This window comes from Capricornis sumatraensis, chromosome 4 (genome assembly GCF_032405125.1).
Source record: "Capricornis sumatraensis isolate serow.1 chromosome 4, serow.2, whole genome shotgun sequence".
NCBI classification, from domain to species: domain Eukaryota; kingdom Metazoa; phylum Chordata; class Mammalia; order Artiodactyla; family Bovidae; genus Capricornis; species Capricornis sumatraensis.
In genome coordinates this window covers 22,364,290-22,941,005 of record NC_091072.1, presented here as the reverse complement: position 1 = coordinate 22,941,005, position 576,716 = coordinate 22,364,290, and the positions used below count along the sequence as shown (strand labels likewise).

General features: G+C 36.7%; 1 protein-coding gene, 1 non-coding gene and 1 pseudogene across 3 annotated transcripts; 1 reads left to right on the top strand and 2 right to left on the bottom strand.

Annotated features, from left to right (window-relative positions):
• Window positions 1-111,764: 111,764 nt before the first annotated feature.
• Window positions 111,765-112,532, bottom strand: LOC138077826 (craniofacial development protein 2-like; annotated as a pseudogene).
• A 32,530-nt stretch (window positions 112,533-145,062) lies between these two features.
• Window positions 145,063-565,703, top strand: SGCZ (sarcoglycan zeta). 2 transcript variants are annotated; one of them, XM_068971225.1, is made up of 7 exons: window positions 145,063-145,257; window positions 376,937-377,038; window positions 449,043-449,130; window positions 510,123-510,245; window positions 542,385-542,457; window positions 558,209-558,332; window positions 565,509-565,703. In XM_068971225.1, exons 1-7 carry the CDS (start codon window positions 145,063-145,065, stop codon window positions 565,701-565,703), a joined length of 900 nt encoding a protein of 299 aa, XP_068827326.1. The 2 variants fall into 2 exon arrangements, with proteins under 2 accessions (XP_068827326.1, XP_068827327.1); XM_068971226.1 differs by lacking the exon at window positions 510,123-510,245.
• On the bottom strand, window positions 461,650-461,721 carry TRNAS-GGA (transfer RNA serine (anticodon GGA)). Its single transcript has one exon. It is a non-coding gene; the product is annotated as a tRNA-Ser (tRNA).
• Window positions 565,704-576,716: the final 11,013 nt, after the last annotated feature.

Genomic DNA, 576,716 nt, shown 5'->3' with positions numbered 1-576,716 from the left:
GATGTCTTACCTGTGAGAATTGTACCTATGTTTGCCAGAATTTAGCTTGGAGAATAATATTCAAAAGTTTTGTGAATGGAGGAATTAACATGTTTTTAAGATAAGTAATAGGGCTTCCCTGGTGGCTCAGGGGTAAGGAATCCACCTGCCATGCAGGAGATGCAGGTTCAATCCCTGGGTCGGGAAGATCCCCTGGAGAAGGAAATGGCAACCCACTTCAGTATTCTTGCAGGGAAAGTCCCATGGGCAGAGGAGTCTGGAGGGCCACAGTCCATGGGGTCACAAAATGAGTTGGAACTGACTAAGTGACCAAGCCTGAGCACAAAGGTAAGTAATATATTGAAAGAGTATTATTATGTGCCTAATCACTGGAAATGGTGACTGCTGCCATGAATTGAAAGATGCTTGCTCCTTGGAAGAAAACCTATGACAAACCTAGACAGCATATTAAAAAGCAGAGACATTACTTTACTGACAAAGGTCTCTATAGTCAAAACTATGATATTTCCAGTAGTCATGTATGGATGTAAGAGTTGGACCGTAAAGAAAGCTGAGCGCTGAAGAATTGATGCTTTTTGAACTGTGTTGTTGGAGAAGACTCTTGAGAGTCCCTTGGACAGCAAGAAGATCAAGCCAGTCCATCATAAAGGAAATCCGTTCTGAATATTCTTTGGAAGAACCGATGCTGAAACTGAACCTCCAATACTTTGGCCACCTGATACAAAGAACTGACTCACTGGAAAAGACCCTGATACTGGAGAAGATTGAAGGCATGAAGAGAAGGGGACAACAGAAGATGAGATGATTGGATAGTATCACCAACTTGATGGACATAAGTTTGAGAAATCTCCAGGAGCTGGTGATGGACAGGGAAGCCTGGTATGCTGCAGTCCATAGGGTTACGAAGAGTCCGACATGACTGAGTGACTGAACACAACTGTTTATTTACCTGACACCATGCTGATTGCTTTACCAGAACAGTCTCACTTAGTCCTCTCAACAACCCAATGAGTTAGGTGTGATTATTTTTGCCATTGTGCAGATAGGGGAACTGAGGCTTAGAAAGATTTTTCAACAGTCATTTCTACTGGTTAGTAAAGACAGAGTTTGAATCCAAGTGATCTGAATCCAGATCTTTTCTCCTAAGCAATGTTCTGGCCACTTTAAAAGCTGAATGAAATGAATCCATATCTATTACTTTACCCTCAGTATATAGTACTTTGTTATACCACAGAAAAGGAATGAGTTATGTTTTTCTGGATTTTAGTCTCTAGTACTGGTTATAGGGGGCTTCCCGGGTGGCACTAGTGGTAAAGCACCTGTCTGCCAATTCAGGAGACATAAGAGACACAGGATCGATCCGGGTCAGGAGGATCCCCTAGAGGCGAGCATGGCAACCCACTCTAGTATTCTTGCAGGAGAATCCCATAGGGTCACAAAGAGTTGGACACAACTGAAGTGACTTAGTACACACTGGTTATAGAACATTGGACAATTCTCTTAAATTCTGTAGGTTGGTATTTCTTCATGTCTAATGCTTCAACTTAAAAAAAAAATACACAATATGAGAGTTGCAAGTTAAGTTTTATTTGGGGCAAAATGAAGGCTCTAGCCCTGGAGACAACATTTCAGCTAGCTCTGAGAAACTGCTCCAAAGAGGCAGGAGGGAAAGTCAGTGTACACGTGATATTAGTGAAGGGGGAGTACACGCAATCAGGCACATATTCTTTGCAGAAGGTTTCTGCTAGTTATGAGGAACAGTTGTCACCATGAAGGATTTTAGTGCTTTTCTAGATATGAGGAGATACAAGAATTGGGCTCATAAAATTGGGTCCTGAAAGTATCTAACAGTCTAAAGACCTTTCCTGCCAGTTTTCTTGGAACACAGAGTTCCTCATTTCTTCTTCCCACCCTGAGCTCCCTTTAGTGGGTGTTGAAAATTAGCAGCTGTAGCAGCATATGATCTAATCCTCGATGGCAAGTGCCAATTTGTAGTAGACAAATGTAAAACTACCGTAAACTCAATTCTAGCTAATGTTTTAAGATTTTGTTTTTTTCACTGTATCAATATTAAATTTCCAAATTATTGTCTACTATAACAATCTGCGAAAAGCATATCTTTTTGATCTTCTGGACTTTAACATTGTATTCTAGGATTATGTCCAAAATATATCAGTGAATTCCATGTATCATTTGTGTTAGTGCCACTATGTAATATGCAAGATAAGATGGGACAACGGGACAACTCAAAAAAGCAAATTCACAATGCAGAAAAGTTAAGGCAAATGAGTCGGAGAGAGATTGAATAAAGAGAGTGTCATAGTAATAAATCTGAAAAATAAAACCATCAGAAAAGAAACCTGGAAATGAGTATTTTTAGAACTAATTTTGAATGTAACATGTAATTTTTTTCCTTTTATTACAAATGCAAAGCAGCATTCTTTTTGCTCTGTAATTATTTTTCCATGGATGTGTGAGAAGAGGCTTTGACATTCTTTAAGCTCAGGGAGGCTAATGCTTTAATGAACAGCTTGTTATCAGCTGGCTCTCGCTTTGCCTTGCTTGCAATTCCCAGCCTCATTCAGTCTGGGGAGAGTCTGCATTAAGTGTAAACATCTTTCATCCTGATACAGCCTCAATGTGTTAGTCCCTATAGTTCTCATATTTGGTATTTAATTATCTGTTAATTAAATCACACAGTTAAGAGGGGTTTTAGATTAAAGGAATATTAAATGTCTGATTCACTTTTACAAATGTGATACAGTGTCAACACTTATACAATGAACGCACTAATGGAAAATACATTTTAGAAAAATACAATATCCTATAACCTGAGAAAAGCAACCAGAATACAGCTGCTTTAATCAACTATTCCTATCAAACTGCTATTAATTGTCACATTAACTCTCTGTAGACGTAAGGTGAAACAAGTAAGGAAACTGATCCCTTAAAAATCTCCTCTGGTATAGTATTGCTGTAGCAGACAAATTGGGTTTAGCTTTTAATATTGATGTTCTCATCTTGGCTGCACAGATTTGAAGTACTCACGCTTCTCAATTTATTAACTATTTTCTTGATTGGTAATGCTGTCGTCTCATTCTATTATATGTCCCCATCTTTTCTAGGACTCCTCCCATTCCCATCATCTTCGTAGGTAACCATGTCTATATGAATCTGTGTCCTTAGATATGCATCTGTCTTTGAAAACTGTATAGTATTGGTTGTGTATGTATGTGTCTGATGTGCATAAATTATATTGTGTTATGTAGATTTCAGGCTATTTCTTACTTTTATCCTTAAAATCAAAATATCTACCCATGATGCTGTATATAAGTTAAGATCATTAAATCTGCTTGGTACAGAGGATGCCATCTAACCATGCATCATATTCTACTTATTTAATCTTTGGGTTGGAGAAGGAAGTGGCAATCCACTCCAGTATTCTTGCCTGGAGAATCCCATGGACAGGGGACCTGGTGGGCTACAGTCTATGGGGTCACAAAGAGTCAGACACGACTAAGTGACTAACACACACAGTCTTTGGGTGATGATACCCAGGCTGTGTCCTACTCCATGCAGCCCCGGCAAATGTCATGATACATGTCATCTTATGTGCTATTTTTAACATGAGATAAATTCTCTGTAATATTGCTGGTGATGCTTGTTTCATGTACATTTACTCATTTTTTTCTACTGTTTTACATAGTCATGATAAATTGTGTATTCCTTTAAGAGTTCATTTTCTAGCTTTCTTTATTGCTGTAGGTATTGCTTTGTGAAAAAAAGCTCTTCACAAGATAGTTGTACATACTCGGTAATGGCAAAATATCGTTAATATCATCACTACCACCATAAAAAAAAATCTGTGCTATTTGCTAATACCTTATTTTTACACCCAAATCAGCTCTAATTGACAGTTGTCTTTCTTGAAACATCTCTGGACATCAATTTTCTATAGCTATTAGCAACTTTGGTTTTTTCAGGCAAGACAAGTAATTTATTTTCCAAAGCACTGAAAGTCGCTTCTTTTTTTTAATCCTTGCCCCGGTTCATGTTGTGTTTGTTAAGTCCCTCCTGTAAGGTAACATTTTTGAAATAAAATAATCTTTGTTTTTTTCTCTTTACAGTAAATATTATATTTTGAATCTAAATTTGGAATGAATTTTGGAAAGGCAAACTAATTTTTTTTTCTGGAAGATATGAACAAATACTCAGCTAACCTAGCAATCTTCTTAAATGTGACTTTTAGATGCAAAAAGAATAATTTATAAGAATCACCTTAGATTTTTCATTTAGGTAAGCATACCACTGTAAGAAATTCTATATTAAAATGGCAGTGAAGTTTATTCAGCTAAAATTTATTGACTTGACACTCTGCTAAATGCTGGGGTGTATGTGTAAATAGGACAATCGCAGTCTTGTCCCCATGGAAATTAGAACCTATCAGGGCAGACTGGAGGTAGCAAGTCTTCAACTAGTTCATTGAGTTCTAGAACCAGATTTTCCATTCTGAAGACACAAATATCTATACTTATTAGGATTAAAAAGTGATCAAGTCCTGAGGGACTGATTCATGACAATCATAATGAACAAAGACTGAAGTCAACTCTAGAATGCTAATTAATTAATTAATCTTTTACATTAATTGTAAGGAGAATATGGATTTGCGAGATACCAAGATCAATAGATTTTCTCCATGTATTAAAGGACAGCCAACATTTTAAAGAGTATTTTTGGAACTATAAAGAAAAGAAAGCTTATACAATTTTGTAAGTTTCTTAGTTAAAATAGGTCTATCAAGATAGCCTTGCCCTTGGAATCAAAGTAATCAATATTGGCCAAAGTTTTTGTTTTCCCTCACTGTGCTGAATATGCACTAAGGGTTAAATCTACCATTTGCCTGTTTGTTTTTTTTTTCCTATGTATCATATTTCCTGAATTTTATGACACTTTCCCCAAATATTAGTATCTGTGGCTTTTTTCATAATCTTATAATTGCTGTCAGACAGATATCAGTCACAATATAGTTGTCATTGCCTACAAACCTGCAAATTTGGTCATAACTTTTCAATTCATAATGTGTGCTAATGGTACAATGTGATTAGAAATTAATTCCTATTTAAAATATGAAGACTCAAAAAAGATGAATACTGTGATTTCACATTAAAGCAAACAGAATATTGTGTACACAAAAAGGAAAAAAAAATAGAGCTGCATGATAGGATAAAAATCCATCTAAATTTTCCTTAAATAGCCCTTTTAACAAGTAGAAAATAAAGATTCAAAGCAGTAAGAATACACTGTGTCAGAGATCAACTGACTGCATTTTTGCTTTCTTGAGGAAACATAATGTCATGTGTTGCAATCAATACTGGCTGGGATTGGATGTAAACCTCAGAGTTTAACCTGTTGTGCAATCAGGATTTTTGCTTACAGTAGGTGTTTGAACAGGAGAAGGCAATGGCACCCCACTCCAGTACTCCTGCCTGGAAAATCCCATGGATGGAGGAGCCTGGTAGGCTGCGGTCCGTGGGGTCGCTAAGAGTCGGGCACAACTGAGCGACTTCACTTTCACTTTTCACTTTCCTGCATTGGAGAAGGAAATGGCAACCCACTCCAGTGTTCTTGCCTGGAGAATCTCAGGGACAGGGGAGCCTGGTGGGCTGCCATCTATGGGGTCACACAGAGTCAGACACGACTGAAGCAACTTAGCAGCAGCAGCAGCAGCAGCAGCAGCAGCAGCAGGTGTTTGAACTGATTCATTAGTTCAGGTCAGTCACTCAGTCGTGTCCGACTCTTTGCAACCCCATGAATCACAGCACGCCAGGCCTCCCTGTCCATCACCACCTCCCGGAGTTCATTCAGACTCGCGTCCATCGAGTCAGTGATGCCATGCAGCCATCTCATCCTCTGGCATCCCCTTCTCCTCCTGCCCCCAATCCCTCCCAGCATCAGAGTCTTTTCCAATGAGTCAACTCTTCACATGAGGTGGCCAAAGTACCGGAGTTTCATCTTCAGCATCATTCCTTCCAAAGAAACCCCAGGGTTGATCTCCTTCAGAATGGACTGGTTGGATCTCCTTGCAGTCCAAGGGACTCCCAAGAGTCTTCTCCAACACCACAGTTCAAAAGCATCAATTCTTTGGCACTCATCCTTCTTCACAGTCCAACTCTCACATCCATACAGACCACAGGAAAAACCATAGCCTTGACTAGACGGACCTTGGTCAGCAAAGTAATGTCTCTGCTTTTGAATATGCTATCTAGGTTGGTCATAAGTTTTCTTCCAAGGAGTAAGCGTCTTTTAATTTCATGGCTGCAGTCACCATCTGCAGTGATTTTGGAGTCCAAAAAAATAAAGTCTGACACTGTTTCCACTGTTTCCCCATCTATTTCCCATGAAGTAATGGGACCAGATGCCATGATCTTCATTTTCTGAATGTTGAGCTTTCAGCCAACTTTTTCACTCTCCTCTTTCACTTTCATCAAGAGGCTTTTTAGCTCCTCTTCACTTTCTGCCATAAGGGTGGTGTCATCTGCATATCTGAGGTTATTGATATTTCTCCCGGCAATCTTGATTCCAGCTTGTGTTTCTTCCAGTCCAGCATTTCTCACGATGTACTCTGCATCAGTTCAGTTCAGTTCAGTCGCTCAGTCATGTCTGACTCTTTGCCACCCCATGAATCACAGCACGCCAGGCCTCCCTGTTCATCACCATCTCCCAGAGTTCACTCAGACTCACGTCCATCGAGTCCGTGATGCCATCCCCCCATCTCATCCTCTGTCGTCCACTTCTCCTCCTGCCTGCAATCCCTGCCAGCATCAGAGTCTTTTCCAATGAGTCAACTCTTTTCATGAGGTGGCTTTAGCATCATTCCTTCCAAAGAAATCCCAGGGTTGATCTCCTTCAGAATGGACTGGTTGGATCTCCTTGCAGTCCAAGGGACTCTCAAGAGTCTTCTCCAACACCACAGTTCAAAAGCATCAATTCTTCAGTGCTCAGCCTTCTTCACAGTCCAACTCTGAAATAAGCAGAGTGACAATATACAGCCTTGATGTACTCCTTTTCCTATTTGGAACCATTCTGTTGTTTCATGTGCAGTTCTAGCTGTTGCTTCCTGACCTGCATACATATTTCTCAAGAGGTGAGTTAGGTGGTCTGGTATTCCCATCTCTTTCAGAATTTTCCACAGTTTATTGTAGGGAAGGATTTCTTGTAACTTCTGGAAGTGCAAGTAACACTTTGCATATACATATGTGCATACATCCTGTGAGGAGATAGTTGGGTCAGAGGTTTCATAAGATTCTCATAGTTAAGAACTTCAGACTTATAACCACATGCTGACTACTGTCATGGACGACTTTCATAAGTCTGTTGTTTACAGGTTATTGTTAGGGTGGTGTTTAGTGTTTCTGCTCATCTCCTCAGTTATCATGTCTCACCTCCTACAAGCGTTTAGTCTGAAACATCCTTTGTATACCCCTATATGCTGGTGGTATATATCTTCAAAATACTAAGATATTGAATTAATCTTTGTTCTTGTGATGAAAGTGTAAGTTTTACAGAATAAAATTATTGTAGGCATTGTAACATGTTAGAATATTCCGTCATTTGCTGTTTCAATTGTTTTGCCAGTTAGCATTCAAAGAAATTTTACACAGAAAACATGGAAATCACAATTGTCCCAGTTTAGGTAACCTTTACCACAATACCTGTGTCTGTTTAATTGTTTATAATCCATTTGACTGTGCTTGAATTGTATAAACAGAAAAACTCAGTTTTGGAACCACAATTGCAGCTTAACTGCCATGTTTTAAAGTTTTATAGGTAGTTCTGGGTATATTTTTAAATATCACTCCACGGTCACTTGTGGGTGAAAACTAATCATAGCAAATTCTCTTTCCATCAGGGTTGGGGATTATTATTTGTTTCTTGATCTGAGACCTCACATCCAGTGAGACCAGAAGATTGAAGACTTCCTGTACCAGGTGATACTCCTTTAGGGAATGAAACATTTGCCATAAGTTATTAACTTTAAACTCTGAAAGAAGGAATTTAGGTAATTTATGTCAAGAGAAGTAGAAGTATAAAATGATAATTTAGGCATAGTTTCGAAATAGTTTTAAAACAAGCTTTGTTCAGTTTGTCTTAAGTGATTATAAATCAAAGTTCAAATTCTCTGTATTAAATAGTAATATATATTTTTCCAAAAGCAATTAGTTTATTCATATGTGCTATAAAGACACTTGGTAAAGATAAGATGAAAACATGCCTGAAAAATGATTTAATATTAAAAAATAAGTTAAAATGAACTTCTCATATAGCTACTGTTGATGTGTATCTGAAGTGTGTGTATAAAATACATTTCCCTGACAATAGCCGTAGTCATAACAAAGGGACTATCTTAGCAAATATGTTAATTATAAACCCCATTTTTTCATAGATGCTTCATAAGTAATACCTATAACTCTGCTTTCCTCCCAGCTTATTTGATGATTTCCCATCCATGGTTTTATTTGAAGATATGTCATTAATTTTAATTATTTAAGTTTCTGAAATTCATAAAAATTGATCATTCTGCTATGACGTCAACTTAAGTGTATTGTTTAAGCATAATAAAAAAATCATTAGAGGCAGGCAGGATTCGTTGTTCTTAATCATACATTTTTATAAGAAATTCCTAAGTAAGAATTATAAGATGCATTGCTGATATTCCTAAGATATTTATCAATCAGATTAGAAATTAAGTTTTAAGCAAATTGGTGAAATAATGAGTAAATATCTTTCTATTATTTTATATATTTTTATGGAAATGTAATTAACAAAATATTTGACAAAACACAACAGCATTTGTGTAGAAACTAAATTAATGGTTTATTTTCTCACAAAATAATTTTAAAGGCCTATCTTAGGATAACATTTTTATTTTGTTTTCTTATGTTAAGTTGAACTTCTAGTTTTACTTCCTTTTTAATTATAATTGCAATTGAAACTATCCACATCCACATTTCAGTTTGTCCACTATTACTATTTAGTTCTATCTGTAGGCATGATTTTTAAGAATGCTGTTTCAATTGACTGACATAAACCATATGCTCTTTTATAGATTAAATTTTATTGGAGTATAGTTGATTTACAATGTTTTGTTAGTATCTGCTGTATAGCAAAGTGAATCAGTGATATATATATCTACTGTTTTTCTGAATTCTTTTACCATATGTGCTAGTCGCTCAGGTGTGTCCGACTCTGCGACCCCACGGACTGTAGTCTGCCAGCCTCGTCTGTCTATGGGATTTCCCAGGCAAGAATACAGGAGTGGGTTGCCATCTCCTTGTCCAATGCATATATCTACTCTTTTTAAAATTCTTTTACCATTTACATCATTACAGAGTATTGAGTAGAGTTTCCTGTGCTATACAGTAGGTCTTTGTTAGTTATCTATTTTATATATAGTATTGTGTATGTATAAATCCTAATCTCCCAAATGATAAAACTGTTTTCCCAGTAGGAGTCAAGTATTCCCCTTTTAGGTGATATTATTCATACCTGTGATATTTACATTTAGCTCACCCTTTCCAAGAGGCACTTGTGTTTATCAATGTATAAATATTTTGGTTCTGTTTGGAATTGCTATCTTCTGCAATCATGCAAATTGGATCACTAAGCATAAGAATTAAGCAACTCTCCCAGTTTTCCACATGGAATCATCCTCCTGTGTTTACTTTCTGTTTTATTTTATTTGCAACTCATTTGGCCATTTATTAACTGACATATATTTTATAGATTCTCTGCCACATACATATATTCATGAAAACTTTTAGCTGTTTTTAAACTAAGATAAATATTGCAACATTCTATTTAAAATACACACAACTACGTTAGTGTTTGTTTTTTCTGTATTTTTCAGATGAAGATCATTCAATCAGTCAGCAAATACTGAGTATCTCAAGCAGTATCATACATTCATTTAGATAGGGCTTATCCATCACTGAAGAAAAAGACATTCTATTAGGCAGGAACTTTAGTTTCATTGATGAGATAGACAATAAAAATAATAGATAGGTAAATGTATAGTATATTAAAAAGGGATACATATAATATAATATTATCTTCTTGATTCTTTTGCATATTTCTCATAAAATGTAGGAATTCCAAGCTTATGTTTACCTGGGCATATTGTCCATAATGCCTTCATAATCTGAAGTACTTTGAGTTTAGAGTTTATATTATGTACATGACTGTAAACCTTGCAACACAATGTCTGGACTATAAAATGCATATGATCACAAATGCACAAATCCATATGCCATGAATAATTGCCTGAAGGGACTTTTGAAATCATAGAACTATTCAAACAGGGAGGAGAAATTACTTCAAGGTAAGATGCATGAATACTTTTCAGACCATAACATAATCCTTCCTCTTATAACATTTAAGGCACTCAGTACAGCATCTTCCACACACGTTAGGTGGTCAGAAATAAGCTTTGTGGAAACTTATAGACTTAGAAGTCTTGGGTGTTTCCAGACTGCTTTTCTATTCTAAAATCTTCCTTTAAAAGTAAGTGAGTAAACACATGTAAGAATTAAAGATTTTAAAATTTAATAAAAAAAAAAAAAGAAAAAAAAAAAAAGTAAGTGAGTGCATGACTGCTGGTTTATGAAACTTTTTCTCTAACTTCGTTCTTTGATCACTGAGCTTTCTTGGGTAACTATTTCGGTTTCCTGTGTAGGAAATAGGTGATATAGTCATAACCATCCAGTCTGCTCCCATTCTTCTCTTTGGTGCCTTCTGCACCCACGTCACTCACTGTTAACGAATGCTAGAATAATACAGCAGATGGGGATTCTCTTTAATTGTGCTTCTGCTGTATTAATGGTTGTCTTCTGCCGAGATCTGAAAAAACTGACAGTGATTACACAGTTTCATGCTACAAATATGAGCAGGTGCAGCTGTAAATAGTCCCTGATTAACAATTTCATTTAAATATAACAGATTTCAGTACAGCAGATTACTCCCAGTGGTAAGGAGGCGTACTTTTGTATATAATTTACTAAATCTAGGGTTTAATTATGTTAGCAATAACAAAGCCCTGAGTGTGCTAAAAAAATTTCCAAATGTGTTGGCTCTTCTATCAAAATAACTAGCACAGAACTAATGAATTATCATTTGAAATGTTCCTTATGGAGTAAAATTATAAATTATCCTTCATAGTCCTATTTCTTGGGGGTCATGTGTATTGGTTAGTGTTAATGTTGTAAGAATAAAAATAATTGTTTTAATCTGAGTGTGTAATTTGTATTTTTTAATACTACCTTTAATTAGACATACTAAAGCTTCTAAATAAACTGAAACGTTTGAAGATTTTGAGAAATGTCATGTTTAAGACCTTTCAGTATCTGTTAGGAGCAAAATATGTTAAGATCTAAAAATAGCAGTACTCATGTTCTAAGTTTGTTGGATTGTAGATTAAAAATAAATTTGTAATTAAGTAAAAATGATTTTCACTTTACAAGATATGATTATTAACTATACAGATTCACAATTTATTCTTAGAATTGCAGACAACAGAAGAAAAGGTTTGATTTTTCTTTTCTCTCTTCAGTTATCTTATTTGTTTGTATATTGTGATCTCTTTACTACTGCTGCAAATTTAAGTTTTCAAAAAGTTTTCATCCTTTTAGAAACAGCCTTGTGGATTTTTTTTTTTTTTTTGGCATGCCACATTGCTTGTAGGATCTTAGTACCTCGATCCATCAAACCATTGTCCCTTGCAGTGGAAGTTCAGAGTCCTAATCACTGGATAGCCAGGAAATTCCTTGTGCATATTTAAATAAAATAAGCCAGTAGCAGAACAAATAGATAACAGTTTTTCTTTTTTAGTATTCATTTCAAAATTGGTCTTAAAAATTACCAATTATCTCCCTAGCAGTAATCAAATGTCATTTTATTATGTTAACATTAAAATAAACTATTGCAATAGCTTCAACAAATGCAACAAAGAAATGGACTCTGCTTGCTTTTTTTTTTAAATTATTTGATAAAATAGATTTTTCTATGTAAATAGAAAAAAGTCTTAGGAAAAAATGCTCAGTATTTCAAGTCTTAGTCTTGTAATCAAATTTTGGTTAAGATTTTAAAATTACATTCATAACCATTTCCAAGTAAAGTAAAATGTACAAATCTTGGAAGTAGACCTATTTTTTAAAAGTAGAGAATGCTGGGGGTGGAGTTACTATGTTTGCAATTGTGACCATATAAAGTATCATGTATATAATTGTGACTGTATCAAAAATAATTACTGAATATCTTGTGAGGTACATTATGAAAACAACTACAATTCATCAACTTGGTTTGAAAATGTTAATAATGGTATGCTGCCTTCTCCTTTCTGTTAGTGGTGCAATTCTCTTTTGCTCAGTCTTCTTGTTGGGCATCAGACATTGTTCATCTGTTTGCATTCAGCAGTGTTTATAATAACCAAACCCATGCATTAAAACATACGTTGCTATTCCAGACTTCCTTCTTGTTCTAGTCTACGCTATCATATACACGATCTCAGGCACCACAACATGCCTAAATCGGAACTTTCTATAGCAGCCCAGATCTTCTTCGTCTTCCAGGGGTATCTTCTCCGAGTTAATAGTCCAGGACTTTCAGAAACTGAAAATCTGATGCCATCTCATCTCCCTGCACCTCACTCCTCCCGTAATATGACTTACTGACTACATGTATTCATGACCAGATTTTCTCAATTCTACTTCAATAATACCTCTCCTATCAGGTCTCTTCTCTCTCACCCTAATGCTCCTGGTTTAGTTTCTGATTTTATTTTGTTTTATTTATTTTGTGTGTGTATGTATATTTAAAAATACATTTTATTCTTGAAGCAGGGAGCAATTGACCTCTGAAGAAAAATGAAATCACACTTAATAAGAAATGGGTACTTAACTAGATTTGTAAAATTCTATTGATAATCATTAGTTATCCTTCTAGTAATATACAGGATTCACTTCTACAGAAACACAACTGCCTTGGAGAAAGTGCCATCTGAGACTTTAGGTTGTAGTAAAAGTTTATGATTTTGTTTCAGGGCTTATGAGATGCATTTGAGATCGATTCAGTATTGACTGGCCTCTGTAGCTGAATACAAATGGAATGTGTCTTACCTGGATTACAGCAGTACCCTCTGAGTTTCTGATTTATTATCTCTCAACTGAATTTTTGATATAACCTTCTAATTGTTCTCTTTGTTTTTAGAGCCCTATAGCTTCTGCCTGTTCCTTGTAAACATTTCTTTACTGCTCCAAGCAGAGTTGATTTTCCTTTTATTTGTTGATCTGTTACATGTTGTATGTATCTCTATCATAGTGCTTGTAACATAATACAGCAAATATTTATTACTTAATCCTTCCTATAGCCTTAAAGCAGGAGTGAATTTGAAACTGCTTAATCAATTCTAAATATATAATATAAAATAATGCTCAATAAAATATCTGGAGGATAAGAATTATTTTCTGTATCAGTTGCCCAGGTGAGTTTTTGCACAGAGCTGCTAGGTCAGAGAAATGAAAGAAAGAAAGGTCAGCATCACAGTTAAAGTCTTGGTTGAGAAGAAATATCTAGTTTACAAGAAGTAATTGATCAAAATATAGGCTTTTGTAATTTCTCTTTTAGACTACCATAGTGAGATTGAACATCTATAAGATTAATTAGTGTAACAGCTAAACCCAAGGCATGCTGCCGTAAATTCTAGTACAGTGATTTTGGGAGGTAAACTAGGTAAATGCTTTTTACTTTAATGAATGCTCTGATAATGAATATTTTAATGAATATTCATTGCTAGTATCACTTTGTTAACTTGCCAGTTTCTTTCATTATTTTTATTGAAGGAGAGTTGATTTACAGTGTTGTGTTAATTTCTGCTGTACAGCAAAAAGACTTACACACATATATGCATTCTTTTCTTATATGTTTTTCCCTTATGGTTTATTCCAGGATATCGACTAGACTTCCCTGTGCTCTACAGTAGGATCTTGTTGTCTATCCATTCTGTATATAATAGTTAGTATCTACTAATCCCAAACACCCAGTGCCTTCCTCCCCCTCACCTGTAGCAATCACAAGTCTGTTCTCTGTGCTCTGATGTGAATCTGTTTTTGTTTTGCAGATAGGTTCTTTTGTGCCATATTTTAGATTCGACGTAAAAGTGATATCATATGGTATTTGTCTTTCTCTTTCCGACTTACTTCACTTAATATGATAATCTCTAGTTGCATCCATGTTGCTGAAAATGGCATTATTTCATTCTTTTTTATGGCCAAAATATATTCTATTGTATATAGATGCTGTCAATGGATATTTTAGGTTGTTTCCATGTCTGGACAGTTGTGAATGATGCTGCTGTGAACACAGGGATGCGTGTATCGTTTAAAATTATAGTTTTCACCGGATGCACCCAGGAGTGGCATTGCTGGATCACATGTCAACTCTTATTTTCAGTTTTCTGAGGAACCTGCATACTGTTTTGCATAGTAGCTACACCAACTTACAGTCCCAAAAACAATGTAAGAGGGTTCCCATTTCTCCACATCCTCTCCAGGATTGGTTATCTGTAGACTTTTCAATGATGGATGATGGCCATTCTTATTGGTGTGAGGTAGTACCTTATTGTAGCTTTTATAAGCTTTTCTCTGGTGATTGGTGATGTTGAGCATCTTTTCATGTGCCTATTGGCTATCTGTGTCTTCTTTGGAGACATGTCTGTTTAGGTCTTCTTCCCATTTTACTAGTGGGTTGTTTGTTTTGTTTGTTTGCTTGTCTTTGTTGTTATTGAGCTGTTTACATCTTTTGGAAATTAAGTCTTTGTCAGGTGCATAGTTTACAAATATTTTCTCTAATTCCATAGATTGTCTTTTAGTTTTGTTTATGGTTTCCTGTGCTGTGCAAAAGCTTCTGAGTTTGATTAGGTCCCATTTGTTTATTTTTGTTTTTATTTCTGTTGTTTGGGAGATTGACCTAAGAAAACATTGGTATGATTTATGTCAGAAAAGGTTTTGTTTTTTTCTAGGAGTTTTACAGTGTCATAGCTTATGTTTAAGTCTTTAATCTGTTTTGAGTCTATTTTTGTGCATAGTGTGAGAGTGTGTTCTAACTTCATTGATTTACATGCCACTGTCCAACTTTCCCAGCACCACTTGCTGAACAGTTGCCAGTCTTTAGAAAACACCTGTCTGCTAATCTGTAATATTTAAATAGATTTTATAAATTAATTCATCTTAATGTAAATAATACACTCACACATGTAATGAATACCCATATTAACATAAATATAAATGTAGATAGAAGTGATATCCAAAATATTTAACAACTCATATGATTCAGGAAGTGATTAATTGGAATAATACCTTTTTCTATCAGATAATGTCATTATGGCTGTGGTCTGAACTGAAGCATTACAGTGATTAGCATTTCTATTCAATACAGGTAAGGTTTACTCAAAGTATGTTCTAAGTTCAGGGCTTCCCTGATAGCTCTGTTAATTAGTAAAGAATCCCCCTGCAATGCACGAAACCCCAGGTTGGTTTCTGGGTTGGGAAGATCTGCTGAAGAAGGGATAGGCTACCCACTCCAGTATTCTTGAGCTTCCCTTGTGACTCAGCTCATAAAGAATCCACCTGCAATGCTAGAGAGAGACCTGGATTCGATCCCTCGGTTGGGAAGATCCCCTGGAGAACAAAAAGGCTACTCACTCCAGTATTCTGGCCTGGAGAATTCCATGGGCTCTGTATATCACAAAGAGTCAGGCATAACTGAGCGACTTTTCACTTTCACTTACTTTTTATATAGCAGAGTTCTCCCATAAGCTGTGAAACTGTGAAGATGAAAAGTTGCTAAAAAATTAACTGTCTTTTCATTTTTAGTTGTATTTTAAACGTGCCTAATAGCGCAAGCTGAACCTTCAACTGTGTCTAATTCTCAGTAGTATTTAAGAAATATTTTATTATCCTTCTTACTGTATACTTAGAAATGTCCTCAACAAACACCAGATAACAATTAGAAACTTTGCTTTATTTCATATACATTTATGAATTTTTCTAGGTACAAATAACTTTTTTTGGAGAATATTAATAAAGCGCAGGATATTTCAAGCTTTAGCTCTTCTCTCACAGTATCAATTTTATAATATTTGAACTTAATTTCAATTAACACAGTTCAAAGTTTCTAAAATAAATGAATCTCATGGTACAGTCAAGATGCTAAAGACCTGCCCCACAGATTTCAAATTAATGACTTAACAATTATAAATCATAATTCATTATGCATGCCAATACTTAGACAAAGTTTGGATGTACAATTAGAAATTTAATTACATTGGAAATGCCACTGCATGTTTAAACAGATGACCAGCCATTATAGCCTGAACAGATGACAGAATACTCTCCTCCACACATGTGTCTCATTGAACACTGCTGTCTATTGAAAAGACAAGGACCACCTGCCAACAGAGTATGAAGAGTTATTGGGCTGTGTTTCAAGAGAATACTTCTTTACAGAACTTCATACATGATGTTATTTGTTAACTTGATTTTTTAAAAAAACACAGTGTGAGAAAAAATTGCAACCTGGACCCCATTCTCAATCCATTGATTAAGCCCATGAACACAATGGGTTAATTTTGATATCAACTGCATTTTTGTTGCTTAGGAACTGTATCTGTCGATTCCACATTTATACTGATAACCATGAAACTTCATTATAACCTAAAATTAGATTTCATTAAAGAGGAAGTTTTTACAATTGTGATTGACCACCAAAATAAAGTTAAAGACTCATCACATGGGTTTTGCAAGCAGTTTAATAGCAACAACAAATAAATCACCTCATGCGTTTCTTGGAAGATTTAACCAAGTTACCACAGAAATATCTCCATGCTTGCAGAATGTGTGCTCTGAGAATCTTGGGTAGTAAACCTCCAGCAGTGCCAAGAGCATCAGCCAGTTACAAGGTCCCAAAGCTCATTTAGCCATCATCAGTGAGGGATACTGCAAAAATATTTGTTAAATTCTTTTAAGTTATATGATATGTGATTTAACAAACATGAATGTGTCTGTATGTTACTGTTACGCTGACTTTTTTAGACTTTATTTTTCAGAGAAATTTTAAGGTTAAAAAAAAAAAAAAGGAGTTACAGAGATTTCCCATAAAGCATTTGTCTCCTCCATGTGTTGCTTTCCCTATCCTCAACATTAGTCACTAGAATGGAACATTTTTATGAAGAGTGAACCTACACTGGCATATAATTATCACTCAAAGGCAATAATTTTCCTTAAGTTTAATTCTTGGTGTTGTTCATTCTGTGAGTTTGATAAACATTAAATGATATGTATCCATCATTATAATATCATACAGAGTATTTTCACTGCCCTAAAAACCCCCTCTGCCTGTTCATCTCTCCCCTACTGCCATTCCTGGCAACAACTGATATTTTTAGTGAATCTGTCAGTTCAGTTCAGTCACTCACTCATGTCTGACTCTTTGAGACTCCATGAACTACAGCACGCCAGGCTTCCCTGTCCATCACCAACTCCCGGAGCTGGCTCAAACTCAAATCCATCAAGTCAGTGATGCCATCCAGCCATCTCATCCTCTGTCATCCCTTTCTCCTCCTGCCTCCAATCTTTCCCAGCATCAGGGTCTTTTCCAATGAGTCAATTCTTCACGTCATGTGCCCAAAGTATTGGAGTTTCAGCTTCAGCATCAGTCCATCCAATGAATATTCAGGACTGATTTCCCTTAGGATTGACTGGTTGGATCTCCTTGCAGTTCAAAGGACTCTCAAGCATCTTTTCCAACACCATAGTTCAAAAGCATCAGTTCTTCAGTGCTTAGCTTTCTTTATGGCTCAACTTTCACATCCATACATAACTACTCGAGAAACCGTAGCTTTGAGTAGATGGACTTGCCATGAATTGATGGGACTAAATGTCATGATCTTCATTTTTTGAATGTTGAGTTTTAAGCTAGCTTTTTCACTCTCTTCTTTTACTTTCATCAAGAGGCTCTTTAGTTTTTCTTTGCTTTTGCCATAAGGATGGTGTTATCTGCGTATCTGAGGTCATTGATATTTCTCCCAGCAATCTTGATTCCAGCTTGTGCTTCATCCAGCCCAGCATTTCACATGATGTACTCTACATATAAGTTAAGTAAGTATATAAGTGTCTCTATAGTTTTGCCTTTTTTAGAATGCTGTATAGTTGGAATTATACGGCCTCTTCATGTCATCTTATTTCACTGGGAAATACACACTTAGGTTTCCCCCTGTCTTTTCATGACTTTGTAGCTTATTTCATTTTAAGGCTGAACAATATTTCATTGTCTGGATATACCAGGATTAATTCATTCACCTACTGAAGGACATCCTGGTAGCTTTCAGGTTTTGACAATTTTGAATACAAGTGTTTTAAATATCCCTCTGTAGGTTTTTGTGTGGATGTAAGTTTCCAGCTTAAATTAATACCAAGTACCATGAGTGTGTGCTAAGTCACTTCAGTTGTTTCTGACTCTTTGCAACTCTATGGACCATAGCCTTGCCAGGCTCCTCTCTCTGTTCATGGGATTCTCCAGGCAAGAATACTGGAATGCATTGCCATTCCCTTCACCACAAGGACCATGATCTCTTAGTTATATGGAAAGAATGGGTTTAGTTTTGTAAGTAACTGCCAAACTATCTTCTAAAATGGTTGCACCATTTTGCCTTCCCACCAGCAGTATGTAAGGGTTCCTGCTTCTCCTCTTCATCTCCACAGTGTGAGGTCAGTGTTCCAGATTTTGGTCATTCTAATATATGTGGAATGTTATCTCATTGTTTTAATTTGCATTTCCCTGATGACATGTGATGTGGAACATTTCTTCATTTGTCATCTGTATATCTCCTTTGGTGAGGTTTTTGGTAATATCTTTAACCTATTTTTTAATCAAGTTGATTTCTTGATGTTAAGTTTTAAGAGTTCTTTGTATATTTGGCGTGACTCTTCCTTATCAGATGTATCTTTGCAAATATTCACTGCCAGTGTCTTGTCTTCTAATTCTTTTGATGATGTCTTTCACAGAACAGAATTTTTTTAATTTTAATGAAGTCCAGAATGTCAACTATTTATAGTTTTTCATTTTACATTTAGGTCTATAATGCATTTTGTGTTACTTTTTGTGAGAGGTGTAAGGTCTGTGTTTAGCTTCCTTTTTGTTCTACGCAGATGTACAGTTGTTTCAGCACCATTTATTGAAGGGATTATTTTTCCTCCATTGTATTACTTTTCTTTGTCAAATGCCAGTTGACTTATGTTAAAGAAAAGTAAGATGAGTTAAATTTTAATATTACAGTAAGGACAAAGACTGACAGTTTTCTAACGCCACCACCATTTCTCTTGGAAGCAGAGATATATCAGCTATGTAAAATTATGTTCAAACAGCTAAAATGAAAAATCCTTGAGGGGAGAGAAAATAGTTGTTTGTATTCCAACATCCTGGTACAGAGCCTACATGGTACAGATGCTCAGAAAATGGGTGCTAAGTTGTTGACAACAAGATGACTATAGAACTCAACCAGTCATTTATATTTCACAACATCTTTTCTGTGGAAAACAACATGTGGAGGAACCCCTGGAGCAGTCCTTAAATTGAAGTATAGTTGATGTATAATATTGTGTTCATTTTAGATGTACAGCAAAGTGATTCAGATATACATATTTTTTTCTTTTTCAGATTCTCTTCTATTATAGGTGATCATGAGATAATTGATTTTATTAATGAGTCTGTCTCTGGGCTCTCTATTTTACTCCATTGACCTATTTTTTTCTATCCTTTGGCCAATAACACAGTGTCTTGATTACTGTCACTTTATATAAGTTTTGAAGTCCTCCAACTTTGCTCTTCAGTATTGTGTTGGATATTCTGGGACTTTTGCTTCTCGATGTAAACTTTCAAATCACTTTGCAGATAGCCATAAAGTAACTTAATGGGCTTTTTGTTGGAATTGAATTGACTCTAAAGATCAAGTTTTAAAGAACTGACATCTTCGCAATACTGAATCTTCCTCTCCATGAACATGGACTATCTCTCCATTTATTTAGATTTCCTTTGATTTCATTCATCAGGATTTTATAGTTTTTCTCATTAGATCTCATAAATATTTTGTCAGATTTACACCTGAGTATTTCATTTTGTTGTTAAATTACTAAGTCATGTCTGACTCTGCGACCCAATGAACTGCAGCATGCCAGGCTTCCCTGTCCTTCACTATCTCCCAGAGTTTGCTCAAACTCATGTCCATGGAGTCAGTGATGCCATCCAACCATCTCATCCTCTGCCACCCCTTCTTTTGCCCTCAATCTTTCCCAGCATCAGGGTCTTTTCCCATGAGTCAGCGCTCTGCATCAGGGGGCAAAAGTATTGAAGCTTCAGCATCAGACCGTCCAAAGAATATTCAGGGTTAATTTCCTTTAGGATTGACTGGTTGGATCTCCTTGCTGTCCAAGGGACTCTCAAGAGTCTTCCCTAGCACCACAGTTCGAAGACATCAATTCTTCAGGGCTCAGCCTTTTTTATGGTCCAACTCTCACATCCATACTGGAAAACCATAGCTTTGACTATATGGACCTTTGTCAGCAAAGTGATATCTCTGCTTTCTAATACACTGTCTAGGTTTCCAAGGAGCATCTTTTAATTTTATGGCTACATGTTTTAATTTCAAATTTATCTTGTTCATTGTTGATATGAAAAGGAGCATTTGATTCCACATATTAATTTTGTATCCTGAAAACTTGCTATAATTACTTCTGTGAGATTTTTTGTTGAACTTTTTGAGTTTTCTCCATAGACAATCATGATATCTGAGAACAAAGACAGCTTCATTTTTTCCTTTCCAATCTGTATAACTTTTGTTTCCTTTCTTTTCCTCATTGCATTGACAAGAGCTTCCAGTACAGTGTTGAAAAGGACTGTTGAGAGGACTATCCTTCTTTGTTTTTTATCTTAATGGGTAAAATTTTAATTTCTTCCCATTAAGTATGAAGGTATCAATAGAGTTTTTTGTGGATTCTTTATCAAGTTGAAGAAGTTCTCTCCTATTCCTAGTTTACTGAGGTTTTAATCATAGATGGATATTGGATTTAGGCAAAAACTTTTTTCTGCATCTATTAATATTATGTGATAGATCTTATTTAAGTGGTGGATATGATAGATTAGGGCTTCCCAAGTGGCACTAGTGGTAAAGAACCCGCCTGCCCATGCAGGAGATGTAAGAGACCTGGGTGTGATCCATGGGTCAGGAAGATCCCCGAGAGGAGGCATGGAAACCCACTCCAATACTCTTGCCTTAAGAATCCCATGGACAGAGGAGCCTGGTGGGCTACAGCCTGTAGGGTCACAAAGAGTTGGACACAACTGAAGTGACTTAGCACACACACATGCACAGTAGATTACATTATTATTATTAACATTTCTAATGTTGAACAAGCCTTGCATAGCTGGGAGAAATCCCACTTGGTTGTGGTATAAATTTTTTTCTACATTTTTGGTTTTATTTTCTAATATTTTGTTGAGGATTTTTGCATTATGAGAAATATTGGTCTGTACTTTTCATTTCTTATGCTATTTTTGTCTGTTTTGGTTGTTAGTATGATTGTTGTTGTTGTTCAGACACCCAGTTGTGTCCAACACTTTGTGACTCCATGGACTGCAGCATGCCAGGCTTCCCTGTCCCTCACCAGCTCCCGGAGTTTGCCCAAGGTGATGTCCATCAGTGATGCTGTCCAGCCATCTCATCCTCTGACACCCTCTTCTCCGTCTGCCCTTCATCTTTCCCAGCATCAGGGACTTTTCAAATGAGTCATCTGTGCACATCAGATGATCAAAAATACTGGAGCTTCAGCTTCAGCATCAGTCCTTCCAGTGGGTATTCAATTAGTGTGGTATCTGGCCTCATAAATTGAATTTGGAAGTATTCCTTCTGCTGCTGTATACTGAAAGAGACTCTAGAAAAATCAGTATTATTTCTTCTTTAAATGTTTGGTAGAAATGACCAGTGAACCCTATGGGCCAGGGGCTTTCTGTTTCGGAAGTTTAATAATTGTGATTTAATTTCCTTAATAGATAGAAACCGATTCAGGTTGACTATTTCCTCCATGTGTGAGTTTTGGCACCTAGTCTTTTTAAAAGGAATTTGTCCATTTCATCTAAGTTATCAAATTCATGGGAATTGTTCTTAACTTATCTTGACTATTTGTTTAAAGTCCATAGAATCTGAAGTGATGTCGCCTCTTTCACTTCTGGTATTAGTAATTTGTGTCTTCTCTCTTTTTTTCCTAATTAGTCTGGCTACAGTCTTATCAGTTTTATTGATTTTTTTGAAAAAACAAGCTTTTAGTTATCTTGATGTTCTCTGTTAATTCCTGCTTTCAGCTTCACTGATTTCTGCTCTTTTTATTATTTTTTTTCTTCTGCTTACTTTGGATTTAATTTTCTTTTTCTACATTCCTAAGGTAAAAGCTTATCTTATTATTTTAGATATACCATTTTTTTCCAATATATGCATTCACTTCTATAAATTTCCATCAAATCATTACTTTCTCCACCTTTCATAAATTTTGATGAGTTGTTTTATCATTTCATTTAGTTATAAACACTTAAAAATTTTCTTGTCTTTTAGGTCTGCTTGGTCTAAAGTATAGTTCAAGTGCAATATTTTCTTTGTGGTTTCCTGTCTGGGTGATCTTTCCATTGTAGAAAGTAGGGTATTGAATTTTTCTTCTATTTCTTCATTTTTATTATTATTTTACTAATATACTAGTATATTCGTATGCTAGTATGCATTAGTATATGTACCCAAAGTTGGGTACGTATATACCTACAGCTATTATTTCTAATTGCAGGCTTGACTTCTCTGTCATTATATAAGGATTTTCTTTTCCTTTATTATAGTCTTTATTTAAGTTCTATTTACTGTGATATTATTATAGCTGCATGCTGCTGTACTCAGTTGCTTTAGTCGTGTCTGACTCTTTGAGAACATACTGACCGTGGCTTGCCAGGCTCTTCTGTTCATGGGATTCTCCAGGCAAGAATACTGGAGGGGTTTGCCTTGCCCTCTTCCAGGGAATCTCTCTGACCCAGGGACTGAACCCACACCTCTTATGTCTCCTAGCTACCTCTTCTCTTTTTTGGTTTCCATTTGCATGGAATATCTTTTTCCAGCTCTTAATTTGGAGCCTTTATGTATCCTAAAAGCTGAAATTAATCTTTTGTAGGCAGCGTGCAGTTGAGTCTTCTTTTAAAATTCATTCATCCCTTCTATACTTTCTGATTGGAGAGTTTAATTCATTTATGTTAAAGTAATTATTGATAGGGCTTCCGTAGTAGTTCAGATGGTAAAGAATCTGCCTGCAATGCAAGAGACCTGGGTTTGATCCCTGCGTCGGGAAGATCCCCTGGAGAAGGAAATGGCAACCCACTCCAGTACTCTTGCCTGGAGAATTCCATGGACGGAGGAGCCTGGTGGGCTACAGTCCATGGGATTTCAAAGAGTCGGACATGACTAGAGAAGGTACTAACTATCAAGTACCAAGTATTGATAGAAGTACTAATGCCATCTCACTGTTTTCTTGTTTTATAATTTTCTTCTTTTTTCCCTTTCTTTATTTGTGAATTGATGATTTTCATTAGGTATATGCTTTGATCCTCTTTATCTTTTATGAATCTACTACAGGTTTTTGCTTTGTCTTTGCCATGAGACTTGCATAAAATATCTTAAAAATATAATAGTCTGGTTACAACTTAACTTCGACTACATACAAATATCGTACCCTTGTATATCTCCCATATTTTATGTTTTTGATGTCACAATTTATCTCTTTTTAAATTATATATTCTGGAGAAGGCAATGGCATGCCACTCCAGTACTCTTGTCTGGGAAATCCCATGGGTGGAGGACCCTGGTAGGCTGCAGTCCATGGAGTCGCTAAGAGTTGGACACGACTGAGTGACTTCTCTTTCACTTTTCACTTTCATGCATTGGAGAAGGAAATGGCAGCCCACTCCAGTGTTCTTGCCTGAAGAATCCCAGGGACAGGGAAGCCTGGTGGGCTGCCGTCTATGGCGTCACACAGAGTCGGACACGACTGAAGTGACTTAGCAGCAGCTGCAGCATATTATATATTCAGTAACAAAACATTGTAGCTGTAGTTATTCTTAATACATTGGTCCTTTAACTTTTATACTCAAGTTTCAATTAATGCACCACCGTATTACAGGCAGCAAGAGTCAGCCTGGTGCTGGGCAGGCCAGCGCTGGGGTCTGCAGTAAATTAGGGTATTCATTTCATTCTACTTCTCCAAGAGGGATGGTGTCTCTTTCAGTGTTGAGCTGCCTATGGTTTGAGAAGTGATCATGCAGGTAATGTGAATCTATCTTTCCTACTCTCATCATTGCATTCTTATTTATGTGCTTCACTGAGGTACTGAAATTCCTCATCTGGAATCTATAGCTCTTGTGAAAGTACTTTTGTATATGAATATTTCTTCAAATTTCTGGGAGGGGACAGGTGCTAGAAATTCCTGTACTACCATTTTACTGACATTACACTATATGGTTTCTATTCTTTTAAATTTGTTAAGGTTTTTACATGGCCAAGGAATCATTCTTTAATAGAGTAGCTCTTTACTGATGATGGTTGAATACATACATGAATGAATTAAAAAAAAAATAGTCACCAGCTTGCGATTCAATGCCTTATGAAGATTCTTGCAAGTTTATTCTTTAAATAGTGCACCTGAACAATCAACAGTTTGAAGGAAGTTGATCAAATATAGGGTATAGAGTGTTGGATGTTTAGAAGTTGCACATTGGTAATAACCTACCCCCTAAAAAGTTTAATGGTCTCATATGTTAAGTAGTTCAGTGAAATAGCTTACAAATGAGTTTATAATTAATGATAAATAAATGGTGTAGTTAGTGCAATACTTGTTCATGGAATTTAGAACACACAGAAAACTCCTGGGGCCTTTTAAACTTCCTACAACATTTCCTGTTTTCAGAGCTATTCTCCTATTTTCAAAAGAAAAAGAATAAAATAACTTCTGAGTCTTTATGTAAAATTTGTAATATTGATACCCAAACTGGAAAATAGTCTGTTTTCAATGAAAGCATGGTTGCAGCTTTTAGAAATGTTGTTTTACTAAGAAAAGCTGGCAAAAGACTCTAAGATAATTAATGATTCTTTATATTAGTATATTTATACTGGAAAAAGACCTCTTCTAGGATTAGGTTGTATGGGAGAAATGGCTTCCATTGTAATTAAGAAAAAATTAAACATTTATTTTAAGAAATTTTTTTTTCTGGTTTGTTGTTTTTGAAATTATTCATTTTATTATCCCTACCACTTCATGGGAAGAGTTGACTCATTGGAAAAGACTCTGATGCTGGGAGGGATTGGGGGCAGAAGAAGGAGACAACAGAGGATGAGATGGCTGGATGGCATCACCGACTCGATGGACATGAGTTTGAGTGAACTCCGGGAGTTGGTGATGGACAGGGAGGCCTGGCGTGCTGTGATTCGTGGGGTCGCAGTGTCGGACACGACTGAGTGACTGAACTGAACTGTTACCTGCAAATGTTTATCAGTAGTAATGTGGCTTAGACGTAAAAATGAAGGGTCTGAATATTAAGAATATAAACTACTCATGCTTAATTTATGAGTTTTCTTTTTTTCCTTTCTTAATTATATTCTTTCTAATCCTTGCCCTTATCTCAGCAGGACACTCTGAAGTGAATTTTGTAATGGAAAGTTACACAGTAAGTCCTTCTTGAGGAAATTTAATTTTGTTTGTGCTAGTCTATAATTATGCCTTTCCAAAGAATTGCAAGACTATCAGTAAAAATAGGTGGCACCGAATGTATAAAACCTTCAGTTGGTTTTTTCCCTTCCTGAGTAAAAATTAAAATCAAGTGATGTCATCCCTTCTGTTAAGAACAGGAATTATTTTTTTAATACATGATAAGGAACTTTTATTAAGTCAGATAGGTCCCCAAAGTTGAAGTCCAATTATGCAAAGCCAGAGCAGAGAATATGCAAGACACCATGTCATGATGCACCATTTTCAGATACCCTCACCTACGCATTTTCAAATATTTTGAGAAGTCACAGAAAACTTAGCTCTGTAGATGATGACTCAGTCCTTCCTGTCTCTGAATCTACAGTGCAGAGGACCTGTCACTTGTATAAACCCAAGGGAATTAAGAAGAGATAGAGGAATGCACACTGAACTCCTGCCAGGCATTGAGGAAACCTAAGGCCTAGAAAAAGGGCTTCTTTACACACATACAGACCAGCCCGTTGTTTCTCTTCAGCAAGTCTCTTTGCCTGTAACCTGTGCACTATCAGCTCTTTAGTGAAGTAGATTAAGGGCAGGAACTCTGTAATCAGGTTACTTGGATTTGATTAGCAGCTTTGCCACTTACTAGTTGTGTAAATGAGCAAGTTAATTATCCCCTTTGGACCTCAGTTCCCTCTTCTTTAAAATGAGGGACAAGAAGATCACCCTGTGCAAGGCTATTTAAGGAGTAAATGACTCAAAATATGTAAAGAAATTAGAATTGGGCTTGGAACCTTCACGATTTGTTTTTATTATTGTTGCTCTTATTATAGTACATGTCCCAATTCATATATGTGTTTTCCTCAGGTATGAACAATTTTAGTAGTTTATATCCATTGATGCTTTATTAATGTCAAATTCATCTAATTGATCACTTAAATCCTCATTGGAGATACTTGGGACATTAAAAGACTAAAAGATAGATGAAAATTAACTGTTATTGCACATTATCATTTACTTTACCAGGCTCACTGAAAGATACCAATTTGAGGAACTAGTGATAAGCTGGTAATAATAGTATGCATACAACAAAGGCACTTTAGATACAAATTAAAGTACAATTACTTTGTTCTGATTGGGGGGATTATCAATAACGATATATTCTACAAATTAATATATTCAAATCACCAAACACAATGGGTGCACTCTAGCTGCTATAGAAAACTTCACATTTGCAGTATATTTGGCAACACAGCCTCTCATTTATCCTAGTCTAAATCTTGGATTATGGGTAGGCTGGAGCAGTTCTTACAGATGCAAGAATATATTGTTACTACTTTAACACAACAGCGGAAGGCAAATGACTTTTACAATTCCTTCTTGAGTGGATGAACTGATAATTTCTTTTGACAAATTATTTCAGCTAACAAAAACGTAAGCTTTATTATTGCTTTCAAAATATCATAGGAAACTAGTATATGTTCTTTAATGAATAACAAGGGGAAGAATCTGTCCCCATACCTGGAGCTTCTCCTCTTTATTGCCTTGGTTTCTATGTGGATTGGAAAGAATGCACTGATAATGAGGCTACATGATGCTGGCATTTTCACTCACCTCCTTGTATAAATCCCTCTGCATTAGCTTCTTTGCTATTCTGTGACAAAATAGTGCATCTGTATTTCCTTACAATTTCAACCTTGGATCATATCAGAATTTATTGCTTTTGGACAAAGACTATTTTTGAGGTAGAGTAGTCAGAATTTAGAATTTAAAATAAGTTATGAAGTTTAAAATAGAGCTAAGAGTAGATTCCTGATTATAAATCTGGGTAGAATTTTGGGTTTTAAATTTTATCTAGGAAGTCCATAACTCAATTTATCATGTCCTTCTTCCCCCGCTTTTTTTAATGCCAGAGACTGAAACAACCTGAAGTCTTATTTTTAAAGTAACTAAACCAAGTACGGTTTAAAGTCAGGGGTGTGAATAAGCATTTCCTTGAAGAGGTATATGCAGCCTCTCTTTTTAGGTACCCTATGAGAACTGAGCTACTTATATGTAGGAAAACATTTTAACAATAATTTCTTCACTATTTTTCAAAATCTTTTCTTATGACCTGTCTCAGTTATTAGCGCTTTGATTCAAGAGGCTATGTTTTATTTATTCTGAAATAACAATAAAATACTCCAAGCATAATGAAAATCAACAAATGTTCAATAATAGCATTAATTCAAAATACTGAATTAGCTGAAACTCCAATACTTTGGCCACCTGATGTGAAGAACTGACTCATTGGAAAAGACTCTGATGCTGAGAAAGATTGAGGGCAGGAGGAGGAGGGGACGACAGAGAACGAGAGAGTTGGATGCCATCACTGACTCAATGGACGTGGGTTTGAGCAAGCTCTGGGAGCTGGTGATGGACAAGGAAGACTGGCGTGCTGCAGTCCATGGGGTTGCAAAGAGTCAGACATGACTTTGCGACTGAACTGAATTCAAAATATTGTGATTTTATAATTCCGTCGTAGATTTCTGTATATTTGTGTGGTCTGAACTGCATGTAAATGCACAGTATGCAATGCAGTGTCAGTAAAAGGAGGGTTACTAAATTCTGCTAGTGCTCAATACCAAACAAGGTGTGTTGTTACTGTTTAGTCACTAAGTCATGTCCATTTCTTTTGCAACCCCATGGACTGTAACCCGTCAGGCGAGAATACTGGAGTGGACTGCTGTTTCCTTCTCCAGGGGATCTTCCCTACCCAGGGATTGAATCTGCATTTCCTGTGGCTCCTGCATTGGTGCATAGATACTTTACCACATAAGCCACTAACACTCCCAACCCCTTCATGGGTCACAGACTTGTCTTGGCAAAGGGGCTTCCGTAACTCAGTGAAGCCATGCCAGGCATGGCCACCCAGGACACACAGGTCATAGTGAAGATTTCTGACAAAATATGGTCCACTGAAGGAGGGAATGGCAAACTACTCCAGTTCTTGCCATGAGACCCCATGAATGTATTAAATAAAAGGCAAAAAGATATGACACCGGAAGGGTAAGCCCTCTAGATCAGAAGGTGTTCAGTATGCTACTGGGGAAGAGTGGAGGGCAATTACTAAGAGCTCCAGAATGAATGAAGTGGATGGGCCAAAATGGAAACAGTGCTCAGTTGTGGATGTGTCTGGTGGTGAAAGTAAAATCTGATGCTATAAAGAATAATATCACATAGGAACATGAAATGTTAGGTCCATGAATCAAGGTAAATTGGACACGGTCAAGCAGGAGATAGCAAGAGTGAGCATCGACATCTTAGGAATCAGTGAACTAAAATTGACAGAAATGTGTGCATTTAACTCAGATGACCATTATGTCTACTACTGTAAGTAAGAATTACTTACAAGAAATGGAGTAGTCCTCATAGTTAATAAGAGAGACTGAAATGCAGTACTTCAGTGCAGTCTCAAAAATGACAGAATGATTTTGATTCATTTCCAAGGCAAACCGTTTAACATCACAGTGATACAAGTCTATGCCCCAACCACTAATATCCAGGAAGTTGAAGGTGAATGGTTTTATGAAGACCTATTAGATATTCTTGAACATACACCAAAAAAGGATGTCCTTTTCATCAGAGGGGATTGGAATGCAAAAGTAGGAAGTCAAGAGACACCTGGAGTAACAGGCAGGTTTGGCCTTGGAGTACAGAATGAAGTAGGGAAAAGTTCTGCATTGAGTTCTGTCAAAATAACACACTGATCAAAGCAAACACCCTCTTCCAACAACACAAGAGATGACTGTACACTTTGACATCACCAAATGCTCAAAACCAAAATCAGATTGATTGTGTTCTTTGCAGCCAAAGATGGAGAAGCTCTATAGAGTCAGGATAAACAAGACCTGGAGCTGACTGTGGCTCAGATCATCAGCTCCTTATTGCAAAATTCAGACTTAACTTGAAGAAAGTAGAGAAAACCACTAGGCCATTCAGGTATGACCTAAATCAAATCCCTTATGATTATTCAGTGAAGATGATGAATAGATTCAAAGGATTAGATCTGGTAGACAGAGTAGCTGAAGAACTATGAATGGAGGTACATAACATTGTACAGGATACAGTGAGCAAGACCATCCCAAAGAAACAGAAATACAGGAAGACCAAGTGGTTGTCTGAGGAGGCTTTAAATCAGCTGAGGAAAGAAGAAAAGCAAAAAGTAAAGGAGGAAGGGGTAGATATACCCAACCGAATTCAGAGTTCCAGAGAATAGCAAGGAGAGATAAGAAAGTCTTCTTAAGTGAACAATGCAAATAAATAGAGGAAAACAATAAAATGGGGAAGACTAGAGATCTCTTCAAGAAAACAGAAGATATCAAGGGAGCATTTCATACCGCAATAGGCACGATAAAGGACAGAAAATCTAAGGACCTAAAAGAAGCAGGAGAGATTAAGACAAGGTGGCAAGAATAAAAGAACTGTGCAAAAATGATCTTAATGACTTGGATAAGGACAATGGTGTGTCACTTAGCTAGAGCCAGACATCCTGGAGTATGAAGTCAAGTGGGCCTTATGAAACATTACTACAAACAAAGCTAGTAAATGTGATGGAATTCCAGCTGAGCTATTCAAAATACCAAAATATGATGCTGTTAAAGTGCTGTATTCAACATGTCAGTAAATTTGAAAAACTCAGCAGTGGCTGTATGTTGTTGCCCTGCTTATTTAGCTTCTGTGCAGAGTATACCATGCAAAATGCTGGGCTGGATGAATCACAAGCTGAAATCAAGATTTCTGGGGAAAATATCAACAACCTGAGATTGCAGATGATACCACTCTAATGGCAGAAAAAGAAGAGGAATGAAAAAAGCCTCTTGATGAGGGTGAAAGAGGACAGTGGAAAAGCTGGTTTAAAACTCAGCATTCAAAAAACTAAGATCGTGGCATCTGGTCCCATCACTTTATGGCAAATGAAGGGGAAACAATGACAGATTTTCTTTTCTTGGTCCCCAAAATCACTGCAGATGGTGAGTGTAGCCATGAAAGCTTTGGTAGGAAAGCTTTAACCAATCTAGATAGCTTATTAAAAAGCAGAGACATCACATTGCTAACAAAGGTCCATATAGTCAAATCTATGGTTTTTCCATTAGTCATGTACGGATGTGAGATTTGGCCAAAGAATTGATGCTTTTGAATTGTGGTGTTGGAGAAGACTCTTAAGAGTCCCTTGGACTGCAAGGAGATCAAACCAGTCAATCATAAGGATATCAACCATTAATATTCATTGCAAGGACTGATGCTGAAGTTGAAGCTCCAATATTTTGGCCACCTACTGTGAAGAGCTGACCCTTTGGAACAGACCATGATGCTGGGAAAGACTGAAGGCAGTGAGACGGGGATGGCAGAGGATGAGATAGATAGCATCACTGACTCAGTGCACGTGAATTTGAGCAGACTCTGGGAGGTAATGAAACATAGGGGAGATTGGCGTGCTATAGTCTATGGGATCACAAAGAGTCGGACACGATTTACTGCTTGAACAAATACTTCAAAATAGAATAAGACTAGTTTATTAGTATCTGTTTTTTTTTAATTTTTTTTTATTTAATTTTAAAATCTTTAATTCTTACATGTGTTCCCAAACATGAACCCCCCTCCCACCTCCCTCCCCATAACATCTCTGTGGGTCATCCCCATGCACCAGCCCCAAGCATGCTGTATCCTGCGTCAGACATGGACTGGTGATTCAATTCTTACATGATAGTATACATGATAGAATGCCATTCTCCCAAATCATCCCACCCTCTCCCTCTCCCTCTGAGTCCAAAAGTCCGTTATACACTGCTGTGTCTTTTTTCCTGTCTTGCATACAGGGTCATCATTGCCATCTTTCTAAATTCCATATATATGTGTTAGTATACTGTATTGGTGTTTTTCTTTCTGGCTTACTTCACTCTGTATAATCGGCTCCAGTTTCACCCATCTCATCAGAACTGATTCAAATGAATTCTTTTTAATGGCTGAGTAATACTCCATTGTGTACATGTACCAAAGCTTTCTTATCCATTCATCTGCTGATGGACATCTAGGTTGTTTCCATGTCCTGGCTATTATAAACAGTGCTGCGATGAACATTGGGGTACATGTGTCTTTTTCAATTCTGGGTTCCTCAGTGTGTATGCCCAGCAGTGGGATTGCTGGGTCATAAGGTAGTTCTATTTGCAATTTTTTAAGGAATCTCCACACTGTTCTCCATAGTGGCTGTACTAGTTTGCATTCCCACCAACAGTGTAGGAGGGTTCCCTTTTCTCCACACCCTCTCCAGCATTTATTGCTTGCAGATTTTTGGATCGCAGCCATTCTGACTGGTGTGAAGTGGTACCTCATTGTGGTTTTGATTTGCATTTCTGTGATAATGAGTGATGTTGGGCATCTTTTCATGTGTTTGTTAGCCATCCGTATGTCTTCTCTGGAGAAATGTCTATTTAGTTCTTTGGCCCATTTTTTTGATTGGGTCGTTTATTTTTCTGGAATTGAGCTGCATAAGTTGCTTGTATATTTTTGAGGTTAGTTGTTTGTCAGTTGCTTCATTTGCTATTATTTTCTCCCATTCAGAAGGCTTTCTTTTCACCTTGCTTATATTTTCCTTTGTTGTGCAGAAGCTTTTAAGTTTAATTAGATCCCATTTGTTTATTTTTGCTTTTATTTCCAGAATTCTGGGAGGTGGATCATAGAGGATCCTGCTGTGATTTATGTCTGAGGGTGTTTTGCCTATGTTCTCCTCTAGGAGTTTTATAGTTTCTGGTCTTACATTTAGATCTTTAATCCATTTTGAGTTTATTTTTGTGTGCGGTGTTAGAAAGTGATCTAGTTTCATTCTTTTACAAGTGGTTGACCAGTTTTCCCAGCACCACTTGTTAAAGAGATTGTCTTTACTCCATTGTATATTCTTGCCTCCTTTGTCAAAGATAAGGTGTCCATATGTGTGTGGATTTATCTCTGGGCTTTCTATTTTGTTCCATTGATCTATATGTCTGTCTTTGTGCCAGTACCATACTGTTTTGATGACTGTGGCTTTGTAGTAGAGCCTGAAGTCAGGCAAGTTGATCCCTCCAGTTCCATTCTTCTTTCTCAAGATTGCTTTGGCAATTCAACGTTTTTTGTATTTCCATACAAATCTTGAAATTATTTGTTCTAGTTCTGTGAAAAATATGGCTGGTAGCTTGATAGGGATTGCATTGAATTTGTAAATTGCTTTGGGTAGTATACTCATTTTCACTATATTGATTCTTCCGACCCATGAACATGGTATATTTCTCCATCTATTAGTGTCCTCTTTGATTTCTTTCATCAGTGTTTTATAGTTTTCTATATATAGGTCTTTAGTTTCTTTAGGTAGATATATTCCTAAGTATTTTATTCTTTTCGTTGCAATGGTGAATGGAATTGTTTCCTTAATTTCTTTTTCTGCTTTCTCATTATTAGTGTATAGGAATGCAAGGGATTTCTGTGTGTTGATTTTATATCCTGCAACTTTACTATATTCATTGATGAGCTCTAGTAATTTTCTGGTGGAGTCTTTAGGGTTTTCCATGTAGAGGATCATGTCGTCTGCAAACAGTGAGAGTTTTACTTCTTCTTTTCCAATTTGGATTCCTTTTATTTCTTTTTCTGCTCTGATTGCTGTGGCCAAAACTTCCAGAACTATGTTGAATAGTAGCGGTGAGGGTGGACACCCTTGTCTTGTTCCTGACTTTAGGGGAAATGCTTTCAATTTTTCACCATTGAGGATAATGTTTGCTGTGGGTTTGTCATATATAGCTTTTATTATGTTGAGGTATGTTCCTTCTATTCCTGCTTTCTGGAGAGTTTTTATCATAAATGGATGTTGAATTTTGTCAAAGGCCTTCTCTGCATCTATTGAGATAATCATATGGTTTTTATTTTTCAATTTGTTAATGTGGTGAATTACATTGATTGATTTGCAGATATTGAAGAATCCTTGCATCCCTGGGATAAAGCCCACTTGGTCATGGTGTATGATCTTTTTAATGTGTTGTTGGATTCTGATTGCTAGCATTTTGTTGAGGATTTTTGCATCTATGTTCATCAGTGATATTGGCCTGTAGTTTTCTTTTTTTGTGACATCTTTGTCAGGTTTTGGTATTAGGGTGATGGTGGCCTCATAGAATGAGTTTGGAAGTTTACCTTCCTCTGCAATTTTCTGGAAGAGTTTGAGTAGGATAGGTGTTAGCTCTTCTCTAAATTTTTGGTAGAATTCAGCTGTGAAGCCGTCTGGACCTGGGCTTTTGTTTGCTGGAAGATTTCTGATTACAGTTTCAATTTCCGTGCTTGTGATGGGTCTGTTAAGATTTTCTATTTCTTCCTGGTTCAGTTTTGGAAAATTGTACTTTTCTAGGAATTTGTCCATTTCTTCCACGTTGTCCATTTTATTGGCATACAACTGCTGATAGTAGTCTCTTATGATCCTTTGTATAGATCAATTAGACCTAATTGATATCTATAGGACATTTCACCCCAAAACAATGAATTTCACCTTTTTTTCAAGTGCTCATGGAACCTTCTCCAGGATAGATCACATCCTGGGCCATAAATCTAAACTTGATAAATTCAAGAAAATCGAAATCATTCCAAGCATCTTTTCTGACCATAATGCATTAAGATTAGATCTCAATTACAGGAGAAAAACTACTAAAAATTCCAACATATGGAGGTTGAACAACACACTTCTGAATAACCAACAAATCACAGAAGAAATCAAAAAGGGAATCAAAATATGCATAGAAACTAATGAAAATGAAAACACAACAACCCAAAACCTGTGGGACACTATAAAAGCAGTGCTAAGAGGAAAGTTCATAGCAATACAGGCATACCTCAAGAAACAAGAAAAAAGTCAAATAAATAACCTAACTCTACAACTAAAGCAACTAGAAAAGGAAGAATTGGAGAACCCCAGAGTTAGTAGAAGGAAAGAAATATTAAAAATTAGGGCAGAAATAAATGCTAAAGAAACAAAAGAGACCATAGCAAATATCAACAAGGCCAAAAGCTGGTTCTTTGAAAGGATAAATAAAATTGACAAACCATTAGCCAGACTCATCAAGAAGCAAAGAGAGAAAAATCAAATCAATAAAATTAGAAATGAAAATGGAGAGATCACAACAGACAACACAGAAATAGTATCTGTTTTTAAAATAACAATCCAAATATATTTCTCTGAACATTTCTCTGGTCTGGTTGCAAGAACTTCTATGACAAAATAAGGCCAGGGGCTGTGATCTTCCACATTGTTCACACTTGGTTCCTAACATGTCACATGATGCATCATGAAATGATTCTTTGAAAAGTATATTATATAAATACTTTATAATTATAGTTTGTAAATCCACATTTCTAGTGTTCAAAATTAAACATGCCAGAGGGATCATATGAGGTTGGTTTAGGAACTAGTGTCCTCCATTTAGATTACTCTCAGTTCTTCTTCTACTTCTTCCATTTTAAAATGATTTAAAAATAATATTGGAAACTTTCAAGTTTTCATTTATATCATACCTGCTTTTAGGCAAATTGAGTATTAAAGGTGATACTATAACATCTATGAGTATCTGTCTGATTATCCATCCATTTATCATCTTTATTTGTAGAATTTGTTCTTATAAAATATCTTAGTATTTTACTTAGATGGAAATACAAATAGCTCTGATTTTTTTTCTTTTTTTTAGCTTTTAATTTGTTTTGGAGTATATCCAGTTAACAATGTTGTGACAGTTTCAAGTGAACACTGAAGGGACTCAGCCATACATTTACATGTATCCATTCTCCCCCAGACTCCCCTCCCATCCAGGTTGTCACATAATATTGAGCATAGTTCCATATGAAAAGCTCTGTGTTTTAATAAGGCTGAAGTGTTACTACCCCACTATCAACAAACCATAGATGCAGACACAGATGTTATTTCTCTCAATGAGATAAAAAACAAACAAACAAAAAGAAACGATTAAATGTACCCCAAGTTTTATCTTTTTTCTTAGGAAGTTATATTTCACTTCTTTTTTGCAGGTCTTAGAGAGAAAAGATATGTCCTTGTCCCTCTATCAGGGTATTGAGAAAATAACTTGTGCTATCTTTCTCAGTTCCAAACTCTGATAAATCTGATTTGGTTAATCTATGGAAAAAGTCAAGCAAAATACTTGTGCATTTATCTGTGTGCTTATAGGATGTAATTGACATCTTATTTCTGATTTGCTTTTATAGCCTTCAACCCGCTGTTTGTTAAGCAGACAAAAGATTGTTAGGTTGAAAGGACACTAACATTTTTCCGATTCACTGGAACTGGTTACCAATTATGAGCATAAAATGAAATATATTAATTCATTTGCAAGACTTCTTTTTAAAGACCTTGCATGTGAGTTCTGTCATCCTATAAGCCCCCGATGGTGAGTAACTGATGAAAACGGCGCTGCGAAAATTACCTACAACAGACAGGGCATTTACTACTTCACATGCTGCCAGTATTTCTTTTATGCCCTACAAACATTTCACTAATGAGATGCTTCATGGGATTTGGATGCAATGGAAGTATTTGTTAGGACATTTCAAAGACAGGTGGATACTTGGCAGAAACATCAGAAGTCATGTGGTTACTGTAGACAAACAGAGATGTTATTTAAAAGCTGAGTGGGAACAAATTATTGTTCATTTGCCAGAATCAGTTTCTTGTCCAAGCATATGACCCAGGGACTAATCCTGCAAGTGTCACATGCTGCCCAGGAGGTAGGGCTGCTCTCCACCTCTTTTTCTCAAAGAACGTTGTGCAGAATTATTTACATTTGTGAAGCTTTAATTCACTAAAAATGGAAGTTTAACTTTTTCAATTCAAATAATCTATACCTATGACTTCATAAATGACTTTGTTTCATTTAATTTCAGAGTTAAAATAAGATTTTCATCATCTTTCAGTGGCAGTTGGTAAAGATATGTACGTTGGGATTAAGACAACAGAAGAAGGAAATACATTATCTTTCCTTGCTTGATTGCATTAGTACTATAAAGATGATTAATGAGATTTGGAAATTGATTTGATATGATATGAGTAAAACTACAAGGAAGACACTGCTATTTCAAAAACAGTAATACGGTAACTTTAATTTTTATCAAATGACAGATAAAGTTCTAAGAGCTTTAAATGCTAAGTCTCCTTTATCTCCCTCCTAAAAATGTTAATGGATTTTTACAGATAAGGTGGCTGAGATCACATAATGACAGAGAGTTTGGATGCACAACTAGGTGACCTGGTGCTGCATCTAGCTTCCTTAATCACAATCCATACCTTAGAACTTTGAAAGAATGTAAGATAATGAACAGCAAATGCTGCTTACTTTTCTTTTAATATGTTTCTCAGAATGTGTTTGTATTTTATGTACCTAGAATCCAAATTATTAATTGAAGTGATACAACAGTTGATATAAAATTTTTAAAGTCAACAATTTAATGAGAGTTAAGATAGCATATTGAAAAGCTGAGACATCACTTTGCCAACAAAGGTCCATCTAGTCAAGGCTATGGTCATGTATGGATGTGAGAGTTGGACTGTGAAGAAAGCTGAGTGCCGAAGAATTGATGCTTTTGAACTGTGGTGTTGGAGAAGACTCTTGAGAGTCCCTTGGACTGCAAGGAGATTCATCCAGTCCATCCTAAAGGAGATCATTCTTGGGTGTTCTTTGGAAGGACTGATGCTGAAGCTGAAACTCCAATACTTTGGCCACTTCATGCGAAGAGTTGACTCATTGGAAAAGACCCTGATTCTGGGAGGGATTCGGGGCAGGAAGAGAAGGGGATGACAGAGGAAGAGATGGCTGGATTGCATCATCGACTTGATGGACATGACTTTGAGTGAACTCCGGGAGTTGGTGATGGATGGGAGGCCTGGCGTGCTGTGATTCATGGGATCACAAAGAGTCGGACACGACTGAGTGACTGAACTGACTGAAGGTAAATCATGGGCTTCACTTGTGGTTCAGATGGTAAAGAATTCACAGCCAAAGCAGGATAGCTGGGTTTGATGCCTGAGTTGAGAAGATCCCCTGGAGGAGGGCATGGCAACCCACTCCAATATTCTTGCCTGGTGAATCCCCATAGAGAGAGGAGCCTGGCGTGTTATAGTCCATGGGGTCACGAACTGTACAAAAAAGATCTTCATGACCTAGAAAATCAGGATGGTGTGATCACTCACCTAGAGCCAGACAACCTGGAATGTGAAGTCAACAGGGTCTTAGGAAGCATCACTACCAATAAAACTACTGGAGGTGATGAAATTCCAGTTGAGCTATTTCAAATCCTAAAAGATGATGCTGTGAAAGTGCTGCACTCAATATGCCGGCAAATTTGGAAAACTCAGCAGTGGCCACAGGATTGGAAAAGGTTAGTTTTCATTCCAATCCTAAAGAAAGGTAATGTAAAAAATGCTCAAACTACCACAGAATTGCACTCATCTAACATACTAGTAAAATAATACTCAAAATTCTCCAAGCCAGGCTTCAAGTATATGAACCATAAAATTGCAGATGTTCAAGTCAGATTTAGAAAAGACAGAGGAATCAGGGATCACATTGCTAACATCTGTTGGATCATTGAAAAAGCAAGGGAGTTCTAGAAAAACATCTATTTCTGCTTTATTGACTGTGCCAAAGCCTTTGACTGTGTGGATCACAACAAACTCTGGAAAATTCTAAAAGAGTTGGGAATACCAGACCACCTGACCTGCCTCTTGAGAAATCTACATGCAGGTCAGGAAGCAACAGTTAGAACTGGACATGGAATAATAGGCTGATTCCAATTACGGAAAGGAGTATGTCAAGGATGAATATTGTCACCCTGCTTATTTAAACACTGGGCTGGATGAAGCACAAGCTGGAATCAAGATCACTGGGAGAAATGTCAATAACCTCATATATGTAGATAACACCACCTTTATGGCAGAGAGCAAAGAAGAACTAAAGAGCCTCTTGATAAAAGTGAAAGAGGAGGGGGAAAGGTGGCTTAAAACTCAACATTCAGAAAACAAAGATGATGGCATCCAGTCCCATCACTTCATGGAAAATAGATGGGGAAACAGTGGAAACAGTGTCAGACTTTATTTTTTGGGGCTCCAAACTCACTGCAGATGGTGATTGCAGCCATGAAATTAAAAGACGCTTACTCCTTGGAAGAAAAGTTATGAACAACCTATAAAGCGTATTAAAAAGCAGAGACATTACTATTTCAGCAAAGGTCCGTCTAGTCAAGGCTATGGTTTTTCCAGGAGTCATGTATGGATGTGAGAGTTGGACTATAAAGAAAGCTGAGCGCTGAAGAACTGATGATTTTGAACTGTGGTGTTGGAGAAGACTCTTGTGAGTCCCTTGGACTGCAAGGAGATCCAGCCAGTCCATCCTAAAGGAGATCAGTCCTGGGTGTTCATTTGAAAGACTGATGTTGAAGCTGAAATTCCAATACTTTGGCCACCTGATGTGAAGACCTGACTCATCTGAAAAGACCCTAATGCTGGGAAAGATTGATGCAGGTGGAGAAGGGGACGACAGAGGATGAGATGTGCAACTCAATGGACATGAGTTTGCATAGGCTCCAGGAGTTGGTGATAGACAGGGAGGCCTGGCGTGCTGTAGTTCATGGGGTCGCAAAGAGTCAGACACGACTGTGCTACTGAATTGAACTGAACTGAACTGAACTGAACATAGGGATACATGTATTTCAGAATTAGGGTTTGTTTGTTTGTTTGTTTTTCTGTATGTGTGTATATAAATATCCTGAATTGGAATTGCTGAATTGTATGGTAATTTTTTAAAATTGTCATGAATACCCATACTGTTTTCTGCAGTAAATATAACATTACACTAGAGTTCCCTTTTCTTCACATCCTAGCCAATACTTGTTATTTACTTATTTATATATATATGTGTGTGTGTATATATATATATATATATATATATATATATATTTTTTTTTTGCTGAAACCATTTTGACATGTATGGGGTGATATTTCATTCTCCTTTTATTTGCATTTCCTCCAGGATTAATGATGGGGAGAATCTTTTCATGTACCTGTTTTCTATCTGTATCTCTTTGGAGAAATGTCTATTCAAATCGTCTGCTCATTTTTTAATCAATTTTTTTCTTTTAATGTTGAGATATATTATTTCTTTGTATATATTGTATATTATCCCTTTGTTGGATATGTTATTTTGTTGTTGTTCAGTCTCTCCATTGTGTCCAACTTTTTGCTACCCCATGGACTGCAGCACACTAGGCTTCCCTGTCCTTCATCATCTCCCAAAGTTTGCTCAAACTCATGTCCATTGAGTCAACGATGCCATCCAACCATCTCATCCTCTGCCATCCTCTTTTTCTCCAGCATCAGGGTTCAAATGAGTCCGTTCTTCCCATCAGATGGCCAAAGTTTTGGAGTTTCAGCTTCAGCATCAGTTCTTCTTATGAATATGCAGAGTTCATTTCCTTTACGTTTGACTAGTTTGATCTTCTTGCAGTCCAAGGGACTCTCAAGAGTCTTCCAGCACCACAGTTCAAAGGCATCAATTCTTCAGGGCTCAGTTCTTTATGGTCCAACTCTCACATCCATACATGGCTTATAGAAAACCTATAGCTTTGATTGGACAGACCTTTGTCGACAAAGTAATGTCTCTGCTTTTAATATGCTATTAGGTTTGTCATAGATTTCTTTCCAAAGAGCAAGCGTATGTTAATTTCATGGCTGCAGTCACCATCTGCAGTGATTTTGGAGCCCAAGAAAAGACAAGCTTTCACTGTTTCCACCATTTCTCCATCTATTTGCCATGAAGTTATGGAACCAGATGCCATGATCTTCGTTTTTTGAATGTTGAGTTTTAAGTGAGCTTTTTCACTCTCCTTTCAGTTTCTCCAAGAGGCTCTTTAATTCCTCTTCAGTTTCTGCCATAAGAGTGGTGTCATCTACATATCTAAGGTTACTGATAGTTCTCCCAGCAGTCTTGATTCCAGATTGTGCTTCACCCAACCCGGCATTTTTCATGATGTATTCTGCATATAATTTATATAAACAGGGTAACAGTATACAGCCTTGACATGCTCCTTTTCCAGTTTTGAACCAGTCTGTTGTTCCGTGTCTGGTTCTAACTCTTGCTTCTTTACGTACATACAGGTTTCACAGGAGGCAGGTAGGATAGATGTATCATTTATAAGTATCTTTTCCCATTCAGTAGGTTGCCTTGCATTTTGTTAGTGGTTTCCTTCTCTGTGCTTTTTAGTTTGTTTGCTTTGCTTTGGTTGCCTTGTCTAAGGAGATGGATCCAAAAAATATTTCTAATATCACAGAATGTACTGCCTATCATCTGTTTCAAAAAGTTTTATGGTTTTAGGTCTTACATTTAACTCTTTAATCCATTTTGAGTTTATTTTTGCATGTAATGTAAGAAAATGGTTCAATTTCATTATTTTACATGTAGATATATTTCACTTATGTATGTGAAATCTAAAAACAAAACAAAACAAAATAACAACAGACAGATACAGAAAGCAAACTGGTGTTTGTCAGAGAGGTAGGGAATGGGTGGTTGGGCAAAAGAGATAAAACTGATTAAGAGGTACAAACTTCCAGTTATAAAATAAATGTTACAGGAGTGTAATATGTATATGAAATGTAGTTAATATAACTTTTAATTTTGTATGGTGACACTCAAATTATTTTAGTCACAATATTTAAATGTTGAATCACTGTGTTTTACATCTGAAATTAACATACTATTATGTAGTGCTTGAAGAACTGAGGCTTAAACACTTTAAAGGTTAGTATTTCTCATGTCCAATAATTCTGGAGGCATATCATCCAAAGTTTGTGCTATTGCTCAAGGATGATATCTCACTTACAAATTCCTTTCACTTACATTTAGCATGTTCCTTTCGTCTTCAGAGTCACACAAGGCTGTTGCAGCTCCAGTCGTTGAGTCTTAATTCCAGACTGGAAGAATTAATAATCAATAAATGGTGTTGGGAAAACTGGATATCCACATGGAGAAAAATGATACTGAACCCTTGTCTTACAACCATATGCAAAAATCAATGTAAAATAGTGTAAGTACTTAAATATAAGACCTGAACCCTTAAAATTCCTAGAAGAAAACACAGGGGAAGGCTTCTTGGCATTGGTCTTGGCAATTATTTTTTGTTAGGACACCATATCACAGGCAGCAAAGGCATAGTTTAAAAAAAAATCTGCACGGCAAAAGAGGCAATCAACAAAATAAAAGATAAAAGACAATCTACAGATTGGGAGAAAATATTTGCTAAACATATATCTGATAAAATTGTCTGAATTGAATCTATATTCGCTTTATCTGGAGACATACATATGTGTATGTGTGCATATACATATATATGTGTATATGTATACATGCACAAAGAAAGACTGAATTTTCTATAAGTGCACATCATATAATTACATTTCCTATAAGCATAGAGATTGATTGGCAACTGGTCATAGCATTAACCCAGGTCTCTAAATAAAATTAATCCAGGTCTCAATAAAACAATAAGCTTGTTCATCTTTAGATCTCATTTGTACCTTTTTATATTACATGTAGTATATTTATATAGTATAATAGTGCCTATTTCCTTTTTAACATTTTGATATCAGTAAAACAATGATGAAATTAAAAGATGCTTGCTCATTGGAAGGAAAGTTATGACAAACCTAGATAGCATATTAAAAAGCAGAGATACCACTTTACTGACAAAAGTTCATATAGTCAAAGCTATGGTTTTTCCAGTAGTCTGGACTATAGTCCCCCAGGCTTCTCTGATTCTCCAAGCAAGAATACTGTAGTGGATTGCCATTCCCTTCTCCAGGGGATCTTCCTGACCCAGGAATGAAACCCAGGTATCGTATGTATCCTTCATTAGCAGTCATGTTCTTTACCACTAGTGCCACCTGGGAAGCCCAATATATGTTTTGAATTGAAGAATGGATGGATATTGGATAAATTAATACTCAATACATGAATGAATAAAACAGTATTTTAATACATGATTTTTAAATAGGGTAAATTTTGTTTCCAAAGACTAACTTTCAGACAAAATATGTCTGTTTTTTAACAATAGTTTATAGAGTTTAGTAAACTATCTCTGTATGACGTTACTTTAATTTGTGCAGGATTCAGGGATTCTGAATTTCCAGTTTTGTTCATTTTTATGTAATCAAATTATGTGTAGTAAGATAACAGTTTGAAGAAAGCAAGATAATTGCAAGAAGTACTTTATTGAACATCTCAGTTTAATTGAGTTGATTAAGACAATGCTTCCGTAATGCAGAGAAAATGAAATTTGATTTAAATGTCTAAATTTTCCTGTATTTTCAATCATTATATTAGTTAATCATCGTGTATTATTTGTGGACCTACTGCAGAGAAGTTCACAGTATTGAAATTAAAGAAGATTGTGTATATGTGTGTATGTATGCATGTGTGTGTGTGTGTGTGAGTGTAGGTAAGTAGGATATAAGAAGGTAATTGAAACACCTGGAAAGGCCACCCCCAAAGCAGGGATCGTTTTTGATCTGATACTAGTTAGCAAAACTTAGAAAATATCAAAAATTTATTTTTATCTGTTTACTCATAACAGATTCAAACATATATAATCAATAATTTTGTAAGTGATCCTATGGAAATATGTACATAATTTCAATCAAAACTTCATACAAGTATAAATGAAAATTTTCTCTAGTTATATTTTAAATTACAAAGAAATTCATTATAATTTCTAAAGCATAGATATTTTTCACAATTAGAACATTATGAAAACTTAAACAACTTACGACTATTTTAGAAACATTTTTCACAGCCAAAAACATATAAGTTAAAAAACATTTAGGGTACTTTTTTAAATTTGGTAGCTCATGTGGGAGAAGGCGAGGGTGGGGTGATCTGAGAGAATAGCACTGAAACATGTATATAATTATATGTGAAACAGATCACCAGTCCAGGTTCAATGCATGAGACAGGGTGCTCAGATCTGGTGCACTGGGATGACCCAGAGGGATGGGATGGGGAGGGAAGTGGAAGGGGGGTTCAGGATGGGGAACACATGTAAACCCATGGCTGATTCATGTCAATATATGGCAAAAACCACTACAATATTGTAAAGTAATTAGCCTCCAACTAAAATAAATAAATTTTAAAAAATAAATAAATAAATTGCAATTTCAACAGCATTCAATACCTAAAAAATCAGTGGTTTTAAAACTTTAGGTAGCATAAGAATGCCCTGGGATGCTTGACAAAGACATAAATTTCTAAGTTCCTCCCACAAGATTTGATGTAGTAAGGTTCAGATGGTACCAAGGACCTGCCTTTTAACAGACACTTCTGGCAACTCTGATATGGATACTGTGTCTGGGCTGTAGGCCGTAGTCTACAAAATACTGTTTAGATGTTTTGTTTTGTTTTGTTTTTACTTATGTAACCATACAGTGACTTTACATATATGTCATGATGTTGGCATCTAAATCAGTGGGGAAGAGGTGACTGGTCTTCTTGATCAGCAGTTTATTTGACTAATTTCTTCCTTATATAAATCAAGCAGCTATTCAAATAAATCAGCACGTTCACTAAAGAAGTAAAACTAGGTCTTGTTATCTACCTAAGAAGCAAATTCTGATCTTGAATTTACCCTAACACCTGTAGATTTGCCTTGATTTTTGACTAATCCAATAGGATTTATGAAGCATAGAGGAATAAACTAAGTGTCCAATTAGGGCATCGTTTGAAGTAAGAGTTCAAGAACCATAGCCTCCCTGAACCAGTGCTCCTTGGTTTGCTAACTACTATATAACTCAGAGTTCTTCATGGATAGAGAACCAATAATAGCATATATGTGTCCTGTTATATGGGATTCTATTCTATGTTCTGTATGTGCATCTTATATGCCATGTATCTTCCTATGTCTTACTATATTAATATTCTAATATGAGGATATATATTTTGATATGTTTACATATAACATGCTAATACATGATATAAATATACAGGATATAATAAAAGGCTACATGTAGCATGGGATATATAACAAAATGTATAATAATAATAGGATAAAAAGGTAGGGAGAGAGAGAGAGGAGGAGAAGTCAGTGCACTGGCTCACCTATTTGTGAACATGGCAAATCTGGAAACACAGGTGAAAGTGGATGACGCAGTTGGAGACTGAATTCTGCCAGGCAGCAGCTTTTTTTCTGTTGTAGTCTTGATTCAACATTTCTTTAACTTTGGGGAGCTCCAGTCTTTGCTCTTAAGGTTTTCGACTGATTGGATAAGTTGCTTTACTCACAGTCAGTGAATTTAAATGTTAAATCTTATCTAAAACACAGAAACTTTCACAGCAACATCCAGACTATTGTTTGACCAAACAGTTGAGCACCATAGCCTAGCCAAATTGGAAGGTGCCATTAGCCATCCCAGTAACAAAGACAATGATACTGTGTGTTAGTATTAGTATTAATAATACTAATTAATAATACTAATATACAGTATTAGTAATACTCCTAAAATGGATTTTTATTTTTATTTCAACTTATCTTTGCTAAATCTTATATGTACAAACTACCAGATATCAGATCTATTTTTAAGGATTGTAAAAGTATTGATCTTTGCGTCATCATGCTGACTTCTAATAATTTTTTGTTAAACTGCTTTTTTAAATTTTAGCTGTCAGTTACTTACAACTCTGTCTCAATTTATCTGTTGGGTTCTGCTCTTAATAGCAGATCTCTGAGGCTCATGATAGAGGCAACCTTCAGTTTCAGGATATGACTGGTTTGAAGGAAATCAAATGAAAGCTCAACATAGTATGCAAGACAGCCTCGTATTGTCTTTCAGTGATTTCCATGCTTTGATTGTTCAATGTCTTCAGATGATTCTGTCATCAACACATAATAATACTGTTCCTGTTAAATATAATTTATCTATCAGTATTCTTTATGGGGAAGAAAGTTGGGGGCAGAGTCATTTTCACACAATTGCTGTCTTTCAGTGGATTAAGCTGCTCTTTTTTTTCAGATAATATTTTCATCTATCTCTCTGCTCTTTCCTGTTTCCCATCTGCTCACTTTATATGATTTATATTTATAAATCTCTACTACATCTAATTGTCTCAGCCACTAAATCTCTCTTACTCAGTCTTAAATTTGGAATAATTTACTGTACTTTGACTGTTGAGATATGCCCAACATAACATTTGTATTGCAAAATAATTTTGTGTGTGTGTGCTCAGTTGTATCTGACTAGTTGTGATCCCATGGACTGTAGCCCATCAGGATCCTCCATTCATGGAATTTTCCAGGCAAGAATATTGGAGAGGGTTACCATTTTATACTTTAGGAGATCTTCTCAAGGCAGGGATCAAACCCACATCTCTTGTGTCACCTGCATTGACAGATTCTTTACCACTGCTCCACGTTTTATATTACATTGCATTTGACTACCTTTTCAGTACTTGTATCTGCATCATAAATTCCAATATTCCCAATTTAACAGTGTTAATTGTTGAGAAAGTGAGAGCCCATCAGTTCAGTTCAGTTCAGTCACTCAGTCTTGTCTGACTCTTTGCGACCACATGAATCACAGCACGCCAGCCCTCCCTGTCCATCACCATCTCCCGGAGTTCACTCAGACTCACGTCCATCAAGTCCGTGATGCCATCCAGCCATCTCATGCTCGGTCGTCCCCTTCTCCTGCCCCTCAATCCCTCCCAGCTTCAGAGTCTTTTCCAATGAGTCAACTCTTTGCATGAGGTGGCCAAAGTACTGGAGCTTCAGCTTTAGCATCATTCCTTCCAAAGAAATCCCAGGGTTGATCTCCTTCAGAATGGACTGGTTGGATATCCTTGCAGTCCAAGGGACTCTCAGGAGTCTTCTCCAACACCACAGTTCAAAACCATCAATTCTTTGGCGCTCAGCCTTCTTCACAGTCCAACTCTCACATCCATACATGACCACTGAAAAAACCATAGCCTTGACTAGATGGACCTTAGTCAGCAAAGTAATGTCTCTGCTTTTGAATATGCTATCTAGGTTGGTCATAACTTTTCTTCCCAGGAGTAAGCATCTTTTAATTTCATGGCTGCACTCACCATCTGCAGTGATTTTGGAGCCCAAAAAGATGAAGTCTGACACTGTTTCCACTGTTTCCCCATCTATTTCCCCTGAAGTGATGGGACCGGATGCCATGATCTTCTTTTTCTGAATGTTGAGCTTTAAGCCAACTTTTTCGCTCTTCTCTTTCACTTTCATCAAGAGGCTTTTTAGCTTCTCTTCACTTTCTGCCATAAGGGTGGTGTCATCTGCATATCTGAGGTTATTGATATTTCTCCCGGCAGTCTTGATTCCAGCTTGTGTTTCTTCCAGTCCAGTGTTTCTCATGATGTACTCTGCATAGAAGTTGAATAAGCAGGGTGACAATATACAGCCTTGACGTGCTCCTTTTCCTGTTTGGAACCAGTCTGTTGTTCCATGTCCAGTTCTAAGTGTTGCTTCCTCACCTGCATACAGATTTCTCAAGAGGCAGGTCAGGTGGTCTGGTATTCCCATCTCTTTCCGAATTTTCCACAGTTGATTGTGATCCACACAGTCAAAGGCTTTGGCATAGTCAATAAAGCAGAAATAGATGTTTTTCTGGAACTCTCTTGCTTTTTCAATGATCCAGCGGATGTTGGCAATTTGATCTCTGGTTCCTCTGCCTTTTCTAAATCCATCTTGAACATCAGGGAGTTCACGGTTCATGTATTGCTGAAGCCTGGCTTGGAGAATTTTGAGCATTACTTTACTAGCGTGTGAGATGAGTGCAATTGTGTGGTAGTTTGAGCATTCTTTGGCATTGCCTTTCTTTGGGATTGGAATGAAAACTGACCTTTTCCAGTCCTGTGGCCACTGCTGAGTTTTGCAAATGTGCTGGCGTATTGAGTGCAGCACTTTCACAGCATCATCTTTCAGGATTTGAAACAGCTCAACTGGAATTCCATCACCTCCACTAGCTTTTGTTTGTAATGTTGCTTTCTAAGGCCCACTTGACTTCAAATTCCAAGATGTCTGGCTCTAGATTAGTGATCACATCATCAGGATTATCTGGGTCGTGAAGATCTTTTTTGTACAGTTCTTCTGTGTATTCTTGCCTCCTCTTCTTAATATCTTCTGCTTCTGTTAGGTCCAGACCATTTCTGTCCTTTATCAAGCCCATCTTTGCATGAAATGTTCCCTTGGTATCTCTAATTTTCTTCAAGAGATCTCTAGTCTTTCCCATTCTGTTGTTTTCCTCTATTTCTTTGCATTGATCGCTGAAGAAGGCTTTCTTATCTCTTCTTGCTATTCTTTGGAACTCTGCATTCAAATGCTTATATCTTTCCTTTTCTCCTTTGCTTTTCGCCTCTCTTCTTTGCACAGCTATTTGGAAGGCCTCCCCAGACAGCCATTTTGCTTTTTTGCATTTCTTTTCCATGGGGATGGTCTTGATCCCTGTCTCCTGTACAATGTCACGAACCTCATTCCATAGTTCATCAGGCACTCTATCTATCAGATCTAGTCTCTTAAATCTATTTCTCACTTCTACTGTATAATCATAAGGGATTTGATTTAGGTCATACCTGAATGGTCTAGCAGTTTTCCCTATTTTCTTCAATTTGAGTCTGAATTTGGTAATAAGGAGTTCATGATCTGAGCCACAGTCAGCTCCTGGTCTTGTTTTTGTTGACTGTATAGAGCTTCTCCATCTTTGGCTGCAAAGAATATAATCAATCTGATTTCGATGTTAACCCTCTGGTGATGTCCATGTGTAGAGTCTTCTCTTGTGTTGTTGGAAGAGGGTGTTTGCTATGACCAGTGCATTTTCTTGGCAAAACTCCATTAGTCTTTGCCCTGCATCATTCTGCATTCCAAGGCCAAATTTGCCTGTTAGCCCAGGTGTTTCTTGACTTCCTACTTTTGCATTCCAGTCCCCTAGAATGAAAAGGACATCTTTTTTGGGTGTTAGTTCTAAAAGGTCTTTGTGAGAGCCCATGCTCCTGTAAAAAAGAGTAAAAAACTATATGACATCATTAAAACTTATTCCAAACAGAGAATTAGATTTAAAGAGAGACTACTGCACTAAACATCTATGTGACTGAGGGAACCACAGATCTCTCTATTGTTTCCCCGTGTGTGTGTGTGTGTGTGTGTGTGTTTAAGAGAGAGACAGAGAAAAGAGATTGCACGAATTTTTATTAAATAGTCCTTCCATTGCAGATGTACCCTTTTTTCAGCTATGATGCAGTTAAGCCTGCAGTACCTGCTCATATCATGCACCTTTCAGACTGCCTGGTTCTGAGACAGTTCTGCCATTCTTGATGCTCCTTTGAAAGCAGAGAGTCAGTTGTGCTTCGGAGACAACACAGGGGTTAAAATGCCTCTCCCCTATCCACAATAATTTTGGAGTACAGAGCTGGTTATAGGGAATTTTTGAATGTTCATGATTCCCTCTCTCCCTTTGTGCTTTTCTATTTCCAGGAGTGTTTCCCATGATCTCATAATCCAACTTAACTCAGATTGCCTTGTATTCTTCTGACTGACTTCCTAACCAGGGTGTTCTGAAATCACCCATAATTTTCTTGGAAGAAAGCCTTTATCTACTTGGTTGGAATGATTGCAAATAAATTTTAAGAGCCAAGTAATCTAATTAAGCTTCTTTATTAATTATCCCTTAGCCGTCTAAGCTATTTGTATTTATGGTAGACATTCATGAATTGAAGTAAATTTCTGTTAGACAGCATTTCAGGTAGAGTGTCACAGTAAAAACTAATTACGTAATTTGATAAATTTGAGCGAGAATCACCACCTCTGAAATCAGACTGCCTAAGCTGACTCTTTTTAACTTCAGTTATACTAATAGGGAACAGTTTTCTTACTTTACTTTTTCTCTTAGTCTGTTTTGCTACTAATTTTCTGTTTAAATGTATTCTTTTTGAAGAAGAATGTAGAAGTAAAAGAGAATAAAGAGCACCGAGTAAAAACATATCAATTTAACAAATATTGAGCACTTCCTATGTGCAGGTCACTTTTTCAGGGGCTTGAGATATATCATTAGTGAAACAGAAATCTCTACCTATTTAGACTTACATTCAGCTGCTGCTACTGCTGTTCAGCAGCTATGTCATGTCTGACTCTTTGCAATGCCATGGACTATAGCTCACCAGGCTCATCTTGCCATGGGATTCTCTAGGCAGGAATACTGGAGTGGGTTGCCATTTCCTCCTCCAGGGGATCTTCCTGACCCAAGGATCAAACCCCATCTCCTGCTGAGCAGGCAGATTTTTTTACCGCTGAATCTCCAGGGAAGCCCAAGCTTACATTCTAGCGTATATTAAATAATTATATGTCAAAGCAATTTATTGTTCTAGACTTTACAAGACAGTAGAAATCCTCCTATGCTTCATTGAAATATGTGGTGTTTTTCTTAGCTACATTAAGTTTATATTTCCTTATAATCCATAAATTTTTCAACTTTTTAAATTTTCTCGCTAAGAAATTAACTATCTACATAAAGAAATAACCAGTTCTCCAATGTCTAAATTGGTTTTAAATAGTAATAGCATTGGAAATAAGAAAGGAAGCTATTGGTGAGTATAAACATAACAATTGGAAGAAAAATATTTGCTGTGTAGGGTTACAGGTCACAAATAGAACTTTCATCTGGTTGCAGTTTATGCTAAAGTATTAGATAGAGCACATCGGTGGCATAGCTAGTAAATTTCCATGATACTTTCTTACTTTGAAACAGAATCTTCCTAATTATCAAGGCAAGTGCTATGTAATAGATAATAAAATTAAGTATGGCTTTATTTTACATTTCACATTTCTTGAAAGGTAAGAGGAAGTAAAAACTGATTCTGATTTATCAAATAAATATACAGTATGCTTTCTTTATACTTGGATACTAGTTATATAAATACACTTAATAGAAATAAGAGTGATGGTGTTGCAAATTACTTTACCCACTTTGTAAATGATTTTCTCATAATTTTTCAATAAATTCCCATACAAACAGAGAGCAAAGAAATATTAATGTTTTCACTTTTTCATTGGCCATGACTCAGAATGGCTGAAAGGTTATACTCTGAGACTCCTGGTGCTTTTCCATTATTAAAATACTTCCAAGTGAGTTGGACAAACTGTAATGGTGATTATTATTTTTTATTTTGCTACTACTCATGAACCATTGATAAATGGCTTTACAATATGGCAGTAAGATTTTCCAAGGTCCTTTATCCCTAGAGAGATATACCATTAGGAAGTATCCCTAGAGAGATATACCATTAGGAAGTAGGTAGCTTTTGTTTCAGCATAACTCTGCCAGTCATTATCACCTTAGTTCATATAGCTTGCTTATTTTCACTACCAACAATTGCAAACAGTAGAATTATACTGTTTCTTATGTGATAACTATTATAGGAATGGGAAAAAAAATCAAGATTTTCCCTAGACCATAGTCCAATAAGTGCATTTGCAGTTTCTTAAAATTTAGCAGTAATTTCCACTTCCTTCAAGAATGAATAGGAAACAATGCATTTTTTAAAGAGGTATATTGTATTTTGAACACTGTGATTAAATGATTCCTGGGTACTGTTTAGGTATTACCTCAGGTACAATGCATTGTTTCTCTCTGTGTCTGAACAAAGGGCAAAGCAGAATGAAAACCTGCTGACTTGGAAACTCTAATATTGCTTTAAACATAAGGTTAGCCTTTAGGAGACATGTAGGTTCTAGAATTGCTTCTAAGGAATTACTGTCAGTTATTTCAAACTATTTGCTATATTCTGCTATTTCAAATTGTTAGTTTTCTTTACAAGAATAATGTTAAAACACTTTAAAATGTGATCTATATGAAAGGCAACTTGAATAATAAAGCCATTTAAAAATTTTATTTAGACATTATATGTGGTGTATACACACATTTGTACATATGTCTGTTCATGTGTGTTTTGAAGATTTGTTACTGTTAACTGATTTGAAGTCATGCTGTAAAAGTGTAAGCCTGGAACTAAAACATGATTGACAGCATGGTTGCCACCACAACTAAACCAAATTTGACACAAGTTGGGGAGAGGGACTTGAGAAGTCACCAAGGATTTCTACCTATGATTTTAAAGTTTCAGTTCAGTTTGAACTATGTCAGAAGATAGGACCAGATTATGCTTGCCTGCTTATAATTTCCTAAAGAACTTCTCAGATTCATACTGCATAGAGCAAGTTTTCATTCTAGTATTACCCTTTTATCAGGAATGAGGATCATATTTTAATGACTATTTGCCACATGTCTCCAGATTTTATCCTAGATATGGCATAGGTCCCAGTTGGTTGGAACTCTTTAGTCCATCACACCCACAGGATGTAAAAGTTGCAGGGTCTCTAATTAATAGTATAGGTGAGATATGCCTGTTTCTCTGGGCAGAGGATGAACTGTTTGAGGATTTTTCAGATTGGAACTGGCTTTGATCTTCAAGAAATTCTATAAGTAAATGTTAAAACTTAAGTGTAAAGCAATTTTCATTGCTTTTACTATTCTGCCCAATTTCCTATTTCTTGATATCTTGATTTAAATCTAATCTTCTATTCAAGTTAGGTAGCAAATGTAGGCTGTAAGTACTTAAGTTATATCACTAAATAAGAGCTTTTTTAAAGAAAAATTTTGATGTAATACATGAATATGTGTGGTTTATTCTCAGTGTGAATAAAGACTTGGGAATTTATCTTTTTCCTCTAAGTTAAGTATCCCCTGTCATTTTTGAGAGTATCTGAATTTCTCATGTTAGAACTCTAAGGAAAATAGCTTACCTAGTCTAGTCTAATAAAATCACATAAATCATATGAATTCACTTTTCTTAAAGTTCACTATATACTAAGAAGTAAAATAGCCTTTTTCATGAAGATAATTTATCTCATTATAAAATTCTTATATGTATTAATATAATATATTTCTAGATATTTTGTTAAAAAATAGTATTCAGGATAGTTTTCATACTTTTGGATTCAACAGTGGACAATGAGTAATTAAACATGGTTTATATAACATAATATTAAAACATGTAAAAATAGTGTATAGGTGAATATATTCATAAGCAGGCCTTCAATATTATCCAATAGTACTTTAATAATATTGCTGAGTCATTAGCTTTCTGTGTTACATTTTGAAATCTACTAATTTTCCTGAAAAAAAATACAGTAAGAGTGATTTGATTTATCCCCTTATTAAATAAGAGATTAGGTGATTCCTAATATCTTTAGGAAGTAAGTGGCTCCCTGTTTAAAGACTATGGCCCTTAAAAGCTTTTGCTTTTTGTCTTTATGAGCTCATTACTAATGGAAGAAGTTTGAAAAAAAGTCATTTTTAATGACAGTTCTAAGATGAGGAAGAATATATTCATGGTAAACTGTAATACAAGTGGAACCGAAATACAGGTGGATTGCTGTCTAACTTTACACAGAATTCTGACTACTGTAGTTTTTTTCCTACAGTGGGAAAGTCGGTCTTGCTGTTTTGAAGTAAGATTTATAAAGATACTTTATATGTATTCTATATCATTGTTTTACTTTTGGTATATTATTGTTGATGCAAGTGCATTATGAGATTTTTACAGGTGATATATTTATTCTTTCACTAGATCAAAATATGTGGAGTGCTTCACATGACTGTGACTTTTCTAAATGTGGAAGATAAAATAGTTTTTTTTAATATTTGCATAAAATTCACAATATACTTGTGAGTGATCACCATTAACTATCCACTACAATCTCTAGAAACACGAAAGAGGCAATGCTCACCTCTAAGTAGAAGAGCTGGGATAAGTGTTAGTGGAGATAACAATTTACTGAGTCTGAGGAGAAATAGGAGTTCAACAGAATAAGAGGAGAAGAGGTTGTCCAAGCTGGTAATGCTATAAACACACTTAAAAATTTAAATTTGTATTGCAGGAAGAAAGAAATATTGATTAGCTTTAAGAACATAATTGAACCCATTAAATATACACTTAAGAATTTAAATTTGTATTGCAGGAAGAAAAAAATATTGATTAGCTTTAAGAACGTAATTGAAACCATTAAATTAAATTTACAAACTTTATACCAAATAACATTTGGTAAATAAACATTTCCTGATTTGGTATCAGGAAACTATCAGCTTCCCTGATAGCTCAGTTGGTAAAGAATTCACCTGCAATGCAGGAGACCTGGGTTCGATTCCCAGGTCGGGAAGATTTGCAGGAGAAGAGATAGGCTACCCACTTCAGTATTCTTGGGCTTCCCTTGTGGCTCAGCTGGTAAAGAATCCACCTGCAATGCAGGAGACCTGCATTCAATCCCTGGGTTGGGAAGATTCCCCTGGGGAAGGGAAAGGCTACTACTCCAGTATTCTGGCCTAGAAAATTCCATGGACTGTATAGTCCTTGAGGTCACAAAGAGTCAGACACAACTAAGCAAGCTTCACTTTCACTTTGGATTCAATTTAAAGGCTGAGTTGGAGGAAGCAAAATTATTTATACTGGGGACTTATTGAGAATGCATTCCAATATGTAAGAAAAAATTAATAAGGAACACAAATTCAAGGGCAGAAGGATGAGAAATCATTCATTAAAAAAAATCATCTTTGGACACCTACTCTGGACCCAGCACTGTGATAATTGATGAAACAATGTAGTAGACTTAAAGACATGTGACATAGCAGAATAATCAGGATTTCCTTGCCGACTGAAGAGGAGAAGGGGGAGAAAGTGAGGAGTTTAGGCTATGCCTCAGGAATATACTTGATTAACTTGGCTAGTTAAGCAGAAATTATATCAGTGAAAATAAATAGAAAAGACAGGGGAGTTTGGAGGGAATAATAAACCGAAAAGCTAGCGTTTAGTTGAGAGGTTTAGTAGGCAGTTAGGTAGACAGGTCTACCTCAAAGGAGAGTTTTAGAGTAGAGGATGTGAAATTTAGAATTATCCACATATAGGTGAAACACACATTCAGAGAAGTGAGAAATGCTTCAAGAATGAGAGCAAAACATGGTAAGTGGAGAATATAAAAGAGAGAAGCCTGAGGATATATAGATAAATAAGTAGGAGTCTGCAAAGAAGCCAAGAAGCCAAGAAAGAAAACTAAAATAAAAATATTGTTTTGGAAGCCAGAAAATGAAACTATCTAAAACGTTAAATCCTACAGTATGTGAGATATATCTGGGTTTAAAAGGATGCAGTGGATTTAGTAATAAATTGTTTCCATAGGTCTTTTCATCTGAGTTTTCATTAGGACATTGTTTTTGTTCTAAGGTTTTGCTTTTTTGTTCTTTGATAAGTAAAGCTATGTATACTATATCAGCTGGAACTATTCTTAGAATTTATAGTCATCCGTTCTTTCAATCTTTCACTCAGTCTCATCCAATCTCATGGTTTAAGTTACTTTCCATGGGATAGTGATGCTCAAACTTGTTTCCAGGTATGCTCTCTCTTCTGAGCTTCTGTTACCTGCACCAGCTGTCAAGTAGACATTCCCAGAGGGGTGTCTAAGTCACAACTGAGAGTCACAGTACCCAAAATTGACCTGCCATCCACCATCCCCTACACACAAACTCTGCATGCTGAAATTCCATTTGTCAGACCAGAAATCTAGCACCAGTGTAAATTGTCCTGTCCCTCTTCCATTCACATCCATTTTATAACATTATCTTGAAATTGTTCTCTTCTTTCTCACAATCACTGTTCAACATTGCTTGTTGTTAGAGTTCAGTAAACTTCTACCTGGTTTTCCTTTTTTTCTGTTTGGAATTTCTCGATTCTGTTATTTATTCTGTAGTTAAAGTAATCTTTCTGAAGTGAAAATTGAATCATATCATTTTCCTGCTTATAACTCTTCATGATACCCTAGTTGTTCTTGAGAAATAGTTCATTCTCTTTTTTTAAACTTTTTATTTTAGATTGGGTTATAGCCGATTAACAGAAAATGTGATAGTTTCAGGTGAACAGCCAAGTGAGGGGCCCATATATACATACAGGTCATTCTAAGATCTCAGCAGGGTTCTCTGTAAGTAGGTTCTGCTAATGTCCCACCTTTGCTGTTGTTCAGTCACTCAGTCATGTCCAACTCTTTAAGACCCCATGGACTGCAGCACACCAGACCTCACTGTCATTCAACATCTCCTGGGACTTGCTCAAACTCATGTCCATTGAGTTGGTGATGCCATCCAACCATATCTTCCTCTGCCATCCCCTTCTCCTCCCGCCTTTAATCTTTCCCAGTATCAGGGTCTTTTTCAGTGAATCAGGTCTTTGCATCAGGTGTCCAAAATATTGAACTTCAGCTTCAGCATCAGTCTTTCCAATGAATATTCATCATTGATTTCCTTTAGGATTGACTGGGTTAAACTCCTTGAGGTCCAAGGGACTCTCAAGAGTCTTCTCCAACACCACAGTTCAAAAGCATGAATTCTTCGGTGCCCAGGCTTCATCATTCAGCTCTCACATCCATGAAAGACTACTGGAAAAACCATAGCTTTGGTTAAACAGACCGTTGTCAGCAAAGTAATGTCTCTACTTTTTATTTTTAGCCTATTTATTTATTTATTTATATAAATTTATTTATTTTAATTGGAGGCTAATTAATTTACAATATTGTATTGGTTTTGCCATACAGCAACATGAATCCACCACGGGTGTACATGTGTTCCCCATCCTGAACCCCCCTCCCACCTCCCTCCCGTACCATCCTTCTGGATCATCCCAGTGCACCAGCCCTGAGCATCCTCTATCATGCATCGAACCTGGACTGGTGATTCATTTCACATATGATATTATACATGTTTCAATGCCATTCTCCCAAATCATCCCACCCTCGCCCTCTCCCACAGAGTCCATAAGACTGTTCTGTACATCTGTGTCTGTTTTACTGTCTCGCATACAGGGTTATCGTTACCATCTTTCTAAATTCCATATATATGCATTGTATTGGTGTTTTTCTTTCTGGCTTACTTCACTCTGTATAATAGGCTCCAGTTTCATCCACCTCATTAGAATTGATTCAAATCTCTACTTTTTAATACACTGTCCAGGTTTGTCAAAGCTTTTCTTCCAAGGAGCAAGTGTATTTTAATTCCATGGCTATGGGCACTGACGCAGTGATTTTGGAGCCCAAGAAAATAAAGTCTGTCACTGTTTCTATTGTTTGCCCATCTATTTGCCATGAAGTGATGGGAATGATTGCCATGATCTTCTGTTTTTAAATGTTGAGTTTTAAGACAGCTTTTTCACTCTCTTCTTTCACCTTCATCAAGAGGCTCTTTAGTCCTCCTTGTTTTCTGCCATAAGGGTGGTGTCATCTGCATATCTGAGGTTATTGATTTTCTCCCAGCAATCTTGTTTACAACTTCTGTGTCATCCAGCCCAGCATTTTGCATGATGTACTCTGCATATGAGTTAAATAAGCAGGGTGACAATATACAGGCTTGACATACTCCTTTCCCAATTTTGAACAGGTCCACTGTTGCATGTCTGATTCTAATTGTTGTTTCTTGACCTGAATACAGTTTTGTCAGGATGCAGGTAAGGTGCTCTGGTATTCCCATCTCTTTAAGAATTTTCCACAATTTGATGTGAACCTCACAATCAAAGGCTTTAGCAGAGTCAATGAAGAAGAAGTAGGTTTTTTCTGGAATTCTCTTGCTTTTTCTATAATCCAACAGATGTTGGCAATTTGATATCTAGTTCCTCTGGGTTTTCTAAATCTGGCTTGTATTTCTGAAAGTATCAGTTCACATACTATTGAAGACTAGCTTGGAGAATTTTGCTAGCATGTGAAATCAGTATAATTTTGCTATAGTTTGAACATTCTTTGGCATTTCCCTTCTTTGGGATTGGAATGAAAACTGACTTTTTCTAGTCCTGTGGCCACTGCAGAGTTTTCCAAATTTGCTGGCATATTGGGTGCAGCACTTTAACAGCACCATCTTTTAGGATTTGAAATAGCTTAGCTGGACTTCCATCACCACCTCTAGCTTTGTTCATAGTGATGCTTCCTAAAGCCCACTTGACTTTATCCACCAGGATGTCTGGCTGTAGGTGAGTGATCAACCATCATGGTTATCCAGGTGATTAAGATCATTTTTGGATAGTTCTTTTGCATATCCTTGCTACCTCTTAATATCTTCTGCTTCTGTTAGGTTGGTACCATTTCTGTCCTTTCCTGTGCCCATCTTTGTATGAAATGCTCCTTTGGCATCTCTAATTTTCTTGAAAGATCTCTAGTCTTTCCCATTCTATTGTTTTCCTCTATTTCTTTGCATTTTTCACTTAGGAACTTTTTTTTTTTCCTCCTTGCTATTCTTCAGAACTCTTCATTCAGATGGTTAAATCTTTCCTTTTCTCCTTTGCCTTTCACTTCTCTTCTTTTCTCAGCTATTTGTGAGGCCTCCGCAGACAATTGTTTTACCTTTTTGCGTTTCTTTTTACTGGGGATAGTTTTGATCACTGCCTCCTGTACAGTGTTACAGACCTCTGTGTATAGTTCTTCAGGTACTCTGTGTATCAGATGTAATCCCTTGAATCTATTTGTCACTTCCACTGTATAATCATCAGGGTTTTGATTTAGGTCATAGCTGAATGGTCTAGTGGTTTTCCCTACTTCAATTTAACTCTGAATGTTTAAATAAGGTGTTCATGATCTTAGCCACAGTCAGCTCCCGGTCTTGTTTTTCCTGACTCTAAAGAGCCTCTCCATCATTGGCTGCAAAGAATATAATCAATCTGATTTTGGTATTGACCATCTAGTGATGTCCATGTGTAGAGTCTCCTCTTGTGTTGCTGGAAGAGGGTGTTTGCTATGACCAGTGTGTTCTCTTGGCAAAACTCTGCTAGCCTTTTTCCTTGCTTATTTTGTACTCCAAGGCCAAACTTGCCTGTTATTCCAGATATCTCTTAACTTACTACTTTTGCATTCTAGTCCCCTGTGATGAAAAGGACATATTTTTTTTTGGTGTTAGTTCCAGAAGGTCTTGTAAGCCTTCACAGAACAATTCAATTTCAGCTTCTTCAGCATTAGAGGTTGGGGCTTAGACTTTGATTACTATGATATTGAATGGTTTACCTTGGAAATGAACCAAGATCTTTCTGCTCTTTTTGAGATTGCATCCAAGTACTGCATTTTGGTCTCTTTTGTTGACTATGAGGGCTACTCCATTTCTTCTAAGCAGTTCTTGGCCATGGTAGTAGGTATAATGGTCATCTGAATTAAATTCTCCCATTCTGGTCCATTTTAGTTCACTGATTCCTAAAATGTCAGTGTTTACTCTTGCCATCTCCTGTTTGACCACTTCCAGTTTACCTTGATTCATGGACCTAATATTCCAGGTTCCTATGGAATATTGTCCTTTACAGCATGAGAATTTACTTGTACCACCAGACACTTCCACAACTGGGCATTGTTGCCACTTTGGCTCAGCCTTTTCATTTCTTCTGGTGCTATTTCTCTGCTCTCTCCAGTAACATATTGGGCACCTACTGACCAGGAGGGTTCATTTTTTAGAATATCTTTTTACCTTTTCATATTGTTCATGGGGTTCTCAAGGCAAGAAGGCTGAAGTAGTTTGCATTCCCTTCTCCACTGGACCACTTTTTGCAAGAATTCTCCAACATGACTCATTTTTCTTGGGTGGCCCTACATGGCATGGCTCATATTTTCATAGAGTTAGACAAGACTGTGATCCATGTGATCAGCTTGATTAGTTTCCTTTGGTTGTGGTTTTCATTCTGTCTGCCCTCTAATGGATGAGGATAATACACTGGGAAGCTTCCTGATGGGAGAAGCTGTCTGTGGGGAAAACTGGGTCTTGCTCTGGTGGGCAAGTCCATGCTCAGTAAATCTTTAATCCAATTTTCTGCTGATGCATGGGGCTGTGTTTCCTTACAGTTTTACCTGTCAGGATGTTTCCTTTCACCTTTACTTTACAGCCATGTAGAACTTATTTCATGCCCTCAAACATCTCAACCTTTTATTCACCTCTTCTTGTTGTTTAAAGGTTTAGTCATATCTGACTCTTTGCAATCCCATGGACTGCAGCATTCCAAGACTGTCTGTCCTTCACTGTCTCCCAGAATTTGCTCAGACTTAGGGCCACTGAGCTGGTATTGGTATCCAAACATTTCATCCTATTCCACCCCCTTATCTTCCTGCCCTTAATCTTCCCCAGCATCAGGGTTTTTTTTCCAGTAGTCAGCTCTTCGCAGTATTGGAGTGGCCAAAGTTGACTCATTGGAAAAGACTCTGATGCTGGGAGGGATTGGGGGCAGGAGGAGAAGGGGACGACAGAGGATGAGATGGCTGCATGGCATCACTGACTCGATGGACGTGAGTCTGAGTGAACTCCGGGAGTTGGTGATGGACAGGGAGGCCTGGCGTGCTGCGATTCATCGGGTTGCAAAGAGTTGGACACGACTGAGCGACTGAACTGAACTCAAAGTATTGGAGCTTCATAATCTTTCCAATGAATATTCTGAGTTGATATCCTTTAGGATTGACTAGTTTGATCTTCTTGCAGTCCAAGAGACTCTCAAGAGTCTTCTCTAACACAATTCAAACTCATCAATTCTTCAATGCTCAGCCTTCTTTATGGTCCAACTATCACATCCATACATGACTACTGGAAAAACCAAAATTTTGACTATATAGAACTTTGTCAGCAAAGTAATGTCCCTGCTTTTTAATATGCTGTCTAAGTCTGTTATAGTTTTCCTTCCAGGGATCAAGTGTTTTCTTTGTTTGTTTGTTTGCTTTGTTTTTAATTTCTTGGCTGCAGTCACTGTCCACAGTGATTTGGAGCCCACGAAAATAAAATCTGTCACTGTTTACACTTTTCCCTTTCTATTTGCCATGAGGTGATGGGACTGGATACCATGATCTAAATTTTTTTTTTAATATTGTTTGAGTTTTAAGCCAGCTTTTTCATTTTCCTCTTTCACTCTCATCAAGAGACTGTTTAGTTCCTCTTCAATTTCTACCATTAGAGTGGTATAATCTGTATATCTGAGGTTGTTGATATTTCTCCCAGCAATCTTGATTCCAGCTTGTGAATTATCCAGCCTGGCATTTTGCATGATGTGTTCTGCATAGAATTTAAATAAGCAGGGTGACAATATACAGCCTTGTCGTACTCCTCTCCCAATTTTGAACCAATCTGTTGTTTCATGTTCGGTTCTAACTGTTGCTTCTTGTGCTGCATACAAGTTTCTCATGTGACAGATAGGATGGTCTGGTGTTCCCATCTCTTTCAGAATTTTCCAGTTTGTTGTGATCCCTACAGTTAAAGGCTTTAGTATAGTCAATGAAGCATAAATAGAAATTTTGCTGGAATTCCCTTGCTTTCTCCATTATTTAGCAAATATTGGCCATTTCAGTGTTATTTAATATTTATAATTCAAATACTTAATATTCCAGTCTTCTCACTTGATTACTTATTTCTCAGTCTTCATGCCTAGTTTGGGCATCTTGTCTTCTGCAAGCCTTCATTGCCTGGTCTTTGTTGGGTGTCATTTATCAGCATTTAATTTATTTCTAAACTATCAAATTTAGCAATTCTTTCTTGATTTTGACATAGGCATTAGTTTCTTATTCTTAATAATGCCAGGAATGGTGTTTAGGATTTTATTTTTTTCAGCATTTATCTGAGAGTCATTCATTCCTGTCAGGTTTCCATTAATATCCATGGGGTATTTCAGTGAAATTGAAAACCTCAGTGGTTTAATTCCTTCAAGACATCTCTTTTTCACAGACTTTTCTCTTATAAATTACCTGTTTCTGCTCTGCTAAGTAAGGGTTCAATCTGACTTATTCAAAAGACTTTCAATAACATCTTAAAAGAAGGATTTTTTCCAAGTATTTTTTGCAATAATTGTTCACTATAGATTTATGAAATTTCAAATATTATTTGTAACTGGCCCAATATTTTAAATGTGTGACATTGAGTCTGGGTGGTTTAAAAAATCTAAAACAAATAAACAGAGAAATGAGATAGATATCCCTGTAATATTGACTGTCATTTTTTGTTCTCTTAAATAAACAATAGAGAATGTATTTCTCCTTCAACTCATAATTTCATTTGGTAAAGACACAAATGTATTCATTACAACTCATAAAATATCAGTATGTCAACCTGACAGAAATTAGAGGTAGGGATTAAAAATTTATTTAAGGCTTTCAAAAAACTTGCTGAAATGAAAACAAGTCTCAGAATGGCTGTTTTTCTTTATTAAAAAAAAAAGTCAAACTACCTGTCATCTTGATTTACTTAGATTCTGTCCTTTTTGTCAAAATTTCTATAAAATTCATTAGAATTAGTTATGCTGATATTCTTGGATCTCAGTCAAAAGCAAAAGGACTGTTAGTACTCATTTCTGCATTGCCACAATTGATCCTTATATCTAAAAACTAAGAATTTTTTTTTGTTTAATGTAAAATAAACAGAAATTTGCATTGGCAAATTGTCTGTGGGGCTAAAATAATGTTAATAAAACTGGCTATGTGAATTTAGCTTTCAGATTTAACTTTTAGCTTCAGAATTTTTTGAAAAATACAAAGCTGTATCTTTATACAAGCTCTGCTTTCCCTGGGGCTAAACTTTTTGCTTAAGCCAACAAAGTAAAACAGAGTTAACCAGAAATTAGAAGTAAATGAGCAAGACATAAGATTTGGAATGATTGCCCTAAGTAGATAAAACGGCTGTGTATTGTGGGTAATGCATTTTCCTGAACCCACAAAGATGTACACAACATACTTCCTATAATCATTTGCCAATATTTTTCTAGTTATGAAATTAAAAATAATGATAAATGTTTGTTTTTAAGATTGTATTTATTTCATTGTAATAACTTTTCTTTCATATTTGATAAATGTTAAGCAGTATTTTATTTTGTCAAACTATCTTGTGACATATTATATCTATTTTAGCTGAGAGAAAACTGTAAAGCCTAGAAGGGTAGCAGGTAACTTGCCTGAGGTCACAGAGCTAATATAGAGAGAGCCAGAATCACATCATCATTGTTTCTCATTTCAAAAATTATTAATTTCTTATGTAGTAAACAATACATAGAAAAAAGGAGAACAAGATAAATGGGATGTTGCCAGATGATAAATACAGATCATAAATGTTAAAGGATGTGGTTATTCATGACATTAATGCAATTTGAGTTAACAAACATACTGTGTTACAAATATTTTGTAAATGTTGTTAGGAAGGTTACAAGACAGGTCTGATGAGGGAACCATGCCATCTGACACCTTTTGCCCTTTTTTGGACCTAATTCTTTTAACAAAATTTCTTTTTAAAGAGTATTATATATAAAGAACTTAATGACAACTTAAAGCAAATGCAAGAAAATGTTTTCCTATAGTCTCAACAGTTTTGCCTCCTATTGAATTACTGTTTGCTTTCATATTAGTCATTTTTATATAATTTAAAGTACTTTATTGTTGTATTTTATTTACCTTTATTCATCATATTTCTATTTCCTCTTTGCAAAGTGCTAAATTATTGTAAAGCTTTTCTTCACAACTTACTCCAGTACAACCTCATCCTAACATAACTACATCTACTATGATCCTGTTTTCAAATATGTTCACATTCTAATGGGGTTAGTACTTCAACTGATGAATTGAGGGGAAGGGGACAAATACAATTCATAATAGCTAGGAACAAATGTTAAATCTAAGTCCATAGTTATCTAAAGCTAGGAGCAAGAGGAGAATATTTTATGAGGAACTTTGTGAATTTTAGGGGATGTTTGGAAGAGAAAGAGGAAGCAAAGAAGTAATACTCCTGAATTAAGTTAATCACTGACATTTTGGAGACTCACATTTAGCCTTTTAGAATATAAGTCAATATTTTTCAAAAACCTACTATACCAATAGTGTGCTACTACCCTTTTTTTGTTGTCAATGGACTTTCAGTTCAGTTCAGTTCAGTCGCTCAGTTCTGTCCGACTCTTTGTGACCCCATGAATCGCAGCATGCCAGGCCTCCCTGTCCATCACCAACTCCCGGAGTTCACTCAAACTCACGTCCATCGAGTCAATGATGCCATCCAGCCATCTCATCCTCTGTCATCCCCTTCTCCTCCTGCCCCCAATCCCTCCCAGCATCAGAGTCTTTTCCAATGAATCAACTCTTCTCATGAGGTGGCCAAAGTACTGGAGTTTCAGCTTCAGCATCATTCCTTCCAAAGAAGCCTTGGATAAAATTCTGCTGGTAACTTCATTTCTTTAGGACCTCAGTATCTTTTTCTAAGTAGTTCAGAATGTTGTGAATTCTTATTTGACCTTTCAAGGTGATGATAATTCTGCAACTTTTAATGTCATCTTCAAATATAATGAACCAACTAGGGTTTCATCTATATCATTAATGTGGAGGCTCTGTATTATGATCCCCACAATTGAAACTCAGGGAACTATTATAATACTATTTGCCTTCCAGCAATGGTCAGTTATTGATAGTTAAAGTATATTCTGGGAATAAGCTCCAGCTAGACTTGTGCCCACATGTAGTCTGCCTATGTCATGCTCAGACGATGATAAAAAAAAAAAAAAAAAACTATGCAGTAAAAACAAGAATAGCATCATACTACATGTATTCTGCAGGCATGATCATGAGTTTCAGAAAGGCAGAGGCTGTCTGCTTTCTTTCTGAGAAGCCTGTCCTCCGCACTAGGTGGCCATGCATCAAGGAGAAGCTGCTCCAGTTAATGTCACTGGATGATCCATGAAGAGAAAACAGTGATCAGTTATAAAGTCCTCAAAATATGCAATTTAATCAAGACATATTGTACTATGTTAAAAACACACTTCAATTCTACCGAAAGAACAATAACTTATCTTTAAATTATGGAGCACTTAACAAAGTGAGCAGATTTAAATAGAAATGCATAAAAACTGCAACAACAATATTAGTTTAAATGTCAGATAAGGTTGACAAAAGGTCCAATTTTCATGTTTCTTAAATGATAGTATAAAGCAAATTGTTTACACATTTAAAAAATTGATTAATAGGTAGAAGACACTTGTACACCAAATGAAAACACCTCTAAGTAAGAATTTTACATATAAAAGAAGGATGTGTCCCTTTTATGGAATCTCATTTTTAGAATTGATGTTAGGAATTTAATTGCTGCTTCCTTACAATTCTTTTTCTTTTATCATAGACCTGCATAGGAAACAGTACTGGCTTTATTTTTCTGTGTTTTCCATAAACACTATTATTTATCTCTGTGAACTCCTCTATTATTAATTTTATTTGCAGTCTACTGATTTTATTTTCTATACTGCCAAATAATTTGCAGCTATTTGGCACAACAGATACTAGAACCCTAAAAAAGTCACTTCTTTGGCTTTAAAAACATTTGTCATTAGAATATTTCTAAGGCTTCAACAGAGGTGAGCATTCAGTTAACTTTTACTTACTTCCCTAGTGAAATCTGATAGTGTAAGCTATTTAAGAAAATATATTTTTTATATATTCATATAAATATATTTTATATTGTACATCTTTATTGGCCTTTTCAGAAATTAAATATGCATATGTAAAGTTGTTCACAAGTTTGAGGACTCAGAGAGGCACACAGTAACCTGCCATGTAGTAAATATTTATTGAATATATATTGGAGAAAAAAAAAAAAGAAAAGAGGAATATACTTTATGTGCTAAAAACTATACTAGGGACTTCTCTGAAAATTGGTGAGGTTGCATGCCAAATTACAAAAGCAAAAGAACCCCAGATGCAGTGGCCAAATATAACGTTTATTTTTCACTCATAGTAAAGTCCAGAAGTGGGTGTTACATGCTGTCCACGGTGGGGAAATTGTTCTGTTCCTAAGACCATTCAGAACTCAGGTTCTTGTCTTCTTGAACTGCCATTCTTTAAATCATTGACATATTCAGCATGAAATCTGTCTGTAAACAAGATGACCACATCCCAACCCCAGCAGAGAAAGAACAAAGGGCAATCCGCCTCTTCATGGAAATGGGCTGAAAATTGTTAAACATCATTTCCATTCATAACCTCATTGCCACATTGGAGGTGCGAAGGAGCTGGCAAAAAGTGTAATCTCTAGCTGAGATTCTATAAAAAGGAAAGAGGAGCATATGTTTTGGGTGAAATTTTGAAATCTCTGTCTTTTTCTGTCTACGGTCCCCACGAGGTGTAATCATTGTTCCTATTGTCTCGAGAGAGACAGAGGTCAAAGGAATCTGTCGTCTTGGCTTGTTACACGCTCAACAGTGGGATGGCCACCTGCTTCTCGGGATGTTTTACCTCGTGCAAAGTAAAGATGTTCCTTTTAATTACAACAATATTCAGATACTCATTCTGTACTTTCTCTTTATTAATTGTGTTTGGTGCAGACTAAGGTGGTCTGAATGTTGCTTCCCAACAAATTAATTCACTTCTCAAGCTTGATTTGAATTTCTTTTTTCTTTGCCCTGGTGTTATATTCTTTGTGATGAGTTCGTTGGTTATTTTGCCTTCTTGTGTCTGCATTTTTTAAATTAAAATAATACTTTATGATAAGACATTGCTAAGTTCAAAGCAACTAAATTGAGTTCTAATAAGGAAGGCCCACGGAGGTAGTTTGAGTTTTGGTGTGACCCCAGAGAGAACTTCGTCCTCCGAGGTATCAGAAAATCAGGGCCTTTGGAGCATAGGCATAATCTTTCCTCCCTGCTACTGGGGAGATCAAGTAGATGCATGGGATTTGCTTGAACACAGGAGAAGGGTGAAGAATTAACTGCTTTTATTTTAGTAATAGACTTAGATAGCTAATGTAAACAATAAAATATTTTATTAATTAGCTTTGTTCAGATTTTTTAAAAATAATTGAAATCAGTAATAGGATAAGTAAGTGTAAGTGATTCCAGTGTATCACTGGCCCCGTTGGTCTTCTGGGATCCTGATGTACATCTTTTACACTCTTTTCGCATAACACTGTTTCTTCCTTAGGGTCACCCGAGGAACTTGCCACCTTTGGACAGTCCCTTTAATTATTTCCCCATCACTTTCCCACTGGCTTTTAGTGTTTTTTTTTTTTTTTTCTTTTTTTTAAGAGAGAACCATAAACAGAAACACATGCTCACGCAAAGCCTGATTATTGTTTCTAACTCTGTAAAATTTGTGTGGTCTCTATATTAGGATAGCGCTTTATGTAGACAATCAGATTTTGTGATGGAAAGAATAAAGCACGTGGGCTTTTCCAAGCTCTCTGCTAGATTATAGGGCAAAGAAATATTAATACATAAGAACATAGTCCAGTCCTCAGGAAACTGATGGGAGCGTGTCATGGTGTGAAGTCCAATGGCCAGTTGTCAGTGGGCATCAGCTGCATTTGATGGTGCTCTCTACCTTTCCTTGGTACGTTTTCTGTTTCTCTTGTCAGGACAACACATGCAGTGCTTTTTTTTTTTTCCTCCCAAATTCGCCTTTTAATCCATTTCAGTCACTTTTGCTAGTTTGTCTTCTTATAAATCTCTTCTCTTGGATGAGTTGAGAGTCCCCAGATTTCACTTCTCTTTCTATACAAACTCCTTCAATCACCTCATCTGCTCCTAGATTTCTAAACACCATCTGTGTGATGATTTGGTAGCTCAGAATTTATATCTAGAGACCATATTGTACTGTTGAATTCCAGATTCTTATATCCACATGGACATCTAAGAGACTAATGGGATTGGTACTATTTTCCACAAAATATGTTCTGACCCAGTCTTCTCCATTTCCATATATCCCTGCTCCATTATTTGATATTTCCAGGCCAAATGTTGAAATTATCTTTGACTCTTCTCTTTTGCTCATCATCCCCATTCAATTGGCTAAGACATCCTTTGGGTATATCTTAAAAATATGGTTTAGCACAACCTGTCCACTTCTCATGACTGCTGTGGTTATTACCCTGGGCGAACCTCCATCATCTTTTGTCTGAATTACTTCCTAAGCTTCTTAACGATCATGCTCCCCCACTTTCCAGATTCTGCAGTAGTTCCACTTTTTACTGAATAAAAGGTATCTTTAATGACTAGAAATCGCTTTATGAGCTGCATGCCCCATCCCCGCCCTTGTTACCCTTCCTTGCTGTTGCTGTAGTTTAGTCACTAAGTCGTGTCCAGCTATGTGCGGCCACTTGGACTGTAGCCTGTCAGGCTCTTCTGTCCATGGGATTACCCAGGAGTGGGCTGCCATTTCCTTCTCCAGAGGATCTTTCTGACCCAGGGATGGAACTGACATCTCCTGCACTGGCAGGCAGATTCTTCACTGCTGAGCCACCAGTGTTACCCTTCTGTCTCCTCCGAATATTATCTATCCTTGTTTGCACCATAACCACTTTGCCCTTCTTGTTATCCTTTGAATATGCCAGGAGAATTCATAATTTGGGGCCTCTGCATTGGCCCTTCTCCCTGCTGGAATTATCTTCCTTCAGATATATGAATGGGCTCCTCTCGGTAGGGAGGTTACTCTGACAAACCTATTTAAAAATGCAATGACCTTTTCAACATGTCTTTCAAACTGATGCCCTATTCCTGCTCCATTTCTTTCCTCTGAAGAATTTACATAATGCATCATACAATTTACTTTTTATTATACTTTTTATCTGTCTTCCATAATAAAAATGTAGGCTTTGCAAGGATAGATATTTAATCTGCTTTACTGTAAAATTATTTGAAGTACCCAGAACAGTGCCTATCATGTAGTAGCTGCTCTGTAAATATTTGTTGGGTATATGAAATGATATGAAGTTATAATTATTCCCATTTTACTGAAAGACCAGTGAAGTCCCAAAAAGGTCTTCTGCTTTTTTATTTGTTAAAGAGAAGCTATATTTTTTATTGGAATATAATTGCTTTACAATGCTGTCTTCATTTCTGCTATGTAACATAGTGAATCCGATGTAAGCATCTATCCCTTCCCACTTGAAGCTCCTCCCCACCCCGCCTCCCCCCATGCCACCCCTCTAGGTCATCGAAGCGCACAGGCTGAGCTCCCTGTGCTCTACAGCAGCTTCCCGCGAGCTGGTTCACACGTGGCGGTGTATGTATGCTAGTGCTACTCTCCCAATTCGTCCCCATCCTTCTCCCCCTGCCCTTGCATGTCCACAAGTCTCTTCTTTATGTCTCGATTCCTGTCCTGCAAATAAGTTCATCTGTAGCATTTTTCTAGATTCTGTATAAATATATTAATATATGATATTTTTCCCTATTTCTGACTTACCTCACTCTGCATGACATACTCGAGGTAATTCACATCACTACAAATGACCCAGTTTCCTTTCTTTTTATGCATGAGTAATATTCCACTGTATATATGTGCCACAACTTCCTTATCTGTTCATCTGTTGGGACATTCAGGTTGCTTCCATGTCCTGACATCATTCAAAAGGATGCATGTACCTCAAAGGGAAGTTCAGTTCAGTTCAGTCGCTCAGACGTGTCTGACTCTTTGAGACCCCATGGACTGCAGCATGCCAGGCCTCCCTGTCTATCACCAACTCCCAGAGTTCACCCAAACTCATGTTCATTGAGTCAGTGATACCATCTAACCATCTCATCCTCTGTCGTCCCCTTCTCCTCTCGATTCAATCTTTCCCAGCATCAGGGTATTTTCAAATGAGTCAGCTGTTCACATCAGGTGGCCAAAGTATTGGAGTTTCAGCTTCAATTTCAGTCCTTCCAATGAACACTCAGGATTGATTTCCTTTAGGATGGACTGGTTGGACCTCCTTGTAGTCCAAGGGACCCTCAGGAGTCTTCTCCAACACCGCAGTTCAAAAGCATCAATTCTTCAGCACTCAGCTTTCTTCATAGTTCAAATCTCACATCCATACATGACCACTGGAAAAACCGTAGCTTTGACTAGACAGATCTTTTTTGGCAAAGTAATGTCTCTGCTTTTGAATGTGCTGTATAGTTTGGTCATAGCTTTCCTTCCAAGGAGTAAGCGTCTTTTAATTTCATGGCTACAGTCACCATCTGCAGTGATTTTGGAGCCCAGAAAAATAAAGTCTGACACTGTTTCCACTGTTTGCCCATCTATTTGCCATGAAGTGATGGGACCGGATGCCATGATCTTAGTTTTCTGAATGTTGAGCTTTAAACCAACATTTTCACTCTCCTCTTTCACTTTCATCAAGAGGCTCTTTAGTTCTTCTTCACTTTCTGCCATAAGGGTGGTGTCATCTGCATAGCTGAGGTTACTGATAATTCTCCCAGCAATCTGGATTCCAGCTTGTTCTTCCTCCAGCTCAGCGTTTCTCATGATGTACTCTGCATAGAAGTTAAATAAGTAGGGGGATAATATACAGCACTGACATACTCCTTTCCCGATTTGGAACCAGTCTGTTGTTCCATGTCCACTTCTAACTGTTTCTTCCTGACCTGCATACAGATTTCTCAAGAGGCAGGTCAGGTGGTCTGGCATTCCTATCTCTTTCAGAATTTTCCACAGTTGATTGTGATCCACACAGTCAAAGGCTTTGGCATAGTCAATAAAGCAGAAGTAGATGTTTTTCTGGAACTCTCTTGCTTTTTTGATGATCCAGTGGATGTTGGCAATTTGATCTCTGGTTCCTCTGCCTTTTCTAAAACCAGCTTGAACATCTGGGAGTTCACGGTTCATGTACTGTTGAAGCCTAGCTTGGAGAATTTTGAGCATTAATTTGCTATCGTGTGAGATGAGTGCGATTTGAGCTAGTGTGGTAGTTTGAGCATTCTTTGGCATTTCCTTTCTTTGGGATTGGAATGAAAACTGACCTTTTCCAGTCCTGTGGCCACTGCTGAGTTTTCCAAATTTGCTGGCCTATTGAGTGCAGCACTTTCACAGCATCATCTTTTAGGATTTGAAATAGCTTAACTGGAATTCCATCGCCTCCAGTAGCTTTGTTCATAGTGATGTTTTCTAAGGCCCACTTGACTTCACATTGCAGAATGTCTGGCTGTAGGTGAGTGATCACACCATCGTGATTATGTGGGTCATGATGATATTTTTTGTATAGTTCTTCTGTTTATTCTTGCCACCTCTTCTTAATATCTTCTGCTTCTGTTAGGGAAGTTATGTCTGTTTTACTTACTGTCTAAGGTTTTCTGATTGCAAAGTAAGTTTTTGGACGTAACTTTTATATTTTGAAAGTCTCCACACAGGAAAATGAAATACACAAACTTCCTGTTGCTCATTTTCCAACATGAACTCCCTTTTCCAATCAGGAAGAGGCTTACACTTACACTATTTTGTTTCTGCTTACATTCTTCTATCTCTGTATCTTCTTTCTTACCTTATGACCCTTTGCTTTTCAGCCTAGCTAAATACTACTTTGTTTTGAAGGCTCAGTGAAAGCCATTTCTCTAACTGGAAGTCTTCCTTGGATAATCTACTTCACATTTATTCTTCTGTTCTCTAAAACTTCAAGTACATAATAGTTAGGACTGACTGAAAAGCTTAAAAAAGAAGCATCCCTGGAGTTTTGCCAAAATACATTTCTGGAAACTACATCATAAAGCTCATCATTTGAAAACTTAACATTCTAAAGATAGAATTCTCAGATCAGGATATGGCTTATATAAGTCAGAGCTATGACTGAGAGACATAATAAAAGTCTAGATAAAAGAGACATGAGGATTTAGAACAGTAAAATGATGCTCTAAATATTATTTGATGGTGAAAAATGTGTCATATTGATTTCCCCAAGGTCTCTAATGTTCTTTAGAGTTACAAATAATAACTTTACTGAATTATAAATCTGGTAAAAACAAATGTGATAAATATGAACACAACATTTAAAGATATAATTAATCCACTTTTTACTTTGTATTCTGAAAGGCTTTGGGGAATTAAAAACTGTCTATCAAAGGAAGTTAAAATTGATACCTTCTTTTCTTCCCTATTTTCTACCAACCAAAATTACTCTATAATTTTTAGAACTGTGCTCCAGTTTTGAATCCTTTCTTTCCATAAATATGCATTGCTCCTTTCTTTTTACTAAAAAGCATGAGAGTACATGAGAGTCTATTAAAGGCATATGAAAAGTGGGGAAAAAAGAGAAACAGATTGCTGGTTAAAGTAGAGGGGTATTAAAGAAAAAAAACTAAATATAATTGTTCTGTGCCTCTCATTAAATTTGTAAGTTCTTGAGGATGGAGCTGAAGCCATTTCATTGATTTAATTTATATTCTCTCCAGCTACTTCTCAGTGTCCCATGCCTCATATAGTGTGGGGCATGTGGTAATTCTGCTTGTTACTTATTGCATGATTATATAATAACTTTGCAGTATAAAAAAAAACTATGTGACTATTGGGAAGTTGCAATGTAACATATTATTTTAAATATTATTTCTCCTGTTGGTAAGTAATGAGGATCAAAATGGTTTAAGTAAAATTTAAATATCTACTCAATGCCCAAACCCTAAGAGCCAGACACCAGTATAGGGATGCTATTGTTGCAGAACTGCTCCAGCTAAAACCCATGTCAGGAAAGTTAGGTGGAACTCTGACTGGAAGGAGGCTAGAGGGTTGTGTGTGATGGGAGTGGAGATGAAGATAAGATATCTGCAATGGAATCATAGGAACAAAGGTTACCAAGCTGAGAGAATTAACACATGGGTATGGAATAATAAAGTGAAGTGAAGTAAGTGTTGCTCTGTCCTGTCTGATTCTTTGTGACCCCACGCACTGTAACCTACCAGGTTCTTCTGTCCATGGGATTTCCCAGGCAAGAACACTGGAGTGGGTTGCCATTTCCTTCTCCAAGGGATCTTCCTAACTCAGGGATCAAACCTGGGTCTCCTGCATTGCAGGCAGATTCTGTACCGTGTGAGCCACCAAGGAAGCCCATGGAATAATAAAGACAATGCGTAAAACCATGATCACCCAAACTCTCCCCTAATAACTATGGAAAAGGCTTATATGGTCAAAGGGAGCAGAACGACTTCCTTTTTTGTCAATTATCTAGAATAACAGAATCTGCTGGGGTTTTATTTGCTAGAGACAAAAGATAGGGCTCAGTTTTTCACCATCCCAAGACCCACAATATTTGAAGAGCCCAGTCTTCACCCTGAAAGGAAAAGGTTAAAATATTTAATAAGTGTCTGTGAAGGACAGTGTATAAATAGAGAATTATAGAGTTGTATGAATGTGAGAATTAATAAAATACCCCTTTCTTATTAAAAATTATCCTACCATGGTCTTTCTAAACTCTGTAAAACTTTTGCATTTTAAACCTTCAGACAATACCATTTGAGTTTTACTATTGTTGGACTTTAACAGCAGTGTCATTGATCAGTTCTCGCCAAAGTTTCTAAATTAAGATATGGTTATATTTAGAGTAAATTAAAGTTATCCTGCAAAACAATCAGTTGCTTTAAGTAGTAGTCGATTACCCGTTACTAAGGTTATTGAGAGACTGGACCCCATTTTGAAAGGAAGAATATTTTACACATTCTCATGAGTCTAAGTTTTGCCTTAGATGATTTCTAGGTCTTGGATAGGGCTTCCCTGCTGGCTCAATGATAAAGAACCCCCCTGCCAGTGAAGGAGACATGGGTTTGATCTCTGGGTCGAGTTGATACCTTGGAGAAGGAAATGACAACCCACTCCAGTATTCTTGCCTGGGAAATCCCATGGACAGAGGAAGCTCACAGGCTATAATCCATGGAATTCCAAAAGAGTCCAACATGATTTAGCAACTAAACAAGAACATCTTGTATAACACTAAATTTATATGATTTTTCAGACTAAAAATAAATATTAGTTCACTATCCAAACCTACTTGGTAAAATATAATAATAGACTGATGAAGCATGCATCTGGTAAGATTAGTTTTTAGAGAACTAGAGCAGAGATAATGTTGTCCTGTGATTTTTTTTTTTTAAATCTCTAGGGTTATTGTGATCAATTTGCTTTCATTTAATAGTGTTTTTGACACTGCAGTCCGGATCAGTTAGAGTCTTGTAATTGTTTTAATGGGTTGTTTCTAGAAATTATTTCAAACAAAATGAAATGAAGTAGAACAGGTAAGATAGAAGAGAGTAAGATAGAATGGGATGGGAGTTGAGTGGGAGAGAGAGAAATGTCATGCAGGAGAATGGAGCAGACACTTGCAGAAGCAGTAGTTTTAACTGCATATGTACATATGTAATACATGCTCACAGAGTCCTGATGGAAAATGCATTGCTTACTCCAAGTAGTGAAAAAATATTTGAAACTTTCACCTAGGTTGGAATAATTGTTGTTTTAAGTAAGAACAAGTTCCCCAAATTTGATGTATTAAATTTTCTGTTTGGAAAAGATCCAGGTAGCAGAGTTTACTGTTCTTTTCAAAAGTGATGTTGAAATCATGTCAGAATCTATTATTTATTAAAGAAAAAAGGAGATTTTCATTGTATTTTTCTTACTATTTTCTTCATTCAGTCCTTAGGAAAAAGTGCCCAAATATGTGTATCAGCACAATTCTTGTCCTCTATTGTCATAATGATATGTATTTTAAATGACTTTTTATATTGTGTTAACAATAATTTTCGCTAAATTTAATTGCTCTATTAAAATTTTATGATAAGCATTCCTTATACATATGAAATGATAAAAAGTTTGATTCCATCTGTAACATTGTAATGATGAACAACAGTAAATACAATTAATATGGTTTATATTTCTTCATATATTTTACTTTCATTTTCTATTCCTTTATTAGATGTCATAGATTTCAAATGTGTCCCAACTCCATATTTTTTCAACTCTCTTGTAAAATACTTAATAGCCTCTTTTTCTTTTATATCTATATGCTATCTTTCTACAGTAAAGTATTTCTCTTCTTCAAGCATTTTCTAACTACAAACCACCTGCCATACCAACTCAAAAGTGAAATAGAATAAAAAATATTTGAAGTAAGTTTGGAAGCTGAATTTTGTTGAGTCAAGCTGCCATTCACACCTACACACACACACACGATATATCAAATATCCCTTATTAATACATATTGAAAGACAAAAGCCACAGATGTCTTTTTGAATAAATTGATCAGTTCAGTTCAGTCACTCAGTCTGATTCTTTGTGACCCCATGGACTGCAGCACTCTAGGCTATCACCAACTTTCAGAGCTTGCTCAGACTCATTTCCATTGAGTTGATATCATTCAACCATCTTAACCTCTGTTGTTCCCCTCTCCTCCTGCCTTCAATCTTTTCCAGCACCAGGGTTTTTTCCAATGAGTCAGTTCTTTGCATCAAGTGGACAAAGTATTGGAGCGTCTATAGATAAACAGAAAAACATAACCGTATTTGCTATTTAATTTATATATAGACATTTATACATGTTATAAAACTTCCCTGATGGTTCAGACAGTAAAGCGTCTGCCTACAATGCAGTAGGCCTGGGTTGAGAAGATCCCTTGGAGAAGGAAATGGCAACCCACTCCAATACTCTTGCCTGGAAAATCCCATGGACAGAGGAGCCTGGTAGGCTACAGTCCATGGGGTCGCAAAGAGTCGGACATGACTGAGCGACTTCACTTTCATACATGTTATAAATTTTAGTTTACATTTTTTGAATGTTTTTCCTTGTGTGTTTATTGAAGAGGGGTGAGAATTATAAATTCTCTGACAAAGTGAATATAAAGATTATATTATTTTCAATATTCCAACTATATAGAGAAATATGTGTTTTCTATTTTCTATTTTTCATCTTTTGCTACCTAAAAGCACATTAGTTTTTCAAGGTTGTTTGAGAACATTTAATATTTTAAATTCATTAGATAGCTATAATTTATATGCTACTTTTCCTTTCACTTGGATATCTGCTGTATGATTGAGGCATTTTCTTCAATTCTTTTCTATGTTCTATTGTTTTCCCCTGAAGAATAACAGGAATCTCCATCTATAGATTCATTCATCACCTACTTGTTCTTTATTTTAACATATGCTCACTGTATTCCAAGTCTGTGCAAAATCTTTTACAGGGCTTTTGGGAGAAAAGCAAGGCATTGTGGAAGAATTGGGGGGTAACCAAAGGCAATATATTTATTATGCCCTAAAAATACTTGAAATATAATTAAAACATTTAGTAATTAGCATTGAGAGAGAACTTTATTGAAACAAAGCATAGATATTGAAATTCTTTTTAAAGACTCCAGGTATTTCACTGGGTAGTCCACCTTACATTGCATTTTTGACATTTACTCTTCTCAGTTAGTTTACCGGACATTGACCACGAAACATTTGATCTGCTTCAAGGACTTCTTTGTGTAATAGCATGATAGAGTCTTGGGTAAGGCAATGGCACCCCACTCCAGTACTCTTGCCTGGAAAAATCCCATGGATGGAGGTGCCTGGTGGGCTACAGTCCATGGGGTTGCTAAGAGTCGGACACGACTGAGCGACTTCACTTTCACTTTTCACTTTCATGCATTGGAGAAGGAAATGGCAACCCAGTCCAGTGTTCTTGCCTGGAGAATCCCAGGGACCGGGGAGCTTGGTGGGCTGCTGTCTGTGGGGTCGTACAGAGTCGGACACGACTGAAGTGACTTAGCAGCAGCATGATAGAGTCTGAGTTTGCTAAAGCATATTAAGAAACTTCACTAAAGAGAGAAATTTCGCCATAGAAACACTTGTCTCTAAACTGAGGTCTCCAAGTGCCTCTCACTGTTTCACACTTTTATATGCTTTTGCTTCACTCTGGATGGTCCTTTTGTCCTTTTGAACTTCTTCAAGACTCACTTTACAGGTGACCTCATTTGTGAAGTTTTCATTCAAGCGAAAGGGCAAGTTCTTGCACTCCCCTCTTTGTTCCTTCTATTTGCCTCTGCTATGAAACATTTTTGTTTCTGATTATTTGCCTCTCTGTCTGTCTTTTCTCATATACAATGAGGTCCTTAAAAGCAGGAATTTGGTCACCATCACCCGGCCTGGCAGAGTATCAGGCATGTGTCCAGTGTTCCAAAAATCTTTGTTCACTAGATGGACAGTCCTTTTCTAGATTGTCCATATTTCTGCCTGATTGCATCACTGACCATCCTGTTGACCCATTTCTCCACCCAAAATAAACAGGTTATTTTTACCAATTTGTAGACATTACATTTAATCTAGATGCAATGTTGTTAGGAAGTTGTACTTGACATAATTTGCTGTACTTTAATTGAAAGATCAAGCCTCGCTGTAAACAGAACTCACAATATGTTTTCAAATGAGGTTCAGTGAAGGACCTGTACTCACTGAAGGCAGTAGGTGAACTGACATTGTTTAAGCTATCAATGATTTTAGCTTGAAGATATCAAGCTGTTAATATCATCAACAAATCAGTTGTTTGGTGGCAAAAGAGCATTGCTTGATTCTGTCTTTTGCTTTCCACTTCTTTAATAGCTTCAGTCAATACCAAGGGAATAATGTGAATTGGTTGCCATTTTGATTTAGATTTTTCTCCCTGTTTGTGGATGGCCATGTTCACCAGACCCTCATAACTTACCCATGCCCCTTCTAAAGCATAAGCCCCCAAATCTTGGTAAATTGCAAAATGTTTCAAGCAGACTTTATCTTCAGTACCTGATAGCTAGTCTTTTTCACAGCCAATTGCACAGTAAAAGATTGTACTTTCATCTTCCTAATCTCTCTCTGTACTTGCCCTTTTTGAAGGATGCTGACTCTTTATATGTATTTGCTAGCTGGTTTAATATTAGGTCTTTTATTTCTTTATGTTAAGGGTAGTGGCTACTTTTGTTTTTCCCTAAGCCAAGTTTCATAATTAGAATTAGGTTTTAAATGAGTGATTTAAAAGTTTATTAAAGCTGTTGCTTTCTTACGTGTTTAATTACTCTAACCCATTCAAACTTTATCTTTGCCTTGGAAGGTAATTATTTGAAGTGTGGTGTGTATATTATTTATAAAAACTAATGGAGTATACTGTTGCTAATTCTGCATGCACTGTGATTTATAAGGATATGTTTTTAATGATTGGGGTTAGTAAGAAACTACTCACTAACTCCTGTTACACAAGTGACAAGCAAAATACTATTTACAGGAGCAATTCAATACATTTCAGTTTAAGCTACCTAAACTTCATGGTCCCAAAATAGCAGGCTTTATAAACTTTATCCAAAGAGACTCTAACATGCTATTTCAATATTTCTTCTGTCAGTGATCCATTTAAATATGGTTCCAATCAAAACTTATAAGCTTATTACTTTTATGTAGTTCAGTAAAATAGAAATGACTTATTATATTGTTATAAAAAAATCTCTAGAGCAGGGGTCCCCGATGTCCAAGCCGTGGACCAGTACCTCCTGTCTGATCACTGGTGGCATTAGATTAGAAATAAAGTCCACAATCAATGTAATATTCTTGAATCATCCCCAATCCATCCCTACTTACTGGTCTGTGGAAAATTGTCTTGCTTGAAACTAGTCCTGGTGCCATGAAGGTTGGGGACCACGCCTGTAGAGGCAACTAAATATACATGAAGTTCTATATTTACATTCTAGTTAAAGTATATTAAAAACTCCCCTGCTGCCTCTCAATAAGTAGTCTCTCTGCTGAGGGCATCCACTCAGAGGGCACTCTGGCAACAGAGTCACTCTGGGTACCAGGAAGGAGAGTGTGTAGACCCTTTCTACTTGACCGTGAACCTACATCCTATGAACAGATTCCTCTCCCCAGATCAAAAGCCTTTTAAAGAAGAATATCTTCCACCTGTCATCACAGAATTGCAGTCATAAAAATAAAACAACAACAACAACAAGAAAAAAAAAAAACGCTGAACTTTGTCAATTATATTATTGGAAAAAATTTCTAGGTTCTGCCTAATCCAAACTTGCTGGCTATAAATCCCAAATTTCCCTCATCTACCACAGGAAATTGAAAGACTTGTTCTTACATGTGAAAACACAAATTTTCATAACTATTAGTCTCAGAAATCCTAATTTGGAGAAAAAGCTTAACAATATTTTTTTCTCTTTGTTTTAATGACTTATTTTCTCCCTTGAAGAAATGATGATTTGATGTAGAGCAGAATGAATTACCAATTGTTTTATTAAAAAGTCCCAATGACTTTGATATATACATGCTAACACACCATATTTACATATATCTTACTTAATATATACACAATTGATATTTATCACATTGGCTTATGAGTGACATACTTTTGCATCATCTATTGTGTTGAGTTGCCATATTTTATTAAACCATTCGCTGAACATTGATTTGGACTTCTTCCAATCTTTTGGTAACACAAGTCATATTAGAACATTAGTTACATTTGAAATGCTTCTTGTGAATGATATTGCACTAATGAGTTTCACTGCCATTTTTTGGATTGGACGTTCTACTGAGAAAAAAAAATGTTCTCATTAGCATTTGAAGGAGTTTTATGCTAAAGATATTTTTCAGCAAAGAACAAAATCAACCTGAATCAATGCATGATTCTTCATTAATTCATGAAATTTCATTAATTTATGACATTATTAATGCAAAATCACTGCAGATGATGACTGCAACCATGAAATTAAAAGACACTTACTCCTTGGAAGAAAAGTTATGACCAACCTAGATAGTATGTTCAAAAGCAGACTTTGCCAACAAAGGTCCGTCTAGTTGAGGCTATGGTTTTTCCAGTGGTCATGTATGGATGTGAGAGTTGGACTGTGAAGAAAGCTGAGCACCAAAGAATTGATGCTTTTGAACTGTGGTGTTGGAGAAGACTCTTGAGAGTCCCTTGGACTGCAAGGAGATCCAACCAGTCCATTCTGAAGGAGATCAGCCCTGGGTGTTCTTTGGAAGGAATGATGCTAAAGCTGAAACTCCAGTACTTTGGTCACCTCATGCAAAGAGTTGACTCATTGGAAAAGATTCTGATGCTGGGAGGGATTGTGGGCAGGAGAAGAAGGGGACGACCGAGGGTGAGATGGCTGGATGGTATCACTGACTCGATGGACGCGGGTCTGAGTGAACTCCGGGAGTTGGTGATGGACAGGGAGGCCTGGTGTGCTGCGATTCATGGGGTCTCAAAGAGTCGGACATGACTGAGCAACTGAACTGAATTTGTATAAATTTTGACATAGAGACCAATGAAAATTCAAAAAATTCAATAGAGACCAATAAAATGTTTCTGGAATGTTTTATATTTCTGAAAATAATTTTTAAAATGTAGTATTAAAAATTTCCAGATTTTCCCAATCCATCTTATGCTTGCAAATAAACACAGATGCATACACATTCCTTTAACCTATTCCCCTGAGGGGGTGAAAATTCCTTCTCAAAATTAAAAATGATGGGCTTCTTAATGGTAAAGAATCAGCATTTAGATATTTCATAATAAGTATCACTTTTGAGCCAGAGGTTAAAAATGAAAAATTATTAAAGAAGCCAAATAAGCAATTTAGGTGACTTTAATCCCTGGATCACTGTCAAGCTGATGATCATTATCTGACTGTTTTGAAACAGAAGATCCCTTCCCTGAATTTTGCCTATATTTTTAATTATTAGATATGCATTTAAGTCTTTTGTGGTTGAGAATATCTAACAAATCAGTAAATTTAATTTTAAAAGAAAGAAATACCTTGACTTTTAAGTGTATATTGAAAGAACTACTGGTTTTCACTCCCATTAACATTATCTGAATATTTGATTATGATTATCTTACATCTTACATCTTATTGAGCTTGGAGGTTCAGTTTCTGAAGACACTGTCTATATGTTCATGTGTATATACTTTTGAGCACAAAACTCTCCTGTGAATTCCTACACATTTGAATCTTTACTCCCTTGCAGTAATGTCTTTTTATTATGAGATCTCATAACAGATACATCTGATCTTCTTCCTTTACTGAAGCATGTTTTCTGCTTTATATCATGGTCATCTCTCTGCATCCTCTATTTCCACTTAAAAGACTCGCCTCTAACCTGCAGTGAGAAACTTGTCTTATTCCTTGTGGATATCCAGTGAGACCTAAGTCAGTGCTTATAACTAGTAGATCTTCAAAATAAATCAATTGAATAAAAAATAGTAGCAATTGAAATCCTCACTAAGAGCATACTTATAGACACCAGTGCATCCTCTTTTCAATATTTTCTATTTAACTTGAGTTTATTTGCTGACTCATTAAAAAAAATCAGGGTAGTAAAAGCTGTAATACTCATTACTTTTCATATAAAGGAAGAAGAAGGAGAAATCTCTGCCTTCTTAGTTCCTCCTGATTAGTTCTTTTCTTGTACTACTTAGAGATGAAAAATTTATATGAATCAATGCTTTTTGAGAAAGCACACATTACTTACCTGTAAGAAAAACAAATTTATCCCAGGCTTCAGTTCTGGGTACCAGATTTGAAACTGATGTATTAAGAATACTGGTTTCTAAAGTGCTGAATAGCATGGCACCTATTTTGTTTCTAAACCTTATATAGTCTTTGAATGGATAAAATTTACCTCAGTGTATTCAATTAAACTTTACTTTTTTGTGTGTAGTACTTCAGATTATGCCAGAACACCTAATTAAAGATTTTCAAAGAAAATTATAATATTATTTACCTAACCTCTTCCTTCCAGTGATCTCAAAGTGACTAATAGACATCTGGTGGTAGATATTACCTCTTGGAAGCTTCTGTTCATGTAATTTGGTACTGTTCCAAAGTAATTTTCAACCTAGAAATGAATTCATTTTATTATAATCCCAGCACTGACATTGTATAATATTAAGATAAGGGAATACATAAGTAAATAAATAAAATAAGTATCACTACAGGCAAAAACCCTGTTTACTCTTAAATATTAATGAGCTCATTTCCATATCATTATAATCTCAAATAGAATCTATATTTAGCTACAAGAAGTCATTGAGCTCTTCAAATTATCTTTCCTAAAGGTAAAACAATACATAATTAACTGAAAGGTTTAAAAATAGTTCATAATAGAAACACACATCTGACCACTTTATTATACAAAACAAATGAAACAACCAGTAAAAAACCCTCGATCATTCATAAAGAAGTTTAAATATGAAATTGTTTGTTCTAATGTTTTTCCTCCTATTTAATTACTTGAGTTTATTTTCATCTAAATCGTCCAAAGAATTCTGTTAGTAACGTAGAGTACTAAATGATCTTGGAGGAGGTTGGATCTTCATTTTGTCATATTTCTTTAAAGCCCAAAACTTTAAAATGGTATGTTTCCATTTAGGATGCCTTCTAAAAGAAGCCTCAGATAAAGCTCTAATTTCAACTCTTAAGTTGAAATCAATTTCTAAAAAAGTGTATTTGTGGGTATTGTCATTACACCTTGAGGGGAATTTTGACACTTCATTTTTAAAAAGCAGTTCTTCAGAGTTTTTTTGTTTTTTGTATTGTAATTATCTTTCTGTTGTGCTCACAGTAATCAAGAGATGAAAGAGGAGGACAGGCTTTTCTTTCTGACAACAATCGATCACACTGCAGTCTTAGTCTTCGTTCGTCGGATCATATCCTGTCCTATCGTCTGTTGGAAACTTTCAGAAAGCTTTGTCTCTTACAGCATGAACATATATGCAAGTGGCCCAATCATATTTTTTACTGCAACTTTAAAGACGTTTTGGAATGATATTCTGAAATCTTTGTGCTAATATTGTGGAAATGTACTATACACGAGGCACACTTGTGTAGTTTTTGTATGTGCTTCTGTTTGTCAGTGTTAAGCGACAGATTGAGATAAGCCTAAAAAGCCTATTCTTTTGGACACTTTCCATTTTCCATTTCTCTTTTCTTCACTAAGTAGGCCTCACAAGTGGAGATCAATAATCCTTTCTAGCTATTTGATAATTGTCACTTTATTTCTGTGCATTTTTTCTGGGACTCACAGTTTGATAGTTAATTGAAATTGTTGTCAATTTGGGCAGCATTCAAAAGTGCATGTGTCTTATAACTGCTGCCAAATTTTCTTACATAAATGTTATGAAGAATCAATGTACCACAGTGTGAACAAAATGATGTCTGTTTGAAAATGGAGTATTTTTAAATCAGGACATAAACTATTATTGAATTATCAAATTGAATGAATTAATAGTATAGGAGGTGAAGTTTATCATGACTTTGAAAGAAAATGAGATTTCATAAAAGTTACACTTAAGCAATAATTATCATGTTGCAGAGGTGAAAAATATCAGTGCTGGATATTTCCAGTCTGAAGGACAGTTAACACTTTGGCAAACAAAGGACACCAAATGTGTGCTGATGATCATTGGAAAAGAAATGAGACAACTTTTATTCAATTTAGTTCTTATTATATGTTGTTACTTTATATGGAGATGTATATTTATTATTTTGGTCAATATCCAAAAAAGGTCCATTAGGTCGAGGTTATTATGCCCAATTTACAGACAGGAAACTGAAGAATAGACAGCCGGTACATAGAGGAGCCAAGGTTTAAATCCAGGCTTGTTGGACAACAGACCAATAATTTTCCCATTTCAGCAAGCTCCCTGAATACACAATGAATATGAAGACAGTATCAGGTACTATTAGAAACAGTGATAGTGGCTTTAGACACTGAATTATGTTCTACTTTCTCTACTTCTTTGATAATTTGCCTAATATTACTAATAATAGTCTCAACTATAAAAAATATAAGTAAGCCAACAGCCTACTATCAGTAATGATAGTCACATCACCATCAACAGCAGTAACCACAAAAATGCCATGTTAGAGAATTCTTTTTTATTCATTCTTTCCACAAATATGTATCTAGCACTTATATGTGAGGCATTTTGCTAGATATTGCATCTTTTTTAAGAATAAAATATTCTTTTTTTTGTAGTATCTTTGTCAGGTTTGGGTATTAGGGTGATGGTGGCCTCATAGAATGAGTTTGAAAGTTTACCTTCCTCTGCAATTTTCTGGAAGAGTTTGAGTAGGATAGGTGTTAGCTCTTCTCTAAATTTTTGGTAGAATTCAGCTGTGAAGCCGTCTGGACCTGGGCTTTTGTTTTCTGGAAGATTTCTGATTACAGTTTCAATTTCTGTGCTTTGATGGGTCTGTTAAGATTTTCTACTTCTTCCTGGTTCAGTTTTGGAAAATTGTACTTTTCTAAGAATTTGTCCATTTCTTCCACGTTGTCCATTTTATTGACATATAACTGCTAATAGTAGTCTCTTATGATCCTTTGTATTTCTGTGTTGTCTGTTGTGATCTCTCCATTTTCATTTCTAATTTTATTGATTTGATTTTTCTCTCTTTGCTTCTTGATGAGTCTGGCTAATGGTTTGTCAATTTTATTTATCCTTTCAAAGAACCAGCTTTTGGCTTTGTTGATTTTTGCTATGGTCTCTTTTGTTTCTTTTGCATTTATTTCTGCCCTAATTTTTAAGATTTCTTTCCTTCTGCTAACTCTGGGGTTCTCCAATTCTTCCTTTTCTAGTTGTTTTAGTTGTAGAGTTAGGTTATTTATTTGACTTTTTTATTGTTTCTTGAGGTATGCCTGTAGTGCTATGAACTTTCCTCTTAGCACTGCTTTTAGCACAGGTTTTGGGTGGTTGTGTTTTCATTTTCATTAGTTTCTATGCATAAAGAAAACTACAGGCCAATATCACTGATGAACATAGATGCAAAAATCCTCAACAAAATTCTAGCAATCAGAATCCAACAACACATTAAAAAGATCATACACCATGACCAAGTGGGCTTTATCCCAGGGATGCAAGGATTCTTCAATATCCGCAAATCAATCAATGTAATTCACCACATTAACAAATTGAAAAATAAAAGCCATATGATTATCTCAGTAGATGCAGAGAAGGCCTTTGACAAAATTCAACATCCATTTATGATAAAAACTCTCCAGAAAGCAGGAATAGAAGGAAAATACCTCCATAATAAAAGCTATATGTGACAAACCCACAGCAAACTTTATCCTCAATGGTGAAAAATTGAAAGCATTTCCCCTAAAGTCAGGAACAAGACAAGGGTGTCCACTTTCACCGCTACTATTCAACATAGTTCTGGAAGTTTTGGCCACAGCAATCAGAGCAGAAAAAGAAATAAAAGGAATCCAAATTGGAAAAGAAGAAGTAAAACTCTCACTGTTCGCAGATGACATGATCCTCTACGTAGAAAACCCTAAAGAATCCACCAGAAAATTACTAGAGCTAATCAATGAATATAGTAAAGTTGCAGGATATAAAATCAACACACAGAAATCCCTTGCATTCCTATACACTAATAATGAGAAAGTAGAAAAAGAATAGGAAACAATTCCATTCACCATTGCAAAGAAAAGAATAAAATACTTAGGAATATATCTACCTAAAGAAACTAAAGACCTATATATAGAAAACTATAAAACACTGATGAAAGAAATCAAAGAGGACACTAATAGATGGAGAAATATACCATGTTCATGGATTGGAAGAATCAATATAGTGAAAATGAGTATACTACCCAAAGCAATTTACAAATTCAATGCAATCCCTATCATGCTACCAGCCATATTTTTCACAGAACTAGAAGAAATAATTTCAAGATTTGTATGGAAATACAAAAAACCTCGAATAGTCAAAGCAATCTTGAGAAAGAAGAATGGAACTGGAGGAATCAACTTGCCTGACTTCAGGCTCTACTACAAAGCCACAGTCATCAAAACAGTATGGTACTGGCACAAAGACAGACATATAGATCAATGGAACAAAATAGAAAGCCCAGAGATAAATCCACACACCTATGGACACCTTATCTTTGACAAAGGAGGCAAGAATATACAATGGAGTAAAGACAATCTTTTTAACAAGTGGTGCTGGGAAAACCGGTCAACCACTTGTAAAAGAATGAAACTAGATCACTTTCTAACACTGCACACAAAAATAAACTCAAAATGGATTAAAGATCTAAATGTAAGACCAGAAACTATAAAACTCCTAGAGGAGAACATAGGCAAAACACTCTCTGACATAAATCACAGCAGGATCCTCTATGATCCACCTCCCAGAATTCTGGAAATAAAAGCAAAAATAAACAAATGGGATCTAATTAAACTTAAAAGCTTCTGCACAACAAAGGAAAATATAAGCAAGGTGAAAAGACAGCCTTCAGAATGGGAGAAAATAATAGCAAATGAAGCAACTGACAAACAACTAATCTCAAAAATATGCAAGCAACTTATGCAGCTCTATTCCAGAAAAATAAACGACCCAATCCAAAAATGGGCCAAAGAACTAAATAGACATTTCTCCAGAGAAGACATACGGATGGCTAACAAACACATGAAAAGATGCTCAACATCACTCATTATCACAGAAATGCAAATGAAAACCACAATGAGGTATCACTTCACACCAGTCAGAATGTCTGAGATCCAAAAATCTGCAAGCAATAAATGCTGGAGAGGGTGTGGAGAAAAGGGAACCCTCCTACACTGTTGGTGGGAATGCAAACTAGTACACCCACTATGGAGAACAGTGTGGAGATTCCTTAAAAAATTGCAAATAGAACTGCCTTATGACCCAGCAATCCCACTGCTGGGCATACACACCGAGGAAACCAGAATTGAAAGAGACACATGTACCCCAATGTTCATCGCAGCACTGTTTATAATAGCCAGGACATGGAAACAACCTAGATGTCCATCAGCAGATGAATGGATAAGAAAGCTTTGGTACATATACACAATGGAGTATTACTCAGCCATTAAAAAGAATATATTTGAATCAGTTCTGATGAGATGGATGAAACTGGAGCCGATTATACAGAGTGAAGTAAGTCAGAAAGAAAATACCAATACAGTATACTAACACATATATATGGAATTTAGAAAGATGGCAATGATGACCCTGTATGCAAGACAGCAAAAAGACACAGATGTGTATAACGGACTTTTGGACTCAGAGGGAGAGGGAGAGGGTGGGATGATTTGGGAGAATGGGATTGAAACATGTATACTATCATGTAAGAATCAAATCGCCAGTCTATGTCTGATGCAGGATACAGCATGCGTGGGGCTGGTGCACGGGGATGACCAGGAGAGATGTTATGGGGAGGGAGGTGGGAGGGGGGTTCATGTTTGGGAACACATGTACACCTGTGGTGGATTCATGTCAATGAATGGCAAAACCAATACAGAATTGTAAAATAAAGTAAAAATAAAAATATTTAAAAAATAATAATGAATAAAAAAATAAAATAAAATATTCTACACCCTTCCAATCAGAAGTGTAGTGGAGTAAGGAAAATATTAAGCAAAACAACACATTTTAATTGCAGTTGCTGGAAGGACTCTGACCCATTCAATAGACTGCTATGAGAAACAATGGGGGTTATTTAGTTGATATGGTCATAAAAGACAGCAAAGATAAGTTGATACCTGATGACCTACAAGGATAAGGTGGAACCAGAATGCTGAGAAATCAGGGCAAGAACATAACAGCTAGTGGATAATACAAACTAAATCCTCCAGGACAAAAGCTTTTTGTGGTGTTGAGGAACTGCAAGACTTTTGCAACTAGAACTTGTAGAGAAATGAGGGTGGTATCGGTTAAGGGATTTAGGAACCAAATAAGAGATCAATAAGAAGAGCACTGGTGGATATGAGGCAGGAAGTGGAAATAATCAAATATAAATATTGAAAGCAAGTTGAATTGGTAGATAAAAAATGGATTGAAGGTGATGAGGCCACATGTAAAAATGGCGACTGATAAATGGGCTATTTTAGTGCTTTCAGTTCAGTTTGGTCACTCAGTCATGTGCAACTCTTCACGGCCCATGGACCACAGCATGCCAGGCACCCTGTCCATCACCAGCTCCCAGAGTTTACTCCAACTCATGTCCATGGAGTCGGTGATGCCATCCAACCATCTCATCCTCTGTCGTCCCCTTCTTCTCGTACCTTCAATCTTTCCCAGCATGAGGGTCATTTCAGATGAGTCAGCTCTTCACATCAGGTGGCCAAAGTATTGGAGTTTCAGCTTCAGCATCAGTACTTCCAATGAACACTCAGGATTGATCTCGTTTAGGATGGACTGGCTGGATCTTCTTGCAGTCCAAGGGACTCTCAATAGTCTTCCCCAATACCATGGTTCAAAAGCATCAATTCTTTGGTGCTCAGCTTTTTTCATAGTCCAGCTCTCACATACATACTTGACTAGAGGGACCTTTGTTAGCAAGGTAATGTCTCTGCTTTTTAATATACTGTGTAGGTTGGTCATAACTTTTCTTCCAAGGAGTAAGCGTCTTTTAATTTGATGGCTACAGTCACCATTTGCAGTGATTTTGGAGCCCCCCAAAATAAAGCCTGCCACTGTTTCCACTGTTCTCTATCTATTTGCTGTGAAGCAATGGGACCAGATGCTATGATCTTTATTTTCTGAGTGTTGAACTTTAAGCCAACTTATTCACTTTCCTTTTTCACTTTCATCATTAGGCTCTTTAGTTCTTCACTTTCTGCCATAAGGGTGGTGTCATCTGCATATCTGAGGTTATTGATATTTCTCCCGGCAATCTTGATTCCGTCTTATGCTTCATCCAGCCCAGCTTTTCTCATGATGTACTCTGCATAGAAGTTAAATAAGCAAGGTGACAATATACAGCCTTGACGTACTCCTTTTCCTATTTGGACCCAGTCTCTTGTTCCATGCCAATTCTAACTGTTGCTTCCTGACCTGGGTACAGATTTCTCAAGAGGCAGGTCAGGTGGTCTGGTATTCCCATCTCTTTCAGAATTTTCCATAGTTTATTGTGATCCACACAGTCAAAGGCTTTGGCATAGTCAATAAAGCAGACATAGATGTTTTTTTGGAACTCTCTTGCTTTTTCCATGATCCAGCGGATGTTGGCAATTTGATCTCTGGTTCCTCTGCTTTTTCTAAAACCAGCTTGAACACCTGGAAATTCATGGTTTACATATTTCTGAAACCTGACTTGGAGAATTTTGATCATTATTTTACCAGTGTGTGAGATATATGCAATTATGTGGTACATTGAGCATTCTTTGTCATTGCCTTTCTTTGGGATTGGAATGAAAACTGACCTTTTCCAGTCCTGTTGCCACTGCTGTGTTTTCCAAATTTGCTGGCCTATTGAGTGCAGCACTTTCACAACATCATCTTTAGGATTTGAAATAGCTCAACTGGAATTCCATCACCTCCACTAGCTTTGTTCCTAGTGATGCTTCCTAAGGCCCACGTGACTTCACATTTCAGGATGTCTGGCTCTAGGTGAGTGATTACACCATCATGGTTAACTGAGTCATGAAGATATTTTTTGTATAGTTCTTCTGTGTAGTCTTACCACCTTTTCTTAATATCTTCTGCTTCTGATAGGTCCTTATCATTTCTGTCCTTTATTGAGCCCATCTTTGCATGAAATGTTCCCTTGGTATCTCTAATTTTCTGGAAGAGATATCTAGACTTTTCCATTCTATTGTTTTCCTCTATTTCTTTGCGCTGATCACTAAGGAAGGCTTTTTTATCTCTCTTTGCTATTCTTTGGAACTCTGCATTCAAATGGATATATCTTTCCTTTTCTCCTTTGCTTTAGGCTTCTCTTCTTTTCACAGCTATTTGTAAGGCCTCCTCAGACAGCCATTTTGATTTGTTGCATTTCTTTTTCATGGGGATGGAATTGATTCCTGTCTCCTGTACAGTGTCACGAACCTCCATCCATAGTTCATCAAGCACTCTGTCTATCAGATCTCGTCCCTTAAATCTATTGCTCACTTCCACTGTATAATCGTAAGTGATTTGATCTAGGTCATACCTGGAAGGTCTAGTGGTTTTCCCTACTTTCTTCAATATGTCATCTTAAGATATGCAGATGACACTACCCTTAAGGCAGAAAGTGAAGAAGAACTAAAGAGCCTCTTGATGAAATTGAAAGAGGGGAGTGAAAAAGTTTGCTTAAAGCTCAACATTCAGAAAACTAAGATCATGGCATCCAGTCCCATCACTTCATGGCAAATAGATGGGGAAACAGTGGAAACAATGGCTAACTTTATTTTTTGGGGCACCAAAATCACTGCAGATATTGACTGCAGCCATGAAATTTAAAGACACTTACTCCTTGGAAGAAAAGTTATGACCAACCTATATAGCATATTCAAAAGCAGAGACATTACTTTGCCAAAAAAGGTCCGTCTAGTCAAGGCTATGGTTTTTCCAGCAGTCATGTATGGATGGAAGAGTTGAACTATGAAGAAAGCTGAGCACCAAAGAATTGATGCTTTTGAACTGTGGTGTTGCAGAAGACTGTTGAGAGTCTTGGACTTCAAGAGAGATCCAACCAGTCCATCTTAAAGGAGATTAGTCCTGAGTGTTCATTGGAAGGACTGAGGTTGAAGCTGAAACTCCAATACTTTGGCCACCTGATGCAAAGAGCTGACTCATTTAAAAAGACCCTCATGCTGGGAAAGATTGAAGGTGGGAGGAGAAGGGGAAGACAGAGGATGAGATGGTTGGATGGCATCACCAACTCAATGGACATGAGTTTGGATAAACTCCAGGAGTTGGTGATGGACGGATATGCCTGGCGTACTGTGGTCCATGGGGTCGCAAAGAGTGAGACATGACTGAGCAACTGAACTCAACTGAGGGCTTGATGTTATTTTGCATCTTGGCAGTAGTAGGAAAATTAGAGAAAAATAAATTTATTAATGATATATTTTAAACGTGAAGTTGGCCAGAGTTGCTGATAAATTAGGGACGATGCTTATGCAGAGGGAGGTTAAATAATGAACGTGTTTTCTAACATATTATAAGAATTTACATAGAAATTGTAATTGTTTCATTATGTATAAGTAAAATAAACCGGAATTAAGAAGGAGAATTTTCTTCATTGCCTCATTTCAGCATACTCGCTTGTTTCATTTATTGATTATTTTCTAATCCTTATGTGAAATTTCAGTGTTTTTAATATGAGGGTGTTAGTCTTGCCTTACTGTTCTTCAAAACGATCATATTACAGAATCCCAGAGAAAAATTGCCAATATCTGCAAGTTAGAAATTAAGTCAAGTATCTCTATAATTGTTTTGTTTGATACTAAACTTGAATGAGTGAAATTCCAGAAGTTACCTAAATATTTTTGTACCCAATGTAGATACCATTTGCTCTTACTTATGGATTGTTGCATTTCCAGGAAGCATTCTTACAGGTAAGGGGATGAGTAGTCTTCTGAATCCTTTTGGGTTGTTATTGTGGCAAGAGTTTGGACCAAAATCAGGAGATTGAAAACAAGCACCAGGAAAGACAGAAAAAGAAACAGAAATCAGAGAACTGAAAGTAGTTTCAATATCACAGATCAAGATTGGGGATAGAAGAGATAATAAATAGTAAAACTAGCATTAATTAATATCCTTTGGGGACAAAGAGAGAAGTTTGACATTTATTACTGCTTAATTTGATCCCCAAAGTCATTGCTACCAAGTGATCTGTTTTTGCAGGTCAAAGCCAGATCTTGTTCTGAAATAAAGGGACAGTAGAAGGCTGTGGAGTTAAACAATTACCTCTCTGGATTTCTTTCTTTCTTTCTTTTCCTTTTTTTATTATCAGTAGACATATCTGAATACATTTAAGTAAAAATTACAAATATTCTTCCTGCAATTTTAAAAATTTATCTGGAAAACTAATATAACAGTCTATCCTTAGAAAGGAAATAATAGTATGAACTGTGACATTCTATTACTCTGACAGTAGTACCCTGGAAGAATGATGATCCTTTTAGAGGTCTATTATCACTTCATTGAAACATGTAGTAAACAAGGCTTCTAAAAGTCAGTGTACATTCTTAGAGTTTATTGTTCCTGTCATGACACTCAACTGGCGAGAATATGCCTATCTCTTAATAATTAAAATGACTACATATTTCAAGCTTTAGTGCACAGATAAGAAAGTTCATGGCTTATATATTGTCATCCACTCTCTCGTATGCCCATGGCAGACATCAATAATTGATCTTGGCATGCTTTCCTGCTGAACCTACACTAGCTTTCACAATTCCTCTCGAAAAAGAACACTCCAGGCAGCCACTGACAATTGATTAGGTTGGCAATGGAATGACGGTGCTTTGTCATTCCTCTTTTCTGGGAGTCCATGGGTACCTTGCTTAATATAGAAAGTGAATTTGTAACATTACATTAACATTTTTGATATATGCTTCATAGGTTAAAATAAAAGTAACAAATGAGAGTAGGATATTTTAAATGATAATAGTAGACAGTTGCTCACAGAATAAGCAGTGTGATTTCTGAGCTCTAGTTGGGTTGCCTTGTTAAGGAAATTGAATCATTTTTAGGAGATATATATACATATATATAACTATAGTTAAATATAATATATTTAACCATAAATATAATCATATTTAACCATAGTAACAATGTGAGAGTCACTGCTTTGCAGTCTTACATTGACAAGATCACCAGGTCATGTACAACTAAATCATTTCATCGTATAGTTTACTGAATGCTTAAAATGAAGTCAAAAATTGCCCTGTATTCTGAGAGGCTCTAAATAAAGATAGGTCTGGGGTCCTGACCTCAAGAAACTTAATCACCAAATAGAGTGGAATTTCTCATGAGAAAGCAGCAACTTCACTTTGTTTCAAAACCTGAAAACCTATGACAAACAAAAACCTGCTATCAGGGAAATAAGGTAAATTTGTACCTTACAGGTAACAAAACTGAAGTTTGTCAGTGGCAAGAAAAAATAATCAGTCGTATCTAAATTCCATTTGTGGATCTTTCTGTCTCGCAGCATTAAACTTAAATGAGGATTTAAATTTTACCTAATGTATGGCAAAACCAGTACAGTATTATAAAGTAAAATAAAGTATTTAAAAAATAATAAAATAAATAAATTTTACCTGAAAAACAAAAAACCCAAAATCTTTGTGATGACCTTGTTTAATAAATACAATTAATATTAAAATATTGTTCATTTAAAGCTTTTTGAAATAAGCCATTACTTTTATATTTTGGTTGTGTAACCTTCCTTACCAGTATTTTTATTTAAGTTAAAAGTTGTTTTTGAATGGCCATAACTAAAATATTTACATAGATAAAAGAATTTCTTTGGCATTTTAATTTAATGTGTGACCATACTCAAGTAATACAACTTATCATGTGCTCAGTATTTCTGGCTATAAAATGTACGGAGACTATATTCATTGGAAGGACTGATGCTGAAGCTGAAACCCCAATACTTTGGCCACCTGATGTGAAGAACTGGCTCATTGGTAAAGACCCTGACGCTGGGAAAGACTGAAGGCAGGAGAAGGGGATGGCAAAGGATGAGATGGTTGGATGGCATCACTGATTCAATGGACATGAGTTTGAGCGAGCTCTGGGAATTGGTGATGGACGGGGAAGCCTGGTGTGCTGCAGTCCATGGGGTCACAAAGAGTTGGACACGACTGAGCAACTGAACTGACTGACTGACTGACTGCATGAGTAGAAAATGATACTGTAGAAACAGAAGAAAAAAATCTCAGTGTATATATGGGGACTATCTTCTAAAAGAATTGGAATTTGTTTGGACACTTAAAACATAGCTATGATTTTAATATGCAAAATATGTATTAATTATTTATGTGTTATTAATTAAACCAACTTTACTAAGATGTCATCCATATAAGTCAACTTCATACCATGTTGTGAGATAAATTCGAGTTAGAATCCAGTTTTTTTCCCCCCATTTGTTAGCTATGTAACTTGGGGACAATTATTTCTTCATGGCAGAAAAATTGGTATATATTAACATTCTGAAGTTTTAATGATTAATTTTAAAAGTATTATGTAAATCTTCCAGCATAGGACTTGGAACATAAAGAAAGGCCCTTTTCTCCACATTCTTGTCTGATGCAGTACTACAGTGTATCTTTGCAGATTTTTTCAGATGTATTATTTTGAAACAAAATTCTGCAGTCAATGAGAAAAGTTAATCCCAGGGAAGGTCAGAAACAGCTTTCCTAAACAGTCAAATAGCAGGCACCACCCAGTATGTCCCACATATGGGACTGGATTTAGGGAAGAATAATAGCTTCTGCCTTCATGCATAAAAGTTATATGAACTGTCCAAAAAGTCACCTGTACAGACCTTCTTTTAACTACTTATTTTCACTCTATTTGACAAAACAGAGACAAATTCAAGAAACTAAGTGCTTAGTTCTACATATTTAGTTTTAATAATATTTAAAATGATGCTTCTTTAAGTTACACTCTTTAAGGAAGAATCTTAGAGAAAACCTCAAACATGCACAAAGAAGAATGGACTGGAATGTTTAATCAATTAATTTTTAAAATAAATAAAAACAATCTATGTGCCCATCAAAAGGTTATTGAATATATACATTGTGATATAACCATAAATAGGATTCACAGTGAGATGAATAAAGTATAGCCACACATAAAGCATGAATGAATCTTACAAATAATGTTAGCAGATAAATAATTTTTTAGAGAAATATAGTAGTTTATGCTTATAAAAATATGTTAATTTATATAAGTATAAACACATACATTTTATTGATCCTAAAGACATATGTAGTCAAAGTATGAAGAGTTCATTGAAAAGTTCATATTCAGGTCATAGTCTCAATTACTTTGAAGTTAAACTGATTAGTAAAAGGTCACCATAAGGCTTGACTCTATTTTAAAGTTTTGCTTCCTAAGTAAATTGTTGAGTTATTGTTGTTGTCCAACCCTAAATTGTGTCTGACTCATTGCAACCGTAAGGACTGCAGCATACCAGGCTCCTCTGTCCTCCATTGTCTTTTGGAGTATACTCAAATTCATGTCCATTGAGTCAGAGATGCTACCTAATCATCTCATCTTCTGCTGCCCGCTTCTTTTGCTTTCAATCTTTCCCAGCATCAGAATCTTTTCCATTGAGTCAGTTCTGTGCATCAGGTGGCCAAAGCATTGGAGCTTCAGCAACAGTCCCTTGAATGAAAATTCAGGGTTTAGGATTGACTGATTTCATCTTCTTGAAGTCTGAAGGACTCTTAAGAGTTTTCTCCAACACCACAGTTCAAAAGCATCAATTTTTCAGTGCTCAGCTTTCTTTATGGTCCAACTCTCACATCCATACATGACTACTGGAGAAGCCATAGCTTTGACTATACAGACCTTTGTTGGCAAAGTGATGTTTCTGCTTTTAATATTCTATCTAGGTTTGTCATAGCTTACCTTCCAAAGAGCAAGCGTCTTTTAATTTCATGGCTGCAGTCACCGACTGTGGGGGGTTTTGAGCCCAAGAAAATAAAATCTGTCATTATTTCTACTTTTTCCCCTTCTATTTGCCATGAAGTGAGGAACCAGATCATAGTTTTTTGAATGATGGGTTTCAAGGCAGCTGTTTCACTCTGTTCTTTCACTCTTATCAAGGAGATCCCTGGTAGCTCAGCTGGTAAAGAATCTGCCTGCAATGCAGAAGACCCTGGTTCAATTCCTGGGTTGGGTAGATCCGCTGGAGAAAGGAATGGCTGCCAGTCTTCTGGCCTGGAGAATTCCAAGGGCAGAAGGAACCTGGCAGGCTACACAGTCCATGGGATTGCAGAGAATTAGAATCAACTGAGCGACTTTCACTTTCAACTAGTTTCTCTTCCCTTTTTGCTACTAGAGTGGTATCATCTGTATATCTGAGCTTGTAGATATTTCTTCCAGCAATCTTGTTTCCAGCTTATGATTCATCTAGCCCAGCATTTCACATGATGTACTCTGTATAGAAGCTAAATAAGCAAGGTGACAATATACAGCCTTGACATGCTCCTTCCCAATTTGGAACGTCTGTTGTTCCATGTTTGGTTCTAACTGTCTTTGACCTACATACAAGTTTCTCAGGAGACAAATGATCTGGTGTTCCCATTTCTTTCAGAATTTTCCACACTTTGTTGTGATCCACAAAGTCAAAGGCTTTAATGTAGTCAACAAAGCAGATGTCTTTCTGGAATTCTCTTGCTTTCTGTATGATCCAGTGGATGTTGACAACTTGATCTCTGGTTCCTCTGCCTTTTCTAAACCCAGCTTGTGCATCTAAGTGTTCTTGATTCATGTACTGCTGAAGGCTAGCTTGAAGGATATTGAGTATAACCTAGCATTTGAAATGAGCACAATTGTGTGGTAGTTTGAACATTCTTTGGCATTACCCTTCTTTGGGACTGGAATGAAAACTCAACTTTTTCAGTCCTGTGACCACTGCTAAGTTTTCCAAATTTGCTGACATATTGGGTGCAGCACTTTAACAGCATCAAATTTAAGGATTTTAAATAGCACAGCTGGAATTCCATCACTTCCACTATCTTTCTTCATAGTAATACTTCCTAAGGCCTACTTGACCTCACACTCCAGGATGTCTGGCTCTTGGTGAGTGACCACACCTTCGTGGCTATCTGGATCATTAAGACATTTTTGTATAGTTCTTCTGTGTCGTCTTGCCACCTCTTCTTAATCTCTCCTGCTTCACTTAGGTCCTTTCTGTTTCTTACCTTTGTCATGCCCATCCTTGCATAAAGTCTTCCATTGATATATTCAGTTTTTTTGGAGAGATTTCTAGTCTTTTTCATTCGAATGTTTTTCTCAATTTATTGGCATTGTTCTTTTAAGAAGACTTTATTATCTCTCCTAGATTATTTTCTGGAACTCTGCATTCAGTTGAGTACATCTTTCCCTTTCTCCCTTGCCTTCGTTTCTTTTCTTTCCTCAGATATGTGTAAAGCCTCCTCAGACAACCACTTTGACTTCTTATATTTCTTTTTCTTTGGGATGGTTTTGATCGCTACTTCCTGTAAACCATTACAAACCTCTGTCCATAATACTTCAAGCACTGTGTCTAGCAGATCTAATCCCTTGAATCTATTTTTCACCTCCACTGTACAATCATAAGGGGTTTGATTTAGGTCATCTCTGACTGGTATAGTGGTTTCCCTACTTCTCCTATTTAAGCCTGAATTTTGCAATAAGGAGCTCATGAAGTTGAACCGAAGCTCTGCTTTTCAGGCTCTTTCATTGACTATGAAGGCTACTCCATTTCTTCTAAGGAATTTTTGCCCACAGTAATGGATATAATGATCATCTGCTCATGATCTGGCAGTCAGTGCCAGGTCTTGCTTTTGCTGACTGTGTAGAGTTAATCCATTTCAACTGCAAAGAATGTATTCAATCTGATTTCAGTATTGACCATCTGGTGATGTCCTTATGTAGTCATCTCTTGTGTTGTTGGAATAAGGTATTTGCTATGACCCATGTGTTCTCTTGAGAACACTCTGGTAGCCCTTGTCCTGCTTCATTTTGTACTCCAAGGCCAAACTTGCCTGTTTTTCCAGGTATCTCTTGACTTCCTTGGAAAAGGAAATGGCAACCCACTCCAGTATTCTTGTCTGGAGAATCCCATGGACAGAGGAGCCTGGCAGGCCATGGTCCATAGGGTTGCAGAGAGTTGGACACGACTGAAGCAACTAAGCATGCATACACGCACTTGACTTCCTACTTTTGCTTTCCAGTCACTTATGATGAAAAGGACAACTTTTTGGTGTTAATGCTAAAAGGTGTTGTAGGTCTTCACAGAACCATTCAACTTCAGCTTCTTTGGCATTAGTAGTTGGGACCTAGATTTGGATTACTGCGATAGTGAATGGCTTCCCTTGGAAATGAATTGAGATCATTCTGTTGTTTTTCAAATTGAACTGAAGTACTGCATTTCAGACTCTCTTGTTGACTATGAATGCTACTCCATTTCTTCTAAGGGATTTTTGCCCTCAGTAGTGGATATGATGGTCATCTCCATTCAATTTGTCCATTCTGTTCCATTTTAGTTCGCCAATTCCTAAGATGTCAATGCTCACTCTTGCCATCTCCTGCTTGACCATGTCCAATTTACCTTGATTCATGACCTAATATTCCAAGTTTCTATGCAATAGTGTTCTTTATAGCATCAGACTTTACTTTCACCACCAGACACATCCACAACTGGGCTTTGTTTCTGCTTTGGCCCAGCTGCACCATTCTTTCTAGAGCTATTAGTAACTACCCTCTGCTCTTCCCTTGTAGCATATTGGACATCTTCCAACCTGGAGGACTCATATCTTTTTGCCTTTTCATACTGCTTGTAAGGTTTTCTTGGCAGGAATACTGGAGTGGGTTGCCATTTCCCCCTCTAGTGGGTCACATTTTGTCAGAGCTCCTCAATGTGACCTGTCTGTCTTGGGTTGCCCTATGAGACATGGCTCATAGCTTCATTGAGTTATGCAAGCCCCTTCACCACAACAAGACTATGATCAATGAAGGGGTGCTAAGTTATATTACTCTCTTATTTTGTACATGTTTGATCTAATTTATACTTAAATAAAATTATGGAATTAATTTGACTCTTTTAAAAACTTTATACTTAATATAGTATAAAACCATCTATGAAAAGATATATACACATATGTTGTTGCTGTTGTTATTTAGTGGCTAAGTCGTATCTGCCTCTTTGCAACCCAATGAACCATAGCTTGTCAGGCTTTTCTGTCCATGGGATTTCCCAGACGAGTTGTTGCCTGGGAAAGCATGGGTGGCTGTTTCCTTCTCCATGTGATCTTCCCAATCCAAAGATCAAACCTGTGTCTCCTGCATTGGCAGTTGGCTTCTTTACCACTGAGCCTCTGGAAAGTCCTTATATACATATATTTAACTAAAAAAACCTTTTCAAATAGAAATGCATTTATTTAGTTAAATTCATGACATAGTTATCGCATCTTTATTCCAGACTACGGTAGGTGCTATGGTTGCCTTGCCGTGATACTTTTTACTAACTGATTTATCATCTCCCAGGTGTTGACTGCTATTGAATTATACTTGCACCTTCCTTTGGAAATGTGCACTTGGCTGACTTGCACCTGCCTATCAGGAAATGCCTGAGAAGTTTGAGTACCTCATGTTGGGAAGGCCCTCATAATGACTGACAGTCATCATAGGCTATACGATTCCAACCTTTCTCATTGGGGATAGATCCCGATGAAGATATTAAGTAGGCAATTTATCCCAGATTCCACATTCCAAAGGAATATATGGAGATTTATATTTCTGAGTCACTAGTACATATAGACGTGATTAGCAAATAGATCAGAGAAGGCAAGGGCGACCCACTCCAGTACTCTTGCCTGGAAAATCCCACGGGTGGAGAAGCCTGGTGGGCTGCAGTCCATGGGGTCACTGGGAGTCGGACACGACTGAGCAACTTCACTTTCATTCTTCACTTTCATGCATTGGAGAAGGGCATGGCAACCCACTCCAGTGTTCTTGCCTGGAGAATCCCAGGGACGAAGGAGCCTGGTGGGCTGCCATCTATGGGGTCGCACAGAGTTGGACACGACTGAAGCGATGTAGCAGCAGCAGCAGCAAATAGATGGAGAAACAAACAAGCCTGATTCCTCAGGCACTCAACAAATTGCCAGCGGGGTGAATTCAGAAAATCCAGCAACAAATAGGCAAGATGAGGCAGGGAGCAGAGTGAGAACCAGCAAAGAATAGTGCTCATGCTACTACTATATGTATAGGGTGAAAAGGCAATCTTGTAATCAATCACTGGTGACTGAATAGCTTTTTTCCACTAGTGAGGAAAATGTGAAGATGGCATCATTAAAAATACCAAGAATTACTATGGATAGGGGTGGAGAGAGACAGAGAATGTGAACATGATGCTTAAATCTTTGTCATAGGTGGGGGGTGAGGTAGGAGTTGTAGCCTGGAATTCCCTGGGTGATTGCAACAAGGGGAATCAGAGACTTACCAAATCTCTTTCAAGATACATAAGTGAAGTGATAATAGATTAGAAAAGACACCAGCGATTAGAAAAATACTTGAAACAACTGTGACAAAACCTTGATATACTTTGTGTATAGAGGGCATTTACAAAATAGCAAGAAAACTTTCAGTTCAGTTAGTAAGACTGCCAGATTTAAACTAGTCATTCAAAGAAGCAATACAAATTGCTAATAAACATATGAGAAAATCTTCTCATATAAAAAACATATGAGAAAACATATGAGAAAAATACTTCATCTGAAAACAGATACAATAAACTATTATTATAAAACTAAACACTTAATAATTATCATTTCCAAGTCCAATGAAATTGTCATCATTCTCTGAGACTGGCCATTTTTGAAAGTCAATTTCATAATATATAGCAAAATCTTGAATCTCTTCTTGACTTTTCTCCTTTCTCCAGTAATATCTCTTAAAAATCCCTGATTCAGACAAAAAATTATGTACATACATATGTTTCAAAAGATTACTTGAAATAGGAATAATTAAAAATAATGTAAATACTTAGAGATGGTTGTGCCAGAAGGAATTCTTGTTTTGTATATATGCTCTTTAGGCCACTTAAGTTAGAGAAAGCAAAATGTGATTGTGTACAGTTTTACTGTTATGCACCACACTGCTCCTAGTTGAATCAACCCTGAAGGAAAAAAAATGAAATGATAAAAAATGTAAATCACATTTTCCCAGTCCATTTTCCTGTGAAGAGCTTGTATCTCTGTAATCTATTGATTCAGTTGTTCATATCTGTTATACTATTGAAAACACTGAATATTAGCTTAATGATTTTCCTCTCCCAAACGCACTTTGAAGTGAAGTGATGTCACTCAGTCGTGCCCGACTCTTTGCGACCCCGTGGACTGTAGTTTACAAGGTTCCTGTGTCCATGAAATTGTCCAGGCAAGAGTACTGGAGTGGGTTGCCATTTCCTTCTCCAGGGGATCTTCCCGACCCAGGGATTGAACCCAGGTCTTCCGCATTGCGGGCAGATGCTTTACCGTCTGAGCCACCAGGGAGGCCCCAAACTCACTTTAAAATCAATGAACTTCTTTTATGTCATCCATGGGCCTATAGGACCCTGTACCAAAGGTTCCTTAAGCAATGCTTACTGAATGCCTTGCTTGGAGAAATCAAGCAGGAATCCTCTCATAAAGCCTGATATTGTTAGGGGAGTTCAAATTAAAATCTTTTAACACATTCTAAAAATAGTTGAAACTGTCTAAGAATGTGTGTAAGCAGTTCATAGCTGCTTACAGTTTAACTTTTGAAAATACTGTAATATTGGAAAATATGACACTACCTCAGGTATTTAAAGGCAACCATGAGTTGTTTTGAATTCTCTAATCTATTTCTATGACTTAGGTTTCAGCATTTCCAAAAGGTTGATGACAGTTTTTTTGAGGCTGTTTATTTTTAACTAAAGTGCATCAAAGATATTCTAGACCTATCACTTAATGTTATTGAAGTTGTTGCTGTTACTGCAGTCTCATGAAATTTTGGTTCAATTTTCAAAGAAAAAAAAAAGCAGGTATTTTTATTACCATGCACTTTCCGTAACCGTTATTATTTAAGCCATATAGAAATATCTACTTATTAATAATTAAAATTAAATGTACATTTGTCTATCACATGCTAATGACCCTAGTTAAAAGTTTGAGTTATTTGTTTATTATACAATTATCTTTCACCAGATATGCTTAGATGCAAGTGAATTTATCCCTTCTTTCACATTCACTCTGAAACATTCTCTATGGTAGTGTTATACCACATGCCAGGTAAAAGGTGGTTAATGCAAAATTTTCCCCTTCTGCCAAAAGTCCATGGTCTAATTGGGGAGGTTCTGAAAAATATTTTGCTGGAAGGTAGTCATAACGGGTTGCATCTGGGGCTATCAATCCATTAAGATGAAAGGCTTACAAACACTGCAGAGTATATTTTCACCTATCATTATGACAGATACCAAATGAGATAAAGACCACAGCCTGTCTGGAGGATTCAAAGTCCATCTGTCTGAAGGTGACAGGTTTTATCTCTCTCATTATTTAACACTGTAAACTGATTAGCTGGAGGGCCCAGAGCTGCCTGTTTCTATGGTGTCTTCTTGAACATGCATTTGCCATTCATTTTGAGGAGATTTGTTATTTTTCCTACCTACTAGACAACCTAAAATTTTTTCTCCCATCAAAGTGTTACAGAGTTCAGGACATCTGCTACCTTAACATGGCAGAGTCGCATTTTTGAAAATGGGAACATTATAAGAACAATTTAATTTTCTGCTCATTGAGGCTTCACTTCTGTTTTCTCCATAAGGTATTATAGAAAGGATTTTTTGCTTTATTAATTTTCTTGTGAAGGCATTCTACCAAAGCCAAATCATAGAATATTCAAGGTAGAAGGGTTTTAGAAGTCAAGAGTTGGGACCCTCATTGTTACGGAAAAGAAATGAAGCTGCAAACAGACCGAGATTTCCTCGAGGCCAGCCAGCTACTTACTGACGGAGCTCTGTGGGACCCTATAGCAGTCACCAGACTTCCAGCCCACAGTTATCTGTCAGACATGCTGTGTCGTTATAGTTCTACCTATGCAACAATTCCTTTTCCCTTTCCAGCGGCCTAGCAGTTCATGGTGTGTGTGTGTGCGTGTGTGTGTGTGTGTGTGTATGTTTGCACACATGATATATATTTATATTTGTTTGAGTACACACATAAATACACATTTTCTCAGATACTTATGTACTTGTTTTGATAGCTTCCAGGTATAGATGTACCTAGACTTTGAGAAAATATTTAGTATATTTTCTTAAGAAAAAAAAATCACTGTTGTTTTGAGATGACTTGTCTTTAATCTTGCCTGAAGGGCTTTAAATAAAGGGTAATGAATGACAGAGGTTCTCCAGCAGAGAATGGCCTAGTGGGACACAGGAAAGCATGGAAAGAATCCCAGTTTCATTCATCATAATTATTGATGTTAATCAAATTTCCAGGTGATAATAAATTAAGAAGCAAAGCACACACAAAGCCACTTATATGATATGAAACCCCCTAACATTAGATTAGGTATTATAATTTAGTACAGAAAAATTCTGAAATAAGAAAACAAATGTTTTACTAACTAGGATACATGAATATCTCCTTTTCTCCATGCCGAGTATCGACTGAGTTTTCAATAATGAACTGTGTACAGATACAGTGATGGTTCTATAATAGTAGGCACAAAAATAATTTTTAAGAAGGCTTAAATCAGAAATTTAAGTGTCTGATTCTCAAATAAGGAAAGAGTTCACATAATCATTATTCTGGCCTGGAGAATTCCATGGACTGTGTAGTCCATGGGGTCACCAAGAGTTGGACATGACTGAGCCAATTTCACTTCACAATCATTGTAGTACCCCGTACCCACATCCACATGCACAATATACATTCATACATATTTTCTTTTTAATCTGAAAAGTAACCTAATTACATACAGAGAGTATGGAAGATAGCAAGTAAGTACTTAATATGCCCTTTCACAGAAAGTTATGAAGAATATTAAATAATATTACCATTGGCATAAACTCCTGCCTTTTATTAATTATAGGCATTGTGTTTTTATAACTTTACATTTTTGTTAATTTTTATAAATAATACATTGTTTGATCATTCTAACAGAACTATAAGATGTTTGAGCAGAAAGGATGCTGAAAGTCATTGGAGTTAAGGGATTAGACAGCTGAAAAGTGGCAAATACATGAACCCAGGTTTTTTTTTTCATGTTTTTTCCACCATATTAAGGGTTCTTAAGGTCTGGTCTTAGACCAGCAGAATAAATATCCTCAAAAACCATTAAGATGCAAATTCTTAGACTCTCACCACAAACTCTGAGGTTGGGATCCAACCATCTGTGTCTTAGCAAGCTCTCCAGTTGATCCTGGCAAACTCAAGTCTGAAAACTGCTGTCTCATCAAATAATTAACCCTGGATCCAAATTCAGCCTATTCCCTTGAAGGAGCAGGTGTGATTCTGGGCATGAAATCCAACCTACTATAAGATGTTCCAGTGTGCAATAAGTTTCAATATAGGATAATTTTTCAGAAACAGTATGACTAATTTTTCATCATTTATCTTTCGTCGGTTTTAAGTTCATGTAAATGTCTTCTTAATACTTGAAAACACTTATCCTTTCATTGCTGTATCCATGCTTGGCAAATTAGAAATCAATTCATATAAATGTGAGATAAAATAAAGCACTTCATTTGGCAGTTTTTTGAAAAGTGAGTGTATTAGTTTCCAATTGCTACTGCAACAAATTAATATAATTTTAGTGGCTTAAACAACTCAGCGTCATTCTCTTCCCATCCTGGGAGTTCAGTGTCTAAAATCAGGATGCTCTTAATACTGTATTCCTACTGGTTGGATGAGGAGGGAATCCCTTTCCTTGTCTTTTTCAGTTTCTAAATGCTGTGTATGTTTCTTGGCTAGCATATATTTTTTCCCCTGCGTATATTTCTTTCCCTGAAATCACTTCAATCACTCACTTCTGTTATCGTATAACAGCATACATCCTACCACTAACTGATCCCTCTGCTTCCCTTTTGAATATAGAGTTTTGTGATAATGCAGAATGAGCTCCCCATCTCAGGACCCCTACTTGAATCCCCTCTGCTAACTCTTTTTACCATATAAGGTGATAAATTAGTAGATTTGAGGGACTGGGATATGGACATCTTTGGGAAGAAGGGGCATTATTCAATCTGACTTACCCAGGGCAGATGTAGTTGCTATTATTTATTTGACAAAGATCATTCAGTACTTATCTGAAGGCACTATGCCAGAGGCAACAGAAACAAACAAGCAAAAAAAAAATGCAGTGAATTTGCACATTATAGAATTCATGCTTGAGTTAAATACATCATTGGAATGCTTAATGATAAACGGTTTTGTATCACTGGGCAAGGGAGCCCAGAATGACATTTACTACACTATACTGTCATTACTTTTCTACTGGACTATCTGTCTTACTAAACTTAAAGCACATTAAAGAGAAAATTCCATTTCCCAAGGAGATCAGTCCTGGGTGTTCGTGAGCTGGAACTCCAATACTTTGGCCACCTGATGCGAAGAGCTGACTCATTTGAAAAGACCCTGATGCTGGGAAAGATTGAGGGCAGGAGGACAAGGGGACAATGGAGAATGAGATGGTTGGATGGCTTCACCAACTTGATGGACATGAGTTTGGGTGGACTCCGGGAGTTGGTGATGGACAGGGATGCCTGGCGTGCTGCAGTTCATGGGGTCACAGAGTCGGACACGACTGAGCGACTGAACTGAACTGAACTGAGCCCATGTCAGTGCCTGTCATATAGTAAGCACCCAGTAAAATTTAGTTGAATACCATCATAACATAAAATAAAAAATTTCCAGTAAATAGTCTTGAAATTCTGGGGTAAGAGAAATTTCATAACTGTTAATCTTTGTTTGAAAGCAATATTTATTTTATTAAACTTTGTTGCTTTTAGAATAAGGAAACTAGTGATATATTCCAGGTTTTTAAGACTCGATAAGGTGCATGAATAAGTTCCCTGTTGGCTCAAACAGTAAAACATTCACCTGCAAATGCAGCAGACCTGAGTTTGATCCTTGGTTCGGGAAGATCCCCTGGAGAAGGAAATGGCAACTCACTCCAGTACTCTTGCCTGGAGAATCCCATGGACAGAGGAGCCTAGTCGGCTACAGTCCATGGGGTCACAAAGAGTCAAACACAGCTGGGCAACTGTCACACACAATGTGCATGAGATATGTTGCACCAAGGCAGAAGGCAGAAAATAGAGCATAAAACTCAGAAGAAATAGACCTTGTATAATTAAGAAAGGCATCAATTAGTATGCCACTTAGAAGCAGAATTCTGAATATGAATCCTAACATATACAGTTTAAAGCTATGGTGGTAACAAAAAATACTGGACTGTATCAGGATAAGATGTAAACTTCAGTCATGAAACTGGTATTGTTATGAGCAAATAGCAGTCTAATGCAGAGGAGTATTTCATTACTCTTTATTTTTACACATTTACCTGAAGGCATTTCAGGCATCCATAAACCTCAGATTTCACACTCGTAATCTAAGGCCTTGGAGATGATATGCAATCTGGATTATGTCTAAGTGAATAAATGAGAAAGAACTGATTTGTAGTAACCTTCACAAGTCAACTAATGGTAAAAGCAAAATTTCTGTCATGTTAACATTTTTAAGCTTGGTGATCTTTTGTCAGATGATATAATGACATAACAATATTTAAGACAGCAGATTTTATTGTCCCTTTGCAGACCATTGCTCCAGTAACTGTTTAGTAGTGCCGGTATCACAGGAAGAAAATTGTATACCTCAGCTGCTGTCCTCCCTGTGGCTGTAATGAAGTCCCTGTAGTAATCTAATTGTATCGACTTAGCAGGAAAGTGGAATTATAATTGACAATATAAAGCCAGGCAAATTGCACTATCAGAACAGACATGCTGACTTAAGCCCCACTGACATGAATGTCAAAAGTACTTTTTTTAATGGCTAAATTTTCCTTTTTCTAAATTATTCAGCTTTCAAACATTAAAATTATGCTGGAAACTTAATGTTTTGAGTTAAAACTTCGAATTTTATTCCTCACTGCTGTACTCCCAGAATGAAATGATTTAGAAACAATGTTGATGGATGTTATCAACATTCATTTATGCTAACATCTTATAGCATATGAATTGCAAGATAAGAATTCAAGGATAAACAATAATTGTTGAAATACTTGCATTGCAGATTCCGATCCTTTTTGTATATCATTTATCTTTGAAGGATAACAAATTTTTCTATACTCTAAATCATCAATATATTTTCTATATATTTGTATTCGTTGCATTTTTGAGTTTATGCTTCTGTGCGCGGACACTTCAGTTGTGCTGACTCTTTGTGGTCCCATGGACTGTAGCCCACCAGGGTCCTCTGTCCATGGGATTCTCCAGGCAAGAATACTGGGGTGGGTTTTCATGGCTTCATCCAGGGGATCTTCCCGATCCAGGGATCGAACCTGCATCTCTTGCAACTGCAGGTGAATTCTTTACGGCTGAGACACTGTGGAAGCCCTTTTAAGATTATATACCTCAATTAATAGCTAGGCTGGAATACACAAAAGCATTGTGAACCAGCATTATGATATTAAACATAAGAATAATAATATATCAAGTGGTCTGCTTAAAGGGGAGCTGGATTACTAAATTGAGGAATCTCAGTAAAACAAAGTTTAGTTTGTAAAGAGACTTGGTTTGCTGGATTAGAGAAACAGTTGAGCTCTTTTAAAAAAAAATAGCACAGAGCTCCAATTTGGTTGGGAATTTATTTTATATTATTAAAATAATTGTACTATTTTGAATTATTTGGCCATTATTTATGATGGGAGATATTCTAATGCATTGAATACTGCATGAGATTTATCAGGTGATTGTGGCCTGTGGTTTCTTTCCCACATATACTATAGCACAAATTTGAACAAATCTCTTGGAATTTTGCTTGGTTCAGAAATAATGATATCAAAATATTTGTGAAGAGTAAAGTAATGTTAAATAAAGCACTCTGTGTATGTGTACTTATCTGTACAGATAGAGAACACACAACTCAGTAGGAGGGGTCAGTAGTTTTGCCATGCATTACATTTTTATAAAATAAGCTTTAAACCAAAATCTGAGCCACTAATTAAATTATGAAAATAATATAAATAGTAAAATAATAATTAGGATCTAATATTAATATGATATATCTGATTGAAATAATTTCTTGTTATTAATCATTCTTCATAATGTACAGTACAGTGTTGTTCATATAATGGGACACAGAAAACAAAATTTTTGACCAATTAAAATTTATTCTCTACATCTTTTAGGAAACACTTGCTGATTTTCCAAAATAGTAGTGACTTCTCCCTCTCTTTAACTCCTTTATCATTTTTTTAAATCGCCTATTTATATTTTAAGTGAAGTAAAAGTCCCTAGTTTGTGTCTGACTCTTTGCGACTCCCTGGACTATAGCCCAACAGGCTCCTCTGTCCATTGGGATTTTCCAGGCAAGAATACTGGAGTGGGTTGCCATGCCCTCCTCCAGGGCACCTTCCCAATCCAGGAGTCGAACGGGGGTCTCCTGCTTTGGAGGCAGATTCTTCACCATCTGAACCACCAGGGAAGCCCAAGAATACTGGCATGGGTAGCCTATCCCTTCTCCAGGGGATCTTCCCAGCCCAGGAATCAAGCGGAGTCTCCCACGTTGCCCGTCGTTCTTTACAAGTTGAGATACCAGGGAAGCCCCTTATATTTTAAGGACATTATTAATCTCCACTCTTTATTATTCTTGTTTATTTATTCATCTTCTTTATTATTCTTGTTTACTTATTCATCTTCTTGGTCCTACTAGATAGTAATTTAATACTAGTTCTTGTATTCAAGGTATGATAAGATTCATATTGAATAAAATAAAAACACACAACTCCTCGATTTTTGTTGAGTGGCAGTGCATTTTTACCAAAGTACGTTCTTCATATACTTGGGAAGACAGTTTTTCCTACATTACACACAAGATTTAGTGAGGCAGGATGAATCAGTTGAATAACTTCAATGATGAATGCTCACAACTGTACCCACCAGATTGCTCTTACATTTGGGTGAAAGCAGTTCTATGCTTCAGGAAAGAATATCAGAGTAGAACATTGGTGTCAAATTCTAACAGGACCAAATCCAATTGGGCAAACTGTGGAAGATTTCTTCTTGGCCTCAGTTTCCATATATGTAAAAAGAATAAATTGGATAATTTAGTTCAAAATTTTATCCATACATATTTCTAGTTGAATGGACTATGCTGCAAAGTTTGTCTTTCCCTCTAATCTTATGAATATTTAGTTATACTGTATTAAGTATACTTTATTGACTTCTCCTGTGGCTCAGACAGTAAAGAATCTGTCCATAATGTAGGAGACCCAGGTTCGATTCCTGGGTCAGGAAATCCCTGGAGAAGGGAATGGCAATCCACTCCAGCATTCTTGCCTGGAGAATCCCATGGACAGAGGAGTCTAGCAGGCTACAGTTCATAGGGACACAGAGTCAGACACACTTGAAGCAACTGAGCACCCACACATACAGGTAACCTTAATCCTATATATAAATACACAGTATTATCACCCACTTTTCTAAAAATCTCTGTTTAAAATCAGAAGCCACTAAGAAAGATGTGATCCATGAACTAGTTTACAAAATTAACAAGGGAACAGTGGATACCATTTTGAGTCTCTTACAAACTTAGTCAATAAATCTATTTATAAGAGAGCTCCTTTGTTAAATCCATAACAGCAAATCTACTCGCTGGATTATTTTTAATATTTGTTATTTGGGGCAGGTAAAAAAGAGGTTTTTTTCTTGATTCAATTTTTTTTAAAATTTATGTACTACATTTATAATTCAGCAGCATTTAAAAATCAGTGACATAAGACATTACCAAATTGATAAATAGAGATGAAGTATAAGAACTGCTTCCCATTGGATTGGGTGCATCTATTATATTGATGTCTGCAAAATCTAAGATACACTGTTATAAGATTTTCACTCTGTTAAAAATTTAATGGAAAATTTTGAACACGTTGAAGGCTTCTCTTAAGATGGAGTTGTCACAATGCCAAGTAACTAATAGACCTACTCTTATGGTGATTGTCAAAGTGTAACTGATGGAGTGCCTGTCTGATGGTTTGAAGGTTTTACCTTGAAGGATTTATAAACAGAACATGGATCACTTTGGCTCCCTCCTTACTGTTTGTTTTCGCTTTTTTAACTCCAATGCAAGTACGTGAAAGTCACTCAGTGGTGTCAGAATCTGTGACCCCATGGACTGTTCTCCAAGCAAGAATACTGAAGTGGGTAACCGTTCCCTTCTCCAGGGGATCTTCCCAAACCAGGGATCGAACCTAGGTCTCCCACATTGCAGGTGGATTCTTTACCATCTGAGCCACTAGGGAAGCAAATATAGGTATTTTATCATATCCAGTCATGTATTTTTTAATGTTTTCTATTGTTTTTCTTATGGTGAAGTTTTACTTTTTAAAGGCCATGAGATTTCACAGGAAATCTTGCTATACTCTCTGCCAAAATTTTTTGTGAACTCAATTATCATTTAGAAATGTTGTGAATCTCATTATGAAATGAGAAAGTTTTAAATGACACAAAATGAAATGTTTATTACAGATTGTATATATTGTCTTTAATGCTTATGCCTAACTTTAAAAATTATTTTCTCAAATTCAACATAAAATGAATAATAAAAATCAAAGTTTATCTCATTTCATTTAAGAACTAGGTAGGAATAATTTGCAAATATTTGGTATTCTAAATTATGTATTTTAATTTGTTCTACAGGGTATAAAGACATGACTTTGTATAATCTGTACTTTAAGCAGGTGATTACTATCCTCAAACAACATTTTTCTGTCTCATCTAAATTTTGCCTTTTCTGTTATCTTCTACCTTGATAGCATTTGAGAGAATTAGATTTCCAAGGAAATCTAAAAATAAATCATTTAGAAGTAATATTATATACAATATTTAAAATATAGATATTCAAAAAGAGCTTTCAATGATAAACTGTTTTTCTAATACAACTATAGTCATCCCTGGATATGCTTATTGATCAAAATAATTAGACTTTCTGAGATATTTCACTGAGTCACTTTGGTTTGCTTAATGACATCTTACTTTGCATTTATGAGGACTTATTTGGATTTTGTTCTTTGTGTAAGCAATTTGAAATAAAAGCAATCATGTGGTTAGTTTCACTATTGCATGGTTAGTCAAAGGTAATTCTTATAAAACTCATGGTTTGCCAGTATACAGAATTGACAATCACATGAAACCTTTGCTTTATTTTTAATAAATCCTCTTATCCATTTCTGACAGTAAATTTAATCAATCTTTGTGTATCAAAAATATCAAGAATGTATAAGCATTTCTTTGTTAAGTATTGAACTAGTCTTGTATCACTAATTTCAGTGGTAATTATATTTTCAAGGAATGCACCGTATATATATTTTTATAAATGAATGATCCTGGTATGGTGAGAGTAAAATTTACAGGTTACTAAAAGACTCTGAAGGTTTCTTTTTGTCCTGGATCCATGTCATCTCTCTTAACAATTACAGATATTAAAACCTTTGGGAGAATACAATCTTCATAATATGAAAGTCATAATTATTAGAATAGTTGAGTCAGTTCAGTCACTGAGTCATGTCGGACTCTTTGTGACCCCATGGACTGCAGCACACCAGGCTTCTCTGTCCATCACCAACTCCTGGGACTTACTTAAACTCATGACCATAGCATTGGTGAATCTGGCATATTGAGTGCAGCACTTGCACGGCATCATCTTTTAGGATTTGAAATCGCTCAATTGGAATTCTATGGCCTCCACTAGTTTTGTTCGTAGTGATGCTTCCTAAGGCTCACTTGACTTCACATTCCAAGCTGTCTGGCTCTACGTGAGTGATCACACCACCGTGGTTATCTGGGTCATGAAAATCTTTTTTGTATAGTTCTGTGGATTCTATAGTTCTATAGTTCTTCTTAATATCTTCTGCTTCTGTCAGGTCCATACCATTTCTGTCCTTTATTGAGCCCATCTTTGCCTGACATGTTCCCTTGGTATCTCTAAGTTTCTTGAAGAGATCTCTAGTCTTTCCCATTCTATTGTTTTCCTCTATTTTTTTTGCATTGATCACTGAGGAAGGCTTTCTTATCTCTCCTTGCTGTTCTTTGGAACTCTACACTCAAATGGGTATATCTTTCTTTTTCTCCTTTGCCTTTTGCTTCTCTTCCTTTCTCAGCTATTTGTGAGGCCTCCTCAGAAAACCATTTTGCCTTTTGCATTTCTTTTTCTTGGGGATGGTCTTGATCACTGCCTCCTGTACAATGTCATGAATCTCTACCACAGTTCTTCAGATCTAATCCCTTGAATCTGTTTGTCACTTAAACTGTATAATCATAAGGGATATTTGATTTAGGTCATACCTGAATGGTCTAGTGGTTTTCCCTACTTTCTTCAATTTAAGTCTGAATTTTGCAATAAGGAATTCATGATCTGAGCCACAGTCAGCTCCCAGTCTTGTTTTTGCTGACTGTAAACAGCTTCTCCATCTTTGGCTGCAAAGGTATAATCAATCTGACTTCTGAGTTGACCATCTGGTGATGTCCATGTGCAGAGTCTTCTCTTGTGTTGTTGGAAGAGGGTATTTGCTATGACCAGTGCGTTCTCTTGGCAAAACTCTATTAGCCTTTGCCTGCTTCATTCTGTACTTCTAGGCCAAATTTACTTGTTACTCCAGGTATTTCTTGACTTCCTACTTTTGCATTAGAGTCCGTGATGATGAAAAGGACATTTTATTTTGGTGTTAGTTCCAGAAGATCTTGTAGGTATTCATAGAACTGTTCAACTTCAGCTTCTTCAGCATTACTGGTTGGGGCATAGACTTGGATTACTGTGATATTGAATGGTTTGCCTTGGAAACTAACAGATTATTCTGAGATTGCATCCAAGTACTGCATTTTGGACTGTTTTGTTGACTATGATGACTACTCCATTTCTTCTAAAGGATTCTGGCCCACAGTAATAGATATAATGGTCATCTGAGTTAAATTCACCCATTTCAGTCCATTTTAGTTCACTGATTGCTAAAATGTCGAAGTTCACACTTGGCCATTTCCTGTTTGACCAGTTCTAACTTACCTTGATTCATGGATCTAACATTCCAGATTCCTATGCAATATTTTTCTTTACAGCATCGGACTTTACTTCCATCACCAGTCACATTCACAACTGGGTGCTCTTTTTGCTTTGGCTCCATCCCTTCATTCTTTCTGGAGTTAATTCTCCACTGTTCTCCAGGAGCATATTGGGTACCTACTGACCTGGGGAGTTCATCTTTCAGTGTCCTATCTTTTTACCTTTTCATACTGTTCATGGGATTCTCAAGGGAAGAATACTGAAGTGGTTTGCCATTCCCTTCTCCAGTGGACCATGGTTTGTCAGAACTCTCCACCATGACCCTTCTGTCTTTGGTGGCCCTACACTGCATGGCTCTTAGTTTCATTGAGTTAGACAAGGCTGTGGCCCATGTCATCAGTTTGATTAGTTTTCTGTGATTGTGGTTTTCATTCTGTCTGCCCTCTGAGGGATAAGGATAAGGGGCTTATGGAAGCTTCCTGATGGGAGAGACTGACTGAAGGGGAAATTGGGTCTTGTTCTGATGGGTGGGGCTTGCTCAGTAAATCTTTAATCCAGTTTTCTGTCGATGGGTGAGGCTGTGTTCCCTCTCTGTTGTTTGACCTGAGGCCAAACTGTGGTGGAGGTAATGAAGATGATGGGACCTTCTTCAAAAGGTCCAGTGCAAGCACTGCTGCACTCAGTGCCCCAGACCCCGTAGCAGGCCACGGCTGACCCACGCCTCTGCCAGAAACTCCTGGACACCCATGGGCAAGTCTGGGTCAGTCTCTTGTGGGGTCACTGCTCCTTTCTCCTGCATCCTGGTGCACACAAGGTTTGGTTTGTGCCCTCCAAGAGTCTGTTTCCCCAGTCCTGTGTATGTTCTGGCGGCTCTGGTGGGGTTAATGGTGACCTCCTCCAAGAAGGCTGTGCCATACCCAGGTCTACCGCATCCAGAGTCCATACTCCTGCAGCAGGCCACGGCTGACCCGTACCTCCGCAGGAGACACTCAGACACTCAACAGCAGGTCTGGCTCAGTCTCTGTGTGTTATCCTGGTGCTTACAGGGTTTCGTTTGAGCTCTCTGAGCATCTCTGGCCAGTATGGAGTTTAATTGTAAATGCAATTTTGCCCCTTCTTCCATCTTGGTGGGACTTCTCCTTTATCCTTGGACGTTGGACATCTTTTTGTGTGTGTGGAATCCAACATTTCCTGTTGATGGTTGTTCAGCAGGAAGTTATGATTTTGGAGCTCTTGCAGGAGAAGATGAGCACATGTCCTACTGCTCTGCCATCATGACCTCATCATAAACTCAAATAGTTGAGTAGCTCTAATAATAACATGAAAACATACCAAAGAGTCTAGGAATATTAACTCATCATTTTCAGGACTAAAAAGATAGAAAAACAGATATTATAAAATGTCATTCATTCAAAGTTTTCGTTAAATATTTGTGTAGCTACAGTTGAGGCTTCAAGATAAATTAACACAAACATGCAAACACTCCTTGAGATTTTTTGTATTTGAGTGGGGAAACTAAAAAACTAATGCTTATTAGCAGAGATTATTTAAATTCAAGGGGATGCTTAAATATTGACCTTTTCAGGATACTTTCATACTTATTTCATGACCTTTAAGGATCCTTACCTTATAACTCAAGTAATTTAGAATTTTTCTTAGTTTCCTGTAGCTCAATGAAGAGTATCTGGGCTCAAGATTTATGCAACCTTTTCAGTTATTAATTTAAGACATAATTTATCTGTTAAGTGATTCTGAATATGCTTTCTAATAACCTCATTTAGTCTGTCCTTTTAAGTGAAAACGGGCATCATAGAAATGATCTTCTAGGTTATTATAACAATATAGTGAATACTGAATGTGAAATTACCTAGCCCAGTAGTTACCCAGAACATGTATTTAATAACTGTTTTTCTGTCTGCCATTTTCCTGTCCTTTTTTATATATTATGGAATTCTGCTACATTCTAGACATTGTTCTCAGTATTGTGAATAAAATTGAATTTAGCCTGTCTTTGGCCTTAACCCATAACTCTTCTGATTTCACTTTTAATCTTCTCTGCTTGAAATCAGTATAGAAAATAACCTGATATTTTATAATAATCTTGTTTTCATATATGGCCATTTCTCACCAGTCTTCATTTCCTTTCCTTTTGTTAATATCCACAACACACTAATTACATCTATCTATTCACTAGCCCAAATTCTTCCAGTGTTCTTCACTACATATATTATTTAATTTTATCATAAAATTTGTTTTGTTTTTTTTTTTTGCCTAAAAATATAAGCCTTCCATGATCTAACCCAAGTTCATATTGTAAAAATGATTGTCAGCTTGCTTCCCTTACAACTGTTACCTGCATGGTCCAGCTTGCATCACTTTGTCATCTTGTCTGGGCTTTTGGCCTCTGGTGAATCATACCTTTTCTCCTGACAATTTATTCAGATTCTACTTATCTTTCAGTGCCCATTTTAAATCATCCCTTTCTCCTAGTCAAACACCTAATAATCATTCTTACTTCTGCCTCGTAAATACATGCATCATGTAGGCCTCATTGTGTGCTTAAATCTACACCTATATTAACATTTGAATGTACAAGTAGATTGTAAATGAGAAAAAGGATAAGATTTTAGAGTCTTGCATCCCTATTGGCTTCAGAAAAAATATGTTATTTAATACCCTATCTTGTTACAGAAATAATTTAGAAAATCTTACATAGATATGTACCTCGAAAGGGGAACATAAAAGATTTTAAAAGAATGAAAATGTGGGGTAGGTAGGGGACGGAGGCTCGAGAGAGATGAGATATATGTCTAATCATGGCTGGCTTGCATTGTCGTACAGCAGAAGCCAACACGACATTGTAAAGCAGTTTTCCTCCAATTAAAAAATAAATTTAAAGACAAATAAATATTTTAAAAAGAAGGAAAATGCCTATGTAAATTAGGAACTAAATCATTTATTATTAATATAAATTATGATTCATATTTTATAAGTATTTTAATATAAATTACCTAATTATTTTGCATATATATTATTTTAGAAAGAAAGCTAGAGAAACTGGGAAATGATAATTGAATATAGATGATAGGCATGGTTATTGATGAATAATTGAAATTTTCCTTCTCTCTGAAAAATATTAAAGACAAATTAATTGCAAAGATTTCTCATCTCTCTGGAATTATTAAAGATTATGGAGATTTCAGGAGAGTTTAATGTGAATAATGGACTCCAAAATATATGATTATATTATTATACATGTATATGTATCTATGTGCATATTTGCATATATATGCACACTTTTATAATAATATTTATGAAAAGCATTCAGACAATTAAAGGTTCTTCAGTAGCATACTCTCACTTTGCTTTTGTTCACTAATTTCTCTTAATTTGTTACCTTTATCTCAATATTCTCAACTCTTTTCAGAACTGAGTTATCTTGGCATAACTGATAGTTTGAAAAGTTGTAGGAAGTGCTTTGCTTTTTGTCTTAATGAAGAATAGTACCTCTTGGGGATGCTATCCAGACTCTGAAGCTACATTATACAAAACATGAGTGATGCTGTTTTGTCTCTGGAAAAACTAGTGTAGTTCACTCTCTCTTCCCCTGAGTCTGCTGCCTCATTCTGTGCACTTTGGAAGTTCATTATGGACTTGAACTCTAATATATTCCATCAGTAACGTACACTGAGCACTGTGAAAAATATAGTAACAAATTTATGAGACAACTCATTTCCCAGCCTTGGAATCTTACTGTTTTAGGAAAACATCTCATGGTTATGTGGGTCTATGTGATGCAGTGGATATAAATCTCAAAAAATGCATTTACTTTTGAAATTCCTTCTTCTTTGAAGGAAAGAAAGGATGGTAAATATGAGCAAAAATGCTGCACCAAGTTAGCGTACCATCGTAAATCAATCATTGCATTGCTTTCCCCAGAGTCTGGGAGAAACACTCTCCACCCATCTCTCCAAGCAGCTACCATAGAAATATCAGAATGGGCATGTATGCTATAACCAATTTGCCATCCCTATGTTAAATATCTCCTACAGATTGTTTAAGCCTTTTTTTTTTTTTTGGTTGTGTGAACCATAAAGATAATTATTTACTAAGAATTTTTTTCAAATGTTTTAAACTTCTATTTTTTTCTAGTCTGTGTGTGTCTGCTTAGTCACTCAGTCATGGCCAACTGTTTGCAACCCCAAGGACTGTCGCCTGCCAGGCACCTCTGTCCACATAATTTTCCAGGCATAAGTATTGGAGGGAGTTGCCATTTCCTAGTCCAGGGGATCTTCCCAACCCAGGGATCAAACCTGCCTCTCTTGTGTCTCCTGCATTGGCAGGAAGATTGTTTACCACTGTGCCACCTGGAAATTCCATTTATTGATAAAACGAAGCTTTGATTTCTGAGAAATCAATTTGTGCCATTCAATTTCTCAATATGTTCTCTGTAAAGATACGCTTTATTTCTACTACTATTTACTGCTTTGTCTGTTTATTTATTTAATTATTTCACTACCATTATCCTCTATATATGCTTATTAAATTTTTCTTCAGACAACTATTATAATAATAATACACTGAATAGGCTTATCATCTATTTATAGATTAGCTTTTAGTGTTTTTGAAGGTTTCTGTCATATTGGCTCAAGTGGCTCAGTCGTGTCTGACTCTTTGTGACCCCATGGATTATACAATCCGTGGAATTCTCCTGGCCAGAATACTGGAGAGGGTAGCCTTTCCCTTCTCCAAGGGGTTTTCCCAACCCCGGGATCAAACCCAGGTCTCCCACAGGGATTCTGTCATATTAGAGTAGTAATATTTTTTTCAACTTCCAAAACTGTTTTCTTTATAATTGTTCCTATGAGTAAAAATCATAATTGAAATTAGCCCTTAATTATATGACCTATTTTAGTACTGATATTCTGAAGTATTTTGATGGATGGGATAATAGTTTTATTTTTGAAAGTTGTGGCCCTGGACGTTCTTTTTCTAATACTTGCCGACTTTGCAGTTTGGCTGCTCTTGGCTTTGCCTTCCACAGCTTACGGAGTGTTCTGTATTTGTGATTTTTTTTTTTTTTTTTTGGCTCTATCCTTCTCCAGGACTTTTTCTTCACACTGTCTTTGTGTTGGGTAGCAGTTAAACAGGCTATGCACGAGTAAGTCATCAACCCAACAGACCTACCGTACTTTAGAACCACTCATGTTTAACTGCACCTTAAATCACTGCAGTAGACAGCCACTGTGTCAGTGGAACAAAAGCACTCACCTTAAACCATGTCACTCTCTGACATATATAACATCTGCTTAGACTCAGGGGAACTTTCATTGATTTTTTAGTCTATTTGTCTACTAGATGCAGAATTGTATTTAAACTAGATATACAAAAGAAAATCAAGAGAAAAAAATAAGCATGCATATACACATAAAGGGCTTCCCAGGTGGCGTTAGTAGCGAAGAATTCACCTGCCAATGCAGGAGACTCAAGAGACACAGGTTCAATCTCTGGGTCGGGAAGATCCCCTGGAGTAGCAAATGGCAACCTGCTCCAATTATCTTGCCTGGAAAATTCCATGGACAAGAGAGTCTGGTGGGCTACAGTCCATGGGGCTGCAAAGAGTCAGGCATGACTGAGCACTTATGCATAAAAATTATATATTTTTTTATTTTTCCATGCGCCACTCCCTAACTCCACCGTTTCCTATGTTCAGAATCCTCATTAATTATGTGTTTGTGTGTATGCTAAGTTGCCCAGTTGTGTCTGACTCTTTGCGGACCCCATGGATTGTAGCCTGCCAGGCTCCTCTGTAAAATGGAATTCTTTACCACTGCACCACCAGCAGATTCTTAACCACAGCACCAACCTGGGAAGCCCCTCATTAATTATACTGCCTCCAAAAGAGAGCAGATTGGGACAGTTTAACACAAGTGAATATATAGGATATAGTTTGCAAGTAAGTGATTGCTAGAAATCCAGTGTTCTGAAGAAATTGTGTCTTCTCATCTTGCCATACTTGATATGAGATCCCAAATGTTTAACTAATCTTAATGATGTAAAGAATCAGTGGATTAATTCGGTATATACTCAGTGCCGGATCTTTATACTACATCATTTGATTAAAAAAAAAAATTACAAGGCCTAGCATAGTGCCTGATAGAAAGTGTTAAGGGCAGAGAGACTGTATGGTTGGCTCACAATGGGGAAGGGAGGGAAGACTGAGAACTCATACTTCTTATTAGGGTCTCTATTTATATATTTGTTCATTTACAGTACCATTTTAGTTTTTATTTTCTAAAAGCTTAACCATACTCAACACATTCCCTCCTTCCTATTTCCATGGGTGGCTCATTTAGTGAAGCTCTCCACACTTGACATACTTTGGTGACGTTGGTTGTTGACATTTTAGCTAATAGTGTATAAATAAAAAATGACGAGATGACTTAAGTTTTAAATACTTTCCTTGCTCTTTCTGTTGCTGGAGAGCAAACAGAAATTAATTATTTAAACATTATCTGTGCATTTTCTATGTGCAAATAATGATATTGCTAGAGGTAGGGATGATGGCAAAATGTGTGTAATTTTGGATATTAAAAACCTAGATAATTTTTTCAAAATGTGGAGTATGTATCTTTTCTAGACCCTAAAATAAACAATAAGGTTAAAAATGATCCATTAAAAACACAAATTTTCAACAATAAAATTAATTATTAAACAGTGGTAAATTCACAAGTGGGATATTATTTAGCAAGAATTATGTTTTGCATATTTTATTTGCATTCAGAGAGATAAAATCTTAATGAATATGCCAGACCCTTATAGAACAGGATTTTTCTTTTACTGGCTAATGAATCAAAATTTTATTCCTTTATTCATGAATCATTTTGAAGAAATTTGCTGAAATTGGAAGTTAGTTGCCTCTTCATTCATTGCTGAATTTACTAAAATGGGTCTCACTGAATTTACTAAAATGGGGTAGAATTTATCAAACATTTAAACACTTATGCATATTGATTTTAACTCTTAATTCAATTATATTCACTTTTTCTAAATCTCCCAGAGAGGAGTGATGATACTGATATATCATCTTTGTTGCAGTGAAATTCTGCAAAAGTACTTCTGATTCCTTATTTAGTAACATGGGCAGAAAAAATGTGATTACCTTTAGCCAGTGACCAAACCCAAGAGGTCACTAGAAAAAGGTGAGGCAGAGGAGAGACCATCTCTGTAGCTGCCTGGTCTGCTGAAAATGTGTGTGTGTGAAATACCCTCTTCCTTCCTGGGAGAGGCTGTGGAGGCCAAGTTGTGAACAGGAAAAGGGTGCACACAGGTGGGTGCGAGGGAAAACTTGACACCTGTGTGAGTCACCTGAAAGTGAAAAAGTGAAAGTCCCTGAGTCGTGTCCCACTCTGTGTGACCCCATGGACTGTAGCCCGCTAGGCTCCTCTTTCCATGGAATTCTCCAGGCAAGAATACTGGAGTGGGTAGGCATTCCCTTCTCCAAGGGATCTTGCCGGCCCAGAGATCAAACCCAGGTTTCCTACACTGCAGGTGGGTTCTTTACCATCTGAGACACCAGGAAGCCCGTGAATCATCCAGTGATAATAAGTGAGTTCTATGTGTCATCAGATATGCAGATGATACCACCCTTATGGCAGAAAGTGAAGAGGAACTAAAAAGCCTCTTGATGAAAGTGAAAGTGGAGAGTGAAAAAGTTGGCTTAAAGATCAACATTCAGAAAATGAAGATCATGGCATCCGGTCCCATCACTTCATGGGAAATAGATGGGGAAACAGTGGAAACAGTGTCAGACTTTATTTTTTTGGGCTCCAAAATCACTGCAGATGGTGAGTGCAGCCATGAAACTAAAAGACACTTACTCCTTGGAAGAAGAGTTCTGACCAACCTAGATAGCATATTCAAAAGCAGAGACATTACTTTGCCAACTAAGATCTGTCTAGTCAAGGCTATGGTTTTTCCAGTGGTCATGTATGGATGTGAGAGTTGGACTGTGAAGAAAGCTGAGCACCAAAGAATTGATGCTTTTGAACTTGGTGTTAGAGAAGACTCTTGAGAGTCCCTTGGACTGCAAGGGGATCCAACCAGTCCATTCAGGAGGAGATCAACCCTAGGATTTCTTTGGAAGGAATGATGCTAAAGCTGAAACTCCAGTACTTTGGCCACCTCATGCGAAGAGTTGACTCATTGGAAAAAACTCTGATGCTGGGAGGGATTGGGGGCAGGAGGAGAAGGGGACGACCGAGGATGAGATGGCTGGATGGCATCACAGACTCAATGGACGTGAGTCTGAGTGAACTCTGGGAGTTGGTGATGGACAGGGAGGCCTCGCGTGCTGCGATTCATGGGGTCGCAAAGAGTCGGACACGACTGAGCGACTGAACTGAACTGATATGTCATCAGCTCTTTGTCTTCTATCACCAAAACTGCCTGTGTATTTCCAAAATTCCCCAAATTCCACACAAATTTAACTAAATAGATTTCAAAGTGGAGTGTAGGTAAGGGAATGTGTACAAGGACTGTGAAAGTCTGTTATAATTTCCCAGACCCCTTGAATACTGTTCACTGTACTCCAGTTCAGTTCAGTTCAGTCGCTCAGTCATGTCCGACTCTTTGCGACCCCATGAATCACAGCACGCCAGGCCTCCCTGTCCATCACCATCTCCCGGATTTCACGCAGACTCACGTCCATCGAGTCCGTGACGCCATCCAGCCTCATCCTCTGTCGTCCCCTTCTCCTCTTGCCCCCAATCCCTCCCAGCATCAGAGTCTTTTCCAATGAGTCAACTCTTCACATGAGATGTCCAAGGTAATGGAGTTTCAGCTTTAGCATCATTCCTTCCAAAGAAATCCCAGGGTTGATCTCCTTCAGAATAGACTGGTTGGATCTCCTTGCAGTCCAAGGGACCCTCAAGAGTCTTTTCCAACAGCACAGTTCAAACGCATCAATTCTTTGGTGCTCAGCCTTCTTCACAGTCCAACTCTCACATCCATACATGACCACTGGAAAAACCATAGCATTGACTAGACGGACCTTAGTCGGCAAAGTAATGTCTCTGCTTTTGAATATACTATCTAGGTTGGTCAGAACTTTTCTTCCAAGGAGTAAGTGTCTTTTAATTTCATGGCTGCACTCACCATCTGCAGTGATTTTGGAGCCCCAAAAATAAAGTTTGACTCTGTTTCCACTGTTTGCCCATCTATTTCCCATGAAGTGATGGGCCCGGATGCCATGATCTTTGTTTCCTGAATGTTGATTTTTAAGCCAACTTTTTCACTCTCCTCTTTCACTTTCATCAAGAGGCTTTTTTAGTTCCTCTTCACTTTCTTCCATAAGGGTTGTGTCATGTGCATATCTGAGGTTATTGATATTTCTCCTAGCAATCTTGATTCCAGCTTGTGTTTCTTCCAGTCCGGCGTTTCTCATGATGTACTCCGCATAGAAGTTAAATAAGCAGGGTGACAATATACAGCCTTGACGTACTCCTTTTCCTATTTGGAACCAGTCTGTTGTTCCATGTCCAGTTCTAACTGTTGCTTCCTGACCTTCATACAGATTTCTCAAGAGGCAGGTTAGGTGGTCTGGTATTCCCATCTCTAGGTCATTATGTTTAAAATAGAAACAGAAGAGTAAAAATTGAATGGCATTCTATCATGTATACTATCATGTAAGAATTGAATCGCCAGTCTATGTCTGACGCAGGATACAGCATGCTTGGGGCTGGTGCATGGGGATGACCCACAGAGATGTTATGGGGAGGGAGGTGAGAGGGGGGCTCATGTTTGGGAACACATGTAAGAATTAAAGATCTTAAAATTAGAAAAAAAAATAAATTAATTTAAAAAATAAAAAAATAAAAAATAAAAGCAGAAAGGGCAAAAGCGGTTGCCAGGAGCCAAAGGTAGGAGAAATAAAGAGTGGCTGGTTAAAGTCTCAGAAATTTTCAGCTGTAAGATCAATTAAGTCTGAGGAGCTCATGTAAACATGGTGGGTATCAATTGATCGCATTATTGTATAGTGAAATGTGCAAGAGAAAAGTCTTAAATATTATCACACACAAAAGACAAGTATATGAAGTGACAGATATATTAATTCACTAGATGGTAGGCAATCCTTTCACAATGTGCAGATAGATCACTAGGACAGACACTAAATATCTTACAATTTTGCATCAATTACATATCAGTAAAACTGAAATTTAAAAAAATCACCATCTTTCATTCTTTTCCACATTTTTTTAGTGATTATTTATTGTTTTAATGGGTCAGGCGTGGCTCAGTCTGGTAATAAATAAGTAGAGAGGATATGTTCAATTCTTATAATATGGCCTATTAACTACAAAGGAAACATAACATTTTACCCAATTTATGAAATTCAGATAAAATGTGGACATACTTCATTATTGGTGAGCAGATCAAAAGTTTGAACGTTGAATATCATTCTAATTTATTATTGAGAATGTTTTATTTCATTTCTTTCTTGTTCAAAAGTATACAAAACAATTAGTTATAAAGTATATTTGATAACATTGAAGATAAGTAGGATAGATTAAAATTGAAATAGCTAAGATATTTCTATATAATATGAAAAAATAGTGATAAGTTTTAGTGTTTTTTTATTGTACTCATATATAGCTCAATAGATTTATTTGTTCAATTAATGACTTTCTCAAATGCACTTAGCATAGTTTATAGGCTTTTATTATTAATTTAGTAATCCAGCCCTCATTTAAATATCTCTGGGAAATTAGAAATCTTTTTTAATAAATAAATGCACCATTTAGATTTGAAACTATTTTTTGCAGCATTACTTAAAGATTTTTAATATAGAAAATCTAAAGTATGTTAGTTTATAGCCTCTTGATGAAGGTGAAAGAGAAGAGAGAAAAAGTTGGCTTAAAATTCAACATTCAGAAACAAGGATTCATGGCATCCTGTCCCATCATTTCATGGCAAATAGATGGGGAAACAATGGAAACAGAGACAGACTTTATTTTCTTGGGCTCCAAAGTCACTGCAGATAGTGACTGCAACCACAAAATTAAAAGACACTTGCTCCTTGGAAGAAAAACTATGACCAACCTAGACAAAATATTAAAAAACAGACATTACTTTGGCAACAAATGTCCATCTAGTCTAAGCTATTGTTTTTCCAGTAGCCATGTATGGATGGGAGAGTTGGACCTTAAAGAAAGCTGAGCGCCAAAGAATTGATGCTTTTGAACTGTGGTGTTGTAGAAGACTCTTGAGAGTCCCTTGAGCTGCAAGGCGTTCCAACCAGTCCATCCTAAAGGAGATCCGTCCTGGGTGTTCACTGATAGGACTGATGCTGAAGCTGAAACTCCAGTACTTTGGCCACTTGATGAGAAGAACCTACTCATCTGAAAAGACCTTAATGCTGGGAAAGATTGAAGGCAGGAAGAGAAGGGGATGACAGAGGATGAGATGGTTGGATGGCATTACCAACTCAATGGACATGAGTTTGAGCAAGCTCCAGGAGCTGGTGATGGACAGGGAAGCCTGGCGTGCTGCAGTCCATGGGGTCACAAAGAGTCGGACATGACTGAGTGAATGAACTGAACTGAACTGAACTAAAAGTATGTTAAACCTTATTGGTGTCATGGAGTGCTTTCTGGGTGATGACATTTTTTAAAAAAAATTTAACTGAAGGATAATTGCTTTACAGAATTTTGTGTTTTTCTGTCATACATCAAGAATCAGCCATAGGTACACCCATGTCCACCCGCTCCCAGGCCTCCCTCCCATCTCCATCCCAACCCCATCCTTCAGTCTGTTGCAGCCCCGTTTGAGTTCCCTGAATCACACAGCAGATTCCCCTTGGCTCTCCATTTTACAGATGGTATTGTAAATTTCTATGTTACTGTCTCCATACATCTCCCCTTCTCCCTCCTCTCCTCAACAGTGTCCATATGTCTGTTCTGTGTGTCCATTGTTGCCCTGAAAATATGTTCATTAGTGCCATCTCTTCAGATTCCATATATATGTGTCAATATATGATATTTATATTTATAATTATTTATATGTATATCTCTCTTGCTGACTTACTTCACTCTGTATAATAGGCTCTAGTTTCATCCACATCATTAGAACAGATTTAAATGCATTCCTTTTTATGACTGAGTAGTATTCCATTGTTTATATGTACCACAGCCTCTTTATCCATTCATCTGTCAATGGACATCTAGGTAGCTTTCGTTTCTAGCTATTATAAATAGTGCTATAGTGAACATTGAGGTGCATGTGTCTTTTTCAGTTTTGACTTCCTCAAATTCAAAGGAGTGGAATTGCTGGTCATATGATGGTTTTATTCCTAGCTTTTTATTAACACTCTGGTGGGCAATCTAATGAATATGAATGATTCATCATTTTCCACCTTTCACATCTGACTTTACATTAAGAGAGTTGCAATGCTCTTTCATTTGTATCATTAAACTGAAATTTGGGGAATGATGGATTAACTATTGAGTAGCTACCATACTCTTGATGTGTGTCTTTGCCCATATTGTGTTTAGAGCATGAAACTTCTTCCACTGAAGTTGGATTCTATCCTGGTAATGCATTGATCTGTAGCATATTGCTGTCTAATCTGTTACATACAAAAAATTGTAAGGAACAGCTGCATGAGAGCATGCCTGTGGCTTTCAGCAAGTCACCTCAGGTCACTGCTTCCAGGAGAGTATCTGATGGAATCCATCTCAGGGGCATAAAATAAGCTCTTAGAATTTGATTTGAGCTCAGTGTGGCCATTTTTCTTATGTGTGGATAAATAATAAATGTTCCCTTCCTAAAAATTACCTTAACCACCTCTTAGTTAACTCTCAAACAAGGGAATGGCTGCCTACTCCAGTATTCTTGCCTGGAGAATTGCATGGGCAGACTGCATGGGGGAATTGCATGGCCAGCTACAGTCCATGGAGTTGCAAAGAGTAGGACATGACTGAGCAACTAACACCTCTCCTATATATTCCCTCTTTCCAGTACACTACACAGCTCCACTTGTTAGGCAGTAGATAGGTCCTCTCTTGCCTTGATTACAAATTTCAGGGTTTGTTTGTTGTCTTTTTCCTTTAGGAAGCTCAGCCCATGACAGACTTGCTTCTTGGAGCAATAGTAAACACATTTGAGCCCTCACCTTTTTTTTTTCCCATCCTGTTTGCATTTTAGATTTGTCTATATATTTGCAGTGTACACTTAAATACTAGACATATTTATCACTCTCATTTTGCAGGAAAGGTACATAGAGCACAAATATGTACAAGTTCACATGTAGAGAGAAGGGAGCTAGTAATTGTCCTGAAATGTTTATGTTTATGGATTATGCATATGGCATAACTGTGTGTGTAAACACATATGTGATTATATTGATATTGTTTGTTTTTGTCATTGAACATTGTATTAGCTGCTGTCTATGAATGTTAGTACATATACAACTAGTTTAGTTGACTTTTGAAATCATAGCTGGGTCAGTTAAGAATCTGTCTACAATGGAGACCGGGGTTCAATTCCTGGGTTGGGGAGATACCCTGGAGGCAGGAATGGCAACCCATTCCAGTATTCTTTCCTGGGGAATCCAATGGACAGCGGAGCCTGACAAGGTACAGTCCATGGGGTTGCAAGAGTCGGACAAGACTTAGTGACTAAACCACCACCATCACAATTCATTTTAACTCACTGGTGTTTTTCAACTCTTTAAGTATATCATATACATATATATATATATATATATATATTTCTATTTTAATGCACATTTAAATATGTTATATGCTTAGTCACTCAGTCATGTCTGACTCTGCAACCCCATGGACTGTAACCTGCCAGGCTCCGCTGTCCATTGGATTCCCCAGGAAAGAATACTGGAATGGGTTGCCATTCCTGCCTCCAGGGTATCTCCCCAACCCAGGAATTGAACCCCGGTCTTTGTCCAAGGGGATTCTCCAGGCAAGAAGACTGGAGTGGGTTTTCATGCCTTCCTCCAGGGGATTTTGCCAAACCCAGGTCTCCTGCATTCCAGGCTTATTCTTTACTGTCTAAGCCACCAGGGAGGCTTCTGTTTAAATATGTTTTATATATATATATATACATACATATATATATATGTGTGTATATATATATATTTAGTCATTCAGTTGTGTCCGACTCTGTGACCACATGAACAGTAGCCCACCAGGCCTCCTCTGTCCCTGGGATTCTCCAGGTGAGAATACTGGAGTGGGTTGCCATTTCTTTCTCCAGGAATATATATGTGTGTGTACACACACACACATACACATGTATATTAATGAGCATTTATATGATTTTTTCCCAATATTCCAGCATTGCAAAACATCTTTTGCACATGTTTTAAAAGTTTGGGACTTTCTATTGTATATATAAGGAAATTCTGGGGTATAGGGCATGTACAATTGCAACTTATCAGTTCAGTTCAGTCACTCAGTCATCTCTAACTCTTTGCAACCCCATGGATTGCAGCATGCCAGGCCTCCCTGTCCATTGCCAACTTCTGGAGTCTACTCAAACTCATGTCCATTGAGTCAGTGATGCCATCCAGCCATCTTATCCTCTGTCATCCCCTTCTCCACCTGCCTTCAATCTTATCTTAACAGGTATTTTCTTAATCTCTTTCCAAAATAAATTTCCGGGGCATTTTCCCACTAGCAGTTTTTAAGAATTCCTGTTTCTTCATATTTTTCCAACATTTTGTATTCCCCCAAACTTCAAATTAACCATTTATGTATGTCTATTTATGAAACTTCTGTTATGTTCCAGCAGTCTACTTTTCCACCCTTGAATCAGCACCACCTGGTTGAATATAGCTTTATAATAATTCTTTTGATATCTGGTAAGGGAAACACTGTGCTTACTCTTTCAAAAATTTTATTCTTTACCCTTCACTCATTAATATGAATTCATTTCCATTTATAAGCAGAAATGGTTTATCATAATTCAAATTTTAGTGTACAATAATATTCTGATGAAAAAAATTAATTCTATAAATATGACAGCAAACCATTCTCTTGTTTTTAAATAATCATATCTATTTCCATTTCTCTTCATGTTTTTGATAGGTTGATTCTTAAGAAGTTACTTTTATATTTTCTACACAGTCTGAGTTTCTTCAAATATAATTTACCAGTTTTGCATCCCTATTCTCTTGCTTTTTCTTTGCCCAAAATGCCACCACCCTGGCTTATTCTTAATTTATTAAAATCTTTAAAAGTAAAATGGGCCTTCCTTGGTGGCTCAGATGTTCAGGCATCTGCCTGCAATGTGGGAGACTGGGTTCGATCCCTGGGCTGGGAAGATCCCCTGGAGAAGGGAATGGCTACCCCTCCAGTATTCTTGTCCAGAGAATTCCATGGACAGAGGAGCCTGGCAGGTTACAGTCATGGGGCCTCAGAGTCAGACATTACAGAGCAACTAGCACTCCAGTCCTCTTGCCTAGAAAACCCCATGGACAGAGGAGCCTGGTGGGCTGCAGCCCATGGGTCGCAAGGAGTTGGATGCGACTGAGCGACTTCACTGTCAATTTTCACTTTCATGCACTGGAGAAGGAAATGGCAACCCACTCCAGTGTTCTTGCCTGGAGAATCCCAGGGACGGGGGAGCCTGGTGGGCTACCGTCTATGGGGTCGCACAGAGTCGGACACGACTGAAGCGACTTAGCAGCAGCAGCATTTTCACTTTACTTTCTAAAAGTTATATGCAACCTACTTCTCCAAAGCCACCTGGTATCCTATCCAGAGAGTGATTCTTAGACCCATCAAATTCCTAGGCGCTTACTACTCTCATGGAGTTTATCAGAAGCGCTTGGACTGCTGCTGTAGGAACCATAGCTCCCCGGAGCTTCAAGACCAAAGCACCTTTCTAGTCCTCCCATGGTGTAGCCTGGGGAGCACTGTGTAAATTTCCTTACAGGCATCCAGTGTCTACCCCGTTCCTGCATTTCTGGGGAGCCACCTTCCCACAGTTAGTCCATTCAATTTTCAGCCTAGTGAGAAAACCTTTTTCTTATTTCTGTTTTCCAAACATTAGTCACTTTCTATAAACGTCATGGCTTTCCACATATGTATATAACATGTATACTTACTTCTATGTAAATAAAGCTATTTTAAAGGAAATTTCAGACCAATATAGTAAACTGGAAATGCATCGCACCTGCCAAAAGACAGTATATTAAAAGATAAATCCAACAAAAACAAAGCAAGGTTATTATATCTTACCTACAGACATATTGTTTGACTGAAAACTCCACTAACAGCTCTTTCTCTGAAGGGATAGGCTAGAAATTAGTTAATGTGCTTATTTGTGTAGGAAGGACTTTCCACATGATGTGTTGAGAAAGCTTGGAAGCAAAGGTAAAAGAGGATAGATTTCTCTTTATGTGAATCAAAGATGTTTAATGTTGTGCTTATTAAAAAAGGTGATATAATAGCTTCTCATTCTAAGTGGTGGTTAGAATTAAATGAGTAACACTTGGACATTAGTGTCTAGTGCATGACAATCTCCATGAGATCATTTACCATTATTTTTGTTCCCTTTCTTTCCCTTGAATGAAGAATCAATAGTGTTAAACTGTGCAGTTCCTTTTTCACTGAAAAGGATTGTTTTTCATTTTTACTAGAAAATAATTTGGGCAAGTGCTAGGAAAATAAGCTAATTCATTTAGCTTTATTTTCAGATTAAATAGAAACAGTTAGCTTTCTAGTTTAGGAATATGACCAAACACAAGCTGGGCATAAATACGTCTAATAGGGAGCACTGACGTACTGTTAAAATGCAAATTCTGCAGATGGCCCTGGACCACACATTAGTGTAATTTCACCTTAATACTGTTGTTATTGTTGTTCAGTCACCAAGTCAGTCACGTCTGACTCTTTGTGACCCCATGGACTGCAGCAAGCCAGGTCTCCCTGTCACTCAACATCTCCTGGAGTTTGTCCAGCATGTCCATTGAATTGGTGATGCCATCCAACCATCTCATCCTCTGTTGCCCTCTTCTCCTTCCACCTCAATCTTTCTCAGCATCAAGGTCTTTTCCAGTGAGTCGGCTCTTCACATCAGGTGGCCAAAGTATTGGAGCTTCAGCTTCAGCATCAGTCCTTCCAATGAGTTTTCAGGGTCAGTTTCCTTAAGGATTGATTTGTTTGATCTTCTTGCTGTCCACTTAATACCATATCATGGAAATAATGTGATGAATGAGTACTTTGTAATTCATCCTTAAACTCATATAATGATTCAAATGAATTAAAGTATGTGAATTTTTGATCTTTTAAATTCGATTTTTGAGTATTTTAAACAGGTGACTTTATTATTGTTTCTTTTCCTATTCATTCCAACCTACCTTTTCCAAATTACTATGTGCAATAAGTAAATAATACAAATGTATTACAATATAAGTGTATTTATATAGAGATGTAAATTATATATACATGGACATAAGTGTATATTTATATGTATCAGTGTTCACCCTGGATACTGATATTTTCAGTCATTCCTAGAACCAGCAGTTGACATGCTTCTAAACATTTCTTTTTTATTCTTCTAGTCAAACTTTCAATCTGTACAGTTTCTTGATGGCAAGATGGGTATTTTTAAACTAGTTAAATGCAATTTACAAAGGTCACCAATTTATAATAGGGCCATGGCCTTTTCAGATCATCAGGTTAGACACCTAAATTAAGTATTGTGGCCTAAAACACAGCTCTTCAGATCTCTGGAGAAAATACAATTCTAAAATTTGAAAAAATAACATATAAAATGCAATCAGAAAACAAGTGGGAGAATATGGAGGTCCATCTCTATGCAAGCTTTGGAGGAAGCACTTTGGTCACTACACAGAGAATGCACAGAGGAGGTCAGGTGGGAACACAAACCACCGCTGTGTGCAGCCAGCTGGTGCCCTGTCCTGTGGCCAAGTGTTCATAGTGTAAGGGAGTAAAAATAGTTTTCTGTCTACACTTCTGAGTTCTTGGCTGGGACCCTAGTAATGAAGGACAGATTAGCAAGAGAAAACCAAGCCAATTATTAACATGTATCCCTCATGCTTGGGACTTCCCTGGTGACTCAGTGGTAGAGAATCCACCAGGCAAGCAGGATTTGATCCCTGGGTTGGGAAGATCACCCGGAGAAGGAAATGGCAACTCACTCCAGTACCCTTGCCTGGAGAATCTCATGAGCCTGGTGGGCTACCATGTGGTCACAAAGAGTCGGATACGACTTAGCAACTAAACAACAACATCCCCCAGGCATAGCTGGGAGATATCAGAGAAAAACAAATAACCCAAAGAAGTGGCTTAGAATTTAGGCTTAAATACCATCTTAATAGGGAAAGGGCAGTGGGTTGTAGACCTTTAGGGGGCTTCCCTGGTGGCTCAGAGGTTAAAGTGTCTGCCTCCAATGTGGGAGACTGGCGTTCGATCCCTGGGTCGAGAAGATCCCCTGGAGAAGGAAATGGCAATCCACTCCAGTATTCTTGCCTGGAGAATCCCATGGACGGAGAAGCCTAGTAGGTTACAGTCCACAGGGTCGCAAAGAATCGGACACGACTGAGCGACTTCACCTTACCTTACCACCTAAAGGTTTTAGGGAAGATGAACGAGCCCTTAGAAGAATGAATGGAAGTTGTGATAGTTTTGACAGTGTGTCTCAGTATAGTGTTTACTTCTAGTCTCCTCTCCAGTGACAAGAATCAATCTTCCCAGGCTGATGAAATTCCTGGGCAGGGGATATGTGACAAAAGAGTTGTTGCTTGTCCTCTTCATTGCTTCATCTCTAACCTTCCTGAAAGATGCCTTGTGAGTAGAATGTGCTAAACTGACTTTATTTAATATATGAATAAACATGATGACATTTATGCTCTGGGAATACATCTTGAGACTGAGCAATAGGGGCAAGAAATAAGTCAGAAGCTGGAAACCTTTAACATAATCTTGCTACGATAAATCCTAAAATAGAATGCTGACAATATGGACTGATACAGATATATGTGGAAAATATGAAAAATAAAGAGACATAGACCTGCATGCTCTGCATTCCAAAAAAGAAAGATAAAATCTAAGCATCAATAAAATTCTTCCTTTAAGTACAATGACTTGAAATATTGTATTATCAATAGAATCAGCTGAATAAATAACTCAATTTTATCTAATATATTAATTCGATTCAGAATATTCCAAATTTAGAGTGCTATAGATTCAGAACCGGTGCTTACATTTGAAGTTCAAATTTGAGATGCATATTTTAGGATCATTGTCACAAGAAGCCCCCACTACCATCCCCGACATATCATCTGACCCATTAAAGACATGAAAAAGCTGCATATAGCTTTTCCAGTTTACAAATGGAAAAATATGTCCATAATTGTATTATTTTGAATCACATACATTCCATTCACTCTCACCATGCTCCCTAATATGTTTTCAATTGCGTGAATTATATGCTTTCTAAATATATTTATCTATCCATAGAGTCAACAAATAATTTATTGAGTTATTTAATGATGCCTGCGGATGTAACAGTAATATACTAAATGGCACTATTATGATTCCTAAAGTGCCCCTTTTCTGAGTTAATATAAAAATCAATTCGATTTCAGCTGAATCAACAATAAAGCTACCAGCAGAATGCCTAGCAAGGAGCAGGTATTGAATAAAAGTGGGTATTAATCTCAATTTATCATTTATAGCATATCTGACTCTGTTTGGTGCTTGGATGACTATAAAAGAATTCTAAGCTAAGGGATTTATAATCTTATTCTGAGTGTAAAGGAGGAAAAATAATTTCTCCTCTACCCTTATGCATTCTTGGCTGAAAATCTTATAATAAAAAACAGATTAACCAGAGACAAAAACAAACAGAATTTTATTAAGATGTATCCCTCATATACCTAAGAGATGCCTAGGGAAATGTGAGTAATTCAAAGAGGTGGCTTAGAATTCAAGTTTAAACATCATCTTAATAGAGAAAGAGGAGGGGAATATAGGTTTCTTAGAGGAGAGTAAATGACGTTTAGGAAAGACAAATGGGTCCTTAGAAGAATAGATGGGAGGTGTGAATAGTTTGTGACAAAGTGGGTCTGGGTGTAATGTCATTTCTAGTCTCCTTTCCTGTGACATGAGTCAATTTTCCCTGGTTGATGCAACTCCTGGGGAGGGAATTTATGACAGCTGAGTTGCTTTTGCTAAATCCATCTATAGGCAGAGACTGGGAGTTCAGAGAAACTATCTCCCTGTATTTGCTGTTTTTCAAGTGCCGACAGCTCAAACTAATCAACGTGCCAAAGTGGCATGTTTCGTTGTGGCATATTCTGCTGCTCTTCATCAGCTAAGACAAGAAACAGCCATGAAACCACGGAATAAGCACATAGACCTTCACCTAAGCTCCTCAGCTGAGAAGAATAACCAGTGAATCTTATTTAAATTTCTAATACCAGCACTGAAAAAGCCTGATTTCTGGTATAAAAACCAAAACTAAAGTGTTACCAGTCCTTTTATCTTCCCACTTTTCACCTCTGGGGGAAAGACAGGTTATACTCATGATCTAGGTATGCCTGGCCAAGGGTAGTAGGAGTAATGATGGATGAAGTATTTGCCTCTTCTCCTGGTCCATGTTCTCCTGTGTGGCCCCTGCTGAGACGCAACAGAGAGACCGCCAGAGGATCCAGTCCTGGCCTCCAGGGGCATCTCTCCAGCACTGATGGAGAGAGCTGTCCACACTGGCCTCGCTTCATGACGGCTAATCAGGCTTCTCTCTGTACCTTCCTTCATGCCATCAACTGCTAAACTGGCATGCATTTCCCCTCTGCCACTAACTTGTTACATGAAAAGTGGACCTTACCTTTTCCCCCACTTATAACAAACTGAGAGATCTGAAATCTAATTATTGGCTCAGTGGCTTTATCTTCACCCAGATTGTTGTTCAGTTGCTCAGTCATGTCCACCTCTTTGAAACCCTATGGACAGGAGCATACCAGGCTTCCTTGTCCTTCACCATCTCCCAGAGTTTGCTCAAACTCATGTTCTTTGAGTAGGTGATGCCATCCAACCATCTCATCTTCAGTCAACCCTTTCTCCTCCTGCCCTCAGTCTTTCACATCAGAGTCTTTATCAAGGAGTCGCCTCTTTGCATCAGGTGAACAAAATTTTGGAGTTTCAGCTTCACCACCAGTCCTTCCAATGAATATCCAGGGTTGATTTCCTTTTGGATTCACAGGTGTGATCTCCTTGCTGTCCAAGGGACTCTCAAGAGTCTTCTCCAGCACCTTGAAATGTGTTTGCAAGGTTTTTCATAAACAATGGTGCTTTCCAATTAATCACCAGGGCTATGGAAGCCATGTTCTATCTTTCTTGTTCTTGGGAAGTTTTTCTGCTTGCTGTTAGAACAGAAGCCCATAAGACTTACTTTTCCCCCTATTCTTTTTCTTACATGTTTTCCTGTTGATCCTTGTTGCTTTAAATAGTGTGGGCTTTCCACTTTCTCAGTTAAGCTCTCCAGCCGTGTTTCTGGCAGATTTGTTTTTCCTTAACGATTTTTTCCCTTTTCTCCAGCTGTGCATGTGTAACAGTGCTTGCCAACCAGCTTCTCATGCTTGTGATCTTAGTGTGAATGCTGCTCACAGCCACCCATGTTGTTTTATCCCTCAATGATGACACAAGTATGAGTACGCAAAAGACTTTCCAGCTCCTTCAAAATCGCTTTAATGGCTAAGTTTTTCTGTTAATAGCGCATGAGGGGGTCTGAGAATTGAGTGACTTCAATATTAGGAGCCTAAATCCACATCTGTGACTAAATAAATGCCAAAAACTGTGATGGGGAGTTTGCATCCAATTAGCTACTGGAAAAGTATTTTCTCTATAAAAGCGCTTCCTTTTAGAGTGGATGAAGTATGTAAAATAAGCTCAGAACAACGACTGGGTCATTCTCTGTGAATGTCCACATTTTTCTAAAACTTCTATCCATCTGAGAATGTGTTGCCCTTTTAATGTCTATTTGGGTTTCTTTTTTACTGTCAGACTTGGCTAGAGTCCTCTTCTATTTCCTGTCTCAAGAGGCAGCACCATTTGACTGAGATATCTTTCATCATTCTTGAAATTCAGTTGCTAGGCTGCTTCTTTTCCAGGCTATAAAACCTGACTACAGCATTTTCCATAAACCAACTGGAAAAAAAGGACATTTTCTTAAATAGCAAAATTTGACTGTCATTGTGTTGAAATGTGCCTTTGAGAATTAAATATCACAGATAGGGAGAATTTCCGAGTGCCACGGTAAGTGGACTTTACGGGACTGTTTTCACTCTCTCTCAACATTAGTAGCTGTTTAGAGACTCATTTTCTGGGAACAGAATACAAAATGCCTTTCTACTGTGTAAAGTTTACACCATACAATTTGGACACTTCAAGCATCTTGTTTTTTTAATGATATTTCCAGCATGTCTTTTAAAATGAATTCCAATATAAATACTTAATACAGCACTGAAGGAGGGGACTGTTAGCTATCAGGTGGAAGATCAGTTTTTTTTTAAATGAGTCTTTTTACCATTTAAAAGAGAAGGAGAACTTTAGCATCCTACTTTTCTACTCCCACATTGTTCTTATGTAAGTCAATGTAATATTCATTTGAGAGCTGAGGAAACTGGGGCAGAGGAAGGCTGAGTGACTTGCCCTAGGAGGCACAGAATAGAATGGCCAGACTGGGATTACAACCTGGCACAAAAATCTGAGACTGCGCTTTACTTGCTGTGTCCATTCCTCATCTGAACAAATAACAGATAATTGTAGTGTTAAATCTAACATGATCAACAGTTAATGAGCAGGGACATCAACATGATTTACCATTTCTCCTGGAATCTAAGCTACTCCCAGTGAGGAAGTTAAGGGGTTTTGGAACTGAGATTCAATTTTTATGGTCACAAAGATGTTGCATATTGCTTCGTGAATGTGCCAAGTGCTAGCTTTGTAATCAGAAATTAAAAGCAATTTCCCAAATTATCTAGCTTATTTTCTGGAAGACACATGCTTCTCTTTTATATTCATATTTCCCATAACAGAAACACAGGGAGCAAGTCTGAACCGAAAAGAGATTCTTAATTTATATTTTAATTTTAAGGAATGAAATTGTGAGCTAAAAAATAATTTGCTCTTTCTTTCCAGTCTTTGTGCTTTTTCTTTTCAGATGTGCTATATAAATCTCTGTGTTATATCCAGTACTGATGTGTGTAGTATTATAAAAGTGTTTTATTAATAATATTATAAAACATTGTATTAGTAGCACTATAAAATGTGGTATTTTAAAAACAAATCAATTATATGACTTGAAATATAAAATTAAGTTTTTTTTACAACTTTATCATCTGATTGACAATTTAGTGATATAACCTAGACTGAAGAAAATAGGTTCTCAATACTTGGACTTGAACTAACTTTCTACTGTCCTCAAGCTTTGGGTAAAGTCTTAGAGTGCCTTTTCTCTTCCTGATAAAACTCAAATTTTGAAAAGTGACGATTTACAATCCACTTTCATACTTCTTAGTTCTCACCGCCACTTTCAAGTTGTTCAAACCCTCTCGATATTAGGGTCCTGAGGATACAAACGTATGACAGGGTCACTTGATCATCCTTTCACACAATATTTCTCCCATAAAACAGAGCATTTCATTTATAGCTTTTATTTTTACCCTTAATTTAGTCAATCGCAATTTCAAACATTTATCTCAGGCATTGTAATCTTCCCTCAGTCTCTTCTCTTCTTTCTTCTCACAAATATTAAGACATGTCAAATGATTTGTAGCTTTTCCTGCGAATTCAGAGAGAGGCCATATCTAATTTTATTCAAAAATGCCCTCGTTTCTCCAATCCCAATTTTAGAAAGTAAATAATAAAACCTTACTGAAAGTGAGGAAAGACTATGGGGTTGGAAAGGAGAAATGGTACTTATACCCATACACTGAAATTCAAATAAAGCAAGTTTGTGGTGACAGAGCCTCAGATTAAGTAGGCTGTGGAAGAGGGAATCTCAGAGCAAACTTTAACCACAGCACAGATAATTTCAGATTTCTGTACGCCGATGTGAGTCAGGATACTAGTACCTAACTAAGACGAAGAATTATTCTTGTTGAATTATGATCATTATAACCTGTCTGTTCCCCCCCCCACACACACACCCTTTATGGATCACAATCTTGTCTTATTGTTTGCCTTAATCAATCTATGAGCCATGCCACGCAGGGCCACCCAAAACAGACACACCATAGAGATATTTCCAACAGAACACAGTCTACTGGAGAAGAGGATGGCAACCTACTAGGTATTCTTGCATAGAGAACCCTATGGACAGTATGAAAAGGCAAAAAGATATGACATGGGAATATGAGCCCCCCTGGTCAGAAGCTGTCCAATATGTATTGGGCAAGAGTGAAGGGCAATTACTAATAGGTTGAGAAAGAATGATATGACTGGGTCAAAGCAGAGACAGTGTTCGGTTGTGGATGTGTCTGGTGGTGAAAGTAAAGTTTGGTGCTGGAAAGATTCATGTCAGTGTATGGCAAAGCGAATGCAATATTGTAAAGTAATTAGCCTCCAATTAAAATAAATAAATTTATATTAACAAACATTGCATAGGAACCTGGAATGTTAGGTCCATGAATCAGTATAAATTGGACATGGTCAAGCAGGAAGTGGCAAGATTGAACATAGATATCTTAGGAATAAGTGAACTAAAATGGATGGGAATGGGCAAATTTAATTCAGATAACTATCATATCTAGTACTGTGGGCAAGAATCCCTTAGAAGAAATGGAGTTGCCCTCATAGTCAACGAAAGAGTCTGAAATAGAGTACCTGGGTATAATCTCAAAACTGAGATGCTTTGGTTCCTTTCCAAGGCAAACCGTTCAACATCACAGTAATCCAAGTCTAGACACCATTCACTGATGCTAAAGAAGCTGACAAGTTTTATGAAGACCTACGACACCGTCTAGAACTATCACCAAAAAAGATACCCTTTTCATCATAAGGGATTGGAATGCAAAAGTAGAAGTCAAGGGCTATCTGGAGTAATAGGAAGGTTTGGCCTTGGAGTACAGAATGAAACAGGGCAAAGGCTATCAGGGTTTTGTCTAGAAAACACACCGGTCTTAGAAAACACCTTCTTCCAACAACACAAGAGATGACTCTACACATGGACATCACCAAGTGGTCAATATGGAAATCAGACTGACTCTGTTCTTAGCAGCCAAAGATGGAGAAGCCCTATACAATCAGCAGAAAAAGACCTGGAGCTGACCGTGGTTTCAGTCATGAGCTCCTCCTGCAAAATTCAGGCTTAAATTGAAGAAAGTAGGGAAAAGCACTAGGCCATTCAGGTATGCCCTAAATCAGAGCCCTTATGGATATACACTGGAGGTGATGAATAAATTCAAAAGATTACATCTGGTGGACAGAATGCCTGAAGAACTAAGGACAGAATCTGGTAACACTGTACAGGAGGCAGTGACCAAAACCATCCCAAAGGAAAAGAAATGCAAGAAGGCAAAGTGGTTATCTGAGGAGGCTTTACAAATAGCTGGGGAAAGAAGAAAAGTGAAAGGCAAGAGAGAAAGGGAAATATATACCCAACTGAATGCAGAGTTCCAGGGAATAGCAGAGATAAAAAGACTTCCTTAAATGAACAATACAAAGACAGAGAATAACAACAGAATGGAAAGAGTTGAGATCTCATCAAGAAAATTGGATATCTCAAGGGAGTATTTCATGCAAGGATGGGCACAGTAAAGGACAGCTTTAACTGGGCAACTGTAAGGATCTAACAGAAGCAGAAGAGATTAAGAAGAGGTGGCAAGAGTATACAAAAGAGCTATACCAGTTTCTAATGACTCAGAAAACCAAGACGGTGTGCTCATTCACCAAGAGCCAGACATCCTGGAGTATAAAGTCAAGTAGACCTTAGGAAGCATTGCTACAAATAAAGCTAGTGGGTGTGATGGAATTCTAGCTGAGATACTTAAGATCCTTAAAGATGATGTTGTTAAAGTGCTGCACTCAATACGTCAGCAAATTTGGAAAACTCAGCAGTGGCCACAGAACTGGAAAATGTTAGTTTTCATTGCAATCTCAAAGAAGGACAATGCCAAAAAGAATGTTCAAACTACCTTATAGTTACACTCGTCTCACATGATAGTAAGGTTTTGCCCTAAAATCTTCAAGCTAGGCTTCAGAAGTATGTAAAAACCAAGAACTTCCTGATGTACAAGCTGGGTTTCAAAGAGGCAGGGGAACCAGAGATCAAATTCCCAACTTTCACTGGATCATGGAGAAAGCAGGAGAGTTCCAGAAAAACATCTCTTTCTACTTCATCGACTGTGCTTAAGTCCTTGACTATGTGGATCACAACAAACTGTGGGAAATTCTTTAAGAGATGGGAGTCCCAGACCACCTTATGTGTCTCCTTAGAAACCTGTATGCGGATCAAGAAGCAACATTTAGAACTGAACATGGAAAACGTGACTGCTTCAAAATTGGGAAAAGAGTGTGACAAGGTTGTATATTGTCACTCTGCTTACTTAATTATATGCAGAGTACATCTCTGCATAGAAATGCTGGGCTGGAATCAAAATTGCTGGAAGAAATATCACAACCTCAGATATTGCTGGAAGAAATTCACAAAATTGCTGGAAGAAATATCACAACCTCAGATATTGCTGGAAGAAATTCACAAAATTGCTGGAAGAAATATCACAACCTCATGATACCACTCTAAATGGCAGAAAGTAAAGATGAACTAAAGAGCCTGTTGATGAGGGTGAAAGAGGAGAGTGAAAAAGTTGGCTTAAAACCCAACATAAAAGAACTAAGATCATGGTATCCAGTCCCATCACTTCACGGCACATAGAAGGGGAAAAAGTGGAAGTAATGACAGTTTTCCTTTTCTTGGGCTCCAAAATCACTAAGGACAGTGACTGAAGCCACGAAATTAAAAGAGATTTTCAAAGCAGTCATGTACAGATGTGAGAGTTGGACCGTAGAGAAAGCTGAGCACCAAAGAATTGAAGCTTTCAAACTGTGGTGATGGAGAAAACTCTTGAGAGTCCCTTGGACAGCAAGAGTATCAAACCGGTCAGTCTCAAAGGAAATCAACCCTGAATATTCATTGGAAGGACTGATGTTGAAGCTGAAGCTCCAGTACTTTGGCCATCTGATGTGAGGAGCTGACTCATTGGAAAAGACCCTGATGCTGGGAAAGATTGAGGACAAGAGGAGAAGGGATAGACAGAGGATGAGATGTTTGGACGGTATCAACTTGATGGACATGAGTTTGAGCAAACTCCGAGAGATGGTGAAGGACAGGAAAGCCTGGCATGCTTCTGTGAGTGGGGTCACAGAGTCAAACATGACTTAGCAACTAAACAACAACAAATGTATTCCCATCTTGTTGCCCCCAGTTGCCTGAAAGTGAAAGTTGATCAGTCATGTCCAACTATTTTCGACCCCATGGACTATACGGTCCATGGAATTTTCCAGGCCAGAATACTGGAGTGGGTAGCCTTTCCCTTCTCCAGGGGATCTTCCCAACCCAGGGATCAAAGCCAGGTCTCTCACATTGCAGGTGGATTCTTTACCAGCTGAGCCACAAGGGAAGCCCAAGAACACTGGAGTGGGTAACCTATTCTTCTCCAGTGGATGTTCCCGACCAAGGAATTAAACCAGGGTCTCCTGCACTGCAGGCAGATTCTTTACCAACTGAGCTATCAGGGAAGCTTTTTGCCTGGCTGATCTTTTGTCACTGACACTAGTTCCTTGTCCACCACATCTTTGAGAATGCACAACTCAGCTAGTATCCCAGGTTTGTCACCTCGACTATCGGCCCCAATTTAAGTACCCTCACTGCTTTTCCATTTTCTCTCTCATATCCTTCAGATGCTTCCCTGGTGGCGCAGATGGTAAAGCATCTGCCTGCAGTGTGGGAGACCTGGGTTCGATCCCTGGGTTGGGAAGATCCCCTGGAGAAGACAATGGCACCCCACTCCAGTACTCTTGCCTGGAAAATCCCATGGATGGAGGAGCCTGGTGGGCTACAGTCCATGGGCTCACAAAGAGTCAGACATGACTGAGCAACTTCACATCCTTCAGATAAACTCTTTCTGGTCCCTGATTTAATACTCTGACAACAGACTTCATATTCGCATCTGAAATCCCATTCTTTTGTTCTTCTCTACTCCTCAAAAAATGTCCATACTCTCCACTTCTTCATTTTTTTTTTCTAGTTAGGGTTTCAAATAGATCATCAAAGATCTTTTGAAATTTTCTGCATAGAAGATAGCCATCATTTTAGTTTCATCTTATCTGTTACATCCTTTGTGAGGCATTCTCCTTCTACTACTTTTAAAGTAGTTCCTCTCCTGTCCATTATAACACCATGCATATTATCTTCATAGCCTCTATCACTATTTAATATTTCATTACTTGTATAATGAATCCATTATACTGTTGTATTTTTCATCTTCAAAGAACATTACTATTTGATGTGCTATTTTATATATTTATATGTTATTTGTTTATTGTATTTTCCCTAACTATCTGAAATTCATGAGTGCTGCAAACTTGAACTCTACCTACACATATTTGTCACTAAAAAAATATTTTATCAAATAAAGGCCTACTTCTGCCTGGAGTCTCAAATTCTGTGCCCTGGCCTGAGTATATACAAAACAACTAAATAATAAGTCATGTAGATTAGAATATTTATATCATTCCCTTGGACTTAATGTTTTGGACTGTTATCCCCTTCTGTGAGGCAGGGGAATAATAGCCAATGGACTCTGATACTCTAATTTCTCTCCCATTCCATCCAGCTTAAGTAGATTTTACCAGAATTCTCCAGAGGTGAGTTATTAGTGATGAACTATGTTTAAGTCATTAGTGATTAATGATTAACTCATTCTCTTCTAGTCTTTATACATTAAGTTGTTAAAAATACTAAACAAAATAACCCTTTCTGAAAACCGTATTTTCCATGCCTTTCGAGAAAAAGCATGGAATTGAAAAATTCACAAGGTCTAGTTCTATTATGGAGAAGGAAATGGCAACCCACTCCAGTATTCTTGCCTAGAGAATCCCATGGACAGAGAAGCTTGGTGGGCTGCTGTTGATGGTGTCGCAGAGTCAGACACTGCTGAAGAGCCTTAGCAGCAACAGCAGCTGGTTCTATTGACCCATGCGTCTTTCATCTAACCTCATAACATCTTGCTGGAAATTGTACTCACGTTTTGAAAACCTGTTTCTTTGTAAAAACAAGAGCAAAGTCCAGGTTTAAATCATCCCTTCCCTGACCTGAGCTTTCCTGGTGGCTCAGATGGTAAGGAATCTGCCTGCAATGCAGGAGATCCAGGTTCGATCCCTGGGTTGGGAAGATTCCCTGGAGAAAGGCATGGCAACCCACTCCAGTATTCTTTTTTTTTTTCTTTTTTCTTACCTGGAGAATCCCTGTGGACAGAGGAGCCTGGCGGGCTGCAGTCCATGGGGTCACAAGAGTCAGACACAACTGAGTGACTAACACTTTCACATTCTTTCCCCAGAATTAAAGGAAAGTGAAAGTCGCTCAGTCAAGTTGGACTCTTTGCAACCCCATGGCCTATACAGTCCATGGAATTCACCAGGCCAGAATACTGGAGTGGTTAACCTTGCCCTTCTCCAGGAGATCTTCCCAACCTAGGGATTGAAGCCAGGTTTCCTGCATTGCAGGAGGATTCTTTACCATCTGAGCCACAAGAGAAGCCCTGAATTAAAGGGGACAGAAGTAAATGCATTTATCTTAATGTGAACACTGATAAACATTGGAATCCAAGAAGGCTGAAGACTTCCTTGACATTAACTAAGACTTGGTTATTTGATTCTAATGAATGCTATTAGACATAAAATCTGGTATGAAATAAACTGCAAAACTGTGATACTTTCTTAAGTAAAGTTAGAATTTCTCGAATTGATAAAAGTTTTAATTAACACATTTTTCATTCTCTTGACAACCTTTACTCTTGGCCTTTTGTATGCTATTTGCTTTTTCAAATTGTTAGAGACTTTTGATATGTATATATACTGAATTTCTGTTGTTTTCCCAAAAAATCAATTTTGTTACTGAAGGACTATTTTCTTTGTAATGTGTATTTGTTTTATTTCAGAGACTTATTAAGTTCTCATTTCTTTTATAACGAATGGTATTCTCACCTTCATGTCTAAATGGGATTTGTAGGAATAGAATATTCTAAAAAGGCAGTCTGCTGCATTGTGAGATTAAAGGCAATGGCTGGTCTGAATACTCATATTGTTTTACTCTGACTTCAGAGACCAGCTTCACAGGGGATGGTCTCTTGTCAGCTGGACACGATCAGACTTCTGGACTCTTCTGCTCCCCTGTCATGTCCGTGCTCCCTCTTTTCAAGAACAAGGCTCTTCCCTGGTCTTCCCTTTAACTGTGGCAGTCCCTAGTGTTCCCTTTATCCTCTTCCTAAGTTTTCTACTTTGTAATCATAACCATTATCAGAACTATAAAAGCTCCACCAACATCTTTAGGCAAAATGAATTACTGTGGTATGCTGTCACCTGTTATGTAGCTTTACATTTCGTAGCATTTTGTAAGTTAGACATCACCCCTCTAACTGGAATTAGGAAGTAAAGCTTTTTGGTACTTTCAAGGAAATGTTAAAGATTAACTCAAATAATAATAATGACAATAAAAAAGGTAATTTTTTATATTATGAAAGAGTTTGTTCTTAATCATTTAGTCACATTAGTTCTAATACATGTAAAGTTATAATTTAACATAAGAAGCCATTTTTATTATATTACTTAGAAGTGGAACAGTGGTAAAGAATCTGCCTGCAATGCAGGAGACCTGGGTTTGATCCCTGGGTTGGGAAAATCCCCTGGAGGAGGAAATGGCAACCCACTCCAGTATTCTTGCCTGAAGAATCCCATGGATGGAGGAGCCTGGCGGGCTACAGTCCACGGGGTCACAAAGAGTCAGACATGACTGAAGTGATTTATCAGCAGCAGCCTAATATATATCACTCATAAAACATTGGAAAGATAATACTTAACAGTGCATTAATGTAATTTGAAATTATAGCTCTAAAATAAAAAGAAAATGGGAAAAAGCCATATAACGTGGGGTTTCTGCATTTCTCAATATACAGTTCAACATTTTATTTAGTATAGGATTGATTCAATAAATATCATAAATTAATAATTTCACATTATATATTGGGACTAAACCAATAATTTTGATTCTTTATTAATGTGGTTTTTAATTGTTGTATGATTTATTCAGCAGTATTTCTGTTGATGTAGTCATTATTTATTGCATGCACAAGAAATCTGAGAAAAACCTAAAAAGAAAAAAATAAGCTGAGCAACTATTGTCCTATAGAAAATCATATTTTATAAAAATTAAAATTTCCATCCTCCAGGTGATGAATACATTGTTATGAAAATTGTACACCCAGTACATATGCATTAACATTTCTTATCCATTTATGTAGGTTGTATCAGACAGTAAATAATGTATTTGCTCTTCGAAAAAATTCATTTAACACCTAAATTTGTATACCACTAAAGAATATCATATCCTGTTTTCCAGAACTGACTTTTCCTAATATCAACATGTTATGTTACAGGATAGTGAATATGCAGAGATCAATTTTATACTGATATCTCATCAAAATGCAACCAAAATAAATAATCAACAAAGTTCTAAAAATATGTTTTAATTACATAGTTGCTTTCCAAGTGGCATTATTGGTAAAGAATCTGCCTGCCAATGCAGGAGACATAAGAGAGGTGGGTTTGATCCTCCCTGGGAAAATCTCCTGGAGGAGGAGTTGGCATCCCACTCCAATATTCTTGCCTGGAGAATCCCATGGACAGAGGAGCCTGGTGGGCTACAGTCCGTAGGTTAACAAAGAGTTAGACACAACTGAGCATCTGAGCACTGAGCACATCTATATAATTCTAAATAAAAGTGATTTTCTCTCCATAGGTTTTTCCAAACACACTGACTTTTTATTAAAGCACATAATAAAGCAGGATAATTATATCCTGCGTTTTTAGATAAAGTCCCCAAAATGCATTATGATACAGTTGGCCTGTCTACTACAAAAATGGTGAAACTTATTCCAAGAGTAGCACAGCTGATCATAAAGTTGCTGGGTTTTAGGCAAATGGAAGTAGAGCTGAGAATCTTCACAGATTCCTGAGAGAAAAGCTAGTGTTAAGATTGGGCAAATCCCACTGGAAATACTGTATCTTAGAGATATAGTATCTAAGAATGTTAAAAATCTTAGAATGTTGTATTTTAGAGATATAACAGGGAGTTAAATAACTCCAAAAATCAAAACCGATGATAAGAATTTGAAGGGTTTGCAACCTTGTAATGTTAATTAAACAAATTAATTAATTTTCATTACTCATCTTAATGAGGACCCACTGCCCATTATTCTTAGATATGTTGTGCCTTTTGATTTAACGAGTCATTGACTTTATCTTTGAATGCTTCTTTTCCTTTTTTCTCAGATGACGCGAGAACAATACATACTAGCAACACAACAGAATAACCTACCAAAGGCTGAGAACGCACAGCTTTACCCAGTGGGAATTTATGGATGGCGAAAGAGGTGCTTATACTTCTTTGTCCTTCTGCTGTTGGTTACCATGATAGTTAACTTAGCCATGACAATTTGGATTTTGAAAGTGATGAACTTCACTGTGGTAAGTACCACCATGATTTAATAACTATTGCTTTGGTTCAAGGAAGATATAGATTTATTAGTTTTTAATTGAAAGTTATTCATCTTAATCTTTACAAGTTTGTCTTGGAATTTTGAAGACTGTCATGTGATATTTTATGACTGCATTCAATGTAATTATAATACACGTATATTACTACCTGCCATTTGAGAGTGGAGGGTGTGGAGCAGGAGACAGCATAGTATATTGATTTATTAGGATGTTAGAAAACTTTTAATTGATCAGCATGAATTGCTTGCTAAACCTGGGAGTCTAAGAAATTAGTCTGCTTTTAGAAACAATATTTCACATTAAAACTAATATTGTAAATCATAAGTTCCTTGGAAATACTTTATATACCACTCTATATTTGCTTTTTAGATAATATACTGCATGGTCAAATCTAAACCTTGAAATTTTCCTGGGCTGCGTGGAACAATGTCTATAATTATCATCAGATGGGAATCTTACCTTATCAGAGAGCATGGTATCTTATTTTATCAGATACCATCTTTTATGGTAAATAAAAGATAAACTAGAAATTAAATTGCTATCTTATGAAAATTAATAATTAGCCAAACCATTATATAATCCATAGATGAATTTTGCCTGAGTCTTGACTATGAACAGTAAACCTCTGAGGATATCTTATCCATTCTGCAGATAAGACAAAATTAGCTGTTTCCACAAAATCTAGTTTAGCCCATTTCATGTTTACTGGCTAAATTCTTAAATTTCTCTACTCTGCCTTTAAACCATTTTGCCTTTGCTTAGAGACTTCAGATATCTTCACATCCAAGCAGGTATATTTCTTTGCTGACCAAATTGCTATTATTCTTTAGAACTCTGTATCCTCAGGGGTGCAGGTAAAGCTGGCTATTTAACTTCACTGATCTTCCTATGTGGGGCTGCCTTAAAGAAACAACAACAACAACAACAAAAAAAAAACAACTCTGCTGTGTATTGATTTAGCAAGAGTAGTTTCTTTCTGACTTCACTAATACCTAATTCTAACTAGAAATAGAATCTCAAAAGAGAAAATGAGTTCAGCATCTGTCCACAGTGTAGGGCACTGCGGTTGTGTGCAGTAGGAGCCTGGGGGGCAGGTGGCGTAAGCTTCCAAAGAGGAAACAGTAAAATTCTGCAAATCATGATAAAACAGCATATGCTCACGAAGAAAAAAGAGCTGAGCAAAGGTTTCCATTTTTTTCCAATACAGTGCACTTTTTGAAAGGTGCGCCTGCAAGAAAAGAAATGAAAGACAAAGAGGTGGGCAGGATTAATGTGTTTTAGGATTGGAGAAAATAAGTGCTTCCTAGACATGCATGCAAGTTCAGTGTTGCTGATCAAGGCCTGTGAGCCTGTGGATAGCTAGAAGTGGAGTTGGAGGCTGCTAGCAGAATGACAGCTTTATGAGGCTCTGGTAACACATTTGAACCATTATGGAGCTGTCTCAGGAGCTGCCTCATCCCCGTACCCACCCCCCTCCTCCGGGGGGAAAAAAACAACCTTGTGAGTATTTGACACTCACTAGCTCTACCTGTAGAGCTCTACCTGCCGGAGAAGGCAATGGCACCCACTCCAGTCCTCCTGCCTGGAAAATCCCACGGACAGAGGAGCCTGGTGGGCTGCAGTCCATGGGGTCGCTAAGAGTCGGACATGACTGAGCAACTTCACTTTCACTTTCACTTCCATGCAGTGGAGAAGGAAATGGCAACCCACTCCAGTGTTCTTGCCTGGAGAATCCTAGGGACGGGGGAGCCTGGTGGGCTGTCTATGGAGTCGCAGAGTCGGACACGACTGAAGCGACTTAGCAGTAGCAGCAGCAGCTCTACCTGTAGTCTTTTTGTTCTTCTGAGCTCTTCTCCTATGTTTACTTAATCATTATCTGGGCTTCATTTACAATTCATATATCACACAGTATGGACAATGTATACACCCCTGCAGATTTTTTTATGCTCTTTTTTTTAGTTTATTTTTTTATTGAAGGATGATTGCTTTACAGAATTTTGTTGTTTTCTGTCAAACCTCAACATGAATCAGCCATAGGTATACATATATCTCCTCCCTTTTGAAACTCCCTCCCATCTCCCGCCCCATCCCACCCCTCTAGATTGACACAGAGCCCTTGTTTGAGTTTCCTGGGCCATACAGCAAATTCCCCATTGGCTATCTATTTTACATATGATAATGTAAGTTTCCATGTTACACTTTCCGTACATCTCACCCTCTCCTCCCAGTTGCTAATAGCAACTTCTTCAACATCATTTTTCTTAAAAAACTGTTTGTTTTTTTTCCTTAGAGGAAGAGTAGAATTTTCTCCAAGTCTTAGAGTTTTTAACCATTATTTTTCTCCATTAAAAGACATCTTTTAAAAGTTCATGAAAAATAGGATCAACTTTCTCACCTTAGGGAGTCTTGATTCTATGCAGTGACCAGGCTGCAGGAATTTTGAGATGTACATTTCTGAAGCATGTTTAAATTAATTAAGGAAATAAACTTAAATGAGTGATTACATGGCTTCATGCATCAGCCTCCCAATACCTTGCCACATGCTGAGGCCAAAGCTGGTAAGCCAATCAAGGAAAATAATTGAAACAGTCATCTCTGTCCTCAGGATCCACACAGGCCGTCTCTGTTACCTATGGAGCTATTTAATTTGAACCCCAGCTGGCCAAAATGTAAATGTCAACATATTCCTTGGGATAATGAAAAGGAGTTTATTTCTATAGGAGTCTTGGCTTTTATTTGAGGCATATCTTTCTCTTCTTATTTCTTAAATCACGTTTTATTTTTTATAATCAAAACAGAAGGCTATCCTTCCTTTAGCTATGTAAGCTATTTATGCATATCTGAAACAAATGGAAATATAAGGTTGTAATTATTGTTTCAAGATAATTTTTGTAAAGTAACATACTCTATCCATGCAGTGACTCATAATGGTTTAGAAAAAATCCAAATTACTAAAGTATATGCAGATTTTAGCAGTCCTGAATACTATACATTAGATTAAGTTATATGTAGTTGAAAAGTGAAATAATTTGTAATCATCTTACATTAGATCAGTAAAAAAATAAAATCAATTTAATGTTTTCACTGGTACATTAGGAGTACATCTATTTCTAGCATGAATACCGAAAACCACTTGCCTTACTATAGTAAGAAATAGTAAATAGTGTGTAAGTTGTTTGGGGAGTGTTATTGATCTGCACAAAATGTATTTCACTTTCATTATAACTGTTGCCATCTAATACATGAAAATATGTGGCTGTTAACATCTTTTATTTGAGCAAACTGGGCATGCTATTGCTATCAAAATATTGTGTTTTCAGCACAGCAGGTGTAGCTGCCAACCTGTTTTATGGTGCATCTTGGAGTCCATCATTATGGCCAGTATTACACATGATCTCTATGGCTGATACGACCTTATTCTGTTTTTCATTTTGTGGAAAATAATATCACTTTGCTATTGAGATACCCAGCTGCAGAGAATCAAGACAAAGGAAATGACTTTATACTACAGGGTGAAAAACTGAGGAGAGATAGAAACAATCATTTCCTGGCTATGAGAGTTGATGAGTGTAGGCATGAGTTGAAGGGAGAGATTCTGAAACATCATTCTCTCAAGATCAGTATAACCCAATTATATGCTTTTGTTGTCGCTGTTTGGTTGTTTATTATCTTTGTGATTCAATATAATGGACTAATCCAGCAGACCTATCAAACCAGGCATTCTGCCCAGGCAATAGTCTTTTCTTGGTTCAAGTGTTCACAGTAAGTGAATTAGCGCTATATTTGAAAATTGAAAATGAATATAATAATGAAGTATCCTTTTTAGTCACGAGAGTACTAAGTAAAAGTTGGTGGCATCCAACTGCAACTTGATTTGATTAGACACATTAACTCACCAGCAAAAGAAAGCATGGGCATGTTAAGTGCCGTTTACGAGTGAAGATGAAGAGGAAAGTCACGAATGTTGTGACTGAAAAGTCAAGAGTACCCAGATGTGGAGAATAACTGAAACAATCAGTTAGTTGAATAAATTAGAAAAAAAAATTCTTAGGGACTTGTATGATGAGTGGGATGAATGTTGGATGAAAGAAAATCCCAGGAAAGGAGCTGGGACATTTTTAGTTCAACCACCCATATGTTTCTAGCATTCTCTCTACACCATTCCCTCCATTTGGTCACTCAGTATCTGCTCAAACCCTCATTTGGATGATAAGCAAACCATCCCATTAAATGACTGGATAGTTTTGTTGTTATTTGATATCTTGATATCTTGTTGCAATCTCCCTGTCTATAACTCCAATCACAGGATCCTAATTCCTTTCTTTGGATCTGACACTAATTTATCAATTAATTTATCAAGACCACAGTATGTTATAGTACACACACATAAATACACAAATAGACACACACACATATATCCACGAATACATGTATACAAACACACTTACACATATATACACTTATTTACATAGAGAGGGAAATGTCAACCCATTCCAGTATTCTTGCCTGGGAAATCCCATGGATAGAGGAGCCTGATGGCTACAGTCCGTGAGGTTGCAGTGAGTCAGACATGACTGAGCATGTAGTCACAGACACATATAAACATCAAGGATAGATAGATCCTGAGTCATATTGTATTTTAATGTCTAAAAATGCAGATATGTGAGAGACATTCTTATGCAATTCCTTTGGTTTCTTTAGTTGCCACATACTTTTTTTATTTCAAATATTTTCTTTATTATCTATTTAAAAGTATATATTTAGAAGATGATCAACCTTTTTATATCTTTCTGTTTATGGCTGTTGGCTGTGGAGTCACTATCTTTTATCATACTTTCTTTTCTTTTAGTGTGCCTTTCTATAGTTGATATTGCATACAATGATATATTTATTTTTTTTAAAACAAGCTAAAAAATAACAGTTTAATATAAACTATTTTCAAGGCACTGTCATTGAAACAGATGTAACTGATACACACTATTTATGAGGACTTTACACACTGCTTGAAAAATATACAGTAACTTTTAAAATGTTAATACAACAGAAAAGTATTTTTTATATTTCAATATGATTAAAAATTTAACAACAGCATTTTATGAATCAGGAAAATTATATGAAATTCAATTTCCTGTTTTTTTTTAAAGTTTATTTTATTGAAGGATATTTGATTTATAATGTTAATTTCTGCTGTACAGTGAAGTGATTCACTTATACATGTGTATATATATTCTTTTTCATATATTTTAAAATTTTAGTTTATTAAGGACAGATAGAATTTTTAATGTGTCATTCTGGATTATTTTTAATTTTTATTTTTACTTTATTTTGCTTTACAATACTGTATTGGTTTTGCCATACATTGACATGAATCCGCCACAGGTGTACATGAGTTCCCAATCCTGAACCGCCCTCCCACCTCCCACCCCATATCATCTCTCTGGATCATCCCCGTGCACCAGCCCCAAGCATCCTGCACAGGGATGATCCAGAGAGACAATGCTATATTTAAATTTCCACTTACTGACTTTTTTAAAGCTAAATATCTTTAATGACAATTTGGGGGAAATATGAAATACTGTATTTTTTCTGAGTCCTAAATCCTGTGCTCCTTCTAATACTTTAGTAAATGACACAGCACATAACCCCATCTCACCCTTGTGACCATTTTCTCATACTTTATCATCATCATTAACCAAGTGATATTTTCTCCATAGCCATTTGCAATCTACCTGAGATGGCTAAGGTATGTTGCAACATGCTGTCATTTGTTAGTGTGTCCATCTACAGACTTGCTACCCCCACAATTTTCTTCATTTCACTTTCTAATAGAACCATTACTTTGGAATGAATTTTTTCATCTCCATGTATCCAGCCAGTTCTTATATTTATAAAAGTTGTGTCCTCATCCTATATGCATTTTATTTCCTACCCTGAACCTATGGATATAGATAGACTTACATGAAGCTTGGGCTTCCCAGGTGGCACTAGTGGTAAAGAATCTACCCGCCAGTGCAGGAGACATAAGAGACGTGGGTTCCATCCCTGGGTTGGGAAAATCCCCTGGAGGAGGGCATGGCAACCAGTCCATAGAGTCGCAAAGAATCAACATGACTGAAGTGACTTAGCACACATGCATATGTGAAGCTTAAATATGAAATAGCCACATTTCATTCATTCTTAACTGCTTGTTTATCCTCATGTTAGTGTGTTTATTACCAAATGGTTTCTTTTTATATGACCTTGTTTACTGTCTGTTACCCTCTCCACAGATGGAATATAAGTTCCATGAGGCCTAGGGTTTTGATGCTTTTTTTCACTACTGTATTCCCAAGGCAGAGCATGATGCCTTCCAGATGATTAGCCCTTCATAAATGTTTGTGGGTAAATATCCATCTTTAATGTTACCTGCACTGAAAAACTACTAGCTCTTCATTTCACTAAGGTTTGTGCCTTTCCATAGGCCCAGCTTGAGCACAGGGAATGCTTCATAGTCCATGCAGTGATTTTTATTTACTTCTACATTGAAAAAGCAGTTTTGTATTCCGAATACCAAGTTTAATGATTCCTGGTAGCACCTGCACTTAAGACCTAACATATTCCAGGAAAGCAGGCCCAAACTTGATTACCTACATCAGTAGTACAGAGAGCTCCCATTATTAACACTTTTATTTATTTAATGTAAAATATATTCTTACCCCAAAAATATATACAATATGTATTTAAGGCTCAAATGGTAATATTGATAACAATAATAAATGTTGAAATGAACACCTGTGCCACATCCCTTAGTTGGAAAAATAAACTTTACCAATATCTCCTCAGTTCAGTTCACTTCAGTCACCCAGTAGTGTCTGACTCTTTGCAACCCCACGAATTGCAGCACACCAGGCCTCCCTGTCTATCACCAACTCCTGGAGTTCACTCAGACTCACGTCCATCGAGTCCGTGATGCCATCCAGCCATCTCATCCTCTGTCGTCCCCTTCTCCTCCTGCCCTAATCCCTCCCAGCATCAAAGTCTTTTCCAATGAGTCAACTCTTCGCATGAGGTGGCCAAAGTACTGGAGTTTCAGCTTTAGCATCATTCCTTCCAAAGAAATCCCAGGGCTGATCTCCTTGCAGTCCAAGGGACTTTCAAGAGTCTTCTCCAACACCACAGTTCAAAAGCATCAATTCTTCGGCGCTCAGCTTTTTTCACAGTCGAACTCTCACATCCATACATGACCACAGGAAAAACCATAGCCTTGACTAGATGGACCTTTGTTGCCAAAGTAATGTCTCTGCTTTTCAATATGTTATCTAGGTTGGTCATAACTTTTTTTCCAAGGAGTAAGCGTCTTTTAATTTCATGGCTGCAGTCACCATCTGCAGTGATTTTGGAGCCTAAAAAAATAAAGTCTGACACTGTTTCCACTGTTTCCCCATCTATTTCCCATGAAGTGATGGGACTAGATGCCATGATCTTCATTTCCTGAATGTTGATCTTTAAGCCAACTTTTTCACTCTCCTCTTTCCTAACTCTATCTATATAGGACCACATTTTTTATTGTTGTTGTTACTTTATTTAGTTCATGTGAGTGCATGTATATGTGTAAACCTCAAACACTATATTGTTTTTAAGTCAACAATCTATTTGTGAGGTTTATCCCTGTTAATGTTTATTCCCACAGTTTATTTACTGCTATAAATTTCATTATTAATATAACTGACTTATTTATCAATTTTCCTTGAGTTGCTTCATAAGTTTTTTTGTTGTTTAATTTGCTCTCACAAACAGTGATGCTAAGAACATTTTTGTATATTGATAAGTGTGATTGCACTTGTACAAGAGTTTTTCTAGGTTCTAGAGTTTAGAGTGGATCTCTAGAAATATTGGCTTTTAATGTCAAATTTTATCCCTAACGTGATGGGATCGGTTGATACCACACTAGCAACCTATAAGGGTTTCTTTTGTTCTCCTTTTTAAAAATTTTTTAACACCAATTTTGTATTGGGGTATAGCCGATTAACAATGTCGTGGTTCTTTTGTTCTCCTAAACAATAACAGAGAGCTGCCAGCTAAGCTAAACCCCTGCCTCTTAAGCCAGAAATCTGACAGCCAGCTATTTCATGTAGACCCTGTTTAATTAGTTGGTTTGTTTATTAATTTAGGTATCCCTTTCTGGCAGATCTATCCATACATGTATTTTTAGTCATATATGTTATCTCCGTGGTGTTGTTTTCATTATATAATTATGGTTCATCTAAATGGGTACTGTCTCCTCCACTGGCTTTCCCGAAGTCCCATAATGTGGGGATCCCTCAAGGAGCAGAATCGGGTCTTATTATCTCATTTATCCTGTTATCTTTTCCGGGCACATAGTGGGTAGTACATTTTGGTTGACCATTTATAATTCTTAAAGGTCTAGATTCACTTTCAGTAGAAAGTGAAGTCGCTCAGTCATGTCCGACTTTTTGTGACCCCATAGACTGTAGCCCACCAGGCTCTTCCGTCCATGGGATTTTCCAGGCAAGAGTACTGGAGTGGGTTGCCATTTCCTTCTCCAGAGGATCTTCCTGACCCAGGGATCCAACCCGGGTCTCCCGCATTGTAGGCAGACACTTTTACCATCTGAGCCACCAGGGAATGTCTTGATTTTTCCACTAGTTCTTTCTGTAAAACTGCTTCAGATGCTGATGAGTTTCGATTTTCATGTGCGGGCTTTTTTTTTTTTTTTTGCTGAAATTTCACCCTCACTTAGTACCAGAATGGCATTGCTTGAGTCCTTTCACGTCATTCAGTCAAGCTGATCAGCCTCTCCTGATAAGAAGACATGCAGAGCACACTTTCTCCCAGAGTCCCAAAGCACTTAGGTAGGATAGTTTTTCAGTGAAACGATAGTCCTTTGAAGTTCCAATTACTAGCTCTTACTGACTCCATCAGTAATAACTACAGTAAAATCTCAGTCTTTTTTATTTTCATGAAGAAGAAAGAAAAAGCTTGGTTTTTTTTTTAATGTAAAATGCTCACTTCTGCACTATCCTACTTCATCTTTCTTGAGGCAAGGTCTATTAGTAATTAAGGATGGACAGGGAGGCCTGGCATGCTGCGATTCATGGGGTTGCAAAGAGTCGGACACGACTGAGCCAATGAACTGAACTGAACTGAACTGAACTGAAGGCTGGCAAGTACTTGTAATTTACTTGTAATTTACCACCAAACCCCAGACCCTCTGTGCCATCACTTATTACAATCCCTCTAGAAAAAGTAATTGGAACCTCATGTGTGAGAATCAGATAACTGTGTTTCCTGACTTCCAGCCTCTCTTGGGAAAGTGCCTGCTGCTGTGAAGCCTCAGCCTGCCCACCACAATCGACACACCTTCCTTGAAAGTCTCTTCATTTAACAGTTGAAATCAAGGGCATATGGAGATTTTTCTAGAGAAATCTGTTGACCCAACTTGGTCTCATATTTAGGATATTAGTGATTTCCTGAATTTACTTTTATTTAAAAAATACAAGATACAGCACACAAAATAAGCCCCCAGTGATTATAAATTAGTCTCCAGTTACTGAAAAAAAATGAAAGGGATGGATAACAGGAGAAAGTAGAAAAGGGGAGGAATTTTATTCAAATGGTCCACAGGGCAAAAGCAGGGATGTGGGTTTTTATTTGCATTTCTCACAGAGTTGCTATAAAAAATAGACTCAGAATCAGACTTTAAAAACTTCTGAAGCTCATGCTCTTTATAGCCAAGCTTATTCCTTTCAAAAACCTACAGATATATCACCATCTGCTTTGTGTATGCAACAATTTAAGAACATAATATGAGTTCATTTCTATAATCACAATTATTATATAACCAGGGAAATACCTTGAGTCTTACCACACATTGGTAAGATATTTTCCCATAAAAAATTGGTGTCAATAGTACCTCAGATTGCTGGTATTTCCAAAAACACCTCTCATCATCCATCAAGCAATGGTTAATAGAATGAACTTGGGACCAGACCTTTGCATCCAAATCCTGATTTTGCCACTGATTAGCTATATTACAGTTAATACATTATTTAAATTGTGGCTCAGTTTCCTACCCTGTAGAATGAGTGCAATGTTATTTTTATTAGACTGTTGTAAATATCAAAACAATGAAAATAATGGAAGTTCTTCAGAAATGCCTGTCATATCCTAACAGCTAAGACTTCACCATTATTATAATTATAACTCATATTTCTGCTATTCTGACTTCAGTTATCCCATACATTATCTGAGTTAATGATTCTATTAACATTGAGCATAACACAGTACTAGAAGCATAAGAGGATCCAAAAACACAGGTATTAACAAATAAAGTGTTTATAATCTTGTTTTTACTAATGATATGCATAAAGGTAAGAGCATGAGCTCTGAGACAGCCTGATCCCATTCTAACTCTAGTACTACTGCTTAGAAGGATGGTCTTGTGTGAGTCACTTAACTTCTCTAACTCCAGTTTCTTCATCTGCAAAATGGTCAATTAGTGTTAACCCACAGAGATATTAGAAGTAGTGAGTGAACTCGTACAGAAGTGCTTAACATAGAGCCTCAGAGTAAGTACTCAGGGCCAGCTATGTACAATGACAAACATTATTTCCATGCCTTATTAGTTATTCATAATGAGCTTTTTTATAGTGTACATTTTATCAGAAAAAATGTTTTATTTCCTTGGCATGATGGAAAGATAATAAAGACTTCTTTTGATATTCTAATTTCATGCTGTTATGTAAAATCTTTACCCAAAACTTTTAAGAGGAACAGTTCAGCTGTTAAACATTATCATGATTTGGATGACACCAAGATGTTTAGATTGAAAACTAGCATTACCTGAAAGAAACCCTACTGTTCTGTCTGAATGAAGCGTTAGTCTCTCAGTCATGTCCAGCCCTTTGTGACCCCATGAACTATAGCCCACCAGGCTCATCTCTCCGTGGAATTTTCCAGCCAAGAATACTGGAGTGGGTTGCCATTCCCTTCTCCAAGGGATCTTCTTGACCCAGGGATAGAACCTGGGTCTCCTGCATTGCAGGCAGATTCTTTACTGTCTGAGCCACCAGGGAAGCCATGTCTGAATGAGGGAGCTCATTTTCCAGAGAGACCTAATTTCATTTTGAACCATTTTGACAATTAAAGCACTTAAAAACTGACTGGAAGATAGAGTAAGATTTCTGTTCTTGATCCTAAATGCTCTGAGTTTCTTTAATGTTCCGAGTTTTAAATGATTACTTGATTGATACTGCATTCTAAATTATCTTTGTAACACCCTGAATTATAACCCTTAGGCTATAATCTTTAGATCCGAGAGTGATGTTGGAGATGCCTTGCAGCCGTATTTATTTAGCATCTGATTTGTATTCAGCCAGATTATATGCTTTATAGACCAGACCTTATTGAATTTCACAACACTGCAAAGTAAATATTATATCCCCTTTGGCAGTTGAAGACCCAGAGGTAAATTTCCCAAGGTCACACTGATGAGCAAGGATAGAACCTGGGGTTCTGCAGTTTTAAAGTTCATTCTCTTTCTGTCACCATTCATTGCATTAATGTTTTAACAAAATTCAGTTAAAATTAAATTAATTCAAAATTCTTCATTTAATAATTTACTTTCCTGTCTACTTTAGTGCATTCACACAGTACCATTAGATGTATAGCTATGACATCATTGCTTTTTAAGTACATTTAAAATTTGTTAGACAAGAGATACTCGATCACCGCAACTATTTTAATTTAAGGGGGAAATGTACCTAATCTCTCATAGTCAGTAATTAGAACAGTGAAAACTCCTCTGTAAGTTCCAGACATGACTATACTTTTGAGTTAGGCAAAACAAGTGTTCATTTTAATTTCTGGATAGAGTGATGATGCTTATTAATGGCACCTTTATAAAAGGGACAATGATATTCATAAAGGTTATTTTATCCCTGTGACTCCAATCTAGTCTTTGCCCTCATTAAACTGTATTTTGCTGAGGAGTAACTAATTGCTCATGATGAAAGACCCATTCTAAAGGTGATTTAGGATCATAGCTTTTGTCCACTATTCTGAGCTTCCATTTCCATTTTCCCAATTAATTCCTCAGTATGTGAATCAAGGTGCTCACTCCAAGCCAAGGTGAAGTGGGGTGCATAATTTCTGTGGCATGACGACCACTCCATGGGGGAGTGCCCTCAGTGGGAGCATGCCTGCTGGAAAACTATCCAGTCTGTTCCACCCCTCAATGTGATGTGTGTGGATTTATTACAGAATTTATGAGAGTGAATGCTATAGTTAATGTTGCAAGACTGCTTCCATTATAACCCTCTGTTTGTACCTCCTCATAATTTTCTGACAAATTGTCCCTCTCAGATGAAATCTTTCATGCTTAGTCTTATCCTAGCGGTACATTTTCTTTCCTTGCCTTTATAAAGAAAAATGTAGCCACTTTTTTTTTAAAATCCAAGTTCAAACAAGTACCAAGCAGTCATTCCTTTTACCGAATTAAAATACAAAAACAGAGACATAAGGTAAACCATGAGTTTTACATAGCATTGCTAAATTAAATACAGTTACATTAGAATGATGCGAAGAGTTGACTCATTGGAAAAGACTCTGATGCTGGGAGGGATTGGGGGCAGGAGGAGAAGGGGACGACCCAGGATGAGATGGCTGGATGGCATCACGGACTCCATGGACGTGAGTCTGAGTGAACTCCGGGAGATGGTGATGGACAAGGAGGCCTGGTGTGCTGCGATTCATGGGGTCGCAAAGAGTCGGACACGACTGAGCGACTGAACTGAACTGAGAATGCCAGGTATTTTGCAGGAGAAAAGAAAGAATTGAGAAAATGAGTCATTGAATAAAAAGTTATAGAAGTACAGGCTTATTAGTTCCTATGTTTATTAGAGTGTATAATAGTATAGAAAGATGGAAAGAATTTCATTCAGTGCCTGTTTTATACTGAGAAGCTGGAAGTTCAGAGAGATAAAATCATTGCCCATGTGGGTGACTTGCAGCCAGACACTGAAATATGTTAGACCACATTGAACTTGAGGTAATAAGTGCAGTGTGCTTGTTTTCACAAACAGTAGCATATAGTATGACCTATGTAAGTTGACTAATTTAGTAGGAAATTCAGGGGAAATTTTAAGTTTTAAAATAAAACAGTGCTAATCATCGTAAGGGTTAACATTTTGCTATTTTGTAAGAAAGAAAGCAACCATTTGTTTTTCAAAAGCATAATTTTAACATCATATTTGTTATTTCCAAGCAAATATATTGTTTAAATAAAAGTCATCTTTTGGGCAGGAATTCATATGAATTTATTAATAATTTCACTATTGACCTTCCTGTTAGTTTATAAACTCATTCCCAGATCAAAAAAATGTTAGCACCGTGTAATAAATTAATATTACTGATACAACGTATTAGTACAATTTATTATAAGCAATTTAGTTTGCTAAATAGTTTGATACTTAGTTTTAAGTATTTCCAGAAATTCACCATTAAAGCACCTTTGCAAATAATTATACTGTTTCAGAAGCTGTTTGTATCGGCTAATGGCTATCACCTTTGGGCTAGCTGACTTCTTCCTTCACAAAGCATGCGTGATGGTTCATAATACAGCTTCAACAGTGTTTGACTGTATTTCAACTTGTCTTATAAGTTCTACTGAACAATGTCATTGAAGAATTACTGTATATATCTGTTCTCTTGCAAATCACATATTTCTGCTATTTTAAATTTTGTATATTTCTGAGTTTAAGAAACTTTGAAACAGGCTAAGCCTCTGTTATCTCTCATATCCCCTTTTTTATTCTTGATCTAGGGGTTAACTTAAACTAATCTAAAAAAGCACTGGACATTTGTTAAAAGTCTTCATATAAACTGACCAAGATTATGTCTTGATAATAGTTTTAGGTTTAGTTGGAGGAGGGAAGTGTGAAACCTAAATATCAGCATGACCCACATATTGTATGTGTATGTGCACTCATTATAAAGAAGTGTTTATTTTCAGTGTTCATTAGTGTCCAAAACATGTGATTACTAAGGAGCAATGCAAATTGCTCAAATGATGTTTGAAACCTGTGTATATCTCCACTACAGTATGCATTTTAATCTCACTTCTGGCGAGTTACAATTATATGAATTGAATTCTGTTTTTCTATTTTTTCTGATATGCTTCAGTCCTGACTGATGACTTAAAAGTGATATTAACATTTTACATTTCTCTAAGAGATCTGGTTAGTGAGCTGCAAAAACCTCAAAATATTCAGATTTGCACAAGAATAACTTATAAATTTATTCAAAATATGTAAATACGTAGGTACTTCAGTTGCTCATTGGGTTCTACTCTTTGCAACCCCACGCACTGCAGCACAACAGGCTTCCCTGTCCATCTCCAGCTCCTGAAGCTTGATCAACTTATGTCCATCAATTCAGTGATGCCATCCAACCATCTCACCCTCTGTCGTCCCATTCTCCTCCTGGCTTCAATCTTTCCCAGCATCGGAGTCTTTTCTAATTAGTCAGTTCTTCGCATCAATGGCCAAAGTATTGGAGTTTCAGCTTCAGCATCAGTCCTTCCAATGAATGAATATTCAGGACTGATTTCTTTTAGGATTGACTGGTTTGATCTCCTTGTAGTTCAAGGAACTCTCAAGAGTCTTCTCCAACACCAGTTCAAAAGCATCAGTTCTTCAGCACTGAGCTTTCTTTATAGTCCAACACTGACATCCATACATGACTACTGAAAAAGCATAGCTTTGACTAGACAGACAATGCCTCTGCTTTTCCATATGCTGTCTAGGTACTTAAAGAAACAGAAATTGGTATTAGTAAAGAAGGAAAGTATTCATGCCACAGTTTGTTAGGGTGCTTTGGTTTATCTTACATAATATGACACTCCTATGAAATTCATATTATTATCTCTACTTAAAAATAAAAAACTTTCCCCAAATTCATGTAATTAAAAAGTGACAGAGTAATATTTTAATGTTTGCTTATCTAATTCAGCAGACCAAATTTGCTCCAACTACTTATGAATCATTCTACTGTCAATGTTATTGACACATCAGTTTCAGTTCAGTTGCTCAGTCATGTCCAACTCTTTGCGACCCATGGACTGCAGCAAACCAGGCCTACCTGTCCATCACCAACTCCCCGAGCTCACTCAAACTCATGTCCATTGAATCAGTGATGCCATCCAACCATCTCATCCTCTGTTGTCCCATCTCCTCCCTCCTTCAATCTTTCCCAGCATCTGGGTCTTTTCAAATGAGTCAGACCTTCGCATGAGGTGGCCAAAGTATTGGAGTTTCAGCTTCAGCATCAGTCCTGCCAATGAACACCCAGGACTGATTTCCTTTAGAATGGACTGGTTGGACCTCCTCGCAGTCCAAGGGACTCTTAAGAGTCTTCTCCAACACCACAGTTCAAAAGCATCAATTCTTCAGCCTCAGCTTTCTTTATAGTCCAATTCTCACTTCCATAAGTGACCACTGGAAAAACCATAGCCTTGACTAGATGGACCTTTGTTGGCAAAGTAATGTCTCTGCTTTTTAACATGCTGTATAGGTTGGTCATAACTTTTCTTCCAAGGAGTAAATGTCTTTTAATTTCATGTCTGCAGTTCACCATCTGCAGTGATTTTGGAGCCCCAAAAAATAGTCAGCCACGGTTTCCACTGTTTTCCCCATCTATTTGCCATGAAGTGATGGGACCAGATCCCATGATCTTTGTTTTCTGAATGTTGAGCTTTAAGCAGACTTTTTCACTCTCCTCTTTCACTTTCATCAAGAGGCTCTTTAGTTCCTCTTCACTTTCTGCCATAATGGTGGTATCATTTGCATATCTGAGTTTATTGATATTTCTCCCAGCAATCTTGATTCCAGCTTGTGCTTCATCCAGCCCAGCATTTCTCGTGATGTATTCTGCATAAAAGTTGAATAAGCAGGGTGACAATATACAACCTTGATGTACTCCTTTTCCTATTTGGAACCAGTCTGTTGTTCCATGTCCAGTTCTAACTGTTGTCAGTGTAACCAAAATACAATTTTTCTATGTAAACAATATTCTATTACTTGACAATAATTTTATAAGTTCATATCTTCCCAACCCAGCAATCGAATCCACATCTCCTGTGTTTCCTGAATTGGCAGACAGATTTTTTACCTGCTGAGCCACCCGGGAAGCCCCTGTATCTATATATATCCGTATAGGGGCAAGAAATTGAATATTTTCTGCTTAATTTGAAATGGGTGAGGTTTCTGTTTAATGTCTGCTAATATTGGTTTATCTTTCATTGCTATATTTTTAATTCACTATCATATTCATAACATATTAATGTTAGCAAACTATAGAGTAATGATACTTGCTATAACTTTTCTGTTCCATTTCTACAAATAAAAAATGTGAGCCCTGTTTGAATTATAGGCATGCTCAGCATTTCATATACTGATAGGCATTTTAAACAAAGTCAATGCATTAATGACCTGTTGCCACAAGAATGTTACGTAGTGACACAAATCCCAGTAGTTTGAAATAATCAACGTTAATTTAACTCAGAAATCTGTGGATTAACCAGACAATTCCATCATCTAACGTTGCTATGGCTTCCTCATGGGTCTGCAGTCAACTATCCTAGTCAGCTTGTAGTTTGGATGGTTTAGGTTAACTCATCCCATACTTGACAGTCATTTCAGTTGGATCACATATCTTTCTTTCTCCAATAAACTAGCCATTTTTAAATAGGTTAGAAGTTCTGAGGAAGAGCGTAGATATAATCAAGACCTCTAGATGTCTAAGACCCAAACTCATTTACCGTCATCATTCTGGTCTGAGCCTTCTATTAGAAAGTCACATGTGCATCAAGATTCATATGATGAATGGGCTCCACTTCACTGCCATGTTAAATGCAATTAAAACAACAGCTAAACATCTGTTTTTAGAATTTCAATTAGGCTTGTTTTTTTAGACTACTTTTAGGTTCACAGCAAGTACAGAGTTACCACATGCCCTCTGACCCCACACATATACACCATCAACATCCCCACCACCTTGACTCATCGTGCGTGCATTCTAAGTTGCTTAGCATGTCCGACTCTTGGCAACACTATGGACTGCAGCCCACCAATCTCTTCTATCCATGGGATTCTCCAGGCCAGGATACTGGAGTGGGTTGCCATGCCCTTCTCCATGGGATCTTCCCGGCCCAGGGATCGAACCCTCATCTTTTACATCTCCTGCATTGGTAGGCAGGCTCTTTACCACTAGTGCCACCTGATACCTCATTATCACCCCAAATCCATTGTTTATAGTAGGGTTCACTTTTTTTTTTTTTGCTTTATTTTACTTTACAATACTGTATTGGTTTTGCCATACATCAACATGAATCTGCCACGGGTGTACACGTTTTCCCAATCCTGAACCCCCCTCCCACCTCCCTCCCCATACAATCTCTCTGGGTCATCCCAGTGTACCAGCCCCAAGCATCCAGTATCCTGCATGGAACCTAGACTGGCAGTTCATTTCTTATCTGATATTATACATGTTTCAATGCCATTCTCCCAAATCATCCCACCCTCTCCCTCTCCCACAGAGTCCAAAAGACTGTTCTATACATCTATACATCTGTGATGTATAGAACAGTAGGGTTCACTCTTGATGTTATACATTCTGGGGCTCTGGACAATTATATAATGACATGTATTCAACATTATAGTATCATACAAAGCAGTAATGACATGTATTCAACATTATAGTATCATACAGAGCAGTTTCACTGCTATGAAAATCCTCTAGGCTCCACCTATTCACTCACCTCCCCCCCACCACAAGGCCCATAGTCTCCAAACCTGGCAACCCTCCATAGTGTTATCTTCTCTAGAATGTCATGTAGTTGAAATTATACAGCATGTAGCCTTTTCAGCTTCTTTAACTTGGTTAAATGCATTTAAGTTCTCTCCATGCATTTCATAGCTTGATAACTTATTTATTTTTAGTGCTAAATAACTAAATTGTACCACCATTTATTTATACATTCACCTACTAAAGGACAGTTGGCTTGCTTCCAGATTTTGGCAATCATGAATAAAGCTCCTGTAAACATCCACATGCAGATTTTGCTGTGAACATAAGTTTTCAACACTTTCAGTTAAATATCAAAGAGCATGATTGTGTTATCACATGGAAGGAATGTTTCATTTGTGAGAAATGCCAAATAGTTATATGAAGTGGATGTACCATTTTGCATTTCCTCCAGCAATGAATGGGATTTTTTGTTGTTCCATGACTTCAAAAGCATTTGGTGTTGTCAATGTTTAACTACCATTTTCAAACTTGTCAAATTAGTATATGCTTATATTTTCTGTTAGTACTAGTTTAATCATAGAAATATTGCATATTCAACACATTTATATTAAATATATGTATGTATATATGTGTGTCTATATATATACACACATATGCATGTGCGTATGTGTATTTAGATACAAATACACGACACACTCTGGTGGCTCAGACGGTAAAGCGTCTGCCTGCAATGTGGGAGACCTGGGTTCGATTTCTGGGTCGAGAAGATCCCCTGGAGAAGGAAATGGCAATCCACTTCAGCACTCTTACCTAGAAAATCCCATGGACGGAGGAGCCTGATAGGCTACAGTCCATGGGGTTGCAAAGAGCTGGACATGACTGAGCGACCTCACTTCACTTCACACAACATACTTGGGCTTCCCTGATGGCTTGGATGGTTTAAAGAATCTGCCTGCAATGCGGGACACCCAAGATTGATCCCTGGGTCAGGAAGATCCCCTGAAAAAGGTAATGGCAACCTACTCCAGTACTGTTGCCTGGAGAATTCCATCGACAGGAAAGCCTGGCAGGCTACAGTTCATGGGATCACAAAGAGCTGGACATGACTGAGGAACTTTCACTTTTATTAAAAGAAATGACAATATAAAATTGTTGAATAACCATACTTGACAAGACAAATGTATTTTTTTCTTTCCTTTATAAAGAATAATTTGAAATTTATTCAATTTTTTTAGAATTCCAGGTCTTTAGAGTTATATAACATCAGATATGTAGACTAAAATCATAAAAGTGTAGAGAAAAATTTATGTCCAAATAGGAGCTCCTTCTGTATGTAAAAATGCAGCCTAAAGATTTAAACAAGAGAGAAAGTTAAGGTTATAGTAATAAACTTACACATGCAATATTGTTGTTCAATCACTAAGTGATGTCCAACACTTCACAACTGCATGGACTGTAGCCCGCCAGGCTCCTCTCTCTTCCACTATCTGCTCAAATTCATGTCCATTGAGTCTCTGGTGCTCTCTAACCATATCAAATCATATCAGTGATTTTGAAAAAAATTTATGATACAGCACCAAGTGAAAAAGACATTTAAACTAGCAAATGCAACACTGGTTCTGCCTTAGTTACTCAGTTGTGTCCAACTCTTTGCAACCCCATGGACTGCAGCCCTCAGGCTCCTCCGTGCATAGAACTTCCCAGGCAAGAATACTAGAGTGGGTTGTCATTTCCTTCTCCAGGGTATCTTCTTGACCCAGGGATTGAACCTTGATCTCCTGCATTGCAGGCAGATTCTTTACCAAATGAGCCAATATGCAGTATCATATCATCTCTAAAAAGAACTGCAAAGAAGCATATATTAAGTAAAAAGCCAAGGATTAAATATCAGTTATCTTTTAATGGTGCTCTTGTAAGTTTCTTTTACCAGTTTTCTTTTTGCACTTTTCAGTAAACATTATTTAGTGCCTATATATCTTATGATCAGAAGAAATTTATGTGAATCATAGTGAGTTTACTATGCTCAATATAGAATGGCTTATTTTCTTTTCTGAAATCAAATCCATCAGTATAGGTTATTAATGAAAATCTAAATATTTTAAGACCTTTTGAAATAATTCTTAATGGGAACTTTAAAATGGTACTACATCAATTGTCTTGTTTTACTTCAGAAAATACAGAAATAAGCATTCAATTTTCAGAGACAACAAGCTATTTTTTAGGATGAAATTAGACTTTTAAACCTGCCAAGATGGGCCCAATCCATATTTTACCAGATACACCTGATCCTAGATCAGTAAATTGTTTTGATGTCTGTCTTCTAAAAATAATATCAAGTGCATCAGAAAACTCTTATTGACCTGGAAAATCTATTTAGAAATCTAATCTTTAGTTATGAGCCATTGAATATTAGATCAAGAAAAATTTTAATTTTCCTCATCAATGATTTTTTTATGAAAGTGAATTTAGTCCCTAGGAAACCAGATTAAGCTGTGTAACAAAACTTTTGACCTCATTTTTCCTACCTTGGGGGAAGAAGACTAACCTGACTGCCCTGGTTATGTTTCCTTAATGATGAAAGTACTTGAATCTTCCTATCACTGACCAGGGCTGATTCCTATACCTGCAGTGTAAAATGTGCATATTTTAAAACAAGGTATTGCTTTCTCAATTGGTAGCTTCACTCAGTTGACTTGATAATTTTGCTATAAATATTCTTTGCTTTTGTTTAAATGCAAAATGGCTTCCCTTGTGGCTCAGCTGGTAAAGAATCTGTCTGCAATGTAGAAGACCTGGGTTTAACCCCTGGGTTGGGGAGATTCCCCTGGAGATGGGAACAGCTACACACTCCAGTATTCTGGCCTGGAGAAGTCCGTGGACTGTATGGTTGATGGGGTCGCAAAGAGTCGGACATGATAGCGACTTTCACTTTCACTTTCAAATTCAAAATATACTTGTAAGTCTTCTAAAATAGCAAATTTCATGTAGTTCTACCACAAACACTGTGTACACTACCTCCTTCATTTATTTTTCTGATATATTCTATCCAATCCAAGCTGGAATCAAGATTGCCAGGAGAAATACCAATAACCTCAAATATACAGAAGACACCACCCTTATGCCAGAAAGTGAAGGAGAATCTAAAGAGCTTCTTGATGAAAGTGAAAGTGGAGAGTGAAAAAGTTGGCTTAAAAATTAGCATTCAGAAAACTAAGATCATGGCATCCAGTCCCATCACTTCATGGCAAATAGATGGGGAAACAGTGAAACAGTGAGAGACTAGTTTTGGGGGCTCCAAAATCACTGCAGATGATGACTGCAGCCATGAAATTAAAGATGCTTGCTCCTTGGAAGAAAAGCTATGGCCAACCTAGACAGCATATTAAAAAGCAGAGACATTATTTTGTCAACAAAAGTCCATCTAGTAAAGCTATCACTTTTCCAGTGGTCATGTATGGATATGAGAGTTGGACCCTAAAGAAAGCTGAGGGCCAAAGAATTGATGCTTTTGAACTGTGTTGTTGGAGAAAACTCTTGAGAGTCCCTTGGACTGCAAGGAGATCCAACCAGTTCATCCTAAAGGAGGTCAGTCCTGAATAATCTTTGGAAGGACTGATGCTGAAGCTGAAACTCCAATACTTTGGCCACCTGATGGGAAGAACTGACTCATTGGAAAAGACCCTGATTGAAGGCAGAGGAGAAGGGGAGGACAGAGGATGGGATGGTTGGATGGCATCACTGACTCAATGAACATGAGTTTGAAAAACCTCTGGGAGTTGATGATGGACAGGGAAGCCTGGCGTGCTGCAGTACATGGGGTCGCAGAGAGTCGAACATGACTGAGTGACCGAACTAAACTGATCCAATCCAAACTCCTATTTAGAATTCAATCTATGTTGTGTATGAAAAGCTGTCTTCATGAGGCCAATAAACAATATACAATCATCAATGAATATATATATTCATTAAAACACATTTTAAATTAAAAATATAGAAATATATGTTCATCAATTCATCAATCAGATCTTCCTAAAAATCACATTTAAAGTAACAAATGTAATGTGCTAGTACTCTGAAGTAATTTTCTAATAGTAATCTTATTTTATATAAACTGGTTAAAGATAATAAATTATTAAGTAAACACTTTTATTTGTACTTTGTCCCTTCCAAAAAGTAAATGGCACTGGTCTGTTTTATTAAGACTGTGGATATGAATTCTCCCTGGGAATCATTTCTCTCCAGCTCTGTACAATTTCCTACTATTAATTTACCTAATACTTCAATAATTTTATATCTCATTAGCCTAAGTATTTTAAGTATCTCCCAAATGGAGGAATACTGAAATTAGAGGCAAACAAAAATTGCTGATGCCTTATATAATTTCACCAATCAAAGAAATCAGGCAAGTATAGAGTTTGGTTAATAATGTGTTAACAGAGGCTCATCGGTTGTGATAAATGCACCACTCTGGCTGGAAAGTTGATAATAGGGGCGGGGGTATATGAAAATCTCTGTATCTTTCATTACACTTTACTGTGAACCTAAAATGGCCATAAAAAAGAAAATAGATTAATGTCATATATACAATATAAATGTGTATACATTTAAAAAATCAAACAAAACCATATTCTTGTACTTATGAGAGCTCTGCTGTTCTAGTGCAGAATGCCTTGCTTAGTCATATCTAGAGTAAAGAATAAATATATTCCCTTGATTTCTTCACTAAACTATGAATCTTGAGTTCTTCCAGGAGCATTATACTGTTCCGGTCAATTCAACTATCTGTATTATTCCTTATAGACAACATAGACTGTAATTGGCTGATTTCTATATTTTTTAATTTAAAATGTGTTTTTAATGTTTTCAGTGACCTGTTGATACTTTGTATTTTGGTACGTCACCTTAGAGAAAAGATTATGTAAAAGTTAGAACTGTCTTCGTTATCATTCTCCATATTGAATATTGTCCCTGAAATTCTTCTCTATTCCTTCAATCCAAGTCTTTGTGATACAAGTCTATAACTGTAGAGATTTATTTTGAGATATGATAAGCTATAATTATACAATCCTAATTTTTCAAATTGTTGAAAGAAATTGACATGTGATTCATATTAGTTCTCTTTTCCTCCTGTAACAAGTATGGAGATGCTCAATTTCTTTTTTCATTTTAGAAAAATATAACTGCTACCATAGCATCTCTCTACCAAAGACAACTGACACTCTTAGTGTCAGCTGTAGTTCCTTACCCCCTTACCTGCACAAGGCTTTGATATTTCTGATCAATTATGTAACTATATTCTCAAAGAAATCCTATAATTCAGTTAGATATCCAACAAAAACTTTGATGAAAGTCATTTTACAATGTTTGTTTCATAAACTTTGTTTATGAATTTTGTTTCATAAAGCTTCTGTTTTGGAAAATGTTATTTATAAACAAATATAAAAATTATCAGTATAAAATTTAATCCATGACTCTGCATCACTTTGGTAGGGTATTGGTGATTAATTATTAAACATTACTTTCCATAATGCTGATAATTTGGTATTTGTTTAGCAAGATTATAATTGCAAATCACCTGTTCTTGAAGTCCAGCATAATTCTGGCAGCCTCTTTTTAAAAAAATGTCATTGGACCATAGTTGCTTTACAATGTTGTGTTAGTTTCTCTTGTACAGCAAAGTAAATCGGCTACACATATGCAAGTACCACCTCTTTCTTGGGTTTCCTTCCCATTTAGACCACTGTAGAGCACTGAGTAGTGCTATACAGTAGGTTCCTATTAGTTGTCTATTTTATACAGAGTGTGAGTAGTGTGTAGTAGTGGGCAGGTGGGCCAACTCCAGGAGATAGTGAGGGACAGGGAGGCCTGCTGTGCTACAGTGCATGGGGCACATGGTCACAGAGCTGGACATGACTTAGCACCTGAGCGACAAGTTTCCTTAGTATGTATATGACTGACAGCCTCTTGACTGCACAATCAGTGCACGCTCACAGTCACATTTTTGTACATAAACCAACACAAAAAGCAGAAAATAAAAACCTTCATTTTGAATGATTACAAAATTAAGTATTTCAAGCAAACCCACTATATTCCAAATAATAACCTGACTCTAAATTACTGAAACTCCAAGCTGAATGGAAGAGTGTCAGTTGGTGCAAACCTCTCCTGACCTTTTGTTCTTTGGTTTCTCAAATGAAGCCCAGGAACTAATTGGCCAGTGTTTGTGCCTGAGAGGAAGGAAGGAAAAGAGCAGCGTATGATGTGGATATTCTAAACTCCAGGTGCCTTAAGTCTTCCTTGAGTTTTTTTGCTTTTTCTGCTTATTCTTTGTAGATCAGAACCAGAATAGAAATTAGCCTTCAGATAAAGCTGAGTGTGTTAATAAAATTAGGTCAGGTACGTTTTTAATGTAAATTCAATAATTTACATTCCAGTAATTAGCAGAATTGGGAGTGGGAATTAGAGATGGTTGTTTTGGATTTATATTTAATACTTTAAGTTGTTTACTTTCTCTGGCCTCTAGCTAGTGTAACATGCCCTCCTTACAAATACAAAGAATTAGACTTTTCTAATCCTGATTGTTGAAGGATTAATTTCTCAGTCATGTCTTACTCTCTGCTATCCCATGGACTATACAGTCCTTGGAATTCTCCAGGCCAGAATACTGGAGTGGGTAGCCTTTCTCTTCTCCGGGGGATCTTCCCAACCCACCCAGAGATCGAACCGAGGTCTCCTGCATTGCAGGCAGATTCTTTACCATCAGAACCACCAGGGAAGCCTAATTGTTGAAAGATTTATTTCTCTAGAAGTCTAAGAGATATGTCTTGTTTGAGCTTTTTAGTAAAGTTAATAATGAGTGTAGCAAATTTGGAATTAAATATATGTAACAATGGACAGTTGCCATTAGCCATGAAAAGAAATTGTTTGCCAACTAAGCACAGACTGAGACATTCCCTGTTAATATAAATACATCCTTTAAAAAGAACAGTGAGCATTAATACTTAAATCTGTTTGCTTTCAAGGAAACTTTTACTTTTTATAATGGTAGCTTTAGTTACTCTGTTTTTATTTAATCACATAGTATCATAGATGGTCAAGATCATAGAATCCCAACCATAGTAAGTGGTAGGGATTATGTTTTTTTTTTTTTCCCAAGTGTCAGTATAGTCTTCAGTTTGGTGAATAACTATAATGAATAAATTACCTCATTGCAGTTATTGAGGAAACTATATTAAATAAAATGGATAATAATAAAATTATAAACAATAATTGTGCTAAGTCACTTCAGTCGTGTCTGACTCTTTGAGACACTATGGACTGTAGCTCCTCTGTCCATGAGATTCTCCAGGCAAGAATACTGGAGTGAGTTGCCATGCTCTCCTCCAGGTAATCTTCCTGACCCAAGGATCAAACCACTACTCATGTTTCCTATATTTGCAGGAGGATTCTTTACCACTAGCACCACCTGGGAATCTTCTCTGGTGGCTCAACTGGTAAAGAATCTGCCTGTAATGTGGGGGACCCAGGTTCAATCCCTGGGTTGGGAAGATCCTCTGCAGAAGGGAATGGCAACCCACTCCATATTCTTGCCTGGAGAATCCCATGGACAAGTGGGTCTGGTGGGCTACAGTCCATGGGTTTCCAAAGAGCTGGACACAACTGAGAGAATAAATCATAATAGCTACGTATTATTCACATATTAAGTCATTTCTCTATAGCAGAAGGTATTATTTTTATCCTCACAGGTTAAATTAACTTGTCCAAAACATGTGGCTAGTAAGCTGTGGAGCCAGAATTTTAACTCATTTCTAAGATGTTGTACTAAGGCTATAGTTATTGTTCTTCAGTCACTCAGTGCTGTCTAACAGTTTGACCGCAGGAACTGTAGCATGCCAAGCTCCTCTGTCCTTGACTATCTCCTGGAGTTTGCTGATATATATGTCCATTGAGTCAGTGATGTCATTTAACCATCTCTTCCTCTGCCATCTCCTTCTTGTGCCTTCAGTCTTTCCAGCATCAAGGTCTCTTCTAATGAGTCAGCTCTTTGCATCAGGTCGCCAAAGTATTGGAGCCTCAGCGTTAGTCCTTCCAATGAATCTTCAGGGTTGATTTATTTTAGAACGGAGTGGTTTGGTCTTCTTGTTGTCCAGAGGACTCTCAAGAGTCTTCTCCAGCACCACAGTTCAAAAGCATCAATTCTTCAGTGCTCAGCTTTCTTTATGGTACAGCTTTCACATCTATATTTGACTAGTGGAAAAACAATAGCTTTGATTGTATAGGCCTTTGGCAGCAAAGTGATGTCTCTGCTTTTGAATACGCTGTCTAGGTTCATCATAGTTTTCCTTCTGAGGAGCAAGCATGTTTTAATTTCATGGCTGCAGTCATAGTTTACAGTGATTTTGGAGCCCCAAAAAGAATCTATCACTGCTTCCACTTTTTCCCCTTATTTGCCATGGAGTGATGCAACCGGGTTCCTTGCTCTTAGTTTACTGAATGTTGCATTTCAAGCCAGCTTTTTCACTCTTCTCTTTCACTTTCATCAAGAGACTCTTTAGTTCCTCTTCACTTTCTGCCATTAGATATCATCTGCATATCTGAAGTCATTTATATTTCTCCCCACAGTTTTCATTCCAGCTTGTGATTCATCCAGACTTCTTTCTACAGGATGTACTCTGCATATAAGCTAAATAAGCAGGGTGACAATATGTAGCCTTGACATACTCCTTCCCCAGTTTGGAACCAGTCTGTTTTTCTATGTCCGGTTCTAACTGTTGCTTCCTGACCTGCGTACAGGTTTCTCAGGAGACAGCTAAAGTGGCCTTGTACTCTCATCTCTTTAAGAATTTTCCACAGTTTGTTGTGATCCACACAGTCAAAGGCTTTAGCTTAGTGAATGAAGCAGAAGTAGATGATTTCTAGAATTCCCTTGTATTCTCTATGATTCAATCGATGTTGGCAATTTGATCTCTGGTTCCCTTGCCTTTTCTAAATCCAGCATGTACAACTGGAAATTCTTAGTTCAGGTACTCCTGAAGCCTAGCTTGAGTATTTTGAGCATTATCTTTCTAGCTGGTGAAATGAACACTGTTGTACCGTAGTTTGAACATTCTTTGATATTGTTTTCCTGTAATGAAAATTGACCTTTTTCAGTTCTGTGGACTTTGTTGAGTTTTCCAAATTTGCTGACATATTGAGTACAGCACTTTAACAGCATCATCTTTTAGGATTAAAAACAACAACAACAACTTCTGGAATTCCACACCTCAACTAGCTTTGTTCATAGTAATGCTTTCTAAGACCCACTTGACTTCACACTCCAGGATATCTGGCTCTAGGTCAGAGACCACACCATCATTGTCCTCTGGTTCATTAAAACCTTTCTGTGGTTATTCTGTACATGCATGCAACCTCTTCTTTATCTCTTCTGATTCTGTTAGGTCCTTACCATTTGTGTCCTTTGTTATTACCATCCTTGCATGGAATGTTCCATTCATATCTCCAATTTTCTTGAAGTGATCTCTATTCTTTCCAATTCTATTGTTTTTCTCTATTTCTTTGTACTGTTTATTTAAAAAGGCCTTCTTCCTTCTTGTCTCTCCTTGCTATTCTCTGAAACTCTGCATTAAGTTGGATATATCGTTCCCTTGCTCCCTTGCTTTTCAACTCTCTCCTTTCTTCAGTTGTTTGTAAAGCCTCATAGACAACCACTTTGCCTTACATTTCTTTTTCTTTGGGATGGTTTTGGTCACTGCCTCCTCTACCATGTTACTAACCTCTGTCCTTGGTTCTTCAGGCACTCTGTCTACCAGATCTAATCCCTTGAATCTACTTATCAACTCCACTGTATAATAATAAGGGATTTGATTTAAGTCATACCTGAATGGCCTAGTGGTTTTCCCTACTTTCTTCAATTTAAGCCTGAGTTTTGCCATACAGAGCTCATGTTCTGAGCCACAGTCAACTCCAGGTCTTGTTTTTGCTGACTGTATAGATTTTATCTAGTTTTGGCTACAAAGAAAGTAATCACTCTTATTTCTATATTGACCATCCGGTGATGTCTGTGTGTAGAGCCTTCTCTTGTGTTGTTGGAAAAGCATGTTTGCTATGACTAGCATGTTCTCTCAACAAAACTCTGTTAGCCTTTGCTCTTGGAGCCCTTCTATTCCAAAGGCAAACTTGTGTCTTTTGCCAGATACCTCTTGACTTCCTACTTTTGGATTCCAGTCCCCTATGATGAAAAGGACATCTGTTTTTGGTGTTAGTTCTAGAAGTTGTTGAAGATCTTCACAGAACTGGTCAACCTCAACTTCTTTGGCATCAGTTGTTGGGGCATTGACTTGGATTACTGTAATGTTGAGTGGTTTGCTTTAGAAATAAACCAAGATCATTCTGTTATTTTTGAGGGTACACCCAAGTACTGCATCTCAGACTCTTTCGTTGACTATGATGGCTACTCCATTTCTTTTAAAGGATCTTGCCCACAGCAATAGATATATGGATAAACCATTTTAGTTCACTGATTCCTTAGATGTTGATGTTCAATCTTGCCATCTCCTATTTGACCGAAAACAATTTACCTTGATTCATGGACCTTAAATTCCAGATTTCTATGCAATATTGTTCTTTATAGCATCAGACTTAACTTTCACCACCAGACATGTCCACAAATGAGCATAATTTCCATTTTGGCCCAGCTGCTTCACTTTCTGGAGCTAATAGTAATTGCCCTTTGCTTTTCATCAGTAGCATGTTGGACACTTTCTGACCCAGGAAGATCATCTTCTGGTGTCAAATCTTTTTGTCTTTTCATACTGTCCACAGGGTTCTCACAGCAAGAATACTGGAGTAGGTTGCCATTTCCTCCTCCACTGGACCACATTTTGTCAGAAGTTTCCACTGTGACCTGTCCATCTTGGGTGGCCCCACACACCATGAATCATGGCTTCATTGGGTTATGTAAGCCCCTTCTCCTTGACAAGGCTGTGATCCATGAAAGGTGTCCTACTGTAGCCCTCAAGAATACTGGAATGTGCCATTTCCTTCTCCAAGGGATCTTCCCAACCCCGTGATTGAAACCTCGTCTCCTGGTTGACAGGCAGATTCTTCTCCACTGAGCCACTAGGGAAGCCCTGTACTACTGAGGTTTTTGTTTGTTACTTACTAGGTATATCCAAGATTATGTATTTATTTTTATATGGGTAATAATTTTAAAGGGCCTGCCTCACCAGTGCTATATCTCCAGTGTAGTAATGGTTCAGAGTTCTTAAAGAAGATAATCTTTTTTTTTTCTTTTTCCAAAAAGTTACCTTTTATAACGTATCAGGGTTTCCCTGATAGCTCAGCTGGTGAAGAATCCGCCTGCAATGCAGGAGACCCTAGTTTGATTCCTCGGTCAGGAAGATCCACTGGAGAAGGGATAGGCTACTTAGCCACTCCAGTATTCTTGGGCTTCCCTTGTGGCTCAACTGGTAAAGAATCTGCCTGCAATGTGGGAGACCTTGGTTCGGTTCCTAGGTTGGAACCTAGGAGAAGGGAAAGGCTACCCACTCCAGTATTTTGGCCTGGAGAATTCCATGGATTGTATAGTCCATGGGATTGCAAAGAGTCAGACAGGACTGAACAACTCTCACTTTCATAATATATCTAGATTAGGATCATGTAGGGAACTGATTTTGAGAAATGTCTATAGGCTCTCAATGGACATTTGAAACCAGTTAAAATTAACAGTTGAAAAGACTAAGTGTACTTAGTGACAAATGAGCAATAATAAGACCACCAATGACAACAAAATTCTGGGCCACAACCTCTGTAGTGATTATCCTAGAGGATACAGGACTTAATCGATGACTGCCTGCTTCCTTATCTTTTCTTTTCTATTTTATTTTTCAGTTTCCTTATCTTTTGCCTCAAGTTTGAACTCGAAACTTGAAAATCAAAGAGAAAATCAAAGCAATAACATAAAATTTCTCAAGGCTAGTTAATCCCCATTCAGTTTCCCCAAGTCAACAGTGTGAATTGAGAGCATATTTCTGTTTTCACTCCTAATACTTCTCACTTTGCTGTATGACTTTGAGAAGGTGAAAGTGTTAGTTGCTCAGTCATGTCCCCATGTAGCCCACCAGGCTCTCTGTCCATGGGATTTTTGAGGCAAGAATGCTGGAGTTGGTAGTCATTCTCTTCTCCAGGGGATCTCCCTGAGCCAGGAATCAAACCAGGGTCTCCCACATTGCAGGCAGATTCTCTACTGTTTGAGCCACCAGGAAAGCCCCTGTATGACTTTGAGGCTCCACCACACATACATGATCACATACGTGATAGTAACTGATTCCCTTTTTATTGCAAAATCTAAGTGAATAACTTCTATTTGCTCTCAGGGAAGTGACCTTCCTTTATTTCTGCATAGTGCTCATGGTTTTGATTTTCTGCTTTTTGTATACTTCCTACAATTTCCCAAGCACCTTTAAATTTTTTGAATTCAATTTTTAAAGTAAAATCAGTCTTAAATGATTTTTTAAAAAACATGTACTATGAAAGAACTCAAACCTTATGCAATCAATCATATCTATAAATCCTCTTTCCTTAAATTTAAGTGCTGGCAGCTTTGTGATTAGATGTACAGTGGTTGCTATGTGTATTTAAGTCATACTTCCCTTAAGCTGTATCAAGCCTGAAAGTTTATAGCTTTAACTGATTGATTACTATGGCATGTTGCAGTCTTTATTTTTTTATTTTTAACAGGGAAACGATTTTTTGTTCAATGCTTCATTTACACAAACCTAAGGTTTTGGTGGGTTTTTTTTTAACATATGGGATTCTTGGCCAAGCATACAACCCACATTTCCTCAAGTGGAAGTGTGGAGTCTTAATCACTGGACTGCCAAGGAAATCTCCTACATCATCCTCACTTTAAATGGACAGTCCTTGCTTTGGCAATTCTGTATTTCCCTGTGGTTCCTGGTTTAACAAAATGTGTATAACAAGAAGCTTTGCAGAACAAGCAAAGCCACTTCTCAGACATGGGCTAAAAAGGAGGGAATTGAAATACACAACAACATAAAAACAGGGCAGACTTTGTGGCCAGTGGTTTTGGAAAAGATCATATATTACTCAAAAAGGTGTGTTGGGAGGAGAGAACAAGATGGCGGAGGAGTAGGTGGTCGTGGAGTCCATCTCTCTCCACGGATACATCAGGAATACACCTTCAGACACAGAAGTGCATGCAGAACACCAGCTGAGAGCAGAAATGAGTATCTGACCAATGGAAAAGAACATATAGAACCATACAAAACTTGGTAGGACAAAGGAACTAGTGGGAAAAACAGGAGTGTAAGCAGGACTGGACCTGCCCGCGGTGAGTGGGGGAACTGAAGCAGGGGTCCGATCCCCACACTGGGGCAGTTGTCTGAGTCAGAGGAGAAACACTTAAGGCTGAGAGTGAAACAGCTGATCTGTGGCAGCCTAAATGGAATGAGAATCATACAGTCCTTGCTGCAGCCACATATACCCTGGACAGGGACTCAGGTCCTTTAGAAGGTGTAGCAGCTGCAAGCTGGAGTTTAGGGGTTGTGGAACAATACCAGAGCAACAGCTGCTGTTGACTGCAGAGAGATGGATCAAAGGGATGTGAGGGAGGAGATTATGGTGGGAAATGCCTGTGGAGGAAAGCCAGGCAGCCATGGAAGCAAGACAAAACTGCTGAGTCATGCATAGAGGGTGGAGCCATCACCATAGCCTCTCTCTCCCCACATGCCAGCATCGACAGCTGAGCAATAGACAGTCTGGCCTATCAAACACCTGATGCACTGAACTACAGAGTAGGACTCCACCCAGGGTGACCCTTTAAGTGACTGATGCGCCAATCTACAGAGAAGGACCCCAGGCAAAGGAGCCTTCTAAGTGCCTGAATAGGCAGAGGTATGGAGAAAGACTGACCAAAGAGGCCTTCTGATCGCCAGTTACCAGAAGCTCAAAAAAAAAAGACTCTGATAGGGCCATAACTCCTGCAGCAGAGGCAGTTCATGTCCCTGCACACTTGGCACCACAAGGGTCCCCGCAAGCCAAGCAACTGCATCAACTTCACGCTCAACCATCACTGGGACAGAGCTGCCACAGGTAAAAAAAAAAAAGTCTTGCATCTACTCACACAGGGTTGCTCTGGTCATATCCAACACTTTGCAACCCTGTGGACTGTGGCCTGCCAGGCTTCTCTGTCAGGGAGTTTCTCCAGGCAAGAATACTAGAGCATATTGGCCAGTACTGGTTGCCATACCCTTCTAGAGCACTATATTTCCTACTGCCCTACCCGCCAAGTCCCCTGACTACCTGCTGCTGCCAGAACCCCTGTGTCCAAAGCAGCTGCACCACCTCCACACCTGGCCCTCACTGGGACAGATCCAAGTCTCCCAGGGCAACCTCAGGAGCAAACCCCAGTGGACAATTCACATGTGGAAATAAAACCACAGTTGAAATCCAGGGGCAGTGTGGCTAAGGAAGAAGACCCAAATCCTTCCCACCAGCTATACAAGCTGCAGATTAAATCTACACCATCAACCAGACCAACTCTGTGTCTATGGAATATATAAAAGGACAGTGAGAGCTCTCACAAAAGAAAGTACACTAGTTCTGATAGCTGTGGACATTGGAGGCAAGAACACACAGGAAAGTAGGACAAGATTAGTATCTGAGCTGCCCCAGCATCACCTCCAGAGACCAGTACAGTGTTGGAGGGCATCCTAGGGAGCTGAGGTGGACTATGACTCCCAGCGAGGGAATGGACTCTGACCGCAGTGACTCAGAAAAACATTTATTATTCTTATATTTTGACTTGTTCTGTAGATTCTTTGGAATTTTTTTTTCTTTTCTTCTTTTTTCCCCCATCTGTTGCAGTTGTCCATTTTATTGGCACTATGAAATCTAATTAAGCATTTGATCTTTTTTTTTTCTCAGTCACATTTTTTATTGTTGCTATAAATCTCTGGCTCTACATTGGGCTTTTGCAGTTCTGTGGAGTTTTCTTTTTTTTTTTTTTTTCCTCTCTCTCTCTTTTTTTAATTTTAATTTCTAATTTTTAAACCTATTATTTTTTCTATATTTCTTTCTTTGCTTTTTCTACTGTTCTTTTCCCCATGCAGTTAATCTTTCATATATATAAATCTTCTTTAACTACCTCTATTTAACTTTTCATATATTCTTTCTTTCTTTTCTTTCTTTCCTTTCCTCTCAACATATTTGTTAGTTTTATTTTCATTGCTTTATTCCACACTTGGCACCTTGCTTTAGTTTTGTTTTCCAGTTTGTGCTTTAGTTAGTTTTGTTCTTAAATAGGAAATCTAATTTTTGATTTCCTTTGTTGGCTGGGTCAATTTACTGTACTTTATTTTTCTTGGACTGTTTTGATTTTGCTTATGGGTGTCTATATGCATATCCCATTATTTTAATTACTATTTGCCTGATTTTGTAACTCCTATTTGTCTGGGGTTCATCTTTGGTTTCTCTTTTTTGAGTATTTGTTTTAATCTCACTTAATGCCATAACAAACCACTTGTGGAATCTTTGTTCCTGACCAGAAATCAAGCAGAACCAACTCTAAAATGAAGTGAAGTCGCTCAGTTGTGTCTGACTCTCTGCGACCCCATGGACTGTAGCCCACCAGGCTCCTCCATCCATGGAATTTTCTAGGCAAGAGTACTGGAGTGGGTTGCCATTTCCTTCTCCAGGGGATCTTCCCTACCCAGGGATATAAGCCAGGTCTCCTGCATTATGGGCAGACACTTTACTGTCTGAGCCACCAGGGAATCCCTACACTAACTAACCCTAGGCAGTATCAAAAAGTGAGAACTCACACAAAGGAAATCACTTGAATGCAAGACCTGGCATCACCCAACTACCAGCAGCACCCTGTGCAGGATGCCTCATCTAAACAACAAACAAAACAAAAATGCAAACCCAATCATCAGCAGACAGGATTACCATCTCACTCAGCCTTGCCCATCAGAGGAAAAACAAAGAAACAAACAGAAACTAGCACAAATCTCACTCTGTAAGAAGCTTACACACACCACTGGACCAATCCTAGGAGGGCAGCAACCAAAAGGAAGAAAGAATTCAACCTTGAAGCCTGGGAAAAGGAGACCTCAAACACAATAAGTTAAAAAAATAATTAAAAGTCAGAGAAATACTACACAAATGAAGGAACAGACTAGAAACACTAGAAGTTAAAATAAATGAAGAGGAAATGGGCAAACTACCTGAAAAAGAATTCAGAATAATGACAGTAAAGATGATCAAAAACCTTGAAAACAAAATGGAGAAAATTCAAGAACCAATTAACAAAGATCTAGAAGAATTAAAGAATAAACAGTCAGAGACAAGCAACACAATTACTGAAATTAAAAATACTCTAGAAGGAATTAATAGCAAAATATCTGAATCAGAAGAATGAATCAGTGAGCTGGAAGATAAAATGGTGGAAATAACTTCTGAAGAGCAGAATAAAGTAAAAGAAATGAAAAGAACTGAGGATAGTATCAGACACTTCTGGGACAATATCAAACACCCCCTGTTTGAATTATAGGGGTCCCAGAATAAGAAGAGAAAAAGAAAGGGTATGAGAAAAATTTTGAAGAGATTATAGTTGAAAGTTTCCCCAACATGGAAAAGGAAATAATCAGTCAAGTTCAGGAGGTGCAAAGAGTCCCATACAGGATAAACCCAAGGAGAATCATGCCAAGACACATACTAATCAAACTAACAAAGACTAAACACAAAGAAATAATATTAAAAGCAGCAAGGGAAAAGCAACAAGTAACATACAAGGGAAACCCCATACGTTTAACAGCTGACCTTTCAACAGAAACTCTGCAGGCCAGAAGGGTATGGAAAAATATATTTAAAGAACTGAAATGGAAAAATCTACAACCAAGGTTACTGTACCTGGCAAGGATCTCATTCAAAATGGGTGGAGAAATAAAAAGCTTTTCAGACAAGCAAAAGTTGAGAGAATTCAGTACCACCACACCAGCTTTACAACAAATGTTAAAGGGACTTATATAGTTAAGAAATATAAGAGAAGAAAAATATCTACAAAATCAATCCCAAACAATTAAGAAAATGGCAATAGAAACATATATGTCAATAATTACTTTAAATGTAAACAGATTAAATGCTCCAACCAAAAGACACAGACTGGCTGAATGGATACAAAAACAAGACCCATATGTATGCTGTCTATAAGAAACCCACCTCAGACCTAAAGACACATATAGAGTGAAAGTGAGAGGATGAAAAAACATATTCCATGTAAATGGGAAGCAAAATAAAGCTAGAATAGCAATCCTCATATCAGACTAAATAGACCTTAACATAAAGAAGATTACAAGAGATAAGGAAGGACACTACATAATGATCAAGGGATCAAGCCAAGAGGAAGACATAACAATTGTAAACATCTATGCACCCAACATAGGAGCACCTCAATACATAAGACAAACACTAACAGACATAAAAGGAGAAATTAACAGTAACACAATAATAGTAGGAGACTTTAACAACCCACTCACCCCAATGGACAGATCATCAAAACAGAAAATTAATAAGGGAACACAAGTCTTAAAGGATACATTAGATAAGATGGATCTCATTGATATCTTCAGGACATTCCATCCAAATGCACAAGAATACACTTTTTCTCAAGTGTACATGGAACAATTTCGAGGTTAGACCACATCTTGGGTCACAAATCAAACTTTAGTAAATTTAAGAAAGTTGAAATGGTATCAAGCATCTTCTCCAACCACAATGCTATGAGGCTAGATATCAGTTACAAGAAAAAAAAAAAAAAAACGTATAAAACACAAACACATGGAGATTAAAAAATGCATTTCTAAATAATCAACAGGTGACTGAAGAAATCAAAAGGGAAATCAAAAAATTTCTAGAAACAAATGACAATGAAAACACAGCAACTCAAAACCTATGGGATGCAGCAAAAGCAGTTCTAAGAGGGAAGTTTATAGCAACACAGTCCTACAGCAAGAAACAAGAAAAACATCAAATAGACAACCTCACTTTATACCTAAGGCAACTGGGAAAAAACAGAACAACAACAACAAAAAATTCCAAAATTAGTAGAAGGAAAGAAATCATGAAGATTTGAGCAGCATAAAGATCAACCTAGAGGGGTGGAATGGGAAGGGAGACGGGAGGGAGGTTGGGAAGGGAGATGGGAGGGAGGTTCAAAAGGGAGGGGATATATGTATACCTATTGCTGATTCAGGTTGAGGTTTGACAGAAAATAACAAAATTCTGTAAAGCAATTATCCTTCAATTAAAAAAAATAAATTTATTTTTTAAAGTGTGTCAGGAAATATTATTAAATGAAGAATTTGAAGAAATGTTAAGAATATGAAAAAGGATCAGTCACAGGAAAGAGAAACTGATATGTAGTTTTAAAGTAGTGTTTCTAGGATAAATTGGAAAAATTACTTATTAGAGGAATATTTGCCATATTTGTATTTTTATCTGAATTATTATAGACTTTGCATCATAGCTGTATATATTTTTAGCTAAAATGGTCAAGTATGTGTTGTGATTTCTCACTTTTGGCCTATGAATATCTGCTGTTATCAAACCTAGTAGCATCAAGGTCAAGAAGATAAGTCAGTTTTGTCTCATTACACAATACTTTCCATGCTACTGTGACTTGTATGTAAACTGTATATTATAAATTATGTACCCAGGGTAATGACCTACACTCTATTTTTTACAGCTGTCTTTGAGTAATTCTTTTAACAAAGGGTGGAGGAGGTGTTAAGAATTCAGCAGAGACACAGAGAATACTAAGAATGTCCAAAGTGCAATTATTCTGTATGACAATTTTGATAGTCAAAAAATAGTAGAATAATTGAACAAGTTTCTAGGAATTTTAATATAACAAGTCTGAACATAAATCTATCTAATCAAAGTGAGTATAGGATTGGGAGCAAGAAATTAAGGCTTTCTGAAATACTAATATAATTTTAGTTTTGATTATATATAGAGTGATTATGGTATGTTTATACATATGAGAACTTCCCTGGTAGCTCAGCTCATAAAGAATCTGCCTGCAAAGTGGGAGACCCCAATTTGATTCCCAGATCAGAAAGATCCCCTTAAGAAGGAATAGGCTACCCTCTACAGTATTCTTGGGCTCCCCTGGTGGCTCAAATGGCAAAGAATCCGCCTGAAATGTAGGAGACCTGAGTTCGATTCCTGAGTTGGGAAGGTCCCCTGGAGGAGGGCATGGCAACCCACTCCAGTATTCATGCCTGGAAAATCCCCATGGACAGAGGAGCCTGGCAGGCTATACTTTATGTGTATACCCCACAAAGAGTCATATATATCTGAGCAACAAAGCACACACACATACACACACACACACATAGACATATGAAATGCAGATATTTTAATATAAAATCTACAAGCAGAATGGACATGTTAAAGGAAAACCATTCAATATAATAAAATGTGTAAGACCTCAGCATTTGGACTTAAACCTGTATTCAATCTCTGGTTTTTCCTCTTTCTAGTTAAATGAATTTGACAAGTATATGGGTCAGTCTCATTTTTTTGTTTTTAAAATAATGGTATTAATGGCTAATTTATTGGACATTTTGATGATTAAATGAAAAAATAAAGCCTTAAAAGAGATTTAATAATGACTGCTGTCCAAATTTTCAAAAAATTACTCATAAAACATACCAAAGAAATAATCCATAATATTGCAAATGAAAACATGTAAACCAAATACTTCAGATATTTATTTAGTTGTCCTAATTAATGGAGATATATGATGAAATAGCTTTTATAATCGTATGCTAGGAACACCCACTAGATTTAATAGAATCCTCAACGTGCTTCCTAAATTGCCCTAACTCAGAAACATGAAAAAGAACTTGTGTATAAAGAGACACAGTGCTCTCAGTGACAATCTGGACAACTCTCCTTTGTACTTTTAAGGCCAAATATTAGTGCAGGGTATAGAATTTTGGCTAAAGTATCTCTATAAAATTTTCATTAGTTTCTGTGACATAATATCCTAAAAATACATTAGTGCATAAAAGGGTTTTCATCTTTTTCCTTACTGAAGACTACTAATTTTCCAAAGGTGCCCTATACCCTTCATGATGACCAAATGAAAGAGGCAAATGTATCCCTGCATTACATGAGGTGTACACATGGGGGTTACACTGGATAGCATCTCTTAAGTATCTATCAGAGAACACTGACATTATTTAATTTTTGATATTACTGTGGACAGATGGAGTTAATAGCACCTAAACAATCTATTATAGCTCAGTTGGTAAAGAATCCGCCTGCAATTCAGGAGACCCTGGTTCAATTCCTGGGTCAGGAAGACCCCCTGGAGAAGAGATAGGCTACCCACTCCAGTGTTCTTGGGCTTCCCTTGTGGCTCAGCTGGTAGAGAATCCGCCTGCAATGTGGGAGACCTGGGTTTGATCCCTGGGTTGGGAAGATCCCCTGGAGAATGGAAAGGCTACCCACTCCAGTATTCTGGCCTATATAGTCCATGGGTTCACAAAGAGTCAGACACAACTGAGCAACTTTCACTTTCAAACAATCATAAATGGCAGCCAAGACCAGCCTAGGCATCTATGTAGATACCTCTGTTCATGGATGAGAAAAACCCAAAGCACAACATACGGCAGACAAAAACTTTATTTTGAAAGAGAAGAGCATTTTCCTACGTATTTGGATAGAATTTTTTTTAAGAGATAATACAATTAGGAAACAGAAGAATGTCTCACTATTGCTATTATTAATTTAAAATAATGAAAAGTAATTTTCTAGTGAATGAATGATCACCAAGATCAGAATGTTGTAAAATTAAACAATATAACCAATTAAACAGAAACTGAAAATGTATTCTTATTGAACATGACAAAAATTGTGTATTTTTATAGAAAAATCAAGTCAGTGAGACAGAGGACAAATCATGAAACAATCCCCCAGATACGGGGAAAAAATAGAAGAGGTATATAAAGATAGTAAAGAGAAATGTAATATAGACATAATAAAATAGACACTTTGTGCATAAATAATGAACTTTTCAAGCTAGAAATGAAGAGATCAAAGACAGATGAAAGTTTATAGTAGGAAGATAATATTCAGCCACAAAAAAAAACGTTCTCATAAGATGCTAATGCTCATGTAATGTAATGAAAAGAGATCCAACTCAAGACAGAAAATTTTAAAGAGAAAGATAGTAAATTGTGAAAACATAAGCAGAGGGAAAATCAGGAATTTTTTCCTAGACTAAAAAAGCATATCAGTCACACAAAATTTTCCTACTTGTGAATAAATCACAGGAGTGATTTCCCAGCTGAAGAGTCCCACTGATCTGCCTGCCGAATCCTCTCTCAGTCTCAGAGTTGTCTGGTTTCCTTGAAGACCTTTACAATTGTCTGTCCTGTCCCCTCTTTTGTTGGAGTCTCCAGAGAAACAGAATTTATTGGATATTTATAGAGGTAAAGAGAAAGAGGGAGAGGTTTAGTTTAAGGAACTGGCTCACACAATTTGGAGGCTGGCAAGTACAAACTCTGCAGGGCAGCCCAGCAGGTTGCAGACCCAAGGAAGAGTTGATGTTGTGATTCATGTCCAAAGACTGTTGGCTGGGAGATCCTGTTCCCCAGGAGAGGTCAATCTACTTTTCTTTGAAGACTTTTAAATGATTTGATGAGGCCTTAGGAAACAGCAACCATTCCGGTATTCTTGCCTGGAAAATCCCAAGGACAAAGGAGCTGACTAACATTTGGTGCAGCCAAATAAATAAATTTTTAAAAATCACCTCAATTAAACATGGAAATCAGATAGAAGAAACATGGCTTTAAACAAGATACCAAAAACAAATGTGGGATGGAGGAAAAGCTGATGTATTTAAATAATTAAACTTTTGTAACAAAAGAAAATGCTTATTTAAAAAGATATAGAAGATGGACCATCTTGACATACTTTTTAATTATATTTTGTCAGAGTGAAAGACGTCTAGATGGTCTAACCACTTTTTGGGAGTATCTCTCATGAACCATTTATAATGGAGAGGAGTACAGGAGTCAGATTGATGACTCACCTCATAACTCTATGAAAAAAAAACAACAATTGTGCTTGTTAATAGAGGTCTTTCTCTATTTTAATCTGCTCAATTTTATACTCCCTTTTTATCCTGATAAGGAAATATAATAGCTGCCCATATTATCCTCCTCCATAGCAACTATAACAGCTTTTTAGAGTTCACAAACACTTTTTCTGGTGTTATTATTTTCTGTCTGCAAGTCCGAGATGAATGAGGACATTCAATGACACAATTGAATATTTAGGTTCATATCAACATGTTTGTTTTCTCATATTTTGAAGTAACGGCTCTGTATGATCCCCAGTTTGCTGGTTCTTTTGATAGTAAGGCATAGTAAGAGAGAGGAGGGTAGGGAGGGACAAGAAGAAGGAGATTAAAAAGTTTTACCAGTTCATGAAGTACTCAAAAAGTGAAAGAAGTTACCTGGAGGAAATCAGATGCTAGGGCTCTTAAGCTTTTTATTTTTTAAATATATCTTTATTTCTCAAACTCTGAGCTTTATTTTGTCAAGTTCTGACAACTTTGTACTGAGGAGTGATTTCATCCGTATCACGTAACAAGGTCAGTGACCATTAGGCCACTGTCCCTCATAGGGGCAGTGTTACCCTCCTCTCACTATGCCTTATTACCCAAAGAACCAGTAAACTGGGGACATCAAAGAGGAAACCTCACACATCCTAAGAATCACTAAGAAATTACTATTTCAAAGGCTGTGCAAGTACGGAATAATGAAAAAGCTTCCAATTTAGTCTAAAGGATATCTCTTTGTTTATATTAAATTGGAAGTTAATAGCTAAAAATCATTAGTCTACCTCAAGCAGCTACTTTTAATCCATTAAGATAATAGACAATATGGCTTAAAGTTTTAAACCCCCACAAGTCCATATTCTTTTAAGGTCTTCCTCTTCATTAGATGGTCTTCTCACCTTTCTATGCAAACATACATGACAATTTGCACCAACTCTTACTAGCCCAGGAAAATCCCCTTGCATTTTCTTTCACTTATACTTAAACTATTAAGCAGTAAGTAGGTAAGATTTAGAACTTACACTCACAAAAGAAAAGTGTTTTGTTTCCAGATCCTCACTTGGAGGAAGAAAAAGAATAGACTATTGAAGCACCACTAAATTAACAAAATAGTTGACCACCAATTATATCTTGCCACTTCTTTGAATTGGTGGGAGCCTTACAGAGAGCCCTCACATTAATATGTGTTGTTAAAACATCGTGGAAATGTATTTTACATGTTTAGGCAGATAGATAGATAGATACCGTCTTAAATCCCACTCAACAACCATGTGATGCTGAAGAAATATAAGAGTTCTTGTAGGCTTCCAAGGGAATGGGTATTAGTATGTTAAGAGAACATATGACTTCCATTGGAATTCTGATGCCCTGAAGAATCCATGGGAGAACTGTACAAAAAACATCTTCATGACCCAGATAATCCTGATGATGTGATCACTAATCTAGAGCCAGACATCTTGGAATGTGAAGTCAAGTGGGCCTTAGAAAGCATCACTACGAACAAAGCTAGTGGAGGTGATGGAATTCCAGTTGAGCTGTTTCAAATCCTGAAAGATGATGCTGTGAAAGTGCTGCACTCAATATGCCAACAAATTTGGAAAGCTCAGCAATGGCCACAGGACTGGAAAAGGTCAGTTTTCATTCCAATTCCAAAGAAAGACAATGCCAAAGAATGCTCAGACTACCACACAATTGCACTCATCTCACATGCTAGTAAAGTAATGCTCAAAATTCTCCAAGCCAGGCTCCAGCAATACGTGAACCGTGAACTCCCTGATGTTCAAGCTGGTTTTAGAAAAGGCAGAGGAACCAGAGATCAAATTGCCAACATCCGCTGGATCATGGAAAAAGCAAGAGAGTTCCAAAAAAACATCTATTTCTGCTTTACTGACTATGCCAAAGCCTTTGGCTGTGTGGATCACAATAAACTGTGGAAAATTCTGAAAGAGATGGGAATACCAGACCACCTGACCTGCCTCTTGAGAAATCTGTATGCAGGTCAGGAAGCAACAGTTAGAACTGGACATGGAACAACAGACTGGTTCCAAATAGGAAAAGAAGGACATCAAGGCTGTATATTTTCATCCTGCTTATTTAACTTATATGCAGAATACATCATGAGAAACGCTGGACTGGAAGAAACACATGCTGGAATCAAGATTGCTGGGAGAAATATCAATAACCTCAGATATGCAGATGACACCACCCTTATGGCAGAAAGTGAAGAGGAGCTAAAAAGCCTCTTGATGAAAGTGAAAGAAGAGAGTGAAAAAGTTGGCTTAAAGCTCAACATTCAGAAAACGAAGATCATGGCATCCGGTCCCATCACTTCATGGGAAATAGATGGGGAAACAGTGGAAACAGTGTCAGACTTTATTTTGGGGGGCTCCAAAATCACTGCAGATGGTGAGTGCAGCTATGAAATTAAAAGACACTTACTCCTTGGAAGAAAAGTTATGACCAACCTAGATAGCATATTCAAAAGCAGAGACATTACTTTGCCAACTAAGGTCCATCTAATCAAGGGTATGGTTTTTCCAGTGGTCGTGTATGGATGTGAGAGTTGGACTGTGAAGAAGGCTGAGCGCCGAAGAATTGATGCGTTTGAACTCTGGTGTTGGAGAAGACTCTTGAGGGCCCCTTGGACTGCAAGGAGATCCAACCAGTCCATTCTGAAGGAGATCAACCCTGGGATTTCTTTGGAAGGAATGATGCTAAAGCTGAAGCTCCAGTCCTTTGGCCACCTCATGCGAAGAGTTGACTCATTGGAAAAGACTCTGATGCTGGGAGGGATTGGGGGCAGGAGAAGAAGGGGACGACCAAGGATGAGATGGCTGGATGGCATCACAGACTCGATGGACGTGAGTCTGACTGAACTCCGGGAGATGGTGATGGACAGGGCTGCCTGGCGTGCTGCGATTCATGGGGTCGCAAAGAGTCGGACACGACTGAGTGACTGAACTGAACTGAACTGAACTGAATATAGAGTAGACATTTTTAGCCAGGAGGTAGATCATGAATATGTCTGGGGACTCAGAAAGTCTGTGAGAGCCATTATAGGGTTATGCCAACAGCAAGAGTAATTGCAGTGCCTTAATGTTGCCAAAATCACAACTCACACAATTCACCAAGAGTGAAATATGGTCTGATGGCAGTAGAATGTCCAGAAACAAGGCAAGGCAATGGCCATAATTGTTATGAGCCAGAAAGTATTCTCAAACCTAAGAAAAAGATCCACATTGCATGACAAGCCCCCATACCCAACTTGATATAACTACTTAACCTTCCTTTAAGCTCACTGATCATCACAAGAAATGACTCTGATATAAATTTGGACTATGGCTTGGTTAACTATTGTCCTGATCACTTATGAAACTATTGACACTAAAAACTGAAGTAACTTTAATTGAAAATTATAGATTATTTACCCTTCCTCACTCTCCTACCCATAACCTCACCCATAGAAATTGACACACATAAAGAAGTTTAATCAGTTATGTAAAGTACAGAAAACCTAAATATCTATTTTTCATACTTTGTATTGTCCTTACTGTACTATTTTTTTTATCCTCACACTCTTAAAAAATGCTTTTGGAGTGTGATTCAGGTAAGTTAAAGTTGAAATTTTGAGTTAATTACTCCCTCTCTTATTGCATACCCAGAATATTTGAACAACTAAACTTCAAATGAGGTTATAGTCTACAAACTTCCAAATTCTTTCTTTTCTTTAATTCTGTAATGCTTGGCTTTTTATCTAATATCCTATTCTTTAACAAAGCATCTTTTTCAAAATGTCTTTTTTTCTCTGTTTTTTAAACACATTCCATTTACCGTTTATCCATTGTTTTCATTCCATTCAATCATCTTAATGCTTATTTAAATACATGTTCATAATTTTCATTTGCAGAAATGTATTTATATAAGCTGGTCCGTGTCTACCACTTCAGATAGCTGTTTGTTGTAAAGGTAATTTTTAGAAAACAAAGGAATGGGCCAATCCCCAGACCCTGCTGCGCTCCTTTTCATTTTTTCCAACTTACATACTAATGCTCACAGCGCATACTTTGTGTGGAATGCCAGTGTAGAAAAATGGCTGTTTCTGAAATTCAAAGACAAAAAAAAAAGAGCAAGAAAAGTTTAGAGTTTTGTGATAGTTCTTCTCATAAAGTTGCATTTAATGAACCACTTACATTTCAGTTAACAAACTGGCATGTGAAATTCTGACTAATTAATCAACTGAGTTGGAAAAGTTTGAGTGAAGTGTGATTACATTGTTGTGAGAAAAAGAGGTACTAGTACATTTTTCTGAATCATTATTAAGAAATAAAAAGACATAAAATGGATTCTTTGGAAGCATAGGAAGAGTACCACCATGCCTACATTTCCTGTCTGTAGGGAAGGTTAGTAGCTCTAGAATAGTTTTGCTTAGCCACTGTACACTCAGAACTATTCCATGTCTGAGGTTTTTGATGTTATGGCATCTGGTCCCATCACTTCATGGGAAATAGATGAGAAAATGGTGGAAACAGTGTCAGACTTTACTTTTTGGGGCTCCAAAATTACTGCAAATGGTGACTGCAGCCATGAAATCAAAAGACGCTTACTCCTTGGAAAAAAAGTTATGACCAACCTAGATAGTATATTCAAAAGCAGAGACATTACTTTGCCGACTAAGGTCTGTCTAGTCAAGGCTATGGTTTTTCCTGTGGTCATGTATGGACGTGAGAGTTGGACAGTGAAGAAGGCTGAGCACCGAAGAATTGATGCTTTTGAACTGTGGTGTTGGAGAAGACTCTTGAGAGTCCCTTGGACTGCAAGGAGATCCAACCAGTCCATTCTGAAGGAGATCAGCCCTGGGATTTCTTCGGAAGGAATGATGCTGAAGCTGAGACTCCAATACTTTGGCCACCTCATGCGAAGAGTTGACTCATTGGAAAAGACTCTGATGCTGGGAGGGATTGGGGGCAGGAGGAGAAGGGGATGACAGAAGATGAGATGGCTGGATGACATCACTGATTTGATGGACATGAGTCTGAGTGAACTCTGGGAGATGGTGATGGACAGGGAGGCCTGGCGTGCTGCTATTCATGGGGTCCCAAAGAGTCGGACACAACTGAACAACTGGACTGAAGTGAACCACTAGGACCACGGGTTCTCAGGTGGTGCCAGCCAATGCAAGAGACATAAGAGAGGTGCCGTCAATCCCTGGGTTGGGAAGATCCCCTGGAGGAGGGCACAGTAATCCACTCCAGTATTCTTGCCTGGAGAATCCCGTGAACAGAGGAGCCTGGTAGGCTAGTCTGTGGGCTTGAAAAGAGTCAGACATGACTGAGTGACTGAGCGCACAGGGCCACGTGTGCATAGGAGGGAAAGATACTCATTTCAAAATGTTGATGGAAAACATATACCGCTTCAAATTAGATAATTGGAAAAGTTACTCAGTGCTTAACACTGCAGATTCTACAATTATTTTTTACATATATCCCCTTTCATAAACTGAACTTTCAATATCTTCATATTCAAAAACATTTTACTAGGTTTATAAGCTCTACAGGTATAAAAAGCCACAGAGTTTATTCAGGAAAATAAATTGAAGAAGCATCAAATATGCAAGTGGTCTGAATTTGATGCACAACCAATAAAATTAATGAAGTGCCACACAATCAAAACCTCTCAATATGGAAAACAGGAGGTGAACGTCTAAAAAAGAACAGAGCAGCAGAGTAAGGAGGTAATTGGGAAGTAATTAGTAATGATTATATTTAACTGGATAGGCAATTTATATGTATAACTTTTCTCATTATAACATACTTTAGTGCTTAATAGCAAATGGAATTAGAAATAGAAAGATTTACAAAAAATGCTCTAAAATTATGAAGATGACTGCTAAATGTTTCTGCTTTTTAAGGTAATTTAAATGGATCATATTAAACTTGAATTCAGAGAATTCTTTATTCTTACTTTGGTAAGAAAATATACAGACCCTAAATATAATGCTCACTGATTAATAACTTCTGTCTAAATAATGAGCTAAGAGTGATAATCTTTCAGCTGCTTAGTGATAATAGAAATAAGAAATTATTGTAATTGCTTTCTTGTGTGCCTTATTGGAAAATTGTATAGGCATATAAACACAATAGCATTATATTTAAATCACTTTTAACCAAGTAATATGATTTTTTCAGATAAAATTAGAAGCTATTCATATATATTTATATTTAATGTTAAGATAATGAATTTAGAGGATTTGAAAAAGCATTTATATCATTAGTAGCAACAGTATGCCTTTTGTTATCTGGACATTGCTTACAAAATACATGTTTAATTATTAGCATTGATTATAAACCTAGATATTGAGGCAGAATGCTTTGTGGATTACTACTGTAGAAAAGTTACATGAAAAATAAAGCCAGGAATTCTCATATCCTTTGTAACATTGATATTATAGTGTGTGTATGTAAATACGGCTGTGTGTGCTGCATTTGCCTAGGGTAAATAAATGATACAAAATAGTATTTATTATTTCATGAATTTATCTCAGTTTACATTATAGCCTTCAGGTTCACAAGCTTGGAAAACTGACCATATTATCACACCTAAAGGTTGTCCATTACTCAATATTAAACTCACATTCACTGTCTTATAACCCTGATGCTTATACTCAGAAGGCAAACTTATCAATAAATTAAAAATATAACTGTCTTGGATACCAGAAGACTCAATGTCTACTGCTGTTTCTCCTAGTGGGCAGATATAGAAATCATACTCCAAATTTTCTATTATAGCCCTAAGAACAGAAGTAGAGTAAAATGAATTCACTCTGTAGGGTCAACAGGATGAAAATGCCAGAAACATTCACTGACCAAGGTTAATGCTCCTCTGTATGAGATGATACTGTCAGTTTACTTCTGGGCTTTCTTTTCTCTGAGTTTCCATACATAACAGGGCATGATACCTTCTGACTGATCCAGTCGTTTAGATAAATTAATTTGTTCAGTCTTTAAATCTTGGAAATTTCTGTCAACTGGTTAACAGAATGAGCCCTGAAGTCAGATGTTCTGAATTCATTACTGGCCTTGACATTTTTAAGATATTTGGCATGATACTAAAACTTTCTGAACCTTGGTTTCCTTTCATATAAGCTGGCTGCAGTATTAAGTGGCTAGGGGCAAATACATACTGAAGCAGAAAAAGAAGGAATTTATCAAAGGACTTAAATGCAATAAGAGAATTTGGGGTTAGTAAATTGCTATCCACTTCTTTACCCAAAGAGAATAAAATACCACTAATATTCTATGATTCTAAAGCAGAACTGCAAGAAAAATAGAACTTTGTTAATAAGCCTGTTCTGAAAAACTGTTACTTCTCTCTAAAGCCACTTAAATAGGGTTTAGCAACTGAACATGTTTCAAATATAGAGCTCTTTGATAATAAACTCAACTATTTTGCCTTTAAAAAAATCTGAGTTTTTGTGAACCTGTACAGCTACTTTATTGATATTTCTTCTTGAAGAGTATGGAAAATAAATTTTCTTGCTGACAAACTAATTATTTAAAATTTATGCATGTCTGCTATTTTTGCTTTTGGTATAGGTTATAACAATACCACCATGGCCAGAAAAGAAATGACATTTCCTGAGGATTGCTTTTATGCTTCCCAAGAATGAACATAAACACTAATGTTCATATGTATGTATAAAATGAATATCCAGATGCTATTAGATATTATGTGGAGGGTCAATACTTATTTATAACCATACTTTTTAAATAATGCTGCATCTTGGATTAAAATTTTCATAATTCACAAAAGCTAGAGATATTTTTACATTTACATCTTAAACATTTCTACTCACTATCTAATTTCTCAGTAATTACAGGTCATAATTTATAATGTGATATTGCTCATATATATAAGTACAGGGGAAAAATATCCATAAAGACCAAAAAAGTATTGATATGTAATATTAAATATGTACCTTAAAATATATATAAAACTTTATAGTTTGATACAGTTGGCATAATTTTTTTCATTAAGTATCCTTGGTTTTGCATATTAAGCTAGGTTGCTGCTGCTGCTGCTGCTGCTGCTGCTGCTAAGTCACATCAGTCCTGTATGACTCTGTGCGACCACATAGACGGCAGCCCACCAGGCTCCTCCACCTCTGGGATTCTCCAGGCAAGAACACTGGAGTGGTTGCCATTTCCTTCTTCAACGCATGAAAGCGAAAAGTAAAAGTGAAGTTGCTCAGTCGTGTCCGACTTAGTGACCCCGTGGACTGCAGCCTACCAGGCTCCTCCGTCCATGGGATTTTCCAGGCAAGAGTCCTGGAGTGGGGTGCCATTGCCTTCTCCGAAGCTAGGTTAAAGTACACACAAATGCACCAATCTCAAATCCATCTATAGATGTCATTTTTAAAAATCTAAGGTACAGGCTCAATAGCAATAACTTCTGAAATATATCTAATCCTCCAGTGTGTAATGAATTAGATCTCCAATATTCTGTGATGAAATTTTTCTTTTTCTTAAATATCCAATGCAAGTTCAGTCAAGGTAAGGTCAAGAGATTATCAAAGTGAATATGACTAGTTCTGACACTAAGGAGGGTTTGAGAGCACATCTGATGATCAGAAGTAATTTCAAGACCTGGTAAGACCCAAACTAAAGTCATCCAAGACTGCTAAAGATTTTTGTGATATTTTCTGTCTGCCTAGTTTATCTGGTACTTGTGTGCTAAGTCGCTCTAGTCATGGCCAACTCTTTGCAATCCTACTGACCACGCCCTGCCAGGCTCCTCTGTCCAAGAGATTCTCCAAGCAAGAATACTAGAGTGGGTTGCCATGCCCTCCTCTAGGGGATCTTCCCAACCCAGGGATCGAACCCAAGTCTCTTATATCTCCTGCACTGGCAGGCAGATTCTTTACCACTAGCACCACCTGGGAAGATGAGTTTATTGCATTACACTGCATTGTGTCTTATAGACTGAATGTTAGCTAATAACTAATGTTAGCTTCAGTCTATAAGACACAATATACAAGACAGCAAAAGAGACACAGATGTGTAGAGCAGACTCTTGAACTCAGAGGGAGAGGGAGAGGGTGGGATGATTTGGGGGAATGGCATTGAAACATGTACACTATCAAGTAAGAAACGAATCGCCAGTCTATGTCCAATGCAGGATACAGCATGCTTGGGGCTGGTGCACGGGGATGACCCAGAGAGATGTTATGGGGAGGGAGGTGGGAGGGGGGTTCATGTTTGGGAACGCATGTACACCCGTGGTGGATTCATGTCAATGTATGGCAAAACCAATACAGTATTGTAAAGTAAAATAAAGTAAAAATTAAAATTAAAAAAAAAAAGACACAGTAAAGCATAATACAATGCCTGGCAAAAAGTCATTACTCCATTAAAAGATAACATCCTTAGTGTAGGATATGAGTTCAGATTCAACAAACACTGGTTTAGCTCTGTGTTAATATTTTCTAATTCTTAAGTAAATTTTATTCCAGATCTTGGGACTAGCACTCCTGAAATATGCAATTGGGCCAATTACTTAGTATTTAGGCCTAGAGAATGTCATGGACTGTATAGTCCATGGGGTCACAAAGAGCAGGACACGACTGAGCAACTTTCACCTACTTAGTATTTGTCAGGGTTGTCAGATACTCCAGGTTTTTATTGTTCTTGCTGTTTTTTGAATGCTGCACCTACATGTTCTGGGCATAATCTGGGACACTGGAAAACCCTTTAATATCCTTCTTAAAATGTATATCTATTTTTTCCTACTACCTTATGAAGGGATTTTACAATTAACTCTTGGCCACTGAAACTTTTCCTAGGATTATGACATTGGGCACATATGTAATGGGCTGTACCCCATTTCTTATGAGTTACTGTATAATTGCAATAGATTTGGTTTCTTTGAAGCTTCTCTGATGGCTCAACTGGTGAAGAATACACCTGCAATGTGGGAGACATAGGTTCAATTCCTGGGTTGGGAAGATCCCCTGGAGAAGGGAACGGCTACCCACTCCAGTATTGTGGCCTGGAGAATTCCATGGATAATATAGTCCCTGGGGTTGCAAAGAGTCAGACATGACTGAATGACATTCACTTTCGCTTGGTTTCGTTGGCCACTCAGTTTCACTGTGCATTTGGAATTAAATAACTTTTCATCATTATATCCATTAATTGACAAGCCATTCTCAGCTATACTGCCCTGGTTACCAATTTACCCATAAAAGTGATCAATCCAAATATATGTATTCATTCGATTCATATAATTATCTCATTAATAATTTCAGAAAATAACAACACTATAAAATTATTTTTCCTGGCATTCAGTTCAGTTCAGTCACTCAGTCGTGTCCAACTCTTTGTGACCCCATGAACTGCAGCATCCCAGGCCTCTCAGTCCATTACCAACTCCCGGAGTTCACCCAAACCCATGTCCACTGAGTCAGTGATGCCATCCAACCATCTCATCCTCTGTCGTCCCCTTCTCCTAACACCCTTAATCCTTCCCAATATCAGGGTCTTTTCAAATGAGTCAGCACTTTGCATCAAGTGGCCAAAGTATTGGAGTTTCAGCTTCAACATCAGTCCTTTCAATGAATATTCAGGACTGATTTCCTTTAGGATGGACTGGTTGGATCTCCTTGCAGGCCAGGGGACTTGCAAGAGATTTCTCCAACACCACAGTTCAAAACCATCAATTCTTTGTTGCTCAGCTTTCTTTATAGTCCAACTCTCACATCCATACATGACCACCGGAAAAACCATAGGCTTGACTAGATGGACCTTTGTTGACAAAGTAATGTCTGGTTTTTAATATGCTGTCTAGGTTGGTCAAAACTTCCCTTCTAAGGAGTAAGCATCTTTTAATTTCATGGCTGCAATCACCATCTGCACTGATTTTGGAGCCCAGAAAAATAAACTCAGCCACTGTTTTCACTATTTCCCCATCTATTTGCCATGAAGTGATAAGACCGGATGCCATGATCATAGTTTTCTGGATGTTGAGCTTTAAGCCAACTTTTTCACTCTTCTCCTTCATTTCATCAAGAGACTCTTTAGTTCTTCTTCACTTTCTGCCGTAAGGGTAGTGTCATCTGCATATCTGAGGTTATTGATATTTCTCCCAGCAATCTTGATTCCAGCCTGTGCTTCCTCCAGCCCAGCTTTTCTCATGATGTACTCTGCATATAAGTTAAATAAGCAGGATGACAATATACAGACTTGACACACTTCTTTTCCTATTTGAAGCCAGTCTGTTGTTACATGTCCAGTTCTAACTATTGCTTCCTGACCTGCATACAGGTTTCTCAAGAGGTAGATCTGGTATTCCCATCTCTTTCAGAATTTTCCACAGTTTATTGTGATCCACACAGTCAAAGGCTTTGGCATAGTCAATAAAGCAGAAGTACTGGAATTCTCTTGGTTTTTCGATGATCCAACGGTTGTTGGCAATTTGATATCTGGTTCCTCTGCTTTTTCTAAAATCAACTTGAACATCTGAAAGTTCATGGTTTACATATCACTGAAGCCTGGCTTGGAGAATTTTAAGCATTATTTTACTAGCGTGTGAGATGAGTTCAATTGTGTGGTAGTCTGAGCATTCTTTGGCATTGTCTTTCTTTGGGATTGGAATGAAAACTGACCTTTTCCAGTCCTGTGGCCATTCCTGAGTCTTCCAGGTTTGCTGACATATTAAGTGCAGCACTTTCACAGCATCATCTTTCAGGATTTGAAATAGCTCAACTGGAATTCCATTACCTCCACTAGCTTTGTTCATAGTGATGCTTCCTAAGGCACATTTGACTTCACATTCCGCGATGTCCGGCTCAAAGTGAGTGATCACACCATCGTGATTATCTGGGTCATGAAGATCTTTTTTGTACAGTTCTGTATATTCTTGCCACCTCTTCTTAATATCTTTTGCTTCAGATAGGGCCCCACCATTTCTGTCGTTTATTGAGTCCATCTTTGCATGAAATGTTTCCTTGGTATCTCTAATTTTCTTGAAGAGATCTCTAGTTTTTCCCATTCTATTGTTCTCCTCTATTTCTTCGCGTTGATCGCTGAAGAAGGCTGTCTTATCTCTCCCTGCTATTATTTGGAACTGCATCCAAATGGGTATAGTTTTCCTTTTCTCCTTTGCTTTTTGCTTCTCTTTTTTTTCACAGCTATTTGTAAAGCCTCCTCAGACAGCCATTTTGCTTTTTTGCATTTCTTTTTCTTGGGGATGGTCTTAATCCCTGTCCCCTGTATAATGTCACGAACCTCCATCCATAGTTCATCAGGCACTCTGTCTATCAGATCTAGTCCCTTAGATCTATATCTCACTTCCACTGTATAGTCATAAGGGATTTGATTTAGGTCATATTTGAATGGTCTAGTTCTTTTCTCCACTTTCTTCCATTTCAGTCTGAATTTGGCAATAAGGAGTTCATGATCAGAGCCACAGTCTGTTCCTGGTCTTGTTTTTGCTGACTTTATAGAGCTTCTCCATCTTTGGCTGCAAAGAATATAATCAATCTGATTTCGGTGTTGACCATCTGGTGATGTCCATGTGTAGAGTCTTCTCTTGTGTAGTTGGAAGAGGATGTTTGCTATGACCAGTGCATTCTCTTGGCAGAACTCTATTAGCCTTTGCCCTGCTTCATTCTGTACCCCAAGGCCAAATTTTCCTGTTACTCCAGGTGTTTCTTGATTTCCTACTTTTGCATTCCAGTCCCCTATAATGAACAGGCGGAGAAGGCAATGGCACCCCACTCCAGTACTCTTGCCTGGAAAATCCCATGGATGGAGGAGTCTGGTAGGCTGCAGTCCATGGGGTCTCGAAGAGTTGGACACGACTGAGCAACTTCCCTTTCTCTTTTCCCTTTCATGCACTGGAGAAGGAAATGGCAACCCACTCCAGTGTTCTTGCCTGGAGAATCCCAGGGATGGGGGAGCCTGGTGGGCTGCCGTCTATGGGGTCACACAGAATTGGAAATGACTGAAGCCACTTAGCAGCAGCAGCAGCATAATGAACAGGACATCTTTTGTGGTGTTAGTTCTAGAAGGTCTTGTAGGTCTTCATAGAACTGTTCAGCTTCAGCTTCTTCAGCTTTACTGGTAGGAGCATAGACTTGGATTAACGTGATATTGAATGGTTTGCCTTGGAAACTAACAGAGATCATTCTGTCGTTTTTGAGATTGCATCCAAGTACTGCATTTCAGAATCTTTTGTTGACTATGATGGCTACTCCATTTCTTCTAAGGGATTCCTGCCCACAGTAGTAGATACAATGGTCATCTGAGTTAAATTCACCCATTCCAGTCCATCTTAGTTCACTGATTCCTAGAATGTCGATGTTCACTCTTGTTTGACCACTTCCAGTTTGCCTTGATTCATAGACCTAACATTCCAGGTTCCTATGCAATATTGCTCTTTACAGCATCGAACCTTGCTTCTATCACCAGTCCCATCCACAACTGGGTGTTGTTTTTGCTTTGGCTCCATCCCTTCATATTTACTGAACATTTACTGGCATAATGTTCTTCAATTTAGACTCCTATGGAAATCTGTAATCAAGCTAGAGTTACTATGAAAGTGAAAAGTGAAGTTGAAAGTGGCTCATTCATGTCTGATCTTTGCCACCCCATGGGCTGTCCATGGAATTCTCCAGGCCAGAATACTGGAGTGGGTAGCTTTTCCCTTTTCCAAGGGATCTTCCCAATGCAGGGGTCAAACCCAGGTCTCCCACATTGCAGGCGGATACTTTACCAGCTGAGCCACAAGGAAAGAGTTAGTATATTTTTAGTTTAATCAATATTAACACATTCTGGTTTTAAACTGACTACTGATTAAATCAGATGCTTAGCAATTCACAAATCAAACAAAGACTATATGAAATGAATTTTAAAGTCTTATGATATATTCATTACTTGTTATTTTGGAATAAAAAATATTGATAAAGTTTATATTGATTTTCATACTTCATATAATTTGATTGGACCATCCAAGGGTATCCAGGGAGGGAAAATCTTGATGGCAAATTATCAACATTAGTCTGATAAAATCAACCTAAAAGTCATTTAAAACTATATATACAGTATTGATACTATGTATGGAGTAGATAACTAATGAGAACCTTCTGTATAGCACAGGGATCTCTACTCAGTGCTCTTTGGTGAGTTCAATGGGAAGGAAATCCAAAAAAGAGGGATTACATGTATAGCCAATTCAGTATACTGTGCAATAGAAACTAACACAACATTGTAAAGCAACTGTACTCCAATGAAAGTGAAGAAAAACAATCAGCAAAAAGATACATATTATTATTCTCAGTAAATGAATTTATAGTTAGTAATGGCACCCCACTCCAGTACTCTTGCCTGGAAAATCCCATGGATGGAGGAGTCTGGTGGGCTGAGGTCCATGGGGTCGCAAAGAGTCAGATACGACTGAGCGACTTCACTTTCACTTTTCACTTTCATGCATTGGAAAAGGAAATGGCAACCCACTCCAGTATTCTTGCCTGGAGAATCCCAGTGACGGGGGAGCCTGGTGGGCTGCCGTCGATGGGGTCACACAGAGTCGGACATGACTGAAGTGACTTAGCAGCAGCAGCAGCAGCAGCAACAAACTGCTAGAAGTTTTCAGTCCTTGAATTATATACAGATCATTTCAAAAATATTTTACATGCCATTCTGTGGGTGTTGCATATCATTTTATTCCATAGTTATATAGTTTCATTCCTTGTTAAGTATAAATAAATATTCTGTTCTTGGCAGAAAGTATGAAATGCAGGATACTTGTGTTTAGTAATCAGTGAGAGTGGATTCCAGTTTCTGTGGCCTAAATTTAATTTAGACTGATGGTAGCAGAATCTTGAAGAGTCTCCCACTCATATTCTCTTAGTTATTCATTCAGTTATTTGCTTTCTCTAGATGAGTATTTTTTATCCAATTCTAATGAGCATAAAAGCAATGATTAAAGCCTCTGGGTACAGTTTTTTGTTGCAAAATGGGATATTGAAAAAGAAAGCCAGTAACCAAAGGCCAAGGAAGCCAGAGCCTTAAAGTTAACGACTGACAGACAAAGAGTCTTCCTTACAGCCTGTGAGCTGAAGTTGTCCATGCTCATCACCACATAAATCCTCATCATGTTTAGAGGATCGAAATGAGTACTTACAGTTTTTCTGATGTAATAGTTTCTCCAGGATATCTTTTTTAAGGCATTCTTTACTTCAAAATGCTTTGGCAGGTAGTTGCTTTAGAGTCTGGACCTATAAGAAACAGACCTGAGTTCAAATTTTGTTTTAACAACAAATGACAAGTGTGACCATAAGCAGATTAGTTCACCTCTGTAAGTCTCAGTTGTCTCTTCTGTTAAACGTTAAATAACTAATAGAATTGTTGTGAATATTGCATGAAAGCTAAATGAAATACCGCTCGAAAGCGTTTCTTCCAGTGCTTGGCAAATAGCAGATACAGAGTAAGTTTAATTAAGCTTTAGTTAGTGATACCTAAGGAACTGTAGTATTCTTGCCTGGAGAATTCCATGGTCAGAGGAGCCTGGTGAGTTATAATGCATGGGGTCACAAAGAGTCGGACACGATTGAGAGACTAAGTCTTTCACTTCTCACTTTCACCTAAGGAACTGATATGCATTATAACTAATCATTTCCCCCAAAAAATGCTTCTATTGTTTAGGAAGGTTACTGCCTACTTTTACAGTACAAAAGGGTTGTTCTGAATTTCCTTTTATCGGATTTTGGCTTACGACCTACATAATAATTTTTATAGCTTCCTATATTATAAGTGAAATGCTGTATAAGTGTCACTCTGCTGGGCAGTGAAAACCGAGGGACAGTAAAAAGCATTGCTCCTGTTTTCTTGCAGCACTTGTATCTTGTCAGTAACTGATGATGAGTTTGAGCCTGAATGGGAGAAGTACTGAAAGTCCTTGATTTGTTAAAATGTGCATTATGACCTCCTGTACACACACACACACACACATACAATATTTTGGGCATAGATGAAGATCAAAGGCATGTTATTTAAATGCTTCCATTTCCCATAATAATGATTTGCTCAAAGAAAAAGCCCAATTCAAATTCTTTAGAAAGCTTCCACATCTGATATTATGGAAATGATTTTTCTAAAATTCCATTCACGTTTAAATTGAAACATTTTGTTGATGCCTACATGCCAGGGAACCAGTTGTGTTCAGTAGAAGCCATGAAGAATTAGATGTAGATCTTGTCTTCAAATACCAGATCCTTACTTTGAGATCATGTTAGTGCTTCATCATGCTGTATGCTTACATTATGAACTAAAACTCTTCATAAAATCAATATTTTCAGGTCACTTTTTCTGATTTTATAGCAATTTCAAGCGTAACAGCAATTGTTTTGCACTTACTTCATGGGCATATTCATGAATATAGATGATGAAGTGGTGCTTATTTCTGTGATTGACTTGATGCTGGGTCTTTGGGTAGAAATGTACCTTTCAATTAAAGTACAGTTTTAAAAAGAGAAATATGATCTACTCATACATACTATACTTTTCAGAAAAATACTATGGATGAAATGCAGAACTGGTAGAATATTTTGACAGTTTATTATTTTATGACATTGAAAGTCAATACTGAGATTTAACGTATTTCACCAGTTTTAGGGTTTTTTAAACGGATATTTGTCAAAATTATTCCCTGCCTTATAAATTCATTGTCTAATTATTTTATTTTTTGTGATAATTTAAGACTATAAAAATATGTAAGTACGGAATCCCAATGTACCCTTAATACAGATTCACCCCAAGATACTATTTTACAAAAGCACTACTGCTTAATCTCAGTTCATGAATTTTTCTCTCCCTTAGATTATTATCTAATTCATTTCTAATTCATTACTTTAAAATTCTTAATATCCCTAGAGCTAATCTAATTCATTATTTTAAGATTATTAATATCCCTAGACCATTCCCTAAAATGTCTCCAGAGGTATCTTGACATTTCATTGTCGCTGTAAACTCATCTTAAAAAAATTTGGAGCAATCCTGAATGCACTGAACAATCTGATGATAGACGTAAATGAAAAAAACGTAATAAATGAAATGAGTTATATAATTCTAATAGATTGCATTTTTCTTTTCAGAAAATTTTATTATTATGCAGTATTGCCAAACAAATTTAGAGTAGGATGTCTTTGCCTCCTGCACCTAAAGGGTGAACACCTCAAAACTAAAATAGCTTCTTCTTTATCTTCCCATGCCTACAAAGTGACCCTCATTATTAGATGATCAATAAGTACTTAGTTATTGGATGAATGATGGAAGGAAAGCAAATAATGCAAATGACAATTTTAAAAATTAAACTGTGGTTGTCTCCCCTCGAAACCTTTAAATATGAGGAGAAAATAATCACTTGTCTCATTTCAAATATTGAAAAACCAAGAGCGCTTAGGCAGTCAGGAATGAAGTGGCTCTGCTATCTTTTCCATGAACCTCCAGTTATCCCAGTTTCTTTCTGTGCACCAGCTCCACTCTCTCTACCAACAGACTTGGCTGCTCCCTCGTAACGCCTCCTGCATCCAACCTCCACTTCCATCGGACACTTCCAGATTTCTCTGGTCTCGACATTCCAACCACAGTTCCCCCCGCTCGGTCGCTTATATGTAGGTCTGTTGAGCTTAGCTCCCGTGTCTTCCCATGTTATTCGGTGTGCTGCTGTGATGCCCTTAGACTAACTGCCTGCTCGTGCTGAACACCTGCCTCTGACCGCCAGCCTTGTTCACACAACCCAGGGTCTCTTACTTCCTAGCAGCCTTCTCCCCTTTGTACTTGCTCTCATTTCTGTTTTCAAGAGCTCTGCTAACACATTATTCTTTTTGTGGCATTCAGTCACCCTGAGAACTTGAAAATCTAGGTTCAGATAGCCATATCTCGCACAGAAATACTTCTGGAACATTTCTGAATGCTATTCAAATTAATTCCATAATTATTCTTATTCATAAAGAAGATGCATTTTTGATTAATGTGGTTAAAACTAATCAGTGGCTATGAATTATAAAAGCTATAATGTAAGAAGAGAAAAAAATATATTGACCAATAAAACAGTACACTTAGATTCCTAAAGTGAATCTGACTGATACCTTGACTGGGGTCTTCCCCACACACTGCATTCCTTTAAATTATGCATTTAGAGATTCAAAATTATATCATCATGAATTTCTTTGAAGCAATCACTTAACTTATTTCATATTTCTAAATTACTTCACATTACTTAGTAGCATAAAATTAAAAAAAAACTTTATTGGTCAGCTTGAATCAGTAATGAACAGTAAGCTTCTGTATTATTCAAAAAATTATTTTAAAATGTAAATTAATTAGATTAGACATTTAAATATTTTAATTAACCCAGAATAGGTGTGATTTATTTTTGAGTGTGGTTATTATAAATATATGGGCTTCCCTTGTGACTCAGCAATAAAGAATCCGTGGATTTAATGCAGGAAAGGGAGGTTCAATCCCTAGGTCGGGAAGATCCCCTAGAGAAGGAAATGGTAATCCACTCCAGTATTGTTGGCTGGGAAATTCCATCGACAGAGGAGCCTGACAAGCTATAGTCCATGGGGTCACAGAGTCAGACACAACTAAGTGACTAACTCTTCATTTTCCACTTAACTTTCTACTGAAGAGCTCTAATACTCCATTTAGATTTAACTGAACATTTCAAGCTTCTGCTCCTTGAGAGTAGATATATTCTTGAAATGGAAATTTATTTTTTTCATATTCTGGCACACACATAATTTTCTTCCCCATGATCTAAATATCTCTGTGATTTTTAATGCTTTGCCTTGGACACACAGACATATCTGGGCCTCCAAGGTCCTTTTATAATATTATCCAAGTATTTCACAATGTTTTCCTTTTTTTGTCTTTTAACCAAAACAATTACCTGGCAAGATTTGTAACATATATTGTTTGCTAGAAGGAAAAGATTTTCTATTGAAATCATTGAAATAATTGCTTCTATATATTTTTACGTGATAAAAATCTGCTCTTTTAAATCAAGTTTTGTACTTGGGATTGTAATTAAGATATTTATTCAATTAAAGCTGATTTCATAGAGTCTGTTAAGTTCTTCCTTAGAGATCAAAATATCTTTTAATATTATTTAATTTTTAGTTTCTTCTAATATGATGTTAGTTGCATTAATGAAACTACAATCTAGTAGCTATAAGTTATGCTGCTTAGAAGTTTGGATATGATTAGAGTTTAAGTTGGTAAGGAAATAAATTAGTAGAAAAGGAGACAAAATTTGGGATTGGAAAGCAAAAAAAGGGAGGATCTATTAACTGACATGTAGCCAACTACATGTCTGCCAGTTAGACTGCCAGCTACCATGAACACTTAGGTCTCATCTATATACATATAGTAGAACCTCACTTATCCTTTATGGTCAAGACTATTAATTTTCCACATAAGTTAATTTTCTTCATATTGTTGTCACTACTCAGTACTATTAAAATCATGCCTTATAAAAATATTTAAACTATATATAGTTTCAAAGTAGTTTAACTGCTTTTGATGACCAATTTTCATTACTTAGTATTCCATAGTGACCCCTACATTATTACAGGAATATGCCAACCTCACTCCCCCTTCAAAGAAGTCACAAGAGTACATCTGTACTTAATACATTTAAATGTTATCTTCTAAATGCCAGACATTCAAGAATGATCTGAAATGTGAATGTGAAAACAAGTGCTATTTACAATAGCCAGGATATGGAGGAAACCTAGATATCCATCGGAAGATGAATGGCTAAAGAAGTTGTGGTACATATATACGATGAAATATTTTGTTGTTGTACAATCACTAAGTGTGTCTGACTCTTTGCAACCCCTTGGAATGCAACACAGCAGGCTTCCCTGTCCTTCACTATCTCCCACAGTTTGCTCAAAACCATGTCCACTGTGTCAGTGATGCTACTGTACCATCTTATCCTCTGCCGCCCTCTTCTCCTCTTGCCTTCTGTCTTTCATAGCATCAGGGTCTTTTCAAATGAGTCAGCTCTTCACATCAGATGACCAAAGTATTGGAGCTTCAGCTCAGCATCAGTCCTTCCAATGAATATTCAGAGTTGATTTCCTTTAGGATTGACTGATTTGATCTCCTTGCAGTCCAAGGGACTCACAAGAGTCTTCTTAAACACCACAGCACCAATTCTTCAGGGCTCAGCTTTCTTTATGGTTCAACTGTCACATCTATTCATGACTTCTGGAGAAACCATAGCTTTGACTATATGAACCTTTGTTGGCAAGGTGATGTCTTTGCTTTTTAATATGCTGTCTAGGTTTGCCACAGCTTTCTTTCCAAGGAAAGCTTGGAATTTCATGGCAGCAGTCACTGTTTGCAGTGATTTTGGAGACCAAGAAAAGAAAATCTGTCACTGCTTCCACTTTTTCCCCTTCTATTTGCCATGAAGTGATATGACTGAATGCTATGATCTTAGTTTTTTGAATGTCAGGTTTTATGCCAGGTTTTCACTCTTCTCTTTCACCCTCATCGAGAAGCTCTTTAGTTCCTCTGCACTTTCTGCCGTTTGAGTGCTTTCATCTGCATATCTGAAGTTGTTGATATTTCTCCCACCAATCTTGATTTCAGCTTGTGATTCATCCAGCCTGGCATTTCTCATGATGTACTCTGCATATAAGTTAAGTAAACAGGTGACAGTATACAGTCTTGTCATACTTCTTTTCCAATTTTGAACCAGTCCATTTCTTATAAGGTTATAACTGTTGCTTCTTGCCCTGCATACAGGTTTCTCAGGAGAGACAGGTCTCTCAGGAGACAGGTAAGATGGTCTGATATTCCCATCTCTTTAAAATTTTCCATGGTTTGTTGTTATCCATACAGTCAAAGGCTTTAGTATAGTCAATGGAGCAGAAGTAGATGTTTTTCTGGAATTTTCTTTCTCTATGATTCAAAGAATATTGGTAATTTTATCTCTGGTTCCTCTGACTTTTCTAAACCCAGCTTATACATCTGGAAGTTGTTATTCATATACTGCTGAAGCCTATCTTAAAGAATTTTGAGCATAGCCTTGCTAGCATGTGAAATGAGTACTGTTGTCTGGTAGCTGGACCATTTTTTGGCACTGCCTTTCTTTGGGACTGGAACTTAGCTTTTCCAGTCCTGTGGCTACTGCTGAGTTCCAAATTTGCTGACATAGCAAGTGCAGCAAGATTCCCCGTTAGTTCAGCTGGTAAAGAATCTGCTTGCAATTCAGGAGACCCTGGGTCAACTCCTGGGTTGGGAAGATCTGCTGAAGAAGGGATAGGCTACCCATTCCAGTATTCTTGTGCTTCCCTGGTGGTTCAGCTGATAAAGAATCTGCTTGCAGTGCAGGAGACCTTGATTTGATCCATGGGTTGGGAAGATCCTCAGAAGAAGGGAAGGGCTACCTACTCCAGTATTTTGACCTGGAAAATTTCATGCCCCTGCATGTCCATGGGGTCACAAAGAGTCAGACACACTGAGCAACTTTCTCTTTCTTTCACTGAGTGTAGCACTTTAACAGCATCATCTTTTAGGATTTTATATAGCTCAGCTGGAATTCCACCACCTCCACTAGCTTTGTTTATTGTGATGCTTCCTAAGGCCCACTTGACTTCACACTCCAGGATGTCAGGCTCTAGATGAGTGGCTACACCATCATGGTTATCCTGGTCATTAAGACCTCTTTTTATGTAGTTCTTCTGTGTATTCTTACCACCCTTATTAATCTCTTTTGCCTCCGTTAGGGCCTTACTGTTTCTGTCCTTTATTGTACCTTTATATGAAATGTTCTGTTGCTCTCTCCAATTTTCTTTAAGAAATCTCTAGTCTTTCTCACTCTAGTTCTTTGCATTGTTCATTGAAGAAGGCCTTCTTATTTCTCCTTGCTGTTCTCTGAATCTCTGCATTCAGTTGGGTATATCTTTCCCTTTCTCCTTTGCTTCTCACTTCTCTTCTTTCTTCAGCCATATGTAAAGACTCCTCAGACAAACACTTTGCCTTCTTGCATTTCTTTTTCTTGGGGATGATTTTGGTCACTGCCCCCTGTACAGTGTTACCAACCTCTGTCCATAGTTGTTCAGACATTTTGTCTACCAGATCAAATCCCTTGAATTATTTGTCACCTCCATTGTAAAATCATAAGGGATTTTATTTAGGTCATACCTGAATGACTTGGATTTTTTCCCTACTCTCTTCAATTTAAGCCTGAGTTTTGCGTGAGGAATGAAATATTACTCAGTCATAAAAGGAACATATTTGAGTCAGTTCTATTGAGGTGGACAAACCTAGAGCCAGTTATACAGAGTGAAATAAGTCAGAAAGAGAAAAACAAATACTGTATATTAACACATATATATGGAATCTAGAAAAATGGTATTGATGAACCTATTTGCAGGGCAGGAATAGAGACTCAGGCATAGAGAACAGACTTATGGACACAGCAAGGGAAGGAGAGGATGAGACAAATTGAGAAGGTAGCATTGAAATATATGTATTACAATGTGTAAAATAGATAGCTAATGTGAAGTTGCTGTATAGAGCAGGGACCTTAGCCTGGTGCCCTGTGACAACCTGCAGAGGTGGGGTAGAGAAGAAGGTGAGAGGGAGGTTCAAGAGGGAAGGAATGTATGTATACCTGTGGCTCATTCATGTTGATGTATGGCAGAAATCAACACAACATTGTGAAGCAATTATCCTCCAATTAAAATAAATTAAAAAAATAAAATGCTCAGAAAATATTTGATTAATTTTATATAAGTTGTTAATAAATAAAAACTTGATCAGAGTCAGATGATTTTCTTATCAACAACAAAAAAATAAACCTTTGAATTGGAAAAAATAGTGTTCATTGGTTGAATCATCTGTGAGAAAATCATAAATTATAAACAAAAAATACACTTTATGTTACTGTTATTTTGGACCAGATTGTAAGAAGAAATGTTTTAGGTTAATAAAATATATTTTTCCTTTATCTCCACAATGGTTTTCCTTAGATATCTTAAGAACAGGCATATAATTTTTATGAGCATTCAAATGATTATCTATAATTGTGTAATATGCAAATAAGTGTTTCATATATTGGGAAATGTGGGGATATTTATGTTTTTGATTAACTATTTGACAGATTAAGAATGTTTAAACTTTAATATATTTATGTGTGAAAAACCTAAAATTAGGCATTGCCTATTATGAAGCTCTTGTGCATTCCTAATTTATGAAATAATTTTCCTTTATTTACTGTTCCTGATAGGAATCTCAATTAAAACCAATTTCACAATGCATTACAAATCTTAGAAATGTGTTTCTGCAAAGGGGCGCTAATACATTTTAATTTTATTTTTGTTTACAATGAAGAGGAGAGTAAGGGAATGCTTGAGGCATTAAAGTCGAGTTTATCAAAGCCTTCAGTGAAGCATTTCAAAAAAAATAAACTTACAATAATTGCTAAAAAGTGTATTGATTGTCCCAGGACAAATACTTAACATTTAGATCTCATTAAACACATAGAAATATTTGCAACATTTAAGGGGTTTCTCTTTTGGTAATATAGGCACATTAGCATTAAACCTCTCCGTTGCATTCATAGGCGAAGGTATGTCATGTAAAGAGCAATTCTGGATGAAGACTAATGCTTCTTAGTCGAGTTTGCTACGGAGCTGATTGAAGCTGACAGCCCTGTGCTGTTTGCAAAGAAAACTTCATGGGGAGTTAGGAACAGATGCTAAACAATATGGCACGTTTGATTTCATGCTGCTCACGCATGCCAGCCCCTGGCAGTCTTTATGAGGTCAGAGGATTAGTAAAATTGCAGTCAGCAGGAACACAGGGCATATAGGTAGAAAGAACCAAGCAGGTGTGCTGGAATGAGTTATAAGTGGGCTTTCCCCAGGTGTGTCTTACTTGCCCTTCAGCATATGGCTGCAGGACCATAAGGGAAAAAACTAATGCTCAAATAATTCGATCCAAATAATGCAAACAGTTAGAACATTATAGATATTAAATATAAAATCCACATATATGCTGGATTAAACATCTGCTGGACTGTTGTTTCTCTAAAAATCTAATTGATAATGATCATCCATAAAAAGTACATCAGTATAAAACAGAAATATGTTGATGGCAAAGAATTCAATTAAGATTATAAGCCATTTTTGGTTTAGATGGTTCTGATTTTCTTGGTTTTAATTTATTCATCCATAAAATTGGGATATTAGGCTGGGTGATATCTGAGTCCCTTTCCATGTGTGAAAACCCAATGTCCATTTATATATATCACAATTTCAGAGTTTTATCTTTGTTATTTTTATTTGTTTGTTTGTTGTGTTTTTTTGTTTTGTTTTGTTACATAAGACTGGGTGCCATCAATCCAGTTTTTATCAACTTGGGGGAAGAAGGGAACAGAAAAAGAATACGGGCCAGGAAAGGAGGTCATTCTCAACTTCTTTCCAATACAAATATCTGTTTTCTCATCTAAGTTCTTAATGGAAGTCTAGTGTGAAGTTTTTTGTTTGTGTTGAAGTAAGGGGTCAGTGACATAAAGCTGATAATCACTGAGAGAGTTTGTTTTAAAGGAAATCAAGGCCCTGAGTGACTAATAGTCCCAAAGCTGGATGAAGACAAAGTTAGTGTGTATGACGTTTATTTGATATGTGTGGCTCTATACTACCCTACCTCATAATCTATATGAGATCCTGGACTAAGAGAAAGAAGTGGCTTGAAGAGGAGTCCACACACACACACACACATACACATACACATATTAACTATGATCCTACATAATATTGTTACTAAAGTCCTGTACTGTCTGCTTTCTGTGACTCTAGGAGGGCAGCCTCTGAGAATAAAGGCAATAAGTGCAGATGGTGTAGTTCATTTACAAATTCATTGTCAAAAATCATCACTTCTATCTAAGACTTGACAAAGTCATGGGTTTATAGTGATTCATTTGGTATGTGTTCACAAATGTGGTATCAATCAATCTCCTCTTACTATTCTCCATAAAACATACCACAGAGTGGACTTGGAGCATGAATATCATGTATATGAACACCATAAGGTCTAGGTTTGGATCTGTTTTACCAGACTGAGAATTTCGATTTATTTATAAGATAAGGGCTTTCCTGGTAGCTCCACTGGTAAAGAATCTGCGAGGAATGCAGGAGACACAGGTTCAGTTCCTGGGTGGGGAAGATTCCCTGAAGAAGGGATAGGTTACCCACTCCAGCATTCTGGGGCTTCCCTGGTGGCTCAGATGGTAAAGAATCTGCCTGCAGTGCTGGAGACCTGGGTTCATCCCTGGGTTGGGAAGATCCCCTGGAGAAGGTCATGGCAAGCCCCTCCAGTATTCTTCCCTGGAGAATCCCCACGGACAGAGGAGCCTGGCCGGCTAGAGTCCATGGGGTCACAAAGAGATGGACATGACTGTGTGACTAAGCACACATGAGATAAGTGAGGAGTCACCTCTCAGCTACATTTACAGTCATTTTTGAAATATTTCAGTTGACACGTGATAAATAGTCATACCAGTACTGCTACTTGCAGTGTATTTCTGAATGGCATCTCTTTTATTTTTTACTGTTTTACTAATTTATAGAATTTTTAAGAATTTCAACAACAATCTTTTCAGCAGTATAAATGTAGCATGTTAATAACCTAAAAATGCTGTAGATACAGGCTGTCCAAAAGAACTTGATAAAATGAAGGAAATGCTCCATTGTGCTGTGTTCACTAGTATGCATGTCTGTTGAGCACTTGAAATACCGCCAGCATGTTGGAGATACTGAATTTTAATTTTTCATTTTAACTTTAATTAAACTTTTAAGATAACGTAACCATGGCCTCCTAGGTGTGCTAGTGGTAAAGAGTCCACCTGCCAATGCAAGAGACATGAGAGATGCTGGTTCAATCCCTGGGTTGGGAAGATCACCTGGAGGAGGGCATGGCAACCCACTCCAGTATTCTTGCCTGGAGAATCCCATGGATAAAGGAGCCTGGTGGGCTACAGTCCATAGGGTCACAAAGAGTCAGACACGACTGAAGTGACTTAGCACATGTACACCACCTTGAATAAATTGTGGCTACCTTTTCCAATAGCTCAGTGATAGACAGTGACATATCATTATCAAGAATTATTGAAATTAAAGTAGATGTGTAAACACTCACAATTGAAATTATGCATCATACACCCAAAAATATCTATAAACAGTTCCATATTTACCAAATTCCTGCTTCATACTTACACTGTCTTTTCTAATCCAGCATTACATAGTCTATGAAAAGAAGAGCTGATTGATTATCTTGGAAGAGTCTGCTGAGAATTTTCATAACGTTTTGTTTTACATGAAATTTATACACCTGGTACTGACTCCAAATGAATCCTTTCATTTTAGGAAGGTAATGATGAAATACCTTAGAATTTTGAAAATAATAAGACAGAGTTCAGAAATTTTCATGAGTGCAGTGGGCAGCTGACTGTGCTTGTGTCTCGTAAACAAAAGTTCCTGCAACCACAAACTTCATTCAAGACGAGCACAGAGTAGAAGTTGAAGCTCAGTCTTTGTGTATGTGGTATACATCTGTCAGAGAAGTCTTCCTGTTTCAGTGTGGGAGAGAAAATAGAAACCTCTTGAAAAAATAGAGTTCACATATGAGGAATTGGTGCAATATGCCTTTCACACTCTCAGAACAATGAAACTGCTGGGAACAGTTAGCAGCTGTACTGAATATCCCGTGGGAAACCAAAGGGTCCCAGGAGATCAAGAAATGCACTAACCAGTTTGAGAATTAGATATGCATGTTTTGCTCAAAAGAAAATAATTTCTTATCAACTATGTGGAACTATAATCAGAGAAAAATCAAATACTGTAATTCAAAGGTAACACACTGGAGTAAATGGTATTTTTAAATGTAGGTTTATAGTTTTTCTGTGTAGTTGAACTCTTTGTGCAGAAGTTTCTTTATTTGTTTCTTTAATCTAGTTCTGAAAACTGAGACACCTTTCCTCAAAGAGAAAACAATTACAGCTATTCCTACCTCAACTACCAAAATTATTTTGCCACATAGTATCATATCTAGTTGCACAATCATGTCCAACTCTTTGTGACCCCATGAACTGTAGCCTACCAGGCTCCTCTGTCCATGATTTCCCAGGAAAGAATACTGGAGTGGGTAGTCATTCACTTCTCAAGGGGATCTTCCCAACTCAGGGATTGAACCTGAGTCTTCTGCATTGCAGACAGATTCTTTACCGTCTGAACCACCTGGGAAGCCCCTATTTAGCAACTTAACAACAACGACAGCTCTAGAAATAAAGAAGAGGCAGAACACATCAAGATTATGTGAAAAAAATGAAGATTTCTGTGAAAGTCACTGTTAAATATTAATGGCATGTATTTATGTGAAATTAATTGCAGGCATGAGAAATTAGGCTAGTCAGTTTTACAGATGACAAAACAACGAATGTAGGCTTGACAGAGTAAAAAGCACTACTGCATTGAACACTCATGTCAAAGTTTCTCTGTCAAATATCAAGATACTATTTCAAATATGGTCAGAAAGAACATCTTAAAATCTTCAAATGAAGCATTACAAAAACTTAATATCAATGCTTTATGATTTCTTTTGGTAACCAAACACTTTTTTTTTGGCCTTCTCTAACTTAGGCACATTTCTGTTAAAGGTATTAATAGTTAGAGTTTGTTAAAACACTGTGCACCATATTTTCCTCCTGTGCAAAATAACATCTTAAAACTAGATGTAAAAGATTTCTGGAGTCTCACATATTGTTTCGCATTTTGTACCTGTCTCAACTGTGTGTACAACTTACTACCTCTCTTAGAGTTAATCGTTATTCAACAGTGATTGAGCTATTTAACATTATCACTTAGCTAGATATTTCTTCCTTACAAAGGGTCCAATTATTGGTGTTTAACTTTCTTTTTAATTTGTTGGTGTTTTTTTCTTTATGTTGTGACCAGTTAACCATATAAAGAAACATATAAATGGAGGTTTTTGCAAATCAAATTACAAGTAAAGGATCTGAAACAATTTAAAGACATACATAATCTTTTTCATAAGATACAGTAATTGCTTTCATATGTAAATGGTATTACTTCTATACTACTCAATTAGTAGTTATATATTAAAAGTGTGCTAGGTCTGACGCAGGATACAGCATGCTTGGGGCTGGTGCATGGGGATCACCCACAGAGATGTTATGGGGAGGAAGGTGGAAGGGGGTTTCATGTTTGGGAACACATGTAAGAATTAAAGATTTTAAAATTTAATAAAAAAAATAAATAAAAAATAAAAAAATAAAAAAAAGGAAGGCAAAAGAAGGGAAGAGAAGGGTAAGAGAAGTCAGCTTTTGGAGGCAAATCAAGTTGGTTCATAGTTTTCATTATATACTAAACTTGTAAAATAAAATTCCATGAAGGTACAAAAAAAAAAATAATAATAAAAATAAAAAATAAAAAATAAAAAAATAAAAAAATAAAATAAAATAAAATGTAGTAGGTAAAAAAAAAAAAAAAGTGTGCTAGGAAGATGAAAGCTAAGTACAAAACAGGAAATACAATTTTTTAAGAAAACATTTTGATTTACCTCAGAAATTTTAGAATCAGTTACAAGCAAGACAGCAGAAGACATTATTTTTTTTTAATGTATTTCACAAATACAAAATGACACTAATATCTGCCTCAAGAAGCACAGGGAAAAGACAAGTATAGGAGTGAATTTGCAGGTTTCACCTGGCAAAAAATGAAGTTATTCTGTCATTTGCTAATAGGAAGTTATGTTGCTCTACTATCTACCTATCCATACAGCTGAGAAAAAGTGATAATGTCATGCGAGTGTATGTTCCTTGGTTCTTTGTCTCGTCACAACAAAGCTTTGGAGTGACAGACACTGAAGCCTCCTCGGCGTGTCACAGCTCTCGGGTCTTGGATAGACTGTGTTATAGCTCTCAGGTCCCAGAAGGACCATGTTATACCTCTCAGACAAATCAGTGTTACAGCTCAGTGTTATAGCTCTATTTTATTTCAAAAATAGCAGGAAAATCCATCTTCGAGGCGTGAGGCCACGTCGATCCAAAGACGTGAAGAGAACAGCACCCCAGCGAACTGGAGAAAGATAGCTGGCTTTGGCTCCTCTCTTTATATGCTTATCTCTCCCTGGGCCTGTCCTATGTAAATTGGGCCAGGCAGGAGTGTTGTTTATTTTACCTGAGGTCCTCACTCCGGTCCTCGGACCTTCTTTTGTTCTATTTTTGCAGGCTTTTCCCTTCTTCGTCTTTTAGCCACCGCCATTTTGGACTCCTTTTCTCTATTTTACCTACCTAACCATAAAAATAAAGAAAATTTGAAAAAAACTATAGAAAAACATTACTATGAAAGTATTAATGCTTTCTTCTAGAGATCAGACACAAGACAATGGTGTTCCCACTCACCACTCATTTAGAGTAGTGCTGGAACTCGAGCCAGTGCAGTAAGGCAAGAAAGACATTCAGATACCAAAGGAAGAAAGAAACCAGTCTTCACTGTCAGATGATGTGAATTTCCTATGAAGCAAATCCTAAGGAATTTTGAAAAGAATTCCTATATCTGATGAATCCAGTAAAATTGCTGGATACGAGATAAACATTACAGATTGTTAGTGCTTCTATATTAGTGGTGAACTTGCTTCTAATAATGTAATGGCTTATTTTTAAATTGAGTAACATAATTATATTGACTCAAAAACCAGACACTTGGGTGAAAATGTTTTTTAAAATGTATAGCATTTTCTATTGAAAAAGAGTGCTGATGAAAAAATCACATAAGGTATAAATAGTCAATAGAGGATAGATACCATTTTCAACAAATAGCATTGGAATAATTGAGTATTCATGGACATAAAACAAACAAACAAAAAAACAACCTTGACTTAGGCTTCAGGCATTCAAAAATGAACTAAAATTGATCACAGTCTTAAGGATAAGATGTAACCCTGTAAAACTTTTAGAAAAATATGGGGAAAAATGTTTAGGACTTAGGGCTAGGCAATTTTTGGCTTGCCACCAAATCATGATCTTTAAAAGGAAATATTATAAGCTGAATTCATCAAAATGAAAAACTTTTGCTCTGCAAAAGAACATTAAATGAATCAAAAGAGAAGCTACTGACAGAAGGAAGATGTTTCACAACACTTACCTGAGAAAAGTGTAGTATTTGAAATATACACATTTTTGTCAAAACTGACACCTAAACACACACACACAGATACACACAAAGTAGAAAATGGACAAAAGACGAACAAAAATTTTGATGGAGGAAATATATGGAGAGAAAATTGGCACATTGAAAGAAGTTAAATGTTGTTAGATGTAGAGAAGTGCCAGTTAAAAACCACAATTATATTATTGCATACCTTCCAGAATGGCTAATATTAAAAAGAAAATAATGTCACTAGCAAATGCTGGCAAGAATATAGAGAAACTGGATTACTCATACATTGTTGGTTGAAATGTAAAATGGTAAGAAGTTTCTGGAAATTCATTTGTCAGTTTTTTTTTTTAATATATGTGCAAAACTAAGCATTTAATTACCAAAGTAATTGCACTCGTGGGCACTTATCCTAGAGAAATGAAGATTTATGTTCATAGAAAACCTGTACATAAATGTTTATAGTAGCTTTGTTTGCAGCAGTCAGCATTTAGAAATGGCCCAAGTGTTTTTCAGTAGATTGATAGTAAGACAAACTTGGACACACCCACACTATGGAATACCACTCCATGATAAAAAGAAATTATTGATATGCCAAATCCTGGATTAATCTCCAGAAAATCATGCTCAGTGTAAAAACCATCCCCCCTAAGTTGAAGTTTGTGTGATTATATTTGCATAATATTCTTTAAATGACAGTTATAGTAATGGAAAAGAAATTAATGTTTGCAGGGATTATGAAGGAATGGAGTCAGGAGAGAAACATGTGATCATAACAGACAATATGTGGGATCCTTCAGGGAATGGAAACGTTCTGTATCTTTTCTGCTCGATATCAACATCCTGGTTGTGACATTTTAGTAGTTTTATAAGGTGGATGTTATTGATGGGGAAGTTGAATAGAGTGTTGGACAGGAACTTTCGGTATTATTTTTTACAAGCTGCTTGTGAATCTATAATTACTTCAAGATAAAATTTAATTAAATTGCCTATATACTAGAGAAAATATCTTCTTGAATTTATGTTTTGCTATTGCTAAAGTTAGTTGTTACATTTATAGCAAATGCAAACATGCTTAGTATACAATAACAATTTGTAGAAAAGGAGAACCTGAAAATGTGTGCTATTATTACAAGGAAAGAAATGAGAGTTTTCCAAATTAACATTTTCAAACACAATAATAAAAGGTCAAATTGGCACAAAATTCCTTTTGAGTGCTAGACTGAAAATAGTTCATTTTAATATATATTTTGCTTGCTTTCAAGTTTTTAGCACTTGTCTTTCATTGCCACCTAGGAACATAATATGCCTTCATCCCTGCTTCATTCATTTTGTTAAGTGACTGTTATATAACAATTTTTGATTCAGTACTATTGCATCTAGGGAGAAAATTGATGTGTTTTATATTGTTTTCCTGTTTAATTGTTCTTCCTGATTAAGCATTCATTTATTAACATGCTTGGATGTTTCATATGTGCCAGCAGTGTGCCAAGAGATCTGTCTAAAGCACTTGTGTGTGGTACCTGTGTCCAAATTAAATTTTAATGTTATTAGCAGTTTCAATTGCCATTGATTACAACATTCTCAAGTTTCACTGGGCTGACAAGAGCTACAACAACTGTGAATAGTAATAGCTACTTTCATGAACAGAAGATCTCTGTAGGGAAGCTGTCATTAGAAACCATATGACTGCCAGAGAGCACTTCAATATGTCAATTCCCCAATGTTCTGTAGTCATCACTACAAAAATCGAACTTGTTTTCATAGTTCAAATGCACTGTTAAATAACAAGAACCAAATTCCAACTTTCTAACATTCTGTGAAGGATTTCACAGGTTGTGCTATAAATTACTTTGTGTATAACGTCCTTGTGGAATGATTGTTATTCAAATATTTGTTGTGCCAAATTCTTTCTCATAATGAAGTTATCATTGTGGTTTTACTCTAAAGTTTCTTAAAGAACTGACTCAGTGTTTTCACAACCAGTACTTCTTGAGGAAATGCAATATTTTAAACACTGTGATATATGTTGGTAAGACATGACTGCTATACAAAAAGCTAAAGTTGAAGAGTGTAATAAAGCATATGCATATGCAAACATAAATGTATACAATATAGTACATATAAGCACAATGGTTTATATATATATATACACACAGACATATATGTGGTATTATTTTAAGGCATTTGTAAACATAGATAATGAAATAACTGATTATTTCAGTGACATAAGAGTCAATGATAAAAGAGAGTCAACAATAAAATCAATATATTCTAAGTCAAGACTAATGAGTAGAAGACCCCAAAGGAGAGATGCTTGCAAACACAGGGACAGCAAATCCTGAATTTTCACGACATGAAATTGTATGAGGAAAAGTAGAGGAAGCTATGAGGTATTCTGTTTTTTATGGATTCCTAATATCTAACGTTCTTTAATATCACAGATAATTTGTAACATAATATTAATATATTTTAAAATATAATATGTTTCCCAACATGAGAATTGAAATACATTGAAAACTAATAAATAATGTAACAAAATATTCTCAAAATCATCCATCTTCAAAGCAAATCTTAGCAAAGCACTTATTTAATTGCAAAAGAGCAATATTTTTTAATAAGTGATAGTGGCTAAGGTGCTGGAAAACTGGCTAGCTCATGTACCATTATTGGAAATTTAAATTAATGTGTCCATCTTTAATTTCAATGGACAATACCTCTCAATATTTGAAAGCAAGATGCATACCAAAAAATTTGCTTCTCACATATAAACTCTCTAATAGATGCAAAGACATTTATATAACAATGTGTATTGTATAATGGTTTATAATACAATTAATTAGAGATACACTAAATGTGCATTACCAAGGCTAGAGACCTCTCTTTTGATAAACCCTTAAAATGAATATTTACATAGAAATGAGGCACCTTTACATTTGGAAAAATTTATGGGTTTATTGAATATTTGTTCATGACAAATTGCTAATTGAAAACAAATATATAAAACAAGGGCACAAAATCTTATGCAGGAAATATAATGCTCTTGATATCCTTTTTGCTATTGAAACTTCCTAATAATGCTAAATATTTTAAAATAATTTTACTAAAACTTTTATAACATAGGAAGTTGTTTGAAAACCTCTGAGGCCAGAATACAGAAGCACAAACTTAACAAAGCCAGTGAGTGCTGAAACCATCAGTTTGTCCTGAATACATCTACCATTCCCAGTGGCCTAGAAATTCAGGTTTCATGGGGGAGGAATAAGGATGCATGAAGCAGTTTTAATGGAGAGGCCAACATGTCTCAGGCTATTGGCATAGAGTTGGGACCAGTAATTGGATGTAGGCTTATTTACCCTAGAGATAAGCTGACCTTTTCACATTTGTCATGTTTATGGTTGTGTGACACATAAAAACACATTTCTTGTAGTCTAGTTTCTGTTTTCAGGAAACAAGGAAATTTTAATACCTGAGTCGTGTGCTGTTTATTTGAAATATTCCATAAGTCATTTCCTTAGGGTATAATATAACAGAGAAAACAAATCAAACAGAAGTTATATTTTGGTAATTTCTGTCTGTGAGCATGTATATAGTAAAGGTACTATTTTTAATAAATGTTAGATCAACATATTTTCTCTATCTTCATATATATGTAAACATATATGTAAATATTAATATACGTGTGTATATATTTACTCACATAGATAAATCTACCTAAAATTTATTCATATACTTATAAAATAAGAAATATAAATTTATTATATAAATATGTTTCATTTATATATTTTAAATAATATATATATGTGTATATAGATAGATAGATAGATATACACACTCCAGTATAGAAACTGTGTATGAAACTCCAGTATTTTGGTCATCTAATGTGAACAACTGACTCATTGGAAAAGTCCCTGATGCTAGGAAAGATTGAGGGCAGGAGGAGAAGAGAGTGTCAGAGGATGAGATGGTTGGACGATATCACCAAGGCAATGGGCATGAACTTGGGCAAACTTCGGTAGATGGTGAGGGTCTGAGAGGCCTGATGTGCTGTAGTCCACAGGGTTGCAGAGTCGGACACAGCTGGGTGACTGAGCAACAACAACATATATATATGCTTACAAGCCAACATATATATATGCTTACAAAATCCTACACTGATGATAAAATTAAAGCAGAAAATTGACTTCATACCAGCTCCTAGTTATCAAATCCTTACCATATTCTTGAAAGTACACATATTATTCTCATTTGAGCTTTTATAAGGCTAGATATCATTCCTATCCTACAGGTGAAGAATTGAAAGAGAATTAAGTAATTTTTCATCTAAGGAATAGGTAGCAGAAACAGACTTCAAAAATAGGTCCTTTCATATCTCAAGTCTGTTTCACAGTGCCAGCTTGGCTCTTTATTTGATGACGTCTCTGATACTAGTGTAGCTTCCCTGGTGGCTCAGACAATAAAGCGTCTGCCTACAGTGCAGGAGACCTCGGTTCGATCCCTGGGTTGGGAAGATCCTCTGGAGAAGGAAATGGCAACCCACTCCAATACTCTTTCCTGGAAAATCCCATGGACAGAGGAGCCTGGTAGGCTACAGTTCATGGGGTCACAAAGAGTAGGACACAACTGAGTGACTTCTCTCTCTCTCCTCTCTCTCTCTCTCTCTCTGATACTATTAGCATCAGGTGATTGCCTATAATAGTGTATTTCTAATGGTAGTTAATTTGTACTATAATTGAGTACTAGTGGTGCCATTATAATATTTTCAGTTCAGCATATCATTGTTATTAAGTAAAACATCACTCTTATCCATCTGGATTTTCTGACTAAAAATAACCCTCTGAGAGAAATTCATAGGCTTCTCTCACATCAGCACCACTCCTAAAACGCTGTTATCATTGTCCATCAAATCCAAAACACTTGAAACACTCCTAAAATATTGAAAATATGTCCCAGGTGGCACCTTGTCAACAGCTTCTCAACAAACAGTTTTGTTTCTTGAGAGACCACTAAGAGAATAATGAATTTTATCCATGTCTCTACTCCCTAAAAATACATTGGGAGGGTGTGAAAATCGTTTAGGCCATTGACTTTTTCTCAGGGGAAGATTATTTATAATATAGCAAAGTTACTGCATATTTTAATTGAAGTTTCTGGCAGACTACTTATATCCAAGGACATCTTTCTAAGGCATTATTGAAGGAGACTGGTTTTATTTGTTTTCTGTTAAATGACTGGCACAATCTTAATTGGACAGATCTTTAAATGGCATGCATCAAGTATGCATCTAAAGGACTAGATTCTATTCCTGGGTATGGCCTAGACTGAAAAAAAAAGAAAACTGTAGACCAACTTCCAGATTTATAGAGCTGTTTTATGATGCATATTATAAATTATTTTAAAGAGGGACATATTTAGGAATTAATTAGTCTAAAATAAACTGTAGTATAATGGTTTATAACCAAACACTGTGGACTTAGGTTTCATATTTTTCTTTTAGTCTTTGAAAATGAATTCCCTCCAACACAACTGCATGTTGAAATAATTCTTCATGTTGAAATTGCTAGTAGTGCTCATGTGCTTCTAAGATTATTATTACTATTTGGATTTTGATTATACAAGCAGATTTGTGTATCAGTGAGAAAACTTAAGAGTGTGGGAATGTGAAAAACTCACCAAATCTCAATTCAGGAGATCTGGGTTCTACTCTTTACTGTGAAACTTACTATGTACCCTTGGGCAGGCCACTGTGTACAAAGGGAAATTTGAGCTCAATAAACTTTCCCTTATATACCTTGATGGTAAGACTTACCGAGGATACTTACTAACAATGTAAATACTCAGGACTCACTCCTCACTTGAAAATCTGTGTTTGACAAGCACCTAGAGGAGTCATTAATGAAATTTGAGAAACATGAAGTTAGACAATCTCTAAAGTTTCTTAAAGTTATTAATTTCTTAAATTGTAAATATTATATTTTGAGAATCAGCTATGATTTACATATTTACAAGGATCTATAAATGATTGACTATGCCAAAGCCTTTGACTGTAGATCACAATAAACTGTGGAAAATTCTGAAAGAGATGGGAATACCAGACCACCTGACCTGCCTCTTGAGAAATCTGTATGCAGGTGAGGAAGCAACACTTAGAACTGGACATGAAACAACAGACTGGTTCCAAATAGGAAAAGGAGTACATCAAGGCTGTATATTGTCACCCTGCTTATTTAACTTCTATGCAGAGTACATCATGAGAAACGCTGGACTGGAAGAAACACAAGCTGGAATCAAGATTGCCGGGAGAAATATCAATAACCTCAGATATGCAGATGACACCACCCTTATGGCAGAAAGTGAAGAGGAACTAAAAAGCCTCTTGATGAAAGTGAAAAAGGAAAGTGAAGAAGTTGGCTTAAAGCTCAACATTCAGAAAACTAAGATCATGGCATCTGGCCCCATCATTTCATGGGAAATAGATGGGGAAACAGTGGAAACAGTGTCAGACTTTATTTTTGGGGGCTCCAAAATCACTGCAGATGGTGACTGAAGCCATGAAATTAAAAGTTGCTTACTCCTTGGAAGAAAAGTTATGACCAACCTAGATAGTATATTCAAAAGTAGAGACATTTCTTTGCCGACTAAGGTCCGTCTAGCCAAGGCTGTGGTTTTTCCTGTGGTCATGTATGGATGTGAGATTTGGACTGTGAAGAAGGCTGAGTGCCGAAGAATTGATGCTTTTGAACTGTGGTGTTGGAGAAGACTCTTGAGGGTCCCTTGGACTGCAAGGAGATCCAACCAGTCCATTCTGAAGGAGATCAGCCCTGGGATTTCTTTGGAAGGAATGATGCTAAAGCTGAAACTCCAGTACTTTGGCCACCTCATGCGAAGAGTTGACTCATTGGAAAAGACTCTGATGCTGGGAGGGATTGGGGGCAGGAGGAGAAGGGGACGACAGAGATGAGATGGCTGGATGGCATCACGGACTCAATGGACGTGAGTCTGAGTGAACTCTGGGAGATGGTGATGGACAGGGAGGCCTGGCGTGCTGCGATTCATGGGGTCGCAAAGAGTCAGACACGACTGAGTGACTGAACCAAATGGAACTGATAAATGATCAGGGAACACACCAAAAGAATATAGATAGATAGATAGATAGATAGATAGATGTAATGGCAGGCAAAAAGGAATTTTTTATTTAGTTAGAAAGTTTTACATAGGTAACTAACTGATTAACCTGCTTGATGTATAAACCACTTTTTTATATTTGAACAATTAATCATTCAACTTCTGTCTGTTTCCAGTGTCTCCTATTCAAGGCCAGCTCTCTGCTTCTTGAGCATCTATGTACTCAAAAAATTAGGGATCCAGCGTATTTCCAAACAGTGTGGGAAATACCTAAAGGTCTTGAAAAATTCATTAACATGGCTAAATTTTAGTTGTCATTATTAATGACAACTGGTTTATTAATATGTTGATGAATGCATATAGCATAAAATGTTTCATATGCCAGGAGTGTTTCTGACTGAAATCCCAGGTTCACAACTTATTTTATTTATCCTCAAGAGTTCAGTTATTGTTTTCAACTTTTATCATACAAAATTTAAAAGCCTTTCAAAATTTTTAGATTGTTATTAATAATCTATAGACTATGCTGATATTCTTAGATATAATCAAGGGGTACCCTATCCTTTGAGAGTGAAAGAAAATTTACCTATTTGAGCATTTCTCCTAAAATCCCATTACTGTTGGTGGGGAATTATGTTATCTTTGACTCCAACATCTTTCTTAAGAACTTGGATTAATTTAAGTATAGTATTTTTAATGTCCTTTTCATCTGTGAGTGCCGGGAGCCAGTGTGAGGAATTCTCCCCATGGCAAAGGTCATGAGGAAAGAGGCCTGACATACGCAAAGGCGGGATCAGGCCTCAGGGGTCCCCCGGACTTTCTCAAGCATTCACCCCAAAACCAGAGTCTGCCTGCCTTACTGCATTATGCTTTCCACCTACTCTCCTGACATTACTGGGGACTGTCCCCCACCACCTTTCTCTGAAAAAAGTTAACTTAGAGCTCCAGTTAATAAGTCTCCTGGGTGTAACAAGAGTGTTTCAATCCAAAAACTCCCCTGATGGCTTTCTAGCCTGCCTGACAAGTTTATTCGGCCTCTTGCAACCACACATGTGATTGTTCACAGCCTCCCAACCATGAGAAGCACAAGATGCTCTAAATTTTCTAAATACAAAGTCTTCTGAGAAGTTAGAGATTATTAGTGTAGTATTAGTGGGTTGTTAGAAATATACTGGTGGAGGATTTTGTTATTGAGCCAATATTTGCTGCTGAGTCTCCATATCCCTTGTCCCTTATATACATTAATTGATATAACTAGCATATAGGAAAAATAAGCAATAACCTTTGATATTAATCATGTTAGACCTTAGGCTAGTAAATTCTTTTCTTGATTATAGCCCACTGCACCTTTTCCCTGTAGGAATGCAACTTTATTTGGTGCCTTCGGAGGGTGGTGCCTGACTTAAGAAAAATCACCTTTGGAGAAAATAAGTTTTCTGGTTGACTAATCATCATCAGAAAGGGTCATAAAACGTTAGCAGGCCTCTTGGCCAGAAGATGATCTAAATCACGTGAGAACTTTGTATATTGGAAGCAATGCAGAATGAAAGCATGGTCTCAATAAGGGTCAGGACTGCTGACCCTGCATGACTTTGTATTATCCATTGATCTCTATGTACAACTTAAAGTATAAGAGCTCTCCTGAAAAATAAAGAGTTGGACCAGTTCCTGGAAAGACTGGTTTCCCCTGTGTCATCTTTTCTCGGTCTCTCCTTTTCAGGCTGAATTCCCCTCTGGAGCACAGAGGCTCTCCGTGTCTACTTATTTGCCCTGGCTTCTAAGACCCACGCAGGGAGCCCAAGGCAGGGCACCCTCCACTATTCAAGTGGGCACCGGTGGCCTACATAGATGGTGCAAGTCCCTTGTCTCAGGGCTTTATTGGTCTCCTGTGTAAACCAAGGAATACAGCCTCTTTTCTCCCTTATTTTCTTCACTACACTATTCTCATTTAATCTCTCTTCTTATCTCTAAATAAATAATTGTATCTGATTGCTGACGCCGTCCCTGCTTCGAATTACCCTGGATCCACTGGGCCTAGACCCTGGCATGTGAGCTTTTCATATTACATTGTAGCTCAATTTTTTTCACTCCCAACATAGAATTTGTACAGGCCTGTTTTTATTCTAATATATAAGATTTAGCACAAAATCTGAAGAGCTTGAAGATTTAGGGCAAAATAATAGACAACTTAAAATTTAATTAGACTATTGCTATTTTATTTTATGGGTCTCCCAGGTGGTGCTTTTGGTAAAAAATCCATCTGCAGTGCAGGAATTGCAAGGGATGCAGGTTCAATCCCTGGGGCAGGAAGATTCCCTGGAGAGGGAAATGGCAATCCACTCCAGTATTCTTGCCTGGAGAAACCCATGGACAAAGGAGCCTGGCGGGCTACAGTCCATGGGGTCACAAGAGTCAGACACAACTGAGCAACTGACACTTTCACTTTCTCTAAAAAAACTTGCTCTCAGTTTTTCTTTGGCTCTTATGAAGAACTGAGTCTATCCCTCTTTGTTGTGCAGTCTCTTTAGAATGTGACCTTTGGGCCTATTGTGGAAATAGAGTTGACAATAAAATAAGCCAATAAGCAAAAACCTTCCACAAAGTAGAAGAGAAATTTAACAGCTTTATTGCTGAGTAAACATCACTTTAGAATGTGATGTGTATCATAGGCAATCCACTAAAAGAATTGCAAGGACAGAAAAACATCACATCCTCTTACATAATCAAGCAGATAGAACCCATCCATATATATTCTCAAGGTAAGCAACAACTAGTCCTCAAGGAAGAAAACAGCATCATTCATTACACATAGTTCCTTCTAAATTCACCTGGTAATTTGGGCAGCCATCTGTGTTTGTTAATTGCCTTTATCCAAAAGAAAAATGAATTTTTCATATAAAATTGCCTTATTCATCATCTTCTGAATGCAACAAAATTTCACTTACCTAAAAACTAATAACTGATTTCACCAACCTGTAGAGCATTTAAACACTCTTGAAGCCAAGCTGACTGTCCTTTTTGGGTATAATTTTCTTTCTCTGTATTTAATTTTGATTGTCAACAAGGGAAGGGATTCGAATTCTATTTTATTTTGCAGATTGATATCTGGTTTTTTTTTTTGGGGGGGGGGATACAATTGTTTTGGGTTTCCCCAGTTGGTCAGCAGTAAAGAATCCACCTGCCATGCAGGAGCAATGCAGGAACAATGCAGTGATAGAGCACAAAGAATTTGAATGTGCTCTATTAACAATAGAAAGCCTAGTATTTGGATTTAAGTGTGTTCCTTTTGTTTTCAATTAATAATACACATTTTACTTGAAGTTTATGCAGTAAAGACAAAATATCTAATTGTCTCTTTACACTGTGGGTCAGCCCTAATTCTGTTTAAGCATTCAAAAATGCATTTATTCAAATAGTATAGTGAACCCATTTTCATTTTATCTTAAATCAGAGTAATTGAAGAATATTATTCAAATAAATACTTTTAGAAGAGTATAATCTACTAAAATAATTTAGTCTGAAACTTCACAATCAACTTGGCAGGCATTGCAATGTAATCTGTTTTAACTAGAAAGGTGCTTTGCTTGAAGTCATGCTCCTCAAACAGATATTGGATAGAATTCCACTGAGGAGAAAAGTTATAAGCCCACAATGGCATATCCCTGGAATTTAAATTTTCCCAAAAGATTTGGAGAAATGAATTCATAGCTCTTATAAAAATGAATATTCATAGTTCAAGTGGTGGAATGGAAAATAAGATTAACATGCTGAAGACTCTGTGAGTTTCATCTCTAGGGTTTTAGTGTAGCAAGCAGAGGTTTCTTCTTCTCTGACTTTAAATATATTTCTGTTAAAAAGACAGTGTTCAGTGCCACTCATCACTTGTTTTAAATTTCTGGTAAGCTTTCTATTTCATTCATTCACTCACTTAACAGATATCTTTTGGGGTCCTAATGTATGCCAAGCACTGTTCTACATGATGGAAATAAACCAGTGAGTAAAAGAGCTGGATATCCTTGGTCTTAAGGAACTTATATTCTAGTGATGGAGAGAAATAATAAAAAATATATAAATTCTATAGTATGCTAGACAGTGATATGTTCTTAGGAAAATTAAGATAAGAATGAGTTGCATTTTGAAGGATAGGTATCACTGAGTTCAGTTCAGTTAGTTCAGTTCAGTTCATTCACTCAGTCGTGTCCAACTCTTTGCAAAAGCAAAGTATAAATTAAGACCTAAAAGAGTTGAGAGAGTGAGCCATGTGAAAAACTTAGGGAATTGCATTCCATCAGAAGGAGCATTAGCAAGGGACCTGAGACAGGAATGTCTCTACTAAATTATAAGTAAAAAGGAACAAATGTGATCTTAAAAATACAACAGAGTAGCCATAAGCTCATTTTATTCAGAGTCTTACTGAAGACTATAGCCTGGGAGAAAGCCTTTAAGTTCTAAGGAACTCCTCTAAAGACGTAGGGGAGGAGCCAGTTTGTATGTGATTGTTTTGACTAGAAAATCCATATACTCAACATGCAATAGTGGAGTACACCTTTTTTGAATTGCAAATTCAACAAGGTAGGTCATATTTTTATCATAAAGGGCAAATATTGTTAAAGTATAAGAAGAAACTAACAGAGAGGTTGGAAGGAAAAGGATGAAAAAAAGCATGCTATGTAAACATCCATCAAGAAAATCCATACATTTAGAATAAAATTGAAACATTAACTTCGAAGATTAGATACACTAGTACAAATAGTCACAATTCATTACATTAAAGGGGTCTGTCCACCAAAAGTATATTCTAAATCTAAATAATGACCCAAGACATAAATTTTGTATGCATGCTATATTTACATCCAAATATTTATTAAATTAAAAAGTAAACAAAAAGGAAAATTAAACTCTAAAAGGAACATAACATGAGAATCCATTTCAGCAAATGATAGCAATATGAAGTTATCAGACATTTGATAGATTTATAGGAGACATTTATATTGCTAAGATAGAGAAAATGAATATAGTTGTAATTCAAGTCACCAACACCAAAAGCTGATAGTAAAATCATTAGAAAAATGGGGCCTCAAATCCCAAAATATTGTCAGCAATCTGACATATGCCAGTGTCTACAAATAAAATGAGATATATATATTTATACTACATGTTTAGCAAATATGAGTCATAGGTGATATTATCAGATGGGGATATGAGGATAAACCACAGTTATGTACAGTGGAGGAGGAATTCAATGGCTATAGACATTTGGAGAATTATTTAGGACTGTTTAAAAAATATGTATAGGTATCTTGTGACCTAAATATTGCATTCTCAGTATACATTCAAATTGAGAGAGTTGGTCAAACAGATGTCTTTATAGGGATGCCATTCATGTAGGTTGATCTTTTGGTAAGAGAGTATTGGTATCAGTTCTCCAGGGTTGGATAAGTGAGATGTGGTGGATTCATTTTATTGAAACTGTGTAGCAATTAGAGACTGCACTTTTCATTTTCATGCACTGGAGAAGGAAATGGCAACCCACTCCAGTATTCTTGCCTGGAGAATCCCACGGGCAGGGGAACCTGGTGGGCTGATGTCTATGGGGTCGCACAGAGTCTGACACGACTGAAGTGACTTAGCAGCAGCAGCAATTAGAGAGCAAGGAAAAATGAACCCAAAAGAATCTAAAGCAATGTGGTAACATATTAAGAACACTATGCTATGTGAAAAAATAAAGTTAGAAATGGAATTAGGTTTATGTTATTGTTGTATATTCACCCAGTCATTTCTAACTCTTTGTGACCCCATGGACTGTACCCCCACAGGTTCCTCTGTCCATGGTATTTTCCAGTAAGAATACTGGAGTGGGTTGCCATTTCCTTCCCCAGGGGATCTTTGTGACCCAGGGATCGAACCTGCTTTTTCTGCATTGGCAGGCAGATTCTTTACCACAGAGTCACAAGGGAAGCCCCCAGTTAGGTTTATAGTACAATACTATTTGTGAAAGAATATGTACATTCAGGCTTATACACATAACCTGCAGGGAAAACAACTTTTCATATTTTGCAAGAATTCTTACAGGTTCATGGGCTGATATCAACAGTATTAGGATATTAGCAATACTAATGTCCCTGCCTATAGCACAGGAATACAGAATAAATGGAAAGAAATAAATAAGTAAAACTAGAAAGAAACTTTCATAAAACTATGATCATATCACCTGAACTAAGGAGTATGATTAATTCAGTTCCTTGCAACTGTGATAGAAAAGAGTTATACTTACATTTCAAGTAAATCCTTCTGGATATAGCACAAAAACTGATTTAGCTAAAGAACAGAATAAATGCAGAGAGAGCAGTTGAGAAGTTATCATAGTAGCCCAGGTGAGAGATGATGACTTGAATCCAATGATGATGATGAAGATAGAAAGAGAAAAATAGAATCAAGAAGTACAGGTAACATATGACAAGGGAGAAAGAAATGTTAGTGATGGTTTCTTGATGATTGATGTAGGTAGAAGTTGGTTTCATTCCCTGAAAAAAAAAAAAAAAGGAACATGGGAAGAATATCAGCTTTAGAGAGAGAGGCATCTGGGATCTGGCTGGTTAAAATATCAAGCAATCGAATTTTTCCAAATCCTTTCAGGAAAACCAGGGGAGTTGAACCTTGAGACAGAAGAGATGTGATAGTGGCAATGTGGCTCGGAAGTGTGCTTGTCTCTGGGAAGGTTAGTTTGATTTGATGCAAAGGGTGGAACACTTGAATGAAAAGAGCTTTCTTTCCTTCCCATAGTCTTACTCCATTTGAAGGATTAAATGTGTGAGCTTTTATTCATGGCCGCAAACTTGGATAAGCTATAACACAGATGTTGTTATTGTTGCTTAGTCACTAAGTCACATCCAACTCTTTTGTGACACCATGGACTGTAGCCTGCCAGGCTCCACTGTCCATGGAATTTACTTCTCTATGGATTCTTCCCAACCCAGGGATTGAACCCATGTGTCATGAATTGGCAGGCAGATTCATTACCACTGAGCCACCAGGGAAGCCCATAAAATAGGTAGAAATAGCTTAAAATGAATGCAGCTCATTTAAGTTACCTCCACGCAACTGAATTCACTAAAGAGTTGTTGAATTCCTTTCAGGTTTGAGTAATATGATATTCATTTTCTAGTAATCACTTTACGGAACTCTTCTCATAAAGTATTTGCATTAGTAAAAAGGAAGTATAATTTTGTAATGTATTATTGCTCAGCTAATGACAATCCTTATTCATTGATCCAATTTATTACACCAGATTGTTTCAGTGATATTACCTTTTGAAATTGGCAACATTTTTAAAAAGTTATGATAGTATAACTGTTTATGTAGACATAAAACTTATTTAATTCATGTTGTTCAGCCCAGTTTTATCTGAATGCATCTATAGAACAAACATTTTACACATATCTTGTTATTAAGTTTACTTTAAGAAAAGTGTATTTACCTCTAGCTAGCTCTATCAAATTAAGATCATGTCTAGATTTTATTCGCAACCAAAAATGATTGTACTAACATTAATGATGAATTGTACTGACCCATGATTATTTATGCCCAAACTATCTTAGATTTACTGGAGAATTCCTAAGCAACTAGTGGCAAGAGTATTATTATTCTACAATGAAAAAGGATTTATATTATCTAGGCTTCTGACATATTTTTGAAAATTCATTTCTATAGGGGTCAAAATTTAAATGTCAGTGATACACGATCCAAATATATTCTCCAAGATGCACTATTAAAATGAAATACCAAAGAAGTTCCCCAAGACACTAATTTATAAGCTGTATGTGCAGCAGCAGGTTAGTAGACCGAAAGCTCAGGGTAAAGATGAGTGCTTTATATCTTGACTTCTTTTCCTTAAGATGTTTCTCATTTCCAGTAACCTCAAAAATGTGCATTTCAAGAAATGGAAAATGTACAAAAATATATATAAATTTAGAATATATTGATATCAGTTTTACTTTATTATTAAAGCATATAATAAAATTACATTTTCAAGATTTATAGCTCCTTTTTCATTGGAAACTGCACACATTGTTGAAAGATGCAAGGGCATTGTTCCAGTTCAGTTCAGTCACTCAGTTGTGTCCAACTCTTTGCGACCCCATGAATCGCAGCACTCCAGGCCTCCCTGTCCATCACCAACTCCCAGAATTCACTCAGACTCACGTCCATCGAGTCCATGATGCCATCCAGCCATCTCATCCTCTGTTGTCCCCTTTTCCTCCTGCCCCCAATCCCTCCCAGCATCAGAGTCTTTTCCAGTGAGTCAACCCTTTGCATGAGGTGGCCAAAGTACTAGAGTTTCAGCGTTAGCATCATTCCTTCCGAAGAAATCCCAGGGCTGATCTCCTTCAGAATGGACTGGTTGGATCTCCTTGCAGTCCAAGGGACTCTCAAGAGTCTTCTCCAACACCACAGTTCAAAAGCATCAATTCTATGGTGCTCAGCCTTCTTCACAGTCCAACTCTCACATCCATACATGACCACAGGAAAAACCATAGCCTTGACTAGATGGACCTTAGTTGACAAAGTAATGTCTCTGCTTTTTAATATGATGCCTAGGTTGGTCATAAATTTCCTTCCAAGGAGTAAGCGACTTTTAATTTCATGGCTGGAGTCACCATCTGCAGTGAATTTGGAGCCCCCAAAATAAAGTCTGACACTGTTTCCACTGTTTCCCCATCTATTTCCCATTAAGTGATGGGACCAGATGCCATGATCTTCGTATTCTGAATGTTGAGCTTTAAGCCAATTTTTTCACTCTCCTCTTTCACTTTCATCAAGAAGCTTTTTAGTTCCTCTTCACTTTCTGCCATAAGGGTGGTGTCATCTGCATATCTGAGGTTATTGATATTTCTCCTGGTAAACTTGATTCCAGCTTGTGCTTCTTCCAGTCCAGCGTTTCTCATGATGTACTCTGCATATAAGTTAAATAAGCAGGGTGACAATATACAGCCTTGATGTACTCCCTTTTCCTATTTGGAACCAGTCTGTTGTTCCATGTCCAGTTCTAACTGTTGCTTCCTGACCTGCATACAGATTACTCAAGAGGCAGGTCAGGTGGTCTGGTATTCCCATCTCTTTCAGAATTTTCCACAGCTTATTGTGATCCACACAGTCAAAGGCTTTGGCATAGTCAAGAAAGCAGACATAGATGTTTTTCTGGAACTCTCTTGCTTTTTCGATGATCCAGCGGATGTTGGCAATTTGACCTCTGGTTCCTCTGCCTTTTCTAAAACCAGCTTGAACATCTGGAAGTTCATGGTTCATGTACTACTGAAGCCTGGCTTGGAGAATTTTGAGCATTACTTTACTGGCATGTGAGACGAGTGCAATTGTGCAGTAGTTTGAGCATTCTTTGGCATTGCCTTTCTTTGGGACTGGAATGAAAACTGACTTTTCCAGTCCTGTGGCCACTGCTGAGTTTTCCAAATTTACTGGCATATTGAGTGCACCACTTTCACAGCATCATCTTTCAGGAGTTGAAACAGCTCAACTGGAATTCCATCACCTCCACTAGCTTTGTTCATAATGATGCTTTCTAAGGCCCACTTGACTTCACATTCCAAGATGTCTGGCTCTAGGTGAGTGATCACATCATCGTGATTATCTAGGTCGTGAAGATCTTTTTTGTACATTTCTTCTGTATATTCTTGCCACCTCTTCTTAATATCTTCTGCTTCTGTTAGGTCCATACCATTTCTGTCCTTTATCGAGCCCATCTTTGCATCAAATGTTTCCTTAGTATCTCTAATTTTATTGAAGAGATCTCTAGTCTTTCCCATTCTGTTGTTTTCCTCTATTTCTTTTCATTGATCACTGAAGAAGGCTTTCTTATCTCTTCTTGCTATTCTTTGGAACTCTGCACTCAGATGCTTATATCTTTCCCTTTCTCCTTTGATTTTCGCCTCTCTTCTTTTCACAGCTATTTGTAAGGCCTCCCAGACAGCCATTCTGCTTTTTTGCATTTCTTTTCCATGAGTATGGTCTTGATCCCTGTCTCCTGTACAATGTCACGAACCTCATTCCATAGTTCATCAGGCACTCTATCTATCAGATCTAGGCCCTTAAATCTATTTCTCACTTCCACTGTATAATCATAAGGGGTTTGATTTAGGTCATACCTGAACGGTCTAGCGGTTTTCCCTACTTTCTTCAATTTGAGTCTGAATGTGGTAATAAGGAGTTCATGATCTGAGCCACAGTCAGCTCCTGGTCTTGTTTTTGTTGACTCTATAGAGCTTCTCCATCTTTGGCTGCAAAGAATATAATCAATCTGATTTCGATGTTGACCATCTGGTGATGTCCATGTGTAGAGTCTTCTCTTGTGTTGTTGAACGAGGGTGTTTGCTATGACCAGTGCATTTTCTTGGCAAAATTCTATTAATCTTTGCCCTGCTTCATTCTGCATTCCAAGGCCAAATTTGCCTGTTACTCCAGGTGTTTCTTGACTTCCTACTTTTGCATTCCAGTCCCCTATAATGAAAATGACATCTTTTTTGGGTGTTAGTTCTAAAAGGTCTTGTAGGTCTTCATCGAGGACCTACAATTTCAGCTTCTTCAGCATTACTAGTTGGGGCATAGACTTGGATTACTGTGATATTGAATGCTTTGCCTTGGAAACGAACAGAGATCATTCTGTGGTTTTTGAGATTGCATTCAAGTACTGCATTTCGGACTCTTGTTGACCATGATGGCTACTCCATTTCTTCTGAGGGATTCCTGCCTGCAGTAGTATATATAATGGTCATCTGAGTTAAATTCACCCATTCCAGTCCATTTTAGTCACTGATTCCTAGAATGTCGACATTCACTCTTGCCATCTCCTGTTTGACCACTTCCAATTTGCCTTGATTCATGGACCTGACATTCCAGGTTCCTATGCAATATTGCTCTTTACAGCATCAGACCTTGCTTCTATCACCTGTCACATCCCCAGCTGGGTATTGTTTTTGCTTTGGCTTCATCCCTTCATTCTTTCTGGAGTTATTTCTCCACTGATCTCCAGTAGCGTGTTGGGCACCTACTGACCTGGGGAGTTCCTCTTTCAGTATCCTATCATTTTGCCTTTTCATACTGTTCATGGGGTTCTCAAGGCAAGAATACTGAAGTGGTTTGCCATTCCCTTCTCCAGTGGACCACATTCTGTCACTGTTTAGTGTATTATTAAAATATTTTCCTGCTGCTAGTAAGAAAGCTTAGCTCTCAAATAACCTCAGAAATCTCTGTATACTCATCTCAGATGAATACGACCAACAGTTCACAGGAGCATGTAATGCAATGAGATCATTTATGCATGATGTATTGTCCCTTAAATGATTTTGTCTTTTGATCCAGTGGTGTGTATATGCATGCAGGTGTCTACGTGTCTCCACGTGGGTGTGTGTATGTGCCTGTGTTGTGCTGTGTGTTCATCAAAGAGTGGCCATTAGGGATTTGGAGGAGAAAGGATCATGTAAACCTACCTACATAATCACTGTAGGAAGTGTACCAAAAGTGGTCAAAAGTAGTTCAACAAAGTCAACAAATTAGGCATTAAATGATTTTCCTGCTGAATCGGAAAGAAGTCTTCATATTCAAGAAAAATGAAGAAATATAACCAAAGGCATGAGTTAGATTTTAAAAATTGATGAGTAGAGTGAATCAGAAATTCTTTTAAGTTTTTTAATATCTGATGAATGTGAGCATATTAAACTAGCAATAATAAGGTTGTCAATTAATTAAGAACAGTACTTAAGTTCTCAGCTAATAGAACAGACTTATATAATTTTCTACTTTCATTATTCTGTCTCAGAAATGACTTCTTAATATAAGGGTTTTTTTTTTCTTTTTTATTCTCTTTCCAAATAATCTTAACAGAGCTTTATTTAAAACAATGGAATATGTTATGTACATGAATGTAAAAAAACCCATTGCTTTCCTGAGTTATTTGAAACACAGCCTGGTCTATAATAGTCATTCAATAAATGGTTGATGAATGATCAAATCAACACATTGATTCCATGAATTTTATCTTCATATGAAAACTACTGAGTTTTTATGCTCATCAGAGAGGAATGTGGGAGAAGAGATGGGAAGAGGAAGAGATGAAGAGGAAGGAAGTAGTGGAGAGGAGGTGATTGACTGAGACTAAGAGAAGAGAATCAGCAGGCTTCACTTTGCAGTATATTTCCTACTCTGTCATTGAGCCCATTCCTGGACCAAGTGAAACCTGTACTTTGAAGCACTTAGCATCGTGCTCAAACAATATTTTTATTTCCAACACAGAATATGGAAGGTCAAAGATATTCTATATGTTCATGCTACAGTGAATAGCAATACAATACACAGAAGCCATATGGACTTGAAAGCTGTTTTATTTATGTAAAATATGGGTAAACAAATGTAAGCAAGATGTTAGACAGGGTCAATAATCAATCTGTGAAATGTAATCAAATGTATTCTGTGTACCCTAAAGCCTCATAAAATGCCAATTACGAGTATTTTCAATAGCTTCTACATCATTGTTTCTTAGTATGTATTTGTGTATAATAAAAATGCAACTAATTTAACCTTCTTCTTACCTTCCATTTCTACACTTCACTGCCCATTTATACACACACACCCACACACACTGACCAAAATTCATTCAGATGGAAAAACAGAGTCTTTAGGGCAAACAGTTTACTTAGTTAGTAAAAGTGTCATGCAAATTAGATTATATTTGTAGTTCTTTTAATAAGAAAGATCTTGATTAATTTTTAATTTTATTTATATTTTGGGCTGCACTGGGACTTTGTTGCTGCACGTGGGCTTTCTCTAGTTGCGGCGAGCAGGGACTACACTTCATTGTGGTGCGTGGGTCTCTCTTGTTGCAGAGCATGGGCTCTAGGCAAGCAGGTTTTAGTAGCTGTGGTGTGGGCTTAGTTGCCCAAAGGCACGTGCGACCTTCCTAGACCAGGGATGGAACCTGTGTCCCCTGATTTGGCAGGTGGATTCTTAAACACTGGACTATCAGGGAAGTCCTTGCTTAATTTTTTGAGGAGATTATTCTGTATTCATTTCATAAGTTTTGTGGCCTCTGAAACAGATTGTCCAGCCATAGGCACAGTGATGAAGCTAAGAAATAATTTAAAATGAAGTTTTTCAGATCATTGTTCTCATTTCAATTTTTAATGCAACCATAGCCTCTTACAAAATGGCATTGTTAACCTAATTTACTGATAATGAATTTTTTAATAAAATGAGAATTATCCAAGTAGTTCTACTAATTTTTCATATTTAATAAAATTAAGAGCCTGAAATAGTGGATATGTTCTATACAATTGAATTCTATCAGTATTTGAATTGAATTTACTATGTTATGGACCAAATTCCCTCTCTCTATATATATTCCCTATGACTTACTTATTTTATGGCTGATAGTTTGGACAGCTTAACCCCCTTCATCTGTTTTGTTGCTTCTATCCAGCTTCCCTGGTAGCTCAGCTGGTAAAGAATCCACCTGCAGCGCAGGAGACCCTGGTTCAATTCCTGGGTTAGGAAGATCCCACTAGAGAAGAGATAGGCTACCCACTCCAATATTACTGGACTTCCCTGGTGGCTCAGTTGGTAAAGAATCTTCCTGAAATATGGAAGACCCCCTGGAGAAGGGAAAGGCTACCCACTCCAGTATTCTGGCCTGGAGAATTCCATGGGCAGTATAGTCCATGGGATTGCGAAGAGTCAGACATGAATGAGCAACTTTCACTTATTCATTCATCCTTCTCCTCTCTGGCTGCAAAACAAAACAGAAACAGACTCAAAAATAGAGAATAAAGTCTTATACTCATGTTTTCCTGGTGGTGCTAGTGATAAAGAATCCCGCTGCCAAGGCAGAAGATACAAGAGATGTGGGTTCAGTCCCTGGGTCAGGAAGATACCCTGGAGTAGGGAATGGCAACCCACTCCAGTATTCTTGCCTGGAAGATTCCATGGACAGAGGAGCCTGACGAGCTATAGTCTATGGAGTTGCAAAGAGTTGGACACGACTGAGTATCTGAGCACTTGTACTTAATTGAGATAGTAGGGACTATGATCTTAGAAAGGACCAGAGAAAGTCAGGTGAATCTAGCATTCATACATCTTTTCAAGTTGAGGTATTCAACCCTCTGGACAAAGCAGTTGAAAAACTAAACTGTGAATTCAGGAGACTTGGGAATTAAGGGGAAGAAAAAGTGTTGTGTGTGTGTTTTTTTTTATGATATGTTAAGAGTGGGGACCCAACCAGATGGTCTTGGAATCCAAAGGATTGTGTCCTAGGAAAAAGCTTTGCCTTTTCCAGATGTTGTATATGTGAAATCATGTAATATTTTCAGATTGGCCTTTTTTTTTTTTTCCCACCAAACAAGTTCCTCCGAGTTTTTTTTCATGACTTGATAGCTCATTTATTTTCAGTGCTGAGTAAAATTCCATTGTCTGGATGTACCACTGTTTGTTCATTCACCTACTGAAGGGTATCTTGTTTGCTTTCAAGGGTTGCCAGTTATGAAAAAAGCTGGTAGAAACATCTGTCTACAGATTATTTTGTGAACACACTGTTTCAACTCCGTGAGTACATACCAAGGAGCACAGTTGTTAGATCCTATGATAAGAGTATATTGACTTTTGTAAGACAACTGCTAAACTGTCTTCCAAAGCAGCTGGACCATTTTCCATTCCCACTGGCAATGGATTAGTTTCTGTGGTTCCACATTCTCACTAGCATCTGATGTTGTCTGCCTTTCATTTTCAAGGTTTCATCTTCATTGTTTTCTTAATACATTCAATTTCTAAAATAAATTTTTTAAACTCAGTCCCTACCTCCTTTTATGGACAGTACTGAGTTCCTTGAAATCTTCAAAAAACAAAAGCAACTCCAGGAAAAACAATACATAAAGCTTAAAAATGTGTTAGGTCGCTCAGTCGTGTCTGACTCTTTGCAACACCTTTGGAATTCTCCAAGCCAATATTCTGGAGCCGTAGCGTTTCCCTTCTCCAGGGTATCTTCCCAATCCAGGATTGAACCCAGGTCTCCCGCATTGCAGGGGAACTCTTTACCAGCTGACCCACAAGGGAAGCCCTAACCACATACAGAGAGCAAGAGATTGCAGAATAAAGCAGTGAAACTGAATTATGATGATGGAAACCTCATTAGCTGAATATATTCCAATAGCTGTAGAAGAGGTATGGCATTGTATCATGTTTCCTTCTTTTTTACATTTTTGGAAATAAGATAGTCTGGAGTGTTGTGTGTTGTGCTGAAAATCAAAACTGTTCAAAAAGTTGTTTATCATGTTTAGAAATTTAGGAAATTCAGACCTAGTATTTTCATGATTATGAAACCGCAGTAGATTTAGGCAAGCAGAACAATTCATTAGTCTGCTGTACATATTGTCTTAGGTTTAGTAGTTGATGAACTATGGGAAGAAAACAAAATAGTGTAAAACTACTATGAGGAGGTATCTAATAAAAATAAGATAATTATGTCATTTCTACAACCCAACTCAATTTAGAATACCAATAGGATATAAAAATCACTAGTATGTGAAACAACTCACAGTGCTAAGAGGCACAAAAATGCAGGGAGTAAATTTCAATGACAAATATTAACATTCATTAATGAACTCATAAAATCAAATGCTTGAAACCAAAGTAGTTCAGTAACTCAAAGTTTCTTTTAAAGATTTTTGCCAGCAGGTTGGACATTTTCTTATTAATGAAATAGTAGCATGCCAGTGGGAATTCACACAAGTAATTTTATGGAGAGACACTTTTAGAGTTAAAAATTAATAATTATATACAGAAGCAAAAAGAAACAAAGAATTTAAAAGGTAAGAAATATTATATAAAGTAGAATAAATTGAATAAGCCCAAATTATAAATTAGAGAAAGAAGCACTTGCCACCAGAGCCGTTCTTCAGAACTTTACGAAAGATGACCAAGTATTGTTTTCTGTATTCTTAGGCAGGGTATTTAGGAAAGGACACTTACGGAAATGTATCAGTTTGTTGACGAATAGGTGAGTTTCTGCCTCTTTTTGGAAATGCATGAAAAAGTTTGGGAACTGTTTCTCCAAGACAGTGTGACACAGGTAAAAATGCATGAAGGTAGAAATCAAACAGGACTGGGTTTTCGTTCTTGTTTGGCTATTTAACTGTACAAGACTGGCAAATAGCTTAACTTGTAACAACTCCATCATGTCATCTGAAAGTGGGGATAATAATAACTACTTGACCAAGTTATTATAGAAATCTGCATTAACATTTATAATGGTACTCGTTAAAGGTTTGCAATGTAGAAAGTACTTGATAATTGGAATTATATTATTCTTATTAAATTTTGATTAGGAGGAGCATAAAGATGGTGGAGGAATAGGACAGGAAGACCACTTTCTCCCTCACAAATTCCTCAAAAGAACATTTCAACGCCGAGCAAACTCCACAAAACAACTTCTGTAGGCTGGCAGAGGACATCAGGCAACCAGAAAAGCAGAGCATTGTCTTCAAAAACAGATTTTTAATCTTTGCTCTTAGGGTTTTTGTTGTCAATTTTGTACATTTAAAAACCCAAACTTCACTACCCAAGTTTACCTGAGAGCGAGATTACTGACTTGACCACTCTCTTCTCCTTTGGACTCTCCTTTTTCTCCACCAGGTGGCCTCTGTCTCTTTTCTCCCCCATCTCTTCTCCATCCAACTCTGTGAATCTCTGTGTTTTCCAGACGGTGGAGAACACCTAAGGAACTGGTTACTGGCAGGATTTGTCTCTCTCCTTCTCATTCCTCTCTCTTATCCTCCTGGTCACCTCTGTCTACTTCCTCCCTCTCCTCTTCCCTGTATAACTCCGTAAATACCTGAGCGGGCCAGACTATAGAGCGCACATAAGGAAGTGACTACTGCCTAGCTTGCTCTCTCCTCTTTTGATCTCACCACATCTCATTCCAGTTACCTCTAACTACCCCCTCCATCTTCTCTTCTTGTAACTCAGTGAACCTCTCTGAGTGTCCCTCAATGCGGAGAAACTTTTCATCTTTAACCTAGATGTTTTATCATCGGTGCTGTATAGATGGAGAAGTCTAGAGGCTACTGTAAAAATAAAACTGAAAACCAGAAGCAGGAGGCTTAAATCCAAAGCCTGAAAACATTAGAGAACTCTTGAATTCAGGGAACATTAAGCAATAGGAGCTCATCAAATGCCTTCATACCTACACTGAAACCAAGCTCCACCCAAGGGCCAACAAGTTCCAAAACAAGACATACCACTCAAATTCTCCAGCAACACAGGAACACTCCCCTGAGCTTCAATATACAGGCAGCTCAAAATTATTCCAAAACCTTTGATGTCTCATAACCCATTACTGGTCACTCCACTGCACTCCAGAGAGAAGAAACCCAGCTCCACCCACCAGAACTCCAACACAAGCCTCCCTAACCAGGAAACCTTGACAAGCCACTGATAGAACCCCACCCACAGTGAGGAAGCCCCATAATAAAGGGAGCTCCACAAATTACCAGAATATAAAAAGGCCACCCCAAACGCAGCAATATAACCAAGATGAAGAGACAGAGGAATACTCAGCAGGTAAAGGAACAGCAGAGTTGCCCACCAAACCAAACAAAAGAGGAAGAAGTAGGGAATCTACCTGAGAAGGAATTCCAAATATTGATAGTGAAAATGATCCAAAATCTTGAAATCAAAATGGAATCACAGATAAATAGCCTAGAGACAAGGACTGAGAAGATGCAAGAAAGGTTTAACAAGGACCTAGAAGAAATAAAAAAGAGTCAAAACATAATGAATAACGCAATAAATGAGATCAGAAACACTCTGGAGGCAACAAATAGTAGAATAACAGAGGCAAAAGATAGGATTAGTGAAATAGAAGATAGAATGGTAGAAATAAATGAATCAGAGAGGAAACAAGAAAAACGAATTAAAAGAAACGTGGACAATCTCAGAGACCTCCAAGACAATATGAAACGCTCCAACATTCGAATTATAGGAGTCCCAGAAGAAGAAGACAGAAAGAAAGATCATGAGAAAATCCTTGAGGAGATAATAGTTGAAAACTTCCCTAAAATGGGGAAGGAAATAATCACCCAAGTCCAAGAAACACAGAGTTCCAAATAGGATAAACCCAAGGCGAAACACCCCAAGACACATATTAATCAAATTAACAAAGATCAAACACAAAGAACAAATATTAAAAGCAGCAAGGGAAAAACAACAAATAACACACAAGGGGATCCCCATAAGGATAACAGCTGATCTTTCAATAGAAACTCTTCAGGCCAGGAGGGAATGGCAAGACATACTTAAAGTGATGAAAGACAATAACCTACAGCCCAGATTACTGTACCCAGCAAGGATCTCATTCAAATACGAAGGAGAAATCAAAAGCTTTACAGACAAGCAAAAGCTGAGAGAATTCAGCTCCACCAAACCAGCTCTCCAACAAATTCTAAAGGATATTCTCTAGACAGGAAATACAAAAAGGGTGTATAAACCCAAACCCAAAACAATAAAGTAAATGGTAACTGGATCATACTTATCAATAATCACCTTAAACGTAAATGGGTTGAACGCCCCAACCAAAAGGCAAAGACTGGCTGAATGGATACAAAAACAAGACCCCTCTATATGCTGCTTACAAGAGACCCACCTCAAAACAAGGGACACATACAGACTGAAAGTGAAGGGCTGGAAAAAGATATACCACGCAAATAGAGACCAAAAGAAAGCAGGAGTGGCAATACTCATATCCGATAAAATAGACTTTAAAACAAAGGCTGTGAAAAGAGACAAAGAAGGCCACTACATAATGATCAAAGGATCAATCCAAGAAGAAGATATAACAATTATAAATATATATGCACCCAATATAGGAGCACCGCAATATGTAAGACAAATGCTAACAAGTATGAAAGGGGAAATCAACAATAACACAATCATAGTGGGAGACTTTAATACCCCACTCACACCTATGGACAGATCAACTAAACAGATAATTAACAAAGAAACGCAAACTTTAAATGATACATTAGATCAGTTAGACCTAATTGATATCTATAGGACATTTCACCCCAAAACAATGAATTTCACCTTTTTTTCAAGTGCTCATGGAACCTTCTCCAGGATAGATCACATCCTGGGCCATAAATCTAAACTTGATAAATTCAAAAAAATCGAAATCATTCCAAGCATCTTTTCTGACCATAATGCATTAAGATTAGATCTCAATTACAGGAGAAAAACTACTAAAAATGCCAACCTATGGAGGTTGAACAACACACTTCTGAATAACCAACAAATCACAGAAGAAATCAAAAAAGAAATCAAAATATGCATAGAAACTAATGAAAATGAAAACACAACAACCCAAAACCTGTGGGACACTATAAAAGCAGTGCTAAGAGGAAAGTTCATAGCAATACAGGCATACCTCAAGAAACAAGAAAAAAGTCAAATAAATAACCTAACTCTACAACTAAAGCAACTAGAAAAGGAAGAACTGGAGAACCCCAGAGTTAGTAGAAGGAAAGAAATCTTAAAAATTAGGGCAGAAATAAATGCTAAAGAAACAAAAGAGACCATAACAAAAATCAACAAAGCCAAAAGCTGGTTATTTGAAAGGATAAATAAAATTGACAAACCACTAGCCAGACTCATCAAGAAGCAAGAGAGAAAAATCAAATCCATAAAATTAGAAATGAAAATGGAGAGATCACAACAGACAACACAGAAAAACAAAGGATCATAAGAGACTACTATCAGCAGTTGTATGCCAATAAAATGGACAATGTGGAAGAAATGGACAAATTCTTAGAAAAGTAAAATTTTCCAAAACTGAACCAGGAAGAAATAGAAAATCTTAACAGACCCATCACAAGCACGAAAATTGAAACTGTAATCAGAAATCTTCCAGCAAACAAAAGCCCAGGTCCAGACAGCTTCACAGCTGAATTCTACCAAAAATTTAGAGAAGAGCTAACACCTATCCTACTCAAACTCTTCCAGAAAATTGCAGAGGAAGGTAAACTTCCAAACTCATTCTATGAGGCCACCATCACCCTAATGCCAAAACCTGACAAAGATGTCACAAAAAAAGAAAACTACAGGCCAATATCACTGATGAACATAGATGCAAAAATCCTCAACAAAATTCTAGCAATCAGAATCCAACAACACATTAAAAAGATCATACACCATGACCAAGTGCGCTTTATCCCAGGGATGCAAGGATTCTTCAATATCTGCAAATCAATCAATGTAATTCACCACATTAACAAGTTGAAAAATAAAAACCATATGATTATCTCAATAGATGCAGAGAAGGCCTTTGACAAAATTCAACATCCATTTATGATAAAAACTCTCCAGAAACCAGGAATAGAAGGAACATACCTCAACATAATAAAAGCTATATATGACAAACCCACAGCAAACATTATCCTCAATGGTGAAAAATTGAAAGCATTTCCCCTAAAGTCAGGAACAAGACAAGGGTGTCCACTTTCACCGCTACTATTCAACATAGTTCTGGAAGTTTTGGCCACAGCAATCAGAGCAGAAAAAGAAATAAAAGGAATCCAAATTGGAAAAGAAGAAGTAAAACTCTCACTGTTTGCAGATGACATGATCCTCTACATGGAAAACCCTAAAGACTCCACCAGAAAATTACTAGAGCTCATCAATGAATATAGTAAAGTTGCAGGATATAAAATCAACACACAGAAATCCCTTGCATTCCTATACACTGATAATGAGAAAGTAGAAAAAGAAATTAAGGAAACAATTCCATTCACCATTGCTATGAAAAGAATAAAATACTTAGGAATATATCTACCCAAAGAAACTAAAGACCTATATATAGAAAACTATAAAACACTGATGAAAGAAATCAAAGAGGACACTAATAGATGGAGAAATATACCATGTTCATGGATGGGAAGAATCAATATAGTGAAAATGAGTATACTACCCAAAGCAATTTACAAATTCAATGCAATCCCTATCAAGCTACCAGCCATATTTTTCACAGAACTAGAACAAATAATTTCAAGATTTGTATGGAAATACAAAAAACGTCGAATTGCCAAAGCAATCTTGAGAAAGAAGAATGGAACTGGAGGAATCAACTTGCCTGACTTCAGGCTCTACTACAAAGCCACAGTCATCAAAACAGTATGGTACTGGCACAAAGACAGACATATAGATCAATGGAACAAAATAGAAAGCCCAGAGATAAATCCACTCACATATGGACACCTTATCTTTGACAAAGGAGGCAAGAATATACAATGGAGTAAAGACAATCTCTTTAACAAGTGGTGCTGGGAAAACTCGTCAACCACTTGTAAAAGAATGAAACTAGATCACTTTCTAACACCGCACACAAAAATAAACTCAAAATGGATTAAAGATTTAAATGTAAGACCAGAAACTATAAAACTCCTAGAGGAGAACATAGGCAAAACACTCTCAGACATAAATCACAGCAGGATCCTCTATGATCCACCTCCCAGAATTCTGGAAATAAAAGCAAAAATAAACAAATGGGATCTAATTAAAATTAAAAGCTTCTGCACAACAAAGGAAACTATAAGCAAGGTGAAAAGACAGCCTTCTGAATGGGAGAAAATAATAGCAAATGAAGCAACTGACAAACAACTAATCTCAAAAATATGCAAGCAACTTATGCAGCTCAATTCCAGAAAAATAAATGACCCAATCAAAAAATGGGCCAAAGAACTAAATAGACATTTCTCCAAAGAAGACATACGGATGGCTAACAAACACATGAAAGGATGCTCAACATCACTCATTATTAGAGAAATGCAAATCAAAACCACAATGAGGTACCACTTCACACCAGTCAGAATGTCGGCGATCCAAAAATCTGCAAGCAATAAATGCTGGAGAGGGTGTGGAGAAAAGGGAACCTTCCTACACTGTTGGTGGGAATGCAAACTAGTACAGCCACTATGGAGAACAGTGTGGAGATTCCTTAAAAAATTGCAAATAGAACTACCTTATGACCCAGCAATCCCACTGCTGGGCATACACACCGAGGAAACCAGAATTGAAAGAGACACATGTACCCCAATGTTCATCGCAGCACTGTTTATAATAGCCAGGACATGGAAACAACCTAGATGTCCATCAGCAGATGAATGGATAAGCAAGCTGTGGTACATATACACAATGGAGTATTACTCAGCCGTTAAAAAGAATTCATTTGAATCAGTTCTGATGAGATGGATGAAACTGGAGCCGATTATACAGAGTGAAGTAAGCCAGAAAGAAAAACACCAATACAGTATACTAACACATATATATGGAGTTTAGAAAGATGGCAATGACGACCCTGTATGCAAGACAGGAAAAAAGACACAGCGGTGTATAACGGACTTTTGGACTCAGAGGGAGAGGGAGAGGGTGCGATGATTTTGGAGAATGGCATTCTATCATGTATACTATCATGTAAGAATTGAATCGCCAGTCCATGTCTGACGCAGGATACAGCATGCTTGGGGTTGGTGCATGGGGATGACCCACTGAGATGTTATGGGGAGGGAGGTGGGAGGGGGGGTTCATGTTTGGGAACACATGTAAGAATTAAAGATTTTAAATTTAATAAAAAATAAAAAAATAAAAAAAATAAATTTTGATTAGTTATAGAGTTTGGTATCATGTGGGTTCTGCTTTAATTATTACTCTATTTAAGAGAAGTTTTTAAAAATTGTGTATCATTTTCATGTTAGACATATACACGTATATCCACTATTGAACCATTTTAACTAATGTATTTGTTGTGTGTGTGTCACCCATATGGAATTTGCCATATTCTTCCTTAAATTTGAATTATTTCTGATGATTTTATCCTCTCAATTTAAGCCTGATTATAAGATCATGGATAATTGAAATAGGAATTTTGGTTTTGATGTACTTCCAACAAATTCTAGAATATAGCTTTCTTATAAATAGAAACCAACAAATGAAAATTTAATTTTAGTACATTTCAGCCAGGTGTATTTTCTTCTGTTTTAGTAACAATTGCTGTTATTAAAATGGACCATTCACAAACATATCAGTTGTTTAAATGACAACAGAAGACAATTTCTATGTAAAATTCTCAAGTTAATGATCTTGTTGCTTTATCTTTTGCTTTATTTTATAGTTTTATTACACTTGAAATAATGGTATTCTGGCACTAATTCCACAATTCTTTTATTATGAGTTAGAAACTGTGCCATCTATATATGAAGACAACTCTTAGAAAATTGATATACACATGAAATAAAAAAGAAAACTATGTATATATTTGTTACTAGTATAGTAAAATCTGATTCTTTTGTTCTTTAATACTACAAAATTAAATATAAATCTGTTCAGTTTGTAATGTAAGATTCAGAGCTTTACCAGAATGTCTTTATATGATTTTGAACAGTTTATTTTATAAAATAGCAATATAATAACACATTGAACAAGTCTACAATATGATGTCAGATTGCTGAAGAAAGAATATAAACCTAAATATTTATACTTCTTGGTATTCAGCCTAGTTTTTTGGTGACTTCGATTGTGAAGAAGCCCAAAGAATGGATTTATTATAGCATTATAGCAAATTTGACCTTTTCAATATTATCTCACATATTTTGGAGTGATGCAGTTGCAGATTAAAACTGTCTCTGGCTTAATTTTTTTTTTCTTCAGTTTCTTTTCAGTGGCTAAAATCATTTGGAAATAATAAAAGGCTTTGTCAAGGGCAAGTAATTGATTTTTCAGTGTGAATCAAAATCTAATAGTAAATTTTAGTATTTTAGCTTCTGAATAGTTTCACAGTTCTTTGGAACAGAATGTCTGCAATATATAATTTAGAAAAGTGTTTTGTTCTTTCTAATGGACAGATATATTTTAATCTTGTGTGAAGGGCTACCTTGTATGATTCATCTTTTCCATTCTTGGAATTAATTCCAAGAGCTCTGTAAAACGTAAAAATCTGCCTAAACATTGAGAAAGAATTATGATGACTCTTCCTGCAAAATGTACTTCTGATATTAATCAAACAGGCTTAAGAACTAATGTTTAACATTCCATTCTACATGAACACATGAGCTTGCATGTGTATTCATGTATGCATGTGCATGTGTGTTTAGTTGCTTAGTTGTGTCCAATTCTTTGCGACCCCATGGACTGTAGCCCTCCAGTCTCCTCTGTCCATGGGGTTCTCCAGATTGAAATACTGAAGTGGGTATTCCCTTCTCCAGAGGATCTTCCCAACGCAGGGACTGAACCTGCATCTCCTATGTCTTCTGCACTGGCAAACAGGTTCTTTACGGTCTAAGCTACCAAGGAAGCCTATAAACTGAGATGTACACAGACAAAAAAAGCATCTGAACCACACACCCTAAGAATCCAAGACTTGAAAAATAATTTAGAAGTTTGAGTATTTGCATGCTCAGGAAAGAGATTAGGTTTTATAATAATCCAAATTGAAAAGGGTATGATTATCTAATTCATGTTTTGCTGGGATTTTTTAGATTTATTTATTTATTTTTGTTTGTGCTGGGTCTTTGTTGCTGTGTGTGGGCTTTCTTTAGTTGTGGCACATGGGCTTCTCATTGCAGTGGCATCTTTTGTGGCTTCCTGGCTCCAGAGCACAGACTCAGCTGTTGTGGCTCACGGGCTTAATCTCCACTGAGAACACTGATCCAATCTCTTTCCCCTTCATTGGCAAGCAGATTCTTAACCGCTAGACCACCAGGGAAGCCCTAATTATTGTATTGTTACCCAAATCGCATACATTTTTAATGCTTCAGTTTTGGGTACAGAATAAGCTTTTTGGAGAATGTTATATGAGGTTGTTGCAAGTCACTCTTCCCAGTGGCAAATGCCCTCCTGTATAATTAAAAATATTGATGGAAATTAATGTTATTGTTGGTAGAAATATTTACTTTCATGCGTGCATGCTCAGTCACTTAGTTGTGTCTGACTCTTTGCAACCCCATGGACTATAGCCCAGGCTCCTCTGTCTGTGGAATTTCCCAGGCAAGAATGTTGGAGTGGGTTGCCATTTCCTTCTTCAGGGCGTTTTCCCAACCCAGGTATCGAGTCTGTGTCTCCTGTGTATCCTACACTGGCAGGTGATTCTTTACCACTGAGTCACCTGGGAAGACCCTAGAAATAATAGCTTATGTAATGAAATTATATTCGTGTTGCATATACTTTCTTGCCTAATATGTATTCCAGGGTTGAGAATAAGAAATCACCAATGTTTTTAATCAGGTTATCCCATATGCATATTGTGATAATGAAATTAAAGAGTTTTGATGTATAGCAATAGCAGATGTAGAAGAAAGTTTTTTCATTCTTAATTCTATTATACATAAAAATGTAATTGGAAAATAGGTATAATTTTAAGCTATTATCTCATAGAAATCGAGCTTTATTTCTGTAATAAGACATAAAGAGAGTACTTCACAAACCACTGCAATACATTTTAATATATATGGGAGCAGGTGTGAATTTTATTACACATTTCAGTTCATTCTAAATTGTCATTTAATGTTCAGTGACCCATTTACTTATTTACTTTAATTTCTCTTAGATATTCAGAATAGCAAAACCCATGAAATGTAAATGCTATTTATTTTTTTATAAAGACATTGATTATCCTCTTCACCAACAGCAAACACAAACTGGGTCTTGTGGTTCTTGAAAAACCATGAAAAGGTGGGTTACTTTTGTGGTTTAGAGAGAGAGAATTTGGCTGAATTTACATTAGAGATTGTTGCCATCATATTTTTTTTGTATTTACACTGAAAACCAGAAATTCTTAGTGTTGAATTATTTACAGAAACAATGTTAGTTTTTAACTGGCAAAATACACACATGCACACATACATATTTATCTAACGGGAATATTTTTATTTATATAGAAGAACATTTACATATTGATATATTCCTCCTTCTACTCCTAGTTCAATAGGAATCATATTGTGCCTTGTGAGATCAACATAAGAGAAGAGAATCCTTTTAATATGGAGAAATATGTATTGCCATGTTCTGATACATCATCACTGAGTTTCTTATAATTTAAGATAGCCCAGCAGTTGAAAGAAATAAGTATCATGGAATGGTTCGGGTTATACTATGTGCCACTTAAAACTTTGACAATGTGATCATACAGTGGATATGTGAAAGTCACATCTTGAGTTCATCAGCTCATTAACCAGAGTAATTCTGCAAAATGTCTACAGGTTGAAGACAATGATACTGTAGGTTTCTGAGAGGAATGATGATTGAGCAAATATCTCGATTTGGCTTTTAATGCAATTAAAATCATAAGCAAGCAGATTTATTAAATTAAGACATTAGTGGAGATTCATCATTTTTCCTAGTATATCAAAAAGTTTAATTGAAATTGTATCCACAATAAAGCTGCACAAACCAACTTGTACCCACAATAAAGCTGTACAACAACCAAATTGTACACATAATAAAGCTTCACAAACCAACACAAATACTTAAAAGACAATGTGTTTGCTTGTAGTTGGACCTATTTAAAATTACTTATGATCACACACTGAAAACAATGAATACTGAAAACTGAGAAAGCAAATTTCTTATGATTTGAGAAATGTAGTTTGATGGGAAAAGCCTTTCAAAAAACAGGGGAAAATAATAAAGTGGACCTTCAGTTCAGTTCAGTCGCTCAGTCTTGTCCAACTCCTTGCAAACTCATGGACTGCAGCACCCCAGGCTTCCCTGTCCATCACTAACTCCTGGAGCTTGCTCAGACTCATGTCCATCGAGTTGGTGATGCCATCCAACCATCTCATCCTCTGTCACCCCCTTCTCCTCCCGCCTTCAATCTTTCCCAGCATCAGTGTCTTTTCCAGTGAGTCAGTTCTTCGCATCAGGTGCCCAAAGTATTGGAGTTTCAGCTTCAGCATCAGCCCTTCCAGTGAGTATTCAGAGTTGATTTCCTTTAGGTTTGACTGGTTTGATCTCTTTGCTGTCCCAGGGACTCTCAAGAGGAAGAGATCATGACCACTTTTTAATGTTTGTTTTTTTAATTTAATTTTTTGCCACACCACATGGCATGTGGGCTGTTAGCTCCCTGACCAGGAATCAAACCTGCCCCCTGCTCCCTCGCATTAGATGCACAGAGTTTTAACCACTGGACCGCCAAAAAACTCCCCAGCTCTTTTTATAAAACTGATTATATTAGCTTACTTTTAGGTGGTATGAAAAATGGTAGTGATTTTGTGACCCAAATTGTTACATACAAATCACAAAAGTGTCATCATGAACACTGATTGGTGTTTCCCACCCCTAGTGTAATTTTTTAAAATTTATTTAGTAATTAAGTTATTTTTGTGCTGGGTGTTTGCTGCTGCCCAGGCTTTTCTCTTGTTGCTTGAGTGGTGGCTATTCTGTAGTTGCAGCGCACAGCCTTCTCACTGCAGTGGTTTCTCTTGTTCCTGAGCACAGGCTCTAGGCTGCTCCTTCTTCAGTAGCTGCCACACGTGGGCTCAGTAGTTATGGCTCCTGGGCTCCAGAGCACAGACTCAATAGCTGTGGCAAGGGGCTTAGTTTCTCTGCGGCATGTGGGATCTTCCTGGATCAAGGATTGAATCCAGTGTCCCTTGCATTGCAGGGTGGTTTATTTATGACTGAGTCACCAGGAAGCCTTCCAGAGTGCAATTTTAAATTAATATTATAGAGAAAGCATAGTATTATTTTAACACTGACACAGTGATCTAATATATATTTTGAATTTTTAAGTATATTTTTATTTGTGTTTATATTAATAAAACCAAAATATTTTAATTCAAATTGTGTTAACATAAATAACTGTTCATCAAGAAAGTATTCTTCAGAGTAAATTTCAATAAGGAAATAATTTTGGTGGTTTTTTTTATAATGCCCAGTCATTTTAAATGGTTATTATCAGATTTTTTTTTAAAAATCTGGATTAATGCCTATATATGAATATTTTGCAATGACATTTTCTCATTGATGTTTTTGTTCTTATCAAAATTTCTTGTTACTACTATGAATTATTATTTCTGTCTTTTTCTGCCATAGTCATCAATTTGCTAAAAAACAATATGTTAATATTGTACACTTATGTTTTATCATTTTTTTCTAATAATTTTCAGGTAACAAGAAATCTTACATTTATTGTGTGGTTTTTACTCTCACATTGATGATATTCATCAGTGTTTATGATTAAAAACTTGTAATATATTTGTGTATTTGTGAGATAAGACATGAGAAATTTGTAAATACTTCTGTAATGAAGATGTAGATGTTATAGTTTTGATTCTCAGATCCTAAAGAATCAACACATCCTTATTATCATATTATAATATATAATTATTAATTGCTTAATATAGGTATTTTTTACTACTTTCACTTCAAATTTGTTACAGTAAATACTTTTAGTCATAAGAATTTATTTTTTTTAGTTTGGGGCTAAACAGAGCTTTAATAAACATATATTTATCAAGAAGCTTATCAATAATTTCTTTAAATCTTATACAAGAATAATTCATTTTAATGTTTTTAATCTGGTGGAGTTAAAGGAAAACAATTGTAGTTACTCATAAACAATAAGGTCAGTCATATAATGGGAAGCAGAAGATACTTAGAATTATAGATTGAGTGATGTAACACATTCAGTATATGATACATGTACAACCAAACATGAACTATTACACTGTATTTTTATTATGACACATATATGTACAGCACTAGGCTTTCCAGGTGGCTCAGTGGTAATGAATCCACCTGCCAATGCAGGAGACGTGGATTCAGTCCCTGGATTAGGAAGAGCCGGTGGAGGAGGAAATGGCAGCCCACTCCAGTATTGTCTGAAAAATCCCATGAACAGAGGAGTTTGGTGAGCTGCAGTCCATGGAGCCTTAGACACAACTGAGCGACTGAGCACACACACATTTAGAGCACTCCCAAAGCTATCAATTTGGTTTGTTAAGAGATGTGATAGTTCTTCTCAAAAAGCTTACATTTAGAAATTTGATTTTTAAGTATTTTAAATTAAAATCATTATTTTTGGTAAAAATTATTACTTGAAATATGTGAATTTAAGGTTTATCCAAGATCCAGGGGACCCTCCTTCCATCTTGTTTCTGTACTGCTATAAAAGATCATTGGAGAAGGAAATGACAGCCCACTCCAGTACCCTTGTCTGGAGAATCCCATGGACAGAAGAGTCTGGTAGGCTACAGTCCATGGGGTTGCAAAGAGTAGACACGACTGAGCCACTTCAGTCACTCAAATAATTGATCATAAATAATCTCTTTCCTTAGTTCACCCTGAATATTGCTGGCCCCAAATTGCACATCTTAAATAATAAATAGTTGATCTGTATTATTGGCAGTTTTGTGAATTTGTCTGCAAAAATTGTGTGTAACTTCAAGATCAATATTCCCAGTACTTTGGGAATTCAGGAACATTTAAATCACCTCAGGTGGACATTCCTAGCTGAGGAGGGACTTGGAGACTGTGCTTTGGTGTGGAAACTCTCATACTCTACCATCAGTGTTCCTAAACTTACAAGAAAATGCATGTCTTTTACGTAAGTTTCCTTCCAGAATGAGTTACAGTGCTGCTGCTCACAAGTTGAATGTCAGTGAATCAAAAATACATATTAGATATGATGTGTTAAATTGAGAAACAAGCATAAAGCAGTTATGCATTGAAAGATTGACAAAAACGTTGTGAACAGAAGCTGGCAGAAACTTAACCCTGAGTTTACCCCAGGAGCAATGGGTCTGTATATACACAAATTGTGTTCAGAGTGTTTTTATTACATAACTACTATGAGATGTGAGAGCTATAATCAAATTCAGGATAAGATTCTGCAAAGATTGTATACATTTAACTTACTGTGACTAATCCATTCTTGATACAAATAAATCCCTGATATATTAGAAGAAATAAGAATATTGATATTGTATAATAGTATCCTAGATAAATAAATCACCACATTTGGAGATTTCGTTTACATTTGGAAAAGCTAATGGGCATTTCTGGTTATTTTAGACACTGATGTACTTATTTAGAAAGATTACTTTGATGTGGATATGATATTCATTTGAACCCTTTGTAAATCCACTTACCAATAAATTAAAAGTATTCATTTATTTAGAATCATTATAATAGAATTTCTTGATAGATCTTTATTTTATATTTAATTATATAAGGAAAAATGTATTCAACACTGTTAAACAGGCACTAATAAAGTTATTTATATTAATTTAATAGCTAATTCATATTATTTTGTAAATATTGAATTGGCTTTAAAATTTAGGTTATTAATGTGACAAATGTGATAAATTACTTTTCAACGGAGTTGGTAATAATTAGAGGATATACTGAATAATTATTAGCCAAAAGGGAGCTTTATTTGAGACAATTTTTATGGGAAGAATAACCTCCTTTGAGATACTCAATTGAGAGATTAAATCCTTGTTGAATATGCCATCAAAATAACTGAAGATGATATCATATGTTTAGTATTAGATTGGGCTGATATATGTAGTTACTGACAGAAAATATACATCTCATGAGTTTTAATCAGCATCTTTAATAATATAGTCCCTTTATAAAAAGTACCATTAGTGAGCTTATGCTAATCACTGTATTTATCAGCACTGTAAATCATTGACTCTTCTGTCATATGAAGGACACCACATGAGTAGAGTATAATGACATTCTACATGACATAGACAGTCTACATTTCAAAGTGTTTAACCATTTTGGGAAACACTAATTTGCTATGCTTTACAGTTTGAAGAAAACACAAGTTATAAAAGCCTTTTAGAGTTATTAAAAGTAATAAATATTCCATTAAAATAGGATGTAGTTTTGCTTACAGCACGTTTAGAAAAAAATTAAAATGTATATGCATCTGTCTGCCTGAGATAATACTTTTTCCAAAGCGTTAAAAAATATAAAAGCAGGTTTTTTGAAGGTTCTGCATCAGACAAGCTAGAAAATCTAATCATCTTACTGGAGAGGTGAAGTAATCATTGTACCCATGGCTAGATCATTAAAGATCTAATCACTTTTCAGTTCAGTCACTCAGTTGTGTCAGACTCTTTGCGACCCGTGACTCACAGCATGCCAGGCCACCCCATCCATCACCAACTCCCGGAGTTCACTCAAACTCACGTCCATCGAATCAGTGATGCCATCCAGCCATCTCATCCTCTGTCGTCCCCTTCTCCTCCTGCCCCCAATCCCTCCCAGCATCAGGGTCTTTTCCAATGAGTCAACTCTTCGAATGAGAGGGCCAAAGTACTGAAGTTTCAGCTTCAGCATCAGTCCTTCCAATGAACACTCAGGACTGATCTCCTTTAGAATGGACTTGTTCGATCTCCTTGCAGTCCAAGGGACTCTCAAGAGTCTTCTCCAACACCACAGTTCAAAAGCATCAATTCTTTGGCACTCAGCTTTCTTCACAGTCCAACTCTCACATCCATACATGACCACTGGAAAAAACCACAGCCTTGACTAGACAGACCTTTGCTGGCAAAGTAATATCTGCTTTTGAATATGCTATCTAGGTTGATCATAACTTTCCTTCCAAAGAGTAAGTGTCTTTTAATTTCATGGCTGCAATCACCATCTGCACTGACTTTGGAGCCCAAAAAATAAAGTCAGTCACTCTTTCCACTGTTTCCCCATCTATTTCCCATGAAGTGATGGGACCAGATGCCATGATCTTCATTTTCTGAATGTTGAGCTTTAAGCCAACTTTTTCACTCTCCTCTTTCACTTTCATCAAGAGGCTCTTTAGTTCCTCTTCACTTTCTGCCATAAGGGTGGTGTCATCTGCATATCTGAGGTTATTGATATTTCTCCTGGCAATCTTGATTCCAGCTTGTGCTTCCTCCAGCCCAGTGTTTCTCATGATGTACTCTGTATAGAAGTTAAATAAGCAGGGCGACAATATACAGCCTTGACGTACTCCTTTTCCTATTTGGAACCAGTCTGTTGTTCCATGTCCCATTCTAACTGTTACTTCCTGACCTGCATACAGATTTCTCAACAGGCAGGTCAGGTGGTCTGGTATTCCCATCTCTTTCAGAATTTTCCACAGCTTATTGTGATCCACACAGTCAAAGGCTTTGGCATAGTCAATAAAGCAGAAGTAGATGTTTTTCTGGAACTCTCTTGCTTTTTCCATGATCCAGCAGATGTTGGCAATTTGATCTCTCGTTCCTCTTCCTTTTCTAAAACCAGCTTCAACACCTGGAAGTTCAGAGTTCATGTACTACTGAAGCCTGGCTTGGAGAATTTTGAGCATTACTTTACTAGCGTGTGAGATGAGTGCAATTGTGTGGTACTTTGAGCATTTTTTGGCATTGCCTTTCTTTGGGATTGGAATGAAAACTGACCTTTTCCAGTCCTGTGGCCACTGCTGAGTTTTCCAAATTGGCATATTGAGTGCAGCACTTTCACAGCATCATCTTTCAGGATTTGAAATAGCTCAACTGGACTTCCATCACCTCCACTAGCTTTGTTCGTAGTGATGCTTTCTAAGGCCCACTTGACTTCGCATTCCAGGATGTCTGGCTCTAGATGAGTGATCACACCATCGTGATTATCTGGGTTGTGAAGCTCTTTTTTGTACATTTCTTCTGTGTATTCTTGCCACCTCTTCTTAATATCTTCTACTTCTGTTAGGTCCATACCATTTCTGTCCTTTATTGAACCCAACTTTGCATGAAATATTCCCTTGGTATCTCTAATTTTTAAGAAGAGATCTCTAGTCTTTCCCATTCTGTTGTTTTCCTCTATTTCTTTGCATTGATCGCTGAGGAAGGCTTTCTTATCTCTCCTTGCTATTCTTTGGAACTCTGCATCAGATGCTTATATCTCTCCTTTTCTCCTTTGCTTTTTGCATCTCTTCTTTTCACAGCTATTTGTAAGGCCTCCTCAGACAGCCATTTTGCTTTTTTAAGCAAGTGAAATTCTTAGAAACCACTTTTTAAGGCAGCTGTCTAAATACACCAGAGGACCTGCTTTGTTGGTATCAATGACTGCTTTGGCAAACCAGTCTCTTCTTAGCACTATGCCCCAAATGATTTTCTCTTGCACTCTTTCAAGGAGGAACATTGTATCCCTGGCACTTGTCATCCACATCTTTCTGTGCTCCTCTCTTCAGTATCAGAATAGTGTAGCTTGATTATTTATTTTCTCCAATCATCATATATTTGCTCTTCATTATATGCTCAGAATTGCACTGAGAAAGAAAATATGAGAATAAGTAGATGAGAAATGGTTTTCTAAAAGTGATTTTCCAAGAATACTGAGACAAAGACTAGTGTTGGCACTGGAATTAAATGACTGCTGCTTGCTCTGGAATTTTTTAGAGTGACTCTTGACAAGTTTTCATAACTTATAGAAAGTTTGTTCACAGAATATCCTTTAAAAGAAAAATCTTACAGGATGTATTTAAGCTAGGTTTATTAGAACTTTACATTGAATATTTTGCAGGTCTAAAGCCTGTATGTATTAGGTCATTGAAGAGTTCTGAAGCAAGCTGTCACTCAAAAATTCCTCAGGGACTGGCATGAACTGGCCTTTAAACATGGCACTGAAACTGCCCCACTAACCGCCTATATCAGGGCATCTTTAATGGCAAATGAATCACCTGTGAATCTTGTTAAAGTATGGTTTCTGATTCAGTAGTTCTAGGTAGGGCCTGAGATTCTGCATTTCTAAAAGGCTCTGCAGACTACAGTGTAAGTAGCAAGACCTGGCTATGCAAGGAATTAGACAAATGTAAGCTGGCGTGCTGCAATTCATGGGGTTGCAAAGAGTCGGACACGACTGCGCAACTGAACTGAACTGAACTGAAGCTGGTAAGATTCATTGAGGATATCACAAATGCTGCTGAGAGTGAGAGCTGGAGAAAGCTATATTCCTTCTAAAAAGGGCAAAATGCTAAAACTCAGAGTAGCTCTGAATGGAAGTCATTAGAATTGAAGAGATATATCCTATGGGTCTAGCTGTTGACACTACTGCTACCAGACAAGTTATCAGCGTGAGAGAATCATCTACAAGAAATACAGGAGGTGCTGTGAATGGGAGTTGGCAGTGAATCTCACAGTCGGCATGCCTATTGAAAGGACCTTATTGTGTAAAAATAACATTCTGATCCACCAACCAGTATGAGTCCCTTTTCACACCTGTGTTGATGTTTCCATATGCTAAGAATGAATACAGAGAGTAACATTTTTGTATTGGGAAATTGAGATTAATTGAAGTTTAGGTTGGATATCTGATTTTAACAAAACGATATGGACCAAATAAAAGTGTTGATTATCACTTTGCTAATATATTTAATGACATTTAAATTAATTGACTATGCTATTTTGAAACCATTATCTAAATTGAATAAGAATCTGGCAATCCGAACTTTAGCCTCCAGGGTTAAGCAAGATATCAGCACTCAGTTCTATACCTTTTCACAGTTTTATCTTTCCTAATGTAATAAACAAGGCCGAGGGTGACAAAATCTACTTCTTCATACTTCGAAGGCCTTTCTGGTTTCCTCTCAGTGTTTCGCAATGAGTGAATATGCTCTTGGTCTTTGGAAATGTCAGCTGTTATTGTGCAAAACTTTGCTACAAACTGCAGAGCTTTAAGTACCACCTCCTCCACTAATGACATCCTCCACCACAGTGGTACTTTATTACTATAGGTGAACCCACTGACTCATCGTTATCACCTGAAGTCCAGGGTTTACATTAGGGTCTACTTTCTGTGTACATTTTCTAGTTTTTGACAAATGTGTAATAGTTCACAGCTACTGTTGTAGTATCACACAGAGTAGAGCCACTGCCCGGAAAATGCCCTGTGTTCCACCTTCATCCTCCCTTCGAGGCCTCATCCCTTGGAAACTAACCTTTCTCTATCGTCTCCATAGTTTTGCCTTTTTCCGAATGTCGCATAGTTAGAATGCTACGTAGTACGTAGCATTTTTAGACTGGCTTCTTTCACTAAGTGTTTCCTCCATGTCTTTCCATGAATTTATAGTTCATTTTCTTTTTAACACTGATTATATTCCACTGTCTGGATGTACTGCAGTTTATTTATCCATTCACCTACTGAAGGACATCGTGGTTGCTTCCAAGTTTTGGTAATTTTGAATAAAGTTGCTGTAGACAGCTGTTTGCAGGTGTGTCTGTGGGCATTAGTTTTCATTTCATTTGGGTAAATAACAGGGAACATGATAGCTGGATTGTATTGCTAGAATATGTTTAGTTTTGTAAGGCACGGCCAAACTATCTTCAAGGCAATGAATGAAACTTCCTGCTATCCCACATCCTTCCCAGCATATCAAGTTGTCATGTTTTGGATTTTGGTTATTTTAATAGGTGTGTAGTAGTATCTCATCATTGTTTTAATTTGTAATTCCATGGAGAAGGAAATGGCAACCCACTCCAGTGTTCTTGCCTGGAGAATCCCAGGGACGGGGGAGCCTGGTGGGCTGCCGTCTATGGGGTCGCACAGAGTCGGACACGACTGAAGCGACTTAGCAGCAGCAGCAGTGATATATAATGTTGAGTATCTTTTCATATGCTTACTTGGCATCTGCATGTCTTCTTTGGTGAGACCCACTTCTTTTCCCATTTTTGTGTAGACTCTTCATGTACTTATAGTTGGGAACTGAGTTCTTTGTATATTTTAGGTAACAGTTCTATATGAGATAAGTCTTTTACATTTTCTCCCAGTCTGTGCTTGCCTTCTCATTCTGTTAAACCTATCTCCTTTTAAACTAAACTTTAAGTGGTTATTTTTTATATCATAATCAGTTCAGTTCAGTCGCTCAGTCGTGTCCAACTCTTGGCAACCCCATGAACTGCAGCACATGAGGTCTCCCAGTCCAATACCAACACCCAGGCCCACTCAAACTCATGTCCATTAAGTCAGTGATGCCATCCAACCATCTCCTCCTCTGTTGTCCCCTTCTACTTTCAATCTTTCGCAGCATCAGGGTCTTTTCCAGTGAGTCAGCTCTTCACATCAGCTGGCCAAAGTATTGGAGTTTCTGGTTCAACATCAGACCCTCTAATGAACACCCAGGAGTGATCTCCTTCAGGATGGACTGGTTGAATCTTCATGCAGTCCAAGGGACTCTCAAGAGTCTTCTTCAACACCACAGTTCAAAAGCATCAATTCTTTGGTGCTCTGCTTTCTTTATAGTCTGACTCTCACATCCATACAATACCATTGGAAAAACCATAGCCTTGACTAGACAGACCTTTGTTGACAAAGTACTGTCTCTTCTTTTTCAGATGCTATCTAGGTTGGTCCTAACTTTCCTTCCAAGGAGTAAGCGTCTTTTAATTTCATGACTGCAATCAGCATCTGCAGTGGTTTTGGAGCCCAAAAAATAAAGTCAGTCACTCTTTCCATTGTTTCCCCATCTATTTGCCATGAGGTTATGGGACCAGATGCCATGATCTTCGTTTTCTGAATGTTGAGCTTTAAGCCAACTTTCTCACTCTCCTCTTTCACTTTCATCAAAAAGTTGAAACTAAAGTTTCATCTTTAGTTCCTCTTCACTTTCTGCCATAAGGGTGGTGTCATCTGCATATCTGAGGTTACTGATATTTCTCCCAGGAATCTTGATTCCAGCTTGTGCTTCCTCCAGCCCAGCATTTCTCATGATGTACTGTGCATAGAAGTTAAATAAGCAGGGTGACAATACACAGCCTTGACATACTCCTTTTCCTATTTGGAACCAGTCTGTTGTTCCATGTCCCATTCTAACTATTGCTTCCTCACCTGCATACAGGTTTTTCAAGAGGCAGGTCAGGTGGTCAGGTATTCCCATCTTTCAGAATTTTCCACAGTTTATTGTGATCCACACAATCAAAGGCTTTGACATAGTCAATAAAGCAGAAGTAGATGATTTTCTGGAACTCTCTTGCTTTTTCCATGATCCAGCGGATGTTGGCAATGTGATCTCTGCTTCCTCTGCCTTTTCTAAAACCAGCTTGAACATCTGGAAGTTCATGGTTCATGTATTACTGAAGCCTGGCTTGAAGAATTTTGAGCATTACTTTACTAGCATGTGAGATGAGTGCAGGCAGTTGTGCCGTAGTTTGAGCATTGTTTGGCATTGTCTTTCTTTGGGATTGGAATGAAAACTGACCTTTTCCAGTCCTGTGACCACTGCTGAGTTTTCCAAATTTGCTGGCACATTGAGTACAGCACTTTCACAGCATTATCTTTCAGGATTTGAAATCACTCAACTGGAATTCCATCACCTCCACTAGCTTTGTTCGTAGTGATGCTTCCTAAGGCCCACTTGACTCCACATTCCAGGATGTCTGGCTCTAGGTGAGTGATCACACCATTGTGATTATATGGGTCATGAAGCTATTTTTTTACAGTTCTTCTGTGTATTCTTGCCACCGCTTCTTAATATCTTCTGCTTCTGTTAGCCCTACCATTTCTGTCCTTTGTTGAACCCATCTTTGCATGAAATTTTCCCTTGGTATCTCTAATTTTCTTGAAGAGATCTCTAGTCTTTCCCATTCTGTTGTTTTCCTCTATTTCTTTGCACTGATCACTGAGGAAGGCTTTCTTATCTCTCCTTGCTATTCTTTGGAACTTTGCATTCAAATGGGTATAAATTTCCTTTTCTCCTTTGCTTTTCACTTCAGACAGCCATTTTGCTTTTTTGCATTTCTTCTTCCTGGGGATGGTTTTGATCCCTGTCTCCTGTACAATGTTACAAACCTCTGTCCATAGTTTATCAGGCACTCTGTTTATCAGATCTAGTCCTTTAAATCTATTTCTCACTTCTACTGTATAATCATAAGGATTTGATTTAGGTTATACTTGAATGGTTTAGTGGTTTCCCCTACTTTCTTCAATTTCAGTCTGAATTTGGCAATAAGGAGTTCATGATCTGAGCAACAGTCCACTCCCGGTCTTGTTTTTGCTGACTGTATAGAGCTTCTCCATCTTTGGCTGCAAAGAATATAGTCAATCTGATTTCGGTGTTGACCATCTGGTGATTTCCATGTGTAGAGTCTTCTCTGTGTTGTTGGAAGAGGGTGTTTGCTATGACCAGTGCGTTCTCTTGGCAAAACTCTATTAGCCTTTGCCCTGCTTCATTCTGTACTCCAAGGCCAACTTTGCCTGTTACTCCAGGTGTTTCTTGATTTCCTACTTTTGCATTCCAGCCCCTATAATAAAGGTGGAAAGGTAACTTTCTCAAATATAAGCAAAAGTGTAAACTATAATATAAGGGAAAGCATCTGTTTCTTTGTTTAATGATATATATCTGCTAGGTTATGCTGTGTCCTGACATGATTGGATTTCTGTTAACAATGGACTCCTAACAGAGTGCACATTTTCTATTTTAAAATCACTGAACCTGTCATCATATAAATATTCCTCAAAAATAAATATAGGACAGAAAAAAGTGAAGACATGAAAGGAGCTAAATTGCCTATGTAGTCTATTTTTGTTTTCATCAATCTTCAAAAAGTTCATTTTTAGTAGCAAAGAGTGAAGTCAGTTTATAGATCCCTGAATGCTTTAGAAGAGACTGCTTTTAACGTGAATAGTGAGACAGATAATTTTCTAACTGTGAAATTGCTAACTAGTTTTTGACCTTGGGGACCACTTAAAACAAGTACCCTCTGCTCTCCTGGTGGGCTTGGAGCAAAGGCAGCTGTATTTTGCACAGCACACTAAATCGTAATGGGCCATGTGCTGCTATGAATATTCATAAAGCTACCATATTCTGCCTGCCCCAAGATGATTCCAGTGGATGCTGCTGGAGGGATTTGAAATATCACTTTTGTAGTATCCTTGAAAAGAATACACACACCAGGAAAAATAGAACTGGAGCCCAGGTAATTCTGTCCTTAGTGTGCACTTCAGAGCTCTCCTCCAAATGATTTTGCCCTGTAGCAATGGCACAGAAATCTATTGTAATGACAGAGATGAGAGGTTTAAACTTTCTGAGAATCTTAAAACAGGTTAAATTAAAATCTAAGTGGTCACCATGGCATGCTACTGACTGACGCACTTCCTCATATGTGAAAAGAGCTGGTCTGATTCTGTATGACAGCAGCGGTCACTGGAGGTTGTGATTTCCTGATGATACATTTAACTAAAATTATAGCTGCTTTCAAATTACAACCAAAGATACCGGGACACTCTTAATAAGGCAGATGATTATATTTCAACACAGACATTTTCACCTATGCTTTCAAGTTAATTCAGTACTTCTCATTATACTCCTGACCCTTTATGTTAGGCTATGCTGACTATAAAGCTTATTTCTATACCTCTTCCTACACTTCATTTTTTATCCCACAGTGGAAATTGAAATCAAACAAGCATAGCCCACACTGGTTAGGTTCAGTTCAGTCCGCTCAGTCATGTCACATACTTGCGTGCTGAGGCATCCTTGAGATGCCTTTGTAGAGAGGATCTTGATGCTTGTGCATTCATCTGCTCCTGTTGATGGAGAATTAGGTTGTTGGTGTAGGACCTTGTCGAGGGTCGCGCTCTGTATCTCTGCTTCAGCACGTAACCGGAGTCTTGCCACACATTCATATTGGCACCTTTGTCCACAATGACTGGCAGATTCTCATTTCCTTTCTGCTTCAGTGGTGAACATTTTGAATAGTTTATTTTTCACATTTTTTCTTTGATTTTTTCTTTGCTTTGAAGGAGTTCTGGATTATACTGTTGCTATTTTATTATATGTGTTACATATACACTATTGTATAATATGTGGCATTACTCCCATTATGTCGTTCACATTATTCCCTCTGTACACAATATTGTTCAGTGTTGCGCTGTTTACTACGATCAAGGAGAGGACTTTGAGGTGAATTTAATAATATGCCACCTCAAATTCAGAATCTTATTCTAATTGTTAAATGCACATCAAAGTTACTTTCCGAGTCTCTGCAGGAGGAATTGAGTTCTGGGGAATTCCCCTAGGTGCTCAAACTCATAAGAATCTGATACACTAAGAATAATGACAACTTCTTAATTTAATATTTGAGAGTCTGTCTGGCATTCAGTAAATTATTCATGGAATCATTTTTTTTTACACAGTATGTATTTTATTAGTTTTCTAACAAAAACCCACCAGTGGTTTAAACAACAGTGATGTATTGTCTCCAAGTAGTTTTCGAGGTTAGAAGTCTGAATCAGGTTGTCAGCAGGGTTGGTTCTTTCTGAGGTAGAATCTGTCCCATGCCTCTTCCTAGCTTCCAGAGTTTTCCTTGTCTTCATGCCATCTTCCGTCTGTATGTATCTATCTCTGTGTCCAGATTCCCCCTTTTCTAAATATACCTGTCATATTGGCTTAGAGACAACTCTAATGATATCGTCAGACTTGATCATGTGCAAAGATCCTATTTTCAAATAAGGTCACAACAGGTACTGGTGAATAGGACTTCAACATCTGTTTTGGAAGGTTATGATGTAACCCGTAACATTGGTCTATCATCTGAGGATGAAAATTGCTGTAATTCTGTAACCCCCTTGGGTCATTATAAGGCTGATTTTTTTATATCCCTTTGGAAGCTGATATTTGGATGAGGGCCTCTAACTTATTTTACCCTTAACTAGAAATGATACCAAATAATAGTAGTCTTTCTAGTGTGAAAATATTGTTTCAGTCATGTAATAGAAGTGTTAGAATATCAAAAGTTGAATTAGTTATAGAAATAACAGTTTCTCTGGCAGCAACCAAGAATTCTTGAAGATATAGAAGCGGCCAGATGTTGTGCTAAGTATTTCATTGACATTATGATAAAATTATTTAACAAAATAAAGCCTGTGAGATATTAATAGCTACTGTCTCCCTTTTATAAATTTGAAAAATAAGACTCCAAAATGAAACAAACAAACAAAAAAAGTGTTCAAGATAACACCCTTCATAACTGGCAAACCTGGAATGCAAATTAAACGTTTCCTAGCTTGACATTTCTTGAGCCTCACACTGCATCAACACTTTCTTTCCAAAGCTATCTGAGTTTAAGCCCAGTCTTAAACTCACTTACTTGCATGCTGGTTGAATTTCATCTGGTCAACTGCCGCAAAGGGAGCACAAACCTTTCATGAGTGAGAAGTCGCTTCCTCTGAAAACTGGAGCTGGTTCTGTTTGTAGGGCTGTTGACAAGCTTTCTTATGATGATGCTTCCTATGGTGGAGGGTGAGGGAGGTGGAGAGACACAAGCTCAAGATCTGACCTAGAGGGAGAACCTTGGTGTGTCATCCAGGAAGCGCGATTCTGAGGACCAGGTGGTCACATGAATACGCAACTGACCGTGCAGTGGTGGGGAGTAGTAGCAGTAAGAATTAAAAAAATGTTTCTTCTCACACACACAAAAATAACTATAAAATATTGGGACACAAACCTTTTGAATTTAGAAAAGAGATGCTCCAGGGCCACTGTATCTATTGTATAACACTATTGAGGTAGAAGTCTATGGCCATACTATCCTGCACTCTCCCAATCTTGTCTGATCTCAGAAGCTAAGCAGAGTCAGGCCTGGTTAATACTTGGCTGGGAGACCATTCAGATTGTATTCTCTGAGAATAAAGTGGGTAAGAAAATAGTACTGAAGTGGAAAACCTTGTTCAGGGCTGCAAGTGGATCCAATGTATTGTTTAGAAAGAGAACAAGGAAGTTCATGACTGTGGCCTAACATGGAATTTGCTTGAAGGTCTTAAGCAGACCCTTGAGGACTGCTTAACATGTACAGTTGCTCAGACCACTGTGTAACACTCTTCCTCCCTGAAGGCTCCTTGCTCTGATGGATTGCAGGGACCGGCTACCAGGAACTTATTTTCCACCCTATGGAAAGCTAGCAAGACATCAGGAAATATGTCCACTCACTGTATCTATTAGTCTGGGATATGATATATTTGTTTGCATTACACATATAATCAACTGTGAATGAAAGCCAAGTGGTCATTGGTATTAATCTTTGAACTAAGATTAACCTTTTTGTTCCCACCTAGTATAAAGGGGAAGATCAATAAAGGCTTAGCTTTGTCAAATTAGATCTCAAGTGCATATACAGAGATATAGGGAAGAAGCGAAGGCCAAACACAGAGGTAGGGTGGTGATGGAACAATAGAAGAGACTGTGGTGTCTGCCACTGCCTCAGCCAGGATCATGGAGTCATATCCAAGGCTGTGTGTGCTAAGTCCCTTCAGTAGTGTTCAACTCTTTGCAACCCTAGACTGTAGCCCATCAGTCTCCTCTGTCCATGGGGATTCTCCAGGCAAGAATACTGCAGTGGGTTGCCATGCCCTCCTCCAGGGGATCTTCCTGACCCAGGGATCAAACCCAGGTCTCCTGTGTCTAACGTGCTTTGGTAGGCCAGTTCTTTACCACTAGCGTCACCTGGGAAGCTCATATCCGAGGCTAGAGCAAACCAAAATCTTTAACTGGCCAACGCAGAGGCTAATGGAAAAGCAGTAAGAGCAGTGGCAGTGGATAAGCAAAGCAGCATCCAAAAAGTTCATAATAAAGATACTAAAAATCTGTGATACTGTTTCTGACCATCAAAGACACAAAAAAATTCTAAGAGCACTGATGAGCTGAGAAAATTCAAATTACTGTTGTTATTATTATTATTTCATTCATATAAATAGCCTCTGTGCCTGGACCTAATCATGGAGTTAGGTTTTAAAAAAATTTGGGGGGAGTCTTTTTTAGTTATTGTACTCAGCAATAGCCATAAGGCAAGGTAATATCACTCTTTTATGAATATTTGTATTCATTTGTATTCTCCTCTCAATTCTGCAATGCCTAGAGTCTTGGTTCAGTCTTTTTAGGTAGATTATGCAGTAATTAAAAGATGGCTCAAATTCACTGACTGATGTATGAGGCCCAGTGTTACAGTTTTACATCAGAGGAAGCTGGCTTCATGTAGAGAACTATAGTTAAACTGGTCTCCTGGTATCAGGGAAGTATCTGCCATGTGGTCCTTTTTGATGTTTTCTTAATATGGATCTTCATTGTAGCCAGTGCCAGTGGCCATATACAAGATGTCCTTGGCAACACAGCACTGCAGATGGTGATCCCTGAATCTGCTTTTTAGTAATAAGAGCATCTGGAGTCTTATGCTTTCCTTATTGACGTCTTCTTAGCATTGGTATACCATCTTTGGCCGATCTACTATTTAACTATTACTAGTTCCATGGAAATTCTTTCATTTGTGATGTACTTTATTGTTATTTGTGGGCTCTCCCCTTCTTTTTAATTTTTTTCACCCCATTTGCACCTACTCTAATATCAAAAAGAAAAATTCCCTTCTATGACCATATGTGTACTTTGGAGCTGAAGATGGTACAAATAGGTACATTTTCTGTATATATTAAGTAAGCTGACTTATCTTTCCTAACATGAGCTTTTATGATGGGCCTTGTCAGATGTGATTCCCAAAGAGATGATTGTCAGTGATTAAGAAATAGTAAAAAGTCTTTCTTTACATATGCTTCAGAATGTTGCCAAGATAAACCGTGATGAGGTTTTTAACTCCACTGGCTATCTTTTTTTCTTGCTGATGCAGTATCAAGGATCGTCCTTCTTTAATTAATCCCTTTGGTTATTCTAACTCATCTTTCATTATGGATTATGTGAGAGAATTAAAAAATGAATGAATGCATTTAGGTTATGATACATTTAATAGCATATATCGATTACTTATGCTTGTTGCTATCAGAAAAATTGACTCATTTCATTAGGAATTTTCTCTTTCTGAAAATGAAAATGAAAATGAGATTTCATTTTCTCTTAAATATTTAACTGTATGTTTTAATAAACTACCATATACTGGATTTTAGTAGATGTTTAAAAATATTAAATTCCACTTTTACCCAAGAGACATGTTAAAATGATTCAAAATTTATGTTTCATTGAATCCTGTCAGGCTCCTCTGTCCATGGGATTCTCCAGGGAAGAATACTGGAGTGGGTTGCCATTTCCTCTTCCAGGGGATCTTCCTGACCCAGGGATCAAAGCTGTGTCTCTTGTGTCTCCTGCATTGGCAGGGGGATTCTTTACAAATAGTGCCACCTGGGAAGCCGGTTTTACCTAATAAACCCCAAACAAATGTTCATTAAGTCTCATAGAAACCTCAATAATTTTAGTAACAATCTTGGCTTCACTGTTGGCTTCTTCAACTATAAGCTGATAAACTAATGGAGGTGGAGGTGATGGAATTAGAACTGAGCTATTTCAAGTCCTAAAAAATGATGCTGCTAAAGTTCTTTACTCCATATGCCAGCAAAGTAGGAAAACTCAGCAGTGGCCACAGGACTGAAAAAGGTCAGTTTTCATTCCAATTCCAAAGAAGGTCAATGCCAAAGAATGTTCAAACTACCACACAATTGCACTCATTTCACATGCTATAAAGGTAATGCTCAAAATCCTCCAAGCTAGGCTTCAACAGTATTTGAACAAAGAACTTCCAGATGTTCAAGCTGGATTGAGAAAAGGCAGAGGAACCAGAGATCAAATTGCCAACATCCGTTGGGTCATAGAAAAAGCAGGAGAGTTCCAGAAAAACATCTACTTCTGCTTCATTGACTACGCTAAAGCCTTTGACTGTAGGATCACAACAAACTGTGGAAAATTCTTAAAGAGATAGGAATACCAGACCACCTTACCTGCCTCCTGTGAAACCTGTATTCAGGTCAAGAAGCTACAGTTAGAACTGGACATGGACCAATGGACTGGTTCAAAATTGGGAAAGGAGTATGTTGAAGCTGTATATTGTCGCCCTCCGTATTTAACTTATATGCGGAGTACATCATGCAAAATGCTGGGCTGGATGAAGCACAAACTGGAAACAAGATTGCTCAAGAAATATCAACAACCTCACTTCATGGCAAATAGATGGGGAAACAATGGAAACAGTGACAGACTTTATTTTCTTGGGCTCCAAAACCACTTCAGGGGGTGACTGCAGCCATGAAATTTAAAAATGCTTGCTCCTTGGAAGGAAAGCTATGACAAACCTAGGCAGTGTATTCAAAAGCAGAGACGTTACTTTGCCGACAAAGGTCCATCTAGTCAAAGCTGTGGTTTTTCTAGTAGTCATGTACAGATGGGAGTTGGACCATAAAACAAGCTGAGTTCCAAAAAATTGATGCTTCTTAACTGTGTTTTGGAGAAGACTCTTGAGAAGACTCCCTTGGACTGCAAGGAGATCAAATCAGTCAGTCTTAAAGGAAATCAACCCTGAATATTCATTGTCAGGACTGATGCTGAAACTGAAGCTCCCTCCAGCAGTCTGGCCACCTGATGTGAAAAGCCAACTCATTAGAAAAGACCCTGATACTGGGAAAGTTTGAAGGCAAAAGGAGAAGGGGACGACAGAGGATGAGATGGTTGGATGGCATCACTGACTCGATGGACATAAGTTTGAGCAAGCTCTGGGAGGTGAGAAAGGACAGGAAAGCCTGGCATGCTGCTGCATGGAGTTGCAAAGAGTCGTACACAACTGAATGTGAATGCCTGAACAGCAACAACAAAACTAAGTCACTTCAATATCATTGTCTCAAGTTTTGCTTCACGAGGCTTCATACTAAGGCCTTTCATCATGTTTGACCTATTGTGCAAGATTAAATTCTAATATCCTAAAGAGAGTTCATTTTTTGTAAGTATATATTTTCTGGAAAATGTAGAATATTTCTTGGAAAACTGCTGCAATGAATTATGTATCTTTCCTATTTTTATCTTCAATTCCATTACTTTGAAAGGTCTAAAGCTTTTGCATAAAAACTATATTTTGGATACAAACTGCTTTGAAATTAACATTAAACTATATTTCACTTAGGGTAATAAATATGAATATTGATTTGTTCTAATCTTGTTATATTTTCAAATATATTTCTCTTTTGATTTTGGAAAAATAATAGCATAATGTCCATATTTGTGTTGGTTTTCACAGTAAATTTGTCTGAGCCCTTAATTTATACCAATGTGAAGGCTGACTCAAAGACTGCCTCATCAGCAAAATGCAAGTGAAAAACAAAAATAGAACCTTTAATTTCTTCCTACACTCATGCTGTGCTGTGCTGTGCATAGTTGCTCAGTAGTGTCTGACTCTTTGTGACCCCATAGACTATAGCCTGCCAGGATCCTCTGCCTATGGGGATTCTCCAGGCAAGAATACTGGAGTCAGTTGCCGTGCCCATCTCCAGGGAATCTTCCCGACTCAGGGATGGACCCAAGTTTCCTCCATTGTAGGAGGATTCTTTACCAACTGAGACATACTATCATATCTAATATAAATTTTATACAAAATAAAGAATCTTTAAATTTTTATAAATTAATAATAGATTCATATATAAAGTAGGCAGAGAAGAAAAACTGAACACTTTTTAGCACACTGAAATGCATTTCTGAATTGGCTTTGTATTGTTACAGAAAACATAGTTCCTGAAAATTGTATCAGAATTTATCATTGCTAATAATGTAGAATGCTCATATAATTCATGAGTGGATAAGTATATACTGTACTCGTTGTCATCTATATTTAGAGATAATATCCATCTAGATATGAAAAAGTTTTTATATGAGATTTAACGTTTGAGTAATATCTGCCTTGTCACTTATTATCAACTTGAGATTGGAATATCTATGGCAAAACTAAATATTATGTTTGGTGCCCCTGATTTACTTGAAGTGTATCTCCAGTTGGGGATAAAGTAACTTAAGTAGAGTTTACAGTTTACCTAAACAATGCCATGATTGTTTTAACTGGAGAGTGTAAGCATCTTTTTACCATATGCTGAAGAAGAAATATTTTTGTGTGCCATATAAGAATTTATACAACAAATAATTTCAGAATGTATAACATTATTATTTATATATTTATACAAAAGTTTATATCTCAGAATACCTTAGATTAATGAGTTAACAACTGTAAAGTTGGTAACCATTTCCTTCTTTATTGATTGCATAGAAATTACACAAAGATGATAAAAGTAATTTTTAATTGTAAAGTTGCATTAGAAAAATAAATCTGAATATAAACATGAATACAATCAGTAGACATGATAGAAAAAGATTACAATACATTTGGGGTTGGTTCTAAATGGTGTCTTTCACTTACTGAGTTGCTTTGATTTTCAAATTTGTACACACCCTCTTAAAGCTCAGCTGACATTTAAGATGAAATGATCAATCTTAATGAAATGTAGATTTAGGAGTTAAGTGCACTAATCTAAGGAAAACCAAAATAGAAATACATATTTTATTTTGCATGTATTAAATGACATAAATGGAGGAATTTTATGGGTGGCGGAAATGTCTTGACTAGAGTTATATGAGTATACACATGTAAAAATTTAGTAATATGTACAATGAAAATCTGTACATTTTTTATTATGCAAATCAAGCTTCAAATTTTTTAAGTTTTTTAAGTTTGTTTTAATATAGTTGCTCTAAAATGCTTATTAGTTTCTGCTGCTGCTGCTAAGTCGCTTCAGTCGTGTCTGACTCTATGCGACCCCATAGACGGCAGCCCACCAGACTCCACCATCCCTGGGATTCTCCAGGCAAGAACACTGGAGTGGGTTGCCATGTCCATTAGTTTCTACTGTACAGCAAAATGAATCTACTATACATACAAATATATCCATCCTTTTTGATTTTCCTTCCCATTTAGGTCGCCACAGAGCACTGAGTAGAGTTCCCTGCTCTATACAGTAGGTTCTCAATTATCTCTTCTGTGCATTAGTATCAAATGTATGTGTGTCAGTCCTAATCTCCCAATTCATCTTACCTGCTTGTTACCCCCTTGGAATCCACGTTTGTTCTTTAGGTCTGTATCTCCATTTTTCTTTGTAAATAAGGTGATCTATTCCATTTTTATTTCAGATTTCACATATATGCACTAATATACAATATGTGTTTTCCTCTTTCTGACTTATTTCACTCTATATGACAGTCTCTATGTCCATCCACCTCTCTACAAATGACCCAGTTTCATTCCTTTTTATGCCTGAGTAATATCCCATTGCATGTATGTACCACATCTCCTTCATTCCATCCCTCTTTTGATAGACATTTAGGTTGTCTTAGTGTCCCACCTATTGTAAATAATGTTGCTGTGAACACGGGGGCATATGGCTCTTTGAATCATGGTTTTCTCAGGGAATATGCCCAGGAATGTGATTGCTGGGTCATATGGTAGTTCCAGTTTTAGTTTTTTAAGGAATTTCCATACTATTCTCCATAGTGGCTGTGTCAATTTACATTCCCATCAACAGTGTAAGAGGGGTCCCTTTTCTCCACACAACGTCTCCAGCATTTATTGTTTTATACATTTTTGATGATGGCCGTTCTGACAGGTGGTTGGTGATACCTCATTGTACTTTTGATTTTCATTTCTCTAATAATTAGTAAGGTAGAGCATCTTTTCATGAATTTGTTGGCCTTCTGTATATATTCTTTGGAGAGATGTCTATTTTGGTTTTCTGCCCATTTTTTGATTGAGTTGCTTATATTTTTGATTGAGTTGTTTGTGCTTTTGATAATGAGCACCATGAGCTATTTGTATGTTTTGGAGATTAATCCTTTGTCAGTTGCTTCATTTGCAAATATTTTCTCCCATTCTGAAGGTTGTCTTTTGTCTTATTTATGGTTTCCTTTGCTGTGCAGAAGCTTTTAAGTTTAATTAGGTCCCATTTGTTTATTTTTGTTTTTATTCTCACTACTCTAGGAGGTGGGTCAAAAAAAGATCTCGCTGTGATTTATGTCAAAGAGTATTCTGCCTCTATTTTCCTCTAAGAGTTTTATACTGTCTGGCCTTACATTTAAGTTTTTAATCTATTTTGAGTATTTTTTGGTCTATAGTGTTTAATTCTTTCATGTGTAGCTGTCCTGTTTTTCCAGCACTATTATTGAAGAGGTTGTCTTTGCTTCATTGTATATTCTACCCTCCTTTGTCATAGATTAGGTGACCACAGATGCATGGGTTTATCTCTGTACATTTTATGTTATGTAAATTAAGCTTCAAAATTTTTTATAATGGAAGACTATAACAAATGATGAATTACATTGGTAGTTTTGTTGGGGTAAATATGTTGCTTATTAGAATCATTTAGCATTAATACAATGAAATTAGTGCTGAAGCTTTTTAAAATTAAAATTCTATTTTAAAATAATCGTACATTCTCATGCAGTTTTAAGAAATAATCTAGAGACAATCCTTGTATCCTCTACCCATTCCTTCCAAAGGCAGCATTTTTCAAATCTGTAAAATCTCAGCAGGATATTAATGTTGACACAATCATGATGCAAATGTTTTCATTTAAAAAGGCATCAGTCATACTGTACTTTTATAGCTGCACCTGTTTCTATTATTCACACACCCCCTCCTTAATGCATGATCTTTCCTGTATTTCAGTAATTTTATCACCTCAAAAATGTTAAATAAATAGAAGCATATAATAGGTAATCTTTGGAATTGACATTTTTTATTCGACATTATCCTCTGGAGCTTCCTCCAGGTTTTTGTGTGTATCAAAAATTTTTTTTCTTTCTTAATGATGAATGATATTTGGTGGCATAAATACATCACATCACAGCTTGTTTAACTAGTCAGCAGCTGAAGGTTATCTGAGATGTTTCCAATTTTCACTATTATAACCATAGATGTCATAAAGCATTACTGTACAGATTTGTGTGTGAAGGTAAATTTTCATTTCTCTGGAATAAATACTTGCAATTACTTAATTATATGACAGTCTCATACTGAGTTTTATAAGAAACTGCCAAACTATTTTGCAGCATGCTTTACCATTTTATATTCCCAGCTCTAATGTATGAGAACTTATTTCTCCCCTATTCTTACCAGCATTTCCTTTCACTATTCTGTGTATGGACTTTCTAAATAGGTATAATGTGGAATCTCATTGCTGTTTTAACTTGCATCATAGGCAGTGATGTTGACCATCTTTCATGTATTCACATGCTAGGGGCATATCCTAGTCAATGAAATGTCTTTTCATATGTTTTGCACATTTTCTAATTGGATTATATATTTCTGTGTTGGATATAATTGAATTGGTTATTTCTATATTGGACATTTGGGGGTATTATATTATGAGACTGTGGATCTTATTTAAACTTTCTCTTTTAGCTAGCTTCCTTTGACACTCTCCAGTCAAAGAGCAAGGAGTCCTCACCCTGTTGGATGAGACAGAGGTCAAGGATCCCCACGTAGTCTCTCCAGAATCTCTGTGTAGCGGGAGAAAGAACGGGGAGGCAGGGATTCCTTCATGCCTGTGGTGAGCCCTGGCTAGTTTTGTCCTTCTCCAGTAACACCCAGCCCAGAGTGGAGGATTGGTATTTGTCATTGCAGTCTGGTTAAAGTCTGGGCTCCTGCCTTTGTCTTTGCTGCCCTGGGTAACAGAAGTACCACAATGCTTAATTTTATTTTTCTTGAGATTTTGAGTGGAGTAAAGAAATGGATGCCTAAATCTTTCCCTCTTGCTAGGCTGTTCCTTTCTCAGTCCTTTAGGTATAGAAAGAAAGCTTTGGTGGGAGCTTTTTTTTTGTCTGCAGCTGTTATATATATATATATCTATATATATATATATGTGAAGCATCAAGTAATATTGAAATACTATTCTTTAAGGAAGTAGAAATTAAAGAAGCATTGAGGTAAGATAGTGTTCATGGCAGTGATATTGGTAAGTATTGCATTTTATATTAAAGTAATATCTTAGATTTTAAAATGAAGAGCTCTGAAAGAGCAAGATCAGTGAGAGAGTACAGTAGTAACCTGGCAGTGTTAAAAGTCAGCTTCATCTCTTTGAGTGCTGCTTTTACAAAATGTTATTAGAAGCAGCATTTACAATTTTCAGCAATTTTTCTTGAGAGCTGGTTCTAACAATTTGCCTTGAATAATCCTGAACAGCACTGAGCAGATGTTGACACCATGTATTGCATGACTGTTTTTCAGTACCTAATCAATACTCCATATTTAGAGGGGTTTTGCTTTTTAAATCTTTGAGTTCAGAATACTTCTTGGTTTGCATTGCAATTTTGATCATACTGGTGAGACTTAATACTACTAAACCTAATCACTTAAACAAAAGCAAATCAATTTTTCTAAAAATTATAATGTAACACAAATTGACTATATCCATATATATTTAAGTATATGTAATATTTAAATCAGGGGATTTAAGCAATCATATCAGCAATTGATTAAGCAATCATATCAGGCTGGGAAATTCCTATAAAATTTATTTAAAACCTTAAAACCTTTTTCAAACACAATTTCTCAATAAATAAAATATCATTCATTCCCTATAACAAATGTATAATGGTTAGAGACAGAACCCATGGTGGGGGATGGGAGTGGGGATTTTAATCACTTCGACTTTGGTGTCATGCCACTAGGCAGGGTTAATCCTTGGCATCTGTAAAACTCTGCAGAGGACATTTTATGAAAGGTCCCCTGTCTTAATTATCTCTGGTCCTCTGAGAGTTACAAAAATTCTTTTGGGGTTATAAAGGTATTATAAAAAGGAAATAAAATATCTCTTCTCAAAGTCACTGTATTCCCTGTAATACCACTGTAGTCAGAAAAAAAAATGTTTTTTTTTCTAACAAATAATAAACTAACAGTTTTGTGATAGAGCATGTATGTTGATATAATTACAATAATGATTTTCTAATCATGAGAAACTCTGGGCTGGAAGAAGCACAGGCTGGAATCAAGATTGCTGGGAGAAATATCAATAACCTCAGATATGCAGATGACATCACCCTTATGGCAGAAAGTGAAGAGGAACTAAAAAGCCCTTGATGAAAGTGAAAGAGGAGAGTGAAAAAGTTGGCTTAAAGCTCAACATTCAGAAAACTAAGATCATGCCATCTGGTCCCATCACTTCATGGGAAATAGATGGGAAAACAGTGGAAACAGTGTCAGACTTTATTTTTTGGGACTCGAAAATCACTGCAGATGGTGATTGCAGCCATGAAATTAAAAGATACTTATTCCTTGGAAGGAAAGTTATGACCAACCTCGATAGCATATTCAAAAGCAGACATTACTTTGCCAACAAAAGTCTGTCTAGTCAAGGCTATGGTTTTTCCATTAGTCATGTATGAATGTGAGAGTTGGACTGTGAAGAAAGCTGAGTGCTGAAGAATTGATGCTTTTGAACTATGGTGTTGGAGAAGACTCTTAAGAGTCCCTTGGACTGCAAGGAGATCCAACCAGTCCATTCTAAAGGAGATCAGTCCTGGGTGTTCTTTGGAAGGAATGATGCTGAAGCTGAAACTCCAATACTTTGGCCACCTCATGCGGAGTTGGCTCATTGGAAAAGACTCTGATGCTGGGAGGGACTGAGGGCAGGAGGAGAAGGGGACGGCAGAGGATGAGATGGCTGGATGGCATCACTGACTCAATGGACGTGAATCTGAGTGAACTCTGGGAGTTGGTGATGGACAGGGAAGCCTGGCGTGCTACAATTCATGAGGTCACAAAGAGTCGGACACGACTGAGCAACTGAACTGAACTGAACTGAATCATTAATTATTTTAGTATTATAGTAACCATGTTATATATTGTACCCAGAAATGTATATCATATATTCTTCCTCTGATTTATTTCACTTAGTATATTGCTTGTACCTTTGTATGTATCAAACATGTTACAAATGGAAGGATTTCCTTCTTTTTATTGCTGAATAGCATTCCATTATATATAATGGAATTATATATATTTATATATGTATATATATATAATTGGCAGGAAGTGGTGGTTCAGAGGTTAAAGCATCTGCCTGCAATGTGGGAGACCTGGGTTCAATCCCTGGGTCGGGAAGATCCTCTGGAGAAGGAAATGGCAACCCACTCCAGTATTCTTGCCTGGAGAATCCCATGGACGGAGGAGCCTGGTGGGCTATAGTCCATGGGGTCACAAAGAGTCGGACACGACTGAGCCACTTCACTTTCACTTTCATATATATATATATGGGTTATTCTCAATTCTTTTGTATTTTTTATTTTGGGGGGGGGTCTTTCCCAGTGCATGGGCTTCCCTCATGGCTTCGATCCCTGGGTTGGGAAGATACCCTGGAGAAGGGAAAGGCTACCCACTCCAGTATTCTGGCCTGGAGAATGCCATGGACTGTGTAGTCAATGGGGTCACAAAGAGTCAGATACAACTGAGTGACTTTCACTTTCACTTTCCCAGTGCATAAAAAATTATGTTTACACTGTAGTCTATTAAATATGCCTTAGCATTATGTCTATAAAACTATGTATATACCTTAATTTAAAAATACTTCATTGCTAAAAAAAAAAAAAATGCTAACCATCATCTGAGCCTTCAGAGAGTTGTACTGTTAACATCAAAGATCACTGACCGCAGATCACCAGAACTAATATATTATGAATGTAATATTGTGTTATTGTGGTTGTTTAGTCACTCAGACATGTCCAACTCTTTACAACTTCATGGACTACAGCAACTCCTGTCCATCACTGACTCCCAGAGCTTGCTCAGATTCATGTCCATTGAGTTGATGATGCCATCCAACCATCTCATCCTCTCATCCCTTCTCCTCCTGCCTTCAATCTTTCCCAGCATCAGGATCTTTTCCACTGAGTCATCTCTTTGCGTCAGGTGTCCAAAGTACTGTGAAAATTATGAAAATATGACACAAACATGAAGTGAGCAAATGTTATTGGGAAAATGGCACCAATACAATCATTCAATGAAAGGTTGCCACAAACCTTCAATGTGTAAAAAATGCAATATCCACAAAGCATTAGGAAAAGAAGCATAATAAAGTGAAGTATTCCTCTATTGGGGCTTCCCAGGTGGCACTAGTGGTAAAGAACCCATCTGCCAACACGGGAGATAGAAAGAGACGTGTGTTCGATCCCTGAGTCAGGAAGGTCCTCTGGAGGAGGGCATGGCAACCCACTGCAGTATTCTTGCCTGGAGAATCCCCTGGACAGAGGAGCCTGGGGGGCTACAGTCCATAAGATTGCAAAGAGTCAGATGACTACATGCCTATATTTACAACACATATCTGTAATTTCATGTATTTTTACTTCTGTGACTTTTGAGATATAACTTGATACAACGTTGTCCAAAAGGTACAAATCCTTATGTTGAAATTGTGTTTTCATTTTCATATAATGTACAAAGTGTAGAATTATCCTGTTGTTTTTAACCAAATGACAGTAAAAGTTTTAATACCATCTTATATACAGACATGACATTTGTTTAGCAATTCTAAACATGGTCTCAAGCTTCTTTTTATATTTTAACATGTTATTGAGAAAACTGAAGAGGTTTTGTTTATGGGATGTTAACACATCTTCATACTAATTAGAAATTAAAACTGAGGCTGCTGCTGCTGCTGCTGCTAAGTCGCTTCAGTCGTGTCCGACTCTGTGACCCCATAGATGGCAGCCCACTAGGCTTCCCCATCCCTGGGATTCTCCAGGCAAGAACACTGGAGTGGGTTGCCATGCCCTCCTCCAGGGGATCTCCCCAACTGAGGGCTTGAACCCAGGTGTCCTGCATTGTGGGTAGATTCTTTACCATCTGAGCCACCAGGAAAGCCTGGTTAACATCCTAGTAATGGACAAATAATTTTCAAAATTCTAATTTTTTGCATGAAAGCTTGAATGTTCATAGATAATCACTGTCAGTTGTCTTCTTTGAAATAACAGGCTAACTTCATTCTTTTCATGAGAAAATATCTCGTTAGTTCCCAAGTCTGAATAACTATTGGATCAGTTTTTCCTTAAAGTAAAAAGTTTTTTCCTCCATCAAAGAATGACGAGTTGAACTCACAGCTCAGTCAAACAAGTGCTTTACCCCTAGACAGCGAGTACACCTTAATTGCAGCAGTTCTCATTATAGACTTCCAATGTCATTAAAAACATATGAATAAGAGAGAATGAAATTTAAAGAAATTAATAAATTCACTGGTTCATGAAGGACATTCTAAAGGGAATTCCCTCTTTAGATGCAAGATGATAATAGTGAAAAAGTCAGTTGCTACTGTTACAGTTTGATACCTCTGCTTGATTCACGTGAAAGCATTACCACCACTGAGTGTGTACTATTAGTGCAAATCTCCACACAGTTAAAATGCACATAGGATCTTACTGTCTTTATACAACTAGTTTTGACTTCATAAAACCCTGGAATGTATGTTAGATCCCAGGAGTCCATGCACAGGCTCTGAGTACCACTGGGTAGATTATTCTAAACGTGTGATCATTTGCAGAAGACTTCCCTGGGGGCTCAGACGGTAAAGCGTCTGCCTATAATTCAGGGGAGCAGGGTTCAATCCCGGGGTCAGGAAGATCTCTTGGAAAAAGAAATGGCAACCCACTCAAGTATTCTTGCCTGGAAAATTTCATGGACAGAGGAACCTGGTAGGCTACAGTCCATGGGGTCTCAAAGAGTCAGACACGACTGAGTGACTTCATTTTACTTTCACTTTGCAGAAGACTGATGATTCAAAAACAGTGTATAGGAAGAAGAAAGAAATTCTTGTATATTTGAAGAAAACTAGGCTTATAAAAGTTATTAAAAGTGGACATGTTCACATTGTTATATGGTAGAACAAAGTCTTTTCTTAAAAAGACACTACTGATTGGATTTAAAGCTTATGCTAGTAGCTTAGAGGAAATGGCAACCCACTCCAGTGTTCTTGCCTGGAGAATCCCAGGGACGGGGGAGCCTGGTGGGCTGCCATCTATGGGGTCGCACAGAGTCAGACACGACTGAAATGATTTAGCAGCAGCAGTTTGTTTTATTTTTTAGATTCCACATGTAAGTGATATCATACAGTATTTGTCTTTGACTTATTTCATTTAGCATTAGCATAATGCCCTCCAAGTATATCCATGTTGTTGCAATGGCAAAAACAAACGGTATTTTATGGCTAAGTAATATTCCATCATATGTGTGTGTGTGTGTGTGTGTGCTATCTTATCATTATACACTATAGGTCTTCTGTTTTGCATTTACTACAGTTTAATAATTCAGGAATTACCTCAGTATGAATATATCTGGTGTTTAGCAGGGAAGGAGGGAGAAAGGAGAGAAAAGAGGAAGGAAAAGAGGAGGGACAGTAGGCAGGGAAGCAGAGAAAGAATATCAAAATAGAATATTAATTGTACCAGTGTTTTTGTTGAAAATGTTATTTATTAATTAACAGCATCTTTTGAAAATTTAGGATAGGATTTGTAGTCAGAAAAATTGCAAAACACATGATACTGCCAAGAAAGTGTTTAAATATGGGCACTGGTGATTAGTAAATCAAAGTTAGCAGTGTTAATAACTAGGAAAGATCTAGAATAACAGAAGCAATTGTTGGGTGCTTCTGAGTTTGTCTAGGCTGGTCCTGAAAACTACACTAGCTCATCTGCGTTTCCCCATAGGCCATCCTTATTCAGCAAATCCAGTAAGTCTAAGCTCTTAAAAAAAAAAATTCTTTTTTATATATAAGATATCTTTTACATTATGCAAAAAATAACTCAAGATAAATGTGAGTTTTCTTTATAGTTTCCAATTACAGTATTTCACTTTGCTTTGCACCAATCAGTGCCTAAGGCATTTGTGGCATACTTGAAACTGGAATTCAAAATGAGATTTTCAGTGTTTAAATTAAGTAGTCTGAAATTGCCTGCAAGACAATTTCCATCAGGGAAAGTAACATAGTGTAGTGAAGTCTTGCCTATTAAATCAACTGAATATAAATTATATATATATATATGTATACACACACACACACACACACACACACACACACACACACACACACATATATATAGTATGTGCTTAGTTGCTCAGTCATGTCTTTGTGACCCCATGGACTGTAGCCTACCAGGCTCCTTTGTCCATCGAATTCTTCAGGCAAGAATACTGAAGTGTGTTTACATGCCCTCCTCCAGACAATCTTCCCAATCCAGGGATTGAACCCAGGTCCCCCTCTTTGCAGGCAGATTCTTTACCATCTGAGCCACTCAGTTCAGTTCAGTTCAGTCGCTCAATCATGTCCAACTCTTTGCGACCCCATGAATCGCAGCACGCCAGGCCTCCCTGTCCATCACCAACTCCCAGAGTTTACACAGACTCACGTCCATTGAGTCCGTGATGCCATCCAGCCATCTCATCCTCTATTGTCGCCTTCTCCTCCTGCCCCCAATCCCTCCCAGCATCAGAGTCTTTTCCAATGAGTCAACTCTTCGCATGAGGTGGCCAAAGTACTGGAGTTTCAGCTTTACCATCATTCCTTCCAAAGAAATCCCAGGGTTGATCTCCTTCAGAATGAAATGGTTGGACCACCTTGCAGTCCAAGGGACTCTCAAGAGTCTTCTCCAACACCACAGTTCAAATGCATCAATTCTTTGGCGCTCAGCCTTCTTCACAGTCCGACTCTCACATCCATACATGACCACAGGAAAAAAACATAGCCTTGACTAGATGGACCTTTGTTAGCAAAGTAGTGTCTCTGCTTTTGAATATGCTATCTAGGTTGGTCATAACTTTTGTTCCAAGGAGTAAGCATCTTTTAATTTCATGGCTGCAGTCACCATCTGCATCTGAGCCACTAGGGGGCTATATATTTATATATACACACAGTTATATCTAGGTATCTTTTGATTCAGCACATAAAATCATCATAAAAATAGTCTAACAGATCCAAATTATCAAAAGAAAAAACTGATCTTAATACTAGAGATTAAATACTGATGCCATGAACTTTTTATATAATTTAGTATCTCTGGATGAAGCATAAATCTCATACCGTTTTCTATATTTTGGAAAACTTCCTAATTTTGTTCAGTGACTGTTTTGTCCAACTCTTTGCAACCCCATGGACTGCAGCATGCCAGGCTTTCCTGTTCTTCACTATCTTTCAGAGTTTGCTCAAACTCATGTCCATTAAGTTGGTGATGCCATCCAACCATCTCAGATTCCGTCACCCCCTTCTCCTCCTGCCTTCAATCTTTCCCAGCATCAAGCTCTTTTCCAATGAGTCAGCTCTTCACATCAGCTTGCTAGAGTATTAAAGCTTCAGCTTCAGCATCAGTCCTTCCATTAAATATTCAGGGTTGATTTCCTTTAGGATTGCCTGGTTTGATCTCCTTGCAGTCCAAGGGACTCTCAAAAGTTTTCTCCAGCCACAGTTCAAAAGCATCAATTCTTCAGCAATTAGCCATCTTTTTGCTTTTCTTCCAAGTAGCAAGCATCTTTTAATTTCATGGCTGCAATCACCATCCACAGTGATTTTGGAGCTCAGATCTTCCTAATGATAGACTTCAAATGGAATTGTGTTTTCTCACTTTTGAAATTTTGAATTAACTAATTATTAAGAGCATGTAGCTTTTAAGCCTTTGCAATTGAATACATATCAAGGAAGTATGAGTAAGTAAAAATATGTATGGTTTGCATAATTGGGAAACCTTATTAAAACAAGGCTGAAGTCCTCTTGGTTATCAAAAGTCTTAGTTTATACATTTTCAAACAAAACTCTTAAAATATTTCATTAAAGTATAAGTTCTAAATAAACTTTTCTACTTTGCGTAACCTAACTTTCCATTAGATTTTTAAATTTAAGAGATATTTTGTTAACTGCTTTTTATGTATCAAGCTTTACTCTGTGCTCTTGGATACGTGATGGCAAAAGATATACAATAATCTCTATCCTTAGGGTTTATTCTTACACTCTAATTTCTATGAGTCTCTATATTTGAAAAAATTATTTTTCATTTATTGAAGTATGATAAACATGAAATTTTGAGATATAAACGTGTGTGTAATGGTGATTTGATATATTTATACATTCTGAAAGCATTTCCCATCTAGTTAATTAGCACATCTATTGTCTCACATATTTTTGTTTTTCTTTTTATTTTATTTTAATGAGAACATGTAAGCCTACTGTCTTAACAAAGTTCAATTATACCATACACTGCTATCAACTGTAGTCACCATGTTGTTGTTTAGTCAGTAAGTTATGTCCAACTCTTTGCAACTCTGTAGCCCACCAGGCTCCTCTGTCCATGGGATTTCCCAGGCAAGAACACTGGAGTGGGTTGCCATTGCCTTCTCCAAGCGATCTTCCCAACCCAGGAATTGAACCCGTGTCTCCTGCTTTGGTAGGCAGATTGTTTACCACTGAGCCACCAAAGAAGACTTGTTTAACCTTCAGTCTTCAGATTTTACTACTTTTACAGCTGGAAGCTTGCACATTTTACCAAACTCTCCCTATTTCCCCTACCCCATATCCCCTGCAACAAATTTTCTAGTCTGTTTCAACTTAACTTTTTTTTTTTTTAAGGTTCAACTAAAATGACTCCATGTAGTATTTTTCATTTTCTGTCTCTGTCTGGCTTATCTCATTTAGTATTCATGTCATTGCAAATAGCCTGATTACCTTCCTTCTCATGGCTGAATACTATTCACATAAATATATCTATGGGCTTCCCTGGTGGCTCAGCAGTAAGGAATCCACCTGCAGTGCCGGAGATGCAGATTCCATCCCTGAGTTTGGAAGATCCCCTGGAAGAGGAAATGGCAACCCACTACAGTGTTCTTGCCAGGAAATTCCCATGGACAGAGGAGCTTGGTGGGTACAGACCATAGGGTCCAAAGAGTCTGACACCACTGGGCAACCAAACACACACACAAATATATTATGTCTATTGTAAATAATGATGCAATAAACATGGAAGTCATATCTTCTTGATATCCTGATTTCATTTTCTTTGGACCTATACTCAGAAGTGGGATTGGAGGATTATATGTTTTTTGTTTTTAATTCTTGAGAAACCGCCGTACTGTTTTCAATAGTGACTACTCCAACTTGTATTCCCACCAAGAGTGCACATAGTTCATAGTTGTAGCTCAGTCGCTCAGTCGTGTCCGACTCTTTGCAACCCCATGAATCACAGCACGCCAGGCCTCCCTGTCCATCACCAACTCCCGGAGTTCACTCAGACTCGCGTCCGTCGAGTCCGTGATGCCATCCAGCCATCTCATCCTCTATCGTCGCCTTCTCCTCCTGCCCCCAATCCCTCCCAACATCAGAGTCTTTTCCAATGAGTCAACTCTTGGCATGAGGTGGCCAAAGTACTGGAGCTTCAGCTTTAGCATCATTCCTTCCAAAGAAATCCCAGGGCTGATCTCCTTCAGAATGGACTGGTTGGATCTCCTTGCAGTCCAAGGGACTCTCAAGAGTCTTCTCCAACACCACAGTTCAAAAGCATCAATTCTTCAGCGCTCAGCCTTCTTCACAGTCCAACTCTCACATCCATACATGACCACAGGAAAAACCATAGCCTTGACTAGACGGACCTTAGTCAGCAAAGTAATGTCTGTGCTTTTAAATGTACTATCTAGGTTGGTCATAACTTTTGTTCCAAGGAGTAAGCATTTTTTAATTTCATGGCTGCAGTCACCATCTGCAGTGATTTTGGAGCCCCCGAAAATAAAGTCTGTCACTGTTTCCACTGTTTCCCCATCTATTTCCCATGAAGTGATGGGACCGGATGCCATGATCTTAGTTTTCTGAATGTTGATCTTTAAGCCAACTTTTTCGCTCTCCTCTTTCACTTTCATCAAGAGGCTTTTTAGCTCCTCTTCACTTTCTGCCATAAGGGTGGTGTCATCTGCATATCTGAGGTTATTGATAAGAGTTCCCTTTTCTTCATATTCTTGTGAACACCTTTTTTTCCTTGTCTTTTTGATGATAGCCATTCTGATAGGTCTGAGATGATGACTCATTATGGTTTTGATTTGCATTTCTCTCATGAATAGTTGTATTAAGCATTTTTTTCATGTACCTGTTCGCCATTTGTATGCCTTCATTAGAAAAATGTCTATTCTGTTCTTCTGCCAATTTTTTAATAGAACTTTTTGATTTTCCATTATTGAGTTCTTTACTCTTTATTGAGTTCTTGACATTAACTTAACCTTATCAGCCATGTCGTGTACAAATATATTCTCCCATTCTGTACATTGCCTTTCACTTAGTTTATGGTTTCCTTTACTGTGCAAAAGCTTTTTTACTTTGGTACATGTCCCACTTTTTTTTTTTTTTTTTGGTTTTATTGCCTTTGCTTTTTCTGTCAAATCCAAAATAAAGAATCCTCACCAAAATCAATGTCAAGTAGCTTACCACCTACATTTTCATCTAAAAGTTTTATGGTTTCATGTCTTATTTTCAAGTCTAATCTCTTTTGAAATGATTTTTTTGGTTTATGGTGTAAGTAGGGTTTCAATTTCATTTTTTTGCACATGGCCATTTGGTATTACCGACTTCATTCATTGAGGAGATTATCCTTCCTTGAACTGAGTGGCAGCTGCTTCAAAAGCCCAGGCTCCAAATGTCTCCTTCTAGGGAGACACAGGCAACCTGAAGCAGGGCACAGGGAGAATGTGAATACAATGCCCACTCACCTCTGCATTCTCAGGCGACAGGCACAGTCATCCACACAGATGTGCTAAATTAGAAGCCTAACCTCTAGGCATTAGTTTCTGGAGTATATTCTTTCAAGGAAAAACTTGGAGATATGCATTTCTATTTGGACCCTTTTTGCTGAGCCATGAGGTACTAGCCAGAGCTGATCCTTGTGAGCCCGTTAAAAACTCTTCCTTTGTTTGCTATAGTCACATGGATTTCATGGGCATAAACGCTGGTGGCTTTCAGAGCTATGTGTTCATTCTTAAGATAAAAGTCTTAAAAGTTAGGATAGTAAATGTTGGACTCAAACCCTTCTCTCCTCAGGGAGGAACTGGGGGTTTCCTCTCAACTGAGAGTTTCCTCTCTACTATGTATTTCTGTGCCATGGGTGTGTTATGCCCAGAGTCCGAGTCCCCAAAACTGAGAGAATAAGACGTCCACAGCAATGCAAAACCATAAAGGGGTTTATTGCTAGCTCGAGTTAGGGCCCAGGTTTCATCCAGCGCAGTGGAATCTGACAAGGGCCCCCAGCTCTGAATCTCATTTACTTTTATACAGACGGTTTTTTGTTTTTGTAACAGCATAGCTGATTGGTTAAACCGTACGTGCGCGTGGGACTTTAAAACCTCGCATCCCTATCTGGATTGGCTTGGGTCTGGCGCGAGCGGTGGGCTACGGGGATTTTTCTGATTGGTCTAGCTACACTGTCTGCGGGAGTTCCCAGTGCCTCAGCTTTCCTGGAGACTAAACCTCAGGCCTAGCCTGCCCCTTAGAGCCTGTCCTGGCTCCAGTTTGGCCCTAACATTCCCCCCTGTCTTCAGCTACATAGAGGAATCTTCCTCTTTATTTTGGGGCAGGGCCTGACACTGTTGCCTCAGTACTAGTACCTGGACTGTATTGATGCGCTCCTTAACAAATGTGACAAGTCTATTTAGGATACAGGGGCCAAGAGTGAGAATCAGTAGTAGCACTATGAGAGGGCCCACCAGGGTGGAAATCAGCGTTGTTAACCATGGGGACTGTTGGAACCAGGACTCAAACCATCCCTGTTGGGCCTCTCGCTCTCTTTTCTGTTGGGCTAGCCCTTTCCTTACTTTGGCCATAGATTTTTTATTACCCCTGAGTGATTTACATAAAAACAACGTTTTTCCCCTAACGCAGTACATAAGCCCCTGGAGAGACTTCATACTCAAGATACTTTTTGGGAATTGGGGCGGAGGTCTCTTTCTTCTGTAACTTCTCCCTGCTGTGCATGGGTGTAGGCCTGCCTAATAGAGCAGAAGTCTCTCTCTACCTGATCTAAGTTGGGGTTTTCCACATCTGAAACCAGCTTCTACCCTTGTAGTAACAGCAATTTAGTTGGCCCCTCTCAGAGATGAAATAGACAAGGGCCAAACAGGAAACCTAACAGGATGGCCATCTCTGGTCCCCGGAAACAGAAGGCAACATTTGGGGTGAGGGTTGCAGGGTTTGTGATCCTTTCTGACTGGTTGGTGGTGAGGCAACAGAGCTGTGCTCCAGGAATCTTGTGTTCAGTCTGAAGTTACCATCTTCCACCTGGGTGGGGGCTCAAAGACTTTGTTATGCATATTTCTTTGAGTAGGAACCAGGACTCTGTCTGGAGGCTGTACCAACCTTTGATTGTTTCTGTTTTTGTATCCCCTCCCTTCCCTGATTAGCAATTGTTTGAATCTATGCTTTGGAATTCAGGGAAGGCCAAGGAGGCTGAACAAAGTCTATATCCTACAGATAAGAAATGGAGAACACAGAACAGATCTGCACTCCAGAGCCCCACAGAGTCCTGCTCAGGTTTAATTTTAGGGAACTAGGCAACTATGACTGTGATAACTTCCTTCAAAATGGGGCATAGGACTGCCCCAGCTTGGAGTATAGACACTGAATCGGAAGTATTTCTGAGTTCCAAGTTTTAGATCTGAGTCTTGTATGATTAAAATCCTAATCTCATTTCTTTTTAGAAGAATAGGCCTGAAACCCAGTCTGGACCTGGCACTTCAGGGAGACTTGTAGCCATGTAGCCAGTTGCCTAGTTTTATAAAAAGTCAGGTTAGTAGCTTCCAGCAGACATTGTTTTGAAAATGGTGGCATCCAAGCCTGACACAACTCAGAAAACTCAAGTGTTTAGCAATACAAGGTCTAATCTGAAAGTACATCCATAGCATCACCTAGTTATTTCCCAGGATATCTGAACCATAGCTATTCTATTTTGACTTTTAACTGTGAACTTTTTCTTATAGCCAAAGCAGATTTTACCGTTAATGACATCAGTGTTTCTCTAGGTATGAGAAGATGCAAGAATTGGGACTCATAAAATCTTTTCCTGAAAAGATCTAACGATCTGAAGGCCTGTTCTGCCAGTTTTTCCCAGAGCACAGAGTGCCTCATTCCTGATTTTCACCCTGAACTCCTTTTGCAGGGGCATTGAAAGTCAGCAGTTGCAGCGGCCATGATTTAATCTTTGTAGATGCAGATGGTGAGTGTCAGTCTTCAGTTGGCAGAGCCCCCTTTTGCTCATAAACTTGACCATGATTATGAGGGGGGCACTTCATGACCATTTTATCCCATGGTGCTGAGAGTGTCCATTCTCAGGTAAACAGGCCACTCAATGTGCTGTTACTGGACTAGGCCATGAAACAGTATCTAAAATTCTCTGGACCACCTGTCTTACTAGCTTTTTGGTCCAGGAAAATATTCCTTCTTGCTGCTTCTTGCCATATCTAGAGTTACACTGTTACCATCATCGATCTCATATGGGACTATATATTGTTCTATTAGAGGCCTCACACACACATATTGGACAGTGTAAGAAACAGCAATTTTGTAAAACAGGGGAAACACAAATAACATAGCCAGCAGTATTAGTAAAGTCACAAGTAAGACTTATGTTAAGAACTTCCATTAGATGTAGCCCAGTATAGCTTTAGGTCATCTGACTGAGTCTGTCTTGTAGAATCTTTCTTTTAGGGAAATTATATATTGGCACCATCTATAAGGCACATAGCCCAGTTTTTTAGTGTTACTAGACTGATTATCTTTAGTATGGTTTACTTATTTATTTATTTTTTCCAACAGAGGAGACTTTAAACCTAAATTATTGTAGCCTGGTATTATCTATATAAATTCATCCCATAATTGTGGGAGATTTTTTTCTTCTTTGTGGAAACTTTTCTTGTTCTGATTGAGCTTGGGTAGTAGAAAAAAGCTCAAATTTATAGCCAGAGTCAGATCAGGCATTATTAATTGGCCCAGTGAGGGGATCCTATTTAGTAATACCATAGTGACATGAATATGACTATAATTTTTAAGTAATTTTTCTCAGGGCCAACCAGTTAGAGTCTGGTAGTAGAGAAATTTACCAAGGTAACCCAGAACTAGACACAGATAATTGGCCACAAACCCAACAATTGGATTGATTTTTTAAACTAGCATAGGATCAGGCCTATGATAGAAAAGCATTTGACTTATATGCAAAGGTCTAAGAAGTCAAGAAAACATAAATGATCATACGAATCAGGTCCAGCATCTTGGGGAAGCTGTCTACCTCTGATGTGTTCGTCTTCTCATCCTGGTGTGTAGTTTCTCCTGATAAAAAAGTCCTTCTATTCATGTTGGAGACAGTCCCTTAAATTATGTCTTTTTCCAGTCCTGATTGCAGGTCATGAGGCATCTGATCTTCATCCAAAGGCAGATTACTGAGATAAGCTTCAGAAACAAACTTAGGGTGTTCTTCAAGAATTCAATTAAATTTTACATTAACATCACATAACAGCAAAGAACTATCTAAGAGATGAGTCTTACTAGATGCAGACGTCCATTAACAAACTGGTATTTAACATTTCGAAATGTCTTTCTTTCCTTAAAGTTACCCTTATTTTTATTAAATATAACCAAATTAAGGCTAGTTTGTTTGAAAAATAGGTCTGTTTTCACTGATTTTGGTCTGATGATTTTTATAACCATAATTGATTATAGGCTTTTTATTTTGCTGAAACATTTATAGAGTCTCAGACTGAACTTTTAAAATAAAACAGGGCTGCGAAACTCACACCAAAGGCTTATCACAGATTTTGCCTAACAAATCTAGGTGAATTTTTCCCTTTTTAAGGTCTCAAAAATTTCTTGAGATTTTTGTATCCGTGAGATAACCTTCCTAACTCATTTGATAAACTTACTGGAAACCTAAGAACTTCCAATTTTTGGAGGAGTCAGATAGAAAATATAATTGTTTTGTTTATAATGTTTAATTTTACCAAAGTATTGTCATAATTAGTTTGAGAGGAAGATTTCCCCTACTCCCTGAAAAAATAACATTCAACCCCATAATTTTTCAGATAGAAACCATAAAAGTTATAAGCATATTCACTGGTTCATTTAGTCCTTTTGCTAACTTTTGTGAAGTCATCAGGTTTTCCATTAAAATACCAGGACATATCAGAATGTTAAGAACTCCATATAATTTTTAGGATATCTGTATTAGTAATTTTACCCTACATTATAATATGAGCAGATATATTACTCATTTGATAATCTTTTTTATGTCATTTAACCAACCAAATAAACACAGTTTAATACCTCTCTGTGGGATGCTTCAGGGGCCCTCTGAAGCACCCCAAAGTTAGCTAGAAGCCAAAAGTGCTTCATAGAATGATGTAGGAAGTTTTGTCAACAAATATCAGAAAGGTTTCGAGCACTCGGTCAGATGGGACTATAGGTCACTGTGAAACAATAGCTATTCACTCAGCCAAAGTAACAATATGGGATTTCAGAGGCAAATACAGAACAGACCATTTAAGAGGCAAATGAACTTAAATCTATTGTCAAATGCAGTTCAACATCTGAAGAAAGTGTGTCCTTTTAACAGAAAGAAAAGTCAAATTCAAGTTTTTGCGCCAGCTTATTTTTAGTCATTAACAGTCCCAAATTTCTTTAGCTTCTTTGTAAGAGGAAACTAATGTTCAGTAATAAATGTTTCAAAATTTTACTCTATTTGGAAATGAGCCAGCTAGTCAGTGAACTTCCATCACTTAGTTTAGCATAACCCAATTCAAGTTACCCCAATTTGGACAGACTATTTCAGACAGACAGTCCTAAAGCATAATTATTCTTAATAGAGTTTATCTAAAAGCTCATATCTCATTTACATTTTTTAGAAGTTTTTTTTTTTTTACTTGAGGTAATTGTCTTGTTGACAAACATAACAGATATAATATTTAACATATTAAACCTAGGTACAATGAAAATATTTTTTTTAACGTTAAGTACTCCAAGACATGTCTATAATATCAGGTATTTAACACTGAATATTTCCCAGTTCACATAAACCTGGAATTTATTGTTTAATTTAGAATTACTTGATTTGTAAGCGCTTACCTTTTTTTAAGCCAAATAAATAGATCTCATATACAAATTAACTTCAAAAATATTACCCAGAGACAGAGACATACCAAGACATATTTAGACAGACACAGTGCAAGATCTAGCTTCAAGTCTTTTTTTTTTTTTTTTTCTCAGTGTCAGGAGTTATAGATGGTCTAGATAAGTGTTCCTGAGAGCCCTGGTCTCAAGGCACAGGGAAAAAAAATCAAGTTCTAACAAATGGCGGCAGGTCTAAACCACATGGTGGCCAGACAAAGCAAAATGGCCATCAAAAATCACTTCACAGATCACAGAGTTAAAACACACACATATAAACCCGGCAGCCCTCATCAACGTGAAAGTGAAGTCTCTCAGTCGTATCAGACTATTTGCGACCTGTGGACTGTAGCCCACCAAGCCTTTCTGTAACATCAAAGATTTTAAGGGAGGAAAGGAAGCCAGGTTGAAAGAAGAAGGGGGAGGAGGCGGGAGAGGGGGCTAAAGGGGTGGCCTTACAGACGTCTCCTGCCACCTACAGATACCCAGGTGTTACGGGACTTTTCCCTGGGCTTCCAGAGAAGGGAGGACTGGAACTCGGCCCTACCAGAAATCAGAACCAGAATTTGAGTTTCTTGCCAAGAGGGGATGATCAGTCTCCAATCCTCAGCTCAGGCTGAGGGCCCTTCGACCAGATTTTTGTGTCCAGGACCAGGGGACTAGAAAAACAGGGAAAGATAGGAAGGGTTAAGGAGAGGAGACAGAGAGGGAAGGGGAGAGAGATCAATAAAGTCTCTTGTTTCTTACCAGTCGGGGCACTCTGGCCAGTTGTCCGCATCAGGAGGAGACCAGGGACAAAAGGGTCCCAGTTGCGGCCGCTGGGTCTGGTCTATTAGCAGGCAAGCTGGCCCCTGAGTACCCCGAGTGGTCAGGATGTCAGTCTCGGCTTTTTCACCAATAATGATAGATTTTGTGCCTGGCAGGACGTCCACAGAGCCAGCCACCTCCCCAGCACAATGCCAGGCCTCAGCCTTACGCTGGACTTAACCAGAAAACAGAGCCAGCCGCCTCCCCAGCACAATGCTGGGCCTCGGCCTTATGCTGGACTTGACCAGAATTAACACCGGTGTTCAGAGATCTCTCCTCCTAGTGAAGAAACCCCTTCTGCTGGGAGAGTGTTATTCTTCCCAGTTAAAGGGATCCCGGATGAGCCCCCAAATGTTATGCCCAGAGTCCGAGCCCCCAAAACTGAGAGAATAAGACGTCCACAGCAATGCAAAAGCATAAAGGGGTTTATTGCTAGCTCGAGTTAGGGCCCAGGTTTCATCCAGCACAGTGGAATCCGACAAGGGCCCCCAGCTCTGAATCTCATTTACTTTTATACAGACGGTTTTTTGTTTTTGTAACAGCATAGCTGATTGGTTAAACTGTACGTGCGCATGGGACTTTTAAACCTCGCATCCCTATCTGGATTGGCTCGGGTCTGGCGTGGGTGGGGGGCTACGGGATTTTTCTGATTGGTCTAGCTACACTGTCTGCGGGAGTTCCCAGTGCCTCAGCTTTCCTAGAGACTAAACCTCAGGCCTAGCCTGCCCCTTAGAGCCTGTCCTGGCTCCAGTTTGGTCCTAACAGGGTGAAGTGTGTGGTGAGAGTTTATCTCAGCCTTTCCTATTTCACTGTGGGTATTTTCTTGTCTACCTGACATATAAAAATTGCTCAGGTAGTTCTTGGATTTTTTTAAAGGCATTTGTCCCTTGTTGGTTGTAGATTCAATGTGTCTATTAAAGGAGCTGAATATAGGTGCCTCCTGTGTTGCCTCTGAACCTGCAGAAAGGTATCTCAAGGGACTCTGAGGAACTCCAGTTCTTTATGTCTCAGTGCAGAAAGAATTCTGTAAGAGGCAAAATGATATTTATAGGTAAGAAGTGATTTACCAGATTAGAATGCCTGTGAGGCTTACAGGAAGGTGGGCAAGAGGGTGACCTGCCCCAAGAACTTAGTGGGCTACAGGTTTATATTCAAAGGAAAAGTAGGGAGGGGAAGAAGATCACCTTCTTCCTCATTCTTATGTAGACATCAAGCTTCCATCATCAGCTGCATCATCAGCTGTTCCACATCAGACAAGGGAGATTTCTTGTCCCTGCATGGTCAAGCTGGACTATCATGGTGCTACCTAAATTGGCAGACGTGTGGTAACATATGCTAAACATGGAAAACCATCTCAGGTTTTAGTATAAAATAATAAAAAATTTACATAATATCACCTGTTTCTTATATTTTTGTTTTAGTGCGCACAGGAGCATGTCCTAACTTAGAGCTCCTTGGGTAGGATGTGGGGCTCATGCCAACATTGTTTTATTGTTTTGGGGCCTGTCTCCTGCTTCTGTTACATGGTTTTGTTGCTAAGCAAGCCTGCTTGGTTTTGTGGTCAAGCACACTTACTTTCTTTAGTTATCATCAACTTACAGGATCTCTCAAACTTTTTCTTTACTTAATGCCTTAATGGGATTAACTATTTAATTACCTACTTTGTCCCTTTACTCTGTCCTTATCACCATCCTGAACTAGAACACTTGAAAAAAACAGGAAAACTGGAAACTGAAAAAAATACACAAACTAAAAGTTGAGAGATATGTTTTAGTAAACTGACATTGTGAGAATTTCAAGCCTGGAACACAGCATTTCAAATAATGCTGACAAATTCTTCTAAGCGAGGCAGGGGAACCAGGATATGTAGGAGTGTTTGCAACAAAGGCCTGATAGTCAGAACATCAAAAGACCATTTTTAACTAAAGAAAGCCAGATAACTCAGGTTGATGAAATTAGCATTTTGTTTGTTTGTTTTAATGTATAGGAAGATACAAAGTCTGGGCTCATTGAAACCATTCCTTTGACTTGCCCCTCAGCATCTGGGGCCAGTATCCTGTGTCTTCTCATCTTGAATCCACTTATTGTGCATTGTCAGAGGTGGCTGTAGCAGTTCCTAGATGGTAGGCAGAATTTGTTTCCATCTTGAGCTACCTCAGGGCTCACCTTCAGAGTGCCTGCAATGTGGTGGCTTGCTGATTGCAATATCCTTTCTTTAGTGATAACCGCAGGTGACATTCTTAGTTCACACCCTGTTCAGTTCAGTTCAGTCTCTCAGTCGTGTCCAACTCTTTGCGACCCCAGGGACTGCAGCACGCCAGGCTTCCCTGTCCTTCACTATGTTCCAGAGTTTGCTCAAATTCATGTCCATTGAGTCACTGATGCCATCCAACTGTCTCTCTCTCTCTCTGTCATTCCCATCTCCTCCTGGCCTAAATCTTTCGCAGCATCAGGATCTTTCTAATCAGTCAGCTCTTCGAATCAGGTGGCCAAAGTATTGGCGCTTCAGCTTCAGCATCAGTCCTTACAAAAAATACTCAGGTTTATTTCCTTTAGGATTAACTGGTTTGATCTCCTTACAGTCCAAGGGACTCTCAAGCACCACAGTTCAAAAGCATCAATTCTTTGGCAGTCACTCTTCTTTATGGTCCAACTCTCACATCCTCACATGACTACTGAAGAAACCATACCTTCAACTATATGGAACTTTGTCATCAAAGTGATCTCTCTGCTTTTTAATATGCTGTCTAGGTTTGTTGTAGCGTTTATTCCCAGAAGCAAGCACCTTTTGATTTCATTCCTGCAATCACTGTCCGCAGTGATTTTGGAGCCAAAAGAATTAAATCTCCCACAGTTTCCATTTTGTATGAGAGGGGGAAAAAAGGAAGAGTGACAACTGTGTATCTCAGACTTTTGGTGCCTGTAATCTGTTTCAAATGTGAGAATGTTCCACTCTTCACATGAATGAGTTCTAACAAAATTTTCTCACATTTTAAATTGTATTTTTTGATTAATTTAATAAAGGAAAATGGAAAAGAAAATCACAATTCAGAGTAAACTAAATAAAGTTATTGTATTAATTTTAAAGCATCTTTATCAAAGTTCTAACCAAATGTCAATTGAAACAGTGCAGTCAATAAATGTCTTGTTAAATGAAATAAATATATCAGGAATATCTGCTGGCCATTTGCTTAAATCTGGAAAGAACTGCGTATAAATATAAAGCAAGTAGCCCTTTCTTCTAATAGAGTTAAAATACTCAAAATATTTTAATAAAGAAAAGAAGAACAAATGTATTCACTGGGGAAGGTATGGTCCTGGCCTTGCACAAACATACTCCAACCAGGGCCTGGGGAGAAAGTCCGCGCTGGTTATTGTCAGTATGTCAATCACATGTGTTTTCTGCGATTCTTCTGCTAAGTGGGGTCTGACCTCTCTATGTTGGGCAAATAGATTTCCAGGGTCAGAACTTCAGGGCTGTCGATCTTTTGGTATCTGTCAGGGAGTTGAAGAAGTAAAAGGGAATACATACAAGGAGGTAAAATGTTAAAGAAAATATTAGAGCTCCTGAAGAATGGTGAATACTGAAAGCAGAGCTAAAAAACATTAAAGCCAAAATAAATTTAAAGATGAATAAATACCAACACACAAAGCTAAGATTAAAAAAATGTTAGAATAAAGCAGTGATTTTGCTGTAAATAACAATTTGAGGCTGCTGTGAATAGCAGTAAAGTAATAGTTAACTGTGATTACTAGTCCTTTTCATGCTAAAATATACTATATGATTTATATGATTTATCTGTATTTTCTTTTGTAATATTTCAGCCATCTTTGAGGGAACTGAAAATAAAAAAAATTAATAGATTGAGAATTTAAAGTCAAAACTGGATAACATACTCTGGAAAAAAGGTAGAATTTTTATATGTTCAAAATCATAAGTCATTCAATACAGTTTTACAGGCTGGATTATAATATAGCAAGTGAATATACTAAATACAATAAGATTAATATAACCTGTACAGTGGTGATAGTGGAAAGAATTTTTAGCAGCAATTAAAGAAAACATAGTTTAAACAAATCACATTTGTTGCTCAGTCATATAAATTGTGAAGCAGAAAAGAGACCATTGTTCTAGAATAATATTGAGGATGAGAAAGGTACATGCTTTCTATCTCTATGGAAACAAGTGCTAGTCATTTCAGCCTGACAGTTGGACTTTGAAATCAGGAAAATCAATATCAGTTTTAATTCCAATGAGTTTATAATACCATGTACTAAATACACTTCAGTTCACTTCAATTCAGTTGCTCAGTCGTGCCTGACTTTTTGTGACCCCATGGACTGCAACACACCAGGGTTCCCTATCCATCACCAGCCCCCAGAGCTTGCTCTAATTCGTGGCCATTGAGTTGGTGATGCCATCCAGCCATCTCATCCTCTGTCATCCCCTTCTCCTCATGCCTTCAATCTTTTCCAGCATCAGGGTCTTTTCTAATGAGTCAGCTCTTCACATTAGGTGCCAAAGTATTCGAGGCTCATCTTCAGCATCAGTCCTGCCAATGAATATTCAGAGTTGATTTCATTTAGGATTGACTGGTTTTATCTCCTTGCAGTCCAAGGGACTCTCAAGAGCCTTCAACACCACAGATCAAAAGCATCAATTCATCAGCTTTCAGCCTTCTGTTTGGTTCAACAGTCCATGACTACTGGAAAAACCATAGCTTTGACGAGATGGACCTTTGTCAGCAAAGTAATGTCTCTGCTTGTGAATCTGCTGCTTAGGTTTGTCATAGCACTCTTTCCAAGGAGCAAATGTCTTTTAATTTCGTGGATGCAGGCACCCCCTGCAGTGATTTTGGAGCCCAAGAATATACAGTCTGTCACTATTTCCATTGTTTCCCCATCTAATTACCATGAAGTGATAGGACCGATGCCATGATATTTGAATGTTAAGTTTTAAGCCAGTTTTTTCACTCTCCTCTTTCACTTTCATCAAGAGGCTCTTAGTTCCTTTTCACTCTCTGCCATAAGGGTGGTATAATCTGCATATCTGAGGTTGTTGATATTTCTCCCAGCAATCTTGACTCCAGCTTGCCCTTCATCCAGCCTGGCATTTCACATGATATACTCTGCATATAAGTAGGGTGACAATATACTGCCATGACATACACCTTTCCCAATTTGGAACCAGTCCATCATTCCATGGCAGGTTCTAACTGTAGCTTCTTGACCAGCATACAGGTTTCTCACGAGGCAGGTAAGGTGGTCTGGTCTTCCCCTCTCTCGAATTTTTCCACACTTTTTGAGATCCACACAGTCAAAGGCTTTAGTGCAGTCAATGAAGCTGAAGTAGATGTTTTTCTGGAATTCTCTTGCTTTTTCTATGATCCAGTGGACATTTGCAATTTGATTTCTGGGTTCCTCTGCCTTTTCTCAGTCCAGCTGAACATCTGGAAGTTCTCAGTTCATGCACTTTTGAAGCCTAACTTGGAGAATTTTGAGGATTACTTTGCTAGCATGTGAGATGAGTGCAATTGTGTGGTAGTCTGAGCATTCTTTGGCATTGCCTTTCTTTGGGATTGGAATGAAAACTGACTGTTTCCAGTCCTGTGGCCACTGCTGAGTTTTCCAAATTTGCTGGCATATTGAGTGCAGCACTTAAACAGCATCATCTTTTAGGATTTGAAATAGCTCAACTGGAATTTCATCACCTCCACTCGCTTTGTTTGTAGTGATGCTTCCTAAGCCCACTTGATTTTGCACTCAAGGATGTCTGGCTCTGGGTAAATGATCACACCATCATAATTACCTGGGTCATTAAGATCTTTTTTTTATAGTTCTCTGTGTATTCTTGCCACCTCTTCTTAATATCGTCTGCTTCTGTTAGGTCCATACCACTTCTGTCCTTTATTTTGCACATCTTGGCATGAAATATTCCCTTGGTATCTCTAATTTTCTTGAAAATATATATAGTCTTTTCCATTCTATTGTTTTCCTCTATTTCTTTGCATTGATTGCTTAGGAAGGCTACCTTATTTCTCCTTGCTGTTCTTTGGAATTCTGCTTTCAGATGGATATATCTTTCCTCTCCCTTGCCTTTCACTTCTTTTCTCAGCTATTTATAAGGCCTCCTAAGATAATCACTTTGCCTTTTTGCATTTATTTTTTCTTGGAAATGTTTCTGATCACCACCTCCTATACAGTGTTAGGAACCTCTGTACATAGTTCTTCAGGCGTTCTGTCTGTCACATCTAGTCCCTTGAAACTATTTGTCATTTCCACTGTATAATTGTAAGGGATTTGATTTATGTCATATTGCATGGGCTAGTGGTTTTCCCTACTTTCTTCAATATAAGTCTGAATTTTGCAATAAAGAGTTCATGATCTGAGCCACCATCAGCTCCTGGTCATGTTTTTGCTGACTGAGTAGAGCTTCTCCATTTATGGCTGCAAATAATATAATCAATCTGATTTCAGTTTTGACCACTTGATGATGTCCATTTGTAGAGTCGTCACTTGTGTTGTTGGAAGAGGGTGTTTGCTATTACTAGGATGTTCTCTTGGTGTAACTCTGTTTGTCTTTACCCTGCTTCATGTTGTACTCCAAGGCCAAATTTGCCTGTTACTCCAGGTATCTCTTGACTTCTTACTTTTGCATTCCAGTCCCTATGATGAAAAGGACATCTTTTTTTGGTATTAGTTCTAGAAGGTCTTGTAGGTCTTCATAGAACAGTTCAACTTCAGCTTCATCAGCATAAGTGATTGGGGGAAAGAGTTGGATTACTGTGATATTGAATGGTTTGCCTTGGATACCAACAGAGATCATTTTGTCATTATTGAGATTGCACCCAAGTACTACATTTTGGACTCTTTTGTTAACTATAATAGCAATTCCGTTTCTTCTAAGAGATTCTTGCCCACAGTAGTAGTTATAATTGTTATCCGAATTAAATTCGCCCATTCTGTTCCATTTTAGTTCACTGATTCCTACAATGTCAATGTTCACTCTTGCCATCTCCTGTTTGACCACTTCTAATTTACCTTGATTCTTGGACCTAACATTCCATGTTCCTATGCAATATTGTTCTTTCCAGCATGGACGTTACTTCCATCACCAGTCACATCCACACCTGGGCATTGTTTATACTCATCCTCTTCATTCTTTCTGGAGCTATTTCTCCACTCTTTTTCAGTAGAATATTGGGCACCTACCAACCTGGGGAGTTCATCTCTCAGTGTCATATCTTTTTCCTTTTCATACTGTTCATGGGGTTCTCAAGGCAAGAATACTGACGTGGTTTGCCATTCCCTTCTCCAGTGGACCACATTTTGTCAGACCTCTCCACCATGACCCATCGGTCTCTGGTGGCCCTACATGGGATGACTTATAGTTTCATTGAGTTTGACAAGGCTGTGATCCAAGCAACCAGTTTGGTTAGTTTTCTGTTATTGTGTTTTTCATTCTGTCTGCTCTCTGTTGGATAAGAGGCTTATGGAAGCTCTCTGATGGGAGGGACTGGCTGTGGGGGAATCTGGGTCTTGCTCTGATGGGTGGGGCCATGCTCAGTAAATCTTGAGTCCAATTTTCTGTTGATGGGTGGGACTTTGTTCCCTACCTATAGTTTGGCCTAAGGTAATGTCAATAATGGGCTTCCCTGGAGGCTCAGAGGTTAAAGTGTCTGCCTGGAATGCAGGAGACCTGGGTTTGATCCCTGGGTCAGGAAGATCCCCTGGAGAAGAAAATGGCAACCCACTCCAGTACTCTTGCCTGGAGAAACCCATGGAGGGAGGAGCCTGGTAGGCTACAGTCCATGGCGTCACAAAGAGTCAGACACCCCTTGAAAAGGACTTATGCCAACATGCCAGGGTTCCCAGGACTGTTTTATTGATTGCCTCTGATACCGTTGAAGGCCACTGTCAACCCAAACTCCTCTGGAAACTCCTGGACACTCACAGGCAAGTCTGTCTCAGCCTCTCGTGGCATCACTGCTCTGTCCTCCTGGTTCCTGGAGCACACAAGGTTTTGTTTGTGCCCTCCAAGAGTCTGTTTCCCCAGTCCTGTGGAAGTTCTGTTAATCAAATCCCACTGGCCTTCAAAATCAAATTCCCTGGGGGTTCTCAGTCCCTTTGCTGGATCCCCAGGTTGGGGAATCTACTGTGGCCCCTGGAACTTTGCAACAGTGCAAGAACTTATTTGTTATAGTTCTTCTACAGTTTGTGGGTTGTCTGCTTGGTTGCTCTATGGTGGGGCTAATGGCAACCTCCTCCAGGAGGACTGATGCCATACCTGGCATCTCCCAGATATGCTGCATCCAGAGCCCTTGTCCCCATGGCAGGCCACTGCTTACCTGTGCCTCCACAGGTGAAACTCAAACACTCAAAGGCAGGTTTGGCTTAGTCTCTTTTGGGGTTCCTGGGTCTTGGTGTACACAATGTTTTGTTTGAGCCCTCTGAGCATCTCTGATAGTTATGAGGTTTGACTCTAAACATGATTTCAGCCCTCCTACCATCTTGTTGGGGCTTCTCCTTTGCCCTTGGACATGGGGTAACTTTTTTTGGTGAGATCCAATATTCTCCTATTGATGGTTGTTCAGCAGTTAGTTGCAGTTTTGGAGTTCTCACAGGAGAAGATGAGCGCACCTCCTTCTACTCTGCCAGTTTAATGTTGGTGAGGCCTAATTGGAAGCATACTTGAAAGCCTAATTTATGAAGCCCAATTAAACCTAATTGGAAGTTTAACAGAAATGGAAATCAAGCTCCTATTACCCAAAAGTGTGTCCACCTTGTTTGTTAAATTGGGGTAATAGAGAGAGGGATGGTTGAGATTTTCTTTTCATCAAGTAGTATATTTGCCATTATATTAAGAAATAATTAAGAGTAGGCAATTTATGTGTCACTTGAGCAAGAAAAGGAATAAGTAATTGAAAATATGTTTTTATGTCCCCTTGATTCATGAAGGAGACAAAATAGCTTAGACCAACAGCTAAGTGGGCTTGCCAATTGGCACTAGGGTAAAGAACACACTTGCCAATGCAGGTAGATGTAAGAGACCTGGGTTCAGCCTTGGGTTGGAAGATCCCCTGGAGGAGGGCATGGTAACCCACTTCAGTTTTCTTGCCTGGGGAATCCCATGGACAGAGGAGCCTGGCCAGCCACAGTCCATAGAGTCACCAAGAGTCTGACACAACTGAAGAGACTCGCACGAACGAATGCACGAACAGCTAAGTACAAGGAAACACACACAGACACACACTAAGATGGGATAAAAGTTTAAAAGACAATTGACAAAATGTGGGGGGAAAGTGAATGAGAAAATACTTACCAAAAGTTATTTCTTACTTCTTAGCAGTCAAATCAATGAGTGGAATCGAATGAGTTACATAACTCACATTATCCAGCTATTAGGGTACTTTTCTGTGTCTAAGAACTGAGATGAATGTTTTTTTCTACTTTAGCTCACTCACTAAGCTTTCTGGCTTTCCATTTCCTTTTAGCTTCCAAATTAATGTGTGTAGATGGTATTATTAGGTGTTCTTTTTACTTTTTCATTCTGTTCATGGTTCTCAAAGCAAGAATCCTGAAGTGGTTTGTCGTTCCCTCCTTCAGTGGACCACGTTTTGTCAGAACTCTCCACCAGGACCCATCCGTCTTGGGTGGCCCTGCACAGAATGATTCATACATTTTAGCTATTGTTTTTATTCTTTTCTCAGACTCTATAATTTTTGCTCTTGGTCTGTTTCTGGATTTCTCAAGCTGTCATGTGACTGAAAGCAAACACTCTGGTAAATACTTAATATTAACCTATAGATGACAATGCCATGTAGTTGAATCAAAAGAGCCAGCAGATAGTTAACAATGAGATGTAGTGCCTTTAATTCAAAGCTGCATTTATGAAATGGACATTTGAGGCATCTAATGGATAGCTTCCTGATAGGTTTCTGATTAAAATGCTTTAAACCCACAAAACTTCTGATTAAATCATGTCTGATTTCAGTATGTTCTTGATTATATATAGCAGCACTGGCTTGCTTCCTAAACTATCTGTGGAGAAGGATGCTTTTCACTGTTCTTCTTTATTTTATTTCTAGTTCCTTATAGACAAATAATTTTATTAAAGAAAAATAATGCCGATTATATAGAGTGAAGTAAGCCAGAAAGAAAAACACCAATACAGTATACTAACACATATATGTGGAATTTAGAAAGATGGTAATGATAACCCTGTATGCGAGACAGCAAAAGAGACACAGATGTATTGAATAGTCTTTTGGACTCTGTGGGAGAGGGAGAGGATGGGATGATTTGGGAGAATGGCATTGAAACATGTATAATATCATGAAATGAATCGCCAGTCTAGGTTCGATGCAGGATACAGGATGCTTGGGGCTGGTGCACTGGAATGACCCAGAGAGATGTTATGGGGAGGGAGTTGGAAGGGGGGTTCAGGATTGGGAACACATGTACACCTGTGTTGGATTCATGTTGATATATGGCAAAACCAATACAGTATTGTAAAGTAAAATAAAGTAAAATTAAAAATAAAGAAAAGTAACAATGAATTTGAGTGGCAAAGTCAAACTTCCATAAAAGTTTCAAGCTACTATTCAGTCTGAATTTCTCTATCTCATTGTTGGTCATTAACCAATAGTTCTCAGCCTTTGAAAACCAACACCGTTCTCTGAACTGTGTGTGAATAGTATTAGGTAATACATTAAGACAAACCATTTTATAAACAGAAAGTGTTAAAAATGACTTCCTTTCCTCCAAAGCAGTTTTTGGAGGAAGGTCTCCTAAACTGTAAACATACTATAGGAGTGTGACTTGACTGTTTTCTGTATACCTCTAAGGAGTCCCTTTTCTTGAAGAGCTTTAACTTCTTAAGACTAATGCTTCCACAAGCAGTTCTTTAGATCCATCCAGTTTTCAATTCTACATGCTTGTTAAATATTAGCTCTCAATTCTCCAAACTTTGAGAAGAATGTCTTATAGACCAAATCATGTTTGAATACTTACAATGTGATAGAAAATGTCTTCATGATATACATTTCCTTAAATGCTTTTCTTTTTTAAAATTAATTTTTATTGGAGTATAGTTGATTTACAATGTTGTGTTTGTCTCTGCTATACAGCAGAGTGAATCAGTTATACATGTATCCATTCTTTTTTAGATTCCTTTCTAGTATAGGACATTAGAGTGCTGGGCAGAGCTGCCTGTGTTATATAGTAGGTCCTTACTAGTTATCTGTTTTATATATAGCAGTGTGTATATGTCAGTTCCAGTCTCCCAGTTCATTCCTCCCACACTCCTTTCCCAGCTGGTAACCATTAATTTTTTTTTCTACACCTGCGACTCTACCTCTGTTTTATAAATAAGTTCTTTTTGTTTTTAGATGCCACATATAAGTGATATTACATGATGTTTGTCTTTTTATGTCTGACCTACTTCACTCAATATGACAATCTTTAGATTCTTCCATGTCATTGTGAATGGCATCATATTCTTTTTTTTATGGCTGAGTAATATCCCACGGCATCTTTATCCATTCATCCATTGATGAACATTTAGGCTGCTCTTCTTAATATGGTAACTCCTTCCTCACTTGAAGTAGGAGTCCAAGGAAGGCAGGACATGTGTGTGTTCCTAATGTACCCTAGTATCTACAGCCACTGGCAAAGAATCTAGCACAAGGCAATCATAGCCTACAAAACTGGTACCAAAAGATGTGGACCAGGGAGGACATTGAAGAAGTAGGAGGGGAAAATATGTTTCTTCAACAGATGACAGCAAATATATTGTGGGAAATTTGAATATGTGGTAAAAATCTCAAAACCTAAAAAGCCCAATTCAGAAACTAAAACTTAGAGCAGAAATCTGAACATTTTAAAAAAGGGACATAATTTTAAACAACTATTTAAAAATAAGTCATTGGCCTCTAAGGCTAGAAACATTTTCCTTTAAGTGGACCAGGAAAAAAGGCATTGAAATAATAAATAAGAATTTATCTAGCAAATTTGACTTAACACTAAGCAAAGTTTATGTATTTTTAATAATGTAATTTATCTTCATTGTTTTTCAACTTTTCCTTCCAACTTGTAGAAGAAGAACACATAGCTTTGTAATATTGTTCAAAGAATGCATATATTAATGATAGTGACAATGTAGTAAAAATGTAGCTACCAGAATATATAAGTGAAATTGAGGGAAGGGAAAAAAGATAATGATTACAGTTGATGGACAACTGATATGTGTGTGTGTGTATATATATATATATATATCTTCACAAAATTGAAAAATAATAAACAGATCAACAAAAATAATGATCACTGAAATCATTATTTTCTCCTCAAGTAATAATTGAGGAGAAAAAGAATAGTGATAAGAATGAGGAATCTAAACTTGATGAATAAAAAACTGAGTTATAAGTCTACTATCATAACTACCAGAGGAATACGAAGTTGAATCATTTAAAATTTGTATCAAGAAAACAATATATGCCTCACTGCATGGAATTAGTGAAGGAAGAAATGGATTGCATATTTCATTTGGGGCCTTACTTGCCATTTGCATTAACAGTGGAATCAAACAGCCTTAAGTCAATATTCAAACATGTCACACATTCAGTTCAGTTCAGTGCAGTCACACAGTTGTGTCTGACTCTTTGCAACCCCATGGACTGCAGTACGCCAGGCCTCCCTCTCCATCACCAGCTACCGGAGTTTCAAACTCTTGTCCATTAAGTCGGTGATGCCATCCAACCATCTCATCCTCTGTCGTCCCCTTCTCCTCCTGCCCCCAATCTCTCCCAGCATCAGGGTCTTTTCCACTGAGTCAACTCTTCACATGAGGTGGCCAAAGTATTGGAGTTTCAGCTTCAGCATTAGTCCTTCCAATGAATATTCAGAACTGATTTCCTTTAGGTTGGACTGGTTGGATCTCCTTGCAGTCCAAGGGACTCTCAACACTCAGGAGTCTTCTCCAACACCACAGTTCAAAAGCATCAGTTCTTCAGTGCTCAGCTTTCTTTATAGTCCAACTGTCACATGCATACCTGACTACGGGAAAAACCCTAGCTTTAACTAGATGGACCTTTGTTGGCAAAGTAACGTCTCTGCTTTTTAACATGCTGTCTAGGTTGGTCATAACTTTTCTTCCAAGGAGTAAGCGTCTCTTAATTTCATGGCTGCAGTCACCATCTGCAGTGATTTTGGAGCCCCCCAAAATAAAGTCTGTCACTGTTTCCACTGTTTCCCCATCTATTTGCCATGAAGTGATGGAACTCCGGGAGTTGGTGATGGACAGGGAGGCCTGGCGTACTGCGATTCATGGGGTCACAAAGAGTCGGACACGACTGAGCGACTGAACTGAACTGAACTGATGGGACCGGATGCCATGATCTTCGTTTTCTGAATGTTGAGTTTTAAGCTAACTTTTTCACTTTCCTCTTTCACTTTCATCAAGAGGCTCTTTAGTTCTTCTTCACTTTCTGCCATAAGGGTGGTGTCATCTGCATATCTGAGGTTATTGATATTTCTCCCGGCAATCTTGATTCCAGCCCAGCATTTCTCATGATGTACTCTGCATAGAAGTTAAATAAGCAGGGTGAGAATATACAGCCTTGACGTACTCCTTTCCCTATTTGGAACCAGTCTTACACATTAGAACTACTTTTCTAGCTACTCTCATTTTCACATCTTAGAAATCTCAGACAAGGTCTTAAAATGTGAGCTCAGAAACAGACTGAGCCTGGAGTAAGATTTCTTTCTTAGCTTCATTATTTTTGTGAGCAATTTCAATTGGCCGGTATTCTGAGAACAAATATTAAAAAATAAATAAACCAAACAAAGCATGACATCACCTAGACTCCTTCCATAATCTCACCTATGTTGACCTCACTGATGACATGAAAACAGTATTATCTACATGCTATTTTTTCTCATAATAATACTTTACACATAGGATACAAACACCTTTGCATTTTTTTTAAAAATTTTCAATAAGCTATGAGATTTTTATTGCTGTCTCTAATTTCCAAAAGAGAAAATCAAGACCCAGACAGAACTAAATGACTATGCCACTGAGCTAGTAAATTGCTGGAAGTCCTGCTACATTTTGCCCACAGTAATACTTTCCTTATTTAAAATCAGCATGCCTCTTTCAATAATGATGGGGAAAATTACCTACTCTAAAAATAGCAAAAGTTTATTAGGCATAATTTTGATACATGAAAAACACAGAATTTTATTTTTGAGTCTAAGTAAGAGAGTCATTAACATCCATTTAAAATTTTACTACTTTTGGCAAATTTGGGCAAAAATTTAAACAAGTCAACATTTTGTTTCTCAGCCCAACCTCTTTCTGAGTCATCTAGAATCTCAGCTTGCTTCCAGGCTACTCAGACTCAAGGATGCCACTGTGGTCTCTAAATAATTTCCAGTACTTTCCCATTCTCCAAATATGATTTTATTATGTTTTTCTTTATTTTCCTAATATAATAAGATTATTCAGAGTATAGAAATTCTACATTGAAATTAAACACTAAATGGAAGCCAAATATAAATTTTTTATATAAGACAACAGTTGCTCAGTCTTATAAATACTTTCATTTCTAATTCATTGTCTAGATGTGTTACTTCCCATAGGAAATATCCATCTTTAAAAAGACTTTCTGGAAATAACTTGCTTCCTCGTTTAGTATAAAAGTGTGTGTGTGTGTGTGTTTTAATTATGAGAACAGGTCTAAAGCTGGATTCTCTCTTCTATCAACATGCAATATAATCTCAAGTAGTATCAGAATATTAACAGAAATTGGCTTTTCCAACTCACAGGATTTTTCTTGTGATAAAATTAAATAGCTTATTGGAAAGTTCTTTGCAAACTGTAAAATAAATAAGCAAGTTTCCATTATTCCAAAGAAGTGATTAAAATGATTAGGTTTTCTTACATGAAAGCAAATCAGGGAAGGATATAGTTTTTGGCAGTATGGGCAGTTCTAGGTCCTAATGAGTCACACTGGCGAGGTTACATTCACTCAATCCACTGACAATGTGTGCAATGCAATGTGACCACATTCATGAACTCTTTTTTTCCATCAAAGATTGGAAGTGGTTTATCTGCACCTTCTCTTAAATTTTAAGGCATTTTCTCACTTGCTACCCCCAAGCCAAATCTAAACAAGCAAAGTATATCTTTAATAAAACCACTTTATTCTTGAGGAGCTATTCAAAAGTGCTAAGGCTGGATCTCAGTCAAAGGAACTAAAACTCCGTGGAAAATGTCAGCTAATTTACTTACACACATTTTCTTGTTAAGTAGAGTGATACACTTTCTTTGACAACATGCCTATTTTCCTAACTCAACAATGCTTTATTTATTTCATCTTTGCTTTTCTCAGGAGCTACGAGACGATAAAACTTTTACTCAAGTATGCATTAATCATTCAAAAATATTCAGGTTTGAAATAGAGTTACCTGATTGTCTGATTCATATTTTTAAGTAATTTTCTTGTATATGTTTACATTTAGAAAATATAGTGTATTCATGCTATTTCTGAAAACATTCATTTTGTGTGTTATGATAAACTGATTTTTAATTAAAGACATGCCTTATAATGTAATTTTGGTACTTCTATGTCTGGAAACTTGTATTTATATTTAAATGAATTATGAACACTTGTGAAGCATTATTTAATGTTCTGCTTTTCATTAATATCAGAGGATCCAGTGAATCAATTGTTATTTCTTTGAAATTTCTGGAATTATAGAAAATTCCTACTTCAGGGCATTGTAAAAACACTCTTCTATTAACACAAAAGATAGAAGTAGTAGGATAATTTTGTAATATCTTCAAGTGCCCCATTAAGCATAATTTTCTAAAATACTATTAAATGAGATCAGAAGTGAATAACAGCGATTTTCTTGTAGTGCTTTTCCAATTTTTTGTGTCTACTTTAATCAGCATTTCTAGAAACAGTAATTTAAAGTAGATTGTCAATTATATTAAACCTTCCAGTTTCAATTTTATGATCACAATTTCATATGTATTTTATTGTAACAATTGTTATGAAATGCTTCAAATACTAACATATGTATTTATTTATCTACCTCCACATGCTGACCCCTGGAGAAGGAAATGGCAACCCACTCCAGTATTCTTGCCTGGAGAATCCCATGGACAGAGGAGGCTGGCAGATTATAGTCCATGGGGTCATAAACAGCTGGACACAAATGAACAAAGAGCACACACACGTACTGACTGGGGGCTTTCCAGGTGGCTCAAACAGTAAAGAATCTGCCTGCAGTGCAGGAGACCTGAGTTCAGTCATTGGGTTGGGAAGATCTCCTGGAGAAGGAAATAGCCACCCACCAAAGGGATAGGGGAGCCTGGTGGGCTGCAGTCTGTGGGGTCGCACAGAGTCGGACACAATGGCTATGGGGTCCCACAGAGTTGGACACGACTGAAGCGACTTAGCAGCAGCAACAGCAGCCACTGTGTTTGCCCGGAGAATCCCATAGACAGGGGAGGCTGGTAGGCTATAGTCCATGGACTCACACAGATTCAGACATGACTGAGCAAATACACACGTACACACACATACTGACTAGAAGGTTCTCCCTCCATTTCTAAGATGTGACTTTTTTCCAGCACGTGTGAGCAAGATTGACCAGTCTTTTGTTATCCTATTCTGGCGAGCTGATTATGAGCCATGCTTATTCATTGGTTTGAGGTGGCATAACACACATTTTTTTCCCTGCTCTTATACCTGTTTTGAATTCCGTGACTTGTGAATACTCTTGAGGTGGCATATAAGTTTATCCAATAGTAGATGAAGTGATGATGTGTATTTATTTGTCTAAGTTTATCTCATACAGGTTTCACCCTGCATGCATGCTGAATCCTTTCAGTCATGTCTGACTTTTCGCAACCCTAAGGACTATAGCCCTCCAGGGTCCTCTCTTCAAGGGATTCTCCAGGGAAGAACACTGGAGTGGGTCCTGTACCCTCCTCCAGGGGATCTTTCCAATCCAGGGTACGAACCTGCATCTCTTGAGTTCTTTACCACTAGCACCACTTGGGAAGCCCACCCTAGGCCTACACAATCAGGATGGGTCCTGAGAATGGGACGCCAGAACCCAACTTGAATTCTCTAGGGAATTTTTATGTGCACTCATATATATGAGAAGGGCATTAGGACCAGAGTGTCATAAATATATGATCTATTTAAACTAAATAACAACAAAATAAAAAATTGATAGATTAGGAATACAAATTCATTTTTTTTAATTGAAAAGATTTTTTTATGTGTGATACTTTCGTTTTATTTATTTATTTAATTTTTTGGTCTCTTAAAATTCATATGCAAGTTCCACTGAAAATCTAGGATTGCAAACTTTTATCTGATTTTGAAACTGACAATCTTAAGGATCCAACTGTTGTGAAATACCTACATTCAAACCATGTTAATTTATTTTCATGAGTTATAAATTGAGAAAAACATCTAGATTAAATATCTAGACAAGAGTAGGGGTAGAAACCACTCTTATTGGAGAAGAGTAGATGACGTTTTCACTGATTTAATACACTTTCATTGTGAATTTATAAAGTTCTTGGTGTCTAGATATACCAGAGGACAAAATCAACCAAAGAAAAGACTCTTGTTCCTAGGGCTTATGGTCTGTCTAAAAGATAAGTTCATGAATGGATTTATGACAGATTCTGTTTTTAGTATATAGGTGTGTTCTTAGAAGTTTACAAAGGGCACTTAAGCAGGTAGATACAAAGGAAATGTGATTTTCATATTCCAGAATAAAGGAGATTGCAGAGAGAGGTGTTGTGGGTGTTTTCAGAACATTTAGCCACTTAAAGAAAGTGAAACCTAAGGAAAAAACATCTCCAGCATGAATTAGCAAGATACTTAACCTAGTATAATAAAATGACACAGAGAGACCTAACATATTTTGTTATGTACTTCTGAAACATACAGGCTTCCCAGGTTGCACTAGTGGTAAAGAACCTGCCTGCCAATGCAGGAGACTGAAGAAGCAACAGGTTCAATCCCTGAGTCTGAAGGATCCCTTGTAGGAGAATATGACAACCCACTCCAGTATTCTTGCTTGGAAAATCTCACGGACAGAGGAACCTGGTGGACAACAGTCCATAGGGCCTCAAAGAGTCAGATACGACTGAAGCGACTTAGCACACACACAATGAGATCTAAGAGCCTGTCAATGCGACATTATAGAAACAGATTTTCATATGATTTTGGTGCTCTCATCTATGGTACTTTCTCATGCTTCCTTATCAACTGGTGGAAAGTTGTTGATAAAAATACTAATGTTAAAGTAATAATTAATAGTAAGAATTTATCATTAAGAATAAAAATTTGGTCTATTTTTAATACATTGATTTGATTTAAAGCATAATAATTCTAAAATTATCTTAAAATTTGAAGTAAATTTCTAACTCATACTTAAGAGCTTGACATCTAGATTGTAAAGGTTATGATTTTACTTTTGTAATCTGTTATACTTTTATGGTTTACTTATAGTGCATCTGATAAAATGCTACTCAACTAATAATTCAATGATAAAAAATATTTTTTATCTGTTCTTGTACTTTATATCCATCAAGTTTTCAAATGGAAAACACTCAATAAATTCAACTGATTTAATTAAAATTATGTCATCCTGTAGTTGCGGCTGAGTATTTTGCTGTCTTGTCATGTGTACATCCTTAGTGAGCTTTTTAATATGCAGCATAGATGTTTATTGAATACATTAGCCTCTGTGAGAAATTTCCACGATGGTTGGCTGTAATAAATATTTGATTAAAATAAATAGCTCCAGAAAATGAAGCTGAGTAAAAGGTTAGCTTACTTATTAAGATGCTCACTGTCATGCACTTCTTTAAAGTCAATGCAGAGAATGTGTTTTTACCTGACTACTAGGTGGATTATTTACACAGAACAGCTGCAAAAGATAAGGTCTGGCAGCACCTATGCTGAGATTATCTATTTAAATTGGAAATGCAATTCATTTGAATATTTCACCATATTTTTGCATTCATATAAATTAGACATTCATATGTACACATATCCATTGATCCAAAGAGAAACTCATAATTATAATAGCTGTTGTTTATTAGGTACAATCGATGTGCCAGACAATCTACTCGATGCTTGACATACATTATCTTGAATCTCTTCCCCAAATATTAGGGGATCTGAACTATTGTGTGAATTTTATGGTTCAAAGCTCATAGAAAAACTGAGTAAACCGAGGGGGGGTTTGAGTGGAGTCTGTGAAAATAACGTGTCATACTCTTCTGCAAGTCAGTTTTTGAATGTCAGTTCTAAGCTTGGCACTGGTTTTGTAGTGAGGATGTACATATAATTATGAACAAAAGATGCATGTCCTGGCTTTGAGGAGAATTGTAGTATATTTTTACTCATCACCTCCCTCCCGTCAGTGTCTTTCTGCTTTCCTTCAGAAGTGCTGTGTGATTGAAATATTTGCTGGCTCTCCTCTCCTTAGAGTACCTGAGTATGTTTGGAAGTGTTCTTATTGGAAAGAGAACATATTTCTAAGACTGCTGAAAGATTGTGTTTCATTGATGACTAATATTGAATATCTTTATATATAATCAGGGAGTTCTAGATGCTATTGTAAAAACTTCGTGAGGCAGATATTTAGTGTACTAGAGTCCTTATTAGATGGTGGGTTTCAATGGTCCGGAGAATTCCACGAGCTGTACAGACCATGGGGTCACAGAGTCGGACATGACTGAGCAACTTTCACTGTCACACTTTACAATGGTCTACAATAGTAGATATGGTCCATACCCTCAGGAACTTTTTAGTCTGGGGAAGTAAGAGATATATAATTACTCTTCTGCCATCTTGGACTTTGTATACTAAACACAGCAAAGTGAAATTTTGTTTTCTCCATCTTCACTTGGTTATGTCGTTGGAGACTTGATCTTGGTTTCAGCATAACTAGGCAGTAGGTGGAATGAACCAAAAGTTTTCTAAATTGAAGGAGATATAAACTTTAAGTTTACTAAATAACACAATGCTAACGTATTTTGTATGTCTTATAGCTAAAAATAATGGTTTCTCTGACAATGTTTATTCAAAAAAAATTTTTTTTCAGAAGAAGAAATCTGTCTTATTTCTTTTGAAAAAAAGATGACTCCATTATTACAACATAAAAATCAACTATATGTTAATAAAAAAGAGAAAAAAAGAATTGCAGAGTTGTTTCTAAGGGGAAAATGCATATGTTCTTCTAATAAATATTATTAAGGAAAATATTTCTAATTTGAAAAGTAATTCTGAAGAATAACAAAAAAAGCAACCTATTGACTAGATCAAGTTTCATATTATTTTAATTGCATAATAGAGTGATTGTATTCTAAACGCTCTTTAGCTTTTTAAAAAATATTTTTAAGAATCATAGTTGTTTTGAAGAACATAGGAACTTCTTAACACTATCTTTAAAACTGCTCTTGGAGAAAAATTAAAAGGAGAAAAAACATTGAAGAAAAAGTCATCACCGTCATTTGATGTAAACTGACAAATTCAAGGTTTCTGTTTAACTTTTCTATTAGAATCAGTGTTCAATTGGAAAAGAAGTGTTTGAAATGAAAGCTTCATTGAAACTCTTACAATTCCTGTTTATTTAAATTTTTACTGTGTGAAAGTATAATAGCATAAATTTTTATAATTTTAAGCAGTTTATAGTTCAGTGGTATTAAGTACATTCATGATTATATAACCATCACCACTCTCTCCAGAACTTTCTCGTATATCCAGTATGAAATTCTGTAACTATTCCCTCCCCTCAATCCCTAGCAGTTTCTTTTCTCCTTTCTGTGTCTATGAATTTGACTTCTCTAAGCACCACATGTAAAGGTATTATAGAATATTTTTTCTTTTCGTGACTATTTGGTTTTACTTAGCATATTTTTCTAAAGGCTCATCCATACTGAAGCCTGTGTCAGCATTCACTTCCTTTTTCAGGCTGATCCTGCTTGTTTTTTATATTAAATTAGAATTATACAGAATATCCATGTTGCAATCCCCAAATATAGTTTTGTCCTTTTTTTTTAACAGATTTTGATATAGAGTCAGTTATACTTAGAGATCCATTTGAGTCATTAAAATCAACACATTTTTATCTTTCCTTACATTGTTGTGCAATTAAAAGTTAATTTTGCCTTTCAGAGTTATCAACCCTCTGTATTTCAAGCCTGTGTATCGAAGCAAGTATTTTCTAGTTAATTCATTGATTTTTACTGTCTCTTGTGAGAACTCTAAGCAGATTGTCTAAATAAGTGATTTTTTTCCCTATATATTATCATAGTTTTTACTTCTATAGTTAATTGTTCATATTTTGAAATGGCACAGTAATATTTTCACACTGGTCATCTACTTTGCAAATCAGTGTATATGTATATCTGTTTCACAATATATGCACATCAATATATTTCACATATGTAAGGCAAAAGAGGGATTGAATCAAAGTTCTCAACAAGTCATCATTAGTATTTTCAGTAACACGCTGGTTAGCTTTAAATGTTTTTACTTATAGGTAATAGCAGGAGTGTTTTACCAAGTACATTACTGATATAATTAATGTAAATTTTGTATCTGGCATCTCTGTACAGAGGAAAAGTTTGACAATGCTCCTTGTCTCTGACACTGATAAGTTTGATGAGTTAGTATGTAGAACATTTTTATGAAAGTTAATCCCCTTTTGATTACCTCAAGTGCTGAGTCAGACTTCCTCAATGACCAAAGGTTGATACCTAATCAAAATAGAAGGTATACAAATAGTCACTTACTTGATGATATTCATCTCTAAACCACATTTTTTTTAATTTATCTTTTAAAAAGGTCCCCTCCTAAAGCCCTGTGTTAGAATATTTAATATGAAAGTGTAATTTGAGTCATTATTTTAAAGTCTTGCTTTGTAAATGTGCATGTGAATTTCTGGTATAGATAAATGCTGAATAAATGTGTGTTGGTGGTTTGAATGAATTACCACTGTATCTCTGCCATAGCTGATTCAAAAACTTAAATCACTATTCACTATTGAGAACTCATTTCATGCTAAACGGTATGCTCTGTGTTGTATAAAAGACAGAAAATAAGCCCGAGGCCGAAAATCTGCTTAATGAGGCAGACGTTGACCTAATAAATGCATGCATAATTAAAAGTTTTATTATGTTTTATGAAAGAATATAAAAATATGTTTAGAACAGGGAAGAATAATAAAGATAATTCTGAATAGGGTAGGAGTCAGGGAAAGTTTCAATCAAAAAATAATATTTAATCTAAATCCTGAAATTGGTAGCCAGCTAAAGACTGAAAGGAAGAACAAAGACCCTAAGCAGACAAAAACGTGGAAAATTCAGGAAAATGAAAGCCTTTGGGGCCTGGCAAGCAAGGTACCTGTAGGACTAGCTGAGGTTACGGTGGTAGATCTGATAACGTTAGGTCCATGCGACCATCTAATTACAATGGGATGTTGTTGAGGGTTTTTAAATAGGGGAGAGCTATAAACTGGTTTATATAGTAAAAGTCACTCTGGCTGGAAAAAAAAAGGAAAATGAATTGGAGAGAAGTAAATTTGGAAATACAGAACCAGGAGATATGTCCAGAAGTTCAAGGGAGAGGTGGTGGTAACATGGAAGAGGTGGTGGCAGAGAAGATGGAGAGAATTAGAAGAAATGAAGATCTCTTTGGTAACAGTTGGATTTTGGGAATGAGAGGAGTGGAGGAAAGATGTGTATACAACTCCCAGGGGTCTAGAAGCAGCTACTTATGACATTAAGGCACATCTGTGAGTAATTGCTTTTCTTTCGATAGATGTTGTGGTCACAAAGTTTACAACTGATGCTTCCAATCAAAAAGAGCAAGTTCAGTCATTCTCTCTGGGTCCTTGAATTGCGATAATTTACTTACATTGTCTCTCTAATTCTATGGTGTCTGGTTCGCCCCTTCATTTTTTCTCAATTTCTACTTCTTTTAATGTATACTATATTATATCTATGTTCCACAGTTGGTTAAGGTGAAGTCACTCAGTCGTGTCCGACTCTTTGCGACCCCACGGACTGTAGCCTACCAGGCTCTTCCATCCATGGGATTTTCCAGGCAAGAGTACTGGAGTGGGTTGCCATTTTGATAGTTGAAGAATGTGAAAAGGAAGCAAATTTCCAGTACATAAAATCAGTCTCTAAAATGCAGTCTCCATTTCTTTCCCTCTTATTTAGACATACTGCTCTTCTGCCCTTAAACAACTACTCCTCTACCTCCTGTCTACTTCAGTGACTTAATTTCTGGTGCATGGGGATGACCCACAGAGATGTTATGGGGAGGGAGGTGGGAGGGGGTTCATGTTTGGGAACACATGTAAGAATTAAAGATTTTAAAATTAAAAAAAATAAATAAAAATAAAAAATAAAATAAAATAAAATTTTTTTTAAAAAAAAAAAGAGAGAGAAAAACAAACAGATGAGATTCAAGAGCTTCTTTCCCCACAATCAGAATTCAAAGACTGCCTATAAGCATATTTAGGTGCTTTGGAAACAACTTTGCAAAGAATAACAAAGTTACCATTTCAAAAACCTCTTGTGGATACAGGGAAATATATTTTTAAAAAATGCCTCAACTGTAAGTTTTGGAATGATCTCTTAGTGACAAATCGACATATTATCATTTTTGATGAGAACCTGTTTTTTTGTTTTTGACATTGAAACTATATATAGTAGGAATAGCATATAATGCATGTGAATCATATGTGTATATATTGTATGCTTATGTTGTGATGCTTTAGTACCTCTTTGATTATTATGATATAATTTTACTTAGCATGTTATGATACTTAAGGAAGACATTATATAATAGGTCAAAATGTGAAACTAGTTGTATAGATATATTTGTCCTAATCCTGAATTCACCACTGCTTGGATAATATTTGGCTACCATGATAAATTTTCTGAATCTCAGTGCTCTTATCTATAAAACATGACAGACAATAGCTGTAAAATAGCTATGACAGATGATTAAGAAAGTTTAGTTTTAAAGCTAGCAATGGCAAGTGATTAAGAAACCTGTCACAACACATGGACCTGGTCTGTATCTATGTTTATATGATGCTAAGTCATTGATCAGATTTACTCAACAACCTTTTTTTACTCTAAGTCCAGTTTCATTTGAGGAAATAGCCTTAGAGCAGTGAACAAGACTATCAAGGTCCTTCTTCTCATGGAATTTATATCCTAAAATCAGAAAATAAATAAGAATTTTAAAAACCTGGAAAATAGTTTCAGTTATCTGTACTATGGAAAACAGACAAAATATAAGAGAATGACCAGCATGGGGTATGTCAGGGTCTCATCCAGATTGTTTATTCCAGGAGATTCTTTGAGACCAAGATCTGAGCCCTGTGTTGGAAGAAGGAAGAAGTCTTGCAAAGACACATAGGCAGAGGGATGCAGAGGTATTGAGGCAAAGCTTTCTCTGTGGAAGACACAAGCTTGCTATGTTCAAGGACCAAAAGGAAGATGGTCAACTGTAGCTTTGACAGCAAGTGTCAGTGTTGGGAGGAGATACAAATGTCTAACAAGTTATTTGCATGACTTAACAAACAGCTGTTCAAATGAATGTAAATAACTATCCTGAGGGTGAACTGACTAGACTGTTCCCAATGCAAACTTGCCTGCACCCTCATTCAAAATTATCTCCTTAGCTCTTATTAAAAATAAAAATCTTAGTGAAATGCTAGGGATTGTGATATTGTTCTAAAAAATAATACTGAAATGTTCTAATGTCTTAAAAAGTAGTTTATTTGCAGACATTAATACTTAACCATTGTAAGTAGCAAATAACGTGATGAAAGTCATAGCTCTGCTGTACAATATGGTTGGAAATCACAAGCTTGAAAATCAGTAATTTTAAGGCTTTGATATGGTCACATCCACAGAATTTTAAAGCAGAATTACTTTAGTATTTCCATCACATTTAATTCTATACTTCATCTGTTTTTTAAATGTGCAAAGCAGCCATAAAGTAGGCAAGCGTGATTCTTGACATAAGGATATATTAAAAGCAAATTAGTCTCCCTGCCATACTTGATATTCTGTGGAAGATAGTGCATTATTTAAATAACCAATGAAGTGCACACTGAGGTAGATAAAAACAATTCACAAATCAAAGACTTTTTTTATCTAATGGTAGTCTGATGGAATGATATGTGTTCATTTTGGTATAAATTTTAATGGAATATGTGTGAGAAAAAAATAATATTTAATGGAGAGGATAGGTCAAGCGGTAATAACTCACATCATGGACTTCAATAATGATATAAGTTGCAAAGGTTGTACATTCAATGAAACAATATTTTATCTGTCCACCTCCGGTTAAAGAAAACAGAATCCGCATTGTCTGTTTCAACAGAGGGGATTTAACATGAGGAGCTAATTCAGAGAAGTTAGGAGGGAGATGAGTCCACACTTACCAGCAACCCATATCCAATCTTGGTCTGGGTTGAAGGAAAGGATTTGGTAATTACAGAATTCAGGGGCCAGTGCAACCCAGAAGGGAATAAGGGGAAAGTGGACACAGGAGGGTTTAGACAACTGGGCCCACCCAATTGGACCTTAAATCATGGAGGAAAGATCACCTGGTCAGATCTGAAGTCCAAGGATTTAAAGCTACCACCTGCATTGCTACAGGGAATCATGGAGAAGGAAGGAAATTCACCCCTCTTAACTCGCCCTCTGGTTTCCCATCATTGCTTTCTGTTAACCAAAACTAACTTGAAAGGTTGTAGGCAAAGGAAACTTAGATGATGTCATTTTCTGGTTTCAACCCCTTGACCTCTGAGCAGAGCAAGGTAAAAAAATGAATAAAATATGGCATGGATCTGAGAGTCAAAAGGGAAAGGACTGGCATACATGTCAATTATAAGACTTAAATGCAGGATTAGAGAATGAATGTGCCAGAAAATGTGTACTTCCTTTCAGAGTCAGAGTCAGAAGATCCTCCTGAATTCTCAGTGGTGCCAAATCAGAAAGATCTTTTCCAATGATTTAAGAAAAACAGTACAACATCTAATTTGAAATGACAACCTGAGGCCTGACTTTCCTCACCTAGTTTGAAAATCTAAATGTCACTTTAATCATTTAGCATTATTCCTGAGTGTGAAAAGAACTCCTAAGATTATTTGAATCCTCTTTGAACTTTCTCCCACCTCCACCTCTTCCTGTGCTCATAAATGCAGCCTCCTTTCTAAAGGACATGCTAGTATTGATTTGATGCTCATACTTCACAAAAATAGACAATTTTTCTAGCATTTACAGTAGAAAGTCAAAGATTTTTCTAGCAGTTTTACACTGTGCACTGGAAAAGTTTTATGTAATTAGAAAAAGAAAATTGCACTAGACAAATGTAGATAGATGGGATATTTATAGCTCGGTCTAAGTATATGATGGTTATAACATAGAGTGAAATTTAAAGTTGAGTGACAGGTAATACATCTCCACCACTGGTGCCATCCCTCCCCTGATCTCATATTGTCTATTCATCTATTCTCTCTCCTTCGTGATAGTCAGGTCCATCATTTATTAGTCTCCCATCCATCTTCTCTGTCTCCTTCTGGGTCTTCCTCTCTGAGATTTATGCATGGTGCATATCCAGTTGCCAGAACACTCATTTCTCTTCCTTCACTTTCCCATCAGAATACTTTTCCCAACTGAGACCTAGACTTGCCTGCTATGCCTGGTGACTTTTAAATCTCTGAGGAATAAAAAGTGTATAATTGACAGATTTACCAGATTGTTTAGCTACAGGTAAAACAATCTTTAGACATATAGTTTACATGAGTATTGTACGCATATTTTTTCCTAAACTTGAACAATGAACAGACTTCTTTTAGGGAAAAAAGCATGCCAGTTTGAGAAATGTTGACTCATTAAGCTAATTTTTTCTATGGAAATATAAATAAATAAATCCTAATTATGCTTTATTATTACAAAGACAGTTATTTAATAACTACAAATGTATGGGGTTTTATATTTTAAGATGACAGGTTAGTAGAATTTTTTAAACAGTGGTTTTGTAGAAATTCTCAGACCTCCGAAAGAACAAGAAAAGCTTTTTGTAAGACTTTCACTCTGAAAACCTGTTGAAGAAATAGAATGACAATATGAGAAGAAAGAAATCAATGTGCTTTTCATAAGGGTCATTATCTACTGTGAGCTAGTTGCTTTATTGATTTTATGGATAATGCAAAGAAGGTTAAATAGTATATGCACTTCCATTGTTATGGGCAAAACCAACCTAGGAAAGTTACTAACTATAGATATAAAATGAGCTATAACTTGAATGACTTGGATTGGTAGAATAGAAACAAGGCTATGTCAGGACCATTCGCAACAGAGAAAAATTAATGTATAGGATGGGACTGGTCTGCTTGCAGTGAACCATTGATTCTTCAAGTTATGTTCCACTGACTGCCAGGGTTTCAGATATTATGCAACTGTGTGGTTAGGCTTTCATTTTTAGAAACATATTTAATGTAACAAAACAGAAATATAATTGCCATACCTATTCAATTACATAAATTAATTTGAAGTCTTAGAAGATCAACAATGAATTTGCTTGTGCTGCCAAGCTGACTCATTGTTGAGTGTAACATGGGTGCAGTCCCGTTTTCATCTCCATCTATTTATTTTGCTCTTCTGTAATTAAGCTATTGATTAAGAAGTTGTAGCTTTTGCATTTTTAAAAATACAGATGTGAGAATTGGGGCATCCATGAAAAACACAAAATAGCATAAGCATGCCATGTTTAATTAAGACATATATTAAGATTCATATATTTAGTACATGTTCTGGTCACATAATAATATAATAGCCGTGGTGTAAAACAAGTGAATCTGATCATTCAGATGCTGTTTCTATTGCATTATATTTAGATTTTCTTCTTGGAAAAGGAAACCCAGCATGTTCCAACAATTTCACTTGGAGGGAACTACCAAAAATAAATGTAAACATGTAACCACACAAATGTAAAAATTTGCATGTGCTTATTCATAGCATTATTCATAATGGTTGAAAAATGTGAATAGTTGAAATATTCAGCAACTGATAAATCGATAAACAAAATGTTGTATGCCCATACAGTGGAATATTATTTCATAATAATATTGTAAAATATTGTAAAAAAAGGAATGAAGTGTTGTTACATGCATTGCATGAATATAGTATCTGTAAAACAGTGTGCTAAGAAAGAAGCTAGTCATAAAAGACTACATCATGTATTCTACCATTTATAGGAAATGTCTGAAAAGACATATATGTGTGCGCTAAGTTGCTTCAGTCATATTCAACTCTGTGCGACCCTATGGACTGTAGCCTGCCAGGCTCCTCTGTCCAGAAGATTTCCCAAGCAAAAATACTGGAGTGAGCTGCCATCCCTCCTCCAGGGGATCTTCCCGACCCAGGGTTTGGACCCAGGGTTAGAACCCAGGGTTTGAACCCAGGTCTCCTATGTCTCCTGCATTGGCAGACTTGAAGTAGAGTACTGATTGTCTAGGGCTGGTTGGTGCCAGGAAGGATGGAGGGGAGAAGAGAGAGGAAAGGGGAACTGAAAGCTAATGGGCATGGAGTCTCTGTGTGATAATCTTTGAAAACTAGATTATGCTGATGGTTGCCTAACTGTATATATACTAAAAATGGTTGAATTGCAAACTTTAAATAGGTGAATGTTATAGCATATGAATTTTAGCTCAGCAAAGCTATTAGAATTAAATTTTAGATGTATATTGTCAGGTATTAGCTTGTTAGTACCTGAAAGAGTTGTATTAAGAAATGTAAGTGTTGTTCAGTCATGTCTAACTCTTTGTGACCCTATGAACGTTATCCTGCCAGGCTCCTCTGTTCATGGAGTTCTCCAGGCAAGAATACTCGAGTGGGTTGTCATTCCCTTCTCCAGGGGATCTTACCAACCCAGGGATGGAACCTGGGTCTCCCACATTGCAGGCAGATTCTTTACCATCTGAACCACCAGGGAACCCCCAAAATGTAAAATGTATCATCAATTAATTGAAAAGTATTGATTAATTTCAAAGAATGCCAGATGAGTTCTGAAGAGACTAAAATCAATGAGTAAGATTTGCTCTTGAATTCAACTAACGCCTTCTACAGTTGAAATAAATACATATTATTGTGAATTTGCAAAGTACTCAAAAATGTTGCAAAATGTCTCTCTAGAAAAAGGTCATTTTAACTTCTAGCTAGTCAGACTATGAAAAAATTTCTTCATATTAATGAATTATCTAAGTAGGAAAGAAACTATACATCCAAAACTTAAATAAGAAACCTATGAGAAAGTTCTTAAAATTTTTTGATGTATCAGGTTTGATAGAGCATGATTGGATAAAGGCATTGTCTGCTAAGTCACTTCAGTCGTGTCTGACTCTGTGCGACTCCGTAGATGGCAGCCCACCAGGCTCCCCCGTCCCTGGGATTCTCCAGGCGAAAACACGAGAGTGGGTTGTCATTTCCTTCTCCAATGCATGAAAGTGAAAAGTGAAAGTGAAGTCGCTCAGTCATGTCTAACTCTTCGCGACCCCATGGACTGCAGCCTACCAGGCTCCTCCTTCCATGGGATTTTCCAGGCAAGAGTACTGGAGTGGGGTGCCATTGCCTTCTCCAAAAGGCATTGTCAGTTCAGTTGAGTCGCTAGGTGGTGTCTCTTTGTGACCCCATGAACTGCAGCACGCCAGGCCTCCCTGTCCATCACCAACTCCCGGAGTTCACTCAGACTCACGTCCATCGAGTCAGTGATGTCATCCAGCTATCTCATCCTCTGTCGTCCCCTTCTCCTCCTGCCCCCAATCCCTCCCAGCATCAGAGTCTTTTCCAATGAGTCAACTCTCCGCATGAGGTGGCCAAAGTACTGGAGTTTCAGCTTTACCATCATTCCTTCCAAAGAAATCCCAGGGCTGATCTCCTTCAGAATGAGTCCCCTCCAACGGACTCTCAAGAGTCTTCTCCAACACCACAGTTCAAATGCGTCAATTCTTCGGCGCTCAGCCTGCTTCACAGTCCAACTCTCACATCCATACATGACCACAGGAAAAACCATAGCCTTGACTAGATGGACCTTAGTTGGCAAAGTAATATCTCTGCTTTTGAATATGCTATCTAGGTTGGTCAAAACTTTTCTTCCAATTAGTAAGCGTCTTTTAATTTCATGGCTGCAATCACCAAGGAATTGTAGACACTATCAAAAAGCCAATGGCTCCCAGTCCTGTGGGATTCTACCAGTGACGTAAAATATCGATTGAGAAGTGAATCCTGATTTACCAACTATCTAAGCAATTATAATCACAGGCTATTCTGTAATAAGCAATGGCTATTATATAGAAATCTCTACAAAAATGCATCTAAAGAATTGTGATCTATAACTGAAAAAAATATAATCTATAGTCAACAAAATTTAAATTTTGCAATATTTTGCTGCTCACTCAAAGCAATGATAGAGTCATTCTCTACTCATATCTCAAAAGAATAAGGGTCCAGTTTCTAAACCTGACAGATTTGGGAGATGAAAGCTTAGGAAAAGAAATATTTCTTTTAGAAGTAAATAATAATTGCAAGTAAACATCTCAGTTTTATGGAAATGAATATTCAAATTTATTACTTAAATTTGTTATTTACTTCAGTAGGCATTTGTACTTCTTGAAGTGGAATTTCATAATTGACGGTCAAAGGCTTGCATATACTAAATGGTCCTAAACTAAATATTTGATGGTAAATGTATAGAGATGAAGACAGAGTTTGCAACTAGGAGGAAAAGATACATAGATAAGAGAAAACTATCATAATAGTGTTCTTTAAAGGTGTTATTTTATGTAATCTAGAAAGCAATTCTAAAGAGTAGGTAAGGTTATTCTCATTAAAGATGAGAACGTTGAGTTTTAGAACATTCAAAAAACTTGCACACCTGTACACAGCTAAGAGAAGCCAATTTGTCTGACTTCCCTCTCTTGTTTTTTTACATTACTCTGTGATTTTTCCAGTCAGGAAAAATCCAGATGACTTGATGTCAATTGAGGGTCACAAAAAGCTCTCAGTTGAGCTGATGGCCTGAATCATTAACTTACATAGACATTCTTAGAGGAGAACAATTTCTTAGATCAAGGAAATTTTCTCAGGCGTTTTGCCAGTAGTCCGAGTACAGGGCTCAGGGGAATTACATACAAGGAAAGGATGTTTTGATGAAGAGAAGTGATCTAAGTGTCCCAACTCTTCTCAGGGTTGACAACACTAAATATGTTGAAATGCCCTTGTAAAACACCTCTATATGTTCTGGAACTTCCGTAAAAGATACTAGTGACAGATGGTGAATGGGGTCACTGATAAGCTTCTGTGATGTTTGAAGGATTTATTTGGATAGCAAATGGTTTTGTGTGTCCTCCATATTTAATCAGTAGGAGAAAATATGAACACATTTAGTAAAATGTGATTATGCTCATATCTGACTGCTTGAATTGGAGATATTGATATTTAGTTTCATATGATAGAATAAAACATGTTGCTGCCGTATTCATTAAGTACAATAATATTGCAGGCTGTTGAATATCTTGAAATGGGGAGTTATTCCTATTCTTTATATAGAATTTAAAGTAGGTAATACTGTAGCTTGATAAGAAGTATTCTGTGTCATTTCTACTTGATTAGAAGTAGAAGTGTCAATGTAACAGAAAAAGGAAAAAAAAAATTCCTGTGGAGCAATTACTTCCATCATTCACAGTGATGAATGCTTATTCAAAACAGAATTTTAGCAGTTATTTTAACTTCGAATAAAAGCACAATGAATGGAAAATGATTTATGCAGTTTGACCTAACTCTAAATTGAGTAATTTTAGTTCTCATGTTTTCTGTTGCACCAGAAATGCTATTATAGTTGAATATTACTATTTTCTATTATAAACTTTAAAAAATATTTCAAGCCTTCCATGTATATAATATTTATCAATATGGAGTAAAGAATAAACATCTCTTTAGGAAAATGAGAAGTCAATCGAAATTTTGTACCTCTCATTAGTAGAAAACATCAAAGCCCAAAGATTTAACATAAAAAGGGATAGATAATATTATTTTTACTTTAAAGATAAGAAAATTGAGTCTTTGAAAGCTGTTAACTTTGCTAACACACACAAAAAAGATGTCCTTTTCATTATAGAGGACTGGAATGCAAAAGTAGGAAGTCAAGAAACACCTGGAGTAACAGGAAAATTTGGCCTTGGAGTACAGAATGAAGCAGGGCAAAGGCTAATAGAATTTTGCCAAGAGAACACACTGGTCATAATAAACACCCTCTTCCAACAACACAAGAGAAGACTCTACACATGGACATCACCAGATGGTCAACAGTGAAATCAGATTAATTATATTCTTTGCAGCCAAAGATGGAGAAGCTCTATACAGTCAGTAAAAACAAGACCAGGAGCTGACTGTGGCTCAGATAATGAACTCTTTATTCCCAAATTCAGACAGAAATTGAAGAAAGTAGGGACAACCACTAGACCATTCAAATATGACCTAAATCAAATCCCTTATGATTATACAGTGAAAGTGATAATATATTTAAGGGTCTAAATCTGATAGACAGAGTACCTGATCAAGTATGGACAGAGGTTCATGACATTGTGTAGGAGACAGGGATCAAGGCCATCCCCATGGAAAAGAACTGCAAAAAAGCAAAATGGCTGTCTGGGGAGGCCTTACAAATAGCTGTGAAAAGAAGAGAGGCAAAAAGCAAAGGAGAAAAGGAAAGATATAAGCATCTGAATGCAGAGTTCCAAAGAATAGCAAAGAGAGATAAGAAAGCCTTCCTCAGTGATCAATGCAAAGAAATAGAGGAAAACAACAGAATGGGAAAGACTAGAGATCTCTTCAAAAAAAATTAGAGATACCAAGGGAACATTTCATGCAAAGATAGGCTCAGTAAAGGAAAGAAATGGTAGGGACCTAACAGAAGCAGAAGATATTAAGAAGAGGTGGCAAGGATACACAGAAGAAATGTACAAAAAAGATCTTCATGACCCAGATAATCACGATGGTGCGATCACTCACCTAGAGCCAGACATCCTGGAATGTGAAGTCAAGTGGGCCTTAGGAAGCATCACTACAAACAAAGCTAGTGGAGGTGATGGAATTCCAGTTGAGCTCTTTCAAATCCTGAAAGATGATGCTGTGAAAGTGCTGCATTCAATATGCCAGCAAATTTGGAAAACTCAGCAGTGGCCACAGGACTGAAAATGGTCAGTTTTCATTCCAATCCCAAAGAAAGGCAATGCCAAAGAATGCTCAAACTACTGCACAATCGCACTCATCTCACATGCTAGTAAAGTAGTGTTCAAAATTCTCCAAGCCAGGATTCAGCAATATGTGAACCATGAAATTCCAGATGTTTAAGCTGGTTTTAGAAAAGGCAGAGGAACCAGAGATCAAATTGCCAACATCTGCTGGATCATGGAAAAACAAAGAGAGATCCAGAAAAACATCTACTTCTGCTTTCTTGACTATGCCAAAGCCTTTGACTGTGTGGATCACAATCAACTGTGGAAAATTCTTCAAGAGATGAGAATACCAGATCACCTGACCTACCTCTTGAGAAACCTATATGCAAATTAGGAAGCCAGAGAACTGGACATATAACAACAGACTGGTTCGAAATAGGAAAAGAAGTATGTCAAGGCTGTATATTGTCACCCTGATTATTGAACTTCTATGCAGAGTACATCATGAGAATGCTGGGCTGGAAGAAGCACAAGCTGGAATCAAGATTGCTGGGAGAAATATCAATAACCTCAGATATGCAGATGACACCACCCTTATGGCAGAGAGTGAAGAGGAGCTAAAAAGCCTCTTGATGAAAGTGAAAGAGGAGAGTAAAAACATTGGCTTAAAGCTCAACATTCAGAAAACAAAGATCACGGCATCTGGTCCCGTCACTTCATGGGAAATAGATGGGGAAACAGTGGAAACAGTGTCAGACCTTATTTTTGGGGGCTCCAAAATCACTGCAGATGGTGATTGCAGCCATGAAATTAAAAGATACTTGCTCGTTGGAGGTAAAGTTATGCCCAACCTAGATAGCATATTCAAAAGCAGAGACATTACTTTGCCAACAAAGGTCCATCTAATCAAGGCTGTGGTTTTTCCAGTGGTCATGTATGGATGTGAGTGTTGGACTGTGAGGAAAGCTGAGTGCTGAAGAATGATGCTTTTGAACTGTGGTGTTGGAAAAGACTCTTGCGAATCCCTTGGATTGCAAGGAGATCCAACCATTTCATTCTAAAGGAGGTCAGTCCTGGGTGTTCATTGGAAGGACTTAAGCTGAAGCTGAAACTCCAGTACTTTGGCCACCTCATGCGATGAGTTGACTCATTGGAAAAGACTCTGATGCTGGGAGGCATTGGGGGCAGGAGGAGAAGGGGACGACAGAGGATGAGATGGCTGGATAGGATCACTGACTCGATGAAGATGAGTTTGGGTAAACTCTGGGTATTAGTGATGGACAGGGAGGCCTGGCGTGCTGCAATTCATGAGGTCGCAAAGAGTCGGACACGACTGAGAGACTTAACTGAACTGAACTGAAATTTGCTACTATTTACTGGCATCTAGTGTTAAGACCCTTCTATTTATTGTCATCAACTCTTAACTGCCTTATAAGGGAGCATGCATATGACCATTTTACCAATGAAAGAACTACTTCTTAAGGTATATAAGCAAATTTCTCATGGTTAAAGAATGAACTGTCTGCAAAAGACCAGTCTGTTCATCTTACTTCCTCCAAATAGTCCAGTTGTTTTTTTTTTTTTTTAATTCCCTTCCACGTGTTCTTTTGGAGTTTGATTTATCTTGAACATAAGGGATGACACAGGATGACCAGAGTCAGAATAAACCTCTAATACACTTCTCATGAAAATGCTCATAGAAAAACCCTGAGGAATTGAAGAGATCATAGATCTGCAGTCATTATCTTAGCTATTAGTTAGTCTCAATGCAGCATCCAGTGAGAATAAGGACCTTGTTTGTCTATCTTGTCTGAGCTTTCCAGGTGGCACTAGTGGTAAAGAACCCTCCTGCCAATGCCGAAGACATAAGAGACATGTTTGTTTCCTGGGTGGAGAAGATCCCCTGGAGTAGGGAATGGCAACCCACTCCAGTATTCTTGTCTGGAGAATCCGTATGGACAGAGGAGCCTGGAGGGCTACAGTCTGTAGGGTCACATAGAGTCAGACATGACTGAAGTGACTTAGCATGCTATCTTGTCTACTTCAATATACCTAGCACTTAGAAAAGAGCCTGGTAAATAGAAAGTTCTTGATACATTTGTATTGAATTTTGAATGAATGAATAAATGCGACTATAATAAGCAGAGGAAGAAGGTGGATATTATTTCTAAGTTCTTCAAGCTTAAGTTGTCTAATTTTCATCATCGTCCATGAAAATCTGCTATCAGATAGGGATTTCAGTGAATTAATTGCCCACCCATCGCAGGTGACACAGTTGGTAAAGAATCTGCCTGCCAATGCAGGAGACACAAGAGATGCAGGTTTGATCCTTGAGTTGGGATCCTCACCTTCAGTTCAGTTCAGTCCTTCAGTCATGTCCGACTCTTAGTGACCCCATGAATTGCAGCATGCCAGACCTCCCTGTCCATGACCGACTCCCGAAGTTCACCCAAACTCATGTCCATCGAGTCGGTGATGCCATCCTGCCACCTCATCCTCTGTCGTCCCCTTCTCCTCCTGCCTCCAATCCCTCCCAGCATCAGAATATTTCCCAGTGAGTCAACTCTTTGCATGAGGTGGCCAAAATATTAGAGTTTCAGCTTTAGCATCAGGCCTTCCAAAGAACACCCAGGGCTGATCTCCTTCAGAATGGACTAGTTGGATCTCCTCACAGTCCAAGGGACTGTCAAGAGTCTTCTCCAACACCACAGTTCAAAAGGATCAATTCTTCAGTGCTCAGCCTTCCTAACAGTCCAACTCTCACATCCATACGTGACCACTGGAAAAACCATACCCCTGACTAGACGGACCTTTGTTGGCAAAGTAATGTCTCTGCTATCGAATCTGCTCTCTAAGTTGGCCATAACTTTCCTTTCAAGGAGTAAGCGTCTTTTAATTTCATGGCTGCAGTCACCATCTGCAGTGATTTTGGAGCCCCCCAAAATAAGGTCTGACACTGTTCCCACTGTTTCCCCATCTATTTCCCATGAAGTGATGGGACCGGATGCCATAATCTTCATTTTCTGAATGTTGAGCTTTAAGCCAGCGTTTTCACTCTCCTCTTTCACTTTCATCAAGAGGCCTTTTATTTCCTCTTCACTTTCTGGCATAAGGTTGGTGTCATCTGCATATCTGAGGTTACTGAGATTTCTCTGAGCAATCTTGATTCCAGCTTGTGCTTCCTCCAGCCCAGTGTTTCTCATGATGTACTTTGCATAGAAATTAAATAAGCAGGGTGACAATATACAGCCTTGAGGTACTCCTTGTCATATTTGGAACCAGTCTGCTGTTCCATGTCCAGTTATAACTGTTGCTTCCTGACCTGTATACAGATTTCTCAAGAGGCAGGTCACATGGTCTGGTATTCCCATCTCTTTCAGAATATTCCAATTTTATTGTGATCCACAGAGTCAAAGGCTTTGGCATAGTCAATAAAGCAGAAGTAGATGTTTTTCTGGAACTCTCTTGCTTTTTCCATGATCCAGCGGATGTTGGCAATTTGATCTCTGGTTCCTCTGCCTTTTCTAAAACCAGCTTGAACATCTGGATGTTCATGGTTCACGTATTGCTGAATCCTGGGTTGGAGAATTTTGAGCATTACTTTACTAGCGTGTGAGACGAGTGTGATTGTGCAGTAGTTTGAGCATTTTTTGGCATTGCCTTTCTTTGGGATTGAAATGAAAACTGACCATTTTCAGTCCTGTGGCCACTGCTGAGTTTTCCAAATGTGCTGGCATATTGAGTGCAACACTTTCATAGCATCATCTTTCAGGATTTGAAGGAGCTCAACTGGAATTCCATCACCTCCACTAGCTTTGTTCATAGTGATGCTTCCTAAGGCCCACTTGACTTCACATTCCAGGATGTCTGGCTCTAGGTGAGTGATCACACCATCGTAATTATCTGGGTCATGAAGATCTTTTTTGTACATTTCTTTTTTGTACATTGTATCCTTGCCACCTCTTCCTAATATCTTCTGCTCCTGTTAGGTCCCTACCATTCCTGTCCTTTATTAAGCCCATCTTTGCATGAAATGTTCCCTTGGTATCTCTAATTTTTTTTGAAGAGATCTCTAGTCTTTTGCATTCTGTTGTTTTCTTCTATTTCTTTGCATTGATCACTGAGGAATGCTTTCTTATCTCTTCTTGCTATTCTTTGAAACTCTGCATTCAGACGCTTATATCTTTCCTTTTCTCCTTTGCTTTTTGCCTCTCTTCTTTTTGCAGCTATTTGTAAAGCCTCCCCAGACAGTCATTTTGATTTTTTGCATTTCTTTTCCATGGGGATGGTCTTGATCTCTGTCTCCTACACAGTGTCACGAACCTCTGTCCATAGTTCATCAGGCAGTCTATCTATCAGATCTAGTCCCTTAAATCTATTTCTCACTTCCACTCTATAATCATAATAATTTGATTTAGGTCATGTTTGAATGGTCTAGTGGTTGTCCCTACTTTCTTCAGTTTCAGACTGAATATGGCAATAAGGCATTCATGATCTGAGCCACAGTCAGCTCCCGGTCTTGTTTTTGCTGACTGCATGCTAAGCTTCTCAGTCTTTGACTGCAAAGAATATAATCAACCTGATTTCGGTGTTGACCATCTGGTAATGTCCATGTGTAGAGTCTTCTCACCTTACCCTAAATTAAAAACATAGTGCCCTAGAGCTATTAATAAAAGGGGAAACAGAGGGTAAAGTTGTTCATAGATGACATTGGTAATCTTTCCAGCCAGACCTCAAGAGCAGTGAAGAAAACATTGGCAAGGTGTAGCCGCCTACAATCATGATGGGAAGAACTGCCAGGAAGAGGAAGAAATTAACATCTATATCCTGGTCTTGCATTTTTAGAAAGTGTTTTTCTCTTGTACTTATCCTCTCCCTTATCTTCAATATACATAAAATGAAAATTCACTAAATGTGGGTAATTTTACTCTGATTCTTATCCTGATCCTTCTGCAACTAGAAATATCTTCCAGTACAAATCAGAATTTATGGATAAGCTAATGGTTATTTTTTGCATTTATCTTATTTGATTATCTACTTTTTTTGATAGTCCCTCAGTTAAACACTATGTACCAGATAGCATAAATTTGCCCCTGCAAATATATTCTCCACCCTTCTCTCTGATACTTGCTTTGGGCTCCTTGCCCTCTGTTTTGTGGTGGGTTCATCCAATGGGTGGCCCTATTGGGATAGCAGAGGAAGTAGGGGAAGTGACATCAAGATATTTTGAATAGTTATTCCCTTGGCATCCTTCTTGTGGGGTCACCTCTGACTGACTGTGTCCTTGCTGAAGATTAATGATCCTTTTAATATCGCCCGTTCCATTAAGTGTTCACCTTCTGAGTTAGGGAAACCTTGACCTCCTGCTCTGGGAATGTCTCTGAGGATTTGAGGGCTCCACCATTACTAGCACTACAGTGAGTACTACATATGAATGAGTTCCATTCTGAGAGCACATTCTTAAGTCCAACAGAGTTGGCCTGGTTACCCAACTAACACCACCTGCTACATAGTACTTTACTGTAATAGGTTTATAATACTTTTCAAGCAAGTATATTGTATCTCTGAAATAAATATAGGTACTAGGAATCCAAAGAAATCATAAAGACCCCACATACTATTGAATTTAGTTTTAATAAATGTGATCATGGTTAAGGGGTGCAACCCTTTCATAACCCCATGGACTGTAGGCCACTAAGATCCTCTGTTCATGGAATTCTCCAGGCGAGAATACTGGAGTGGGTTGCCATTTCCTTCTCCACACAGAGATGTCATTGGATATAAAAGATGATATCTGATTTTTATCTATCAATTCAATACCTGTAATATCTAGTGTACATTCCTATTCAAAATTCTTCAGACACGTGTACCCCAATATTCATCGCAGCACTGTTTACAGTAGCCAGGACATGGAAGCAACCTAGATGTCCATTGGCAGACAAATGGATAAGAAAGTTGTGGTACATATACATAATGAAATATTGCTCAGCTATTAAAAAGAATGCATTTGAATCAGTCCTAATGAGGTGGATAAAACTGGAACCTATTATACAGAGCAAAGTAAGTCAGAAAGAAAAACACCAATACAGTATATTAATGCATATATATGGAATTTAGAAAGATGGTAACGATGCCCTTATATGCGAGACAGCAAAAGAGACACAGATGTAAACAGCAGATTTTTGGATACTGTGGGAGAACGTAAGGGTGGGATGATTTGAGAGAATAGCATTGAAACATGTATATTACCATATGTGAAATAGATCGCCAGTCCAGGTTCGATGCATGAGACAAGGTGTTCAGGACTGGTGCGCTGGGATGACCCTGAGGCATGCAATGGGGAGGGAGATGGGAGGGAGGGTCAGGATGGGGAACACATGTACACCATGGCTGATCCATGTGAATGTATGGCAAAAACCACCAAACATTGTAAAGTAATTAGCCTCCAAGCAAAATAAAGAAAAAAAAAAAGCAATGAACAAGGGAAAAAAATTCTTCAGAATGAAATTATTTTATGGGCATGAAATATAATTTTTTAAGAAATATTTTATTCTAAAGCTGCATATTCTAAGAAGTTCTTCACTGGCACTGAAAAAATGAATACTTCTGTTTTTCACTGGTACTGTACTACTGTACTCTGTATAGTACTTACTGCACAGTAAAGTACACAGAAGCACAACTACTTGTAGAGAGTGCACATACGTGACAGTTTATGCCAGACACGTAAACTACTTGACATGATCAGACGTGCAAATGCACTTTTGCATCTTTGAAAGTTCACAACCCGAAGCCTTGTATGTAGGGGACTTTCGGTAGTAGAAAGTAGAAAATGTGTAGAAACTATGTGTTTCACTATTTCTTGTCATGTGGGAAACACTTCTATGTAAAAAGCCCTCCCTTTTCAATATTTCTTGTTTTAATATTTTATCAAACATCCTAATTTGAATGTCTTCTGTTTCCTTCCACTAACTTGACTGATAAACACTGCTTCCTCTTCTCTTTCAGAATCGCAGCTCTTCTCTTTCTCTGCTATTCCCTTGACAGTAACTTCTAGTTGAATTACAGGAGTTTGAACTTCAAGGGCAAAATCTGTGTTTGTACAGAAATTGTAGACTCATCAAATGATAGTGGAAACCATTACAGTAAACAAAATAACCTAGAGAGATTATACAGACTGTTACAAAAAGACTAATGGCAGAATAATTTTAGGTAGACTTTTTTGAGTACATTAGTTCTCTCTTATATTTTCAAAGTACTTTTCCTATTCAGTTTCATTTAAGGCTCAGAATTCTCTGAGGTGATAATTATTATGGCAACTTTACAGCTTAGAAAATGAAGGTCCTGAGTGATAAAACAAATTGCCCATGTCACCATCTAGCAAATAATGAAACCAGGATAAAAAAAAAAACAAGTAATCTGACAATGTTGTTTTTGATACCTGCACAATAACATCCATACATTAGATAGAATCCTTGGAAACATGAATGGGGCCAAAATACCCAAAGAGAACCTTAGACTCCATATGTTTATTATTTATCCTTCTCTCTCTTAATCTTCTTTATTCTCTATTTAAGTTAATCTCTCCAGAAAATCACCAAACTAAGATCCTGGCCGCTTTTATATCCCCAAATATCACTGCTTGAGTGAGAGGATCAGAAATTCACATTGATCAATGGATGAGAATCTGAGAGCAGGCAGTTAAGCCAGGTATGACCTCAAGTATTTGACTTTGACTCAGGTGGTATATCAGTTCAGTTCAGTTCCGTCGCTCAGTCATGTCCAACTCTTTGCGACCCCATGAATCACAGCACGCCAGGCCACCCTGTCCATCACCAACTCCCGGAGTTCACTCAGACTCACGTCCATCGAGTCAGTGATGTCATCCAGCCATCTCATCCTCTGTCGTCCCCTTCTCCTCCTGCCCCCAATCCCTCCCAGCATCAGAGTTTTTTCCAAAGAGTCAACTCTTCGTATGAGGTGGCCAAAGTACTGGAGCTTCAGCTTTACCATCATTCCTTCCAAAGAAATCCCAGGGCTGATCTCCTTCAGAATGGGCTGGTTGGATTTCCTTGCAGTCCATGGGACTCTCAAGAGTCTTCTCCAACACCACAGTTCAAAGGCATCAATTCTTCGGCACTCAGCCTTCTTCACAGTCCAACTCTCACATCCATACACAACCAATGGAAAAACCATAGCCTTGACTAGATGGACCTTAGTCGGCAAAGTAATGTCTCTGCTTTTGATATGCTATCAAGGTTGGTCATAACCTTTCTTCCAAAGAGTAAGCGTCTTTTAATTTCATGGCTGCAATCACCATCTGCGGTGATTTTGGAGCCCCAAAAATAAAGTCTGACACTGTTTCCACTGTTTCCCCATCTATTTCCAATGAAGTGATGGAACCGGATGCCATGATCCTCATTTTCTGAATGTTGAGCTTTAGGCCAACTTTTTCACTCTCAACTTTCACTTTCATCAAGAGGCTTTTGAGTTCTTCTTCCCTCTCTGCCATAAGGGTGGTATCATCTGCGTACCTGAAGTTATTGATATTTCTCCCGGCAATCTTGATTCCAGCTTGTTTCTTCCAGTCCAGCATTTCTCATGATGTACTCTGCATAGAAGTTAAGTAAGCAGGGTGACAATATACAGCCTTGATGTACTCCTTTTCCTATTTGGAACCAGTTTGTTGTTCCATGTCCAGTTATAACTGTTGCTTCCTGACCTGCATACAGATTTCTCAAGAGGCAGGTCAGGTGGTCTGGTATTCCCATCTCTTTCAGAATTTCCCACAGTTTATTGTGATCCACACAGTCAAAGGCTTTGGCATAGTCAATAAAGCAGAAATAGATGTTTTTCTGGATCTCTCTTGCTTTTTCGATGATCCAGCGGATGTTGGCAATTTGATCTCTGGTTCCTCTGCCTTTTCTAAAACCAGCTTGAACATCAGGAAGTTCACAGTTCACGTATTGCTGAAGTCTGGCTTGGAGAATTTTGAGCATTACTTTACTAGCGTGTGAGATGAGTGCAATTGTGCGGTAGTTTGAGCATTCTTTGGCATTTCCTTTCTTTGGGATTGGAATGAAAACTGATCATTTTCAGTCCTGTGGCCACTGCTGAGTTTTCCAAATTTGCTGGCATATTGAGTGCAGCACTTTCACAGCATCATCTTTCAGGATTTGATATAGCTCAACTGGAATTCCATCACCTCCACTAGCTTTGTTTGTAGTGATGCTTTCTTTCTTTTTTTTTTTTTTTTGCTTTATTTTACTTTACAATACTGTATTGGTTTTGCCATACATTGACATGAATCCACCACGGGTGTACATGCATTCCCAAACATGAACCCCCCTCCCACCCGATGCTTTCTAAGGCCCACTTGACTTCACATTCCAGGATGTCTGGCTCTAGGTGAGTGATCACACCATCATGATTATCTGGGTCATAAAGATCTTTTTTCTACAGTTCTGTGTATCCTTGCCACCTCTTCTTAATATCTTCTGCTTCTGTTAGGTCCATACTATTTCTGTCCTTTACTGAGCTCATCTTTGCATGAAATGTTCCCTTGGTATCTCTAATTTACTTGAAGAGATCTCTAGTCTTTCCCATTCTGTTGTTTTCCTCTATTTCTTTGCATTGATCACTGAAGAAGGCTTTCTTAAAAGTAATAGTATAAGTATGTGTTTTGAGGATATTGGCAATAAGGAAATGTACAAAGTAGCTCAGGATCTCAGGATATAGAAGTGTGCTTTTATATTTTACTTGTTTCTGTACTAAACATAAAATATTTTAAAATAAAACTCAGCAATTTTATTTTTTTAATTTTTTTTTAAACTCAGCAATTTTAGATTTAATATCTGCCTTAAATAAAAAGTTTTTCTAGTTAAATTCCACACATTAATTAAAGGACAAGTCCAGGAAATTAATGCATATTAAAAATAATCAGATTTGAAAGTTAATTTACACAAAGATGACAACAGAAAATTTCCTTCTAAGATTTTATGCTTTGTAGAATGCTCAGAGTTCATTAGAATCTATAAATCAGAAGGCTTATTGGAATAATTCTGGGAGCATCTAAAGGCACAAGATACATCTGCTCTTGTTTATAAATAAAAAACAAACAGTATTTTATTTCTTATATACAGGGGATAATTCTATTAGACTATAGAAAGCAAAGATGTTAAAATGTAGAAAGCAACCAAATAAAGATAATGCAGAAGTATTTTTCTACTCCTCCTCTCCATTGGGCCCAGACAGAAATCAGTACAAAGGATAATTTTCTAACTGTTAGAAGTAGAGTTTGAGTTTTGCTCTCTGTTGTATATCTCCTAATAAAAATCAAAGTATAGGCTATAATAAAATTAAATTAATATAACAAAGTTTCTAACTTAAAGGACAGATATAGTAACTTTTTACTTTTATTATTAAAGCATGAAAATTATTAATATTCACAAAAGTAGAGCCCATATGTAAATCTGAAACATTTTTATAAAGTTTAATCTTTTTAGGCTAAAGGTATTACATATGTATGTATTACTAAAGAAATCATGATTATTATACATGATATTATCTTCCACATAATTTTATTATCATTTCCTAAATTCAGAACAGTTATGCATGCATATATATGTGTGATTAGAGAACTTATAATTATGCATTAATGTATAGCTGTTATAATAATGCATTAATGTTAATAATTATTACATTACAATAACTTATAATTGTGTTATTTATCTAAAATATTAAATTAGGAGATTAAACCAGAATGCTGGGAATCATTTAAAATTTCTCCCTCTCCCGTATTCTTTACCATAGTCCTATATGCAGTGAACCACAAATAACCGTTCATACTACGTTTTACTGCACTAATGCATACTTGTCTCTCTGCAGTACTCAAAGTCTCCTAACTGGTGCCCTCCAGTAGACTGGCTTTTTTAGTATCTGTCCTCTTCAGTAGTGCCACTGAGCATAGACCTCCCTGCTTGAAGTATATCAGTAGCTTCCTATGGGTGTAATACACGTACATACACTATTAATCTTTCTCAGGTACCTATGGATCTCTCAAGAATGTATGCATAAAATATAGACTGAAACCTTAGCAAGGACTCTTCTACACTGTAGGGTTATGCATGCATTGTGTTTTTGTTGTTGCTCCTATTCTTGTTATTTTTTAAAATATCTACAATAATTATATGCTGGTTTTTATAAGAAAAAGTTTAAATTACAAAAGGAAAAAGAAAACACTTTAAAAATCTTTCAGGAGACTGATCATATTGGGGGAGAAATGTTTCCAATGATGACATAAGATCGTTTTGCTAGGTCGGTCTTACTGTTTCCAGTTGTGGTCCAGTCATTAAACCAATCCTTACCCAGATCACCTGTGGAGCCTCAGTTGGGGCATATATACCTGGGCTTCTGTAGTCCTAGAGAGACTTGTTACTGATTGTGTCAGAGATAGGAGACAAGACTTTTTTTAGTTCTATGCATCTTGAAGTAGGGCAGAAGTTTATTTTATTTGCCATCATTTTCATTGCATATTTCCCCTATCTTTTCTTCCTTCTGGGTTGAATGTATTTGCTTTATTCTTCTGATTTCTTGCTAGCAGTATGGAAGTTATATTCTACCGTATTGTTATTTTAAAAACTATCCTTAACAAGATTGAAGATAATGAGTACCTCTATATTCTTCTAGAGAAATAGAGACTCTTTAGAAATATTCTTTTCTAATGTACTGCTAAGAAATATGAAAAAAATATTTGCCTGCAGCATATATAGTCAGCATCTAATTTTTTTGGTAATTTTAAATAGCTTCAAATGAAACACCTTATATAAACAGAATGACTGCAAACCTATTTTTAATATATATAATGGAATCTACACACCATACCAATTCAATCCTTACTATAATTTATTTAAATAATACAGATTTTTTAAATGTCAGATCTTTTTAATGTTTCATAGTCTTTTTGAACTTGCATTTTAATTTTCCCATAGGACTTTATCCTAACATATATGTTTGAGTTTCATAGAGCTCTGCAAAATATATAAATTTAATTTTAAATCTTTTTATATTTTTCACCATAAAGCTGTAAACGTATTTTTGTATCAAGTTATGTGTTACAACTAGAATAGCTGAAAAACTTTACAAGTAATATGTATTTTTAAATAATAAAGAAAATAATTCATTAGAAACATATTTTAGGGATAATTTATTATTGCTCTTCCAGTGTCTCATATATGCAAGAATATATGCTAGAATAGAATAGATTTGAACTGTATTCTCATTATTTGTTTTTAATACAAATTCTGCATAAATCCTAAATAGGTAGGAAGGGAATGGAATTTTTATCTAGCAATCACAATTTGTTATAACAATAATGACATTCAGAGTGATCTACCTATTATTAAAGTTATTTTTAATGTTATACAAACAGACATCTCAATTTAGTCTTCCTTTAATTTTGTAGAAAGAAAAGAATTGCAATTATCTATAAAAATCTTTAGTCTTTCAGCATGTCAGTCACCCAGATCAGCTTTTCTTTACTTGATGCTTTGTAGGTTCTTAGGCTTTTGACAATGCTTCACGATTACTTTCAGTATGTCTGGGCAAATCCATTTTGGGGAAAATAAGACACTAAATAATAATTTAAAACATTTTCAGAGATTAGTCATACTTTTAATTTTTATATTCAATACTTGTTCAATGTTCCATGTTAATTGTTTACCAGTTTCTTTGATTTCCATTCCCTCTCACACCTTAACCCTTCTTCCCGGGCATATTTTTCTTCTTACTTAAGGGTATCCTTGTTTGTTTCTATAAGGATCTACAGAAATGAATTATCTTAGCCTTTGTCTACAAATGTTTTTGTTTTCTACTCTCATTACAGAGTTTCAAGGTTGATAGAATTAGAACTCCAAATTGATAGTTACTTTGTTTCAGCTCTTTGAAATTTGCATTCCATTGTACCTCTCTTGTCACAAAAGTCTCTTTCTGTGTGACTGTCACCACTTTTGTTAATACATTTTTTTTCCCTGTCAGGTTAGTTTAATAATTTTCTTTTTGTCTTTGATGTTCAACAGTTTCATAAAGTTGTCTACTCTGAATTTGCTTCTGTTACATCGCTCTAACATGATTTGCTATTTTAACTTAAGCATTTATATTTTTTCTTTAATTCTGAAAAACTCTAAGCTATTTTAAAATTATGCTTTTCTGTCATTTTCTATTTTCTTCTCTGCTCTTCTTGGGACCACTTCTATCATATTCTCCATTGATTTAGCAAAACCTTACATCAATTCTCTTCAAAATTAGAGCTTTTTACTTTTGACACTGTAACTATTTACATTAATTGGTTTTATAAAACAAGTTTTGAAATGGCTTATGCATAACAGAGATGTAAGCTTGATTTACAGCTTTCTGCTATCTACTCCAGGGTTTATATTTGGTGGGTGACTGGGACAGAACCAATAGACATTTTTCTTCACAAGGTTAGAAAAATTTCTGGGAATTGAAGGGAAGTTGTATCACTGTTGGGTTGATTCAGGTGCATAAAATTGTTGAGTGATTCCATGTAAGTTTCTTCTCAGGGGATGGGAGAGAAATGATCCTGAGAGAAGAAAAAGTCAGGCATGATGCGTTATAGCCAGTATCAAAACTTTAGTTACTGGCGGACAGTAATGCATCTTAATACAGCATTCTAGCTATTCAATTTGAGTTTGGTCTCTGGAAAAACCCACTGGAGACTCCTGTATGTTCTAAGAAATGAGAGGGCCATAAGTAAACTTTATGAAACTGGTTCTTTCAACTCAGCTGTGTATTCAACACTCAGTCTACTGGTGAGTAATCATATAGGGATTCTCAGGTAGCTTAGTGGTGAAGAATCCACCTCTCAATGCAGGAGACACAGATTTGATCCCTGGGCCCAGAAGATCCCCTGGGGTGGGAAATGGCAACCCACTCCAGTATTCTTGCTGAGAAAATCACATGGACAGAGGAACCTGGCAAGCTATACTCCATGAGATCGCAAACAGTCAGACATGGTGAGTGACTCAGCACACATGCTCAAGTACTCATACGTCATGTTTGTTGCGCCGAACAACAGCCTATGTGCTATGATAATACAATATTTCAGTTTAGTTGGTGACTGTCAGACAAGTCTATGTATTTCTGAGCCCTTCTTGGGTCTAAGTGTTTTCCCAGATGTCTTGGTTCTCATGCAAAACAATTGATATTGGTACAGAAAGAAAATCTCATATATAGAGAAGTTCTGTACATATTCTTAAGTTGAGATACTCTTCTGTTATAACTACAAGGCCTCAAGGGAGTAAAAATTCCTAATTCCATCATCAGTTTGGCAGGAGTTTAGCTCTGATTCAGCAGAAAGATTCTGTTACACAAACAACACATCCCTAGAGTCCATCTTATCATTGTGTAGTAAGAAAGACTGGAGGGACTATTCATTTCTCTTGTCACTTTCACACAATAACCTTTTTCCAAAAGTAGCACAGGAAGGCTCAGGAAATGGCGCAGCTGTACAGGTGTGACCAATAAAGAACAATTTTCCCCAGGTGCTGAGAACTAGTGAGGTGTCAATAGACCTGGAATGCTTAACATGAAGCTAGGAGCAACTTTCAGGGAATGACTGACAACTGAACCATTTACGTGGATAAACTCTGGGGCTTCAGTACATTTATGCAACAACCTTGTTGGACAAGGAGTCATTTGGGAGCGAGATCTGGTAAAACAGGGATTATTGTTCATAGTGTGACCCTCATCAATGCTATCAGGGCGCCTATAAAATTTCTGATTTTAGAATATTACATATTTGCATACTCATAATTTCTTTCTAACTCTGCTCCCTGAACCTTTATAGCTTTTTGTGAGGATCAAATTACACGCTTGCTTCTTTGTCAAAGTTTTGTAATTGCCTCTGACCAAAACTTTAGTGTCCGAATTCAACCATTAACACAGCTAACACAAATCCTAAGTTAATCAGTAAACACTATGAATTGTCAGGCAAACAAGTTCAAATTTTTATCAAATATTACAAAATGTGTTTTTCTCAGGGTATATGCCACAATTCTAAAAGATACGTATACCCCAGTGTTCACTGGAGCACTCCTTACAATAGCCAGGATATGGAAGAAACCTAAATGTCCATTGACAGATGAATGGATAAAGATGGGGTACCAATACAGAATGGAATATTAGTCATAAAAGGAAACAAATTTGTGTCAGCTCTAGGGAGGTGGATGAACCTAGAGCCTGTTATACAGAGTGAAGAAAGTAAAAAAGAAAAAAATAATATATTAACGCATATATATGGAGTCCAGAAAAATGATACTGATGAACCTATTTACAGAGAAAGAATGAAGATGCAGTTGTAGTGAATGGACTTTTGGACAAGCAGGGTAAGGAAGTGGTGGGACAAATTGGGAATGCAACATTGATATATGTACACTATCATATATAAAATACATAGCTGGGGGAAAGTTGCTTTATAACACAGGGAGCCCAGCCTGGCATTCTGTAATAACTTACAGGGGTGGAATGAGGGTGGGGAGAGAGGATCAAGAGGGAGGCTAATTATGAATAATTTGCATTGCTGTATGGCAGAAACCAACATAACATTGTAAAGCAATTTTCCTCCAGTTAAAAAAAAAACAAACTCTTTTTTACCACTGTTGCCCATCACCAGGTCTGATGACAAAATAACCTGCATCAGAAGCTTATTCTAGTTACGAAAAGAAATAAATTTATGTATAGTAAAGAAAGTGTCAAGAATCATTATAAATACACACTAAAATGTTTAAAATGGTTACCCCTGGGGATTAGAATTTAGAGCATTCTTTAGAATTTAGAGAATAGTAGTTTTACATTTTACATTATATAATTCCTTATTGTTTGAGTTTTGATGCCTATAAATCTTCAACTAAAGTACAATGGAAACAAAATCAATAAAGAATTAATACATTATTTAATGCATTCAATTGGAAAAATTTTGAAGGTTCTTGGAAAATATATTTTGGTAACAGTTCATTATGTTATTATTTCAAGACAAATTCTAGATGGATTACAGTTAAAGCTAGAACTATGACATTCAAATGTCATAGAAAAATATAGATGATTATCAATTGAAGAAAGCCTTTCAACAAAACAAGAAAGCATTGGAGAAAGCAAAAGTTAATTTATTTGACAATGTCAATAACATAATACCTGCAAACCATAGACAGAAAAATTGTCACAATCAATTGACCTGTACAATGTTAATGTAACATACAAAAGTCAATAAGCAAAAAAAATTCCCATACCCCATTAAAGAACTTGACAGACTTATAGAAGAGAAAATGCAAATAGATGATAAGATTAGAAATATTCAGCTTTATTAGGAGTGAAAATTAGAACATTCTAATTATAATGTTTTAACATCTGGTGGGGCAAAACACCTTTCCCCTTAGAGCTTTTTTCCTACAGAGTTTGCCAAGATAGTATCACATACTTATTTGCTTGTATAAACATAGCATCTAATTGATTAGGTCTAAAAATAGTGTATTCATATTTGATTGGATTTTATAAATTATCATAAGAAAATTCGACAATTTTATGATATTAAGTTTTCCTGTCTAAGCAGGGAATGTCTTTCCATTTGCTCAAGATTGCACTCGTGACTTAGAGGAAGACATTCAAGTTTTCCTCAGATAAGTTTTGTACCATTTTTAAGCATGTCCCCGTGTATTTGATCTGTGTTATGTTATTACAGATGGGGTTTTCTCTACCATTATATCATCTGTTTGGTTTGTGTAATCTTTGACGATATCTTATTTTTGTAAGTTAATTTTATGTCTTGTTACCTTATTAAACTCTTCTATCATTATCTTAAAATTGTGGGGGTTTTCCATTGATTCTTCAGGGTTTTCTTGCTTGATATATGGCATATCTTTGACAAATAGAAATATGTTCAGTATTTCCTTCCCATTTCTTAAGATTCTAACTGATGTTCTTGTTTGCATTTGTTGATACTTTTAGAAGAATTATAAATGGCAGTGAAAATAGTGTGCAGACTTGCCTTTTTCTTAATATTAGTGGAAAGTCTTTAGTTATTTTACGTTTAAGATACCAAGGTAAAAATATCATTAAAGAAAACATTCATCCAAAAAAAAAGGAAAGCATCCTTCAAATCCTGTTTTCAGTGTTTTGTAAAGAAATAAGTAGATTTATCAAAGGTTTTTAAAGTCAACAAAAATAAGGATATGTTTTCATATCTATTAGTATATGTTATGTCAATTGATTTTCCAATATTTAAACAACATTGCATTCCTTAATAAACCCTACCGGTTTTACATTCGGTTCAGTTCAATTCATTTCAGTCACACAGTCGTGTCCGACCCTTTGCGACCCTGTGGACTGCAGCACGCCAGGCTCTCCTGTCCATCACCGACTTCCGGAGCTTACTCAAACTCCCTCCTGCCCTCTATCTTTCCCAGCATCAGGGTCTCTTCCGGTGAGTCAGTTCTTCGCATCAGATGGCTAGAGTATCGGAGTTTCAGCTTCAACATCAATCCTTCCAATGCATATTCAGGACTGATTTCCTTTAGGATGGACTGGTTGGATCTCCTTGCAGTCCAAGGGACTCTCAAGAGTCTTCTCCAACACTACAGTTCAAAAGCGTTGATTCTTTGGTGCTCAGCTTTCTTTATAGTTTAACTCTCACATCTATACATGCTACTGCTACTGCTAAGTCGCTTTAGTCGTGTCCGACTCTGTGCGACCCCATAGAGCAGCCCACCAGGCTCCTCTGTCCCTGGGATTCTCCAGGAAAGAATACTGGAGTGGGTTGCCATTTCCTTCTCCAATGCATGCATGCATGCTAAGTCGCTTCAGTCATGTCCAACTCTGGGCGACCCTATGGATAGCAGCCCACCAGGCTCCTCTGTCCACGGGATTCTCTAGGCAAGAATACTGGAGTGGGTTGCCATTTCCTTCTCCACACATCCATGCATAACTAATGGAAAAACCATTATTATGTTCTTAACGTGATACTGAAAAAAAAAGTCTTTATTTAGGCTATTTACCTTGATATTCACAGGTAATTTTGTTGTGCACATTTTTGTGGAAAATATCAGAATTAGATATTCATATTATATTTTTGATAATAATAATCAGAACTCTTTTTTAGTTTCCATGCTCTGAAAAAAATATATGTAGTGTTAGAACCTGATCTGTTTTTGAAGACTGAGTGAATTCTCTTGAAAAACAATCTAAGTCTGGTACATACATTTTTCTATTTATTTAGAGATAATTGATCTAAATTTTCTATCTCTAGTGGAATTAATTTTCATAAACTATGCTTTCTTATGATAATATACATTTCAGCTGACTTTTTAAATTGATTTACATAGAAGGCTTCAAAATAAGCTGATTTTAATAAATTTGTATCTTAATAGTTATTTTCTCTCATTGTATATTTCATCTTTGTGATTGCTGTGTGCTTAGTCACTCAGTTGTGTCCATCTCTTTGCAACCCCATGGACTGAAGCCCTCCAGCCTTCTCTGTTCATGGGGATTCTCCAGGCAAGAACACTGGAGTGGTTTGCCATGCCCTCTTCCAGGGGAATCTTCCCAACCCAGGGATGGAACCCAGGTCTTCTGCATTGCAGGTGGATTCCTTACTGTCTGAGCCACTAGGGAAGCCCATCTTTATGATTATTTGCGTTTTTTCTACCTGATTATATCAGGTAGTGGTTTGTATATAGTCTTAGCTATTCCAAGGACCAGGATTTAGACATGACAATCGAAGCTCTTGTTTTTCTTTCTCTATCTTATTCATTGCTGCATTTATCTTTATTTTTGCATCTCTTATGATTTCCTTTAGCTTATCTTTCTGTTTATGGCTTTTAGTTGGAAATTTCTTAATTTTTATTATTTCTTTCTAATTAGTACACATATTTCAGGCTATGTGCCTTCCTCTGGTTGCTGCCTTAAATATTTTCCATATGTTTGGGTATGAAGTGTTTTTATTGTTATTATTTTACACCAGTGTATAATTTTGGTTTATATATTCCCTCTCATCCAGATGCCCAGGTGGTGTTGTTTAATAGGCAGATACTTTTATTTCCATGGTGAAGGCCTTTTAACTTTTGATTATCAATTTTGAACTTTATTACATAGTAATCAGAGTTTTATTTTATTTTAATAATTCTACTTTATGGCATTTACTCATGCCTTTTAAATGAAGTTGCTCAGTCGTGTCCGACTCTTTGCGACCCCATGGAGTGTAGCCTATCAGGCTCCTCTGTCCATGGAATTTTCCAGGCAAGAGTGCTGGAGTGGATTGCCATTTCCTTCTCCAGGGGATCTTCCCAACCCAGGAATCGAACCCGGGTCTCCAGCATTGCAAGCAGACGTTTTACCGTCTGAGCCACCAGGGAAGCCCTTTAAAGACATAAAATATTATAAAGATTCCCTCAAAGATAGATAGATATATAGATAGTTGCTAGCTAGGCAATCTTGTTAGTGATTATGTTACTGATTATTATGCTTAAGTCTTCTTTATCTGAACTTATATTTTTGTCCACTTTCTAAAACGAGAAAATGTTATAGTTTTGCTGAAGTGACTTGCTTACAAAAAGACTTTTCAATGTTTCTAATGATACTTGTTTCTGATCTCTTATTCAAGGGATTTAGTCACTAACTGTTCCATGAATTTGTCATAGAAAATTATATTCTTTTGTGGGCATCTGGAATCTTTGAAAGATTTGATAAATGCCAGAGATTTCCTAAAGGTGCCTACCATCTGGGAGGCATCTTATTTTTTCTTTGAACATTTTGAGCATTTTCATATATATGAAACAAAAGAGCCAAAAGAGTAATTTTATCAGCTTCCATAATATAAAAGTTAAGCATATCCTTTACAATGCTAACTTATTCACTTGTGTGTTTCATTTATAACCTCCATGAAATGATATATTCATGATTGTGAGTAGCAAAAATGCTTAGACATGCACTCTAAACTTCCTTATTCTGTGAGGCTTCTATATTACATTTGTACTAACGTCTAGTAAGAAAAATGCATGCCAAATTTGTATTAACTAATTTCAAAATTTACATTTTTACCTATAAATGAGTTTTATTGGCTACTGTAATTATAACACACTATTCAGCAGATACTGTAGGCTAATCTTTGAGTTTGGTGGTTGGTACTTAATAAGTAGAAAAAAATCAAGACGTTAACTTGTATTGCTGTCGTTTAGTCACTAAGTCGTGTCTGACTCTTTGCAATACTGTGGACCTGCCAGGCTCCTCTTTTCTATGAAATTTCCCAGGCAAGAATACTGGAGAGGGTTACCATTTCCTTCTCCAGGGAATCTTCCTGACCCAGGGATTGAACCTGCATCTCCTGCATTGACAGGTGGATTCTTTACACTGAGCCACCAGGGAAACCCCTACTCTATTACCAGTATGCCTAGTAGAGTTTCCAAAATGCTCTTTATTAATTATTTGTATAAGTATTAATAAACAGTTACTTTTCAATATAAATATAAATAGAAGATATTTTGGATTAGTAATAAAAGAAAACGAGTAAAAGTGTTTAAATTTATTCAAATCTGCTTGCTAGTTGTGTTATCTTAAGTAAATTATGTAAATTGTTAGTTTATATTTTCATATTTGGAATTTGATCATTTATATATAATTGACTTGTTTCAGGAACTTTAAATATCTAAATGACTTATTCTGTTTTGCTTCCAGAATACCTGATTTTTGATAGTCAATATATTTATAAAAAATCAATGAAGCCAATTAGAGCAATATGGAATTTCAGATGGTCGACCTGACAGTTTCATGAATTTAATAACCAATTGATAAAACATGTCTTTGTCTATTATGCTCTAGAATGCTTTTGATTTACAGGGGACTGAGAAATTTGTGTTTCTACGTCAATTTACTCTTTGCATTTAAAGCTCTCCGTTCTTCTCCTTTGTGCTAGTTCTTGTGTGAAGCTTGTCACCTCATCAGAGCTAAAGGTTTTTTCAACTCCTTAGCGGAGCTCTGAAATGAGTTGCCCACAACTTTAATAGCTGAACTCCCTCTGAATCACTCTGTAATGTTCCTTAATTGTGTACAGAGGCAAAGATATATCAGATTAGATTTGAAACCTAACCTACATCTTAAAAAATATTTCCTAGAGACTTCCCTGGCAGTCCGGTGGTTAAGACTCTGTGCTTCTGCTGCAGATGGTGTGGATCCAGTCCCTCGTGGGGAACAAAGATCCCCATGTGCCCCTTTCCATGGAAATGCAGTCTGAACCAGTAGACCACCAGGGAAGTCCAATTGGCAATAATAAATAAAGCTCCTATGAACATTAAAGGGCATGTATCTTTTCAAACTAGTGCTTTTGTTTTCTAAGGATTCCAGGATTGGAATTGCTGGGCCATATGGAAGTTCTATTTTTAGTTTTTTCAGCAACCTATATAGCATCTGCACCAATTTACATTCCTATCAACAGTGTAGGGAGATTCCCTTTTCATCACATCCTTGCCAATATTTGTTATTTGCAGACTTTTTGATGATAGCCATTTTGACAGGTGGTTCATTTCCTAGGTCGGGAAGATCCCCTGGAGAAGGAAATGGCAAATCCACTCCAGCACTCTTGCCTGGAAAATCCTGTGAATGGAGGAGCCTGATAGGCAACAGTCCATGGGGTCGCAAAGAGTCGGACACAACTGAGTGACTTCACTTCACTTCAAGGTTATAACTCATTGTGGTTTTGACTTGCATTTCACTAATAATTAGTGATGCTGAGTATCTTTTTATGTGCCTTTTGGCCATCTGCATATATTCTCTGGAAAGATGTCTATTCAGGTCTACTGCACATTTTTATATTTTTATTTATTTGTTTACTTTTGGCTGTACTTAGTCTTCATTGCTCGTGGGCTTTTTTCTAGCTGTGGTGAGCTGCGCCTGCTCTCTGGTTGTGCACTGGCTTCTCATTGTGACGGCTCCTCTTGCTGTGGAGCACGGGCGCTGGGGTGCACAGTCTTTGGTGGCTGTGGCATGTCGGCTCAGTATTTGCAGCTCCTGGGCTCTAGAGCACAGGCTAAATAGCTGTGGTGTAGGGGCTTAGCTGGAGGAGGCAATGGCACCCCACTCCAGCACTCTTGCCTGGAAAATCCCATGGATGGAGGAGCCTGAAAGGCTGCAATCCATGGGGTCCCTGAGGGTTGGGCATGACTGAGCAACTTCACTTTCACTTTTCACTTTCATGCATTGGAGAAGGAAATGGCAACCCACTCCAGTGTTCTTGCCTGGAGAATCCCAGGGACGGGAGAGCCTGGTGTGCTGCCTGGGAGCTATGGGGTTGCATAGATTCGGACACGACTGAAGTGATTTAGCAGCAGCAGCAGCAGCAGGGGCTTAGTTAGTCTACACATGTAGGATCTTCCTGAAACAGGGATCAAACTTGTGTCTCCTGAATGAATTCTTTAGCACTGAGCCACCAGAGAAGCCCCTACTGCACATCATTTAATCAAGCTGTTCAGATTTTTCTTGATATTGAATTTTTGAGCAATTTATTAATTTATGATATTAACTCCTTATTGGTCATTCCATTTGCAAATATAGTCTCCCTTTCAGTAGGTTGTCTATTCATTTTGTTGATAATTTCCTTTACTACGAAAAATCTTTTATGCTTCATTAGGTCCCATTCACTTATTTTTGCTTTTGTTTCTTTTGCCTTAGGAGACAGATTAAAAAAAAATATTGCGACATATTACATCAAAGATTGTTCAACTTACATTCTCTCAGAGGAGTTACATGGAATTGTATGGTTTCAGGTGTTACATTAAGGTCTTTAATTCATTTTTAGTATACACCCAGGAGTCCTATATGTAGGTCACAATATTTGCTTTCTATTTTTTTCTTTCTGTAAATCTCTCACTCTCTCTGTATGTTATATATATGTGGACATATATATGAATATATATATATATGTATATTTACATGCACTTTTCCTGATGCTCCTTTACTTGAAAATAGTTTCACATGGTGTCTGATGAGCAGCATAGTAATTTACATGAAGTTACTAAATCAGTAAATCAGCATTAATACTAAACTGTTCTCTGATCTATAGACTTTCATTTAAATTTTGCCACTTACCCTAATTTTTTTTGACAACACCTCTTCCTTCCCAAATTTAAAATAATTAATTATAATCAGTTGCCATTTATCATTAATATATTTTCATTGGGAATGGTTCTAAAGTCTGTCTTTATGTTTCATGGCATTGCTATTTTTGAAGTGTGCAAGATAATTATTTCATAATCTGTCCCTCAGTGTGGGTTTGTCTTCTTCCCTCATGATTAGAATTAGGTTAAATACAGCTGACCATCCCATCTGTTGGTCCCTTTGCTGGGAATGCTAACTTTGACTTTCAGATTTTATCATTGTCAGTTTTTGCCACTGTATTGTTATTATTTTATTACCTATATGACTCAGATGGTGAAGAATCTGCCTGCCATGAAGGAGACCCGTGTTCAGTCCCTGGGTCAGGAAGATCCCCTGGAGAAGGGAATGGCAACCCATTCCAGTAATCTTGGCTGGAGAATTCCGTGGTCAGAGAAGTCTGACGGGCTACAATCTACGGGGTCACAAAGAGTTGGGCTTGACTGAGTGACTAACGGCACAACAACATGGCAATTAATAACTACCATGCAGGGAGATGTTTTGAGACTATGTAAGTAATTTCTAAGCTCTGACACTTTTACCAGTGAATTTTTGTACCCATTGATAATTTTTGTTTAATCGCCAAATTGTGGGCTTAATTCCATTATTATTCTGTATTCCTGAGTTGGCATTTAACATTATGGGAGTATTTCCTTCCCGTGGGTGTATTTATTTATGTGAGTGCAAATTCATATATTCCTACTTTAATAAATCACTTACAACTTTCATATCATTATTTATTCTGGTGTTCAACTTGTGCCAGATTAGACCCTTGTAATTGGATTCTGTGTCTGTTTGACAGGTCCCAATCATTCTGTATTTGTCTGCTTTTAGGCACAAGAAGATATTTTGTACTCATCTTGTACTTTCCCTGCCCCAGCTGTGAAAACAGCTATTTCCCCCAGTTCTTTCAATTGAAAATGGTACTAAGACCATGCGTGGGCACTGGATGTACTCATTGCTCATTGCAGCTAGCCTGTGCACCAACAGGACTGGGAAATAGGTGACTGTATAGACATGAACACATTCAGTGTGTGTGTGTGTGGTGTGTGTGCATGTGAAAAGAGGCAGAACGGCATATGACAGAAAAATAGGCACAGATAGTGGAAAGAAATCACTAAGGCCAGAAGTTAGGTCTTTGAAAAGATTAATAAAGTTGACAGCACACTTTCAATATTAGTCAAGAAACGTAAGAAAATACAATACTGTAATTAATACCATGTATCAAGATGAAGCAAATCAATATGATCAGACAGAGAGAGTATGATAATAGGATAATTTTAAGTATCTTATGCCAATAAATTTGACAGTTTAGATAAAGTAAACAAATTTCTTGATAAACAGCCTCTACCAAAAATGATAAAAATATTAAAATGTCAGTTAAATGTTATGAGAAAGAAAAACATATTACCTATTTTTAAATGTCTTTGTTATTTCTAATCTTTTCAGATAGATTCCCTGATGTTTCTCCAAGTATTTAAGTGAGAAATAACACTAATGTTAATAAACTCTTCCAGAGAATATCAGCTATAAAAAGAATTCCTAATTCATTTGATGAAACCAGTATGACCTTGCTTCCAAAATCTTCGGCAAACATTATAATAAACGAAATTACAGGCAAGTTTGCATCATGGACATAAAAGAAAAAAATTATACCTTATATACTAGCAAATTAAATTAATTAATATATAAAAATGATAATATATCAAAACTTTGTCAATTGACTTACAGAGCTTAGAGGTATTGAAAGAATTATTCAATGGATAAGGCAAAGTACAGAAAATGTTGTATATACGATTCAAAGATTATTTGAAAAAAATAATTCTTGGTTAGTGAAATGGCCAAAATGAAACAGAAGGGTATGGGAGGATGTACATTTTTGAGAAACTCAGTGCAAGTCTAAAATGTATCTTAAAGTGTAAAAACTATGTGTGAGTGACCCATCAATAGCTCTTTTGTTGTATGAACCAGAAGAAAATTGGGGATACAGAAGGGGATGTATGAAAATATCCAGCATCATTTATGTTAGCAGGCAGAGAGAAACAATCGCAGTCCATCAGTATGGGAATATGTAAATAAATAAGCTATATACTTTTCATAGTATCTATATAACATTAAAAGTACAGAATTATTTGTGCACAAAACAAAATGAAGTGATTTTAAAAGCAAGCACCCGTGGCTGATTCATGTCAATGTATGGCAAAACCAATACAGTATTGTAAAGCAAAATAAAGTAAAAATAAAAATTAAAAAAAATGCATCAATTAAAATAAATTGTCAGTGTGAATCTAAAAACAAGTTAAAAAAATAAAATAAAAGCAAGTATGGAAAATGGGATGTATATAAAGGTAAAATACATTTACATAAATGTTGAAACAACATGTAGAAAAAGTTTATAAACTAAATTATAGTGTTTATGAGATAGAGAGGAAAGAATTGGAAATTATAGTTGAAAGGGGAGAGAGGGATTGCTGATGATAATATTCCATGACTATAGGGATGGGGTTATCTCAATTCTGCACTGAATTCCAAAAATATAATGAGGCAGACAAGGAAACAGTAATATGTCAACCTGACAAGCATTTTCTAAATAAGCAAAAATTAAGGAGGAAATATATTTGTCAAGTGGAATGACATCAGAGAAATGTAGATCATGAAATTAAAATACCAGACACATGTAAACGTCTTCCGTCAGGAGATGCTGAGAAGAATAAGTAGTGCCATTTCTGAACAAGGTTTGTGCAGCCTCAATACCTGGTCCAGTTTCTGTTACTAATTGTAACAGAATAACTCCAATAACTGTTACTAAATAAAAATGAAGGAAAGATTGAATATTTCCTAGTTTTTGTTAGCCAGTTGGTGAGGTGAAGTTTGGTAAAAGCACCAAATTTTCAGATCTTCTTTACTGTTAAAAGTAAACTGTTGCTTGAGGGAAAAAATGGGAAAAGTAAAAGAAGATGCCGTCTGGCTACAAACACCCTTCTGTTCTAACTGCAGTCTTGTGCTTATTACCTATGGGTATAAAACAAAATGCCAAAGTGCTGCTTGAAACGAATCCAAAATTAAATAGCGCTGTATTGTAGCTTCTGGATGTGAAAGATATCATCTCTAGATTGTAACTGTAGGAGTTCAGTCTCAGGCTGAAAGTTAATATTTTTCTGTTATTACCTGACTCTGGACATAAGACTATCAGTGAATTAAGACTGAGAGAAAAGCAGCATGGTATGAAAAGTCTCATATATTTCAAATTGTCTTCATAGAACCTGTCTACACTCAGCGAACAGAATGTCACCCATCAATCACACTGCTGTTTTCAGATGTCTTTAGTCCTATGGAAGTAGCCAGGTAATAAAGAATGTTTTTGCATTTAGACTCCCAATTAGGAACACTCTATCACAGTCTCTCCTTTATCCAGAGTGTCACCTTGAAAGTAGCCTTGACAATAACATGCAAAACCATTATCCACATGTTCAGTAGTTTCCAAACATCTTTGATTTGCTACACTGTTTCAATCTTTTATTCAAATCTGTCAAGTAGAATGGATATACAGGACTATTAAATTGTAAATTAATTAAGTTAAATCTCAGATTAAGTGGTTTTACCAAAATCTTTAAATAGTGGACCTAGAGAGTCAGAAAACATGGATTTAAGTTGAATAAATATGGTAATTTTCACTGAAGAATAAAATAAGTGGTTCCATCTGGTTTGTGAAATTTACCTCGCAAATAAAAAGAATCAGTCTAGCTACTAACTGGCAAGATTAGCAATCAAACTATGAGTTTATTTGGAATCAAGAATAAAGAGAATAATAGGCTGAGTTTTTTAGTGCAAATAAAAATTTTGTCCTTTTTTTTTACTGATGATCAAATATATAAATCATCTTGAATTCCTGACGTAGTTATAGTAAAACATCAGCTTGTAGCTTGTAAACCAACAAAGCACAAAAGTAATGAATAAAATATGCAATAAAGGTTTTAAAAATTGACATCAGAAGTTAGATATAATAATAACATATTTGGATTCAAGAACAGTGTTAGGACAAATACCTTATTTGTAGCACTGGAATGTAAGCTTGCCAAATTAAATATGAAATACACTTACAATTTTTGAAAATATTCAGCAAATACATTTGTTATCAAAGCTTTACCACAGAAAATTGCTTGGGACTAAATCCAGAGGTTTGCAGTTCAATTATGTCAACTATTGAGCGAATTAAATTTTTCCATTTGAATATGACTTTGTATATCCATTTACTTGTTTCAGTAACAAAATATTCAAACATATAAGTGTTAAGACTTGCTCAGGAAATAAGAGTTATATGAGAACTTAATGTTTTACCTTCAGAAGTTCACATCAAATGTTTTATAGGAAATTTTAAAATCAAAGGTAATCTTTTATATTCTATATATATTGTTTTGGATACATAAATTTATATATATGTGTGTGTACAGATTTGTTTATTTAACAATGATGCTTAGGAATTCAATACTGCACAGACACTATAATATCAGGTTTTACTCATTTAGTTTATGTCTTGTCTTCTCTGATTGACTCCTATAGTATATTTATGTCTTTTCATTGTATATGAAGCATACTGTATATATTTGACAACTAGTGTGTCAGAAGATTATCGCTTTCCTAAAAGTAAGATCTCATTATTCTTAATTTGCAAGACTCACTAATTTTTGTTATATTTTACCCCATTTTCCATAGAAAATAATCTTACTGTGTTTACATGTGAATGGCAGCATTATGGGAATTAGTTTCTTCTTTTTTTTTTCCCCCCTCAGTTTTATTTATTTATTAACTTATTTCTTTTCACTTTACAATATTGTATTGGTTTTGCCATACATTGACATGAATCCGCCATGGGTGTACATGTGTTCCCCATCCTGAACTCCCCTCCCCACTCCCTCCGCATCCGTTCCCTCTGGGTTATCCCAGTGCACCAGCCTCAAGCACCCTGTATCATGCATCGAACCTGGACTGGCGATTCGTTTCTCTTGTGATAATTTACATGTTTCAATGCCATTCTCCCATATCATCCCGCCCTCGCCCTCTCCCATAGAGTCCAAAAGACTATTCTATACATCCGTGTCTCTTTTGCTGTCTCACATACAGGGAATTATTTTCTTTTTATTGCTTTTCTACCTTTTCCCATATTTTGTTCAGTGAAATATATTACTTTCCTAATAAAAATGTAAGATTATTGTTTAATAAAATTAATTCCAGATTATTTTCTTAAAAGCAACACTGTCTAGCTAGTCATTCAACAAACATTTATTGTCTTCCTTTTCCTAGGAGCTATGTGAGCCACTAATATTACAGGCTTGATTTATTCTTTATTGTGGGAACAAATATATAAAAGGTCATTAAATTACAGTGAGAAAGATGCACTTTTGTAAGCAGATATAAAATGCTGTTCTGCCTAAAATTAAAGAGAAGACTTAGGGTCTAAGCCTGAAAGCAGGTATTTAGGTTGGTGAAAAATTAATTGCAGTTTCAGACCATGAATTTTAAATCACTATAATTAGGCTCAAATATATCTTTATTAATCAGAATAGGAACCATTATAATCAACACCTTTTTGCCAACAAACAATGGGTTTATTTATTCCTGTAACATAAAAATCCGTGCTTCAGAATTCAGTGAACTCTTGGAAAGCATTTTCTGTCTCCTGCTGCATGTGGAAGCATTTTTCCTGCAAAAAGGTGTCCTCAAGATGCTTGAAGAAATGGTAGTTGGTTGGTTAGAGGTCAGGTGGTTATGGTGGATGAGGCAAACCTTCACAGCCCAATTTGTTCAACTTTTGAAGCGCTGATTGTGCACTTAGGACTGGTTGTGCAGTCAGGACTATCATGGAAAAGAATTGGGCCTTTTCTGTTGACCAATGCCATCGAAAGAATTAGGGTTAGGGGTAGGGGTAGGGATAGGGTTGGGGTTAGTTTTTGCAGTTTTTGGTGCAGCTCATCAATTTGCTCAGCATACTTCTCAGATGTAATGGTTTTGCTGAGATTCAGTATGCTGTAGTGCATTAGACTGGCAGCAGACCACCAGTGACCACGATCTCTTTTTCATACAAGTTTGGCTTTGGTAAGTGTTTTAGAGCTTCTTCTCTGTCCAGCTCCTGAGCTAGTCATTGCTGGTTGTCATATAAAATCCACTTTCCATCACACGTCACAATATGATTGAGAAATGGTGCATAGAATAAGAGAAGACAACATTTTAAAACAATGATGTTTTTGATTTGCAGCCAGCTCATGCTGGTGCTGCTGCTGCTAAGTCAATTCAGTCATGTCCGACTCTGTGCGACCCCACAGACAGCAGCCCACCAGGCTCCCCGGTCCCTGGGATTCTCCAGGCAAGAACACTGGAGTGGGTTGCCATTTCCTTCTCCAATGCAGGAAAGGGAAAAGTGAAAGTGAAGTCACTCAGTCGTGTCCAACTCTTAGCAATCCCATGGACTGCAGCTCACCAGGCTCCTCCATCCATGGGATTTTCCAGGCAAGAGTACTGGAGTGGGGTGCCATTGCCTTCTCCCAGTCAGCTCATGAGGCACTCACATATCAAGCTTTCTCACCTTTCCAGTTTTCTTCAAATGCCGAACAACCTAGAATGGTCCATGTTGAGTTCGTTCGGCAACTTCTTGTGTTGTAAGAGGATCAGCTTCATTGATCCTTTCAGTTGTTCATTATCAACTTCAGATGGCTGGCCACTGCCTTCCTCATCTTCAAGGCTCCTGTATCCTTTGCATAACTTCTTGAACCAAACACTACAATGCACATTCGTTAGCAGTTCCTGGGCCAAATGCGTTGTTGATGTTGCGAGTTGTCTCTGCTGCTTTATGAACCACTTTGAACTTGAAGAAGAACATCATTTTGTATAACATCATTTCCCTAGTCTAAAATAAATATATAATGAACAGCAAGTAATGTCATTAGCAAAAAACAAAAATAAAAAGTGTGCTTTAAAATCATGTAAATGATTAAAGTGACTCATCATAAATGATTAAAATGATAACATAACCACAGTTATTTAAGGATGCATTCCAGTACCAAACAACAAAGTTCAACAATGCACGACTGCAATTACTTTTGCACCAACGTAATAGGTCCTGAGCCACAAAATTCTTAAGAAATAGACTCTTCAGGTCCAAGGTGTATTTATGAGAACTTAATTCATATTATGTCTGCTAGTCCAGAATGGAATGGAAGTAGTTGAGTGAGAAATATATAATAAAAAATAAAATATATAATAAAAATAAAAACAAAGTCAAAACGAGTTGATTATTTTATCATCTTATAAGCTTTATTATTAGATTACTGAAGAACATCTACAATTTTTTAAAAGTTTAGTAATTTGAACAGAATTTCACTAATCCTTAAGTTCACTATTGTACTTCATAACAAAACCCATTGATAGTAATTCAAGATGATACAATATTATTGACTCCAGAACCAAAGAATTTCAAAGTTAGAGAAACTTTATATATATTTATACATTTCAATAAATAAATAAATTCCTACATGTATTTTTATTTTTGGCTTCCCTTCTGGAATCTACACCAGAGTAAATTATTTTCCAACCAAATTTTCTGAAGTTTCATTTTAACTGTCAGCTGCTCTAGCGGATAATGAGCTATTTCATTGATGTTCTCTCATATGGCTCCCCAAAGTTAATTTCATATATGACATATAGAACATATTTAAAATATACTCTACCTAGTTGATAAAAAGGACTTTATTTAATCTTGACATTTATATATGTGTATATGTATTATTTTTCTATTTTATAAAAGAATTTGTAATCATTTATTTTATAAAGCATTTGTAATTGGATTAGTAAGATAGAAAGTAAAATGTGTAGGATTAAAATTTAAATATAGAGACTGCTCATTTTTATGACTAAACCTAAAGTCTAAATGTGATAAACTAAAAAAATGAAGAAAATGTGATGTCAAATATGAGAAAAGAAGCATACCATTTCCTAAGAAACACATTAGTTTTTCCTGTTACAATATTCTTAAGGAAGTTCTTTCATGTGAAGAACAATGAGTGATGTAAAGAAAAGTACTCCCAATAAAAGTTGTATGGCAGTTTTGAAAAGTGGAATTCATGTGGCTATTTTAGAAATCTGCAATAAAATTCAATACACTGCATTGAAGTTCACGTCGGTCCCGGATTCTGCCAGTGGCTGCACTCGTGTTATCCCAGTGTGGAGTCCTTTGGCTGCCAGACTCTATCAAATGCTAGAATGTAGACTTCTAAGAAAAATGAGTAGTTCTTCTTTTATAGTATATTCTTTAAAGCAGTGTAATCTCTCTCAGCTCGAATTTTGACAAGAAATTACAACTTCTGGTAGGTAACTAGGGCTAATAATCAGTAGGGCTGATTAAGGGCAGATGCGTTAGTTTTCTTCAGCAGGTGCTAGAATAAGCATTTTTATAAGGAGTAAGAAGACAAACTAATAGATGATTTATCTACAAAAAATATTGTCAAAAACTTCTCTCATGGACAATTTCTTTTGATTGGAATGTTTACAACATGTAGAAAATAAAGGAAATGGCTAGTGTTTTATTCTTAGTTTTTTTTTTTTTAATGCACATAGGTATACACACTCATATATGTATGTATCATACAGAAAGATAAAAGATCACTTTTTCTCTAGCTCATTACCCATAAAAATTACAAAACATACTAAAGTATGCTTAGCTTCTTACTTTTTGTATACTCTTAATTTATCTTCTAATTCAAATAGCTTATTTTATTTCCCTTTAGCTGTATAACTCCCATGTTCCATCATGCTTTGTGGTGAGATAATTTGACATATACATATTTTTTTAAAATGTTTGCAAAATAAATGATATACCTCTATGACTTAAAATAATCAATGCATTCATTTGACCAGTTTTCTTAATCCCCTAATTTTATTTTTAATTTCTATGTATTTATTTTGTTTTAATAGGCTTTACTTTTTGGAGCACTTTTAGTTTCACAGCAAAATTGAGCAGGAAGTCCAGAGACTTACCATGTATCCTGGGTCCATGTGTGTTCCCCATTATCAACATCCCTCACCAGAGTGGTACATTTGTTACAGTTGATGAAATTGCACTGACACGTTGTTGTTCCGTCGCAAAATCATGTCCCACTCTTTGCAACCCCATAGGCTGTAGCACACCAAGCTCCTCTGTCTTCCACTGTCTCCCAGACCTTGCTCAAATTCATGTTCACCAAGTCGGTGATGCTATCCAGCCATCTTGTCCTCTGCCACCCTCTTCTTTGCCTCCAATCTTTCCCAGCACCAGGGTCTTTTCCAATAAGTCAACTCTTTGCATCGGGTGGCCAAAACATTGGAGCTTTAGCTTCAGCAACAGTCCTTCCAATGAATATTCAGGGTTGGTTTCCTTTAAGACTGATTGGTTTGATCTCCTTGCAGTCCAATGGAGTCTTCTCAAGAGTCTTCTCCAATACCAAATTCCAACGCATCAATTCTTTGACATTCAATCTTCTTTATGGATACTTTATATTAGGGTTCACTGTCAATGTACAAACTAGGTTTGGAAAAAATTTTGGTGACATACATCCAACATTATGGGGCTTCCCTGGTGGTTCAGACATTGAATAATACGCCAGCAATGCAGGAGACCCAGGTTCAATCCCTGGGTTGGGAAGATCACTTGAAGAAGGAAATTGCATCCCACTCTAATATTCTTGCCTGGAGAATTCCATGGACAGAGGAGCCTGGCAGGCTACAGTCCATGGAGTTGCAAAGAGTCGGACATGACTGAACGACTAACACCAGCGGCTCAGTGGTGAAGAACCTGCCTGCCAATACAGGAGATGTGAGTTCAATCCCTGGGTTGCTAAGATCCCTGGACAAGGAACTGACAACCCACACCAGTATTCTTCCATGGGAAATTATGTGGACAGAGGATCCTGGTGGGCTGCAGTCCATGAGATCACTAGAGACAAGACTTCAGTGACTAAACAACAACAACAACCATCATTATAGTAGCATACAAAGTAGTTTCATAGCCCTAAAATGCCTCCGTGCTTTTCCTATTTATTTTCTCCCCCGCCCAACCCTTTGCAAACACAAATTAACTGCCTCTTTAATTTTGTCTTTTCCAGAATGTCATGTAACCTGAATTATATAGTACGTAGCTTTTTCAGATAGGTTTCTTACACTTAATAACACATTTCAGCTCCCCTCATGCCTTTCGATGGCTTAATAGTTCACTTCTTTTTATTGCTGAATAATATTCCATCGGATGTACCACAGTTTCATTCACCTATTGGAGGACATCTCTGTTGCTTCCAAGGTTTCAGTTTAATTTTTCAGGAGTTTTAGGTGTACAGAAGAGTAAGCACAAACTACAGTTTCCATGTATCCCCTCTCTGCCTACCCTTGTATCCCTTATTATTAGAATTTTCTATTAGTGTGATACATTTGAAACAATTGATGAGTCAATAATGTTCCATTGTTAACTAAAGTTCATAGTTTACATTGTTTCTCTCTTTGTGCTGTGTGTTCTGTGAGTATTGACAAATTTATAAAATGTATCCACCATTTGTGGTATCAGAATAGTTTGTTGCTGTTTATTTAGTGACTTAGTGGCTAAGTCGAGTCACTCTTTTACAACCCCATGGATTGTAGCCCCCCAGGCTCCTCCAACCATAGGATTCCCCAGGCAAGAATACTAGAGCGGGTTGCCATTTCCTTCTTCAAGGGATCTCCCCAACCCAGATTCAAACCCTGAATTTTGTCTCCTGCATTGGCAGGCAGGTTTTTACTGCTGAGCCCCCTGGGAAGCCACAGAATAGTTTCCTACCCTGAAAATCTCCTGTTCATCTATTCAGTCATTCCTCTCTTCCCTGAACTCCTGGAAACTGCTGATCTATTCCCTGTCTCCATAATTTTACCTTTTACCTGATATATAGTTGGAATCATATAGCATGTAATCTTTTCAGGTTCACTTATTTCTATAACAGAATTTTTATGTTATTATTCAGCTATATTTAAGATAAAAGATACTTTAAAAGTATATTTTAAAAAGTTTCCCAGATACTTTAGTATACATGAGAAAAATATACCTAAAATGTATACTCATACATATATTTATTTTAAATGGCTAAGCATATTTTTGAAGTGTTTTCAAAAAGCAAATAAGAAATCTTGCTAGGTAATATCAGTGAAACCAAACAGAAGCCAAATGAAAACAATGTAAGTCAAATGAAGCCATGATATTGATAGTAAAAGATAAAGATGAGCGGGGAATAAAATTATCATTTGAAGAATAACAGTACTGTTCTGCCCAACCCTAAAATCAGATCCTGGCAAGTTAAAGTAAGAAAGGACCTAGGAGCCTGTCTACCTCGAGTTGCTAATAAGTCAAAGAACTTGAGATGCAGAAAGATTTGAGAAAGTTATACCATTAGACAGTAGTAGTTTGGTGTCAAATCCAGGTTCCTGAGGTTGCAATATTTTGTTTCTACTGAAGCCAGTATTATTAAACTTTGGAATATCTACTAGGTTAGCCTAGGCTGCTCTGGTATCTTTTTCTCTGATATAAGCTGTCAGTCTTAATGTTCTTACTTTGTATCTTAATATCTATCTACTTGGAGAAGGCAATGGCAACCTACTCCAGTACTCTTGCCTGGAAAATCCCATGGATGGAGGAGCCTGGTAAGCTGCAGTCCATGGGGTCGTGAAGAGTTAGACACGACTGAGTGACTTCACTTTCACTTTTCACTTTCATGCATTGGAGAAGGAAACAGCAATCCACTGCAGTGTTCTTGCCTGGAGAATCCCAGGGACAGGGGAGCCTGGTGGGAAGCTGTCTATGGGGTTGCACAGAGCTGGACACGACTGAAGCGACTTAGCAGCAGCAGCATCTATCTACTTAATATCTTCTTTTTCTATTACTGATTTGAAGATTTATTTTATTTTTGATTTTAGAAGAGTTACTACACTGTGCCAAGTATGTCTTTATTTATATTTTTCCTTGATTGAATTTTACAGACTATCTTAGATATTTGATATCTAAGAAAAATTAGATATTTGCTTGGTGAATTTATTATCCATATTCTCAGTTAAAATATATATTTGCCTCATGGTCCACTTTTTTGTTTTGCTCTTTTCTTTACCTCTCATTCCTTTTTTAAATTTTTTTCACTTCAATCTCCATGTTTGCTAATGACCTCTTCTCACTTCATTGGTTCTCTCTCCAGCTATTTCCAATGCCCTGCTCATCATCAAGCTTTTAATATAAATTATTGAATTGTTCAGTTCTGGAATTTCCACTTGGTGTTTTTGTTGGTTTCTGTGATAGCATTTTTTATCAGTTCATATATTTTCTTAATGAGTCATAATTATTTTTGATCTGTATCTGCAGTCTAGAACCATTGAGTCACTTCTTGCCTGTTAGTTTTTCTTTTCTTTTCTTTTCTTGGTACTAATTCTTGGTATAATTGGTAATTTGGGGTCAATTTCAGCCCTGGTGTCTGAAAAGTTATAGAGGCTGTAATGTTGTCTTTGTCTAGAAAAGATATACCCTAAGCCCCTTCGCTCAATAAAATTGAGGTAGAAGATAACTTGATAATAAAATTTGTGTGGTCTGAGTCTCCTCTGACTATGGCCTCTGTAAGGTAAAACCCTCTATGGCTCCCAAACGAACTTTCCAGTGTTTATCTAGTCCCCTTAGTGCTTTTGTTCTCCAACATTATTCAGCTGCTAAAAGTTTCCATTAAATTCTCAAATGTTTTTAGTTTAGCCTTTCATCCTCATCCTGAGTGGCCTAATAGCAAATAACTTGAAGAAAACCCTGCACAGAGTCCAAGCTTCACTTTTCTTCACCTACCCTTTCTCTCTTAGTGCATTAGTCCCTCAAGATCTAGCTGCTTTGACAAGCCTGGGATTTCATTTTTGTCTCCTCAGGACCATAAGATTGCAGACAGTGATGCTGTCCTCTCTATAACTTATCGATTCTCTTCTAGCTTTTTAACCTCAGCCTCTTATCTTGAGCTGTTTAAGTTGGCAAGTGTGTCAGAAGGATAATAAGTAAACAAGAAGCTAGGCCATAAGTACCATTTCTTTCAGCATCTTGGCCCTGCAAGTCTATCTTGAAATATGTTACCCCTCTTCACAGTGAATAGGGTTGCTGTGATATTGAAACACAAAGAAAAACAAAAGAACAAGAGTTGGTGAGGATATAGAGATATTGGAACCCATGTCAACTACTGAGAGGGGTGTAAACTGGTACTGTCATTCTGAAAAATAGTATAAGGTAACTCAGGGAATTAAATATAGAATTTTAAAAGTAAGATAATCTGTTATTGGTCCCAGTAAATCCACTTCCACATATTTGCACCACAAAATTGAAAGGTTAATCTCACAGAGATATGTGTACATGCATGTTTATATTCATAATTGCCAAACTATGACAGTAACCTAAGTGTACATCCATGGATGAATGGATTAAATAAAAGATGTGGTATATACATACAATGAAATATTATTTAGACCGAAAAAAAGGAAGAAATTCTAACGTTAATTCTAACAACAAGAGTTAATTTCACTTGATCTTAGCCAGAAGGCCAAGAAGCAATAACAAAGGTTCATTTCAAAGGCATTATTCTAAGTGAAATAAGAGAGAGGCAGAAGGACAAATTTTGTATGATTATACTCACATTCTGCACTTAGAGTTGTAAAGTTTAAAGATATAAAGCACTGAGAGAAATAAGTAGAATAGTGGCTTCCAGAAACTGGGGGAGTGCTTATTGGGAAATTATGATTTAATGGGTACAGAGTTGCCATTCAGTTCAGTTCAGTCGTTCAGTCATGTCTGACTCTTTGCAACCCCATGAACCGCAGCACACCAGGCCTCCCTGTCCATCACCAACTCCCAGAGTCCACCCAAACCCATATCCATTGAGTTGGCAATGCAATTCCAACCATCTCATCCTCTGTCATCCCCTTCTCCTTCTGCCCTCAATCCCTCCCAGCATCAGGGTCTTTTCAAATGAGTCAGCTCTTCACATCAGGTGGCCAAAGAATTGGAGTTTCAGCTTCAACATCAGTCCTTTCAGTGAACACCCAGGACTGATCTCCTCTAGGATGGACCAAGGGACTCTCAAGAGTCTTCTCCAACACCACAATTCAAAAGCATCAATTCTTCGGCGCTCAGCCTTCTCTATAGTCCAACATTCACACTTCTACATGACCACAGGAAAAACCATAGCCTTAACTAGACTGACCTTTGTTGACAAAGTAATGTCTCTGCTTTTTAATATACTGTCTAGGTTGGTCATAAATTTCCTTCCAAGGAGTAAGCATCTTTTAAATTAATGGCTGCAGTCACCATCTGCAGTGATTTTGGAGCCCAGAAAACTAAAGCCAGCCACTGTTTCCCCATCTATTTGCCATGAAGTGATGGGACTGGATGCCATGATCTTCGTTTTCTGAATGTTGAGCTATAAGCCAACTTTTTCACTCTCCTCTTTCATTTTCATCAAGAGGCTCTTTAATTCTTCTTCACTTTCTGCCATAAGGGTGGTGTCATCTGCATATCTGAGGTTATTGATATATCTCCCGGCAATCTTGATTCCAGCTTGTGCTTCCTTCAGCCCAGCGTTTCTCATGATGTACTCTGCATAGAAGTTAAATAAGCAGGGTGACAATATACAGCCTTGACGTACTTGTACTCATTTTCCTATTTGGAACCAGTCTGTTGTTCCATGTCCAGTTCTAACTGTTGCTTCCTGACCTGCATACAGGTTTTCCAAGAGACTGGTCAGGTGGTCTGGTATTCTCATCTCTTTCAGAATTTTCCACAGTTTATTGTGATCCACACAGTCAAAGGCTTTGGCATAGTCAATAAAGTAGTAAAATATATGTTTTTCTGGACCTTTCTTGCTTTTTCAATGATCCAGTGGATGTTGGCAATTTGATCTCTGGCTCCTCTGCCTTTTCTAAAACCAGCTTGAACATCTGGAAGGTCATGGTTCACGTATTGCTAAAGCCTGGCTTGGAGAATTTTAGGCATTACTTTACTAGTGTGTGAGATGAGTGCAATTGTGCAGCAGTTTGAGCATTCTTTGTCATTGCCTTTCTTTGGGATTGGAATGAAAACTGACCTTTTCCAGTTGCCCTTGGAGATGGTCAAAATTTCTGATGATGTATAGTGATGATTGACTAATAATGCAAAGGTACTTAAAGTCACTGAACTATGTGCTTAGAAATGGTAAACATAGAAAATATGATGTGATGTACATTTCACCACAACAGTAATGTATGTTTACTTCAAAGACAATGTGTTTGTACTTTATTATTTTGTTAAACATTTTGTAGGTATTTTCAGTGAGTGCTTTACTATGCTATGAGCTACCCTGTCATAGGCACTCTGATTAGTCTTCAGTTCAATTCAGTCGCTCAGTCGTGCCCGACTCTGCGACCCCATGAATCACAGCATGCCAGGCCTCCCTGTCCATCATGAACTCCCGGAGTTCACTCAGACTCACGTCCATCAAGTCCATGATGCCATCCAGCCATCTCATCCTCTGTCGTCCCCTTCTCCTCCTGCCCCCAATCCCTCCCAGCATCAGAGTCTTTTCCAATGAGTCAACTCTTCGCATGAGGTGGCCAAAGTACTGGAGTTTCAGCTTTAGCATCATTCCTTCCAAAGAAATCCCAGGGTTGATCTCCTTCAGAATGGACTGGTTGGATCTCCTTGCAGTCCAAGGGACCTGCAAGAGTCTTCTCCAACACCACAGTTCAAAAGCATCAATTCTTTGGTGCTCAGCTTTCTTCACAGTCCAACTCTCACATCCATACATGACTACTGGAAAAACCATAGCCTTGACTAGACGGACCTTAGTCAGCAAAGTAATGTCTCTGCTTTTGAATATGCTATCTAGGTTGGTCATAACTTTCCTTCCAAGGAGTAAGCGTGTCTTAGACATTATAAAAATGCATATAACCTCAATTGATCTTTATCAAGAACTTACTAGTACTTGTGCTTGTCTATACTGGCATTATAATAAATTCTAAAGACAAAACTAGAAGTGAAATAATAGAAAATACATAATTGACTTTGAAAACATCAATTTGTAGTGTTCCACTTATATGTGGATATTTTTCAGTAAATCTGTATTATTAACTAATCTGATGTTGGCTGAATCTGCAAATGTGGAAATGTGGATATGGAAGGTCGACTTTTGACCAAAAGGAAGTTCTGTGCCCTTAGCCCTGATGCTTGCTGTTCGAGGGTCAATTGTGGATATTGAGCTCTGCTCCTAGTTCCCAGATCAGAGCTCCTAAAACCCTTATAATTTTCTGAGAAAAACAATAGGGACATCTTTATTTCATTCTGCTATTTGCTCTTTAACCCTGTTTTTTGGGTGAATTTCCTGGTGAATGTCTTGGGTGATAGGAGTGTCTTTTGTTCTATTGAGGAGGCTCTTCCTAGACTCCTAGGTAGATTCAGGATGGGGACAGTCATCAGAAAGACCAACCTATGATTAGAAGCTTGGAATATTCAGCCCAGCCTCTCTCCAAAGAATGATAGTGGAGCTAGAGGTTGTTAATGATTGATCATGCTTACATGATGAGGCCTCTGTAAAAGCTCCAAATTTACAAAGGTTGGTGAGCTCCTCTGTTGGTGAGCTCCTCTGTTGGTGAACCCGTGGAGGTGCTTGGACTCTGATGACTGGAGAGTCCATGGAAGCTCCACATCCTCTCCTGCACCTGATGCTGTGCATTGCTTCCGTCTCCTCTTCCTGAGTTTTATCTTTCATAACAGACCAGTAATCTAGTAAAATAATGTTCCCCTGAGTGCTGTGAGCTCCTCTGCCAAATTAATTAAACCTGAAGAGAGGGCCCCTGGGGACCTCTGATTTACAGCCAGTTGTTCAGAAGCACTGGTAACAACCTGACCTTACAAGGTGCATGTGAAGTAGGGGTAGGGGGAGAGCTCATGGGACTGAAACCTTGACTTGAGGGGTCTGTGTCCAGGTACATAGTGTCAGAATTGGGCTAAATTGCAGGATACCCACCTGGTGTCTGAGAGGATGCTTGACTGCGTGGAAGACCCACACATCTAGTATCAGAAATACTGTGAGTAAAGGAAAAATACAAGAGATTTTTTTCCAAATCAGAGGCACAATATCTTGTCTTAGTCACGTCAGTACACAGGGATAGAGTTTCTAGTAAACAAAGATTTATAAGGCATTGCAAAACCAGTGGAATAAAACAAGAGAAGTTTTTAAGGAAACAAAGAAAATGATACATTATAGGAATGTTTGTAGTACAATAAACTGTTTTGTGATTACATCATAATTTACCAGAATATAGCTTGGAATATGAAAGATATTTTAGGTTAAATTTATCCTTGGACACTGATAAAATAAACTTTGTATTATAAGAGGATAAGGCCATAAAAAATATGATTTTTCATATTTTTAATTTTAATTGGATATATTAATGATAATGAGAATTTTAAATTCAGGTGCAGAAGATTGAGGTAATTGTGTCCATCAATTTATGAAACAGTGTCATTATTACATTGTTTGTCCATAAAAATTCTCACTTAATGTTTACTATTTTTTATTCATTTACTCTTTCATTCCTTTTATTTATATATCTGTTTTCACTCCCATTATCAGCACTTGCCCCCTCTTTGTAGTCAACCATTGTATTCCTTTTGGTGGTTCTATGTGTTTTGACACAAAAATCATCTGTTATGCAGGTATTTTTAATTTATATAAATATTATTCTGTTTTTTACATTTTCTAGGTATTGTTTGTAGGTGTACATTTATTCATTTGCTGCACATGACTGCAAGACATACCCTGTATTTTATTCATTCATGTTTCCTCAGGATAAAATCCTCAGATTTTATCCAAGAACCAACATACCCCTCCAAAGCACGTACACACCCCCCGCCCCTGCCACACACTCACAAAAAGGCAGTACACAAGCCTATCCCCACATTTTCACAGGACATTGACAGCTAATACATTGTGTGGAAGAAAAACAAGGTATTTACCCATGACTCTAAATTGTGTATGAAAAGCTAGAAACAAGATCGATAATAAAGCTATTACCTACAATAATTTCTACCAATATCCCAACAAAAAATCCTGTTTTACCTCTTAAAAGTACACATGTTTAAAAATTTGAAAAAACCACAGGTCTAAGCAGTCATCTTCAAAATTTTAATTTAACATTCAAATGAAGAGATGTCCTTTTTCTGTCATCCAGGTAGGTTGAAACGAACCCAGATCTACATTATTTGTCTGGATCTGGGTTATTATAAAAATTACCATTGATTGAAAACAAATATTTTAAGAAATTCAGTGATAAATGAATAACCATACAGAAAGATTGCAGCATAGGCATTGAAGATGAAAGAGCTTCCCTGGTGTGATAATATATTAATAAAGTGCTCTCTGAAAGAAAAAAATCATATATTTGAGTTGTCAATATGAATACCATAATATCCTACTTTTCCTCTCACCTGTCAGCAATATTAATATCTCTCTAGCATAGATTATAATTCACTGACATTTTTAGCATCAGTCTTATCCTTGTGCTGTTTTAATTTAATTTTAATCTAAAACATATCATGGAGTTAGATGCATTTTGATTAAAATATTTCATAATAAACTAGAAAATAACATTGCATCAAGAAAGTAGGGTCGAGATGAGAGAAGAAAGAAGTCAAAATGTGGTACAGAGGAATAGCACCTTTGATTGATCTCACAGTGAGCTTGGCAGCTAAAACAATCCCAAGATTATCCAGAGGGGCATATGGTAGCTGGATATTGATATCGCCACATTGAAAGCCATGAAAGCCATCCCAGGTGGGGCTTGAGGGCATGATTTTGGACAGGACAGCTCTTTGCAGCTAAGATATTTCCTGGTAAGACTGAAAGTTAAGAGTCTTCTGCTATTGGTTTTCCCAGTAGGTGGGGCAAGTCCTTCGTTGAAGTGAGATCTGACTTTTGCTGGACTTAGTGGGCTTACCTGATGGCAATAACCAACATGCTCACTTCTGAGGAATCTCAGGCTAAGGCAGCTGCATTTGTCCCATGACTAAAAATTTGTCAAGAGAGGTGAATGAATTCTGGGTCAAAAAATTGTTTCATGACAAAAATTTGGCAAACAATTATGGCTTTTTCATTGCGGCAACTGCCTTCAGTCTGATCTTCATCCAGTCTTCATATTCACCTAATATCCTCTTCGTAGCTAGTAAGATGACTACAGTTTGGTGTTCAATAAGTTAACTTTACCTACCCTTCCTATGCAACACATCTCTTCTAAATACACACACACATGCATGTATACCCACAATTGTTTTATAGAATGAGAGTAATTACAAAGCAGTTAATAGGAAGAATGTGAAACAGTGATTGTATTTACCAAAAATATTTTTCTGAGGCTCTTTTAAAATGTGTGTGACTATACAAATATCAATAATTTGTTCTGGGTAGCTTCGTTTTTAAGATGAACTTTATAATCACTTGGAAGTAGACTTTTGTCTTACTAGAAATAATTTGTTTTCAGAATACCATGATACAGATCTGAGTCAAATGAGAAATATGTGCTGTTAAATGAAGTCAGTGAGAGAAGGAAATGTTTTGAAAATTAAAAGGCAAGCAATCTAAGGAAAAGAAGTACACATTAGTTCATAAATAATAATGAAAAGTATTAACATGACTGAGCAACTGAACTGAACTGAACTGAATGGAGTTACATAGTAAAATAAATTCAGCTTACATTCTCTATCCCTATAGTTAGACTGAGTAAAAAAGAGAGAAGTAAACTTTGGGCTAACTTACTAGCTCCATACAATTCACCTACTTTATTTGTGTGTGTATGTGTGTGTGTATTTTAAATAAAATGAGGACAATAATGTGTCTGTTTTACAGGGTTGTTGTGACAATGTGCCATTTGCTAAATTTCTCTGTACTAAAGCTCTTAGGATTAATTCCATAGTTAGGGTAGAAACCAAAAATGTCTTGGACATTTAGTAGGAATTTTTATACAAGACCTTACCTTGAGGCCTGCCTATGTAGAGTTACCATAGTCTAAGGTCTTATTCTTAATTTATAGGTCCAGAAATGTGATCTTGTTCAAAGAAATGATTCTTGTTTTAGAAACTAAATTATCTTTACAGTAACAGACATATATGTGCAAAAACCAGAGGTGTCCTCAGCACGGCCTGTCTTAAGGACAAGAAGTTATATCTCAGAAGCAGCCTGGATGCTTAGCCATGCTCACTGTAGCCTCTTCAGTCTTTCAGTATATCTGGGAAGCTGAATTATCAACAGAATTTAGTGGCAGTCTACATAGGCTTTCCGTAAGTGTCTCTGGAGACATGGTAGCTTTTAATTCTTTAATCACATCTTTTCAAGCTTTCATGCTACACAGTGCACCTCCTCTTTGAGTAGGTCTTCCTTCAGAGTTTATCAAATGTAAGTGAACACAGTGTGTTCAAAGGAACACCACTGCACCTATTTTAAAAGGTAAATGATTGAGTTTGGGGGGGGATGTCCCTTTGGACAATTGTTTGGGGAAGTTTGTATTAGACAAAATATTTCTCTCTTCTAGACTTCTCAGAGTGTTGAGAATGCTAATATGCATTATGAATCTCTGAGTGGGAACATATCTTGCAGTGGTTTCCTAAATTTCTTTGAAAACTGAGCTCTTTTTCCACTGAGTTTATTATGATTCCGATATACTATTAAACATGTTTGGGAAAGACAGACACACTAATAGTGAAGCTTGAGGCTTTATACTTTTGTTACACAGATGAAAATATGGATTTTTTTTTCAGTCACCCATTTACAGATGACAATCTTCAAGGTACATATTGTTATTATTAAGTTTTTATTTATTATTTTCCATAAGTCAAATGCCTGAGGTTCTTTGCCATTGTCTCTACACCAAGAAATATGATTTGTTTTCCATGCTTGGTTTTCCTACAGCACTCTTCAGTAGCAAGTCTCTGTCCCTTGCACATCCTCAGTGTTATTAGTCGCTCAGTCGTGTCTGACTCTTTGCCACCCTTGGACTGTAGGCCTCCAGGCTCCTCTTTCCATGGGATTCTCCAGGCAAGAATACTGGAGTGGGTCGCCATTTCCTTCTCCAGCATCCTCAGAATGTAACCTTAACTTCATGGTAAAGTGGCACAATGCCAGTGCGTCCGTGCCCATTTAAGGTTGTCTCATATGGTTAAATTTAGATCATTAGACTAAACCACACCGATTTCTATTTTTCCTGATTGTGATTCCAAAAGATGTCCTGTAAGAAAACTTTTTTCAAGAATATTAAGAATAAAATAATTTAATGTTCAAACATTCTTATTGGATTGAATAACTATGATCTATTTCTCCATTATTTTAAGTAGCTGTTTATATGTATGTGTGTGCATATATATTGTTGGTCCCCTTATATATAGGCTCATTGGATTTATCAAACATATCCATTTTTCCTCCATTAACTGGATAACTGTGATCATATATGCCACATCAGATTAATATATTTTGGTTTGGGGTTTTATTTTTATCCAGTATATATTAACTCTGATGATTTTATTGTTAATGACATATGTTCAATGAGACTAGGGATACGTGGATTGTTAGAAAAAGAAGGACTTATTTGTCAAGGAGTTGTATTATAAGTAGAAAAAAACTGGGAAGACAAATTGCATTTTATTTTATTATGCTTTTTAAAAAACCACTCACATAGTTATAAGAACACCAAATAAGAGATACAAAGTACAGTATTTATTTTATTTAATATATCATATATTTAAAACTTTTCTACAGCTCTGACAATTGGTAAAGTATAAATTATGAAACAATAACTGGCTAAGAACTGAAGGAATAAATAGTGCTCCAGATAACAAAAGTTATATTATTAAAAATAATCCCTAAAGATGTTTCTATACAAGCTGAATGAGAGATCAGTTTTCTAAGTCTATCAATCTTTATTACTGTAGAGTTTATTTTCTAACAATAGGCAGGAATAAGGAAGCTCAATTATAATGAAAATAAAATACAGGCCTACAGCAAACAGCATAGTAAAAACACACATATAAAGCAACCTACCAACAAATGTTTTATTTCTTCTTTCTCTTATGCTTGGGGAAAAAATAGTTCAGTATAAATTATAAATAATACCATAAAACAGGTAAGAAAAAGAAAATCCTTAGATACTTTAAAGAGAATTTTCTCATCTTGAAATAACAGTTGGAAATTAAATAGACTTTTTTATTCCTTTAGCATGCAAGAAAGAATAAATAACAAAAAGACCTTTAAAAGTAATTTGTAATTATATTTTAGCAATCTAATACCTCCATTTCTCCATATATTTCTTTATTTGATATTTAATTCCCAAAGTCTCACAAATACCCACCATACTGAGCTCCAATTTGTCTCTAATTTGCCTCAAAGGTTGTTTCCTCATGCAAGTTGAATTACAAAAGGAATATCATTAGATACTCAAATCCATATAAAATATGGATTTATCTTCCTTCATAATCAAATTTTTGAAATGTATGATGCTAGTAATTTGCAAGATATTTATTTTTTAACATTCAAAAAATGTCTAAAATCTATATGTAATTGTCTCCTGGATTCTTTCACCTTTCTTTGAAAAGATTTTTAATATAAATAATTATATACTAGATTTTCTGTGTTATTTAATGATCATATCATTTTTAAAAACTTTTCTCCATTCCATGTAAACACACTCATTTCTTTGACAATCACATGTCTGTTAGGAGTAATTCAGATTCTGAGAATGGCCACCATCTAAGGACACCTTCTAATACGAGACAGTCAAGGGTCTTAAAAACTCTATGTGAGATAGGACAGAGTGAATTATTGTCAGACGATTGAAAAGTTATGATTGTGGATTTTAAATTCAGCATAATATGCTTATCAATATTCTCTTTGTTAACATTCATACCTATGATTTATTTTAAAGACAGTCTCTTATAATAAACTCCAAAAAAATACTTCTCAATAAAGCATTCTTTACCTTTCCCAAGAAATCAAGTGTGTGAAAATTGTAATAAAGATGGCTTTGCAGTCTCAAAATGCAAATCGTACTAGCCTTGAATGATGGGTAAGAGTATTAAGAAGAGATAAGAATGAAGATCGGTTCAAACAAAATATTTGAATCAGGAAATTTAAATGGCTGAGTAATATTTCAGTGTGTGTGTGGGGGGGGTGGGGGTGGGAGAGAGCAAGAAAGAGAGAGATACAATTTCTTTATCCATTCATCTCACAGTGAGCACTTAGGTGTTTCCATACCTTGAATAGCATAAATAATGCTGCAACTATAGACTTTCAGATATAAAATAAGCTACTGAGCTGTGACATAAGGAAGATAGTCAATAATATTATAACAACTTTGCATGGTGACCAGATGGCAACTGGTCTTATCGTGGTGATCATTTTATAACGCAAAAAAATATTGAAACATTATGTTGCACACATGAAGCTAATATCAGTATAATATTTTATGTTCTTTGTAACCCAGTTTTTAAAAAAGAAATTTAAATGACAAAACAGAACTTTTTGAAAAATATTAGCTTTGTAGTTTAGTGGAGGTAAAGAGTGGATGATGATGAGAAAAGAACAAATAATCTGTAAAACAAAGAATTACATGAGACACTCCAAGGGTCTTGAAAATAACTCCAAAGAAGAAGCTTAAGATATAGCAGGAGAAATGAGGTATCACCTTATACCAGTCTGCATGGCCATCATCAAAAAGTCTATAGCCAATAAATGCTGGAGAAAGTGTGGAGAAAAGGGAACCTTCCTGCACCATTGAAAACTGGAAGCTGATAACTGATACAGCCACTGTGGGAAACAATATGAAGAGTCCTTAAAAAAAACAACAACTAGGAATAAATCTACCACATGACCCAGCAATCCCACTACTGGGCATATACGTTGAGAACACCACACCTTTAGAAGACACATACACCAGTGTTCATTGCAGCAATATTTATAATAGTCAGGACATGGAAATAACTTAGGTGTCATTGACAGGTAACTGGATAAAGACGTTGTGGTATAACTATACAATGAAATATTACCCAGCTCTAAAGAGGAACTCATTTGAGTCAGTTGTAGTGAGGTGGATGAATCTAGAGCCTCTTAAAAGAGAGTGAAATCAGAAAGGGGAAAACAAGTATGGGATATAAATGCATCAATATGGAATCTAGAAAATGGTCCTGATGAACTTAGTAGACAACTGACTTGTGGACACATCAGGGAAAGGCGGGGGTGGGGCAAACTGAGAGAGTAGCATTGATGTATATACACGAGCATGTGTGAAACAGACAGTTAGGGGGGAGTTGCTAAATAAAACAGGGAGCCAGCCTGGTGCCCTGTGATCACCCGCAGGGGTCGGATGGGGTAAGGAGAGGGAGAAGAGGAAGGGAAGGATTATAATTATGACTGAATTGTATTGTTGGACAGCAGAAACCAATTAAAAAATGTGAAACAATTTTCTACCAATTAAAAAGATAAGTTTAAAAAAGATTCAGTAGGAGAGATGATTTTTTAATATTATTCCTTAACACAAAAGTGATAATATTTATAATGGTTTATTTAGAAAGCACATTAAATATTTCAAAGGAATGGCATAAATCTATAATCCAAGGGTTTAGATGATGTAAGGAGTAATTCAATAAAATAACAGTGTAAACAATGTTAAGTTTACACTCCAAACAGTTTAAGTATGAAGGCAATTACCAGGTTGTGCAGATGATTGCCCTTGGGAATAGAAAGGAAGAAATGAAAAATGGGAGAGGTAGATAAAAAGAAGTAGGTTGAATAGAGATTAATTATATTTATTATCAGAGTATTAATTTAAATAAACTACAGAGAATAACTATCAAGAATATGCTAGCTTCAGGAACAAGGCATTTGTATATCATCTTGTTAAATTACTATGACATCAATGTAAGGAAAACTATTGTTTTCTGATTCTTATAAAAAATGATTTAGGTTTAGATAAAGAATATGTCAAAGGCAACAGTTAGTAAACAGTAGTCACATTTTGAATCCAAGCTCTCCTACTATGGATTATAACTATAATGATGATAAAATTTAATGTATTTAATGTCTGCTGAAGTTCAAATGATATGAATTTTTATTATAATATACAATTTCAAATAAAATGTAATAATGGTTAAAACTTTTGAGTACTTCTGCACATATATAGAAGAACTCAGAAGATAAGCATGATTTTAATCAGTTTACATCCTCATGTCATCCTTGCTATAAATGCATAGCTAAATATTATTCCTTTTACATATAACAAAAATTAATGTACAAAATGCTTAGCTAACTGTTCAAGCTTACACAGGATGAAGGTAGCACAGCCAAGGTTGGGGTCTGTACTATAGGTGCATTAGATTCTGTTATTTTCTGGTGTTTTGGCAATGTCAATCTTAATAGCAAATCCAGAAATTATTTTCTCCCTTTAGATTGGAAGGAACCAGGAATACAGTGAAACAAGGAGCTATGCTGACAGTAGGAAGAAATTCACTTTTCCAACTCTCCTAGATAAGAGAAACCAGATTATTTCATCATCTCATAATTTACTGGTGGACTTGGGTGTGAATGTGAACATCAGGTTAATTATTCAGTGAATATATATTATACAGTTCCATGTATTTTATAACTACATGTAAATAATATAGAGAAACTTACAGAAGAAGACTGATGAACATAGTGGAGCAAGGTTAGATTCATAACACTAACCTATGGTAACAGTTCTACATTTACCCAGGGAAGTTCCATGTCATCTAATTTAAATGAAATATATCTATATTCCCCCAAATTGTATGTTATATAGAAAGATAACACTGATCTTAAGATTCAAAACTTCCCCAAATTAAATATGCATATAATATACATAATATCACCCTTAATATGGATATCCAGTTCTTTTATTTTTAAACATCTTATGAAAACATTTTTTAAGAATATTATTGAACTGTGAATTATATTCATGATAGAATTTGTTTCTATTGCCCTGAGATAGTTCAGTTCAATCACTCAGTTGTGTCTGACTCTTTGCAACCCCATGGGCAACACACCAGGCTTCCCTGTCCATCACCAACTCCCAGCACTTACTCAAACTCATGTCCATTGAGTCGGTGATGCCACCCAACCATCTCATCCTCTGTTGTCCCCATCTCCTCCTGCCTTCAATCTTTCCCAGCATCAGGGTCTTTTTAAATGAGTCATTTCTTCGTACCAATGGCCAAAGTACTGGAGCTTCAGCTTCAGCATCAGTCCTTCCAGTGAATATTCAGGGCTGATTTCCTTTAGGATGGACTGGTTGGATCTCCTTGCAGTCCAAGGGACTCTCAAGAAAGAGTCTTCTCCAACACCACAGTTCAAAAGCATCAATTCTTCGGCCCTCAGCTTTCTTTATAGTCCAACTCTCACATCCATACATGACTACTGGAAAAAACATAGCTTTGGCTAGATGGACCTTTTTGGCAAAGTAATGTCTTTGCTTTTGAATATGCTGTCTAGGTTGGTCATAACTTTTCTTCCAAGGAGCAAGCATCTTTTAATCTCATGGCTATAGTCACCATCTGCAGTGATTTTGGAGCCCAAAAAAGTCTGTCACTGTTTCCACTCTTTCCCCATCTATTTGCCATGAAGTGATGGGACCAGATGCCATGATCTCAGTCTTCTGAATTTTGCACTTTAAGCCAACTTTTTCCCTCTCCTCTTTCACTTTCATTAGGAGGCTCTTCAGTTCTTTGCTTTCTGCCATAAGGGTGATGTCGTCTCTATATCTGAGGTTATTGATATTCCTCCTGGCAATCTTGATTCCAGCTTGTGCTTCATCCATCCCAGCATTTCTCATTATGTACTCTGTGTATATGTCAAATAAGCAGGGTAGCAATATACAGCCTTGATGTTCTCTTTTCCCCATTTGGAACCAGTCTGTTGTTCCATGTCCAGTTCTAACTGTTGCTTCCTGACCTGCATACAGATTTCTCAAAGGAAAGTCAAGTGGTCGGGTATTCCCATCTCTTTCTAGAATTTTCCAGAGTTTGTTATGGTCCACACAGTCAGAGGTAAATATTTTTCTGGAACTCTCTTCCTTTTGCAATGATCCAATGGATATTGGCAATTTGATCTCTGGTTCCTCTGCCTTTTCTAAATCCAGCTTGAGCTTCTGAAAGTTCATGGTTCACATACTCTTGAAGCCTGGCTTGGAGAATTTTGCATTATTTTGCTAGCGTGTGAAATTAGTGCAATCATGGGATAGTTTGAGCATTCTTTTGGCATTGCCTTTCTTTTGGATTGGAATGAAAACTGACCTTTTCCAGTCCTGTGGCCATGGCTGAGTTTTCCAAATTTGCTGGCACATTGAAATAGTCTAGCAGTTGCCTTAAACATTTGCAAAGCAACTTCGTAGGAGCACTTCAGAACACTTCTTTCAGGTAGGCATTTGAGAACATACCTGGACAGCCACTGTGTGAGATTAACTCAAGAAAACCCCTCTGAAACAAAACAATATTTGAAGGCCACTTATCACTTTATATGTACTACTATTTTAGTACTGAAAGATTTCTGTCTCCAGCCTACTTTTGTAGCTTCCGTGTCCTCCAGACCTTATCATGTCTAGAAATATTCTCACCTTCAAGATTTCAAAATCTGAGTTTCCATTTTCTGATGACAAACCTGTCTTAGCATTTCTTATATTTTTTAACCTCTATTGAACTTGATCATTAATTTGTCACCTGTTGATATTCTTTATTCTGTGCTATTTTTGCAACCTAATTCTATTTTTCTGGCTTTACTTGTCTCTACTTAATAAGAAAAATAATAGCCATTTGAGGGACATAATCTTTCGTTACTTTAGGACACCACATTCCTATGACTTTTTGCCATTCCTGTCTAATATATCCTCAGTTTTGAAACTCTATCACTGTTAATTCTGTTGCATACTATTGCAAAACTCTTAAGAGTCAATGAATGAATGATCTGTAACTAATATCTATATCAGACACTTCAATTTCAAAAGGGAAAGAGGATGTTATAAAACTGGTATAAATTAATTCTGTCTCAGAGTAAAACAAGTATGCCTGTTTTCTCATCAGAATTTGTCTTCAGTGATGATTGAAATTTTCATGTTAGAAAAAATTAGTTCATTTCCCTATTAGGCATTTTCAGTGTCAGCTTGAAGTTCAAGCTGATAAAAAGTTCAAGCTCAAGAAGTGAATTCCTCTGTTTGATCCAAAGTTCAATTCAACCAGAATCAGTTATTTTCTCCTTCCATGAGAAGCCTGACATTTCTCCACCTCAAAATATTTCCATTTCTCTTCTTAGTGTTTTTCTTTGAGTTAAAGAAAAAAGGCCTTCAGTTCTTATTCAAAATTCTATCCATTGTTCTGCTATTTCACTGGCTTTCTTTTGAGGTCAGAGCAGAGGGTAGAGGCTAGGACTATCTGAATCCGTTGCCTTTCCTCTTCTACTAATCCCGGCCTCCCAGAATGTAAAGAATATGTCTTTCCAACCTACGGGCCTACTCATTACCTAAGAGTTTCTCCCTTGTTTTTATATACATTTTTTCCCACATAGAACTTGTTCTTCCATCATGATAAAGTCAAGCAAGACCAAAGCAACTGTTGCTCCCCAGCCTGCTTTCTACAGGTGTGTTGGTTGATGAATAAAATTCTGGATTTTTTGTGATACTTCTGGAAGTATAGTTAGAAAGTTCAAAGCTGAACTTATTTTTGCCATTGAACTTACAGATTTCCCTATTCCAATTGTAAAACTCATTAAGTAATGAGTGTCCTTCTGTAGTCATAGTTGTGAACCCTTGGATCAATCGCACATGGCCCCCTTTTCAGTATCTCAAGAAAAAATTAGTCACCAGGTCTTGAAAGTTGCTCTTCCGCCACACTCCTCTCACTTATTACAGAGCTGTGCATTATTTCTGACACTGTCAGATAGCTCCGCATAGTACTTCTACCAGATTTTCCTTAAAGTGTAATTCAGATCATTTCAAGCCATTGAGCGATTCAAGAACTTTTTACGTTCCTTCTCTTGGAGGCTGTTGTATCAATACATACAGATTCCTTAGCTCTACACTCAGGGCTTTCCTTTCTCTGACCTCAAAACGTACTCCTAATTGTTTTCACTCTTGATATTCCATTAGCCAGGTTGGGTAGAATGCTATTTCCTGATTGTGACCAGAATGGTCAGTTCCTTCCTCCCTCTAAGGACATCTCTTGTTGAAACTCCATATTCTTAAGGTCTTTGTCATAGTCAGTCTCCTCCATGAGAAATGGTGTACTCTCCAACTAGATGTGAAATCTCCTTTCTTAGACACCTATCAGTACTCTGTTCTTACTATTTTTATTTTTTGCCTCATCAATATTATTTGTGCCCTGTTTTATCATACTCGTGGAGTATTATTTTCTAAAGAAAAGGACATAAGTGTTACCCATGATTAAAATACTGGGACACCATGCTTACTTACACTAGTCAATCATTAATTGCTTGTACAAATGTGAGCATTTATAGTAGAAATATGTGTATAACTGTCATGTAAATATCATTAGATCTCTCTGCAAACATGAAGTTGTTTTTAATAATCAGGAAGCAAGTGTAATTATGCCTAATAAATAATTAAAAGTGTTAGTGCATGAAGAAAGTATAGGAGTTATTCACAGATGAGTCCTAGTCTCTGTTAGACTGGAAAGAAGCTACCAGGTCCTTTATACTCCTCTTTTCCTGTTCATTTTACACAGAGCCCACTATATGCATGCCAACTGCTGCAGTCATTCATTAAGTAGATTCAGCCTCTCATTTTCCTTAAGTCATCACGGATTTGAGCTTACTGTTTTCTCAATTTAGGCCTAAGAAAATTATGGCCATTTATTCATTCTCCAGTTAACCTAAAAGTGAACTATATTTCATTGCTTGTAGGATGGTATGGGAAATCTGAGAGTCACCAAGAAGGGAATCCGACTTGAAGGTATATCTGAGTTTCTACTTCCATTGTATGTGAAAGAAATTCATTCCCGAAAGGTATGTGATACTGGCTTTGGCTTACTGTAAAAGATAATTTAGAGGTTATGTTTTAGCTTGAAATAGGAGGACAAAAACCCCTTAACTCTTCAGTATGCATTTAGTTACTCTATGCTAAGACTTATTTGAAGAAATCAAAACAATGAAGCAATAGAAAAACCCATGGATAAGGTTAGTTTCAAACTGATAAATTAGAGAGCCTTTTTGAATTAAACTGCAGTGTTGCTTTTGTTAGTCTATAAAATATGCCCCTCTGACATTAAAAATCCAGTTATATTCATTCCAAAAGGGGCATTTAACATATTTTAAGTAATTTTTGCAAGTACCTTGGCTTGAATAAATGATTCTAACTCAATATATTATACATCTTTTCAGCTTTAATGGACATGCATTTTTTTTTAAAGAGGTGACAAAAAGTCTTAGTACAGAAATTAAGTTTATTTCTGGATCTACAATATTTAAAACCACTAAGAATATTTACTCGTTCAAATGTGTATGTATGTGTGTGTGCTATGTGTATTTTATCAACTGGCAGCATGCTACAAAGCAAAACATTATAGCTTAACATTGCTTATTTTGGCTTAAGTGTGTTATTTCTCAAAAGGTAGTATCTTTGGTACATCAAAATCTCACTAGACTCTTTCAAATGTAACAGGCACTCCCCTGGAACAAGTGTGTATGTGTGGAAATTAACTTAATAAATCATAATGATTAGAAAGATTGTTATATAACATATGGAAATATTATTAACCTTATTTCATAAATATCAAAGTCTATTTTAGGCTAGAATAATGTTTGAATATTATCAATATAATATATTAGCAAATGAGTTGCACAGTAAGCCAAAATTTTATTATCTGCTTCAAGGCTATTTTTTCCCTTAAATATCAAAGTGAACACAGAACAACGGATTCTTTTCTATAAAAATTCTAAATAGGATAATTATATTACATTTAACTTTTATTTTGTTATGTGTGAACCGCAATGCTAGTATATTATATATACTATAGTGACTGCTACTCTGGGTATTGGAAATTTTTTATTAAAATTATTTTCTAGATTTTGGTCAGAGAATAACACAATAGATCCGTATGCACACCTGACCTTACATGAATAAACAAGCAAAACCAATTAGATTTAAAAGTTTGGTGGTGTTCTTTTTTATTTTTATGAAAACTGAAAAAATGGCATGCTAACACATATTAGCATCTTTCCTTTGATTGGAAGTCATCACCACTCAGTTATTTTCTGATTCCTTCTTGTGTTTGGCACTATTAAATAATTTCATATTTGAAGAAATCCAAACTCATACATGAAAATAAAAAATAGTACTTAACACAGGACAAAGGTGAGAGTCATCATAGGCAGGAACATCTTTGAAAATATATCCTATTGATAAATCCAGGGATGACCCCACCCGCCCCCCAAAAAAAAGATTTATTTTCAAAGCCGTTTTAGATCAATTTGGAGTATCTTCCTTAGAGTACGGTTTAGAGAAGGATTGTCAAGGTCCCTGTCAGTAGGAGGATCATAAAATTTACCTTCTCGGTAGGAACATGTCTGAGAGTATAGCAACAGGTGTAAACAAGGATTCTCCTAAGAACCTGTGATGTATGTTCACTGCATCTGTGGACCAAATGAGAAGGAATTTGCTGTTACAGCATTTAGATGTGAGGTAGTGACAGATGGGCTTTCTAACCTTTATCGCTGGGAAAGTTCACAAGCACTTCTAAAACCTACCATATTGATTGAAATCTGTATGCTCCCTTTCCCATCCCCAGCCCTGGCGCTTCTCCTCTCATTATCCTTTGCCTCTCAGTACCTGTGAAGTGTGGTACCGCCCAGGCAGGAGGGAGCATGTTCCATTAGCAGTCAGACTGGAGGTCTGGTTTGAGAACAAAAAAAGAGACTCATTTACTCCTTGAAAATGTCTCTACCCATATGCCACAAAAATAAATATTTAAGGAGAAAAATGTATCTTTTATAAGCAGGCTCCACACTAAGACTCTCTTACCCTGAACGCATGCAGTTGTTTTTTTTTCTGCCGTTAAGTTTATGCACTGTTTTAAAAAGTCAGCCACAATGTTCCTGAGCCTTCATTTTCTCATGAATAATATGAGTTTGGTAGAAACTGATCAAAATGCCTAATTCTTAGGTTAAAAAAAAAAACACAAAATACTCAATAATACTTGTAGAGATGAGATTTTACATCATTTTTTAAATTCCATTGTACATTTCAATCTTTCTACACATTTTCATATAGTCAAATGTTTTTGTGATAAAGTATCAAAGTTCCTGTAGGTAAGATAAGAAAATCTAATAAATTCAAAATGTAATTATGAAAATTTAATTACATGAGAAAAATGGAAGGGTATTAAATTTTGATTTGTGCAAATTTTTTTCCTGCAATTTTGATTTGTGTGTATTTATGTGTGTGTGTGCCTTCCTAAGGCCAGTGGATTGCCGTCTTAATGTTTAGCCAGTATTCCACTCTGAAATTTATTTTCTAGTTATGTAGTTATTTAATCCTGTAGAAAGGTAGTTCATTTCTATTGGTCAGAAAGTGCAGTTGCCCATAGACATAAGCACCTAACCTCCTAACTTAATAAATCATGGGCTGCTTCTACCCTACAAGCTCACAGGCCCTGTGCTCACCACCAAAATTCTATAGACATTTGAAGCTCTGTTATTACCCAATGAAGTTTACTCTCTTCTTCATACTTTTAAGAAAACAACCTTTTAAAGTGGTTGATCATATCAGCACACACAGAAAAGCATGTTGTATGTTTAAAATATGTTAGAATTCAATGTGTCTTCAAAATTAACATTATTTTCATAGAGTAGGTACTCAACATTTGTGAGGTTAAGTGTATAGTTTTCTTTGGGTACAAAATATTCAAAGAATATGGAATTTGACCTTATATATAATATTCTGAATGAGACTTTAATGCATGCAGTCCATTAGGTTAAATATTTAAATGATCAGGAATTTAAGACTTGTATCACCAGCTTTTTAATGTAATTTAAATGTTTCTCAAGATTTCAAAAATTCAGAGTACTGAGATGGTTAAGCTATCTACATTTCACTAATTCCTACTGGAAAAAATTTGCATCATGAGTTCTCTAGGGCAGTTTTAAATATTGTCCAACTTCACTGTTTGAGCAAACTCGGGGGGATAGTGATGGACAGAGAAGCCTGACGTGCTGCAATTCATGGAGTTAGACACAACTTACCGACTGAACAACAGCAACAATAACTTCATTTGATTTTAGCTGAACACCTCTCTTAGATTTTGGCGTTTTTTGTTTTTTTTTTCTTTTTTTCCCTGTTTAAGGATCCTCAGTTAAGCTGGTACCTCACCACTGCTCCCCCACCCCAGCATCCTGCATGACAGGCAGATAATTGTGTTGGGGACAACTACCAGTTAATTCCAATTCCAGTAACTCCACAGCAAAGCAAACAAATGTGCATTTTTCAGGATTCCTGCATTAGCAGATCTATGAGCAAAGTTCTACCTTCCCTTTACTTCCAGTCATTTCATTTGGCTTCGAAGGTCTGATATTAACTGGGTTCTTGGTTGCAATCAGGTTTCACCTCCTGTGTTCAGTTCTTTAGAGAGTTCAGACACAAAGGCATGGGGCCAGGCAAGTTCAACACACCTCTCTCTTGCTTACACAGCATGATAGCCTTCTGACCTTGTGTTCCTCAGCCACCCTGGAAAATCTCTACTCAGGTTCCTTTCTCTCTTGCAAAACCAATCCATACAAATAGATACCTGTAAGCTTCTATAATCTTTTTGTTATTAGCATTCTTATCACTGTGATTTCACATTCAGATGTTTAATGCAGATGGGGCTTATTATTTTACTCTAGTGTCTTATTTAAGTTAAAATGCACACAACAAATTGTCCCAAAATCTTTACACTCAGAAAAAAAAAAAAAAAGTTAACATTTGGTGAATATCATGACAGTTATGTATAGATTTGCACAAATGAAAAGATCAATATATTGAGAGACATGTACCTGCTATTTATAATTAGTATATTATACATAATTAAATAGAAGAAATAAACAGAAACAAATTGGAAAGAATTGCTGACCTTAAATATTTTTTCACCATGAGAAAGGTTTTTCTTTAAACCTATCTTTATGGTTAAGAATAAAAGATGATGAATACCATTAAGAAGCTGGATACATTAGCCCCATGTTTTAATTTCAGACAGTGTTCATTAACTCCCTGCCGTGTTATTTGAGGTGATTAGCTTTCCTCCAATTTGTCTTCACCCCTATTCATTTTCAGGTTTTTTTTTAAATAATTATATACTTAACTTTGTCAGAGTTCATAATATTTACATTCTGTTCTGCTTGTTTAATTGCCTTGGCACTTTGGTCTTAATTTTACATACAGATGGCTGTCAGTCTCACCACCAGTCCTTCTTTTATTATGGATTATCCAGGACTGATTTTACTATTCAAATCATTCTTCCTTGCTTGTATTTCATTATTAATTAGTTTTGTTTGTTTGTTTGCTGTTCCTTGAAATATTTCATGAGAAAGGTTTCTATTGCCTTTATTCTTTTCTGGAATATTATTAATGGTTCATCTCTTCTTTTCCTGTTACCTCATTGCTCTATAAAATTCTAGCACCGGATATTGCCAGTAAAAGTCTCAGGAAAGCCTGGCATTTTTCTCCTGTTGATGCCAGGCATGTTCTGCCTGGATGCCTGATACATTTTTGCCATTTCATTTCTTTCATTTCAGGGACCTTTTGTGTATTATATCACTCAATATCATTCAGTTCCATTTGTTGAGGTCTTCAGAGAAAGCAATAATTCTTATGATCTTTTTTATCCTCTGCAGCTATCATAATTTCTCTAATTATTTTAAACTTTGTATGTTTTCTCTGATAGAAGGAAGTTATTATCTAGAGTCTTTCTTCTATGCCGTTAGTTTATTTTTCTCCATGTTAATTTTGCCTTTGCTCTATCTAATTCATGTATTTTATTTACAAGGGTGTTGTCCGAATTTGCCTTAGGTCCATGGTCTTTTAAATCTTTATAGGTTATTTTATTGTCTTTGAGCTCTGGTTTTATTAAAATCAAAAGTTTTCAATACTAAAACTGGCAGCACTTTCCTTCCCTAGTTTGCATCATCCCTAATGAGCCTCTACCACGTTTGAGGTAGAGAATTACTGTCTAGCAGCTTTGTTTCCCTGGAGACATTGCTGATGGGAAGGGGCAGCCAAACTGCCTGTACCAACCAGACTTGGACTATCTTAGTTCCATGGGAGTTTGTGGCCCTTTCTGCCTCTGTGGATGTCTTCCAATGACATATACAGTGTGTTTGTTTGTTTCTTTTTTTTCCCAGTACTGTCTACTCTACCCCCTTCTTTCCTCTATCCAAATTTGTTGATTTGGGTTAAACTTTTCTTTATATTTTCAGAATATATCACCATTCCTTCATTTCTTCTGGGATATGGGTGAAAATAGGTCAGGGAGGCATACTATCTGCTGCTGTGAAGTAATCTTTCCTCAGCTTTCACTTTTTCATGTTTGTAGCATACATTTGTATGAATAAATTATTGGCTGTTCCAATAAAATTTTATTTTTAAAAGAAAAAATTATCATTTTATTTCTTTGGTAGTGAGAGAGTTTTTGAGACTTTTCTATTTTGATGTATCCTATTAGGTAGGACCCTTCCTCCATCCCTCTTTCCTTTCTTTTCTTTTTTTTTTTCTCTTTTCCTTTCTCTCTCTGTTCTCCTTTCTCTTTCTCTCTCTCCCTCCCTGCCTTTTTTCCTTCCTATGCTCATTTCCTTCATGACCAATAGCCCCCAATACCATAACTTGAATACTCCATTTTTTCCCATCACTGATTAAATACACCTTTCCTGATATACTACATTACTAAATGTGCATATGTTTACTTCTGGTCCCTCTACGTGTTCTATCAATATATTTCGACTAAAACTAAACTGTAACTTTAAGGGACTGTTACACCAAGTTCCATGTTATTGCTCTTTTTCAAAACCTTTGACTAGTGTGCATTTTCTCTTCCAAAAGAATTTATTAATCAGCTGTCAAGTCTCATAAAAGTTTCAGCTGTAAACTTAATTATGGCTACATTTAATTTGATAAAATTGACATCTTTATAGTTCTGAAAATTTTCTGTCTAAGAATATGGCTTCTCTCCTGATTTTTTTTTTTGAGAACTTATTTTGTGTTGCTCAGAAACATTCTTTAATATTCTTTTTCATATAAGCATTACAAGTTTCTTATCAATCACTTTATGGTTCATGTTGCATGTGGGGATGAATTTTCCATTACTTCTTCCCTTTGCCTTTGTGCTTGTGGAGAAGAGCTGTGCCTTTTGGTGTTGTGAATGTCAGTTGGCCATTTTCTTGATTTTTTTTCATTTCTATTATACTTCAAATCATTTTTGTGGCTGTTCAGATAGATAATGGATTTTAATACAAGCTAACATTCAGCATAGAGTAGATTTCTGAAGTCCAGTTCCTGGCTTCAAATCCTGTCTCTGTTACTTAGTAGTTGAGACTAGTTACCTTATTTAACCTCTTTGGGTCTTTCTTTAGTCATCTGCAAAATAAAGTTTATAATAGCCCCTAATATTTTTAGAGACTAGATAGAGTATTGTGGTTATTGTTAGGAGAGATAAGAGGTAAAGCCTTTACCACAGAATCTAACATGAGGAATAGTATTACTTATTATTTTTAATGAAAGCCAAATACTATACTAAATACTTTAAATATTTTAACTTATTTAATTTTTACTATGTAATGAATATTGGAGAAGGCAATGGCATCCCACTCCAGTACTCTTGCCTGGAAAATCCCATGGACGGAGGAGCCTGGTGTGCTACAGTCCATGGGGTCGCTGAGAGTTGGACACAACTCAGTGACTTCACTTTCACTTTTCACTCTCATGCATTGGGGAAGGAAATGGCAACCCACTCCAGTGTTCTTGCCTGGAGAATCCCAGGGACGGCAGAGCCTGGTGGGCTGCCATCTATGGGATCGCACAGAGTCGGATACGACTGAAGCGACTTAGCAGCAGCAGCATGTGATGAGTATGAGTAAAAACAGTATATTTAGAAATAACAATTTAAGGATTTGCTGTTACTGCTACTGCTAAGTTACTTCAGTCGTGTCCGACTCTGTGCAACCCCATAGACGGCAGCCCACCAGGCTCCCCCGTCCCTGGGATTCTCTAGGCAAGAATACTGGAGTGGGTTGCCATTTCCTTCTCCAATGCATGAGAGTGAAAAGTGAAAGTAAAGTCATTCAGTTGTATCCGACTCTTCGTGACCCCATGGACTGCAGCCCACCAGGCTCCTCTGTCCCTGGGATTCTCCTCCAGGCAAGAACACTGGAGTAGGTTGCCATTTCCTTCTCCAGTGCATGAGAGTGAAAAGTGAAAGTGAAGTCACTCAGTTGTGTCTGACTCTTCACGATCCCATGAACTATATGTAGCCTACCAGGCTCCTCCATCCATGGGATTCTCCAGGCAAGAGTACTGGAGTGGGGTGCCATTTCCTTCTCCAAGGATTTCCTAACGCACTGCAAATGGGATGTAAGAATAAGAGAAATCCTAGTATAATATCAAGGTTTTTTGTTCTGAGTAGTCACTATTAGCCAGTTTGGGGCAAAGCAGGGAGTGGGTGAAGATTTTGAGCACAATTTTGGAGCTATTAATTTTGCCTACTAGAAGAGCAGGCAATTCAAGTTAGCAAGGTATCGGTGTGTATTTCATGTTGAGGAATAATTTAAAGATTCAAATTAGAGACATTTTAATATCAACAGTAATATCCATAGCTATTATTATCTAATTTAAATACATGAGATCAAACAAGAGTGTCAGTGAGTGTGGATAGAATATTGGACATTCTGTCTATGTTCGCTATAATCCTTTACCCCAGTATTGAAGAGTTTAGAAAGAAGTGTAAGAACCAGCCACAGACTAAGAAGGGGAGACTGGTGAAGTAGGAAGAAAACCAAAAGAGTATGGTATCCTGAAAGGAAAGAGGTTGATAGAAGGTAGAACTGTTTCTGATGGGTCAATTAACAGGAAGTCTGAAAATCCATCCTGTTATTAGCTTGTTCAGAAATCAATGTTTTCCCCCATATTTTAATATATTTATCAATGTAATATTTATTATCTCTCTTAATTAATATATTCAGTGAATTCCATGTAAAGATATCTAAATGTCAAAGCAACAACCTTGTGAAGTGAGCAGAGCAGATAACTTTATTCCCATTTTGCAGATACTTTACCTCAAGACTTAGAGAATTTAAATGAGATGTTCAAGGTCTGAGGACTCAAAAGTGAGCCAGAATTCACATCCCAAGTCACTGCTTCTTGTTCTAGGCACCTAGTTTTTGTAAAAGTTTCTTCTACAGGTGTATCTGTAAATTGTAGACCTGCTATTCTAAATAAATAATTGCTGTAAATATTTACAATCTGTCAAGACTAGAAATATAGGACTTTAAGTTCCTCAGTTTTTTTTTCAATTGAAATATAGTTGATTTACAAAGTTGTGTTAGTTTCAAGTGAACAGCAAAGTGAGTTAGTTATGCATATACATATATCCACTCTTTTTTCAGATTTTAATCCCGTACAGGTCATTACAAGGTATGAATAGAGTTTCCTGTGCTGCACAGTAGGTTCTTATTAGTTATCTATTTTATATATAATATTGTGTATATGTCAGTCCCTATCTCCCAAATTATCCCTCTCCCCACTTCCCCCTTGGTACCCTTAAGCTAGTTTTTTTATGTCTGTGACTCAATTTCTGTTTTGCAAATAGATTCCTCAGTACCATTTTTTAAAATTCCACATATAAGCAATATCATATGATATTTGGCTTTCTCTGTGACTTACTTCATTCAGTATCACAACCTCTAAGTTCATCCATGTTGCTCCAAATAACACTCTTTCATTCTTTTTATGACTAAGTAATATTCCATTATATATGTGTGTGTGTGTGTGTGTGTGTGTGTGTGTGTGTACATCTTTATCCATTCCTCTGTTGATAACCATTTAGTTTGCTTCCATGTCCTGGCTATTTTTAATAGTGCTGCAATGGACATGAGGGTGTATATATCCTTTCAAATTATGGTTTCCTCCAGGTATATGCCCAGGAGTAGGATTGCTGGATCATATGGTAGCTCTGTTTTTAGGTTTTTAAAGAATCTCCAAACTATTCTCCACAGTGGTTGTACAAATTTACTTTCCTCACTTTTGATAAACTTAAACCTTTTCTGTTATATTTACCAAATATCTACAAATGATTCATCTGAGCCTCTTTATCAAGATTACATTACATGCTAGTTAAGGAAGGCTAGTAGTGAATACAGAAAAGGTAACACATTTGTGCAATTAAGTGCTTTTTAATATTTGTAAATTAAGACATCTTTGTAAAATCCAAAAAAACCTGAGGAAAATATCTGAATATAAGGATAAAAATAAATATATACATTTTTAAGTGGTTCATACATGTCCCTCAGTTCAGTTCAGTCTCTCTATTCAGTTCAGTTCAGTCACTCAGTCGTGTCCGACTCTTTGCAACCCCATGAAGGGAAGCACACCAGGCCTCCCTGTCCATCACCAACTCCCAGAGTCCACCCAAACCCATGGCCATTGAGTCGGTGATGACATCCAACCATCTCATCCTCTGTCGTCTCCTTCTCCTCTTGCCCTCAATGTTTCCCAGCATCAGGGTCTTTTCAAATGAGTCAGCTCTTCACATCAGGTGGCCAAAGTATTGGAGTTTCAGCTTCAACATCAGTCCTTCCAATGAATATTCAAGACTGATTTCCTTTAGGATGGACTGGTTGGATCTCCTTGCAGTTCAAGGAACTCTCAAGAGTCTTCTACAACACAACAGTTCAAAAGCATCAATTCTTCTGTGCTCAGCTTTCTTTATAGTCCAATTCTCACATCCATGCATGACCACTGGAAAACCATAGCCTTGACTAGATGAACATTGGTTGGCAAAGAAATGTCTCTGCTTTTTAATATGCTGTCTATGTTGGTCATAACTTTGCTTCAAATGAGCAAACACCTTTTAAATTCATGGCTGAAATCAACATCTGCAGTGATTTTGGAGCCCAGAAAAATAAAGTCTGACACTGTTTACAATGTTTCCCCATCTATTTCCCATGAAGTGATGGGACCAGATGCCATGATCTTCGTTTTCTGAATGTTGAGCTTTAAGCCAACTTTTTCACTCTCCTCTTTCACTTTCATCAAGAGGCTCTTTAGTTCTTCTTCACTTTCTGCCATAAGGGTGGTGTCATCTGCATATCTGAGGTTGTTGATAATTCTCTCAGCAATCTTGATTCCAGCTTGTGCTTCTTCCAGCCCAGTGTTTCTCATGATGTACTCTGCATAAAAGTTAAATAATCAGGGTGACAATATACAGCCTTGATGTACTCCTTTTCCTATTTGGAAGCAGTATGTTGTTCCATGTCCAGTTTTAACTGTTGCTTCCTAACCTGCAGACAGGTTTCTCAAGAGGCAGGTCAGGTGGTCTGGTATTCCCATCTCTTTCAGAATTTTCCATGGTTTATTGTGATCCACACAGTCAAAGGCTTTGGCATAGTCAATAAAGCAGAAGTAGATGTTTTTTTGTAACTCTCTTGCTTTTTCCATGATCCAGCGGATGTTGGCAATTTGATCTCTGGTTCCTCTGCCTTTTCTAAAGCCAGCTTGAACATCTCGAAGTTCATGGTTCACGTATTTCTGAAGCCTGGCTTGGAGAATTTTGAGCATTACTTTACTAGCGTGTGAGATGAGTGCAACTGTGTGGTACTTTGAACATTCTTTGTCATTGCCTTTCTTTGGGATTGGAATGAAAACTGACCTTTTCCAGTCCTGTGGCCACTGCTGAGTTTTCCAAATTTGCTGGCATATTGAATGCAGCACTTTCACAGCACCATCTTTCAGGATTTGAAAGAGCTCAACTGGAATTCCATCACCTCCACTAGCTTTGTTCATAGTGATGCTTCCTAAGGCCTACTTGACTTCACATTCCAGGATGTCTGGCTTTATGTGAGTGATTACACCATCGTGATTATCCGGGTTGTGAAGATCTTTCTTGTATAGTTCTTCTGTGTATTCTTGCCACCTCTTCTTAATATCTTCTGCTTCTGTTAGGTCCCTGCCATTTCTGTCCTTTATCAAGCCCATCTTTGCATGAAGTGTTCCCTTGGTATCTCTAATTTTCTTAAAGAGATCTCTAGTCTTTCACATTCTGTTGTTTTCTTCTATTTCTTTGCATTGATCACTAAGGAAGGCTTTTGTATCTCTCCTTGCTATTCTTTGGATCTATGTATTCAAATGGGTGTGTCTTTCCTTTTCTCCTTTGCTTTTCACTTCCCTTCTTTTCACAGCTATTTGTAAGGCCTCCTCAGACAGCCATTTTACTTTTTTGCATTTCTTTTTCTTGGGAATAGTCTTGATCCCTGTCTCCTGTACAATGTCACGAACCTCCATTCATAGTTCACATGTCCCTCAACCATTTGTCAACTGATAAAAACACTGAAACTGCCTGCCTCACCACTGAATAATGTTTAATAATCCTGAGCATTAAACTTTGCAGTTCACAAAACATATTTGTACATATTAACTTATTTAATTGATACTGCTAAATAGGAGGAGATATTGTCTTCATTTGCAAATGCCAATTTAGCTGTCTCAAATTGTCCAAAGAAAAATCTTAATACTGTGACTCAAACCTAAATTCTCCATTCTGATTCATTGCTTTTAAACAATTCATAAATGTAAAAAATATTCCAGATTTAAAGAAAGAATATTTATTAGGTAGCTCTATAGATAGTCTGATTTGACCACTGAAAATGTTTATTTGAAAGGAAAATTAAAACATTTGAGCCAGCAGAAGATACATTAAACTAATTAAAATGTGTCTTAATGTCCAAATAAGAAAAAAATTATCTTTAATTACCAAGATAAAATATTTTTAAAAACAATTCATAATATTCCTCAAAATAAGTTTTTACATATTATTCAGGAAATCTATATTGCTATTTCTGTGTTTGGCGTGCTGATCTAGACCCGCAGAAGAAAGCATATGGATAATTTGAACACAATGAACCTTGTTTAAAAATAAGACAAAAAATGCCACAGTAGGAAATCCTCATTAAGCTAGGACACAGTTTGATGTTGTTAAATATGTAAGTGTAGGTGAGCTTGGTTCTAGAAATGCAGTAGTTTTGGATTTTAAAAAAAGTGTGGACAGGCTCTAAAAGGAGTACTGATTACCATATATTGTTTCCAAAATGATGCTATTGTCTTCTCACTGGTGTTTTTCTCACACACTGCAGAAGCCTTCCAAGGACGTGAAGATTCTTTCATTACTTCAAATTCAGTTCTTTTTATAAACAAACAAGCCAGTTACCTACAGTGCCCCGTCTTGCTCTCCACCAGAATGTACACACATAGAGGAGCACTTGCCCCGCGCTTCCTTCTCCCCCCAGAAAAGATGTGGGGTAATGAGATAGCAAACCGTGAAAAAAGGGAAGCACAGTATTTGTTATTTTGTAGTTCCTTGTCCTTAGAGGGCAGGCCTAGGAACTATGTATGGGAACAATCTTAGTGATGATATTTTTACTTTAAATTGGGTCCTCCACACTAAATCACTATCCATGTATCAAGCTAGTATGCTTCCATATGAAAGCAGGCTGGACTTTGAAGAATGATTGAAATTTGGATTCCAAATTAGATACCTTTAGAAGCAAGGAAATAGTTTATAGAAGACAAAGGTTTTTCAGGAAACATTGAGTAGAACAATTTGGTTGAGGAATTCTATAAGGCAACAGTCTCAGATGCAGGCGGGCATACCCCTGTGGGTGTTCCAGAACTACGCATGGGGTACAGGTGCATGGAGATCCGTTTCCAGACTCTCAGGTTTCAAATGTCCTTGTTCCTAAATATCATCAGCCCAAGAATGACCCTGTAGCTACTATTTCCCATTTTTCCGACTTCGCTTACCACTGTGCTGTGTGAGTTCAGGGCGCTCAGTCGTGTTGAGACTTTGCGAACCCATTTACTGTAGCCTGCGAGGCTCCTCTGGCCCTGGGATTCTTCCAGCAAGAATACTGGAGCAGGTTGCTGTTTCCTCCCCCAGGAAGTCTTCCCGACCCAGGCACTAAACCCGTCTCCTGCACTGGCAGGCAGATTCATTACCAGATCTGAGCCTGGCAGGCTGCGGTCCATGGAGTCACAAGGAGAAGCCTGCACACAGCAGCTAGAAAGTAGCCCCCATTTGCCACAACTAGAAAAAAACCCATGAAGCAACAGAGACCCAGCAGAGCCTAAAAGTAATAATAAGTAAATAAAAAGAAAGTATCACTACCGAACTTCATTACTTGTAATTATTGCAAATTAGATATTGTTATTACTGGACTGATGGTTTATAAATGATTTGTGATATGAGATTGTTCCATCAAATAAAATATTATCCAAAAAAAAAAGGAATATTAAACAAACAGGCATAGAGTCTGCTGATTTGTGATAGGAATCTGTGAAACCTCAGTACTCTTGCCTTATAGCACGAACAACCCTGGTTTTGACTAATATCATGTTAAGTTTCATCCTGCACTTTTCTCATTAGAGAAAAATCTCTGTAGAGCTATCAAAATAAAATCCAATCACAAATACTATAACTACTTTGCTGTCTATATTTTATGTAGTAAGCTTCCTCTTTACTGTAAAAACTTATAATTTATTATTGTCATGATTTTGCATTTTCACATGCTTCTACCACACTTCTCTGATTTTTTCTTTGATTTACATTAACAAGAAAAATTTGAAAGACTTATGGCATAATCTCTTCTCGTTAATTTTCCCTCTCCATAATATTTGAAATCTCTTTTTTGAAGTAATAAGCAGTCTCCTATAAATCAGAACTTGCTTTAAATTAGCATATCTGTGACAAAATATATTGTCACAATCTTTGTCACAAACTACAAAGATATATCAAGATCCTGACATTCCCAGGGATTAAGCAAAGAAAGAAAAATTACATTCAGTGTAATTTTGATTTCACTGATTTGATCTTTGCTAAGCAAAATTTTCATTACAATGAATCCATATGTTGCCTTTGGTCACCTTGCTATTTAGAAACTTAAGAAATTCATATCCTGCAGCTTTATTGAATTGGTTGATTAGTTCCAACAGTTTTTCAGTTTAGTCTTCAACACGTGTTCCATATCCTATGGATAATCCAATTATAGTCATAAAATTTTTGTTGATTTCCAGGGAACTTAGGTCCTCTGGTTTCCAGTTTCTGTCACCATTTATTTCAGTTTCCCTCACAGCTCAGTTGGTGAAGGATCCACCTGCAATGCAGGAGACCCCGATTTGATCCCTGGGTCAGAAACATCCCCTGGAGAAGGGAAAGGCCTCCCACTCCAGTATTCTGGTCTGGAGAATTCCATGGACTGTGTAGTCCATGGCGTCACAAAGAGCTGGACACGACGGAGTGACTTTCACTTCCATGTTATATGACAGTTCTTTTCCTTTGCTGTGACCTCTACCCACATATGGATCTCAGTCTAGATTTTCCCACTTTCTTAACCCTCTATAACTTGCACGTATATTCATATATCATTTTTTTCTTCCATAAAGATTTCACTAAAGTCTTAAGGAGACTGAGTGTATACACTGTGGTATGCAAATCATTTAAAATGAACTACTGGTTGTTGTTTGGTCACTAGCTCATGTCCAACTCTTTTATGACCCCATAGACTGTAGCACAACAGGCTCCTCTATCCATGGCATTTCCCAGACAGGAATGCTGCGGTGGATTGCCATTTCCTTCTCCAGGGGCTCTTCCCGACCCAAGGCTCCAACCTGTGTCTCCTGCATTGACAGGCAGATTCTTTACCACTGAACCACCAGGGAAACCTGAATGAAATTTTGTTAGACATCCTATTATTTAGATTTATTTTATTATATTGCTGAGTCCTTCCTGATCTCCTGTCCTCCCTCCTTTTCTCTTCCCACCGTCTCAAAAGTAACCACCAAAAAATTCTTTCATCTATGAGAATATTTTTCTATAGGAAAGAAAGTGGATGGAAAAATGCCCATCATTTTGTTAAGCGTATTTCCATCAGATAATGGAGTTAAACATAAGAACAGGAGACAATTCAAACTGAGTCACCTTTGTGTTTTTAAATTATTACAACATGCACATGCCATAGGATAACAATTTTAATTCAGTTCAGGGTTCTAGTTTTAACACTGTTCCTCATTGTCAAAGAGAATCTTGTGATTTAGTCTTTTATCCTTAGTTACAAACCTAAAGTGAAAAGAGTATTTTTTTTTTAATAAAGTTTAGGTCAACCTCTGTAGTTTAGGAAAGGATAAGAAAAAGAGAGAGGAAATGAAAATGTAGGAAGGAATAGAGATGTTTTTCTGATTCTGTTAAAAAGGATGAGATGGAAAAAAATTCAGATTTTTTCACAGATTTTAAGATATACAAATAAACTGAGCTTTTAAAATTTGCTTTGTGCTGTTGGACAGTTTTTTTGACAGTGACACCACTCTGATACTGAATTGCACATTTCTGGTCATTGCTGCTGCTGCTGGCTGCTAAGCCACTTCAGTCGTGTCCAACTCTTTGCAACCCCATGGACTGTAGCCCTCTGGGGTCCTCTGTCCATGGGATTCTCCAGGCAAGAATACCAGAGTGGATTGCCATTTCCTCCTCCAGGGGATTTTCCCAACCCAGGAATCGAACCCATGTCTCTTACGTCTCCTGCATTGGCAGGTGGTTTCCTTACCACTACCACTACCTGTTGGACTTCTGGTCGTTAACCAGGTTACACAAATATTCATCTTAAAATTTGATCGAATAGCCAGGACATGCAAACAACCTAAATGTCCATGTGTAGAGGGATGGATAAAGATCTACATATATACAGAGGGAATTTTTTTTTTAACTCAGCCCTAAAAGAGAACCAAACAATGCCATTAGCAGCAGCATAGATGTACCTAGAAGGTCCATACTGGGTAAGTCAGACAGAAAAAGACAAATCCTGCATGATATCACTTATACATGGAATCTAAAAAAAAAAAAAAAAAAAGAGTACCAATAAACTTATTTGTAAAATGGCAGAAGAGTCACAAATGTAGAAAACAAACTTATGGTTACCAGGGAATGGGAGGGACGGATACATTCGGAGACTGAGATTGACATATACACACTACTACAAAGATAGATAAATAATAAGGACCTACCATAAAGCACGGGGAGCTCTAGTCAATACTCTGTAGTGGCCTAAATGAGAAAAAGAATGTAAAAAAAATAAAAAAGAGTGGATATATGTATATATATAGCTAATATACAGCTAATTTACTTTGTTTTACACCTGAAACTAACACAACATTATAAAACAAATCAACTCCACTAAAAATAAAAAAATAATAATAAAAACTAGAATATTCCTATTTTTTGAAAATAAAATAAAATTTGAATGAATAGAAAATAAGGAAAGACCATAAGAATAGCTAAGTAAATGCCATATTTTTGAGTCCCATAGTCACTATTTCATTCCTACTTATATTCTAATTGTAAGTAGTAAACTTAAAGTTATTTTAGCACTGTTATTTTATTGCCCTGATAAAATATTTGTTCAATTCATAAACTTTCTCTCTTATCTTTTACATATTTCATTAAATGCAAAGTAGTGAAAATATTCCTGTTCAATTTATTTTCCGTGTAATTAGTAACTATCTGCCATCTCATTTCTTTCTAAAGAGTATTTGGGGTGTGAATTATTAAAACATGCTACTAAAAGCCTGTGGCATCTTTCCATCTTTTATCCTCTGTACTTGTGGAAGATTAAAAGAGTGATCACATACTTGCTTGTTTCCCTTTCTTCTATTCTGTTTCTAAGATTCATTTCGATCTTACAGTGTAAATTTCCATATTTTTATTGTATCCTGAAGTAGGAAAAGATTAATTTAACATAATTTATCTAAATGCCTTCACTTACTGCGTTTTGGAAGAAATCAGCACTGATGTAGCCACACCATTCTTGTTCTCTTCATCTGTCTATGATTTGCAATAAACATCCTATGTTGCATTTCACTCAACTTACCGCACTTCTGCCGTATTGACCTCTTCTGACCACCACAAGGTAAATCAGGAATTTAGAATCAAAACATTCCTGACCATGATGGATAAAAGAGATTATCAAAGAGAAAACTTGAGAGATCATCCAAAATAGTAAGACTTTGTAGAAAATTTGATCTTAATAGTTAAAATGTTTTATATTTTATTTGGAAGACAGCTTAATTAGCTAAATAGTCGATCAAACATCTAACTTTGTATATTATTTCAAAACTCATGTGATGGATGGATAGGTACAGAGTTGCTATGGGGAAGCATAGAAACTATTAGTTTCAATTAAGAATTTTATATAATTCTATGATGTTATCACATCTAACTTACTGTTTTCCTGTAATATTTTTTTAAAATACAATTTATTTTATTTGGAGGTTAATTACTTTACAATATTGTATTGGTTTTGCCATACATCAGCATGAATCCGCCACAGGTATATATGTGTTCCCCATCCTGAATCTCCCTCCCTTCTCCCTCCCCACAGCATCCCTCTGGGTCATCTCAGTGCACCAGCCCCAAGCATCCAATATCATGCGTCAAACCTGGACTGGCTATTCATTTCTTATATGATATTATACATGTTTCAATGCCATTCTCCCAAATCATCCCACCCTCTCCCTCTCCCACAGAGACCAAAAGACTGTTCTATACATCTGTGGCTCTTTTGCTATCTCGCATACAGGGTTATTGTTACCATCTTTCTAATTTCCATATATATGTGTTAGTATGCTGTATTGGTATTTTTCTTTCTGGCTTACTTCACTCTGTATAATAGGCTCCAGTTTCATCCACCTCATTAGAACTGATTCAAATGTATTCTTTTTAATGGCTGAGTAATACTCCATTGTGTATATGTACCACAGCTTTCTTATCCATTCATCTGCTGCTGGACATCTAGGTTGCTTCCATGTCCTGGCTATAATAAACAGTGCTGTGATGAACATTAGGGTGCACGTGTCTCTTTCTTTCAATTCTGGTTTCCTCAGTGTGTATGCCCAGCAGTGGGATTGCTGGGTCATAAGGCAGTTCTATTTGCAATTTTTTAAGGAATCTCCACACTGTTCTCCATAGTGGCTGTACTAGTTTGCATTCCCACCAACAGTGTAAGAGGGTTCCCTTTTCTCCACACCCTCTCCAGGATTTATTGCTTGTAGACTTTTGGATCGAAGCCATTCTGACTGGCTTGAAATTGTACCTCATTGTGGTTTTGATTTGCATTTCTCTGATAATGACATCACCAGATGGTCAACACCAAAATCAGATTGATTATATTCTTTGCAGCCAAAGATGGAGAAGCTCTATACAGTCAACAAAAACAGGACCAGGAGCTGACTGTGGCTCAGATCATGAACTCCTTATTACCAAATTCAGACTCAAATTGAAGAAAGTAGGGAAAACCGCTAGACCATTCAGGTATGACCTAAATCAAATCCCTTATGATTATACAATGGAAGTGAGAAATAGATTTAAGGGCCTAGATCTGATAGATAGAGTGCCTGATGAACTATGGAATGAGGTTCATGATATTGTACAGGAGACAGGGATCAAGACCATCCCCATAGAAAAGAAATGCAAAAAAGCAAAATGGCTGTCTGGGGAGGCCTTACAAATAGCTGTGAAAAGAAGAGAAGTGAAAAGCAAAGGAGAAAAGGAAAGATATAAGCATCTGAATGCAGAGTTCCAAAGAATAGCAAGAAGAGATAAGAAAGCCTTCTTCAGCGATCAATGCAAAGAAATAGAGGAAAACAACAGAATGGAAAAGATTAGAGATCTCTTCAAGAAAATTAGAGATACCAAGGGAACATTTCATGCAAAGATGGGCTCGATAAAGGACAGAAATGGTATGGACCTAACAGAAGCAGAAGATATTAAGAAGAGGTGGCAAGAATACACAGAAGAACTATACAAAAAAGATCTTCACAACCTGGATAATCACAATGGTATGATCACTCACCTACAGCCAGACATCCTGGAATGTGAATTCAAGTGGGCCTTAGAAAGCATCACTACGAACAAAGCTAGTGGAGGTGATGGAATTCCAGTTGAGCTATTTCAAATCCTGAAAGATGATGCTGTGAAAGTGCTGCAATCAATAAGGCCAGCAAATTTGGAAAATTCAGCAGTGGCCACAGGACTGGAAAAGGTCAGTTTTCATTCCAATCCCAAAGAAAGGCAATGCCAAAGAATGCTCAGACTACCGGTCAATTGCACTCATCTCACATGCTAGTAAAGTAATGCTCAAAATTCTCCAAGCCAGGCTTCAGCAATACGTGAACTGTGAACTTCCTGATGTTCAAGCTGGCTTTAGAAAAGGCAGAGGAACCAGAGATCAAATTGCCAACATCTGCTGGATCCTCGAAAAAGCAAGAGAGTTCCAGAAAAACATCTATTTCTGCTTTACTGACTATGCCAAAGGCTTTGACTGTGTGGATCACAATAAACTGTGAAAAATTCTGAAAGAGATGGGAATACCAGACCACCTGACCTGCCTCTTGAGAAACCTTCTGCAGGTCCAGAAGCAACAGTTAAAACTGGACATGGAACAACAAACTGGTTCCAAATAGGAAAAGGAGTACGTCAAGGCTGTATATTGTCACCCTGCTTATTTAACTTATATGCAGAGTACATCATGAGAAACGCTGGACTGGAAGAAACACAAGCTGGAATCAAGATTGCTGGGAGAAATATCAATAACCTCAGATATGCAGATGACATCACCCTTATGACAGAAAGTGAAGAGCAACTATAGAGCCTCTTGATGAAAGTGAAAGAGGAGAGTGAAAAAGTTGGCTTAAAGCTCCACAATCAGAAAACGAAGATCATGGCATCTGGTCCCATCACTTCATGGGAAATAGATGGGGAAACAGTGGAAGCAGTGTCAGACTTTATTTTGGGGGGCTCCCAAATCACTGCAGATGGTGACTGCAGCCATGAAAATAAAAGGCGCTTACTCCTTGGAAGGAAAGTTATGACCAACCTAGATGGCATATTCAAAAGCAGAGACATTACTTTGCCGACTAAGGTCCGTCTAGTCAAGGCTCTGGTTTTTCCATTGGTTGTGTATGGATGTGAGAGTTGGACTGTGAAGAAGGCTGAGTGTCGAAGAATTGATGCTTTTGAACTATGGTGTTGGAGAAGACTCTTGAGAGTTCCTTGGACTGCAAGGAGATACAACCAGTCCATTCTGAAGGAGATCAACCCTGGGATTTCTTTGGAAGGAATGATGCTAACGCTGAAACTCCAGTACTTTGGCCACCTGATGCGAAGAGTTGACTCATTGGAAAAGACTCTGATGCTGCGAGGGATTGGGGGCAGGAGGAAAAGGGGATGACAGAGGATGAGATGGCTGGATAGCATCACTGACTCGATAGATGTGAATCTGAGTGAACTCCGGGAGTTGGTGATGTACAGGGAGGCCTGGCGTGCTGTGATTCATGGGGTCGCAAAGAGTTGGACAAGACTGAGCAACTGAACTGTACTGAACTGAACTGATAATGAGTGATGTTGAGCATCTTTTCATGTGTTTGTTAGCCATCTGTATGTCTTCTTTGGAGAAATGTCTATTTAGTTCTTTGGTGCATTTTTTGATTGGGTCGTTTCTTTTTCTGGAACTGAGCTGCAGAAGTTGCTTGTATATTTTTGAGATTAGTTTTTTGTCAGTTGCTTCATTTGCTATTATTTTCTCCCATTCTGAAGGCTGTCTTTTCACCTTGCTTATAGTTTCCTTTGTTGTGCAGACGCTTTTAAGTTTAAATAGGTTCCATTTGTTTATTTTTGCTTTTATTTCCAATATCTGGAAGGTGGGTCAGGTTTTTGTTGTTATGATAGAAATGGAAAATAAATATGTAAAAGCAATAATGAAGACTCATCTAGGTAGCTTTTGCTACAAATAATAGGACAGAACCATGTGTGCATGCTAAATCATTTCAGTCGTGTCCACCAACTCTTTATGACCCTATGGTAGCCCACCAGGCTTCTCTGCACAGGGGATTCTCTAGGCATAAATACTGTAGTGGGTTGCCATGCCCTCCTCCAGGGGATCTTCCTGACCCAGGGATTGAACCCCAGTCTCTTATGTCTCCTTCACTGGTATGACAAGTGGGTTCTTTACCACTAGCACCACCTGGGAAACCCTGTGTTTTTATTTCCCTCAAAATTTTGCTTACACAACACTAGGCAGTTTTTCCAGTTTGTACTAACTGGCCAGCCTGGGACTGGATAATCTCAAATGTCCTCACAGGAGTGTCTTGGCTGGCTTTGAGAGCTGAGGATAGTATACCATCGGCACTCTCCTCCTGTAAGAGGTTAGTCCCTGCTTGACCTCCTGGTGACAAATGGTTCCCAGCAGCAAGAGAGGGCAGCCCAGACATGTGCAGATGCTTCCTAAACTTCTGCCTGTGGTGAGTTTGTTAATGTCCCTTAGCCAGCACCAGTCACAAATACCAGTCATATCTGAACCCAGATTCTAGGGATGAAAGTTGACTGGCTACTGGTTGAACGGTAAAGACACTTAACAAAGCAGCATACAGCAACAGGAGAAATTGGTGACCACTTTAGGAGCTTCCTAGGTGGTGCCAGTGGTAAAGAAGCTGCCTGACAATGCAGGAGATGTAAGACACTTGGGTTTGATCCCTGGGTTAGGAAGACCTCTGGAGGAGGGCAACCATCTAGTATTCATGCTTGGAGAATCCCATGGACAGAGGAGCCTGGTGGGCTACAGTCCACAGGGTCGCAAATAGTCTGACTAAGCATGCATGCATGTTGCAAACAAACGCAAGGCTATCATTATTTCTTGTCTGAATAACTTCATTGTTGTTATTGTTCAGTTGCTAAGTGACTGCTCAGACTCTTTGTCACCCCATGGATTGCAGCAGGCCAGGCCTTCTGTCCTTCACTATCTCCTGGTATTTGCTGGAGTTCATGTCAATGATACTATCCAACCATCTCATCCTCTGCCACCCTCTTCTCCTTTTGCCTTCAGTCTTTCCCAGCATCAGGGTCTTTTCCAATGAGTTGGCTCTTTGCATCTGGTGGCCAAAATATTGGAACTTCAGCTTCAGTACCAGTCCTTCCAATGAATAATCAGGGTTGATTTTTCTTTAGGATTGATTGCTTTGATCTCCTTGCTGTCCAGGGGACTCTCAATAGTCTTCTCCAGTAACACAGTTCCGGGTGTCCTGCATTGCAGGAAGATTCTTTACCTTCTGAGCCACCAGGAAAGTCCTAATAACTTTAGTGTGTTTTTATTTTGAGGTTTATCAGTAGCACTTTCTATGAATAATTAAACTGTATACTCATGCTCTTGTTTAAAAGGTCAAATTTGTTAATCAAGCCTTAAGAGGTAGATTTTTTTTTCACTAAAAGGTAAAATTCCTAGATTTTTGTTATTTTTTCTTTATGGCAGCACTTTGAGTAGCATTTGAAGATATGGACTACCTGTTTATTTGAGTTAATTAGAAAGCCTTGGTTTTAGGGCACTGAATCTTTCCTGAAATTTTAAAATAAGCAATATAAATATTTAAAATGTTGGCTCCTATGATCAAATCAACAAATGTAATTTTATGTGACATTACTATGATTTATAAGGCATCTATCTGCAAATCATTACTCATCTCTTTGAATTTATGTGATTATGTTGCCCTTATGATAGGAATATTGGTGGATTATTTGTTGACGTTGATTTCCCTCTGAAGATTTATAGCTTGGCTTTATATTATATTAAGCACCAGCAGATAAGATATATGTCCAATCTATTTTATCTAGACTCTTAATACAGCAAAGCACGCTAAGCTAGGATAGATTATTCTAATGTCTTGTATGTGCTGTTTGTCTCAGCACTTGATTTAATGAATATGATAGATTTTGATGTAACCACCACAGTTTAACTTCCCTAAATTGCCATTAATTGATCATTTCACTAAGGCTACAAATCTCTGAAATTTGATTGTCTTTTATTTTTTTAATCAGACAATGTCTTACTGCTCTAATATAACCAAATTATGTCTATAATTAATGTGAGAATAGGTGTGCTATTTCCAGAATTATAAGTGATGGCTACAATTTTCATTTAACCTAGTTAAAATAACCCTAAAGTTTGAAATTGTAGCCATAGAGAACATTTATTAAATACTTTAGCCACTTTTTCAGGAAGGAAAATTAATCCCAAGAAGGATGATACATTACCATAGCAATGGGATCCAAAGCCACATAATTATGAGATACATGTATTTTAGGGGTTTTTTTCTTAAATAAAAATGCACCTATTATTTTCATTTGAAAATGATTTTGCAGTATCATTTACAGGGGACCTTATGATATTCTATTTCTTTCTTCACAAATGTGAAACCATGTTAGAAGTATATCAGACTATACAAATTGTCATTTTCATTATAGTGTTTCACAAAAATACTAAGAATAAATTTGTAAAATAATAAATGATCATTAGAGTAGAAGGGATTTTTACTGCCTTATAAAAATCTTTATTTATTTAAAAATAACTATAACTATTTGGCTCAACTAAGGGAATAATTTCTATCACCAATGTAGCTATAATGCAACTCCATTTATCATTCTAGTGATAAAAATAACAGTGTAATATTTTTTGTAATTACTAAAAATGATTGAGTCAGTATTGAATTGAGTATACTTTTTTATTTTAGAATGAAATATTCATTGATATTTTGCCTAATATATTTGGTTATCCTATTATTTTTACTGGTAAGAGAACTCTGATGTTTCAGGATGTCACTGTTGATGTGTTCTGCTTCACTGGAATGTTTTTAGAGGCATTTAGTTTTAACAAAAATACATATATCTTTGGAATTTAGTTTAGCACATCTATAAATCTACTGGCTCGTTATTCATTGAAGCAATGCTTGGTTTTCCATATGAGTATTTAGAGTTTATTATAGAGGACTTCTAGCTTGTTGAATATCCAGGATCTTGTAAGTGTGTATATTACTGGTTTTTAAACAAACTCATGTCCTTTTTATTATTTTGAATTTCAAATCTTGATATTTTATTTTTGTGTGAGATAAGCAAAGATTCCATTTTATTTTTAAAATAAGTCTATCCTCTGTATTTAAGTTATCCTTCTCATATATGTTTTTACCGAGTTTGGTTTACCTTGGGCTTTCCATGTAGCACTAGTGGTAAAGAGCCCACCTGCCAATGCAGGAGACATAACAGATGTAGGTTCAGACCCTAGGTCGGGAAGATCCCCTGGAAGAGGGCATGGCCACCCACTCCAATATCCTTGCCTGGAGAGTCCCATGGACAGAGGAGCCTAGCAGGCTACAGTCCATAGGGTCTCAAAGAGTCAGACATGACTTAGCAGGCACACACAACAATTAGTTTACCTTATATAATACTTCTTGTTATGGCTTTGCTTTTTAGCTAATTTGAGAAAATATTAAGGTATAATATGCCTTATAGTATATATTCTTATATTTATATAATTATAATCTTATATATTGTGTTATATTCTAGTATATTCCTTATGTGTTGCAAAGAGTCAGACACAACTGAGTGACTGAACTTAACTAACTGATAATATTCCTTGCAGAGGGTGATTCTAAAATATGTTTGGATATTTTAAATAAGTTTGTTTAACTTGATATTTTAAACTTTTCACTTCCCAAGTTATTATATTTCAGACAAAGGGGCCTTTGAATACCTCATAGAGGTAATGACCGTTGATGAGGGCCTTCTAAAGTGACAGATCTAAACAGCATGCTAGACAGAGGGAGAGTTGAGCACGTAATCAAAGTAAAAACACAAGCAGGGCTGAAGCTGTCTCTGTGAATATGAGTCAAGAATCTGGATTTTACTCACTGAAAGCTAAAGAGCCATTAAGTAGTTTTTGAGCATTTAAGTGACTTAGAATTTTGTTTAAGAATAAGATCCTGGTAGTTATATACAGAATGAATTTGAGCCAGGAAGAAAAATATTAAGGTCAGTGTTTCAGTGCATTTCTTAACAAAAATAACATTAGTGTGCAGCAGATGAAGCTCAAGTTTGCAGAGAAATGTTTTGATGGAAATATCTGCAGGTCTTTGTAAGACAGTATCTCAGTTAAGAATAACGCTGGAGGACAAGCAAGGGAGCAGCAGGTGAGGAAATGGTCAACCGTCTCTAAGTGAATCACAGTTGAGTGAAACTGGAGCGACAGAAGGCACCGGGTATAGGTTAGGACTTTGTGAATCATGTTTTTTCTGGAGGAGAAAAATGTCCCTATGGAACAGTGGGGAGATAAGTAAGAAAATTAAAGTGTGAAAACAAACAAAAAAAATATGAAATTTCACTCTGGCTTATACCTAAACATGCATGCGTGCATGCTCAGTCACTTCAGTCGCTTCCAACTCTTTGTGATCCTATGGATTGCAGCCCACCAGGCTCCTCTGTCTATGGGATTCTCCAGGCAAGAGCACTGGAGTGGGTTGCCATGCAGTCCTCCAGGGAATTTTCCCCACCAAGGGGCTGAACCCACATCTCCTGCGTCTCCCTCATTGCAGGCAGATTCTTTATCGCTGAACCCCTGGGGAAGCCCCATCTATATATATACATATGTATGTAAACACATAAGAGACTCTTCTCTGAATAAACATTGGGCAGGTAAAAGTTATCTGATTTTATAAACAACGAAGTTGAACATCTAGAAGTGTAGCTTTTATTTGTCAAGATCATATGTTCAGTCAATTCATGAGAAAATTCCAAATACCCAATCCAGTGCTTTCACAGAAGTGCTTACATTTCATGTCATATGTTGTTATTTTCCTTCTGGGAGAGATTATATAAAAATGTTTTCTATTTTTAAGAGCTAGATTTAGTTAAAACCTTTTATAAGCAGTTATTAAAATAGTGTAAAAGATTCTCTCCTCTCTCACATTTTGGCCCAATTACACTGATGTATGTGCCTTTAAATTGCAATCTTAGAGAAAGAGAAGACATTTTAGAGGCATAACTTCATTTTCTGTACTCCCTTGATGCTTTCTGTGTGAGTATATATGGATATAGTGTCTGAAAAATCGCTCTTTATAAATCAATGACCTTTTAATTAGTGCTTATAGAGTAATTGACTGATACTTCTAAAAGTTGGGGGAAAATATCAGTGAGCTAAATGAAAGGCAGCCTTTGAAAAGAGGATTTTGAAAATGTTCAAACAGCTACAAAATTATCATTTTCATCTGAAACTGCTTTGAGTTTAAAAATCTGTTTTCTAAAGGAGAAAGATGAACAATATGAAGTTATAACTTAAAAACTAAGTGTGCAGTATATGTAAATAAATAGATAAAACACATTTCAAAAGCATTCCCCAACTTTCAACTTGTTCACCTTGGTGTAGTTTTATTTTTCTAACATTTATTCAAATGGATCTGAGGACAAAGATAGTGCCTTGCATAGAAGTCTCCAATGAAATAAACTGGTGCCAAGTAAAGCTATTTTCATTTTAGAAAAACCAAAGTTGAAATACTGAGAAGTAACTTTACTACTCTAGATTCTATGTTAAGCCAGTTGAGAAGGCCTACATTTTATTCTTTTGGTAAAAGGCTTCCATGAGATTTGGTATCATGTTCTCTATAAAATATTAAAAATCAGACAAAAGCAAATCTAAGTGTAAACAGGTAACAATTTATAGTTAATTCCAGAAAAGGAGTTATTAGGCTTTTCAGAGTTGTCTTTGTGAGACTTGAGTCCCTATCCAGGTAGAAACTGTATTATAAACTTTGATCATAAAGTATGAGTTAGCTCCACCGAAGAGGGGAGAAACTAAAGGAAATGTGTACAGACTCTTTTTTTTGGTTTAAGTAACATGTACATTTGAGGAATTTTATACATAGATCTCAACAAGGTAGCTGTAAGTGGTAAAACTAGATAAACCAGATACAGTGTGTGAGCATGTAACTTTTCCATGTTGTTCAGTCCCCAAGTCATGTTCAAATCTTTAAACCCCATGGACTGCACCAGGCCAGGCTTCCCTTCCCTCCTGGAGTTTTGTAAACTCATATCCATTGAGCTGGTGATGTCATCCAAATATCTCATCATAGCGGCTCATCTTCTCATAGTGGCTGTACCAAGTTACACTCCCATCAGCAGTGTTAGCGGGTCCCCTTTTCTCCACAGCGTCTCTAGCATTTGTTATTATATATATTTTTAATGGTGGCCTTCTGGCCATCGTGAGGTTGTCTCTCATTATAGTTTTATTTAGGTAACAAAATAAAAAATCAGATAAACTTACCCATATGGCTAATGTCATTCTACAGTAAAAGTAGCAGACTTGGGGGGTAAACTGTATTTATAAGTCTTAGAGTCCAGGGGTACTCCCCTCTCTTCCTCCTGTGTGTCTTCCTTCCTTCCTGTATTTGGCTGTAAAATGTTCTTGTTAATTAAAACTGTATTATATATATACACACACACAGTGAAATGCATAGCTTTGAAATGTAATTCAAATGTATATACCCTTGCCACCCACTCCGATGTCAAGATAGAAACATTTCTATCTCTCTAGAGAGTTCCCTAATGCCCATTGAACCCAAATCTTGCTCTGCCACCCAGAGCAAGCACTATTCTGACGCCACAGATCTACAAAAAGTCATGGATCAGTTTTGCCTATTCTTGAGCTTCATATAATGGAATCATACTGTGTGCCATTTTGTCTTTTATCTCTCAGCCTACTATTGTTGAGATTTATCCACGTTGTTTCATCATTTAGTAGTTCATACCTTTTAATTGCTGAAGAGTATTTTATTGGATGAATATATCAACCTTTGTCTGTGAATAAAGGTACTATGAACATTTCCAGAGATAGACTGTCAGCTCACACAAATTATGTGGCTTTGATTTCCTATCTCTTTCTGGCCTTTTCCTCTTCTATCTACCATGGGTCAGAACGTGTGACCTATCCCTCCTCCTAGTTTTCCTGAAGAGAACTCTCTTACTTAGAACTCTATAGGCTGTTGCATCAAACCTGATTTTCAAGTCTGTTTTTCCTTTTTGTTTCCCAGAGAAGTCAAGTGCCCACCCTATGCAACCCTACAGTAATCAGTCCCAGTGCCGCAGAAGAGGCATAAAGAGGCATTTAAGAAAAGTCACTATTCCAGTGTCTCATGTATGGGCTTCTGGGTTTTGCACTTAACTCAGACCTTACCTGCTGTGGCAGGAATAGATTATTTGGTTCACTCTTCCAAGGAGCAGTAGAAGCAACAGGGTAGGAAGAAGAATGGAGAATGTTTTAAGCTGCTTTCTCCAATGATTTTGATATAAATACCAGTAAGATTTTACTAGAAAGAATGTAGTAAACATTGCAAGGAACATTCAGAACATACATTAAAATAAAAAATATTTTAGGTTATTTTTCTTGTTCTTAAGCTTGAATAAAACAAGCTGTAATAAAATGAGTTCTAATAAAATGAATTCTCATCCATACCAGAGTCTTGAGAGGCAAGGACATTGTGAACCACAACCAAGGGTGATTATAAGAGTGAGAGGAGACCTAGGCTGGGTTGTTTGTTGCAGTGTGTGTGGGCCAGTAATGAGGCAGCACAGCATTTTAATTAATGACCTGGCTTAATTAGGTGTTTAAATCTATTTCTAATTCTCTCAAAGGGGTAGAGTTACATAGAAAGTTAGAGAATGCTTAATTATAATTCTCTTTAAAGAGTTTTCTCCATCTCAGATCAATTGATCTGAGATCAATGAACTTCAATAGATAATTGATGTTCTTCAGGTAGCATTTACTAGTTTAAAGATTTTTATATACACGGGAGAATTGTTTAAATACATTATTTTGTATTTTAAGAATGAAGCTATTCCTTACACTATTTAGGAAATCTTTGGAGTATTTATATCAAAACTGACTCATTTTGAGAGGGCTAAAAGTTGAAGTTACTGAAGAAGATTCTGTGTAATGTGACATCATTGTCTATATGTTGACATCAGATGTTTAATTTTGACCCTAAGCATTTTATTATCCTAAAGTTTTTTCTTTGTGAAAATTGAAATGCCACTATTTTCTAGAATCCTTTTCCCTTTGTCTATGGAGATTAGAGAAAAAAAAAAAGTTAAGAACTTTTGGGCATTTATGTATGGCAGGCATAGAGTTTGGATAAAATTTACATGCATTCACTCTTACAGGTTTCACACTCATTGTCCACAGGGATTTTCCTTCATTTGCATTAGATATGTATAGCTAAATTATGCTTTCTCCCATATTCTTTTGATTTTCTTTTTTTTTCAGAGTGTCCTTTAAATCTGTTTAAGTTGAAAAGGCCATTTTTGGCTATATATTTTAGATTACTTCTGAAAAGTTCAATAGGTAAATGTATCTTTGGTAAATTATTATGTTTACTTTTCCTCAGGGTTATGAAGCTGACCATTTTTTCTCTGTATCCTGAAACCTAAAGAATCATGAAAAGGCTTTTGAAGTTGTGTTTTGATATTATGAATTAATACATTCTAGTTATATGTGTGATTGGTATGCTAATGCTGGAAAATAATAGAAATAGTAATACCCTTATAATGATGCCTGATGTTTATTATTGCATATAACATAATATGTTAATGTATTTATAACTACTTGATACAATCTTGAGGCTTGAAACTGTTAAGTAACTAGATAAGGTCATATACCGCAATAAGTAGTAAAGCTGAGATTTGACCCAGATAGAGAGAACTCTAATAGTCTTTAGAGACACATGCTGAATTTCCATGCTACGTAGCTGAGTAAATAATACATGAACGTAGAATACTTAGGAGCTAACACACATAAACGAGCCTTTTATTTCACCAACAATAGAAAGTCTTCTCACTTGCTACCTTGTTTTCCTGTCTTCAGAGTATGATGCATTCCTTATTGATCCTGGCTTACTATGGTCCCTTGAATCAATGCCTTTGCATGTATTGCTTCTTCTTCCCTTAATGTTTTCTTAAATTTCACCTGACTCATCATTACTATCATGTTACTAATTAGTTCAAGAGTTATGTTTTTCACTAGATCTTCCTTAACCGCTTTTGCCTCCATAATTGGGTGGTTGCCACCCTGTCTGTCTGCTCCATGTTGGTTTATGCAAACCTCCCTGACCCTTGTGTGTGAACTATAATTCTTTGTTCATGTTTCCATCTCCTGAGTAGAAAAATTAAAGAAAACCATGATCTCTTTTATTTACCTTTTGCACTTGAAAAAATGTTTGTAAATTTAGCAAGTTACTTTATGATGTTTTATAAAATTAAACATGAAATTGGGAAATCTATTTATCATTGTCTTAAGCCTCAAAGCTTGAAATCCTTCTTCTGCTTATTGATTTGCCCAGAAAAAATAATACATTTTCTCTTGAGGTAATGGACAGGATATCTATTATCTTTCTTCTGCCTGAATGTGTTAAAGTAGTTGGGGCTTTTACACAGAAAATGAGGGCCTAAATTACACAGTAAAATTCCTACTCTTTGTATGTGGGAAAAGCCCAGGAAAGACAAGACTGACTCTTTTTTTTTTTTTCCTAAAGAAAATATCTGTGTTAGAGAATTCTCGTATAGCCAAGTTGTCTTTGAATTTTATAACATAGAGAGAATTGGGGAAACTTATACATTGAGTCATCTTTTAACTCCACAGAAGGGAGATATCACAAGGTTAAAATATATAAATTGAAATAGGGAAAGCTATTACTGTAAATAGCATGTTAAACAGAGAAAAGTATTTTCTTGAAACCAGAAAAGAGCTGTTTTTCTTTGTTTATTTTTTCACATCCTACAGTTTAAGAGGTATTTTAAACCTAATTTATTAGTGGAACAGCTTATACTTCAGATAGTGGAAACTATATTGAAGATAAGAAGATATTTTGAAATAAGTTTCCTGACTTAGAAACCAAACTCATTCATATCTTAGAGAGTAATAAAACTGTAACCTTTGGGGCTATTTTATTCTACTGGGCAGAGATCTATAATTTCATACATTCATCACAAGGTCTAAGCCATTAATTTACTAGTAAATATCAAAGTCAAATAGAGGTACATTCTCCTGAATAATTAAATAATGTTAATAAAGCTTGTAATAAATGTCCTAAAATGACATTGAAAGAACCTGAAGACTACCTTGTGCCTTATCTTACAGTTTAAACATTTTAACATTATATCACACACACACACACATATATATATAGAGAGAGATGGATGATATTAAAAAGTAAAGAATTGGCAAATGGGAAATAATTTGCAACAGCTAATAAGTTTTATGTACCTTCTAAAAAGTTTGTGTGCCTTTTGGCCAAAAATGTTTATATGCTTCATATATAACAATTACTTATGTATTTATAAGAAAACATAATTACTGTATTAGAGAAATTGAAAAATGTGTGATGAGAAATCTGGAGGAAAAGCACTATGAAGACCAAACCCTACTGGTCAGAGGAGGGAACATGTCAGTGGGAGAGAGGAGCCTGAGATTTCTGAGCAAATCACTTGGTCTCCTAGGGCTTCAGTTTCTCCATGTTTTTAAAATCAGGAGATTCTTGGTGGTTCTTGGGGCTGCCAGGGAAGGAGAGAAGCCCACGTCTCTTTCTAGCTCTTTCACTTCATTTTCCTCTGAAGGCTTTGTTTGAGCAGAATTCTTTAATGTCCTTTCAACTTTGATTTTGAAGACTCGGTTCTTCTTAGTGGGGAGACTTAGAATACGTGTGGAGAGTGAGATAGGTAGGCTTCCTCTGTGTTGGCAGTTGTCAGAGGCTCAAGGAGTGGGCAGTGTTCTTGGAGCCAGTGCTTCCTTTAAAAAGAAACCACAAGTAATTCACAAAAACATGACTAATAAATATAAGGAAAGAAAAAACTAAGTCACTAGTATAACTCAAAAATAACTCAGAGAAAATGCATATCAAAAGTATAATGACATATATTTGTTTACTTTTCAAATGAAATTTTTAAATGATAGCTTTGTCATGGTTATGATTCAGATGTTTACAATGTGCCAATTAAAGGTAATGCCAAAGAATGCTCAAACTACCACACAGTTGCACTCATCTCACACACTAGTAAAGTAATGCTCAAAATTCTCCAAGCCAGGCTTCAGCAATACGTGAACCATGAACTTCCAGATGTTCAAGCTGGTTTTAGGAAAGGCAGAGGAACCAGAGATCAAATTGCCAACATCTGCTGGATCATGGAAAAAGCAGGAGAGTTCCAGAAAAGCATCTATTTCTGCTTTATTCACTATGCCAAAGCCTTTGATTGTGTGGATCAGAATAAACTGAAAAATTCTGAAAGAGATGATAATACCAGACCACTTGACCTCTCTCTTGAGAAACCTATAAGAAGGTCAGGAAGCAACAGTTAGAACTGGACATGGAACAACAGACTAGTTTCAAATAGGAAAAGAATTACGTCAAGGCTGTATATTGTCACCCTACTTATTTAACTTCTATGCAGAGTACATCATGAGAAACGCTGGGCTGGAAGAAGCACAAGCTGAAATCAAGATTGCCGGGAGAAATATCAATAACTTCAGATATGCAGATGACACCACCCTTATGGCAGAAAGTGAAGAGGAACTAAAGAGTTTCTTGATGAAAGTGAAAGAGGAGAGTGAAAAAGTTGGCATAAAGCTCAACATTCAGAAAATGAATATCATGGCATCTGGCCCCATCACTTCATGGCAAATAGATGGGGAAACAGTGGAAACAGTGTCAGACTTTACTTTTTGGGCTCCCAAATCACTGCAGATGGTGACTGCAGCCATGAAATTAAAAGATGCTTGCTCCTTGGAAGAAAAGTTATGACCAACCTAGATAGCATATTCAAAAGCAGAGACATTACTTTGCCAACAAAGGTCCAACTAGTCAAGGCTATGGTTTTCTAGTGGTCATGTATGTATGCGAGAGTTGGGCTGTGAAAAAAGCCGAGCACTGAAGAATTGATGCTTTTGAACTGTGGTGTTGGAGAAGACTCTTGAGAGTCTCTTGGACCGCAAGGAGATCCAACCAGTCCATTCTGAAGGAGATCAGCCCTGGGTGTTCTTTGGAAGGAATGATGCTAAAGCTGAAACTCCAGTACTTTGGCCACCTCATGCGAAGAGTTCACTCACTGGAAAAGACTTTGATGCTGGGAGGGATTCAGGGCAGGAGGAGAAGTGGACGACAGAGGATGAGATGGCCGACTCGATGCACGCGAATCTGAGTGAACTCCGGGAGTTCGTGATGGACAGGGAGGCCTGGCGTGCTGCAATTCATGGGACACGACTGAGCGACTGAACTGAACTGAACTAAATGGGAATATAAAGTGAAAGTCACTTTTCATTTTAAGTTGGGTCCAACTCTTTGTGAGTCCATGCACTTTCACTGCCAGGCTCCACTGTCCCCGGAATTCTCCAGGTCAGAATACTGGAGTGGGTAGCATTTCCCTTCTCCAGGGTATCTTCCCAACCCAAGGATCAAACAGAGGTCTCCCATATTGCAGGTGGATTCTTTATCATTTGAGCCACCAGGGATATAAATTGCTTTTCCCATATGTCTTTACAGCTTTAAATGTGCTCAAAGACTGCTGTAACAGATTTATATCTGGAAATATGTATCCTAACACTATAATGAGTTATTATAATATTCTAATATCAAAATTTGAAAATAACTTACAATAAGATTTAAATGATGAAAGTTAATATTTCCATAGAAATGATCAAATAATTTTTAATAGTATGAGTTACCAATCATGATAAACCAAGTAAAACTATTCTATAATGCCTGGTATGATGTTAGATATGCAGTACTACAAACTCAGGTCAGTTCCTCAGTCATGTCCGACCGACTTTGCAACCCCATGGACTGCAGCATGCCAGTCCTCCCTGTCCATCACCAACTCCCGGAGTTTACTGAAACTCATGTCCATTGAGTTGGGGATACCATTCAACCATTTCATCCTTTGCCATTCCCTTCTCCTCCCACCTTCCATCTTTCCCAGCATCAAGGTCTTTTCAGATGAGTTAGTTCTTTGATTCAGGTGGTCATAGTATTGGAGTTTCAGCTTCAGCATCAGTCCTGCCAATGATATCCAGGACTGATTTCCTTTAAGATGGTCTGCTTGGATCTCCGTGCAGTCCAAGAGACTCTCAAGAATCTTTTCCAACAGCACAGTTCAAAAGCATCAATTCTTCAGCACTCAGCTTTCTATATAGTACAACTCTCACATCCATACATGACCACTGGAAAAAACCATAGCTTTGATTAGATGGACCTTTTTATGGAAAAGTAATGTCTCTTCTTTTTAATAAGCTGCCTAGGTTGGTCATAACTTTTCTTCCAAGGAGTAAAAGCTCAGGGAGCCTCTGAATACTCTTCAACACACTTTAGGTAGGGCAGTCAAACAGATGGCACCATTGTTGGTGATAAGGCAAGGAAATGGCAATGCATTCCAGTACCCTTGCCTGGAAAATCAGATGGACGGAGAAGCCTGGTAGGCTACAGTCCATGGGGTCACAAAGAGTCGGACACAACTGACCGACTTCACTTCACTTTGCTTCATTTGAGCTATCCATTCCCTCTGATGTATACTCTGAGTGCCTGCCTAGTGTGACTGGAGCCAGAGAATGATGAATTCCTTTTAACTAGCCTGATTGGATCAGAATTCATGAAAGAAGCCATTTTTAATTTAGATCTGGGTAAGATGGGTAAAATGATAATAGGTAGGAATATAATGATCACAGTATGCTAGGGATAAGGCAACTTCTAGGAATTAGCAGGATACATTGGTAACCTAAAGAGACAGTCAATGCCATGCAAGAAAATGGAGGATTCATTGTAGAAATTAAGGAATTTCTTACAGTAACTGATATAAACCCCTGAAAGTTACGAGATGAACCTCTCTCCAGTTCTGACCCATAGATGTACATTGATAGAGAACCCTGCATTGTTTGTTTCTCCTCCATGAGTAAATCATAGATTTAGAATCATTCAGTGCAGAGACTTAGAAGCAACTGCCCTGTGTGCTGTGGGATAGGAAAGCTGCTGCTTCTCCTTGTCCCCCCACCCTCTCCCATCTCCCTTCCCTTCTCCTTCCCCTCCTCTGCCTCCTCCTCCGTCTTTTTCTTCCTCTCCTCCTTCTCCTTCTTCTTTTCTATCTTTTTTTTAGTTTTGTTTTCTTCAACAGCAAGAATGATTTCTTCCTAACACACCAATATCAGACATTGTAGGTGGGCCCATGTTTTCTGTAAATATTGTGAAATATTTCCTCATGAAATATGACCTTAATATTTCAATATGTAATACTTTATGCTTCCTGAAAGGTGGGTGGAGTCCCAAGGATTTTCCACTGTCATGGAGTGGTCCTTACGCAAGGCCCCTTCTATAGCTCTGTTGGGAAATTCTGCCACTCTTATAGCTGCCTCTTATAGCTCATTTGACTTGAGTTTTTTTCTTAAGAGTTGAACAGAATATATCAAATTTATATTCCAAAATCGATGATCTTAAGCTAAATTTCCCCAGGTTATTCAGTTATTCTCCATTTGACAAATTTATTTGTTTTTGACATAACTGGGCTTAACTCCCCTGCACTAACTTCAATCTGTGGGAGAAATGTAACTGGATCTGCAGCTAAACTTGATATTTCAGATTTTTCAATATTGATATAGCCATAGGTAAAATAATGCCTTTTTTTCTCAACAGTATGTTTCTACTAATGTGACTATGATTTTTCTAGTTTTTGACACCCCAAACACCCTTTTTTCCTGTTTACTTGCAGGCAATTACTCACATAGGTCTTTTCACATGTACAGATAAGCCCATTCTTGCCCTTTTGCTATATATGCTTTTTGTCACTGTGATGTAGCACTTTAAATATAAATACTTTTATTTTAGTTTTATAAACACAGAACTTTTGTTTTGAGGTTATTACTCATTCTGTTCTGTGAGATATAAAGAATTTGATTAAAATGTCTTATGGGCTTTATCCATATATATGCATTTTTAATTTGAACCGGATAAACCAGAGTACCCTCTAGCATACCTTGAGAAATGTTCCTTCACGTTGACATTAACCTTGCCATATTAGTGTTATATTTTGGGGGAGAATAGTGCTTTCCTCATAGCTCAGTCAGTAAAAGAATCCACCTGTAATACAGGAGACTCAAGTCCAGTCCCTGGATCAGGAAGAATCCCTGGAGAAGGAAATGGCAGTCCACTCCAGTATTCTTGCTTGAGAATTCCCATGGACAGAGTAGTCTGGCAGGCTACAGTCTATAGGGACACAAGAATCAATACAATGAACACAGTTTATTGCAACCTATTCAGATCTCACTGTCTCATACTAAAATTCTCATGTTACTCATTTAAAGATTTGGCAAATACTAGCATCTATTTCGTAAAGAGATGGGCATACCAGACCACCTGACCTGTCTCTTGAGAAATCTGCATGCAGGTCAGGAAGCAACAGTTAGGAGTGGACAGGGAACAACAGACTGGTTCCAAACAGGAAAAGGAGTGCATCAAGGCTATATACTGTCACCCTGCTTATTTAACTTATATGCAGAGTACATCATGAGAAACACTGGGCTGGATGAAGCACAAACTGGAATCAAGATTGCCAGGCGAAATATCAGTAACCTCAGAGATGCAGATGACACCACCCTTATGGCAGAAAGTGAGGAAGCCCAAAAGAGCTTCTTGATGAAAGTGAAAGAGGAGAGTGAAAAAGTTGGCTTAAAACTCATCATGCAGAAAACTAAGATCATGGCATCTGGTCCCATCACTTCATGGCAAATAGATGGAGAAACAGTGGAAACAATGACAGACTTTATTTTTGGGGTCTCCAAAATCACTGCAGATGGTGACTGCAGCTGCAAAAATAAGACACTTGCTCTTTTGAAGAAAAGTTATGACAAACCTAGACAGCATGTTAAAAAGCAGAGACATTACTTTGCCAACAAATGTCCATCTAGTCAAGGCTATGGTTTTTCCAGTAGTCATGTATGGATGTGAGAGTTGGACTATAAAGAAAGCTCAGCACCAAAGAATTGATGCTTTAGAACTGTGTTGTTGGAGAAAACTCTTGAGAGTCACTTGAACTGCAAGGAGATCCAACCAGTCCATCCTAAAGGAAATCAGTCCTGAATATTCATTGGCAGGACTGATGCTAAAGTTGAAACTCCAATACTTTGGCCACCTGATGTGAAGAACTGACTGGTTTGAAAAGACCCTGAGGCTGGGAAAGACTGAAGGCAGGAAGAGAAGGGGATGATGAGGATCAGATGGTTGGATGGCATTACCAACTCAATGGACACGAGTTTGAGTATGCTGGAGTTGGTGATGAACAGGGAGGCCTGCCGTGCTGCAGTCCATGGGGTTTCAAAGAGTTGTACATGACTGAGTGACTGAACTGAACTGAACTGAACTGAGCATCTGTTTACAACATTTCTTTATTCTAGTAATTTATTAATTGAATAGTGAGATAAACAAATAATGACTTTAACATCCACTCTTAAAAAGGACGTAGATCAGTCAACTGAAATTCTCACTGCTACAAAGAGAATAAAGTGGATAAGTTAAACTAATCTGAAAAGTTTTTTAAAGGTATGAAAGATCTTTGTAATCAGTTTAAAACTAAATGAATTGGAAATATGCAGGGAGGATTTATGAAGAAGACTGATGGTCCCAAGCTTTTTCTTTCTTGGAGTTATTGAAAATTTCTTGTGTGGACTATGGATTTGCCTTATTCCACACAGATGGAGTTTACCTAGAGAATAAGAATCCATTGACATTTTGTTATTCTTACTGGCCTGATATGGTTGGATGGGAGTATATTGATTCTAAGTATAAAACTTTATCTCCCAAAGGAGAGCTAAAGATTTCTGGAACTAGAAAGCTAGACTGAAAAGGTTCAGATGTCAGAATGATTGCATCTAAAACTCAGAATAAACTCTCCAATAATTTCTGGGTTACAAAGTGCCAATTCAGAGAGGAGGTGACTCCCAAGTAGACAGGTTGTTCCTTCGTTAAAACCTTTGGCAGAGTTTCCATCCAGGAAGGTGCTTTTCTAAAGCCAAGCTCAAAAGTCCCCTTAAAGAAGAAAGGAATTCCAAATGTCTTTTATATGGAAGAGCAAGAGATTTTTTTCCAGCCCTCAATAAAAGCCTAAAAAAGATCATAATCAAGGAACTAACAAAACCCAGAAAACATTGAGATTTAAAAGCCCAGCCTTGACCCAAATCAGACTCTCACAAGATTGATGTAATAAGTACCTCACCTTAACTGAGGCTTCCCTGGTAACTCAGCTGGTAAAGAATCTGCCTGCAATGCAGGAGACCCTGATTCAATTCCTGGGCAGGGAAAATCCCCTGGAGAAGGGATAGGCTACCCACTCGAGTATTCCTGGAATTCCCTGCTGGCTCAAACAGTAAAGAATCCACCTGCACTGCGGGAGATGTAATAAGTACCTCACCTTAACTACCTAGTGTGAAAAGGGGAATTTCTTTTCTGGTGTAAGATATCATCTGGAGATATCTTTCATGCGCCTTATATATTGATACAATGCTTAGCATAGAATTTAATATTACTGGACATGCAAAAAGGCAAGAATAACCAAAAATCAAGAGAAGAACAGACAGCAGGTTAAGACACAGATGATCTCAGTGTTAGAGTAAGCAGAAAAGGTTATTAGCATAATTATGAATCTTATATTAATGTCAATGAAAAATAATGGAGAAGATGCATACAAAACTTTCTGTTAAAAGTTGGCAGTACATACAAATTCTATAATGAAAAATTGTCAGTGTTTAAAATTATGGAAAGCATTGTTTGGTTTAATTAGTAGGATTAATGCAGATACTGACAGGCTCAGTCCCAGATGGGATAAAATGAAATCAAATAATGATGGACTTAAATTCAGCCACATCGACACTAATATTAAATTTAAATGGCATAAAATCCAAGTAGAAGTCAAAGGTTGTTAGAATGAATAGAGAGAAGAAGAAACAATTGTTTACAGGAGAAGCACCTTAAATTTAAAGAGATGGGTAATTTGTAAACAGAAAGAGAAAAGACATATACCAGGCACATAACAACTAAAATGAGATCATATAGCTATATTTATTCAAATCAAATAAAGTCTACTTTGAAAAGTAGTGTTTGTCGCTTAGTCATGTCCAACTCTTTGCAACCCCTTGGACTATAGCCTCTCAGGATCCTCTCTCCATGGCCTTTCTTCTGTCTGTGGAATTGAGTTGCCATTTCCTTCTCCAAGGGATCTTCCTGATCCAGGATCAAGCCAGGCATCTTCTGCAGGCAGATACTTTACTGTCTGAGCCACCTACTTTAGGATAAAAATATTGTCACAAGAAATAGAGAGGGGCATCTGTTAATGATAAAATGGTCAACTCAAGAGGAAGATATAACAATCCTTAATTTCAAAATATATAAAGCAAAAGTTGAAAGAAATAAAAGGAAAAATCAAACAAGCAACAAAATAGGTTCTAAACCCTAGAAAAATTCTATTACAGTTTTTCCTTGACAAGTTTGGAATAAAAATTGTAGTTTAATTCAGGGTCTCCAACTATTTTTGTAAACGAAGTTGTAGTAGACACAGCCAAAGTCAAGTTATGTATTGCCTATGGCTGCATTTGTGCTACTACAGTCAAGTGGATTGGTTGTGACAGAGACCATATGGCCTACAAATCTTAAAATATTTACTATCTGGCCTTCTGCAAAAGAAAGAAAAAAAATTTGCCAATTCTTGTGTTAAATAATTATATCTCAGCAATGTTGAAATTCAGGATTGAGAATTAGACCATGATTATATAAGAGAATGTTGTTCTTATTTCATAATATGCACTCAAGTATTTAGCATAAAGAAATGTGATGTATTCAAAATATTCTCAACTGGTTCAAGAAAAGTAACTTTTTATATGTGGAAAAAATATTGGGAAGATAAGAGGGTAAGTATTCAAAGCACATGTAGATTCCTTGGCACTTTTCAAAGTAGGGAGGCTATCTGCTGAATATGAACAATTTTGGTACTCTCTCATTCTTTTAAAGAGAACTTGTAGTAATAAGCTGAGAGAGTTAAGACAGAGGGAAAGAGATGGACCGTTTCTGAAAAATGGAAAAAAAATACAATTTAATTGAGCATGATGTGAAAAATGGATTTGTGAGGATACATAGTAGGATTACTGAGTAATATTAAGGTTCTACTTGAGTTTTCAATTGTAAGCCCATTATGATATCACCTCCCTTATTTGTGCAATTATTTACAGCAGTTCTGTTTTGTGGGAAAAGGCATAGAGAATTATCACCTAGATATTCATTCAAAGTTGGCATTTCTCAGTCTATATGAACAAATGGAGAAGGAGTAAGTACTTGGAAAGTATTTGCAAGAGAACGATTATTCTGATGAACTAGATAAATGGTATTTGAAAAGAAAGAAAGCACAGATATAAAGGAATAAGGGATAGTAAGAAGAGTGTCATTCAAAGGATCAGAGGTCTTTCTAAACTGAAACCAGACATTGTAACTGGGGCAAATCAAAGGATGAAGGTGGCAGTGAACAGAGTGGAAAGCTTTATTTGTGACTTTGGAGATCTATTTTCTGATTTCAGTAAGCAGCCATAGAGGTCAGTGGCTGAGGAAGAGTTGAGGAAAGGGGTTGTACGTGAGAGGTAAAATAAATGAGACCCTTAGTACTTAAAATACCAAGAATAATCATAGGAACACAGAGTAAGAGAATGAGCTGGTTTATAATATTCATGAATGTGTATGTGTGTGTGTGTTTGTGTGCGTGTATGTAAAAGTCACAGTGGGAATGACCAGGAGATGGTTAATGTTGTAAATGAGTACAGGAACAGAAATGAATTAAATTGATAACAGGATTCTCAAAAAATATTTGGTATTTAGGAGAAAGAGGAATGACGATGTGGATATGGAACAAAGATATATACCTCTGACTCTGGGCTACAGTGGTATTTGAGAATTAATAGCTTTTAGGGAGTTTTGTAGGTAGATCAGTATCCATGGGGCTAATCAGAATTCAAAATATGAATTTATTTGGGCACACTGAATTTGAGATGCAAAAGAATTTTATGTTTCAAGAATAACATCATTTTTTGTCTCAAGACTCACAAATATAGGTCCACATATGTCTTGAAAGCATATTTTTTGTATTATAGTAAGATGTCATATCCCAACGTCCTCTATATGTTCTGGATTGACCCCAAGATCCTTTGTTGTTCTCTCGCATTAAATATTTTTAACTCAAAAAGAGTACTTTTTAATGTATATTTAGTAAAAGAGTTGACCGTGATCATCCTGTTTCTATTTACCTAGTGTTTAGATTTTATGGATCTCTACACAGTCTATACACTTGAGTCTCCACTTTTTAAAATTCAATTTGATTGGGTAGTGAAAGGGTACTTTGTTTCTGATTCTCAAAGATTTGTAATATATAAAAGTTAAAAATCTACCTATTGGATAAAAATGTTGCATAAATTAAGAATAACAGAGAAAACTCACAATTGCGAAACAGTAGCACTAATGGTGGTAGCTTGCACATCAGGTATTTTAAATAGTATACAAAAAAATTGTGACATTAATGCCTGGCACATAAGCACTCAAAAAAGTTCTCATTAATATGATATAAACTTATCATTTCATTTAATTATAGTTAGTAATGAGGTATTCATGCTTATGTTGATTATACGAAGTAGAAAACTAAAGTCTCATGGCTTCTCTATTTTAAATTATGTTTGAATATACCCATTTTATGAAGCAATAAAGCTAGGGCTCTATCCCAAGAATGTGAATATAAACTCTTTATACCATTTTAGTAATGAAAATCAGATAAGGTCTCAAAATTTATAGCTGTGATAAAATATATACCATAGCAAAGGAAAACTTTGTCTTATCTGTAATAACGTCAACCTCGTTTAAGGAGGGGTTTAATTATCAAAATAAAAATAACACTTTTATTCTCTATGTTATGCCATTTTCTTTTCTTATACTTTCTCTTTCTCTTGTCTTACCAATCTTGCCACCGTATATATGATAATTGGCCAAGCAATTCATCTTTTTTATAAGCTTGGTGAAAAAGCCAAAACATATGAACTAAGTGCACTGAAGAAAGAGTCAAATTAATAGCAACAAAAACCTTAAAACCTGATTTCCTTGGTGGAAAGATGTTCAAAGTCAATTGCACAAAAATTCTCTTACCAACCTCAAAACAATCAACAGTAATGATCATTATTGGTTATGGTGTTTTCCAGTGTTGAGTATGACAGTATATAAAGCCTAAGTGCTGTTGAGAAACCATTAGAAATTTGGAGCCTTAGGTTCAGGAGCTCAAAGCATTATTCTTCTTCAGTTCAGTTCAATTCAGTTCAGTCGCTCAGTCGTGTCCGACTCTTTGTGACCCCATGGACCGCAGCACACCGGGCCTCCCTGTCCATCACCAACTCCTGGAGTTCACCCAAACTCAAATGCATCGAGTCGGTGATGCCATCCAGCCATCTCATCCTCTGTCGTCCCCTTCTCCTCCTGCCCCCAATGCTGCCCAGCATCAGAGTCTTTTCCAATGAGTCAACTCTTCTCATGAGGTGGCCAAAGGACTGGAGTTTCAGCTTTAGCATCAGTCCTTCCATAGAACACCCAGGACTGATCTCCTTTAGGATGGACTGGTTGGATTTCCTTGCAGTCCAAGGGACTCTCAAGAGTCTTCTCCAACACCACAGTTAAAAACCATCAATTCTTTGGCCCTCAGCTTTCTTCACACTCCAACTCTCACATCCATACATGACCACTGGAAAACCATAGCCTTGACTAGATGGACCTTTGTTGGCAAAGTAATGTCTCTGCTTTTTAATGTGCTGTCTAGTTTGGTCATAACTTTCCTTCCAAGGAGTAAGCGTCTTTTAATTTCATGGCTGCAGTCACCATCTGCAGTGATTTGGGAGCCCCAAAAAATAAAGTCTGACACTGTTTCCACTGTTTTGCCATCTATCTGCCATGAAGTGATGGGACCAGATGCCATGATCTTCGTTTTCTGAATGTTGAGCTTTATGCCAAATTTTTCACTCTCCTCTTTCACTTTCATCAAGAGGCTTTTTAGTTCCTCTTCACTTTCTGCCATGAGGGTGATGTCATCTGCATATCTGAGGTTATTGATATTTCTCCCGGCAATCTTGATTCCAGCTAGTGCTTCTTCCAGCCCAGCGTTTCTCATGATGTACTCTGCATAGAAGTTAAATAAGCAGGGTGACAATATACAGCCTTGACATACTCCTTTTCTATTTGAAACCAGTCTGTTTTTCCATGTCCAGTTCTAACTGTTGCTTTCTGACCTGCATACAGGTTTCTCAAGAGGCAGGTCAGATGGTCTGGTATTCCCATCTCTTTCAGAATTTTCCACAGTTTATTGTGATCCACACATCAAAGGCTTTGGCATAGTCAATAAAGCAGAAATAGATGTTTTTCTGGAACTCTCTTCTTTTTTCCAGTATTGTTCTTAGAGTCACACCTTTTATGAACATAATATTAATGATGACATTCTATTTATTCTAGTCCCTCTGAAAATTTAGTGATAACAATATTCCTATTTTTTAAAGGGAAGAATTTAATAGTGTTAGGCAGAGGAATAAAATCTTACCTTGAGGTTATAGAAATATTTAATCATCTTGATTTTATCCTACTTTGCTATAATGTATATTACATTAAAGTGAAAGTGAAGTCACTCAGTCGCTCAGTCGTGTCAGACTCTTTGCGACCCCATGGACTGTAGCCTACCAGGCTCCTCCCTCCATGGGATTCTCCAGGCAAGAGTACTGGAGTGGGTTGCCATTTCCTTCTCCAGGGGATCTTCCCGACCCAGGGATCGAACCCAGGTCTCCAGCATTCCAGGCAGACACTTTAACCTCTGAGCCACCAGGGAATCTAGATTTATATTCCTACCTATTTTTGAAAATGAGATTGTTAAGACATTTTCCACGTTCTGTCATATCAGAACATACAGACCATTCATTCATATGGATTCAGAATAGGATAATCCTAGTTATCATCTATAGCATTATGTTATTATAATTGACAATGATGGAAGACTTTGTATGTAGTCTGCCTATACCTGTAATAAAAGTATATTAGATTAATTTGTTCCTTATTCAAACTTGATTCCATGTGAACAAAATCCCAAATCATATGGCTCTGCACGGTCTATATTTGCCTTCCACAATTAAAAAAGACATTGACAAAATGAAAAGGAGTTGAGCAAATCCCAAAAACTGATTAATGTTTATATTTAGAGCTATTTCATTTGACTAAGATCAAATGTTATTTAACAGACTGAGTTAAAGAAGGAGTTTTCACCAGGGGCCAGTTAATATTTATTTTCTCGAAGGACTAAATGAGAAAAATTAGAATCCAGTTCGTTATGATTCAGATTAGAAAAAATAGAGAATGTTTTATTCAGAGTTAGTAACTATCAGTGCGAATGTTATTGAATTTGTTTTGCATTTGTTAAGATTGGCCTCCTTCTATCATCTGTGTGGGATAATACATGCAGCTTTAGCTGCCAAAAGTTGTGCACCGAAAACACATTTAATATTGTGGTGTGATAATACGAGCCACAGTTAAGGATCCTTCATATATCTTTGTACTTTCATTAATAAACTAGATTCAAAATTTATTTTTATTTTGAAATAATTAGATTTATGCACTCATCTATTCTAGTTGGCTTGTTCTCTTTATTATAGAATGAGTTTTTAAAAGTTTAATCTTAATTAAAGTTTAAGATTTAATATTTTTAAAACTGTAATCTTTACTTTTAAAAAAAATCCTCTACAGAATTTAAGATTTGCATGCATCTCATTGCAGTAGTCTATAGCTTTTATGATCCTGGCTATCTATGGTTGTAGTTTTGTTTTGTTTTAGCAAGTATACAGATGAACCTGAACTGTAAGGTATTTAACATAGCATGACGTTTGCAAATGTATGGTTTAGGAATGCTCTATATTCCTAAAGACTCTCTCTATCTTCCTAAAGTTCTATATTCTTAAGGGAAATACAGGGTGAACTCAGGTAACTAGTTTTTGTACATTTCCACACAAAGAAAGAGCATGTCACACATTGCAGGTTCCTTCCCTTGTCTGCAGATGTATTCAATATGTTCCTGGGTATTTTGTTGCACTGGTTGTACAGATAGTTACGGTTATTTTTACAAAACCTCTGCAGTACCCTAGACGTTGAATTCGGGAAATGAAATTGAAAGTTATTGAAATTTGAGGAACGATTGTCCAGTGATATATAGAAACAAGAGAATAACTTGATTTTGCCCCTTATAAATAAACAGAATTGATTAGCAAATGAATCAAGTTGCCCTTCAATTCTGTATCAAATGTCCAGTGAAAGTTTTGATTACTAAAATCTATACAATTAAAATATTATAAATTCCTAGTTATGTGTGTCTACTGTCAAAAGGTTTACCCCAGTGTTATTTCAACAATAACCATAATTGACAGTGTTATACCTCTGAAGTTTTGTATAGACATTATAAAGTCCTATAAAGAAAATTAAACAGAAACAAGAACTTCTTCTGTACCAGTAATTAACCATTTTTAGCAATTAAAAATGTATAATTTTACATTAAATGGTGAGCTGATATGGCTCTTGATTCTGTTCCTCAAAACTTACCCTGAGAGAGGTTCCAGAAGCAAGAGGTTTATGAATCTTGTAAACCAGCACACAAACTTCAATAATATACAGTTATAAAATGAGTGTTACTTTGTTCCAATAAAGTTTCAGATCAATGTATCTCAAAATTAACCATAGTCAGAAATTGTTTGGACAATAGAGTGTTCATCTGTGATGGATTTTGCAAAGATAAGACATACCCACATCTGTTTTCTTTGTTTTAACCTCTAAAGGTACCTCTGCAAACACTCAATTAGGTCTTTGATTTTTCATTTTAAAAAATAAACTAGATAGCTGCAGTTTGAGGATCAGGAGCTAAAATAACACCTTGTGGTATTATTTAGTTCATAGACTAGGCTAATACTTCTTTAGATTAAAAGCTCAAAATACTGTACATTTTTCTACAGGAGATTCATTTCTATTGGTGACCCATGAAGTGATCTCTTCAACATCACCACCCTTTTCCATAAAACATCACTGTGTGTGATTCATTACAAGTACTGGCACTGATTCTTTTTCCAGAAGCAACTAATCATAGCGACTGATTGACACTAAAAAAGAAAAATTTATCATTTTGACTAAAAAGATACTTAGGACTGATGAGTAACATAAACAGTAGAAAATAAGATCTCCTTTTGAAATGGCTCATCAGATTGTCACCGCTCCTTTTGCCGTTACTGCCACCCACTGTTGGCAGTCTGTAATTAGCCCTGCCTGGAGTCAGGAAGGAAAAAACTCCAGGCCAATGTTCTGATGGTGAGAAGACGCGTGTGCGTAGAATCTCAAGACCCACTGACTTATTTTACTTGTTTCTTTATTTGTTGCAAAACTGGAAGTAGATCACCTATTCATTCTGGGTCAGTCAGCTCAGGAATTGTGTACGGTTGCTTCCTCTGACGCAAGCAAACCAAGAAAAAAGTAAATAACCCCACCATCTAAGATAGACAGATCTTGGGTACCACCAGCTTTTACATACTGTTGTCTTGAAAAGCCATGAGATAGAAGTAGGGTAATAGGTTCTGTTCTTGCTTCACTTGGGCTCCATCCGCTCACCTGGCTTGCTGGCTGAAGTCCTGGAGACTGCTTATTTTGGTCTCCAGTTATGAAGTTACTCTACTGTTGCAACTGTTCCTATAAGAGTTCATGAAACCCCATGCTTGACACTGACACACAAAAGATGGCTGTGAGGTTGACTGACCAGTTCCACGGAAGCTCTGAATTCCTTAAATGCAAGCCAGGAGCATGTGGGAGTTAAGACCCTGTGGCACAGCCTTTGATCAGTAGGAGTTAGGGAACCAGATCAATATTGACCCTGATAGATGAGTATTCTCAGATGTCACTGTTCCTAAGGCTTCTCTGATGATGAATGTCAATCAGCAGCTATCTCGGTAACCTCTCTCATTATATATGTTCTTCCTTCTTCCCAGTCTCATCGCCTCCACCCCTCATCACTGCTCCTCAGGAACAACTGGCACTGTTTAATAAAATGTTAGCACATAAACTTTTATCTCAGGCTCTGATTTCTAGGGAATTAAACTTAGGATAGATAATTAAGATTAAATTAGGTAGCAAAACAAAAGTGGAGCAATGTCTTTTTATCTCATTTTTAAGAGACTTCTCATTTAATGCCTAGACTGAGAACTAGAGCCATTTCTTTAAAACACCCATTTATCAGGAGGGAGATGTGGTCTTCTAGGAATCTGTGACAGCAACTGACATATTTCTGTGGGCTGAGAATTTAAAAGCACCTTGAAGATTCTTAGAGTTAATTCTCATGGGCATTTGTGTGTATCTTGAGCCTATCATAAAATGTGAAGTCCAACATAGAGGTCAATCATAGCAGAACATCAGCTTATTCATATGATAATTTAATGAGATACTACTGCTGTTAGTGAGCCAAATATTTGGTCTGGTGATTGCAAGGAGATTTAACTTTTAGCTTGAATATTATACCTGGCAGAATATATGCTGCTTGGAAAGTAGTGATCTAGAGAATATGGAAACCTCTGAGACCCTGCTATCACTATCTCACAATCTTTCACCCTCCTTAAAGACCTTTTCAACTTGACATGAGTTGCCCAATAACTACAAGTAGCTGATTAGGAGAATCTTAATGCAATCACTAATCTCACAATATTGCTTCTAGGCATACTTATACCACTGAGGTCATTTTGTTCCCTGTAGTCTTAATTTAACTATTTGGAGGTCTGAGTAGGGAGAAGTAGATCATTCAGATGTTGTTATACTCTGTGTGTGTGTTAGTCACTCAGTCATGTCCGACTCTATGTGACCCCATGGACTATTGCCCACCTGGCTTCTCTGTCTGTGGAATTCTCCAAGCAAGAATATTGGAGTGGATTGCCATGCCCTCCCCCAGGGGACCTTCCTGACCCAAGGATCGAACCCTAGTCTCCTGCCTTGCAAGCAGACTCTTTACCATCTGAGCCACAGGGAAGCCTCCTGTTATATTCTAGTGACTATTAAACTGTTTGAAAATAAGTAGAATTAATGAATATTGTACATTTTATGCAATCAGTCTTTTAACTTTGCTCCTCCCACATATGTTCCAGATGATGTGCTTCTGACACTTTTTTCCTACAGTCAACATACTATTAATAGCAATTTAGCAATTCTTAACTCATCAATCATTTATTTATTGATTGATTTTAATGAGACTGCCTTCAGTCAAGTTGAAAAGGCAGATAGATATGTGAACAAATCATATAGAACCACATAGTCGTTAAAAGCTGCAGTTAGAAAAAGAGGAAGTGACTATTTCTGAATGGAATAATGAAATACCATTTGTGCTAGCATTTGAAATTCAGTAGATAAAAAAAAGAGAAAGGTACTTCATGCAAAGGAAGCAGGTTTATCAGTTCAGTTCGGTTCAGTCGCTCAGTCGTGTCCGACTCTGCGACGCCATGGACTGCAGCATGCCAGGCCTCCCTGTTCATCACCAACTCCTTGAGTTTACTCAAACTCATGTCCATTGAGTTGGTGATCCCATCCGACTATCTCATCCTCTGTCGTCCCCTTTTCCTCCCTCCTTCAATCTTTCCCGGCATCAGAGTCTTTTCAAATGAGTCAGCTCTTTGCATCAGGTGGCCAAAGTACTGGAATTTCAGCTTCAACATCAGTCCTTCCAATGAAGTTGGAAATTATGAAAAGTCATAGCCCATTCTGCAATCTCTTTGTAGTCAAATGTTTTTGAACTTTCAGAAAGAAGAAGTGGGGAATGTTGGGAGTCAGTAATGAGGGCTTAGGCAGATATCCCACTGAAAATGTTGGCTGTATCATTCTGGGGAAATTGGACTCTATTTGATATGTGAAACAAAACCTGGAATGATTTAAACAATGAGCAGGATGGGAAGATAGAATAAAATGATCAGAAAAATTTTAGACTCATTCTCTTGAAGACAGCATAGGATACTGATTAGAAGAAGACAAAAGCATTGTAGGGAAATAGGAATGTTTTAGAACCTTCCAAGTAAAGGATAAGCCCCTAAATTAAGTTAGTAGATACAGAATATGTGTAGAGGGGGCAAAGATTCTAGAAAGATTCTAGTGATAGAAAATATACAAAATTATTCAGACCTGATGAAAATTTGTCAATGGTCTCATGAGAGAGAAATAAATCAAGAAGCACTTCCATGGTTCTTTATGAGAGTACATGGTAGAGGATGTAAATTCAAAATCACTTCAATCATTAAAACAAATGCAGACTCGTCAAATACCTGCTGCATTTCAATCACTGTGATAAGCGATGGGGATACAAAAATGAATTCTACGTGTTATCTAACAATCTATGACAAGAGGAGTAAATGGAATTGTTTTAATCACAGTTTCAGTTGAGATTCAAGAAAATACTACGTTTCAAAGTAAAGTGCAAGACCACCATACAGAACTTGCAACTCGGAAGATAATTTATACTATTCATAATACCCACCAAACTGAGGATACACCACTACAGTGTTTTGTATAATAGAAGAGACTTTTAATTTATTTACATTTAATTGAAGGATAATTGCCTTACAGTATTATGTCTGGGTCGAAAAGAATTTTTATTTATTTTTATTTTTATTTTTTATTTTTTTTAAAGAATTTTTAAAGAGCTTTTCATGCATCAGCGTTCTGCTGTTCCCCAAAGAAGTATGTTTACCTCTAGCGCAGGGAGTGGCTCCAAGTGGAAGGTGTCAGGTATGTCCCCGAGAACTCAGTAGACAAGTGGACCAAAATTTGGCTCAAGCCTGACAGATTTAAAAGGTGAGAGGCTGGCACATCGGAGTGACTGTCACTGCTCAAATTTGGCAAACTAAGAATCCTGAGTATTTCCCCTGAACACATTTTTAGTCCTACATGGATGTGAGCTGCCCTGGGCTGTCTTAGAGCTAAATGGGCTGTCAGCAGGGAGAAAGTGGCTTGTATACGGGTGTGGTCCAGGATTCCCAGGAGTAAGAAACCAGTCTCAAACTACCAGCGTGGGGAGAAGCAGTCCATTGTATAAAGAATCCTGCAGGTGATGAATCTCCTACAGTTGGGAGTTGTCCCCACTGAATCAAAGAAACAAGTTTTCCAAAAAGATGAAAGCCTCTAAGCACCTTCAGTGGACATAAAGTGTTAGTGAAATAAGAACATTTCTGGCTCCTTTATTTCCCCCCAACCCTCAACATGGTCTGATACAGAGTAGAGGAAAAAGGGTGTGTGAAGTGCTGGGAGGTCAAAGAGAGGAAGGAAATATATACATCTTCTCTTTAAGTGCGAAGAAAGCTAGAGTCAGGAGGCCTGAGCTGAGGGAGAGGAGCCGAAGTCTGATGCTCCTGAGTAGTACACCGGATTAGGCACATTGATTATTCAAAAAAGGACTTCCCGTTTTCTCAGATTATTCAGAAAATTCATTGGGCTTTGACTATAGATTTCATCCAAAGGGATAGGGAAGAAGTGGTTCTACGAAGCAGGTTAGAATAAGCCATAAAGGAAAATCATAATTCCCTCTGGGTTGACACTTGGTTTCCATAATGATTAGAAAGCTTGCAGTTTTCAAATGCTTGAATATTTGGCCATGGTTAGATAACTGAAATTTGCCTGTGAGTCCAGAGACCTGGATGCTAGCTCTGACCTCTGTAACTGTGGGCACATGGTCAGTCCACCCCACATTCTCTGCATTCTCCTATGTCCATGACAGAGTTAAAGTAGGCGATCTCTGTGAAGTCTCATATCCAAATCTAAAATTCTGAGTTCAGTTGAAGAATATTTCTCTGATGTATTTAACTTCGTTAAGAGATGTTAATGACTGGGAAAATCTGAATGTCTGTCTCATTTGAATGTCTGGGAACCATGGATACAAAAGTATAAGCATTAAATTTTTATTTTTAAAAAAGTATAGAGAAAAAATATATTGAGGTTGTTCAAATAAGTGTTTATGAAGTCTCCAAATGAATATCATGTAAGAGGAAACTAAATTTGGAATACATTTTGAAGGAGATTGTCATATAATATAGCATGGAAGGAAAGTAGGAGAAGGCTATATTAAATTTTGGTAACACTAAAAAAAGTACAATGTACAGATTTTAAATTGCTTATAACTTAAACCTGTGGTCTAAAATCAAGCTCAATTTGATTTCCTCCAACGTTTCTAGTTAAAGTCCATCAGAATTTAAAACAAGTGGCTTGTACATAATTTAGTAAGTTGAATATTTATAAAAATCAACTGTTTCCTTTATCGGGCAGAACTAGTTATAATCTTTAACTTCTCTGGTGGCTCAATGGTAAAGAATCTGCCTGCAATGTGGGAGACCGAGGTTCGATCCCTGGGTTGGGAAGATCCCCTGAAGAAGAGAATGGCAACCCACTCCAGTATTCTTACCTGGAGAATTCCATGGACAGAGGAACCTGGTGCCCAGCAGGCTACAATCCATGGATTTCAAAGAGTCAAACACGATTGAGTCACTAACACAAAAGCACACACAGTCATAATCTTTAAAAATGCTGGAAGTCAAGTGTTGAATTCACTTGAAATTTCTATTGAACTGCTCCTGTGGTTTTTAATACTTTATTTTTGCTATGAAATGTTTTTTTGTTCGGTCACTAAGTTGTCTCTGACTCTTTGTGACCCCATGAACTGCAGCACGCCAGGCTTTCATATCCTTCACTATCTCCCAGAGCCTGCTCAAACTCATGTCCATTGAATCAGTGATGCAATCCAACCATCTCATTCTCTGTCCCCTTCTCCTCCTGCCCTCAATCTTTCCCAGCATCAGGATCTTTTCAAATGAGTTGGTTTTTCACACCAGGTGGCCAAAGTATTGGAGTTTCAGCTTCAGCATCAGTCCTTCCAATGAATATTCAGGACTGATTTCCTTTAGGAAGAACTGTTTGGATCTCCTTGCAGTCCAAGGGACTCTCAAGTGTTTTCTCCAACACCACAGTTCAAAAGCATCAATTCTTCGGCACTCAGATTTCCTTATAGTCCAACTCTCACATCCATACATGACTACTGGAAAAACCATAGCTTTGACTAAATGGACCTTTGTTGGCAAAGTGCTGTCTCTGCTTTTTAATACGCTGACTAGGTTTGTCATAGCTTTTCTTCTAAGGAGCTACTGTCTTTTAATTTTTCAGCTGCAGTCAGTCACTGCATTGATTTTGGAGCCCAAGAAAATGAAATCTGACACTGTTAGTCCTATGAAGTAATAGGAATTCCCTGGTTGCTCAGGTGGTAACCAATCAGCCTGCAATGTTGGAAACCTGGGTTTGATTCCCTTCTCCAGGGAATCTTCCATTATTAGAAGAATACCCACTAGAATACTAGAATACCCACTCTGGTATTCTTGCCTGGAGAATTCCATGGACAGAGGAGCCTGAGGCTTGGCAGGCTACAGTCCATGGACTGCAAAGAGTAGAAAACGCACACGTAATAGGACTGGGTGCCACGATCTTTGTTTTTTGAATGTTGTGTTTTAAGCCAGCTTTTTCACTCTTCTCTTTTACCTTCATCAAGAGACTCTTCAGTTCCTCTTTGCTTTCTGCCATTAGGATTGTGTCATCTGCATATTTAAGATTGTTGATATTTCTCCCAGCAATCTTGATTCCAGCTTGTGCTTCATCCAGCCCAGCGTTTCGTGTGTTGTACTCTGCAGATAAGTTACATAAGCAGGGTCACAATATACAGTACAGTCCTTGACATACTCCTTTCCCAATTTAAAACCAGTCCATTGTCCCATTTCCAGTTCTAACTGTGGCTTCTCGTCCTGCATACAGGTTTCTCAGGAGGCAGGTAATGTGGTCTCAAATGTTTAGAATAAAGTTTATTTCATTATAATTTAAAACAGCAAGAATAGTTTAAGAAATTGTATTCTTAAGATTAGTTTCCATGGGGACTGGAGATGGGACTGCAAGGTGAGATTACAGAGGTAAACAGTTGTCCTCCACGCTGATGGAAATTCTGTTCTTTCTGAATGGTTGGTATTATGCTCCCTATTTCCCGCTGGAACTCTTCATATTTCTGTATAAAGGTCTCCTGCTCCCATACCCCACAGCCAGTCTAATACTGGATGTGGGGATGCTCTTCCTTTATCTAGAAATTGAAATAATTCAACTACTTTTTGAAACAACCTAAACATCTATCGCTGCTGGAGCATTACTTTGCCAACAGAGGTAAATCTAGTCAAGGCTATGGTTTTGCCAGTAGTCATGTATGGATGTGAGAGTTGGACTATAAAGGAAGCTGAGGGCGAAAGAATTGGTGCTTTTGAACTGTGATGTTGGAGAAGACTCTTGAGAGTCCCTTGAACAGCAAGGAGATCCAACCAGTCCATCCTAAAGGAAATCAATCCTGAATATTCTTTGGAAAGACTGATGCTGAAGCTGAAACTCCAACACTTTGGCCACCTGATGTGAAGAACTGACTCATTTGAAAAGACCCTGATGCTGGGAAAGACTGAAGGCAGGAGGAGAAGAGGAGACAGAGGATGAGATGGTTGGATGGCATCAACCGACTAAATGGACATGAATTTGAGTATACTCCAGGTGTTGGTGATGGACAGGGAGGCCTGCAGTGCTGCTGTCCGTGGGGTCACAAAGAGTTGGATACAACTGAGCAACTGAACAGAACTGAATTGATTCTTAAGATTCTATATCAATATATACAAATATACCTATATCTATATCAATATATACAAATAAACTATCAATAAAACAAGCAAATATGTTTCTAAAATATATTTAGAAAAAGATTTAATAAAAGAAAGATAACCTGAAGACTTCTTTCCTAAAGTCTGTTTCTAATAAATAGCATCAGGAGAGAAAGCCATCTGTCTGTTTGCTTGTTAGAAATTTGCAGGTATATTTGCTAAAATAATCACATCTTTCTTGTAAAACAATGAAAAGAACTGAACAACTTTAAAATCTCTGAATATATACTTAGTATTCAGCTTGCATTTGATATTGCCCATGTTTCTTCTCTCTGTTAAGGACAAGTACTGAAATACTTGTCCTTATATATATACCAGATATACCACATTGCAGGCAGATTCTTTACCATTTGAGCCACCAGGGAAGCCCTTACCCAACCAGTCATGTCTGACTCTTTGTGACGCCTTGGACTATACAGTCCATGGAATTCTCTAGGTCAGAATACTAGAGTGGGCAAGATTTCCCTTCTTCAGGAAATCTTCCCAACCCAGGGGTCAAACCCAGATCTCCCTCATTGTAGGTGTATACCAGCTAAGCCACAAGGGAAGTCCAAGAATACTGGAGTGGGTAGCCTATCCCTTCTCCAGTAGATCTTCTCAATCCAGGAATTGAACTGGGGTCTCCTGCATTGCAGATGGATTCTTTATCACCTGAGTTATCAGGGAAGTCCCTTCTTACCCAACACATATAAGTTAAAATGTTTGCTATCACATATCTTTGGATTTTTCTTGGTTGAAGATTCAGAATAGAATATTTAAACATTCTAAACCTTTAAACACACATGGATTTGGAGCAGTTTGGTCGTATAAACATTTTAATTCATAGTATTAGAAATATACCTTTAAATGCTATTATAAGTATTGAGAAAGCTCACCAGGAGATTTGATGGGAACTAGATGCTGGGAGGGATTAGGGGCAGGAGAATAAGGGGACGACAGAGGATGAGATGGCTGGATGGCATCACTGACTCGATGGACGTGAGTCTGTGTGAACTCTGGGAGTTGGTGATGGACAGGGAGGCCTGGCGTGCTGTGATTCATGGGGTCACAAAGAGTCGGACCCGACTGAACAACTGAACTGAACTGAACTGAACTGAGATGCTGGGAATGTCCTGAGAGAGTGGGAGGACCTGAGTTGGTACTCAGAAAGAGTCAGATGAAGTAGCTCTGGACAGGGTTTAAATAGGCAGACATATAGTGGCTAAGCATAATTCCAGTAGATTCTTATAGGCCAGGGCTGACTTAAAGGTGCCACATGGAATCAACACTAGTACAGGTTAAATTTTTTTGAGTGACAATTTTGATGACTTTGGTTAGGATGAAATGTTTGGTCTTATTGTAAACTCCTAGAGCTTGAAAACTGATCCCCTGAAGAATCATTTTCTTGTCTTGTTGGACACTATCAGCAATAGCACAGAGACCTCAAAATACAAAACTTTACAATAGTATTCTTAATGATCTTTCAATTTTTTCATGGACTTAAACTATAGCACTATGCCCTTCTGTATTTCTCTCTCATAACCTACTATAGTTTTATTTGCTTTCTACAGTTGGCTTAAGAAAAGTTTAAAATGTTATTGTTTACTATGTAGTGTTAAAGAAAGCCCGACTTTCATTAAACACAAACGTAACAGTGAAAACAAAACTAAAACAGAAAACATTTGTTTTAATGTGAAGAAAATCCAAAAGAGATTTTTTTTTTCATTTTCAGAAAATCCTTCATTTAAAATTTCAGAAAAAAATTTGTGTAAAAAACACAAATGCAGATAGTTCAGTTCAGTTCAGTCGCTCAGTCGTGTCCGACTCTTTGCGACCCCATGAATCGCAGCACACCAGGCCTCTCTGTCCTTAACCAACTCCCGGAGTTCACTCAGACTCAAGTCCATCGAGTCGGTGATGCCATCCAGCCATCCCATCCTCTGTCGTCTCCTTCTCCTCCTGCCCCCAATCCCTCCCAGCATCAGAGTCTTTTCCAATGAGTCAACTCTTCACATGAGGTGGCCAAAGTACTGGAGTTTCAGCTTCAGCATCATTCCCTCCAAAGAATTCCAGGGCTGATCTCCTTCAGAATGGACTGGTTGTATCTTCTTGCAGTCCAAGGGACTCTCAAGAGTCTTCAACACCACAGTTCAAAAGCATCAATTCTTCGGTGCTCAGCCTTCTTCACAGTACAGTTCTTACATCCATACATGACTACTGGAAAAACCATAGTCTTGACTAGATGGACCTTTGTTGGCAAAGTAATATCTCTGCTTTTTAATATGCTGTCTAGGTTGGTCATAACTTTTCTTCCAAGGAGTAAGTGTCTTTTAATTTCATGGCTGCAGTCACCATCTGCAGTGATTTTGGAGCCCCAAAAAATAAAGTCTGACACTGTTTCCACTGTTTCGCCATCTATCTGCCATGAAGTGATGGGACCAGATGCCATGATCTTCGTTTTCTGAATGTTGAGCTTCAAGCCAACTTTTTCACTCTACTCTTTCACTTTCATCAAGAGGCTTTTTAGTTCCTCTTCACTTTCTGCCATAAGGATGGTGTCATCTGCATATCTGAGGTTATTGATATTTCTTCCGGCAATCTTGATTCCAGTTTGTGCTTCTTCCAGCCCAGCATTTCTCATGATGTACACCCACTGTGTCACAAGAACAAAATCAAACAAAATTGAGAAATCCTTTATCTACAAATGCAGATAAGTGTTAGAATAAAAAATGTTGATAAAGGATTTCTCAATTTTGTTTGATTTTGTTCTTGTGACACAGTGTGTACTTAGGGTACAGGATTATGCTTCTTATATCATACATATTTTCTTAATTTAGATAACTATGTGTATGTCTGTGTATGCATTTTTTTAGCATTGTTTGAAATACCTTTTGATTGGGCCTTGCATCCTTTTTCCTAGATTTTATTGTTATGTTTCATGATACATATTTGATGATGATAAATTATAGTGAAAGTGAAAGTTGCTCAGTCATGTCCAACTCTTTGCAACCCCATGGACCATGCAGTCCATGGAATTCTCCAGGCCAGAATACTGGAGAGGGTAGCCTTTCCCTTCTCCAGGGGATCTTCTCAACCCAGGGATTGAACCCAGGTCTCTGGCATTGCAAGTGGATCTTTACTATCTGAGCTATCAGGGAAGCCCCATGGGTTATTAATCCAAGGCCCTGATGTCTCCAAATTTGAATACAGTAAAAAGGCAAACACTAATCTAAATTACTTTAAGAAATTTAAAAAAGATAATACATGTTTTTTCAAATTGAATGTAGCAGAGGGAACAAATTCTCTCCAGACTATATTTTGATGGGACTAGATAGTTCTAATTATTCTTGTACTTTCCAATACTACTAGCCAAGTGGAATATTGGATTTTAAATTAACTAGTATTAAAACTTTGAATTAGTTTCTCATTTGGTCAATGTTTTGACAAGTAAATGTATGGATAAGTATAAGCCATCTAGTTAGCTCAGTAAACTTATACTTGACATTTATTCAAATGAGCAGATTAACCATGCATTGTTCTATAGAGGCTGGTAAATATAATGTTCAATCAAAATTTTTAAGGGAGTAAATTCATTATAGACCTTCAGTTTAAAAAAAAATTTTGGAAAAAATTCATGATCTATATGACCTCAGTTTCCAAAGAAATATTTACAGTAAAATTATACTTTAATACAAAGAGCATTGAACAATCTAAATGTTTGCCTAATGGATTGAGTTGATGATGCCATCCAACCATCTCATCCTCTGTCGCCCCCTTCTCCTCTTGCCTGTGATCTTTCCCAGCATCAGGGTCTTTTCCAGTGAGTTGGCTCTTTGTATCAAGTGGCCAAAATATTGGACCTTCAGTTTTAATACTTCAGCAAAGTATTGGACATTCAGCATCAGTCCTTTCAATGAACATTCAGGACTGATTTCCTTTAGGATTGACTAGTTTGATCTCTTTGCTGTCCAAGGAACTCTCAAGAGTCTTCTCCAACACCACAGTTAGCAAGTATCAGTTCTTTGGTACTCAGCCTTCTTTATGGTCCAACTCTCATATCTGTACATGACTAATGGAAAAGCCATAGCTTTGACTATACAGACCTTTGTTGGCAAAGTAATGTCTCTACTTTTTAACACTGTCTAAGTTTGTCATAGCTTTTCTTCCAAGGAGCAAATGTCTTTTAATTTCATGGCTGCAGCCACCATCTGGAGTGATTTTGGAGCCCAAGAAAACAAAGTCTGTCATTGTTTCCTCTGTTTCCCCATCTATTTACCATTAAGTGATGGGACCACATAACATGATATTCTTGTTCTGAATATTGAGTTTTAAGCCAGCTTTTTCACTCTCCTCTTTCACTTTCATCAAGAAGTTCTTTAGTTTCTCTTCACTCTCTGCAATAAGTGAAAATTGAAAGTGAAGTCACTCGGTCGTGTCCAACTCTTTGTGACCCCTTGGACTGTAGCCTAACATGCTTCTCTGTCCATGGGATTTTCCAGGCAGAATACTGGAGTGGATTGCCATTTCCTTCTCCAGAAGATCTTCCTGAGCCAGAGATTGAACCCAGGTCTCTCGCATTGTAGGCCGATGCTTTACTGTGTGAGCCACCAGAGAAGTCCAGTAAGGGTGGTGTCATCTGCATATCTGAGGTTATTGATATTTCTCTCAGCAATCTGAACTCCCAATTTGTGTTTCATCCAGCCCAGATTTCACATGATATATTCTGCATATAAGTTAAATAAGCAGGGTGACACTATAGAGCCTTAACATACTCCTCTCCCAAATTGGAACCAGTTTGTTGTTCCATGTCCACTTCTAACTGTTGCTTCTTGACCTACATACAGATTTCTCAGGAGGCAGGCAAGGTGGTCTGGTATTCCCATCTCTTTAATAATTTTTCACAGTTTGTTGTGATTCACATAGTTAAAGGCTTTAATATAGTCAGTAAAGCGGAAGTAGACATTTCTCTGAAATTCTCTTGCTTTTTCTATGATCCAGTTGATGTTGGCAGTTTGATTTCTGGTTCCTCTGCCTTTTCTAAATACAGCTTGAACATCTGGAAGTTCTCCGTTCACATTCTGTTGAAGCCTTGCTTGGAGAATTTTAAGCATTACTTTGCTAGCATGTGAAATGAGTGCAGTTGTGCAGTAGTTTGAACATTCTTTGGCATTGCCTTTCTTTGGGATTGGAATGAAAACTAACGTTTTCCAATTCTGTGGCCACTGCTGAGTTTTCTAAATTACAATGTAAATACAATTTTCAGTTTGTCACAGGGTGTTCCAGTTATACCGTATATAGTATGTATTTCTGCTTTATTAAAAGGATACATGAACAGGGTGTTCCAGTTATACCGTATAGAGTATGTATTTCTGCTTTATTAAAAGGATACATGAATAGAAGCAGTTTCACAAAAATGTTCAAGAAAAAAGGAAATTTTATTCCTTTAGAAAACAAAATGACTGCTTTTGCAATATGAAATTTGACTAAATTCTTAAGCCATCAGATCTTGCCCAAGCAGAATTCTGTTCCTTTACCTCTCTTTAACACATGAAAACCTGAGCTGATACCTGAAACTAGTAGAATGAGAGTTAGTAAATTTTTAAAGAAGAGGGATCCTCTCTAAACAACTATATTTAATTTATTTAATGCAACCAACACATCCATATATGAAAGGTTACATAAAACTAAAAATGTTTCTTCATAACCTAAGTGACTAAAATATGGAAGGTAGGATGTTAGCACTCTCTGGAATCAAACACAAAGATGCAGCCAAGTATGTGTCATGATGATGGTTAAGCTGCTTATTGAACATTTTGTAAGGTTAAAAACCTGCTCTCTGCCTTTGCGTTATGCTGCACTAGTTAGAATGTCTAATGATTTTTAGAAATTAGGTTGCCAGCTTGAAAACGGCAAGGACACATCATTCCAATAATTTCCATATCTCATTTATTTCTATCATGATGCACATAATTCTCACACATGAAGATTATAAAAGTTCATTTTAAATGCTCTAAGATGTAGAAATTAATTTAATGTCTGTTTTCCCTGCTTGCAGGAAATCACAAGCATGCTACATTAATTCAGGGAAATTTTTATATTATGTTTTATGGAAGGCATTCAATAAGAGCTCACTATCACAATATTTTTATATGAATGTTATTTTTTTATCAGCTGACATAAATCTGAGCACTCGTTTTATCTGAAGAGTTAGTAATTCTTCTGTTATATTTCTATCTATCTTGTCCATTAACTTACTGTACCTACAACCTACGAACCTAAACTTGTTAACCTTGGTCATTCAGAATGTCAGTTGGATTTCTTGGGCTAGTCTAAGATTCTAAACTATCTTTTCCAATGTGAGTATGACTATCCTAATGCATAACTAGAAGAGTCCCAGAAGATTAGGGATATATAGGTCATGTGTCATTTTCGGCATGCAGAGGATTAATGCACTGCTCCATAGATTTCAATGAAACATCCCAGACTATTGATTAATGGCATAAATTTGGTGTCCAGAGAAACTCTGAATTGAAAGAAAAAAATTTCCTTTGATTCCTCAAAAGGACACATCTATCTTTTAGTTATTTCCATTATAATCTTCATATGTGGAAAAAACTAATATTGCTTAAGTATCTTAAGACGTGCAAATGATCATCAAATTTCCATGTTCTCTGCTAGGATATAAGGTAATATTTCTTAAAATATAAAGTTATCTAGTTAATTAATAGTACTTCTTTTACACAATACTACCACACTGCTTTGATTGTTTTATAATTAAAAACCTGCTGCTGCTGCTACTAAGTCGCTTCCCTGATAACTCAGATGGTAAAGAGTCTGCCTGCCGTGCAGGAGACTCCAGTTCAACTCCTGGGTTGGGAAGATCCGCTGGAGAAGTGAGAGGCCACCCACTCCAGTATTCTTGGGCTTCCCCTGTGGCTCAGCTTGTAAAGAATCTGCCTGCAACGCAGGAGACCTGGGTTTGATCCGTGGTTTGGAAGATACCCTGGAGAAGGGAAAGGCTACCCACTCCAGTATTCTGGCCTGAAGAGTTCCGTGGACTGTACAGTCCATGGGGTCTTAAAGAGTCAGACACGACTGAGTGACTTTCACTTTCATTCCAAAAACTGTAATGAAAATCACAAAACACACAAATGTTTTTCTCAGCTGAGATTGCAATAAGAATAAATATCAGAGAGTTTGAAAGCATAGCTTCTGATGAAAGCCCAGATCTTTCTCATACGAAAATATGGAGTTTATCTTTATCTAAGATTCATTGTCTTTGGATGTAATAACCTTCAGAGGTCAAAAAGAATAAAGAGAGAGAAAGAAAGAAATTTGCAAACTAAGTATATCAAAAACTCATAGTAGGATTTATCAATATAAGTTATCTTAAACTAAGGCAAGTTTTTTTTACTCCTTTTTTTAAACTTTTTATTTTATATTCCAGTATAGCTGATTAACAATATTGTGATGGTTTCAGGTGTACGGCAAAGGGACTCAGCCATACATATACATATATCCATTCTCTCCCAACTCCCCTCCCACCCAGGCTGCCACATAACATTGAGCAGAATTCCATGTGCCACATGGTAAGTTCTCAGTTATTTTGAAATCTGAGATAGTCTGAGTTCATTTATCTTATATAATGATGTAGCGGGAATGCTAGCAAGTTCCATTAGGGATCTCACATTTTCCAACCCCTGACTAGTGTTACAAAGGGCATCTTTTCTGAAGGGTGTCCTATAATAGAAGAGTTTAAAGAATGCCACAAAAGGAGACATTTATGGTACCTTATTTAATATAGCCAACAATTACATGCCAAAACTCATGTCTCATCTGTATATCCTCTTATGTCTTTCTTAGACTTAAGTTATATGGCATATTTTTCATGAACAGAGTAAAGCAGATCTTCGGCTCCAAAGTTAGAGTAAAACATGGGTGAAGCATGTGATTAAAAAAAAAAGAAGTATGTCATATATCACAGGCTTCAATTACTTGGAACTTACCCAACATATTCCAAAGAATATCCGGTTAAACAAAGTACCTCTTGGAGAGAGAATAAGAGATAAAATAAGCAATCATTTAATTCACTTTAGTAAAGCCTTTTAGGCATACTTGCTAAGAAGTGAGAAAGATAATAACTCTAATGACTGGGAAACAGAATATTTTGCAAGTTACTTGCTTTCCAAATCACCTCCTTATTGCAAAATTGAAGATGTAACTCTTTGAGCTATTGTCAGTTACAATAGTGATGATAAATCAGTGTGATATGACTTTTTTAATGTACTTCAGAAGTTTTCAAAAATTAAGTAACATTTGTAGAGTGAATCCATTTTTTTCTAGCTACTTAATTATGAGAACAGGTTTCTCAATCTATGCATTATATAGTAAAGTTACTCAGGAAAAGTAGAATATACGTCATGCTGAATCGTTTATTTTTTTGGCCACTCGCTTCATGTGGGATCTTAGTTCCCTGACCAAGGAGCAAACCCACACTGCCTGCTACACGATCCCTGGGTCCCTGCATTGTAAGCGTGGAGTCTTAACCACTGGACCAGCAGGGAAGTCCCTGAATGATTTTTAATTCCAACAAGTTACATTCATTCACAGTTATGTCAACTAATTGGAGGCGGGGAAGGGGGTATTACCTAAATCATTTAAAAAAGCAATTTGGATACTTTTCTCATAAGCTTTGGGGGGAGGGAGTTGGTTACATTTTTTTTTTAATTTTAACTGTGGTAATCATTTCTGATAAATCTATTTTTTTATGATCATAAGCAAATGTGTCACATAGTAGTTTTTTCATTAACTATTAACTTTACTTTTACCTCAACCCAGGAGAATTTTTGAAAAATCTAGTGTCAGTTTCTACGAAGAGCAAGTTGAAAGGATAGCTATACTGTTGACCATAAAAAAAAAAAAAAAGTGCACAGTCTCAAAGCTGCAGATTATTCAGAATTGTTACTGAGGACTAGGCTGGGAAGGCAGCCTCTCAGATATCTCCGAGGAACTATTCCAAAGAAAAAAAGGAAGATTGGGGATATATAAAAGTATTTGCTTAAAAAAAAAATCAAAACATGTAGTCAAACATCAAAAGATTACTGCTAATTCAAATGGACATCTCAAGTTAGTGATTTTTAGCATATTTCCTATGTTTGAGAAGATTCAAGAGTCTGGGTTCACTGAAATTATTCTTCACACAACTGAATGACTGACACAGCACCATGCATCTTAACTATCCAGGGCTCCTGTCCTGTTTTCCTGCACCCTGAATTCCCCTCAGCGAGTACCATCAGGGCAGCCGCAGTGGCTGACAGTTTGATGCAGACAGCATTCCTTGTTTACTGAAATGGCAGTCATCATTTCTTGTCTACAGCTTCAGCTGGAGCCAAAGCAAGAATTTCAGTTATTATTAATGTCATAATCTTAGTGTAATTACCAGGGAGGCTGATGCAGGGTGTGTGATAAAGTCATGGGAGGAGAGACCAAGAATTCAACAATTTAGAGCATCAGAACATTGTGTTGTAAATGAAACAGCTAAGAGCTATGACTGTGATGTTGCTGGAATGACAATGAATGAGTTAAGAGAGAAAATCGTCCAGGAATGAGGGCAGCCAGAGACAGTGGAATATGTAGTAGGATGATATGAGATTCAGAGGTTAGGGAAGAGGAAAGAGGAAGGAAGAATTCTCTGGAACAAGCTCTGAGATGCAGAGAGGGTGCACCTCCTTTCTCTCTGCCCTTTAAAAAAAGAAGCAAAAGCAGCTAGAGTTGAAGAGAGAGTAGGAAATCAACATATGATTGTTTTGAGTCTAGTTCCCTCTTCACATCATAGATGAGGAAGTTATTTTTAACGTTTTGCAAATTCATAGTTACTTAATTGTGAAGAATTTTACAGTGCAGAATGTGAATATATATGAATACAAATTAGTCCCTTACACTCTCTACAGCTTTATTAAATTGATCACTCATATTTAGAATAATGAATCTCAGGCATTACAAATTCCTCCTGCAGGTAACAAGGTAAATTATATCTTTCACTTTCTAAAATGGTGAAGTACACACATTCATTCTACTTCTAAATATGTTCAGCAGAAGAATTAAATAGGAAAAGGTTTTTATCTTGTATGTTATTAATGTAAGTCATTAATGGATACATAATTAATATATTACTCTTGCATACACATAATGGGAGATGAAACATAATGTAATAGCTGGAATCTTTTAAAATATGTTTTTGAATGTTGTTTATTCATTCATTCATTTTTACCATTTCACTGATTTTCTGACAGAAGTAGAAATTCTGACTTCTTCCTTAGAATTCAACATCTGGTTGCCAATAGCAATAAGTTAGGCAAGCCTCAGGGCAGAGAATGCAGTACAAGATTTGATTTGCCTGAATTTGAAAACAAATGCTTTAAATGAGAGTATTTAAACTCCTTATCATGAAATGCTAGTTTTGAGGGAAAATACTTTTCCTATAAATTCCTTGGCTTGTTTTTTATCAGGCAATGAAAATTTTATAACATAGCATTTTAATTTTGCCTTAACTGCCTGGAAAATTAAAGTAAAATTTGGGATTCAACTCTAGCAACAAGCTATGTGTTTGAACACAATTATTTCTCATGGTTTCAAAGGTCTTTAGTTCTGTTTATATATTTTAGTGCCTAATTAAATTTTGTGTTAAGTTTGTAACACAATATCTTTTGGGAAGAAGTACTGTTTTAATAAAAGCGTGAATATTTTACATTTTTCTCCTCTTTCTGTTTGCTCTTCATATGGCATCTGTCTTCTGTTTTTCATGGAAAAAGAATAATTAAGGGAAACTATAATACTTTTCACACTTAAAAGTATTTCAAAGGCTGTGGTAATTTTTCAACCAAAAAAAGAGTTCATTTATTTCTCAATATATCACTAATTCTGGGTTTTAACACAAAAATGCCTTTAAATACAACATTTACTAATACTAAACTGGTGAAATTATTGCATTAAGAAATTCCTAACAGCTCCCCACTCCAGTACTCTTGCCTGGAAAATCCCATGGACGGAGCCTGGTGGGCTGCAGTCCAGGGGGTTGCTAAGAGTTGGACACGACTGAGTGACTTCACTTTCACTTTTCACTTTTATGCATTGGAGAAGGAAATGGCAACCCACTCCAGTTCTTGCCTGGAGAATCCCAGGGACAGGGGAGCCTGGTGGGCTGCCATCTGTGGGGTTGCACAGAGTCGGACACGACTGAAGTGACTTAGCAGCAGCAGCAGCAGCAGCAGCAGTTTCTGCTATTTTAATATAGATTGTATCAAAGATCAGAAATAACAGCAGTAAAACCAATGAATCACTGCGGGAGTATTTAGTAAAACTTTATTATTCACACATCAAAAAGATAGATTGAGAACTGTGAGCATTCAAGCCAAAATATGGAATGAGGCACAGAGGAATATTGTTATAAAGCAGCTTATAAGGTAAATAGACAATAACTGTTCTTTACAGTGATTTTGTCTTAAATGATAGGGAATCAGTTAGTGGTTACCTCATATCAACCCTGGAAAACAATGCAAATTTTGCTTATGACTTCTAGAGACATAAGCAATAAATGACCCAGTTCAAGCTAGTCTTGCAAAGTAAGCTATAATAAGCTTTCCTTGTATGACTAAACTGATTTTGTCTGCTTAGGGGATTTTCAAGGCTCGTCTCCATTTGTTTTTAATTTTAACAGTAACTTGTTTTGTAAAGCAACTTGTTTTTTCTCTGTGCTTTTAAAATATTTTGAAAATAATGGATCAGCTTTGACACACATATAAAGATTAGTTTTTTAAAAATATGAACTCCCATAACCTTTCTAGAAAATGTAATCGAATCTATTTTTAAGGGTGAAAATAGGAACCAAAGACAACAGGTCTGCTATGCTATTATCATCCAGTACTGTGTCATCATTCTTTATGACTTCACCTGTGGTCTGGTAGCTCAGTGAAAGTGTCAGAATAGAAATACAGAAAAGTTCATTGAGGAAATGCTCTCTCTCTGCTGTACCACTTCACATTCAAGTTCAAATGTGAACTCAGAGGACTGGGGAAAGCAGTTTAACACCTCTAGATATCTTCATGATTAATACTTGTACCTTAAAATACAAATTTCAGCAATTAAATGATTTGCATTCAGCAATTAAATGAAATTTCAAGTAAGTGTTTTATTAACCAAAGAATTAAAAACTACCTGGTTTTCATCTTTTTAAGTGGGTCAGATTCTTAGAGAAGAAGTGGCTGCCTTGGGCAGAGAGAGATGATGAATATAAATCAAATCGAAATGTAATATAAGTCGTTCCACTTAAATGGCTTTTTAGAAAACTTGCTCTGGGTCCGAAAAAAAAAAAAATAGTGCAAGTGATTGATAAGTTTTGTGTGACCTGAACTCAAATCAAGTAAACATGTATAGCCTGAGTGCATTAAGAAGTAAATATGCCCAGTTCAGTTCATTCACTTAACAGACATTTAATATAGAGGAACGAGGTGCCAAACATGGCACAAAATATACTTTAAAAAATCTGTATGAGTAAAAGAAAATGACAACACACTATGCTTTCAGGACAGAATGATCAAAACAAGGCAAACCAAAGATCCTTTGACAACTACCGTGATAGACGTGAACACAGAGAAACTGGAGGGAGGGAGGTAAATTTTGACTCTGGAGGAGCAGGAAAGCATCACAGAGGACATAACTGAATTGGGACTTGAAAAATGTCTATAATTTTGCCAGTTATGGGGCAATGGATAGGAATTTCACATGTAGGGAACAGAAGATGAGAATGCACAGAAGTGTTATATTTTCAGAAACATGAAAATTTGGGCAATTCTTGCATGGTGAAGTGGTGTGAAATAGAGCTAAAAAGAGTAGAACTGGATCATATTAAAAAAGCACCTTATGTGTAATAAATGTGAATTTTATTCCCAGCAGAGATCAAAGAGTCAATAAATGTTTTATTTTGCTTTAATTCAAGCATATCAATATTTTTAATTTTAAAATATTTATGAAAATAACACGATATGAAGAATTAATGCAAGGAGGAAACGGTCATTGTGATGTGAGCTGCAAGTCTAAGAAAGATCACAGAAAAATGTATATTTAAGAAACATAGCTGATGTCACTGATTTGATATTGAGGAAGAAGAAGAGAATTGGGGGTAAGATAGGTTTATTATAATAATTTCTATCAGAGAAGATAAGAAAACTTACCTGGTAAAACTGTATAAACTCAAGAAATGAGATATCAAATGTGTGCCATCTACATTGAACAATATGGACACAGTTATGTTCTCTTTTAGGACTGAAAGTAGCGTAATTCTCATAAGTGATATATTTTAAAATATGTGTACAGAGGGCAGTTCAGGAATTATTGCTCTTCCTCTGGAACCTAGGAAAAAAAGATTTTAAAAACGAACCAGACTCACTGAAACACAGACTATGGCAATGTGAAGTTGTATCTTACAATTTATGACTGTATATGTTCCAGATATTTACGGAAGAGAATGAAATGTTTAAAGGAATTTAAAAATATATTTTGTTCCATTAATTTTAACATTTATTTTCAGATACGGATTTGCATTTTAGAAAGCCTAGACTGTTATCACCCACCAGAGACATAGTATCATGGCAATTAACACATGAGATTCTATACCCAGATAACTGGCTTCAAATACTTTGTTATTTATTAGCTGCATGATTTAAAGCAAGTGACTTATACTCTCCTTGCTGAAGTTTCTTCATGCGTAAAACAAGAATGATAATAAATAATACCATTATTAGTTGAGTACTGTAATTACAATGTGGAATAAATAATAAAAGTAAACACTGAGTGCCCTTAGCAAAGGCTAGTAGGCCCTGATTTAATCATTTTCATATATCGTCTAATTAATTATTTATGAGAAGCCCACAGATTAAGTATTATTACCCTGTTTACTGATGAGGAAGTCATGATACAGAGATGCTGAATGGCTTGCCTAGTCCAGAAGCCAGAGTTTGGCAGTCTCACTATTTGAATTTAAACAGTCAGGGTTCACTGAAACAAGCACTTTATTTCTTGACTCATTCCTGGGTGAATTTTAAGTTTCATAAGTAGGTAAGCTCATACATGTAAAGTATTTAGAAGTTTACGTGCATGTCCAGCATTGACTAAGTGCCAGCAAATGTTAATTGCTTTTCCTAGTACTGCTCTTTTCTACTACAGTTTAATAGTTCAAACCTTGAGAGAATGAATATCAAGAGCAGAAGTGCCTGGTGTACACACGACCTCTTACATGTACATCTTCTCACCAGTACTTTTTATTAGAGAAGTCTCTATCGCAACAGCTTGTTATTAGTAACATTCTCTCTGTTTTTTCTATACTGGGTTTATTGTTTGTCTGACTTCCTAAAAAATGAACTCCATGAGAGAAGAAAGTTGGTCTCCTCTGTTTCTGTTTTATACACAGCAAAGAGCTGGACACATCATAGGCCCTTAGTAAATATTTATGATAAACAAAGGTGAACACAATGGAAATAAGAATAGAATCATTTTTCCCTTGGTCACTTGTATAGATTATAACAAAATCATTGAAATGAGAACATGGTGCTTTATTTCTCTATGACCATTAACAAGGTGACAAGCAGGCCCTTGTCTTAAAAGATATGGATGTAAAAGAATCATAAGTGAGGGTTCTCAGGCCCTCTTAATGGGACAATTGCCATTCCCCATGATCTCCTACCTGCTATGTCTGAAGAGAAGCATAAGAAGGAAAGTATATTTCTTAGCATCAAAGTAAGGATGCAGGTGGTGGAAAAGAGCTGACTTCAATCAAGAAATTGTTATTTCTCCAAAAGAGATATTTATATTAATGTACCATGCAGAATAATACAGCACCTATGGAACTTTTTACCCTTATAGACTTGTCTGTCTTATGCCTATTTGAGAGTTAATACCACCATATGATTTTCCCCCCTTCATGATCTCAGCAAGAATAAACTCCAAGGGATATTGGTACATATGTTTTAATATCTGAAACTAAACACTAGCTTTCAAAGATCTGGAGCACAGAATTATAAAGGATCATGAAGAAGGACTATTTTAAAAGAGTGAAAAACAATGATTTATTAGTGGAAGTTATTTTCTTATATGGAGATCTTTGGGGAAATGAGCACAATAAATGTCAAATTTGGTAAAAAGTAACTTGATACAAATTTTCATCTAAGAATGTGTTTGTAATCAGATTTATAAATTAAGATTTCTTGAAATAGTTGCTATTAGTTTTATCATATATATTTTTTAATCACATGTGTATATTTTAATTAATTGTGTTGTAATTAATATACAGAGTGTATATTGTATAAATGGTCATAGTGTGGACCTAAGAGGCATAAGCCATGGTTCTAATCCCAAAAGTTTTCATTGGGGTGATATATAACACAGAAATGATAGTGTGACTTGTCAATGAAAACAATGCTCTTACATGCATTGCATTTTGTCTGTGAAAAATGTTACTCAATTTTTATTAATTTCACCTGATCACATTTTAATAAATCTGTATAATATATCATATTGATATCTACCTGAATACCTGTGGAGAATTGTTCATGACCTCTGATAGCTATATGTTTATAGTATAGTCAGTAAAAAGATTGCTGTTTTTATTATAGTAAAATTTTAATCTAGATATAAAATTTTAATTCAGAGGGGAAGATTGGTGGAATCGTGTAATGAAAAGGAAAGAATGCCAGGGATAGAACCTCAATTGGATATCGGTGGTTAGAGTAAGAGAAGATTGATATGTTGTAAACAAAGAGATGCAATGATTAAACTTTCAATCCTAACCCATATCTCTTTTTCTGTTAGATCAACTTAAATGCTTATTGCCTTTTTAAAATGAACTTTTCTCTCATCTTAAAATATTTAATAAAAAATATCTATTTTAATATACTTACATAATCCTTGTATATTCTAATGATTATGCTCTTATGCTATAGATCACAGAAATTTATGTTTAGTAATTCAAATAAGAGCACATAGTGTCATCAATTTTAAAAAATCCTAGTAGTCATATATATTATATAATAAAAATATTAAAATATATGAATGAAAATGCAGCTAACCTACTTTTACAATGTTTTGAACTGCAAGGTGCTTTATAGGCTTCTGCTTTTTCTGACATTCAAATTAATTTCATTTTTTAAAAACATAGGTAACATATATTTAATTCTGCCAGTTTAAAATAAAATATTTTTGTGCTTTAGTGAGCCATCCTCTTTGTGCAGTTTCCTTACTGGGCATAATTATTTGCAAACAGTCCTTACTCCACAACCATATTGTTAACAGAATTTGAACATATCACTTGAAAGGAATGATGGAATTAATTAAATATACTTCATATATTTTCAAAAATGAATGTCTGCAGCATAGAAACACCTATGCAAAAAGAACTAGGTTTATTTTTAACTACAGATAACACACTTTTGATTTGTGCCAAAAATAAATGAGTTGTGATGAGACAGGATGAAATTGGCATTGTTCTGTACAACTGTGTCTCACTTTTGAGAACACATCTGTTCTTGAAAATGTAGAAATTTACTTTTAAAAATTAAGCCTTAGTTTAGACATACTAACAAAGTACACTTTTAAAGGAAAATTTGTGTGTGTGAGTGTGTGTTTGTGTATCTTTGCTTAGTGCTTTGCATCTAGTCAGAAGGGGAAAAAATAGCTTTAGAAAAAAATATATAAAATCTTATGTATATTCGAGTCACAAATTTCAAATTCTGTTCTCAAAAGAGTTTTTATATGATACATGTATGAAAGCATTTTATTTACATTAACATAGAGATGACAAACCACTTACATGTTAAGGATGACCTTGGGAGAGATTTTCATAGTTTCAATATCTTGGGTACAGGCTCCATGAAGACAGGTATTGTTTTATATTTTGATCCCTGAAATGTCCCAAGCCTGTACTTAATATATTCTCATTATTATCAAAGTATTTTTGTTCAATGAGTAAATGAATGAACTATTTGTAAATGATCACCGTGCTTGTTTTAGGCCATAAAAATATGAGAGTAGCCAGTTGTTAGTTACTTGTCTAAGGCGGTGGCAATAGCCTAGTACATAGATTTCTAAAAGAGTGATATTGTCCTTCAAATAAATTATTTTACTGTTGAGTGCTAAATTGTGATAAAAGTAAACATCTAAGCAAGATTATTTATGCTAAAAGATAAGCTATCTTACATTCTCTTATTCTATATACCTCCTTTCTTAAATCATCTTATGATTTAAAAATCATTCCTACTTGAGCTAGATACATAAGGTAATATCAATTTTGTTATGATGATTCATTTGTCCATTCAATAAACATTTAGTAAATGCTTTCCTTCAGCAGTAGGCCAGGTAGTGGGAATAAAATTTGTCAACATGACTGCTATGGTTTTGTCCCACGGACATTTCCTCTTGTGACAGAAGCAAATTAAAAACAAGTAAACACATACATTAGCAAAATAAATATGTCTTGGAATAAGTGCTCTGAACAAAATAAGTGGAGACTGGGAGTTTGAGGATTGAATGAATCTGTAGTTGCAGTGATCAGGGGAGGCACTTTCAAGGAGGAAACATTTAAGCTTAAACCTGAAAGTTGCAAGTTCAGCTTAAAAAGGGACCTCCCCATTTCTACAGAGTTTAAAATATCTCCAAAGGCAGGTCTCTATGCCAATGGAAGGGCGAGAAAAAGAGAGTTACTACAGCAGTGATGTATGATAATCAGTAGTGTTGGAAATGTTTGCACCAAGTAGTTAATTCCTGTTTATCCAAATGGAAACAGTCCTATTATGTCAAATAGTTATTTTGAAGCACCCTTCTTATTTTGTATTTTTCAAACAGTATTTGGGGTGTTAAAAGAGCTGCTTAATATAAAACAAAAAATAGAATTTTGATAATACCCAAACAAGTGCAATATAATTTTATATATAAAATCTTGACTATATTTCTATTTTTTATTTGATTTCTTTATTTTATACATGTTTCCCAGGATAGTCCACTGGTCTTACAGTCTGACAGGAATGTAACAGTGAATGCAAGAAATCACATGGGGCAGTTAACTGGACAGCTGACAGTAGGTGAGTGCTTTGGGGTAAAGATTGCTCACACCATCTAACTCCATTTAAAGCTCTGTGGTTGTTTAAATTGGGAAAAGCAAAATATATTCTTTCTCTAATATATTATTTCTCTCTATATGTAGACAGTCCCATACAGCCCTATTAGCTTTCACAGGATTTGATTTGTCATAGGCTAGTTAAGGTCATTGTTACTCTTGTCAATGTGTTTATGTGAGACTGAATTACATATATTTTGCTCTTATTACTCTTGAATTATGAAATGCACCATTTTCTAACAAATATCTACCTAGTATATTAAATTATAGTAAATAGGCTTAAATAAACATGAAATGCAACATCATTTATCTTTTTTCTAAATAAATAATTTACTAAATATTATCTGCTTGTATAAATTAGAAATGACATAATAATTGAATATAAACTTAACATTGACCAATTATAAATTTGATGTTGAAATTATATACAGTTAAGGTTTAGAGGCTTTAGAAGTTGTAAATATGTTTATGATAAAGTATTACTAATGTTTTCTCATTGTCAAAAATTTAGAGATTCATATTACATGGCATTGTTATTTAACTTAATTTCTATAGAGGAATGGGAAATTGAGTCAGATATAATTATGTAAAACAATACAAAGACTTGATTTTTGTTTAATTGCTAATATATTTTTGAAATATTGTATTTTTCTGTGGGAAAATTACCTAATACTTATACTAAACTGCAATTTGGGGAGCTAAGTTATCTTTACCTTGATGAGAAAATAATTATCATTTAAAGCAAATGTATATTTCCAGTATTTCTGATTAAATTACCCAAGAATATGACAATGAAATATGAGATTTATAAATGTGAGCTTAATTCTGTCTACTTATTTCTAAGTATATGAAATAATTTTTGTTATGTATTCACTTTGATGAAGCCAAAAGTAAAACTTACATTGTGAAATTTTTGTATTCCAAAAAATATATAATTAAATTTTATTTAGAATTGTTTAATTTATTTTGCTTTTTCTTTACACTATAAAATATGGTCAGTAGATATCTATCAATTGCTATAATTTGATAGTATTTTGCGGTATGATATCAATTATAAGGGGCTTCCCAGGTGACACTAGTGGTAAAGAATCCAACTGACAAAGCAGTAGACACAAGAGACAAGGGTTCGATCTCTGAGTCAGATAGACCCCTGGACGAAGAAATGGCAACCCCAGTGTTCTTGCCTGGGAAATCCCATGAACAGAGGAGCCTAGCTGGCTGAAGTCCACGGGGTCACAGAGTCAGACAGACTGAGCGTTCGAACACACGAACACACACACACATCTATGACAAAGGGGAGCTACAGGCTAATGGACTAAAAATTAGAGAGAAGAAATACATCTATCGACACAAAGTGATTCAAAAGCACCAGGTACTTCGTTTAAATGTTCATGTCAATTAACTGTTGCTATGTTGGAACTACAGAAACAGGCCTAAAGTTTTTTATCTTTTTAATGTAGAGAACTGTTAACCTAGAATAGAACTTTATTTTGCATTCTTTTCTAGATTAAAAAAAACAAAAAGGTCCTTAGTGGAAATGCCAACCTGTAAATTGAACCCACGAAGACTACATACCAATGTTGACTGTCAAATACAATCACTACATAACTAGTGTACTGCCTGTGGAACAAATTGGCTGTTTGATTATATGAAGGATAATCAAATATCATTTACATTTCACTGCCTGCTTTCCTGCAGGAAGCATAAAGAATGATAGCATTGGACTTATGTTTTCAACCACTGTTCTAAGTTAATTTTAATATAGAATCGATACTTGCCAGTTATGTATGGGAAAAGAGAAGAATGGAAAGAGAGAGAAGGAGTGGTGGGCTGGGGAGAAAGATTAAGCTTAGTTTTAGCTGAAGCAAATCAATAAGGTAATGATACACCAGCATATTTCTGTGGCTGGAAGCACACTCTTTCCAGTGAGGCTTAAACTGAAAACTTTTAATATCCTGCTCCTCTGGGTGTCCTGTTGATGACCTCCATCTTTCCACCACTTTGTATTTCTCATTAACCATACAAAAAACAAAGGAAGGGTAGATAAAGGGGAGTCGGAGAGGGATAATGTATTCACATCTGGAGTCAAACCATATAGGACTCCAAAAAATTTTCTCTCTTGGAGACTCAGTTTTCTCATCTCTAAAATAGAGATAAGGACATTTATTTAGACCTGTATGTAAGAATTGGGGAAATTTCAGTGTCTGCAAATCTTAGAGAATTATGTTGCTAATCTGTTATTACTTGAATGATGGTGTTTGTAGTTTTTGGTGTCACTTGAATTACAAATACATGTTAGAGTGTGAAAGATCTCATGATGCTTTTCTGTCCATTACGTCTGGAATTTTAGTTGGGGAATACATGTTGTATTGTAATACTGTTGCAAAGATATACCACAAAACACATCACAGAAAGTGTGCCTGATGTGTGGATGATGCTTTAATCATGTCAGGATAAAATTATCTTTAGGTATAATCTGAAGAGATATTCAGACAAATTTAAGTAAGGTATTCAATCACTGTTCATTTTTAATCATATTGAGATAAAGTAACCATTTTAAGCCTCTTTCCTTATTTCCTTTTTTTTCTTAATTTTTCAGTTTTTATTTAGGGACATGGTCCTGGGCATGGTCCCATATGTATATATATATGTATACATATATACATACATATGTATACATGTATATGTGTATGTATATGTGTGTGTGTGTGTGTGTATATATATATATATGAATTAAAAGTGTTAGTCACTCACTCGTGTTCAACTCTTTGAGAACCAATAAAACGTAGCCTGCCAGGCTCATCAGTCCATAGAGTTCTCCAGGCCAAGATACTGGAGTGGGTTACCATTGCCTTCTCCAGGGGATCTACCTAACCCAGAGACAGAACCCAGGTCTCTGGCATTGCAGGCAGATTCTGAGCCACTAGAGAAGCCCATCTATCCATCCATCCATCCATCTATCTATCTATCTATCTATCTATCTATCTATCTATCTATCTATCTATCTATAGAGAGAACCTGCCTGTCAGTGCAGGAGACATGAGTTCAATCCCTGGGTTAGGAAATTCCCTGAAAAAGGAAATGGAAACCCACTCCAGTATTCTTGCCTGGGAAATCCCATGGACATAGAAGCCTGGCGAGCTACAGTCCACGGGGTCACAAAAAAGTCAAATACGGCTTATCGACTAAACAGCCTCCAATTAAAATAAATAAATTTATATTAAAAATAAATAAAAGTAAACTTTCACATTCAAAAAAAAAAAAAACAATAGATGCCAGTTCAGGCATAATAAAAACTAAAACTAAATATTTTACCCTTGGGTAACTTTTTAAAAAGACAAAATTTGTGTGTGCTTGAAGTTCCAGGCTTTACATAAATTTCTGATAATATTAGAATCTCCCCACAAAGTTTGACTCTAATATTTTATGACCTTCATGACATAGTTGAAGATCAATGAACTCAAGGTTTCTTCCTACAGATTTCTCTTCTTAGAATAAAGCTGAAAGAGAGGTATAAGATTATTAGTGGGAAGTGGGTAAAGACAGTACAGGATCCCAGAAGTTCAGACTCCTTGAAGAAAAAAAAGAACTTAATTCTCAGAATCATTCTCCAAGTCAAATTCCTATTTATTCAATCTGTAATTCCTATGTTATCAGGTCATTCCTTTTTTATATGAGAGGAAAACTGTCTGACTTTAGGTGTTACATGTTCATATATGTTGATAGTATGATACTTTATATTTTTCAGAACATTTCAATCAAACAATGTAGATAAAATATGTAAATCATATACTAGAATTGTGAAACTTATCATAGTCACTCAGGATAATTCATCAATGTGATCTATAAAGTAAAAACCATTTCTATAGGCCAGTGCCAGAGAAGGCAATGGCACCCCACTCCAGTACTCTTGCCTGGAAAATCCCATGGACGGAGGAGCCTGGTGGGCTGCAGTCCATGGGGTCGCTATGAGGCGGACACTACTGAGCAACTTCACTTTCACTTCTCACTGTCATGCATTGGAGAAGGAAATGGCAACCCACTCCAGTGTTCTTGCCTGGAGAATCCCAGGAACGGGGGAGCCTGGTGGGCCGCCGTCTATGGGGTCGCGCAGAGTCGGACACGACTGAAGCGACTTAGCAGCAGCAGCAGCAGCAGCATAGGCCAGTGCAGATGAAATATTGTCATGTAGTTTTTACATAAACATTGTTCAAAATACTGATAACAGTGATAATTAATGCTATGGTAATTAGATTTGCTAAAAATGTAATAACCTTTACCACAGTATAATGGGGATAATTTGTTATCTTTTATTTACCAATAACATTATATTGATCTATAATGGAAAATATTTACTCTCGTAAGTAGTTTAAACAATATAAATGTTAATTTTAGCAAAATAATTCAGTTTTTTTGTAGCTCTTAGCCAATTTTGATCAAGGTATGGAATTCTATATTGCTTTTTCTTACATTCCCTTTCAGGTATTGCTTATCTTTGATAAAGTAATAGCTAAAAGTAATAAGATATTTTTTCCATCTCTTACACCTTTTGTCATGAGTCTATAGTTGGTGAATAAAAATAAAAGGATAAACTGAAAAGTTGAACAAGGAATGATAGTAGTGGATAGAACTAGTTTTTGTTCCTAATTATTTTTCTTCTGTAGCTCCCTTATTTAAATCTCAGTCACAAACAATGATGTTTGAGAAACCCAGAATGGCTGTTAATGGGGTCCTGTGTCATAAACAAGTTCCATGATGCCATGTCTACCATTATCCCAATAAAGTATCAAGACTTATTGTACATTAAATAATTATAATGTCATTGTCCTAAAATTTACTTTTCAAATGTGCCCAAATTCACAATTCAAATGGAATGTCATATGTCATCATAATTTTACTTGTTTAGCACTCAGTACATTTATAGAATCAATTAACTCCTAGGAACGACTAGCTATTATCGTTGGATCATTTACTCATCTTTGATATTCTTAAATCCATTTATCAAAAATCTGTGACATAACCAAATTATATAAAAACCTTAATTATAATCTACCAATATAACACCTCATTTTTTTCTTTCTTCTATACTTCTTCAATGCTCAGAGTCATGGTTGACTCTATGGTAATAAGAGAGAATGTAATTTGTAAGAAGTTAAACAAAATATTTACATTTAGTGCTGCTGCTGCTGCTGCTGCTGCTGCTAAGTCGCTTTAGTCGTGTCCGACTCTGTGCGACCCCATAGACGGCGGCCCACCAGGCTCCCCTGTCCCTGGGATTCTCCAAGCAAGAACACTGGAGTGGGTTACCATTTCCTTCTCCAGTGCATGACAGTGAGAAGTGAAAGTGAAGTTGCTCAGTCGTGTCCGACTAGTAGCGACCCCATGGACTGCAGCCCACCAGGCTCCTCTGTCCATGGGATTTTCCAGGCAAGAGTACTGGAGAGGGGTGCCATTGCCTTCTCTGACATTTAGTGCTAGTTTTCTTTTAACATTTCAAATTTTGAGGCTTAAACATGATATAATAATGAAAATGGTTATTAACAGCTTCTGCAGCAGGGTTGATTCTGTCATTTCTTCTGAAAGAGCTTGCCTTCATTGCTTAAGGGGATTTATGAAAAAGCCCATCATGGAGTAGGACATATAAGCAGTCTCTATGCCCAAACAGAGGTGTCTGTACCCATCCTTTGCCTTTTCCAGGGGCTGTCAATCAGCTATGCACTTAAATATCCAATATGTTTTATTCATGTCTAGAGAAGATACACTGAAAAAGGGACTGGCTACCCACTCCAGTATTCATGGGATTCCCTGGTGGCTCAGACAGTGAAAAATCTGTCTGCAATGCAGGAGACCTGTGTTGAGAAGATCCCCTGCAGGAGGGCATAGCAACCCACTCCAGTATTCTTGCCTGGAGAATCTCATGGACAGAGGAGCCCGACAGGCTAAAGTCCATGGGTTACAAAGAGTCGGACATGACTGAGCAACTAAGCACAGCACACCTCAGAGAAGATAACCTTGATAAACACACTTACACATTAATTATGGTTCTGTAAGGAAAATATTTTTAGTTGATTTGTTTTCTTACCATTTTGAGTAAATATATACAAATGAATGCAGTCTATAGGACAAAACAAATGTTTTTGAAATATATTAAGTGTGTAAGGATACAAGTAAAAATGTACTAATTAAATTTAGTACATTATTTGTCCATAGGAAAGCCATTTGTATCCTATTGATTACTTAACCGTATTGACCTTCCCCATAATAAATGTGTAAAGGGAAATTTGACTGATGGCATGATCCCACTATATTTAAGGAGAAACATATAAGCTTCTTATAGGAAACCAGATATTCGTCTTCACATACACAGAATTAAAAAGTATACAGTGTTTAGTTGAAAGAAAACAAGATGATATAGTGTAGACTATTTTTAGCATCTATATCAAAAGAAGCATTGGGTGTGCTAATACTCTGGCAAAATGCTTTAAAGAAGGCTGAGCTCACAATAGCAAAATGCTGTTATATAAAAGCATTATAGGGAGCAAAAACATAACATGTTTACCAGTTCAACTTAATTCAGTTATAAGAATATAGCTTTATCTGCAAGAGATCATGTGTGTGTGTTTTACATATTCCTTAAATGACATGCACTTACACCTGGGTTTGTTATTGACCAGAGAAAGTAAGAAGCCAAATCCTTAGTGATTGTTACTGGATCTTTTCACTTAAGAAATAAAGTGAATCAGTGATAAAGCTGACATCCTTCAGTAAAAACTGAAAACACTAAGTTTCAACTATGTTGATGTCTCTGCCTACCTCAGTACATCCAAGACAGACAGACAGACAGACAGACACACACACACACAGACACACACACACACACACACACACACACAGACACACACACACAGACACACACACAGACACACACACACACACAGCAACAGGCCTCCCACAGAACTGGTATATGGAGAGTAATGGGAATCAGTTCTGAGCCTGCTACTGCATACAGCAGGCTTGTTTGACACAGCAGCAGTTTATTTCATGCAATTAATTACTTATGCCACAGGTTAATTTGTCTTGAAGCTTTTCCAAAAATCATGGCAAAATAAAAATGCAGTAACACAGGCAGTGAGTAAAATAATATATTTTTTTTGTGCAGTAGCAAATCCAAATACAAATTTATTGTGCATATGTTACATAGAACAATAGCTTAAATATGTTTATAATGAGTTTAAAATAACATAATTTTAAGGGAAATGTTACTATTAAGAATTTAATATACACTAATGCATATTAGATTGTCAAAACCACTGAGCATGTTTCTAATGTTCCACAAACTTATGCTATACATCTGAAAGTCTCACAATATCAGACACAAAATATGCTTGCTAAAAAGGCATTCTAATGTGACTAATTATTAAGATGTTTTAGAAAACCAAAAAAATCAGCCCATAAATTTAAAATTCTCTTTAAATGATAGGAATATATGGATTTTCACTAATACTATTGTGAATCTAATCATATGAATTATATATCACATTGTTGTAGAAGAGTATGTTGACCTAGAAATCATAATTTTCTCATAAACTAGTTTTAGAAAGAAATTATGTTTTGATAGTTAATAACATAGATTCAGGGGCCAACCTAATCCTAGGTGTGTCATTTCCAGCTCTGTGACCACATGCAAATTACTCCAGGCAATCTCTCCAGGCATCTGTGAGAATCACACAAGTACTAATACAGTAGATGTGAGAATGAAATGAGTGAATATATGTGAAGTGCTTGGAACATTTCCTGGAGCAGGGTATGCATTCTGTATATGTTAGTAACTGTAAATTTTATTTCATCTGCCTGTAAATAATTCTGTGTAGTTGACCAAGCCTCTCAAGTTTATTTTCCTTATCTATAGAAGGAATATTATTTGAGATTGTCTCCATGGTTCTTTCCTGTTCCAAGCCTTAAAGTGAAAAAAAAAATTTTTTTTATGTTTAGAGAAATTAATTGATAAATCCTCTGCTCAATTAACTTCCCCACACTCCTGATAAAAAATGACATATAATTTGATTATTGACATCTTAGCCCCAAATTATATGCACATATTTTTCATGGAAATGGAGAATGTAAATAAGCACAACTAAATCAGCATGTTGTAATTCTTTCATCAGATTTTGGCTTATAAAATTTTGTTTTTTATTGAAAGTTAATCCACAAAATAATTCAACAAGTGCCATCAGCTTATTTTTGTCTATACTAAAAATCAGCATGTTTTGTCCCTAAATGAATAGAGAAAAATGTAGATGAGGGTTTTATAATAAATAAAGACCCCTAAAGTGACATGTAATCTTGTGTTAAAGCAATTACTGTGAACACCTGGGAATCGCTTAATTGACTGCAGATGGTGTAGGACATGTAAAAAGTAGAAGGTTACAGATTATTCTCACATACCAAATTTATGTTTTCTGTCATTGACTCATTTTTTTAACTTATAGTATACTGTAATAGTCTGGGACAACTTAATAAGGATGAGTATTTTATGTAAAATAAGTTGTGCAAACCTTGAAGAGTGGATCCACAAAACATTTAGGAATAACTTTGCATGTACATTTTAAATGATTAAATACATTGTTGAATTTTTTGTTCATTATTAAAATTCATTCATTCATTTACATTAATTAAACTAACATTAATTTATCAGTTTAGGAAATAAATGCCTCTGATATGAGGGAAAAGATGGCATTCCTGGAAATTAGGACCCCCAAATCAGTGTAACTCAGGTATAAAAAGAGTTATAATGCCTGAAGGAAAGACAATGATGTACATGTTTTGAAACATTTTATTACAGTATTTTATATCATGTGTTAACATTCTAAAGCATTATACTGCCTTTTAAAGTTAGTGTTTGTATTTAATTTAATAATTTCTCAAGTGTCTGTATATTTAGGAGTGCAGCATCAAGTCATACCAAGAATATTTCTTCCTGGAGGACCTAGACCAAGTTCTGAAAGAATGATCTGGCTAGTCTTGTCCAGCATGTGCCCGCCTCTGTCCTCCTTTTCTTCTAGGGTTTTGATGCCTCAGTCTGAGATCAATCACTGCATTTCCGCCAGGCCATCTCCACTCCACGGTGCTCTGTGCTATGGTACTAAGGCCAGCCCTTCAAGGTGTTGGCCTAGACTTCTCAGAACCAAAGGTTGCTCATCGGCTAGGATTGTCACTGGATCCCAAGGATTTTTTGGCAGGAAAATGTCTTTGAACTTGCTCTCCTTCTGGCAAAACATATTTTTGAATATACAGTCTTTGGTAATAATGCTCTTAGTTGTCAAAGAAATAAATCTAGTCTTGAGTATATAGACATGAGAATGGGAGGTGAAATATGGTAATTCTAATCATATTAATAGTCTAAAAATGGCAGACACCTACATCATAGCACTCTCAGGCCAGTCCATCTCCTTATATAATGATAAACAGAGATAATACAGATATTTTTCAACAAATATAATGCACATATTTATGAAGTGTTTCTAACTTCATAATACTGAGGAAAGCACTGAAGAGATGGATTTACATTTTATTCATTCTATAATTATGTAAAACTATTCAGAATATGCTATGACTATAGCTCAGTATTTAAACTTTAATATTAAGCAGTTGTAATACTTTTTTTAAAAAAATGATATATTACAGAGCTCATTGAAGGATCTGTGTGCATGGTATATCGTGTCTGACTGTTTGAGACCCTATGGACTGTAGGATAAAAGTAGAATAAACAAAATATTGGGCTTCCCAGGTGGTGCTAGTGGTAAAGAACCTGCGAGCCAATGCAGCAGACACAAGGTTCATGACTTCAATCCCTGGGTCATGAAGATCCCCTGGAGGAGGGCATAGAAACCCACTCCAGTATTTTTGCCTGGAGAATCCCATGGACAGAGGCTATAGTCCATGAGGTTGCAAAGAGTCAGACATGACTTAGTGGCTGAAAATGCACACAAAACAGTAAAAGAGTGGTTTCCATTTTCATATTTTAGGTATTTCATTAGCATTATAGCTATATGCCTTACCTGGAATTAATGAATCTACAGCTTATACACTGAGCCCGACTTTGTTTTTAATGAGACTCTATTTGTGGGACCTCAGAACTGCAGGTGTACTTGAGTTTCGTGTATAACTGACTTACAGAACATGCAGTTTTGTGTTGGCATTAAAAATAAACTTGTCTTTGGAAATTTGGTTAATGGGGCGTACAGTTCACAAATGTAAGGCTATGAGACTAATGATCAGCAGACATCTGGTGGTAGGAAGCTAAATAAAATGTAGGGGTCCATGTGTACACAGATTATTTACTTCAGTACCAGGAGCCTTACATGACATCTCAGCCAAACCTAGTCTACCAAAGAACAGTACTAATTGCCAGGTCATGGAATAGAGGGAGATAAACCATCAGAGCCCATTATTTATGATGGTCCAGGTCTGAAAACTACATTAGCTCTTTTTGCTTAATATTCATTTCATATTATGTGTCTATTTTTATATATAATTTTGGAGATATTCCAAGTAAGATAATGCATCATCAGAAAAATATAGCATGATGGGAAGAGAAAATTGAGTATAAGCATAGGGGAAAAATAGGCCATGGCAATTCTTATTTCCAAGTTTTTATTGGATTTTTAACAATACACTTGTAATGAGGAGACAACATTTCCAAAATCTTTTAAAAGTACCTTAAGATTAATGTCAATCCTTTAATCTGCATTTGTTGGTTAACATATATAATCAGTTTTACAATATTTTCTCACAATATTATCTTTGGATATTTTGTCTTGTATTTGCCTGAAATCAATAATATCCACTCCTATACACTCCTTTTATGTAATGATTTTGGCATGGCTTGTTTTGAATCTTCCATTCTGAGGTCATATGCCTGCTGCTTTGCTTTCTAAATGCTCACGAACACTACAGTCTAATGTATGTTTAACATTCCATCTTCCTTTACCACCCGCCCCCAAGGAATTAAAGCATGCTGACAACTCAGACTGCTTGGACCTCACCTTCTCTCATGTCACAATATTTAGAACAAAATCTCTCATTTTCATTTATATTATCTTGCCATTCTTTATCACTCTATGAATATTACTGAAAATACTTAACAGGCCAGTCATGCAGTTTTTTGGGGAGGGTAGGGATTTGTGGGGCAGGTGATTCTAAAGGAATAAACTTCCTTTCCTCAGGTCTCTGTCTTCTTGAGTCTTCGTGACTGTCTCCTTCCTCTCCTCCCCTGCAGGCTCATTTCTCACCCAGTTTGTGAACTATTTTAATGGAATCAGTAAATTTACCGCAAATCTTTACAAGGAGACTAGTCAAACAAATTTCCCATTTAATCATAGGTATTTTCACATTCAAAGCTCTGAGGAATCAAAACTTACAGTTTAAAAAATTACAAATTTACAAAAATTACAATTACTGAAATAAAATATACAGATGGTACTGAGTGCCAGAATGGATGCAGAGCTCCTGGAATACCTATACTCTGCTACTGGAAGTGCAAAATGATCCAGACACTCAGGCAAAGACTGCCTGTGTCCTATCAAATTAACAAGGTTACATGGGTCTTGTTAAATCACTTTTAATAAGATCTGTGGTACAAACACCCTCTTACAACAACAGAAGAGAAGATTCTACACACAGACATCACCAGATGGTCAATACCAAAATCAGATTGATTATATTCTTTGCAGCCAAAGATGGTGAAGCTCTATATAATCAGCAAACCAAGACCAGGATCAGGCTATGGCTCAGATCATGAACTCCTTATTGCCAAATTCAGACTTAAATTGAAGAAAGTAGGGAAAACCACTAGACCATTCAGGTATGACCTAAATCAAATCCCTTACAATTACAAAGTGTAAATCACAAATAGATTCAAGGGATTAGATCTGATAGACAGAGTGCCTGAAGAACTGTGAATGGAGATTCATGACATTGTACAGGAGGCAGTGGTCAAGACCATTCCCAGAAAAATAAATGCAAAAGAGCAAAATGGCTGTCTGGCGAGGCCTTACAAATAGCTGAGAAAAGAAGAGAAGCTAAAGGTAAAAGAGAAAAGGAAAGACATACCCATTTGAATGAATGCAGAGTTCCAAAGAAGAGCAAGGAGGGATAAGGAAGCCTCCCTCGGTGATCAGTGCAAAGAAAAGGAGGATAACAATAGACTGGGAAAGGCTAGAGATCACTTCAAGAGAATTAGAGATACCAAGGGAGCATTTCATGCAAAGTTGGGCTCAATAAAGGACAGAAATGGTATGGACCTAACAGAAGCAGAAGATGTTAAGACAAGGTGGCCAGAACACACAGAAAGTGAAAGTGAAGTCGCTCAGTCATGTCCGACTCTTTGCGACCCCATGGACTGTAGCCCACCAGGCTCCTCCCTCCATGGGATTCTCCAGGCAAGAGTACTGGAGTGGGTTGCCATTTCCCTCTCCAGGGGATCTTCCCGACCCAGGGATCGAACCCTGGTCTCCTGCATTCCAGGCAGACGCTTTAACCTCTGAGCCACCTGGGAAGTCACACAGAACACACAGAAGAACTATACAAAAGATCTTCATGACCCACATAACCACAGTGGTGTGATCATTCACATACAGCCAGACATCCTGGAATGCGAAGTCAAGCGGGCCTTAGGAAGCCTCACTACAAACAGAGCTAGTGGAGCTGATGGAATTCCAGCTGAGCTGTTTCAAATCCTGAAAGATGATGCTGTGAAAGTGCTGCACTCAATATGCCAGTAAATCTGGGAAGTGCAGCAGTGGCCACAGGACTGGAAAAGGTCAGTTCTCATTCCAATCCCAAAGAAAGGCAATGCCAAAGAATGCTCAAACTACCACACAATTGCACTCATCTCACACGCTAGCAAAGTAATGCTCAAAATTCTCCACACCAGGCTTTAACAGTACATGAACCATGAACTTCCAGATGTTCAAGCTGGTTTTAGAAAAGGCAGAGGAACCAGAGATCAAATTACCAACATCTGTTGGATCATTGAAAAAGCAAGACAATTCCGGAAAAACATCTGTTTTGCTGTATTGACTACGCCAAAGCCTTTGACTGTGTGTATCACAACAAATTGTAGAAAATTCTTCAAGGAATGGGAATACCAGAGCACCTTACCTGCCTCCTGAGAAATCTGTGTGCAGGTCAAGAAGCAACACTTAGAACTGGATATGGAACAACAGACTGGTTCCAAATCGGGAAAGGAGTATGTCAAAGCTGTATATTGTCACCCTGCTTATTTAACTTATATTCAGAGTACATCATTCAAAATGCCAGGCTGGAGGAAGCACAAGCTGGATCAAGATTGCTGGGAGAAATACCAATAACCTCGGATATGCAGATGACACCACCCTTATGGCAGACAGTAAAGAACTAAAGGGCCTCTTGATGAAAGTGAAAGCAGAGAGTGAAAAAGTTGGCTTAAAACTCATCATTCAAAAAACTAAGGTCATGGCATCTGGGCCCATCACTTCATGACAAGTAAATGGGGAAACAGTGAGAGACTTTATTTTGGGAGGCTCCAAAATCACTGCAGATGGTGACTGCAGCCATGAAATTGAAAGACGATTACTCCTTGGGATAAAATCTATGACCAACCTGCTGCTGCTGCTAAGTCTCCTCAGTCATGTCTGACTCTGTGCGACCCCATAGGCGGCAGCCCACCAGGCTCCCCCGTCCCTGGGATTCTCCAGGCAAGAACACTGGAGTGGGTTGCCATTTCCTTCTCCAATGCATGAAAGTGAAAAGTGAAAGTGAGGTTGCTCAGTCATGTCTGGCTCTTCGTGACCCTGTGGACTGCAGCTTATCTGGCTCCTCCACCCGTGGAATTTTCCAGGCAAGAGTACTGGAGTGGGTTGCCATTGCCTTCTCCGATGACCAACCTAGAGAGCATACTAAAAAGCAGAGACATTACTTTACCAACAAAGGCCCATCTAATTAAGGCTATGGTTTTTCCAGTGGTCATGTTTGGATGTGAATGTTGGACTGTAAAGAAAACTGGGCACCAAAGAATTGATGCTTTTGAACTGTGGTGTTGGCAAAGACTCTTGATCCAACCAATCAATCCTAAAGGAAAACAGTCCTGAATATTCATTAGAAGGACTAATGCTGAAGCTGAAACTCCAATACTTTGGCCATGATGTGAAAAACCAACTCATTGGAAAAGACCCTGATGCTGGGAAGATTGAGGGCAGAAGGAGAAGGGGACGATAAAGGATGAGATTGCTGGATGGCATTACCAATGCGATGGACATGAGTTTGACTAAGCTCTGGGTGTTGGTGATGAACAGGGAAGCCTGGCATGCTGCAGTCCATGGGGTCACAAGAAGTTGAACACGGCTGAGCAAATAAACTGAACTGTAGTACAAATCTAACCATAGTTCTTTCTCAGGCATCGAAAGTGTATAATAAAGTGTCATTTGCTGCCAAGATCCTTGTTGTGTTTGGCCAGGATCCTTATTAACTATTGAAATCACTGAGTCCTCATTATTGATTGAAAGTTAGCTTAGCATCATTTCATGTTCAGTCTTAGTTACTAAAATTATTTGCAAACAATTTCCAGCAAGCATTACCATTACTAAAGCTTGTTCTACCTGTTTTTTGTTCTACCCGATTTTATGTTTCTGCTTCTAATTGTTACATGATATGCTGCTTTATCACACATAGGTGGGTAGCTACCAAATATACTCCTTTAAATTTTCTTCTCTTTTTCTTTAATCACAAGATTTAAAGATTTAATCACCAACAAGTCAAACATTCTTGGTTGTGTCCATCTGACGGTCATGCTTATCTCAAACTCAACAGGAATCTAACTACTGGGTATTTTCAAGAAGCTAACAAATAATCTATATCTGCCTATGTATTTAGTTTTAAAAGACAGTGGAGGCTAATTTTCCTTTCAACACTAATATTCCATATATAGAAAAAATTTGAAATAATGAAATTAATCAGCTTTTCTGCAAATGTCAAATTTCTCACCCATAATCAACTGACCATTTAGAATAGCCATAACTTTTTTGAGTGGACACTAAATAAGACACCTCAACTTCTTAATAACCTTAAAGCTCAATGAAAATAGAAATTATCTATGAATACTATAGAGATTGTTGAAATGATATTAATAGCAATGCAAACAATGTTAACTACTGAAAATTACATGAACAATGTTGAATAGTTCATGGTTCTTGGGAATAAGTATTTTCAAAAGAGAATACAGTTATAATATAAAAGAAAGAAATACTACAAAGCTGCTTTTGTGACAGAAAGTAGTTCATGAGGTCACTGGCTGAGGATAAAAAATGATGAATACCAAAAATACTTTCTCAAAATACACCAAAGAATTTTCTTTATGTGCAGAATGTTTAACAGATTGAGGAAAATATTGGGTGGGTCACAGTGTAAGTATCAAGAATAAATAGTTTTGAAAGAGAATCTGCTAAGTGTTTCAAGGAAAGAATATCATGTTGCATTAGAAAGAATTTAATAATGATTCTGATCTCTAATGGGCTTTCTGGCCTCCTTCCATTTTTTCTTTTATTGTGCCTCTTCCCCCCTAGTCATTTTTTTATTTTTATGATGCCATAATAAAAGCTTTTCTATGGCAGAACATCAATAGGTCTGAAATTATGCTTTTCTTTCTTTCTGTGTAGCAGACATAAGCAAAGTAATCAAAATAAAGAAACATTATTTTAGCATAATTGAGCTTTTACTTATGGACTTAATTTAAGAAGCACAAAGTTACATAACATGTACTAAGTTGTGACGGTGATTTTTGGTTCAAAGTCATGGAAGGCACAATTAGAAAGTTTGAATACTTCTCTGACCACCAATTCTGCATGCTTCTAGCCTTCGGAGGTAGAAATATCTTCTGTGCACTTGCCACCGCTTTTACCCCCTCCGTTTTTTACACTATACCTCCCATACCCAGTGCTCTCTCATCTGCCAACAAGGAGAATACTAAACTTATTCAGTGTGACCATTGGTTCTGTTCTGTGCTTGGTACTCCCATACCCTACTAAATGTATTCTCAGTCGTGTCCGACTCTTTGCAACCCCATGAACTGTAGCCTACCAGGCTCCTCAGTCCATGGACTTCTCCGGGCAAGAATACTGGAGTGGGTAGCCATCCCCTTCTCCAGGGGATCTTCCCAACCCAGGAAAGGAACCGGTGTTTCCTGCGTTGCAGGCAGATTCTTCACCGTCTGAGCCACATTCAGTAGTGGTAGTAGTAGCATTAGTTTTGTAAGGGGAGATCAAGTAGAAGAAACTCTTTAGAGAATTATCCTAATTTATATTGGATGGTATAGATGATCACTCACGGTAACATTTCATTCTAGCATCCTAATTTTAATAAGCGTTATCACTTGATTTATCGGTATAGGCAGGTGCTTCCACATGTCATGACATTCATGAGGCTGCTGCTGGGCGATAAGCACAATTAAATTACCCGCAGCATCTGGCCCTTTAACCAGTCACTGACAGGACATTAAGGTTTTATATTGGTTCCCTCTTAGCTTTGTGACATTCCAACAGCTCATTAATTCTGGTCAAAAATTACTATTCTAGATGTGGATATTTTAGATGAACCTAAAAATAAATAGTGAATTTAAGGTCTTCTCTTAATTACATCATTTTACATTGATATTTATTGAATATATACATTAATAAGTAATCTGAACTCTACAATATACATCTTTATTCATTAAAATGATCCACTGTCTCCAAAATTAACTTACAAATGTAAAGCAATTCTATTAAAAATACTAATGGATATTTTACAACTGGATGAAATGTTTCCAAAATAATATTATTTAAATGAAGAGCCTAGACAATTTTAATAAGTGTACATCAACCATTAAAAGCACAATAACTAGCGTAGTCTGGGATTAGAAATAGCAAGAACAGTAGAACATGATTTAAAACTGAGAATGATACCTATAATAGTTCAATATAAGGTAAAGATAGCCTTTCAAATCATCAAAGAATTGAGAGGAGGAATTACTTCTTTAAAAAGTGAGATTGACATAATTGGTTAACAGCTTAGAGGCAAAAGTTAAATCTCTATGTCTTTAAACAATAAAATAAATTGACCATACAGTAAAAGTTTTAATTTAAATTTTGAACAAATAATGGGAAAATATAATAGAAAAACTATATTAGAAGAGCCAGCTGATTTTGTGTAGAGAAAGTCTTCTAGAGTATACTTCACATCAGAAGCTGCAGGAAACCAGTTGATTGAAAGCTAAAATTCTTCTGAAAGTAAATAATCCATAAACAAAACTGAATTAAATATCAGCAAAAGCACATCTCACATGAGGTTTTATGAAGGCTTCTAGTAGGTGGTGTCATTCCTCTTGGTCTCCTGGAGAATTCCTGCTCCTGCCTGCCATGTTTTTCCCACTCTCTTCTGGTTTTGAGTCCCCACATCCACTTCTGCTTGGAATCCACCCTGTGATAGACTAGTTGAGATTACATCTGTGTTGCTGTCATGAGAATTTATCTAATGTGTATAAAGCATAATGCTTCCCAAGTAGAAACCACTCTGTGCCAGCTATTGTAATATTGTTATTATTTTTCTTTCAGTGGATTTGTTGAATATTTTTATTTTTTAACAAATGTTTATTGAGTCCCACCATGTATCAGGCACTATGCCAGGACTGCAGATACAGTGATGAGCAAAAGCAACAATGGTTGACTCTAGTGGGAATTACAGTTGTTAATCTATCAATCATAAAATCACATCTAAATGTACATATATGGTAAGTGCCTTGGAGCTAGTGGTAAAGAGCTTGCCTGCCAATACAAGAGACTTAAGAGACCTGGGTTTGATCCCTAGGCTGGGAAGATTCCCTGGAGAAGGGTATGGCAACCCACTCCAGTATTCTTGCCTAGAGAATCCCCATGGACAGAGGAGCCTGGCAGACTAAAGGCTGCAAAGAGCTTTGCATGAGGTTGCAAAGAGCTGCACACGACCGAAGCAACTTAGCACACAAGAAAGTATTTAATAATTTATCAGTTGTCTTCTGACATAAATTTTCCCAGTTCAGAACGACCATTTTTTCTTAAAGTTGATCAAATCTTCTTTTCCAAGTTTTGCACACACATGCGCACACACAATGACACGTGTGCATAAGAGGCTGTTGATAGTTACACTGTCTGCATTTGAGCCTATAGAAGTGATTTGCATTTTCATTTGTTGGTCTTCTTCCCTGAAAGCTCTTGGTCTCTCTATTTTATGCCCCTTTCCTTAATTTCTGCTTGAAATTTAATTCTTTTCCAATTTTTGCAGACCAAATGAATTCTTTACTTCCATTTGTTTTTTAACCTTGGTGTTCCTGGCCAAATACCCATGAATATGCTGTCTCAACAATTAACATAAGATAACTTGTGCAGATTTTGAAATTATATCTTTCCTTTTGTGCTTCTCACAATTTTAGATGTTGGAAGTAGCTATAATCTTTTTTTAAATCATATTAAGGTAGCTCTCTCTCTCTCTTTTTTTTTTTTTTTTTACTGTTTTGCACCTTTACAAAATCATTAGTATATTGTAAATGTTCTGAAATACTTTTTCTCCATCTATTAAAATAATCATGACTTTCTTTCTCTTTTATTCAGCCAATTGAGTGAGTTACATTATTCATTTAGACTTTTAGTTTGAAATAATCATACAACTGGAAGTTGCGTAAAAGTATATAAGGAGATTCTGAACATCTTTCCTCCCTACTCTTGAAATGCCTTATCTTGTGTAACTGTGATATATATAATATAAAAGCCAGGAAATGGACCTCAGTACAATATATAGTTTATTCAGACTTCACCTTTTCTACATGCTCTCTAATTTGTGTGTGTGTGTGTGTGTGTGTGTGTGTGTGTAGACTTCTATGCAGTTGTACCACTTATGTATTAAATACTTCTATTTAATTACCACCACATCAAGATACATAACTCTTCCACTCTAAAGTTCTCTTGTGCTCTCACAGGCCCAGATTTTTTAATGTCTTGTTTTGCTGATTAGAACATTTAGAACTACAGTGAATGAGTGGAAAAACCCAAAATACTTGCCTGCTTACTGATCTTGGGAGAAAAATACAGTTGCCCTTTAAACAACATGGGTTTGAACTGTGAGGCTCTACTCATAAGCAAATTTTTTTCAATAGTAATTACTATAGGTAATCAATAGTAATTACTATGACCCAAGGTTAGTTTAATTAGTGGATGAAGAACAGATATATAAGGACCTCAGTTAGGAAGGAACCTTGGCAATGTGGAGGGCAGACTGTAAATTATAGCTGGATTTTTTTATTGCAGGGAGAGTTGTCGCCCCTAACTCCCAGCTGATCAAGGGTCAACTGTATTGAGCCTTTGTAATGTTACATATAGATTTGAACTTATTGTATTTTTAGGGGCAAAGATGATTTGTTTTTATTATAAAACAACTCCTTTTATTATAAAAAAAAGTATAACTCCTCAGGAATCTTAACAAAGGAAAAGAATATTTCACACTCAGAAAATAGACACTGGGATGCAAAATAGGTCTAAATTGAAGAAGTTCTCTACTTCTAGTTTGCTGAGAATTCTTAACATCTATAGATAGATTTTTAGTTCAGTTCAGTTCAATCGCTCAGTCGTGTCCGACTCTTTGCGACCCCATGAATCGCAGCACGAGACTTTGACAAATACTTTTCTGCATCAGTTTATATTATTACATGGTTTGTCTTTTTACAACTTTTTGTTTTTTAATTGAATTGTAGCTGATACACTATACTATATTAGTTTCAGGTGTGCAACACTGTGATTCAACATTTTGTATACATTGTTGAATTTGATCACTACAGTAAGTCTAGTAACCATCTATCACCATGCAAAACTACTGCAATAGTATTGACTATATTCATTACACTGTACATTACATCTCAGTGACTTTATTTTATATCTGGACATTTATACCTTTTAGTCCCTTTAACCTATTTTTCCAAGTATTCTCTTCTGCCTCCTCTCTGGTAAACCCTTGTTTGTTCTCTGTATCTATAAATCTGTTTCTGCTTATTCATTTTTTTAGATTACACATACAAGTGAGATCATACAGTATCTGTCTTTGTCTGACATTTCAACTGGGGCTTCCCTGGTGGCTCAGACAGTAAAGAATCTGCCTGTAATGCAGTAGACTGAAGTACAACTCCTGCACTAAGGGTATTAAGATAATTGAAATACCCTCCAAGTCCACCCATGTTGGCCCAAATGGTAAAATTTCATTTCAAAATTTTCAGTGTCTGAGTAACATCTCATTGTGTATATATACATCTGCTTTATCCATTCATCTATAGGTAGACACTTAGCTTGTTTCCATATCTTGCCTATTGTAAATAAAGCTACAGTGAACATAAGGCTGCACATATCTTTTCAAATTAGTGTTTTTGTTTCTTTGGATAAACACCCAGAAGTGGAAATTCTGGATGATTTGGTATATCTATTAACAGTAATTTTTGAGGACTCTCCATACTGTTTTCCATAGTGGTTTAACCAATTTACATTCCCACCAACAGTGTACCAGGGTTCCCTTTTCTCCACATCCTCATCAACACTTTCTTTTGTGGTCTCTTTGATAATAGTAATTCTGAAAGATGTGACGTGAAAGTTATGTAATAAACTAAAGTTCAATTAAAGAAAGACTTTGAAGTTAACAGTTCTTTCGTTTCACCTCTCGAACAATACTGTGCCACCTATTCTGGTCTCCATGGTTTTAAAGGAGAAACAATTCAAAAGAATTGACGTTTTCTAAGGGTTGTTGTTATTGTTCAGTCGCTAAGTCATGTCTGACTCTTTGCAACCCCATGGACTGCAGCACACCAGGCTTCCTTGTCCTTCACTGTCTTCTGGAGTTTGCTGAAGCTCATGTCCATTGTGTCAGTGATGCCATCCAACCATCTCATCCTCTGTCACCCACTTCTCCTTCTGTCCTCGATCTTCCCCAGCATGAGGGTATTTTCCAGTGAGTCAGCTCTTCACATCAGGTGGCCAAAGTGTTGCAGCTACACCTTCAGCATCAGGCCTTGCAGTGAATATTCAGGGTTGATTTCCTTTAGGATTGACTGGTTTGATCTCCTTGTGGGCCAAGGGACTCTCAAGAGTCTTCTCCACAGTTCAGAATCATTAGTTCTTCGGCACTCAGTCCGACTCTGACGTCCATACATGACTACTGGAAACACCATAGCTTTGACTATATGGACCTTTGACCACAAGTGATGGCTCTGCTTTGTAATATGCTGTCTAGGTTTGTCATAGATGTTATCCCAAGGAGCAAGCATTTTTTTTTAATTTCATGGGTACCATTGCCATCCGCAGTGATTTTGGGGCCCGGGAAAGTAAAATTTGTCACTGTTTCCACATTTTCCCCATGTATTTGCCATGAAGTGATGGAACTGGATGCTATGATCTTATTTTTCTGAATGCTGAGTTTTAAGCCAGCTTTTTCACTCTCCTTTTTAACCTTCATCAAGAGGTTCTTTAGTTCCCCTTCACTTTCTGTCATTAGAGTGTCATTTCTAAAGGTAATGCATCTTTTCTCTCTGGCTGCTTCCTAGACTTTTTCTTCATTTTTAGTTTTCAGAAGGTTAATTATGTGTGTTTGTGTTTTTTTGTTTCTATCCCATTTTAGCTCCTTAACTTTGTAGTTTCTTTCCCTAGATTTGGGGAGAATTCATCCATTGTTTCTTTGAATAATTTTTCAGCCCCTCATTCTACCTTCTTTCTTTCTGGCACTCTAATGATACAAATGTTAGATCTGTCGTTACTGTCCCACAGTCCCTGATGATCTGTTTACCATTTCTGGTCTTTTATTTTTCTGTTGTTCTAATTAAGTAATGTTATTGATCCATCCTGAAGTTCACTGATTCTACCTTCCGTCACTTCCACTTTACTCTTAGTCTCTCCAGCAGGTTTTCTATTTTCATTATACTAGTATTCAGTTCTACAATTTCCACTTGACTGTTTTTCATAACTGATTTCTTTTCTTCTATTTTCTGTTTTTAATTAGTTTCAGGAGAATGTGTACTTACTTGTAGAAGTGATTTTATTATCACTGCTTTAAAATCCAACATCCAATTTATCTCACAATTGGCTTCAGTTGACTGTCTTGTCCCATTAAAATTGTGATTTCCCTGCTTCTTAGTAGAATGTATAATTTCTGATTGAATCCTGATCATTATGGATATTATCTTAAGACACAGTCAGTCCTATTTAAAGATTCTATTTTAACAAGCAGTCACCGTCTTTAAGTTTAGTGTAGGTTCTGGACTACTTAGAGGGACAGCGTTCCAATGACAGTCTGGTTTTCTAAGCTCTTGCAAAGTTTTTCTGGCCAACTATTTGTTGTTGTTGTTGAGGGTGGCGGGGAAGGAGAGGATTTTGGCTCTTGCTGAGGATTAAGCAAAGGCCAAGAGGATTAAGAGGATCAAGAGGATTACGCTCCTGCTTGACCCATACTGGTGCCTCCCTGAGGGCAGAAGCATTTTTCTGGGTCACTCAGTGTTCACAGGTAAGGGGTTGAAGATGTCAGGCCCTCAGGACACCTCGTGATTTCCCTGGCCTCTTTTCCAGCTGCCTGTTTCTGTCAGACTTTTCATGCAATCCTGCTGGTACTTCCAGGGAAAGGAAGGGCCAGTGTAAGCCATCTTCAACTTCCAGAGGGAAGATCAAGAAACACCAGTTCGGGGTTGCTTTTGCCATTAAGTGAATAGCTGGGAGATGCTGGGCCTGGAGGGCCCTTTGCTGCAGGGTGGAACAGTGAGAGATTTGACTGTTCAATGCAGAGATAGCAGATAGAATGAGCAGTGGCTAAACTACAATTGAGATAGAATCCAAAGAAAAGCTATGGCTCCCTCCCCACTAAACTGAGATCAAGAACGTGTGGAAGAGGCGTAGCTATGATTCACTGGATGACTGCCTTAAAATTGGATCTGAGCTACCTGCCACTTAGATTAAAAACAAAACAAGGCCACAAGCAAACAAAGCTTATATTTGATTACATAATTCTCTTGGTCACATTAAACTAACAGCCATTAGCTCCTCTGGGAGAAGGACCTTCTAGAACCTCAGGCCCTGAGCTATAGGTTTATTCTTACATAAGTAACATCAGATGACATAATGGACAATGTTTTGGACCATGGTTTGTTGAGGAAAAATCTGAAGCATTCATCAGTTGAACATTTCTTATGTAACCTTTGCATAAAATTCAAGAAATAGTATTAAATTTTAACTCTCCAGAAAGCATTTTATCAGGTTGCTAAGAAAATATGATCCAAGTACATTGCTTTCTGAACATCTGACAATACACAAAAGAAAAAAAAAGCCTGGAGAACATTGTCTAATGACTAGTTAGCATGTTGAGGGGGAGTTTATTTCAATTGATGTCTTAAGTGAATCTTTGACAACTGTCATTTTGTAGTCTGCTTATAGACTAATTTTCTTTTTTTTAAAAACAATTACTAAGATGCTACTTTGGTATCTAATTGATTAAATGCTGATACACAGGATTTTACAAATGAATTTATCAGATTTTAGAGCCCTCATAGCAAATGGGTAAAGATACCAATACCAGATCTAGAGATGGGATTATTTCCCATCAAAATAAAAATGTCTGTAGTTCCACAGTGTACTAGACTCTCTGTGCCCTCCATGTATTTCAACTCTTTTTCTTTCTTCTTAGAACAGTCTTCTTCCAACCCTTTTCCTAGGTAACTCTTACAACAACCTGTACTCTTCGCTTCCATGTAATACCTGCCTAATTTATTTGCCCAGCCATGTGAACCTAGAGTAGCCTCTAATTCACTGTTTCATAGTGTTAATTGTTTTCTGCTATAATTACCCAGTTCTTCATCATGACTCTTACTTGGCCATAAGGTCATTAAGGACAAGAAAAATGTTCGATTTGTCTTCCTTGTGCCAACCTTGGGTGACCTCCAGTGACCTCTATTCCTCTTCATCCAAACTTTTCATGGTAACAACTCAGACCTTGCCATAGCTGAAAATAAAGTCAGGTATATAATTTTCTGATCAAAACATATTATCCCACAATAGTTGCCAAAAATATGCAAAAGATAAAATTTAGGAAATCAGATTGATAGAAGGGGGACTTCTCTGGTAGTCCAGTGGTTAAGATTCTGAACTTCCACTGCTGGGGATATGAGTTTGATCCCTGGTCAGAGACCTAATATCCCACAAGCCTCAGGTATGGCCAAAATTTTTTAAAAGTTGATACTTGCAAAACAAAAATTTGTGCATATGAATGGGAGAGATTTTTGTAAAGTGATACAAGTCTTATAAATTATTTGTATGAAAATCAAGAGGAATAGATTTATAATAAGTATTTTAAATTGTAAAAGTTCTAAGTTAACCAAAGCAAGTGACTAGTTTATTCTTTGCTCCAATAAAATTTATGAACCTAGATAAGAAAAGCTCCTCAATTATCTTTTGGTCTTACAGCATCTACCAATTTGTTTTGTGTAGAATAGTATCTATATAATACACCTTTGCTGATTGAACTTTAATTAAAAGCCAAATAGACATAAATATATCTTTGGAAATATTACAATTCAGGGAAATGCATTTTTATTTTATTTTAAAATGTTCCAAAGGGCATGATTAAATTACCAAGTAGTGCACTGAACAACTTTAAATTCTAGGGGAAAGGAAGATGAGTTTTATATACACATAGAAGGAACTCAGTATAACTTCCATACTAGATTAATTCTACAAAATCACCAACGGATCTTAAAGTCTTTCATGAAACATCTTGGAAGGAAGTAAAATAGAAAATCCTTAATCAAATATTTGCATATATTCTCACATTAACATGGTTTTAATATAAAACTTATTATGTCAATCTGCCTTTCATCAATGTAGGGTATTAAAAGATTTTCCTACTATGGATTTCTTTTTCTTTTTTTCTTTGTGAAACTCAGTAAGAAAGTGGACAGAGATAATAATTATATTGAGAAAGAATTTTAAGTATAAAACTATCTTTATTCACTGGAAAAAATGTTTAAAGAGCATTATATAAACACCTTCTGAATAAGATTTTAAATAGGGAAACCTTTAGCTCATATATGGGGATGATAAAATTACGGTAAGTTGTAGGCCCAGTCATCAAAGTTATGTTCAATCTTACATTTACTAATTTACTTACAAATAGATGGTCCTTAACCCCAATTTCCACTCTGAAAATTTAGTAAGTGACATTGCTTTTAAATTTTCTTAGTTGGATCTTCAAGCTGGTGAATTTAAAGGGGTTGACCATTCCTTAAATTTTGCAAATTTAGATGCAGAAAAATAAATGAGAGGGAAAGTCTCAGAAAGTAACAGTAGGGAGAAAAATGTATCGATAGCAACCACAATATACTGAGAATCTACTAGGCATAGAAAGTGTGCTGGAAAATATAGTTTCCAGTTCTTAAACAAAATAAAACCAGAAACCAAACCTAAACTTCCAGTGTTCAAGCACAGGGAGCTCTATTCAATATGATGTGCCAGCCTGGATGGGAAAGGCGTTTGGGGGAGAATAGATATATGTATATGTATGGCTGAGTCCCTTTGCTGTTCACCTGACCCAGATAATCACCCTGGTGTGATCACTCACCTAGACCCAGACATTCTTGAATGTGAAGTCAAGTGAGCCTTACGAAGACTCACTACAAACAAAGCCAGTGGAGGTGTTGGAATTCCAGTTGAGCTATTTCAAATCCTAAAAGATGTTGCTGTGAAAGTGTTGCAGTCAGTATGCCAGCAAATTTGGAAAAGTCAGCAGTGGTCACAGGACTGGAAAACATCAGTTTTCATTCCAATCCCAAAGGCAATGCCAAAGAATGCTCAGACTACTGCACAACTGCACTCATCTCACACACTAGTAAAGTAATGCTCAAAATTATACAAGCCAGGCTTCAGAAATACATGAACCGTGAAATTCCACATGTTCAAGCTGGTTTTAGAAAAAGCAGAGGAACCAGAGATCAAATTGCCAACATCTGCTGGACCATCGAAAAAGCAAGACAGTTCCAGGAAAACATCTATTCCTGCTTTATTGACTATGCCAAAGCCTTTGACTGTGTAGATCATAACAAACTGTCAAAAATTCTGAAAGAGATGGGAATACCAGACCATCTGACCTGCCTTTTGAGAAATCTGTGTGCAAGTCAGGAAGCAACAGTTAGAACTGGACATTGAACAACAGACTGGTTTCAAATAGAAACAGGGGTACGTCAAGGCTGTATATTGTTACCCTGCTTATTTAACTTATATGCAGAGTACATCATGAGAAACGCTGGGCTGGAAGAACCACAAGCTGGAATCAAGATTGCCGGGAGAAATATCAATAACCTCAGATATGCAGATGATACCACCTTTATGACAGAAAGCAAAGAAGAACTAAAGAGCCTCTTGATGAAAGCGAAAGAGGAGAGTGAAGCTACCTTAAAGCTCAACATTCAGAAAATGAAGATCATGGCATCTGGTCCCATCACTTCATGGCAAATAGATGGGGAAACAGTGTCAGACTTTATTTTCTGGGGCTCCAAAATCACTGCAGATGGTGATTGCAGCCGTAAAATTAAAAGACTCTTGCTCCTTGGAAGAAAAGTAATGACCAACCTAGACAGCTTATTAAAAAGCAGAGACATTATTTTGCCAACAAAGGTCCGTCTAGCCAAGGCTATGGTTTTTCCAGTAGTCATGTATGGATGTGAAAGTTGGACTATAAAGAAAGCTAAGCCCTAAAGAATTGATGCTTTTGAATTGTGGTGTTGGAAAAGACTCTTGAGAGTCCCTTGGACTGCAAGGAGATCCAACCAGTCCATCCTAAAGGAGATCAGTCCTGGGTGTTCATTGGAAAGACTGATGCTGAAGCTAAAACCAATACTCTGGCCACCAGATGAGAAGAGCTGACTCATTTGAAAAGACCCTGATGCTGGGAAAGACACAGGGCAGGAGAAGAAGGGTACCACAGAGGGTGAGACGGTTGGATGGCATCACCGACTCAATGGACATGAGTTTGGGTAAACTCCAGGAGTTGGCAATGGACAGGGAGGCCTGGCATGCTGCAGGCCTTGGGGTCACAAAGAATCAGACACAACTGAGTGACTGAACTAAGCTGAACGGATCATGTTGTTAACAGGCTATGCTCCAATACAAAATGAAGTTTAAAAAAAATAAAATAAAGTAAAATAAACAGTCAATACAGAGAATCACAACTTGATGGAATTTCTCTGTGAAACCTCTGGTTCTGGGGAAAGTTCTGCCAGAAGTAGGAAAACCTGAACTGTAAGTGATGAGCTGAGGGAGGCTAGTGTACATAACTCCTTTTATCTCTGACAGTATTCCATTGCACAGATGTAACACAGGCTGTTTATCTTCCGAGCATTGAAAGGACATTTATATCTTTTTTGAGTTTTGGTGACTGTGAATATAAAGCCGCTATATGCATATGCGTACAGGTTTTTATGTAAATATAAATTTTCATTTGATGTGGTTAATACTTAGGAAAGGGATTACAAAGCCATGTGGTTAGAGTAGGTTTAATTTATAAGAACATTTCAAGCTGTTGTCCAAAGTGGCAGTGCCATTTTGCGTTTCTGCCAACAACATGACCGTTTCCACTTGCTCTGTATCTGTTCTGTTTTGTTTTAATTCTAGCCATTCTAATGTGTATGTGACGGTTTTGATGTTTATTTCTATAATGACTAATGATACTGAGTTTCTTTTCATGTGCTTATTGTCTATTTGCATTTCTTCTCTGATGAAATATCTGTTTAAGTATTTTGTACATTGTCTGTATGAGTTGTCTTCCAAGTATTGAATTTTGAGTGTCCTTTATACATGTTGAACCGAAGTTCAAATGTGTATTTCATAAATAATTTATTCTAGTCTGTGGCTGGCTTCTCTTTTCATTTCTTAACTGTATTTTGAAGAGCAGATATTTTAAATTTTGAGAAACTTGAATGCATTAATTTTCTAAAATGGATCATATTTTGAATGACATCTCTAAAAATATATTGATTAATCCAAGGTCACAAAAATTTTCTTCTCTGTTCTACTCACAAAGTTTATAGTTTACAATCCATTTTGTCTTTCTGAGTTGGTTTTTATATATGTTTGAGATAGGGACCAATTTTCTTTCCTTTTTTTAATGAAGATACGAATGTTTCAGCACCATTTGTTGAAAAGACTATCTCCCAGGACTCTTTAAAATTGCTTTGGAATTTGTGCCAAAAAATCACTGATTTTATATATGCAGCTCTATTCCTGGGCTCTCTATTTATCTCTACATTGATCTATGTATCTGTCCTTTCATAGATACCACAGGGTCATGATTCTTGCAGTTTTCTACATGATTCTTTATAGTAGGCTATTAAATTAGTTACTGTTGACTTGTTCAACATTGTTCTCCATAAAAATTGTTTTAACTATTTAGGATGACTTGCTTTTCCATAAAAATGTAGGTTCTCACTATTTGTTTAGGTCCTTGATTGTCTTTCTTAATGATTCAGAATTTTAAGCATACAGAACTTGTAGGTATGTTCAGTTACCTAGCAAGTAACATATTTGGGGGCTATTATAATAGTGTTACATTTAACTTAAATTTCCACTAATTCATTGCTATTATAAATATGTACATTTAATTTTTTGTATGTTGACCTTTTTTTCCTACAAGCTAGCTAAAATCACATTACTTTTAGTAACTTTTTGCTAGATTTCTAGAATCATGCCATCTACAAATAGAAATCCCTTCATTCCTTCCTTTCCAAACTATATTCTATTTATTAATTTTTCTTGTTTTCATAGTTTTGTCTGGCCTCTAGTACAGGGTTCATTAGGAGTAATGAAAGGAGACATTCTTTGTCAGAAAATGTCTTGAGTAGAATTTATATCCTCCTGTTGTGTGAAAATTGTATAAATCGTAATTATGTTGAACTGGTTCACAGTGCTTTTCAGGTCTACTATGTCCTTCTACTTCTCTGTATATTCATTGTATTAATTTTTCTATTAGGTAGATATTGAAGCTCCAACTGAAAATATTAATTTATCTATTAAAAAATAATTGTAATATATAGCAGAACTATATGTAACCTTGTTTTTGTATTTTCCAAGTATCCTGTAAATGTGCTATCATACTTTTATAATTTAAAAGTTAAAGAATATAAAGAAAACTTTAGGAGTAGTGAAAGGAGGCACTCTTTGTTCAGTCTTTAAATGTACTGTTAGCTTTAGGATGTTTATAGATTCCCTTGATCAGGGAGAGGAAGTTCCCTTCCATTGCCAGGTTTACTAAGAGTTTTATAATAAATGAATAACAAATGCCCTTTTTCCTAGCTAATGAGATGTCTTACGATTTTTCTTATTTAGTCTGGCATAATATAGTGAATTACACTGATTGATTTTTGAAAGCTGAACATAGATTTTTATGTTTATCCTGAGATAAACATTGTGATGTATTATCCTTTTTATAAATACAGATTGATTTGATTTGCTCATATATGTGATTATTTTGAAGATTTAAGATATTCTCTATTCAAGAGGGATATTGGCCTATAGTTTTTTCTTCTTGTAATACCTGTCACATTTTAGTATCAGAATAATACTTTCCTTGTAATAAGTTAAAAGGTATTCCTTCCATTTCTATTTTCAGGAACAGCAAGTCTAGGAACAGTATTCAGTATTTCCTTTCTTATTTAAAAGTATATTCTTTCTTGCTAAAATTATGCAAGTGAAGTCATCTTGACCTGATAGTTTCTATAGGGAAAATTTACTAAGAGTTTGGTTGGTGATAATTTACATAATTTTAAATACATTCATTTAACATGTACATTGCAATGGTTTTTAGTAAATTTTCAGAAGAGTGCAACTATTGTTGCAATCCAATTTTAAATCATTTTTATTGCCTCCAAAATGTACCTATTCCCAATTTACAGTCACTCCACTTTTTGTATGCCTTCCCAGTCAACCAATAATTTATTTCCTCAGTAGGATATATGTTTGCCTTTCATGGATATTTTTGTTTTGTTTTGTTTTACTTTTTATTTTCTATCATTTTTCAAATTCCTTTCCCATTTAGGTTATGACAGAATGTTAAGCAGAGTTCCCTGTGCTATACAGTAGGACCTTATTGGTTATCAGTTTTAAATGTATCAGTGTGTCCTTGTCCATCCGAAGCTCCCTTACTATCTCCCCCACTCTTTCCCCCTGGCAACTGCGAGTTCATTCTTTAGTTCTATGAATCTGTGTCTATTTTGTAGAAAAGTTCATTTGTATCATTTTTTAAAGATTACACATGTAAGTGATATCATACGGTATTTGTCTTTCTCTATCTGACTTATTACACTTAGTATGGTAATCTCCAGGTCCATCCATGTTGCTACAATGCATTATTTCATTTTTTTTCTGGCTGAATGATATTCCATTGCACATATGTACCACATCTTCTCTAACAAAAATCTTGGATATTTTATATGATGAAATCATATACTATGTGATTTTTGCTGGTTATCTATGTGTAGCCCATTACTTTTATTTCTGAATACATTCCACTGTATAACTTTACCACATTATGTTTGTTCATTCACCAGTTAACAAATCCAGCGATTATTTTAAGTTTGGGGCTATCAAGAATAACACTGTTGTGAAGATCCATGTACAGATCTCTGTGTGTGCTCAGGTTTTCATTTCTCAGAAATGAAAACTGAGTTATGTGGTAAATTTGTATTAATTTAAAATCCTACCAAATTGTTTTCTAAAGAGGTTGAAAATTTTTTTTTCAAGTTTCTCCATAAATGTGCCAACATTTATTGTCTCTCTTTAGGAATAGTCCCTCTAGTGGATGTAAAGTGATATCTCCTTTGCTTTAATTTGCATTTTCTTGCTGACTAATATTGTTGGGCATCTTTTCATAGGCTCGTAAGACATTCCCTTTGTTTGGTGAAATGTCTATTGAGAAATGTTGTCCAGGTCTAAACTGAGTCACTTGTCTTCTAATTGACTTGTTAGAATTCTACAGAAAATTTTTAAACATAAACTCATATCTTTTCTAAATAAAGAGCCATACAATTTATATATTTCTCTTTGAGTGAGCTTTTATACTTTGTGTCCTTCAAGAAATATGTCCATTTCATCCACATTTTCAAATTTCTAGGCATGTCATTTATAATATATGTATTCATTAACTTTTAAAATATCTTTTGAATCTATTGTGATGCCACTTTGCTCATTATTGATATTGGTAATTTGTGTCTTCTCACTTTTTTCCTAAATAAAGGTTTGTCGCTTTTACTGATCTTTTCTCAAACAGTAATATTTCAGTTCAGTTCAGTTCAGTCGCTCAGTCGTGTCGGACTCTTTGCAACACTATGGGCTACAGCACACCAGTCTTCCTGTTCATCACCACCCCAGGAGCTTGCTCAAACTCATGTCCATCGAGTCAATGATGCCATCCAATCATCTCATCCTCTGTTGTCCCCTTCTCCTCCCTTCAATTTTTCCCAGCATCAGGGTCTTTTCCAATGAGTCAATTCTCCGCATCAGGTGGCCAAAGTATTGGAGTTTCAGCCTCAGCACTCCACTGTCTCTTACATTTTTCCTAACTAAAGGTTTATTGTTTTTATTGATCTTTTCTCAAACAGTAATATTTAGTTTTATTGATATTCTCTATTGTTTTTCCTTTTCCTTTTCATTGATTTCTACTTTGATCTCTGCTTTACTTTTTGCTACTTTAGATTTAATTTGCTCTCCTCTTTCTAGTTTTTGAGATGAAAACTGAGGTCATGGATATTAGATTTTTCTACTTTTCTTGTACATATTCTTAGTATTATAAATTTACACTTAAACTCAACTTTAGGCTTAATCCAGCACATATACTTTGTTTTCATTTTCATTCATTTCTAAATACTTTCTATGTTCTGCTTTGATTTCTTCTTTGACTGATGGTACATATAGAATTGTATTGTTTTATTTTTAAATATTTGGGGATTTTCTGATCTTTTTCTTTTCATAATTCCTATTTCTTATTTAATTACATTGCTATCATAACATAATTTGGAAAACATCAAACTTTTTCAGTTTACTGAGACTGTCTTCATGGCAAAGAGATGGGGAAGCAATGGAAAGGGTGACAGACTTTATTTTTGGGGACTCCAACATCACTGCAGATGGTGACTGCAGCCATGAAATTAAAAGACACTTGCTCCTTGGAAGAAAAGTTATGGCCAATCTAGACAGCATATTAAAAAGTAGAGACATTACTTTGCCAAAAAACGTCCATCTAGTCAAAGCTATGGTTTTTCCAGTAGTCATGTATGGATGTGAAAGTTGGACGATAAAGAAAGCTGAGCGCCAAAGAATTGATGCTTTTGAACTGTAGTGTTGGAGAAGACTCTTGAGAATCCCTTGGACTGCAAGGAGATCCAACCAATCCATTCTGAAGGAGATCAGTCCTGAATATTCATTGTCAGGACTGATGCTAAAGCTGAAACTCCAGTACTTTGGCCACCTGATGCTAAGAACCTACTCGTTGGAAAAGACCCTGATGCTGCGAAAGATTAAAGGCGGGAAGAGAAGGGGAGGACAGAGGATGAGATGGTTGGATGGCATCACTGACTCAATGGACATGAATTTGAGTAAACTCTGGGAGTTGGTGATGGACAGGGAGGGCTGGGGTGTTGCAGTCTATGGGTTCTCAAAGAGTCGGACATGACTGAATGACTCAACTGAGCTGAAATGAGACTGTGTTAAGGCCTAAAATATTGTCTATCTTGGAAAATACTGCATGAACACTTGGGAAACTATCAATAGTTTATTCTATTTTGTTAAGTTGTGCTTTCTATTAATGACAATTAGGCTCAGTAGTTTGATTTTGTTGCTTAATTCTGCTATATCCTTGCTGATTTTTTGGACTGCTTATCATATTTATTGATATGGGGCTTGAAATCCCTGACTATAATTTTGATTTTGCTTCAGTTTTATAAATTTTTCTTTTATATATTTTATAGCTCTGTCATAAATGTATAAATCCTTAGTTTTCTTTTTGCCACCTTGATGAACTGACCTCTTTATCATTGTAAAATGACCTTCTTCATCCTTGGTAATATACTTTACCTTAAAATTTATTTTACTGGATATTGAAACTACTGTTTTCATTTGACTAGAGTTAGCATGGCATATCTTTTCCCATTTTTTTAGTTTTAACTTCTTTATATCTTTTTATCTTAAGTAGATACCTTATAGGTAAGCTCTTACTTTTTACCCCATCTGCCAGTCTTACCTTTGACCAGTATTTAAATTATTTCTATTCAGTTGACATAATTAACATTGTCTATCATTGCACTGTTTGTTTTCCACTTGTTGCCTTATTTGTTTTCTTTTTATTCCTTTTCTGTCTTCTGTCAGATTAGTTAGGTATTTTGTCTGATCCTATTGGTCTTCTTTCTTATTGTGTTATGTGTTTTATTATTTTTCTGGTTGCTTTAGTGCTTATAATACATATCTTTAACTTAAAACAGCTGCCTTCAAGTGATAACATACCTCTTCAATAGGACCTTAGAATAGTTTACTTTCATTTCTCCCCTCCCAAATTTTAGGATATCTAGTAGTCATAGATTTTAGGTGTCTAAGTTATAAATTCCTCAATGCATTGTCATTATTTTTCTTTAGTTAATTATCTTTAAGCATTCTAAATACTTAGAGAAGTATACTTACTGAGCCAGTATAGTTATCATTACCCCCTTTTCTTCTGCATATATCCTTATTTCCATCTGATATTATTTTCCTTCCTTCTATGAATTTCCCATAACATTTCCTATAATACTGATGGGATTTCCCTGGTGGGTCATTGGTAAAGAGTTCATGGGCAATGCAGGAGACAAGGGTCAGGTTCCTGGGTCAGAAAGATCCCCTGGAGAAGGAAGTAAAGCAACCCACTGCAATATTCTTGCCTGGGAAATCTCAGCTAATCCTAGACGAAATCAACTCTGAATATTCATTGGAAGGACTGATGTTGAAGCTCCAATATTTTGGCCACCTGATGCAAAGAGCTGACTTAATGGAAAAGACCCTGAGGCTGGGAAAGATTGAGGGCAGGAGGAGAAGGGGGTAACAGAGGATGAGATAGTTAGACAGCATCACTGACTCCATGCACATGAATTTGAGCAAACTCCAGGAGATAATGGAGGACAGAGGAGACTGGCGTGCTGCAGTTCATGGGTTAGCAAAGGGTTGGACATGATGGACATGACTTGGCAACTGAACAACAACATAGGACATATTTCTGGTAATAAAGTCTTCAGTGTTTTACCTCTTTTTCCCCTTTATTTGAAAAATACTTTCACAAGGCAAGAATTTTAAGTTGTTCTTTATTTGGTGGGGGCATGAAACAAAGACTCCTTAAAGATGTCCATTTCCATCTTATCCCTTGAATTATTCCTAGTAAGAATCTGCCGCCCTTCTGATCTTTGACACTCTGGGTATAAAAAGTGTCTTCCATGATTACTTTTATAATTTTCCCTCCATCACTTATTTTGAGCAATTTGACTATGGTTTTCTTTGCAGTATTTTCTTAGTATTTTTGTGCTTAGGGTTTGTTGAGATACAGGTTTATAGTTTTCATCAAATTTAGAGATGTTCTATCTATTGTATCTTCAAATACTTTTCTGTCCTCTGCACACCTTCTCTTCTTCCTCAGGGCTCCAGATATATAAGTATATAAACTCACAGGAAGTTGTTTCAAGTAGTACTGATGGTATTTTCATTTTTTTTAAGAATTCCATTTTCTCTATTTAATTATAGATCAGGTTCACTTTTCTTTTATAATATCTAATCTGCTGCTAATCCCATTTAGTGTATTTTTCAATTCATTGTAACTTTCATCACCAGAAGTTGGATTTGGGTCTTTTTTTATTCGTGTCTTTACAATTGAGCATACAATCATAATAGTTGTTTTATTGTCCCTTTCTGTTCATTTAAACATCTTTCTTCAGTTCTCAGTCACATTTGAGTAACTGTTATCCTCATTATGGGCTGTGTTTTTCAGCTTCTTTTCATGCCTAGTAATCTTTCAGTGTTTGATGTGAGGCACAGTGCATTTTTTTTTTCTTTTGGTGCTGGCTATGTTTTGCTTCATATAAATAGTCTCAAACCCCTTAACCTGAAAACAGATTCTCCCTTCAGGGTCCTGCATTTGATGTTTCTTTAAAAGGTCTCTGACTTTGCTAGCTGTAGGGCTAATCATTTCCCATCATGACTCAAGACCCATGCCCCATGTATTATGATTTTTGTTTTGTGTGTTTTGATTTTGTTATTTTCAAATCTGGCAGCTACTATTCCCAGCCCTCTGTGAATGCCAGACTCTCTGCCCTCTATCTTTCCCTGACTGGGGTAACTGTCTCACATACTTGCACTAATATGTACTCTGCTGACTGTTGGAGAGGGATCCTCTGCAGATCTCTGAAGTTCCTTTCTCTTTGCATCTCTGTTCTCCTTGGTACTCCGTCCTAAAAACTACCTGTCCTAGTCTCTGTTCCATCTCCACAGCTCAGGAGGTCTACTGGATTCTGCCTGGGTTCCCCTTCTCTACCCACAGCTCAGGAACTCCCTGAAGCAGTAACATGCAGTCATTGTGTGATTCATCTCCTTTTTTTTCTGTTTCTTAGGGATCACTGTTCATCACTTTCGGAGATCCAGTGTCTTGAAAATCATAATTTCATGAATTTTGTCCTTTTGTTGTCATTTCACACGAGAGGGTAAATGTAATCCCAGAAATTCCATCTTGGTCAGAATCATGAAAAAAAAAAAAAATATATATATATATATATATAGCATTTTGATTATTTCTTATCATGTCAAGCTATGTTAATATCCTTCTGAAATCTTAGAGCTCAAAATATGAATGAATACGCCAGGAATGTATAACCAAAATGTGTGGCACACTTATCCTCTCTTTATATGACACTCTTATTCATTCAGACTAATATTCCACTTAGACCTCTGATAGTAATTTCATTATATTGACTGAATTTTATATCTCTTCACTAGCAGGGGTGCTCTTACTCTGGTCACATTTTTAATTCACATCAACAGTCATCCATCATAGAAAGCCTATAATAAAATGTAATAATCCAGATAGATATGATTCAGTCAACCCAGAGTCTAGCTTGATCATTTTCTTGTTCATCAACATTGCGTTTCCATTTATACAGTCTTTGATGATAGCTACTCCTTAAACACATCAGGCATAGTTGTCTAACAGATAAAACACTTTATCCCATAGGTGTTGATAATTCTCCTTCCTCATATTCTGTTTTTGTGTTGCTTTTCAAAGGTGTCTCTTTGTACCCAAAAAAAGATATCTCAAAATATATTTTAAAAACTATTATCCAATCCCATCATGACAACTTGTCAAAATCATTTGGTATTCTGATTTGTTATGTAGTTACTTCTCTAGTTTCTGTGTCGTGTGAAAATTTAATTAATATGGCACCAATGTATTCAACAAAATGATAAATATGTTGTTGATCAGTTCAGTTCAGTTCAGTCGCTCAGTCACATCCAACTCTTTGTGAACCCATGAATCACAGCATGCCAGGCCTCCCTGTCCATCACCATCTCCCAGAGTTCACGCAGACTCACATCCATCGAGTCCGTGATGCCATCCAGCCATCTCATCCTCGGTCGTCCCCTTCTCCTCCTGCCCCCAATCCCTCCCAGCATCAGAGTCTTTTCCAATGAGTCAACTCTTCGCATGAGGTGTCCAAAGTACTGGAGCTCCAGCTTTAGCATAATTCCTTCCAAAGAAATCCCAGGGCTGATTTCCTTCAGAATGGACTGGTTGGATCTCCTTGCAGTCCAAGGGACTCAAGAGTCTTCTCCAACACCACAGTTCAAAAGCATCAATTCTTTGATGCTCAGCCTTCTTCACAGGCCAACTCTCACATCCATACATGACCACTGGAAAAACCATAGCCTTGACTAGACAGACCTTTGTTGGCAAAGTAATGTCTCTGCTTTTTAATGTGCTGTCTAGGTTGGTCATAAATTTCCTTCCAAGGAGTAAGCGTCTTTTAATTTCATGGCTGCAGTCATCATCTGCAGTGATTTTGGAGCCCCCAAAAATAAAGTCTGACACTGTTTCTGCTGTTTCCCCATCTATTTGCCATGAAGTGATGGGACCAGATGCCATGATCTTCGTTTTCTGAATGTTGAGCTTTAAGCCAACTTTTTCGCTCTCCTCTTTCACTTTCATCAAGAAACTCTTTAGTTCCTCTTCACTTTCTGCCATAAGGGTGGTGTCATCTGCATATCTGAGTTTATTGATATTTCTCCTGGCAATCTTGATTCCAGCTTGTGTTTCTTCCAGTCCATCGTTTCTCATGATGTACTCTGCATAGAAGTTAAATAAGCAGGGTGACAATATGCAGCCTTGACATACTCCTTTTCCCACTTGGAACCAGTCTGTTGTTCCATGTACAGCTCTAACTGTTGCTTCCTGACCTGCATACAGATTTCTCAAGAGTTAAGCAGTCACAACTTATCAGTATAACCCCATGCAAATATAAAATAAATATTTGTCAAAAAAGACAAAACTAGAGAAGTTTGGGTGTTTGAATTATTATATCCCCTCATTCATTTTAATTGTCATGAGTTGAAAAAATATTTTTAAATGGACTATAATTGTTATAGGAAAAGGAATGAACAAACATTATGAAAAGTGTATATTTTGTTTAAGAAAGAGGGATATATTTATCTGTGTTTCTATTTACTAAGAATTAGAAGAAAGATTAAAAAGGAGTCACAGAAATTTTCCACTTAGGGGAAATAGTAAAAAAGAATTTCTAGGGGAAGAGTAGAAATGAGACTTCTTTTGTGTACCTTATGCTTCTAACTATTGTTATCATGTAAATACACTAACTTGTCAAAAAATAAAACTTGATTTATGGCAATAATGTAGGAGAAAATTTTTGATAGCTTATATAATATAGTTTTCCATCAGGAGATTAGGCATTTAAAAAGTTATCTCATCATATATTTAACTGTGGCAATTTTAAAATATCATTTCTTTCAGTATGTGCAAACATACACACATATGTAAAAATGTATTTATAATTTTTATCTAGGTAGGGAGTATAGTCTTTTACAGAATGCACCTTAATTCCTTCATATTGTGTTACATTTTTTCAGGTTACTTGACATGCTAATTTAATTTTTTTTAATTAATTTTTTTATTTAATTTTAAAATCTTTAATTCTTACATGTGTTCCCAAACATGAACCCCCCTCCCACATCCCTCCCCATAACATCTCTGTGGGTCATCCCCATGCACCAGCCCCAAGCATGCTGTATCCTGCGTCAGACATAGACTGGCGATTCAATTCTTACATGATAGTATACATGATAGAATGCCATTCTCCCAAAACATCCCACCCTCTCCCTCTCCCTCTCCCTCTGAGTCCAAAAGTCCGTTATACACAGCTGTGTCTTTTTTCATGTCTTGCATACAGGGTCGTCATTGCTATCTTTCTAAATTCCATATATATGTGTTAGTATACTGTATTGGTGTTTTTCTTTCTGGCTTACTTCACTCTGTATAATCGGCTCCAGTTTCATCCATCTCATCAGAACTGATTCAAATGAATTCTTTTTAACGGCTGAGTAATACTCCATTGTGTACATGTACCAAAGCTTTCTTATCCATTCATCTGCTGATGGACATCTAGGTTGTTTCCATGTCCTGGCTATTATAAACAGTGCTGTGATGAACATTGGGGTACATGTGTCTCTTTCAATTCTGGTTTCCTCGGTGTGTATGCCCAGCAGTGGGATTGCTGGGTCATAAGGTAGTTCTATTTGCAATTTTTTAAGGAATCTCCACACTGTTCTCCATAGTGGCTGTACTAGTTTGCATTCCCACCAACAGTGTAGGAGGGTTCCCTTTTCTCCACACCCTCTCCAGCATTTATTGCTTGCAGATTTTTGGATCGCAGCCATTCTGACTGGTGTGAAGTGGTACCTCATTGTGGTTTTGATTTGCATTTCTCTGATAATGAGTGATGTTGAGCATCTTTTCATGTGTTTGTTAGCCATCCGTATGTCTTCTTTGGAGAAATGTCTATTTAGTTCTTTGGCCCATTTTTGGATTGGGTCGTTTATTTTTCTGGAATTGAGCTGCATAAGTTGCTTGTATATTTTTGAGATTAGTTGTTTGTCAGTTGCTTCATTTGCTATTATTTTCTCCCATTAAGAAGGCTGTCTTTTCACCTTGCTTATATTTTCCTTTGTTGTGCAGAAGCTTTTAATTTTAATTAGATCCCATTTGTTTATTTTTGCTTTTATTTCCAGAATTCTGGGAGGTTGATCATAGAGGATCCTGCTGTGATTTATGTCTGAGAGTGTTTTGCCTATGTTCTCCTCTAGGAGTTTTATAGTTTCTGGTCTTACATTTAGCTCTTTAATCCATTTTGAGTTTATTTTTGTGTGCGGTGTTAGAAAGTGATCTAGTTTCATTCTTTTACAAGTGGTTGACCAGTTTTCCCAGCACCACTTGTTAAAGAGATTGTCTTTACTCCATTGTATATTCTTGCCTCCTTTGTCAAAGATAAGGTGTCCATATGTGTGTGGATTTATCTCTGGGCTTTCTATTTTGTTCCATTGATCTATATGTCTGTCTTTGTGCCAGTACCATACTGTTTTGATGACTGTGGCTTTGTAGTAGAGCCTGAAGTCAGGCAAGTTGATCCCTCCAGTTCCATTCTTCTTTCTCAAGATTGCTTTGGCAATTCGAGGTTTTTTGTATTTCCATACAAATCTTGAAATTATCTGTTCTAGTTCTGTGAAAAATATGGCTGGTAGCTTGATAGGGATTGCATTGAATTTGTAAATTGCTTTGGGTAGTATACTCATTTTCACTATATTGATTCTTCCGACCCATGAACATGGTATATTTCTCCATCTATTAGTGTCCTCTTTGATTTCTTTCATCAGTGTTTTATAGTTTTCTCTATATAGGTCTTTAGTTTCTTTGGGTAGATATATTCCTAAGTATTTTATTCTTTTCGTTGCAATGGTGAATGGAATTGTTTCCTTAATTTCTTTTTCTACTTTCTCATTATTAGTGTATAGGAATGCAAGGGATTTCTGTGTGTTGATTTTATATCCTGCAACTTTACTATATTCATTGATGAGCTCTAGTAATTTTCTGGTGGAGTCTTTAGGGTTTTCCATGTAGAGGATCATGTCATCTGCAAACAGTGAGAGTTTTACTTCTTCTTTTCCAATTTGGATTCCTTTTATTTCTTTTTCTGCTCTGATTGCTGTGGCCAAAACTTCCAGAACTATGTTGAATAGTGGTGGTGAAAGTGGACACTCTTGTCTTGTTCCTGACTTTAGGGGAAATGCTTTCAATTTTTCACCATTGAGGATAATGTTTGCTGTGGGTTTGTCATATATAGCTTTTATTATGTTGAGGTATGTTCCTTCTATTCCTGCTTTCTGGAGAGTTTTTATCATAAATGGATGTTGAATTTTGTCAAAGGCCTTCTCTGCATCTATTGAGATAATCATATGGTTTTTATTTTTCAACTTGTTAATGTGGTGAATTACATTGATTGATTTGCAGATATTGAAGAATCCTTGCATCCCTGGGATAAAGCCCACTTGGTCATGGTGTATGATCTTTTTAATGTGTTGTTGGATTCTGATTGCTAGAATTTTGTTGAGGATTTTTGCATCTATGTTCATCAGTGATATTGGCCTGTAGTTTTCTTTTTTTGTGACATCTTTGTCAGGTTTTGGTATTAGGGTGATGGTGGCCTCATAGAATGAGTTTGGAAGTTTACCTTCCTCTGCAATTTTCTGGAAGAGTTTGAGTAGGATAGGTGTTAGCTCTTCTCGAAATTTTTGGTAGAATTCAGCTGTGAAGCCGTCTGGACCTGGGCTTTTGTTTGCTGGAAGATTTCTGATTACAGTTTCAATTTCCGTGCTTGTGATGGGTCTGTTAAGATTTTCTATTTCTTCCTGGTTCAATTTTGGAAAATTGTACTTTTCTAAGAATTTGTCCATTTCTTCCACGTTGTCCATTTTATTGGCGTACAACTGCTGATAGTAGTCTCTTATGATCCTTTGTATTTCGTGTTGTCTGTTGTGATCTCTCCATTTTCATTTCTAATTTTATTGATTTGATTTTTCTCTCTTTGCTTCTTGATGAGTCTGGCTAGTGGTTGTCAATTTTATTTATCCTTTCAAAGAACCAGCTTTTGGCCTTGTTGATTTTTGCTATGGTCTCTTTTGTTTCTTTAGCATTTATTTCTGCCCTAATTTTTAACATTTCTTTCCTTCTACTAACTCTGGGGTTCTCCAATTCTTCCTTTTCTAGTTGCTTTAGGTGTAGAGTTAGGTTATTTATTTGACTTTTTTTCTTGTTTCTTGAGGTATGCCTGTATTGCTATGAACTTTCCTCTTAGCACTGCTTTTATAGTGTCCCACAGGTTTTGGGTTGTTGTGTTTTCATTTTCATTAGTTTCTATGCATATTTTGATTTCTTTTTTGATTTCCTCTGTGATTTGTTGGTTATTCAGAAGTGTGTTGTTCAACCTCCATATGTTGGCATTTTTAGTAGTTTTTCTCCTGTTATTGAGATCTAATATTAATGCATTGTGGTCAGAAAAGATGCTTGGAATGATTTCGATTTTTTTGAATTTATCAAGTTTAGATTTATGGCCCAGGATGTGATCTATCCTGGAGAAGGTTCCATGAGCACTTGAAAAAAAGGTGAAATTCATTGTTTTGGGGTGAAATGTCCTATAGATATCAATTAGGTCTAATTGATCTAATGTATCATTTAAAGTTTGCGTTTCTTTGTTAATTTTCTGTTTAGTTGATCTGTCCATAGGTGTGAGTGGGGTATTAAAGTCTCCCACTATTATTGTGTTATTGTTGATTTCCCCTTTCATACTTGTTAGCATTTGTCTTACATATTGCGGTGCTCCTATATTGGGTGCATATATATTTATAATTGTTATATCTTCTTCTTGGATTGATCCTTTGATCATTATGTAATGGCCTTCTTTGTCCCTTTTCACAGCCTTTGTTTTAAAGTCTATTTTATCAGATATGAGTATTGCCACTCCTGCTTTCTTTTGGTCTCTATTTGCGTGGTATATCTTTTTCCAGCCCTTCACTTTCAGTCTGTATGTGTCCCTTGTTTTGAGGTGGCTCTCTTGTAAGCAGCATATAGAGGGGTCTTGTTTTTGTATCCATTCGGCCAGTCTTTGCCTTTTGGTTGGGGCGTTCAACCCATTTACGTTTAAGGTAATTATTGATAAGTATGATCCAGTTACCATTTACTTTATTGTTTTGGGTTCGGGTTTATACACCCTTTTCATGTTTCCTGTCTAGAGAATATCCTTTAGAATTTGTTGGAGAGCTGGTTTGGTGGAGCTGAATTCTCTCAGCTTTTGCTTGTCTGTAAAGCTTTTGATTTCTCCTTCGTATTTGAATGAGATCCTTGCTGGGTACAGTAATCTGGGCTGTAGGTTATTGTCTTTCATCACTTTAAGTATGTCTTGCCATTCCTTCCTGGCCTGAAGAGTTTCTATTGAAAGATCAGCTGTTATCCTTATGGGAATCCCCTTGTGTGTTATTTGTTGTTTTTCCCTTGCTGCTTTTAATATTTGTTCTTTGTGTTTGATCTTTGTTAATTTGATTAATATGTGTCTTGGGGTGTTTCGCCTTGGGTTTATCCTATTTGGAACTCTCTGTGTTTCTTGGACTTGGGTGATTATTTCCTCCCCCATTTCAGGGAAGTTTTCAACTATTATCTCCTCAAGGATTTTCTCATGATCTTTCTTTCTGTCTTCTTCTTCTGGGACTCCTATAATTTGAATGTTGGAGCATTTCATATTGTCCTGGAGGTCTCTGACATTGTCCTCGTTTCTTTTAATTTGTTTTTCTTGTTTCCTCTCTGATTCATTTATTTCTACCATTCTATCTTCTATTTCACTAATCCTATCTTCTGCCTCTGTTATTCTACTATTTGTTGCCTCCAGAGTGTTTCTGATCTCATTTATTGTGTTATTCATTATATTTTGACTCTTTTTTATTTCTTCTAGGTCCTTGTTAAACCTTTCTTGCATCTTCTCAATCCTTGTCTCTAGGCTATTTATCTGTGATTCCATTTTGATTTCAAGATTTTGGATCATTTTCACTATCAATATTCGGAATTCCTTCTCAGGTAGATTCCCTACTTCTTCCTCTTTTGTTTGGTTTGGTGGGCAACTCTCCTGTTCCTTTACCTGCTGAGTATTCCTCTGTCTCTTCATCTTGGTTATATTGCTGCGTTTGGGGTGGTCTTTTTATATTCTGGTAATTAGTGGAGTTCTCTTTATTATGGAGCTTCCTCACTGTGGGTGGGTTTCTATCAGTGGCTTGTCAAGGTTTCCTGGTTAGGGAGGCTTGTGTTGGAGTTCTGGTGGGTGGAACTGGGTTTCTTCTCTCTGGAGTGCAGTGGAGTGACCAGTGATGGGTTATGAGACATCAAAGGTTTTAGAATAATTTTGAGCTGCCTGTATATTGAAGCTCAGGGGAGTGTTCCTGTGTTGCTGGAGAATTTGAGTGATATGTCTTGTTTTAGAACTTGTTGGCCCTTGGGTTTCAGTGTAGGTATGAAGGCATTTGATGAGCTCCTATTGCTTAATGTTCCCTGAATTCAAGAGTTCTCTAATGTTTTCAGGCTTTGGATTTAAGCCTCCTGCTTCTGGTCTTCAGTTTTGTTTTTACAGTAGCCTCTAAACTTCTCCATCTATACAGCACCGATGATAAAACATCTAGGTTAAAGATGAAAAGTTTCTCTGCATTGAGGGACACTCAGAGAGGTTCACTGAATTACAAGGAGAAGAGAAGATGGAAGGGGTAGTTAGAGGTAACTGGAATGAGATGCGGTGAGATCAAAAGAGGAGAGAGCAAGCTAGCCAGTAGTCACTTCCTTATGTGCGCTCTATAGTCTGGCCCGCTCAGAGGTATTTACGGAGTTATACGGGGAAGAGGAGAGGGAGGAAGTAGACAGAGGTGACCAGGAGGATAAGAGAGAGGAATGAGAAGGAGAGAGACAAATCCTGCCAGTAACCAGTTCCTTAGGTGCTCTCCACCGTCTGGAACACACAGAAATTCACAGAGTTGGATAGAGAAGAGATGGGGGAGAAAAGAGACAGAGGCCACCTGGTGGAGAAAAAGGAGAGTCCAAAGGAGAAGAGAGTGGTCAAGCCAGTAATCTCACTCTCAGGTAAACTTGGGTAGTGAAGTTTGGGTTTTTAAATGAACAAAATTGACAACAAAAACCTAAGAGCAAAGGTTAAAAATCTAGAGTAGAGGTTGGATTTTCAAAAATACAATATTAAAGAAAAGAAGCAGAAGGAAAAAGGAGGAAAGAAAGAAAGAAAAAAAAACAAGAATTATTAAAACAAACAAACAAACAAACAAAACAAAACAAACAAACAAAAAAAAACCCACCAACAACCATCCAAAGGCTATATATGGTGTTTGCCTTTAAAAAAAAAAAAGACTTTTTTTTTAATAGTAATAATAGGTTATAGTAATAAAAATTAGAGGAGAAATAGAAGACTTAACAATTTAAAAAAAGTTAGAAAAAAAAAAGAAAAAAAAAGGAATGATTTTAAAAATAGTAAAAATATATCTGGCCCTTCTCTGATGTTTTGGGCCGTGTGGGATCACTTCCAAGGTGGTTCCCTCTGTTTAACTTCTTCCGTTTGCTGGTTTTTCAGGCTCACTAGTTCAGTCGCGCTGTGGGGAGGGGGGATGCTGCAAACAAATAGCACTGTCGTGTGCTCACAGTGTCTCAGCCCCGCTTGACCTGTCCCTTCTCGCGGTGGACAAACCGCTCCGGCTCTACGATGCACAGCCGGGAACCGTCTGGGGCCGGCCCTAGGCTGCGTGCACTTCCCGGTCCAAGCCGCTCAGGTTTGGCGCTCAGGCAGCCCTCAGAGGCACAGATTCGGCTGGGACTGCGCTTTGTGCCCTTCCCAGGTCCGAGTAGCTCAGGAGTTTGGCGAGCTTGATCGCCGCGGCTTGTCACCTTTTCTGCCGCTGCTGCTCAGCTTTCTGGGTGGACCGCTGGCGGCCCCCGTGGGGCAGATTGTGACTGTCCAGCACCCCCAGAAGTCTTAGCAAAGAAGCCCGCTTGCAGTTAGGTAAGTAAAGTCTCTCCGGGTCTACAATTGCCCCTTTCCAGTCCTTACGGCTCTGGCTGCCTGTCCCCGGCGGGGGATAGTCTGCAGCCGGCTTTTTCCGTTCCGTCCTTTGTTCTGTGCTCGGTCCTGGCGGTGTCTTATGTTCGAGCTTTTCGTGCGGTAGCTATCCCACAGTCTGGTTTGCTAGCCCAAGTTAGATCGTTCTGGTTGCGTGTGGGGCGTTCCTGCCCGATTCTTACAAAGCACTGCAGCCCGCGCCTCCCGCGCGTCCCTGCCCTGCCCCCACTTCCCAATGGCGGATGCAGGCATCTGTGCTGCTTTTCCGCTGGGGGAGTTACTGTTGGGCTTGTAATCTCTTGGTTTTAATTATTTCTTTATTTTTCCTTCCTGTTATGTTGCCCTCTGTGTTTCCAAGACTCGCCACAGACTCGGCAGGGAGAGTGTTTCCTGGTGTTTGGAAACCTCTCTTCTTAAAATTCCCTTCCCGGGACGGGCTTCCCTTCCCGGGACGGGCTTCCCTTCCCGGGACGGAGCTCCCTCCCCACCTCCTTTGTCTCCTTTTTCGTCTTTTATATTTTTTCCTACCTGTTTTTGAAGACAATGGTCTGCTTTTCTGGTTGCCTGATGTCCTCTGCCAGCCTACAGAAGTTGTTTTGTGGAGTTTGCTCAGCGTTGAAATGTTCTTTTGAGGAATTTGTGAGTGAGAAAGTGGTCTTCCCGTCCTATTCCTCCGCCATCTTTATGCTCCTCCCGCTAATTTAATTTTAAAACTGAAAGTTGTATTCCAAATTCAAATGTGTACTCCATGAAGTCTATCTACTTTTCTCCTTTATAGTGGTTTATGACTTAAATAGCTGAACATAATGCTAGAATGATATTAAGGTAATATTGAGAAACTACTGACATCAGTTCATTCTGATCTAATTAGTAAAAATGAAAAAGAAATAAAGAACCAAGTAAAATAAATAAAATATTAAAATTGCTTAGAATTCTGGAATAAAGTTCAAATATCATATTGAATTTATTCATAGTAGTTTACTGTTAATTTTCATTAAAGAATGCTTGGAGGTAGCAAAGCATTTCACATCTGAATGTGATATTACATTTTTAAATGTGCATATTTTGAAAAGAAATATTAGATATTTAGTTATAAAAAGTGAAGTGTTTAACAATATGTAAATTATGTGTTATTAAGAAAGAAATTCAGATTGGATGAGGGTATTTGGTGGTTATTATCAAAGAGGATGCTATTAGCAAGACACAGCAGTGTTCTTTTCCTTCTTATCATTTATTTTCCTTTAAATGTAAAAATTTACTGAAAAACATAGTATTACTAATTTGCTAAAGAAAAACAATAATATTATCTATGTTCTGTTTTGACTATAAAGCTCCACCCAGTTAGAATTTTCAGACGAAATATAGCAAGTATCTTCTTACATAAGTGGTTTGCTTTTAAGAGTAATTGATTGATGGCATTTCCTCAGCAGGTCATACATATTTTGTATTAATAAAATACTGTGTTTGTAAAGTACATATGACTCAAATATAAGTGGTTTTGCTTCTGTTAGCCTTCTTCTCTTTTGTTTATAGGCAAGGGGTTCAGTATTCTTTTAGATAAAGTACAACTAAAATTAGGATGAGAAATCCTACAAGATACAGAATCCAAACATTCATAGCAAAAGAATAGTAAGAGAAAGATATATAAATGTTGACTGTAGAGTTTTCCACACTCCGAGGAATTATCAAGGTTAACTTCTGAAGAAAAACACTTGGATGATGTTATAGGTAATGTTAGTTGCTTCTTACCCATAACTATTCTTTCCTTCTCTTTTAGTAATACAGTCTCAAGTCTCAGCCAGGCATACGACTATTCAGTTCAAGACTATTTGTCTCCCTTACAATCAGATGTGCCTGCGTTCTAGCCAATGAGATACAAATAAGGTGATTTGTACAATTTTAGATCTGTCTGTTTAAAAATTGGAACTACCCTCTTCTCTCTTGCTGCTCACTAGAATGAGATTCATTATATGTTTGTTGAAATGAAGTTTAACTTTCAAAAATCAAGTAATTTTAATAATGAAAAAAATACCACTTGCATCAAGGTTCTATTCAGAAAGGTGCTTCTTTACAGAATTTATAACATTATTTCAATCATTCATAATCTAGAATTATACCACACAGTGAAGGAATTGATAGAAAATGGTCCTTAAATTCTATACAGTTTACTGTCTCAAGGAGGAGACATACAAACACAACTTTCCTAAACAAAACGTAGCTGACATTCTTGTAGGAAAAAAGAAAATGACCAGCAGGACCTATGTTGGTTTCCAAGCTGGAAGTGTAGTTTGAGAGGGGCAGAGAAAAAAGTAGAAGAAGCCTGTATCCCCAAGACCGTCATATCTCCATTATAACTGTGGACCACATACCAAACACGTATCAGAAAAATAAACACCCTAACAAGCATTCTGATACATGGGAATATCCAGAATGAACATTTTGGAAATGTACTTTCAACTCTTTAATATGCCTGCAATAAATGATGACAAAAGAATTTGTCATACCAGTTTTTCAGATATCCTAATAATATTCTGTTTAATTTCATCTTCAGATTATTTACATTCTCTGAAAACCAAAAAGCTATTTCCAGGGAAACACACATTGAGGGTTTATGCTGGAGAGGGAAATTCAGACTAGTATTCTAAATATGCTGCTCATGTGACTATAAATTTTTTTTTCATGTTTAGCTGGATAATCTGATAACAAAGAGTGCTTTGAATTGGCAAATCTCCTTGGAGTTTTTAAAAATATATATACTAAAGTGAATGACAATATGTTGAAATGAATTAGAAGCTTCATTTTGGGTGATAACAATGTAGGAAGTTACTTTAGGTGACTCTAAAACACATATTGTTTTAAATACCTATTTTGAAAGGGAGACACTGGGCATGAAAAAAAGAATACATACTGAGTAATAGATCAGGAAATCAGAAACTTAGAAATCCATTTTGCAAATTATTTTTAACAAATTCAAGTGATCTTTACTGAAACACATTTAACTGCCTAAAGTATCATAAATAACACAAATATTTAATTAAGTAAATGATTTTGTTATATCCTCACCCCTAAACATTACTAGTATATCCAAAAACTTAGCTTGAGCATAGGGGAGTTTTAGTTATTAACAATTGTTCTTGAATATTTTAAAATATCTAGGATACCAAGAAAACTTTCTAGAGACTAAGTAAGAATGTTATGAGAAAGATGGATGGAGGGGGAAAGTGGATCTTAGTGAAATATTATTTCTTTTTGTTAAAATCTGAAAATCCTGTTACCTTTTTTAAACAATTCATTAGACTGCCATTTTATTGAGCTGGAAGAAAGCAATGGGTTAGAGCAATGCTATTTCTGAATTAACTGAGCTTTTTGTGTTAACTAAATGATTCAGTCTTTATTCACTAACTGTGCTTTTGTCATTCTTCTATGAAAATAAATATTTCAGTGTATTTACCTCATTCTTTGGGGTTCTGTATCAGTCAGGGGCTTAGAAGGAAAAATGGCACAGTGGGAAAAAGTAGAAGTGGGAGCTGAGATAAACCTTAAAGGTAGAGGGCTAAACTATTGGGATAAATTGAGGTCCTAATCACTGAAAAAGGAAATTATTGAGGAAAAAAATCATTTGGCAAGTGTGTAAAAATCAGTTCTTATTAAGATGCACTGTATTTCAGTGCCTCCTAGACATCTATAAAGAGTTGTTTATGTAAACTTAGATTTCCAGATAAATATTAGCACATATGTTAGAAATTCTGGATTCAACACATGCATGTTACTTACAGCCATGATCCTGGATGAGAAACCCAAGATGAATGCAGAAATGAGAGGAATAAACAGAGAATTTCCTTTGATTCTTTTTTCTTTTTGTTTTCCTCTGTACACTTTCCACCCAGAATACAGTTTAAGAGTCATTAGTCTGACCTCTGAAGCATGTAAATGTTTAGAGAATAGGAAGAAAAGAAGAAAGCAAGGATGCAGGCTGGGAAAATATGATTGTGAGCCAGTAACAATGCCAAGAGTGTGGTTTATCAAGTCTAGTGAGAAAAGCTCTTAAGGAAAAAGATATTGAATGCATCAGCTGCTACTGTAAGATGAGGTTCAGGGCTATTAAATTTTGAAAAATAAGGTTTATTCCAAATCTTGATAAGACCAATTAGAGTGAGTAGTGAGAACCTGAATTGATTGATCATTTGAAGTGGAAAAATTTTGTAGTCCAGGTATATAACTAAGCTATTGATTAGATATTATAGATTGAGAAGATACTTAAATGCTATAAAGCCTAATTAAAAAGAAAATTACTTCCTCTTAGTCAATATTAGTTCATGCATGCAGTGATAGACTCTTGTTGCCGTAACAACCATTAGGGTGGGGTACTCCATTTTAGAAAGTACTGAATCTCATTGTGCTCTAATGAATTTTCCTGTAGGTTTAAGTTATAAAAATACTTTTATCAAACCCATGTTGCTGTGGTGGAACAAGGGCTTCCCTGTGGGTCATATGGTAAAAAATCTGCCTGCAATGCAGGAGAACCAGGTTCGATCATCAAGTAAACGGAACTAAAATCTAACAGAGTAAGCATACACAGGGAATATGAAGTCTAGGTTACATTATGTTTTTAAAAAGAAAATATTTTCTCTTTAAAATATTTGTCTTTTCTTTACAAGCTGTGCTGTTTAAAGTTACTATTTAAAACTGTACCTGTGAGTATCTATAGATTGATTGTGGTGCCTCTAGTAAGGAAGCAGCACAGATAAGCCTAATCAGACAATCAATATAGATTTTGGTTTATCAGCCTTGTATAATTGTTTAGTAATTCGAATATACTATCATATCCTTGGATACAAAACACTTTTGTTCTTTATTTTCATATACTCAGCATTTAACCTAATATCTGAAATATAGTGAATGGTTAATGATACTTTTAAGTTGCTGATAATTAATACTTTGAATCATATAAGACTAAAGAAACATGGTTTAAATACCACTTCAATATAAGTGAATGCTTCTTAGTGTGTAACTTGTGTCCAGGACAAGGGTATATAATATATAAGATTATAGAAGTGTTATTGGAAGAAACCATTATCATCTAGGTGGCATTGGGTAAAGAATCTGCCTGCAGTGCAGGAGACACAGGAGACATGTGTTTGATCCAAGGGTCTTGAAGATCCCCCGAGGGAGGGCATGGCAATACACTCCAGTATTCTTGCCTGAAGAATCCCGTGGACAGAGGAGCCTGGCTGGCTACAGTCCATGCGGTCACAAAGAGTCAGACACTGAAGCAATTGAGCATGCATGCATACACAGCAATACAATTGTATCATATTGTGTACAAGGTCACAATTGTAGACCTTGGACTATACAAAACTACACTTGGATTGAAAATCTGGAATCAAGAGTCATTCTTGACTATCGAAGCAGTTTGTTAAATTCTTAATCATTTAATTATTTTTCTGTAGATTCTTTGTTAGTCTTTGAATAAATTCTTATATGAAAATGATGACAGTTTTTCTCTAATTCTTCTAATACATATATCATTTAGTTTTTGTTTTCTAAAGTAGAATTGATATTTGTATATTGACCTTGCATTCAGAGACCTTGATACATTGATTTCCCAATTGTAAGGATTTCTTTGTGGATTCTTTGGATTTTCTATAGATGAAAACATGTCACCAATGAACAATCTCATTTTGTTTCTATCCTTACAATCCTCAAAAATTACCAAATCATTTTCTAGTTATATTTCACTGATTATGATCTCTAGAACAATGATGAATATAATTGTTAATAGTAGGTATTATTTTCTGCTTCCTTATATTGTAAGAAAAGCTTTCGGAATGTCATTAGGTGTCAGGTGTTTAATAGGTTTTTGTGGATCCCTTTATCAGATAAAGGAAACGAAGTTTAGTTGATGGTTTTCTTATAAAGGGGCTTCCCTGGTGGCGCAAAGGTTAAAGAATCTGCCTGCAGTGCAGGAGACCCAGGTTTGATCCCTGGGTCAGAAAGATCGCCTGGAGGAGGGAATGGCAATACAGTATTCTTGCCTGGAGAATTCCACGCACAGAGCTCTGGCAGGCTACAGTCCATGGGGTCGCAAAGAGTCAGACATGAATGAGTGACTACACTTTTCTTATGAAGAGCATTGAATTTTGTCAAACAATTTTTAAACCTATATGAACCAATCCTGTCTTTTCTGTTTAAAACTTCAAAGATAGTTAAATACATTTACTGAATGTACAATATAAATCACTCTTACATGCCTGGGGTAAACATAGTCTGCTCATGTTTTACTTAGCCTTTTTGATTATAAGTAAAATTATACTGTAGTATTTCATGTGTTATCTCTATAAAATTTTTGTGTCAGAATTATACGAGCTTAATGAAATTAGTTGGGGAGTATTTCCTATTATACTGTTCTCATTAAAAGATGCATTATTCAAATTAATTCTTTCCTGAATAGTATAGACCAGAATCTGTGTGTGTGTGTGTGTGTGTGCGCACGCACGCATGTCTGTATGTGTGTATGTGTGTATGTGTAAAGGTTTAAAATTATTTTGTAACTTCTGTATTATTTTATACCATACTTTATTATGCTAGAAGTGCTCAGGTTTTCTGTTTATTCTTTTTTTTTGAGTCAATGTTGTAAGTAATATTTTGCAGGCATTTTTTTCAAGTCAAACAAATTTGCAAATTTGTGGGTATAATGTTCCTATAAAATATTTGTAACTTTTGAACATCTATAATATCTGTATTAATGTCCCTTTTATTACTGATATATATGGTTATATTTAAATCTTCTATTAATTAATTTCACCATAATTTAGTCAGTTTTATTAGTTGTATTAAACCTGCTTTTGACCTCATTGACCTAGTATATTTTAGGTTTGTATTATATTTCATTAATATCTACTCATTTTTTTTCCATTTACATTTTGAGGATATATCTTTTGTTGTCTTATCATTGTTTTCTAGCTTCTCAACATAGATGTCTGATAATTAATTTTTAGTCTTTCCTAGCCATTTGAAGCTAGACATTTTGTTGTATTGACTTACCACATTTTACAAGTGTTAATAGTAATAATATTGTAATCATTGTTTAGTTTGAAACACTTTCTAATTTAAATTAGATGTGCATCTTGCTCATTTTAATGTGAATTTCTTAATTTCTAAACATATGGGAATTGTCAATTAACATTTGTTATTTAAAACAGATTGTACTGTGGTCAGATAAAAATCTGTATAATTTTCATACTATAATCTGTTAAGATTTGCATTAAGCAAGAGTAATGATATACTTTTTAAAGTATTTGATAGAGTAGATTGAAATAAAATCATCAATTAAATATTCAATTATTCCCCAATGTATATAAGTCAAGTTGTTATGCTAAAAGCTTTATACTTATGTAATATAGTATGACAATTATATTTCAATAAAACTGGAAAAAATATTCAATTGCAGAGGGGCAAAATATTTAAAGATTCAGTGCATGACCAATATGTCAAATTTGGTTAAAAAATATATTAATTCTCTCATTAATGTTATTACTTTTTTTCTACATTGCTAAGAGAAATATCTTATAATCTCCCATCAACAATCTGCATTTGGTTATTTTTTCTTCTAGTGTTGTCAAATATTGCTTTGTTTTGACATCCTGTTTCTATATCTATAATAGTTTCAATTGCTAAGTATTCACAATAAATCAATTGTAATAACTTCTAATATGTTATTAATGCTTTTTAATCTAGAGATACAGGGCATAGTTTTTCCTTTTAATTATACACTGATGAACTTTTGTGATGAAATGCAGCAATGCTTAATGGTGAAAAATTACTAAATTTCTGTTGAATAAAGATGAACATGACAGAGAGAGAATGCATAGAAACTTAAAGTAAAAGGGAAAACCCAATACAAAATTTGTTAACCTTTCAACGTGGATGGGGTGGGTGAGTAATTTATTGATTTATATAAATGGAAAGCTTGGAGCTTGAACCATATATCTCTGGGTCCCTAGTTAAGCATTAATTTCAGAAGTACCATTCTGCCCTTTTATTCTGTTTCTGCCATGTTTCTCCTTTCCACTGACTGGCTGAATTCTCAGGCAGATGTTCTCCATGTTGAGAATATTGCTAGCCTTAAAAGCTTCAAGTTTACATCATGCTAAGTGTCTGATCTCAAAAGAAGAATGTGCCTCTTTTTCAAAACCTAGAGCAAAGTCAGGAGAGCATTTAAGTTACATGCATGTGTATAGATTAATTTCTTTGGTCAGAGAGGATAATACCTTATGAGAACTGAACCACTTCTAGAGAGAGAGTTGGCCCCCACGCACCCATTGACTCACTATGGGGAGTATATTGTCAGTAAAGAAGATTGAGGATCAGGGGCACAAAAAAAGATGTTTACTTCAACAGTAATCAGGGAGTTGTAAATTGAAACCATACTGGTATACCTTTTAACACTTAGATTGGTAAAAATTAGTCTTTTAACATTGAGTGCTTGCAATGTTGTGGAACTACTGGAACATTTATGCTTTCTCTGTAGGGAATGTAAATCAGTACAACAGTTTGGGAAAAAAATTACTATCTAGTAAAATTTGAAGTACACTCTACTGTCCAGCCATCCCACACCCAAATATAAAACCTGGAAAACTCATGCCCACATGTAAAAGGAGATATGTGCAAAATGTTTATAGAATCACTGTTACTGATTCTGATATTCTAGAAACAACCTAAAAGATTGTCAGTGGAAAATGGATCACCAATTTGTGATATATCCACATGATAGAATATAGCGATGAAGATGAATAAACCAGTGCTACATGTGTGGAAATAATGAATTTCATGAATCTAAATTGACAAAAAATAACCTAGTCACTGAGAAAATATAATAAGATAGCAGGGTGTGCATGTGTGTGTTGTGCAAAACGTGCAAAACTAAGAAGAAATGTTTGAAGGCACAAAAGGTTGAAAACCAGGAGTGATAAAAACCCTTTTCGAGACAATGTTGACCTCTGGTGCTCACTGAGGATGAAAGGACAGGTGATGAAGGAAAAATTACAGCGAAAGCTTCCCCTATTTTGGAAATAGTAGGTATTTCTTCAACAGGGTGATAAGTAACATTATTTATATAATTATTATATGCATACATTTTTCATAACCTTTTAGAAAAGGAAGATGGCAAGCAATAGTACATGACCATCGATTAGCAAGGAAATGATTAAAAAAAAAAAAAAAGCTCAGAAGTACAAATGGTGAAGAGCCATGGGACTTATTTCAACTTAAAAACACACTTCAACTGAAGCATTGCTGTCACAAGGCATCAGTCTAGTCAGTGGATGGTAGGGATTTCCAGGGAGAGATCAAGGTGAATATAACCTCAGAGTTCATGTACCTACCTAATTGCTAGTGGAAGAATGGCTGCTCCTCCAATTACAAAGCAGAGGCAGTACCTGGAGGCCAGGAGAAAGAAACAAAGACTCATCTCTGACCAGATGACATGAGAATTGCAGGTGTCCTGGGCTCAGTAGCCCTTCTGAGACAAGCTTCCCAGCTGGGCCGTGAGGACTTTTCCTTTTTGCTGCTGCTTCTCCTCTTTTCCCCCCAACACACTCAGAGTACATTTTTCCATGTGCAAGATTTTAATGACAAACATATAAAATAAACTACAGGCTTATTTTGGTTTATATTCCATGAAAGCAGCTTATTTGGTTCTGTTTCAAACTTGGTTTTGCTTTTTTCCTGACCCATGATAATTCTAAATCAGCAACTTTGGAACGATGAATGTAGTTGACTAGATTGAATCTTGTTTTAGTTTTTCTTGTGGGAATTTTGAAACTTTTAATAATCTTCTTCTTCAAGGCCTTGAAAATATTGACAGACATATAAAATTAGAGTTATATAGGGAGAAAGAATTCATCCTGCTATGCTTGAGGAAAACACACCAGAGATAATCAGACATATCCATTTTGATTTTTGCCTTGTTTTCTCTAAATCAGTACTAAATAGTACCAAGAGGCCCCATGGAAATATATTATTTGAGCCCCATTAGAGATTTCTATTGAAGAAAATTTTCCAATTCATGTCTTTGACTGAGTTAACATAGAAAATGCCAAGTCAGTAGGTAAATTAATGGAGCCTCTCTACTTGTCAGCAAAACATGCCTTTGACTACTGAATATGACTGTCAGAAATATGAATATTTCAAAAAGGGCAGTGGAGCCATCTCTGAGGGAAATAAGATACTAACATTGTTGTTGTTTTGTTTGATTTTAAAGAAACTATACAGAATATTAAATGGACTAGGGAAAATATTCAGATATATATTGAACACTTCAATCCTTTAAAGACACCTATTGTCTTTCTTCTGTATTTCCTCTTTCTTTCCTGCCAATTTTCTTTTCTTGTTCTTTTTAAAATTGAAGTGTAGCTAATTTACAATATTATGTTAGTTTCAGGTGCACAGCGTAGTGTTTCAGTATTTTTGCAAGTTATATTTCATTAAAGGTTATTACTAGATAATGGTATGATTCTCTGTGCTGTGCAATATATCCTTGTTGCTTATCTCCTTCATGCATAATAGTTTGTATCTCTTAATCACAGACCACTATCTTGCCTTCATCTCTCTCTTCCCTCTGGTAACCACTAATTTGCTTTCTATATCTATGAGTCTGTTTCTGTTTTCCTGACATGCATTCCTTTATTTTTTAGATTCCACGTGTAAGTGACATCATACAGTATTTGTCTTTTTCTGTCTTATTTCACTATGCATAATAATTTCTCGGTCCATGAGTACCCATTCCCTTCTCCAGGGGAATCTTCCCACCTAGGGATCAAACCCAGGTCTCCTGCATGGTAGGCAGATTCTTTGCCATCTGAGCCACCAGGGACACTCATCTAGGTCCATTCATGTTGTTGCAAATGGCAGAATTTCATTATTTTATGGCTGAGTAATATTCCATATCTTCTTCATCCAATCATCCATTGATGTACACTTAGGCTGTTCCGTAGCTTGACAATTGTTGCTATGAATATTGGTGTGAATATATCTTTTCAAATTAGTATTTTGGGGATTTGGGGATATGTACCCAGGAACAACCAAAAAGATTTTCAGGGGAAAATGGAAATGCTTAGTCATGTGGCAGTTCGATTTTTTAGTTTTTTGAGAAACTTCTGTACTGTTTTCCACAGTGGCTACACCAATTTGCATTTTCACCAACAGTGCACAGATTACGTGCATGCTGCTTTGCTTCACTTGTGTTCGACTCTGTGTGACCCTATGGACGTAGCGCACCAGGCTCCTCTGTCCATGGGATTCTCCAGGCAAGAATACTGGAGTGGGTTTACCATGCCCTCCTCCAGGGGATCTCCCGACCCAGGGACAGAACTCGGGTCTCTCACTTCTCCTACAATGGCAGGCGTGTTCTTTACCTGCAGCGCCACCTGGGAAGCACCATTCACCAATAGGCACATGAAAAGACGTTCAGTATTACCAGAGCATTTTCTCGGCTCAGTCTGGGTCACAAGCCAAGGCCGTCACAAGAAACCTGGAGGCTCTAAAGCAGTCTTCTCTGCCCTTTCAAACTTGCCTTGAGGGCAGACCAGTGAGCACACCCCTTGCCATCAGCGTCCAGGCCTCCCAAAGCCCTCTTCTCTCCCCCAGTGGTCCTCTAACCAGCTGGTCTTCCCCACAGCAGATCCCAGGACCCAGGCACCCAATCAGAGTGTGTCCACCTCTGTATTCTTCCTTTCCTCTGAGTCACTCCCAGGGAGCACAGGTCCAAATCACATGACTTGTCTTCCCTTGCTTCCTGATTACCTGCAAATTGTCTTAGAGCTTGGTTGTACAGCAGCCCTCCTGCCAGTTTCCAGTTAGTTTTCAGTGAGAAGTTTTCCACATGGAGACGTGTTTTTTATGTGGTGATGGGGGGAGGTTGACGCCATCTTGATCAATCCCCATCCTTTCTTCTTCTCTGCCTCATTGTTCCTTGTTTGATTTTGAAGTTGCTGACGTGAATTTCTCAGAGAAGCCTGGACATTTTAGTGAGCAAGTTGTTGTTTTAAGATGACTAATAAAATGTAGAACTGCCTGGATAACTCATCTCCCATGATCTGCCTGCTAAGGAACCAGAGCTCTTTACCCAGAGACATTCAAATATGTTGCTCTCCTGCATCTCTGAAAGCATCTTTGATTGAGATAAGATGGAAATGGGTATCACTGCCCCTCTGAACAACTGGATCCTAAGGTGACATAGCTTAGAGAATATGAGATGCTGACTTTTGAATTATCTGAATAAGAGAACACAAAGCATGTTCAGTTCAGTTCAGTTGCTTAGTCGTGTCCGACTCTTTGCGACCCCATGAATTGCAGCACGCCAGGCCTCCCTGTCCATCACCAACTCCCGGAATTCACTCAGATTCACGTCCATCGAGTCAGTGATGCCATCCAGCCATCTCATCTTCTGTCGTCCCCTCCTCCTCCTGCCCCCAATCCCTCCCAGCATCAGAGTCTTTTCCAATGAGTCAACTCTTCGCATGAGGTGGCCAAAGTACTGGAGTTTCAGCTTTAGCATCATTCCTTCCAAAGAAATCCCAGGGCTGATCTCCTTCAGAATGGACTGGTTGGATCTCCTTGCAGTCCAAGGGACTCTTAAGAGTCTTCTCCAACACCACAGTTCAAAAGCATAAATTCTTCGGTGCTCAGCCTTCTTCACAGGCCAACTCTCACATCCATACATGACTACTGGAAAATCCATAGCCTTGACTAGACGGACCTTAGTCGGCAAAGTAATGTCTCTGCTTTTGAATATGCTATCTAGGTTGGTCATAACTTTTCTATAATAAATTCAGTTTCATATAGCCTAATATATTAACTTTAAACATAAACATTCACAACTATGCTGTATGTGTCCAATTACATATATTAACTGCTTTCTATTTGCAGAGAATGAAAGCAATGTATAGAAGCACTGTATATTCAAAGTTATTTTCTGACTTAAAATATTTACTTACTATCAATGCATTGCTAATTGCTTGTAATTTTGCCTTCTGTAATTATACTAATATGCTGAATAAAGTGTAGTCTGATGTATTAATTTATATATCTATTAGTCAATTGGATGAGTCTGCCTCCATTTATTTACAGCCTACATGCCTCTCTTCTATTCCAGGTGCATGAATGTTTGCTCAACTGCTTATTTTCTTGTGCTTACTTAAATGTAATGAATTCAGATATCAACTCATTTCACCACATCCAGACACTCAACTCATAAAGTATCTCCAATATAACAACATTAAGTATTTGCCAAGAAAATTCCTGGGGTGTGTGTGTGTGTATGTGTGTGTGTGTGGTATATGTGGATATATGTGTACATAAGCACAGTGATCTTTGTTCAATGTCGTTAAGGTCAGTGATATATTATGTGGACCAATTTATCCAGTAATTAAATACATTTGCAGGAAGCAAGGCTTTATGTGTACAGTATCTGTAATATCTTTAGGCAGTTCATATTTAATGTATGCTTCAGTGCCCAGAAGATAGATTGAAACACAGAAGCCTCAAAACCCAGAAATCACTTTTATCAGCACTTCTGTACTCAAGCATGACTTTTTGAACATCATCCATTTGAGTTATTACGGTTCAAAGATTAAAAGCTCAATACAGGGAAGTTAGACCCTGATTATAAAAAAAAAAACACACACAATCAGCTGAATACAGGCTGCTGAAATAATGTTTACAAGATCAAATGCAATGACTTTGAACATGAACAACAGGTATTCCACAGTTTCTCCAATATTACCATTAAATCCTGTAAGGAAAGTTATTTACTTAAAAAAAAAATAAAAAACAGACTTTAAAATACTGTTCATGCTGTTTGGAACTTGATAGCTTGCATGCTTAGCACAGTTTTAAAGTACTTAGCATTGTTCTACTTGGAGTTTGTCACACTTCCTTTGTAGATCTGAAAACATGTAAGTAGTTTCAGAATATGAGAAAAGTTTCCTGTTTTCAGAGAAATTATCCCACGTTATCAGGGTATGTAAATTAATGCCTTCATTTTATTAAGGGCTCCTAAGAAGCTGTAATGGTGGGAGGTGTAAGTTCCTAAAGCCCCCAGACCGGTATTGAGAGTAGTTCTGAGGTGGGGGTGAGGACAAGGAAAGGGGAAGAAAGTTCTAAATGCCTACTAGAAGCTAGAGATAATTTTAAATTTGGAGGTTATTTTGAAGTACAAATATAACCTGTTTTGAACTCCTGGGGGTCATATAGCTAACAAAACATGATAGTACATCGTCTTGGTCCATTCAGACTGCCATAACAAAATACCATATGCTGGGTGGCTTGAACAACAGAATTGTATTTCTCACTGTTCTGGAGGGAAGTCCAAGATTAAAGTGGCAATAAATCCAGTGTCTGGTGAGAGGCCGCTTCCTGACTTGCAGACAGCCGGCTTCTTGTGTCTTCACGTGGCAGATTACACACAGGGAGAAAGCAAGCTCACTTGTGTCTTTTGATTAGGGCACCAGCCTGACACATGAGGGCTCCATTCACATGACCTAATTAACTTGCAAAGATCCCATGTCCTAACACCATCACATTATGAGTTAGGATTTCCAGATATGAATTTGGAGAATCCACATTCAGCCCATAGCATATGTAGAGAGAAATGAAAATAGGCGCAAAGTGTGCTGTGCCCAGGTCCCTGAGTGGACAACAATGTATCTGACAAGAGTTTCTGCTGTAGATAGCAGAGGAGGGATGGTCCAAATCTTAACAAGAGATAAAGATATAGATGTATATGCCAAATGCAAATGCCAAAGTAAATAAGCCAGTGTTATGGAAATAGCAATTCCCTACCCCCTGACCAGTTTGCTCTTCTTGCTGAAACCATGCTGTCAAATTAATTATGTTTTTTTTTTAATATGGGAGCTGGCTTTGTGGATTGTGGGTGGATTAATATGCAAAATGGTCCAACAAATTGAAAACATATTTTCTACTACATGATACAATTATATTTATTTAATATTACATTTTAATAATGAAAATTATTGATTAGAAGATACATTGGAGAACATTAAATATATATATGCTATATCACACATACACTTACAATATTGAATCTAAAATGGATTCATATTAGGTAGTAATAAAGAGTAAACAAATGTCAATATTAGTATCTATGAAATGTTGAATAACTAAAGGTTCACAATTTCCTTGCACTATAGCAAGTATAAACACTATTGTCTACTTGCAGAGAGAAAAATGAGAGTCCTTCTGTCCACAAGTCTATGAAGCCTCTAGCACATGCCAAGTAAAATGCCAAGTCTGCAGGCAGCCACCAAGAACAGAGCAAACATCGTCTCTCCTTGTGTACATGCAAAGATTTCCCAGCTGGCTAAACCCACAGACTTTGTCAGGCCTGTGTCAGGGATGTAGATGTCAAATATGTACCCGACCATCCTGGCCCAGCAATATTCTACCAAATTAGAACCCTGAAAGGATGGTAATTTTAAAATACTAATTTAGGTATAAAACATACTGTAGAGATTAAATAATATATGTATTTCTCTTCTTTTTCTAAAAAAAAAAAATACATGTTCATGGTTTCTTGTATACAAGATTCATTTTTTAAACCTTTCCTCTGACCATAGGAGCTGATGCTGTGGAAGCTCAGTGTAAAAGATTTGAAGTGAGAGCGAGTGAAGATGGCAGGGTGCTGTTTTCTGCAGATGAAGATGAGATTACCATTGGGGCTGAAAAGCTGAAAGTTACAGGTACTGTAGATGGAGGTCTTGGAACATTGTTTACTTCCTGAAAGAATATGCAACTGAACAAGAAATGACTTTTTAATATCTGTGGTTCACATGCCAGAAATTGAGTCTCACATAATATCATGGTATAACATCATTTGATTTTCCAATAGTAATCAAACAGAAAGCCCTAGGTTGAGGTTGCAGAAAAGACTTTAAATATATTAGCCTTAGTGATATAAAAGCAAAGCTGCATGTCTCAGGCAGGGTTAGAGGGAGGAAATTGAGTATGGATGGTAGAAGATAAGGTGGGGTACAAAGACTCAAGGTGATAGATAAATATAATCTAGAGGTATTATTTAAAAATAAAAGACATGCAAAAGAAGATCTAAAATGTAAATAGCAACTGAAGTAGAGGGAAAGGTTATAAATAAACTGAATTCTTGTTCTTTGGGGATATAATTGTCTTCCAAAGCATATAAGTCAGGAAATAGTGCTAATTACCTATTATTGAGACATTAATAAAGTCATTATTCTAATATTAGGGCCATTAGTGTCAACCACCAGCTGAAGTGAAAAAGTAAAAGCGAAAAACAAGAAAATGGAAATTTAAAAGCAGTATTGGGAATAGGGGAGAATTTTACTAAGGCTATTTTAAGCAGTTTAAGAACAATATCTTTTGAATTATCTGAGTTATAACCACAATAACATGTTATTTTGCTAAAATATTTTAGAAATATTAAGGAGGCCTATATTTAAAAAATGAAATACGTGTGGCCTAGCATTTCCCAAATTTGAGTTTGGGGACAGTTCACGGGATACCTGACATATCTATTTAGGTAAATGGGGACTGTAGGCCATTGAGAGCAGTTTACATTTTAAATGACCTCAGCTCTTGGGCTATTTGGGTTTAATCCTGCTTCTAACACTCAGTATTTTGAGTAAATTCTATGCTGTCTATTTTCTTAAATCTAAATGATTGGAATGATAATGATTATTAGTGCTCAAATTCTGTGTGTGTGTGCATGTGTGTGCACGTGCCTATGTATGCCTGTGTGTGTTTAGAATATCTTGGACACATAATGAAGACACTGTGAAGGTTAGCCTTCTATTTTTATTAATAATGATAATATTGCCAATATCCCAGATAGGAGGGCTTGTGTGTATTTCAAGAAAGATACACAAGTAGATGGCAATTAAATTCAGCAAGGATTGCAAAATGGGGATCCTCACTGGGCATCTCTGGTCTGGCTCACAGTCTACTACGACCAGACCTACTGTCCCCCAGGGCCTTCTGTCTTTCTTCTGTGAGTTTGCTGAGTAGCTGGAGTGTGCACGACTGGGCTCGTGTTTGGACTGGTCTTCATGACCGCCTGTCAGCCTCATTCTCTTTCTAAAAACTCCTTGGAAGGTCAGAGAAGAAATCACGCACATGAGGTAAACACTGGCTCTCCTAAGTCCTGAGTTGACAGTCAGGGAACCAAAAGCTTTTTTATTAAGTGAAAAAGCATAAGGATTTGGGCTGACAAAGGGCATAGACAAATCAGAAAGGTCATTGACTATCGGGCCCTTGGTGATAATATTTGAGTTGCTAGTTGACGGGCAAGTCAGGAACCAGGGTAGCAATGCACTTAGGAGGATTAGGCATTTGTGATTTTAATATTTAACAATTTTTGCACATTGGTAGTACCTGCCAGTTATCAGCTTTGATATTGATGTAATCCTCATAGCTCTTAGGATATTGCACTTATCCAAAGCTTATTTCATCCATGTTCAGATATTCACATTGAGTACTTTGTATTCATAAGTAAAGGGAAATTCCAGAGCACTTAGCAGTGTTTATGATCTCACAGAATACTAACTTTTTCTGATCTTTATATTACCTTGATTTTCCTCATAACTGTTGCAGTGAAATACTTTCTTCACAAAATTAGACCCATTACCTAGTTGTGTTTTTTTTTTTTTAATTTTTCTTTGAGGTAAGTAGATACTCACCATATTTCCTCTTTCTCTTGGTAGCCTGGCAGCCATCCTTGAACTGTTAATTGGACTCTTAAGTCAGAAGAGAGTGTTCTCTGAAAAAACTCCATTTCTCTGCTTTTTGCTTAACTGTGTTTGGCAGGCATCTCTGCTGACCTAGTCACTTTCTCTCTTTCCTCTCTGTGTGCATGTGTGTAAATGTGTGTGTGAAGTAAGCGTGGTACACTGTATCATGTCTACATGGTTAGATCCATGTATCTCACTCGAGCTCTCTTTTTCCATTTTTCCCTGTCTCAAATGTACACACACAGCTTTGAGTTTTTTCTTTGATACTCTCTTTTGATCTGTATTATCTCAAAAATTGATTAATCAGTTTTATAATATATTAATGTATCATATGACTCCAGAAGATGCTAAATAATAAAATAATTTGATTCTGAGGTCCTTAATTACAGAATCCAGGCAGACTTTTGTAAAGGATGGTGGTTTAACACAGGAGGGAAGAATGAAAGCATTTGTAATAAGTAACCCTGGCTTTTCAACCATTGCAGATATGCAAGGGTCTCCACATCATTTAAAAATAAGTGCTAAGTTGAGGAGTACTTTAACATGATTAGAATCTCTCCCAGAACCTAGCCACACTCCTGTTCCTTACAGAAGAGCCCAGATACATCCACGGACATGGACACAAACATATTCTTGGGTGCATTCTCAAATTCCTGCAGAGTCCTTTACTCCATTACCAGAATACCACATATGAACTTTGTCATGGCTTTATTTCTTCCTGTGATACTTCTAAAATAAAGGAAAATAAAGTTATCAAAGGAAAATATGATTGAGAATTTCCTGTGCTCAGAGGAGAAAACTGCATAGCACAGCATGCAATCTAAGGGCACCAGGATTGATTAGTAACCTCATATGTACTTTAAAGCAGAGCTTGAATATTTAACAAATAATACTACAAAGAATCAGTGACTCCAGGGTATTTCATATAAATTAGGTAGTGGTGCTGACAAGACTTCAAAGTTGTGTGTGACAAGAGATCTGTGTGAGGTTGATTCGAGAATTTTAAATTTGAGACAAGAAATTTTTCTATTTAAGCAATATCCGTGGGGATTAAAATGGATCCTTTCTAATTTACATTTTAAGAAAAATGGTATTTCATACATGGACTTCTCTTTCAGGACCGCAGAAGCAGATTAATTTATTTAGACAATGAGTGTGTCTGTACTCCTGACACAGAATCATTTGTGACTATATTTATTTGCAAATCTAGTGTAGTTCAGGATATTTAAATTTCCTCTATTGAAGCATAGCAGGGATGTATTCGATGTATTTAAATACTCTTAGGGTGCAGGAGAGTAGAACTAAAGTGGCAAAACAGCTCCCTGAACACCACCACCCCTCATTACCCCATCAACTTGATCAGTAATCAAGCATATGCTTTCAACTTGTAATTTTTTTTACCCTTGATATAGCTTCGCTTGCTCAATAATACTTTGCTTAAATTTTGATTTGAATATACTTATATGACCTTAACATGCCACCTCTATATCATTGAATATATGGGCGTTTCACACATTTGGCTCATATATGCATACTTGACAATTTTATTTTCCTTTGTATTTGTATTCCCTAATGTTGATCAAAGATATTACTTAATGCAATTATCTTTTGAGACCAGGTCAGTAAATAAAAGATATAAACCTTTACACTCAGAAGACTCTTAATTTAGGGCTTTCAGGCAGAATCAGTCAACTGTAATTTGTTCTTTCATTTGTATTCCAAGTAGTATATTAACTTAGAAAACAAAGTGCAACTTATTTGACTTTATAAAGTGAAAGACTTTAGCCCTATAGGATACTTTCATGTTAAATTAAAAGCCATTAGATGAAGTTAGATCTCCCCATTTTGCCTTTGAGAGAAAAGTGAAAAATAGCTCAGTGTATGAGAAGAAAGGATCTCTTTTTTTTATCAGATGGTAGAAATTAAAACTGGCAGTCTGAAAGAATAGTGCATCATGTATCCACCCTGTGCCCTCGGGCTTGCTTGAAAGCCAAGAGTGGCATTCTCTTGTCTCTACTGTAATTGAATGATTGGAAAGATAGAAAGGTCCCAATGCTTGTTTGACAACAGAAGAAAGGATTTTCCAAAGAGCTATCTTTTATTAACAAATTAAACACTATGTTTCTGGGCTGGAATCAATATTCTCTGGTTTGTTTTTATTAGTTGGTCTTCATATCCTTGCTCTTGTCTGTTAACTCAGGACAGGTTGTGATGAGGTCAGCTTTGGAATCAACCTTTCTCTTACATGGGACCATTGTTCCTCTGGGCTGTCCGAATGCCAAGAGCCTGGTGGCGTGCAGCCTGCAGGATAGAGCTGCTAGGTCTGAACAGCACCTGAAAAAAATATGATCAGATCAGCTGCTGAGGATTCTAAGGTGCAGTCATTTCATTTTCTTTAGTGTAATATTTTAAGTCTGTAGTTAGTTTAGTTGCTAAGTCGTGTCCAACTCTTGCAACCCCACCAGGCTCCTCTGTCCATGGGATTTTCCAGGCAGGAATACTGGAGTGGATTGCCATTTCCTTCTCCAGGGGATTTTCCTGACCCAGGAATTGAACCCAGGTCTCCTGCATTGCAGGCAAATTCTTTACCGACTGAGCTATGAGGGAGGTAAATCACTCAACTTAATTTTCTAGCTGTTGGTTTTTTTGTTAGCCTCCTCCTCCACCCACCACCCACTTCTTCCTCTTCTCCCCTCTACCCCCACCACCCAGCCACTCCACCCCCCGCCACGCCCAGTGAGCTGAGGAAATGCTTCAGCACCAAGTCTGCATGGTTATGGCCTCTAGTTGTTTTTTAAAGTTAGTGAGGATAAAGTGTTTGGAGATGTTAAAGAGGAGAACCACTCTGACTCCCAGATTTCCAGATGAAAACTGTTTGGTTTTGAAGGGTATAAATGACGAACTGTGTTGTTATTCAGTCACTTACTCATGTCCAACTCTTTGCGACTCCACGCAAAGCCTGCAGCACGCCAGGCTTCCCTATCCTTCACTACCTCCCGGAGCTTGCTCAAACTCATATCCATTGAGTCAGTGATGACATCTAATCATCTCATCCTGTCACCTTTTTCTCCTCCTGCCTTCAATCTTTCCCAGCATCAGTGTTTTTTCCCATGAGTTGGCTTTTCCCATCAGATGGCAAAGTATTGGAGGTTCAGCATCAGTCCTTCCAATGAATATTCAGGCCTTACAAGAACTGAATATTCAAATGAATTATGCCATCTTCAAGAAAATAGCTGCTTCCTCTGAACACCTTACTAACAATCTTCTCCATGATTTATTGTATTTCTCTGAGCCCTGACTCAAATAGTTCCTATTTTTGTTAAAGTAAAACTTCATACACTTGGTATAATAGAAATATGAGGAAATTCATGAAATTTTCCAAATTTGCTGGTATATTGAGTGCAGCACTTTCACAGAATCATCTTAGGATGTGAAATAGCTTAACTGAAATTCCATCACCTCCAATAGCTTTGTTCATAGTGATGCTTCCTAAGGTCACTTGACTTCACATTTCAGGATGTCTGGCTCTAGGTGGGTGATCACACCATCGTGGTTATCTGGGTCATGAAGATCTTTTTTGTATAGTTCTTCTGCACATTCTTGCCACCTCTTCTTAATATCTCTGCTTCTGTTAGGTCTGTACCATTTCTGTCCTTTATTGTGCCTGTCTGAACATGAAATATTCCCTTAGTATCTCTAATTTTCTTGAAGAGATCTCTAGCCTTTCCATTCTATTTTTTTTCTCTATTTCTTTGCGTTAATCACTGAGGAAGGCTTATTTTTCCTTACTGTTCTTTGGAAAGCTGCATTCAGATGGGTATATCTTTCCTTTTCTCCTTTTCCTTTCACTTCTCTTATTTTCTCAGCTATTTGCAAGGCCTCCTCAGAAAACCATTTTGCCTTTTTGCATTTCTTTTTCTTGGGGATGGTCTTGATCACTGCCTCCTGTACAATGTCACTAAACTCCATCCAAAGTTCTTCAAGGACTCTGTCTATCAGATTTAATCCCTTGAATCTATTTGTCACTTCCACTGTATAATCATAAGGGATTTGATTTAGGTCATATCTGAATGATCTAGTGATCTTCCCTACTTTCTTCAATTTAAGTCTGAATTTGGCAATAAAGAGTTCATGATCTGGGCCACAGTCAGCTCCTGGTCTTGTTTTTGCTGACTGCATAGAGGTTCTCCATCTTGGGCTGCAAAGAATATAATTAATCTGATTTCAGTGTTGACCATCTGGTGATGTCCATGTGTAGAGTCTTCTCTTGTGTTGTTGGAAGAGGGTGTTTGCTAGACCAGTGTGTTCTCTTGGCAAAACTCTGTTAGCCTTTGACCTGCTTCAATTTGTACTTCAAAGCCAAATTTGCCTGTTACTCCAGGTAGCTCTTAACTTCCTACTTTTGCATTCCAGTCCGCAACACCTTTTGGGGGTGTTAGTTCTAAAAGATCTTATAGGTCTTCATAAACCATTCAACTTCAGCTTCTTCAGCGTTATTGGTTGGATATGGCTTTAGTATAATGGTAAATCTTGGAGAGTCTAGACATATCAATGACTGTGTGGTCCCTTAGACTATTCCTCTTAAATATCAATTGCCGAATTGATAAAACACCAAGTAAGGTTTTAAAGTAGTTGAATTGAAGACTGTAGCCCCTGCTGAGTGAGAGAAGCACAGGCCTTCTGTATTATTGATTGAAAAGGATCCTGCAGTTCCATTTGTCCTTTTGTTCTCCTTATCAGTGGACGTGTCAGACTTCTGGTTACTTTACTCTGTACGATCCATCATTTCATCACTGAAATAGGGTCTCAACCCTGATTTCACTGACCTGATTAGATAACTCCAGTTATTTTAACCCTTCCATTCATGCTCTGAGTTAAATTGGAGATCACTTTTTTGACAAAATCAAAATGTGCTCAGGAACACCTTTTGAATAGGCGTTAAGTGTCAAGGTAGTGCTCAGGTAGAAACCCCAAAATTCTGACTATAGGAGGAAAATTCCCAACTGAACACTAACTGTAAACTTTTGTTTTGAAAAAAAAAAATTTTTTTTTTTTAATTCACATGTGTTTGTAAGAAATGATACAGCGAGATTCCATGCAACATTAACCCAGTTTCTCACCATGGTGACATATTCCAAACTATAGTATAACATCCCAAAAAGGATATTGACATTGATGCAGTCAAGACATAGGCATTTCCACCACTGCAGGGATCCCATGTTGCCCTATGGGGACCACAACTACCCTCATCTTAACCCCTGTCAATTGTATATATGTTCTGCACTTCTATAATTTTCTCAGGTTAAGAATAGTTTACATACAAAATCATGCTATAGTGGCCTTTGGGGATTTTTTTTTTTTCAGTCAGTATAATTCCCTGGAGATTCATTTGTTTTATTGTATATATCAGTAGTTTTTTGTTGTTGTTGTTACTGAGTAGTATCCCATGGTATGAATGTGAAAGTGAAAGTATCAGTCACTCAGTCAAGTCCAACTCTTTGTGACTCCATGGACTGTAGCCAGCCAGGCTCCTCCCTCCATGGGATTCTCCAGGCAAGAATACTGGAGTGGATTGCCATTCCCTTCTCCAGGCCATCTTCCCAACCCGAGGACTGAACCTGGGTCTCCCATATTGTAGGCAGATTTTTTACCGTCTGAGTCACAGGGAAGCCCCTAGTATGAATATACTACAGTGTATTTAACCATATATCTGAGTTGTTTAGGTTTTAAAGCTACTATGAACATTTGTGTACATGTTTTGATATAAACATAAGTTTCATTCATCTGGGATAAATATTCTGAAATATATATATGTAAAGGCACAGGCCCTAGAAGATAATTTAGAAACAAACATTTTAGAATATTTATTTCTATGCCTTAAAAAGAGAAAAACTTGCTTAGATTTTGATGGAAATAAACCAACACATGAATTTTATCGTTGACATCTTTGTTATATCAATTATTCTGGCTCATGAAATAACGCGTCTTCATTTATTTAGCCTTTCTTTGACATTTCTCATGAACATTTTGTCATTTCCAGCGTACATATCCTGTCCATGTTTTCATTTTTTAATTTTCTTTGAAGCAATTATAATTGGTGCAGAGTTCATCACTTTTGATTCTATACATTTATTTTAATATATAAAATTTAATTGAGTTTTTCATATATTATCTTGTATCTTTTTATCCCGTGACTTTAGTGAACTTAATAGTTATAGCAATTTTTTGCAGACCTCAGGGACTTTTCTATGTAGATAGTCATCTCTTATGCAAATAAAGACAATTTTATCTTTTCCTTTTTAATCTATATGTCATTTATTTCTTTTTCTTTTCTCATTACAGTTACTACAAATTTCAGTTCTATTTGGATAAGAATTATGCAAGGGAGGAAGATGTTTGCCAAACAAGTGTGTTGAAAAAAATATTAAGCTGCTAGGATTTATGAGATTCTGGCCAGTCTGTTTCAAGAATAGTGATTATGTGCATTGTTTTCTTGTAATTAACTTTAATATTACTTAGATCATATGTGTTTTCTGATTGAATAGGCATATTGAAAATGCTCAAAAGTCATAAGCATTCCACAGAACATAACTAGTCTATAGTTACTTATATTCCTCATGAATCAAAATTTCAGACAAGAAAAGCACTAATTATTGTTTCAAAGTGGTAAGAATGTGTGTGCATTCCAGAGGTCATGATGAAAAGTGGCACTCTTTAAATAAAGAAAATATCATTAGCCAAATCTGTTTTTTAAAAAAATAGAGAAATAGGGGGAAATGTGCAAATGAAATTCTAAGCCAAATAAATATATCACATCCAATCCTGTTTCATTGCAATAGATTTTATCCCCAGTTTGACAAAAATTGGCTATTTATATATTATTTCTGAGTTACCGTTATGATGGAAAACTCTTAAGAGAAAAATTCTAACTTCAGCCCACTAAAAGCTAGCCATCAGAAATATATTCAACAAAACAAGATCTGGACAATGATAACTTGTCACTGAATACACATGTTAAGTTTCATGTCTGTGTATCTGTTTTAAAGGGTCAGGTGGGGAAGATGGGGAAGAAGGCTCTCAGAGAAACAGGCTGGGCTGTAATTGCTGGAAAGATTTGATGTACAGTGATGAAGAATGTTGCCTTTGGCGTTACAACTCCACTGCTTTCTGGAAGAGTAATCATAATCAATTTATACCTCATTGAATTTTCATTGAATTAATGTGAGCTGATCCATGTAAAGCATATGTCTGACACATTGGAAGTGGTCAATAAATGTTAGATATTATTATTATTATAACAGACATAAAGGCACTACTATAGTTTATTAAATGACATTCTTCCTACTGTAGCACCCACTGTGAAGACCTAAATTTTATTATTTATCATTTATCTTTCTCACACACACATAACTATATACAAGATAGTGTTGAACATTTTATGTAATACTGAATAATGTTTAATCCAGTGTAATAAAAGTAATTTAGTAGGTCTTTCAGAAGCATTTAAGTGAAAATTATGTATGATCCCAATAAGGAGGAGTAAAATGAAAAATTTTAGGACATAAAATATAAAGCAGCACAACAAATTAAAAAAATATAATTAGTAACATGTTGGCATAAACTTTACCATTGACAGGATATAATCACTTACATTGAATTCTTTTGCTCCTTAGTACTTAGGAAAATAGGTATTACTATCTTCACTTTGCAAACTGAGTCTCAGGTTAAGTGATTTTCACAAAATACATACAGCTATCAATAGCAAACAAGGAAGTATATTTATTTTTCCTCACTAAAGTCCAGTCTCATTTCCACTTCATTTTATCTTTGTCAATATATGCATGTGTATGTAATACATTCAGATCCAGAATTAGAATTTCTGTAACAAGGAGAGTTTCTAGGATCTGATTTATTTAGTAGCCAGGTCATTATTTCAAGCAGATTTATCTAGTAGTCTATTCTAGAAAAAGTTAGCAGTAAAGAGGAATGAGCATACTTAAATACTACATATCTGACTTTCTCAACTAAATCATAGTGCATCCCTGGGATAAACTCTCTATCTTCATGTAGCTATGTAAATTGAAAGCTTAGAATAAGCCAAACAGTGTCATGAGAAGAGATTGAGATAAATGATTGATGTTAGAATTACTTTGGAAAAACAGTAACATAATCTTGGTCTGTGATTTAAAAGGTCTATTGCAATTTGAGAAAGAACTAATTTTAGTTTTAACTCAACTGTATAGTCATTAATCAGGCTGACCTTTGTCTTCAAAAGGAGCGTGCTAGAGTGTGTCAAAATGAATTTTATTCCTAATTTCACCTGTGGAGTTTTGTGTCAGTATGCTTTGCATAAGTAGATAAAATTTCCATGTTCCTATAAATCATAACAAGAGCAATGTTTCATTTCACTATAAAGATTAGAAGGGAAAGAGGAAAGGAGAAAGGAAAAAATATTATAAGCTTGAATGGGTTCCTGTCATTTTCCAGTTACTAACCAGATGCATTAATTTTCTGTTGCTGCTATAATAATTACCACAAACAGTGGCTTAGGAGGCACATATTTATTATTTACAGTTCTGGGGGCTGGAAGTCTGCACCGTTTTTCACCAGGCTAAAATCAAGGTGTCTGATGGACTGCGCTCCTTTTGAGAGAAGCCATATCCTTGCCTTTTGCAGCTTCTAGAAGCCTTTGATAGTCCTCTGCCCCGGCCCCTCCCTTTATCTTTAAAGCCAGCAAAGGCAAACCAAGATGTTCTCACATTGCCACCTCTCTGATTCTCCATATTCTGACTCCCTCATTCATTTCTAATGATCCTTGTGATTATTTTAGACCCTCCGGGAAACCCAGGATAATTTTCCTATCTTGAAGTAGTCAGATCAGCAATTTTAGTTCCACTTGCCATCTATTAAATAAAATCCCCTTTGCTTTTAAGGAAGCATATTCACAGGTTTCAGAGATTAGGATTTGGATCCTTCGGGGGATGGTGAGGAAGACAATTATTCTGCCACCACACTAACTGGTAATTGATATGTTTCATCAAACAATACATTTTTTTTTTTTCAACAAATTGAGATTTCCTGAAAGGAGGAAAAACTATAGGTTTCCTACTCTCTTGAATTCAGGCCCTAGTGGCTCAGTGTAAAGAACCTGCCTGCAAGGCAGGAGATGAAAAAAAGATGTGAGTTTGATTCCTGGGTAGGGGAGGTCCCCTGGAGAAGGAAATGGCAACCCACTCCAGTATTCTTGCTTGAAGAATTTCATGGACAGAGGAGTCTAACGGGTTACAGTTCCATGGGATTGCAGAGTCAGATATGACTGAGCAACTAAATAATAAAACAACACAAAATAAACACACCAAACTAGGACTAGTATATTTGTGCCTAGGCCATAATTAGCTTTTCTAACTTTGGATCATCTAAATGCAATATGCCTTTGGTTCAGTTATTTAGCCTGTCTGTGCCTTCAGTTCTTCAGCTGTAAAATGGGGATGTTATCTGACTTATTATTGGTTTAGTGGTAGTAATAGTCATCATTATATTGTTACCAGTTGATTCATTTATTAGTTTCTGATTTCCTACAGGGTAAATCTAAGGATCAATAATATTTTGTGTGAGGGAACACTATACAAATGACTTGAAAAGAGGACAAAGTAACTTCCTCTTTGCAACGTGGCCAAACTGAAAAATAAGTTCCAAACCGCCTCTGGCAGTTGGCTAACTCAAAGATCAAGGCTGGTGCCTAATTCAATAGCTGTCTGCTCCCTGGGTTGACAGGTACCTTCAGGAGGATTAAGTCCCTGGCGAGGTGTTTGGGGATGACTCTCCTGTGCTGTTTGTGCCAAACGTTCTTCCTGGGGCTCTGAGAAGCAGAGAGACAGGAAGCACATGCAGGAAGTAGGACGTAGTGCACGTGAATCTGAGATGCCCTGGAGCTCTTCATTCACATCTGTGGGTGAAGTCACATGTAAGGCAAGTTGCCCATTTCCATCAGAAATTAAAACATAATAGGTTTTATGAGCTGTTAATCTCATGTGATATGAATAAAAATTGAAAAGGGTGATGTTTAAGGACAATTTAATCACATCCGTAAGTGTTACTAGCTTTTCTATATCAAGAAATACTCATTTATAGACTCGGCTCTTATTTACGCACACATGTTATAACATCACTTCTTTCCTCAAATACAAGCACAAAACACATACAATACTGGTGACTAACTTGTTTCATTGCTTGGCTTCTTTTAAGTTTATGACTGATAAGTCAAATGAATTATTTGTTGTTAATTATTGATAATTATCCTGGTTATTCTGGACATTAAGACAAGTGTATTGGAATGAGTTTTCAGCAACCAATCTATTAACACATGATTTTTCTTTTGCATGGTGGGTGAAAAAAGCATCATGGAATCTCACCTTCAAAATTAGATGAAATTTTAATTATTTCAAACTTCCAACCAAGTTTGAATCTTTTCTCTTATATCTCTGTAAAGTGGTCACTCTTGTTTCAACACTTAATGACAGGAATAGCAAAACATCTCAAAGACAGTCTGATTTATCTCTACACTTCAGATGAAAAGTCACTTTATCTCCAAAGTAGATAACAAAATACTTCTACTTAAGATAACATCGGCACTAAGCCCGACTGGCCAGCGCACTAAGCGCAGGTGGCTGCGACCAGCCGGCGCACTAAGCGCAGCCGAGGGGAGCTACCCCACGTCCGAGGTCAAGGGCAGAAGCCAAGAGTGCCAGCCTGTGATGGCGCAGGAACGTCCGAGAGGAGCCACCCTGCGTCCGAGGTCAGGGATGGCGGCCAGGAGGAGTAACCCCACACCCCAGGCCAGGGGTGGCGGCCAGGAGGATCAACCCCACGCCCAAGGAGTGGTGGCTGCCTGGGCACAGGAGGGCCTAGAGGAGCCATCCCACGTTGAAGGTCAGGAGGGGCGGCAGTGAGGGGACACCCCTCATCCAAGGTAAGGAGCAGCAGCTGCGCTTTGCTGGAGCAGCCTTGAAGAGATACCCGACGCCCAAGGTAAGAGAAATCCAAGTAAAATGGTAGGTGTTGCAAGAGGGCATCAGAGGGCAGACACACTGAAACCATACTCACAGAAAACTAGTCAATCTAATCACACTAGGACCACAGCCTTGTCTAACTCAGTGAAACTAAGCCATGCCCCTGGGATAACCCAGACGGGTGGGTCATGGTGGAGAGGTCTGACAGAATGTGGTCCACTGGAGAAGGGAATGGCAAACCACTTCAGTATTCTTGCCTTGAGAACCCTATGAACAGTATGAAAAGGCAAAATGATAGGATACTGAAAGAGGAACTCCCCAGGTCAGTAGGTGCCCAATATGCTACTGGAGATCAGTGGAGAAATAACTCTAGAAAGAATGAAGGGATGGAGCCAAAGCAAAAACAATACCCAGCTGTGGATGTGACTGGTGATAAAAGCAAGGTCCGATGCTATAAAGAGCAATATTGCATAGGAACCTGGAATGTCAGGTCCATGAATCAAAGCAAATTGGAAGTGGTCAAACAAGTGAATATCGACATTCTGGGAATCAGCGAACTAAAATTGACTGGAATGGGTGAATTTAAAACAGATGACCATTATATCTGCTACTGTGGGCAGGAATCCCTCAGAAGAAATGGAGTAGCCATCATGGTCAACAAAAAAGTCCAAAATGCAGTACTTGGATGCAGTCTCAAAAACGACAGAATGATCTCTGTTCGTTTCCAAGGCAAACCACTCAATATCACAGTAATCCAAGTCTATGCCCCAACCAGTAACGCTGAAGAAGCTGAAGTTGAACGGTTCTATGAAGACCTACAAGACCTCTTAGAACTAACACCCAAAAAAGATGTCCTTTTCATTCTAGGGGACTGGAATGCAAAAGTAAGAAGTCAAGAAACACCTGGAGTAACAGGCAAATTTGGCCTTGGAACACGGAATGAAGCAGGGCAAAGACTAATGGAGTTTTGCCAAGAAAATGCACTGGTCATAGCAAACACCCTCTTCCAACAACACAAGAGAAGACTCTACACATGGACATCACCAGATGGTCAACACCGAAATCAGATTGATTATATTCTTTGCAGCCAAAGATGGAGAAGCTGTATACAGTCAGCAAAAACAAGACCGGGAGCTGACTGTGGCTCAGATCATGAACTCCTTATTACCAAATTCAGACTCAAATTGAAGAAAGTAGGGAAAACCGCTAGACCATTCAGGCATGACCTAAATCAAATCCCTTATGATTATACAGTGGAAGTGAGAAATAGATTTAAGGGCCTAGATCTGATAGATAGCGTGTCTGATGAACTATGGAATGAGGTTCGTGGCATTGTACAGGAGACAGGGATCAAGACCATCCCCATGGAAAAGAAATGCAAAAAAGCAAAATGGCCGTCTGGGGAGGCCTTACAAATAGGTGTGAAAAGAAGAGAGGCAAAAAGCAAAGGAGAAAAGGAAAGATATAAGCATCTGAATGCAGAATTCCAAAGAATAGCAAGAAGAAATAAGAAAGCCTTCTTCAGCGATCAATGCAAAGAAATGGAGGAAAACAACAGAATGGGAAAGACTAGAGATCTCTTCAAGAAAATTAGAGATACCAAGGGAACATTTCATGCAAAGATGGGCTCAATAAAGGACAGGAATGGTATGGACCTAACAGAAGCAGAAGATATTAAGAAGAGGTAGCAAGAATACACAGAAGAACTATACAAAAAAGATCTTCATGACCTGGCTAATCACGAGGGTGTGATCACTCATCTAGAGCCAGACATCCTGGAATGTGAAGTCAAGTGGGTCTTAGAAAGCATCACTACTAACAGAGCTAGTGGAGCTGATGGAATTCCAGTAGAGCTATTTTAAATCCTGAAAGATGATGCTGTGAAAGTGCTGCACTCAATATGCCAACAAATTTGGAAAACTCAGCAGTGGCCACAGGACTGGAAAAGGTCAGTTTTCATTCCAATTCCAAAGGCAACGCCAAACAATGCTCAAACTACCGCACAATTGCATTCATCTCACACGCTAGTAAAGTAATGCTCGAAATTCTCCAAGCCAGACTTCAGCAATACGTGAACCGTGAACTCCCTGATGTTCAAGCTGGTTTTAGAAAAGGCAGAGGAACCAGAGATCAAATTGCCAACATCCGCTGGATCATGGAAAAAGCAAGAGAGTTCCAGAAAAACATCCACTTCTGCTTTATTGACTATGCCAAAGCCTTTGATGTGTGGATCACAATAAACTGTGGGAAATTCTGAGAGAGATGGGAATACCAGACCACCTGACCTGCCTCTTGAGAAATCTGTATGCAAGTCAGGAAGCAACAGTTAGAACTGGACATGGAGAAACAGACTGGTTCCAAATAGGTAAAGGAGTGCATCAAGGCTGTATATTGTCACCCTGATTATTTAACTTCTACGCATAGTACATCATGAGAAACGCTGGGCTGGAAGAAACACAAGCTGGAATCAAGATTGCCAGGAGAAACATCAATAACCTCAGATATACAGATGACACCACCCTTGTGGCAGAAAGTGAAGAGGAGCTAAAAAGCCTCTTGATGAAAGTGAAAGTGGAGAGTGAAAAAGTTGGCTTAAAGCTCAACATTCAGAAAACGAAGATCATGGCATCCGGTCCCATCACTTCATGAAAAATAGATGGGGAAACAGTAGAAACAGTGTCAGACTTTAGTTTTGGGGGCTCCAGAATCACTGCAGATGGTGACTGCAGCCATGAAATTAAAAGACACTTACTCCTTGGAAGAAATGTTATGACCAACCTAGATAGCATATTCAAAAGCAGAGACATTACTTTGCCAACTAAGGTCCATCTAGTCAAGGCTATGGTTTTATCTGTGGTCATGTATGGATGTGAGAGTTGGACTGTGAAGAAGGCTGAGTGCCGAAGAATTGATGCTTTTGAACTGTGGTGTTGGAGAAGACTCTTGAGAGTCCCTTGGACTGCAAGGAGATCCAACCTGTCCATTCTAAAGAAGATCAACCCTGGGATTTCTTTGGAAGGAATGATGCTAAAGCTGAAGCTCCAGTACTTTGGACACCTCATGAGAAGAGTTGACTCATTGGAAAAGACTTTGATGCTGGGAGAGATTGGGGACAGGAGGAGAAGGGGAAGACCCAGGATGAGATGGCTGGATGGCATCACAGACTCTATGGATGTGAGTCTGAGTGAACTCTGGGAGACGGTGATGGACAGGGAGGCCTGGCGTGCTGCGATTCATGGTGTCGCAAAGAGTCGGACACGACTGGGCAACTGAACTGAACTGATACATAAGATATATATATCATAATTATGTTTTATAAGTGCATTTGTACGTGCTTAGTTTATATGTTAATATGTATATAATAATGTATATATTATACATATAATACATAATATGTACATATGTAATATATATTTTATATATATATAAATCTCCTTTGAGAAGGATAAAAATTTTTTTTTTAATTTTTGCAAGTGAGAAAATTAAGGTTTCAAATTTTTATTCCATTTCTAAAGAGACAACAAATTGACCTGGCATGCAAACTATTATATCATGTGTTCTCTTTAATTTTACTCTAGTAGCAAAACTATATATGTTCTGATACTTTTTCTGGTGAATTTTCATAATGAATATTATCATACAATAATTTAATTGGATAGAAAACTTTGGATTGTATAATTTTGAGTCCAATTTCTATTTTTTATGCCATATAGGACTTTAGTCACTATAATAACAATACAAAGAAAGCCTTTATAATATGAAACAAGCATGGAAATTTGGTAATACATAATGTTATTTTATTTTAATTGAAGTATAGTTGATTTATAGTGTTGTGTTGTTGTGTGTTTTCTGGCATACAGCAAAATGATTCAGATATGTACACATATATATATATAGTTTATATATATAAATTATTCAGTTATATATTTATATTTTTTTCCAGATTATTTTCCTTTACATGTTATTACAAGATATTGAATATAGGTCCCAATGCTATACAGTAGGTCCTTGTTGGTTATCTATTTTATATATAGTTGTTCAGACGCCAAGTCGTGTCTGATTCTTTGTAACACCATGGACTGCAGCCCACCAGGCTTCTCTGTCTTTCACTATACTAGTGTGTATCTGTAACATGCTATTTTAAAACAGCTGCCTAAAACAGTTGACTGCTTTTTCTTAAAAGGGTTGTTGTTGTTGTTGTTGTTTTCCAGTATAAAAATGCTCTTTTTACAGGTTCCACAAATACTTTAAAATAGTCCGTTTCCAAACAGCCGCATATTGGCATCCATTTGCTATGAGTCTAAAGTGGAAAGCAGTGAGATAAAGGAGTGCTCTATTCAGCTGTGAAAACACTACAAATCTAAATCATGAATTGATTTTTCTAATCTCTTGGTTGCCAGAAAAGATTCAAATAAAATTTCATCTCATTTTAGTTGTCATTTGTAAGGTTCTGATTAACAGCAATGTGGAGCTGCTTTGGATTTTTTTTTTCCTTAGTGTACTGACTAATTCATTCAGGTTAATTTTTTTGTGTGAATTACCCACATTTTAGTCTTTTTTACTGAGCTAGTTTTTTTTTTTTTTCTTATTAATTTGTAGAAGATCCTTATATTTTCTGGATGTCAATTGTTTATCAGTAACACATTTTATAGACTGTGTGTGTGTATGTGTGTTTGTGTGTTATATCTTTTGTGTGAATTGCCCATATTTTTGTATTTTATATTCAGTCCCTGGGTCAGGAAGATCCTCTGGAAGAGAGCATAGCAACCCACTCCAGTATTCTTGTCTGGAGAATCCCATGGATAGAAGAGCCTGGTGGGCTATACAGTCGTTTGGTTGGCAGAGTCAGACACAACTGAAGCAACTTAGCACGCGCGCACACACACACACAGTGTCTTTTATTAAGAAAAACGATGTTAAAATAGTCAAATTTATCAACTACTTTAAAGCTTCATATATTTTTTGTCTTAAGAATTTATCCTCACCTTCCCATAAGAAGAATGTTCTTTGACTTTAAAGTTTCTGTAGGAACAGGGGGTTTACATTGGTACCAGAATGCAGTTTTAATTTGTTTTATTTTGATCACTAATGAATATTTTTTAATTGGTTATAGGCTATTCATGATATTTCTTTAGCAAGGTTTCTCTTCAAGTTCTTAATTATTTTCTATTGGTTTATCTTTTTCTTATTACTTTTAAGAGTATTTTTGTGTATTGGAAATCACTCTTTTTTTAGCTATATGTGTTGTAATTATCTCCTTTAGGGTCAAAGTCTACCTTTCAGTTGCTTATGGTGTCCTTTGTTGAGAGAAATTCTTGATTTGAATGTATCTAACATCATGTTTTCCTTTACTATATGTCAAATGTGAATTCTCTGATCTGAATTAGAATTCTTGTCTTCTACACATTTTATAATTTTAGCCAAATTTCTAATACAGCTGAAATTGATCTTTGCATGTGGCAATAAATATGATTTTCCCATATGGTTAAACAATTATTCTAGCATCATTTATAGAATAGTTACTTGTTTCCACACTTATGTTCAATAGTAACTATCATAAATCAAGTTTCCGTATAGATGCAAATTTGTTGGTCTGTTTCTGAAGCCTCTTCTACCCCATTGGTCTATTTCTCTGTCTCTACCACAATCAAAGTGACTTAGGAACTAGAACTTTATAATAAATGTTTCTATCTGTTAGGGAAAAATTGCCTACATGGATTTGGGAAGGAGAGGTTCAGAATTTTCCTATTATTCTTGGCCCAAGACTCTCACATATTTTGGTTTTAGACTTAGCTTGTCAAGAACCAAGAAAATAATGTTGATGATCGTAGATTGCATTAAGTCTATTCAAGATTTTGGGGAAAATTAACAACTTTAGGTTAAGATCTTATTTATGTTCACATTATGATCTCTTTATACATAAAATTGCTTTAAAGCCTTTTGATTAAATTTAATAATTCATTCTCTAAAGTGTGCACAGACATTTATTAAATTTTAAGTCAAAGCAATTCTCTTATTAATCTTATTAAATTTTCTGCAGGTTCTTTTAGATTTTCTATGTAGACAACCATATTATACATATGAATGAGAATTATTTTTCTTTTTCCCCTCAAACAGCCTCTATTTCATATACCTGTGTTTTTTCTCCTCTTACTACCATGTGGTGAGGGAAGAATTATACCAGAATTGAATTGAAGTGGTGAATCTAGCCAAAAGGTTAAATCATATTGTACGTTTGTAAAGTTGCTGCCCTTAAGTGAAATGTTTTAACATGTCACCAGTAAATTTGAGGATGCTATAGATTTTACGGAAAATGTTTCTAACTGATGGTAATACATTCACTTACATTCCTATTATTCTTAAAAGTAGTAAGTACTACTGTTGTTGTTAATCATAAAAGAATGCTAAAGTTTTAGAATGATTTATCTATATCTTTTGATATGGGTACATGTTGTTCATAAAAAAATTATTATGGAGAATTTTATTAATTAATTTCTTGCTGTTAAACCAAGTTTATATCCCTATGGTAAATTTAAAGGAAATTGTTCTGGTATTTCTTAATTTTTGGTTTCAGCATGATAATATTTTCTTTAGGATGTTGGTATCTATAGTCTTGGATAAATATAAACCATTAAATTTCCTATCTTATTTTGCTCTTGTCCAGATTTTCCCTGAAAATTCTATTTGGACTTCATCTATCAGTTTTTTCCCAAGTCTCTAGAGAAGTTTCTATTAGATCAGAACTCTATTTAGAGGTATTGTCAGAACTCACAAACAACGTCTGAGTCTGGTACTCTCTGCTACTGCTAAGTCACCTCAGTCATGTCCAACTCTTCATGACCCCATGGACTGCAGCCTACCAGGCTCCTCCGTCCATGGGATTTTCCAGGCAAGAGTACTGGAGTAGGGTGCCATCGCCTTCTCCGCTGATACTCTCTAGCAAGATGCTATAATCTACTTATGCACATACGCTCAGGCACTCTTACAGATATGTATATTTATATCTCAACTTATGCTTTCTACAATATAAATCAACATTTTGTATTGAAAATATTGCACCTCTGCTTAGCCAGTTAAAGGTGAGACATCTGCTGAGTATATCAGTTGATTTCAGAAATATAAAATCACAGATAAGGGTTTTATTTTTCTGTTGTACCTTAACCTTGATTTGCCAGGACTGACTTCTTTATATCAAAAGATCTAATGCTAAAATCTGAAGCATAATTTTTGTAGCTCAGAGGCCCACCATCTTTAAAGATACTTGGTATGGCACATAAACAGCCCACCCACATAAAAGACGGGGTGACAGACTAGCATTAGCATTCTGAAGACCCCGGATTTGCCTGTGGATACTTAGGCTGGTTATGACTTGAGTAAAGTTTTAATGGCTTGCTCTGCATGGGATTGTTCTAAAGATACTTGTAAAGGTGTTCATGGCAAGCATGACAGGGATTGTGATGGGTTTTCTTGGCTGAAGAACTGTCATTACAGAGGATAACGACGTCAGTTCTGGTGAAAACCTGCCACTTCTTTATGTTAATTAAAAGCTGTGCTACCAAACCTCTTGTGAGAAGAAAACAAACACCAATAAATGGAGCTCTCTTTGTTTCCCTTTTGGCACACAATGAATTACATGGCAAGTGATAACATAAAATTCACAGGAGCAATCTGGAACAACAAGAGGTAAAAAGAAAAAAAAAAAAAAAAAAAAAAAAACCTCACAGGAGCAACAGGATGAAGGGTATTTGTTTGGGTATTAGCAAGTGCTTTCTTTCTGACTGTTTCCCAGCTGGCCTCTATCTATGAATGCCATACTATCGTGTTACTGGAGGATAGAATTTTGAGACTTGAATTTTTCACCTCAATTTTTATAAAATTTGATTATTCCTAAAAGCGTGAAAACATATATATTAAGTCAGGTTGCCTATATAAAGATTCCAAATTATAATTTTGTCCACAACTGCACAGACACTCAGAAAATGACTGGTGATGCTCTGATGTTTTAAAATAAGCAAAGTCTAAGTAAATTATGTTTAATAAGTTACCATTTTAAAAGTCCTAGTTGCATTCAGATGCTGATTTGTATATATGTTAACTGTGTAACTCAGGTCCATAAACACGTTTATAGAATTAGCATCTTTTGAACACACTTTTTTTTTAATTGAAAAAAATGATTGTAAGACGTTTCAAATACAGGCATACCTTATTTTTGTGTGTGTGCTTTGCTTTATTGTACTTTGCAGATACAGTGTTTTATACAAACTGAAGATGTGTGACTACCCTGTATTAAGCAATTATACGAGCACCATTTTTCCAACAGTGTTTGCTCACTTCATAGCTCTGTGTCACATCTTGATAATTCTTGCAATATTTTGATCCCCTCACCAAAAAAAAAAAAAAAATCCTCTGAAGGCTCAGATGATAGTATTTTTTATTTTATTATTATTTTTTAAGTTGATAAAATTCTTTTAAAGTATTTTTTAGCAAGGAAATATTTCTAATTAAGGTACGTACATTTTTTAAGTCACTTAATACACTATAGTACAGTATAGACACAACTTTTATGTGCTCTGGGAAACCAAGACATTTGTGTAATTTGCTTTCTTCCTGTTATTTGATTTCTTACCCTGGTTTGGAACCAAACCCACAATATCTTCAAGGTATATCTGTAAATACATAAACACATGTCATATCTGAAGCCACTAAAGAGAGTTGGGTACTGTCTCTTTTGGATAACTTTTCTATGGATTTCTATTTTCCATAGAATGTGCTTTAATGGCAACATGTCAAAAGTTATCAGGGAAAAACCATTAGGAAGTAGAAGTGCTGCTGAGCTGAGTCCCTATTCTTGTGTATTTCACTGTAATGATCAGCATGGTATGCCAGTTGGAAGCACGGTCTTCATGCTTATGACTAACAGAGGTAGAAAGACAATCTTACTTCTCTCCAGAAAATAGTTTAAATAGGGATGAAGAGCCTGAAGAATAAGATGAAAAGGCAAGCTTAAAGCATTCACTTTCTTTTCCCAAAGAACCTGAGTTTATGGTATAATTAACCATGTATTTTGAGATAAATGATTTTCCCAAGGATCAGAAAGCTTTAATTGCATGTGGATTAATTAATGAAAGTTTATAAAGAAAAACACTATAAAGAAAAATGTACCTGCATGAAAATGAATGTGACCTTAAGAAGCAAACCTAGCATTAGCTATGCTATCTGAGATTTGGACATTTACGTAAAATGTCCAAACCTCAAAACAAAATGTACTACTAGATTAAGTGTCTAAAAGCCTGCAAAGATTATTTAAATGTAGTAGAAAAAATAATTCACATAGAGGGCTTGTCTTATTAATTTTCCAAATCTCATCATTGATTCATTTTTATCAACTGTTTTGTAAAAAAATTACAAAAAATATAAGATAGTTTCAAATCAAGTAATTTCATATTTTGATGTTTTAACCTCTGAGTGTGTACATTGCATTGATTTGTGACATGCAGCTGCCTTTTGATAAATCCATAATAAAAGAATCTTATGATTGTGTTTGCTCAAGATGTGCTGCTGGTGACACTTGTTCACTTAACACTTTTAAAGATGTCAGGCATGTATTGCATCTTATTCCTTTTAGTGATTATTAAGGAAAAGGGCAAAATGACAATGTTAGTAATTAGAGACCTTGGAATTACTTATTATTTTCAGAAAATATACATCCTAAGAGTGAATAATGAAAGCTCTGCTTGACCTGCTAATATTCTTTTCTGAAGGTGAAAATTTGAAAGAGGTATTATTTATATATCTTTTTCCTAGATGTAATTTCCATCAAGTGTCATTCAATTTGAAAATACTGATTTTTCTTTTCTGTTTTCTCCACACACAGTTTTAAATTTCAGTTATATTTTGCCTCATTAAAAAGAATAGAAGGAAATAACATAGAGTTGTTTCCCTCTAAAAATCAGAGATAAGTGCTAGAAAAATACAAGCTACTTGAAGGTTATAAAATATGAATAAGAGGGGTCTCTGTATTATTTTGTCTTGATATATTTAAGTTTAATTTTCTTTGTTAATGACAAAGCATTTTATTTTTGAATATATTTCATCTTGAGGGAAGTAGTTTTTTTCTAATGTATTTTCCATCTGATCATCAAGTATCTTTTCCATGATCTCATTTTATCTTCTGAAAACTGTCAGAAGTGGAAAAAAGGACATAATTTGCCATCTGAGAGAAAATGCCTTAAGATACTTTTTAAATTATGAAAAATGCTGACTGAAAATTAAAGACAGATTTTGAAATAATATATATTCATAAATATTGGCAGCTTATTCTCTACTCTCAAATGAACAACATGGTAGGGGTTTGTTTGTGTTTCAAAGAGACAATTTAACAATATTGTTTCCCTGTTTTACTAGAAAAATTAACACTGGGTAGGCTCATAATAACAGTGTTAATAAATTCAGATCATCACCAAAGGATATTAATAACCTGATTTGTACTGAAATATGGAACAAAGAAATATAATGAGAAGCAGGAATAGCAAGTTTAACATATCAATCATAAAATACCACAGAATAATTTTTGTTATTCATACTTTTATCAATTTTTTCATTCCCATTCTTTTTTTCATTTACTGATCCTTAATTATATTTCAGAATCTAAGATCAGTACTAAGCATACAAAATATATTAGGACAAAGTCCTTGAGCTCAAGGAATTCATAAGTTACTGGGAAGGAGTTTAAAATGAATTTAAAGCAATATGATAACTGCTATGTACAGTAATTTTCATAAGGAGTTGGGGAAGCTGAGTAGAAAGAGAAAGAGGAAGTGCATGAAGGGTACAGAAAATGTTTCATGGAGAAAATCATCTAGAATCAGATTCTGAAGAATGAGTAGATTACCATCAAAGGGATGAGAAACTCTTTGGAAAAGCCCCTGATGCTGGGAAAGATTGAGGGCAAGAGGAGAAGGGGTCGACACAGGATGAGATGGTTGGATGGCATCACTGACTCGATGGACATGAGTTTGAGCAAACTCCAGGAGATAGTGAAGGACAGGGGAGCCTGGTGTGCTGCAGTCCATGGGGTCACAAAGAGTCAGCCATGACTGAGTGACTGAAAAGACAGTAACCACAGAAAGAAGTGATACTCTTGACAGTTATCAACATTTCAAAATCTGCAAAGGTTGTATTGTCACTGGAGTATAAAGTACAGAGAACTGCTGAGAGGTGAGCTCTACTTAGGAATTTGGGTTTGACTTCCATAGACAATGGATTCCGGAAGCATCTTAAGTAAGCATTACAGTCAGCTTAGTGTTTCCAAGTGTTAGTTGGTGGTGGCATCAAGGAATAATTGAGAGAAGATTTAGGTGATATTCAATTTGTAGAAAGAAGTAAACTAATCTGGATGTTGAACAAAAAGGGCATCTCAGGATACTTCCCCAGTTTCTGACTTGACTTATTAGGGCATGATGGTACCATTAATCAAACTAGAAGGGTTAAAAAGAGGAAAAAGGCTTTCAAGAAGAAAGTCAAGAATTATTGATCAGTATTTGCCAATTACCTTATATGTTTAAGATACCATGTTGTGCACAAGAATACAGTGGGATATAAGGAATGCCTGATTTTTTTTTTTGGTCTAGAAGGGGAGTAGCATATAATTTAGCATGTAAAATTTCAGAATAGATATCCGTGCTTCCTAAGTTCTTTAGTCGTGTCCGACTCTGTGCAACCTTGTGGACTGTGCTCCTCTGTCCATGGGGATTCTCCAGGCTGAATACCAGAGTGAGTTGACATTTCCTACTCCAGCAGGTCTTCCTGATCCAGGGATCAAGCCTTGTCTTTTATGTCTTCTGCATTGGCAGGCAGGTTCTTTGCCACTAGCGTCACCTGGGAAGCCCCCAGAATAGATATGATAGCTTCCAAGTTGGTGGTAAATCCCAACTTTATTCGGAGAATGAACAGATATTATTTACCTTAAAAGGTGGGAAAATAAGTGCATGATTTTATAAATGAGTAGAGGAAAATAAGTCTGAATGAATGGATTTTAAATTCAAGCAGAAGTCTTTTTTAATTTATTAATTTTTAATCGGGGGATAATTGCTTTTCAATGTTGTGTTAGTTTCTGCCATGCATCAGCATGAATCAGCAGTAGGTGTACATATGTCCCCTCCCTCTTGACCTCCCTCCCACCTCCCACCCAACCCCACCCCATCCCACCCTTCTTGGTAGTCACAGAGCACTGGGATGAGCACTTTGCATCATACAGCAAATTCCCACTAGCGATCTAGTTTACATATGGTAGTGTATATGCTTCAATACTGCTTTCTCGATTCGTTCCACACTGTCCTTCCCCCACTGTGTTCACAACTCTGTTCTCTATGTCTGCATCTCCATTGTTGACCTGTAAATAGTTTAATCAGTTATTATGTTAATTAATACATGATATTTGTTTTTATCAGGTCGAAGTCTTGAGTAGTGGGCAAAAATGGTATCCAAGAAAATCATTATGCTTTTTCTTATAGGTAGGTGATATAGGTGGTATTTATGCAGTTAGTTGGAAGTAGGAACAACATTTAGACTCTGAAGGTAACCCAAGTAAGAGACAGAGTGTATGTTAAAATGAGTTGACATTTCTCTTTTTAAAGGGTAATGCTGCTTTCAGAATTCCAAGAAACTCATTTTAATGGAGTAAAAGAAATGGTAGTTAATAATTTACTTTTGCCAATATGATTACTCTGCCCCTTCCCCCAAATAATGTTTCTGTCAACTTGTAGGGGCAAATTTATTTCCACTTGTATTAAGGAGAAATGAAAAGAGGTATAGTGTACAGGTTTCAACATGTCTGAGAAAAAATTATGTAACTGTGACAGTTAAAAATTGAAGGTACCCGAGGATCATTTTATTTGGAGCTTCATTTTACAAATAGCAACTGAGGAGGAAGCAGGGTTTAAATACTTGTCAGAAATCAAAGAATGACTTAGGAGCTGATTTGGGGATAAAATGAAACTGTTCCCTATCCCGTCTTTTACTTTACCAATTTAGATCTGAGGTGGGCAAGGAGGGGTGGCAAGAGATACAAATAAAGGAAAAAGAAACCAAGGTGTGAAGACTGCCAAAGAATTAGAAATATTCAGTATGTGTGTGTTAGTCACTCAGTCATGTCTGACTCTTTGTGATGCGAAGGACTGTAGCCTGTCAGGCTCCTCTGTCCATGGAATTCTTCAGACAGAAATACTGGAGTGGATTGCCATCCCCTTCTTCAGGGGGTCTTCCCAACCCAGGGATCGAACCCCGGTCCCCTGCATTGCAGGCCAGTTTATTATTTGAGCAATCAGGGAAGCCCCGTAAGCATAGGTTTAAATTTGAAGATAATGAATAAGAGGAATCCTCCTGGCCCTTGAGATCCATATAAACTTGCCCTGAACCTCACCCCCGTTCTACTGCAGGAATTTAAAATGCTGCCTAAGTTTCCATTAATTGTCATGGGAAGGAGGTACGGGGACAGATACTCCATTCTCTTAAACTTTTTCGCCTCATGTATTATCTCTTCTGTCCCATATTGATCTGGTAGTGACATTCATACTCTTCTTTGTCCCTTTCAAATATATGTATATATATATATATATACACATAATATATATGTATAATGATCATGGTAGATTTTATTGAAAAACTGAAGGCAGTAAGAGAGCTCGCTGGCAACTGTCTAGACAAATAACAATAGAATTTACATGTTTCTACTTGAGTGAACTCCGGGAGTTGGTGATGGACGCGAGGTCTGGCGTGCTGCAGTTCATGGGGTCGCGAAGAGTCGGACATGACTGAGCGACTGAACCGAACTGAGCTGAACTGAACTCCTTCTTAGCTTCCTTTCACAGAGTGCTCCAGTCTTTCTTGGTTCCTTTGTTCGCGCTCCATCTGGGTTTTCTCTTTTCTCTTCTTTCTGGTTCTCCAGAACAGCAAGCACTCTGCCAGACCCTAGCCCCCTCCTTTGAAGCCTTTCTGGCAGCATATAGAGACCCTCGTGAACAGCTCTCTTCCTAGACAGCTTTCTGCTGCTGTGTTCTCCATCTTACTTCCAAACCAAAGAAAACATTTATTTATTCTACAACTTCAGACAGACATACCAATGAATGTCTGTATTATACAAAGTGTTAGGAAAAGGAACCACAGAATTGAAAAAGGCCCCTGATCTCAAATAGAATAATAATAATAATAAAGATTTAGAAACTCTCTTTCAATTTATTTAACAAAAAATGTATATTCATTTAATAGCACACAGGATCAAACTTGAAGATAATGAATAAATAGGAATATTTTTGGCCCTGAAATCTAAATGAACTTGCCCTGAACTTCAGCCCTATTTTAGTATAGCAATTTAGAATATTTTGTTTATTTAAGTCTCCTAATAATCCCATGGATTAGATACAAGAGGTGGTTGATATTACTCAGATTCATTCACCTTTTTAGGTTGGAATTCTTACCAATACAAGACTAAGGTTTCACTTTGAGAAGAGAAATATTCTAAGGAACGATGCCTTTTACTACTCTTTTTTTAAACTTTTCCTTTGATTTTTAAATGGAAACTAAAATCCTGATAGAGTTAATGACTGTTTTACCTATTCCAGTTATTCAAATGATGCATTTCTATTATATCCTGCACAAAGAACTAATAAGTATAAAATACACAAAAGATCATAGCAATCCATCCATTTTAGTTACTAAAGGGTCTACTATGCATTTTTGTTTTACTTCCAGTAATTTTAACATTATGAGGAAGTCCAATTAAAAGTAAGATCATGCTGGACATTTTTTAAGAAGAAACTTCTTTCTCAAAGCTTATTTAGCCATCGATTGATCTTAACTGGTGCAAGCAGCTACATTAAGGAATTCCTTGACTTAGTGAGAGTTTTGATTAATAAAACGCACCTACTATTTAAGTTCAAGAATATCTTTTCAGTGTCTAAATTTCAGATTTTAAAATTCAACATGTGACTATGTTACTTGAAGCTCTGACATTTGGGAATAGAGACTTCACATAATAATGAGTGGACTTATGTTGGGACATTAACTCTGTAGACACAATGTGTATGTCTTCTGTGTTTGACTTTCATAAAGGAAATTGATAGAGGGAATTAAGGAATATTGAATTCTTACATAAAAACAGGTACATTTTATCCTACTTAAAACTTAACCTGACCTGTAAGGTTGGCATTGTCATATATGTATTTGTATCTATGGAAATTGGAGTTTGGAGAGATTAAATAGCTTGCTCGAGGTCATTTAGATGGAATAAAGGAGCTGGGATTGCTTTCCAAGTTGACTAATTTCAAAGTATATAGTGTATTCATAAGAAAACCTGAACTCCAAGATTCTAACCTTATCATAAGGTATTTAAAATATCTGATTAGAGCTTTTCATTTTTCAGATGTAGCTAATCTGTTATCAAGTGTCAGTGAGAAAAATTAAATAAATAAAACTAAAGTTTCAAGGCATAGAGGTATCTTTGCCTTGTATGTATATATTTATATATATATATATATATATATATATATATATTACTGATCACAGGTTCTTCTACACAAAGCCAAAACCCTCAGTAAAATATTATCTGAAATTAACCACAGTAGAATTCATGAAGCTGGTCAGTGGCTGTAGAGTCACTACATCACACAGAATATTTTTTTACTTACTATCAAGTTGAGGAGCTGGGAGTGCCAGGTGTTTTGGGTTTCCTTTCCTTGTCCTGTATTGGCCTTCCCAAAGGATACAAGGAGGCCAATAGTTGATAATGAATAGCTTATTAGAGTATTGCATTTATGGACAGCCATATTTGGAAGGATATATAAATTTATTTTTGTTGATTTATTTTAATGGTGGTGGGGGGGTTATTTTATGTTAGGCATTTATAAAGAATAGCATCCTACCCTAATAGCTTATATCGAAAACTGTTTCTATATATAAAGTAGGACCACAATTCATATACTCTGTCTTCTTTCTACCAAAAAATATGACATTGTTATTATTTTATTTTGAGGCTAGAAATTATCATATGAATGAGAGCCAGTATTTTTTGACCATGAGGTTTGCCCGCCTCATTTTTCCTGTTCATTACAAAAATTGTCTTTATTTTCTCTACATCTTACAATATTCACATTAAATTGTCTGAAATATCCTTTAGCACCTATATAGTGAAGCAAAACTGACACTCTGCCCTTTTGAACAATCCTTCCTAAAAGCAATAAACCAAAAAGTATTTATTTAGTCATTAAGTTTAAATGTACATATTAATAAATGTCTAAGTTATGTTCTTTTTTCTCTGTTATTTTGTCTCTTTTCCTTTTTGGTTTCCCTGGTTTCTATAACTTAAGATGTGAGAATTCATCACACATTTTTGTTTTCCCGAAGTGAGGGTAAAGCAGATCTGTACTTTTTGTCCCAAATAAATGTTGACTAATGGTTATATTACTGGTGGCTCAGACGGTAAAGAGTCTGCTTGCAATGCAGGAGACGCAGGTTCGATCCCCGTCTTGGGAAAATCCCCTGATGAAGAGAATGGCAACCCACTCCAGTATTCTTGCTCAGAGTAATCCATGGACAGAAGAGCCTGGGGGGCTACAGTCCATGGGATCAGAGTCAGACATGACTGAGCGACTAACACACACGCACAATGGTTAGATTTACCAGGGAAAATATATGGTGCCAAGTAAAATTTGAATTTCAAACAAACAACAAGTGATTTTTAGAAATAACTATGTCCCGTGCAAGTTTGCATACTTATACTAAAATATGATTTTATGTTTAACCAAGCTTCAACATTAATTGTGTCCAGTATTTTAAATTGCTAAGTCTGGCAACCCCACCAATAATCTGGTATTTGTAGAACTTTCCTGTTCAGAGGAAATCTATATTTATACATTTTTTTTAAATTTTTCATACTGTGAGAGTTTGTTTCTTGCTCAGATGGTTTTTATTCTTCCTCACTGATTTCCTTTTAAGACCATCCTTGTTGCTTATTTACTGATGCCCTTTTGACTCATTTTGGAACAAAAAGTGAGAGGATGAGATTAATTTTCTCATTATCTGGAAGTCTGAAGCTAGTTAATTATTTATGTTATGCAGTTTTCAACTTAGCCCCTTAGATGGTATGATTATACATTTATTTCTTCAAGAATATTTTCTTAACAAAGTCACCAATATTTTTCTGTTGATACTTAGAACCGAGACCTTTATCAGGTTTTCATCCTCAATGTAAAATTAAACATTTGATAACATTCTACTTTCACTAATATATTCTGTACTAAGTTACTATATGTGGCATTCTGTTTCAGAATAAATTTTGCTACTATTCATTAATTATATTTCTGGCATCTTATTTGGGAAGATTTCAAAATTATAAAATAATAGAAATTAATTTTTGAACCCTGCACATGGATATATATCCCATCTGTAAATTGCATATTATGTTAAAATGCCAAAGGAGTCTCTCCTTGAGAAATGGGACTATGTACCCTAAAATATTTATTCAAATGCCACCCTCCACAATCACAAAATCAGAGTTTTATCTAAAACTGTTATCTTACTTCCAAAGACTTATTTCTGAGAATTGTTCACTAACAAAAATAAACTGTTTTACAAAATATCAAAAGAGAAAACTCCTTAAAGAAATAATTGCTCTAACTGTGTGAAAACAGTTAAATAAATAAACAGTATGCCCTACATAGCCTCTCTAAGAAAAAACAGAACAAAACAAAAAACCCAACAACAACTACTAAAATCCAGTACGAGGTTAACAATGGTGGATAGCTTTTAGTTTACAAACTAAAATCTGTAATCTTAGGAATTTACAGGAGCAGAACCTTATAGATTTACACTTCGAACCATAATATAGATGGAACCATGTAACATATTTTGAAAACAATTTCTTCCTCCATGATTCAAGGTGGAAGATCTGCATTACTGTTTTATGTAGAGTCCTCTGGTGATTCTAGTATATCTCCCCATATATACACTTACTTTTAAGGAATTTAAATGCTTTCTGTAATTTCTTAATGGCACTTTCTTCATTGCTTATGGAATCAACTTACTTTACACTGTTCTTCATGATAAGTAGAAGCAGCTTCACGCTGAAGGTATAAAATCTGTGTTTGTATTTGCACTGTATTATTTGATGGAGAAGTTATGACATTCTTACACCAAGATGTTTGAATAAGATTAAACCAAAAGGTAATAGAGTTTATTTCCAAGGGAATGACTTCATTTATGTAAGATTACAAAAGAAAAAAAGGAGGCTGTGTTTTTTCATCATCTTTAACAAATGTCTTTGCATTTGATTTTTGGAAAAGAAAATCATTTTATTTTTCTCAGTTAAATTAGAACTCTTGTCATCCTGGAAAATCAAATGGAAATAATAAACAAAAGTTTAGATAGAATATCATTCAACTGCCTGAGCATGTGACCTCTTGAAACAACTGTGATCCCATATAAAGTCCACTCTAATGAGTTCTAGCCATTTATGGTTTTAGATTGAGCCTGAATTTCACAAAAGTCAAAGTAAGGCGCCCTGTTCTCTGCAGTTTGATCACTCTAACTAAAGGTGGGAGCTGCTTGTGGGTGAATTGCTAAATGCCTTATGAAACCCATGCCTTTAAACAGTTAATACTGTACTACATCAGAGCTCACCGTCCACATTTTCATTTCAACTTTGCTGCTTGTAGAAAGAACTGAATATTGTAACATATCCCTACTTCAAATTCACTTACCTGAGGATAAAGGAACAGCAAAGAGAGAGATATTTGTTCTGTGATCAGAGGGTTACAATTTTCACTCAGTATGAACTTTTATGAATGAGATCATCTTAAAAGGGGTCAACATGGTGGGACTGCAAAGAGTTAGACACGACTTAGCAACTGAACAGCCACTAATGGTGGGACTTAGATTTACCCTTTTCGGTCCTTCACGACCTTGAACTCTTTTTCCAGGTTTTCTCTTTTTATTTGTTGTAGTCCTATTTTAAGTTTTCCCATTCTTAGAAGAATATTTAATGCATAAAAATAGAAACGAAAACTGCTGTGTCTGTCCCTTTGCTTATACTGACTTGCATTCTTGTTGCCCTCAGGCACTGAAGGAGCAGTGTTCGGGCACTCTGTTGAGACACCGCACATCAGAGCAGAACCTTCCCAAGACCTCAGGTAAGTCCTGGCCTCTACACCTGTGTCATAGTTTCCATCACTGAGCATGGCCCTTGATATATAAAGAACCGAAGTAGAAAATATGCTACAAAACTGGATAAGGAGTTGACAGTCCCTGTCTACATGGTAAATAGATAATCAGCTATCTGATAGGGGGCAAGAACATGTGAGTTACCATTCTATCCTTCTGTATATTTTTCCTCTACAAATGTACAATGGATATAAAATAAATATATCAGACAGGAGAAGTGTGGAAAAAGAAAAGAAAAGGCAGGATGTTGACAGGAGAACTAATACAAACAGGGATTTCAGAAAATCTGATGTAGATAATGAAATATATGGCACGCACAGGCATAAAGAAGGGGAGGCAGACAAAGAGAGAAAGCCATAAACAGAGAAGGTTAAGTAGAGGGAAATACAGAAACCAGAGGAAACAGTCATCAGTAAAAGGCAGAATTAACTGCCCTATGATGGACTCCTTAATCTTATATATCTGGTGAAATAAGCTCTGTCTGTCGGTTTGAGAGGACAATGTTATAGAGTATTCTCCCCAGAATAATCATGGCAATCACTGATAAAAGTTAAAATACTAAAATCTAGCCTAGTGTTTAGATAAGATAACAACTTATCTATTGTTCTTAATTCAAGAAATAAGTTATATTCAATATATATTATATAAATTGTATATAAAGTTATATATAACTTGCAGTGGTATATATTGTATATTATATATATTTGCAATCTATACATATATTAAAATTATCATACCTTAAACCAATACAATACTATATTCCATCATTAATTTCAAATAGGTAAATAGCCCATACTGGATTTCCCTATAGCCCAGATGGTAAAGAATCTGCCTGTGATGCAGGAGACCTGGGTTCGATCCTTGGGTCGGGAAGATCCCCTGGAGAAGGAAATGGCAACCCACTCCAGTATTCTTGCCTGGAGAATCACATGGACAGAGGGGCCTGATGGGCTACAGTCCATGGGGTCACAAAGAGTCAGACACGACTAAGTGACTAACACACACAGATAGCGTAGATAGCATACTAAAATGCATTTCCTATGATATGAAAAAAAGACAACCTTACCGATATTAAAAACTAAATTACATATTTAAAATCATTTTTAAAGCTAAATTAAAATATTAACCTGAGAGAGAGTATTTGTCTTGAAAACACAACAAAATATTGAGCAAAATACTCATTGTATTTCATGAAGAGCAGGCTCAGTGCTTCGTATGTGGATGAGTGGAAAAGATACTGAAATAAAATTAGAAAAATCAAGTTGAAAAATGTTAATGAAAAAAGTCACACTTTTACAACAGTAAATTTTGCAGCCCTTCTGTTTCTGTGATAACAGTCTTTTTAAAATGCAGCTTCTCACTAGGTGAGTAGCGCAGATTTAAACAGCTAGTTAAAAACAGAGAAAGTGGCTCTCTTCATGTGATCAAAGCATTTTTAATACGACAAATATGAAAATTATTTACTTTATACTGAACCCCAAGGATTTAGGAGTTTGAAGAATATGTGAAAACAGTGTTTCATAGTGTGTTATAGTCTTGATTTATGATTCTATTCTTAGTTGGCAACTCAACATTTTTGTATAAATTATTTTTTCCTTTTCTGCTTACGAGGTTGTGTTCCCACTAGAACAGGAACTACATCTTCCTTATTTATCTTTAGTTCAGTAACAGCCAGGCACTCTATCTCACACAGAGCAGTGTGGTTAGAATTTGTTAATTATTAAGGCTGAATAATGAGGATACTAAATGTCTACATATAAGGAATGTCGTATCATTTGTTATTGTATTACTAAGATACATGTGAATAACATTCAGTTCAGTCAGTTCAGTTGCTCAATCGTGTCCAACTCTTTGTGACCCCATGGACTGCAGCATGCCAGGCCTCCCTGTCCATCACCAACTCCCTGAGCTTGCTCCAACTTATGTCCATCAAGTCAGTGATGCCATCCAACCATCTCATCCTCAGTTGTCCCCTTCTCCTCCTGCCTTCAATCTTTCCCAGTATCAGGGTCTTTTCCAATGAGTCAGTTCTTCACATCAGGTGGCCAAATATTGGAGTTTCAGCTTCAGCATCAATCCTTCCAATGAATATTCAGGACTGATTTCCTTTAGGATTGACTGGATGGATCTCCTTGCAGTCCAGGGACTCTCAAGAGTCTTCTCCAACACCACAGTTCAAAAGCATCAATTCTTTTGCATCAACAGCTTTCTTTAACTCTCACATCCATACATGACATGACTACTTGAAATTCCTACTTTTTTGAGCTGTGTTTTACCACAGATACCAGAGTTTCATTCAATAAAAATTTTGATTACTAAGTTCTAAAATAAACGTTTCTTTTTTGCCTCTAACATTTTAGTAATTATGTACTCATTTCACAAATTTCATTATGAAAAGCCTATTGCCAAAAAAGAAGTAAGAACCAATTGCTATTTTAATTACCTTGCTGACATGTCTCAACTTTCATAAGTATGGATGTGAATTAAATTATAATTAGTACATCATGTTTCTGGCTTTTTTTTTTCTAATTATTCATAAAGTATTTAAACACTGAGCTAAGCTAGACTTATCTGCTAGTGCTAAAAGCAGATTGGCAGCCCTCAAGATGAGTGGTACTGATATAAATTCCAAAACTGAAACAGAAGCAAAGCACAGTAATGATGGCAGTATTCAATTATTCGTTTGTGTACTGAAGATTAAAAGCAGTGTCTGAGAAGATCCTTACAAGCCCTGCTGACAATTTTCAATTCAGGGCAATAAGAAATACCCTTAGTTGACACCTGACTCTAATCAACACGGTGACATTGGTTGACCAAGTAAATGTGTAATTTAGGGAGTAAGAAGTTATGCTGTCCTTGATTTTGTTTTTGTCAAGAATAAAAGACTTTAGAAAGAAACATTTCAAAAAGTTTATTATAGAGTTTAGGTAATATTTTGGTGTGGATATGTAGTTCAGTTCAGTTCAGTTGGAAAGTCATGTCCGACTTTGTGACCCCATGAATTGCAGCACACCAGGCCTCCCTGTCCATCACCAACTCCCAGAGTTCACCCAAGCTCATGTCCATCGAGTCGGTGATGCCATCCAGCCATCTCAACCTCGGTTGTCCCTTCTCCTGCCCCCAACCCCTCCCAGCATCAGAGTCTTTTCCAATGAGTCAACTGTTCGCACGAGGTGGCCAAAGTACTGGAGTTTCAGCTTCACCATCAGTCCTTCCCAAGAACACCCAGGGCTGATCTCCTTTAGAATGGACTGGTTGGATCTCCTTGCAGTCCAAAGGACTCTCAAGAGTCTTCTCCAACACCACAGTTCAAAAGCATCAATTCTTCAGCGTTCAACTTTCTTCACAACCCAACTTTCACATCCATCCATACATGACCACCGGAAAAACCATAGCCTTGACTAGATGGACCTTTGTTGACAAAGTAATGTCTCTGCTTTTGAATATGCTATCCAGGTTGGTCATAACTTTCCTTCCAAGGAGTAACCGTCTTTTTTATTTCATGGCTGCAATCACCATCTGCAGTGATTTTGGAGACCCCCAAAATAAAGTCTGACACTGTTTCCACTGTTTCCCCATCTATTTCCCATGAAGTGATGGGACCAGATGCCATGATCTTAGTTTTCTGAATATTGAGCTTTAAGCCAACTTTTTCACTCTCCTCTTTCACTTTCATCAAGAGGCTCTTTAGTTCCTCTTCACTTTCTGCCATAAGGGTGGTGTCATCTGCATATCTGAGGTTATTGATATTTCTCCTGGCAATCTTGATTCCAGCTTGTGCTTCTTCCAGCCCAGCGTTTCTCATGATGTACTCTGCATATAAGTTAAATAAGCAGGATGACAATATACAGCCTTGACGCACTCCTTTTCCTATTTGGAACCAGTCTGTTGTTCCACGTCCAGTTCTAACTGTTGCTTCCTGATCTGCATATAGGTTTCTCAAGAGGCAGGTCAGGTGGTCTGGATATTCCCATCTCTTACAGAATTTTCCAATTTATTGTGATCCACACAGTCAAAGGCTTTGGCATAGTCAATAAAGCAGAAATAGATGTTTTTCTGGAACTCTCTTCCTTTTTTAGGTTGCTATAATTTATTTACTCAACAGCTGTTTGATGAATGCTTAATATGTGCCAAGGTTTGCACTAGTCTTCAAGTGACTTTTAAACATACATACATAGAGTTTCTTTATTTTTTTTATATCAAGTGATACTGGCTTTTGGCAGGGACATACTTGTTAACTAAACAACAAATAGTCATTAAGGATATCATAGCCTATTTGCTTGAAATCGACCAAGTATAAATGTTCTGTTTTCTTTTTTTCTTTAATTAATATGTAGCTAAATCATTGAAGTTCAATAGAATTTCTGCAGTCTTTGGTGAGAAGTGATAAAATGTATAATGTAATGCCCATTGTCCAAGAATTGTTTGGATCTGCATTCTATTAACTTATCACTGTTACCCTTTTACCACTTTAGGCTACCCTGAGCTTTCTCTAGCTGCAAAGCACATGGTTTCCGTTTTCACATTTGTATTATTTCCTGCCCATTTGCACACCCTTTATGGTCTCTTCCTGCAAATTACATCAAACAAATCCCTCGGTCATCAGTTCTCCCAGTTCAAGAATAAGGCAAGAATCTAGACTTTGAATCAGTAAAATGAGTTAATATTTAATGATAGAATTGGGATCTTTTCATCATTTCCATTCTCATATGTATATAATTTAAAACAAAAATGTGAGGTTGACAGTCTCCTAATTAATCTTTGGAAACATGGAGCTTTAATTTGCATCATTCTTGTGTTCAAGGAAAAGCCACCAGTTATTAAATGGTATAGGTTTCTTCCCTGAGAGAATTTGTCAATAAAGAGGTAAAATTCTTTGCTGGTATTTTTCTACCTATGAGAAAAAAAAATGATGATGAAGTAATGTTTTTCTCCTCTCCCCTTCCCTTCCCCATAACTCTCCTCTCTTCCCTTTTCTCTTCTTTCCCTCTCTTTCCCTCTCTCTCCTCGTTCCTTCCTTTTGTTCTTTCATTCTCTGTATGTACTTATATATTTGTTTAGAGTTAGTAGCAAATGTGCATGAGATGCTTCCCTTCACTTGAGAACTGGGAGTAATGATTGACAGAGGGATTTGTTTGATCTAATTTTCAGGAAGAGACTATGAAGGGTGTGCAAATGGACAGGCAATAATACAAATGTGATAACAGAAACCATGTCCTTTGCAGCCAATGAAAGCTCAGGGTAGCCTAAAGTGGTAAGACAGTGACAGTGATGAGATAGTATAAGAACATATATTCAGGTCACAGTTTGCATTACATTATTTCTTAAAACACTCTTCTGTCCAATTCTCCATTTATTTCATCCTTCAAATGGCAAATAATGAGTGCCAACTCTATCTCTGTACTGTGTTAAATATTTAGCAAGAACAAGATACATCATACTCAAGTTCTGCTTAAGTTTGCATTTAGTAATTTCATCTTACAACTTAGAATAAGAGAAGTCTGGATCATTTTCTCAGAATGTTGAGAATTCTAGAGATGTTGACCACTCATTTTCAAATTTGAGAATTGCAGAATACGTTAAAAACAAAATCTTGTTACATTTTTGGTATCTAAACAGCAAAACTGAATTGCTTGGAAAACATAGGCAGACAAATGACTTCAGTTCAACATTAATCCTTCTCTCTGCTGTAATCCCTGAGTACCCACTATGAAAACTCCTCTGCAATCCATTACTGTGGTTACTATAATGCTATAAAAATGAATACAATTGTTCTTCACTAATTCCAGAGACTAATGACATAGAAATCCACAAGTTCTTCTAAGACACGTGGGCTTCATTTTTCAACAGGCCTTTTAGAAAGTATTTTGTAGTAAAGTGAATAAGTGTATGGTGTAAACTTTCCTCAGTGAAAGCTTGAAAATTTCAATAGAGAAGAAACTCAGGGCATCATTTAACTGTTGATATTCTGTTGCCAAAAGTCTACTTATATTCAGTTTAGTGTGATTTGAGTTTCCTAATCTGAGCCCAGGGCATTCTAAAGGGATTCTGGGCTAGTTTGAGAAGTGGAGGGCAACTGGAGAAAATCAGTCCCCACAAAGACTGAAATTGTAAATGATCTACATTCTTTTTCCTTATGATTTCTGGGCTTTAGTTTTGTTTCAATGGTTTCCCTTTTCTAGATTTGGATTTCCTCTAATTTTATTGTTTATTTTGTACACTAGCTTATTTGTGAGTTTTATATTTTGAATAAAATGGGAAATTATGTTGTGAATTTTCTTCCAATTTTCTATTGGAAAAAAGTCTCTAATTTATTCATATTTATATTTTTAGTAGACAAATCTAGAAATTATTCTTACAGAGTTTGTTAAGTATCTAATGTTATTTCTTCTGTATGGAAAGTCAATTTATTAAGCATCATTTATTAAATAACCTCATATTTTCCACCCCAAAATGATTGCTACAGCTTATCAAATATTAACTTCTCATATATACTTGCCATTTGTTTTAGATTGTATTGTGTTTCATTGACCAAATTTTCTATTTATAATTTTGATATCATTTTAATTAAAATACCTTTATATTAAGTTCTAATTTTAAAAGGAGAATCTCCTACCTTACCTTCATTTAACAAATCTGATAACTCTCATATATATTTTTCCTCTAAAAATATTTTGACATAAAGTTTTAAGTTTCAAGAGACTCTACTGAGATTCTTGTTGGAATTTTATTACATATGTTTGTTATTTTGACATATTCAAATTTTTATAAAATGGTAATACATATGAGTTTATTTTTATCCAGAAATACCTAAAACTCTTTAATTTCCAGGTAAACTATTAATATCAGATGTATTTTCTAGATACTCCTTTCCTGGAAATATTGTAAAACACAGACTTTGAATAATATAACATTTATATTAATATTGTGATTTAGCAACAGGAATTACATATTTTTTCAGTATTCCTGTATGTCATTAATATCTGTATTATAGTCAATAATCATCAAACATTAGCATCAATTAACATTTTTTTATTTTAATTGTCATAGCACAGTTTGAGAAACTTTACCCCCCCAAACTGGATAATCCTATAGGATCTGTGACCACACCTTCTTTCCCCACAGCTTATTACAGACATTCTCAAGCATTCTGCATGTTGTGCTTAGTCACTCAGTCGTGTCGGATTCTTTGCAACCCCATGGACTGTAGCCCACCAGGCTCCTCTGTCCATGGGGATTTTCTGGGTAAGAATATTGGAAGGGGTTGTCATGCCCTTCTCCAGGAGATCTTCCCAACCCAGGGAATTGAACCCAGGTCTCCTGCATTGCAGGCGGATTCTTTACCACTGAGCCACTAGAGAAGCCCATACTACATGTTAAGAGCATTTTACAGAAAGCACCTATACCCCTGGCTAGATTCTTCTAGTATCATTTTTCCCTATGTCTTTAATTATGTGTACATTTCAACTATCCATCCACCAATATATCTTATTTTTATTCATTTGAGCATAAGTTGTATAAATCTGTACACTTTCCCTTATCACTTCAGCATGTACGTCATTAACTAGCATTCAAGATCACTTACAGTTTCTTTCCTTTCATTGTAAAATAATTATGCAATGATATTCACAAAGCCTAAATGCATATTTGCTGGTTTTTTTTAAATGCATACACTTGTGTAATCCAAAATTTTGTCAGATAAAAACATCATCACTCAAGAAAGTTCCCTTATTTCTTTCCTGGTAAATCCCTACCATGACCCACCAGAAGCAAACTCTACTCTCCTTTTATTTTTAACCCTGTATTAGGTTTGGAGAAGGAAATGGCAATCCACTCTAGCACTCTTGCCTGGAAAATCCCATGGACCGAGGAGCCTGATAGGCTACAGTCCATGGGGTCCCAAAGAGTCACACATGACTGAGCGACTTCACTTCTCTTAGTACTAACATAAATTGATCATAGAAGATGCACTATTCTTTGTAAGATTTATTTGATTCCACACAGTGTTTTTGAGATCTATCCATGATGTTGTCTGTATCCCTTCTGCCTTATTACTGATTGGTTGTATGAACATACAATATTTTATTTATGCATTTTCCTAATTGAAAGATGCATGGGCTATATCTAGCCATGTTCAGTTTTATATAAAAATGCCAGAACTTTCCAAAGTGGTTGTATCATTTAACCCTTTGTCAATGAAATTTCAGTTAACAGTCAAGCTAAGAAGAATTAATGAAAGGAAATCTTATTCAAGCCACACTAAAGATTATAATCCAGGAGACAAACTCTCAGAAGCCCTGAGAGCTGTTCTGTCTGTCAGAAGGGGATGGCACAGTCATGTACATTTTCAAGACACAGGATGTACTGATATTTTACATGAAGTTCACCAAAGACTAATAGTCCAAGTAAGTATAGTACAAGGGCCTTCCTTGGTGGCTCAAATGGTAAAGAACCTGCCTGCAGTGCAGGAGACCCAGGTTCAATCCCTGTATTGGGAAGATCCCTTGCAGAAGGGAATGGCAACCCACTCCTGGTATCTCAGTTGGTAGAGAATCCACCTACAATGCAGGAGACCCCGGTTCGATTTCCTGGGGTTGGGAAGTTCCACTGGAGAAGGGATAGGTTACTCACTCCAGTACTCTTGGGCCTCCCTTGTGGCTCAGCTAGTAAAGAATGCACCTGCAATGTGGGAGACCTGGGTTCAATCCCTGGGTTGGGAAGATCCACTGGAAAAGGGAAAGGCTACCCAATCCAGTATTCTGGTCTGGAGAATTCCATGGACTATGTAGCCCATAGGGTCGCAAAGAGTCAGACACGACTGAGTAACTTTCACTCATTCACTCACTCACCAGTATCTCTTGTCTGGAGAATTCCATAGACATAGAAGACTAGCTGGCTATAGTCCATGGGGTTGCAAAAAGTTGGACACAACTGAGTAACTAACACTTTCACTTTTCACAAACATAGTACATGGGGAGCAGCAAGTCATTATGACCCCCTACAGATATGGGAAAAAATGTTATTCTTTTAAGAGGTTACATAGCTACCATCAGAAGAAGGAGAAACAAAGATCTTCCTATGGAGCAGGCATTCCCACCTTTGAGGTGCTCTGGTTAACATGAGGCACAGATGTACAGTGCACTTTAGGAACAGGGGGAGGAGGCCCAAGCTAAGAGAGAGAATTTTGCTTTTAAATTTTCTTGTCCTTCTTTAAAATAAAATTTTATTTCATCATCTTCCATCAAATATGAAAGAGAATTTCATGTTTTACATGTTCACTAGTATTTAGTATTAGCAATTTTATTAATTCAAGCCATTCTGGTGGCTGTTCTGTGGGATTTCACATTATTAATTTGCTAATACTTGATAATTAATATTAATATTAATCACTTTTTCATATGCATATGGAACAACCATGTATATCCTTTAATGAAGCATTTATGCAAATTTTTCTCCATATTTTAATTTTGTTTTGTATTTTTATCTCTGAGCTGAATGATTATTTATATATCTAAGAACTAGTCCTCTGACGTTACCCCTCAATATAGGGATCATATATGCATTTTATTGATGGTAATTTTGAAAGGCAGATTTTCATCTTGAAGATATCTAATGTATAATTTTAAATATTTCCTAGTTACTGCTTTTTGCGGCCTAAAAATGTTTTGCCTACTCCCAAGTCACAAAGATGCTTTTCTTTAAAAGCCTTCTTTTTTTGCTTTTGATAACTGTGTGGCATAAATTAAGGTTTATTTTGTCCATATAGAGATCAATTATTCCAGCACCATTTGTTGAAAAGACTTTGCTTTTTCTCATTGAATCACTTTACTGACTTTGTCAAAACTCAGAAGCTCATACATGTAACTATTTCTGGGTCTCTATTTGATTCTGACTTTCTATTTGTTATCCTTATGTCAGGTCAGCACTGTCTTGTTTACTGTAGTTTTGCAATAGTTTTTAAGTTCTCCAACATCGTTGTTCTTTTTTAAAGATTGCTATGCAAAGAGTCGGACACGACTGAGCAACTAAACTGAACTGAACTGATGAATATTCTAAAGTATCTGCAGTAGCTAAATAATCCTGATAAAATGACTCAATCACACTAAAAGTCAAAGACTTTCTAGGTAAAATATAGATTATTAGAGTGCTGATATTGAGTGCAATGGAGACCAAACGTAAATTAAAGTTTTTTGGAAATATTTCCATTTCTTATTAGAGTACATTTCACAGTGCTGGTGGGATGATTAAAAGATAATCCATGTAAAGTTTTAAGTATAGAATAAGTTCCCAGTACTAGCTTTTAGTATATTACTATAAATAGATGGCTAACAAACTAATAAAGAACAGATTTAATGATGTTTTATAATGAATAAAATCTTTTCTATTTCAGGTGCTCTGTAATTTTATTTATTAGGTAACTGAGCCTCAGTGAGGTTAACTGGATTTAAAATTTCTAGTACAATCTGTGAGATTTTTATTCAAAGTCCTATGTTTAATTTTTTCATTAGATTGATGCAACTTTTGCATGTAATAACTGTATCAGTGAGTTTATACCTGAATTTCCTATACTGCTTCTTGGAAATAACTTATATTACTTTTAAATAACTTATATTATTTAAATAACTTATAATACTGCATCCTTAAAATAACTTATATTACTGCATACTATAGTATGTAGCCACACTTTCAATAAAAGAAATTCTTTTCTATATCCTGCACTTTATAATACAGCCTCTAGATGTACCCAACTTTCTAGTAAAGACCTGTGAAAATATTATTTATGAAATAGTCAATGAAATATGTTGTTACACAATCATTAAATCCTTTTCATAAGGTGGGATAACTGGTAATATGATAACTACATTTTATTTTATTTACTTTAAATTTTGTATCGACATCTACTTGTTCTATAATGTTCTTTGGATAGTTAATATAATGGTCATATGCTCGCTTGAATTCAGAACGTTTTAAAAATGCCTCATGCTTAAATGCAAAATTGTTTTCTTGTTGTTAGAGTTCATGACGTTTAACACTTGCATTCTAGATGGCAGTACGGAGCAAATTTATACAGCGCTTGTAAAAACTGTGTTTTTTCCTGTTCACCAAGTGAAAGACCTAGAGATGCTGTGCAGGTTTAGTTAGGTAATGTGGCTAAATGTAAATGTAAGTAGACGTGTAATTATTAACACTGGATGATTCAGGTTAATACATACATCTGTAAATGCTCACAGGGAATCTCTGCTACTCACAACTGTGTTAATTTGAAAATTTTAGGTCTCCATATACATTGTGGCTGGAGAAGGAAATGGTAACCCATTCCAGTATTCTTGCCTGCAAAATCCCATGGACAGAGGAGCCTGACCAGCTATAGTCCTTGGGGTCACAAAGTGGCAGACAAAACTGAGAAACTAACACTACCTATATACATTGTGGTTGCACTGTGAAATTTTTGCTCCCCCAAATTTAACTTATTTGCTTATGCTCAACAGTCAGGCAAGCTCATAAAAAATAGTTTGCAGCTTACTTTTATTTTCATGTTCATAAGAAATATTTGACTACCACAATGTGTTCCTTTGAAAATAGAATTATGAAATCCTCCAAACAGTCTAATAAAAATTTAATATATACTCTACCTACATATTCTCCATAATTAAAGTTCCTAATGTATATTACTCATCTGAATGATGGATACTATATAAAACAGTGCTTTTTAATAAAAATTTATATCATTTCTTAGTGATCACTACTTTTAATTTTATCAAGCTTATCAAAGCATACAGTGGAAATCTATTTAATTCAAAATCTTAATCACTTTCAGAACCTGATTTATCCATACTGTAAAATTGTCCATTTTTTTTATGTTTTATGAGCCACTTGGTAAGTTATGGGAGAAGGAAATGGCAATCCAATATAGTATGACATATATCATATAGCAGGTACACTGGCTTCCCTGGTGGCTCAGCCAGTAAAGAGTCTGCCTGCAATGCAGGAGACCTGGGTTTGAGCAGGTATATATGTAGTCCTTGGTAAGTTTTTTTTGTGCATTTTATATTATATATATATATCATATAGCATGTTTTCTGTATCACTTGACCCCTTGATAAATTTTTATCAAGGTCAACCTACTCCAGTATTCTTGCCTGGAAAATTCCATGGAAGAAGAACCTGGTGGGCTATAGTCCATGAGTCACAAAGTGTTGGACGTGACTGAGCACATGTACACACATATTGTCTTAGGGTACAAAATTAGCTTCATAAGAAATGAAAATATTCCCCCAAAACTTTAATTTACATGTTTGGTCTCCATTGCACTCAACATCAGACACTAAGTCCCAGTCTATTCAGCTCTGTGGGGGTTGCATCATTGCGCCAAGACACCTGCACTGCCGAAGCATCTCGGCTGACATTTGGTCCTTGGTAGCCTCGTGATCCAACCGGCAGGTCCCAAGATGTTCTCCTTAGCATCACCAAGTCCTCAGTCACTGCAGGTCACTAGTCTTTTCTCCTTTGAGGATCCATGGTCTCTTCTCAGTTATCCCGAAATATCCCTCTCTCCTGAGATCTCTAACAACCAAAGAAGGTCCCACAACCTAGAAAATGACCTCCGGTAGCAGAATACAGAGAGCCATTCACGACCAATTCTGTTCATTTCTCTTCAAATCTTCTCTAGCCTGTGAAACAAGAAAACAGTTCTCCAACTAGTGAAATAAACAACAAGGGCTCATGGATATTGGTTTTCTCCTCTGTTTTTATTTCTGTGCTGAATCATTTTCCACACAATAAATAGCTGGGTTTTTTTTTCAACTCAAAATGTTTATAACATTAGGAAATGCAAGATTTTTAACATCTTAACATTGCATTAGGAAAGATTTTAACATTGCATTAGGAAATGCAAGATTTTTATCTGCTCTGTTACCCACAATGTATTGCAAAGGATGATATTTAATGAATGGGGGGATGGTTTAGGGTGCAAGGAAATGGGACAAGGGAGGAAATCACATTATATTTCAGAATACTGTCCCATTACATTCTTATTTCCCTGAGTCAATTTAAGAAATTTCTTACAATCCTATAAGGAAACAGGCATATTTAGAGAAGATAAAACTGAAGTTTATTGCTGCTGGCTCACTCTCCTGAACCCAGGTCTGGCCAGCTGTCCATCTTTACTGCTTCTTTGAATTGTTGTTGCTGCTGAATCACTAAGTCCTGTCTGAGTCTTTGCTTCTTTGAATAGGGTTCCCCTAAGTCAGGGCTAGCAAAATGCTCTAAGGCAAGACTGTAAGTGAGTTCCTAAGGTCTAAAATGAAGATGAAGACAATAAACATTTTTTTAAATAATTTGAAATTCTAATTAAAAATTAGAAATTCTAATTAAATAATTAGACATTAAAGAAAACTGAGCACTGAAGAATTGATGCTTGTTAACTGTGGTGATGGAGAAGACTCTTGAGAGTCCCTTGGACTGCAAGGAGATCTGGTCAGTCCATCCTAAAGGAAATCAATCCTGAATATTCATTGGAAAGACTGATGCTGAAGCTGAAATTCCAATACTTTGGCCACCTGACATGAAGAACTGACTCATTGGAAAAGACCCTGATGCTGAGAAAGATTGAAGGCAGGAGGAGAAGGGGATGACAGAGGATGAGATGGTTGAATGGCATAACCGACTCGATGGACATGAGACTGAGCAAGCTCTGGAAGTTGGTGATGGACAGGGAAGCCTGGTGTGCTGCAGTCCATGGCGTGACAAAGAGTCTGGCACAACTGAGCGACTGAACTGAACTGAATTAGTAAGGATGAGAATGGAAAAACTCAAAAGCCCAGAAGGACTTAATATATTTTAATATGCTAGTAGAAATATGGTACAAAAAATGTTCACACTTAATAGAGATACTTTACTGTCAAATATAAGTATCCCACTCCCTTATCCTTGTAAACTAAACCTTGTCAATTATTTGATAAAATAACCCCAAGTTCATTGAGTTGTGTTTCCTTAGTTGTCAGATTTATAATCTGTTTCAGAACATTAATCCATGTCAGTTAAATTCTTAACTGACTTATGTTTGAGTGGTTTAGTCATGTCTAAACATACGTAATTACACTTAATGTTATAGGTAATTACCAAATAGAAATAGTAATGGTCTCAGATGCACCATTTAAGATAGAGTATATTTGAGGGTATATCATAGGACATCACATAAATATACATTTAAATATTCAGAGTTTGAAATTTACATGCTATGTACAAAGTATAAGGATTATGAATCAAAAAACTTAGGAGTAATTCTTTTTGAAGTTAGCAAATATTCTATGAAAATGTGTGATTTGTGTTTAAAGAAAAACCAAACAGACATTTCTTTTATATATATATAATCAAGGGCTTTCCTGGTGGCTCAGACGGTAAAGAATCTGCCTTCAGTCTAGGAGACCCGGGTTTGATCTGGGGTCAGGAAGATCCCCTGGAGAAGGAAATGGCAACCCACTCCAGTGTCCTTGCCTGGGAAATCCCATGGATAGAGGAGCCTGGTGGGCTATAGTCCATGGGGTTGCCAAGGGTCAGACATGACTGAGTGACTAATACTTGCATATAATCAAAATCTGCCCCCTCCAGGGATTTTGTGAAGATATCCCAAAGACCCAGAAATCAAAGTTTCAAAGTTTCTCTGGTGAGTGAAAAAATGTTTAAAGCATCAAAATCACTTCTAAATGCTGGCTCTAGTCCTTCAATATCACTTTCAAGTCCTTAAGTTCAGCTTTACTACTGAGAGAGAGAGAGCTGATCTTCAGTGCTCAAACTATTCCATGAGGTTCTCTCTGCAAATCTGTTCTCAGTCTGTATCCTCCAAGGAGACCAGTTATTCTGGATGATGGTAAAGGTAAACCTGAAGGAGCTTTTGTTCTGAAGTCCCGTGGTTAACAGGACGCAGGCAATCCCAGCCCCAAAGCAGAGCTATTATCCAAAATGACCCACTCCAGGATAAGATCTCTTATCTCACCAAGTGCTTTTTATGACTGTTTTCTTGCTTCTGTATTTTACCTCCATTTGCTCTTTCTCTAGGTTTTTATTTGAAGATAATTTTGAAATGCCTTCCAACTATCCTTTTTGCAGCCTATCTATAACACTTCTTAATTTTTCTTTCTCAGACTAATGTCTTTCATTCTGAGGACATTTTCTTGGGCTAATAGAGGTCAGTTGATGTAGGAAATGTCTTATCTTCATTTTAATTAATTTCTTGAACTGTAAAGAACCCTTTGAGAATTGTTTAGTTTACAGAATTTTGACTGGGCACACTTGAAAGTTCGCAATAGTAAAGATTTTTGTAAAAACTCATCTTAGCAAGACAATTGGGGGATACTTACATGCTAACTTGCTACAAATTTACTTCTTAAAACTCCATCATTAATATCGAAAATGTATAAAAGATTTAAACTGATAAACTTATCAGGATCTACTTTTCATGGGCATTGTGAAGGGAAACCACACAGGAAACTTACTAAATCGTTATGCAAATGAGACTAAAGAACTCATGCTAACAATTGAAGAAGTTCATAAAGAGCCAAAAAATAAAGAATACAATAAAAAATCTTTGTAAAACCCATTTTAGATTTTTTATTTAATGGCAAGCATTGGTATTTATGCCTGCCTGTTTGTTTTAGTTAACTAGCATTATCTTTTCAATATTAAGGTTTTCACGATTTTGTTTTTGTTCATTTTTTTTAGGCTCGAATCACCAACCAGGTCCTTGATAATGGAGGCTCCTCGGGGGGTCCAGGTGAGTGCTGCAGCTGGAGACTTCAAGGCCACCTGCAGAAAGGAGCTGCATTTGCAGTCCACAGAGGGGGAGGTAAGTTCTGAGGAGCAGACACTGGCCCTTTAATCCAGGGGCGGGGGTGGGGGGGTGCGTTTGCTTCTTATCATATTACAAACTTATGGTTCCCAGGGAAGCATAAGCAACTACTTCATAAGATCATCAGTTCAGTTCAGTCGCTCAGTTGTGTCCAGCTCTTTGCGACCCCATGAACTGCAGCACGCCAGGCCTCCCAGTCCATCACCAACTCCCGGAGTCCATCGAGTCAGTGATGCCATCCAGCCATCTCATCCTCTTGTCATCCCCTTCTCCTCCTGCCCCCAAGCTCTCCCAGCATCAAAGTCCTTTCCAATGAGTCAACTCTTCACATGAGGTGGCATAAGAGGGCTCAAATTATGAAAATATGAATACTTCTTGAATATGAGACTGGGTAAACCAAATATTATTTTCATAAGTCAAAGTTTTTGGTTTTTTTTCTACTGAAAAATACTCATTCATAATTTGATTGTAAGTTGGGCACTAAGTTCCTGCAATTTCAAAATCAACAGATGAACAGAATGAACACAAAGATAATACCCAGAATGAAGGCGATCTTTGCTGTCTTTGCTCTGGGTTGGTCTTCAAAAAGTTTTTCCACAAAGTGCTTTGAAAGTTCATGTGTTTGTTCCGGTAGAAAGAGTACCTATATTTTTCTAAAAGAAAAACAAAAGTCACAAGTTTATTTTGCCATTTCACGCAGTTATTTCCCAGATAAAGAGATACATGATGGTTTTCTTTCGTGTCACTTTATTTCACCCAAGCATCTGTTTAAAATCGGTTGTCCTCATTCCTTTAACGAACGTTGCTTTCTCTCACTGCCTGATTTACCCCTTTGTCTTCGGCTTTCCACTCTTTTTATTGGAATGTGATAGGCACGTATTTATTTTGTCTACTTTCTGTGTACATTGTGACTATCATGTCTGCAGAATCACATTTTTGTCCATTTTGGAAATTCCTCAGCATTATGTCTTCAGATATTCCCTCTCCCCTTTTCTCTAGCTCTCTAGGCCTTTTTCAGAAGCTCTGAAGATGCGTCTTTTCATTCTCTTAACCTTCCACATCCCTTAGCCTCACCTTCTTCATTCCTATTTCTTTATTACCCTGTGCCTCACTCTGTGTGTTTATTCATATCTACATGCCCCAGTTCCTACTCAGTGTCTAATCTCTCTTTCAATACCTCCATCAAGCTTTTAATTTTAGTAATTTTGTCATTCATTTCTAAGATTCTCATCTCTTGCTTTTGTTGTTGTTGTTCAAATCTGCCTGGACATTTGGTAGTTACTCTCATTTGCTTTTAATTCTACCTTAACTATTTCAAAACCTGATATATAATGCATATCGATTCTGTATATTTTTGTCATAATTCCCAAAGTCCTTGAAGGCCTAAATCTGTTGTGATGCTATTTCTACCAGTTACTTCCCTTAATAGTTTATTTCTTCATATGCTTTTTTTTTTTTTTAATGAGTTTATAAAGGTCAAGCTGAGAAGGAAAAGCATGGAAGAGAGATCTGAGAGAGATGCTCGAGAGCCTTCCGGACCTTCTTACATGTAAAGATGAAGGCAGACATTAATAGAGTCAAAGGAGAACTTCCTTTCTTACCTTTATGCCAGCATCTGTTATTGATCTGAGATAAATTTGAATTGCACATTTGGCTTCCCATAAAAAATTTTTTTTTAATTTTTAATTAGTGGATAATCACTTTAAAATGTTGTGTTGGTTTCTGCCATAAATCAACATGAGTCAGACATAGGTACACATAAGTCCCCTTCCTCTTGAACCTCCCTCCCACTTCCCGCCCCATCCCACCCCTCTAGGTTGTCACGGAGCACCAGGTTGAGCTCGCTGTGTTATATAGCAACTACCCATTAAGTATCTATTTTACATATCATAATGTATATATTTTAATGCTAGTCTCTCAATTCTTCCCACTGTCTCATTTCTTGCTTTGTCTTTAAGTCTCTTCTCTATGCTTGAGTCTCTATTCCTGCCCTGAAACTAGGTTGAACAGCACCATTTTTCTAGATTTCATATATATGTGTTACATGTGACATTTGTTTTTCTCTTTCTGATTTCACTCTGTACAACAGGCTCTAGGCTCATCCACCTCACTAGAACTGATTCAAATTTGTTCCTTTTTATGGCTGAGTAGTATTCCACTATATATATATGTACCACAACTTCTTGGCTTCTTTTTTAGAAACACATTTATTTCCAGGATCATTAGTATCTTCGTGTATATTACAGATTAAATGTTCTAGAAATATGTTTATAATATTGAAAATATGTATCCATACTACCTTTCAGGACTTCTTTCCACTACAGTTGCAGACTACAATACTTTGTCTACCACGGCAAGAAAGAAATCTTTCTTAAATACCTCACATCTTTTTTAAAGCATTGTTTTTGTCATGGTGATCATTTCATTCAAATTATTCATAATGAATCATCCCATAATAAGTATTGATGGTGATTAATCTCCATTCCACTCCTATTTATGCCCTACTTTACTTATGTTCTCATATTCAAAGTATCAGCAGAATCCTTGAATTTAATTACAGATTAAGATTTAATTGTGAATTGTGCTATACGTAAGTTATAGCCAAAGGTTTTCAGCTGTGGCCATTTTTTATATTAATAAAATAAAGTTACAGAAAAGCACATCACTTTCTATTAGAATAAAATAGCATGTAATTTTTTTAAGAGATAGAAATTATGTAAAATCTTTCTCTTTGCTTCATTGACTATGTCATGAAAAAGCAGATCAACCAATTAACAGTACAGAAAAATATGAAGTCCCTACCCTTAGACAGTACTTAAATTCACTAAGATCTGAACAAAAATTATATTGAGGTAGCCCAAATAAGTAAGAAGAAAACTGCACACACAGTTGTACACTGCAAAAGTTTCGACCATCTCAGACATAGTTTTGCAAGGAATTTCAAATTCAGCTCGCAAAACACCATGAATGACAATTGTATGTAAAATACTGAAAGTGTTATAATAACATAGGTAATGCAGTAACTTAATAACATATATGTTACAAGATGACAGAGGAAGGAGAAATCAATTTTTACTTTCCAAACTAATTAAATATTCTGCTACAGCAATAGGTCTGATTTCAACAGGTAAGAATGGAATAAATGCATTCTTGTTGAGAGAAGACAGTGAGCCTTGACTGAAAAGCTCAGGGATGTTAGTCTGACTGCCTGGAAGAGTTTCAGAGTGAATGGAATATATAGTTTATAGGGCAATATGGAATAAAATATCAGTTTTAGAAGCTGGGCAGTGAGCAGTGTCACAGTAACTGCCTTAAGCAGAACAGACAGAGGTATGAGCAAGTCCGTCCTAGTTGCAGAAGCCTGGAGAAGATGGAAGGTTTGAAAACACTCCATTTTACTTCATAACTTGCTTTTCTGTCTCAAATCCAGAAAACATTATTTTCCCTCTGCTTTCTTTTCTTTTTCTATTTTTTATGTGGAAATCCATTGTTTATTCAGTCATCTATCCTTTTGTGGAAGGATGTTATATCTGTAAAGCTAACTCAAAATTCAGGATTTTATTTTTAAAATTCACTAGAATTAGACTGTTTACAAGCATTTTCTTCTTTTTCTCTTTCTTTTTTTGTTCCTTTTCTTATGTAATTTTATATTATTATTGAGGTAAAAGTTTTATATAACATTGTATACATTTCAGGTGTACACCATCATAATTTGACATCTGTATACTCTACAAGGCTACCCACTCCAGTATTCTGGCCTGGAGAATTCCATGGACTATACTCCACGGGGTCACAAAGTGTCGGACATGACTGAGCAATTTTCACTTCACTTCATACACTACAAAATAATCACCACCAAAGGTCCAGTTATCACCCTTTCCCATATAATTAGTCCAGTTGAGTTGCTTAGTCGTGTCCGATGCTTTGTGACTCCATGAACTGCAGCACGCCAGGCTTCCCATCACCAACTCTGGGAGCTTGCTCAAACTTATGTCCATCAAGTCAGTCATGCTATCCAACCATCTCATCCTCTGTTGTCCCCTTCTCCTCCTGCCTTCAGTCTTTCCTGTTGGCTAAAAAGTTCATTCAGGTTTTTCTGTAAGATGTTATGGAAAAAACATGAACAAATTTTTAACCAACCAGTAATTAACACTCTTTTTTCTCTTTTCAAATATCCTGTTCATTTTATCTATTAATAAAAGCTACTTCCCATAAGTGGATGAGGCTACAGTGTGGATCTCAGAAGTTTATGGAATTAAGTATTCTCATGTAGCTAAATATTGCCTAGTGCATGTATGCTAAGTGGTTTCAGCCATGTCTGACTCTGTGCAACCCTATGGACTATAGCATTCCAGGCTTCGCTACACGTGGGATTCTCCAGGCAAGAACACTGGAGTAGGTTCCCATGCTCTCCTCCAGGGGATCTTCCCAACCCAAGGACTGAACGTGCATCTCTTATATCTCCTGCACTGGCAGGCAGGTTCTTTACCACTAGCACGACCTGGGAAGCCCAAGAACTGGAGGGCACTGCTGGAGCTAAACTGAAGCAGGCCACACAGGAGGTGCAAGGCTCACGCCATTGATGGGCCACCACAGCTAGGCTTGCTTTCTGAGGCTGCTACCTGAATGCCCTGCTTGTGTAAAAATAGCTACTCTCCACATGTATTCAGTCAGGCTACACCAAGGGAAACACAATCAGTTTCAAACTACAAAACTCAGTGATGTGGCTTGGTGTCAGCAAGCCTCTGAAAGCCACTGGGATTGGCAGTAGCACCTGTTTCTGTGCTTACTAAGGAAATGAGGCCCAACATTTATACCCCCAAAATGTGTTGTCGTCTTCTTTTGCTTATTTTTGTATACTTTTAACTTTTGCATCAGGGGAAAAGGAAATCTTCTTTAAAAAAAAATAGGAGTCCTTTCTTTCTGTTTGCTTTTGGGTTACTTAACCTGGAAAAAATTATGAGGTAATAAAATTTCAGCATTTGATACCTACAAACAAAACCTTTAATTATGCTTTCTTAAATTTGAATACTGTCGGTAAAGGCAATCATTTTTACTTCATAATTTATCCATTTATTAAAAAACTATTTGTATTATATGGAAGCTGTACATGCAAGGTCAAACACTGTGATGTTATAAAAAAAGTCAGACTTCAAGAAGGTCATGGTTTATTAGAGAAAGTAATATATCAATATGACTATAAAATATCAAGCGATGAACCAAAAAGATATTAATAAAATGCCATGTGAGAACCAAATAAGAAGTCTTTCCATCTTGGGGAATAGAATTTTTTATTCTTGAGGCTGAGAATTTTAGCCTAGAGGAGAGAGACATGTACAAGTGCAGGAAAAGCATTATACCACTGTTCTATAATCTTGAACCAATGACAGGTCCCGCCCTAACAGATATTACTTGCAAATAAGAGAAGTAAACAATGAATGAATGAATGCACACTTAATATAATGTTAGAAAGGGGTTGTTACTATAGAGCTAAGTAAAGCTGGTAAGGAGAGATTGCTGGATTTGTGTCACTTTAATAGGGAGGTTAGGAAAGTCCTCTTTTAGCAGATGACCTTTTAGTAGAGACCTGAACAAATATGCTCACATCTAAAATTTATCTGAAATATACACATCTATGGTATAGGAATTATTTTTCTAGCTTATTCTAAATGTGCCATATATTTCTATATTTCAAAAAAAAATTTTAATATATAAAAAATGAGGCAAACAGGGGAAATCTCCCTCCTGTCCCTGTTCTCTGTTTAGTCACTAAGTCGTGACCAACTCCTTTGAAACCTACAGCCCACCAGGCTCCTCTGTTCATGGGATTCTCCAGGAAAGAATACTAAAGTGAGTTGCCATTTCCTTCTCCAGGGGATCTTCCCAACCCAGGAATCGAATTCACATCTCCTGTGTTAGCAGGCAGATTCTTTACCACTGAGCTACCAAGGAAGCCCTCACCCCTGTTTTCTAACCACCCCATTACTATCTATCCTCACTCATAAATATTTGGAGAAATTCTTTTCAGGCTAGGAACAGAAGGAATTAAAAAGCCCTGAGGCCAGAGTTGTTCTGGTATGTTTGAGAAAATGTGAGAGCTCCAGTAAGAAGAATTAAAGGAAATGATATTAGAGAGAGAGGCCAGATCTTATAGGACTTGAGGACCGTGAAAAGTAATGAAGATTCATTTTAAGTGTGGTGGAGGCCGTTAGAGAATTGTGAGCATGATATGACATGATTTGATATGTGTTTCTTAGAAGTTCACTCCAGCCGTTTGTATCATAGACTCTAGGAGGACAAGAATGGCCCCTGGGAGGCCGATTAGGGGGCTAGTGCAAGAGTCCTAGTAACAAATGATTAGGAGTCAGGATGAAGGCCAAAATGTAGAAAATGGAGTATTCTTTTGTTTTCCTGTCAATTTAGAGATGCCTGTAGGCAGTAATTAGCTACATAACAATAGAATCAAGACATAGCTAGAAAGAGTCCAGTTTCTTTGCTCATTCAAATTCATGATCTAATGTTCCTTTCTTTGGATGGTTCCCCATGCATGTCAAAACCATGGCCCGGAAAGTGTTGAGTCCATGATTTGAAATAAGTGAACTAATTTTACAAGTTAGAAGATTTAGCAGCATAGGTGTTAAGTACAGGTAATATATTTTTTCATGGAGACTTCAAACCTGATTATATTTAATTATCTGTTGCTTATTGTGCACTTTATCTACTTGATGTCTACTGTGAGTCAACATGATTTGATGAGTATTTTTAAAAAAATTAAACCAGAGAGTCAAATTTTTTAAATTAATTGCCCATCACTTCACTAATGGCATGTCCTTAACCTTCCTTATTTCTCCGTATATTCTTTAGACTGGCAAGATTAAGTGAAATTAAGAGACAGTCAAAATCATTCAGTTTCTGGGCCGTTTGAATAACTGGATTGGCCCCCTAAGCAGATTGTACCATCTTGCTTTTCCGATCAAGGACCATCTCTGAACACACCACGTGTCAAAGGCTGGGGTGGCGGTTGTACCGCAGGAATACAATTTGTTGGTTCCACAAAGCTTGGCAGCTAAACCAGCAGAATTGTTTGTCCTGTGGTCTTGTTATACCATGTTGTAGAGCTCTTAAGAATACAGAATGCTAAAAGGAAGTAAAATGCAGTTTCTTTCCCCCTAGATATTTTTGAACGCGGATACAATCCGGCTGGGAAACCTGCCGACCGGCTCCTTTTCCCCTTCTTCACCCAGTTCCTCCCACTCTCGGCAGACAGTGTATGAACTGTGTGTCTGCCCCAACGGCAAACTGTACCTGTCTCCAGCCGGGGTCGGGTCCACGTGTCAGTCCAGTAGCAACATCTGCTTGTGGAGCTGAAGTGACTGATCTCTCCTCACACCAGAATAGCCTTTTGTTCCCGTCCGTCTGCTTCACAGTTCTGCTCCGTTTCCCTCGTGATCAGTCCAGAGCTTCTCCAAATGGTCCACAGAGCACCTCCTTCCGGGGTAAGCAGGGAGTCTGGCCACCTTCCCCCTCGATTTTCTGTGCTGCTCGACCCGGCCCGGCGAGTGTGAGTGACAGAACAGTGGAAGAACCATCTTCAGCAGGAAAACTGGATCATAATCTTTGCTCAAAAGGGAGAATAACATAGGTGCCTTTGCTACATGAAGTGAAGCACACAGTTTTAGATTTTTGCAGGACCTGGATATGGACTGCACATATATACATTTACATAGATGAAATTCCCAGTATCCAATGGCAAGATGACATGGTTAACCCTGTAAGAAAACTAATTCTACAGTCTGAAAGCACAATTTTCCATTCATCTTTTTGGATGTAAACTTTTATCCCCGAATTTTAAAATTTTAAAGCATTATGTAATGCTTGCTTTACTAAAAATTCAATTCAATACATGGTTTTTAACAAGACAAGACAGAATCCCACCCTGAGTTTTATTTGTTTCTTTAAATTCAATGTGTTGTTACTCTTTGTCTACTAAGTCTAGAATTTTGTACATTAGGTAATTTTGAAAGCTCTCAGCAATAGAATCTTTACAGAATTAACAAAATGCCATTATACCATCATTTGTCAGATCTGAATGGCCTGATGTAGTGTTTACTTGGCTATTGCATGTGACGTATTTGCTTTTAACAAAACATCTAATTTATTGCAATATAAGATAGGATTAAGAGGGACATACTGATGGTATAGAATCCATAGTTGTTTTTTTTTTTAATTGACATAATATCCACTAGGCTCCAATAGTACAATTTTTGTTTGCTTCATTCACTTTATACTTAACTCAGACTGCTAAAATTCAAACATCCTAAATAAAAACTACTGTGATGCCTAATGCTGAGAATGAATTCACTTTCCATTGGAATATCATCTACAGAATTATATCTATGTATTTTTTATTGGAGATTAAGACTTAAGGATGGTAGAAATTAAATTAAAAATCCCTGCTTAAACAGTAAAACATAAAACTGTTAGCAAATATGTTGAAAATGTGTTTACTCCATCAGATTCTTATTTTAAGGAATTTAGTCACATTCCCTTGCAGCTGTTAATATTTAGTTATTTATATTAGACTGTTAAGCTACCCTGACATCAGAGCATAGTTTCTTCTATCCTCCAGTGCTTATTTTTGTAAATTCACTCCTAATAAATAACTTCAAAATACTGTAGGTTCACTTTCCACAACACTCCTTAATTCAAATCCTTGCAATTTACAGAATCCAAGAATAGAAAATTGTATTAAATAGTTCCTACTATGGGAAGGTGACTTGATTACTGTAAGGTAAGTCTTTAATTTTCACATGTCAATCCATCTTTCTCCCCAATACACACTATATTACAGGTGTGTGGAAGTTTCATTTTGGGGGTCCATGACTGTAGAAACTTTGGAGTTCAGGACTCTGTGGCACAGGGTGAAGTTGGAAATTGGAACTTGTAGAAATAATTTGATTAGTTGAAATAAGATATTCAAGTAATGCAAGCAGTGAAGTGAACCCTTTGACCAGAATTATATTCTTTGGACAATGTAACACATCAAATATCTGAAAAAGCTCCATTTCACTAATTGTATTCTGTACTAGGCAAAGTCAGAAAGCTAGTACAATTTTATTGCTTTTAAAATAGAACTTGTGGCGGGTGTTACTATATAAAACTTTAAGTCAATATCAGAGTAAAAACAAGAAGTGAAATTCCTTAAAAAGTCATATCCTAACATATTTGTTTAATTTATTCAAGGTAAAACATTAGAATTTACTGTGATAAACTTTCACATTGGTTTTTGCATAATACACAAATTATAACATGAAAAATTTTGAGAAATTATGGGTGCTAATCACTGTATTATGAACCTTTTAGGAAAATACTGTTTATTAATTTGAGGCATATTCAAATTATAAACATCCCTAAATTAAAACAGAAAGTTTTTTAGTCAAATGGGAACAATTATTTTGTTTAGTGATTAACCCTGTTTCTAATCTCAGCTCTGTCTTCTAATCAATCAGCTGATTTAGGCAGTCTGAGAATATATCCAGGCTTTAGTTTACTCAACTTTACAACTTTTACAAAGTGTTGAATGAAATGATCTCTTGAGATTCCTTCCAGCTCTAACATGTCCTAGTTCCAAGAGCAAATATTATAGAAAGCTAAAGGGGCCGTCAAAATTTTAAACTATATGTAAGGAGAGGAGAAAAGATAAAAAGTGTAAAAAACCAATTCCAGTGAAGGGCAGTCAAATTTTGAATTCACATGTAGTTTAAATGCTATAAACACAATTCAAAAGAAATGTATAAGAGATTTAAACTATGTATAGATGATGTAAAAATATCTGCTCAATGTAGTAAAAAAAAAAAAAGTGATACAGATGGATTTCCTATCCAACTAATTCTAAGTGGTTGGTTTTAAGTAGTTGACTGGCTGTTTTAGATTCTTAGAATCTAAGTATAAACTCAGCCTCAGAGTTTGGGCTTTTATTAAAGGCATAGAAATTTGCTCTGAAATGTCCTTAATTTCCTCATAAAAGAAGACTGGCTTGTTTTTCAATACAGAGTTTCCTTAATTGCAGACTACCCAAACAGATTGGTTATCTGTTTTTCCAGGGCCATTTTTGTGTTACAAGGTCTATAAATATAGTGCACTTGACTTAGATGCAAATTTTGTCTTTCCCAAATTAAACTCAGAAAAGTGGTTTATGTAAAGTGTACTATATGGGCCCTAAGCTTGGTACTGGTTTAACTGGAGAAGACAGTAAGGGAAGAAAGGAGGAGGCAGGTAAGCAGACAGGAAAGAAGGAAAGAGAAGAAAGAACTGACAGCATTCTAGCACTTAAATTCTTAGCTGAGAACTGATGCCCAGAGGAGTATCTGCCTTCAGGTTCTGAGGTCAAAATGAGAGAAGCCAAGAGGACAAACTGTTTTTTTTCTTTCAGAATATTTCAGTAAGACACTTGCCCTTCTCCCACCCAAAAAACACACTTCCAAATTTCTTCCAAAATTTCTATTCTGTACTTCTTAGTCCATCTTTCTTTCTCTTATTTTACTGTGAACCATAAACTGAATAATCTGGTATAAAACTACTTTTCAGCTACTTAACCAATTATTGAAAAATTGTGTGCTTTGTATTTTACATTAACCTGGAAATCTTGGATTTCAGTATCTCAGATCTCTGAAAATGGAGCCAGGAGTTACAACTGTGTTTCTCCCCCCACTTATTCATATGATCTTAAGAAATATATTTAATTATCATGATCACCATTTACTTCTCTTTGGCACAGCTACACCAAACTGAAAGTTATGCTTGGTTACCTTCATCTCTAAATTTCAGTGATTCCCTTAAGAAAAGACTCAGCAGTCTTGAGTTCAGTAGCCTCTTCTGAACTTATCTCCTTCTATACCTAAACATCTTGTTTACAACCCAGAAGCCAATCCCTATTCCTTTTGTAATACTCCCTTTCTTACTCTAATTATTGGAACATTAATGTCCTTTTCAGAAAACCACACTTTGTTGACAGGCTTCAGTAATATGGTTAACATTAAAGAGAAAGCAAATGTATTTAGGTCTGTTTACATATGATCATTTAGGAAACTATTAGAAGTGTTTACCAAATATTTATTCTCTATTAATCATTCTATGATTACTTATCTCCATCAAACTAAAAGGCATTGGTCTTTTGAAGACATGGTAATTTGATCACAAAGGTCAGTTGCTGGATTCCTTGTAACATGTTATGCCATTCCTATGTATTCTGCCATCTGAATTACCTAGTTGGACAGTGCCGCATTTTATAAAACTGGCATTTGACACAGTAATACTCCTCATGAACCCTTGCAAACTTGGTATCTCTGTATGAGGCAGCAATAGGTAGAGATATGGAGAGGGTTTAAGGCATTTAAGTGCTTTTTATGGCAGGTAATATCAATATCATTAGTAAATTATTAAAATAGTTGATATCTAATGGCCAAATTCTCCATATAGCCATCAAAATTAAACTCATCTTTGAGTCTTCTATGAGTGAGGTCTTGTCACCTTATTCTTCCAGTAGCTTTGGTCTAATTAGAATTGCTCGTGTGACCATATTTAAAAATACTTGGAGAAATTATTTTCCTCTGCATACTAGTGTATATTGTAATAATGAATATTTCCAAATGTTATGATCACAAAGAAAAATAATATTGCATTTTTATTCATTTAAAACAATCATAAACTAATGAATGGCCTCATTGAACAATGTTATTCATTTTGTTTTATACCACAGTTCATTAATTGTTTAAATGTCAAAGACCAAAGACTGGGATTTCTATTGTATTTAATTCTAAACACTGCTGCTTCTACTAATTTATTCAAATTAATAGGAGGGCTTATAATTACAACATGAAGTAGTACACATCCTCCTTGCAGGATTCTGAGCTATAGATCATTGATTAATGCTTTTGTTTTAGAAGGAAAACTGTGTTAGTATAGTCCATGCACCTTTTATACATGTGTAGTAAACACCTTGATATTCATAAAATCAGTATATAAAGACTGTATCATAAAATGGGCCCAGGATGGATTTACTCAGCTGAGTTTAAACTTTCATTGCTTGCTAAAAATTCCTTGGAAAATATAATCAATTTGAAATTCTTTTAGAACCAGAGGGCTATTTTTTTAAGTGGGGATTGAAGCAGTTTCATTCTTTGAGAAAGTCAATGTAAAAAACATGAAAGGAAATGAGGTATAATGAACTGTGATGCTTTTGGTTTTTGCAGTCTTAATATCTCATTTGTTCGAATACAGATAAATAAAAGCCAAACAGGGTTAAAGATGTGCAAGAACATTTACTAACAATGGAAACATGTAATTTCAAGTTTGAGTGTCTCGTTATTTATACAATTCTTTAAACCAGGTCCACGACTCATTTATTTTGTTTTGTAATTTTCATGTAAATGTTTTCTTGTATATAGAGAAATATGAAAAATGGAACTATTTTCTTACACATACTATGCAATATGTTTGTAAAATTGCAATATTACCAAAATTACAAAAGCTGTGCTTTTGTACTCTATCCTTGCTTTATGTAAAATCAATCTTTTTCTATTTGAATGGACTATCTGTCCCATAAATTGTAGATAACATATCTATTCAAAATTCAGTCTATTGTATCTTTTGTTTAGTTTGGGGTGGATTGGGTTATATTTCTTTTGGGAGAAAATGCAGCAAAGTTTGGCAGTTGGAAACTTTTTTTCTCAGAAAATGAGACCTTTGAAGCATGCAGTGAGCTCACATAATTTAAGATCTCTCCTGTAATTCTTGTATTTTGTCCTAATTTTGGTGCTACCGTGTAACCATGATTAAATATGATAGTCAAACAAAGAGGATCAGAACTCATATGCTATCATTTCATTTATTTTATTAAGAAACAAGTTAAAGAGGGAGAATATGAGTATTGCATAGAGACCTTTTTGATTATGTGTTTTAAATATCAACTCTATTAAGATATGTTTTTAAAATTTTAGTTTTATCTATATTTATATTTGCTAAAGATGTTTCTCATGAAAAGCTGAATGTATTTTTCCTCTTAAACACATGACCAATGAAACTAAAGAATTAAAGATCATGGTCACTACATTTTATGAAATGGTTAGCTAATAGTTTAGCCATTCTGAAGCTGTGATTTGATTTTGAGGATAAGACTAGACAAATTGCTATTTGCTCAAACACACACCCTCACACAGACAAAAACCATCACCCACAAATACACATACATGTGCAGCATTGAATATATACAGCATACTAATTGTCATTTATTTACTTGATGCTGAACTTCTTCACGTCCTTGTTACACTCAGAATATCAAAAACAAGCATGTTCAAGACAATAACATGGATATTTTTATTTTTTAGAGATGCAGTTCCAAATGCAGTACCTTATAGGCTTTGAAAGTGACATTATTCCTCTTAAGTTCCAAAAAAGAAATAGGAACCCTTGAAAAATTGTATTTTCATTCACTATTACTTTTTTCCTTTGCCATTCAAATATCTACAGTAGTCTGAATATTAGAAATAAACAAAATGAAACCAAAATCATTTACACTCCTTACAAAAGCTTTCAAATGTTAAATCTAAATAGAAACTAAATGAGTTCTGTTACTTTGGGGAATCATATATATATATCATAATTTTATTTAATCTATAACAAAGTTTCGGATGGTTCCAGTAAGCAAGCAGACACAAACTTCTTTCCAGAAGATTCTCACACCATTTACCAACTGTAATAATGCCGAGTGGAGATTGGATATTAAGCCAGATAATTCCAAAGCAATATTATACTAGTGTTTACAGAACATAGGCATATTGCTAAAAGAACATGCTAAAGGCTACTGAAGATGGAACTTATATAAACTGAAAGTGTTGCTGTTGCTTCGTTAGTTACCAAGCAGAAGCTTACTTCTGCATCTCATGACAAACTTCAGAGAGGAGTTATCAACCTGCTACATGTTACTGAGAATGTTTCTAGAACTAAATTCAAGCTCTCTAGAGAGGAGTGGCATTATGGTCTGTCATGTCAGAGGTTCCGGGCTGACTGATCACTGGCAGTACCTCTGCTCTGTTTAGCAGTGAGAGAGAGTCTCATGATCTTTCAACTCAGTTCAGCGCCTCACTTTCCCAAAATGTAAACTAAGGGTGTTCAATTCAAAATAATTTTTAAATGCATCAATGTTCCTTTAATATCCTTTAAAGTATTATAAGTCTGTGCTATATTGACTTTTACTTTTACACTAATGTGCAAGTGTAACAAATAGAGCAATATACTGAAATGAAATAAACAAGGAACAGAGGTGAGGAGTTGTCAAGCCCTTGATAAATTACAATCTATTACATAATTCAGAGCATGCAATAGAATTACCTGGGTTATAAGAGTTATCTGAACTCTACATAACTATTTTACTTGATAATTAACTGTTCAAAGAGAGAAGTACATGAACTAACATTGGTTAAGCATATATTCTTTATTCTACACTTAAGACAACTTATGTTACTCATTATAATCTCAAATATTTTTGGATTAAATTTAATTATTCCCAATTTTATAAACATAAAAGCTCTGTTTAGGAGTAGTCAAGTAAATCACCTGTTATACCATTTTGTGTTTTAGATTTAATGCATGCATTTGCTCATTTATTTGCTAAATGGTAGCTACTATCACCATGTTCTGGACACTGATAAACAGTGGTTAGCTAAACCTATGGAGAAGCCATGACTCTTGTGGAGTTTTGGGGCTGGTAAGAGAATGCAGACCGCAAATAATGTAAAAATTAATAAACCAGATAATGTGATAATGTGAGAAGTTCTATGCTTAAACCCCTCAATGTTGCTTTTGTTATATTGAGTGACTTATTAATTGCTTTTCCTTTTAATGTGTCTCTTAGAATAACTTAGTAAAACTGATCTGAGTATTATCACAAAATATACCCCAAACAAGGCAGTTTTGTCTCTCTCTGGGACAATGCTGTTGAGTCAGGTATTTCTACATCATTCTGGAATATTTTAGGGGTAATTCTAACATGGGATTGCAAGATTCTCTTTATAGTTTGACAAGATTCTTTCTATCCCTGCAATTCTATGACTGAACAGTAAATTATCAATCTTAGTTTCCTGAATTTTGCTCTGAAGGCATTTTAAAAATATTTATCATGGAACATAATAAATTATAAACTCACACCATGGCCAAATGTCCCTAAGGGAAAGTGGAATCATATAAATGGGGTAGGGTTTGGGATACATTATTATTTTAAAGTTGGGCATCTTAAAGTTTTGTATTGTTAAGGTGACCCAGAATATAGTCTAACGAATCTTTCTGGCCAACCATATTGATTGATCCAAAAATGATATGATATTTGAAAGTTCTGCTATTTAACTTGCAATATATTTAACAAATTGTATAAAACTATTTAGACCAGATAGTTTTCCAATTCAGAAACTTTAGATTTTTTAATTTTTTTAAAGAGTGCACAGACCGGTTCATTTCCTTGCATACAGCTTGTTTTGATTTTGGATGGTTATCTTAGCATGTTACTAGGGGGAAATGCATGGTGATAAATACTTATTAATTAGAACAATTAAAACAGAAAAACAATTGAATCAGAGGACCAGTATCTAATATTACCAATTTAGTAGTTAACCACCATTTTCATTGCAATAACTCTGGTCTTCAAGGATGAATTATTTTCAGTTTGACGTGAAAAATGTATTTCCGAGCTCTGACTGATTCATCGGTTTCCCACATTGCTTTAAAGAAAATTGACCTACCATATTTTCACCACCCGCTGAATGTGTACAACCAAATAAATGCAAATATCCTCTAGATATCTGCAAAATATACTTATTTCTTCTAAGAAGTGGTAAGTGTCATTTGATCATTTAAGTTAGTTATTTTGTTATGAGTACCCCAGAAAAATCTTCTGTCCATATTCAGATCATGATTATGAAGGTCAAAAGATCATTTACCTTATTAAAGATATAGAAGTGGGAATAAAACTAATTGAAATAATTCTGCCTCAACTTTCTCTATTTGTTTTGTTCTGTGTTATTTATAATCAGTTTTATTCTGCAGTTTATAAATGCTTGTATAGTTCTCTACATACTTGCAAGAGTTGAAGTAAGGTTGATGTAGTTGTATCAGTGTGATAATGTGATAAATGCAAAAAAGAAAACTGTTAAAATTTTCCTAGCATAAACTCTTAGTGACTAAATGCAAGACAAATTAGAGGAATATTTTAACATGGTGGCTACTTTTTCTAAAATGTATATTTTTTTTTAAGTAGTTCAGTTTCAAATTTAAGACATGCTAAAAATGTCACAGAAAACCCCACATCGTATCTGCAACATCGGGTTAAATTTTTCTGCTTTGGTAGGGAAATATATTTTAATCCATTTTGTGTAACAGCAAGACTTGATCTGAATTGTCAAGAAATGACTTTAGCTTTTGACAGACCTACCATGTCTCTGCTTTCTGCGGGAATGGTTAGCTGAAGGGAATTCAAATGCCAATTTGCTGAATAACAATGATCAATCATTGCCAATAAAACACAGTGTTCAAGAATGAGAATGAATTATAGGAACCATGTTATATTTTGAAAACTGAAGGCAAATGAGTAACCAGAAAGTAGTCAAAGATTAAAGGCAATTAACTCTCACTAAAATTCACAATTTGCTTTGAGCTCAAAGCAATTATTTATAAATATGATCATCTATATGGTGGCTTCAACAAATTCAATAATATATATTGAGAAAATAAAAGACAAAGTATATTCTTCAAGTATTGCAATTTCTACAGGCTTAGCTTCTCAGTCCAAGGTGTCTGGATTAGCCTGGTTTTTATGACCTCATAAAAGATGAATCATTTCAAAAATCAGTAAACAGAAGGAAAAGTACATGACTGAAAGCATTAATTGTTCGTTGTTTGAATAAGTTGCATTTTTCTGATCCTTATCATGTTCTGAAGATATATTTAAGTAATAATCATCTGGTACCTAAAAGCTTTCATTTAATCCTCTGTACTTCTCCCCAGTTATCTTTATCTAATAGATTAAAATCCCTGGAGAAGGAAATGGCAACCCACTCCAGTATCCTTGCCTGGAAAATCCCATGGACAGAGGAGCCTGGTGGGCTATAGCCCATAGGGTTGTAAAGAGTTGGACGTGACTAAGGAACTGAGCCCAACAGATTTAAATGTAATTGGGATACTTTTTTGTTTTCCCAGAGAATCCAGCAAAATGGTCTTAACTGCAAACACCCAAATTTCCTATTGGAAAGAAAAACCAAGGACTGCAACAAAATAAAGCTGCTTTCCAAAGGAAAAGATTGAATTTCCCTACCATAAAATCGTTGTTGGAATAACATTTAAATAGAATTCCCTTAATTGCTTATGTAAAGAAAATTCGATTCATTATATCTCATATTCATCCTACACTAATAGAAACATGCTCTGTTTTTACCTGAAAAATGGGCTACTTGAACTCAATTATACACTTTTCAACAGAAATGACTTTGTGATTATTCAAAAAGTATAGGAAAACTAGAATATAATTATGGTTACCCAATATTTTTATTATCTAACACATACACCCTTATTTCCTTTGGGAAACAGAGAAGCAGAGTGCTAACTCTTCACAAAGACTTTCATTAGTAGTCTATGCTTATTCACCATTAGAAATTCTGTTTGCAGAAAAACATTGCCTATTTTAAGAGTGTCCTGCAAGCATACTGCTTTTTTTCTCTTGGTTATTTTTTTCTTAAACCTCTTATTTCAAAACCTTACATACTTTTAAAGTATGATAAAACTGAAATTTTTCCATATGTTGAGTGCAATTTATGCTTTTTGAGAGACTGACAATTTTATATCTATAATAAATACATATACATTTTATATCTATAATAAATACATAAAAACAATAACTACCATGCATTTTTATAAAAAAAAATTTTAGCCTCATAACTCTGCTTTCTGTGACAATATAATTTATAGCTGTAGAGCTAATGTCTCTATATGATATGAAGGAGTATAAGCACTTCCTCCAAAAGTACTATATTATAGAGTTTAATTTTAAAATGTCACTGTAGTCAAATTATTATAATTAAATATTTAAATTCCAATAAAATCTATAAATAATATACTACATCCTTTTAGAAATATGTTTGTATTGAGATTATTAGAATATATACATTAATATACTATAAAATTTTAAATGTATATGCATTGGATTTTTAGAAGTAAATATAAATAAAAACATTTAGTAAAACCTACAGTTAGAGGTGATAACTTTGTCTCTCATATTACATGTAAGACTTTTGCCATTGTAATAACATCATTTATTTTAAGAAGAAAAAACTCCCTGGG

Excerpts from the sequence above, each read along its gene's own strand:
- SGCZ (XM_068971225.1), top strand. The coding sequence starts at position 145,063 with ATGACGCGAGAACAATACATACTAGCAACACAACAGAATAACCTACCA. Across the intron at positions 542,458-558,208 it reads GAACCTTCCCAAGACCTCAG|GCTCGAATCACCAACCAGGT; the intron begins GTAAGTCCTGGC and ends CATTTTTTTTAG. Across the intron at positions 558,333-565,508 it reads TGCAGTCCACAGAGGGGGAG|ATATTTTTGAACGCGGATAC; the intron begins GTAAGTTCTGAG and ends CTTTCCCCCTAG.